The following is a 467659-nucleotide window of genomic DNA, read 5'->3' as shown; positions in this document are numbered from 1 at the left end:
ATAAGATTAGCGTTATTAATTAATTAATTAAATCAGGCGTTTTCTGTAATAATTTTTAAAAATTTTTAAATTTTAAAATTGCGAATTTTTTATCAAAGCGAAAGTTGGTGATAAATCAAAAACTTGTCGGTTAATAATCGTCACAAACCTTATTTTATGACATCACAAACACACCTGGAGGTCGTTTGCTGTTCTGTCTCGTTTTAAACTATTCGAAAGTTTACAAAAATATTAATTTTTAATTTTTAATTTTTGCAAAAATATTGCAGCAATATTTTAGAAATCGCTAAAATCGAATTTTAAATTAAATTTTTTGCTTTAAATTCAATTTACTTTCCTCCGCTAGGTGTATTAGTAAAGCGCGTTTTAATCTAAATCTCAATATTTTGATAAAAATTTAATAAATTGACCTGAGGAGAATAATCATGATATCTTAAGCGGTTAATATTAAATATAAATCCATTGTTCATTGTTTATAACAATGAGCATTATTCAACCACAATGGGCCAATAACCCTTGAACAATTGATAACAATGAGCGAACAATGGAAACGGAAATTGATTTGTTTGTTCAAAAGTAAACAGGAATTAAATAAATTAAGTAGCAAGATATTTGTTTAATTAAACCGCGCGATAAACTTAACAAAGACGGAGGCTTACACAAGATTGTGACGTCACAATGACTTGATTAATAACTCGCCTTAAAAGCGCGGTTTGTTTGTTCCCATTGTTGACATAACAGAGCTTAATTGTTCCTACATCGGGGACTTCACCTCGGCCATGTTTATGGAATATTGTCCCTGGGTGGTAAGGTCGGGTCCAATGTTTACAATTAAAGGGGGAAATCAGATTGAAGTTTAAATTTTAATTCTAGTAACAGGGGCCAAAAAGTCACGTGATTCGGAAGCCTTAAATTTTTTTGGGGTGAGGATTTGTGAGAAATTTATTTTAAGTTTAAGAATAAGTTTTGTATTTAAAAAAAATTAAGTGAGTTTGTGCTTTAAGCTTTTTGAAGAGTTTTTCTTAATTTTGATTTTTTTAAATGGTTGTTAAGTTTTTTATTTTTTAAATTTGTTTTATTAAATTATTTTAAGTCATTTTTTACTTGTTAAATAAATTGCGAGCATCATTTGTCTTTATATAGCGCGGTCGTATTTCTATTAGTAATATACATAAAAAAAACTGAGATTTATTGTTATATAAACATCAAAATTACTAAAAACCCTTAAAACAACAATCCTGGAGGTCAGACATTAATATTTCAACTTTTAATAATCGATCTTTGTTTTAAATGATTTCAACAAACGAGTGACAATGACCATTGTTATAATTGTTGAGAACAATGGAGGTTGGGTCAATATTAACCGGGTTCCGTTACAGACGAGTTATTAAATATTTTAATGTTGTCAAATTTTGTTAATTTTCAACTTCGGACATGGTTTCCACCTTAGTTTAAAGATATTTGGAAACATGGTTTCTGTCTATACTTTAACATGTTTTATTATTTGTTTAATTTAAACATATAGGTTATATAAAGTAACGAATTATGGTAAAAGTTATAATTAAAAGCTAAACTGAAAATTGTAACTTTCATATGTAGGTTTTTAGTTTACTTAAGTCTCGTAAATTTGCTAAATTAAATTAAATAAGTTGTAATTTTTTGGTTTTGCTATGTTTGCTTAAAATAAGTTGTCATTTTAAACACATTTTGTCGCACAATTTTCGTCGTTTTTTGACTTTTTTTTGTGTATTTAACGTCAAAAAATTTCAAGTTCTTATTTTATGACAACTCGAATTTTAACATCTTTCTGTTTCTTTTTATTTAAATTTCAAAGAATATTTATTTTTATAATCATCCGAATTATTGATATTCGGCAGATGTCGCCTTTTATTTCGAGTATTTTCGACAAATTCAATTAATTTAACATTTACAGAATATTTTAATTAAATATTTATTTAACAAAGTTTAATAACTGATAACACGAGGTCATTCAACTTTTAACAAAATCTTCTAAAATTCTCCTTAATGACGTCACAAATGCGGTTCTAAAACATCACAAACACTCGAATGCACTTGAATCGATGTCGAAAATAATTTTTCGGAAATTTTTTCGGTTTTCTCCTAAAATTTTATGCGATTTGCAGCGTTTATGGTTAGTGGGGTGTAACAGAGCGGCATTGTGACGTCACAAATGTTAATGTTGACGATTGAAAGTTGTTGGTTTAAAGGTGAGTCGCCGGAAGAATTAAGTTTTAAATAAACTGTCGATCATTACAATCACGTGACCCGTTAAGCTCCGCCCACATCTTGTTATTATTTCGATTTGCCACCGGTTTAAGCTCCGCCCCCTTTGCCCAAGTTTGATTGACAGGTTGCTAATGTGATTTCGATGTTGGATGTTCGGAAAGTCAACAGACTCAATAAACGATTCTTTGTCGCGCGCGAATCCGTGTATGACGTCATAATCACATCGATTAAAATATGACAGGAATATAACTTGTTGTAAGGTCACGTGATCATTAATTTTCTTGATCAAACAAAAATTGGCGCCGAAATCGATGTTTTACTACAATGGGGTGGGTTCTTTTATGTTGCCACAATACACGATCGCCATACTTCTGTGACGTCATAAACATTAAATTGTTATATTCGACCGCGACATCTTCGCACACGTGGGATCAGGATCGAATTCGGACACGATTCGCGCGGCGTAGAATTGTCGTGTTTCGCGCTAATTGTCTTCCGCGTTTCGTACAACTTTTAATGTGACGTCACAGTTATGTTTGTGACGTGACAATGGTTAAAGTTGTAAGCGGGGAAAGATGATATTGTTGATTATTTGTTTTGAAAATTTTGTTGTTTTTGTTTAATTAAAAACTGGTTGTTAGATCGGTGATAAACGAGGTAGAAATGTGGATGGAAAAAATGTGAGAATTTTTAAAAAAATGTTGCATATAATTGTCCGATAACTTCACTACCTAAACATAGAGTAACAACAGTTACCCCGACCCAGTCTCAAGTTGCCTGTGATAGTTTGGGATATTATACCTTAACAAGGGCACAACAGCATAAGAGCAGTTGAAATTAAACCGAAGACCTCATGTAGTAAAGCCAAATGTTTTTACTACCTTAACATGCCACCGAAAAGTTATCGTAAGTATTTCGTCCAAATACTAATTTTTCCACAAAATATAGGTTAAATATTCTACCACTAGCGGCGGTATAGACCAGCTTACATTTGTTTGACATTTGCAAACATTTTCCGGTACTTTTACTTTTACCGAAAACTTTCTAATCATCGCGTTAATCGATATTTAATATAAGTTCGAGGTATTTAAGTTATATTAAAGGTAGAATTCGGAATCTTTCAATTTCTATAAATTGGGTTTTAAATTGGCGCAATAAAGTTAATTTAAATATTGATAATAACATAAACTTATTTAATTTTATTTAAATAGGTAGTATAGGCGTTTAAAAGGTTATTAAATTTTGATACAGAGTAAGCAATATAATATGCTGTTATTTAAATCTATAGAAAATTGTTTGTCTTAATTACCTGGATATTTTATTAAATTTTGTGGCAAATTTCGTCTAAATTACTTTTGTTTTGGTGCTGGAATAGCTTCAGGTTAATAGGTAAAGTTTTATAAGGCCCTCAATATATTTACCGTTAAACTATTAACTCTTAAACTTATGTTAAAAGTTTGTTCGCAAATATTAAGATTTTGTTGAACCTACAAAACGAGAGAGCCTTCTTTTCTCGGTCGCGAGTGCCTCTCTCCTATTTAGTGTAGGGTTAAAGTCAGTTAACAATACAGTGTTTGTGATGTCATATTAGCTTCGTCGCGCGAAGGTGCTTTAATGAAAGTTGATTAAACAAATTTCGTTGACACTTTTGTCTTCGCGGGAGGCGCGATTTATGTTTATTTACGTCATAATGTATGCTTTGTTACGCAAACATAAGACACAGGGTCGTTGGAACTATTTTCGTATGCGGAATAATATTTCTTTTAGGTTCTACTTGCAGGTGGTTAGGATAGATCGTGTGTTACGATTTGTTAAACGCGATTGCATTGTTACGTCATAGTTAGAAGAAGATTGCTTCGCGCGACTGCATTTTCATTGTTATAACTGGTTACATCGCGCGAGATTCGATCCAGAACTGCATTCAACAAAACATCGACATCGGGGAATTATTTTGTCATCTGCGGCGATGTTGGGATTAAAAAGCCGCCGAACGGGATCAAAATTCTTCGAAGTTTACGAATTTGGATTTTTAGTTTTTCTCATCTTAAATGTTTTGAGTTTTACAAAGGTAAGTTTGAGTTTAAGATTAAGTTTGAGTATTGCAATTATAAGTTGAAGCAGAGATTAATATGGTGAAGGCGCTCGAAATGTTACGTTTAAAATTTAACTTTTTTATTGCAAAACTTAAAATTTTAAAAGTTTTTAAATTCTAAAAAGTTAAAACAATGAAAAAAGCGATAAAATTACTTGTTCGAACGACTTAACGACTTCGACGATCGGCATTGAATTATTACGTCACACGAGCTCATTATTACGTCTAGACAAAAGTCAATTGCATAAATAATCCAATAAACTTTTAAAATAACAGAAATCGATAATTATAGAAGAATGGGGCTTTTAAAGTGGGTTAAACTATGGTGGGTTAATTTGGAGGGTTAGAATCCGTGCGTGGGTGAGAAAACGGGGGGAATTAGGGGTTTAAGTGTAAAAGGTTTTTACATGTTAAAGTTGATGAGAAAATGTGAGAACGTTATTCGCGGTTGCGTAAAAAACGTGAAAATTGTAAAAAAAGTAAAAATCATCGTTGGAAAAAATTTAAAAATCTAAAGATTTAAAAAACATAAAAAAATCAAAAAAAAAATTTCAAAAAAAAAAATTAAAATCATCTTTTAAAATTTAAAATTAAAAAAAAAAGTGATCCAAAATGTCGACTTTATGATTAAATGCATTTAATTCCAAGTTTAATGACGTCATCATGCCGTAATGCGCTTAAATATTTCATATGTGGTTTATATCTTGTGACAGAATAAAGATAAAACCTACTTCGAACAAGTAGTTGTAATTATCTAAGTTGTGGATGGACTTTAAAGTCTGTGTGAATATATTACAAACAAGTCCTTTTCGTGTTACAAAACGCTTTTTAAATTAGATTTTAACTAAATTTAAATGAATAATTAAAGCTAAAGTTACGTTAAGGGGTTTGTAATATATTTTGCAAACATTTTACGTAATTTATTATCAATTTATATATATAATAATTTTAAATTTTTATAGTGTTAAAAATCGTTTCTTCAAATCATTTTTTAAGTAAATTTTAACAATTATTAAAAACTGAAGTTACGTTAACGTATTAATGCAATATTTTTTAACAGTTTGCATAATTTATACTAAAAAAATAAACTGTTTATTAATGTTATTATTTAGTTTTTCTACGTGCAAACTAACGCAACTTTATTTCTATGTTTTAGTGCGCAAATGTCCGACGAACCTGGCCATCACATTACACCAAACACCATCATCATTTACACCAAGTTTTAAGTGAGACAACACACCAGCATTTAGAAGGTAATTTCACTTTTATATCATGTCTTTAAAGCAGTCGAACTTTAATTTTTTCGAACTTTAGTTTTTATGTTTTTTAAAAGCTTTATTGGACTTTGGTAACTTAATGTTTAACTGTTGACGTGTTTTATTTATTTATTTAATGTGTTTATTAAGTTTATTTATTTATTGTAAATTTTGGTCGATTTTAAGTAAATTTGTGGTTTGTTTTTAGTAAAAAAATATTGATTTAAAAAACCTTACGTTAGGTTTTGTTTTGATATAAGTTTTAAGTCAAATTATCACTTAAAAAATCTCGTTTGTTTTGTGTGTATCCTTATAATAAAGGAAAATATTATTTTCTGAGTTCCACAGGTTTAGTGGTTTATAAAAACTGATTGTTATCATGATTTAACATGAATTGAGTTTATTTTTATTGTTTAGTAAAACTAACATCAAGCTTATAAGCATTAACTAAAAAAAGCAAATAATTAAACAATTTTGGAACATTTTTTTGGCCTATAAAAGCTAATAAAATAATGTATAATCATAAGAATAGGCAAAAAAAAGTATTACGATAAAAAATAATTTAATACAATAATTTTTTGGCCTTTTTTGGTTTAATTAAATGTATTAAAATGAATATTCAATATTGATAATAGGCTAGGTTGTATAATTAAGTGTAATTCTGCCGCATTTTGGTTTTTATTTTTAGCTTAAAACTCGTAAAAAAGTCAGAATCGGGGCAGGTCTTCTAATATATCGAGGGCAATATAACTTGGTATTTAATATTGTTAACCATTAATGTACAACCTTTGTAGTTTAATATCTTTTTAATGATGACAACTCTCGCTTATATCAGAGTTTAAATTTCTTTACACCACTTCAATAATTGTCGACAATATTTACAGTTCAGGATCGCGGTTATTTACCCTTCTTTGTTTGTTCTATTATATTGCAACATTAACGATTGTGACGTCACTATAGAAGGTGTCAAATTTGGTCTTTTTCGGGGTTTTTGGAATTTTTATAACTTTTGAGAATCGTCGTTGGGTGAATTTTTAGTTTATGACGTCACAATTTGTTGGATCGATTTCTAGAATTTAAATATAAGTCAAAAATCGTTTTTTTTCCAACACAATTAACATTTTGAGTCATTTTTAGTTTGTTGTATTTTCACACCGTTTAATGCGGGGTTTGTTTCTTTTATTTAAACCAGCTACTTGAGTCTTTGTGAGTTTAAGGTCCTTATATAAACTATGACCTTGCTGTTCTATAATTAGAACTTTTGTTCTAGTTGTTTATCTTTGTCTGTAGTTGGAAAAGTTAATTTAAAATAATTTTGAACAAAAAAAGATATTATTAGATAGTTTAAAATAATAATTAAATCATGGTTAATTAGTGTTCATATTTAAAATAATATTATTTATAAAATAATATTATTTAGAGTAAAAAAAGAATATATTAATTTAAACAGCGGATGGATATGTTAAATAAAAAACTTTTAAATGTCTACAAAAACAGATTAAATACGGATCATTAGTTAACATGGATCATTGGAACTACTTGTTGTTCGCGGATGAATACATCGATAAATATTGTGGGTAAATTATTGTGCGGCGGATAAATACATTAATTTGATAAATTGATGGATTCTAATGGCGGATGAATACTTTGATTATTATTGTTGGCGGATGAATACTGTGTATTTAGCTTGTGGTCAATCGTGTGGGACGACCCCTTGTTATGGACAATTCACCTGGCTATTTCGATTATGACGTCACAGGTCTTTAATATTCGCCGCGGTCGTGTGCAGTCAAGTGTAAACGGTTTATGACGGAACAATGGGTCATTGTGTGAGGTTAAATATCGATAAAAATACCTGTTTATGACGTCATTATCAATCTATTTGGGTTATATTTTGTCATAAACGAATGCAGATAGTAATACACGGGATCGAGTTACAAGAAAGTTTAAATTGTGACGTCATATTCGTTTTTTTAAAGTTTTCCGTTCTCGATGTTGATTGTCAACAAATCCGTCGCCAAATTCAACTTTTAACGACTTCTCGTAAATTGATCGTTGGGTTGTAATAATATCGCATTAAAACATTTTTGCTACAATTTTTATCTTAATCGATATTGTGACGTCATAGTTGGATATAGTTTCTGTTTGTTGCAAAACAATCGCTTTTGAAATTAAATCCAAAACACGAATATTTCGAATAACGACAACAAAAACTTGAAACTTTTATTAAAATATTGTTGAGCATTGTGACGTAGACGTTTGATAATTGTTACCATGACAACCGTATGAACCTAAATCGCGGAAACTGGAAATTAAATCAAAATCATTCAGATTCATTAATTCCAGTTTCCTTTATGACGTCATAATAACATTACATCATGCTTCGTTAACGCTTCGTGTTGGATGTGACGTAACAATCGGTTATCGATTTTATGATTTAATGACGTAGTTAGTTAAGTTTTGTCGATTTTAAGATTTTTTTTGACGAAATTTCGAATATTTTGGTATTATGAATGGAAGGTGATTCCCCTTCTGCGATGACGTCAGTTTATTTTTAGAGCTGACGTTTTTATTCGCGCATGACTGATCATCGCGACCTGAAAGCTTTAATTAAAACTTCTAATTCTTAATCCATTGTGACGTGTTTATAAAACAATTGATAAATTATTTGTCATTATCACAACATTATGACGTCATAACGAGCATATTAATAACTTTAAATTGAAGTTTGAAATTAGTTTTTATTTGAGTTGAAATTTTTAACGAGATTGAGATTTTTTTGTCTTTGTTGAACAATCGGTTCTATTGTTATGTCACAAACGCCAAAGTGTTTGCACACAAACGCAAACAAAGAATAAGTTGGTGGTTTTATATAAATTATCGGTTTTGAATTTTCGGGGCAAATTTTGGATTTTTTTGAATCAATTTTTGTTTTAATTATTAATTAAAAATTAATTAATATTTTGTGATTATGTTGCTGATATTGATACCTGTTTTTTATTTAAATATCCTGTTTTAGTCGTGTTTTAAATTAGTTATTTAAAGTTTATTTAACGCTGGGTTATTATCAGATTTTATTTTAAATCTTTTCGGAAATCTTTAAAATAAATTTCTTTAAATTAAATTTATTGTCAACTTAAATGTAAACGAGAGTCAGCCATGCGTAAAATCTCTGGGATTACGTCACAATGGTGCGCGGTTAAAGTCGCGCTTTTTCGTTCACCATAAACAAATATGCGATCACGTGACCACCGCCACCTGTATATGACGTAACAATGCCGGGTATTGTCATAAAGCTATCATTTATTTTCACAGATTTCCAAGTGGTGATTCCGTCGAAAATTGACGAGCAATTACGTCACGTGTCACACCACGTGCAACATCGGTTTCGACGTGACGTCACCACCACCGATAAAGATGACGTCATCACGCCTGAGATCGAGGAATTGCATTTTAAAGTCTCCGGCTTCGGACACGACTTTCAGCTCCACTTGAGGGCGAACGAGAAATTAGTTTCCGAGGATTTTTCGGTGAAACGGAAAACCGGAAACAAGGAAATAACTGAACGCGCTGATGGACTCGATTGTCATTATCAAGGCGTTATGACGTCACATCGCGACGCTTCGGTGGCTGTGAGCACGTGCGATGGATTGGTGAGTTGATTGTTTCTCTTAAAATAACTTCGATGACATTTAGATTGATAGATTATGACGTCACAACCAAATGTTGTGGTATTGTGATTGATATGATTAGACAATAGAAATCTTAAAAATTGACATAGAAATGTTATAATAACTTTCTCACGCACGTGGTCGCCGTCGTTCTCACGTTCGCGTCGTTTGCGTCAACTTTTTACGTTGTTCTAGAATTCAATATTTTTGTATTTTTATTAATAGAATTTTTCTCAATTTTTTTTTCTGCTTTGTTTAAGATAATTTACAGGTGTGTGGCCTTGTGTGACGTCACAATTTCTTTTGTTCAAATACCACCTTGGTCCATTGTGACGTCACATTGGGATATTGTTACCCTAAATCGAAACAACTTTATTAAATCGAATATTTATCCAGATTTAAAATTCTCGAAATTTCATCCGAATTTTGGCGTCTATTGTTACCTCGTATGACGTCACAATGTAACTGCAATATTAGGATCAAGATAATTACGAGGATCGCTTTCAAGGGCGATTATTTTGCGGGAAAAATTGTTTACGTTCACGCTCGGATGATTTTAAAATATTTAAAGATCAAAGTAAAATTTTGCAAACTAAAATCCAAGTTGAGCGCTTTAATTCAACTTTATTATTAAAATAAATTTTATCAAATAAATAGGGCAACACTGCTGATTTAACAAATAGTTGGCATCACTGTAAATTAAAAACAAAAATTGGCAACACTGTTAATTAAAAATAAAACAGTTGGCAGCACTGTTAATTAAAATAAATAGGTTGGCAGCACTGTTAATTAAAAATAAAATAATTGGCATCACTGCGAGGTTGCTGGGAATAAAACTAATTTGGATTAAGAAAATAATTTGGTTCTAAATGTGGACGACCTCTGCTTTATATTGAATATTATTTTAAGGATTTAAGTTCAAGGATTGCTTTGAAATCGAATATTTATTTTGACTTCTGCTTTGAACTACCTTAAATTACTTTCATGTTACGTCATAATAGCTCGTTTGTCGTTTATAATTAAATTGTGATTGTTAACAATGAAAACAAAGAAAAAACTTCGTTCAATCGATTTTCAACAATCAAGGGCACTTGTTGTTTTCTATGACGTAATATTTACACATTACGTCATTTTTTAAAAGGTAAAAATGTTCGCAAAATGCCCGGGACTGAAATTGTTAATTTCCCGCAGAATTAATTAGTTTCGAGCCGAGGTTAGGGGTTGAAAAAAATCAATTTTTAATTTTTAAATCTATCTAAAAATAAATTTAATTTTTTTAAACTTTTTAATCGCGATATTTAAAAGGTATTTCGATGGCATTACACGTCACAATACATCGATTATTATGTCAAGATCAACTCCAAAAAAGGATATTTAAAAAAGTTAATAATCCACATTTTGTCTGATTTCCAATAAAATGAGGAGTTTAGGAAATTGTGAGAATTTAAATTTTTTGTTCTCTCACGACAGATTACAGTAATTCAAAATATTCTCCTAAAACCCCAATTTTAAGCCAAATATTTGAATTTTTGTGACCTAAATTTAAGCTTAAATTGTCATCATTTTAAAAAGTTTCAACTTTAATTTTTAACAAGTTTTAAATAATTATTGATAAAAACTTTAATATTTATTAATTAATATGCCTAATAGTTTACATAAAATGGTATAAACATTCATTTAATTCAATTTAAATTAAAAATTAACTCGATAATTAAGTCGGTTAATGGGACAAATATAAAGTTCACAATTTCGATTGTGAGCTAATTATAACGTCACAATACCTATTCTTGTTCAACAAGCATACAATAAGGAAGGAAACCAGTTCAATTAAATATCCCGAAATCTTTAATTTCGAACTTGGCCGTTTATTGCCCTATTATCACCCATCATACTAGGTGATTATGATGTCATAATGTTGTTTTGTGGATTATAAGATTTGCTGCATCTTAACGCGCGGGCTAATGACATCGCGGCTGAGTTTTTTCATCTATTTTCGACGACATAATTTTTAAGTTAGTTACCCCGCCTTAATTGCTCGATACATCTCGTTTAAGCGTTTATTTTTATTAAAACGTCACAATTGCTATTTAAACGCGACAATAGCTCTTCTTTACTATCGATTGTGCCCCCAAATTCGCTACTTTGAAGGTTTCGCGCGGGAATTATCAAAATTAAAGGTTTTCTTGCGCACCTGTTTCTTACGCTAAGTGATAATCGACACATATTCATCCGCCTTTGTATTTTATATGTATTCTTCCGCCATTGTACTTATACACCTGTTCTAAATCGAAATTTAACCCTTTTTTTCATTTTTGGTTTTTAGAAACGTTTAGGATGTAGTGACGTCATTTATAAATGACGTAATCGTTGTATAAATGCAGATTTTTCTTGGAAATTGGCCTTTTTGAGTTTAAAGTTTTATATTTTTATTTTTGTTTATTTTTTTAACCCAAGACCACCTTGTAGATGAAACTTTGATGTTTTGTGATTTAATTTAGCAAAAAACCTGAAAAGTTTTGAATCTAATTCGAGTTAAATCAGGGACGTCGAGTTTCTGATTTTTAATGGGATTTAAAAAACAAACAAAAAGATGAAAATAATAAAAATATTTGATTTTAATGGATTTTGTTGATGTTAAGAATCGTTTGAACTCATAAATTAAATAAATAAACCAAACGTTACTTAAAATAGCCAAAGGAAATGTAAAATTTGTATCTTTCATACCCAATCGTTTGATGTTATATATATATATTTATATATGTTTAACTTTTAGGTTGCGTTGTGTAACGTTCTTATGCGAGTTGCCTAACGCGGGCTTTGCCTTGCATTCGTTAATTAAATGCTTTTTAGTGCATTTTCTTGGGGCATCAAACTAAAGCCACTGTTGGTCTACTTAAAAATTGCTCTTTTGCTGCAGTTTTGGCTTAAGTGCTTGGCGTATAGATATGTTTTGAGCCTCTGTTTTCGTATTTTTCTTAGTATATCGCCATAGTTGTATTATGTTTTAAAACGTTTAAGCGTAAGTTTTTAATATTTTATTAGTAACTTGTTGTAACTTTTACTGAGTTTGTGCTTTACTACAAACCAAGTTAAGATTGGTATTTTAGTTCAGGGTTCTAAAGTTAAACTAGAACCAAATTTTATTTAGTTTGTTTTTAACAGATATTTTAAAACATTTATTAAATTTTTGAGTTTTTTTTAACTTTTCATTTTTTATTCTAGACTGGACTTCTTCGCATCCCGAACGACGATTTCTTCCTCGAACCCATCCCTCGTGACGTCAACCACACATTTCCATCCTCCCATCACCCCCACGTCATCTATCGACCCCGACGACACGATAAATCAAAACATCCCCTCCACTACTGCGGGAAGAAGCGAAAGCGTAAGTTAATTATGACGTCATATATATTTATAGTTGCAAGTGTTATTTAGTCGATGTGACGTAACAATTATTATCCATTATGGCCTCATGCATGTTAATAGTCGCAGGAGTGCTCGGGGTTAGGTTTTACACCGGTTATGACGTCACAAGTGTAATTGTTAATCGCGCGCGAGTTTACAAAGTGTGTAGAACACGTTGATTGTGGTTTGAAACACGTAATAATGCTCGATTGTCCATTTTCGAGTGTCGCGCGGCGTCGCCACTTTTATAATAACAAGTTAACTTCTAATTTTCAACAATTAATTATTTCTCCCCGCCACCAAATCCCAGATTATTAAAACCCGATTAATTTCGCTACTTTTATCGCGTGACAACTCTATGATTGTGACGTCATAATTAAGGTGTTTGTTGGGAAATTAGTTGAACGCGAGAATCATCTGCGGTTAGAAATAATAATTATTTATAAACTTTTAAACCACACAGGAATAATTGTTTATCCTCAGTATAAACAAGACCCCACGTTGTTTTATTTACCCCCAAAATACCCCCTTTTATTTGGGTTGTTTGAAACAACAACAAATTTTACCAAAATCAAAATTCATCGATCTTCCAACCTAATTGTTCTCACCTGTTTGTGATGTCACATCACACGACTATCACCTCACAATCACTTTTCACCATATTTGTGACGTCATAATTATGTTTTGGGTGACCCAATTTAACAGGTTTTGATCCAAATTGGATTAGAAAGTGTCAAAATTCGAATAAATTCGTTCTAGAATAAGATTTTCAGGCTAATTTAACCGCATTACAGAACCGAGGTAAATTTAGAATTCTTTATTTTGATGTTTTGTCGAATTCTAAACAATTACGTTCGAGATAATCTCAAGTTTTCATCAAAACATCGAGAATAGACCTTCTGTCTCGCGATACACGACTATTACGTCATAATAGCTCAGGTGATAATGCGATTTGTCGATAAGTAAAAGGTTGTAAACAAAACTTCAGTTTGATGTTTAAAAATGATTCATTTTTTTCGTTTAATTTTCTTGTTTTTCGCTTTTTTATCAAAAGGTTTTTAAATTCTTTTGTTTTTAGTTTTTTTTTTTTATAAAAGACTTAATTACGTCATTGCGTCTCATAGTAGAAGTGTGCGCGAAAGCAAATAGTTTTAAAATATCGTATTACTCCGCCAATAACTATGACGTAATAATGATGTGATTATTAAAAAGCGAAAAACTGTTCTGGTTAAGCTGGTCGAGCAGGTTTTAAGTTAAAAACGCCCAAAATAATTTCCAACAATTTATTTATTATTTCAAACGATTTCGCGCGATCCCGCCGATAACAAACCCTGCATAGTGACGTCATAATTTATTGAAAACCACGTGATCAGTTAACGAGGCCATCAAAGTTGAACTTTTTTAAACAACCTCGTTAAAACTGTTTTAAGTTGCGGCAGGTTTGAAAGTTTTGTTGATTTTGGACTCGAATTAAGTTCGGCAACTTTTATAAACTGTCGCCAACCCTTTCACTTAACTACCTAGGTTAAAGTAATGGACTTCGCTGTTCAAGGGTGAAGTGTTTTTACTTTCCTAGCTATAAGTACAACTACGGAAGCGGCGACTTTCAAGCACTTTTCCTTAATTGTTACTGCACCAATGCTCGTTATGACGTCATAATCAAAAAAAGAAAATTTGAAGTTGTATGGTTTCTTATTCTGACGTCACAAACACAACGATTATGAGCGTCGCGATGGTGCTCGGAGTTGGCGATAAAGTTTATATTAAAACTGCGCGTGAGGTCGCTCGTTAAACCTCCCACCCCCACTTCTGCTTTGTTAATAAACTTCATCCTTTGTTCGCTACTGTGACGTCATAATCAATAAATCCGACTGTTTATAATACTTGACCAATTGGTGTGTTTTTACAGCTTCGGAATATTAATAGACTATCAGAATAGATCCTATTGTTATACGGACTATAAAATCTTTAATCGTGCTCATTCGCGGGTTTAAATTGTGACGTCACAATAGATTTTTTTGTATTTCCAGATCCAGTCGCGATCCCAAAATCCCCGAACGACAAAATCTTAAAAATCCTCTCGGACGGAAAACTTGAACTTAAAGATGTTGACGTCACTGAATCACGTGATGACGTCATAGAACAATCTCGTAAGCGTCGAAGTATTTCGTCATCGAGTTATGGGATGAACAACTACGTCACAATACGACAACATCAGGAACGTCCCGAGGTGAAAAACATCGAAACTTTGGTGGTGGTCGATCGTGAGATGATCACGAATCACGAGCGTGATAACAGGGACATCACGACCTACGTACTCACGGTCATGAACATGGTAAGTGTGACGTCATTATTCCTGGTTGTGACATCACAATTTGTGCTGGAATTATTAACGCTTTGACTAAAACTTTTTGCAGTGGAACGTCATTTTGTGTTGTATTATGACGTCACAACTAACTATTGTATTATTTTCTTGTAGGTGTTTGGTTTGTTCGCGGATCGAACCCTGGATGGTGAGATTAACGTGGTGTTGGTTGGATTAATATTACTTGAGGATAACCAGGTTTGGAAGTTGTTAAAATTGTTCGAATATTTGAGGTTTGAACAAATATTTGAAGATTAAGAATTATTTTGTAATTTATTTCAGTTTATTTGAAAAGGTTTTCGTTGTTTTAAAATGTTGAAAGAACTTTAAATTCAACCTCAAAAATGTTTATAAAATTCTAAATCGTGGTCGTTCGCGGATTTTGTTTATGACGTCACAATGCCGTTTGTGTGTTTAACAAATACCGCTATGGTATGTTGTAACGCCTTGATATTGATGTTTTGTAATAATATTGGGATAATATGAAACACGGTTTATCTGTGGTATGTTTAACGTTTGGTGATGATTCTGTAATAAGATTTACAACTTTTCACGGAATTTAACTAAGTTTTTTGTATGCAAATAATTTGTGTAAATATTGGAACGTTTACTCTGAAGATTCTAGTTTGTTTGTTTTATAATGTTTATCCTTAGTGTGGAAACTTCACAGTCTAAACATAGAGTAACATTTGTTACCCCGACCCAGTCTCAAGTTGACTTTGCCAGTTAAAATTAAATTATTTTGGTGTTTGTTTTATCCTTGTCTTGTTGCTAGCAATATAAAAGCATTTGACTAATTTGTACATTTTTTGTGAATTTTTTAAGGTTTATTGCGTTAAATAATATAAGGTACAGATTGGCCAGTGTTAGCTACTTTATAATTGCATTTGAAACCTAGATTGAAATGCTTGGATGTCGAATATTTGTTACCATAAAGCTTGTACACTTTGCCTTATTCAAGATAAACAGCATTGAGTTGACTTTGCCAGTTTTGGATTGAATAATGTGTAATTTTATTTAGTTTATGGTGTTCGTTACAGAACATTTTGTATTGTAATTTTGTAAATTTACCTGTACCTGTACATTTGTGGATTTTGTTAGGGCTTTTTGCGTTAAAAAATATAATGTAGTGCTTGGTCTTTTTTAATTTGGGGTTTAATATCGGATTGTGATGTTTCAACGCTTAGGTGTCTAGAATTATATTTAACAAACTTGATTATAAACCTAACTTAGGTTAAAAACATTCAAACACTCTTGATATTTAAATAATTCTTTAAGACTTGTTGAAAGGAAACATAATATTAAGCGCGGATGGATGTATTATACTCTAATGTATTCCTCCGCCCGCAATACCTTGTCTACTGTGACCCCCTGGGACACCGAGACTAAATGAGGATTATGACGTCATAGAAAACATCTGCAAACTTGGCCGTGAACGCGGATCAAAGAAACGTTGTTATAACTCCGTGTAATACGTCATAATGACAAGGCGCGCGACGGGGCAGATGGTTATTAACAAATTCCGCCAATTTTCAATCTGTCTTCTCTGATCCTTAACCTCCTACGTCACAATCAGTTTACGCTCGATTAATTTTATTGTGACACGTGACTTGTTGTTAACAAAAAAATTTAATGAAATTTTTCCCAGCGAAAAAATATTTACAAGTTTCTAAAGTTTCTCGCTTCATTGTTTTCATTGTTACGTCAACAATGCAGCGACAATGCACATTCTGAATCACGACAACATTCACATGACGTCACCGAGTGTCACTTGACCTTGTGACGTCATCGCATTATTATTCTCAAGTTCGTTTTAGGATTAGTTCGCGACTAAACAACATGTTGTTTGTGACATCATAAAGTTAGTTGTTTGCAGACAATATAACAAGGTTTAGTTGAACAATTTACGATTATTTGGTTAATCTTTAAAAGAGTAAAACGAGACGTTTACAACCATGATGTTGTGCAGTAAAGTTTTCTCTTTGTTACTTTATTAAAAGAATGGAATTTTTTGTTTGATTTTTAAGTTTTTTGTAAAATTGGGAAACTTTGTTTATTATTTATAGGTGCTACGTTCAATCCCCACTGCTCTCATGCTGTAGCACCTTTGAGTAAGGCGCTATAAACATTATAAACCTCCGCTAAGCCAAAAAAACAATTAGCAGTTTAATTATCGGATATTTATAATTTTAATGACGACAAATTCTTTTTTCTAGGGTTTAGATTTGGGGCACAAAGCTGATGTATCATTGGGTAACTTCTGTAGATGGCAGTACAAGTACAACCACTCTAATGGTAAAAGACCCGACCACTCTGTGTTACTTACTGGCATCAATATCTGCGCCAATAAGAACACGCCATGCGAGACTTTAGGTAGGTGGTTTAAGTTCTTACCTTTTTTATTACAAAATGTTTTTATTATTAAATTTAACGCACTTTTTTGTATGTATGTAATTATATAAAACGGTGTATATATTATATCCATACAAAAGTTGCAATTATTACTTATTCTAAAAGCGCAGAGTTGCAGAATTTTAATTGTATTTTGATGTTTAAAATTCCATAATTAAATTAAGTTGTTATGGTTTCAAGAATGCATTATAATCTAAATTATTAATTAAGTTCAATATTTTAATAACAGTAGCTTTTTCCTTACTTTTTATCCCTGAAATTCGATTTAAAATTGATATTAAAAATTTATTCCGAATATTAAATCCAAGTCTACAAATATTTTTCCAACACATTTTTTTGCAAGTTTGGCTCAATTTAAGGAAACCAAGTGTGACGTCACAAACCATGGTGGCGACCTCCAGCGCGTTAAATTGGAATGTTTAAAATATTTCCTCCCTCGATATTTTTTAATAATATTGAAATTATTTGTGGGGGGTGTTGGGAGAGGTGGTGATAATGTTGGCAATGATTTAGAAATAAAATAATCCAAATATTTTGAAAAAGTTGGCACAGTTTTAAAACATCAACATTTGATTGACAGGTGGGCGGGATTTAGTTTCTTGCAGGGTTAATTTGACTGGCCTAACTATCACTCTTTATTGACAGGTAGGCGTGGCCTCGATTGGGTTATATTTGATTGACAGTTGGGGTGAATTCAAAATTTTAAATCACATTTGGGGGCCGGAGCTTAGCTTGTATCTATTTTTGATTGACAGTTGGGCGGAGCTTAACTTGTATCTATTTTGATTGACACTTGGGCGGAGCTAAACTTGTATCTATTTTTGATTGACAGGTCTTGCCCAGATTGGAGGAATGTGCAGTAGACATGATAGTTGTACGATCAACGAGGATATGGGATTGGGTCTCGCGTTCACCGTCGCTCATGAGACTGGACACAGGTATGACGTCACAATCACACATGTTCTTAGGTCATAAAAGCATTTTAAATACGATTTTTGCAAATTTTTTGATATTTTTTTAAAGTTTTTTTTTGGGACAGTAACTTAAGTCTAAAAAAGTAGCAAAATGCTGAAAATAAACTCAAGTCAAAATAACTATTTCGACACTTAAGTATTCTAAAGCACTCTTCATAAAATTTCAATTTGTAAAGTTTCTAAATTCGCCAAAACTCGAAATAAAATCTAATTTTTAAAGATTTTAATTTTGTAACTATAAAAATCAAACATAATTTTTTCCTATCTTACTTTATCTGACGTCATGCGTTCTCTTACAAGTGACGTCATCCGTAGTTAAGTGGGGGCTGGGTTATCATGGTTATGAGTTCGTTTGGTCGGGGGTTTGATTCCTTTCTTGGAATTTCACGCAAAATTAAACTTTCAACTCCACATTTCCGACCAAATTCGCTACTTTTACTAAAAATAAATTCCATAATGGGTTTAAGTGATGTAACAATGCTTTTTATGTCGTTTAAATTTGACCTTCGACCTCGCTGACAAGTTTAGATTTGATTTGTTGGTTTTGAACAAAACTTTATCGAAATTTGACACAAGAAACGAGTGTGACGTCACAATAAGATTTGTTTGTTTAACAAAAGGAAAACGCGTCAAGTTTATTGAACGAGTTGAAGATTAAATTGACTTTGATGTTTGCGGGCATTGTTACGTCACAATTGAACCGTGAATACTGAGTATTGTCACGTCATAAGTGTCGACATCTTCGGCGTCTTATTGTTGGCGGAATAATTTTAAAACTTGGTTTTATTTCCAACTTTTAATGCGATAAGGTCAAGGTCAAAAAGTCAAAAATCTTTAAAAGTTTATTTGTTACATGACTATCAAGTAACAATGACGGAATAAACTACGTCATAATGACGTAATAATAAAAAAAAAACTTATGCACAAAATTGTAACTTTGTATAAATCTAATTATGACGTCACAATATTTTATATCCACAGCATCGGGATGAAGCACGATGGACTGGGTAACTACTGCAGCAAGAGAGGGGGCCACATCATGTCACCCACACTCAACGGGGACAACGGGGTGTTCACCTGGTCGTCCTGCAGCAGGGAAGCTCTTCGTGACTTCATAAGGTAAATATTATGACGTCATTAATACTTATATTGTTTGAAATATTGAGATGATTTGTTAGATTTAAAATTTTATTTTTAATATCGCGTCTCGGTTCTATGACGTCACTATTACAAATTAATGACGACACCTTTGCATAAAAGTGATTAATGCTTTTCGTTTATTATGACGTCATAGTTACAAATTAATGGCGGTATGTTTGCTTCATAATAGTTATTGTCGTCTTATATTATGACGTCATTATTTCGTTTTTAATTAAAATATAAACCGACGTTCGTCGCGCTTTCTTATTATGACGTAATCAAACACTTTGAATATTTTGCAACAAACATATTTACATTATGGATACGAGGAAATATTAATGTTTATATGGAAACGAGATTGTTGTGGGTTACCTTGGAAACGGAAATTAGTTCTCGAAAGTGGGTTTGGGGTCGATTGTTACGTCACAGTTGGGTAACAATGTCACTCTGTTAACAATTGTTTTACTTTGAATAATATATTTGCAAAACTAGAATGTAAACAATATTCAGGAATTTCGAAACTTTTGCAAAAGTTAAAAAGTAAATTAAAACTAATTAGCTAAATGACGTCACTGTGTAATTAAGAAAATTAATTTCAAAACTTGAGTTCAATTTTGCAACTTTCTTTTTAACTTTTCCCAACCACGTGTTGATGTATTATGACGTCACGATAGAACGTTTGTTTTTTGTCGTTCGTGCGTGACGTAGTTAGTCGCGCTTGATAAAGCACGTAACAACTTGTCGAAACTGTCAAATGTCGCGTGCACCTAACAATGCAACACCTATGACGTCATAACCTATACATCTTCACACAAATGTAAAATTGTGACGTCAGAATCGAGATCGCGCGTTATCTTGATAGTGTTTATTTTAAAATGCAACATTTGTAACGTCATACTATATACACCTTGAAACAAATGTAAATTTATGACGTAACAACCTATACAGCTTGAAACTAACGTTAGATTGTGACGTCACCATTGAAATCGCGCGTGATATTGTTTATATTTGCGGCTAATCAGGTGTGGACGAAACCGCGATAAAAAGATTTCGAATTTGTGGGAAATATTTTTGTTATCAGTTCTCGAATTTCCAAGTTTAAGTTTTTTCGATAAAGTTCTTAGACTCGACGGCGCTTTCGCGAAATTTAAGGAACGATTTTGGGATTAAATGTTTTAACACTTTAGATAAGGATTTGGAAATTGATAAAAGTTTTTGCTAATCTGCGATTTTCAACATTTTTTAAAACTAAATTTGATTGCATTTTTGTTCTTTTGTTTATAATTAAGTTGGATGCAAGGTTTGGACTCTTGGCTTCACTACACAAGGTCCTAGGTTTGATCCTCACTGCTTATATGCTGTAGCTTCCTTGAGTTAGGCGCTATAAACGGTATGAACTCCTGCTGAGCCAGCACTTAATTAGCAATATAATTATTGGACAATTATAATCTGTAATATCTCAAATTAACAAATTCAATTTGAGACTGGGTCGGGGTAACAAATTTTACTTTATGTTTAGGCTGTGAAGTTAACCATCCCACACCGAGGATAAATAGATATAAAAAAGAAATGTTTAAAATTTTTTTTTTTTACTATAGGAGCCCAGCTTCGATTTGTCTCGACAACTCACCCCATCCCACCGGGAATCTCCCCTTTCCGAAACAACTTCCAGGGGAGCTGTACGACGCTACGTCACAATGCCGATGGCAATTCGGGGGGCAACATCGATATAACTATAAACCGGTAAGTCACGTGACCCTATATTAACTTTCTCACATTTTTAGTTAATTTGATTTATTTAATTTTAAACCCAAGTTGTCACGTGACATTGATGGATGATTGTGATTGGTTAACCGCATAAGTGTTTCCAAAGAATAAATAATTTATTGTTGTTTTTGTTTGACAACCCTGGGTCTGAAAAGTTGATTTTTTCGCATAAAACATTTTATCAAACTTTAAACAGTTGGAAATAAAGATTAAATTTCCTTAAATTCGAGAACTTTTTTGTTTATCTGATTGAACATGATAAAGGCTCGATTCGTATTACTATGACATCATAGTTAATTTTATATTTTTATATAAATAACGTCATGTTAAATTTTGAATTTTTAAATCTAAAAGCTAAGAAATATTAAAACATGATTATGACGTCATACAGATGGACGTATGCAAGGTATTATGGTGTCAGAGAGAGGGATCGAGTGTGTGGAAGACGAAGTACATGCCAGCTGCCGAGGGAACTTTCTGTGGAGACCAAATGGTAAGAAAAGTTGATTTACTTTAAACACCTTTAGAAAACAGTGCGTACTATGCAAGTCCTTACATTACTACCTTAACCTTAAACTATAACCCTGTCTTTTTTAACTATTTAAATTTAATTAAACCACTACCCTTTCTAAGTTTGTAATCTATTACTTTGCTGTCACCAACCCTACAATTAATTTAATTAACAACTCTGCTTGCCCTAACTTCTGTTAGTTGGGGGTTAGTAATAGAGGCAATAGTTTACATAATAGGTTAAAAGGGGCTTAAATACAAATAGTTTAAAATATAAATATAAGTGATTGGAATCAAACTTTAACATAAAACTAAAACCCAAACCGCTGTTGTTGTTTTATTTTTGATGTAAAACAATCTTGGATTAAAGTTTTATCGCGACTTCGGTTGCATTTTATTTCTAAATTCGACACTGTCATACACCTGCATTTGTGACGTCATAATAGAATAATTGTAACCGCTGAATGCCCGTTTTGTCTACTGTGTCTGTGATGTTGTTCAAGGTCGCTTTATTCTGCAAAATTAAAATAACTTAAAACACTTAATTAAGTAAAGTTTAATTAACTTCAAAATTTAAGTTAATTAAAAAATTGAATTTTAGTTTAAAATTAAACTTTTCAAATTTTTTTCTTGGAAATTTTAAAGGAGGGTTTTCGTGACCATGTGGCGGGTCACGTGATTGGCACGTGACCCGTTGAAAGATTTTATAATTTAGCGTGACAAGATTTGAACAATAAAATGTTTATTGCGACATAAAAGCTTTTTGTTCGAACCTGAATCAACAAAATTTAAGTTACAAAAAAAAGAAAATTAATGGAATTTTATTTTATTTAAATTCACTAATGCGACAAAAAAATCATAAAATCTTTCATATATTAAAAGCTGTGAAAGGTGTAGGACATAAAATAAAATAAAAACCATTAAAAAAAAGATTTAACACGACTTTTAAATCACAGTTGTTACAATTAACTGAGTTTTAAGAAATATTAAATTGTGTGAAAATCACAACTTTAACATTTTTAAATTAAATTTATTTATTTTCATTTTTTGTTCAAATCGACCGGTCCGTTTCAAAACCCTTAAATTGCGATGTTTGCTTTTGATTATGACGTTACTAATAGCTTTGTCGCACCTTTTATAATCAAATGATTATGACAAAACAAAAATTCGTGATCAAAAAGTCAAATTTTTGTTGATTTTTATCGAAATTGAAGTTTGATTGACAAATCGAGTTTAATATTGCCGAATAATGGACGATATTATGACATCATAGAAGACCACCGAGGTCGATATCGATAAGTTTCGCACATATTTAACAAGCTTGACTAATCTTGTATAAGTTTGATATTAGACCCGGATATTAAAATCTTTTTCATTATTTTTTTTATTCAATTTTATTTTCATGATGTCATAGCCATTTGTCTCTGCAAAAAAGTAACTTTGCAGAAGGTTTTTGATTTTTTTCCATTTCTGTCTTTGTAATTAATAAAAAAAAATTATGTTACTGACATCATTATTAATGACATCACAATAAATTAATAGGTTTTAATCTAAGTAAACTTAGATTTTACTCCAAGATTTTTGTCAATCTTTTTACTTTAAATCAATTAACTTTATCCTCAACATTTTACTTTATCCTCACAGTGGTGTCGGCGGGGTCTTTGTGTCCCATTTGGGTCAAGTGGTCCGAAGGCGATCGACGGTCAATGGGGGGGTTACGGCGACTGGTCTCCTTGTACCCGCACCTGTGGTCGGGGGGTCCAATACAAGGAGAGGAAGTGTAATAACCCACGTCCGATGTATGGGGGGAGACATTGCGAGGGGGTCGACAAGACTTTTCAACTCTGTAATAAACAGGTATGCTGGTATCCTAGTGTTTTAATTATTGTTTATCCTCGATTTAGATTTAGAACATTTTGTGTTTAAAACTAAAGTGCTCCTTCTTTAAGCTTACTTGGCTTCACTACACGAGGTCCGGGGTTCGATCCCCAGTGATCTTTTCTTATGCTAAAGCGCTCTTGAGTAAGGCGCTATAATCGGCATGAACTCCTGCTGAGCCAGCACTTAATCAGCAGTATAATTACCGGGCAATTATAATCTATAATATCCCAAACTGCCACAGGCAACTCGAGACTGGGTCGGAGTAACTGATGTTACTCTATGTTTAAGTCGCGCATTCGACTTTCCCACATCGAGGACAAATAATTTATGGCCAACCCCTTAACAATTATATTTTTTCTTTACAGGATTGCCCAGCAAGCGAACCTGACTTCAGGTCAACCCAATGCTCAGCTTACGACTCAAAACCTTACAGAAGAAGATATTTCACTTGGGTGCCCTTTACAAAATACTCAAGTTTTGGTGAGTTTGAGTTCGAGTTTTTCTACTCAAGAATATTTACTATTCTGACGTCATAATTTAAATGTTATTCCGCGTGTTTAGGACGCGACCAATGCGAACTACTTTGTAAGGCGGAGGGATACGATTTCTTTGATATGTTGAGTGAACACGTGGTCGATGGAACCCCTTGTGACGCAACAAGTAATGATGTATGCATCCAAGGAAAGTGTCAGGTAAGTGTGACGTCATAGTCAAAACTTTAAATATATTAAAAAACCATTACCGCTAATATACGTCACAATTGATTTAACTAATGATGTCATAATGTTGTAGCACGTTGGTTGTGACTTCATACTGGGTTCGAACGCGACTTATGACGCATGTGGGGTTTGTAACGGCGACAATTCGACTTGTAATCACGTGACTGGGGAATTCACCGAAAATATCAGAAATAGTGGTGGGTAAAAATTAGTTAAAAATTAAAGTTTTGAACTAATTCAATTAATTATTAATTAATTTCTTAGGTTATTACCAAGTTGTTGAAATTCCTAAAGGAGCACGGAGCGTGAAAATTACTGAAAATCGGTGTTGTACTCACAGTTACATCGCAGTTAAGAGTGCTGCTCAGTATAACAAGTAAGTCGTAACAATCACCATTGTTCTAACAATGCTTATTGTTGTAAAAATCGAACAATCACTTTAACAATGGTAAAATACGTAATGTTTAAGACACTACTTAACAATGAATTGGAACTAATTAATTAAATCAATTTTTTTTTTAGTTATCACTTGAATGGAAATTGGCAAGTTGATGTTTATGGAGAATCCGAATTCGCTGGAGCGAAATGGTATTACGACAGAAAAGCTTTTAAACCAGAAGTATTAACAACACCCGGACCCCTTAAAGAAAACGTCATTATTGAGGTAATAATTAAGTAATTAATTAATTAGTATTTTTGGGGGATAGTTTGGTAAATATTTAAAGTCAACTTTTTTTTTAAAGTAAAATGTAATCATTTCTAGATTATAAACCTTGAATTATTATAACATTTTAATTAAAAAACTTAATTTAAAATTTTAATTACAAAAAACTACTTAAAATAATTAAATAAAAGAAAGCCAATATAACCACGCGGTTAAGAGCGCACTTTCGCGCTAAGTTCTCGGCTTCCCAGGTGGTCTAGTGGTTAGGATTCGTGGCTCTCACCCACGCGGCCCGGGTTCGATTCCCGGTCTGGGAACATTTTTTAATTTTGTTTTTAAAAACTATAAACGATTTTTAAATGAGAAATAATAAATTAATTACCTTAAAAATTCTAAATTTTTAATTAGGATAATTAAAAATACTACTGCTAGTCTCCAAAATATTAAAAATCTTCTTAAAACGCGATAAAACGCTAATACATACCTAAACACCACCATTAACAATTATATAAATTACAATTAATTATTAATTAAATCACTAATTACAAAACCTATTTTAATTAACAGATTTTGGTCGTTGTTCGTAATCCTGGAGTAACTTATTCTTACACCACCGATAACTCCCATAAAGTTGAACCCTCTTATAACTGGGACCTTACGTACGGAGATTGCTCGAAATCGTGCGCTGGAGGTAATTAATTAATAAACTAATTAATGAGGATGTTAATAATAATATTAACTAGTTAATTCTAACTAATTTTAATTTTTGATCAATTTCAAATTTGTTGAATTTCCCACGCTTTGCTTCTCCTTATACATAACCACTATGACGTCACAGTTGGTTTGTTGTTATAATCACAAAGAGTTTAAAAACACAAATTCTAGAACAACTTCTCCTACCAGCGACGTTGGATCAATAAACAACTTATAATGACGTCACAATATCTTATTAATTTTTTTTTTTTAGGAACCCAAACTTCTTTGATGACGTGTTTAGAAAACGGTGTGACGTCAGTTGATGACGAAATGTGCAACGGGGTAGAACGACCTGCTATTGTTACGCAACATTGCAACACGCATGACTGCCCGGCCAGGTAAACTTTAAATTAATTAAAATTAAAACTTTTTTGACAAATTTCTGAAAATTTTAATTGCTATGGATTAAATTGTGACGTAACATTGTTGTATTATGACGTAGGTGGATTAAAAGCGAATGGAGCGAGTGTAGTCGAAGTTGTGGGGGAGGATCGCAAAGCAGACAAGTCAGTTGCAAGAAGAACACGACGCTGGGTGAAGTTTACACCCAGGAGCTCGATTGCGCCACCACACAGAAACCTGAGCGCAGAAGGGATTGCAACAAGGTGGCGTGCCCACCCCAGTGGTACACCGGAGTTTGGTCCAAGGTAAGTTTTTAAAGTGATAGTTTTATAATTAATTGGAACAAATGAGTTTGCTATTATGACGTGTTTACGCTATTTAAAAACGCCGGGCTTAAGGGCGCAGATTGTAGCTTTAGTGCGGCTTGAACCTGAAACCCTTTAGCTTGTAATTCAATGTTATGATTAGAAAAAACTCAACTTATTGTTTTGCTTTTGTTTTTAGTGTTCTAAAACTTGTGGTCGCGGCCACCGAACCCGGGCAGTGTACTGTCGCAGTGGTGTCCAAACATTAAGAAACAAGGCTTGTGACCGAAAGAGCAAGCCACGGCCACGGCAATCCTGTTTGGTGGCATATTGCCAGAGAAAATATCAGTGGTTCATCACCGCCTGGGAGCAGGTAAATATAACTTGTTGTTACCAGCTGTTTAAATGACGTCATTATAATACTGTAACAAACATGATTATGACGTCATTATTCTTTTAAAGTGTTCTGCCACGTGCGGCGCTGGAGTACAAAAACGTGAACTGAAATGTAGCTACGTGGGAAAAAACGGACGATACCGAACCGTGGGAAACCGGAAATGTCGTCGAGCCCGGAAACCGGAAGTTTCGCTTGAGAAATCTTGCTCCACGCAGGAATGCCCGAAAAATGACGTTATTGAAAGAAAAAATGACGTCACGAAACCAAAAGTTGACGTCATCAACTCCAGAGTACGAACTTATACCACAAGAGGAGCCAAGTGGATAGTAGGAAGTTGGCATAAGGTAAATTATTTTTTTAATTTAAATAAAATATTAAAACTTCAATTCAAAGAAATTTAATATTAACCCTGACGTCATATTGCAGTGTTCTGTGACGTGTGGAAGCGGTCATCAAAGGAGGGTGGTGAAATGTTTAGAGGGTGGAATTCATTCGAATAAATGTTCAAATATCAAGATCCCAATAAACAAGAGAATTTGTAACACGAATAAGTGTCCGAAACCAACACCAACCCCAGGTAGGTTGTTGTTCTATTTGTAAAAAAAATTTTGTGTATACGTTTATACTTGATGTGGTGAGGTCAACTTCACAGTCTTAACATAGAATAACATCAGTTACCCCACGCCATGCAGTCTCGAGTTGCCTGTGGCAGTTTGGGATATTATAGATTATATTTGCTCGATAATTATGCTGCTGATTAAGTGTTGGCTCAGCAGAAGTTTATACTGTTCATGGCGCTTTACTTAAAGGCACTATGGCACGAGATCACTGGGGATCAAACCTAGGACCTTATGTAGTAAACCAAGTGTTTTAACCCTTACACCATGCCGTCAATTAACTTATAACTTTCAACTAAATTAAATATTTATTTATTTCTGAATTTACTGGTTCAACTTAAGTGAAGTTGTATACATGTCAATTTAGTTTTACAATTTATTAACTAACCCCCATTATGACGTAGGTGTGGATTGTAAAGACAACTTCAAGTGGTGTTACTTGGTTCCACAACACGGTCAATGCAGTCATACTTACTTCGGAACCCAGTGTTGCCAAACTTGCTCCAAACATTAGTTTAATATATTGAGATTTAATCCGGCAACCCTGCGCGAGCAACGAGGCGCTCTTCTATGTCGATGACGTTATTTTCATCATGATTGTGACGTATTCTTACACTGATGACGTTAACAATACAGCACTGTGAAGTTTAAATTACAACTTTTTTGAGAAAATAGCAAAAAAACTTATTCTGCCTTTTATCTTGCCTATTATGATGATTATTACGTCATTCAAAGTAATCTATTATTACGTCACAAGTAAAAAGGCGGTTTCTTTGTTATACAGCATATATCTTTGTTTCTTTTTTTATTTTATTTTTTATAATTTAATACTTCAATATTATTGACGTTGTTGAGAGGTCACTGTTTTTTATATTATTTAAATAAAACTAACATTTAATTTATTCAAAAACTAAAACTAATTTTAAACTGCGAATAATTAAAGAACTGCTGAGCAGACAACTTTTATGCATCGCGATGGTACTCTTTCGTCTATGACGTCATAACACAACTCTTTTGTTTCGTATTTATGTTATTTGTTACGTCATTGTTTTTTGTAGTATTAAATACATTTTTTTGATACGTTATTCTAAATTTGTTAGATTTATTATAATTCACAAACTTTACAAATATCAAACAAATTGCACTTTAAAAATAAATGTCGCTTAGGCTAAGCGAACCCTAAACTAAAGCTTTAACTTAGGCTTAAGCGAAACTTTTATTAAGGACCACAAATAGCTTTATTTTAGGCTTAACCTAGGCTCAAGATTTCGATGTTCAACTAACAGTTGGTGAAGTTTAAATGGGAGGCCTCCCACAGACAAATGGGAGGCCAGCCGCTCCTCACGTTCATGGATATTCATTGGTTTATATGTTTAAAGTATTGGTAACTTCAGGATCAATTTAATTGGCACGTTATTTATACGTTAAAAATAAAGGAATTGTTCGACTGCTTAAAATTATATGTTATGTCCATTTTTGGGATATCAATTTAAAACTGTGAGGATAAACCAAATAACAGCTTGAACTAAATTTTGCAGGTGTGATTGGTTACAATGTCATCAAAACCTTTTTTGAACGATTGAAGTTTTGTTGAATGTAAATAATGGACGGACATAGCCTCGCTAAGTTTACAAATAGTTCAATTAAACCTTCGTTAATTGCTGGAACTAAAAAATGGAATACTTTGCACGATCGCCAGGATCAAGACATAATTGAGGTTAGTTTTTAAATCTAAAAAATTAGTTTTTTTAAATGTCAGAATGTTACCTTTAGTCCAGTCTGCAAAGTAGGACAGTTTTTGACAAGATCTCGTGCGTGCACGCGTACTAAAGTTTCCGGTCTAGGTGTGCACGCGTAATTTATGTTAGCGTGTTTTAGGCGTCAGTACTGCGTTAAGTCAGGCGTGCAAAACACTAATTCCAAGCGTGCACATTTATTAATGAAAAAAATCGTGCGTGCACGCTGCCCTACTCTCCAGCCTAGCATTCAGTCATACAAGAATGTCTAAAAGTTTAATGTTTTTATGAAAGTATATACGGTTGCCATGTTAGATTTATTTGTTTAGTTAGATTTTGGGTTTTTGTTCGTAGGGCTTTATTATCAACTAAGAACTGATCAAGCAGTTAAATGTTTTCCTTTTTATTAAATCGAATAATTTTGGTTTTGTAAATGGTGATTATGTTGATATTATGTTAGACAATTCTTTAAGTATTCATGTTTTAAGTTTTGTCATTTTTATCAATGATTAAAATTGAAATTAAGTTTAATTATTTATTTTTATTTTTATCTTTGATTCATGCAAAATTTAAAAAAAGAAAACAAATATTTTTAGGATGAATTTATTGAGGACGAAGAAGTTAACCAACCGGAACCTCGAAACTTTCGACCACTAGGCTCATTAGAGCGTGACAACAACCTTCAATCACTGACGGTCAATCGAGACACCTCGACGGTCGAGTTTTATAAGAGAATCGAGGAATTAAAACGAGAACATCAAACTACTTTAAGTTTGTTGAATGAACTTTATGAACAAAAAGGAGAAAAGTAAAAAAAAATTAATATGATTAAGTTATATTTTAACTTTATCGGCAGTGTGGTGTAGTGGTAAGAACACTTGCTACACCACTATAAGGTCGTTGGTTTAATCCCCACTGATCTTATGCTGTAGCGTCCTTGAGTAAGGCGCTATAAATGGTACTGAGCCAGCACTTAATCAGTAGCATAATTATCGGGCAATTATAATCTATAATATCCCAAACTGCATAAGTCAATTTGAGATCAGGTCGGAGTAACTGATGTTACTCTATGTTTAAGTCGCGCATTCAACTTTTCCACATCGAGGATAAAGATATATACAATAAAAAAATAAAAAACTTTTATCATGCTATAGAATTTCAGTAAGTTTTTTTAAGTAAGTGGTATGCATGTTATAGGGGACTTAGTGGTTAGAACACTTGAGTTCACCACAAAAGGGACCTTTAAATCTCCACTGCTTTCATGCCGTAGTAACTTTGAGTAAGGTGCTATAAACGATATAAACTCCAGCTAAACAAATCAGCAGATTTATTGTTTGCCAATTAAATTATTCCAAACTGCTAAAGTTAACTTAAAACTAGGTTGGATAACTAATGTTACTCTTGTTTCGACTGTAAAGTTGACTTTTTTACATTGATTATAAATAAAAATATAAAAATTGACTTTAAAAATGAACCAATTGATCTTATTTTTAACTAAACCATCTTGCAATTGCTAATATTTTTGCAAAGGTAAAAACGTTCAATAAAAACTCAATTTTTTTTATAGTTACAGATGTCATACTGATGTTGATGGAACCAAACAATCTCATTATCCTGACCAAAACATTAAAGTTCCTGACTACTTGAAATCAACCAATCATGATGGTTTGTTATACGACCACACCCCTAAACCTCACCCAATCCCGGGCTTCCACAAAACAAGGGTTAGATTTGTCGACTCGGAGAAATATGATGACGAGAAGTATTGTGACTCGGCAGAAATGTCTTCGAATGCTGACTCAGCGGAAATTATCAGCAAGATGTGGGAGGATTTTTCAGTAGATGATTACACAGATCCAAGTAAGTTTAAAACCAACAATATTTTAATTATTACTTGGAGCCATTTATAAAAATATTTAAAATGCTCAAGTGAAATTACATATAAGGTGCATAATATTGGTATAACCACTATATCATTTCCACTGCTTTTAATAGGTAAAATAGCTGTAGTTAAAATCTTGACTACAGAACTTATGGGTTTTGTTGAATATATTTATTGTAAATTACATAAAATTTGGCATAAAATGATGGTAATTTTACTAAAATTGTAAAGTTATTATGAACTAATGGTTTCATATTGGCATAAAGTATTTTAAAAATTTTCGCTGATGTAATACTCTCTTCTTCAGTAGAACTCTTTGCTTTAAAACTTGAAAACTTAAATTGCAGTGTATAATTCTTTATGTTATTCATTGCAGGCAATAGAAGGCGGATTAAAACCCGACCACATTCAGCCCCAACCAAGAGATGGAGTCCAGTGATAACAATTCCCCAACCTTTCAACATGACTTTAAGAGAGGAAAAGAAAAAGGAAAAAGCTCACACAAGGTAAGTGTATTGATGCTTTTATCACAAACATTTTCAGTTACTTTGCTATTGCCATTATTTAATAGTTAAATATTAAGAGCTAGAGTATGCAGGATGGTAGATTAAGTAAATTCTGGTTAGGTCAAGCAAGGCATTGGGTTAAGTTATTGTCATGGTGGGAAATGTGCATTATTGACCCCATTGTCTATCTCTTAATGCCCATAACAAGCAGGGTTGTAGATTAAGTTTATATTAGTAATATTGTAGTTTGTAATGCATTTTTTACTGTATGTGTTATGGTGTTCAAAAGTCCCAGAAATTTGAAGTAGCGTTGCCTAAAATAAAAGAATTTTATTTTTTGCACTTTCAGATCCTCGGTTGAAATCTCACTACGAGAGCAACAACAACGAGAAAATGAAACCCGTGAACTTCTCACAAGGTCGCGACCTCGGGATGCCCCTGCTCATATTTACCTTCCTCTATATGAAGAGATAAAAGAAAGAAGGGAGCAAAGATCCAGATTTAATCGTGAAAACTCGATGGCCACCTTAATGGCAGTCCAACAACCTTTTACATTTGCTGAAAGAGATGCCCACAAGTTAGAAAAAAAGGTGAAAAGATTTGTAATTATTTATAAATACATTGATTCTTATTTTTGATGTGGAAAAGTCGAATGCGCGACTTAAACATAGAGTAACATCAGTTACCCTGACCAAGACTGCCTGTGGCAGTTTAGGATATTATAGATTATAATTGCCCGATAATTAAGCTGCTGATTAAGTGCTGGCTCAGCAGGAGTTCATATCAGTTATAGCACCTTACATAAAGAAACTTTTACATAAAAGTTGTTAAAATCTAACCCACAACTTCAAGTAGTGAAGCCATGTTTTAAACCACAATTAAAAGGCATTTTAATCAACTTTTTCTAAACTACAGAAGCAAAAGTTAAAAGAAAAAGAGAAATTGGAGTTAAAAGAAATTAAGAAGATGGCAAAGTTTCGAGCCCAGCCAGTGCCCCCTAGTGTTCATGATCCCACTGTTGCCGATCATATTATCGAGGATAAATTATATAGAAACATCAAGGTCAAAATGAGGTCGGTGATTATTTATTTTTCACACTTTTGGTTATCTTTTTTCTAGATCAAGCTGATTTTAACAAAGTTTATATTTTTTGACTCTAGATCTGAAGATCTGATGAGGTCATCAGTGTTGCCGCCAAGAATGCACTCTCATGAATTAATGGCATTAGAACGACGGAAACACTGGCAAAATGAGGTCGAGCGAAACACGAAGTTAACTTTTCAGCCTGTCACTCATTCAATGCCAAACTTTAAAGTTCTGCACAAAAAAGAGGACATGTAAGTTTTATGTTTTATAGGTTAATTTTTATGTACTTTTTCTAACTTATTTTCAGTCTTAAATTGTGTGTAAAGGGTCTTTTTTTACAGTCTAATTGTTAAGTAATATTTTCAGTAAAAATATAACCCAAGAATGTTGACCTTATTTATGCCTAACATTCCAGTAGTGAAGATTAATTAAAACATCTTTCAAAATCAAAATTTTAGCTGTAGGGATTAAATTCATGATTTTTTACTTTACCATTTTAACTACAAAAATCTAAATTCTTATAAACGATCAACAGCGCAGTGTAGTGGTCAGACCAACACTTAATCATCAGACCCAACACTTAATCAGCAGCTTAATTATCAGGCAATTAAATTTTATATTATCTTAAACTGTTACAGGCAACTCAAGACTGGGTCAGGGTAACTGATGTTACTCTATGTTTAGGTCGTTAAGACGACCTTTCCACATCATATACACAAAAAAAAAAAAAAAATATATACACAAAAAAATAAATAGATAAATTTTAGGGCCAATCTTCGGAAACCTGAGAAAGAGACGACAATAATGAAACCATTCAACCTTCACACATCAAAGCGATCAACTGTTAAGATGAGAGAGATGGAATTAGAAGAGAGGGCGAGAGAAAGGGAGATCGAGAGAATGAAGGAGAGTTATTTAGAAGAAGATAAACTCAAAAAGAGAATGTATAAAAGTCCTCTGCAATCTGGTAAATATAAAATTATTTGTTATCTATATAATAAAGCTTAGTGTACAATACATATATGTATGTCGAATTTTTAAGCCTACAAAATAAACAAAACTGTTGCCTGTTGTGCATGGGTAAATTATCATGGGCAAATGTAAGTTAAGAGTTGTGACCATATTATGACAATTAAAATGTTGACTATAGGACAAGCTATTGTTTGTTTATTACAAATAACAAAGTTAAATATGTAACAGGTTTGAATACTGGCTTTTTTACTTTAAGAAAGGGTTAAAGTTTCAAAGTAATTTTGGGTTAAAAATATTGCATAAATTAAACCCTAACCCCGACCCTCACCCATTCAGAATAAGCATAATGCATGCGATCCATTCGGTCCATTGGATCCTGTATAGTTTATAGGTACTGCAAAAATTTGATTTAAAACCTGGTGCAATTTTCGAAATAGGGTTAAAACAGTAAAATAAAACTTGAAGACTAGATCTTAACTTATATTAACTGCTATATTGTCTAACAGACACTGTACCAACCAGAATGACCGATTCAGCTCGACTTAGAATTGAAAACATGAGACAATCACTACAGGAGGCTGAGAGGGCTTTAAAAGAGGTATGTATGCTACATATGTTTTAATAGTTATATGTGAGCTTGGTAAAAGGGTTTTCTATGTTGTAAAAATCCTGAATACTGAACTGTGTTATTATTGTTATGTCTGGTGTAGTTTTACAGTAACTTGTATATAAACCACTAGGTACCTGTTTATTCTTAGTAGGCTTTATGGCAAATAATTACCATGAATTTAAACCAACCCAGTTTTTTACCCACTCTTACCTGCAACATGGTGTTTTAGTCAGAACACTTTCTACACCACATGAGGTCATAGGTTTAATTCTCACTGCTCTTATGCTGCAGCGCCCATGAGTAATGCGATATAAACGATATGAACTCCTGCTGAACCAGCACTTAATCAGCGGCTTAATTATTGGGCAAATACAATCTATAATATCTCAAACTGCCACAGACAACTCAAGACTGGGTCAGAGTAACTGGCATTACTTTATGTTTGGGTCATAAAGTCGACCTCCCCACATTGAGGATAAATATAAAAAAGTTTAAATATATTCTGAAATTTTGTAAGATTTAAATTGAGTTTCATTCACCAAGGTAAGAGAAGAACAAAATGAGAGAAAGGAGAGAAGAAGGTTGCTGGCACAAAGAGTAAAAGAGAAGAGTGGGGTAAATGACACAAGTGTGACGAGGGAGATGGAGAGGGAGGATAAGCTGAGAAGATACAAGTAAGTAGAAATTTTTAAGTTTTTAACTAGCCATACAATATATCATTAAGGCAAGTTGCTTTATGTTTAAAATGTAAAATTTAAATATGATGTCATTAAGTTTAAGTTTGAGGTCATTAAGGTTTAAATTTGATGTCATTAGGATTTGATTATGATGTCATCAAGGTTTAAATATGATGTCATTTTATGTTTAACATAAAAAAATGAAAACGATCTCTTCAAGGGGAATCTTATTTGTTTTAAATTCTTTTTTTGTTTGATATAAAAAATTAGTTTGTTTTTGGTATCTTTTCCTCTTTCTTAATTAAGAAGCATGGTGTTATAAAAACATAAAATCTGTTTTTTGGTCATTAGTTTATTAACATAATTTGTCATTATAATATATTAGCGTTTTATAATAACACAAGATTTACTAATTGCAAGCAAACTACAAACATTTATTTTAGATAATTTAAGTTTTCTACCTAATAAGTTAGACATCGAAATGTAAACAAGTTGCGAAACAACAAACAAGAACTTTTTTTTTATATCTGGTGGTTTTTCAAGGTGATTCCCCTTTACAATTTACCTTTTTGTGTTAATACAATGTTGAAATTTAATATTTAATTATAAGCTAAATGCTACAGTTTTAATTAATAAAAAAACAATATTTTCACAAGATTATTGGCGCACAATATTTTTACACATCAAACAATAAGTTTAATTAAGAAAAATTATTTGAAATTAAACAAAATGTTTACAATAACGATGAATATTTAAGTGGCGCCAGTTTAGGCCAACTTGTTTTTGGAATTTTCTACACTTATTTTTTTGTTGTTTTCTTTTAAACGTGATTCTATTAAAAATGTTCCAATTACTACTATTCCAAAGGTTGCACAAATAATTAAGGCACTCGGACCAGTTGCCGACAATATCATGCCGAAGGCTTTCAATGTGACCGCTAAACATATAAGTTTTATACTGTAAAAAAAAATCTACTTTTAAGGCCTTATTATTAATCAAACTATTATTAAAGCAAAATCTACTTAACATGTTGTCATTGTAAATTAGTTGTAAAACTTTCTTTAATTTGTTTTAAATTAAAAATTCTGTAATAAAAAATAAATTTACTTTAAATTCTAATACACTTTTTCCAAAAAACAAAATTAATATATAACCAACAAAATTAATATATAACTAACCCTGCTGTGCTGTATGGGTCTGTGTTCGGATAACTGAAACATTTTGTTTTTAAACTAGCGGGACTCTGTCATAACTTAAATATTGGTTTAACTCAATAAAATATATACATTGGCTGTAATGCCATTTTTCTGATAACAATATTATTAACTATTTTTATACAATGTAAAACTAAACTGATAAATTCAATATAATTGGTATAACTACTACTAAATGGGTTGAGCATGGCAAAGTAAATACATTGCGAAACACAAAAGCTTTGGTAGGGATATTTCAAGGTGAAGCCCCTTTTAAAATTGACCCTTTTATGTTAATTTATTCAGTTAGTTTTGTGGGGTGTTTTAATCAGATTTTTGTAGCAAATAAACGATTTATGCCAAAAATACAATGCATACTTTTACAATTAAAATAACACGACCTTTTTAACTTTAAAAAAAGAAGATAAACACCGTCACAAAAAATAAATTGATTACAAACGCGCACACAAATTAGTTAAAAATAATTTCTTCCGTTTGTTCTAATTGTTCTTTTGTTCTGCTCTAGCTTGGTCACAAATTACAGCCCCAACTCTCCACCAAAGACATCCCGTATTAACTACTCTGAGTCTTATTATGGTTTAAACTAAAATAAATTTAAAGTAATATTCACTTACTTGTTCCCATTATGTTTCAATTGTAAAAATTTCTTTAATTTGTTTTAAAATTAAATTTTTTGTAAATTAAAAAAAAATAACAAATGTAATTTTAAACCTAGAAATGTAGGTTGCGAAACAAAAAGCAAAAACTTTAATATTATATCTGGTGATGTTTCAAAGGTGATTTCCCATTAAAATTTTTTTTTTATATTGGTTTAAAGTTAAAATTTAACATTTACATAGACTAAGTGAAGGGCTTGCCCAAATATCAGCTGAATGACGCTGTTTTAGGTGTTTTTTTGTAATTTTTTTTATTTAATTTGGTTTTTCGCACATTGATAAAAGTAAATAATAAATATGCTATACAATTAATATTACAACAATGCGACGGGAAAAAATGACAAAATCAATTTAATGATTTAAAACAAGCCAAAAGTAATAATGTTTACACAAAGATTTTAAACATGTTATGGCATGGTCACCAAACTCAAGTACTAGTTATGCCTTCTTTTTGTTTTTACCATGTGTTTTTGTGATGGATCGTTTAATGGCAATTTATTTCTGTTTTAGACCTATTTTTGCTTGACATAAAACTATTTGGTTTAGATTATTTACTTTTGTTTTTGAAGTCTTTTGTTTCCTTCTAATAAAGGCTACATCATGGTGTTATAAAAATAAACTTTGTTTTTTGATCAATTGTTTATTAACACACTTTTTATTATAATCTACAAGCGTTTTAGATTAAAATAAGATTTAGTATAATGATTGAAGCTATTGCTATATACAACTTTTTGTAAGATATTAAGTTTTATTAAAATTAACTGCTACTCCACATATAGATTGTGAAAGAAAACGAAAAAACTTTTGTATTATATCTGGGGATATTGCAAGGGTGAATTCCCTTTTTAAAATTCACCTTTTTTGTTGGTTCAAGTTGAAATTTAATATTTACCTAAACTTATTAATAGGCATGCTCAAATATTAGCTGGATGACGAGTTTTTTATTTCTAAAAATTACTTTTTATAAGTATAAATTTTAACACATCAAATTATAAATTTAATTAACAAAAATTATTTAAAATTAAAAAAATGTCTACAATTACGATGAATTTTTAAATGGTTTTTAAGTGGTGTTGGTTTATGCTGACTTCTTGCATTCACCACTTGTTTCTTTGGTGCTTTCATCTGATTTGGAGTTTTTGTTTTTGAAATATCTCCAGATGAAAAATCCTGTCCCTCCAACTATTGCTATTCCTATGGCAACGCAAATAATCACTGCACCAGGGCCAGTTGCTGATAATGTGTAGGCTCCAGCAGTTATCGCGAGTGCTAAACAAATAATCGTTGTACTGGAAAACTTTAAATTTTAAACAACTTTATTTTAATATACAATTAAAAGCCTTTTATTTTTTTACTACCATAAATTTAAAATAATATCTACTCACTTGTTTCAACCATGTTTCAGTTGTAAAAATTTCTTCAATTTGTTTTTATTTTAATATGCTGTAAATTAAAAATTTCTACAAATTAATTTTTAGTGATTTTTACTAAGAACTTTAATAACCTTATGAACATATTTTTAACATTAAAATATAGCCAAGCTCTCTATATGTTCTATTTTTGAATAACTAAAATTTTTGTTCGGAAAACTTTTCAAAAGAAAAAGTAAATAATACTTAACATCTATACAAAATGTATTTTATTTACATATTAACCTAACTCAAATATCGAGAGGTTATTTAAATATTTGATTTTTTATGAAGCACTCTAAGATATAATTTAGCAAAAAAGCTAAATTTTTTTTACAATGTTAAAAAATATAAATTATTAACTATTTTTGGTACTTTATCCTATAATTTCAATTCACATTAAAAAACCTTAATATAATATTTTTTACAGAAAAGACTTGAGAGTAAGGGAAGCAAACTACAACAAATTTCTAAAGGAAGTAAAGCAAAGAGTGGACGACAGACCCCTGCTGTTTGAACAATATAACGAGGTAATTATACTTAGATTTGATCAATATGGTAATAACTTAATAGTTATAATGTTAAAATTTATACATTTAAGTAAATGGTATGAATAAAGGTTCTGGGTTCAATTCCCACTGATCTCATGCTGTAGCGCCCTTAAGTAAGGCGTTATAAACAGTACAAATTTCTGTTGAGCCAGCACTTAATCAGCAGCATAATTATCAGACAATTTTAATCTATAATATCCTGAACGGGCAAAGTCAACTCGTGACTGGGTCAAAGTAACTGATCATCTTACTCTATACATATATATATGTATTATGGAGCTTAGTGGGTAGTATATATTGTTATGTATACTTTATAGCATTACAAATTGCTGCTTTGTGTTCAGGTAAATTACCATGGGCAAATATAAGTTAAGAGCTGCAACCATATTATAATATTTGAGCTATGTGATATGGATATAAATAATTGAATTATCCCAAATATCTATGGAAAAGTTATCACATTGTTAAAATAAGTGTATTTAATATAACTTTATTTAAATTTAGCACTTAATTTTTTTTACCTTAAAATTTTTATGTAGACCCTATTAAAATTTTATTTTTTATTATTCAGAAAATGGCCAAGTCCCAAGCTGAGAAAAGATATCAAGATATTCTAGAAAGCTCGGGGTTAAGTGATAACTTTGTACGCACTTCGATTGGCTCAAATGACAGGTCACATGACCGAAAATCAACCAATAGGAGTTATGACAGCGACACTTTTGATGAGGTTGCATTAAGGTAAATATAGTTATAGTGAAAAAAAATTTTTAAAAAATTTATTTTTACACATTTTTTTTTAATCTTGATGAAGGAAAGTCGACTTTACAACCCAAACTTAGAGTAACATCAGTTACCTTGACCCAGTCTCAAGTTAACTTTGGCAGTTTGGAATATCATAGATTATAATTGCCCCATAGTTAAGCTGCTGTTTAAGTGCTGGCTCAGCAGGAGTTCATACAGTTTATAGCGCCTTACTCAAGGGCGCTACAGCATAAGAGCAGTGAGGATTGAACAAAGGACTTCATGTAGTAAAGCTAGGTGGTCTTGCCATTAAATTGCAGGCCTCAAGTAATAAGTATACCGTTTATAGCACCTTACTCAAGTTTATAGCATCTTTATACCGTTTATAGCACCTTACTCAAGGCGCTACAGCATGGAGGCAGTGGGGATCAAACCCAGAACTTCATGCATTAAAGCCAAGTGATCTTACCATTAAATTACAGGCCCCAAGTAATAAGTAATTAATCACTGATGACTTAAATGTCTGTAAATTAATTAAATAACTAATTAATTAATTTTTTATTTTAATTTTAAGTCCTCGCATGCACTCCACCAAACGTAGTAATAGCGCTAGTGGTGAAAGTGATAGTGATGTCACAGAAGCACACAGTGACGTCATAAAGAACCACGAAGAGATCACGGAAGTTAAAGAGTTAGTGACGTCATGAGTCTGTGACGTCATTATAGAGATTTTTTGCTGCTTTTAAGAAGTAATTTTTCAAATTATGTTTTTTTTAAATAATAAAAGTTTTTAAATTTTTTTAAACTAATTTTAATTTTACCTTTTGTTTGTGGACATTAATTCAATGATTAATTAAGTATTAGTTTCCGAGTTGGTGTTTAAAATTAAAACTCTTTTAAATGAATTATTAGAAGTTAAAATTTTAAGTTTATAAAGGTTTTGTTGCCACTAGGTGTTGTTTTGTGCCAAATTTTATTTTCAATCCTTTTTTTTTGTTGGAAACTTGTTTTTTTTAAGTATTTTAGAGTTTTAAAGTATTGTAGATCCTTATTACACAATTAATAATTTAGATTTTTGCACATGACATTTTTTAACTTAAACGAACAAACTCTTTGTCGGGTTGGCAAGTTGGTTTATGACGTCATAAAGTCCTGACTTTTAAGTTAATCCTTTAACTCTGATCTTGAACTTTAAAATAAGGTCAAACTTAACTTATATTGGTGCCTAAAAGTTAAAAATATTTAAAGTTTTAATTAAGGCAATGTAGGATTATTTAATACGTTTTAAAACATATTTTTCTTTAAAATCTGTTGGTAAGGGTCATATTTATATGAATTATGGTATTTTATAAATAAGTGGCTTTGAAAAAACTAAAAAAACTGTTTTTAAATATAAATTAATACGTTTTAAAAAATAATTTTTCTTAAAATTTGTTAACAAAAATAATGTTTATGGAAAAGTTACTTTTCAGCGCTTTTTTTTTTAAATAACACGGCATCAAAACAGCAAAAAATGTTTTTAAATATAAAAAACTTTAACAAAAAAATGTTTTAAAAATAGACAATTACTGAAACCACTTCTATATTTCTCGCAAAACATTTTATAAAATCTCCTTTTGGGAATATAAGCTTACAGTTAGTTTATACACCAAGGGTTACTTAATATCCACAAGAGGCCAGCACCTGCTTCTTTATTTTAACCAAAACTCTTCACACGACCACATTAAGAGATTTTATTTGATTTTTAAAATTCCATTAACTTCTAAGTTATATTCAATATAAACTATAAGTTTTTGTTTTTTTTTGGTCTTCTAGATTGTACTAAATTTAACTAGCTCTATAGGCAACAGTATTAATTTATAATTTCCATTATTTTAAGCTGATTTGGGTCACTGTTTTCTATATCTTTTTTACTTTTTAGGTGCTTTATGACATTGCAATTTTAAATTTATACTTTTCATTATAAATAAGGTTTAACTAACTGAATTAATCTATAATGTTTACAATTTTAAAGCCACTTTTTAGGTTTTTGGACACTGTTTTTGTGTTTCTTTATCATTTAAAGCGCTTAATAGTAATATAATGTCATTTTTAACCGTTTACTAACCGTATTAATATAAATGTATTTAAAATATCTGAAATCGGCAATTTTTCGGTTATAAAACTTATACTAATGTTAAATAAATGATTTTTAAACTAAATAGTTTATAATTTATAAGAATATAAATTGTTTTATTATGTGTTATATTTTGAATACTTGAAATAATGTTATTTTGTCTCGAAATACAATTTAAACATTTTCATTTGTTATTCAACAATTAAATTTATTTTAACAATCGAGTCATTGTTCATTAAAATTAGAACAATCGCGATTGTTATACAGACAAAGGTTAGATTTAAAAATAGCAAAACTTGAATTTTTTCTGCTTTAAATTTCGAGTTAAGTTAAACTTGGATTAAATTTTAATTTAAAATCTTGTCATTTTGTTCGGGTCGTCGATTTTAATCAAACCTTGTGTTTAAAACTTTAACTTTTATTGATTTTAAATTCGCGCAACTTTATATTATTTTACTAAGTTTAAAAAACTTGTTTTTTTCACTAATTTTTAGTTTTAAATTCATGTAAATTCTGGCTTTAAAAAATGTTTTTTTTCTCTAATTTTTGTGTTAAGCATTGTTTTACTATAGTGACGTCATAAATAAGAGCGCGCGCGTTTATGTTTATCAATTCTGATCAAACAAACGTTCGATTGTGGAAGTTATTGAGGTCATAAAACACCAAATTATCAAACTGTGATTATTGTTTGGAAACCCTGGACAAAATAAACAAAATTATTTGGAAACCCAGCGTGAGGTTTTAATAATTTTGTCCAAATTTTAAATTTTAAGTCAAAAAACATGGAAAATTTGAACTGTTTAAAGCATTTAAGTTAAGTAACTTAACATACATTAAAGACCATATGCTTTAATATTTACAAATTTAAGTCAAAACTTCTTTTTTATCCAAAAAAAACTTAAAATTTGATGAAAACTTTGAAATTAAGGTCACGTCCGTTAACTTCAGGTGTTTCCGACCCAAACTGTGACGTCACAGGGGTGATTGTTCGACAATAATATCTCACAATGTTCAGTGTTTGATCACATTTCCTTCAGGTGGATACTTTCCGTTACATTTTTAATTCAATAAAAAAATTGATGACGTCATGTAACGAATTTTTATGACGTCATCGTCTGGAATTAAATTCGGAAATCGTCGATAAAAATTTCTAAAGAAATTTTAAAAATCCAAAATTTTTAATCTTATCCCAAAGTCTGACGGATATTTTATCTAATCCACGAGTCTGTGACGTATACGGCGATTGTGACGTCACTATCTGATATTGATTGCGTCATAATCTTGGAACAATTATGATAGAGGAGCGTGGCAAAGCAATTAGCAGAAGATTTAAGTTAAGTTTGAGCTGATAATTAATTTTTTTTAATTGTTATTTTTTTTAAAAAACAACTTTGATTATCAAATATTTTTACTGGGTTAAAAAAAATAGTAAAAATATGTTTTTGGCATTTTTTTTAGCATTTTTCCTTAGTAAATGAAGTAATTTTCTTTTTTTAATGTTTAAATTTTCATTTTTTTCATTTAAAAATCATAAATCTTGAATCTGTTTACATTTGTTAACATATTGTTGGGCCATAAATTTATCAAATTTAATTTATTGATTCCAGGGTCACATGGGATTTGTTTTAGGATGATTCTAATGTCTCAAGTAATTACTGGCAACAACTAATTTTATGTTTTCTAACATAGGGTGTTTAAGGAAATCAACTTTGTTTCACTACCAGGTAGTTTGTTTAAATAAGTTATTTTTGACGAATTTTAACATAACTTTAAAGTTATTAGCGAAATATATTATTAAGTTAGTTTAAAATTGTTAAATGTAGGTTAATAAACGCTGAATAGTTTAAGTTGGTTTACTTATACTACAGACCGTTTATATTTTAAAAGGTAGTTTGTTAAATTAAGTTATTTTTGACAATTTTTAACTTTGCTTTTTAGGTTTATTATAAAAAAAATTATTAAGTTAAATTAATGGTGAATTTAAAAAGTGTTTAAGTTAATTTAATAATATAGCTTTAATAATATGAATATTTTTAACAACTTTAACTTTAAGTTTTTAAACAAAACGATTTATTAAGTTAGTTTAAAATTTTTGTAGTTGCTTTATTACAGCTTAAGGGTTTAAGTTAGTTTAATAATATTACAGAATTTGGGTAAATGTTGATTCAAAAGTAGTTAGTACCAGCAATATAGGTATATAGCAACGTGGTCTTAAAACTCAAAAATCCACAAATTATTTTATTTGTATATTGTAGACTTACATGTATATGATTTATGACGTCATAGAATTTATTGTCTGGTTAATATGGAAGTGGTTGTGACGTAATAAGAGGTAGAAATATCGTCGCGTCGTTAGCGAAAAATCTTGTGTTAAAATAACTTTGTTAAATTCGTCACACTTCGACGTTTTTATAATCGGTATCGTGATGTCATAATTAAACAAGTGGTATGCAGCTATGACGACATATAGAGTTGATTGTCACGTAATTATGAACGCATAGACGAGGTAGAAATAAACAGCATGTCAGGGTTTTAAAGGTAATTATTGCGCAGTAGGAATTTAATGAAAAGTTTTTTTGGTGATTTATTTTAAAAGTCTAAAAAAATAAATTTAAATTAAGAATTTTTACAGATAGAGAAAGGTTTATGGTATTAATGATTTTAGTTTTTTAAATAGTAATTTTTTAAGGGATGTTTAAATTTATTTAAAAAACTCTTAAAAAATTTAAAAAAAAATAAATTCTTTGTTTTTACTTTAAATTCAAAATTCTTTATCGATAAGTTTTGAAGTCGAAAACAATTTTTTTTTCCAAGATTTTTTTCCATAATCTAAACTCCAGAGTTATCTCAGTTTGAGAGAAAAGAAAAAGGCAAAAAAAAGAGAAAGGCGATAAAAATTTGATTTAAAACAGATCCTCATCTTAATTGATGTCAATTCAGTTTCAATTGTGTCCCAGAATTTACTTTTATGATAAATTAAAAGAAAAGAAATAAAATTTAATAAATTAAATCGTTTAAAATTAAACCTGAGTAATAAGAGAAGTTGGAATTGTTTCTATATTTTAGGAAAAGGGTTTTGAAAATATTTACAATAAAATATTACTTTTTTTGCGAATATTTATTTAAAATAAGTTTTTGTTTAACCAAAAAATTTTAAAACTTTTTGCATCCTATAATTAAGTAATAACTTTAGAGTTTGGTGTTTGGAAGGTTTTATGACGTCATAATTCGTCTTCTCCTTGCAGCGACAATCGAACGATGAACAATTGTTCGTTTGTTTAAATTCGCGAGGTCGCGTGGCAAGTATGCAAGGTTTTAAAGTTAGCATTTTAACCTGTAAGGATAGAACAGTTATAGAAACAGGTTTATGTTGTTTTAAATGGGATGTTAGTTTTAAAGGTTTTGTAGATGTAGTTTTTAGTAAAATTTTTCATATTTTATTTAACAATTATTTTTTAACTTTTTGAATGTTTTAAAATATATTTGTCCAGTTAAACAGAATAAAGTTATGCCGAGTATTACTTAAAACTTTAACCTGTTAATTGTGATTTTTTAGTCAAATTTTGTTATATTTTGTTCAACAATTTTTTTAAACTTTTAAAATGTTTAACAAGTTTAAAATGTATAGTTACAAAAAAAATTCTTTTTTTAAGCAAAAAGAAGTTCTACCCAGTCTACCAGTTTTACTCCAAATTTAAAACTGTTTTATTTGCATTTAAAATGTTAAAATCCTTTAAAAATGCGCGAAATATTTCTAGGTAAGTATTATTATTTTAACTCAAACTTTTATTTTTTTCAGATCTTAATTAAACGTGAAAACCAGATTGTAAATTACGGATTAAAAATATTGGATATTACGTCATATGCTGGTGACGTCATCACGCTATAAGGAATAATTTCCAGTATGCGGATGAATACATTCATTTTCGGAATATTTTTCACGTTAGGATTTGTACAAGGTAAGAAAATGTTTAAGACAATCGCCATTGTTATAAATCAGGATATTGATCTAACTGTTGTGACGTCACAACCATTAATTGTTGTTTTAATTAGCGACCGAGTTAGCAAGATGTTGGTTTAAAGTTGACAGATTTTTTAGAATTAATTTAAGTTTTTAATGGACAATAAAATAATTTAATTTTTTAGTATAAGCAATCTTACATTCAACCTTAAAAAAAAACAGTTTTTTAATTAATTTTAAAGCAAGTATTTAAACTTTAAATAGTAGAAACGTTAGAATAAAAATATAAGTGACCATTTTATGCGAAAATTTACTTTTATTTTTAAATATAAACAGAAATTTTTTGCTGTTTGTATTTTGAATTGTAATTCTGTAAATAGAATCAAAGTTTCTAAACAATTCGGTCGCTAAAAAGAATATTTTATTATAATTTAAAAATAAATATATAGAATATCAAAATAAATGTTCTTATTGTGGGTTTTTTTAAATAATATTTTTCATGGTTTCATATAATTTAGGAAAGTTGTGGGAAGGATTTAACTTTTAACAAACCTTAAACTTGTTTCAAAATATTATTTTTTTAAATATTTTAAAGTTTGTGAAAGTTTTCGTAATTAGGATTTTTATAACCTGAGTTTTTGCGTCATAAACATCACATTATGACGTAACCACGTCTTTATGACTTGAAACTCGTTCCGCGACTCTTTGTGACGTCACACAGCGGGTGATTATCTCACAACTTCACTGTTCCATATTCGATTATGACGACACAATAAGAATCACGCTGCGTGGCTGTCAACATCGCGCGCTTAGTTATTAAAGTCGTGTTTTAATAAAGACCCTACTGTGACGTCATAAAGATAAAAGGATATTCGAGAATTTAATCCTAGGCGGAAGATTCGAGAATTTGGGTCAAAATCTGTCAGTTTTGCCGAATTCGGTCAACAAAAACATAGACCAATAAAAAATTATTAATTTTTTTTGTTTTGTAGTTACTTTGGGAAATCCCCGCTTCCTACGTCAACCAAGCAACCGCACTGTTGTCATAGGAACGAATCTCGTCACAATTCAATGTCACGTGGACACACCAACGGTAAAAACAATGAGCTTTGTTTCAACAATTATAAAATCTAATAATTGTTTTTTTAACGACTCGCACCCTTGTATCTTTATATGTTATGTTGTAGTGGTTAAAACACTTGGCTTTACTACATAAGGTTTAAGGTTTGATTCCTACTGCTCTCATGTTGTAGCACCCTTAAGTAAGTTGCTATAAACGATATAAACTTCTGTTGAGCCAACACTTAATCAGCAGCATAATTACTGGGCAATTATAATCTATATAATATTTCAAACTAGCACAGGCAACTCGAGACTTGGTCAAGGTAACTGTTGTTACTCTATGTTAAGGATAAAGATATACATAAAAAATAATATAAATGGTTTTTGAGCTAGCAAACAATTAATTGTTAAAATGAATTTGCACCCAAGTTTATTCAACTCAACTTTAAATTTTTAGAGGATTTTAAGCCGCGATGTTTTATGGAACAAAGATCGATTTATTCTTAGTTTCATAGACGGGAAATCACCAATCTCAAGATATAGTTTGGTGTCAGATCAAATCGGTAAAAAAACTATAACTTAAATTGTTGAATTTGTATTAGTAAAACTGGGTCAGAGTAACTGATGTTACTCTATGTTTGGGTTGTAAAGTCGGCCCTCTCACATCGAGGATAAATATATATTAATATAACATCTAAATATTCTTTATTTTTTACACTAAAATTATATTTTATTTTACAATAAAACTTGTTATATTTATTGCAGGGATGTTCAACTTACAAATACGCGATGTTCAATTGAGCGACGATGGAAGATTTGAATGTCAGATTAACACAAGAGAATTTAAACTTAGTTCAAGGCCTGCTTACCTTAACGTGCTCGGTAAATATTAATTAATTAATTAGTTTAAGTTTTAAATTATTTTGATGTCGATTTTACAATACACAGGGATTGTGACGTCATATATAGTAATTGACGTCATTTTAAGTGACTTTTCCGATTTAATTTATTTGTTTATTTCTTAATCCAATTAACAGATAAAAATTAATTAATTCCAGTTCCACCAAAGGATGTCGTCATCAGCTCTGCTTCGAGTGACGTCATCTCTTCCACCGCTGACGTCATTTCGGTCATGAACGGCGAACCTGTGACGTTGCGTTGCCTGGTTACCGACACCAAACCGGAAGCTCAGATCCGATGGCGAATCGGAGGTCATGACGTCATAGGAAATAATCACGTGATCAGGGAAATTGGTGAGTTTGGATTCGATTCTCAGCGGTGGAAGTTTTAAATTAAAAATTGTATTTTTTTGACTTTTAAAGAATTTTAACGAAATGAAAATTTTAAATTATCCAGACTCGAAATTGTTGACGACAAAAAGTTTTATCTCGTGGACGCCAACAATCAGAGACAATGGCACCATTGTTCAGTGTATGACGTCACACATAGCAACCACAAAACCCATGGTTACCAAGGCCATTTTAATCGTCATGTGTAAGTTGTTTTGACAATAATAATTTTTTTTGTAAAAATAATTTTTTTTTAAATTTTTTTTATTTTTTAGACCCTCCCAATCAACCAATCATAAGAGGTCAACCCGACGGTTCCATTGTTGCTGGCAGTGACGTCACTATGACGTGTACAAGTACTGGGGGAAATCCCCGAGCAACTCTTACATGGATGATCGTAAGTTCAAACTTTTTTATCCAAAAAATTAAAAAAAATAATTTTTCAAATATTTGTTAATTAAACATTTAATTAATTGAAGACTTGGTTGAATATAATTTGTCTTGAATCTAAGATCAAAATAATTAATTTTAATTCTTCGAAAAAATTAAAAAAATTTTTAAATTAAACTTGATTGATTACCGTAAAATGAGGGATCAAAGTAGATTATGACGTAATATTAACAAACTTGTTACATCATTGATCTGCATCGATTACGTATTCATGCGCGAAATATCACTGCTTGTGTATTCATCCGCGCTTTTCACCTTTAAATAGAAAATCGATTTTTTTCGCGGAAGAAATTTTTTAAGCTTCGTCAATTTTGTTTTAAATAAAATAAAGTCATTTACCGAATAAAATTTGACCGAAAACTCCATTTTAGCGCTTATACGTCATTTTTTATTAACCCCCTTTTACCCCTAACCGTTCTGTAAAAAATATTCTTTTAATTTTAAAAAAGCTCTTGATCTAAATTTCGGTTAAAAATAAAATTTTCAAATATTTTTTAGTTTTTTTCGGAAATATGTAAATTCGGTAAAAAAATTATATTAATATTAGACAAATACCACTCTAACAAGTTTATCTTTATCAGATAAGTTGTGTTTAAATAAATAGAAATGTTTTGACATCAAATAATCTCTAAACAATAAATCTAATTTCTACCTCCCTATACACAAGGAAACATAATTCAGCGTTTTAAGTAACTCTTTACATGCCATATTCTGCAAATAACCTTGTAGAATTTGTCTTAAATCGTGCCGCTGTTGGTTAAGAGTTACTTATATGTTAAGTGTGGTTAAATCGATAAAATTAAATTGAAATCAAAGGGAGTTGAAATTTAATATTTTGTCATTCTAATCTTCGTGTTATCCGCAACTATGTTTTATCAATTGTGATATCATAATTACATGAGGTCACGTGCTTCTTTATCTTTAAGGAGGGTCGAAAGCTCAAAGTTTGAAATAATTTTTATTTTTTTTCAGGGTAATGAGAAAATATCTGGGGTGGTTTCCCTTTTCAAAGATCGAACCCAATCAACACTAAGTCACGTGATTCGCCCTAGCGACCACGGCAAAGTGGTTACGTGTCTAGCAACCAGTCCCGCGCTTTCTACTCCCATGACAACCAACTTTACGTTCGACGTTAATTGTAAGTCAAGATTCCCTTTCTGTGACGTCACATTAATATAAGTGACGTAATGCTTTATCTGTTTATAATATTTTGGATTGTTTTACCTTATTAATCTTACACTTATGACGTCACAATTTAGTTCCGCCAGAAAATGTCGAAGTCGCACAACGACCAGCTGAGGGCGCGTTCGAGAACACCACGGTTCGACTTTCTTGTATGACGTCACAAAGTAACCCTCCAGCAAGATTAACTTGGTAAATATTTAAAATTTTTAATTATTGTATTTTGTTAATTAGATGATAATTAATTAATATTATTTTCTCCAGGTTGGTGGACAACGAACCTATCACGAATCACGGTGATGCGGTGGTAATTACGAGCGTGAGTCAAGGTCGTTTCACGAAATCTCTTCTCACGATTGCTGTCGTGAAACTTGATGACGTCACAAAGGTGTTCACTTGTGACGCACAAATCAAGAATATTGGATTTAAAAGACAGGTTAAAATTTAGAAAAAATGTTTTTAATTATTTAATTAATAATTTTTACTAATTACTTAATTACTTTTTAGGTTTAGGGGTTACAAAATATTTTATTTAATTTAAAATGCTAAAAAAATAGTGATCAAAAAAATTAAAATTTTAATTATTAATTAACTTAATTACTAATTATTTTAACTAAAAACAATTAAATACATGTTAAAGTTGCCAATATTTTAAACGTTTATTTATTTTCAGGTTTCCACAAAGATTAAGATGTTGTATCCACCTAGCGGAATAAAAGTTAAAATTCTTTCAAACAACGACCAACTCAAAGAAGGGAAAACTATTCAGATTAAGTGCACGGCTCAGGTACTGAATTATATGTTTTATTAACAATATACTGGGGTAATATTGGTCGAAAGCTCGACCCACAGTCGGGTTTTAATTGTCATAATATAGTCGCAACTCTCAACTAATATTTACCCATGATAATTTATCTGTGCACCATAAACTGCAGTTTTATGTATTTTGTAGGCTTATAATTGGACATAAATATATATATGTTTATATCATTCACTAAGTTTTATTATATATATATAATGTAGTAGCACTTATAAATAAACACGGTATTCAGAAATGTTTTAATTTTGGTTTCAATTTAATCCCAACTGGAACAAAAAAAAAACAAGATTCCGCAAACTTTAAACATTTTATGTTTTTTAGGGCGGTAGTCCATCACCTACGCTGACTTGGTCACGTGACGGTCAACCAATCATAAGCGAGCCTGGGACTAAGATCCTATCGGGGGCTTGTACCCATGACGAACAAACCTGCAGCGTTCTAGAACTCCAACTTCTTTCCTCACAAAATGGCGCCAAAATTCAATGTCAAGCTCATCACGTGGCTTCGAGCGTGCCGAAGAGTGATGACGTCTCATTAAAGGTAATTATGACGTAATAGTTAAAGTTAAGATTAAGACGATCTTATAATGAAAAATGACGTTATAAATGATATTATGACGTAATCACAGTGAATATAATTACTTAATTAATTTTCAGGTTTTATTTGGTTCGAGAAGTTCGTCGATCGTCCAGTACCCAGCGGCGCCAACTAGCGGGGAGTACATGAGCTTAACTTGTGAGACTTCATCCAGCAACCCAGCAGCACAAATTGCCTGGTACAGATTTAATTTGTTTTCTTATTTTTAAGTTATTAAATTATTTAAATTTAACTTGTGGTGACCCAAGATTAAAGTAGTATTTTGTTTCGTTTTCTGTTTATTAATTAATTAATAAGTTGTTAATTAACCCAATTTTCAAGTTTTTGGTTTTTAAGATTTTAGGAATAATTTGTTTTTCTTTTTTGTTTATTAATTATATAAATATTAATTAACCTATTTTCAACTTTTGAATTAGGTATCATGATGACGTAATAATGTCGTCCAAGATTTACGATAATGTGGGTCAAAGGTTAGGAGAAAATGGAGGTTTTATCTCCACTAGTAGGATAAGATTTCTTCCTTCTTACAAGGACGACAAAACTAAGATCACGTGCCGGTAAGTTGGCGGGAAATTTAAATCTGTAAAGTTTTTTTAATTGTAGCTGTTTGTTGTTAAATCGTTATTTGGGAAGGATGTACTGTAGTGACGTGTTTAATCTATCTGTAAATGCCAGGCTCAAGGGTGAATAGTGTGGCGTTGGTGGGACTCGAACCCAAAACCTCTCGGCTTTTAATGCCTTAAACTTAAAATATTAGTTGCAACTATATTATAGCAATCAAAAACTTAAAAATTAGCTCCTATAACTACTTGTAATTCTGTTATTCTATGTCATTAGTCATTGTGGGTAATATCTACATTCTAGTATTAATTTAATTATTTTTTCTGTCTTTTAGAGCATCTCATCCAGCTTTATTAAAACCTTTAAAACGAAACATTCTTCTAAACGTCGAGTTCGCCCCGATATTAGCGGGGGATAAAATGAGGATAAACGCAACCGAAAACCAAGATTTAATTTTTATTTTCATCCCGGTTCAAGCTAACCCCGCCAACGTCACATACACGTGGTGGCGATATATACCCCGGGAGATATCAGACACAATCAGCGGGGCGAGAGGTTTAAATTTCCCGCAGAATGAACTACAGAAACACGAGGTTCAGAATGAAGGAAGGGTGTCGTGGTCAAGCAGGGAGGGAGAACTTCGGATCCGGAATGTCCGATTATCGGATGCGGGAGTGTATCAAGTGAATGTAATCAACAGCAAGGGGTCTTCCCAAGCCAACGTCACAATCGACGTTTTCTGTGAGTCATTGCGACCTCTAGGGAGCAGATTAAATTTCAATTTTTATTAAATTATTTTTTTTATTTTGTTAAATTTACTTTTTTCTAGATTCTGCTAGAGTTGTAGAGGTCACAGGTCCATCAGAGGCCAACGTAGGTGATGACGTCACAATGACGTGTACAATAGACTCGCACCCACTCACCACAGTCTCAGTGAACTGGATCAAAAAAGTGAATAAAAAAAAAATTAAAAATTAAATTTCTAAATTTTTACATTTTTAAATTAAACTTTTTTTGTTCAGATTTCGAACCCCGAACGAACTCTTTATGATATCACGATGAAAGACGACGTCAGCACTCTCGTTATCAAAAACGTGACGTCACTGGATCGTGGAAATTACGAATGTATCGCGAGCAATGGAATTGGGAACTCGGGGAGAAGGGGTTTTAACCTCGATGTGGAATGTAAAAATTTTTTTAGAAAATTAAAAAAAACTAATTTAATAATTAATTAACAAACATTTTAATTAAATTTGTATTTATCTTTAGTTAAAGCTACTATAGACCGAGACCAAACCCCATCTAAGGTTGCTCGACCTCCACCTAGCGGATCTCGTAGGATCGACCTCGAGTGTGTTGCAACAGGAAATCCACTCGTGACGTTCGAATGGAAATCCCCAGACAACGAAATCATCCAATCAGGAAATAAAAAGTAAAAAAAAATTTAATTTTAATTAAAAAATTAAAACTAATTGGAGTAATTAATTAAAAATTTGAACTTTTTTTTGTAGATACGTGATTGATTATGCAAGCTTAGGTGATGACGTATACTCAAGCTCCTTATACGTCACAGTAGATGTTGATGACGTTATGCTAGATGAAGCGTTTGCTTGTATTGCGTCAAACTCGCTGGGTGATGACGTCACAATTATAAGGCTCGTACCAAGAGGTGAGTATTAAAATTTTTCTTAAGTTATGACGTCATTGTGACGTGTTTTTTTAACAAATTTTATTATTTTCAGGAATTCCGGATCCACCCGGTAAAATAATTCCCACGAATATTTCCCACGATTCGGTCGAGTTGTCATGGAAACCAGGGTTCGATGGAGGCGTGAGACAAACTTTCATGCTTCAATATATTCAGTAAGAGATTGTCCTATAAGTTTTAACCTTAAAGTGATAAGTTTTTATATTTTCATTAGAAAAGGTGTGCTATTGTGACGTGGGTGAGCTATCTGAAAACGCCGGGCTCTAGGGCAAAGACTAGAATTAATGGGGCTCAAGCCCAAAAACCTTTGACTTATAATTCAATACTATTGCCTGTCTACTACAGCATTTGACTGTTTTTTTTTTTCTTATTGTAGAAAACCAAGCACCACCAACAACAAAGAACCAGCTAACAGCGACACCGTTGGCTGGGTTAAAATAAACATCCCTGGTCACAAGAGGGCGTACACTGTCCGTGGTCTCACCCCCAAGACTTCGTATTTGTTCCAAATGTGGTCGACTAATCTCTACGGAAAAAGTCAAGTTTCTGACGTCATCATCGTCACAACCCGAGGTAATTATGACGTCATTTTTGTTACGTCACAATATGAACCATATTTGTAAATATTTTTATAAAAAATGTTTATTTTTTAGAAGAATCAGCGTCAATTTCTGAAAACGATTCAGGTTAGTTGGTTATTTATGACGTCATAATAAAATTATTGTTCTAGCGTCGGTGAAATATCTTAGTTATAATATTCAGAAAATTAATTTTGATTTTTTTTTAGTTGTGAGTTTCTCGTCCTCCAGCGTGGTATTTATTGCGACCTCGTGTGGGGTGTTTATCCTCATTTTAATCGTGGTTTTTATTTTGTTCTCGAGAAAAGTTAAAGGAAGAAAAGCAAAGAAACCTCAAAGTAAGTTAAACAAAGTTTCTTATTTTTTAACTTATATTTATTATCATATTGTTTTATATCACTCTAAGGTAAAGGGTTTAATATTTTATTGGGGAAGGGTGTACAGTTGTGACGAGTTTGGGCTATCCGTAAACGCCGGGCTCAAGGGCGAATAGTGTGGCATCGGTGCGGTTCGAACCCGAAACCTTTTGGCTCGTAATATAATATTTAATTTGATTTTTATTTTACCCAGGTATAAACACTGAAACGATCAGCCTTCCAACCCCAAACTCGAGTGTTAGTGGGGGCGGGAATTCCCCAAACAGGGCCCAGTCTTCGTTCGTTCAAAGCAAGAGCGATCTCGGTAAGTGTGACGTCATAAATAAAACAATTTGTGACGTCATTAGTAAAACCTTTTGTATATTTAAATATTTAAGAATTAATTTTAAATTTTCTTTTTTTTATTTTAGATAATTTATCTGCTCACCGAGAACCACTCATGCATATTAGTCACCCACGTGGTCTTAATGACGTAACACATCACGTGAGTAAATTTAAAACTTTATGCTTATATTAAATGAACCACAAACAAATTTTTATTGTTAAAATATTTTTTTTCAGAATTTTTCAACGTTTATTGATCGCCCGAACAGATTCACGTCACGTGACACCAGCGTAAACTCACTCATGCATGACGAATTTTCAGGTAAAAAGTTAATCCATTTTAAAAATATTTTTTGTTTAATTAAACTTTTTCAATTTAAAGGTTTAATTTTATTTCTATTGTAGACCCAAGAAGTCGATCTTTCGCTGACGCTGTTGTCTTCCACCAACAACAACCACAACGTCCATCTTGGAATCTACCTGAAAACATCGGGAACAAAAACCTAAGTCCGCGGAGAAAACACTCGTTTTCCTCGGGCAGTGATCCAGATAATTTCCGGGATCAAGGTTATCTTTCGAACGATTATTCGTCGCCCCAGGACCCTATCTGGGAGGTTGACTGTAATCGCTGTAGCGAGGAGATATGGTCACGTGGTCTGAGGGGAAGTGAGACAATGCGACACTTAGCGGATAGAAATAAAATTGGTTAGTTTGATTTTACATTTTATATTACTGGTTAGCTAGCTTTAAGTGTTTTTGTCATTTTTAACTAACTTTTAGTTTATCCTCAATAATAATGACGTCATAATTTATTTATTTATTAGAAACCCAACCCCGTTCTTACCACACCTTAAACTCGGCTCGTATGATCCGCCAACATCATCCAACAATCCCCGTATTTCAAACCCCGTTTGTTTCTCAAATTAACGACCGCGAGATGGCGCACCTGGGCTCCAACTACTCTCCTTTACTTCCACTTGCAGACACCAAAAACTACGACGATTCCATGTACGCCGTGAGCGTAAATACTGACGTCAAAAAGTGTAATGGCGGCCTTTACGTCAGGGATCTCAATGATGACGTCATAGAGGAAAAAATGAAGAAGATTCGAGCAAGCGTCGAAGCTGCCAATCGCGCGTCGTTGGTTGATAGTTGTGACGTCACCAAAATTCCCCAATTACGTCACAAAGAGGGAAACTACGCAAGTGTTCGAGAAAGTTGGGTTTCATCAGATAGTTCGGTTTCGGATAACTCGATTAAACAAAAACAAGTAAGAATTTAATAATATTGTATTATTTATGACGTCATTATTTGTGTTTGTGACGTTTTTGTTGTTAGATAAGGCTACAACGGTTCAACTAACTTTTCTAATTTATTCTTAGCCTCAAAATGACGTCATTAAGCCTAAATCGAGCATCTCGTCACGTGGTTCGATCTCCTCGCATACGTCATCGACTCATCCCCTTATTACGTCACCATCGGATGGAAATCAATTGTTTGGAATCTCTAACCGCGAGATGCCGCAACAGAGTCGCCCTTCCCTCTCTCCGCCTGTCAAATTCCGAGATGAAATAAAAGAAAAAGAAAAACTGTTGTCAAGTGAAAACAATCAGAAAGTTGAACCCAAAACTGCCGTGTTTGTGAATGTAAGCGAGGGGGCCGCGTTGTTTGTCTAAATTCTGCTTTATTCCGCGTAAATTTCCTTCAAAAATTCACGTTCTTCAATCATAATATCATTCCAATGCTGGTAAAAGTGCTTTATCTTGTTGCAAAAATTGAATTATTCCAAATCAACTACATGATAATCCTTGCCCCATTATTATTTTTAAGTTTGGTTTGCTTTAGAATAAAAATTTGGACTTGTTAATATTGTATTTTTAACTTAAAAATGTTGTAATTTAAGATGTATTTTTGTATATTTTTGTTTGAAATTTAAATAAACTTTCGAACATAATAAGTGTTACAGTTTTAGGTATTTAAATAATTAATATTTTTAAAATAACGTTGTGTCTAAATATGGTCAGTCTGGGTCTCTTAAAATATGGGTGTTACAAAAAATAGAAATTCCCGATTCGGTCTGGTGATTATGACGTCCACCCGCCAATCACAGCGTTTCAACCCATCACGTGTTTTGACGTTGTCAATCGGTCGCCTGCCTTTCACGCTGACGAAGATTGACATTTCTAGAGTTCGGACCAAAAAAGTTTTTTTTAAACGAATTTTATGCAACGAAAATTGAATTTAATCGAGTTATGAATTAGATAACGAAGTGTAACAAATCCCAGAATAGTTATTTATAAGTTTAAGACTAAATTTAGAAACGGTTTTCATATTTGGTCCAACTTTTCGAACTTGTCAGTTTGTTTATATATTTTTGCAGTCTGACAGTATGTTGTTTTTGTTATGTTAGACTATCGTACTGTCCGACTGTTTGTTTACGTTCCCACGTGTTGTGCAAACTTGCAATTAAAGGTTGTGTGTCAGTTTGTTCACATGTTTATTAATTAATTAGTTCTAATTATCTACAACTACGATTGCAGAATTGTTGTTGGTTATATAGAAAGATTACAGACTATATTAAACATAAACCAGATTTTTTGCAGTTATGTTTGCAGTATAAAATGCATTAATTGTTGATATTATTTTGTAATGCAGTGTCTTAATAATCTGTTAATTACATTATATATACACAGATATAAGTAAATTGTAGTTTTAATGAAATTTCTGAGTTGCAAATGCAATGGGGTAGTTAAACCAATATTTTATATAAGCGAATAATAATAAACTCAGTTGTTATTAAGAGTATTTAAGTATATATATTACCCCAACTAAAGCTGCAATCAAAACTTATATATAGTTAAATTAACAATTTTCGTACAATTCTTTACACATTGTTCATATTCAGTTACAACCCCTATTTGTTTCATGCCATATGTTTCTACATGAGATTTGAATTCCCTGCCACAAATGTCATAGAATGGTTAAAGGATGTTTATGCAACTATGCAAATCAATAACTTCCTAAATGTGAATCATGCCGGCAGTTTATTGACAACAATTCTGTTTATTCCTTTTGAATTTCTTGAGTTGGTGTAAAGTGTTGTCAGTTCGAAATTGTGCAACTTTTGAGTTTAAAAAAAAGTTTAAAAAACCATTTTTTTGGGGGGGGGGGGGGGGGTTATAAAAATTTCTAGTATTTTTAGCAATAGTTTTATTTTAATCATTTTTTTTCCTTTTTTATTTAGGTTTATAATTTGATAACTAAGTTAAAATCAATGTAGAAACCTGGGATTTAAAATCTGTTGAAGAATGAATCGGGATTCAACACAACAGCAATATAATAATGCAATTCAAAGCCAGGTAAGTTTAATAAAATAGAACTTTTTGTTGTCATTATCCATCAAGTGCTTAGTAAGAGTTATTTAAAGTTGGTACAACCTAATAATCGATTGCTTGCTTACATTTTTAAGGTTAAAATAAATATTTAAAAATGGTGTCCAAAAAGATATTTTTGCTAAACTTTATACTTGAATGCCACTTAATAGATATATACATCTGTTTTTGTTAAATTTAAACCCATTATATTAACATAGTTCTTGTTTAATTTAGGAAATTAATGAAGGTTTAAATTTGGATGAAACTTCACAGATCGAAAAAGATAAACAACTCATTAAAACGTAAGTTTCACTAGTGTAAAAATAAGCGTAATTATATTTTTAATAACTTTAAATCTTGTTGTATGAATTGCATCTACAGTCTTGGTATAGTTCCAAAAAATAGTCTAAAGCAGTATTAATTTGCATGTGCTTTACAAATGACATTTTTTTAATTTTAAAGAAATTATTTAAATTAGACATTCATTTATCGTCCATGAGGCTTTTTTAAATATAGATATAGGAAACCTATAACTTTACGAATTATGACATCACACAGGCACCCATTGTTTGTATTGTTGGAGTTATTGTTTGAAAAATGTGAGAGAGCCACGAGAGGAGAAGAGATTCCTTCTTCTAATGCTTACGATGACGACATTCAAGAATTTGTTCGGCAGCATGAGAATATTATGACCTCAATTTTTATTGACAACCCTGAAATTGATAACTTAGTAAGTTTAAATTTTAAAGTACTTTTAGTCTAGTATTTATGCAAATTTTACTTTCTGTCGAAAGGTCAACTTCCCAACTTAAACATAGAGTAACATCAGTTACCCTGACCCAGGTTTAAGTTGACTTTGGCAGTTTGGAATATTATAGATTATAATTGCTTGATAATTAAGCTGCCGATTGGATTTTAACTTGGCAGAAGTTCCCACTGTTTAAAGCAATTTACTTAAGGTTGATTAGAATGGAAGCAGTTTAAATTTAACTTGGAAATTGATGCATAATAAATAAAATAATATTTAATAGTATTTAATTAATGTGTTTTTTTCCATCTAGATGATTAAAGCAATCCAGGTTTTAAGAATTCATTTATTGGAGTTGGAGAAAGTTAACGAATTATGTAAAGACTTCTGTCACAGGTGAGAGAAATATTAAAACAATTTCAGCTTTTTTGCTTTGATAAACCATTTGCAGTCAATATTTTAATTGTCACAATATGGTTGCAATTCTCAGCTAATAATTGACTGCGATAATTGACCCATGCATCACAATTGCACTTTTGTTTATTTTATAGGCCTATAAAAAATATTATTTTGTAGGCCTACTATATATATATTGTTCACTAAGCTTTGTTATATAAACATTGTTTTTAATTTTTAATTTATAAATGCCTCAATTAAATATACATTTCACATAGCATTTTTAAAGGTTTATCTAACTGTTGGTTGAATATTAATTAAATAAACAAATTGTTTCCAGATATATCACATGTTTGAAAGGAAAAATGCATAGTGAGAACTTACTGAGGTCAGATATTGGAAATTTTGATCTGAATTCACAACATAATTTTGGTCCTGTAAGTAATAACTTAACAGTTTAATATATTAGTACTTAAAATAAGCACACTAATTGTAGTTATGATTTTATTTATATACATAATTGTATAATTTTAGAGCATTTTTAATTTTATTATCTAATATCGTAATCAGTCAATAAAAAGTGGCTTCTAAATGCAATTATTGCTATTGTCATTATTAACTACATAATCTTTTTCTTTTCAAATGCTCAGTAATAGTGCCAATAATGGTAATTTGCAATTAGTATATAAAACACAAAACTATATATTTTTTGTTACACTTATTAAATAAAACTTGAGAATAATCTCTTAATATTGTTATTATTTTAGAATGGACACAATATGGCAAATACCCCGAATGCAAATGTAACAGTCAACCACCAAGGTGAAATAGTTATGCAAGGTATAAACTCTTAATTCCTAATATTTCCTGTTATGTTTTGTGTAACTTTGTGGGAAAAATATGAAAGCTGACTTTACAATCCAAACTACAAACATTTATAATTATTCTGTACCAGTTTGGAGTAATACTTGCTGGAAATGTTTGTTATAAAAGCAGTGGGAATCAAACTAAGGATTCTACACCTTAAAACATAAAAAGAGGTTGTTGAACAATGTTTAATATATATGACACCTTTGTATAATTAGGCCAAGTGAAAGTGACTATTATGTCCAATTTAGCTTTTAGCTTAAAAAACTGTTAGATTGTTAATTAGTATTTTACTTCATTAAAATGTTGACTTGTGGTAATGTTGTAATTAACACCAACTTTGTTTTATCTTTAGGTACCAATGTTTACCAACAAGATGGAATGTTAAACGAGAATGGAATTGACGGTTCCACTCCTCTCTCACAAGTGGGGGTTTCCCCTCCACACCAACAGGTTTGTTTAACTTTATAGTATCATGTTTATGTTATCGAAAATGAAATTTAAAATTTGGAAACCATATTCTACTGAAATTTAGTATAAAATTTGTTTTCAATTTAAAGGCATTTTTTAATGTAGGTTGGGGTAAAAGGTTAAATAAAACTTTCTCATTAGCAATAAAAAATTGAACCTATATATAAATGTTGTTATGCAATTATTTAAACTCATTTACCTTTGTATATTTAATAACTTTGAAACCCGTTAATAGAAAAACCCTTTCAATTTGTTTTAATCTTATTTCAGCACAACTTGCAAGGCCTCACCAGCCAGCAAATCTACCACCTTCAAAACCCAAGTTCCAACCTCATGGAGGAGAGTGGGAGGAAAAACAAGAGAGGTGTCCTTCCTAAACATGCCACAGAGATATTAAGGTCATGGCTCTTTTCACACATAGTGGTCAGTGCTTCTGTTTTTTATTTTAATAAATATAATCTTTTTTTTATTTTTTAGACGTTTGTAAAGCTGCAATAAAATTGTTTTTAAATTTTTAACTTAACCTTAAGCCTGTTCTGTTTAAAAAATGTTAATAGGAGAAATTTAAATTGGTTTTGTGTTGTAGCATCCTTACCCAACTGAAGATGAAAAGCGAACTTTAGCAACCCAAACCAACCTCACCTTACTACAAGTCAATAACTGGTAAGTCTTTGAATATTTACTCATTTTGCTGTTTATTTAAAGTATTGTCCCAACTAACTATGTATAGCTTATTACTTTGTTATTACTAGTGTAAAGCTTCCCCTATAATAAGGATTTAAATTGTTGTAATATGGTAACAACTTTTAAGTTATATTTGCTCGTAATAGTTTTACCCATATACTACAAACATCAGTTTTATTTATTTAAAGGCCTATAAATTGGACATATACGTATATATATTGTTCACTAAACTCATTTTTAAACAGATAGGATTTTAATCTTAAATTGGGACTGTTTTTAATCTAAACCTCAAGTTTGTTAAACCGGAAAGTGTATTAAGCTCTTATTAACTCCCAGGTTTATAAATGCCCGAAGAAGAATCCTTCAACCTATGTTAGATGCAAGTAACCCTGATGCAGCAACCCCTAATTCAGGGTCAAAACCCAAGAAATCAAGACCCCAAAGTACGAGACCCACCGATCGTTTCTGGCCAATTAGTTCAACCCAGAATAATGAGGAAACTGGTAAGCTAGTGTTAGTGTTAAGTTATTTAAACCAAGTATATGGTGTTAGATTTTAACTTCATTTTACATCGCTATGCCCTTTTTTTTTGTTTTTTCCCTTTCTGATATGACAAGGCCTACTTCATGGTCTAAACTTGAATTAACAAATGTTACTCCAACCCAGTCTCGAGTTGCCTGTGGCAGTTTGAGATATTATAGATTATAATTGCCCGGTAATTAATCTGTTGATTCAGTGCTGGCTTAGCGGGAGGTCATCTTTATACTGTTTATAACGTTAGACTTAAGGATGCTCCTTATGATCACTGAGGATCAAACACAGGACCTTATGTAGTAAAGCCCTGTGTTCTTACCACTACACAACCCAGAAATTAAACAAATATAAAAACAAATAATTTCCTAACATTTTAGTTCAATCAAACAATGATGAAATAAACAACAACAACTCAACCACAAACAACAACCAAGAAGATTCCTACAGAGGGAATTCCCCCGACCCACTACAATCCACGACGAGGTTGCATCATTATAATGAAGGGATAGGGCAGGGGACTGTATTAAGTATGGTTAACAATTAAACAAGTTTTGGTTGGGGTATTTGGTACATTACTGCTTTCTCTATTTTAGATATAGGGTTATAGACTTTTTTATAAACAAAACAAATACACATTTAACTTATGAGGTAAAGTTATATTAAACACACCATCTTTGATTCTAATTCATACAACATTTTTATCAAATTTCACCTAAATGTGCAACCAATGGAACCTAAATCTATTTCTACGTTTTTGCCCTTTATTTTTTTAGATATTTACACAAAAAATTAACTTTGTTATATACTTTGTATTTGATACAATTTAACTTGTTTAATATGCCTTGTTGTAAGTTACTTTAAACAAGGTTAATTGCTAAATTTTTACTGTTTTTGGTTTTAAAATTGTAAAATTTATGAACGTTTTTTTACACATTTAATTTGTTTTAATTTTGTAACTTTAAAATAATGTTCAACGTCTTGAAAAGTTGAATTAACTTAATATTTAACACTTTTATTCAAGTGACAAATATGTGTTTTTACTTTACAAACTTAATTATGTTTTAATTAGCCTTAACTATCAACACTTTTATAGAAAAATTAATTATTATTCCCATTTTCTAATTCAACTTATTTTTATAAATTTTTCGTTACACAAACATAAATTAAATATTATTAATATTCTCGGTACATCAACCATGGTACTATAATGGTGCTAGAATCATAATATATCACCACTTATGTAATGTTAACATTGTAAAACATTGCTATATTGGAAAAGTTTTATCTAAATTTTAATGGTTTTTGGAAATATTAATTTCTGTAAAATATCTTACAAAATGTAACTTACTAGCTGGTCATAAGGTCTTAATTAGCTTAATTGGACTTAATTGGCTATATATAATGCTCTTCTATATGTTAAAATAATTACTTTACAATTTATTTGTTTTCCTAACTTTTAATTTCACTTTTTTTTATAAAACAAATAAGTTTAAGTGCTACATTTACACCAGTACCTATCCACTGCACAACTTTCTATAAAACAAAATATAATTTTATAAACAAACATTTAAAATTGTTCTTATATTTACACAAACATTTTTTTTAGTTTTTTTACCAATTTCTGGTGCAAATGTCTTGAAAAGACAAATTTTACATTTTGTCATCGTTACTGTATTTTAATCTGCACACAGGTTATGACGTATATGTGTGACGTCATTACTGTAATAACGTCATCGGATAAGTGACGTCACTTTTATCGTAGTGTTACATTTTTATACCGAAAATTCAAATTTTTTTATTATTTTTAATTGTTTTTTTTGTGTGTTTATTTTGAACACTTTACTAGTGCCACAGTGGTACAGTAAACTGCTTTTATTTACTCTGTAAATGTTTTCGGTTTAGCAAAAGTTACTTTCAGCTGAAACATTTTAACTCGTTTTTTGTGCCACGATTTACTCGAAAGTTCCAGTTTTTCTGTCGTTTCTCGAATAAAAGTTTCACTTAAATTGTGAAGATTGTGACGTAATAGTTCTTTACAGTGACGTAACAACTATAGGTTTGTGGTGACGTCATGTGATTGTTATTGGCTTTATGACGTCATAACGATTATATGGCTAAACTATTAACCTACTGTCAACACTAATTAGTTTCAGAGAATTGTCTGTCGCTCTTCTACGTCATCTAGCGGTTGGGTATGCGACTTTGTATCTCGCAAAATCGACTTCACTTTCTACGAAAGTTGGTTGACCCATTATGACCCCGTTGTTGCCTTGGTTACTGAGGTCACTTAACCGTGTCGACCCAGTCACGTGGTTGTTCATGTCATAATGACCTTGAAATTATATTATGTTAATTTTGATTCAAGTATTTTTAAACCCTTATTATTTTTACCTGTCAGCATGCTTTGATATTTGTGACGTAACAATCCAGTATCGGCGATGTAATCGGTAAGTTCGACGTCGCTTAAAGCTCGATCGTAGATCCGAACTTCGTCGATTTTCCCCCCAAAATAACTCGAATTATTTCCCCCTAATATCAAGTTTAACGATTTGTTTCCATTGTATGTTGTCTGTGATGTAATAATGTGTTTGTTAGTGACGTTATAATTAACCTTGAATAAAGATTATCCTACGCAAAATTTGTTTGTGACGTCTTAAATAATCGTGAATAAAGATAATTTTACGTAATATTTGTTTGTGACGTCATTATATCTTACCCAATCTAATAAAGGCACTGATGACGTAATCATCTCGCCAAGAACGCTCCCATTGGTCAATAAAGTGAGGTCACATGCCTCCTGGTCGTAGCGGAGTGTGACGTGTTGCCACGCTTCAGTGGATATGTTGTTTGTCGTGCTTATGACGTCATTATTGTACGTGGCTTCGATTAAACTTAACGTTACGTAATAATTATAGTATTGTTACGTAATAGTTAGTTTATCGTTACGTCACTATTCTGTGTATTAAACATCTTCGGTTTCTTTTAACTCTGTTTTAGATAAAACTTTTGAGTATATGACGTCATATTACCTTTCTGTGACGTACACACACAACACAGTTTGATCTTGTGTGCAAATAATCGGTTGTGTTCCATTTATTTCATCGATTTTCACCCAAAATTCGATCGTAAAACTTCCTTCTATTTGTAATTGTGACGTAGTTGGTAGAAGCACGTGATCACTTTTGACCAATAGAAGTGCTTTGTTTGCTCTATAAGTAAAATAAAGGTTAAAATTAATTCCATAACTTGCTAATATATAGAAAATGTTTGACCATCTAATATTTGTGTATATTTAATGAAGGTTAGTAGACGTTAAAAGAAGTCCAAATTATCCAACATAAATAACACCACTGTTTGTAAAGAATATGTAATTAATTATATAAGTTGTGACCATATTATGGTAAGGGATTTAATAGTAACTACCCAAATAAGTGAAAACATTCTTTAGATTGGCCATTTAACTAGTTAAGTCATATAAGTAGGTAGACATGCTTAAAAGTTGATAATTTAAAACCAAAATGAACAGTTTTTGATTGTTTCACTTACCTTTCCATACACTCAACTTTTAGGTTCGACCAGATCACGTGACCTTGTTGATTTGCATACACTCCGACGCGCCCTCCCGTGTAGAAAGTGTCGAACACGAACCCGGTGTCGATTATAAGTGAACTAAGGTGGTAGATTAGAACCCGGATGCCTCCGATTGAAGGTCTGTAAGTTTGTTAGTTTGAGTTTTACAATTTGGTGAGGTGGGGGGGTTAAACACTTGGCTTAACTTTAGAAGGTCGTGGCTTCAATCCCCACTGATCTCATGCTGTAGCGCCTTTGAGTAAGACGCTATAAACGGTATGAACTCCTACTGAGCCAGCACTAAATCAGCAGCATAATTATCAGGCAATTATAATCTATAATATCCCAAATTTTAAAATCCACAAGACTGGGTCAGGGTAACTGATGTTACTTTATGTTTAGGTTGTGATGTCGACCTTCCCACATCGAGGATAAATAAACACAAAAAAAACTTTTAAGTTTATATCTTACGTGCACCAAGAACAAATGGAAATTAATTTTATTTTATTTTGAACATTAGATCAAACTTCACCTGTGCTGAATCTTGAATATGTAAGCTGTTCTGAACTCCCAGCCAATCAGCGTCGGTTCGTGATAAATTAAATCAACCTGATTGGTCGAATCGTAACTCGACCACAAGGCATCTGCCATCGCTTGACCGGGACCAGTGCTCGAGCGCACCACCTAACGGATTAAATTGTAAGTGTTACTCGGTTTTAAATTCTAGAAATATTTTAAAATTTTACTTTAATTTGAATTCCTTTTAATCCGGTTTTCATTTTGACGTCATTTCCGTGTTTGTGTCTCCAGGTGACCAGGTAGAATCTTCGGTTGTTATGGTAACCGAACACCATGCCTACGTCATTTCCGGCACCATCTTCCTCGTTGACGAATAATCCTCCGCTGAAGTCGGCGGATGAATATCTCTGAGGTCCAATCAACATCACTGGAATATTTGTCGCCTCTTCCAATCTTACAGATCTTCCCTATGTGACGTCACAACATTGAAATTATTACGTCATTGATATGATTTCCACTTAAAGGTAAGTTACGTCATATTTATGTGCTTATCAAGTCATCAATGCAAAATGACGTCAAACCTGGTGATTCACGCTCCACTGACCACCAGGTGAACCCGAGTTCAAATTAACTTCGATGTAGGGCAACATGGTTGTCATATTGATACTGGGATCGTCGCGACAATGGTCTATGACGTCATTAACTCCGTCGTTGTCGTAATCGTTTAAGCATGACGAATCTATGATTAGATTTTATTAATTTCTTTATTCTGTTTAGAAAATTGTGTGTTTACCATCTTTGACGTTATAATCAGGTGTGAATGGACAATGATCGAGATCGTTCGGTTTTCCATCTTCATCGATGTCAGGATCGCATACGTCACCCAAACCATCTACGTCATAATCAGATTGAGACGGGTTCGGACTTTCTTGGCAGTTGTCCAGAAAATCGAGAACACCATCACCATCCCTGTGTGACGTCATAAACTAGTGATTGATACTCTGAACTCATAAAAGTATTTGTGACGTCACAACTCACCTGTCACGTCCATTATCGCACGCATCACCGACTTCGTTCTGATTGGAATCAACTTGACCCGAGTTACTTATTGTGACGCAATTATCACAATCGTCTCCGATTCCGTCCATGTCCATGTCTCCTATTGTGACGTCAGGATTAAGAGGACAAAGATCCATAACGTCCAAAATTCCTACAAACATTTTGTGACGTCATACAACTTTATGAATTTACACTCATGACGTCATATTGCTTACCATCGTTGTCGTCGTCATCGTCGCAACCGTCACCCAATCCGTCCCCGTCCGTGTCAGGGAATTCCCCGGCTAACAGGAGGCAATTGTCGCACGCGTCACCGATTCCGTCATTGTCTACGTCATCTTGGGGTCCATTGGGGTTGTAGTTTGGAACAAAGGGGCAATTGTCCTGTGACGTCATAATTATAATTAAATATTAATGGAAAGAATTATATTTGTATCGTTTATGACGTCACCTTTTCGTCGTAAACGAAGTCATTGTCATCATCTACGTCACAATCATCTCCTCTTCGATCTCCATCCGAGTCTTCCTGACCACTGTTCGGCAACCCGATGCAATTGTCTTCTGCGCATGCGCGAATATCACCACATGAAATAAAGATGTCAGATTGTCCGTCCGAATCTAGATCTGGTCCGCATGCAATCCCCGGTCCTGCAGTGCCTGGCGGACACTAAGACAATATAGTATTGTGACGTCATTATTGGATTGCTGTTAAGGTAAACAATTTTCTAGCGGTCGCTAAATTTAGAAGTTTTAACATCGCGGGCGCGTGGCGCAATGGATAACGCGTCTGCCTACGGAGCAGAAGATTCCAGGTTCGAGTCCTGGCGCGCTCGCTGATTTTATTTTTACCTCACACACAGAGTTATGGTTGCTGACTGGATCACACGATGCAATGACGTCACATCCTCTTCTCACCAGCACGACGTCACAAGGGTTGTTCAGCTGACACTTGGTGTCGCCAGTACCGGTGTAGTCAGGGGGACAAGGCCCACAAGAAAAGTTGCCCTGTAAGGTAAAAGTTAAAAGTTAAAATAAATTTAAACATTTAAGGACAAAATTTTTGGACTTACGATGGTGTTGTTGCACGTGACCAACGGGTCACATGACCCCATGACGTCACATTCGTTTATGTCGTCACAAATCTGCGGAGTCGCGATGTCGTCGAGTCCGTACCCAAAATGTGGGTTGCCATGGTAACCGGGTGGGCATCCGTCGCAATAATATCCACCAATCACGTTCGTGCACGATGCGGGGTCGAAACAGGGGTTGTGGATCGAACACTGGGGACAATAAAGCAGTTGTGACGTCATAATTAACCGATTTATTACAACGCTTATAGGTTCATAGCAACTACAATTTGTTAAAAGTAAATAAAATCGATTTTAACTTCACCGGGATTCGAACCCAGTACCTCATTGATATCTTCACACGTCTCCCCATCCCCGGTGAACCCCACACGACAAGTTGAACAAGAGTAACCCCAACTCTGATTGGTTGATAGAATATTTAAACATTGAACTTCAGGGTAGCATGGTTTGGAACTGCAAGGACCTAGAAAATTAAAAGTTATTTAAATTTAATTAACATTTTTTACAGAACAAATTTTGAAGGAATCTTACAATCTCCGGTGCATCCGACACAACCGCTATATGGCGCTAGAGACCACTCGTTTTCTCCACACGGGATGCAAGATTTCGCGCCAAGGTAACTATGGTAACCTAAGTTTTATATAACATCTGTCAATCAAATATAGTTTCAACTTTATATAAATTTAAACTTACCCGGGCTGCAATTCTTACACGTGGTGGCGCCATCCACGTCACTATAAGTCCCGGGAGGACAAAGTTGACAATATTCTAAGAATTAATTAATATTAAACTAACTAATTAACAAAATTTAATTATTTTGATTTAAACAACCACGTGACTTAAACCTGTCTTCACATTGGTTGAATACGATCCCTTCTTACATTCAAATATTTTCCCGCCACGACACGCATTACCGGGTTCACAAGGTTTGCATACGTCACACGTAGTGACGTCACAACCCAACGTGTAATGAAACTTGGGACAACATTCAGGGTTTCCGTTTTGACAAATCTAAAAAATGAAATTTGTGACGTCACGAGTTTTTGTATATTTCCTGACGTCATTTTAATTCTTCTTTAGATTTTGACGTCCCACTTACTTATGACGTCACACTCACCTGACCATCAGGACACGTCAAACAACGATCAGCTTTGTTAAAAGAATATTCGGTCGGGGATCTTCCACAAGTCTCGTTAAACAGTGATGACGTCATTGTGACATCACCGATTGTTTCGTCATCGGGACATCGACCACAAGGAAGTATTGTTCCGTCACCGACGCAGTAATATGACGAAATACAAGGGTAACATTTTATTTCAACTGTGGTAAATATAAGATCACAATTAACTATCTATGACATCATTTAAATTTCAATTTAATAATTGTGACGTAACAGTAACAATGTACTTACTTGCGCGTTTTTTAGCCTCGGAGCAGCCGTAAACTTCCATCCTGAGCCCGATTCCATTTTCCCACGATACCGGAAGTAAACGAAGATGATTCGCGAAAATATTTGGATCCAAAAAGTTTGTGAAAATTTCATCAGGATTTCTGTTTCCTGGCAACGTTGATTCGTCCGATGACGTTGCGTTGGATTGTGACGTCATATTTGCTGACGATGTTCCGTTGGTTGATGACGTCATATTTGCAGATGATGTAACATTGGTTGATGACGTCATATTTGCAGATGATGTTGCATTGGTTGATGACGTCATGTTTGTTTGTGACGTAGTAAAATTAGAAGTTGAAGCTACAACGCGAAGGTAATTAATAATTAATTATTTATTTATTTATTTTATTAAAGTTTATCCTCACTATATACTGTCCAGGTTATTGCGTCATCACTGTACATTATGACGTAAGAAGTGATCCAATAATTGAGGGTGGGGTAACCTTGGGTCGAGATCGAACTTATCTGGGTTCGTTCATCGAAGGAAATCTAAAAACAATTTAAATTATGACGTGTACAGTTAAGTTGTGACGTCATATACATTATGTTATCCGTATACAGCATCATAGAACAAATATATAGTATATGGCGTCATAAAAGGACTTATTTGTCACAGATCTCACCTGTATCCACTGGTTCCGGTCACTGATCTCGGGAACCCAAGCTCCGGGAATTTGGAGCCCGAACGAATTGACTTTATCCTCGATATTTAGCCTCGCGTAGAACCCGTCCCTCGTGCTCCTACCGTCGACGCTCGCCGATGAAACCTTTATGACATCATCAGGGATTCGACAATCTGCCATCCCGAGTGCACCGGTGCATTCTGGGTAAGTTTTAATTAGTTATTTTAATTAATTAATAATTTAAATTTTGTACAAACCAAATTCTTGCGAATATAACTTCGGGACACGAAAGTAAATCTCCGCTATGACGTCACTCTTTGTAATTATGACGTCATAATCAAATTCTGTAGTGGAATCGCGCAAACAAGTGTTCGAAATCTAAAAATATTTTGAATTGATAAACTGTCGACGTGACGTGTATAAATGACGTCACGTACCTCGATTGTGACGTTGATTGTTGTTCCCAGTGTAGGGAAACCACCGTCGTAAGCAAGAAGTTCAAAATCGATAAAACTTGAATCAGAATCGTTTTCGTTTGTTCTAAAAAATTAAATTAAAAAACTTGTTGGAAAAGTTGAATTAACACTTTGTTATATTTTAATTAATAATATTTAATTAATTAATTTAATCACAACGATTTGAACCTGATTGTTAGATTTGATTTAACGAAATAAATTTCAGCGTTGATCGAACTATCATTGTCGGTTGCGTTTATCCTCAATATGGGGTCAGCTTTGCTCAGTGGGGGGCGCAAGAGGGTTGAAGTAAAACCGCTTGAATTAAGACTCGGGCAGTTGTCGTTGACGTCACTGACCTTTACCTTGACCACGAATAAACCAATTTGATTGGTCGTTGTATCCTACGTAACAATACCCTAGTATTACGTCATCAATTTTAAATTAAAAAACAAACTTATTTTTACCTTGATGGCGATTGTTAAATAGTAGACTTCCGTGACCTCATAGTCAAGTTGATTGTGAAGTAAAATAACGACCTCTGATTGGTTGGTTGTTATAGTGGGAGGGGTCATTGAATTATTGTTCAGAGTTTCTAAAAAAATTAAAAAATCAACCAGAATTCTAAATTAAACAAAATTAATTAATTTACCGTTAATTATTGTCGAACAATCGATAAATTCGACCTCTCCCACGACTCGTTTGTCTCCACTAGGTGGTGGTGACGTCACAATTGTTTTATTAATTTGATTGTCAGCTGACAATGCGAATTTGTTGACGTCATTTCCGTCGATGATTGAAACCTCGAACATACTTGATGAACTATAAGAAACAATTAACTTATTAGTTTTGTGACGTCACTTTTATTATGACGTCATTATCAATACGAACCTCGTCGAACCGCCGATTGTTACACCTGTGACGTAACTTCCTATCATTATATTTTCAGGAATTGTGATTGTGACGTCAATAGGAGGATTTGTTGTTGTGATGTTATCGAACGAGGTTTGTGACGTAATGTTTGTTGTTGATGACGTCATGTTTGTTGTTGATGACGTTGTTGGGTTTGATGTTGTGACGAGTGGGGTTGTCATAGTAACCAATGTTGTGGTTTGTTGCGTAGTGGTGACGTCATATTGCGTTGTTGCCGCAGTTGTCGCTTGTGTTGGTGACGTAGTTGTTATCTGTGACGTCATGTTGGTTGAGTTGACAAATTTAACATTAAATATGACGTCACTTATCTCGAATAAGAATTGTGACGAACAAGGTTCTCGTTCCACGTGGAAAATATCGAAATGATAAATCTCGTCGACCTAAAAATTAGTCACCGCACGTTGGGGCTGCTGAGTAAATATTATGTAACGCAGTAAATTTAAATTAAAGTCTTACCTCAACATCGAGGAAAACTGATAATTTTTCAACTGATGACGTCACACATACGTCACCTGCTAGTTGACCAGTCATCCGTGTCACATTTACCCAACCTTGAAAGATTATAAAAATTGTAAAACATTAAAAAAAAACAAAAAAAATGTTTGTTGTCTACCTTGATTGTATGGTTCCGAAAGAGTTATTGTTGCACACGGTGTGATTGTGACGTCATCATAGTTGGATAATTGTGCGACTATGACGTAGTTAATAAACAACCAAATATAATCGCCTCCACCTAAGGTTATAACTTCACCTCCTTGAATTAAAATCCCGCTTCGAATGGCGCTGGTAAAACTTAAAATAAATCGATTTTGTTATAAATTAATGTTTAATTAAGTTTTAATTAATTAAAAGTTTTTAATTACCCGAAATTATGTAAAATTCCGCCACAATCTCGCTGTGATTCGGAGCGAAATCCTAAACCATCCAACGGATAAAAACTTTCGTCGAAAAATCTAAAAAAATAAAAATAAATTAAAAATATTTCGAGTTATTTTAACACTGACTTACTTGTATTTATGTGACGTCATATTATATTCTAAATATATATTTGATTCGAACACTTGATTGGTTCCCGGTATATCGACGAACCAATCAGAGAGCTTGGTTGGTGGTGACGTCAGCGATGCCCCAAATGGACTGAAAATTTAAAATTTAAAATTTCAGTTAAAAAATTTATTTTTCATTAATGTAAGATATTACGTCGCTTACCTTGGTACGTAGATAGGATTTGTGACGTCATAGTCATTAAAAAAGTCGAAGTTAGCGACACTAAAGTCGTAATAGGTTACTGGAAATATCCAAAAGTCGTTTTCTGGTTTAAAATTTGATTCCGCTAAAAATAAAAAGATAAAGTTCCTGATAAAATCAAAATTTATTGCATTTATATATTTATATATGTATGTCGAATAGATATTCATATAAGCGGTCAATGTATTTGCATTTGCACGTTTTTAACAAAATATTTCTTACTCAAATATTCAAAATATTTTCTTAATATTTATTGCTTTAACAAAAATAGGTTCGAGTCCTGGCGCGCTCGCTTTTTACTTAAATATTTCTTACTCTGAACATCGAAAACTTGAACCCAAACGTCCTCGCTTTTCAGTCCCACGCTCTGGCTGGTGATCAACTCAACATAACAACGATAAAGCGTTCCTGCTGCTACGTCATTGAACGTGTACGTCATCGATGACGTCACATTGTGAACAACGTCGGTTGATGATGACGTACACGTGACGTTGTAGGTTCTGCACTTAACAAATTGTTTGTTAATTAATTAAACTAAACACTTATTTACACACTTATTGATGTCTGTCACTTACATTTGACTTTGAACGCAGGTTTCAACCGTTGTGAAGTTTCTACATTGAGTGATCTGATTGGTCAAATTTGAAGTGCTGTTATTGGTCGAATTTAAAGTGATCTGATTGGTCGAATTTGAAGTGCTGTTATAGGTTGAATTTGAAGTCCTGTTATTGGTTGAATTCGAGGCAGTCTCATTAACTTAATCAAGGTAACATAATTTTTATTAAAATTTTATTTTTTTAAATCTTTGCAAAATAAACAAAGCGTCAAAACCAACTCACCCGTGACGTTTAAACAATGACAATCTAAGCCCTCGTTTAGGAGAACCCCCTTTAAATACGGATATGTTGAAAGTGTGTTATTGTCGTAAGTTGTTGTGGTGTTTACAGTTATATTGTTATTGTCGTAAGTTGTTGTGGTGTTTACAGTTATATTGTTATTGTCGTAAGTTGTTGTGGTGTTTACAGTTATATTGTTATTGTCGTAAGTTGTTGTGGTGTTTACAGTTATATTGTTATTGTCGTAAGTTGTTGTGGTGTTTACAGTTATATTGTTATTGTCGTAAGTTGTTGTGGTGTTTACAGTTATATTGTTATTGTCGTAAGTTGTTGTGGTGTTTACAGTTATATTGTTATTGTCGTAAGTTGTTGTGGTGTTTACATTTATATTGTTATTGTCGTAACTTGTTGTGGTGTTTACAGTTATATTGTTATTGTCGTAAGTTGTTGTGGTGTTTACAGTTATATTGTTATTGTCGTAAGTTGTTGTGGTGTTTACAGTTATATTGTTATTGTCGTAACTTGTTGTGGTGTTTACAGTTATATTGTTATTGTCGTAACTTGTTGTGGTGTTTACAGTTATATTGTTATTGTCGTAAGTTGTTGTGGTGTTTACAGTTATATTGTTATTGTCGTAAGTTGTTGTGGTGTTTACAGTTATATTGTTATTGTCATAAGTTGTTGTGGTGTTTACAGTTATATTGTTATTGTCATAAGTTGTTGTGGTGTTTACAGTTATATTGTTATTGTCGTAAGTTGTTGTGGTGTTTACAGTTATATTGTTACTAAAATCGTAGTATAGAAACTCTGGGTGGTCCCATGTGATTGTGATGTCATTATCACCAGAAACAGCAGAAATATTAACCCCACTGGATAAAAACAATTTCATTAGTTTGTTCTATTACAAAGTAGTCTATTGTTTTATTTTGCCAATCTTTAAATATTTTTTTGAAATTGTAACATTAGGATTTAAATTTTAAACCTGCACATAAACAATGATGCTGTCATGTTAACGGTGTTGACAAAATGAGTTAAGTTCATTGAATTGTTAAAATTAAGGGATAAATTAGGGATTGGTTCTATGCATGTTCCCCCTATTATGATGTCATTGACCTCATATAATGATTTAATGACATCACAACTAAAAATGATTATTAATTAGTTAATGAGGTATTGATAAATAAATAAATAAAAAAAACTTTAATTTAATATATTTTTTACAATATGTTTTTTTGTAATAGCCGGCAGCGTTGTGTGGTGGTAAGAACACTTGCTACACCACACATGAGGTCGTGGATTTAATCCCAACTGATCTTAATCTATAATATCCCAAACTGCCACAGGCAATTCGAGACTGGGTTGGAGTAACTGATGTTACTCTATGTTTAAGTCATGCATTCGACTTTCCCACATCGAGGAGATAAAGGCATATACAAAAAAAAAATATAAAACTTGTTTTAAAGATTAAATAATAAAAATTTATTAAACCTGCAAGATAGTTGAACATTTGTTAAACCCAATCTTGTAAGGGAATCCTTAACTTGAGTAAAAGCATTGGAATCCAGTGTTTTAAGTTGTAAACTGTTGTTTAAATATAACTCCGATAACGATGGCAGGTCCTCTAGCGCCTTAAAGTGGTAAATATTGTTCTCAGCGAGGTTTATATATTCTAACTTTTTTAGTTGTGATCTGAAATATATTTTGTTTTCACAATTTGAATTTTAAAAACATTCGAAAGATAGTTAGCAGCTTACCATTGAATAAGTAGCTTTAAACAAATTACAAATTAAATTCCTTTACTTCTACAAAACTCTACAGAAATTATTTAGGTAAATATTGAACATATATTCTTTAACCCAAAAACTTTATCTTCTATAAATTGAATTTTGTTATTTGCTAAATGAATTGTGTCTAGCTCCACCAAGTGATCAAACAAACTACTTCTTAACTCTGTTAAATCATTGTTGTTAAAATTGAGATATCTGGTCGTTGATTGACCAACAAAGAGATGCTAAAAAGATAAAAAATTGTTTTAAAAAGTTAATTTTTAAACTGCAAACTTTGTAAGAAATTTTGTATTTATTAACAACAGTTAAGAATTTAATTTTTTCTTTTTTAATATAACTTGTTAGTTGATGTCAATAAAAATTAGTATTTAGCTCACTTGTGTTAAAGTTGAAATTCGGTTTGATTGTAAACTTATATTTCTAAAGTTTCGTGAAATTAAAGCTCGTGGGTATTCTTTCTTTAACAAAATATTTTAAAAATAAAACACACCTGTAAGTTTTAAATAAATTTTAAATTTAAATTTACCAATTGATTGTTTCCTAGATCTATGTAATCAATTGTGACATCATCGAACGCATCATCAGATAATGATGTCATCATATTGTAGCCCAATCTTAGGTAATGGACATAACTTCCATCTTGGAATATTGGACCGTTTATTAGGTTGATTAGGTTGTTGTCCAATCTTAAAGTGCCTGTTACTCTTACATTGCAAAACACCTTTAATGTAAGTTTAAATTAGTTAAATTTATGTATATTATTCATCTAATAGGGGGGAAAGGAAAAATGTATTTACTAAAGGCTACCTACCCCCAAATAAAATAAAATCCAGAACCTTAAGCATCTCTCAAGTAAATGGTTTGTTTTGGGTTTATATTATAAGTGAGGTTGGAAAATTAAGTAACAAACAAGCATTTAAGTTTTAGTTAGAACACTCGGTGTTGCTAAATAACGTTTTTGGTTCGATCTTTATAAATGTTGTATTGCCCTTAAGCGAGATGCTTTGAATGTTACAACTTTTGTGGAGCCAAAACCAATCAAGTTGACCTTCCCACATTGAAAATGAATAAAATGAAAAATAAATTACATTAAAAGCGATAATTTTTACCCCCGTGTGTAACTCCTGTAACATTCCCCCATTCATGTTCCAATCCCTCACATTAACTTCCCTAAATGTACAAGTTTTAAGTTGAACTGGGTTGATATTCTGCATATCAAGCACTTGAGCTTTGATCTTATTGAATGCATTTGTTTCCATGTATTTCAATGAGTTCCCATTCATGTAGATGTTATCTAAATCAAAATAATAACTTGAGTTATTGAGGGTGATTTTAAATAAATTATAAATTAGTTAATAATAATTAACGATCTATATTTTTAAATGTACAGTAGATTTTCTAATAACAATCTAACCTCCAGCATTAATATTATACAGAGCATTGCTTTCAACTTTGGATATTTTGTTGTCATGGAGATAAAAATGATCAGAGATGGAAATGTTGGAAAATTGAAAAGTTGAAATTTTTTCGATTCTGTTTCTTTCCATGTGAAGCGAATGTTGGACATTCATGTTTGAAAGATCATGAAACTGATTCACAAGATTCAAAGGTTAACATAAAAATTTTAATATAAAATCAATTTTAAACCTTATCGGGTATTGATAACTTTACCTAACAACTTTACCTAACAACTTAGTTGTTAAATTACTTCGAAATTGAACCGTTGCTTCCATATTTTATATTGTTGGTTTATTACCCAGCTGATTGGTTTATATTTTAAATCAACAAGGTAAATCAAGCTTTGCTTCTTTGCTTTATATAACAATAAATATATTAACTTAAACAAAATATACCGGTGAGTCTGGAAGATAAGAAATCCAATTAATATGAAGATAAAAAAAAATAAAGTTTTTCTTTAAATTTCTAAAAGCCCCATCTTCAATTTTTGTGATTTGATTTGAATGTAAAAACCTAAAATGGTTTAATTTTTAATTAACTTATAAAAATATATGGATAAAATGTGATTTAAAATTAGATTTAAAATATATACTTATAAGTAAATTTATATTTTTACTAAATTTAAAAAATAATTTTTAATTGTTAATCTTAACTTACAGTTCCCTAACATCTGGACTATCTTGCAGTAACTCCTTTGGTATCCTGCCGATCATGTTAAATTGAAGATGAAGTTCAACCAAACTCCTTGCCCCTTGTAGACTCAGTGGAGGGAGGACGTCGATTGAGTTTTGATGCAAATATAACTCACAAAGTTGGGTCAGGTTAGCAAACGGTTTTTGATGCTATAAAAAATTGTTAATATTAATTTTACAGGTGTTACCATTCATAAAACTTACCGTGAATCTTAAATATTTGTTGTTATCCAAGTGTAGGGTTATTAGATTCGATGGAAATGATTTATCCTCGATGGTCACAATTTGGTTATGACCCAGCCACAAATGTTGTAATGTGTCCAACTCAGCAAAGTCATTTGTTTTAATGTAGGAAATATCATTCCTAAAAAAATGTTTAAGTTGTTACAAATTTTGCTAACCTTATTAAAAGTGATGATTTATTTCAAACACATGATTAGTTTCTACCTCCCAAGTACAATCTCATTTATGTTTGGCAATCTTTCTTTACCAATAATTGCAGTTGGGACATATTCAAATCTAAACCAAAATTATTTTAAATTAAAACACATTTTGAAAATCTTTTAAAACTTGTTTGTAACAGAAAAGTAAATGTTAACATTTTACAGAATTTGTAAAATTAATTTGCAAAGTTTAAAGGTGATTTTTTAAATTTACCTATTTCCTGATAATCCTAGGTAATGAAGATTGGAAGTACAAAGAAATATATCTTCATGGATGCTTTCCGAAGTAAGTAAGTTGTCGTGCAAAGATAAATGTTGAAGTCTTGGCATTGGACAAAATATATCGGCGTCTAGTTCACTTATTTGGTTGTGGTGAAGACTCCTGTTGAAATGTAAGTTATGTTATGTTTATTTAATCAACTGTATTAAAATTATATAAAAGATTGGTAATGTAAGAAGGTCAACTTTATGGCCTAAACATAGAGTACCACTTGTTAGTTTAACCTTTGGTTTGGTAGTTCGAGGTTTTGTTAACCTTATTATATAATTATTAGACTGCTAGTTTATGTTAAGCTTAATAGTTATGGTTTATTCAGTTGTACTCCTTTATTCAAGGGCAACATGCAGTAAAGTCAACTTGAGACTGGCCAGGGGTAACATATGTTACTATGATAAAACTTAAGAGCATAAATTACACTAGTGAAAAATAAGCTAATATGAACATAGTGTTTTTGACTGTATTATGTGTTATTGAAATACTTACAAAAGAGATAAATTTGTTAAATTTCGGAATGGTAAAAACTTGATTTTTCTGTGATAATATAATTCCCATTCTCTTCCTTTAAATGATTGCTCTGGGTAGTCCCATAATGAGGATATCTCGTTGTTGTCACAGTGACTAAAACATAAAAAACTAATAACAACTTTTGTAATTGTGCAACTATTGGTTTGTAACTGTTAGAACACTTACATAGAAGTTAAAGTTGGCCACTCTTGCCATTCAAATGTAGCGTAAGGAAAAGCTTTAAGTCTGTTGCCACTCAGAGATATTTCCCTTATTGAAGGCAAGTCGATGAAAGCTTTTCGGTCGACATATTCTATTTGTTGATTGTTTAAAATTATTCGCTCTAATTTGCTCATATTTGAAAACATGTTTCGAGTGACTGCGGCCATTTTGTTGGAACTTAAATCCCTAAATTTTAAGAATATTTTGTTAAAACTATGTATAATAGGTGGTTAAAGACCGGCAGCGTGGTGTAGTGGTAAGAACACTTGCTACACCACACATGAGGTCGTGGGTTTATCCCCACTGATCTCATGCTGTAGCACCCTTGAGTAAGGCGCTATAAACGGTATGAACTCCTGCTGAGCCAGCACTTAATCAGTAGCATAATTACCGGGCAATTATAATCTTTATTATCCCAAACTGCCACAGTCAACTTGAGACTGGGTCGGAGTAACTAATGTTTAAGTTGCGCATTCGACTTTCCCACATCGAGGATAAAGATATATACAAAAACAAAAAAGGGGAGTAGAGTTAAATGTGCACCTGTAATATAAGATTAAATTAAACTAAAATTAATATTGTAACTTACAAATGAAGTAATTCATTAAGATCCTTGAACAAGCAAGTTGAAAAATCTTTAACTTTGTTGTTTTGTAAATTTCTAAAAAAGTTCGAACATCTTAATTCATTTGGTCTATAAAAACCTAATTAAAAACCATCCAGATTTTACCAAACTTAAAAAGTGATGTTTATTTTAATTATAACCTAGATAACTTGGAAAACTTACAATTGTGTTAACAAGTTTAAGTTGTCAAAGGTATGAGCTTGAATACATTCTATTTGGTTATGACTCAAATCTCTAAATTAAAACACAAAATATATTAATATTAATAATTTTTTATTAATAATTAATAAATATTAAGTATTTTTAATTAATTCTAATTAATTAATAAAACCTACAAAAGGTATAAATGTGTGTCATATATTTATTAACGATATTTTTTAAATATTTTTTCTTTAAAAATGAATTTACTTACAAATGTTCCAACTGCGAAATTGCAAAATAATTCATTTCTGTTTCAGATAATTGAGTAATTTGATTTGCCTCAAACGAACTTAAATTTAAATATAAAGAAGTTTTGTTTATATAAATATAAAGAGGTTTTGTTTATTTAAATTTAAATATAAAGAGGTTTTGTCAATAAGAAACAATGGTCATTGTTACTTACATAAACATCAACTGTGACATGTTTCTGAAAGCATGGCCAGGAATAATTGGTCCTATTTGGTTTACTCTTAAATCCCTGTGATGTCATAATAAAAACTTTTGTGAGGTCATAACAATAACTTTGTAAGGTCATAATATCAAAAATTTTAACTGACATAATTAAATTTATTTTTTTTAATAAAAAATTTTTGATAAAACATTTAAAAAAATTAGTTTATTTAATTTTTAATAGAATTTTTTTATCTTTACAGAGATTGAATATTTGTTTCAGCAAATAAGTTTGAAGGAATCCAACTAATTTCATTTTCATCCAAGTTTCTGTTGAGGTAATTATTGATAATTAGCATAATTAAAGTTTTAGTTGAAAGGAATATGTTTTTGTATTTTTTGGGAAATTTAAATATTTATTTTTGTCTTAATTTTGGTTCCAAGTCATTTTTAATTATTAAAAATATTGACAACTTACACATGAGTTAAACATGGTGGTAAGACTTGGTCTTCAGTTTCTGAATAATTAAAACTTATTTCGTTTCGAATCAAATAACTGAGAAAAAAAATGTTTTTTATTCAATTTATTTAAAACTTAATAATAAGAAACTTATAGTTTATTTTAAACAAAAATATTTAAATTTTGATCAATCATAATTACCTTTTTTATATTTTTACTTTATATTTTTAATACCGGCAGCGTGGTGTAGTGGTAAGAACACTTGTTACACCACACATGAGGTAGTGGGTTCAATCCCCACTGATCTCAAGCTGTAGCGCCCTTGAGCAAGGCGCTATAAACTGTATGAACTCCTGCTGAGCCAGCACTTAATCAGCAGCGTAATTACCGGGCAATTATAATCTATAATATCCCAAATTGTCACAGGCAACTCGAGACTGGGTCAGAGTAACTTATGTTACTCTATGTTTAGGTCGCGCATTCGACTTTCCCACAAAAAAATCAAATAAACTACTTTAAAATTAATTTAGTAACTAGTTATTTTGTTCACTCACAGGTTTTGTAAATTGGTATTTTCCTCCAAATAGGGAAATTTTGTTAAATCAGTATCATGAATTGTTCTGAATTAAAAATAAATTTAATTTTTTAAACTTTTATTTGGAACTGTCACTTGACACACTAATAACTTAATTATGACATCACACTTACATTGTCGCTCCTCCTCCATTGCATTGTGACGTCACTACACTAAATCCCAACGTAATAATTAAACAAATCTTTAGCATTATTCTTTAGAACGTACAGCTTCGTAAAGTTAAAAATTCGAATAAGTTAAATTTTGAATTTTTTTGTCATTTAAGATTTAAATTGGTTACACAAACCGTTTTCTTTTTTTGTTTCAAATTTTGTTTGTATACGTCACAATAGTTTCTTTGTAAGGTCAAACGACACGTTTATTGTGATGTTCAATTAAGGTGGGAGATTTATTGTTTCTGAAAGAACCATTCACTTTATTGTAAATCTTAGTTAAGATGTCTACAGTCTGCAATTAACCACTTGGCCTATTGACGATTGATTACCTAAATTATCGTTGGAACAGCTTTTGTTATAAACCACGAAAACTTCCCAGCGCGCCACAAACGACTGTTTTATTTACTTTAAAGGTGTATTAATTGTGCATCTTTATACTGCTGGTTAAGTTCTATTTGATAGACGTTCTATTTTTTAATTTTAATTAAAACTTAGCTACTATAGCCAATACTCTTTTGTTTAACTTGGAATTGTAATTTGCTGAATGCCTGAAGAGGTTTTAAAGTATAAGTGCGTTTTATTATAACGTAATACCTACTCGTTCTTTTGTACTTGCTCTTTACAAAAGTTATATTTAAATGAGTTTTAAACCGCGTTTATTTTAGATCCATCATAAACTTGAACCTGTTGGCATTGCGGTTTAGTTTAATATTTATTTGTGAGTTACCTGTTTGTTGGTAGGTCTTGTAGTTTTTGGTTTTTTCTTTAATTGCGTTTTTAAAACATAAAGTTTAAGTTATTGTTAATTACGAAAAAAATTCATTGTTTAACGTAAAAAAAATTGGATTAATTTTGTACAAACTTATTTTATTCGCCATAAAAATTATTGAATTTAAACTAAACTTTCGCAAACATTGAATAGTCTTAAAATTGGTTGTCTGCCGCTCTTTTACGTCGTCTAGCGGTTGGATATGCGACTCTGTATCTCGCAAAATCGACTTCACTTTTCACGAAAGTTGATTGACCCATTATGACCCCGTTGTTGCCTTGGTTACTAAGGTCGCTTAACCGTGTCGATCCAGTCACGTGGTTGTTCATGTCATAATGACCTTGAAATTATAAATCGTTTTAATTTTGATTCAAGTATTTTTAAACCCTTATTATTTTTACCTGTCAGCATGCTTTGATATTTGTGACGTAACAATCCAGTATCGGCGATGTAATCGGTAAGTTCGACGTCGCTTAAAGCTCGATCGTAGATTCGAACTTCGTCGATTTTCCCCCCAAAATAACTCGAATTATTTCCCCCTAATATCAAGTTTAACGATTTGTTTCCATTGTATGTTGTCTGTGATGTAATAATGTGTTTGTTAGTGACGTTATAATTAACCTTGAATAAATGTAAACTTTGTTTGTTAGTGACGTCATAATTAATCGTGAATAAAGATTATCTTACGTAAACTTTGTTTGTGACGTCATTATATCTTACCCAATCCAATAAAGGAACCGATGACATAATCATCTCGCCAAGAACGCTTCCATTGGTCAATAAAGTGAGGTCACATGACTCCTGGTCGTAGCGAAGTGTGACGTGTTGCCACGCTTCAGTGGATATGTTGTTAGTCGTGCTTATGACGTCATTGTTGTACGTGGCTTCGATTAAACTAAACTCAAACAATTAAAAACACTTTTTGTAAAGTTAAAAACTCTGTAACAAATAATGTTGGTATATTTGATTAATATCGTTATGTAATAGTTAATTAGTTGTTACGTCACTATTTTGCGTATTAAACATCTTCGGTTTCTTTTAACGCTATTTTGAATAAACTTTTGAATATATGACATCATAATACCTATCAGTGACGTACACACACAACACAGTTTGATCTTGTGTGCAAATGATCGGTTGTGTTCCATTTATTTCATCGATTTTCACCCAAAATTCGATCGTAAAACTTCCTTCTATTTGTAATTGTGACGTAGTTGGTAGAAGCACGTGATCACTTTTGACCAATAGAAGTGCTTTGTTTGCTCTATAAGTAAAATAAAGGTTAAAATTAATTCCATAACTTGCTAATATATAGAAAATGTTTGACCATCTAATATTTGTGTATATTTAATGAAGGTTAGTAGACGTTAAAAGAAGTCCAAATTATCCAACATAAATAACACCACTGTTTGTAAAGAATAAGTAATTAATTATATAAGTTGTGACCATATTATAGTAAGGGATTTAATAGTAACTACCCAAATAAGTGAAAACATTCTTTAGATTGGCCATTTAACTAGTTAAGTCATATAAGTAGGTAGACAATCTTAAAAGTTGATAATTTAAAACCAAAATGACCAGTTTTTGATTGTTTCACTTACCTTTCCATACACTCAACTTTTAGATTCGACCAAATCACGTGACCTTGTTGATTTGCATACACTCCGACGCGCCCTCCCGTGTAGAAAGTGTCGAACACGAACCCAGTGTCGATTATAAGTGAACTAAGGTGGTAGATTAGAACCCGGATGCCTCCAATGGAAGGTCTGTAAATTTAAAAGTTTAAGTTTTACATTTTGGTGGGGTGGTTAAACACTTGGCTTAACTTCAAAAGGACCTGAGTTTAATCCCCACTTCTTCCATGCATAAGTGTCATTAGGTTAGGCGCTATAAACGGTATAAACTCCTGCTGAGCCAATACTTAATCAGCAGCTTAGTTATCGATCAATTATAATCAATAATATCCCAAACTTTCAAAGTCAACCCAAGACTGGGTCAGGGTAACTGATGTTACTCTTTGTTTGGGTCGTGAAGTCGACCTTCCCACATCGAGGATAAATAAGGACATAAAAAACTTTTAAGTTTATATCTTACGTGCACCAAGAACAAATGGAAATTAATTTTATTTTATTTTGAACATTAGATCAAACTTCACCTGTGCTGAATCTTCAATATGTAAGCTGTTCTGAACTCCCAGCCAATCAGCGTCGGTTCGTGATAAATTAAATCAACCTGATTGGTCGAATCGTAACTCGACCACAATGCATCTGCCATCGCTTGACCGGGACCAGTGCTCGACCGCACCACCTAGCGGATTGTGAGTGTTATTTGGATTCAAATTCTAGAATTATTTAAAAATTTTACTTTAATTTGAATTCCTTTTAATCCGGTTTTCATTCTGACGTCATTTCCGTGTTTGTGTCTCCAGGTGACCAGGTAGAATCTCCGGTTGTTATGGTAACCGAACACCATGCCTACGTCATTTCCGGCACCATCTTCCTCGTTGACAAATAATCCTCCGCTGAAGTCGGCGGATGAATATCTCTGAGGTCCAATCAACATCACTGGAATATTTGTCGCTTCTTCCAATCTTACAGATCTTCCCTGTGTGACGTCATAACATTGAAATTATTACGTCATTGATATGATTTGCAATTAAAGGTAAGTTACGTCATATTTATGTGCTTATCACGTCATCGATACAAATTATCTTTAATATTAACATAAACTTTCATTATGACGTCATACCTGGTGATTTACGCTCCACTGACCACCAGGTGAACCCGAGTTCAAATTAACTTCGATGTAGGGCAACATGGTTGTCATGGTGATGCTGGGATCATCGCGACAATGGTCTATGACGTCATCAACTCCGTCATTGTCGTAATCGTTCGAGCATGACGAATCTATGATAAGACTAGATTAATTTTTAATTTTGCTATTTGCTTGTTTGTTTACCATCTGTGACGTTATAATCAGGTATGAATGGACAATGATCGAGATCGTTCGGTTTTCCATCTTCGTCGATGTCAGGATCGCATACGTCACCCAAACCATCGACGTCATAATCAGATTGAGACGGGTTCGGACTTTCTTGGCAGTTGTCCAGAAAATCGAGAACACCATCACCATCCCTGTGTGACGTCATAAACAAGTGATTGATACTGTGAACTAGTAAGAGTAAATGTGACGTCACAACTCACCTATCGCGTCCATTATCGCACGCATCACCTACTTCGTTCTGATTGGAATCAATTTGACCCGAGTTACTTATTGTGACGCAATTATCACAATCGTCCCCGATTCCGTCCATGTCGATGTCTCCTATTGTGACGTCAGGATTAAGAGGACAAAGATCAATAACGTCCAGGATCCCTACAAACATTTTGTGACGTCATACAACTTTATGGATCTATGCTTGTGACGTCATATTGCTTACCATCGTTGTCGTCGTCATCGTCGCAACCGTCACCCAATCCGTCCCCGTCGGTGTCAAGGAATTCCCCGGCTAACAGGGGGCAATTGTCGCACGCGTCACCGATTCCGTCATTGTCTACGTCATCTTGAGGTCCATTGGGGTTGTAGTTTGGAACAAAGGGACAATTGTCCTGTGACGTCATAATTATAATTAAACATTAATGGAAAGAATTATTTTCTGTATCGTTTATGACGTCACCTTTTCGTCGTAAACGAAGTCATTGTCATTATCTACGTCACAATCGTCTCCTCTTCGATCTCCATCCGAGTCTTCCTGACCACTGTTCGGCAACCCGATGCAATTGTCTTCTGCGCATGCGCGAATATCACCACATGGAATAAAGATGTCAGACTGTCCGTCCGAATCTAGATCTGGTCCGCATGCAATCCCCGGCCCTGCAGTGCCCGGCGGACACTAAGACAATATAGTATTGTGACGTCATTATTGGATTGATGTTCAGGTAAACAATTTTCTAGCGGTCGCTAAATTTAAGAGTTTTAAAATCGCGGGCGCGTGGCGCAATGGATAACGCGTCTGCCTACGGAGCAGAAGATTCCAGGTTCGAGTCCTGGCGCGCTCGCTTCTTATTTTTTTTAAAAATACTTCTCTTTTACCTCACACACAGAGTTATGGTTGCTGACTGGATCACACGATGCTATGACGTCACATCCTCTTCTCACCAGCACGACGTCACAAGGGTTGTTAAGCTGACACTTGGTGTCGCCAGTACCGGTGTAGTCAGGGGGACAAGGCCCACAAGAAAAGTTGCCCTGTAAGGTAAAAGTTAAAAGTTAAAATAAATTTAAACATTTAAGGACAAAATTTTTGGACTTACGATGGTGTTGTTGCACGTGACCAACGGGTCACATGACTCCATGACGTCACATTCGTTTATGTCGTCACAAATCTGCGGGGTCGCGATGTCGTCGAGTCCGTACCCAAAATGTGGGTTGCCGTGGTAACCGGGTGGGCATCCGTCGCAATAATATCCACCAATCACGTTCGTGCACGATGCGGGGTCGAAACAGGGGTTGTGGATCGAACACTGGGGACAATAAAGCAGTTGTGACGTCATAATTAACCGATTTATTACAACGCTTATAGGTTCATAGCAACTACAATTTGTTAAAAGTAAATAAAATATATTATAATTTCACCGGGATTCGAACCCAGTACCTCATTGATGTCTTCACACGTCTCCCCATCCCCGGTGAACCCCACAGGACAAGTTGAACAAGAGTAACCCCAACTCTGATTGGTTGATAGAATATTTAAACATTGAACTTCAGGGTAGCATGGTTTGGAACTGCAAGGACCTACATAAATTTAAAGTTATCTAAATTTAATTAACATTTTTTACAGAACAAATTTTGAAGGAATCTTACAATCTCCAGTGCATCCGACACAACCGCTATATGGCGCTAGAGACCACTCGTTTTCTTCACACGGGATGCAAGATTTCGCGCCAAGGTAACTATGGTAACCTAGGTTTTATATAACATCTGTCAATCAAATTTAGTTTCAACTTTATAAAAGTTTAAACTTACCCGGGCTGCAATTCTTACACGTGGTGGCGCCATCCACGTCACTAAAAGTTCCGGGAGGACAAAGTTGACAATATTCTAAGAATTAATTAATATTAAAGTAACTAATTAACAAAATTTAATTATTTTGATTTAAACAACCACGTGACTTAAACCTGTCTTCCCATTGGTTGAATACGATCCCTTCTCACATTCGAATATTTTCCCGCCACGACACGCATTACCGGGTTCACAAGGTTTGCATACGTCACACGTAGTGACGTCACAACCCAACGTGTAATGAAACCTGGGACAACATTCAGGGTTTCCGTTTTTACAAAACTAAAAAAATGAAATTTGTGACGTCACGAGTTTTTGTATATTTCCTGACGTCATTTTAATTCTTTTTTAGATTTTGACGCCACACTTACTTATGACATCACACTCACCTGACCATCAGGACACGTCGAACAACGATCAGCTTTGTTAAAAGAATATTCGGTCGGGGATCTCCCACAAGTCTCGTTAAACAGTGATGACGTCGTCGTGACATCACCGATTGTTTCGTCATCGGGACATCGACCACAAGAGAGCATTGTTCCGTCACCAACACAGTAATATGACGAAATACAAGGATAACATTTTGTCTCAACTGTGACGAACATAAGATCACAATTAACTATCTATGACATCATTTAAATTTAAATTTAATGATTGTGACGTAACAGTAACGATGTACTTACTTGTCCGTTTTTTAGCCTCGGAGCAGCCGTAAACTTCCATTCTGAGTCCGACTCCATTTTCCCACGATACCGGAAGTAAACGAAGATGATTCGCGAAAATATTTGGATCCAAAAAGTTTGTGAAAATTTCATCTGGATTTCTGTTGCCTGGCAACGTTGATTCGTCCGATGACGTTGCGTTGGTTGATGACGTCATATTTGCTGACGATGTTCCGTTGGTTGATGACGTCATATTCGCAGATGATGTAACATTGGTTGATGACGTCATATTTGCAGATGATGTTGCATTGGTTGATGACGTCATGTTTGTTTGTGACGTAGTAAAATTAGAAGTTGAAGCTACAACGCGAAGGTAATTAATAATTAATTATTTATTTATTTATTTTATTAAAGTTTATCCTCACTATATACTGTCCAGGTTATTGCGTCATCACTGTACATTATGACGTAAGAAGTGATCCAATAATTGAGGGTGGGGTAACCTTGGGTCGAGATCGAACTTATCTGAGTTCGTTCATCGAAGGAAATCTAAAAACAATTTAAATTATGACGTGTACAGTTAAGTTGTGACGTCATATACATTATGTTATCCGTATACAGCATCATAGAACAAATATATAGTGTATGGCGTCATAAAAGGACTTTTATTTGTCACAGATCTCACCTGTATCCACTGGTTCCGGTCACTGATCTCGGGAACCCAAGCTCCGGGAATTTGGAGCCCGAACGAATTGACTTTATCCTCGATATTTAGCCTCGCGTAGAACCCGTCCCTCGTGCTCCTACCGTCGACGCTCGCCGATGAAACCTTTATGACGTCATCAGGGATTCGACAATCTGCCATCCCGAGTGCATCGATGCATTCTGGGTAAGTTTTAATTAGTTATTTTAAATAATTAATTTTTAAATTTTTTTACAAACCAAATTCTTGCGAATATAACTTCGGGACACGAAAGTAAATCTCCGCTATGACGTCACTCTTTGTAATTATGACGTCATAATCAAATTCTGTAGTGGAATCGCGCAAACAAGTGTTCGAAATCTAAAAATATTTTAAATTGATAAACTGTCGACGTCACGTGTATAAATGACGTCATGTACCTCGATTGTGACGTTGATTGTCGTTCCCAGTGTAGGGAAACCACCGTCGTAAGCAAGTAGTTCAAAATCGATAAAACTTGAATCAGAATCGTTTTCGTTTGTTCTAAAAAATTAAATTAAAAAACTTGTCGGAAAAGTTGAATTAACACTTTGTTATATTTTAATTAATAATATTTAATTAATTAATTTAACAACAACGATTTGAACCTGATTGTTAGATTTGATTTAACGAAATAAACTTCAGCGTTGATCGAACTATCATTGTCGGTTGCGTTTATCCTCAATATGGGGTCAGCTTTGCTCAGTGGGGGGCGCAAGAGGGTTGAAGTAAAACCGCTTGAATTAAGACTCGGGCAGTTGTCGTTGACGTCACTGACCTTTACCTTGACCCCGAATAAACCAATTTGATTGGTCGTTGTATCCTACGTAACAATACCCTTGAATTACGTCATCAATTTTAAATTAAAAAACAAACTTATTTTTACCTTGATGGCGATTGTTAAATAGTAGACTTCCGTGACCTCATAGTCAAGTTGATTGTGAAGTAAAATAACGACCTCTGATTGGTTGGTTGTTATAGTGGGAGGGGTCATTGAATTATTGTTCAGAGTTTCTAAAAAAAATTAAAAAATCAACCAGAATTCTAAATTAAACAAAATTAATTAATTTACCGTTAATTATTGTCGAACAATCGATAAATTCGACCTCTCCCACGACTCGTTTGTCTCCACTAGGTGGTGGTGACGTCACAATTGTTTTATTAATTTGATTGTCAGCTGACAATGCGAATTTGTTGACGTCATTTCCGTCGATGATTGAAACCTCGAACATACTTGATGAACTATAAGAAACAATTAACTTATTAGTTTTGTGACGTCACTTTTATTATGACGTCATTATCAATACGAACCTCGTCGAACCGCCGATTGTTACACCTGTGACGTAACTACCTATCATTATATTTTCAGGAATTGTGATTGTGACGTCAATAGGAGGATTTGTTGTTGTGATGTTATCGAACGAGGTTTGTGACGTAATGTTTGTTGTTGATGACGTCATGTTTGTTGTTGATGACGTTGTTGGGTTTGATGTTGTGACGAGTGGGGTTGTCATAGTAACCAATGTTGTGGTTTGTTGCGTAGTGGTGACGTCATATTGCGTTGTTGCCGCAGTTGTCGCTTGTGTTGGTGACGTAGTTGTCATCTGTGACGTCATGTTGGTTGAGTTGACAAATTCGACATTAAATATGACGTCACTTATCTCGAATAAGAATTGTGACGAACAAGGTTCTCGTTCCACGTGGAAAATATCGAAATGATAAATCTCGTTGACCTAAAAATTAGTAACCGCACGTTGGGGCTGCTGAGTAAATATTTTGTAACGCAGTAAATTTAAATTAAAGTCTTACCTCAACATTAAGAAAAACTGATAATTTTTCAACTGATGACGTCACGCATACGTCACCTGCTAGTTGACCGATCATCCGTGTCACATTTACCCAACCTTGAAATATATAAAAATTTGTAAAAAAATTAAAAAAAAACAAAAAAAAAATGTTTTCTACCTTGATTGTATGGTTGCGATAGTGTTATTGTCGCACACGGTGTGATTGTGACGTCATCATAGTTGGATAATTGTGCGACTATGACGTAGTTAATAAACAACCAAATATAATCGCCTCCACCTAAGGTTATAACTTCGCCTCCTTGAATTAAAATCCCGCTTCGAATGGCGCTGGTAAAACTTTAAAAAAATCGATTTTTTTTATAATTTGATTTTTAATTAAGTTTTTAGTTAATTAAAAGTTTTTAATTACCCGAAATTATGTAAAATTCCGCCACAATCTCGCTGTGATTCGGAGCGAAATCCTAAACCATCCAACGGGTAAAAACTTTCGTCAAAAAATCTAAAAAAATTAAAATTAAAAAATATTTTGGATTACCTTAATACTAACTTACTTGTATTTATGTGACGTCATATTATATTCTAAATATATATTTGATTCGAACACTTGATTGGTTCCCGGTATATCAACGAACCAATCAGAGAGCATGGTTGGTGGTGACGTCAGCGAAGCCCCAAATGGACTAAAAATTTAAAATTTTTAAATAAAAAAATGATTTATCAATAAATGTTAGATATGACGTCACTTACCTTGTAACATAGCTAGGATTTATGACGTCATAATCGTTAAAAAAGTCGAAGTTAGCGACACTAAAGTCGTAGTAGGTTACTGGAAATATCCAAAAGTCGTTTTCAGTTTCGAAATTTGATTCCGCTAAAAAAATGAAATTTAAATTGTAAAAATGCTGTTAAAAATGTAAATAATTGCCTTTAAAAAGTCGATATTCAATAAGCCTTGTGTTACATGTATGTTAGATGGTTAATATTTTGTCAAGAATACTTTTACATACTTCTTAATTAAATTTTAATTAATTGCTACTGTATATTATATAGTTAAAATCTTGATATTGGGTACTTGACCGGTAGCGATCCGCATAATAAGCGATCTAAGCAGGGTTTTGTATCGCGGGCGCGTGGCGCAATGGATAACGCGTCTGCCTACGGAGCAGAAGATTCCAGGTTCGAGTCCTGGCGCGCTCGCTGATTTTATTTTTAATTTTGTTTCGTTTAAACGGCATTTAATCAAACTTAAATAATCAGATTAATTAATATTTAAAATGGGCTTAAATATAGATGTAATTTAAAGTTAATTAGTTGAAGGATTTTAACTTAAATTTTTGGTTTTGTTATGTGAGAAATTCGTTTTATAATTAGTAATTACTTTGTTTTGGGACATTTTTAAAGCGGTTTTTGGGTAGTTTTTGAGAACTATTTTCAAAAGTAAATAACAATTTCATCAACCTGATAATACCATGTGCCTAAAACTGGTTTATTGCCATTTATTATATATCAACGAACGGTAATTTTAATATATTTCAACTTAGGAATAGGCCTACTATTCATTAAAAATTTTAGCGGTCGCTAAATTTAGCCAATCAAATATAACGGGCGCGTGGCGCAATGGATAACGCGTCTGCCTACGGAGCAGAAGATTCCAGGTTCGAGTCCTGGCGCGCTCGCTTTTTACTTAAATATTTCTTACTCTGAACATCGAAAACTTGAACCCAAACGTCCTCGCTTTTCAGTCCCATGCTTTGGTTGGTGATCAACTCAACATAACAACGATAAAGCGTTCCTGCTGCTACGTCATTGAACGTGTACGTCATCGATGACGTAACATTGTGAACAATGTCGGTTGATGATGACGTACACGTGACGTTGTAGGTTCTGCAATTACCAAATTATTTGTTAATTAATTAAACTAAACACTTATTTACACACTTATTGGTGTCTGTCTCTTACATTTGACTTTGAACGCAGGTTTCGATTGTTGTGAAGTTTCTACATTGAGTGATCTGATTGGTCGAATTTGAAGTGCTGTTATTGGTCGAATTTGAAGCCGTTGAATTAACTTGAAAAAAATTGGTAAAATTAGAAACTTCAGTAGTTTTTAATTTACTGTTTTACTAACTTTTGTTAACAGTTTTTTATTTAGGTTTTTGAATTTAATTTCTAACATCGAGGATAAATCAACAAATAAACAAAACCAACTCACCTGTGAAGTTTAAACAATGACAATCTAAGGCCTCGTTCAGGGGAACTCCCTCCAAGCGCGTGCTGTTAAAATCGTAGTACAGAAACTCTGGGTGGTCCCACGTGATTGTGACGTCATTATCGCCAGATAAAGCACCGGAAATATTGACCCCACTGGATAAAACAGTTAAACACAAGCAAGTTTATTGGTTTTACTTTTACATAGTTACTACATAAGGTCTGGGGTTTAATCCCGACTGCTTTCAATTCTTTTATGCTGTAGCGCTCTTTACTAAGGCGCTGTATAAACGGTTCAAATTAAAAAAATGTTTAAATAAAAGTTTTTTTACTTTAATTTCTAATTAAAACAAGTCAAAAACTAACTAATTTATGATTAAAAAAATGCTTTAATTATATTTAGAAAAAAAAAATAAATTTTGCACTTTAAAAATTTTCGCTAAGGCTAAGCGAACCCATAACTAAAGCTTTAACTTAGGCTTAAGCGAAACTTTTAGCAAGGACCACAAATAGCTTTATTTTCGGCTTAACCTAGGCTCAAGATTTCGACGTTTAACTAACAGTTGGTGAAGTTTAAATGGGAGGCCTCCCAACGACAAATGAGAGGCCAAGCACTTCTTCGTACGTGGATATTCATTGGTTTTATAAGCGCGTCTGATCAGCTTGTAGTGCCTTTAGGCCGATGGCTTTGATCGACTGTTCGTTTTTTTGAATATCGGATCACCTACGCTATGGCAGGAACTGTTTTCCCTAAATTGGCACAGTTTCAAAACTTTAGTCCGTTTTAGTAGTTAGGTCCTTCGCTAGGTTTTTGGTAGATGTGTTGCGCTTCAGTCTTATTAGTTGGTCGCTTGCTAGGTTTTTTGGTAGATGTCTTGCGCTTTAGTCTTAGTAGTTAGGTTGCTTGTTAGGTTTTGTGGTATATGTCTTGCGCTACAGTTTTAGTAGTTGGTCGCTTGCTAGGTTTTGTGGTATATGTCTTGCGCTACAGTTTTAGTAGTTGGTCGCTTGCTAGGTTTTTTGGTAGATGTCTTGCGTTGCGCTTCAGTCCTAGTAGTAAGGTTGCTTGTTAGGTTTTTTGTTAGATGTCTTGCACTACAGTCTTAGAAGTTAGGTCGCTTGCTAGGTTTTGTGGTATATGTCTTGCGCTACAGTTTTAGTAGTTGGTCGCTTGCTAGGTTTTTTGGTAGATGTCTTGCGCTAGTTGTGTGTAAAGTTAGTTTTGTTCGTTATAGACTAAGTAGTAGTTGGCGTCGTGGTCTTTAGGTTTCTCGCTAGTTTTTTTGGTAGATGTGTTGTGCTTCAGTCTTAGTAGTTAGGTCGTAAAAGTAGTAGTTAAGGTTGTGTGTAAATTTAGTTTTGTTTGTTATATACAAAGTGGAGCTAGTTGGTAGTTAAGCTTGGCCTTTGCCCGTCGTTGTCCTTAGGTCGCTTGCTACGTTTTTTTTGGTAGGTGTTTTGCGCTAGTTAATTAAAGGATTGGTTTGTTCGTTAAATGGCTGGAGAGTTGTAAAGCTTTGCTTGTTTGTTATGGCTAGTAGGTGTTTAAGCTTATTTGTTTGTATTTACTAGTTGGTTTGTAATTAGCGAATAGAAACTATTACTAGTCGTTGTGTATGTATGCAAGTTAGTCGTTAAAGTGCGTTTAAAGGGTACGTTTTTAAGTTGTTGGGCTTTAGCACAGTTTATTTAATTAAATGTTTTGCCCATATCGCGCATATTGGCCACCGTGCGTTTATTGCGCATAGCGACCATATACATTTTCAAGGCACCGTTTTAATTATTTAAGAAATTTAAATAAATAATATTCCAAGCTAAGTCAACTTAAAACCTGGTTGGGGTAAAAAAATGTTACTCTGTGTTTACGTCATGAACTCAGTTTTCTTACAAAACAATATACCAACCTGCACATAAACAATGATGCTGTCATGTTAACGGTGTTAACAAAATAATTTGCGTTCATTAAATGATTAAAATCGAGGGATAAGTTAGGGATTGGTTGCATGCATGTTCCCCCTATTATGACGTCATTGACCTCATATAATGATTTGATGACATCACAACTAAAAATAAATATTAAAATAAAGTTAAGCTTGTACTTAAAAAATTAAAGTTAGGATAAAATATCAGCATTACAATAATTTAAAATTTATTAAACCTGCAAGATAGTTGAACATTTGATAAACTCAATCTTGTGAGGGAGTCTTTAACTTGAGTAAAAGCATTGGAATCCAGTGTTTTAAGTTGTAAATTGTTGTTTAAATATAACTCTGATAACGATGGCAGGTCCTCTAGCGCCTTAAAGTGGTAAATATTGTTCCCAGCGAGGTTAATGTATCGTAACTTTGTTAACTGCGAACTAAAAATTAGAAAAACTATTTTTAATTTGAATTTTAATTATGTATATTTATAATTAAGTTAATTAAAATATAATAATGTTCAAACCCAAAAACATTTTCTTCGACAATCTCAATCTCGTTATTTGCTAAACTAATTGTCTCTAGCCCAACCAAGTGATCAAACAAACCACTTCTTAGCTCTGATAACTTGTTGTCGTTAAAATTAAGATTCCTGATGTTTGATTGGCCAACAAATAAATCCTAAAAATATAAAAAAATGTTAGAAAAAGGTGGCTCTTAACACTTAAAGTACAAATAGTAAGTAATTTTGCACACTTATTTTTTACTAACCTATTACCATCATTAATTTAAACTATAACCTTATTTGCTCTTTTCTATATTAATTAATTTAATCTACCACCCAGCTAAATTAACATTATATGTAAACCCTGAGTATTAGTTGCCCGTTTACATTACTTTTATGGTATTTAAAATGACTGTAACATATTAGGTGTTATGTTTATAATAATTGTATTTAACTTACTTGTGTTAAAGTTGAGATCTGATTTGATTGAAGGTCGATATTTCCAAAGTTTTGTGAATTTAAAGCCTTTGGATAAACCACCTTAAATATTAAACAATTTAAAATTAAGTTGTTAAAATAATCAAAATTTAGTACAAATCTTTACCAATTGATTGTTTCTTAGTTCAATGTGATTGATTGTGACATCATCGAACGCATCATCGGGCAATGATGTCATCATGTTGTAGCCCAACCTAAGGTAATGGACATAACTTCCATCTTGGAATATTGGGCCGTTTATTTGGTTGATTAAGTTGTTGTCTAATCTCAAAGTGCCTGTCACTCTTACATTGCAAAACACCTTTAATGTAAGTTGGATTAGTTTAATTATAGTTGATATATAATTATATTCTATGTAGTATAAACCCAAACAAAATATAAGAAACAAAATGGTAACCCAGTCATTCTTGAAACTCAGTTATACTCCGAACTTTTGGTCTTGTTTTTGATTAAACCAAAGGTTACAACAAAACCCAGGCCACTATAGTCAACGTTTATCAAAAACTGCAACAGCAGTAAGAATCAAACCCTGGATGTTAGGTTTTACTCAAGAATTCCACAACATGTCAGCAGTTGGAATCAAGCCCAGAACCTTAGGTCTTACTCGAGGATGCTACAATATGCTAGCAGTTAATAATAAACTCAAGACCCTATAACACTATTTACTAGTAAATAAAGCTTTTACAAAAGCGATCATTTTTACCCCCGTGTCTAACTCTTGTATCCTTCCGCCATTCATGTTCCAATCCCTCACATTAACTTCCCTAAATGTACAAGTTTTAAGTTGAACTGGGTTGATGTTCTGCATATCAAGCACTTGAGCCCTGATCTTATTGAATGCATTTGTTTCCATGTATTTCAATGAGTTCCCATTCATATAAATGTTATCTAAACCAAAATATTAATTTAAATAGGGTTATTGTAATCTACTTTTTACAATTATTTTTTTTTTTTGTATATATCTTTATCATTGATGTGGGAAAGTTGAATGCACGACCTAAACATAGAGTAACATCAGTTACCCCGACCCAGTCTCGAGTTGCCTGTGGTAGTTTGGGATATTATAGATTATAATTGCCCGATAATTAAGCTGCTGATTAAGTGCTTGCTCAGCAGGAATTCACACAGTTTATAGCGCCTTACGCAAGGGTGCTACAGCACGAGCTCAGTGGGGATTGAACCCACGACCTCCTGCTGGTGTAGCAAGTGATCTTACCACTACACCACGCTGCCAATGTTTATATAAAATAAATGCTAGTGCTTTTAAAAGTGAATTTAATTTTAAAAGTAGCAGGCCATTTGTATTAACCCAAAATAAATCTAAATTCGGATGTTTATTAAAACAGAGATTATTAAATGTTTAATTTTGTGTATATACATTTTTTATGGGTATATTTTTAAAATTGATTTTAAATTTTAGATTTTGTTGTTTATGACATCACACTCTAACCTCCAGCATTAATGTTGTAGAAAGCATTGGCTTCAACTTTGGATATTTTGTTGTCATGGAGATAAAAATGGTCAGAGATGGAAATGTTGGAAAATTGAAAAGTTGAAATTTTTTCGATTCTGTTTCTTTCCATGTGCAGTGAATGTTGAACGTTCATGTTTGAAAGATCATAAAACTGGTAAGAAAGTGTTTCATATTTTAAACTATTATTTAAATAAGAACCCAACTTTATAGCTTTTTTATTGAGTAAGATTTTATATAAGAATTAGTCTATCCTGCTCTATGTAACGCTGGGCTATGTATGGAATTTTAACAACTAATATTTGCTCAAGATAATTTACCTGCACACCACAAACATCAGTTTTGTTGAATATTGTAAGCCTATGAATTTGGCAAATATATATATGTCTACTAGACTCTATTGTATTTAAATTTAGCTTAAGTTAGCATTCTAATTTTTGTATTTTAATGCAAATAATTTTTTTAAGGGGGACTTATTAAAGATTAGCATGAGTAGCATTGTCAGATTTTAAGTAAAGCATATTATACCGGTGAGTCAGGAAGATAAGAAATCCAATTAATATGAAAATAAAAATAAACAAAGTTTTTCTTTAAATTTCTGAAAGCCCCATCTTCTATTTTTGTGATTTCATTCGAGTGTAAAAACCTTAAAAATGGTTAAAAAATGATTTTTAATTTTATAGTGGAATCAACAGTAATCAAACTCGGAACTTTATGCAGTAACATCTTCGGATTTAACTCATTCGCCATAATGCTGGCAGCATAGTGTAGTGGTGGAACACTTTCTACATTACATGAATTCCTAGGTTCGATCACCACTGCTTTCATGCTATAGCGCTCTTGAGTAAGGCGCTATAAATGATATAACCTTCTGCTGGGCTAATACTTAATTAGCAGTTTAATTACCAGCAATTATAATCTATAATATCCAAAACTGCAATCGGCAACTCACAACTGGATTGGGGTAACTGATATTACTTTATGTTTAGGTAATTCGACCCCACATTAAGGATAAAGGTATTTTATCTAAACTTTTATCTAAACTTTAAAATAATTCTTTAATCATTTTAATCTTAACTTACAGTTCCCTAACATCTGGACTATCTTGCAGTAGCTCCTTTGGTATCCTGCCGATCATGTTAAATTGAAGATGAAGATCAACCAAACTTCTTGCCCCTTGTAGACTCAGTGGAGGGAGGACGTCGATTGAGTTACGATGCAAATATAACTCACGAAGTTGGGTCAGGTTAGCAAACGGCTCTTCATGCTATAAATTAAATTTTTATTTACTTCATAATAGGATTTTATCTTTAGTTGTGTAGAAGTTTAACTTTACATATGTAGAAACTTGTTTACTTGATAGGGGCAAATAAGGTAAATATTTTGATAGGGGCAAATAAGGCAAATATTTTGAAAGGAGCAAATAAGGCATTTCTTATAGTTAATTGACTGTAAAAGTAAATTATAATAAAGCAAAAAAATATGTTTTATAACATATCTAAAAAGTTAAGTGGTTGTTGCAATTATATATGATGGAACTTAGGAAACAGAGTACATTTATATATATATATGTTTAATTAATAGGCCTACAAAAATCAAAAAAACTACTGTTTGTGGTGGGTGAAGCCAAATATTAGTTAAAAGTTGTGACCATGTTACAACAATTAAAATGTTGACTACAGGGCGTAAAAAAAGGCTATCGACTAGTAAAAATGTAATTTTGGGTTACAGTCCGTGAAACTCACCGTAAATCTTAAAAATTTGTTGTTGTGTAAACTCAGTCTGATAAGATTAGGTGGAAACGATTTATCCTCGATGGTCACAATTTGGTTATGACTCAGCCACAAATGTTGTAATGTGTCTAACTCAGCAAAGTCATTTGTTTTAATATAGGAAATATCATTTCTAAAAATTTTAAAAAAATTTAAATTTTTATTTGTTAAAAAATACAGTAAAAAAAGTTAACGAAATTTTTTTTTGTATGTATCTTTACCTCGATGTGGGAAAGTCAATGCGTGACTTAAATGTAGAGTAACATCAGTTACTCCGACCCAGTCTCAAGTTGCCTTTAGCAGTTTGGGATATTATAGATTATAATTGCCCGATAATTAAGCTGCTGATTAAGTGCTGGCTCAGCAGGAGTTTATACCGTTTATAGCGCCTTACTTAAGGGCGCTACAACATAAGGGCAGTGGGGATTGAACCGACGACCTCACGTGTGGTGTAGCAAGTGTTCTTACCACTACACCACGCTGCCAATATAAAAGTTGTAAACTTTGTTTAATTCAACAAATTAACAAATTTTAAATTATTACAATGCTTATGTTAAACTAAATTTAATAAAGTTTCATGTAAAACAAAGTTTCTACCTCCCAAGTACAATCTCATTTATGTCTGGCAATCTTCCTTTACCAATAATTGCAGTTGGGACATATTCAAATCTAAACCAAAGGTAAAATACTAAAATAAACTGTAGATGAAGAGTAAATATTGCTTTAAAATTAACATAGTTTTTGGCAATTATAATTTCAAAATTTATAAGTTAAGTATATAATCTTAAAAAAAGTTTTTCTATACAAAAATGTGTTTTTTAATTCTATTTTTAATATTTTTATCTAATACAAATTTACCTATTTCCTGATAATTGCAGATAATGAAGATTAGAAGTACAAAGAAATATATCTTCATGGATGCTTTCCGAAGTTAATAAGTTGTCGTGCAAAGATAAATGTTGAAGTCTTGGCATTGGACAAAATATATCGGCGTCTAGTTCACTTATTTGGTTGTGGTGAAGAGTCCTGTTTTTGTAAGTTGTGAAATGATTATTTACTTAGAATTAATGTTGAAACACTGGCAGCCTAAACTTAGGGTAACATTTGTTACCCTGACCCAGTCTTAAGTTGAATTTAGCAGTTTGGAATATTATAGATTATAGTTGCCCGATAATTACACTACTAATTAAGTGATGGCTCAGCATGAGTTTGTATCTCTAACAGTGCCTGTGATAAAGCTTTAGCATGTAGGCAGTGGGAATCAAACCTAGGACCTCAAGAAGTTAGGTCAAATTTTCCTTAACAAACAAAGTTCACTTAAAACTAGGGTGGGGTAACAAAGGTTACTGTTAAGTTATTCAATTACTTACAAACGATGTATGTTGTTTAAATCTCTAAAAGGTAAAAACTTGATTTTTCTGTGATAATATAATTCCCATTCTCTTCCTTTGAATGATTGCTCGGGGTAGTCCCATAATGAGGATATCTCGTTGTTATCACAGTGGCTGAAATGTGTTTAAAAGTTAATTAATTATACCCAAATGTTAACTCATTTTTTGGCTTGATAGTTAGCCCTAAAGGTCATTATATTGTTTAAATGGCATTGTGGTTTATTTATTTTTTTTTTTTAAAGATTGTTGGACTCACTGAAGGAAAAAAACTTGATAAAAGGTAAACTTAATAATGTTGTTATAACCCATATGTTAAAAATTTAAGCTCTTGAACTTACATAGAGCCCAAAGTTGGCCAACTTCTCCAATCAAATGTAGCATGGGGAAAAGCTTTAAGTTTGTTGCTACTTAAAAATATTTCCCTTATTGAAGGCAAGTCGATAAAAGCTTGTTGGTCGATGCATTCTATTTGTTGGTTGTGGAGAATAATTCTCATTATGTTGCTCATATTGGAAAACATGTTTCGAGTGACTGCAGTCATTTCGTTATGGCTTAAATCCCTGGGTAGATTAAAAATTTAATCAAATAGCAATAATGTTGTTTAAATATTTACCCATCCCTACAGGCTACATTTTAACTGATTTGGCGGGTCCACTATCTTAATAGGGTTACAACCCAAAAGTAATAGTTACCAGTGATAGTTTACCCACGCACCACAACTGGCAGTTTTATTACCTTTGTAGGCCCATAAATTTAATCTACTTACATATATATTGTCCACTAAGCTTTATTGTATATAGCTAACATATGATTACAGTAAGGTTGACTGTAAATTAGACTATTTATATTTTTTTGTTAGAATACACAATAAAATATTCTTATTAGTTTAAATTAAACTAAATTTAATGTTTTAACTTACAAATGAAGTAATTCATTAAGATCTTTGAACAAACAAGTTGAAAAATCTTTAACTTTGTTGTCATGAATCTCTCTGTAAATATAAACAAAATGTTAATATTAAAAAAGGGTAGTTTTTCAAAAAATAGAATAATTATAAAACAAATGTAAACATGATAGGAATCTATATTTATGGTGGTGCTTAGTGAATGATATATTTGTATGTTAAATATAAAAGCATACAAAATAAATGATGCTTGGATTTTTTTTTGTATATATCTTTATCCTCGATGTGGGAAAGTCGAATGCGCGACTTAAACATAGTGTAACATCAGTTACTTCGACCCAGTCTCGAGTTGCCTGTGGCAGTTTGGGATAATATATATTACATTTGCCCTATAATTATGCTGCTGATTAAGTGCTGGCTCAGCAGGAGCTCATATGGTTTATAGTGCATTACTCAAGGGCGCTACAGCATGAGATCAGTGGGGATTGAACCCACGACCTCATGGTGGTGTAGCAAGTGTTCTTACCACTACACCATGCTCCCGGATTAATTATTGCGAGCCAATATTAGTTAAGAGATGCGACCATACTACTTAAATAAAAAACGTCTAGTTTGGTTGTATTTTGGATAACTTGATAAACTTACAATACTTTTAAAAACCTCACATCATCAAAGGTGTGAGCTTGGATACATTCTATCTGGTTATGGCTCAAATTTCTAAATTAATTAAAAAATAAATTTATAGTTAATTAAACCATGTGTAATTAACATTGTCAATAATTGGTTCAAGTTTATCTTGTAGTTAATTATGATTTGTAATTAATAATTAAAAACTTAAAAACAAAATTTGTAAAAAATATTAATTAAATTACTTACAAATGTTGTAATGGTGAATTCATAAAATAATCCATTTCCGTTTTCGATAACTGCGTAATTTCATTTGCATCAAAAGAACTAAAAATTTAAAACAAGAAATAATGTTTATAGTTAGTCCTAAGGTCCTGGGTTTAATTCCAATTGAAAGCCAAGTTATTGCTTTACAAAAAAAAATTAATTAAAAAATGAAATCCAAATAAGAAAATATTATTAATTAAATTTTAGATTCTTTGTTACAATAACAAGAAAACAATAGTCATTGTTACTTACATAAACAACAACTGTGACATGTTCATAAAAGCCTGACCAGGAATAATTGGTCCTATTTGGTTTGCACTTAAACCCCTGTGATGTCATAATAAAAAGTTTTGTGATGTCATAACAAATACCTAATATTAACACAGTTAAAATAACACTTTTTTAAATAAAAACTTTGTAAAAATAACTTTGAAATAATTTATATTTTAATAGAATTTATTTTTATTCTTACAGAAATTGAATTTTTGTTCCAGCAAACAAGTTGGGAGGAATCCAACTGATTTCATTTTCAACCAAGTTCCTGCAAAATTAAGATAAGATTTACAGTCTAAGGAGTATAGCCAGTTTTTCAGGTAAATAATTGTTTATTTTTAAACAGTGTGTGATTTTTAATGTCTTATGCTTTTTCCTTTTAATTTATGCTTTTAATTATTAAATAATTTTAAATTATTAAACAATCATTTAGTTTTTTCACATTTATTTATCCTTAACGTGGAAAGGTCGACTTTACGACCTAAACATAGAGTAACATTTGTTACCCCTACCCAGTCTTAAGTTTAGTTTGGTAGTTTGGGACATTATAAATTATAATTGCCTGATAATTAATTTGTTAATTACAACTTACACATGAGTTAAACTTGACGGTAAAACTTGATCTTCAGTTTCAAGATAAATAAAATTTATTTTGTTCCGACTCAAATCACTAAAAAAGTGAAAAAAACAACATAAATAATATCAATTAATTACCTAATTAACAGTTATGTAAACTTAGTAATAAAGAAATATGTTTTTTGTACATTTTAATTTAATCATTTTTTTTTAACTTTATTAAAATACTATTTTTTTAAATAATTATTAAAATTGAAATATTAAATTAGTAGGTTTAATACTTACAGTTTTTGTAACTTAATATTTCTCTCCAAGTAAGGAAATTGTGTTAAATCAGTATTATGAATTGTTCTAAATTGAAACTTTTTAATTAAAATACAAAAAAAAATTTACCTGATAATAAAAAAAAAGTTTAATTAGTGAAATTAATTGTTTTTTATAATTAGTTTTTAATGAAAATTTTTTTTTTTTTACAGTCTTTCAAGTTGAACCAGATCCTCGAAAACTCTCCCCGAGAAATTGAAAAGGGGAACTCCCAGCAGGGTCACTTGGGTCAAGTTGGGACGGAAGTACCCCTCGCCGATTGTGACGTCAAAGTAAGGTATTCGTTTCACATATCTATGACGTAATAACCGTTAGCCCGATCGACCTAAACGCCGTTTATGACGTCATTGTTAGTTTTTAGACTTCTTTATGTAAGTCACGTAAATATGACGTCACATAAAGTCGAAATCTACGCTAAAAGTGATGTCACGCTTACGTTAAACGTCACTATAGCCATAAAGCGTACGCACACGATTATTTTAACTATGACGTCACACTCACACTGTGTCTCCTCCGCCCGTTAGAGAACAATTGATATTGTTGTTGTTACAAGTACACCCCCCACAACTATAGTCAATATAATCGTTATAATGTCGTCCGTATCCATACTCCACTGTTGGGTGGTTGCCTCGTAGGTTGCAGTTATATGACCAGAAACCATTGAAACGCTCGCCTGTAATTTAATTACTAATTACTGTGGAAAGTTAATTAGCAAAAGTTGTTTAATTTTTTTTTCGGAAAATCTTCGATTTTAATCTTTCTGTGGCTGCGTGATAGAAATGTTTAACTACAGAAGGTATTAGGTTCGATCCCTGCTTAAACTTGTTTTATGTTTTTCGGAAAATCTTTGTTTTAATTCAGTATTTGTATATTGTTTTGCAATTTTTGGCAATTAAAATTGGTTAAGTTTTATTAATACGTTAGTTATTATTAAAAGTGTTTGGTTTAAGGGACAAAATTGGCTTCAATATTAATTAGTTATATTTTACATATAGGTACAGTTTAATTTTTGATGAGTTTCAGTAAAGTTGTTAAATTTGAAAGTAAATTTAAATAAATTTTATATTTTTCAAAAATCTTTGTTTTTAATTGTAAAAAAAACAGCGTCGTTATGTAGTTGGAGCACTTAATTTTTCTACATAAGGTTGTAGGTTCGATCCCCACTACTTCTATGCTATAATGCCATTTTAAGCAATTTTTACTCAAGTATTTTTCTAGATTTTTATTCTAAAATTTAAAGTTTAAAAACTTAGTTTTTTACCTTCATTATATCCAAGCTGGTACCGATCGTTCCAGAATTTCTCGCCCGTCCATTGTGGTTGTCCATATCTACATTGTGACGTAACACAACGTATTATAAACGCAACAATTAAACAAATCTTTATCGCGTGCATTTTAGAACGTACAACTTCACGAAAATTTAAAACTAGAATAAGTTGAAGTTTCTGTTATTTTAGATTTTATTAACTAACACAAAAACATTCTTTTTTTATTTGAATTTTTAATTAAATCGCGCGTGTATAACAATATTTTGTTTGTGATGTCACACAATGGAGTTATTGTTACGTTTAATTAAGGTGATATTGTTGTTTTTAAAACTAGAAAAAAATTTATTTTTACTTTATTTTTTATTTTAAAATATTTAAAAAATTTTGCTTTAGTTATAACTTGGCCTTAAACTTAGTTTGGTTTAGTGTAACTTTTCTATTTGTTTAACTTGCTTTTAAGACTCACTTACTATTCCAATAATCAAGTAATTACTGTTACTTCTTAAGCACCCTTTACTTTGTCAAGATTGGGCATTTAAAGGGGAAATTTTATTCTTTATTTGGACTTAGATTATTTATATTGCCTCTTTTTTTCGTAATATAGGAAGATTGACTTCACAACCTAAACACAGAGTAACATTTCGTACCTCAAACCAGTCTCGAGTTATCTTTTGACAGTTGGGGATATTATTGTATATAATTGCCCGATGTTTATGCTGCTGATTGGTTTTTGGGTAAGCACAGGTTTAAACCATTTTTAGCAATTATCCCAAACTAGCTACAACATAAAGACAGTAATTATTTTACCCTGAACCTTACGTAGAAAACCCAAGTGTTAACATAAACAAAATTTTACCATGGAACAAATGTTTAAATTTATTGCAATTAGCATAAACTAAATATATAAGTAAATTAGCATAAAATAAATAACAGTAATTTGGATATAGAACATAAATAAATTGAGGCCTTAATTATAAGTAAGTAATAGGAAAATAAAACAGTGTTTGTAAGCAGTTTTTTTTGGGCAGTTAAAATTTGTTAAATTTGCATTTTTAAATATTAATAATTAGAGTACAGTTATTAATAGTTGGTGAGGTATGGTAGTTTTAACTAAAAGTATTTGTTTATTGGCACAAAATTAGCCTTAAATATTAATAAATAACTTTTTAAATTTAAATACATTTCAATTTTAGGTCATTTTTAGTAAAGCCTAAATTAAAAGTTATTGGAACTAATTTTAATAAAATATTAGAGTTTTGCACCACATTTGTTTTCTTTTATGACATCACAATTGTGACCCCTCCCCGATTATAGATTGCCCCCATTTTTTTCCATCCAGTTCTGGTCCAGTGCCCCCGAGGCAGGATGGTAACAGATTTATGTCCACAATTTCGTGCAAACTGGTTACATCACTTCCATGCAGTTTCATCCGTCGTTTTGTTTTAGCTTTCATGAACGGCGACACGACCATAAAAACAACGTCAAAAAGTTTAGGTTCATTCAACATATTTAATCCTTTAAGTCTTACAGGAAGACAATCTTGCATCAAACCTAAAAACCTTTTAGCCAAACTTGGTCCCATCTGTCTAGCTATATCAAACCCAAAATAATTCATGTCTTCGATCACTGTCATGCCATGAATTTGCATTTCTTCGCTTTCAAGTAATTTTTCAGCGGATAGAAATATACAAGATATAAAGTTAACCATGTTACTATAACCATCTTTGCCTGGTGTACCAATAATTACACTAGAACCATCTTTTGCACGACCATCCAAAGCAACCACTAAATTTAAATCGAATAAGTGTTTTACACTGTCAGGGTTTTTAACATTATCAAATACTTCTTTCCAGGAATCTCGTTGTTTGTGGTAATTTATCAACATTTTTAAAGCACGATCGTTGTCGAATTTACGTGCTCGTAAAAACCGAAGTAAAAATCCGTCGTCACTTCGAAATAAAGGAATAACGTCGCCATTTTCTTGGTTTAAATAACAGTGTTTAAGTTTATCAATGGCCTGTAGTCGTAAATTGTTGTCTTCCGGTTCGTTCAGTTCTTTAACAGCTTTTGCCAGCGTTTCAGGACTTAAATTACATTTATATCTCGGTGTTTCGTTGCTATTAGACTCCATTTTTTTAATATTTTCAATTCTAGAGCAATTTCCTGGTAACAAAAGTTACAATTGATATTTAGTAGGGTCTGTGTTATTGTGTTGCGGGAAATAAACGTTTCTTACACTTAAAAAATGATGAAATTAATTAAATAATTGTAAACAAACTTACACGTCACTAGTTGTTGTAAAGCGACTTTAACACCACGTTGCAGGTAGAAATTGCGCGAAAAAAATTAATATTCGATTTTTGTTTATTTGGTAATCTTTTTTAATAAATCTATTTTAAATATAGAATAAAATATAATTATTTATTTAAAATATTGCTGGTGCTAAGGTTTTATATAACATAGTAAAGAAAAATTTAGGTTTTGTTTTGAGGATAAATTAATACAACTCTGACCTTGCTTTACTGCGGTGTAAAAGTTAAACAAGTCATGCGTACTTTTGTAAACAAACTAACTTTGTAATAATATTGCAGGAATTAAAAACTGAATATTTTATTTTTAATAAAAATGAACACAAAAGACAGCAACAACAAAAATAAAGTTGAAAATTTCTATCTTAACATTTTTTAGGGTTGTTAAACACCGGCAGCGTGGTGTAGTGGTAAGAACTCTTGCTACACCACACATGAGGTCGTGGGTTCAATCCCCACTGATCTCATGCTGTAGCGTCCTTGAGTAAGGCGCTATAAACGGTATAAACTCCTGCTGAGCCAGCACTTAATCAGTAGCATAATTACCAGGCAATTATAGTCTTTATAATATCCCAAACTGCCACAGGCAACTCGAGACTGGGTCGGGGTAACTTATGTTACTCTATGTTTAAGTCGCGCATTCGACTTTCCCACATCGAGGATAAAGATATATACAAAAAAAAAAAAAAAAAAAAAAAACTAGAAAAAAAAATGACAAAAAGCAGAAAAGTGAAAAATTCTTCCTTATCTTCGTGGAGTCAACCTTCCAGAGAGCTTCCTTCTTCTCTTAGTTTGTTCCTCCTCAACCTCCACTCCCTTCAAGGAGGACAACAAGGTCATGAGAGATTGTCTCTTCTTCAAGTCATGTCGAAGCTCTCTGGAGATGTTTGGTTTTGTGTTGTCGAGCCAATCTTTCGGATCAATTTTAAGACTAAAAAAGGTGAAATTTTATCGAGGAAATATTAAAAGGTTTTCTTAATAAGGTATTAGTTCACTGCTCTTATGCTGTAGCCCCTTGAGTAAGGCACTATAAACGGTGTAACTTCTGCTAAGCCAGCACTTAATCAGCAGTATAATTATCGGACAATTATAATCTATAATATCCCAAACTGCCAAAGGCATCTTGAGACTGGGTCAGGGTAACATATGTTACTCCATGTTTAGGTCGTGAAGTTGACCTTCCCACATCGAGGATAAATAACTATAATAATAAAAAATGAGCATTTAAATAAAACTTACGTTAATTCCCCTCTCAAAGCTTTTTCAATAATTTCAGAACATTCTAGATTTCCATACAACTTTGCATAATTAAGAGCAGTATCACCAAACCTTAAAAAATTGAAACACTTAAAAAAAACTAAAATTTAATTTTAAATCCATTTTATTTTTTTAGTTACTTGTCCTGTGTTGTGACATCACAACCATATTCTATGACGAGTTTAAGAAGTTGATATGAACCTTGTTCTGCAGCATAATGTGCGACTGTCTTGTTGTCAGAGTTTCTTATATTTGGGTTTGCCCCTTTCTGGGTGGAAAATAAAAAAAAAAAGGTAAAAATGTAAAGATTTAGAGTTAAACTTTATTTTTAGGACCCAAGGACTAAAAATACCCACAGCTGAAATGCTATAACTTTTATACGTGATGTCCAAGGCCCCGGGTTTAATCCCTACTGCTTGCATGTTGTAGCATTTATTTATATAGCATGAGATACTGGGTTTGCTTTCTACTGCATGCTGTAATATTTATTTATAAAGCCCTAGGTCCTGGGTATGATTCCCACTGCTGGCATGTTGTAGCACTCTTGCACAACCTTGGGGGTTCTGGGTTTAATTCTTACTGCTTGCATGTTGTAGCATCTATTTATTGAGTCCAAAATCCTGGGTTTGATTCCCACCACCAGCATGTTGTAATCTTTTATACCAGGTCCTGGTTTTAGTTCACACTACATGATATTTCTTCCATATAGTTTAACCTATAAAATATTAAATGGAGGATCTGCAAACATTGTTACCTCCAGTAGTAACCTAGTGCATGGCACGTGACCGGAAATAACGGACCAAAAAAGTGGGGATCTCCCTTCCCAATCTTCGTCGATTTCGTTGACATCACATTTGTGTTTAAGAAGGTCTTCCAATCGCTCTGTGTCGCCACATGCGGCAATCTCGTGTATTAGTGACATCACAATACTAAAACAATCGAGTGATTGTAATTGAGGTTTAAATTAACGCTGACTTCGACCCTTTAATGACGTCATCTTCATATATTTTTATGTAAAAACGTTAATATTTATTAAAGTTATGATGTCATTTTAATTCCTTGTTACGTCATCGCTTTCTTGCAATGAAATCGCGTTTGCAATTGTCGACCTTATGAATATATCTTTTATTTTGCTACCGAAATTTTGTTTTTTATTGGCTTAAATTTATTTTTCTTTTACCCTCAAATAAACCCTACCAATCAGACCATGTAGTTAATTATTATCTACTATTACGACGTAATAATAAGTAATGCCGGTACCAATTGTTTGCTCATAACAAACTAGGTAGTAAAACTTGTTTATTTGAACTAATTTAATGCGCGCCAATTTTCTATTATCTGACTATTTTTCGGATATATTTAATTGAGCGTTGGTAAGCTTACTAATTAGTCCGTTCTAGTGTTGTAAATGAAATAACAATTGTTTTGATTGTCTTGGAATTATCCCAATGTTTGTGACGTCATAATAAAAAGTGTAACAAAAAAAAAGAGTATAACACATAGTTTTACCTTTATGATGTAATAAGATATTGTTTAATTCAAAGAAAGCGATTTATGACAATAGGAGCGATATTATCTGGTTGTATTTTTTAAAAACTTTGGTTGTTTAGGTAGTTTAAAGTAAAGCTGCGAAATTAAAAAATGATTTTTATTAATAGTTTTGTTTAATTTATTAAGATCTAATTAAATTTTTGGAATATTCTAGAACATTTTATCTTAAAAATTTATTTTTTGAATTGCAGTGCAATTTGTAACAATTCAAAGTTAAATCTCTGTTATGGACAAATTTAAATATTTTAAAAGAAATTAAAGGTAAGATACTGTCATTAACAGTTTAAAATTATTGTTTTAATAAATTAAATTATACTAAAATTAATTTTAGTTTTAAAAATTGCATGTTGTTGCATTTTTCGTTTATCCTCGGCAAAAATTGTTTGCGGTTACCATGTGTTTAAATAATGACCTAATATAACGCATGATTGAAATTGACCGGTAATAACCCTTACTATAGTAAAATATTCGACGTGGACTAAGCTTAAATGAATGAGGTTTTTTATTCAAGTATTGCCTGGTCATGTACTGTTAGATCAATTTATGAATATGACATTGTTAATTTTAATATGTTAGAATGTTATAAAGTACAAAAAATGGTGTTAAGCTGTTAGTAAACACGGTAATTAACAGGTTCAAACGCTTGTGAATTTAATTTTTAACAGATGTTTTTACGTTTAACGATTTTTGTAGTTAAATTTTGGCAGACTAGCAGATGTTGTTTGAAAAAGCTTTAATTTAGTATAGCACTGTAATATAATATATAGAAATATACTTGGTTACTTTATACGTTTGAAAGTTTATATTTTGTAGGTCAGTAGGTCAAAGGTAGCTCGGGTGTTTTATACTTTAGAAAATTAAACTTTTTTCTATGGCTTAATATTAATGCATAAACTTTAAATATTTTATCCAAAATGGCTTGTACTATATAATACTATTTAGTAAAACAATTTTAAAATAATTCTTTTTTTTATTAAAACTCTGGCCATCATTACTCTATTGATTTAAAATGTTTACACTTTTGACAGTTTGGTAACTAAGCAATTGTTTGAAGGTCTTTCTTTACCTTTAGTGTAATAACTTTATGTATTGATTTAAACTGTAGAGATTTTTTAGTTTGTTATTGATTTAAAAATTTGTAAAAATGTCAATATTAACTGACCTTGTTTAACTAAGGAACCAAGGTTAATTTTTAAAAAGTTTTCGAACAGGAAGTTTTATTAAGTTTAAAAGTTTAAGTTGCTTCCGTGAAATATTAACTTTCAAAAGGTGTTTTTGAGTGTTGTAAAAATGTTAATTTGATTTTGTTTTAGATTTTTAATTAGTAATTAAGTTTTTAATTCACTAAAAATAATTTTAAAAAATACGAAACTGAATCAGAATGAGCAACAAAAATTTTTTATCCCCAACTTCAATTAATCATGACGATAACTCGAGTGAAGAAGGTGACGGAGTTGTGGCAAGTTGTGAAGGTGAGAGGTCAAGGTCAAGGGTATAAGGGGTCAAATGGGGTCAAATGGGGTCATTTGATTAAGTAAAAAAGAACTTTGTCAATTAAAACTTTTTTTTTTATAATATTTATGTTTTAGTTGTCATGATACCAATTCCAAAACATTATTTATTTTAATTTTAAATATATATATAAATATAAAAAATATTATGGGTCCTGGTTTTGGGGTATTCTGATCTTTAAAAATGTTAATTTTAATGTGATTAGTTAATTGTTTTTGTGTAAACATAGTTGTCTGGAATAATTGCTATATCCAATAATCAAAATTTGAAATGTCAAAAAATCAAGTTTAAAATTGGACTTTGCTTAAGTGAGATTTTGCCTCCAGGATATTCTATATAGCTTGTTGGTAAACCACAAGAATTCAACTTTTTTAACTTTATCTGTTTTTCCGTTAGTTGTTCCAGCAAACGTGCTTTTTGTAACATGTGAAATAGCAATTATGTGTCTAGTTAGATAAAAAAAGAAAATAAATTGTTTTATTTTGTAGGGTAGTCAGTATCAATTTTGTGTTAAGTTTGTAGTTTAAATTTGTGGTTTATTCAAAATTAGGATCTTGTTTCCCTATCTTGATATAAATCGAAATGACGGCAGTTTATGATTCATAATTTTGTAGTAAAATTTTCCCTTCCTATATGATGAAAGGTAATATCATGAAGTAAAAATAAAAGTTTATAAATAGAATGAACCCTTACATTTTTTAAAATAAATTTGAAATTATTAATAAATTACTTGGAAAATGGTTTTATAAAAATGATGACAAATTTTATAGTTTAAATTGTAAAACTATTAAAAACTGATTAAATTAAATTTTATTTGTAAAAACTTTTTTTGGATCGTTGAAATGTGTTATGGTTCTCATACAGAAACATACAAGATAATACAAAATAGGGGTTGTAACTAAATATGACCAATGTTTAAAAAAATTCTTATATAAAAGTTTGTTAATTCAACTTCACCCTAACTTTATAGTCAGAAAGCTGGGTTAATATTTAACTTTCACAAAACCCTTTCTATGTCAGTGTGTAAGCTTCTATATGAGATCCATGTTTTGGAATAGTTTCATTTTGTTGTTAGTTCCATTCGGGAAATTGTTGTTGAAAGACAGGAAACCTTATTTTTAACCTTTTAAAATATTTTATAAACGTTCCCTCAAATTTAAGATTGTTTTTGCTACAATTTTTTGTGATATTATATCAATAATTTTAAAGACTTTTAATTTTAAATATCAGTTTCTAGTTTTCCCTTAATTTAAAATTTCATTTTGGCCTTTTATTAATTTAAAATTATTTTATTTAATTTTTTAAAATTGTCTAAAGAAAGTAAATTAATTAATATTGGGCATTTAGTAGATTTAAGTTTTTATGTTTTGTTTATTTTGCCCCGTTATTTCAAGTTATTATCTTGTAATATATAAAGATAAAATGACACAGTGTTGAAACCCATCATTAAACATAAAAGCTTTATTTAAAAACTTGTTTTCCAATATTTCCACTTTGAGGTCGGTTTAACCTTGGACTTGTTACGTCATAAAAGGTGTTGGCATATTTTATGACGTCATAATCCCTTGACAATTACTTGACGATGTTGCTCGCCTAATTAAAAGTCTGCAATAACAAAATACTAGAACATATGTAGTAGTAGAACGCAAACAAAGGAAAAACACAAAAATAATACGAAACAATCACCCATTGTTATTTCGATTGTGCTCATTGTTTTAAAAAACCAATTGCTGTTGTTTAAATCTTGTTTTATTTGTTAATAATGAAAGAATTGTGATGTCACGAATCAGCTGATCGCAGCATTAAGTCGACCTTTGAGCTAAATTTGTTGTCAACAAGTTTTTTAATTTGCTCAGTTTAGCTTAAAAGTCAACTTTGAACATCTTGCAACCGATCGTTATCTTGCTTTGTCCGCTTATTATGACGTCACAACACTTCAGTGTGATGTTCAACAGACATTTTATAATTAGATTTCTTAAAATAGATTTTTTGTTGAAATGCTGAGGTCAGCAAAAAAATCAAAACCGCGCGGGGAAACGCCTATATTTGGGACGTCACAAACAGCCAATTAAATTAAGGCTAAACAAAAGATTTGTAGATTTTTTTGAAATTTTGTTTTTAAAATTTTGAAGTGTTTTATTTTTTTCGAACGGTAGTGGTCACGTGGTTTTCCACTCACGCCATCGAGTTTGAACTGAAGTAACCTAGGCCTATTGTTACCTCAAAGTGCCGGTTTAAAGGGGATTTCCCGTTGCGCGCTTATTCGAATTTCAGTTAATTCTAAAATGTTAAAAATAAACAAATTTGTTTTTTTTTAACTGTGACTTTATTTCAAACACGAATTCTAATTAGTAAATAATTAAAAATACCTAAAATTTTAATTAATTAAACTTTAAAAATAAAATTTTTAGATTATTTTTATAATTTTTTTTTAGCTCTTCTTCCGCAAAGCAACCGCGATCACTCAATCGTGAAAGCATCCGGCGACTGTCACGTGACCAACATTAAACAACCTTCCCACGTGGACCCGGAAATGACGTCATCACAAAATACAATCTCTCAGAAGCGAAAATATGCGGCCGTGGCAGTTTTGTTTCTTATTAATTTGTTGAATTACATGGACCGCTTTACTATAGCAGGTAAATGAATTTTTTTTCTCCTTTTTTTATTTTTTTAGGAAATTGGTATTTGTTTTGAAGGATTTTTGGGAAATTTGGTTTAAATTTCCTTTTGTTAATTTTTGTAAGAGTTTGGTATTTGTTTTGGGGATTCTTTGAAATCCTTTTATGTAAATTTTGTTTTAAATATTTGTAAAACTTCTTAAAAGTTTTGTATTCAGTTTTGGGGGATTTTTGTCCTTTTTTTGTGTTAATTTTAGTTTTAAATTCTTGTGGAAATACCTTGAGGGCTGATAGTATTTTTCAGATTTTTTTGACATTACAAATTTTTGAATTTCTTGTGAAAATTTCATTCTATATTTAGTTTAGTTTTACACCAATCTATCACAGTTTCTGCTCATATTACTTAATTAAAATATTTTTTGGGAGATTTTAAAGTCTTTAAGAGTTTAGTTTTTGTTTTGTGGGATTTTGGTTCATTTTTTTAGGGTAAATTCAGCATTAAATTTTTGCAATATTTCTTAAAAGTTTTGTTTTCAGTTTTGGAGATTTTAGTCTATTTTTTTTGTGTTAATTTTAGTTTTAATTTTTGCGACAATACCCTGAGGGTTGATAGTATTTTTTGACATTTTAAATTTCTTTTTCTGTGTCGGGGATTTATTCCATGCTATATTTAGTTTATTTTTACACCAATCCATCATAGTTTCTGCCCATATTACATAGTTTAAATATTTTCGAAAACCGTAAACAGCATTTTACTCCATATTAACATTTTTCAGAAACTAAAAAGTTTTCTCCATAAGGATGGTTAGGATAATAAGGGGGTTAATAAAAAAATATTCCAATGTCTGTAAAATAATGTTTTCAGGCATTTGTTTTTTTCGGTCAAATTTTCATTTAGTCGAATATTTCGGTAAAATATCAGTAATTTATTTGAAATATTTTAAACATTGAGTTGTTATAAAATGTAAACAAATATATGCCATTGATTAAAACATAATTAAACTTCATTCATTAATTAGTCCGTTTTTAACTTAATTAATTAACCGGTTCTAACGATCACACCATTAACACGTTACAATTAAATAATTAATCAAATATTTGTTTGTTTATAGTGAACAGTAGTTGTTTGTGATGTAATACTTGCTATGTCGTCATAAAGAATTAAGTTTACATTTATATATATATTATAATTTGTTAATTATAAGAAATAGTTTTTGTATTTTTCCACGTCTGCTTTCGCGCCAAAATGACGTCATCTTAAGAGAGACTACCTTGTTTGCCGCGTACTTGTATTAATTTGAAATACATTTAGGTTTATAGTGTTTTTTTTTGGAAATACGCGACGCTTTTTTTATTGGTTTATATTTAGAATATAATAATGCGAGGTTCTAAACATGAAACTGAAAATGGTATTATGAAATATTATCTCATCCGTTTGACGCTTTTATATTTAAAAGAAAAACTGTTGGTCTTTATTTTAAGAAAATTCTGTTAAAATTCAAAATGGTCGATAAATGTTTTTTTGTCAAATTACAAAAAATTAATTAAGTTAAAATAATCATTGTTAGTTTAAAACCTAAATAAAAAATACATTTTTGGTTGCTTAAATAAAGTGTTTGGGTTTGGTGACCATGCCATAACATACTTAAAATCTTTATGTAAACATTAATACTTTTGACATGTTTTAAATCATTAAATTGATTTTGTCATTTTTTCCCGTCGCATTGTTGTAATATTAATTGTACATCGTATTTATTATTTACTTTTATCAATGCGCGAAAAACCAAAAATAAAAAAAGTGTTGTAACTGGTTACATAATGTTTTAAATATAAACAATTGTTTTGTGTATTTCGACTTAATCTGAACCAACAACATTACAAACTAGAACGGATATAAGTCCTAGTCACCACGCCTTTATTTTCCCCTTTTTTGATTGGTTTATACATATTTGATTGACAGTTTCCGTTTATTGCAGGCACAAAGTAACCTCCCTTTATGTAAGGTTACTTACGGTTAATACTTATTACGTCATAATGGGCTTTGTATTAACAATGCATAAAGAAATTTAGCATTTTCTATTGTTTAAAGATAAAATGATTGTTTGGCAGTTTTCAATTTTCGAAAACTTTTATTTATTATTAAAAATGTCGACTTTGCAAGTTTTATTGTAAAGTAATTGTTATTTAAAATAAATTTTATTAAATATTTTTTTTATATTAAAACAATGAGTATTAATTTTTTTATATATGGCATGAGGTCGTGGGTTCGATCCCCACTGCTCTCATGCTGTAGCGCCCTTGAGTAATGCACTATAAACAATATGAACCCTTGCTGGGCCAGCACTTAATCAGCAGCATAATTATCGGGCAATTATAATCTATAATATTCCAAACTATCAAAGCCAACTTGAGACTGGGTCAAAGTAACTGATGTAAAAACTATTGAAGATTATATTCATATATTTTTAAATCAAAATTTGTATAAATTAAATTTAATGTTTGAATTTTTTGATTGTAGTTGAATGTTTTTAAATTTTCCCGCGTTGTAACTGTCTTAAATAGTTGGTAATTTTATACCTTTTCGGTGTCTTCAATTTAAATCATTTTATCCTCGCATAGTTGAAAAATATATTATAACCTTGCATCGCTACTTAGCGTCTTGGATATTTAAATATAATAGCCCGCATGTTGGCGCAAAAGAGTCGTTTTTTGATTCTAACTTTATTCAAATAAATTTATAATAAAACCTAAAATAATTTAACCGAAATGACGTCACTTGCGCGCGATTTTTCTTTAGTATTGTGACGTCACGATAACAATATCCCGATGGGTTGTGAACAACAAGATATTTTCTTGTTTAACATTTCCCATGAATTTCAAGGTCAAAAGGTGACAAGTTATAAACTTTTTTGTTTTTGACAAAAAATTAAGTGTTGTCAAATTTTTGCTGCATTTAGGGTGTTATAAAGATAAATATAAAATTGTTTGGCAACACTGGTCGCTAAAATTGTTTTATGAATTAAACTTGGGTCACGTGATTATTAATAGCGCTCTATTACGTAGCTACGCCGAACAATTAAAAATTTATTTATACAAGTTTTAATTTTAATTAATCATCAAAATTTTAATTCACAAAAATAAATTTAAATTTAATCGATTTTTTTTAATTGGTGTTGTATTATAAGCTAAAACTTCTTTTTTACCCCCTTAATCCACCTCCAATTATTTCCTGGTTAACTTATAAGCTTGTTGGGTATACGGAGGGGAAATATCAGGTTCGATTTCCTATTTAAACGTGCGAGATTACACATCACAGCTTAACTGTATTAGGTGGTCGTTTATTAATTCATTACTAGGTCGAAGTGACCGTGTTTCGTTATTTCTGTTTTGTTATTACTTTTGGCATGTTTTAAATCATTAAATTGATTTTGTCATTTTTTCCCGTCACATTGTTGTAATATTAATTGTATATCGTATTTATTATTTACTTTTATCAATGCGCGAAAAACCAAAATAAACCAAAATAAAAAAAAAAATTAGGATGCGTTTTAATAAAACATTTTGCTGAATGTACGTTTTGTTATAAGGTTAAAACATTTTTTATTTAATTTATTATTTAAATCCTTTTACTTTAATTTTATGAACCCTTAACTTTACCTTTACATTAATTTTTGTTTTAATTTTTTTTTTTTAATTTTTTATGAATTTCTCACTATAAATTTTTTATGTAGAATTCTTTTTATTTTCGATAAAGCTTTGCCCTTGCTAATAACCCTATCTTTCATCCCGTTTCTTGTTAAATGAATTAATTTCTGATAAAAAACTTGACTCATTTTTTTTTATTTTGATTTATCAAAAATGTTTTTTAATAATAGAGGCCATTATATATTTTTAGCATCTTGTATTTCATTTTGGTAACATAGTTTTAATAAATTGTTTGACCTTGCCTACTTTTTAAATTCAATTTATTATAAACAAAAAAGTTTTTGTTGTTTAAACTTAGAAATTTACTAAAAAATATTTTAAATTTTTTAAGAGATTAATTCTCGGTTTAAATTATAATCTCAATAACTTTCAACCAGAATAATGATCTTCTTTGTTACGTCATAAACCTTAACATAATAAACATTGTTTATATCGCGTTTCCCACGATCTTGCCCTCCCAGGTTCGAGCACAGGTGCCGGATGCTGATAAGAAAGTTGTAAATATTTAAACTCCCAGAATTTTCGATTTAAAACCGATAAAAATGTTTTTAACTTTCAACGTTTATAAATAAATTGATTTAACTAAAAATAAATTAAATTTTGGTTGATAAAATTTTCTCTGTGTTTTACCTTATGTGTGTTAATTAGTTTGGAAAAAATTAATTGCGCATTTTTTAAACTTTTTTTAATTTAAATCTTAAATTATTTTTAAAATTTAAAATTTGTTTATTATTTTTTTAAGGGGGTATCGTCGGCTTTATCAATGCGCGACCTAAACATAGAGTAGCATCAGTTACCCCAACCCAGTCTAAGTTGCCTTTTGTAGTTTGGGATATTATTAATTGTAATTGCCTGATAATTAGGCTGCTGATTAAGTGCTGGCTCAGCAGGAGTTCGTACTGTTTAAAGTCCCTTACTCAAGGGCGCTACAGCATGGAAGCAGTGGGAATCGAACTCAGGATATTAAAACAAAGATTTTAAACATTTAAATAGTTTTATTTTTTGTGGAATACACTTTTCAATTACTAATTTAAAATCCTTTTATGTTCCCAGGTGTTTTGCTTCAAATCCAAGAATATTTTGACATCAGTAACGCCAACGCTGGATTACTTCAAACCGTCTTCATCATCAGCTATATGATTGTTGCTCCTCTGTTCGGTTACCTTGGCGACCGATTCAATCGGAAGATCGTGATGTTGATAGGGATGCTCATCTGGTCCGGATGCACCTTGGGAGCTTCCTTCATCAATAATAAAGATGTAAGATCTTCTTGTTTTTATTTATTGATTCTTAGTATTAAAAGGTCGACCTCACGACCAAAACATAGAGTAACATCAGTTACCCAACCCAGTTTCGAGTTACCTGTGGCAGTTTGGGATATTATAGATTATAATTGTCCGATAATTAAGCTGCTGATTAAAAATTGGCTCTGCAGGAGTTCATACCGTTTATAGCATCTTACTTTAGAGCGCTACAGCATGAGAGCAGTGGGGATCAAACCCAAGACCTAATGTAGTGGAGCCAAGTGTTTTAACCGCTACACCACACTGCCCCTTGTTTTGGGATATTGATGATTATAACTGCCCAATATTTAACAACATTAATTGGTGTTTAAAACCAATTTTTTTTTAATTTTTGATATTTCATTTTTATGAGTTTCTTCAAATTAAAATTGGTTTAAAAAATGATGGAATTTTAATTAAACCACTAAAGCTACCATAAAACCGAATTAACATTACTAAAATAAATCGAAGTTTATATTTAAAATCGTGTTAAGTTTACACTAAATTCTAGTTCTCGAATAAATCGAATTCCTCGGAACGTAAACAAATGATAACCCGCGGCACTTTAATCTAGCGTCCGCTTCGAACTAGCTCATGTATTGTGATGTCATAGCTTATTACGTCATGGGTTAATGAGCTCAAAATAAAATTGTTTTGGAAAAAAAGGCGTTTTGTTTAATATTTTTGACGTAACTATCACGTGGTTGCGAAAGTATTGTGACATCATAAACTTCATCTTATTAGGCAATTGTTTTTTAGAATGTTAATTTTATTCTAGAAGTTTTATTTAAATTTTATTTAAATGTAAAATAAGTTTTTAAAATTCAATCAAAAATATGGTTTAAAATTTTATAATAAAATCATTCTTAACTTAATAATGGATTCTTTATGACGTCATTGCGCAAAATTGTTTTCACAAAGTTACAGAATACGATGGGGAATATTGTATATAGGTCACATGAGTCAGAATTTAATTTTTGCAAGTAATATTTTATTTCTGGCACTCTAAGCAGAATTAAAATGTGAGTTGCATTTTTTATTAAAGTTAAACTAATTACATTTGCAAATTTAAATCTTAAATTAATTTAAATGACTCATATTTATATAAGAACCAATAATTTGGGTTTTATCATCATATTATACTTTAAAGTCTTAGTGTAAATGTTTATTAATTTTAGCATGAGTTAAATCACAAATTTTGGCATTTTTTCACCTTATCAATTGTATATATTTTTGGTTTTCTCGCACATTGATAAAAGTAAATAATAAATACGATATACAATAAATATTACAACAATGCGATGGAAAAAATGACGAAATCAATTTAATGATTTAAAATTGTTAAATCTTAATCTTTTTTTGTTACTTTATTATTGTGTAAAGTTAAAATATTAAAAAATAAAATTGATAAATTTGCAAAAAATTTACAAGGGCAAAGTTCATCTCAATTCAAATTCGATATCAACACATTTTCCTTACACCAATTTTGCGAAACTTTTATTTAATTACAGCACTTACTTCGGCCAAAGTACTTGTAGGTCACGTGACCTGTACTTGTTTAAAAAGATGACGTCACAATTACATGCCCGAGTGCGCAGGTATGCGAACAACGCAGATAAGATTCACGCTGAGCATAAACATAGGCGGTTAAATCTTAAACTTTTAAGGTGGGCTTAAAATATCAAAAACTTGATCAGCAAAATTAATTATCAAGCCATTCTAATTAATAAATTGGCAGCGTGGTGTAGTCGTCAGGACACTTGCTACATCACACATGATGTTGTAGGTTCGATCCCCACTGCTCTTATGCTGTAGCGCCCTTAAGTAAGGTGTTATAAACGGTAAAAAGTCCTGCTGAGCCAGCACTTAATCAGCAGCTTAATTATTAGGCAATTATAATCTATAATATCCCAAACTGCCACAGGCAACTTGAAACTGGGTTAGGGTAACAAATGTTACTTTATGTTCAGGTCGTAAGGTCGACTTTTCCAAATATTAAGGATAAATAAATACAAAAAATATATTTTTAAACCTATTTTATTCACCACCCCGTTTTAATTTAACTCCGATGCTTCCCTGTTGTTTCTTCACAATGGGAGTTTATTATTTTCATTAAATCACTTTTTATACGATTTCTATCCACTGCGAACTTTGATCTGTCTTTTTGTCGAGTTTGCTTTATGACGTCATATTCAATAATTAATTAAATCTCGTGACACTGTGACGTCATAATTTGTGATGTTAAACAACAAAAACATGCAAAGCACTATGTGTTAAAATTGAAATTATAAAATAAAAATTAAATTTTATTTTGTCATTTTTTAAAATGTTTTAATATATTTTTTGATTTTTTAGGGGCTTAAGCATTAAAAAAACTTTTAAATTTAAGTTAAAAACATTTAAAAAATCGAAATATTTTAATATTTCTAACATTCTATAATTTTAAATACAAAAATTCTACTTTAACCCTTATCCTTTCTTCTCCAGCAATTCCTGGTGTTCCTGGCGCTTAGAGGGTTAGTAGGAGTTGGCGAGGCATCTTACAGCACAATTGCTCCAACCTTGATCGCCGATCTCTTCGTTAAAGACCAGAGGACCAGAATGTTGTCTGTTTTCTTCTTCGCAATACCAGTTGGAAGGTAAGATGGTTCGACTTTTTTAAAAATGGTTAAGTTAGTTTAATATAATTCGTTTTGTTTGACCTCTATTGTTATTACCAAGAATGGGTAAAATGGTGTATACTGGTTAAAAAAAAGGTTTTAATGGTGTATTATATTTAAAAAATGATAAAATGGTGTTTCTTATTTTTGAAGAATGGTAAAAATAGTGTTTTTGTAGTATTTTAAACCTAAATAAAGTTGACCATATTTTAAATGGTCGTTGCGTGGTGATTAAGTTGTTTGGTAAAACTTAATATTTACGTGGTTATGTGACGTCACGACCTTGTTGTTACGCTCTAATGATCACCTATCACGTGACCAGGAAGTGATAACTCTCTAGAGTATTAAAACCACAAATTTCTCTTGAGATATTACTTCGTTGTGGCGAGACAATTGGGCTTTATGACGTCATTATTTCATATATTATGAAGCCTAAAATGGAGAGTTAAATCAAGTTGAAAAAATAAAAAAATTGTTTTAAATTTTTGATTAATTTTAAGGGTTTTAATTAGAAATTGGTGATTAATTAAGTTTGCAAGATGTCTAACTTTAAAATTAGATTTAAATTGTTATCAAATAATGCTGTTTGTTGTCAGAAATGACGTCATAAAGAATTAAACTAATTTTTCGGCGTCAGCTAATATGATTTATGCTTGTGGAAGCAAATTTAGGTTTTATAAAAGTTGAGTTCATCAGATTCGTGGTTTTTATTTTAATTATTAACTTTTGTTGCTTTTTAAGAAAGGTCGAAATTTAGGAAAAAAATTTAAAGAAATTTTATTTTTTTTATTTGAATTATTTTAAAAGTTTATATTTTGTTATTTTTAAACGAAAAATTGCAGAATTATCTTTTTTTGGTTGTTAATTATTAGTTTTTAATTAGTAGATATTATAATTAAGATACTATTTATCTAAAGTATATTAACTTAAAAAAAATTAATAGTTTTTAATTAATTAATAGTTTTAATTAGAACATATCAACATTGCAATTTTATTTACCTAAGTTTATTAACTTATTGTTAATTAATAAAAAAAATCAAAGTTAGATTTAATAATTGGCAATATTTAATTAGTTTTTATTTACTGAGCTCGGTATGTTAGTCCCACCAACCGCCACTCGGTTTAATAATTAAACCAGCGTCGCATCGTACCTGTTGGGTGGTGTAAGTGGAAGGCACCACAGCGGAGATTGAACGCGATATTTAAGTTGGTTATTTGAAAGTTTAAAGTCTGATCATGCTGTAGGATGACTTTTAATTAAGTGTTGAAGTTTAGAAGTAATAAAATTAGTTGGATTTTGATGTTTAGGACATAAAAAACTGGGAAAAATGAAGTTGTTCAATGTGTTATAGTTAATTTTAAAATTGAGATATATAGTTGCAATTTATTGTTAAGTTTTTGTTAGTTATGATTGTTAGTTTTAAGTTTTGAAGTTGGGATTTATTGTCAAATTTTTGTTGGTTGTAACACCTGTTTATTGTTTATTTTTATTGGTTTAAACTTTGTTAAAATATGTGAAATCTAAACCTTAATTTTGTTGCTGTAAAATTACGATTTTATTGTTGCGATTTTTAAAGTGGAAATAATTCTTTCCAATTTTTTAAAGGCTTGGCACAAATATGAATTAATTTAATTTAAAATTAACTAACGTTTTGATGTGATTAAACAGTTTGTTAAAAAAATTTAATTACAAACTAATAAACCTACCCTTGTGAGTATATTTAATGCGGTCATATTTCAATAAAGTAATAATTCTAGAACTTAAAGTTAAAACAATTGTCGATATAAAGGAGGTTTGCAGACATGTTTTGTCTTCATTCTTATCTTGTTTATTTTGTAAAATATTTAAAAAGGAGTTTAAAGAAAGTTGTTAAAATCAAACTTCGGTCACTTTTCTTTATTAATATTATAAGTTAGCTCAAAAACGAATCACGAGAATGTTTTAAGAAATTCGACAATTATAAGTTTTAATTGCAAGTATTTAAATTAATGTTTAAAATAGTTTAAATTTTCTGAGATTTAATTTTTGTTTAGAGTAAGTTTCAGAATTAAATTCCTTTCAAAATTAATCCTCAATTCGAGAGAACCTGTCTTTTTCTCGCTCTCTCTCGTTTTATCACGTGACCCTACTCAGGCCACGAGGTCGCGGGTTTGCCGAAACATTATAAAGTTTTCGTTTGTGACGAAACAATTGATTTTGTTTGTTCTTCTGTGACGAAACAAACAAATTAAATTAAGTTCGGATTCGAGGTCGAATTCTGGAATTTGAGAAAATTTTTAAGTTTTTGATCGAATTTCAAAGCAAGAATTTTAAGTGTTTTAAATTGTCGCGCTTGAGTGCGTAGGGCGTGTCTGCATTGTGATGTCATAGAACATAATTGTTTTGAATTAAAATTAAAGAAATTTAAAAAAATTTAGTTTTAAAAAAATTAAATTCAGATCAGAAAGAAAATATTTAATTTAATAAAAGTTTAAGTTCTAAAATTCTAGAATTCGGCGCCAATGCTTGTAGTAAATTGGAACAGAAATGCGAAAGTTTCTTGGAACTGAATTTTAACAAATTAAATTAATTAAAAAAAGTTAATTTCAAATTTTTTAATTTTTCAGATTTTTAAAAATATTTTTAAATTTGTTTTCAATTTCGAATATTTTTCCTCCCTTGATGTCTAGACATTCTAGATTTCGAATATTTCTTGGATGATTTCCAACGAAATCGCGGGAGTTCGCGATTAACAATCCTTTTTATTATGACGTCATACATAAAAAGAAACGTTTTAGTGAGATGATTAATTCGAAGTTATCGGCTCGAAGAATTTAATTAAAATCGCGCGTTTTGGGTTTGTGACGTCATAGAGATGATTGTAACACGAATTGAAAGTAATTATAATTACGTAATGTCTTAAAAAAGTTAAACATTTTTAAAAATTGAAAAATAAATGTAATTGAACTTAATTTTGGTGAATGTGAAGTTAGTTGGTATTACGTTAAAGGTATTTAAACCGGCCCTTAACTCTTTAGTTTACTAGATTGAACCAAACCTGGTGTAATATGAAACCCGGCTTCCCAATGTTGGAAATTTTGAGCGCCAAAATAAAACGAAGTTTTTGATTTAAATCGAAAAGTTGAAAAAAGTTGTTGAATCAAAAGTTTTATTTAATTTGAAGATTTTTTCGCGTTCTGTTTAAATTGGTTTAATTAAAGTAGAAATATTTGTTATTGTGACGTCAGAGTAACTCGTTTGTTTGCTCATTATTAAACAATTTAGTTTGACGAATTCCAGATTTTTTTCGAATTTAAAATAAAAAGTTTCAATTTTAAAACTTCAAAGGAGCGCGAATTTCTTAATTAGGATCGGATTATGACGTCACCATTTCCGATTGCTGCGGTCGGCGCCTTGCGCTGTGACGTCACGCGATTGTGTTCAACGTTCTACATCAGTTTCCGGTCACGTGAGCAGTGCGGTTGGCGAAATTTTCTGAATGTAAATCTCAAAGTTTTTAGCAAAAAAAATCAATTTATCCTCGCTCAGTTTGGCGCCAAATATTCGCTCGACACTGCCACCCAGCGGATCAAAGAGTGCAAAGCCCAATCATGTCTATAACAAGAAAGTAGACATATCGGTCTTGTACAAATTGATCCTCGTGACGTTATTTTTGATGACGTCACGCTGACTTTCATCTGCTTCGTCAAGTGTGTTTTAACGTCAGTTATTGAAGGTCGTAAAATATTTTAAAAATTTGACTTTTTTGTGCATTTTGTATTACTGTGACGTGTATTACTTGTTTTAGTGACGTCACAGTGAGTACTTTGTTCGTTAATCCGAGTTACAGATTTGTAGAAATGTCGAGTTTCAATTTCCGCTGGTTTTTGATTTGTTTTGTTAAAAAATTTACAAAGAATTTTATTTATTTAGAAAGTTAAATTATTGAATTTGTTTTCCTGGTGTTAAATTCAAGGTAAATACTTCGTTACTTGTGTTTATGTTGGGTTTTAAGCTCTGTTAAATGAGAAATCTTGGTTGCTTTAATAATTGTTAAAATTGTTTATAACCATTATCGCTTTACTGACGTTTTACCGAAAATATTTGGCACGAAAATGTCATTTTACCGAAAATAAAACATGTTTTATTTACCCCAACTTACCCTTAACCCGTTTTCAAAAAACGCTTTTTAACTTTCTGAAAAATTGGCCCATAATTTCGGTAAAAATTTTAAATTTAAGTTTTCGGTAACATGTTTATTCGGTAAAATGGTTTTCGGGTAAAATGGTAGCGGTTGTTCATATCACTAACAAGTTTCTATTTTCTTTACAGTGGACTCGGTTACATCGTTGGTTCAGCAGCAGCAACAGCTTTTGGGTCATGGCACTGGGCATTAAGGGTAAGTCTCTAGTGTAATACAAACTTTAAACTATTTTTAATTACCAAAGTTTCTAATTAAAAAAAAATTAAAACTCAATTAAAAAATACTTTTTTATGTGAAATTTTAGTTAGTGTAACAAAAACTACTAAATATGACCTTATTAATAATTGATTATGACGTCACACAGGTGACCCCAGGTTTAGGGGTGTTAACGATGATATTGATGTTGGCTGTTATCCCCAACCCCAGACGTGGGGCTTCAGAGACCACTACCGACCTCGTGATGATGAAAAAACATCAACAACAAAAATCGAGTTATTTTGATGATTTGAAGTACATCTTTAAAAAGTAAGTTTATGTTTGTTTATCCTCTATGTGGGAAAGTCGAATGCGCGGCCTAAACATAGAGTAACATTAGTTACTCCGACCCAGTCTGGAGTTGCCTGTGGCAGTTTGGGATATTATAGATTATAATTGCCCGATAATTATGCTGCTGATGAAGTGTTGGCTCAGCAGAAGTTGATACTGTTTATAACGCCTTACTTAAGGGCGCTACAGCATGTGAGTAGTGGGGACCGAACTAAGCCCCTTATGTAGTAAAGGTAATCGACATTGCCATTATGTTGCAAAATAATATAAAGTAAAAAATAATATAAAAGACTCACACAGAGTAACATCTGTTACCCCGACCCAGTCTTCGGTTGCTCTTAGCCAGAATATTATAAAAATTTTCTGATAAAGCGTTGGATTTGTTAAATTTTAGAACTTCTAACTTAATTAAAATAAACCTTGCGACTCTCTACCTCCCACTGACGGTTTAAATTTTATCTCCACAGCAAGACCTTTGTCCTAGTAACAGTTGGTTTTACTTTCATGGCATTCGTGGTTGGGTCGCTGACAATATGGGGTCCGATATATGTGGCTTATGCTCAAGTTGTGGTGGGTAACTTACCCCCGTGCACTGATGAACGATGCGAGTATGGAAAGTAAGTAGAAGTTGTCCTGATATTGTTAATTAGTTAATTAATATTTTAATTAATTAAAAATGATTTTTTTAGCATTTCTTTTATATTCGGTTTGGTCACGTGTCTGGCTGGATTCTCCGGTGTTTGGATTGGTGCAGAATCAGCGAAAAAATGGCGCGAAAGAGGAAAAGCAAACGCCGATGCGATCGTTTGTGCGATCGGTAAGTGATTATGACGTCAACATTTTGTATTAATCACTGTGACGTCATTACTCACAACTTCTTGTTTTTAAAAATAAAATTATCTTTTAGGTTTGATTTCTGCTGCTCCCTTACTTTTGGTCGGATTTCAATTTTCTACGTCACAACTCACACTCGCATGGGTAAGTTATGACGTCATTAACTTTATTGTTAATCTCTGTGACGTAATTATTAAATTTTGTGTTTTTTAGATCGCGATTTTCTTGGCTGACGTTTGTCTGTGTTTTACTTGGACACTAGTGGGCGACATGACGCTGGTAAGTTGCTCGTTGCGTCACTTTTCTTTGACGTCAGTAGTGTATATATGACGTCATAGGAGCGATAATATCTTTAACTTTAATTAAACAGTAATAACTTTAATTTTAATGAAATTTTGTTTATGACATCACAGTACGTAACAATGCCAAACCGACGATCGACCGCGAACGCTGTTCAAATTTTAGTAATGCACTTACTCGGTGATGCGGGAAGTCCTTACCTACTTGGATTGGTAAGTACTTTTACCTATTCCTATGGTAGACACTTTAATAATTTAATTGTTGGGTAAGATAGTTCTTGTTATTTATTTAATTTGGGATTTTTAATTAAAGTTTTTGTTGATTTTTTTAGTTAAATTAAGTTGATAGATCACCTTACAGTTTGTATTTTATTTGTTGTAAAAAGGCCGCAACTCGCAACCAATATTTCCTAACAATAATTTACCCAAGCACCACAAATAGCAGTTTTATTTATTTTGTATAAATTGATCATACATATATGTATCTTTCACTCAGCCTCAATATATATATATATATATATATATAGATTTTCCATATTTGATTCCTTTTTGTATTTACAGCTTTCTGATACAATAGCAGCCCCCTACCCCGACTCTTACTACTGGAAGTACTTGGGTCTACAACGAGCTATGTACGTTACCCTATTTGCTTCAATATTAGGGGGGGCTGGGTTCTTGTTTGCTTCAATATTTCTAGTGCACGATAAAAAGAAAGTTTCAGATGCATTAGCTGGTGAGTTTAAGTTTTGAATACTTGTTTTAAATAGAATTTAAGTCTTAAAATTGTAGGGCTTTACTAAATTTGTATTTTTGTTGTGATTTTAGTATTTTTTGTAATCTAATATTAAAAGCATAAAATCTTTAACTTTGTTAGATAAATAAGTGCACTGGCATAATCATAGCATGATCATATATGTTACATGTATATTTCCATACTTAGTTCTAGCACTTTTAAAACATTTTATATTTTTGATGATCACAAAATAGTCACAGATGTTGTAGCTCCACACAAAATGATTACAACTTCATTAACTTGTCACAAAATGATAACAAGTCTTGTGACTTTCTTACTAAATAGTTATATCCACTGTGATTGGTCATTAAACGGTTACTTCCCTGTTATTTGTCACAAATAATCACATCTCCTGTAATTGGTCACAAAATAGTCACATCTCCTGTAATTGGTCACAAAATAGTCACATCTCCTGTAATTGGTCACTAAATAGTCACATATCCTGTAATTTGTCACAAAATAGTCACAACTCTATTATTTAAGGCAAACCTCGACGAAAACCTCCGGCTTCGTTCACGAACGAAAAAGTTGAATTTTTACTTTCAGTGGAAACCAATCTTTGACTCTCTACTGCCATCTCGCGCCACTGTGTTTTATTTTGTTATTTATTTAGTTTGTTAACGTTTCGAATTGTGCCAAAACTTTTGTGTGTGACGTAATAATATCCTCAAGTTGTCCGTTGTTGTGACGTCATATGTGGTATCCGTTTGTTGAAATAAATATTTTCGATTTGATATTTGTTTAAAATAAAGTGTTAGAGTAAGGACTTTCCTGAAGGTGGTTTCCCGGAGTAAGGAAAACTTCTGGGTATGTTAGTTTGGTTGAAATTAATTTGTTTGTTGACAATTGAGTTTGTTTTAATTTCTTTACTAACTCGATGTTGTGCATGTTTTGCAACCTTCTGTGACGTCATGCTTGGGTCTTTTGTGCGTCACAATGACGATGCCGTGACGTAACATAAACGATTTTCCATTTTTTAATTTGAGTTTTTATTTTAGGAAAAACCTCCGAGAGTTCGAGTCCTGCGGCGTCCGATAGCAGCGGCTCAATGGAGCTTTCTGACGTCACAACCACGCCCCCTGAACCCAACTACGTCACAAACGAATCAAATCGCAATAACCCGATGTGTTTCACGGATGACGATCAACAATTTAACCAAATTTCATCCGGGGAAAGTCCTCCTTATATCTCGGTTCTTCAAAACAGAAAATCCCCGGGATCTGAGGTCGTCGATCCCGCCAAAGTTCGACTTGTCCCCGATGCTATTCACGTCGTTATAAACGATGGGGACGAGTTGACTGGACCGAAAGTTAAAGGGGACGGTAAACGTGACAGCGATACTGATTCGTCGAACAGTTCGACGAGCCTGTTGTTGAAAGAAAGCGATATTTGATTACGTCATAATCGATATCGTTACGTCATTGTTGCTATAACAACTATAACTTTGAGGTCGTTTGCACAAAGTGACGTCATCATTTTTGTTTAATCAAATTCAAAAAGTTTTATTCCATAATTTATTATTTTTTGTTTTACTTTTGCTTTTCTCTTACTAGATTAACTAACAATACACAATATATGACGTCACAAAGCCATAACACTGTAGCTCAACTTAGTTGTGACGTCATTTAGGCGTAGAAAATAGTTAATATGCAAATTAATTTATTTTAAATTAAAAATCGGTGCCGTAGGGGTTTTAATTATTTTCGGGGGGTTATTATTTATTCAAAAAGGGGATTTTTTGGGGGTGCTATATTTTTATTTCAGATGGGTTCTTTTAATTACCATGACAGAAGCTAGGTGTCACGTCATACTTAAATAAATGTTACGTCATAACCAAACCTGTGATATATTTTATGTTGAAATATTAAATTGCTGTAGATGTAGAATTTCTGGTTTAATTTTTGTTCTCAAAATCTTTACTGTTTTGAGCTTTAATTTAAAATTTCCAACGAAGTCTGAATAGTTAGGACTTGCAGAAAAGAACTTGGATTTTATTGAAATTAGTTTATTAGTTACAAGATGTTCTAAGTTAGCTTAAAAACCTATAAAGAAAAAAAGTTAATTCTACAATATCTAAATTTAAGTTGGTTAGAAACCACGTGGTTCTTGTGCACACGGCACGACACTTTGCACTCGGCACTAACGCCCTGGGATTGCTACCAAACCATCTGGTTCCTCGAAGACGTCGATTTCATCGAATCCGTCCAAATTGTCTTCTCCCTGGCTCACCGCTCCTCCTTCTCCCCCTTCCGAAGACTCGACCTCGGGGGGGATCTCGGTGAAGTCGTTACAGCGATCAAAGTTGCAGCAAAAATGGCAAACCCGGTTCTAAGTGAAAATTAAGTAGTGTTGTAATTTTATATGACTGTGACGTAATTTTTTTGTTACTTGTGACGTCATATAAGTTACGTAACAAGAAAAATTATATATTTAGTATTTAAAGACACCTTTTTCTCTTTAGCCTTTGTTATAAGTATAACACTTATTGTTATGACGTCACAGTAAAGTATTATACTTATGACGTCATAATACGTACGTTGTTGTTGATGGCGTTCATGGAATAACAATCGCGTTCATTGTTGTTCTCATTGTTACGACACGCCATCGCTTGTTTGCATTTTCGCTCGATTTGTCGAATTCCGTTGTTTATTTGGATCCTCGATTCGCACAAATATCGCTGAAATAAGAGAAGTTGTTACGTCATTACCTTATGTGACGTCATCAATGCATAATAATTGTGGCTATGACGTCATTAAGCACAAATATACTAATATGACGTCATTAAGCACAGATATACTAATATTTTGGAATTATTTGTGCTAAGTTTGTTAAATTTTTTTTAAGACCGTGTCGAATTATCGAATTATTAATTTATGACGTCATTGTTCATCGAATTATTAGTTTATGACGTCTTTGTTCATCGAATTATTAATTTATGACGTCATTGTTCATTAATTACGTTAATTATGTTTTACCTGACTTCCAAGGTCACACGCCGAACCGGTAAAGTTGCCGACTTCATCTCTAGAACGACCATCCAAACATTCCTCAAAAATATAATCTAAAAAAATGGTTTTGTTGTTGGTTCATTAATGGTTTGTGGTATGGTTGTTTTTTGAAACCAACAAATGTAGTTTTAAGACCATTGTAGTGGTTGTAAAACAATTGCTAAAGGTCCTGAGTTTGATTCCTATTTCTGTAATGCTGTATTGTCTTTAGTTTAAATTGTTTGAGTAATATTAACAGGTTTTGCTTAGCTTTCAACGATTAATATATAATTGATAAAATTAATTTAAAATGGTTAAGTCTTTAAAACTTGCAGCAACTTACCCTGGCTATAACATAGTTGGAACAAACCAACAAAACAAACCAGCAAAATTAACTTCATTCTTCTTGCGTTTACTTTTATGCAATCTCAAGTTTAGCCTAAACTATCTTGCGTTTAAGCTTCGAATGACACTCAATATAAAACTGCTGAGGGTTTTAAACTAAGCATACGTGTTAGTAGTTTAACCAGTATGGCAACTCCCTTATCTTAAGTATCGAATTTTATACTTTGGACTTGAAATTTTAGCAGAATCTGATAAAGTGTAATTTTAAGGCGATAGGTAATTGTAAAGTTCGTGGTATATTAAAGCGTTAAGTTTTATAAAGTTAAACTTAGCCCGAAGACAAGATTGAATTTAAAGGTTACAATAATTTATAAACTAATCTTTTTGGTTTCAAATGACCCAAAATTGCTTTCTTATAAAAACAAAAATGATTTTAAGCTTTATTGTACCTTATATGTGTAAAAAATGCACATACTAAATAATCGAAACTTTTACTTAATTTGATAATTAATTATAAATTTAATATAAATTTTGCTTTAATGAATATTGATATTTATTTTTATGATAACTCAGTGGCGGCTCGTGGGGCAAATAAAAGAGGGCGCTAATTTAATAAAATAACAGCACTACTAGGGGGATCCAAAATTTTTTTGATATTGATGGCCATAAATCGGCTATTTTAGATACAAAATGGTCTTTTTTATATTACCTAAGATTAAAAAAGGAATGCTAAAACTAATCCAAAATTTTTGCGCGATTTAAGCGTGCCCTTACTGACAATTACGCGCCGACCTTTTTAACTAGAATTTTCTAGAAGATTCAACTGATTATAATTTTTATTCGTTATATTTATAATATTTTTAAGCCTTATTAACTTTCTAAAATATAATAAAATACCTAATTTGGGTTTTATTTATTTTATTAATATTTAAGTTACAGTTTAAATTTAAATATACACTAAGATTCAAATTGCCAAAATATTTGAGAACGCTGTGGTAGTTTTAGCCTCACATGTTTACTCTAAATTTTTCGAAAATTTTTGGAAATTTTGGCACATTTTGTTGTCAAAATAGGCACTATTTTTTTATATTTTTTTTAATTATAGCAAAAAAAAATTGCCGAAAATCAAAAACTTTGTAAAAAATTATTATTTACCAAAAAAAAATATTAATATTAAATAGTAAATTTAATTTTAAGAAAGTTTGTTAGAAAGTTGGTGGTTTTAGCCCTATTAGCCCCATAGACGAGCCGCCAATGTGATAACTTAGCTAATAAATTATTTTAGGGGCTCGACTTTGAAATGAGGATAAACACTTAAGGCAGTTTTGACCGAAATAAGAGAAGTAGAGCATACAAGTGTGTTTTCAAAAACGCCGATTCATGATAAACAGAAAATCGTTTTCTGTGAGATTTAATTAATAATTAGCCTAATTTGTAGTTAGTTTTAAATTGTTTTTAATTAGAAGTAGTAAGCTTATGTTGATATATTTCAGGTTAATTTATAAGACTGTATACCGTACTTAATTTAAGGTTAGAAATTTAATTAAAAATCTAAAAATGACTTCGATAAAGCCAATGGAACGAGTTGTCGTCCATCCATTAGTTCTACTTAGTGTTGTTGACCACTTTAACAGGATTGGAAAGGTCGGCAGCCAGAGCAGGGTGGTCGGAGTTTTGCTTGGACAATGGAAAACGATCGACGGACGAAAATTATTGGATATTTCGAACAGCTTTGCGGTTCCATTCGACGAAGATCCGCGCGACCGAAGCGTTTGGTATTTGGATCACGATTATTTAGAAAGCATGGCGGCCATGTTTAAAAAAGTCAACGCGCGGGAGAGAATTGTTGGATGGTACCACACCGGTCCGAAGTTATGCTCAAACGACATTGCAATTAATGATCTAGTCAAGCGTTACAACCCCAACGCTGTTCTTGTGATTATCGACGCAAAACCGAAGGAGCTCGGTCTTCCAACGGAGGCTTACATCTCAGTGGAAGAGGTCCATGACGATGGAACACCAACCTCGAAGACTTTCAAGCATGTTCCCAGTGAGATTGATGCAGAGGAAGCGGAAGAGGTCGGAGTCGAGCATCTTCTTCGTGACATCCACAATGTTACTGTGGGAACGTTATCCCAACGCATCACAAACCAACTTCAAGGCATCCGAGGATTGGGAGCAAAGTTGATCGAGATCAAAGGTTATTTAGAGCGGGTGGCTGCCGGGACTCTTCCAATTAATCATCAAATTATCTACGAGCTTCAAGATATTTTTAATCTTCTTCCAGATGTGAATTTGGCGGAGTTCAGCAAAGCTTTTTATCTTAAAACCAACGATCAAATGTTAGTCGTCTATCTCTCCTGTTTAATTAGATCTGTGATTGCTCTTCATAATTTGATCAACAATAAAGTCTCGACGAGGAACGCTGAGAAAGGGACCACGAAACCGAAGAAGGCAATTGACGACAGTGGCGACAAAAAAGATGAAAAAACTGATTCAGAAAAAGGAAAAAAATCGAAATCAAAAACGGCTTCAACTAAATAGAAAAAAAAACAAATTTATCAAATTTTTTTTACTGAAAGTTCATTTTCTGTTTAAGAGTCTTTAGACTTTGTTTTTTTATTAGGATAATTATATTCATTGATTTAAAGTTTAAAAATATTGTAACAGCTGTTCTTCTTGGTTTAAATTTACAGAACCTTTTAAATTTCATTCTTAAATTTACTGATTTATCTTAAAATTGAATCTAGTTAAAATTAACTTGTTATATTTTGTAACTTCCTAGATGTTAGGAACTTGAAATCATGGCCATCACAAATTGGCATTTATTGAACAATCCTGTGGAGTTTGTGACGTCACAAGGAAAAGATGACACAACAAAAGGAAATAGAATAAATTCTACGAACAATGCGACTATAACTGGCAACCAAGCTAAAAACATTTACGAAACGATTTTAAACGAGCCCAGCGTTTCCCAACAAACTCAAAACAGCGTTGCCAAATCGGACAAAAACAACTTTTCCAAAACAAGAAAACGAAAATCAACCAGTCCACCAAAAGACACTAAGACTGACGTAAAAACCAACATAAAAATCGCAAAACCAAACGTTAGTCCGGCATTGCTATTTAAATCGGCCGAAACAGGGAATCTTCCTACAGTGGAAGCTTGTATAAATGGAGGAGTTAACGTGAATGTAAAAGATTTATTCTCGTGGACCGCTTTAATGATGGCTTCAATGAACGGGAATATTGAAATCGTGAAATTTCTTTTACTCCAAGGAGCAGAGTGGGAGAACGAGGTCAGTTTTATAAATTCAAGATTAAATTACTTTATATTGTAATAAGATGAGATTTGTATTTTGTTTTTAATTTTTTTTTTTTTTTTATATATATTTTTATCCTCGATGTGGGAAAGTCGAATGCACAACTTAAACATAGAGTAACATCAGTTACTCCAACCCAGTCTCGAGTTGCCTGTGGCAGTTTGGGATATTATAGATTACAATTGCCAAATAATTATGCTGCTGATTAAGTGTTGGCTCAGCAGGAGTTCATACCGTTTATAGCGCCTTACTTAAAGGCGCTACAGCATGAGATCAGTGGGGATTGAACCCAGAACCTCATGTGATGTAGCAAATGTTTTGACCACCACACCACACTGCCGGTTTTTGTAATGTAATAAGATGAGATTTGTATTTTGTTTTTAATTTCTTGTAAGTATTAGATATTTTTACTCTACATCAACTTTTTTAAGCTTAAAATTGAAATAGATCACACTAATAAAGCTAAAAATAACATAAGCTATATACATTATATAAAACAAACTTAAAAAGTTAAAAAATTCTGACAAAATTTTTAAAATTTTTGTTTAAACGTTTTAGTATGATGGAAGTGGTTATGACGCGTACGACCTTGCATGCATGAGCGGTTGCTACGACATTGCAAACTTACTCATCCATAAAAAGTCATTCGTAAAATCACACGCTTTCGAAAGTGCCAAAGATCTCGCCGAACAATTTATGAAAAAAGAAAAAGTTTGGTGTGATGTTTGTCATTGTGACTACACAATTGATGCAGGTCACATGACCTCTGTGCTTCACCGGTTCTCGCATCGGCAACAAAATGGGGAATTTCCTTCAACGTCATATTTCTACCTTAACCCCAGTAACCGGGGTTATAAAATGTTGCGTAAAGATGGCTGGGACGGGGTTAGTGGGTTAGGACCCAATATGGACGGTAACAAGTACCCAATTAAAACTAAATTGAGGACAAACAGGGAATGTTTAGGGTCTACCACTAGTGGGCCATCCAGGGTTACTCATTTTGCAAGTTTCGATAAAAATGCCGTTAAAAATGTTGAAAAAATTAATAAAAAAAAGCGAAAAAAGAAAGAAAAACGTTTAAAAAAAATGGAAATCGATTTTCGGAGACAATTTCATTAAATTTTTATTTATTTAATTTTATTTTAGGGTCTATTTTGTTTATTGTAAATTGCCGTTTTCTTATTTAAAATATAAAATAAGATTTTATTTAAATGTTTTTATCAATGACTCCAAATTAGTTGAATTTAAAAAAAAAATTAAAATTTTGTTTTAGAAGATATTTTATTTGTTATTCATACAGTTTAAGTACATAACAACATTATTGCTTTATAATCAGCATTTTATATCTTCGTTTGCTTCTATGTTTATGGATAAACTATTTTGCTTCTAATTCTGTTCCAAATTTTCTCTGAAATTGATCTTTTCTCCACACTATTTTGACTGCTTTTCCATTCTAAACATATTGGAAAAGTAGTTTTAAAATAATCGTAATTTTAGGATACTAATTTAAACTAAAAAAGTTTCAGTTGTTTCTATAATTTATGGTCTATAGTGTGATCTATTTTAACTTGTTAATACGCAAAAAAATTTTTAAACACATTTGTTCGTTTTCTCTTTAAATATTAGTCAAAGTTTCTACCCCTTTGATCCGCCACTGATCTTCTGGCTAAGTTATCATGAACATTATTCCAATTCCCCCACGGGTTCCAGGGGTTCCAGGGGTCTAAAAAGTTTAATAATCATTATTTCTGTCATGTTTTGAAACGTTTTAAGACAAAATGGTTAAGTCTTTAAAACTTGCAGCAACTTACATTGGCCATAACATAGTTGAAACAAACCAACAAAACAAATCAGCAAAATTAACTTCATTCTTCTTTGAGTGCTTTTTATAAACTTCCTTGCGTTTAATCTTCAAATGGTGGTTAATATAAAACTGTTGAGGGTTTTAAACTAAGCATACGTGTTAGTAGTTTAACCAGTATAACTAGATATACTAGGAGTTTAACCAGTATAACAACTCCCTTATCTTAGGAATCTGTCTTGAGTAGCCTTTCGCATATTTGCTCTTGCTGATTGGTTTTAACTCACATGAGTTATGTTTTGTATAAACATTAAAACAACGCCGGCCCACGCTTAAGTTAGCACTTTACTTATCTTTTAGAAGTTTACGTTTTGGTACTATTAAAAAGATAAAAATTAAACGATAAATAACCTCCATTATTTACTAAATATACAAGCTGTATATTTATAGGGACGAGTTTTTTTTTTCAAAACATTTCCGAAAATTGTTTTTTAAGGTTTATTTGCTTGAATATTAGTCATCATTTCGTTTTTTAAAGTTAAGAAGAAAAATGTGGTTGTGTATTATAAATAACTGTTTTGTTTTTTGCAAAATATATATATAAACATATATATACTTTGGTTTTTCGATAACTTATTTCTTTAAATAGTTTATTAGAAATTAATTTGAAATTGTGAGTAATATTTTTCTTTGTATTTAAAAATAGATTTTTATTATTTCGTTGTTTAAAAAAATGCAACAAAAAAATTTTCTTTTAATTTAAGGAGCAGAGTGGGAGAACGAGGTCAGTTTTATGAATTTAAAATTAAATTATTTTGTGTTTTAAAAAGATTGGAAATATTTTAATTTCTTGTTTATATTTGGTATATTTCCTTCTACATTTAATTAATTTAACACCAACTTAAAAATAATTACATTGATTAGGAAAAAAATTAAAAAAAAAAAAATGTTAAAAAGTTTAAAAATTGCGACAAAATTTTTAAAATTTTTGTTTAAACGTTTTAGTATGATGGAAGTGGTTATGACGCGGACGACCTTGCATGCATGAGCGGTTGCTACGACATTGCAAACTTACTCATCCATAAAAAGTCATTCGTAAAATCACACGCTTTCGAAAGTGCCAAAGATCTCGCCGAACAATTTATGAAAAAAGAAAAAGTTTGGTGTGATGTTTGTCATTGTGACTACACAATTGATGCAGGTCACATGACCTCTGTGCTTCACCGGTTCTCGCATCGGCAACAAAATGGGGAATTTCCTTCAACGTCATATTTCTACCTTAACCCCAGTAACCGGGGTTATAAAATGTTGCGTAAAGATGGCTGGGACGGGGTTAGTGGGTTAGGACCCAATATGGACGGTAACAAGTACCCGATTAAGATTAAATTGAGGTCAAACAGGGGATGTTTAGGTTCTACCACTAGTGGGTCATTCAGGGTTACTCATTTTGCGAGTTTCGATAAAAATGCCGTTAAAAATGTTGAAAAAATTAATAAAAAAAAGCGAAAAAAGAAAGAAAAACGTTTAAAAGAAATGGAAATCGATTTTCGGAGACAATTTCATTAAATTTTTATTTATTTAATTTTTATTTTAGGCTCTATTTTGTTTATTGTAAATTGCCGTTTTCTTATTTAAAATATAAAATAAAATTTTATTTAAACTTTTTATCAATGACTCCAAATTAGTTGAATTTAAAAAAAAAATTAAAATTTTGTTTTAGAAGATATTTTATTTGTTATTCATAGAGTTTAAGTACAAAACAACATTATTGCTTTATAATCAGCATTTTATATCTTCGTTTGCTTCTATGCTTATGGATAAACCGTTTTGCCTCTAATTCTGTTCCAAATTTTCTCTGCAATTGATTTTTTTTCCACACTATTTTGACTGCTTTTCCATTCTAAACATATCGGAAAAGTAACTTTAAAATAATCGTAATTTTAAGATACTAAATTAAACTGAAAAAGTTACAGTTGTTGTTTCTATAATTTATGGTCTATAGTGTGATCTATTTTAACTTGTTAATACGCAAAAAAAATGTTATACACATTTGTTCGTTTTCTCTTTAAATATTAGTCAAAGTTTTTACCCATTTGATCCGCCACTGATCTTCTGTATTTCCCCCACGGGTTCCAGGGGGTCCAAGGGGTCGAGGTGGTGGTCCAGGGGTTCCAGGTGGTCCAGGGGTCTAAAAAGTTTAATAATTATTATTTCTGTCATGTTTTGAAACGTTTTAAGACAAAATGGTTTAAGTCTTTAAAACTTGCAGCAACTTACATTGGCCATAACATAGTTGAAACAAACCAACAAAACAAACCAACAAAATCAACTTCATTTTCTTGCGTGTACTTTTTATAAACTATACTTTTTATAAACTATAGCTGTATATTTAGTAAATAAATATTTATACTATATTTGGTAAATTACTTAATATGTAGTCTTAAACTTTGCACAAATTTCACAAATAACAAAAGTGTTATTTTAGTTAAATAATTTATAGGCCGCTTTATAAAAGTTCAAAAAATCTTCTCAAAAATACAACACTGTTAAACTTATAACAAATCTCAAAAATACAACAGTGTTAAACTTATAACAAATCTCAAAAATACAACAATGTTATTTAGTTGCATGATTTATATAGGGACGAGTTTTTTTTTCAAAACATTTTCGAAAATTGTTTTTTAAGGTTTATTTGCTCGAATATTGGTTTTCATTTCGTGTTTTAAAGTTAAGAAGAAAAATGTGGTTGTGTATTATAAATAACTGTTTTGTTTTTTGCAAAATATATGTATAAACATATATATACTTTGGTTTTTCGATAACTTATTTCTTAAAATAATTTATTAGAAATTAATTTGAAATTGTGAGTAATATTTTTCTTTGTATTTAAAAATAGATTTCTATTATTTTGTTGTTTAAAAATATATAATGCAACTAAGTTTTGTTTTTTAAATCAATTTCAAAAAATTGAATATTTGTACTACGTGCGGTGATGGGTTCGATACCCGCTGCTTCAATGTTGTAGTGTCCTTAGGCTAGAAACGATGCTATTATAATCTAAAATATCCCAAACTAGCAAAGTCAACTTAACTTTCGACTTTCCCACATCGGGGATAAATAAATAATTAAACTGTAGAGGATAAACAATTATGAACATAAAAGTTCAATCAACCGTACATATTACGTCATAACCAAAATATTATAGTTTTTGTTAATTAGTTGAATAATTATGAGCGAGGTTTTTTTACTGGCACTGGCATTATGCGACAGCGCTATCATGTTGTTCCTCTCAGTGTATTTCGTATCCTTTTGTTTTTAATGATATTGTTTAATTGTCTAACGGTTGGTTAGTTTATAAGCGGTAAAAATGTTAAAGTAATGTTTAAATGTGATTTTAACTTTTTTACCATGAATTTGACAATTATTTAGTTCATTAACTGACAATAATATAAAGTTTTAAAGTATCTTAAACAATAATATAAAGTATTTTAAACTAGTATACTAGTATATCTTAATACTAAGTTGGGTTCATTAAATTTAATAGATTCGTGTAAATTATGTTTATGTAAGTATTTAAAAAACAACACCAAAAATATCATAAATTAAACTTTAAATAATTTAAGAACTTGTTTTTTTCTTTAACCGATTCCTACCCAACAGATAATCACTTTATCAGATCTAGAATGTGATTATTTGAACGCTTCGGCATGTTGTGAGAGGTTGAACCGGTGGGTGTTGCCAGAAGTTGTGGCGACTTGTGTTGTAGGGTTACTACTTCTGTTCTCAGGCCACTGGATTTTATTTCTTGTTAATCTCCCGTTGGCTTTGTTTTTAGCAAACAGGTTAGTTTTGGATTGCAAGATATTGTTAAAATTATAAAATCATTTACAGGTGGATTATTATGCTTTACTACATAAAGTCTGGGGTTGGATTTCCACTGCTTTTATGCTGAAGCAACAATATAATTTCTGCCTTAGCTAAAAACCAATTAGCAGCTTAATTATCATTAATTATAATCAATAATATCCTAAACTGCTAAAGGCAACTCAAGACTGGGTCGGGATAACAAATGTTACTCTATGTTTAGGTCATGAAGTCGACCTTTCCACATCGAAGATAAATAAATATAAAAAAAATGTTTTTAATGTTAATTTTTGAACTTAAAAAAATTTTATTTATATAACTAAAAAATAATAAACTAAATCTTGAAAATTTAATTTGTTTCAGGTATTTAAAATTATCCAGAGGTAACATTGGTCTTTATGACCCAACAGAAATTCACAATAGAGGATTGTTAAAAACCTTTATGAAGGAATCAATGTTTAAACTGGCTTATTATATTTTGTTCTTTTTTGTCTACTTATACTAGTAAGTAAAAAACTTTAATTTGGGTTTATTTTATTAAAGTTGATTTAAATAATATTGGGTTATTTAATTTGATTTTTTCGATATTATGTTGAAGCATACAGCACATTACAAAATAGGGATTGTAACAAAATATGACCAATGTATATATATATATTTTTAGACTTGTTGTTAGTATTTGTATTATAAAAAATAGTAGCTATTAAATTTAACTGCAGTTAGTAATTTAATTGTTGTAATATGGTCATAACTATTGACTAATATTTGTCCACGATTATTTACCCTTTCACCACAAATGGAATTTTTTTCTATTTAAAAGGCTTATAAATTGAACATACATATGATATATACACCGGCAGCGTGGTGTAGTGGTAAGAACACTTGCTACACCACCTTGAGGTCGTGGGTTCAATCCCCACTGCTCTCATGCTGTAACGCCTTTAAGTAAGGCGCCATAAACGGTATGAACTCCTGCTGAGTCAGCACTTAATCAGCATTACCGGGCAATTATAATCTATAATATCCCAAACTGCCACAGGCAACTCGAGACTGGGTCGAGGTAACTGATGTTACTCTATGTTTAAGCTGTGCATTCGACTTTCCCACATCGAGGATAAAAATATATACAAAAAAAAATAATAATTACATTCAACGATGTTATTTTATTTATTAAAGTTAGGTATTCTGCAGGATCTAAAAATGTATTGGTATTTAATTAAATTTTTATTTTATTTTTTTAGTTTCATCTATGCCATGCTAGTCACCGATTCAGCAACTTTAACCCCATCATAACAACACTTTAACACCGTACATACACAACATTCTCCGATACACAAATATTTAGAGAAAATTTAGCTCAAAATAAGTTAAATTGTTGTTTACAAAATCATATTATGTCTTCTCATACAGATAGTATCTTGTGCATTGTCCGGTGCATTTTATTGCAATATTTTTGGTGTTTTTTTAAGTAATTATGTTTGTAAATCAAAGAGCAAATGGTTGATGTTTTATATTAATGGTTGTTTTGTTTTTGGAGTTATTTAAAAATGGTTGAAATTATGTTTTAGAGGATGGTGCAATAAATAAAACTTTGTTTGTGGAAATCCTAAATCATATTTATAATACATATTTAAACTATATCAAATTTTGTTAAGTGAAAATTTTATTTAGGACAACATTTTTTTTAAATTATAATTTGGTAAGACTACGCAGGGTGTCTTGAAAATGGGCATAGTCGATATGGCCAAAATGTTTATGGCCAATAAGCTTAATCTGGTGAATATGCCCGATATGCTCTTAAACTGACATACATAAGTCAGGTGACCTTTGACACTAATAGAACATTAGCGTGCCCGATCATATAATTTAAATATCTAACCTTTCTATTTGCTTACTACTGCTCTAAGGGTTGTAAGAGTGACTTACCATATACATAAGAAAAAATTAATAAACTGCTTAAAAATAGATGTAAAGCACATATCCTGAATAAGCATATCAACTATTTCGCGCATATCTGGGATATACAAGAGGTCTTCGGTTCAACTCCCACTGCCCTCATGATGAAGCGCCCTTGAGTAAGGTGCCATCAACGGTATGAACTGATTAGTCTAAAACCAATTAGCAGCCTAATTATCGGGCAATTATAGTTAACATATTTTTTAAAAACATAGCTTTTTGGAACGTAATTTATTATATTTAAATCAGGTTTAAAAATTAAATATTTTTAGCAATTCGTTTATTTTGGGCAAATTTTTTAATTATATACCAAGTTTTCTTTGGTTGTTGAATGATACAAGAATATGACTAAATCTTTCAATAATTAATTTATGTTAAGCCTTAATCTATTATTATTGGATAGTAATGTGGCTTAATTAAATAATTAAATAAAAGTTTAGTTACGTCAATTTCTAAAAAAAATTGTTTTAAATTTATTTAATTTAGGTTAATTTTATTAATTATGGTTCGAAATCTTAGATTTCGAAACATATTGTTATTGTCATTATACTTATTATTATTATTATTATTATTATTATTATTATTATTTTTATTATTATTATTTTTATTCTTTCTAGTCCCAATTTTGAAAGAAGATATCTTTAGTTCCTTAGAATTTAAAAATCTGAAATTTTAGTATGTTGTTTATTATCAGATTATGTTTTCATTCTCTTATTTACAACATTTAATTATCACTAATTACTAATTAATAAGTGTTTATTTATTAAAATTTAAAGGTTGTTATTAATTTTTAAAATCTTGGTCAATTGTATATCATGATATTGGTAACTAAAAAATGAATTAAAATTTTAATTTTTATCACTAATTACTAATTAATAAGTGTTTGTTTATTCAAATTTAAAGATTGATATTAGGTTTTTAAATTTTGGTCGGTTATATCTTATTATATTTAAAATTTAAAGATAATTAAAAAATTATTCTTGTTTGTTTGTTATATTAAATGCTGGTTTGTAAATTAAAAATCAAAGGTATGTAATATTCTTAGTTAATGTTTATTGTTTTTATTCTTATTTGACGAATTTTGAAAGACGATAACTTTTGTTCTTTAAAACTAAAAGTTCTTAATTTTTAGTATGTTTGTTATTATCCCAACGAATCGCAAACCTCTTATTTACGACATTTAAATATCACTAATTACTAATTAATAGGTGTTTGTTTATTAAAATTTAAAGGTTGTTATTATTTTTTTAAATCTTGGTCAATTGTATATCATGATATTACAAACACAAAAATGAATTAAAATTTTAATTTTTATTACTAATTACTTATTAATAGGTGTTTGTTTATTAAAATTTAAAGGTTGTTATTAACTTTTTAAATCTTGGTCAATTGTATATCATGATATTACAAACACAAAAATGAATTAAAATTTTAATTTTTATCACTAATTACTTATTAATAGGTGTTTGTTTATTAAAATTTAAAGGTTGTTGTTAATTTTTTAAATCTTGGTCAATTGTATATTATGATATTGGTAACTCAAAAATGAATTAAAATTTTAATTTTTATCACTATTTACTAATTAAAGGGTGTTTCTTTATTAAAATTTAAAGGTTGTTATTAATTTTTCAAATCTTGGTCAATTGTATATTATGATATTAGTAACTCAAAAATGAATTAAAATTATAATTTTTGTCACTAAATACTAATTAATAGGTGTTTGTTTATTCAAATTTAATATTGAGAATGGAATTGTATAGCAAAAAATAATATCAATTTTAATGTAGAATATGTATTGGTAAGGCTTGGGTTAGGTTAGGTCTAGATTTCTCAAAATAAAATTTACGTAATGGTTAATAAATAACAATTTTCAATGACCAGACGATGTCTAATCATCAATAACAAAAGCATTTGTTTATCTTTACAAATTTGTTGTAAATAAACAACCCTACTCGGACTTTATCACGGCTTTTACGTAGTTAAAATTCGTGATGTAATTATAAAAGAATCGCAACGATATAGCATTACGTAATGAGATTAGTACGCACCTAAGCAAATCTAGAAAATAAGTTGTAATTATTCTATTTTAGATTACAAAAAAAAAACTGTTTGTAAATTACAAGAATCTTTTTATATGAAACAAAGTGTTAATAAACAGTTTTATTTGTAAAAAACCTTGGCTTTAAAGGGATAGGTTTATTACTTTATTACAAGTGACGTCATATTTATACTCATACGCCTTCTATTAAACCTTCATATTTTTTTTTTGTATATATCTTTATCCTCGATGTGGGATAGTCGACTGCGCGACTTAAACATAGAGTAACATCAGTTACTCTGACCCAGTCTCGAATTGCCTGTGGCAGTTTGGGATATTATAGATTATAATTGCCCGATAATTATGCTGCTGATTAAGTGCTGGCTCAGCAGGAGTTCATACTGTTTATAGCGCCTTACTTAAGGGCGCTACAGCATGAGATCAGTGGGAATTGAACCCACGACCTCATGTGTGGTGTAGCAAGAGTTCTTACCACTACACCACAGTGCCGGATTTATACTCATACGCCTACTAATAAACCTTCATATTTATACTTATACGCCTACTAATAAACCTTCATATTTATATTCATACGCCTACTATTAAACCTTCATATTTATATTCATACGCCTACTATTAAACCTTCATATTTATATTCAAACGCCTACTAATAAACCTTCATATTTATATTCATACGCCTACTGTTAAACCTTCATATTTATATTCATACGCCTACTGTTAAACCTTCATATTTATACTCATACGCCTACTATTAAACCTTCATATTCATATTCATAAGCCTATTATTAAACCTTCATATTTATATTCATACGCCTACTATTAAACCGCCTTTCAAGTTCGGTTAATTACTTTAATTGGAACTTGTTTATTTCAAATGGTTAAATTATTTTTTTCACTTAAAAGACAGATTCAACGAAGGCAATCACATTATTTGCAGTTTCGATTTACACATTTTCTAATTTAAAATAATTGATTTTTACTCTAACAGTAAAACAGACCATTAATTCTTAAGGCACAATAATGTAGAATTGTAGCTTATTTTGGATAAATCCACATAAGCTAACCTTTAATTTTATAAACAAACAGTTTTTGATGTTGATTTAAAATGAAATTGTTATTTATTTGCTGACAAGCTTTGGCGTATTTTTCCTCTCCTATTTTAACAATGAGTTCCAATGCTTTTAACTAGAACTTGTTTATCGAATATGCGGGTTATTTAAATGATATGATTTACATAAAAACGAGTTAAAAAATTAACTTATGCATATTTATCATATTTAAATGCTTGTTTATTCCATAAAAACTAAAGATTTAAAAAAATTTTATTTGTTAGTGTAATAATTAAAAAAAAGATCATGTAATATTTGGTTAATTAGTTTAGTTAATATTTTTAATTAGGCAATGTTTGTCTATAAATTTATTTACAATAAAGATTAATTTTAAAAATAATCAAATAATTTCGAACCATTTTTTATTTATCAAATAAATCTAGTTATTTTTATTATTATTATTTTTATTCTTTCTAGTCCCAATTTTAAAAGAAGATATCTTTAGTTCCTTAGAATTTCAAAATCTGAAATTTTAGTATGTTGTTTATTATCAGATTATGTTTTCATTCTCCTATTTACAACATTTAATTATCACTAATTACTAATTAATAAGCGTTTATTTATTAAAATTTAAAGTTTGTTATTTATTTTTTAAATCTTGGTCAATTGTATATTATGATATCAGTAACTCAAAAATGAATTAAAATTTTAATTTTTATTACTAATTACTAATTAAAGGGTGTTTCTTTATTAAAATTTAAAGGTTGTTATTAATTTTTCAAATCTTGGTCAATTGTATATCATGATATTAGTAACTCAAAACTGAATTAAAATTTTAATTTTTAATCACTAAATACTAATTAATAAGTGTTTGTTTATTTAAATTTAAAGGTTGTTGTTAATTTTTAAAATTTTTGTTAATTGTATAATATGATATTAGTAACTCAAAAATAAATTAAAATTTTAATTTTTGACACTAATTACTAATTAATAGGTGTTTGTTTATTTAAATTTGATGATTGTTATTAGGTTTTTAAATTTTGGTCAGTTATATGTTATAATATTTATAACTTGAAAATGAAATAAAAATTAATTCTTGTTTGTTTATTATATTTAAATGCTTGTTTGTTGATTAAAAGTTAAAGTCCGATATTAAGCATTAAAAATTTGGTATGATGTATTTTAAAATATAAGTAGTTAAAAAACATATTTGAAAAGTAAGTTTCAATTGTTTATCATATTTAAATGCTTGTTTATTTAATTTAAATCAAAAATCAATTTTAGGAATTTAAAATTTGGTATAATCTATATCCTGATATAAACAACTTAAAACTGCGTTAAATATTAGTTTTGTGTGTATAGTATATATAAATGCTTGTTTGTTTATTCGAAGATATGTAATATTCTTAGTTAATGTTTATGCATATCTTTTTTATTTATAAAAATTTATGTTAAAAATAATCAAATAATTTCGAACCATATTTTATTTATCAAATAAATCTAGTTTAGTTTTATTTACAAAAATCCAAAAAAGTTGGACTTCAAAAAAAATTCGCTTAGGCTAAGCGAACCCTTAACTAAAGCTTTAACTTAGGCTTAAGCGAAACTTTTAGCAAGGACCACAAATAGCTTTATTTTAGGCTTAACCTAGGCTCAAGATTTCGACGTTTAACGTACAGTTGGTGAAGTTTAAATGGGAGGCCTCCCAACGACAAATGAGAGGCCAAGCACTTCTCCGTACGTGGATATTCATTGGTTTCATAAGCGCGTCTGATCAGCTTGTAGTGCCTTTAGGCCGATGGCTTTGATCGACTGTTCGCTTTTTTGAATATCGGATCACCTACGCTATGGCAGGAACTGTTTTTCCCTAAATTGGCATAGTTTTAAAGTTTGAGTCTGTTTTAGTAGTTATGTCCCTAGCTAGGTTTCGTGGTAGATGTCTTGCGCTTTAGTCTTAGTAGTTAGGTCGCTCGCTATGTTTTTCGGTAGATGTGTTGCCTTAGTTGTGTGTTAAGTTAGTTTTGTTGGTTATAGACTGAGTAGAGCTAGTTGGTAATAGAACTCAGAGCTAGTTGGTTGTAAAGCTTGGCTTTTTGCATGTCGTTGCCTTTAGGTTGTTCTCTAGGTTTTTAGGTGGATGTCTTGCGCTAGTTTCAAAAAGCTTGGATTGTTTGGTATATAATTGGTTTGTTATATAGCTTGGCTTGTTTGTTGAAGACTAAATAGAGCTAGTTAGTTATGGAGATTGGCTTGTTTCAGTTTTGACTAGTTGGTATATATGTTTGGCTTGCTTACTCTTTTAGAATGTAACGTTAGACAACTTTAAAGTTTGTAAAATTTATAGTTTTTGTATAATTTATAGTTTTTTTTTAACTTAAGGGGTGTATAGTAATAAAAACCGGTATAAGTTTGTAATGTGTTATATTAGGATGTATTTACAAATGTTGTTGGGCATTAAAGTTTCTATATTGAAAGTATTGGTAGCGATCAAATGTTATTAATTACTTTAAGTCTAATCAGGTATCAAATTCAATTTATTTTACACGTTATTTATATGTTAAAATTAATAGACTGCCTAGAATTTAGATGTTATGCGTATATCAGGCATACTGGCCGTATCGGGCATATTGCGCATGGCGGCCATATACATTTTCGAGCGATGACGTAGGTGCGCTGAAGCATTCATTAGGGGGATACCCGATTTATTTTCACACAACTAAGTAGAACGGGTTTTATTTATTTGTAATTAAAAGTAATTTTAAACCTTGTTAAATATGATTCCGATAAGAAGGCAAATGGATGGGAATACAGGGGTTTCATTGAACAGAATGCAAGTTCCAGGTAAGAAAGATTAACGACAAAAAAAAATAAAGAATTAGTCACAAAAGCAAATTAGGGGTTGTAACTGAATATGATCAATGTATAAAAGAATTACTTAGATGGAACTTTTTTAAATTAAAATTTCCCTAATTTTGTAAAAAGAGATAGGGTTTAGGTTTATTATTTAAATTTGAATCTTAACTCTCTAAACTTGATTTTTACTCTTTAAATAACAGATTTGTTTTCGGCTGTATATTTCTTTCTGAGATAAAACTGGCAGCGTGGTGTAGTGGTAAGAACATTTGCTACCCCACCTTAAAGTGGATTCAATTCCCACTGCTCTCATGCTGTAGCGTCCTTTAGTAAGGCGCTATAAACGGTATGAACTCCTGCTGAGTCAATACTTAATCAGCGGCTCAATTATCGGGCAATTATAATCTAAAATATTCCGAACTGCTGAAGGCAACTGAAAACTGGGTCAGAGTAACAGTTGTTACTCTATGTTTAAGTCGCGCATTCGACTTTCCCACATCAAGAATAAAGATATATACAAAAAAAAAATCTTAACTCTTTAAAGTCGATTTTAACCCTTTAAACAACAGATGTGTTTTTGTGATATAAATTTATTTACAAGATTCCAAATTGTTTTTAACAAGTAAATTGTAACAAATTTTTAAAATGTGGAATTTATTCAGATTAAAAATGTCCAAATTTTGATTTTTGTAAACTAGTTTTATTTTAAAGGTCAAAGACTGCCTCACCCCCAACAACAACAACCTACACAGGGACCCATGAGAGCCCCAGTACCAGGGGGTTACCCCTCCAGACCTACTAACCCTCAACAAGCTCCACCCAGTCAACCAGAACAATTTGGACCAATTGTGAAAGCGAAAGCCATATTACCAGATTTAAAAGCATCACTAGTGGTCAGTTAAAAAGATTTTTATAAATTTTAAATTCTGTTCAAGTTTTCGGTCCATAAACTCAAACTCCATTGTTTTTTGCAAACCCTGTATACACCCCAACCTTAACTCTATAATCACTATCCATATATAACAGTGCTTAGTGCAATATATGAGAATATATTCTGGGTTTGGTGACCATGCCATAACATACTACAAAATCTTTATGTAAACGTTAATATTTATGGCATGTTTTAAATCATTAAATTGATTTTGTCATTTTTTCCCGTCGCATTGTTGTAATATTTATTATATATCTTATTATTCACTGTCATTAATGCGCAAAAAAACAAAAAAAAAAAGTTTATAAGTGGATATTATTTTATATTTTTAAGAATTTAAAGGCATTGTTTTTGTTAAATCTTTTATTATTTTTACTGCTCTGAGATTTCCGAATACAAAAACATGATTAAATGCTTTATGTTAATTTTAAAATAACAATTTTTCTTATTTTAGAACTTGATGGCGGTTGCAAGTCACAACTTTGAAGTCAGTGTTAAAGTGGACGGAATGCAGTAAGTATTAAAGTTTATCCTCAATGTGAGTTAGTAAAAATCTTCTAAATTCATATTTTTGTAGGAAGGTTGGTAATAACAGCAACATACCAAGATTTGATAAATGTTTGGAACACTTTTATAGTCTGTGCGATCAATTGGAAATTCAATTAGTAAGTTTTTTTTTATATATATCTTGATCTACGATGTGCGAAAGTTGACTTTACAACCTAAACATAAAGCAGTTTTGGATATTATTGATTATCAAGTACTGGCTCAGCAGGAGTTCATATTGTTTATAGTGCCTTAGAGCAGTGGAGATCGAACCCATGACCTCATGTAGTGTAGCAAGTGTTCTTACCACTACAATATGCTGGGGTTAAATATAAATGTTAAGAATAAAAGTTTTAAATAAAGTTGTGTTTAATTAATTATTTTTACAACAGAACCTTGCCTACCACCAACTAACCCAGGCTCTGGTGAGCACTCAACATGCTCCATTGATGATGAACGTCAACTTTAAATCCGATGCTAACGGACCTCAGGTATTTGTTCTTATAGGATTATTTATATATTTATACTGGCTGTGTGATGAAGTGGTTAGAACACTTTGGTTTTATGTTTGAATTCCCCGATTTAACCCATGCCTTAGCACATTTGAGTAAAAAGCTATAAACAGTATGAACTTCTGCCAAGTTTAAAACCAATCAGCAGCTTAATTATCAGGTAATTATAATCCATAATATCCCAACCTGCTAAAGGCAACTCGAGACTGGGTCGGAGTAACTAATGTTACTCTATGTTTTGGTTTTGATGTCCTTTCAGATTGTGGGTGAACAAATACAAAAAAAAATGTCGATTGTATACGATTTGGAATACTTATTTTTCATTTTTTGTTTTAGGTACATTATTCTTAGTTTCTAATGTTTTTTCTGTCTTATAATGTTTGATATCTGTTCTTATTTTAGTTGTACGGATCCTATGTTCAAAATGTAGAGCACCAACTTTTATGCGCCAAAGAAATCCACGATTCGCTTTTAAATTGTTGCACAAAATTAATGGAACAACAAACTACTCATCCAACTTTGCCTGCTTCATGATATTAACAAAAAGTTAATCAAAATTCTTGATTTCTTAAGCTCAAATTAAAAAATTTGGGTTGCGTAAAAAGTTTAGCAGAACAATTATTATCCTTGTTATAACTGCCAAATGTATATGCTATAAGATGGCTATAAATATTCGATATTCCCATACGTGTTGTTGTTTGTGAATTGGTTAATATGTTTGCATTGTTTTATGTATGTTAAATTCAAAGGTGGGCACCAAATCGTTAATGCGTTAAACGTAAAATAGCGAAGTTAATTTTTTTGTTAAAATTTAACTTTTAAGTTAATTTTAAAAATCGTTATCGGACCTGTTAACTTTCGTTAAATTGTACTTCCGTTAAATTAATCCCGTTAACTCAATATTTTACAAGTAAATCCATGGTAATATAAGGAATATATATGTTGAAAATCGCCGTTTATCGGGTTTAATCGTCGCAATTTTTAAACAATGTAAGTAATTACTATCAGGCCACTGTTATTTGGGCATTAGGCCTATGCCAGTTTTAAAAACTTCTTCTAAACCATTTTCGTCTAGTTAAAACATCGATTAAGAAAAAAACTATTTTTTTAAATCTTTTTTTATAAAAAAGGTAATTTCTTTGTTTGTTTTAATTAAATTTTAACGTTAACGTTTAACGATAACTTCCGTTACACTTGGTTTAATTTAACGAAAACACGTTAGCGAAGTTACTGTTATGCGTAACGAATAACCATTTAACGAAGTTGCTTTTTCGTTTAACTGTGCCCACCTATGGTTAAATTACATTAACTAAGACAAATATTTGGAATTAACTGAACTTTTTTTTCGACTAATGGTTAAAAGTTTAAAGTGTGTTAAAGTCTTGTCTAATATCTAGATAATACACTTTTAAAAAATAATAAACATTGTTTATGAGCTAGGTCAGAAGTTTTTGTAGTAAAATATTAGGTTAAGTTTTTGTAGTAAAAAATAAGTTTTTGTGGAAGATATTTAGTTTTCTATTAACGCACCTTGTAAAAAGAATAGTTTTTGTTTTTTTTTAGCTAGCGTTGGAAACAAATTTGTATTAAAATACTTAGTTGAAGTCAGTACGCGTGTAAAGCATATAAAAAAACTTTGTAAGTTAATAAATTAATATATACATTGAGGATAAACATGGTTTGTTTATATTTGTGATCACTCGTGCGCAACTTTTATTCGAAAGAAAATGCGCTTTTATAAACACGTGCAGTTTTAAGGATTTAAAAGAAGAAAATTAAAAAAAAAACTCAATTTTAAGGTAAATAAAATACGTTTAGTTATTTTAAATATTATTTTTAAACATAAATAATACTTTATTTTGTTAATTATAGGGTGTTGTTGCGTTTTGTATTATACCAAGTTATCAAAGCAGTTTTAAACTTAAGGCATTTGAGTAATGTGTTTAGTTCTTATTCTTAAACTAATTAGCATTAATTTTATTTAAATGACTGTTAATATATCTAAAATATAACAGTGTTGCATCTATATTATAATAATACTAAACAATAGTTTAATATTTGTATAGTTTTGACATTAGAACTGTATGGTTTTGATATCTATATAGCCAGTGTAAATTACTTTAAAATTTATCAAAAAATGGAGTAAATTTAACTGAAACTGGGAAGTTAAGATAACTTGTTAGAGTTCGTTTAAAAAATTACTCAAATTTTTTTAGTGCAAATCACTAGCATAGAAAAAGTTAAGTCTCTGTAGTATTGGTTGTAGTTGGATTTTAACAATAATAAGTTAACTTTGGTAGGCTGGTATTTAGTTAACTGCTTATTATTATATTTGATAACTAGTCAAATGGAGTTGAATTTTAAATTAAAATTTTTATTAAATTTGTTTTGATTTTTATACAAAATATTAATAACAGTATTACTAAAAACATGATTTAAATAACTCTGACAGTGGAAACCAAACTCTAGACCCCGATGGGTGAAACTGGGGGTCCATTGGGGGTTTCCCATTCGCACCAAGCGTCACTTGTTGGAAGTTTTATTGTAATTGACTTTCTGTCGTTATCTTCATCTTGGTTTTGTTCTCTCCTTTCCCTTTTTTTTTGTTCTCTCTCTTTTTCCAAAGCTTTGTTTTGAATCTTTGACAATTGCTTTGACGTTGAAACATCAGTTTTAACCGGGTAATTAAGTTGTCGGTTTCTTAACTTTTCAATCAGTTGATTGTTCTCAATTGTGATGTCTAAAAGTCGATTGTCTTTTTGTTTGTTTGTTTTCAATGATAATTTGTTAAGTAATCTTCTGTTGTTAATATCACCAGTTGCAGGTACTGAGGGAAGTCCCCATTCTCGAGACACATCGTGTCGCTTCTCTTGAACTTTTTTGTCCAAACATTTCATTGCAACAGCACTGTATCTGTGATGTCATAATAACATTTTATTTAATAGGTTAAGTTTAAGTTACATTCACATATATATGGTCATGGGTTTAATTCCCACTGTTAGCATGTTGTAAGTTTTGAGGTCTTAAGTTTGATTTCAACTTCTGTAATGTTGTAGCACCCTTTAGTAAAAGATAGGCAAATAAATCTTTAATCTACCGACAACCAATTACTTGTTTATTAGAATTTGCTACAAATTAAGTTGTATTAGTTGAACTGTGATTAATTTTAGTTTTTTTCTTACATTATAACATTTAATTACCTGTTTGCTCCATTTTTAGAAACAGAAGAATAAATTCGACTTGGCAGTACAAAAGATTTGGAGTACGCTTGATTAACAATCTTTTTCGGAGTAGTTTGTTCACTAGGAGGCAATAGAGATTCCTGGGTTAACCTTCTTCTGATGATCTGTTTTTGTTTCTTTTTGTTTATGACCTGGGATGTTGAGGAATGTTTCACCTGGAACTCTAAATGGAAAAGAAGGAATTTACGCAAAGTAGAAATTAATTTAAAATGGATTTATGGTAAGTTTAAAGTTTTTTATTCTAGATTTTAAAATTTTACTAAGTTATATCTAAACTACTTTTGCTAAGTATATGGTTTAATAAACTGATGAGGTAAAATTTATTTAATTTAATATTGGTCTGTTGAAAAGGTGTCAATATATCGCCAACAAAATTTTGCCTTAAATTTAAAGTCACCTTTCTTTTTCTTGTTTTTTAATTTTAACAACTTCTCCCTCCAATCTATGTCATCTTTATTTGGTTCTAAGACTTTATCCTCTTTTGTGACTTTATCCTCAACATTTAATTTTTGTTCGGACAAAGTTGTTTCAGAAAGTTTATCGGGCTTAACTAAAAAGATTAAAATTAAGTTTAGTAATTGATTTTAAAGAAAAATTTGCTTGTTTTATCTTTGATTGTTATAAGAAAAAAAATAGATTTAATTTTGTCATTTGTTCTAGTTTAAACTGGGCTGTTACTAGTGTGTTAAAACTTGTGAAATTTTTCATACTTTGCTTGAATTTTTCTGCGAGAACTTCGTTTGATTCCAAGCTTTTAGTGGTGCAGCTCGTCATGGTTTCAACTCCTGAATCTTGGGCGTTGGTTAGTTGCGAAAACTTGATTTAATTTTTAACTAATTTGTTACAAAATTCTAATTAACAAATTCTGTTACCTGATTGGGTAAGATTTGAATCCTTGCTTTGATGTGATTGGATGCTGGGTATGACATCATAATGGTGCATTATTGGTTGTTCCTCTAAAACAATGTTTTATATTTTAAAAAAACAAAAAATTTGTTTTTTCTTAATGTTACTCAGAATTTATTTTAAAAAACTAAACTTTTTCCTAATCATTTTTATTTCCTTACTCCTTTCCACTGAAATACTGCTGTTGGTTTTATCATCGGCAACACTAATACTTGATTTAATTGAAGTTAGGTCAAATTGTGATTTTAAAGCCATAGTTGAACCTGAGATAGTAATATGCGAAGTTTGGCTTCCAATTCTTGGAAGTTGGATTTGGTCGAGTTTCTGTTCAGATTCTGTTAAAGTTAAATTTAGTTTTTTTTTGTTTCTAAAGTCCTGGGAAAATTAATTAAGATTAAATTTAAATGGTTTTGTGATATTGGTTTTAACATTTTTTAACATCAAATGTTTTTTTATTGTTTATAGACTTATTAAAATCAATATTTATTAGTTTTGTAATACAACCTATAGTTAACTCTTTATAAATTATCTTCCATCTGTAATTATCTTTAATTATTCATCTTAAATAATTTAAATAAGTAAGTATATTATCCAAAATCTGATTTTTAATTAAGATAAAATAATAAACAACAATTAAAAACAATTAATATTAATAACTCTTTTTCACTGGAAAATTTATTTAAACTAATAACGTACAAACTTTTTTTAAAAATAAAACAACTTAGGTTAGAAACCAGTTAAAGATAAGGACCACAACAGCACTTATGAGTACTCTATGTAAATAAACAAGCACACGATTGTGATTAAACAATTAACTTCAAATATTTGAAGTAATAAACAAATAAACAGTGACGTTGGTGATGTAATAATGGTAAAAAGTGTTTTATTTAAGAAGTTAATAAAATCCAAATTTAACAGTCAGATTTTGGTGTTAATTAATTAATATTTTTGAGTATTTTATATATTTAATATCAATAAATAATTTTTTTGCTTTATTTAAACTTACCTAGTTTAAATTGCGATTGTTGTTGCAAATTAGGCAACAAGAGTTGTGACTTTTGGTGTAAATTAGGCAACAGGAGTTGTGAATTTTGTTCAGTTTTTTTCTCGACTTTCAACGATGGTTCTAAAATATTAAATTTTGTTTTTACGACATTTTTAAAGTGTCGACTTTTAAATAATTGTTAATTTTAATTATGCTTTTTTAAATTAATTAGTTTGTATATATAAATAATTGTTTTTTTTATTTAATTAATTATGATAATGGTGACATCACTTTGTTTGATTGGTGGAAGTATAGGAAATTGTGTTTTTGGTTCCTTTGTTTCATCATATTTATCAAACACAAATGAACTTGTGAAAGTTATAAATAAATTAGTGTTTTTTTTTATTTTGGTTTTCCGCACATTGATAAAAGTAAATAATAAATACGATATACAATTAATATTACAACAATGCGACGGGAAAAAATGACAAAATCAATTTTATGATTTAAAACATACCAAAGGTAATAATGTTTACATAAAGATTTTAAGTATGGCATGGTCACCAAACCCAACTATTTAAAATAAATAAATTGGTTTATAAAAACTAAAATGGTGTATGTACATATTATGCTACAGTTATTTTAATATAAAATGCTAAAGGCGTTTGTTAAATAGTGATTTAACTTATGGGTTGATATATTTTTGATAAAACTCTTTTTTTAATGTTTTATATTCTTACTGCTAGTAATTGTAGATTGTGAAGTTGTTTGATTCAATTTTTGAGTCATTTTTAGCCTCTTTATAATGTCAATTGTTTTCCTATAATTTAATTAATAATTAATTACAATAATTTTAATTACAAATTAACTATTTGCTTTTTTTATAAATTTTAACGAGTAAAAAAAATAATTTTTTAATTAATTAAGTTTTTACTTTTTTTTATTTTTTTCTTTCTCCCATTTTATTTTAGGTCTCGAATATTTACGTTCCTGAACTTGGTTTCTTTCTTCTTGTTCTTGCAGGATTATTTCACGAGGAGGGGTCACGATCACGTTTTTGTGTTTGATAATTTTGGGTCTGGGTTAAATTAAACTGGTTTTAAATTTTTATAATATTTGAGGTTTTATTTATTTGTTAAAGTTGGGTTTCCTTGGTTTTATTTTTGATTTATTACTTGGATTTAGTTAAAATTGTTAAAAATTCAAAAAAAATTAAATTGTTACTGGTTATATTAAATTTGTTTTTTAATCTTTTTTACTTTGATTTTTATGGTTTGTACATTAAATTTCTTATATAAAATATTTAAAATTTGATGTTGGTTTTGGTGGACTATTGTCATTATATGTAGCTTATTAACGGTAAACTTTCTTACGTAAATATGTGATTTTAATCAAAATTTAACTATAAATACAAATTAAAATTGTATTAGTTTCTTTTTTCACTCTATAATACCATTTTATTATATATACTGAAACTGTAATAAATCAAATCTAGTACCCATCTTTATAAGTAGTTGTAACAATTAAAGCAGTTTTATTACCATTAGTTTAATCTAGTGTAGTATTAAAGTAAATTTAAAGTTTATGATATTTACCTATCCTTATGAGTAGTTGTCACAATATTATCGCTCATCTTTCGCCCCCTGTTTATTGAATGAACACTTTCCCTCGATTTACCAAACATTGACGACTTTCGACGAAGCGATCGTTCGCTTGATCGTATATCGGGGACTACTTCGTAACCGTATCTCTGCGCTAGGTGGGGTTTGTTGGCAAGCGTTAGCTCCCCCTAGTGAAAAAGATTGTTTTTAAACTCAAATCGATTAGGGATTGACCTTTTCTTCAACCTTTTTTTTTGTTTTATGTTTGTTAAGCTTTCTTTTATGTTTATTATCTTTTCTATCTTGTTTTTTTTTATAAAATTCTTTAGGTTGATCAATTGATTTTATTCTAAATCTAAGTTATTTTCTATTTTTAACTTTTATATTGCATTTTGAACAATTAAAAATTGACTTTTTTTACTCTATAAATATTTTAACATAATTTTGAACTTGCTCTCTTTAGAAACTTTTTTTATTTACTTAGATAAAATCTTGCAACAAATTCTATTATTCAAACCTTTTAAGATAAACCACAAGATTAAGATTTAAACTTTTATTAAACACCAGAATTAGGTCTTAACACACAATACAGTAAAGTACACAACATAAGGTTTGTTATCTTAGCTGGAATTATGGAATTAAACTTGAATAAAAATATTTGTTTTGGGAGTAAATGTTTTGTTTTGTTAAGAACTGGAATCAAACGTTTAAACTTTTGTTGTTGAATTTGTAAATATTGGTTAAGTAGTTGAGGTCTGGTGTTTAAATACACATGAGTGCATTGTTATCTTTGTTTGAGTTATTTAAGTTTTTGTCGTGTCATTTTTTATAATTATATTTTAACTGAAAGGTAAGTTAATTAAATATTAGCAAAACTCATAATTGACTTAACATATATTTTGTAAAATTTTTGTTTATTTAAAGTTTTTGACTTTTTTGAATTGAAATTTTGCTACATTAACTTTTTTGAAATTATTTATTTATCTTTTTATCTGTTTACCCACATTTTCAATTCTGTTTAATATATATTCCTGCCCAATTTAATTTAAATATTTGCTAACTTTTGTTTGAAAAAAATGTCTAAAATTTTCTTTTCTTTTCTAAACTTTACGAAATTAAAGTTTTAATAATTTTTCTACTTGAATATTTAAATTTTTTTATATACAGAAATTTATTTATTTTTAACTGTAACCTCACTTTATTAATCCTGTCTTCAACATCCCCATAAACCTCTTTTTCTTGCTTTATCCTCACTGTGGGGTGCTGGACCACCTCCCCTCCTGCCATGTCACTCAACTCCCCTAATAACCTATCCCACGAGTCGATCCCGAGCCTCACTTCGAGGATAAGTTTTGCTTTCTCTGTTATTTCATTGTTGTTGTCGCATAAAAGTCTGACCAGCTCACATTTCATCGCTTCGTTGATCGGGATTCCTGTTAGCATTTGAAATAGTTTATGTATTGTTGATTTATCCTCAATATGATAAGTTACATATTGCAATCTAATTAAAGGGCATCTTTATTAACTCCAAATGCCAGTTTTGCATTTGCTGTTTGAATATGTTGTTTAATTCATTTTATTTGTTGTTAGATTGATTATTATTCTAATAGTTAGGCAGATTAGCATCTTACTTGAGGATATAACGACATACCAGCAGTGGGAGTTAAACTCAGAACCTTTGGTGGTGATCAAGTACATTTTAACTGTTCAGCAGTAGTAATTCAACCCAGGACTTTAGGTTTTAGTTAATAATATTGAAGTACAACATTTAAACAGTAAGAAGCAATTTGCCTTTCAGATAGCAATTGTCTTACCTACTTTTCTATACTTAGTAAACAAACCTGATACAATGGCATCCAATGCATTGTGAACAAGGACCACTCTGTTAGGGTGGTTGGCTAAATTGTTTCTTTTATCATGGGAGGGTTTGATATATTTGGCAATAAATTTTTGTACTCTGTTAAACTGATCTGGAGATATATTAAACCTCCCCCCACCTGATATTTAAAATCATTTTGTTTTTGTTAAGTTCAGTTGCATTAACAATAAGTTTTATTCAATTATTGTCATTTAACTATTTAGTAGATTTATTGTATTGTTTTAGGTTTTGCTTTTTAATACATATATAATACAACATAAAATAACAATTATTACCCCAACCCAGTCTCGAGTTGACTTTGGCAGTTTGGGATATTATAGATTAAAATTGCCTGATATTTAAGGTGCTGATAGGATATTGGCTTGGCAGCACTTTATACCATTTATAGCTTCATACTTAAGGTCACTACAGCATAAGAGCAGTGGGAATCAAACCCAGGACCTCGTGTAATCAAATCAATTGTTCTTACACCACACTTCCAGTTGATTAAAAATATTTACAAACTCATCTCCACCCACCTTCTCTAACCTCATACTCTTGTATTAGAACCACCAAGTTCTCACAAGTTTTCTCGTGAGCCATCGTTCGCACTGTGTCCCCCATCTCGAGTAAGGCATCGATCACCGTGTCAGGAGTCACAACCTCCAACTTCTTCCGGAACCAAGCAGCTTCCACGATCTCCTGTTGTAAGGAGGAAGATTTTAAGAGAAGACAAGGATGAACGAAAATGGTGAGTTGTTGTTTAATATTTTTTATTAAATTTGCACACTAATACTAATCACAATTTTAACAGAATAATGATGCAATGGGTAATGACAAAAGCGATTAAAAAACATGCTTTATATATTGTTCAATGGCCCAGCCTATGGTCAGCATTTAAATAGTTGTAAAATAGTTGCAACTTCAACTATTATTTGCTTGCAATAATTTAAACTTATACCACAAACAGCATTTTTATATAGGCCTATACATTTTGTACTATTATATGTGGATATATGTTTGTTTTGGCTTTATAAACACCTGTTACACTTTTAAAATTATGCTGTAAAGTTGATTCAACAACTGTGTGAAAAAATCCCCATTTATCCCACCTTTAAAATAGTCGGAATGGCCACTTTTTCTTTCTCCACTTTCTGCAAAGCCTCCGTCCTTTGGCCCATTAGTTTTGCCTTCATTGCAACTTTGTTAGAAGCCTGAGTTTGCTTTGGTTGTACAGCTGGCACCGTTTCTAACTGAGATGGACCAATACTTGCTGTTACATCCGACCTTGAGCCTCTTAAACTTTTGTCTTTAATGCTTGGTTTAATACTTCGTTCTTTAAATTCAACTTGTTTTTGTTCTGGGGCGTTACCAAGTATTTCTTCGCGCTGTTGCACTTTGTTAAAGAACTCGACTTTCTCGACAGCCCCAACACCTTTATGACCACTATCTATTGCCCCCATGTGGCCTACATCGAGCTCTAAACTATTGGAAACGGTGCTTGAGCTAAGATCAACTGGTAACGAGGCCGTTAAGGAATCGAAATCGAGATGAATTGTCGATAAACTATCCAGGGAGGAAAATGTGTAAGAGGATTTTTTTTCTTCCTCCTCCTTTTCTTCTTCTTTAACCTCAGCTCCGGGGCAGGGTTGGAGGGTCCAGGTGGGTTGGATGATCTCCCTTGGAGTTGGGGGTCGAATTTTAAACCTTTGGGTAACATATTATAAAACTTGTTATACTAGTGGACAGCTAGTTCTACAGGTTACATTTTAATTGTTGTAATATGGTTTTAACTAGTATTTGCCTGCAAAAATATATTCACGTACCACAATCAGCAGCTTTATATATTTTGTAGGCCTTTTGAACATGTTTACATACTGTACACTAAGCTTTATTGTTTATAAGTTTTTTTCTAATATGGGTTAATAAAAGCTAAGAGCGTAATGCTTTTGTGTACACATTTCTAAGTGTGGCTCTAATTTTAAATTTTTTCCAAATTTTAAAGTTTGGTCTTGTTGTTGGTTTAATATTTGCAATAAGTAAACCGGCAGGGTGGTGTAGTGGTAAGAACACTTGCTACACCGAAACATGAGGTCGTGGGTTCAATGATCTCATGCTGTAGCGCCCACTGATCTCATGCTGTAGCGCCCTTGAGTAAGGCGCTATAAACGGCATGAACTCCTGCTGAGCCAGCACTTAATCAGCAGCATCATTATCGGGCAATTATAATCTATAATATCCCAAACTACCACAAGCATCTCGAGACTGGGTCAGAGTAACTGATGTTACTCTATGTTTAAGTCATTCGACTTTCCCACATCGAGGATAAATATATATACAAAAAAAGGTAAACTTTTACCTTATAACTGAGTTAGGAATGTAACCATCAGGAGCTATTGGATATCTTTGGTTTAATATCTCGTCTACTCTTTCTTGAGTTATTTCTAATTCCATTCCCTTTACATAAACCCCCTTGTATTGGAATGCACTGTAGATTGAATTGTTGTACGCTGGTCCTATTGGTGTTGGGTTGGTATCTAGTTCATCTGGTGATTTTATCTGGTTTTTATGGTTTCCGTGATTTTTTATGTCATAAATTAATATGGGGTTGTTTTCACTTGACTCTAAAGTTTGTAAAGTTGGGTTTTCTAACTCAGGGTTAAGTTCTGGTGAATATAATTTAAGTTCTTCCGTGCTTGGAATAATTATTTTATTCTTAATGTTTGTATTTTCCAAACTAGATTTTTTTTTATCGATATTTACAAAGTTTGTTGATTTTGATATTTTTAATTTCTTTTCATCTTTTTCCGTAACATTTTCTAGACTTTTAAAAACTTTTATTCTTTGTCTGGCAAAACTTTTATCAACTGGGATATCGAAAGTTGTAGTTAAAGAAGTAGTCTCAGAGCAGACACTACTGGAACTCGTTTCTTTACTGCTTTCTTCGCTAATAGACTCGTTTTCTTCCTTTTTTTGTTGGTTGTTTTTTTCGATTATTTTTCTTGTTGTGGCTCTCCACTTTAGGAATTTGAAACCAGATTTTGGGATGGGTTTTTCTGGTGATGTTTTTGTTTCTTCTGGTGGCTTTAAATTTAAACAAAAAATTAGACTTTTACAACTTAGCAGTTTGTTTTTGTACCAAAACTTTCCCATTTTTGATAGTACAAAGTTAAAATTTATTTTCAATATTTTTTACCTTTTGAAATGTTTGAAAATCGATTTTATCTTTGCTTAAAATACGCGCTGATGCCTCTAGTGGTTCTGTTGGAAGTTTATCGATATCTGATATTGTTCTAAAATTAAACAAAATCAAAAGAAAATTTTTTAAGAATTTTTCAAAAATTTTCAAAACTTTTTTTTTGAAGTCACACAACTTCAGATTCTAAATTAAATTCCTCTTTATTTGATGTTAAAGCAGTTTTGTGTTGCTTGAAAATTAATTAAATTAACAACGAATCAACTTACATAATGCTCTGATTATATGAAAGCGGCATCTCCATCTTATCGTCATAGAAACCGACCTCCAAGAGTCTGTTCTCTTTCACGAAAGAGAGAGGAAGAAAGGTTGTGCAATCGACCATGACAATCTTACCCTCTAGCCCCACCAGAAGGTCTCGATTATTAGCAAAACAAATTGAACTAACAGGAAGGGGGGCGAAACATATTTCTCTAATTAATCTAAAATAAATTAATTATGTTAATTTTTGTAATTAACTTTTTTCTGGATATGAATGCAGCTATGCATCTATAGTTTATTATTGAATGTAACTTTTTTTAAATTTATTTTAGTTTACAAAACTTTATTTTGGTTAAAGTATATTACATACCGCAGCGTGGTGTAGTGGTAAGAACACTTGCTACACCACACATGCGGTCGTGGGTTCAATCCCCACTGCTCTTATGCTGTAGCGCCCTTGAGTAATGCACTATAAACGGTATGAACTCCTGCTAAGCCAGCACTTAATCAGCAGCATAATTATCGGGCAATTATAATCTATAATATCCCAAACTGCCACAGGCAACTCGAGACTGGGTTGGAGTAACTGATGCTACTTTATGTTTAGGTTGCGCATTCAACTTTCCCACATTAAGGATAAAAAAATATACAAAAAAAAATATTTCTTTATAACATGAATTTTTTTTAAGATTCTAGGGTCATTTTTTTTTAAGTCATTAAAATTTCTTTAAAAAACAAAATTCTATTAATTTATATCAAACCTGTTTTCTTTATCCCATATTTTCACCACTCCATCTTTACTTCCACTCACAAAACAACTCAACATTGTAGCTCCCTCAAGTGTTGTAATCATTGTCACATGGTCATCGTCACGGTGATGACTTCGCATCAAGTATTTGTCCTCGATGTTCCTTGAGATGCGGCGTTGTTGTGACTTTAGCGGGAGCTGTAATTGGTTTATAATTATTAGGATGTTTTATGTAAGACAAATAACTAAAAAAAATTTTTTAATTCTAAACTTGTTTAAAATGTTTTTTAGACTGAAGAAGAAATCAATTAAAAAAGGAAATAATAATAAAGAAAAGAAATAGAATGGAATTGGATAAAACTGGATAATAAGAAAAGTAATTGAATGTGGATTGAGGTAATTAAAGTTTTTTTTGTTCACTTTAATATAACCCACGTTAAAATATGCGTTATCTGAAAAGTTTAATGGAAAAATCAGTTAGTTTTAATTTACACTCTAGAAAAGCATTTTGAAGCTTTTAAAACAAAAAATTAAACTGTTAATCCGATTTTTAAAAACAAAATATAAAAAGTACAAAATAATAAATACTTACGGCAACCGACGCTACACTAAACACTCTATTCTTCGTCCTAATTTGCAAAATTAGGACAAATATCAGATTAAACTTTGTTGTCATACAAACCCGGTCACCCATGACTGTTAAAAGCACGGGGGCGGCCATCACCCCCGGCAACTTGACCTTGAGCTCGGGTTCAAGGTAAACGTGGTAGTCATGGGGGCGGTTGTCATCATCACAGGGGTGAATTAGGATGTTCCATGTTCGTACAGTGCTCACCCCGATGCTGATTAAGCGATGTTGAAAGATCGGCATCTCGTCTGTATAAAAAATTGATAGTTGTGAGTCTTTTTAAGTTTAAAGTTTTTAGTTTAAAACTTGTTTAGTTTTTAAGTTGTTGTAAGTTAATTTTAAAATGCACAAAAACTTTTTATTTGTTTGAAGCCATTTTTTTAGGAATATACTTTTGATACTTGTTTTTTTTTATTTTTTTATTTTGGTTTTTCGCGCATTGATAAAAGTAAATAATAAATACGATATACAATTAATATTACAACAATCCGACGGAAAAAATAAAAATATCAATTTAATGATTTAAAACATGCCAAAAGTATTAATGTTTACACAAATTTATTTAAGAGTTTTTTTAGCATAACATTAGTTCTACAGATAGTTTAAAATATAGCGGTTTTGTTTTTAATACAAGCTTTGTTTTTCTAAAAGTTTTTTTTAATATAGCTTTTGTATTGGGTTTGTTTGACTTAGCCTATAGTAAAGTTTTAACTTTTGAGGTTTTGATTTTTAAGAGTTTTTAGCCTAACATTCATAGGTCATTGAAAATATATTGTTAAATACTGTATTACCTGTAGCAAAATGAAATCCTTTGTCATTTTTCTTAACTGATCCAATATAGGTGACCCTGTCTACATATAATGTAAACTGTATTAACAACATTTTTATTTTCATATACAGCTTTATCCTCGATGTGGGAAAGTCGAATGCGCGACTTAAACATATAGTAACATCAGTTACTCCAACCCAGTCTCGAGTTGCCTGTGGCAGTTTGGGATATTATAGATTATAATTGTCTGGTAATTATACTGCTGATCAAGTGCTGGCTCAGCAGAAGTTCAAACTGTTTATAGCGCCTTACTCAAGGGCGCTACAGCATGGGAGCAGTGGAGATTGAACCCACAACCTCATGTGTGGTGTAGCAAGTGTTCTTACCACTACACCACACTGCCGGTCTTATGTATTATGTCACTTATAATGTTTAGTATAAACTGAAATATTTACCCATATGAGCCTGCATGGTTGTCATGTTAAGGGAGTTGGGATGAATCAGAGCGATTTGTCCATTTCTTAACCCAGCAAACACAACTGACATAACTTTATTGTCGCCTAGTCCAACCTATAACATATTTAGGATAAATTTTTTGGGTTAAATTTGTTTTTTTGTTAATTTTAATAATTAGTAGCATAGCATAGTGGTTAGAACACTTGGCTTCACTACATCAGGTCTTAGGTTAACTCTCTATTTCTTTTATTTCATAGATAATAAGTAATATACATTATAAACTCTTGCTGAGGCAAAATTTAAATAAAAAACATATTTTGATTAATAAACAAACGAGGTTAATAAAACAACATTAAATGCAATGTAAACACAAAACTAGCACAACTAGAAATGGGGGTAAAATTACTTTATAATGAGGCAGTAAAAATGGTCTTTTTACATAAAAGATAAATATTAAATAAAACATTGTTTTTACTTAAAACGCAAATTTTATTCTCACCCATGCAGTAGCAAGACTGTTCACACTCTCATCGTAAGCTATAGTTGGGGTAAACTTAGTCACTGGGGTAGCGGGGTTAGTAGAACAAACACACTGCATGACCCCGTCATCTTGCAACTTCACGTAACTTAAGTTAAGGAACGGGTCATAAACTATTTCTGTAAAAACCTTTAAAAATACGGTTTGATATTTTTTTATCGTTGTTTTTTATTAAAATAGGAGTGTTTTTTATGAGTCTTTAATTGAAGTTTTTTTTTGTATATATCTTTATCCTCAATGTGGGAAAGTCAAATGCGCGACCTAAACATAGAGTAACATCAGTTACTCCAACCCAGTCTCGAGTTGCCTGTGGCAATTTGGAATATTATAGATTATAATTGCCCGATAATTAAGCTGCTGATTAAGTGCTGGCTCAGCAGGAGTTCATACCGTTTATATCGCCTTACTCAAGGGCGGTACAGCATGAGAGCAGTGGGGATTGAAGTTTGATTAATTAATTTGGTTTATTTGCAATTTGGCAATTATGGTTTGTTTTTTCTAATTAGTTGGTTTGTTAATTTAATTTTTAATTTTTTTTGACTTATTAAGTTAAAGTTATATTTTATATTAAGTATAAAAGGTTAAACAATGACCTGTAGTGATGTCATAGGGTAAACAATTGTGAGTAACATCCCATTAGTTGGGGACAGAATAGCAATTGACCCATCTTCTAAACTTGCGACAATTTTGCCCCCAACCCCAAGTTGAGGATAACCTTCGACCCTGGTTAGTTTCAAGGTCGTAGAGTGAAGGACGGTGTATAAGGAGTAGATGTTTGTGAGTCTGTATACACTGATCTAAATGGAAATTTTAAAATGGGTTTAAATTTTTGGAGAAAACTTATTTTGTTTTTAATTGTTAATTAGGATTCAATAATTTAATTACTTAGTTATTAATATAAGGCTGGGCATATTGTGTAGACGGTTGTAGCGTATGTTCGCTAACCTATGTTCATTTATTAATGGTTTTTGGTATATTTTTGTTGTCATATATTATAAGTAGATTTTATTTTATTTGACTTGTAAAGTGATTTAAATTGTTGTGGTTTTGATAAAGGGAAAATAAATTTGCAGTTAGTATTTGAATACTTTTAACTTTAATTTTGCACGACTTTTGCGTTCTTATATATATTACTTAACTTAACTCTATAAACTTGGCACTATTTAAACTATATAGCCTTATATTTATTTATCATTTGCTTGGCCCTTGTATAAAATTTAACAGAACAAACTAAAAATAATTATTATTACTAAAACAAAAAAAGCATATTTATTGATTACCTGGCACTTGCTTCGATAAAATACGTAGTTGGGATTCGAACTCAAGGTCATATCGTCAATCACCAACCCAGTATCGATCCTCTGAATAAGTTTAAAAGTCTCCAAACACCAGATCCTGATGCTCCCATCCGTAGATGAACTTATTAGGATCGGGTGAACTGGGTGAGCTATCAGCCCGGTTATTGGCCCTCGATGCCCGCTGATTTCTGTGACTAGCCCGAAGTTAACCTGAACATTAATAAATGTTGTTATGTATGTTGTGAGGTGAATCTATAAGTGAATTTAGATAAATTTAATTGTAAAAAAGGAAAGTCTAGTGTTACAACGATGGCTTCAAGTTGTGCGCATGAGTTATAAATAAATGATTGCTTTGTATTACTAATATTTGTTGCGTAACAAAGGCCATTGTTTTTTTGATGATTTGTTGTACAGTTAACCTTTTTGCGCATTTTAAATATACTACGATTATTTTCGTTTGGTGGACTTTGTAATTGTTTAGGGCACGGGGTATAATTCTAGTGTTACGGTAATTGTTTTAGGTTGTAAGCAAGAGTCATAATTAAATGATTGCTTTGTATCACTAATATTTGTTATGTAACAAAGACCATTGTTTTGTTGTCGGTGTAATGAACATTGCTCTGTGGGGTTCTGGGTTTGATTCCTGCTCGTTTCATGTATTTAGCTTAATTGAATCGCTTGTCATTATCATGGTTCCGTTTTTAATTAAAAGGTTACGTTATATTCACATAGTTTGCTATAATAAGGTTAATTGTTATGTTATGTGACGTCACCATTTGCATTATTCTGATCGTTCCTTCTTCGCCGGAAGTGACGAAGTAGCCAAACCGTGGGAGAAAATCGCACCTCGTTAAAGTCACGTGACCACTCACGTTGTGGATTTTGCTGCGCGGGGTTTTCTTGCCCGATTCTAGGAAACATTTTGTGATAAAATTAAGTTTTTATTATTTAGCAATTAAAAAATTTGAAAGCGTTTTTAGGCAATGTTTTACCTCGTTTTTATTTGGGGTTAAAGGATTCGTTTCTTTAATTAAATTTACCTTGCTCACTACACCCATCTCGCGGTGAGATAATTTTGTCTTTTTCACCGCGTGGTGTGAGGTTGAGTTGAATTGGTTTCAATCTTACATGCCACAATTGTTTTCTTTTTACGTAATCGATGATTATGACGGCATAGTTACAAACAACTACTAACAATGTCTCATTATGACGTCCGAATATACTCCTACTGTTGTTGTACACGCGCATGCGCAAAGCCCAGTCGTCTGATTGGATATCGCAAGGGTAGGGCGTCATCGCCTGGAAAATAAAGTTTTTTTTTAAATTATTTAAAGTCTTAAATTGGCGATGTTTTTTTACTTTAAAACTGATAAAGTTGGTGTCACTGAACACAAAAATGGTTTTAACTTTAAATAATTTCACTTTTTTTTTAAGTTATATATACAACTTAAAAAAAAAAGAAAAGGGAAGTCCTGTTTATGATGACGTAGAAAGTACTAGAGTAGCTCTGCCTATTTTATCGCTAAATGTAAACAAGCGAACAAAAACTTAGATTTTAATAAATTTTTTTTGTCAAAATTGTCAATTTTTATATAAAATTTTCACTAAAATTTAATATTTTGTGTTAAAGTCAATAAAGTTTAATTGGTTGATTTATTGAATTGACATTATTACGTCATACGAAAACGGAACTGACTTTAAAGTTAATTTTAGAGTTTTTATTAAAAGTCTTTACAATGGTTTTAACAATACAATGGTCTTTACAATGGTTTTAACAATCGGATTTTTTGGAAATAAAAGTTTTAAAATGTTATGCAAATTCTGGACAACGCAAAGTTTTATTGTTCAATAAAAACAAATTTATTTTAGAGTTTGCTGACCTTGCTGGGTTTTGGTTCATTATAAAATCTTTATGTAAACATTTAATATTCAAGGTCGTGTTTTAAAATCATGAAATTTCGTTACCTTTTTTCACCCCGACAGCGTTTTATTTATTGCCTTTTTTTTTTAATTTTAAAAACCGATTTTTACAGAATTTTTTTTAATTTTCTACCTCTAACATTTGACCTCCCAGTCCATAATCATTTCTTTTCACTTTCTTGTTCGTCGATTGTTTCAAACAATCGCCTTTGTTGACGTCACTTTCTAAAACAAACTTGTTTGAGAATTGGATATTTTAAGTTCTAAAATAACTTTTGTCTTATTGTGCACCTTAAAAAACTATGTTTGTGACGTCATAAACTTACCGGCGGATTTTGTGGATCTCAGATCCGTGGATACGTGGATCTTCCAGGGTTGAATGAGTCCGATGCTCCCTGTTACAACCTCATCCGTTTCCTCCAAGTAGATCATCGATAAAACCGGACTCGCACAAACTGTTGGGGCCGACACTCGTTGGCAACTACGTAACAATATTAGTTGTGTGACGTCATTATGGTGTTAACAGAGTTAGTAGTTGTGACTTTTTGATTGGTTTTCGTGACGTAGTTATTGGTGTTTGTAACGTTATTATTGGTGTTTGTGACGTCATTGATGGTGTTGTGACTTCGTTGTTGGTGTTTGTGACGTATTGTTAATGTAAAAATGTTGTTACGTTGTCTGTGATGTTTATGACGTCATTAACAATGTGTACGTGACTTGTTAGCGATAATTTGGAATTAATATTTTATTTACAATTTGTAAAACCTCGCTAGAATGATTTAAGGCGCGGTTTTATTGTTTATTTTACTGCCTCATTGAGGTATTTCTATTTGACTAAAACCAGCTGTGGAGGTGATTTAACTCCAACACTGATTGTGTTGAAATATTTTACTTTAAAGATTTATTGGTTCAGTCAGTTGTTGGTTCAAGCTACGTAAATAAGTTGTGACGTGCGGTTACAGGTCGTAAGTCTTGTGTTCGAGTCCCGCCAATGCCGTTTTATTTGCTTTTAAATCTAACGATGTGGGGTGATTAAAACACGTTTTATTATTGCGCCTTTAAAAGAGCCAATAGCGCAGCGCTCTTTGACGTCACAAATAAGGTATGATATGTCGTTAGTGATATCGGGTTATGGTACTAAAGGTTTCAAGTTCGAATCACGGCAATGCCATGTAATTTGTTCGTAATTTAAGTGATGTTAAAATAGCTTACAATATTGGGTTTTTTGTTTTAAGTGTTTAACACAAAGTTTAGACCAACCTGTGCATAGTATCCGAATATACTCTGAAGTTTTTGTCCACTCCTACACTGACAAACAACCTGAAACAAACCAAATGTTCAGAGTACAAGTATGTTTATAGTAAGTTTATGTACAAGTATATTGTTGTGGCTATGTTTTACACGAGGGCAACTTAATTTAACTCAAAAGTGTAAGGCATATTTAAAACCAAAGTCGGTATTATTTTATACCTTTACAATGTCAAACAGAAATTTTCCAGCTTTAATGAAATAAAAAAGATGTTAATTAAATAATTTTGTTATCTTAAATTTTGCATTGTCATTCTGGCAACTACATTTATTCAAAATTTAAAGCACAACCTTGTTTTCAAAATTTAAAGTGATACTTTCTGTGGTTGGTACTTTCCGTCACAAAGTTAAAAATATTTAAACAGATTGTTTGCATAGTTAGAGTCATTGTCGATATTTCAATATTTACTTATAGTTGAATTATAAATAATAAAACAATTAGGAGGATGAAGTAATTAAATTAATTATTAATACCGATATTAATTAACAGTTTGTATTTTAAAATAGATTTTTGTTTGCTAAATGTTAATATTATTAATTAATTTGGCTAATTATTGCAATACTAATTACCTAGGTACATTAAATCAAATTATTTTTAACATTTTTTTAAAATTTGGGTCTGAGTCGTTGTTAAATTGTTTAAAAATTAGTAAATAAATAAAAACCTGTTTTTAGAAGTCCATACAATATGTTGTATTGCTGGTCCAAGGACTGGGAACTTGCTAAGATAGGAATCTTGTTTTTTGCGCGAACCTAAAAAACAAATAACTTAAAAAAGTAAAAATTAAATATTAAACATTTTTTTGATGGTTTTCAATAAAAATAGGATTTTAAAATTGCAGAAGTTCTAATAATTGGTTTAATTTTAAAGGCTTGAGTCAGGTTGTGTTGTTAATTTTTTATTATTTGATACTTGTTCAATTAAAAGTTTATTTATCCAAGTTTAATATTTGAATGTTTCTAGGAACTTAAAGTCAACTTTAAAGTGTTTTATAAACTGCTCTACCGAACAAAGCTAATTGTTTGTTTTATTGTCGCGTTATAGTGCGAGGTTTTATTGCAAAACAGTGTTACTAGATTTATGTTTCACCTTAACTTAATATTTAAATTTATACGATATTTATTATGGTCTAACAAATAACAATAAATCTTAAAAGTCGTAAATTTTAAGATATCGTTCGGTTTTAAATGCTGGAATTTTTGTCCGCCGGTTTAAACGGGTAGAACTAAAACGAATGCGGAAAGGGCGAAATGTACAATGGAAGATTAGGTTAAGGCTATAGCAATTCCGTTCCTTTGCGCATTTTATAACTTGGCAGACGACGCTAATAGAGCTCTAATATCTTTATTAGAAGAAGGCGTTTTGTCGTGGATAGAAGATACAGTATTATTTAGCAAATAAATTTGTGAAATTATATCAAATTTTAAAGCTCTTTTTAATTTTTTAAAATTTTTAAGAAGTGTCAATTTTTAGATTTAAAAAACAATATTTTTTTGAAGCATTTTAAAATGTAGATTGTTTATTATTTATATTTCTAGGCTTAAAACAAATGATTAAAGTATTTAAAAATGGTTTGTAAGCCTGCAAACTTCTATAACAAATTTTGTGACTTGGTGTGCGACACAAAATATGGAGAATTTATATTTAACGCAAATCCAATAAATTTTGCGTCTTCAGTTGAATGGTGCCAAGACCATAACTCAAATCTGGCTGTTATTGCAAACCAAGAAGTGTTTAAAACCATTCAAAACAACCATCCATCCTATCCGCGCTGTTATGCCTACTATAGGGTAGCCAAAGATGGCGATTTTCTGAACCAAAATCTTTCTCTAGGCATTGATTTTTTTCTTAATGACGTCACAAAATCGTTGACACGTGATCAGAAGTTTCCGTTTGTTTGTTTTAAACCAAACGGCAACCAAGCACCAAATGGTTCAAGTTATTTGCCAGATGTGCCAAAAAATCTTCCAGTGCCCGAATATGTCAATCAAATGACGTCACAACCGCCTAATCTTATTCCAGGCGTTCTTATTGGCGTTGCCATTGCTCTCTTGCTCTTTCTAGCGGTTGTTGTGCGACGGATTTCACGCAACCGATCACGAGAAAAACAGATGGAAATGACGGATTTGGAATCCGTGTCATCCACACGATCCACTCAAGTCGGATCCGTACGATCCGCAGCAAGTTTTGATCCACCGCCGTCTTACAACGAGAGCAATTACTTCAACCGCGACAAAATCTCGAGTCTCCTGGGCCAGGTTTCGAACCTTCAGCCACCGGACGAACATATTTATCATTCGATTCAGAATGTAAACACTGGATACGGATACCCAGAGTCGTCGTGTGGGGAAGTCAAGGAATTGCTACGACGTCATGTATCCACCCCATTGTGACGCTATAATTTTTGACTTCTGTGACGTCATACATACTAACAATGTCACGTTTTTGTTTAAACTATTGTGACGTCATATATTCGGACTAATAACGTCGTAAGTTTGGACTATTGTGACGTCATAGTTTCGGACAATTGTGACGTCATCACTACGGTGCGATAAATGTAATGACTTTTTGTTGCGTTTTGATATTCTTAAACAGGAACTTTTGTATATTCAGCTTTGTTTTTTTTGTAATGACCTAGTGTTGACTCTCTTGTTTGTTCAGTAATGTTGACATTGTTGGAAAGCAGGCGATGTTTATCGCAAACCTTAACATTTGCTTATCGTCAGTTATATTTAACTTAAAGCAATGAGTTTGCTAAATTGTAGGTTAAACTTTAAGTTCAACTAGTTTGCAGATATGTATTATTAATATTAGTTTGTGTTGTATATAAATTTTTAATACTTTCTGCATAATATAAACAGATTTTTTTGTTTTTGTAAAAATTCGAGCTTGTTTAAAATAAAAAATTTAAAAAATATTGTTTTTTTAAAGAAAATCAAGTTAAAAATGTCTAACGATGGTTGTATAGTGTTCAGGAACACCACATTGGGTCAAATAATTTATTATTTACGCGAAGCTTCTTACAGTTATTCAGTTAACTGGTGTAAAAAGCATGCAAACGAACTAGCTTATATACCGAACCTTGATGTATATAAGGCTGTGATAAACAACGCGCCGTTACAAGACAGCGATTGTTACAGTCACTTCTACAGAGTCGGTCTTATTAGTTACGATTATGGATCGAATTATTACTGGAATAATGGAATTTCCACCGATTCTTGGTATTTAAAGTACTTTAAAACACCTGATGTACAACAAACTGTTAAAACTGTTGGCTTATATCTCTCTGATGATGACTCACGGGGTTTATATCGGTTTTCTTTTCATAAACAGCTCCCGTTCGTTTGTTTCAATCCTGATTTGACCTCTACAAACTTGGCTGCTGCTTCGATTACTACGTCACAGAGTCCTGGTCTTGTTGATCACACTTCCCAATTGTCTTCTATTGTCGATAACAATGTTACATTGTCAAGTGATTATGACGCAATATTACCGCTAACTATTATATTACTCAGCATTTTTGTTCTCGTTTTAATTCTTTTGATTCTCGCATTACTGGTGGTGTGGCGAACAAAATGGCGACGTAAACCAAACCCCAAAACCCCCCAACCAGAAAATTTACCTTATTTAGAACATTTAAACCGCCAGGACGAGGAACCGTGTGAGTGACGTCATAAATCAACGATGACGTTACAAAGAAAAAAGTATTTAAATAAAATATGGCTGCATGTTGCTTGTGTATGTAATTATTGAATGAGTTTTATTTTTTATTTTGTTTTAGAAAAGTGAATTTGAAATTGTGTTTGTTAATTTATTGTCGTTTTAATTTTATTGTTTGCGCAAAACATTATCAAAGTTGCACCACGAACAGCAAACTAGTTTTAAGTTGATGTAAATAAAATTTTAAAATTAAAAATAAATAAAATTCTTACTTCGTGACGTCACGGGGGCAACGTCATGGTCAAACGATCGCTTAAACGTTCGAAGATGTAGAACGTTCGCAGGTCCGCTTCCACGGTTAACTACGTCATAAAAAGAATTTGTGACGTCATAATATTTTACGCGCCAACAATTTTTAAAAATTAACTTTATAATTAAAAAAATATATTTTTTTTTATTTAAACAGGTTAGAATTTTTAAATATCCATATTTTGATAAAAAATTGTTATTTTTTACGATTTTACCTAAAAATTCTTCTCTTACTGAGTTTGATCTATAAGCTAGACATCGAATCGGGTCTTTATAAGAATACGTAACTTGATGTTGAAACCCATGGCTTAAGCATAATGGGCCATCTGATCTTTGACTGTTAATTAAATTCGAAAACTCTTTTTTTGTCGCTTCCCAAGATTTTAATTTTGGATCAACTCCGTTTAACATTTTATTTATTTCAAAGTTTTGAATAAATTTTTATGAATGAAGTTTTGTTTTTGTAAAATTTGTTTACTTTTAGTCGATTATTACGCTGTGAAATATATTCTGTTATGTAACAACGGCGTAAAATATTGAATTTTTACTACCGCACGTTGGCGTGCGGGATTTATTGAGAGGATTGAAGGTTTTCGCTCGCGCTTAAGAACCCAGTTACGCGATGCTTGAATGTCGGCGTCAATGGTGTAACGGTTAGCATTGGTGCCTTCCAAGCACTAGTTCCGGGTTCGACTCCCGGTTGACGCAATTTTTTATTTTAAAATTTTTTGTTCGTTTTTTTATTTTTAAATGATTAAAGAATTTTTAATTAATTAATTAAAAACAGTGTTAGATGTTTTGTTTTTAATTTAGCCCCTGCTAATTACTACGTCACTATAAATAAGTTGTTAATTCAAAATTTACGATGTTTGTTCATTTTTAATTAACTTTATGATATTTGGCAAAATGTGAGCAATCAATTTAAACACCTGATAATTGTTTTAATTACTTAAAAACTTATTTTTATTTATAGATTTAACATTTAGAAACGAAATAAAAAATATTCCCAGACCGGGAATCGAACCCGGGCCGCGTGGGTGAGAGCCACGAATCCTAACCACTAGACCACCTGGGAAGGCGAAGTTCCGTCGCTTAGACTCGAACCTAATCGCTCAAAACTTCTACTTAAAAAAAAACTTTAAATATTTTTTTTATAGATTTTGAATCAAGAATTGACAAATTCAGGAAATCACAATTAAAGAATATAAATCTTGGGTAAGTTTTTAATCAAATCAATTTTTTTTTGCTTGTATAATAATAGGCTTAATTGCTTTAAGGCCTAAATACCTAAAAGGTTAAAAACTAAAGTTCGGAATTATTATTAACGCGTATAAACAACTCAGTATGACGTCATAATACGTGATTTTTGTACCGCGCTTATTAATCGATTTTTGTTTAAATTATTAATTATGAGTTGAGCTGTTATTGCAGATCTGCATTTATTCAGTGTTAATTAGTAAATAATTAATTAGGTGGTAGTGGATTAAGTCAAACTGTTGCAATATTTAAATAAGTTTTATTTTATTACATAAAATATATTTTTGGTTTAAAAATTACCTTCATGTTGACCTTTAAACGTTCGAACGCGGTTATGTGACGTCATAAACACGGGGATCCTTTGTGACGTTTCCCTTTTTCTCTATTGGTTCTCGTTTTCACCATACAGGCTTAAAACAGCTGATTTTTATTTATTTTAAAAATATTAATAACTCAATTTTATATTGGGTCAGTAGCTTATTAAGATAACGTTAGTTTTGGTATAATTAGGGTTTAAAAACTTGGTTAATTATTAAGCATTGTGTAATAACGAGTTTGTAATATAGTAGCATAGTAAGTTGTTAAAATCTTGTCTTAAATTGCTTTAAAAATTGTTTTGAAAAGTTCAAAATACTTGAATTTGCAGTTTATGCTTGTGTGTACTCAAGTGTGACATAACATACTAGCATTATGACGTAGATAAACAACAACAATGTGTAGGAAATGAGCTAACAAATCATTATTGTAAGATATTAAAGACAGAAGTTCCTTTTTCTGCGATGTCATTAAAGTCTTGTTGTAATAGTTAAAGAGAAAAACAGAAATTTGAAATATAACACGGTTCAAAGAGCGATTTTATAATAGAAAGATGGCAACTTTAATGTATTATAAAGCTAGGCTAAGTCGTTTATTATAAAGGAATAGTATTATTTAGGTAATTTCGCAGAACCAATTAAATATAAGGTTAATTTTAAGTTAGGTTAATTATATCGACATTTTGTTGACAGAATTAGTGTTTTTTGTTGTTTTGTAATAAAAAACAACAATACTAACAATGATTTTACAACAATAACTTCCGTTACGCCACAATATGAGATTATTAGACTCGTTATGCATCGTTACAGCTGTCTTGGAGATCACATTATTTGCTGGTATCCACCAAGGCTGGCCTTATATGCAAGATATTTTAATCGCTGAAAACTACTTTACTGATGGATGTAGCAACGATAATTCCAACCCACTGAATACTAGTTATCTTAACGCCACTGTAGCCTCATCTAACGGTAGCGAAAATGTCAATATTTCTCACAATTCTGGGCCTGAAGAAAATATTGAAATAAATATTTTTGAATCAAATTGCATTAAACAAGAAGAAAATTTAAACTTGGTTTACACAATTGGAAGCACTATTACGTCATTTACATCGTTTGTCGACGGAACAATACTCGATAAATTCGGAACATGGATTTCAAAATCAATCTCAATAACTTTGATGGTAATTGGTTGTATTATGGTTGCGTTTTCTAATATAGAAACCTCGTGGACGCTTTACATCGCGTTTACAGTGTTAGCAATCGGTGGTTATAACGTAACACTTGCTGATACTCAAGTTGCAAACCTTTGTGGCAAGTTTCAGAACCTTTTTGTGAGTTTCATAGCAGGATGTCATTATGCTACTGTAGTTGTATTTTTGACTATGAAGTTTTTGTACGAAAAAGGTTATTCTTTGAATTCCATGTTTCTGTTTTATTCGACTTTTTTTACCTTCTTGTATTTAAGGAACTTTCTTTTAATGCCTCGTATGCATATTACTGTACCTCCTGCAAAGAAATATGGAATGATTTTTGAATGTTTTGGCGCAAAAAAAACGGGACAAAAAATGGCGGATGACGATACATATGAAGAAGAGAGTTTGAAGAAAAAAAGGGACTCGCTACGGGTGGTTGACCCTAAGGAGAAAATGACTTTTAAAGAGTGTATTTTGTCGAAACCATTTGTAGCATCGTTGTTCAGCTTCTGTGTTTGGCTTTTCAGGCGACGATTTTTTTACGGTAGCGTCAACGCCTGGTTGAAACAACTAACTACTGCACAGAACTACTCCTATTACCTTAACCTGTTCGGCTACATTCAATTCTCCTCACCTTTCGTGTGTTTAATTATTGGAATAATTATGGATTATACAAATGCGTTTTATTTGCGGAAAAAGTATCTACCCAAAGTTTCTACCATGAAAGCCGCGTTTCTAGGGGCAACAGTCACCGCTATCTTGGCTGTATTATTCTCAGTTACTGTATTAATACCGCACTTAAACCTACAGGTTTTTAGTTTTATCCTTTTTGCTCCTTTTAACGCTTTTGCTTCGGCATTTTTAAGCGCGTTTCTACTCTCCACTTTCCCCACCCAACATTTTGGTAAACTGTATGGTTTGCACCATATTATAGGTGGTGTATTTCTATTTCTACAACAACCATTATATAGCTTATCTCTCAACCAGTTTAAGGGCGACTTCACTGTTGTAAATTCAGTTCTTTTAGGGTTATCTTTTCTTAGTTTTTTTCAGCCGATTATTTTATATTTCCAAATGAAGAAAATTAAGGAACCCATTATTCAAGATTCGGAAGAACTTGAAATTATTTCTTAATTTTTTAAGATTTTTTATGCTTTTTTTGCATAAATATGTAATTTTATAAATTATTGTTTATTAATTTTATTTTTAAATGTTATTGCTTAATTTTTTGAGCAAATTTAATCCATATTACTACCCACTGATAATAAATTTAAAACGGTTTTTAACCGTTATATTATTTTGTAATTTATTTATAAATTTTTTACACTTTTTAAACTGTTTAAAAGTAGCAAAATATTAAATTTTAAGAGTTAGGTTGAGTTATTATACATAGTGTTTAAAGAAACAATACAATTTCCATTTAAAAATACACAAAAATAGGATTTAAATAAAAAATCAGCCTTTTAACATTTTTAATATCCTAAAAACAAATAAACTGAGATTTAATAAAGTTTTTATTTAACCACTAACCATTAACTTAATGACGTAACAAAGTATGTGATTGTTAGCTCACAGATTTAATGATTAACAATACAACCGCGTACCACCTTCCTACATTTACTTTAAAGCTTTGTTGTCGTCTAACTTTAATGCCATCATGACTGATTTAAATCAAGGTACGACCGAACTACGTAATCAGGGTGATGACGTCATTCACCACTTTCATAATGACGTCACAGATGATGAGCATTTAGCAGATAGCGATAAAGGAGGTTAAGAGATGTTGTAGTTATGAAAATATTAAGTTTCGTCTTAAATTAAAACAATTTTTCAACAAACCGCTTACTCGTTGTAATTATACCTAAGATCTTGAGTTTAAATCCGTCTGCGAGTATGTTTATGTGTTCTTAAATCTTAGGTGGTAAGGTCTTAAGTTTAATTCCTCGTGCAAGCTTTTTAAATGATTTAAAATTTGAAGTTAAATTAATTTTTAATTCTGACGTAATTATCAGTTGGTTATCAGTGTAATTAATAGTAACTACTTTAAAGAAAGACTTTTAAGTAACAACTTTTATTAACAACTTTTATTAACAACTTATAAGTAACACTTTATGAGTAACAACTTTTAGTTACTACTTTATAGCTCCTACTTTTAAGTAACAACTTTTAGTAACACTTTGTGAGTAACAACTTAGAAGTAATACTTTGTGAGTAACTACTTTAAAGTAACAACTTTTTTCAGGTTTTTTCACCTTGGGTCGAGATTACGAGAGCGCTTTCGTCAATCACAAATATACAGAACAAGAACGACAAGAACTTACTAAGTAGGTGTGACGTCATGTGTCTGTGACGTAGTTAGTGTTTAGCAAAGTAACGTTGAATCAATACTATTTTGATTGTGACGTCATAACTGTTGTATTGTTACGTAGGTACGACAGTCTTGATTATCTTCCACCTTGGAGTTGGACTTACAAGAAATGGGTTCGAAAACAACCTAGCAGGTATGACGTCACTAATAATTACGTCACTAGTGACGTCATTAAAAATGATTAATAAAAAGTAAAAGTTATTTTTGGTAAAATAATGAAGTTAAGTCTAATAATACTTTTAATTGTGACGTTATAATGTTTTGTGACGTAGGTTGGACTGGGACAGATGGGTGATGATGGGGTTGATTGGGTTCAGTGTTGGGTTCGTGGGGTTTTTACTTCACCAATTTATCGATATCATCTCGGACACCAAGTGGGACCACGCGACCGAATATTTGCACGTAAGTGAAATGTTTGCAAGCTACTTTATCGTCGTTGTGGGAAAATCTAAGGTCAACTTCACAACTTAAACATAGAGTAACATCAGTTACCTCAACCCAGTTTAGAGTTGCTTGTGACAGTTTGGAATATTATAGATTATAATTGCCCAGTAATTATGCTGCTCATTAAGTGCTGGCTCAGCAGGAGTTTATACCGTTTATAGCACCTTACTTAAGAGTGCTACAGCATGAGAGCAGTGGGGATTAAACCCAGGACCTCATGTTCTAATTAATACACCTGGCTCAATAAAAGTTTGTGCCTTGAACGTTATAACGCGGAAGCAGTAAGAAGATGCAAACTTTATTTCTGATTTTTAAAACTGTTTAATATTTTAGGAAAGTCTCGCCATTGCTTGGGTGTTTGTCGTCGGTTACAGCCTTGCCTTTCTCATACCCGCCTCCGTCATAATAGTGGTAAGTATGACGTCACAAAATATGTTTTAGTACTGCTATATATTTTAAACTTATATTTAACTTTTTAGTGGTATCGTCCATCCGCTGGTGGATCGGGGATCCCGGAATTAATCGGATTTCTGAACGGAACGATCATTCGTCATATTTTCAACATCCGCACGATGGCGGTAAAGTTTGTTTCCTGCGTGTTTGCAGTTGGGGCTGGGATGCCGGTGGGTCCGGAAGGCCCCATGATCCATTTAGGGTAAGTACCTGCACTTTTGATGAGGTTTTATGATGTTATTAGCGGTCAATAAACTTTCAGTGACTTCAGGTAACGTGACGTCATTAGGCATGGTAACCTGAAGTGACGTCACATATAAGTTTATTGTGACGTTAATTACCTATTGTGACGTTAGTTTTTAAACCTTTACGCTATTATGTTTCTTTGATGCTTTTTTTAGTATAACTTTCTTTGTTCATATTGCAGAGGTTTGATTGGGGCTGGTTTGAGTCAGTTTAAATCGGATAGTTTTGGGGTTCGACCAAATTTCTTTCAACGTTTCAGGAACTCGGAAGATCGGTGAGTACATGTTATGTTTAGGGTTCGATTCCTACTGTCAGCATGGCGTAGTAAACATATATACTGACTATTACGTTTTCTTTGTCATCATTCTACAAGGGTTGATTTTCAAGATCTCACACTTCCACGCAAGGTTTGGTTTATAGGTTTGATTCCCACTGAAAACCGTTTTTGTTTGCCCTTAAATCGCCTAAGATTGAGTTTTCTAATTCTTATATATTCCTATAAGATCCAAACCAAAGATAAATGAGTTTGTTTTGTATTTGCTTCCTTCAACCCACAAGATCTTAAGTTCGATTCCCTCTACTAACCTTGTTTTTATCCTCAGACGAAACTTTATATCGGCCGGTGCTGCCGCTGGTGTCTCCTCTGCGTTCGGTGCCCCAGTGGGCGGTTTATTGTTCAGCATGGAAGAGGTTTCCTCGTTTTGGAACATGAAGTTATCCTGGCAAACCTTCTTCTGTTGCATGATCTCGACCTTCACTACCGACCTCTTCAACTCCGCGTTCCAGGTATGACATCATAAACGATTAATTATTACGTACAACTAAACAATTGGTTTAATTTAACTTATTTATAAATAAGGTTATTTTGTTTTAATTAATATTAATTAATTAATTGTTTCAGGGATTCAAATATCAGGGAAGTTTTGGATTATTTAAAACAGAGACCAACATCATGTTTCAGGTGAACCTTGATTTAAATTTATAAACTCCGAGATACAACATTAGTTATAATATCAAATGATTAACTTCATCGTTGTGCAAGTTATTGGCATTCACACGTAACAAGGAAGTTTTACCTACGTCAGAGTTTTATTATAGAAGAATTGGTTGTTATTCAACTTAAATCTACCAACACTTTATACCTACTAATATTATTTATAATTGTCTAACTATGACGTCACACATTGTCTCACTATGACGTCACACAGGTCGACACGGACCTCGCAACCAACATATTGACGTTCATCCCAACCGCGTTGCTAGGGTGTATCGGGGGGTTGCTAGGGGCTTTGTTTACGTTCTCGAACTTAAAGATCGCGAGACTGAGAAGAAGAATTTTGAGATCGATGACGTCAGAGGGAAAGAAAAAGGCGATAAGATTCATTGAACCGTGTCTAATAATGGTAAATATTAATTAGTATTTTTCTGGATAATTGTGCAAAAAAATTTTTTTGTTACGTCATTAATTATCAACTGTTACTCAATAATAAAGTGATTGTTTTTAGTTGATTACCGCGACTGTTTCTGTTCTACTTCCAGCTGCGTTCTCTTGTACGAAGTCGGTTTGTAACATCGAACATTTCAACAATGTTTACGATCCTGTCTATAATGGGAGGTCAGTGATATGGTGGTACTTAGTTTAATTCCAACTGCTGGCATGTTGTAGCATTCTTAAGTAAGACTTTAGATCCTGGGCTCGATTCCAACTAAGTAATGCCTGATCTCCTGGGTTTGATTCTCACTGCTAGCATGTCGTAGCATCCTTAAGTAAAACTTGAGATCCTGGGTTTGATTCTCACTGCTGGCATGTTATAGCATTTTTGAGTAAGACCCGAGATCCTGGGTTTAATTCCAACTAAGTAATGCCTGATCTCCTGGGTTTGATTCTCACTGCTGGCATGTTGTAACATCCTTAAGTAAGACCTGAGATTCTGGGTTTGATTCCCACTGCTGGCATGTTGTAGCATTCTTGAGTAAGACCTAAGATCTTAGGTTTGATTACCACTGCTGGCATGTTGTAGCCTTCTTAAGCTAGACATAAGGTGTTTTTGTAATAAGGATGTTTTAAAAATATGTCACCTACTACACTTGTGATATAAGTTAGCAAAGTCAACTGTAAACCAATAAGCTTAAACCATCTAATAAACTTAACTTATTATTTAGTGAGGAATGTTTGCAAGTTGTGATGCCTGACAATCGACCCCCACGAACTGAGGATAATGTTGAATTATATGTTTGTCCCGTGGGCCAGAATATTAAAGTAGGGAATTATTTATTCAACAACAACTCCTACAACGAAGGTGTGTAGTACTTTCTAAACTTTTTTTAACAAAACGCCGGCAGCGTGGTGTAGTGCTAAGAACACTTACTACACCACCATGTGATCGTGGGTTTAGTCCCCACTGCTCTCATGCTGTAGCGCCCTTGAGTAAGGCACTATAAATGGTATGAACTCCTGCTGAGCCAGCACTTATTCAGCAGTATAATTATCGGGCAATTATAAACGTTAATATTCCAAACTGCCACAGGCAACTCGAGGCTGGGTTAGGGTAACTGTTACTCTATGTTTAAGTCGCGCATTCGACTTTCCCACATCGAGGATAAAGGTATACACAAAACAGTCTTATAAAAAAATTTAAATTATGTTTTTTAATTATGACGTCACAGCTGCTACTATCTTCTTTGTGACGGGCGAACAAGCGATCAAACATTTATTCTCGAACGGAACGCACGGCCAGTTTAGCATTCCAGTTCTGGTAACCGCACTTGTTTTATACTTTATCCTCGCTTGCTGGGCGGCTGGAACAGCGATCTCTAGTGGACTGGTTGTTCCTATGTTGTAAGTTGTATTTAATATTTGTTGTTTATGTTTTGTGAACAAGTATAATTATAAATCTCTTCCAATCTCACATTAAGTGGACCTGTTTCTTATATATTGCGACTTCAAATTTTACTGCGTCATGCCCGTTTTTTAGAACACCCCCTTAAGATAATAGGTTTTTAATATTTTTTTTTCGGGTAAGAGTGTGCTATAACGTGTTTTAAGCTATGCGTAAACGCCGGGTTTTGGTGCGGCTCCGCCCCCAAACCTTATAGCTCATAGTCCGACGCCATGACTGGTTTAGTACACTACTTTGTTGTTTCCGCCAGTATCGTTGCCTGATACTTTTATTACTTCGATACTTTTAATCAATTAACATTACCACAAACGTTGAAATACACCATTATCTGAGTTCAGTTCGTGCTACATCATGCCACGAGTTAATTTCACTGTTTTTTTTTAAATTATAACCATACGCTTCATACAATAACTTGGTTTAATTAAATTACAAATAACAAAACAAAGCTGAAATATTAGGATTTAAAAATTTAAGTAACATTCATCCATTGGTAAAAATCGCCTCTTTACGCATATACTTGATAATGATATTGTGAAAAATAAATTTTCACAATTTTGACAATTTTGAAAAGAAATCGCCAGAACGAATTCGTAAAGCGAGAGAAGCAGGCCGATAAGTTTACTTAAAATGGCGTCTGTGTGTAATAGCTAAAAATAATACAATATTTGTTTCAAGTCGTTTTATTGAAATAATATCGACATGTAAACAACATTCACTTATGCATTTTTACTACATAAATGCTCGTACACACATGGTTCATTTCTCCATATACGCAACACAAGGTTAAAAGTGGAGCCATTTTGAATGTTGTAATCACCGATTGTACGATAATCTTCCAACTTTTTACCCACGAACACAAGATGTTGATTGGCTGCAGGAATGCCTGTGCGCAAAAATATATATTATAATATATATAAAGTGTTGTTTTAATTAACGATAACCAATACAGACAAACAAACGGCAAACACTCGTATACTACTGGGTGATATTGGCGCTAAATTAAACTATCACTTTAACACTTATTACGTCACAAAACCGTAATTCGTTTTTGGGTTCGGGTGTGCATGACTAGGTCGCGTAACAATTTTAAGCTAGGTAATAATTGATTGTGTTAGTTGGTTTTAAAAATTAAAACATAAAAAACATTTGTTTGTGAATTATTGCTTGAAAATTACGCAATTGATTTTAACAAAGGCAATGATATGGCAAAACAAAAAAGGTTTTAAAGTTAAAAATTTGCGCGAAATTTAAGCGAATACTTGATTTAAATCATGATTTTTTGAAGATTGTATATGAAATTAAACCTCATTCCAATCTTAATTTATAGGCCAACAAATAGGTTTATTATTTAACGTTAATAATCCAATATAGTAAGGAAAACGCATTCCTAACTTAGCAGTTATTTAACTTACCTTCTTTGTTTTGAATCTTGTTTTTAACGTTTCCAATTAAATCACAATCATCAACCACTAAGATGATGATTTTGCCGGTAAAAGTTTTCACAAAAAGCTGCATTTTTAAAATAATAAGAACAAGCTATGAAGGCCTCACAATTTAGAAATGATCGTAGCTCCATCGTAGCTCGAGCTCGTTTACTAAAAAAAAAAGCTCGTTTACTCTGGTCCTATTGGTTAGGATTACATGACGACATAGGCTACCTTATGTAAAGAAACCAAGCCGCCCGCATGTATAGAGGCAGCTCTTATGTGAAGGTGCCTTCATTTCGGTGTCATTAAAAAACAAAAATATTTTAATAGTTTAAAAGCGCTCACTTAAAAATGCGTTTTGAAATTAGACCTTATATTAATATCGGTTAGTCCTAAAAACAGGAAAAAAAGTTTTTTTTTACAGCTTTTCGACATTTTTGCGCACTTAAATTAAGACATTTAAAAGAAAAACTTACTATACAAACTCTACGTTATGTTTCTACGTCATTTAAGTTTAAAAGTTGATTTTTCTATTTAATTAAAAATATAATTTTCCTTAAGATTCATCGGAGGTTTATATGGTCGAATAATCGGGGAGGCTATGGTCGACTGGTTTGGGGTTCACCCCCCTGAAACTGACCCCTACTGGGCATGGATCGACCCTGGGGCCATGGCTTTGATTGGCGGGGCTTCTTTTTTTGGAGGGGTGTCAAGGTTGACAATGTCGCTCACTGTTATAATGGTAAGTTTATGACGTCATAGTTAGTGTGCGCTATATTCCAAATATTGGTAAAGAATTAGCAATATACATGACGTCGTCAATCAACAGTATATATGACGTCATAAGCAACATACGTGACTTCATAAGCAGTATAGGTGACGGCATATTGGTAATTATGTTTTATATTTTAGGTTGAAATAACGAACGATATTAGCTTCTTACTTCCAATAATGTCAGCTATTATGATATCAAAGTGGGTCGGAGATTTTTTCACCCATCCTCTTTATCATTCCCTACTTGAACTTAAATGTATTCCATTCTTGGACTCGGAACCTGTCGTGTACGGGAAAAACAAGCGATTGTAAGTGTTTTATTTTTTATTACCCTAACATTGTATTTCGGGTTACGAATATGGTTTTTATTTCGGGTTACGAATATGGTTTTTATTTCGGGTTACGAATATGGTTTTTATTTCGGGTTACGAATATGGTTTTTATTTCGGGTTACGAATATGGTTTTTATTTCGGGTTACGAATATGGTTTTTATTTCGGGTTACGAATATGGTTTTTATTGGAGATTTTATAACCTTGTGGATTTTAACGTTTCGATGAGTTTTATGAGTTTGGATTGCGTGATTAATTTTATGTTTGTCGGTTACTTATGTTTGATTCATCACATACGTTTTACGTTTGTTTTGTTAACCAAAGATAGACTTAAGGGCACTGGCGTCGATCCTAGGGGGGCCCCCCACTTTTAATTTTATCAAGTGCTGAATATATGTGGCACCCTTAGAATATTTGCAAAATTTTGCTTTTTTGGTGTAAAAACGGATAGTTATATACGCGATCTAAAAAATTTCACGATAATAAATACTTGGAATGTCGCCAAGTACTTAACAAATGTTATTTAAAATGGCATTTTCTGCGTGCCACGTTGTAGATTGTATAAAACTAGCATTGTTGCGAAACAAATAACGATTGTCTGGTGCCTTATTTTACGTAATAATTGTACTTTCGTTTGTTAAAAACCAACGTGGTCTGCTATCGTTGCGAACATTAAGATTAAGACTATTTAGAGTCTATTTTAGAAAAGCTAAACCAACTATGAGCACTTTAAAACGTTTTTTTTTAGAAAATACGTTACTTTTTTTGGCACCCCTAACATTAGTAAAAAAAAATTTTGGATCGACGCCCATGCTTAAGGGTTGTGTGGCTGGTTTTGTTTTTAATGTTTCGAAATTTGCAATTTAAATATAATAAATTTAATTCAAAACTTCATTAAAGTTTTGAAATTTTAAATCCTGGAAAAATTTTTAACATTAATTTTACATTTACTTTAAAATTTTTTAACTTCAGATTTGAATTTTTATTTTTAAGTTTAAATTAAATTTTCAAGTAAACGTGTTTTTGTCGCACTTTTTTAACACGGTAAACTTAGGTTCATTTCTGGCGCGCGGCCGCGGGAACTTGACGTTCGGGCGTCGGCCGATGTTGGCGTCTTTGCCCGGCCTATTCTTGTTTGTTTTTTTGCCGCACCGCAAATATTATATTGCGTTGTGGTTTTAGTTGTAAACAGTTCCTATTATGTACCAAACTTGATAGTTAAACAAGGTTTAATTTATAGTTAAACAAGGTTTAATTCAAGGTTTAGTTAAACAAGGTTTAATTCAATAGTTAAACAAGGTTTAATTCAAGGTTTAATTCGGTGCTGGTTTGTAATTTGTGTACAGCTCCTATTATGTTTATTAAAATAATGTGTCGATAAAACTTTATTAAAATAATGTGTCGATAAAACTTTCATAAAGGGTTGTTTTATGTGTTTTATATTTGTATGGTTTATCGAATATAACATTACATACAACCTTAATACACTAAACTGTTTGTCGATTAAACTTATTAAAGTTACACAAGTTGTCACCTTCATTAACTTTCAATTAATTAAAAAATGTAATATAGTTTTAATATAAACTTATGTTTTTATAACGAAATTTTTAATTTTAGATTAAACTTGGAATTATTTTGTGCCTCCGACGTGATGACGTCACCAGTGGTTACAATGAACCAGTGTGAAAATATTGGTACAATTTGTGACGTGTTACTGACGTCACAACATGGTGGTTTCCCGGTGACGAGACAAGTTGAAGATAAGAAAATATTTTTCGGGATTATCACGAGGTATTTAAACTTTAATTTTTGAATGTTTTTATGTGTTGGGTTTGATTCCCGCTTCTGGCATTCTGGTGCGCAATCGTTAAACACACTGGGCATTACTACATGGGGTTTTGTGTTTGATTCTCACTGTTGTCATTTTGTAGCACTTTTAAGTAAGGTGTAAGCGGTTTAAAAAATAAAAGTCGACCTTCTTGCATCGACAATATATAAATGTTAACAATAAATGGTGTTAAAATGTTAATGTTGGTGTGCAAAAATGGTAATTGGATTAATATTAGCGATTCTAAAATGGTTAATTATGGTATTTTGATGGTTAATAATGGTAGAAAAATGGTAAATGTGGCAAAAAATATTCGAAAATCTGATTTTATTAAACTTCAACTTAAAGTTTTGTGCCAGAAACGAGTTTAATGAAAATTTGTTGAATTTTTACAGACTCGAACTTTGTATGTTGCTACAATATCCTGAAATATTTCAAGACGACAATTATTGTGACGTCATCACCGAAGATAATTACCCCGGGATTTGCCTCGATTATCATTCGGTAAGTTTTGTTGGATTATGACGTCACATACAAGGATTGTTAACAAACAATTGATTTAGATCCACGTGGACAGATTGCTTCAACCTGAGGTCATTTACAACAAAATTAAATTAATTCAAAAAGATGAAAAATTGGCGAAAAAATTTCTCAATTTGGTGAGTTCAATTTTGCTGACGTCATCGTAAAAATGAGGATAAACAATATTTAAAATTAAAAATTTTGAAATTTACTCCGATTTGAGAATAAACGATTTTATGTTTAGACACCTTACGCGAACTTGTCATGTACGTCACTTCCGTCGACGTTTTCGCTTCATCGCACATACGTCATCTTCCGCACGTTGGGTTTGCGCCACCTACCGGTTGTGGATGAACAGAACAGATTAGTTGGGATGATAACAAGGTTTGAATTAAATTTTACAAATAGAGTTCACAACCTAAACATAGAGCAACATAAGTTACCCCAACCCAGTCTCAAGTTGACTTTGGTAGTTTGGGATATTATAGATTATAATTTCTTGATAATTATATTGCTGATTAAGTATCGGCTCAGCAGGAGTTTATACCGTTTATAGTGCCTTCTTCAAGGACGCTACAGCATAGAAGCAGTGGGTATCGAACCTACGACCTCATACAATGAAGCCAAGTGTTCTAACCACTACATTTTTGTTAGCTTCATCATTTTATTGTAAATTATAGCAATTTGTTTTTTATTTTAGGAAAGATTTAATGGGTTTTAAACTGGAAGAAAAACTAGCGAAACTTTTTACTGAAAAGGAAGAAAATCATCAGACATCTTAATTTAATTTATGTTTTCAATAATTTATTATAAAATGTTTATTACTGAAGTTATACTGTTTATAATTATGTATTTAAATATTAAAAAATATTTTTTGTCATATCTTAGTTTAGTTTTAAAAGTGAGGATAAATAATAAAATATGTTTATGTGAAACGACATATATCGGTTACAAGTTTTGTTCATGAGCATGACATTTTTGTTTTGAAAATTTATTTATAATTTGTTTAAAAAAATTAATTTCTGTTTCTTAAATATCTTAAACTTAGGGTTATAATTAACAAGCAATTTTACGTAAATAGATTAGATAGAAAAGATTGGAAATAAATTTGTAAATAATAACCATTATGTTTCGAAACCAATACGATAATGACGTCACAGTATGGAGTCCACAAGGCCGCATCCACCAGATCGAATACGCGATGGAAGCCGTGAAACAAGGGGCCGCGACTGTGGGTCTTAAATCGAAGACCCACGCGGTTTTAGTGGCGCTAAAACGTGCTCAGTCAGATCTTATTTCTCACCAGAAGAAGATCGAGCGAATCTCTCCTCATGTTGCAATCTCAATCTCGGGATTAACTTCGGATGCAAGGTCGATTGGGAATTTCATGAGGACCGAATGTTTACATCAGGAATTTATGTTCGAATCTAATCTTCCTGTTTCTCGATTGGTTGGGACAGTCGGACGAAAAACCCAAATTCCGACACAACGTTATGGGAAGCGTCCGTTTGGTGTTGGAATCTTAGTTGCAGGTTACGACGAGCAAGGACCTCATATTTTCCAAACTTGTCCGTCGGCTAATTATTATAATTGCAAAGCGATGGCAATTGGTTCAAGGTCACAAAGTGCTCGGACTTACCTTGAAAGGAAGATTAATGATTTTGCCACTTGTGGCCCCGAAGAGTTGGTTCGTCATGGTCTGACGGCTTTAAGAGAGACTCTTCCATCGGAGCAGGAGTTGTCGGTAAAAAATTGCTCAATTGCGATCGTCGGCAAAGGTCAAGAGGTCGTAGTTTATGAAGACGAAATGGTTGCTCCGTTTTTGGAAAATCTAGAAGACAAGAATGTTAACCGTGATGTGGAACCTGCTGCTGCTGATATGGCCGTGGCTGATTTAGGTCACGGCCAACAACTTGTGCCACCAGTCAGCGGTCAGCCAGAGGACAGGGAAGGTGAACAAGAAGAACAACCAATGGATCTTTAAAAGTTACAACTGTAATGCTGCTAGTTTAGAAAATTTTACGAAAATTGTGGAAAAATGAAAAACATTTTTTTTGTGGAATTATATTTAAAAAAGTTTATTTTATTTGTCAATTCTTTATTAAAAATCTTGGAATTTATAATCAATATTAGCTATATGCTTTATTCAAGCTACAATGTAATTAAACAAATATTTAAACATTTGTTAATTATTAATTTAATTAGTTCCTGGGATTTTGTTGTTATTTTACATTTTTACTCAACTGAGTTTCAATTTAAATTGTAGTTCTAACGCTTCTGTTTACACTAGATATATTAGGAATATAGTTTTATGACATCACACTCAACTTGATTGAGACATCACAGAGATGAAACAAAGGTCAGGATGTTGGGATTGTGCGAGATATTCCCTCGTAATTCTTCATATTCTGTTTTTGGTAAGTTTTCTAGTGAGAGATTTAAACATTCTTGTAGAATTCTAAACTAAGAAAGTTTCTTTATTTTTTTTTGTATATATCTTTATCCTCGATGTGGGAAAGTCGAATGCGCGACTTAAACATAGAGTAACATCAGTTACTCTGTCCCAGTCTCGAGTTGCCTGTGGCAGTTTGGGATATTATAGATTATAATTGCCCGATAAAAATGCTGCTGATTAAGTGCTGGCTTAGCAGGAGTTCATACCGTTTATAGCGCCTCATGAAAGGGTGCTACAGCATGAAAGCAGTGGGGATTGAACCCACGATCTTATGTTTATATTTTTTTTAGTTTTAATAGAAAATATTTTAGTAGACTAAGCTTTTAACTTTGCAAAAACAAAATATTTGAGATTAAGTTTTGTTAAAGTTTCATAAGTTTATTGTGATTTAAAACTACTTGAAACTTAAAGTGATTTATTGAATTTTCTTTTAGGTTTTTGGTTTGTTGATTTTGTTTCTTGGAGTTTGGATATTTACTGCCAACAAGAATGTGATGGACATAAGCACAAGTGAGCAAATGGAGGTTGGTTTAAAACTTCAATAAAGTAGTTGAACAATATTTTTAATATAAAAAGTTATTGTCACATGGATATAATTGTTTATGGCCACTTTTTTGTCAAGCAAATTAAATGAAAAATTTCTTTTTTGTGGATCATTTTGTGGGCATTGAGTTAGTATTACAGAACTCAAAACTTTAAAATTGTTGCATTTAATTGGTTTTTATTGTTTTGGTAAAAAATCCAATATCACGGAATGGTGAAAATGTGAAAAATTGATTAATTAAAAAATTATTTATTACAAATACGTTTAAAGTAAACTTTAAAATAAATTTAGAATATACTTTTAAATTGTCATAATATTACTGTAAGAAAGTATAAAAACAATAAACAAAGGTTAATTGCCCACACAAAACCTTTTAAAAATATGAAAACTATAATGAATATACCATGACACATGTATATACACAACACTATTTTATATTTGGCATCTAATTATTAAAATGCTGTACACAAATTATATAAATTTACCTCAACCAGTCATTGATAATGTTTTTTATAGAAACGGCTTTACCAAGCCTGCTTTCTTTTAATTGGGACTGGATCTTTTCTGTCAATCATCTCAATTGTTGGATGTATTGGAACAATTAACTGTGATCAATGTATTCTCGTTTTCGTAAGTTCTATTTCAGGTTTTTTATTTTGTGATTTTCACTGCTAGCATGTTATAGAATTTCTAGGTCTTTGTGAGATCCTAGGTTTGATTCTTAGTGCTGACATGCATGTTGTAGCATCCTTAAGTAAGACCTAAGTATATGGGTTTGATTCCCACTGCTGGCATGTTGTAGCATTCTTAGGTAAGACCTGAGATCCTGGGTTTGATTCCCACTGCTAGTATGTTGTAGCATCCTTAAGTAAGACCTGAAATCCTGGGTTTAATTCCCACTGCTGGCATGTTGTAGCATCCTTAAGTAAGACCTGAGATCCTGAGTTTAATTCCCACTGCTGCTGACATGTTGTAGCCATTATTTTAAATTTTAAATGTAAATCAAATAACTTAAATCTTGTAGATAATGGTGATCGATGTGGTTTTGGTCATTCTAGAAATTGCTCTCGCAGCTCTTGGAATTTTGTTCCAGGATCAGGTAAGTTATTTTCCCATAGAAGTGAAGATTTACAGAATAACTCGAAAACATCATTTTTACATTTTTTATTGTTAGATCACACAACAGATTACGACAGAATTGAGCAACTCTTTGGTGTTGTTTAAAGGAGACAACTTCACCGACCCTATTTCTATTGGTTGGAAGGAGGTCCAGACTGCTGTGAGTCTACTATTTATAATGTTTGTCCTCGATTTTAATTAACTCATATTTTGGGTTGTTGACCTTGCCACAGAGAAATGTTGTTTAGTTTATTTAAGCCCAATTTTGAGTGCCAATAAAATCAAATAACATGAGTTTTAATTCAATAATATCATCATATTTTTAACTGGTTTTTCTGTAAAGTCAATTTGTGCTAATCCTTGACTAATTAAAGTTAAGGTCCAGTTTAAACAGATTATTTTTTTGCTTTATCGATTATTTAAAATATTGTTTAAAGTTTTCCTGTTGTGGAGTTAATACCCCAGTAGGATATGAGAACCACACAAATGTAAATGGAACGGGGTCTTTATGGTATTTAAAAGAAGGGGAGCCACAAGGAAAAGGTAATTACATATTTGTTGTATACTTTAAACTAGCTTTGTATTTTGTAAATAAATTTTGGAGTTTGTCGTATGTTCAAATAATAGATCTACAAAATAAATAAAACCGCTGCTAGTGGTGCGAGGGTAAATTATCACGGACAAAAAGTTGCGATTGGGGTCGTACTACAACATTTAAAAAGCTTACCCTTGGCAGGTTATCAACTATTACCAAATAGTACCAATAAATTGTCCCCAATATGATCATGGTTTTAATGTTTTAAGTTCCTTATTTATTCCAGATTACCCAGGTAGTTGTTGCAGGGACGTAAATAATTGTTACATCGAGAATCCAGAACTTTTGTCCCTCAATAAAAAGGTTGGTAAACTTATTTAAAAATTACTTTTTTGTTTTTTAAACATTCATAACTACATAGAACGGAGCTTTATAGACTATGTCCAATTTGAAGGCCTTTATTATAAATAAACCATTGTTAAATTTCACAGGCAAATATTAGTTGAGAATCGCAACCATATTACAAGAATTAAAATGTGGGAAAGTCGAATGCGAGACCTAAACATAGAGTAACATCAGTTACTCCAAACCAGTCTCGAGTTGCCTGTGGCAGTTTGAAATATTATTGATTATAATTGCCTGATAATTATGCTGCTGATTAAGTGCTGGCTCAGCAGAAGTTTGTACCGTTTATAGCGCCCAACCAAGTAAAAATTTGGCTTATAGATTCCTCCATTTAATTTTTGCCTAAATAGATACTGTCACACCATCGCAGTTTATAACAGTTACAATACTCTATCGCTCTCAAGTGACAAATGTTATATTATTTTGTCATACAGGGTTGCTTAGACGAACTGATCGCATTTTTTCGACAACATCTGCTCCTAATGTCTCTAGTTGCTGTTTTCCTAGTTATATTACAGGTACAAAGTTCATTATGAAGATAATTATCAAGCTTATATAGTTATTCATGTATGGTGTTTGATATCGAGATATAAGCTAAAAGGTTTCGGGTTTGAACCGCACTAATGCCACACTATTCGCCCTTAATGTGGCACTTACAGATAGCTGAAACACATCACAACAGCACACCCTTACCCAAAAAAAACTTTAAAACCTATTACTTTAAGATGATATCAAAAAACGTTAAAATGAACATATTTAAAATATTAAATTCTTTACAGATTTTCACTGTGGTTATATCTTACAAAATATGCAAATCCATCGGCAGAACAGGATTGAAAAATATTTAACATCTTTTAATTAGTTATTTTATATTATAAACCATTGTTATCTTGCTTTTATTAATAAGTGTTGTACTAGAATACTGCTGCCTAATTAGTTGCCTTCAATTGTGTGATTTTATTAATTTTTATACGGTATGCTACTATTATTGGTTTTAAATTTTTATTAATTTACGTTTTTTGCCTTTTTTGTCGCCTTACTTAATTTAACTTGAAGATGTAGACTTAAATTTTAATATTTTTTTCGTTCTTAAATATTATAATTATAATTAGCATTTGGTTGAAATTTTACCTTTTTAAAAGTATTATTGCTTTCTTATTTCACCACCATTATATTGCCTTTAATTGTTTTTAATTATAATTATTTTTAAAGTGTTAAATCGACTGTTATTGTTTAAAAAACTGCATTAATTTAGCAATCTTTAATTTGTTGCCATTTTATGTTTTTATAAATTATTAATATTGCTTTGTTTGCTGATATTGTGAACCTTTTATAACTACCTAACTTCTTAAAACCTACCTATAGAATATCACTTATTGATGTTACCTTTATATTATTCAATTACCTGGACTTTTTACCAAAAAATTAATTTCCTTTTTTACATTTATGTTACTATATTATTTATATTTCACTACTGTTAAACAATTTCACTTTTTTATGTTTTTTTTTATTTGAAAGCTTTTATATATCTGTGAACTCTGCTATATTTGTTAAAATCAAAATCCCTTTTCCCTGCTCTTAATTGTCTGTGTGCAATAAATAATATAATGCCAATATCTTATAATTAAGTCAATGCAATTGTTTTAACTTTTTTTAGTTATTTTGACCTTAGATTATAGATTTTATTGTGATCAGCTTTTAACAAGTAAAGATTTAAATTCTTACTACAAGTTTTAGTTGTTTTTTACTTTAAATTTTTATTTACTTATGGAATTTGTTAGTTTTAAACATTGGAATTATCTTAACATATATGCTCTCTATTAGCACAACCATTACTTTTTATCTTTTAGCACTTTTTACAAGTAAAGATTTTAGTTATTAGTTATTTTCTTCAGTCCTAAGTTTTTTTTACCAATAATTTAAACTTCAATCTTCACAACTTTTAAATATATCTCCCATCTCTATGACATCACAGATAATATCAAACGCCAAAATGTCATCCATTTTTTTTAACAACTTTTTATAATCTTCCAAAATGAAATCATTCACAATTTTAAGTCCCGCCAACTCCAGGTAAGTTTAAGAAATATAATTTCAACAAATCCAAACTAACCCACGTTTGTTTCTAGATCTTCTTTGCTAGGGAAGAATGAAGATTGTATCGATTGTGTTAGATATTCGTTGGCCATCCTCAATCTTCTTTTTTTTGTAAGTTTACTTCGCTAATTTTTTTTCATATTTGTTTATCCAGGATGCAGGGAGGTCGACTTCATGACTTAAACATAGAGTAACATCAGTTACCCCAATCCAATCTGGAGTTGACTGTGGCAGTTTTGTGATATTATAGATTATAATTGCCCGATAATTATGCTGCTGATTAATTGCTGGCTCAGCAGAAGTTGATACCGTTTATAGCGCCTTACTTACATGAGTGCAGTCGGAATCGAACGCAGGACCTCGCGTTGTAACGCCAAGGATTCTGATCTCCTTATGATGTTGCCGGTCATTATTAGAAATTAATTAATATTTTTTTAATTAGGCGCTCGGAATTATTCTCCTCTGCCTCGGTGTTTGGTTCCGTTGGGTCCCAGCCAATCAAAACCTCCTTGTCATTTCTACGTCATCATTTACGCGCGACTACGTCATGTTCACGTCGGTTGTCGTCATGGTTACGGGTGCGTTGGCGATCATTCTCGCCGTTGTAGGGTGCTGCGGAGCAATGTCGAACAGTAAATACCTTCTCGGGATGGTAAGTGACGTCATATACTGTTACAGACTTTTACTTGTGACGTAATAACTAATTTAATTGTCTTTTTAGTTGTTCATGTTTCTGATTATTCTGTTTATTCTTTTGGTGTTGGTCACCGGACTCGGAATCTGGCTTCAATCGAAGGTATGACGTCACACATTACATATATTATGACGTAGATTCACTTCTTAATGACGTCATAATTTAGATAACGACGGACGTGGAGCACAGGTTGAAGGAAACTTTCATCCGACATTACAACGGAGATAACTCCACAAATGTTGAATCCGTGGCGTGGAAGTATGCCCAGTCCGGGGTGAGTTATAACCCCTGTTTATATGACGTCATCACAGTTTAACTTTATATATTATGACGTAGTTACGTTGTTGTGGGGTCCACAATGCATCGGATTATAAAGTATTAAATGCGGGAATTACCCTTAAAGGTAAAAAGGTCACGGGGGCAGCTTTTTGGAGGTCAGGTAAATTTCAAATTAAAACAATGACGTAACCATGACGTCACCAATAACTATATCATCATCTTAGGTGATGACGTATGGCCGGATAGTTGCTGTTCATTAAACGAGGATGGAACCTACGTCAATCTTCAATTTTGTCGTCATAACCGAACCAACAACCGTGCTCGTTACACTAAGGTACGTCACTGATCACGTGACAAAGCACAAATGATCACGTGATTTATTTTTTCTAGGGTTGCCAAACAGAAATCAGTCAACTTTTACGAACGAGTGTTTTGTTTATATCAGCTTTGGCAGCACTGCTCGCTTTGGTGGAGGTAAAAGTTAAAATTAAGATTTTTAAATAATTAACAATTGATTAATTAGAAAACACTTCTAAAAATTTTGACAAAATTTTAAGCTCGTTCATTTTCTCGCGGTCCGTAGTCTCGAAGCAGACTTGATGGGTTTAGACAATGACTCAGCAATAACTCAATTCTCCTTCGAGAAAATTTCACCAAAACATTTGTGACGTCACACCACTTACTCTGATGACGTATATTTTATTTTATTAAAAACGCAGGCTTACAGATATTACAGCTCGGTTAAAATTTGTGCTTTAAAGAAAGTGACGTCATAAATAAAAAATTGAGGTCATAATTTTCTAAAATAAATAAAAAATAACGTCACAATAAAATTGTGTAAATGTTCGGTGTTAAAACGATGCATAGTGACGTCATACAACAATACGTTGTGACGTCATATTAATCTTTGTTTTGAAGTTCGCGGTGAATCAACGGAAATCTTCTGTAATCAGTGTCCCGGATGCTAAGACCCAAAGCATGCGTGATGACGTCAACAGCCACTTTGGCTGTGACGTCAGCGTCCCTTTGTGACCCAATATCGGGGTTAACTTCGACGAGGTCGAGGTGGGTGAGGCAACCGGTTCGCGCGACTTCTTCGCAGACGTACATCGCTTCTCGGTGGGATAAACCCCCTCTTACTAGAAACAAGTTTTATTTTATTACCCCCCTATGTCCTTGACCCCTTTAATACTTATTTATTGGGTTAAAATGTAAAGTTTGGGGCGGGCTCTAAACTTTGGGTATTTCCCAAAGTTCGTACAAGGTCTTAAGTTTAAGTTTAATCCCCACAACTGGTCCCTTAATTCCTTTCAGTTGTTACCCCCTCCTAAGGTACCCCCCCCCTCAGAAGTGGATACCTTTTAACATACATTCTTGAAACAACAACGACTTGTTGAAATTTCTCTTACCTGGAGTCCCGGTAGATGGAGCTATGGAGGGATCAAGTGCGTCGATATCAAAACTTAAATGAATTGGACGATTTCCACTAAAAATAATTGATTTTAAATCTCAATTTTTACAATTTAAAGTTCCCTTTAAAAGCACAATTCATTTAGATGACTTTAAATTTAATTTCAAAACCTTTTTTAGGATTTCTTTATACTTATACCTCGGATTAATCATATCCAGGATCATCTCCATGCAATGGGCGATCCCGTTCCGATCGATCTCTCGGATGCTGCAGTGCGGGATGTTAAACCTCTTCATCAGTTCACTAAATCAACATCACTCGTTAAAGGTTAGTTACAATAATTTGAGCTGTTTTTTAAAAGTTTTTAAATTTTCCTCTAACTTACATTTCCCCAGGATCGATATCTCTGATTGCCATGAATCCAAGATTCGACGAAGATATGCTAAAAAAACGAATTATGACGTAACAGGCAACAATTATGACGTGAGCAAACAATAAGATATTTTTACGTTATTTAAACTTACTTTGCTTTGCACCATTCAAACGCTGGAATCGGAAGTCTCTGTAACAATACATCATTATTACGTCACCAATGTTAACTTGTACGTCGTTGTTACGTCATCAATGTTAACTTATAATAATTTTTTTTTTTTTCAGGTATTTGAAAATGACGTCACATAATCCGGATGACGTCACTTACCTTATTCTGCAAATCGTTGAGGACAAAGTGGAGAGGCATCCCGTGGATGTTGCCACTAGGTGAGCTAGAAGGTATGTTGAGGTCCGGGTGGGCGTCCACCCACAAAACACTCAGGTTCGGGTTCACCTCAGCGTGACCGGAGATCGTGCCGATCGTCATACTGAAGAAATTATGACGTCATAATATGAACTTTTTAAAAAGTAAGTGCAATTTTTATTCTTAGTGACTCAATTTAACGGTGTTAGTGACGTCATAATTGCCGACAGGGTTTATAGTTATATGTTTTATGACCTCGTCATCGTCGCTATAGTTACCTGTGATCGCCACCTAGTGCCACACAGATGTCGTTGTTGCCTAAGATATCGATCACAGAATTCGCGGTCTAAAAAAAGAGTTTTGTTGTCATGGTAACCTTATTAATTAATAATTTAATTAAAATCTTGTCACCTGCTGGTTGGCCTCGGCGCTCGCTTTTACGTTCCGCATGGCCACGTTTGCGGAGGGAAAACGATCCGAAGCTGACGTCATCAAATTAATAGGTAGATTCCCGTAATCGCGAATTTCGAGCCCTGCGTCACGTGGTATAAAAAATGACGTCATTCTTGTGTTAAATATTAAATTGACTACAAAAACTATTTGGTAGTTTGAATATTATCAATTAAAATTGTCCGATAATTATTCTACTAATTGGTTTTGACCCAGCAGGAGTTCATATCGTTTATAGCGCCTTATTTACAGGCTCTGCAGCATGAAAGCAGTGGGGATTGAACCCAAGACCTCATGTAGTGACCCCAAGTGCTTTTCTTTTAAAACAACGCGTAATAATATAATGAAATTAACATGCTGCCTATTATAATACTACATTTTATATCTTAATATGCATTTATATGCTCAGTATTGTTGAAATTAAAAGCTTTTAACCTCTATGGTCCGCCAAACTTTCCATCAACCCCGCTTTCCTTATCGCATCTGGACCGTTACCAACTCCAATCTTGCGCTAAACAATCGATCATTATTACGTCATAAGCTCACGTTATAATTAAAGTTCATTGACCTTTTAATTAGTTAATTACCTGCCCATGTTCCATCGGAACTCCAATTATTCCGATTTTTAGATTTTCTTTTAGGTTTTTCTGCGTCCCAACTTTTCGAGATATTTGGTCACGTGACTTGTTGATTTTAAGAAATCGACGACAAATATTTCGAGCCAATCCGGTTCGAGTTGTCATAGTTACGTTGTTATGATATGTCCACATTAACTAATAAGTAAAAACTCTAAAACGTCGTAAAATGTTTTAAAATATTTCAATTTGATGATGTAATTTCACGCGCGATGAAACAACAATGACTTAACAACAATTTAATTATGACGTATATCACGTGTTTGTTTGTCACAATAACAATGTTTGTTGATAAAAATATTTTTAGTCTATTAGTTCACCATCAAAATTTTCTTGTTTTTAATTTGATTTATTTTAAAAAACGCCCTTTACCTATTTCCTTTGAGTACACCTATACATATATTAATTATTAGTTTGTAATTATCTTATTTTGGGTCTAATTAATATTTTTAAGCTGAGTTTCGTTTTTAAAAACTGATTTTTAAGAATTTTGGGTTTGGGTTAGGGTTAGAAGTTTTGTTCTTATATAGGGGTTTCGTTTTAAATTCTGGGTTTTGTTTTTAAAATTAAACTTTACCCTAAACTCTTAAAGTTGTTAGATTAATGGTGTTTGTTTAAAACTCTGGTTAATATATTGGTCATTTCTGTTGTTTAATTTTTAAAATCAGTAACATTTCTACTTAAAAACTGTCTTAATTTAAGTTATTTTTAATGCCCTGCTTAGCCTATATGCTATTACTTATTATAATTAAGTTGAACTATTACTTAGTATTAAGGAAGTCCAAAATGTTAAACATCAATTCCCCTTGTTTTACCTTCTATCTCTTCAGTATAAATATGACCATGCTATTTCCTCAAGCGTTACTATACAGCAGGGTTAGAAATAAAAATTGTTTAAAATAAAATAATTTTTAAAAACAATTTGAATTATTAAACATTGTTTATTTTTATAATTTAAATATTTAAAACACAAATTTATTTGAAAATATATTTTAGATAATTTTATTTTTAATTATAATTTAACGAAACCTTTTTTCGAACCCTGTATTTTATTCGTTTTTTTAATGAGCCAATTGTAGGCGTGTTAAAATCTATTGAATTTATTTCATGACGTAACAGCTATCTATTGTTACATAACATTTAGTTCTTATTTATCATTTTTACGTAGAAAATTATAAACTTGTATAAAAAATAAAATTTAATCTGAAATAAAGAATGAATAATGAACTAATATTAATATAAATTATTTACATACTTAAAGTTTATTTAATTAATTACGATCAATTTGCATCCCGGAAGTTGACAATATTTTAACATATAAACTAATAACACAATCATATTTATTAACTTTTACTTTTTTATTTTTGTTTATTAAAATTAAGACCCATATTAAAAATATAACAGAATTAAAATTTAGTTAACTGCGATGTAAAATTTATTTTTCTCTAAATTAGGTATCTATTTTGAGGATAAATTTAAAAAAATAACGAAACGGAAACCCTGGGTTTTCTAAACCACGTGCGTCTGAAGACACTTCGATTGTTGTCCATAGTTACCATAGTATTCGTAACAATGGGCCTTTGATGGCATTGTTTGTAAGGTGGGGATGGCGTCTACTTCACTTCGCGCGCTACTTAATCCTAAGCTATTGTTTGTGAGGTGATTAAGTCGCCAAAAAACAAACAAAATTGTCTTCCTCAGGTTTCGGGCGATGACTTTTTAGTTGTTTAGTTAACCCAAGTAAGATGTATCGCCGTCCATGAGAAGTTAATTGGATTAATTAAAATACCACAAAGTTGGAGGTAAGGACTTTTGTCTTTAATTAGATTTATTTTATTTTTAAATTAGTAATTGTTACAATTTATTTAAAGGTTTAGTAAATGAGTGTGTTTATTAGTCTAAAAGTTTAATTAAAATTGATAAACTGAAGTATAATTATGATTAAATTTAAGTAAGATATTTATTTTTGTATTTATTTTGTTAAATTTTTGTGTAAATATTTGTTTGAAAATCAAAAACTAATTGTAACATATGTAAAGGCATTTATAGCACTTGCCACACAACAAATGCGGTGTCCTTGTCTTATTTTGTGTCGTATTTGCCTAACATGAGATTTTGTAAACCTATTAGATTGGTCTTTGGGGGAGGGTTGGGATTAGGGATTATTTTGTTTTTAAATATTTTGTTTTTATATAGGGGTTTCGTTTTTTTATACTGGTTTTTAAGAATTTTGGGGGTAAGAAGTTTTGTTTTTATATAGCCTATATAAAACTTTTTTTTAAATGTTTAGAAAGATGTCGCCGTCCACCATCGCAAGCAGCACAACCACCTCCCATCACCATAGCAACCTTCATAATAGCAACAATCCCCATGGCAACGATGTTAGAAAATATATCACGATCAAACCGATCCCACTCTGGAAGGAAGCAAAGGACAGCAAACTCGTTGCACGAAACTTTAAACATTACACGTTGGATTATCCAACGAGGGAGCAAGTGTTCAAGGACAACTATGCAAGAAGGTGAATTAGCAACTATTTTGTTCTTTTAATTGCTTTACAACAAAATTTGTATTTATTCATCCTTGATGTAAGAAGGTCGACTTCATAATCTTAACATAGAGTAACATCAGTTACTCCGACCTAGTCTTAAGTTGCTTTTGGCAGTTTGTGATATTATAAATTATGATTGCCTGAAAATTAAGCTGCTGATTGGTTCTTGGTTTAGCACAAGTTTATACTGTATTATTAAATTAGGTTTTGGGTTTCAAAGCATTTGTTTTTTTTTAATTTGGTAAATAAATTCTTTCAATCTGTTGTTTAGTTTTAATAAATATTTGTTAATTCTTTAGAAAAAGTCAAATGCACGCTCAGGGTTATCATTCAGTACCATGGAGACCATATAAAGAGGTGGGTTGCCCAATTTATTTGAACACCAAGGAACTTGTACAGACTTCATTGGGGCAAAAGGAATTTGAAAATGAAAAGGGAAACACTCGAGGTGATGGAAAAGAGAAGTCTGAGGTAAATAAATAACAAAAATAACTTGAAAATCTTGTTTTTATATTTTTTATCCTCGATGTGGGAAAGTCAAATGTGCGACCCAAACATAGAGTAACATCAGTTACTCCGAACCAGTCTCGAGTTGCCTGTGGCAGTTTTGGATATTATAGAATATAATTGCCCGATAATTATGCTGCTGATTAAGTGTTGGCTCAGCAGGAGTTTATACCGTTTATAGCGCTTACTCAAGGGCGCTACAACATGGAAGCAGTGGGAATCTAACTCAGGACTTTTTGTAATAAAGCTAAGTGTTCTAACCACTACACCAAGCCATCAGACTTAATTTAAAATAAAATTAACAGATTTTTATACCATTATTATATGTATTTCTATATTTATTGGTTTATATATATTTTTATGCATAAATAATTTTAATTTTTAGGCTGATGGTCAAACAAAGAAATCGAGAAAATCCAAAAACAAGAAAATGTCGACGGCAACTTTTGTGATGAAACACAAACAACAAAGGTTCATTGTTATAACACAAACATGTTTATTGTCTGACATTGTTCATTTAAATATTGTTATGGGTTTATTGTTTAACACAATGGGGTATTATTTAAACTTAAATATTAGCTGGTTATGATGGAATAATGTCTTTCTATACAAAGGATTGAATATTATGTCACAATCTTAGTCTTAAAAATACAAAAAAATTAAAAAGTCTCAAATTTAAACTAAAAATTTAATTTAAACTAATCAATAAATTAATTAAATATCTAAAAACATTAATTAATTAGTCCCAAGAATTAAAACTCAAAAATTAATTGATTTGTTTTAAAAATAAAATTTAATAGATTAAATCCTAAAAAATTAAAAATATTAATTAATTAGTCTTAAAAATTAAATTACTTTTCAGTGACCTTCAAAGTATCGACCGAGATCGTAAATATGTCCAGGAAACAATGTTAAATGTGAAGATGGGGCACGCTTTGTTTCCGATGTTAGAGGAAGACAAAAACCGAAACGATTCGGCTTTCCTGGTGGACAAACAAAACCAACTCATACAAGCTCAATATGGTAGGAACAACTTTTGATTTTAATTTATCTTCGATGTGGGAAGACTTTACGGCCTAAACATAAAGTAACATAAAAACCCCGACCCATTATCGAGTTGCCTGTGGCAGTTTGGGATATTATACATTATAAGTGCCCGATAATTATGCTGCTGATTAAGTGCTGGCTCAGCAGAAGTTTATACCGTTTATAGCGCCTTACTCAAGGGTGCTATCGCATGGAAGCAGTGGTTGTTGAACCTGAGACTTACCTAGTGAAGTAAAGATTTCTAACCATTACATCATTTTTTTAACCTTAATATAGAATAGTCAACTTAACAGCATAAACATAAAATACTTTTTTACCCTGGCATGGTTTAGAAATGCTTTTTCGAGTTTGGAATGACCTTAACTTTTCTAAATAAGCAGTTGTGGTTAAGCTCAGTACTCAGTTATACAAAGCTTAAATAATCTTTTAATTTCAATTATTCGCTCAACAGATGTTCGAATCCAACCGGTGAGCACTGATGAGTTGACAAATAAAGAAGACATCGACCTCAAACTGAAATATGCTGCTAAAGTTCACCACAGGAGGTCACTAAGGAGTCAGAGCAGGTAAAATAAATTTTTATTTGTCAAAAATTTTTTTTAAATTTTTTTAAAAAAATAATTTTTTTAGTCGAGCTTCATTGATGTCAACGTCAAGCAGTCACGGTTCAGCGAGGATGGTTGCTAAGAAACCAGAGGTCGTCGAACAAGCACGACCTTTCACCCCAGTTCACTCGAATATCTCGCACAAGATAAAGGACGATGAAAACATTTATTCAAGGTTGGATTTTTGAAAAAAAACTTCAAAAACTTCAAAATTTTTTTTTGCTTTTTTTAACTTTATTTTTAATTTATTTTAGGATTTGGAAACAGTTATGTGCTTTGCATTGGATTTATGTTGCCAGTACTCTTAATATCAGTAAAGATAATAAGTAAGTTTTTGTTCAAGTTAGGTTTTACTTATTTTGACTACTTTTTTGGGGGGTTAATTTAGTAAGAGCCCAAATCTATTAACTTAACATTTTTGGACAGCTTTGTGCTACAATAACTGTGTAAACCAGATGTAAATGTAAATTGGTTTAAACCTACCAATGAAAAAAAAATCTTTTTTGCAATTTGTTCAAATTTATTAATTTTTTTTTTTGTTTAACTCAGAATGAAACGAATGAACCCAATTTGTGAATGTTGGAGCGAAGTTGAGCCTGGAGGTAAGATCGTGGATGCGAGGAGCTTCAGACAGGAGCAGAGGAACAACGAGAACTGGAGGAAGTTCAAGGACAACACAACCAAGAAAATATCGAGGTTAATATGTTGGTCTCATATCTTTGTAGAAGTTATTAATTTCCCCTTAATATTAGTTTAATAAAACACCTTTTTTTTTGTATATATCTTTATCCTCGATGTGGGAAGGTCGAATTCTCGACTTAAACATAGAGTAACATCAGTTACGCCGACCCAGTCTCGAGTTGCTTTTGGCAGTTTGGGATATTATAGATTATTATTGCCCGATAATTATGCTGCTGATTAAGTGTTGGCTAAGCAGGAGTTTATACCGATTATAGCACCTTACTTAAGGGTGCTACAGCATGAGAGCAGTGGGGATTGAACCCACGACTTCATGGAAATCAAACCCAGGACCTTAAGTCTTAACATAAAATGTTAAACTTGTATAACATACAAAATATTAGTTTACCACCTTAAACTAATATTTTGTAGTAAAAAAATTTAATTTAATAAGTTGTTATCAACTCAAATTGGCCCTTTCATAAAAAAATTTTAATTGTTTTTATTAAAATTTCAATTTATTTTAGATCTCGATCTCGGAGAAAGGGTTTCAGTTCCTCGATGAAAAGAAATTCGAGTTATGCTAGCAACCTTAGTGGTTACCAAGGTTACCAGGGGTCAAGTGGTTACCAGGGTTACCAGGGATCAAGTGGTTACCAAGGTTATCAGGGGTCAAATTATCTAACAACAAGTGCGATGAAGCCAAACTCAAGTATTGCGAGTAATCTGAGTGGATATGATGGAGGAAGAGCAAACAGGTAAAAAAATTGCTTTTACAAATAATAACTTAACGATAAACAATATATAATAAAGCTTAATAGGCTTTAGAATGTTTGTCCAAGTTATAGGTCAACAAAATATATAAAAAAGCTGCAAATTATCATGAGCAAATATTAGTACTAGTATAATAACTCAACATAGACAACTCAAGTCTGGGTGAAAGTTACTGTTTTGTTTATGTTACATTTGTAAACTAAAAAAAACAAAAAATTAAAATTGAAAATTTTTTAGGCCATCTTCTGCACGTTCTGGAATAATGAAACTTCAACAACGAAACAACAGTATTGACTTGGGGGCGTCCCTGGACAGCTTTGATGGAATTCCCCCCAGACCCTCCAGCCCTGGGCAGTCCTCGGTTACCACGACGATAGTGGGTGGCACGGTTGCCGGGAGTGAATTTGGTTCGTTGATGTTTCAATTTATTTTTTAAAAACTTGGATAAAATGTTTTTAATTTCTGTGAAATTTACTGGTAGTGCTAATAGTTAAAACACTTAAGTTCACAACATGAGGTCTAGGGTTTGATCCCCACTGCTCTTATGCTGTAGCGCCCTTGAGTAAGGCGCTATAAACGGTATGAACTCCTGCTGAGCCAGCACTTAATCAGCAGCACAATTATCGGGCAATTATAATCTGTAATATCCCAAACTGCCACAGGCAACTCGAGACTGGGTCGGAGTAACTGATGTTACTCTAAGTTTAAGTCATGAAGTCAACCTTTTAACATGAGAGATAAATAAATAAATTGTTTAAATTAATTTTCCAGGAGATGATGACAATGCAACTGAGGCTGGTTTCTCTGTGACTGAAGTCGACCACAAGGATGAGGAGAACCACGAACAGCTGCAAAAGTTGTTGTCTACAGTAGCCACAAGTGTCCACAACGAGATGCAAAGTAGAGAGAAAGCAGCTGAGCGAATCGCAAAACAAAACAAAATCTTACCTCTATCTGTGTATGATTGTAAGTTTGATCATTTGTTTAACTTTTAATTATTTGGTCCAATGTTAACTTGTTTTTGCCAATTTGTAAATTTAATTGACCTAGTAATATAAAAATTGGTTATAAGTTTATGGTGTATATAATGGAGCTTATTGGTCTAATATATAGTTGTTAGTATGTTTAATTTGTAGGCCTTAAAATAAATAAAACTGCTTTTTATGGTTCACAAGTAAATCATAACAGGCAAAAATCAATTAAAAATTGCGTCTATATCACGACAGTTAAAATACTAGCTGAAAGGCAGGGTATTAACCATTTTTTTTAATGAAACTGGTAGTAGAGTATTTGGAATTTTTTTAAATAACTTAATGTTTTTTTTTTGACATAACTGACATGATCAATTTTTAAAACTTTTCCTTTTCTTCAGGGTCACGTAACAATTATTGCATTATAAAGAACAAGGAGGTCAGTATATCCAAGAACATGATTCTTTCGGAAACTAATTTCACCGATTTTAAAGAAAATGTGAAAGAAAAACCGACCCAGAATGTTAGGTTAAGACCTCACTCTGCTGCTGTGCATAACAGGAGGTATTAAACTTGGTTTTTAAGTTACTTTCATAACTCTGACGCAGTCTCAAGTTATTCAGTTTAATGGAGTTTTGTATCAATTTGTTAGAATTCTCGATGTAAAAAGATTGACTTTACAGCCTAAACATAGAGTAACATTTGTTACCCCGACCCAGTCTTGAGTTGACTTTGGTAGTTTAGAATATTATAGATTATAATTGCTTGACATTTAAGCTGCTGATTAAGTGTTGGCACAGCAAGAGTTTAAACCGTTTATAATGGCTTACTCAAGGGCGTTACAGCATAAGTGTAGTAGTGAGGATATAAATTAGTTCTCTTAGGAATCAAACCCAAAACTTAATCTAAAACACATTTAAATAAATCTAGCATTTAATATTAGTAAAAATATTTAAAATTTAAAAAACTTTTTACTAGTTTAATCAAATTTAAAAATTTCAGAAGTTCGATCATGCAACACTCACGACCTTCAACTGCTGCTATGACCTTGGGTTTAAAGGTCAACAAACGACCTCAAAGTTCACCGGCAAAGTTGACCACATTTCAGTTCAGGTTTTCAAGTGAGGATAAAGCTAAAAACCTGGGACAAATACGAGAAGATTTCAACGGAGTGAATGACACAAAAGCGTTACAACTTCACAACTTGTTGACTGAACTTGAAAAGTAAGAATCAATTTTAACTAGTCAATAGTCTGCCTTCCTGTTGGCAGTTTTTTTATTTTATAGGAATATAAATGTGACATACAAACACATATATTTTGCCCACTAAGCTCCATTGTCTCATGCTGTAGCGCTTTTAAGTAAGGCGTTATAAACAGTATACACATCTGCCGAGCCAGCACTTAATCAACTGCGTAATTACCGGACAATTATAATATATAATATCCCAAACTGCTAAAGGCAACTCGAGACTGGGTCAGAGTAACTGATGTACTCTATGTTTAAGTCGCGCATTCGACTTTTCCACATCGAGGATAAGGATATATATATATAAAAAAAATAAATAAAAAATTATAAATTGATTTCATAACAACTTTTTAGAAGTGGTAAAAATACTTAGAATTTAAAATCTAATCAATAATACTCTTAACCTACTGAATGTAGGAATCAAACCTAGATCTTCAGGTTTTTCGCTAAATTTGAGAGTTCTACAACATTCCAGCAAGAGCAATTAAACCCAGGATCTCAGATCTTACTGAAATATGCTACAGCTTTTTTAGCAGCACAACTAAATAAGGCCGCACAACTAAATAACCCTTAAATCTACTAATATTTAGTTGTAAATTTGCGAAATTTAACTTTTTTTGTTTTACAGACGAAGAAAACAGAGAATGGAAAAGAAGTTTGAGATCTTCAGCGTCTCGAGCAGCATGCATCGTGACCTTGAAGGAATGAGGATAAAGTCGCAAACTGAGATGATTAAAGATCAAAATAATAAAAAGAAGAGGGCGGGAGTTCTGCCCTGTGATTGGTGTGTTTAAAATTGTTCTAAACTGTGATTGGTCGGTTTAAATTTGTTCATGTTAAACCACAGATGATAGATTCAATTCCAAATGCCTCCATTTTAAGTGCTTTCGACCTTTTCCAAGGTCATTAAGTAATTTTAAGGTTAAAAATAAGACAAGCTTAACAACATAACTAAACTGGAAATTAGCAGTTTGAGACTGGGTCATGGCAAAGATTATTCTATAGTTAGAATAAGTAGTTTACTCTATGATAAGATTTTGTAGTTTTTATTTAAAATGCACAAAAAATTAATTAATTGTTAATTTGTATTTTTTTCCAGGTTCAATATTTTGAACAGTAACCTTCCACCTTCCATTCACGAGGATCCTAATTGTGACATCATACTACAGAAACTGGGTAACGTTGTCATCACTAACCCCTACCCAATCACCCCTGATGCCTTCCTAGGGGCTCTGAGTGGGTTAAAACCCTGGGAACTTTGTGCCCCTGACGTTAGCGCAGCTATAGAGTTTATAAGGTGGGGGAAAATTTAAGTTGATTTTATTATCACAAGTTTTTTTTTTAAATTGTAAATTTATTGTTAGTATATACTTGATGTAAAGGTTAAAACACTTGGCTTCATTGTATGAGGTCGTAGTTTCGATCCCCACTGCTTGTATGGTGTAGCATCCTCGAGTAATGTGCTATTATAAACAGTATGAACTTCTGCTGAGTCAGCACTTAATCAGCAGCATAATTACTGGGCAATTATAATCTATAATATCCCAAACTGCCAAAGTCAACTTGAGACTGGGTCAAGGTAACTGATGTTGCTCTATGTTTGGGTTGTAAAGTCTACCTTCCCACATCAATAATAATTTAATTCAAGAACAGAAACTTTTAATTAAAAAATATTGAAATAAATACTTTTGGTAAAGCTGCCTTGGGTGTTTAATTTTATAAATATTTAAAATTTTTAGAGAAAAAGTTGTTGGGATGCCAGCAAAACAATTTGACGAATGGAGAACTGAACAAATAACTCAGCGGAAAGTTATCATCGGAGCAGATAGTTCAACGACTCCTCGCAAGTTGTCAGTAAAAATGTAAACATTTGGAAACACTGACATTCGAATGGGGAAACACTCAAATACTTATTAAATATATTTTTAATTTTTAGTTACTAAATACTATCTTGGATGTAAAATCTTGTTTTTACCTAAAACGTCACACAGAAATTAATTTATTTTGTCGTTTTATTTTTTGATAAAATTTTACCTTTTTTAATGAACTTTTCCTACTTCTTGTAATTTTTTTTACTAGCCCGTGCCAAATTTAATTAATTAGTAGCTGCTTTTATATTTTAATTAATCGTCCAGACTTAAATTTATGCATTTTTATCAAATTTTTTTACGAACAAAATTTATTTTTATTTCAAACTTTTATGCATACCATATTCACAGGGAATTTAAAAAACATCTTTTTTACAATTTTATATATTTTATTTCATGTGTTTTTACTCTTTTTATATTATAGGCTATTATATGTATTATAAAATAGTTTTATATAATATTATTATTACAACAAAACTTTAACGTTTGCACTTTCGAAAATTATGTTTAAATTCTATTTTATTGACACTGTAAAAAATGTATTTACCTAAAATTAAATTACGCCGATTAATATTTTTTATTTTTGCATGTCGTTTAAATTTTTAATTAGAACTTTAAAACTATTTTAGTTTAATTTTAGATGGTTTTGTAGTTTATAATGTTTATAATTAAAAAGTGCTTATGACCTCATAAACAAGATTGAAAGACAATGAATTGAAGGTAATTTTATTATATTTTGTGTTTTTTATTAATTAATAATTAGATGTTAATATTTGCATAAAAAATAGAATCAAAAAAAAATTAATAAAATTTTAACAATTTAATAATAATTATTGCGCTTATTATTTGGCATCAAATAAAATAAGGCACGTTTACAATTTAGAAAAACAGACAAAAAAAGTAGAATTGCAAAAAACACGAAATTTTCCTAAAAAATAATAAAGTTAATTAATTAAAGAAAGGTTTGACACCATTTATACAAAGCATTAAAAGCTATTTTGCCTTCAGTTTCAGTAGCGCCGTGCTTCGTTATAAAATTCATAAACTTTTCTTCGTTCTTGTGTAAAACTAAAAATTCTCCCAGTAAACTGTTGGCCTGTCATAATCAACAAATAGTGATGTCATATTGTGATAAATTACTTTTGTTATGATGTAATATTGAAGTGAAAAACAAGTTTAACAATTTGGAATTTTTAATTTCGAAACCAGTAAATATTTATTTTTACCAGTTTATTGATGTCATAATGGCTTTAATATTTACACAACAAACAGTTGAACAAATAATTCTTTGGGGTATTTTCTAAAGGTTAATGTTTTATTTACTTAAAAAATTAATGCAGTTTTATAATATAATATCGGAAATAAAAATAAAATTTTTGATGTTATGAAATATGTAAACTTTGTAATTAGCCAAAGTAATTAAGAATGTTTTTGTCTGAATTGGAAGTCAACTTTAGTTAATTAAGAATAAAGTAAAGAGTACTTAGTATAACACATTTTTAGGCAGGGTTAGTTTAAATTTTGGCATAAAGTTGGCGTTCCTACTTTAATGATAAATATTAACAAAGTTTTGTGACTATATAGCTTAATACACAACCTTAAATCTTTATAAAACATTAATATAGATGGCAGGTTTTAAATTATGTTAATATTGACTTTGTCTTTTTCATTTAGTGGTGTTATTGTAATACTTATTGTACATCTTTCTATGACCTTTATTGATGTGTAAAAAAACTAAAAAATAAGTTAGGCCAACCCACCTTAAGACATTTAACTTTAATTAATTGTTCGTAAGTTAGTTGGCTTATTCCAGGGACCTCATCCACTCTTTTGTCTTTCATTGGCGTTGAAATAAATTTAGTAAATTGGTCAGAATCCATTTTAAATATTAATTAAATCTAAATTGTTAATTAGTTGGTTACTAACGAAATGAAAGTTTTGTTTCTTCTTGATATTCAAAACAAAATTAATTATAAAATAGTTAATTAGCCAATTTTAAAAATTAGTGTCCTCTAAAATTCTCTTTTTGTCAACTGACTGAACTAACCTTAATTGCCCAAATGCATTTTCTATAACTATAGGTAAATCCCCCTAATTGAAACTAATTTAATTGTATTAACTAGGGGCTTACCGCAAATGAAAATAAACTTCAAAAATTTTTGGCTGAATTGTTTTTCGAAAATGTTTTTATAATGAAGGTGTTTTTTAACCTTGGTAATTTATATAATAATGTTTAACCTTTCCAATTATGTTGTAATTAAAATAATGGGTTGAATTTACCCTTATAAACATGTTAAAAAAGTTTAAAAAATGACTAAATAATATCTGTGATGTTTATACTAGACAGGTTTTCTATATTAACCTAAAATTTTCTGTCTTTATCGATTATTTTCTTATAAAATAAAACACAACACTGATAGACCATAAAGTATTTACTTTAATTGCTTTGTTAATATTAGCTTACTTGAATAAATATCAAATATCGTTGAAGAAATAGTTCTTCCAACAAGCATAGTAAACATAGTGGAGTATAATTTCTTTCCAGGTATTTTCCCTGGTTTGTGACATCACAGTACCTATTATGTCTACAAGAGAAAGGGTAAAGAGGGTATAAGATAATAGTTTGTTTTCAGGATAAATTTACTTTTATAAAAACAGGTTACGTTAAAGTTGTATGTCAATATGTATTATGAGAAAAAAATAAGCTAATGATTGAGTATTGGTTATAAGATTGAGATTTTTTTATAGTTAAAGTTAGTTTTTTGTTCCTTTTTTTAATAATTAAATTTGTTTTTGATTTTTAAACTAAATTTTTACATTTTAAATTTTATTGATTGGTTTTTATTTTAGTGTGTTTAAAAAATTGTATATGTCTGGTGTATTTAAAGAATATGATTCTTAGTTATTGATTATTAAATTTTGTATTAATTTATATCACTTTTTTGTTTTAAAAAAAGAAAACAGTTTTAGAATGAGTTAGAAATAATAATTTAGTTAATTAGTGAAAAAAATTCCAGAATGTAGTTCTAATAATTAAATTTTTTATGTTTTTTAAGGAATAGTTTATATAATTTTGCAAATAACACCTAATTAAAATGACCCAAACAAAGAAATATCAAGATTTTCTGAGTGAGCCGATGAGAACAAAAGATGTAAAACATATTCCTGGCATCGGGAAAAAAATTGGGGAGAAATTAATTGAAGCTGATTATACTAAAGTAATTTGTTGTCCTTAGTGCAAGTACTTTTCTAATTGGTCCAGGAAAAATCTAGAATAGTTAACCCCTAGAAATAGTAACCCAACCATTAAAAAATGTCCCTTTTAGGATAAGTAACCTAATAGAAAAGTGACCGCCTAAGTTATTAGGCCAATTTTCCATCTCTTAACCAAGTAACCCCCCCAGAATAACTAGCTTGCTAATATTACTACTGTACCTTGAAAAAAACACCCCCTCCAACATTAATACCTCCTTAAAAAACAACCTCATTGTGAACAGATAGAGTATGAAATATTTTTCTTAAAGTAGTAACATTTCACAAAAATTAATTTAAAACCGACTTACCTAGAAATAGAGTTTCTGTTTTACGTTGATAGGATATTTTATTCTAGCTAGAATGATTTACCATGTTATAAACTAATCTGTAAATCATTTATATCTGAGTTTAAACTTGAAACTTTTAGGCATACAACGTTCTTGGTGTGTTTCTCGGAGTTGACCAAAGTTACGACACTTTCACTGATTTCATGAACAGATACGGGGCCAACCGAACCCAAGCTAACAGCACGTACGATGCACTAAAACACTGGTGCGATAAGTTTATTTAATTAACGAGGTGGTTTTTAAATAACAGAGGTGTAGGTTTTTGGTAATTAAAGAAGGGAAAAAAGTTTTAAATTTGTTCGTCACAAGTTGTTTTTATTATGTAACGTAATGAAGAGTCTAAAAAAATTTTTTTTTGTTAATTGATAAATTAGGTTTTGTGTATTCTAACTTACTCATAACTTCGTGGTGTTTTTATTTTAGTTTTTTTAGTAATTATAGAGTTTAAGTGATGACTAATTAACAAAATATAGTATTAATATTTGCAATTTGATATTTTGTTTTATAAGTATTTCTTGTACCTATGTTTATAGTTCATTTGCAGTATTTTAACTAAGTTAACTTTATAGTTATTATTAATTTGCTTAATTATTTGTCAGTATAATAAAAGTATGGCTGTGCTGGTTAAGTTATATTAATAATAGTTGTTGATAACCCGCCCTACAGTCAGGATTTTAATTGTCATAATATTATTGCAGCTAATATTTTCCTGCTATAGTTTTATTTGTAGTTCTTTTAATTGGACATATTGTCTACTAAGCTCTACTAAGATTGTTGCAAAATTAACTTGAAATATATTGGCAATAATATAATTAATATTATTTAACCTTTAGACTCCTACTAATAATTCAAAATAAATGTATTTGACTAACTTTATATTCTACATAACTCTTCTGTTTTTGTTATTGTTACTAAGACACTGTGATTAAATGTACAAAGTTTTCTGTATTTATTGCTTAAGAAAAGTTAAAAAGATGAAATATTAACAAAGTTTAGAAAACACAAAAATGTTGGGTCGGGTCTTCAAAGTTGAACCCAAGTTCAAATTCCGGAACATTCTAGAATTTAAAATAAAAGTTTAAAAAATTGGATATTTTTAAACTGTTTAAATTTTGTTTTGAAAAACTGTTTTTAATTTTTTATTGACATTATCATAGGGTAGGCACTTTCTCACCTTGAGTAAATACTTTAATCCATTGCCTCTCAGGTTTCCGTAATAAAGTCCAGGTTTTCTGCAGAGTATACCGATGGCTTCAATCTACAAATTATTAGTTTAAATATTTGTTGTCATCAGTAACTAATCATAATGTAGCATAGCTAGGGGCAAATATACAAGTCTAAGCGCTATAAACGGTATGAACTAATGCGCTATAAACGGTATGAACTCTTGCTGAGCCAGCACTTAATCAGTAGCATAATTACTGGGTAATTATAATTTATAATATCCCAAACTGCCACAGTCAACTTAAGACTGGGTCAGGGTAACTATTGTTACTCTATGTTTAGATAGCGCATTCGATCTTTCTACATCGAGGATAAAGATACATAAAAAAAAAGTATATTCCTAGCACAAACTATTGTTTAAGTGGATTGATTCGTTATAAAAATGGTTTTTATATACTGGTGCTACTTGTAGTAAATGGTGATTAAGCATGCTACTAATAATAAGTAAGGTTACCAGTTGTTGACGTTCGTTGTTAAGTTTGGGGTCATAAACAACTCCATGCATCCAATTCTCCGATAAATTCAACTCGTTTAGGTTGACCAGGCCAAGCAACATGTCCCTTCTTATAAGTGGAAGGGCTGCAAAAATTATTAATTAAACTTTCATGTTGTATTAAACCTAGTCTTCTTATTAAGCATATTGGTTAACGTGCCTTTATGCCGTTATTTATATCTTTTAATTACTAAAAATTAAGACCGGTCTCTCGAAAATGCATATAGTTGATGTGGTCGCTATGACATATGCACGTGTTTCCAAAAGTAATTAAAATGATATTGCCTTATTAATTATTTGAATAAAAGTTTATTAACGTTAATCTCTCAATAAAAGTAGAACGAAAACTAATTAATTTATGTTTAAAAAATTATTTTAACTTTTTTTTACAAAAAAAATTTGCACTTAAAAAAAATTTTCGCTTAGGCTAAGTGAACCCATAACCGAAGCTTTAACTTAGGCTTGAGCGAAACTTAGATTTTTATTAAGGACCACAAATAGCTTTATTTTAGGCTTAACCTAGGCTCAAGATTTTGATGTTTAACGTACAGTTAGGGAAGTTTAAATGGGAGGCCTCCCAGCGACAAATGGGAGGCCAAGCACTTCTCCGTACGTGGATATTCATTGGTTTCATAAGCGCGTCTGATCAGCTTGTAGTGCCTTTAGGCCGATGGCTTTGATCGACTGTTCGCTTTTTTGAATATCGGATCACCTACGCTACAGCAGGAACTGTTTTACCCTAAGTTGGCATAGTTTAAAAGTTTTAGTCCACCTTAGCCTCAGTTGTTAGGTCTCTCGCTAGATTTTTTGGTAGATGTGTTGCACTTTAGTCTATTAGTTAGGTTGCTTGCTAGATCTGTTGGTAGATATGTTGCGCTTTAGTCTAGTAGTAAGGTTGCTTGCTAGGTTTTTTGGTAGATGACTTGCATTAGTCTTAGTAGTTAGGTTGCTTGCTAGGTTTTTTGGTAGATGTTTTGCGCTTCAGTCTTAGTAGTTAGGTCGCTTGCTAGATTTTTTGGTAGATGTCTTGCGCTTTAGTCTAGTAGTAAGGTTGCTTGCTAGGTTTTTTGGTAGATGACTTGCATTAGTCTTAGTAGTTAGGTTGCTTGCTAGATTTTCGGTAGATGTCGTGCGCTTCAGTTTTAGTAGTTGGTTCGATTGCTGGGTTTTTTGGTAGATGACTTGCATTAGTCTTAGTAGTTAGGTTGCTTGCTAGGTTTTTTGGTAGATGTCTTGCGCTTCAGTCTTAGTAGTTAGGTTGCTTGCTAGATTTTTTGGTAGATGACTTGCATTAGTCTTAGTAGTTAGGTTGCTTGCTAGATTTTCGATAGATGTCGTGCGCTTTAGTCTTAGTAGTTGGTCGCTTGCTAGATTTTTTGGTAGATGTCTTGCATTAGTCTTAGTAGTTAGGTTGCTTGCTAGGTTTTTTGGTAGATGTCTTGCGCTTCAGTCTTAGTAGTTAGGTCGCTTGCTAGTTTTTTTGGTAGATGTTTTGCGCTTCAGTCTTAGTAGTTAGGTCGCTTGCTAGTTTTTTTGGTAGATGTGTTGCGTTTTGGTTTTAGTAGTAAGGTGGCTTGCTAGATTTTTTGGTAGATGTCTTGCATTAGTCTTAGTAGTTAGGTTGCTTGCTAGATTTTTTGATAGATGTCTTGCGCTTTAGTCTTAGTAGTTGGTCGCTTGCTAGATTTTTTGGTAGATGTCTTGCATTAGTCTTAGTAGTTAGGTTGCTTGCTAGATTTTTTGGTAGATGACTTGCATTAGTCTTTATAGTTAGGTTGCTTGCTAGATTTTTTGATAGATGTTTTGCGCTTCAGTCTTAGTAGTTAGGTCGCTTGCTAGTTTTTTTGGTAGATGTGTTGCGTTTTGGTTTTAGTAGTAAGGTGGATTGCTAGATTTTTTGGTAGATGTCTTGCATTAGTCTTAGTAGTTAGGTCGCTTGCTAGATTTTTTGGTAGATGTCTTGCGCTTCAGTCCTAGTAGTTAGGTCGCTTGCTAGGTTTTGGTTAGATGTCTTGCGCTAGTTGTGTGTTAAGTTAGTTAAGTTCGTTTTAGACTAAGTGCAGCTAGTTGGTAATAAAACTAGACTTGTTTGTTATATAGCTACTTGATTATAGAGCTAGGCTTGTTTGTTGTATAAATCGCTATGTATATATATTAGTTAGTCTTTGTAGTGTGGTAAACATGTATTTAAAGTTGGTAAACATTAGCACAGTTTATATATTTTAATTAATGTTCTTTAATTACTTTACTTAAAATCCAATCAGGTGTTTCATTATATAAATAATATATAGATTTAAAGATCAATTTATCTGGCACATTATTTATACATTGAAAACTGGCTAAAACTGACTGCCTAAATATAGATGTTAGACGCATATCGGGCATATCGGGCATTTTGACTATCGGGCATATTGACCATCGGGCATATAGTTTTTCGAGATACCGATTAAGTTATTTATAAAGTTACTAAGGTTAAAAATTAAGTTGATAGTACTAACTGTGAACATAATATAATTGTAAAATCTTTACATGGTTTAATTATATATTACTACGTAGTTTACCCAAGATTTTTAACCCCAAATCCTTTACCCCACACCCCCCTACCTACCATTATGCGAGATGTCAAGTTCGTTCAATTGTGGCATGAACCCAAACGTTCGATCCTCGATATTTTTGATTAAATTTGATCTCAAGTTCAACCTCCTTAGTGACGACAAACCTCGCAACGTTCCAGGAGTTAGCTCCGTTAAAGCGTTGCCTGTAACAACGTGACGTCATCATTAGTTTAGTGGTGGTTACGTCATTGTTTGTGATGTTATTTAATTATTTTTAGTTACGTCATTGCATAAAACATTTTAAGCTTAAGTAGTAATTGCGTCATTTTATTTTTGTTATGTCATAGAAACCAAATATGACGTCACTTACTCGATAAATCCAGTGTTTCCAAATAACGTTTCCCGCCAAAAGTTCCTGGGCGGATTTTGGAAATTAAATTTTCGTTGAGTGACAAATGTTTAAGTCCGTTCATTCCCGCCAAAATACCGCCGTCTAGTGACGTGATTTTGTTGCGATTTAAGTTGAGAAAAGTGAGTCGAAAGAGGGCAGCAAAGCCGATTGTTCGAATCGTTGATATTTCGTTGTTGGACAAATCTAAATAATCCAACTAAAAACAAAGGGAAAATGTTAGTTAAAAACTTTAAAATTACATTTTTATAAGGCTTAAAGTTTTGTGTTCGATTCCCACTACTGCTATTGTGTCTTGGCATTATAAGGACAACTTAGGCCTTAGATTTAGGTTTTATAAGGTTGTAACAACGTTATAATATACCGTTAATGGTATCGCTTAACATGTTAAGAGGTTTTGGGTTCGAATCGCGCCAATGGCACACTATTTGCTCTTAAACTAGGAATTTACTAATAGCTATAACTTGTCGCTTAAAAGGAATATGAAAATAAAAGTAAAAAGTTAATAATGGCATTCTGTTATCGCGGTATTATAACGTGTTATTGAAAATAAGTTGTTGTTGAGTTAATATTGTTTTTCTGCATTGAAAGCAAACAAATTGAACTTGTTTTGACAACTTAATCTTAGAATTATTTATAGTGGTTACGAGTTTCACGAAATTCGGGTATTTTTGTGCCAATTTATCTTATTTAAATATTAAGTAGGCGAAAGTTTTAACAATTTAATTGTTTAAATATTTCTACTTCTAATTTTAAGTTATTTGCGGGTTAAGATACTTAAGTTGGACTTAAATTCAGAGCAATTTTGTGGGTTATAATGGTGTTACACTTAGATAAAAATCTTTAAAATATCATGTTAAAGAATTAGTAAAATAAACAAATTCGCAACATTAATAAACATGTGACAACATAGCAACAGTAGGAATTGAACCCTAAACCTTAAGTAGTAATAAATACACCACACATGAGGCAAGGTGCTATAAACGGTACGAACTCCTGCTAAACTTAACCAGCAGCTTAATTATCGGGCAATTATAATCTATAATATCCCAAACTGCCACAGGCAACTTGAGACTGGGTCAGGGTAACTGATGTTACTCTATGTTTAGGTCGCAAATTCGACTTTACCACATCGAGGGTAAAGATATATACCAAAAAAATAGTTAAGCAATGCAGGATTTCGATTTTTTTAAATCTTACGTTGTTAAGTCCTTGGAAGATATGAAAATAGATATTCTCAATTTTGTTGTTTGAGAGGATAAGTTGTTTTAAGTTAGGGAGCGGGTGGAACGATCTTGGTTCAATTTCAGTGATTTTGTTGCTACCTAGATTCAGGGTTTCCAAATTATTTAAACCGACAAATGAAAAGCGATTGATTTTCGACAAGTTGTTGTCTTCTAGTTGAATAAACTAAAAAAAAAAATTAATTGAAAAAATAATTATTTAAATAAAGTAGAATTTAAATTTACTTTTAAAGTAGTAAAAAAAATTATTTAAAAAAAAAAGTTACCAAAATTCCTTACTTTAACCTCAGGTTCGAATCCAAAACCTCCATCCCCAATTTCGCTGACGTTAGCATTATTTAGAAATAGCTTGTACGTGATTGGTTTAGCGCTGGTGACGTCATCTTGGTACTGCGAAGGCAGCTTTTCTATAAAAAAAAAAATTTTATTTCTATTTTTGAAAAATATTTCGAGTCGTCGCGCCGTTCCGCGTGCTCGTATATTCTATGACGTCACAAACCGTAATTATGTATCGCATCTGGAAATCTAGAAACGTCCCGAAATTTAAAAAATAGAAAAAATAAAATTTAAATTCATCGTCGGGTTTAATATTTCGTGGATTTATTAAAATTAATTAAAAAACTTTAATTACAATTAATTACCCAATAATGTCGCGTGATTTTTGTTGGTTTTTCCCGAATTATTCAAATTATTTTGAACTTTAACGCCTACACTAAAGTAACTTTAACGCCTACACTAAAGTATGTTGTGACGTAGTCATGTTTAATTATGACGCATTTTATCGGAATTTAATCGATTTAAAAGATTAAACTTCGGAGATTGTTTAAAAGGTTAAATGTCTATTGTTCTTGACAATGGGATAACAATTAAATTTAAGACAATGGGCGATTGTTTTGAACTTTGTCTTATTATTATGTAACATTTAACATTTTATTTGTTTAATTAAATTTTAAAATAAATTAATTAATTCCGTAATTAAAATAACAGGATGTTCAAATACCAGTTATATTAATTAAAAATAGTTTTTCTTAATTAAAATTGTGCCGAAATAGAATTTAAAATCTAATTTAAAGAATTAAAAATTCCAGGGCCAAAATTAAGTTTTAATTAGTTTTTATTAATTACACAAACAATAATATTTTATCACGTGACCTACCTTCTTTATTTAATCTTTTCAAACCATGTAGAAGAGAATAAAAAGAAAAAGGGAAGATTGTAGAGTTATTTAACTTGTGACACGTGATCTCGACTATGACATTTTCGGTTGTTTCGATTCGCTTGAGCGAGCATTCGTTTTCTAAAAAAAAAATTAAAAACTTTTAAAATAAAAAAAAAATTAAAATTAAAATAATTATGACGTCATTAACTTACCATACGTCACAGGGACGGTGTAAACGACCGCCGACAAAAATGCAAAAACTACAAAAGTTTTTAAACTCATAATTTTAAGTTAAATTTTAACAACTTTTAATTCTGCAAAAATCGTGATTAAAATTAAAAAAATTTGCAAAAATATTTTGTTTTTGACCTTCTTGGAAAAACTAAGATCGTTTATATAATTTATATTGTGCAACTTCTAAGTAAAATGGTCTAAAATTAGTTTAATATACGCATGAGGTTCGTGAATTAAAATGTTGTTTTGATTTAAATCTTTGCAGAAATCTATTATGAATATTGCTTGAAATCCTTGTTTATTTATTATTATGTTTATGTGATTAAGTCGGTCTTAAGAATTGCATAATTTAATAAATAGTCATTGGTTTTGTGGGTTAAATAATACCTCTTTTAAATAGAATATATGGTAACTAACTAGTCTTTTATAATTAATTATATTTTTTTTTAATTAGTAAAAATAAGTTTAACACAATTTGTTATAAAATTACAATAAAAATACTTTTTAATTTTTTTTGCAATTTAATTAAAATTTAAAAAATTATAACTCGAAAACAAAAAAAATATTTTTTTTATATAAATTGCGTTTTTCTATCTACATACTAACCTCTAATTCTGTAGTTAATATAAATTATTAAATAAAATAAATCTTAAACAAACTGTTTATGCGAATAAAAATATTTAAAAACGATATTTTATAATTCTTGCTAACTTTGTAAAATTAAAATTTCGAATGAAATATTTCGGTTTTTTGTCTCTTTATATACTCACGATAAAGTTTAATCCGACTGTGACATCATAGTGGTTTATGAAAATATTTAGATGAAACTTTTTCTCCTAAATATTTTATCAAAAATTAAAATTATCGTAAAATAACATTTTAAATTTAACATTCATCTTAAATGCTCCAATCTTATGGTGAACTTTACTTTAAATGTGGGGGTGTTACTAATATTAAAGGGGATTTTTATATGTTACATTTTATAAATATTAATAAAAGTTTATTTAAAACATTAATTCAAAGGCGTTGTCTGGTAAATTAATAAAAAATAAAACGTTTCTCAATTTTTAAACTAATTTTCCACCCTTATGTGACGTTATAATGAACAATTTATTCCACTTTTGTGACGTCATTATCATAAAGCAGTTGTGTTTTGGTTTTAGGTTGGTTTTACTCGCGGCGCTCGCGTGATTTTACGAATCGTTTTTTTGGAAAATACTTGAAAATTTCACCCAAAAATGTTAAAATAAGAAAGACGTTGTTAAAGGCTAGCCGGGCCAACGCCTTAGATTTAGGTTGCTCCTTATAAGTACTTAAGTTGAACTAACATTTAAAATCAAATAATTATAAAGTTAAATAACATTTAACGTTTACTGTATAAACTTAAGTAATTAACACGCTAATTACAAAAGAATAATTTAATTTGTTTATTAATTAATATAAGTCATTTTTGTCTTAAAATTTTTTAATAAAAGTTGCTTTTTAAAAATAAACTTTACGCAAAAAATGTAGCGGTAACTAGCAGGGATTATAACGATAATAACTAAAAATAAAATTCAAATAATCCCAATTTATTTAAATCTATCTACCCACGGAAATTGATCAAAAAATGTTTAAAATAAAAATAAGTTGTTTTTTTAATCTTTTAATCTCAATTGACATGATCGAAATCAACTTGGTTTTAATGTCGTGATGTTCAGGTTTCTATTTTTAACTTGATCTTAATTTTGGTTGCTGCAATGTCTCACGTTTTCGATGGGGTTCTATTTTAAATCTTTAAGTTAGATGTTTTGAAATTTTTTTGGGTTACTCTACTACGGCGCGGTTTTATATTTTTAAACTTATTTTTGAACTCTTTTAGTCTTTTTAATTAATATAAACAAATCGTAATATGGGTTTATTAGGTTTCGTTTTACAATTTATTATTATGGGTTACTTCAACAATACAATAAACAGTATTACAATTTAATGAAAAAGTTTTAAAAAGTGACATTTTCTGATTTACGACATTAAAACATTATTATGTAGTTCTGTAAGATAGTGTGGTTTAAGAACACTTCATAAATAAATATTTTTGCTAATATGTTGCTTAGAATTTAATTGATTTGTTTTAAAAATTGATTTTTGCTTTTTTGAGGATACACGATTTAAAACCGGTTTTTCATCTACGCGTCAGTAATCACCCAAGTGAAACAAATCGTTACAGCGAAATCAGATATACACAATAGAAATAGCGAACAAATTTGTTAAATTTTCACTAAAATTAAAGTTAAAATCTAAGCATAATAAATGGAAAGGCATATGTAAAAAAGTTAAGTTTAAACTTATTTTATATAAAAATTTAAATTGTAAACTATCTTATAAATGTACAACTCGCTTATTAGCTTATTTACCTGCTTTAGTCTGTCTGTTAGTTTAGTACTTTACTACTCTGTAAGTCTTACCGATTGCTGTTTTGATGAAACATTCTGCAAAGTTTTTAAATTTTATATTTTTAGTAAACTAAAGTCGGTTATGGTATTTAATAAATTAGACAGTGTATACAACTTTAATGTTTTTATTATCAGTTAACTGACTTTAGAAAGACTAACGTTAACTTAAGCCTTTTATATTAACTATATAAGCTGTCATAAATATTATATTTAAATTTTAAGATTATTTATTAATTCTTTTTGTTTCTAAAACCATTTAAAAAGTTTTTAATTTTAACAAATTTTAATGTTTATATTTTAGAAGCAAATCCAACAATGAAGCATCGAAATATTTTAATTTGTTTTCTATTTATCCTCGTTTTAAAATTTGTGCGAGCTCCACCACTTGAAGCAGCAGTGAGCGTGGACAAAAGTTGGACGGAGTTTTGGGTTGTTCGATTGTTCATCAATTTACTCGGTTACGCCTCAGTGGTTGCACCCGCTTACTTAATTATTCGATATTTAAGGAAAATTAATTACAATGAAACTGGTAATATTTTGTTTTTTAAAAATTTATATTATGATAGAAATTATTTTTGTATTCATTTATTCTGTATTCATTATTAAGTAGAAAGGTCGACTTTACAGTCTTAATAAAGAGTACCTTTAGTTAGCTCGAGCCAGTTTAAAATTGCTTGTGCCAGTTTGGGATATTATACATTATGATTGCTCAATAATTAAGCTGCAGATTAAATGTTAGCTTGACAGAAGTTGCACCTTACTTGAAGCTGCTGCATGAAAGCATTGGGGTTAAAAGTTGCGTAAAAAACAGCTTTTACTTTTAAGTTTAAATTATCTTGACTTGGTGTTAGTTTGTTTTGGCAGTATTTTAAAGACTGATTCTGGGTGCTATTTAGAATCTTACTAGTATTTCAAATCACAATAAACAACTAACTTTTATATCCAGGTAGTGGAATATGTTTTTCTATGATTAAAGCTTGTGTGTTCGGTTCCGAGGTTCCCGAGACTTTATCCTCACTTCCGATCAACGCCGACAAAAAAATGGAGACAAAGAAACGAACTTTTGTTCTCTTGGTTTGTGCTGGAGGTTTGCAGGTAAGATATCAATTAAATTAAAGTTTGTAAATTTACATTTTGATTATGTATTGTTTGATAGGGCTATTTTAAAACAATTATTTGGTTCAATTTAGTTAGAAATATTGAATATTACCTTGTTTAAAAACATCTATTTTCTTACAATTTTGAATCCAGTAACAAAGTTTGAAAATAAATATATTTTTAGAAGTTTATTTTAATTAATTAAACTTTAGCTTTTATTTGTATATACAGCTAAAAAATTGTTGTATTAAAGTTTTGATTATATCCCTACTGTTGCTTTATAAGCTTATATATTTCTTGTTATTCTTAGTTGGCATATTTAACATGGGGGATTATACAAGAAAGAATAATGACGAAAGAATACGGAAAAACTGAAACCAATCCCGGCGAAAAATTTACAAATTCACAATTTCTAGTTTTTGTTAACAGGTAAATTGGATTTTATGCTAAATTTTTGCCCCATTCTGTTTATCTTATATTAAATGTGAAATTAAAGGTTAGGTATATACCACTCCACCCTTAAGCAAATACTAAACTGTGTATACTACTACAAAGCATTTCTCATAACTAATGTAAAGGTTTTCAATTTAAACTTTAAACTCTTACATAAAAGGCATAAATAAACACTTTAATTATCCCCACTGATCTCATGCTGTAGCCTCTTTAAGTAAGGTGCTATAAGCGGTACGAACTCCTGCTAAGCCAATACTTAATCAGCAGCAATTATCGGGCAATTATAATCTATATTATCCCAAACTGCCACAGGTAACTCGAGACTGGGTCGGGGTAACTGATGATAATCTATGTTTAAGTCGCGCATTCGACTTTCCCACATCGAGGATAAAGATATATACAAAAAAAAATTATAGTTTTGTATGTTTTTAGGAACATTATGATTTTGCTAACTTAAAAAACAAGTTTTTATGTACATATATATTTGTTTCTATACACCAATATACCCCAACTTGTGTATAAATATCATGTTGAATTTACGTATTCTTTTATGTATTTTAAACACCCGATAATTTAACTTTAATTATTTTTTAATTTCAGGTCGTTAGCATGTATTGTAGCTGGGACCTATATTTTATTATTCCGACAACCGAGACATAATTGTCCGTTGTATAAATTCTCCTATTCATCGTTTTCCAACATCATGAGCAGTTGGTTTCAATATGAAGCTTTAAAGTTTGTTTCTTTTCCAACCCAGGTATGTTGTTGATGTGATAATAATTAATTCTTAACAGTTCTCTGGTTAATGTGGCCAAGTCTTTCATTTATATATAATGGAGCCAATTTGACGATATATATCTATATATATGTATGTGTAATTTAAAGGCCTTTAAAATAAAAAACTGCTGCTTGTGGTGCATGGGTAAGTTATCGTAGCCAAATATAAGTTGAGAGTTGCAACTATATTATGACAATTAAATTGCCGATATAGGGTGAGCTATTGACAAGCAGTGATAAGGTGTCATTGGTAACCCGTAGCAATGGTCGATAAGAAGTGTTGGCATCATAAAGTTTTAAAAAATCAAACCTATTTTTAAACCTTTTATTCCTTTTTCTACTATAAAGCTTTCTAGTAGTTAAACATTCTTTAATTTTAAATATCAAAAAAATGACAACTCACCTAAGTAAGTATCATGTTAGTTTTATAAACAGAACCTAAATTTACTAAGTTTGTAACCAACCTATGTTAACTTAACATTCAGGTTATGGGCAAAGCATGCAAAGTGATCCCAGTCATGTTGATGGGCAAAGTTGTCTCGGGGAACACATATCAACTTTACGAGTGGATCACGGCCGCGATGTTGTCGGTAGGGATCAGTCTCTTCCTCCTTGCTCAAGGGGGTGATAAGGGCAATCACCTAGATGACATGGCAACAACAGGAGTCACTCTGGGGTCGTTGTCAGGATTAGTTTTGATGTTGGGTTACATGGCGTTCGACAGTTTTACTTCTAATTGGCAGGTTTGTAAAAATTCTTTGCAATCTATGTAATAGTTTGTTTTTATGTGGGAATGCAACAATAGGTTTCTATCTGTAAGGTTAACTCCATATAATGGAGCTTAGTGAACAATATATATAATGGTTATCCAATTTATAGACCTTTCAAATAAATAAAACTGATGTTTGTGGTGCACAGGCAAACTATTGCAGGCAAATATTAGTTAAAAGTTGAAACCATATTATGACGATATTAGGGAGGGCTATAGTCTAGTTGGTAGATTGTTAAACTGTTTTTATATTTTGTGTTAAATAGTATTAACTGTGTGATGCTATAATCTGTTTAATTTTATGTTTTTTATACACACCATCTCTTTAGAATATAATGATACAATCGTTTAATATTATAAGATTTTTCATATAAGCTGTTGTTCGATTTTAATAAACTGTAAGCATATGTTTTCTAAGTATCCAGTACAATAGAACATTTTAAACAATACCCAATTCTACTTACTCAATTGTGGTTTGTTAAAATGGTTAAGTGATTAAAACTGTTTTTTTTAGGGCAAATTATTTAAAGTCCACAAGATGTCCTCGGTGCAAATGATGTTCGGGGTCAACTTGTTCTCGTGTGTCTTCACCTCGTGCTCTTTACTCGAGCAGGGAGGATTCTTCGAAGCTTTTTACTTCATGACTCAGCATGTCGAGTTTGTGTTCCATTCTGTTGTGTTATCTGTAAGTTTTAGGGTTTAAGTAATAAGGTTTAGGTTGTTTTGTTATTACTGATATATTATCGAAAACTAGTTTACTGAATGGATGTTTTGCCGAAACCTTATGCCCGAAAATGCCATTTTTTTGACATTGAAATATTTTCTGTTACCCCATTCAACCTGAGCCCTTCTATGGAAATTGCCCTTTAATTTATAAAAAAAATGTTGTCCTCAATTTTGGTGAAGTGTTGTTTCTATAAAATTACATTGTCTACTCAGTAAAAATGGTTTTCATTAAATAGGTACAGATGCCATTCAACCAATGTGACAATATGATAATCAATAGTATAATAAAGCAATAAAAATTTATATTTTAAATGTGTTATTGTTGTTAAACTTTAACACAATGTTAGTAGGTATCACAAAACATGTAAGTATTCCAAATATCAATTTTAAAACTTCTAATAATTGACAATTTTTTTTCAGATATGTTCCGCTGTCGGTCAGTTATTTATTTTCTATACAATCTCAGAGTTTGGTGCAGTTGTGTTCACAATAATAATGACAATGCGTCAAGCTTTCGCTATTTTACTTTCCTGTTTAATATATGGCCACCCGGTGGGGCTGTTGGGACTGGTTGGAATTTTGGTCGTTTTCTCGGCATTGTTTTTAAGAATTTATGCAAGAAGTCGAATTTCTGCGAAAAAACCATCAACAAACACTGGAAAAGTTTAAAAATTTTGAAAGTATTTAATTATTTATTTTTAAGAGTTTTTTAGAAAAGTTGTAGCTACTAAGTCTTTTAAAACACTTTATTATTCCATTTACCTTAACTCAACCAAACTCTAAAACTAAATTGCAACTTGGAACTATTTCACAAAACACAATTTTCATTTCAATCTATTTCTTGGAAAAAGCAACGTTTGTAACTAAAAAGGTGCTCAAAAAGGTTTCTGAATATCATAAGTCATCCTTACTACTTCTGCTAGATCATCAAAACTTAATATACAGCCGCTCAAAACTTAATATACAGCTTTTTAAAATTTATTTAATGAAGCACAAAGAAATACACACAAGATTCTAGCATCACAGCTTTTATACAATTACTTTTACCGTAAAAATATTGGATTATTATACTACTTCAGTTATTACCAATATTCCAATCTGCCATTCATACACAATACCTTACATAGGCACAAGAGGTACTTCTTTATTTATGTAGATTTTATTAATTTATTATACTCAATTTTTTATACACTGCTTATAGTTTTTGTGTTTTTTATTAAGTTAACAATATTCTATGTATAGACAGATTGAAGGTTTGTATAATCTTTCGAAATTTGAAAGTCAAAAGTTTATTGTTTAGGACAATTATTCCAAATCTTTACTTTTCCATTTTTGCAGATCAACATTTGGCACTTATATCTGAAAATCATATTAAAAAGTATTAGGTATAACTTACAAAAATTAACAAATATGGTAAAGCAATGTCAAAATATTAATATTATTTGTTATAGTCTGTAATTTATTTTTTGTTTATTTTTATTTATGCTGGGTGAAAATATGATACTACATTTATACGAAGTTTGTTTTATTTTTTAATAAGTTTTTCGGTTAAAATTGATATAAAAAGCACAATGTGATAAAAAAGGATTGTTGGATTTATTCAGCTATATTGTGTGCCGCATGGTGGCGGAAAAGAGCGTATTTTTGAAGTTGGATATTTTAATTTGTGCATAAGGATTTTTTAAAAAACAATTAAAATTTTGCAGCTGGGGCAACGGGAAAAGCTAGGATTCGGGCGTGGGTATGGGGCTCTACAACCAAGTCCTTAAAAGGTCGGGTCCCAGTCTGTGGGTCCACATATTCTGAATATTTTAGTTCCCGTAAAATTTTCATGTTTGGTCGCTTTTGGTAGAACGCTGTAGAAGTTGTGGAAACTATAAATTCGTATTTTAATTGTTGTGCCAACTTCATTGTTGCGTCAAAAAGCTTTTTGTTGACGCCTTGGTGAAGATAATCACCACGTGTTGTGGCCATGCAAGCGTAAAATATTTTCTTGGCTTTTAGTTGTTGTAAAATTCCTAATTCAAATTCCTCAAAAAATCGAACGCTGAATAAAAATTTAGGGTCAGTAATACCGACATAGTTAAGTTTAAAAAGGTGGTTTACATCCTCAGTTACATTTAGATAAATACCAACTAAATCACCAGTAAGTTGATCAAATGCACCAAAAGATAAACCATATTCTAAGTAGTGTAAGGCTCTCTGACTGTTGTAGCTTATTTCCTGTTTTAGATTGGGTTTCAGCCAAATTTCAGGATATCCTTTACCAGAGTAATGATCTTTTACCAGAGACAAAACTAGGCGTTTATCTTTTAAATAAATTCGCCCTATTTTAATCTTGTTCTTATTATTTTGAGCCATTTTTATCACTTATGCTGGGTAGAACCTGTTGTAAGTGCAAGTACGGTAACATAATAGCTGGTAACTTATTAACATTCTATTTGTTTAACGAACCGACTAAATATTCATAATGTTTATAGTATTCTAGTCTGCAACCTAGTTTTTGTTATAATTTTAATTATTACTAAGTTAAAATCATGATACTTTATGTGTATGCAATTTGTTTTTTTTTTCAAATAAGTTTATTGTTAAATTAATGGCGTTATGTACAGCGCAAAAAAGCAGTATTATAGCAGGTTTACTTAGATAAAATTTGCTTATAAAAGTTAAAATTTCTGCATAAAATGATGATTACCACGAAATTCCGAACATTTTTTAATAAAAATAGGGTTAGGTTGCAAAATTAGCACTACATACAAAAATGCATTTAAAATTAGGGTGGAGGGGTAACTGGGAAAGCTATAACCCGAGCATGGGTGTGGGGCCCTTCACCTACGTTCTCGAATGGTCGAGTCCCTGTTTGTTGGTCCACATATTCGGAATACTTTAATTCTTTAAGAATGTTCATGTTTTTTCTTTTAGGATAGTAAGCGGTTATGAATGTGGAAACTATGTAATCGTATTTTAATTGTTGTGCCAACTTCATTGTTGCCTGAAAAAGCTTTTTGTTGACACCTTGCTGGCGATAATTACAATGGGTTGTTGCTAAACCACCATAAAATATTTTCTTGGCTTTTAGTTGTTGTAAAATTCCAGACTCAAATTCCTCAAAAACTCGAAGGCTCATTAAAAACTTAGGGTCAGTAATACCGACATAGTTAAGTTTAAAAGGGTGGTTTACATCCTCAGTTACATTTAGATAAATACCAACTAAATCACCAGTAAGTTGATCAAATGCACCAAAAGATAAACCATACTCTAAGTAGTGTAAGGCTCTCTGACTGTTGTAACTTATTTCTTGTTTAAGATTGGGTTTAAACCAAATATTAGAATGTTCTTCCCCGCAGTAATGGTTCTTTATCAGCGCTAAAACTGGGTTTTTATCTTTTGGATAAATTTTTTTGATTTCAATCTTTTGACTTGGCGCCATTTTATTTACTTGCATATGCTGAATAAAACATGTTTTGTGCCAGTTCTTCAACATATTTCCTGGTAATTATTTATTTCCGTTTTGTTTAGGAACTGTAGAAAACATGAATACACAAAAATAATATGCAGCTGGCAAATTACTTGTTTCTTTACATATTTATTCTCCAACTAAGTTTTATTAACGAATAATAATTAACACATAGAAAAACAGTTGCTTAAAATGTTAAAATTTAGTTTTATTTATGCTGCCTTCTATGCCCGTTAAGGTCACAACGTCTTGCAAATTTTCGGCCACAATCTTGACATTCAAAATTTAAAATCGGGTTTTTTACATGAAAATGGTTTTGGTGTTCTCGAAGTGAACTTAAGCGTTTAAAACACTGCTTACATTTATCACATTCGAACGGTCTTTCGTTGCTATGGGTGACCGCGTGTTCTCTTAATTTGTAAGAATCTCCGAACCGTTTCTCACAAACTTCACATTTAAATTTCTTAAGCTGAATTTTTTTTGGAGATGGCTCGTGCTCAGAGTGAACTTTAAGATGTTTGTTGACATGACTACTATGCCCAAATGCACGTTCACATAAAGGGCATTTATAAGGTTTTATACCCATATGAATACGCTCATGCCTCTTCACATCTTTTTTCTTTTTGAATGATTTTTCACAAATGTTACATTTAAACTCCCTTTTCTCACTATGCACAACCTCATGTTCTTTTAAAGCTCCGCTCCATATGAATTTCTTCTCGCAAATGTCACATTTAAAAGGTCGTTCGCCGGTATGGGATCGTACGTGGATTTCTAAGCCTGATAAATGGTGAAAACTTTTGCAACAGATGTTGCACTTGTGAGGCTTTTCAATCGGTTCATGTTCCAAGCGATGGACTTTAAGTTCGTCTGCTGTTTCAAACTTTTTATTACACAAAAAACACCTTTTCTTTTTTTCCATGAAGTGACGTAGTTCATGACGTCGAACGTACCTTTGTTGCGTAAAGCTTGCATCACAATAAGAGCAGTTGTATATTACCTCAATATTTTTGTGAAGTAACATGTGGATTTTTAAGGTATTTTTGTTGGCCAATATTTTTTCGCAAATTTCGCATTTTAAGACGTTATCATCTGCGTGAACTCTAGAACGCTTTTTCATTGAGATTTTATTCTTCTTATTCTTTTTACACTTATCACCTTTATGACGTAGATATTCGGATTGTGACGTAGGAAAGGAAGTTTCTTCAAATATTTCATGTTTTTCTACGATTGCTTCAATTATTTCACTCATTTTTAATAAAATCTTTCACTTTACAGTATTTATATCTTCATAAACAAGCAACATTTAGGTTTTAGTAAGTAATACTAACTCCCCAATTTGTTTTTTAATTGTGTCAACTAAGTTTTACTTATCAGCGGTCGCGGTCTAGACACTATTTAACCTCAGGCCACCGAGTTAGATGGTCAATTACTTTTTTATGACGTCATAGTAGAAAAGAATGTTAGACCCAATTTTCTTTTATAACTTTTTTTGAACCTAACTTACTAGTTTATACGTTGAGCTAAACAAAAAAGGAAAGTTATTAAATTAGTTTAGTCAGACACATGTTTTTACAAAAGCGTAACTGGTTCAAACAACTAAAAGTATTTTGCTGCAGTTTTTGTGACACAAATCTAAAAAAACGTTTATCCTCATTTGTAAAATGATTTGTACACCTTTTAAGTGACACATCTTCAAATAAAGAGAAAAATATTAAACAAAAATTGATAAATTGTAGTCAATTCTTATTTTCGTATGATTATACTATTTATAGTAAATTTTTAAAATAACTTATTGAACCGTTGTGAAAATTAGCAAACTTTTTACTATGAGAAAATTCCTATGCGTCAAACCTAGATATTCATCCGCGCTAAGCCGTTAATTTAAAAAATATATTTTTATCTGCTTTAATCGTGTAATTTTACAATTAATTTATTTTAATTTTTTATTATTTATATATCTTTGCAGTTTTTACTTCGTATTTATTAAAATATTAGCGATTTACGGTTCAGAATTACTAAAAAAATACTTTTTCTTTTACAGATTACATCACTATAACCGTTGGTTGACTATTGATTGATTGGCATTTCGATTTTAGCTTTGTCGGTTTCGTTCGTACTAGACTAGTACATTTTATCACTTTTAATCAGTTATTTACTAAAATTTATATAAAATGGGTGACACAGACAGAGAAGAATTGGTTTATAAAGCAAAATTGGCTGAACAAGCCGAAAGATACGATGGTAAGTTAAAATTGTTGGGCCTAATCAGTTAATTAATTAATTAATGTGTGTTTTAAATATGCTGCAAGTACAAACTAATGTATTATTTTATTAATTGAATCCTTCATAATAGTAGTTAAAGAAAATTGTGATCTATTTTTACAAAATGTCTGTCCTGTGTAATTGTTATACGGTCATACTTTGTGTTATGTCTCAACTTTTGTAAAATAAAAGTTTCTTAATCAATTAACGTTTTGTTTGTTGTTGTTAAACTTAAATAAATACCACTTTGCCATTAGAATTCTGCAATTTTTTTATTTACTATTTATTGTACTAGAATGATAATCTTAATAATATGACAAAGTATTTCAAAACATCTGTTAAATACTCAATTGTCTTTCAAGAATATGCAAAATTACTGCCTAAAACTTTATGATATAAACATAATATTTTATTTCGAGATTACTGAATTTTTAACTCGTTATTTTTTAGAAATGGTCGAAGCCATGAAGGAAGTGGCAACAAAAGACACCGAACTCACAGTAGAGGAGCGAAATCTTCTTTCTGTGGCTTACAAAAATGTTATTGGAGCCCGTCGTGCATCGTGGAGAATCATTAACACAATTTTACTCAAGCATAATAAGGAAGAGGCTGCTTATTGCCCTGAATATAAAAAACAAGTAACTAGAACTTTTTTTATTTTAAAAACGTTGGCACTTTTTTGTATAAATTGTTTGAGTACATTAAGTTTGTACACATTTAAGATTATTGATTTTATGCTATTGCATTGTTCTAGTGTTTTGTTGTTTAAATTTGAGATGTTTTAATATCATTTTATAAGTTTGTCTGTTTTTTGTATGTAAGTTATAAACAAATTATTTTAAACCATGCACAATTTTAACGACAATGGAACATTTACCCCAGCAACTCTCTGGGAAATTGTTATTGAATTTTTGAAACAATGTTGATCTAACTTTTGGTTTTAAAAAAATGTCTCTTCTGTCAAATAAGATTCTAAATTTAAAAAAATTTTATTCCTGTTAATTTTATTTTTAACAAATCTTATTTAGGTTGAAGGCGAGCTTACTAAAATCTGTGAACAAATTTTGGATTTAATTGAGAAAAATCTTTATCCTACAGCATCAAGCGGCGAGGGGAAAGTTTTTTACTTAAAAATGTAAATATTTAATCACTTTTTTTTTGTATATATCTTTATCCTTGATGTGGGAAAGTCGAATGTGCGACCTAAACATTGAGTACATCAGTTATTCTGACCCAGTCTTGAGTTGCCTGTAGCACGTTGGGATTTTATATAGATTATAATTGCCCGATAATTATGCTGCTGATTAAGTGCTGACTCAGAGGGAGTTTATGCCGTTTATTGCGCCTTACTCAAGGGCACTACAGCGTGAGAGCAGTGTGGATTGAACCCACGACTTCATGTGTGGTGTAGCAAGTGTTCTTACCACTACACCACGCTGCCTTATACTTTATACAACTGTGCCTGCATTGTTTTTTTAAATTTCTTTTGTTAAATTTTAGGAAAGGAGATTATTTTCGATACATTGCGGAGTTTGAGGAGGGAGCAGAAAAAAAGAAAGCATCCGAAAATAGTTTAAATGCATACAATGATGCTTCTACTGAATCAACTTCTTTACCGACAACACACCCCATTAGATTAGGTTTGTTTCAAGTTTTTTATAAAACTTTAATTTTATTACAAATCATTTAAATACACCCTAAAATATGAGCATAAAATAAGTGCTATGAGGTTAATACTAAAGCTGATAAAACAAATCCTTAAATTTAATTTGTTAAAGGTTTGGCTTTAAACTTTTCGGTGTTTTACTATGAAATCCTGAACTCTCCGGACCGTGCTTGCGGTCTGGCTAAAAAAGCATTCGACGAGGCAATCGCAGAACTCGATGCATTGTCTGAGGAGTCGTACAAGGACTCCACACTGATCATGCAACTGTTAAGAGATAACTTGACTTTGTGGACCTCTGATTTGGACGCAGAAAATGGTAAAAAAAAAAATTTTGGCTTTGTATTTATTGTAACAATACAATAAACTGTATATATAGTAAGTTATTTGTATCACCACTAACTAATTAAAATAAAAATCACTTTTGTTTGAAAAAAGGATTTATTTAACTTTTATTACTAGAAACTTACACTACTAGAAGATTAATTCTGGGGTCTTAAAATGTTGTTTACATAAAATTTTTAAATCTTTTTAGATCAACAACAACAACAACAACAACAACAACAACAACAACAAGTTGAAGATCTAGAGGCCAACCCAGAAGGCAACGAACCAGAAACTTAAAAAAATTTCAACTAATTCCACTTGTTGCATTAAAACGAATCTGCAAAACTTTTTGATGCTATATTAATAATTCTCTGCGTAAACTCACACAGCATGCTTGTGGTAATTTCAAAGTTTTAAAAGAGTATATTTTGTATTATGTTGAACTTATTTTTGTCGTATAACTTTTAGTTTTGGGAGCAGCGAAAAAGCGCTCTGTAATTTTGTTGTTTGGTTCTGAGTTTCAAATGTAGTTTGTGTATTAAATAATTACAATTTTAAACTTCTGATTTGTTATTTTAAAATTGGTTTGGCCAGGTCTTCTCAGCTTCAAGTTTTAATTGATTATAAATGTTGTGTGAATAAAATTTGTGAAAAAACCTATGAAAGAATATATTAGAATAAGTCAAGGTAAAATATGTTTTAATTCTGTAAGTATTGAGGATAAAAAATAATAGTTTTTTAACTAAGGTCTAGGACAAAATAAAATATTTTTCGGGTTAATACGAAAAGATGATTTTGTTAATAAACGTTATGTAAGGACTACAAAAAATGTTCTTTTGATATTAAGTTATTAAAAGTTCAACTTTTATTTAGAAATATACAATAAACTATACATTAATGCAATGGGAAGTAAATGAAAAAATCAGTTTTAAGATTTAATACATTTATTATCGCAAAACACGTTGATATCACGGTTTAAAAGTAAACCTTACAAGGCAAAGTATATATATTTAGTTTGTAAGACTAGACTACTGATTGATTAATAAGCAAGAATCGTTTCAGGCATCAAAATTAAAAATCCCGGCGCTTAATTGGCCACATTTTTGGCGCTTAGAATTTCTTGGGCGTTAGCTGAAATTTGTTCATTTGAAAGCACGTGGCTTGGCGTTCAGTGGTGTTCTGTTAGTTCTTTATAGTGTAGCAACTGGTTTTATTCGCACTAACATCTTATATATTGTTTGTTAGTACGATGTAGCTTTATTTATAAATGTTGTATTTAATATCACCAGCGTTGAAGATGGGTGTTTCGTCGAAGCGAACTTCTTCAAATCAAGTTAAGTGGATTCATTTTTATAAAGTTATATAAATATTTTTTATTAAAAACTTGTATAAAGTTTATATGGTGTTGTTGATCTGAATATGCAACCGGTTAGGGGTAGGATCGCGCGCGTGTCGACACTCGTTATTTTAATGTCTGGCGTTTAACAGTCGGCATATTCAGAACACGACATCATTTTTAAAAGTGTATAAATAACTAGATAATACCTTTTGGACAAAGATGACTGCCCCCTGTTTTTTAAGGTAATGACGACCTCGCGAAGCCGGATATTCTGATGATGATAATCTTATGAGGAATGGAGGAACAAAGAGGCAACAAATTGTCCTCCAGGAAAAAGGTAGAATGTTTTTTATAAAATATTTAATTAAACTTCATTAGACACAGATAACTCCCCCTTGTTATTTTTTAAGGTTATTGATGACGACCTTGCATGCGACATCACGGGGATTGGAAGAAGCGGTGGTGACGTCACAAAGATGAAGGATTATGACGTAGGAAGTTAAAGAAATAGAACGCGTCAATCAGAAATAAGTTAAGTGCATTCGTTTTATTTATTTATTGCAAATGTTAACATATATTACTGATTTATAAATAGTAATTGGTAATTATTTTAATCAGTTTTAAAAATACTAAGTTATTAATTAGTTTTGAAAATACTGATGAGTATTTCATTTAGATTAAGCGACTGACATGGGAGGGAAAGGAAAAAAGAAAGAAAAAGGGAAGGAGGAAAGGTAAATTGTTTATTAAATGACAAAATATAGTACAAGACGACTTTTTTATCTATTACTAATAATAGATCACTTTATGGTTTCAATATTTGAATTAGTTTTAATGTCATTACACACGGTCTACAGTTAAACAAATGCGCAATAAAATATACCTGTTCGTTTTATTTTAAAATAAAATATATTATTTGTTTTGCAGACTAAACTAACTTAAAGTTTTACTATTATGATACCATTTATTAAATAGTTTATTAACTTGATTGGCTTTTTAGGAGGAACTAATCAGGCGATTCTACGGTGATTTAAAGAGGAGATAAAGAATTGGATGTGGCCCTAAGGTAGTTGTTTGTTTAGGTACTGATGAGCTGTGAGGAAAAGACCAAGAAAGGTGATTCCTTTAACATACAGGTGAGATACTTGTTTTCCTTTTTTAATGTTTTAATTTTTTAAATAATTAAGATTTATACCATTTGCCAATTGTACACTTTCTTAATTTGTTGGTTTGATTTTTTTAACTAAATTTAAAGTTAATCTTTGTCATATTTGTATAATAAATGTTATTTTAATAATATAATAAAATTTAAACATACTTATGTGTCACCATTGAAAATACCTTTTTGTCATAATTAAAAATAAATTATTTGCCATTTATTATATATTACATGGCCCAAATTATATAGTGCTTTCTTTCGCGGTTCAGTTATTACGTCAAAAGTGTTCGCGGTTCAGTTATTAGTTCGCGGTTCAGTTATTACGTCAAAAGTGCGTCTGTTTAGTTAATACGTCAGTCTGCGTCGGTTAGTTGTGATGTCAGTTTTACAGTCTACTTTTTATATAATTAGACAGTATTTTAAAGTTTTGTGTAACCGCTAGTAGGAGTTCCTGCAAACCATTAGATTGACTGCTAGTTTGGGTTGCTGCGTACCATTTGCTTGACCGCTAGTTGGGGTTGCTGCGTACCATTTGTTTGACCGCTAGTTGGGGTTGCTGCGTACCATTTGATTGACCGCTAGTTGGGGTTGCTGCGTACCATTTGCTTGACCGCTAGTTGAGGTTGGTGCGTACCATTTGATTGACCGCTAGTTGGAATTGCTGCGTACCATTCGATTGCCCGCTAGACGGGGTTGCTGAGTTATAGATGCAACTTTTTTTAAACCGTCACGCGGTATTTTGAATAGCCGCTAGCTGTTGCTCGTAAGCAACTGAATGTATATCTTGTTTAAAAATATAACTTATTATTGATTACTGTTTTAATTTAACTTTTTTAATTGTATTAATAAGTGTTAATTAAGCGATAATGTGTTTGTATTTCTGTTAAAAGTTGTTAAATTTGTTTTAACTTCACGTTTAATTAACTTTCTTGGATACTAATTGGTTTGTTTTAATATAAATTCTTGTTTATTTGAAGCTATTGCTAATGTAGTTAATATTTGGTTTGTTTTATAGTTAGGTGTACAAAATGCATTGGGTATAAATATATTTATTTAAAAGTAACTTTAAACTAACTAACATATTTTATTTCAAATTATAAAGAACATGTTTAACGTTTGTCTTTTTCCGAGGTAACTATGACGTCACGCAAAACTTGTTAATGCTCTGGTGACTTGGCCCCTTTGTGACGTGGATCTTTGATGACGTGGCCTTCTGATTACGTGGCCTTCTGATTACGTAGGCTTCTGATTACGTAGGCTTTTGATTACGTAGGCTTTTGATTACGTAGGCTTTTGATGACGTAGCCCCTCTGATGACGTAGCCCCTCTGATGACGTAGCCCCTCTGGTGACGTAGCCCCTCTGGTGACGTAGCCCCTCTGGTGACGTAGCCCCTCTGGTGACGTAGCCCCTCTGGTGACGTAGCCCCTCTGGTGACGTAGCCCCTCTGGTGACGTAGCCCCTCTGGTGACGTAGCCCCTCTGGTGACGTAGCCCCTCTGGTGACGTAGCCCCTCTGGTGACGTAGCCCCTCTGGTGACGTAGCCCCTCTGGTGACGTAGCCCCTCTGGTGACGTAGCCCCTCTGGTGACGTAGCCCCTCTGGTGACGTAGCCCCTCTGGTGACGTAGCCCCTCTGGTGACGTAGCCCCTCTGGTGACGTAGAACTTTGATGCTGTAGTTCAATGAACCTATGGAGTTTTAATGTGGCAAATACAATTGTTGCCCACACGAACGTTGTTTTTTTCCCCTCCAACAACAACAACAATATTTTTGGTAGTCAACAACAAACTGCCATCTTAGTTTAACACAACAAAATATTCTATTTTTCTATGCAACTCTTCAATAATATGTAGTCTATGGTTGGGGCTGAAAGTAGATTTACTGCATATTTGTTGCATAGTTATATTTCCAATATCCATTGTTACATATTCGATACCATATATGTGACACCCCCTACTGGACAGTAGGTTATTTAATATATTTGTGCATTGTATGTGAAAAACGTTATTTCGAAAGGCCGAGTTGGGACGTTCTTTCTTTTCGGTAGGTTTTTTTTCGGTTAGTCCCTTTATCACATGCAATTTATCGTGACCAGTTCGTGCTTTCCTACTAGAGCCATACTGGGTTATAATAAATGTAATTTTTGATTTATTGGAACATCAACTGTTTTATCTAATCATCTTGAAATTGTAACATTTTTATATGTTACATAAAATTTATAAATTGTAATTTTCAAGTTATAGGAACTCTTGTTCTTAATTTAAATAACTTGTACATTGTTGTGTTTTATAGTTACTTGTTTTTGAAGTAACTCATTGTCTTGTTTCGTAAATGTTTTTGTAAATTTTTTTGTAAATTTTTTGTAATTGTTATTTGTAATTGTTTTTGTAATTGTTTTTTGTAATGTTTTTTTGTAACTGTCTTTGTAACTGTCTTTGTAACTGTCTTTGTAACTGTCTTTGTAACTGTCTTCGTAACTGTTTTTTTTTCTAAAAGTTTCTTCTAAATGTTTTTTTCTTCTAAATGTTTTTTTCTTCTAAATGTTTTTTTTCTAAATTTTTTTTTTCTAAATGTCTTTTCTTAATGTTTTTTTTGAATGTTTTTTCTTGATTTCTTTTTTATATGTATTTGGTTAATGTTTTTCTAAATGCTTTTTGTTAATGTCTTTCGTAAATGTTTATTCTTATTTTTTTCAGATGTGTTGATATATTTCATTATAATATACAATACATTACATTTAATTTTAAAGATGACTTTTAGTTTTTGTTATTTAGTACTCGTAAAGATTTGGTAAGATGCAATAATACTTCTATAAATTGCAGGGTCTTAATTCTTATAAAGTTTTTGTTTTAATTATTTAGAAATTTGTCACATCGCACTTGACTTACAGGCAATATGCACAAACTTATGTCAAATCAAAAACCAATTGTTCTCATAATTATTAGCATATATGTTAATCAATAATTTCCAGTACGAAACGTTATATAATTAACAAGCGTATATTAGTTTTTGATGTGGTTAAAATTTAAATTTTATTTTGCTCCCTGGGTCAGGGTACTAAATGTTACTAATTAGGCTTATTGTGTAATTAATAATTATTTTTACATGGTTGATACTGCCAGAATACTATTAAACTAATTGTTTTTTTTTCAACAGAAGTATTTGGAAGTTGTCAAGCAGAATGCCAACAGTAGAAACTCAACCTTGGACATCCGGCATTGCAAACTATTCATTTCCTGGTTAGATTCTTTTTGATTATGACGAAAAAATCGAAAATGAATTTGCTCAATTAAGAAAATTACAATTAAGGTCATTACACACGGTCTACAGTTACAGTTATAAAATATTTTATGTTACTAACTTAAAGTTTTACTGTTATTGTAGCATTCATTACATAGTTTATTTAATTGGCTATTTAGGAGGAACTAATCAGGCGATTCTACGGTGATTTGAAGAGGAGATAAAGATTTGGATGTGGCCCTAAGGTAGTTGTTAGTTTAGGTACTGATGAGCTGTGAGAAAAAGACCAAGAAAGGTGATTCCTTTAACATACAGGTGAGATACTCGTTTTTCTTTTTTTAAATAATATTTTTTTTAATAATTAAGATTTGTACCTTTTGTTTATTGTACACCTTTTTTTATTTTTTGAAGTTAAAATTTGTCTTAAATTTATGATAAATGTTATTTTATTAATATCATAAAATTTAAAAAAAATTGTAAGTAAAATTTTATAAATAAGTATTGTTATTAAAGCCATTTATAGCCATTATTAAATTACCTTTTGCCATTATACAAAATATCTTTTTTGACATAATAAAAATACTTTTTTGCCATAATCGAAATACCTTGGGACGTTCTTTTTTTTCGGTAGTTTTTTTTTTTCGGTTAGTCCCTTTATCACATGCAATTTATCGTGACCAGTTCGTGCTTTCCTACTAGAGCCATACTGGGTTATATTAAACGTAATTAATAATTATTAATGCTTAACAAATTGTTGTTATATTATTATGGTTATAACATTTTATTTAAATGTCTTGATGTTTTTGCGTCGTGTTTTTTATTTGTTGTCGTTTTACTTGTTCTGTTTTTGTTTAATTAAATATTTTAAACTGTTCTTACTTTGTGGTTGTCGTACATGGCTAGTAAAGCGTGCAAACACAAGTTTTATCTATGATGTCACAGAGAAAAACAATATTCAGTTACCATTAAGTTAAACATTAACTTTTTAACAACTCTAACTTGATTTGTGAAAGCTTTGAGCAGTTGTAAAATAGTAAAAAGTTATTTTAAAACTTTTTAGTTACTTTAAATTGTGTTTTGTATGCAATAACTTTACAAACTTAGACCAAAAATGAAATTAACAATTCTAGTTTTAAGTTTGTTGGGGGCAGTATCGGGTGAAGTAATTCACCTTAACAGCGACTACGGAACTATAAGAAGTCCTGATTTTCGCGGGTCGTACCCACCGAACCTCGACATCACGTGGGTGGTGACCGCTGACCCCGGCCACCAGGTTGACATTCACTTCACGTTATTCGACATCGAAGATTCTTTCGACCTCTTCCCATGTGCGTACGACTTTTTAAGGGTAAGTGACGTCACTAAGACAATAATAGCTGACATATAATGACGTCATTTTATATTGTTATAAATAGTAACTAAATATTCATCCGCCAAATAGATCGATGACCAAGTTGAGAACCAAACTTTTTGCGGAAACGAGGAATACTTTCCCTACGATTCTATGACGTCACAAGAACACTTTATCTCAAAAGACAATGTGATGACGATTCAGTTTGTCTCCGATTTCAGCAACGGAGATTTTGAAGTAACTGGTTTTGTAGGCCACTACAGTGTTTTTGGTAAGTGACGTCATAATTGGCGTATTTAAGTCATGCTTAATGCGCCATGTGTGAAATTTCCTTTTATTATGTTAACCACGTGATGTTGTTTATTTTGTTTATTAAAACCACGTGTTTTTTATCAAACATTTTAAAATGTATTAGTTACATTGTTTCAAGAAACTAAATACAACTAGAGTAATATAAATAATATTTTTGTGCAACTACTTTTTTTTAAAATTAAAATTTTTGCAGACAAAGATGAATGCTACGAACAACAAGAACTCGTAAGGAACACAGTGGAAGATTGGGACCAGTTGGTTTATTGCAACCACCATTGTGTTAACGTACCAGGAAGTTTTTATTGTGCTTGTAGAGTTGGTTTCTTTCTGCGGAAGGATGAGCATACCTGTTCGCGTTAGTTGTTTTTCTACTATCTTGCTTGCCCTAACCATATAAATTAACTTAATCTACCACCTTGCTTGCCCTAACCATATAAATTAACTTAATCCACCACCTTGCTTGCCCTAACCATATAAATTAACTTAATCTACTACCTTGCTTGCCCTAACCATATAAATTAACTTAATCTACTACCTTGCTTGCCCTAACCATATAAATTAACTTAATCTACTACCCTTGCTTGCCCTAACCATATAAATTAACTTAATCTACTACCTTGCTTGCCCTAACCATATAAATTAACTTAATCTACTACCCTTGCTTGCCCTAACCATATAAATTAACTTAATCTACTACCTTGCTTGCCCTAACCATGTAAATTAACTTAATCTACTACCCTTGCTTGCCCTAACCATATAAATTAACTTAATCTACTACCCTTGCTTGCCCTAACCATATAAATTAACTTAATCTACTACCCTTGCTTGCCCTAACCATATAAATTAACTTAATCTACTACCATTGCTTGCCCTAACCCTATAAATTAACTTAATCTACTACCCTTGCTTGCCCTAACCATATAAATTAACTTAATCTACTACCCTTGCTTGCCCTAACCATATAAATTAACTTAATCTACTACCCTTGCTTGCCCTAACCATGTAAATTAACTTAATCTACTACCATTGCTTGCCTCAACCATATAAATTAACTTAATCTACTACCCTTGCTGGCCCTAACCATATAAATTAACTTAATCTACTACCTTACTTGCCCTAACCATATAAATTAACTTAATCTACTACCTTGCTTGCCCTAACCATATAAATTAACTTAATCTACTACCCTTGCTGGCCCTAACCATATAAATTAACTTAATCTACTACCTTACTTGCCCTAACCATATAAATTAACTTAATCTTCCACCCTTGCTGGCCCTAATCATATAAATTAACTTAATGTACTACCCTTACTCGCCCTAACCATATAAATTAACTTAATCTACTGCCCTTGCTTACCCCAACTATATAAATTAATTTAATCTACAATCTTGCTTGCCCTAACTATTGCAACTGTTTTTTCCGACAATTTAAAAATGCTTAAATGTTATTAATTTACTTAAAACCTAAAAATTGAAAATGTAGTTTTCAAATATTTACTTAAATCAGTTAACTTAGTTTTTAATATTTTGTAGCACTTTGTTCGAATGTAATTTTAAACGAAGATTTTGGAACAATTACGAGTTCTGAATATCCAGATAATTATGGTAGACTAGCAGATTGTGATTTGACAATAGAGGTTTGTAAGTTAATTGTGTTCAAGCAAGTTAATATCATGCAACTAATGCTCAGTCATTTAACATTGTAAATAAATAAATTTATTTTATATTTTCAGGTTCGCGAAGGATTAAGTATAAACTTGATTTTTGATCCAATTTTTGAGATTGAAACTCATGAAGAATACCCCCAGCCAAATTGTGTTTACGATTCGCTAAAGGTAAATGACATGAAGGTCTATAAAATACACAATTGTTTCTTAATATATCTGCTTATTCTACATTTTTGTCTATAGTTAAGTTATGGTAATGTTGAGAATATTTACTGTGGAAATACTGCACCAAACAATGGACAACTAATGGAGTTGAACACAAGAAGAGCTAAACTAGAATTTATAACTGACAGCAGTGTAGAAATGAAAGGATTTAGAGTCAGATACAACACAACAAGTAAGTAGAAAATGCCTTTTTGATTTTGACTATAGTGTATTAACTTAAAGAAGCTCAACATTAAAGCAATGAGGAACAAATCCAAGACTTATTTTTCATGTGATTATCCCCTGGGTTTGTTGGTATGTATAAATCACACAATACAAGGCATACAACGGTAAAGCTTCTCTTGGATTAAGACCTTATTGTTTGTATTTTATCTTATTTAATATCAGACTTTTAAGCATTATGTTATTTTTTTTGTATTAAAAACCAAACGCTAATTTAAGTAAACTGATAATTAATAATATTATTAATATTTTAGAAATAAGATGTCTAGAAGACCCTGCATCGCCTTCTAATGGTGAAATATTGAGTCGAAATGAGAAAGGATTTTATGAGTTTGAGGATGTTATTGAGTTTGGGTGCAACATTGGGTATGAGTTTAATAAAACAGATGGCAATGTTGTGAATATAACTTGTCAGAGTGATGGTACTTGGAGCGATGTTACACCTACGTGTAAAAGTAAGTTTCAAGTCCGATTTTAAGTTTTTAGCCAACTTTTTGGATTTAACTTTTAATTTATTTTTGTTTAGTTAAATCTTGTGGGCGACCAGTCAAACTTGAAAATGTTTTAAACGCTCATATTCCCGGTCTGAACTCTTTAAATTTTACCTTTGGCGATATCTTGTCAGTTGCTTGTGATCACTGGTAGGTTATAGTTTGTTTATGAAACTTGGTAATATATTAGAGGGAAACCAATGGTTTAGTAATATTTTGTTTCATCTAGGCATAAATTTGTAAATTAATTTGCTATGAAAACAACCTTATCTAAACTTTTGGTAAGTTTTAAATCATGCCATCTTGACAAAAGTTTATTTTATTTAAAACCCTCCATACAAGCACTTTTATATGAGTAGTGGTCATATTATTTTTAGCAGCAACAGAATTTAAACTCAGGGCTTCTATTGTTAGAAAGCTTATCATTACTTAAATCCTAAAACTTGTTCTAGGTATGAGCAGAAAGGTGGAGCACTGGATTGGATCTGTACAGATAATAAAGAATGGGAATCAATACTTGCTGGGATTAATGATCAGCCCCCAACATGCGAACCAGGTATTCTTATTTAAAAACATTGCTGTACAGTAATGATATGGGTATATGTACTGGACTTGTTTTATTTCTATTTCTCTTAGCCGGATTGTTTCTAATACTGTAAAACATGAGGTCCTGTGATTGATTTTCAATACTGGCATGTTGTAGCATCCTTAAGTGGGCAGTGATGACTTGGGTTTGATTCCCACTGCTGGCATGTTTAAGCATTCTTAAGTAAGACTTAAGGTTTTAGGTTTGATTCCAACTGCTTGCATGTTGTAGCATCCCTAAGTAATACCTGAGATCCTAGGTTTGATTTTCATTGCCGGCATGTTGTAGCATTCTTAAGTAAAACCTGAGGTCCTAAGTTTGATTTCCACTAAAGCAAAATTTTCAAGCAATTGTCTAAAACATAATAAAAGAAATAACTAATTTTTAGTTTGTGGCATAAAAGGGAGATCAAAAAAAAGTTTGCTTGCCCATATTGCCAAAGGAAAAGAAGCTAGAGTTGGTGAATGGCCTTGGATGGCCTTTATCACCCGTGGTAAGTTCTTTGTGGTTTTGTTTTTTATTTGGGGCTTTGTATAAAAATTTTGATATCGTACTCAAGTTGTACATGTTTAAGTAATTCTTGACCTCACGATACTACCTCCGACCCAGTTATAAGTTGTACAAGTTGAAGATATTATTGACCTCACGATATTACCTCTGACCCAGTCTCCTGTTATATAAGTTGGAGATATTATTGACCTTATGATAAAGATTTAGATAGTTTTGACTTGGATTTACCACATCGCTTAGAACTTATTTACCAATAATTAAAAAAAAATGTTTTTTGTTTAGTTGAAAATGTTGATTTGTCAACGAAAAATCAATTTTGTGGAGGATCTTTGATAAAAGAAAGATACGTCGTAACAGCAGCTCACTGCCTTAAGTAAAATACTTTTAATAATACATAGTCAATAGTGTTTAAACTTATAAATTTAACAAAGTAAAAAATTTTAAATAAATTATGTAAAATGTAATAAAAATAGACTTAATTGGGTATGTTATTTTCAACTTTTATGGTGTTGTCAGTGGGCTTGATGAGGACCTGAAAGTTTACCTTGGAGTGCATAACAGATCCAACTCAACCGACCCAAATATTCAGGTGAATTTTTAATTATTTTCCCTATTTAGATTAACTTGGTTTTCATTTATGTTTGTAATTTATTGACTTTTTTAAATTTCAAGGCAAATTTTTAAAGACATCTGTGATAACTTATGGTTTGGTTACTAGGCCAAGTTATACTGTTAATTCTTTATAAAGATTCTAAATCTTAATTTTTTCCACCTAATGGTTGGCTCATTGTTCATTTTTACTTGTCACTTTAATTAATGCTTAAAAAATTTAAATAAAAAAGTAAACTAAAATAGTTTTAAATTAATAAGGATTAATTTAAGTTATTAGTGATTTATTTAGGTATTTAGTGTAACTAAATCAGACTCACATGAGGATTTTGATGATCAAAATTATGACTCAGACATTGCTGTGCTTAAACTCGATAGAAATGCTGTTATCAATAAAAACGTAAAAATACTTATTAACTTAAACTTATTTACATACTGTTTTATGTGTTTTTTTATTGTCTTTAATTCTTAGGAACAACAAAATTACACTAAACGATTGTTATTTTTAAAATTATTAAACTTTTTGGTAAGGTTCACCCAATATGCCTCCCACCAATGGGAGTTAATCTTCCCCAAATTGCTTTAGACAGGGGAGAATATCCTGCAATTGCTGGGTGGGGCGAAACAGGTTAGTGATCCTTAATATGGCATGATAAAACTCTTAGTTAAAACTATTTTAATATGTCTGATTTTGTAGTGTTTCGTGCTTAACTTTCTTAAAATATACAAACCCAACTGCTTTAATCCACATTGCTCTCATGCTGTAGCACCCTTGAGTAAGGTGCTATAATGATATAAACTCCTGCATAGGCAGTACTTCATCAGCAGCTTAATTATCGGGTGATTATAATCTATAATATTCCAAACTGGCAAAGTCAACTCGAAACTGGGTCAGGATAACTAAAGTTACTCTATGTCTAGGTCATTAGGCTGACCTTGCCTCATCGAGAATAATTAAATGTACCAAAAAAGTTAAAAACTTTAGAACCAAAGAAACCTAGTTTGATCTTAATGAAGGCTCGAGCTCCAGTGATTAATCAAAGGGAATGTAGAAATAAATTGAGGCGGACGGGTTACGGTGAAGAGCTAACACAGAATATGATATGTGCCGGTTATTTGTAAGTTTTTGTTCATTATGACATCACTAATATTTTCATGACATCACCACTACAGTGTTGTTACAGAGCTGGAGGTAAAGACTCTTGCGTAGGAGACTCAGGAGGGCCTTTAATGTTCCGATATCCGTTTGACGGTTTACCAAGTGAAAAGAAGTGGTACGTGGGCGGCATTGTTTCATTTGGTAGTGATCGTCAGTGTGGGGAACTGGGTGTTTTTGGGATATATACAAGGGTTGACAAATTTCTTGATTTCTTGGGGTTACATAATAACTAAAAGGGAATCATAAAAACAAACATAACTGCTGCTTATTTGCTGGATACCAATGAATTGTTTTTGCCATTATTTTTATTAACCAATTATTACACTAAACACTTCTGTTTTTTAGTGTTAAATTTTGTATATTTTGTTTATAAATAATGTAAGTTTTCCTGGTTGCCTTAATTTCAACATTGAATAACAAGTTGATAATAACTGGGTTTAGATATCATGGGGTCAATAAAATCTTGAACTTGTACAACTGGAGACTGGGTTTTTATAACAACATTTCTTACTACATTTTTAACTTAAATAAAAAAGATTTCTTAACTGGAATGATAAAGACATTTCTATTTGTTTTAAAGGCGGTAAGGGCGTGGATGACGTCACAATGTCAGTCTATTACGTTAAAAGTTAGAATAGGGGGCGTTAACTTTCTTTGTGCGGTAAATGTTTGCTAAAAACCTTTTCCGTAATTAGAATCTAAAAAATGACGTTTTTTTGATTTAACTTTAACATAAAAGGCATTTATCCAATTAAATCTAATATTAGCCTAATTAAATGTTAATTAATTAATTTCCTGTTTTAACTAAATTACCGCTCAAAATCTAAACATAAACAATACAAATTCTGGAATGATTTGTTATCCGAATAAAAACAGTTATGACGTAACATTAATGCTTATTCTTTCATACAATGGTCTGTATTCACGGAAATTGATAGATTGTTAACATATTGTTTGTTCACAGAGAATCAGTTTTTGAAACAGAATTTTTATATTTTTAAGCTAGTTTTATAACTTTTTAATAATTTTAAATATTAAAAAATAAACTTAATCTAGCACTCGGGTGCTATTTTAATAAACGTCATAGTTTTAACTTAGTGTGACTTTAAAAACGCAATTATTTTACTACTGTAGTAGTGTTTGTTTGGTAAATATCAACTTTGTGTGCTCGACTGTTTCAGCACAAAAAAGTTTTATTTTATGGATTCAATTATACGGCATAATATTTCGTACAATGAACAGTGTTAAGTAGTAGAGGGTTAGACATGCTTTTTAAATGGATTTTTAGTTATTTTTTGAGTTGAAATTGGCCATTTAAAATTATGTCAGTTCCTAAAACGTTGTTTTTAAAAATATGTTTAAAAATAACACGTATGGTCACGTGGTTTCACGGTCGATTAAACATTTACTCGCCGTATCGTTATACTTTAAACTAAACTTCGACGTTCGAGCAGTTTATTAACACATGTTATTATGACGTCATATAGGCGATAATAGTTTGTAACAATGACAGTAGAAGAACCGGACAAGAACGAAACAATTTTACTCGAACGAAAGTCAAATTTCTCGTCTAGCGAAAGCTTGAGTTCGAGTTCGAATCTCAGCGAAGTCAACTCAAGTCCGGAACTTTTGTCTCCGCTCATTGGATCGGGTTCGGGGAGTCCCCAGATAGGTAAGTGGAACATTTTGCGTAAATTACAAAAAAAATGGTTGTTAATTAATGGTGTATGATCTATTGGTGTTTATCAACCAGTAAACCAATAATATTAATATGTTAAATTAAATTTGGTAATAAATTTCTTAAAAAAAAACTAATTAAAGCAATGCAAACAATATTAGAATATCAAGTTTTTTAACAGTTCCGTTTTGCTTAAAAATTAAAAAATATTTTGTTAATATCAGTAATCTTTATGTATCTTTAACTTTAAACATATCTTGTTACAGTTTTACCAATTACAGAGATGTTATGTATGGTGTAAACATGTGCAATTAACCATGTAGTTAAACCCTTACTTAGTGGCGCCTAAACAAAGCGGGCTTTATTTTATTAAAGTATTCGTGCGTTACTTCACGTTTAACCACAAGTAGAAATAGTAGAATTGTTATGTAGCGAATGTTAAAGATTAAACGCCGATAAATATCACAATCTTCTTTGATATGAATTAATTTAAAAAATAATTTTGTTTCATTTCAAATTGGCGTCAACACTTTTATTTAAAATTAAATTTAGTTGTATTTACCTTATTTGGCTTTTAGGTTGTTTTTATTGTTACGTCATAAACAGTTTAAACTTAATTGTTTTAGAATAATGTAATAATAACAATGGTCGCGATAATAAGTTGATAAACTTGTTGTTAATTAAACTAAAACTTAATCCTTAATTTGGTTACGTGTTAAGGATGTTTTGTTGTTAATTCTTCTATTTATATCTCCTATTATATTTAGGTGATTCACGCCTACATTTAAACCAATTACAGCGCGGTTTGGTCACGTGATAAGTCTTTGTTTTTATTGGTCCAGTTGTCTGACAATTAACCTTAAAAAAAAATTGTTTATTTAAGAAATAAATTTTAAATTTTAAAATTTCCGCTAAAAGTGACAAATTGTTTTAAAGTTTAATTGTTTTAGTGCTCTGTAATAAACAAACATACAAGTAGTAACTCTTTGTTTAGGTAATAATCGTTTTTGTTTACGTAATAGACGTCGTTATTCGTCACAAGACACGTAGAAAAGTGGTAAAAGTTAAAAATTTGACGTTGTTAATTTCGACAACAAGAATGTATGGACCCTGGGGCTAAGCTTGTTTTTAATTTTTTCTTGTACGTTGTTCTGTGGTATATAAACTACGTACCTGTTGTACCGGTCGTACCACATTACTATAAGTTCGTTACTTTAAGTGTAAAGTTTAAGTTTTAAGTTTTAGTTTTTTTTAAGTTTTTTTTTGAAGAAAAATTTGATTCTACACAAAATGTTGGGTAAGATTTTGTTGAAAATTTTTGTTAAAGTTATCTTTAAATTAATCTTATTTTATATTTATTTTAATGATTTTTTGATTTTATTACTCGAAAATAATTTTGATTTTTTGTCTCCAATTAAATTTTTGAATTCTTTATGTCTTTAAAATCTTTTAAATTTTAAACATTTTTATAAACTAGTTTATATAATCTTATAGCTATAGATTATTTTTATTTGCTTTTCGCTTGAAACTTTAATTATAGTGTTGTATTTGACAGGATATAATCTTTTATAAGGAATATGCCAAAGTAAAATATTTGTAATTATAGGTTAAGAAGTTATATGAAAAATTTTTTTTTTTTTTTTTGTTTTTTCGCGCATTATTGAAAGTAAAAAATAAATACGATATACAATTAATATTACAACAATGCGACGGGAAAAAATGACAAAATCAATTTAATGATTTAAAACATGCCAAAAGTATTAATGTTTACATAAAGATTTTAAGTATGTTATGGCATGGTCACAAACCCAAAACTTATTATAATTATTAAATAAAATATGATTTATTTTTTTGTTAAAGAATTAAACCTAATTTTTACTAAGAATTTTATTTAAAAAGTTCTAAAAAATTTAAAAAATTCTTTAAAAAAATTTTGTTAGTTTTTAAGGATAAATTTAAATGACGTCAATATAATTTAAATTAAAAATTTTGGAAACATGTTATCACGTGATATGATGTTTACTGTAGCATGACAAAATTGCTGTGTCAGCAAATTTTTTAACGTGATGATGTAGGAAGGTCGTTTGTAATTATATCGTGTTAAACATTCTAGAAATATGACATTTTATGTTTGTACATTATGTTAATAAGGTGTTTTACATATTGGTTTGATGAAAATACACAGTTTTGCGTTAATTAAACTAGTTTAAGCTTGTTTTAATGAATTGAGAGTTGTACAGTTGTACCACGGTTTAGATATTGCAAATAAAAAGTAAATTAAAAACGTTTTTTGTGCGTTTATCAAAAATTTAAACTATTAGTTTAATTTTAACATAGTTGTGTGAAATTTTAATGTTGGTTTCTTGTATTTTTATTATTCGGTTAATTTAAGAAAATAGTTAATGTTTTAATTATTCATTTATGTTTGTATAGTCTGATAGTTGTGTTAAGTAATTTGTGTAGATAAGTTCTTGGTTTAAGGAAATCTAAGGCAGGTCAGTGTTTAAATCTCTATATTTAATCTAGGTCCACAAGTACTACCATTAAGTTAAATTCTAGAAAGCTCTATTAGCGTCGTCCGCCGGTTTAAACAAGTGGTACTAAAATCAATGCGAAAAAGGCAAAAAGTACATGGGAAGATTAGGGTATGGTTAAAAAAATGCCGCCCTTTTTGCAACTTGGCGGATGATGCTAATAGAGAACTTTAAATTCTGACTCTGCTTGCCCCAACTCTTGGTAGTTGAAAGAAGTAATGGCACATTGTTTAATATTATCGCAAAGTTCACTTTGCAAATTCAGTCAATTCATCGTATTAATAACAAATTGATAAAAAAAATTTTTTACTAGGAATTAAACGCACTGCTTCGACCAACTACGTTGACTGGGAACTACTGTTTTCTGATCCTCAGATTGCCTCAAGTCCAAGCAAAGGGATGCAAAGAACACAAAGTATGATGGAATTCCAGCAATTGATGAAAAATGACGCAAAGTCAGCTCTCAGAACTGAGCTTGATAAGCTTGGAGACACTGCAGCAAATGAAGCTAGAGATGTGAGATTTTTGTTCGTAAAAATTAAATTTTTGTAACCTTTTTTGTCTTATTTTAGATCTACTTAATATGACTAAAACATACTAGTGTTTGTACAAAATATTTGCGTTTACCTAATTTTTGATTAACTTCTAATTGTTTCGCTTTTAGAGTGTAAAAAAAGATTTCGCAAACTTTGAAAAACTCTTCCGACGTTTTTTATTGAAATCGGGTCCGAGCATTGTTTGGTCGGAAATTAAATCGCCACCAGAGGGCTACGTAAGTAAAATTCATAATATAAATAAACCTATGACCGCTATAATATACAATATAGCAGTCAAACCAGCACATGGTGTAGTGATCAGCAGCGTTGTGTGGTAAGAAAACTTGCTACAACACACATGAATTCGTGGGTTCAATCCCCACTGTTCTTAAGCTGTAGCACCCTTGAGTAAGGCGCTATAAACAGTATGAACTCCTGCTGAGTCAACATGACATTTGTAATCTAATATAATATCCCAAACTACTAAAGGTATCTCGAGACTGCGTTGGAGTAACTGATGTTACTCTATTTTTAAGTCGCATATTTGACCTTCCCATATCAACGATAAACATATATAAAAAAAATAATAATATTACAAAAATTACAATTTTAAAATTTAAAATTTTCTGTTTTTAGATTCGATCTTACAAAGAAATGGCAACAAGTGAGCTGGGATGTTCACACAAAGATTTGTTGAGTAAGTTGGTGGTGATCAAGTTAAACGGGGGGCTCGGGACTAGTATGGGTTGCGTGGGGCCCAAAAGTTTGATCTCTGTCAGGAGTGGGTTAACTTTTCTGGACCTTACGGTGCAGCAAATTGAGGTGGGTGAAGGGGTTAAATTTAAATATGATTAAATATTAACTTTTGATTTTAAAGTGTTTTTGTATATACTTCTTAAAACTTAATATTTTTTTTTTGTAATTTACTAAAATTTATTATTTAGTCGCTGAACAAGAAATATGACTGTGATGTGCCCCTCGTACTAATGAACTCTTTTAACACCCATGATGATACGAACATGATTTTAAGGAAATATGCTTCGTGTCACGTGAAGATCCATACTTTTAACCAAAACAGGTAATGGCTTCAGTTGGTTCTACTTTAACTTATAGCTCTGATCTTTTATCTTAACAACTAAACTTGATTTTTATAAAAACTACTTTTGAAAATTTTTTGTTGTTAAAAATCAAAAAAATTTTAAATTTTCCAGGTACCCTCGCATTAACAAAGACTCTCTTCTTCCTGTTGCCCAGTCCTGTGAGGACTCCCTTGAAGCGTGGTACCCTCCCGGACACGGTGACGTCTACGAGTGCTTCGTCAAATCGGGTCTCGTCGATAAGTTTCTTAAAATGGGGAAGGAGTTTGTGTTTGTGTCTAACATCGATAACCTGGGAGCCACAGTTGATCTAAATATATTAAACATGTTGGTGAACCCCCTGGATCCAAGTAAACCTTGTGATTTTGTGATGGAAGTGACGAACAAAACAAGGGCTGATGTTAAGGTGAAAACTTGCAATTATTTTTTTTGTTTTAAGTAGGTTGGGATAAGTTTATAAATGTGTATGTCAAATTGTATACATTTTACTTAGTTGTGTTTATACAAAAACAAAGCAAAACAAGGGTAAAAGTAGAATTTAATTTTTATTCCAATTTAGATAGTACTTTAAATAGTACTTAAAGTTAAAGTAGTTTGTTTAGTAAGTTGAGTAATTTCTACAGAGGTCGTATTATGTTACAACCCCTATTTTGTTTTGTGCCGCATGCTCCTAATGAAGATTTGTAAATTTTGAACTCATAAAAATGTGAAAAAAAACTAATTAAAAAATTACAACAAGACCTTACATGTAACATTTATTAAAACTTTGACTTCTTTAGGGAGGAACCTTAATAGAATACGACAACAAACTAAGGTTGCTTGAGATTGCCCAAGTTCCCAAAGAGCACGTAGACGAATTTAAAAGCGTTTCAAAATTCAAGATTTTTAACACCAACAACTTGTGGATGAATATTAAAACAATGCAGGAACTCGTCCTGGACGGCAACATGACAATGGAAGTCATTGTTAACAACAAGGTTTGAGAACAATGAGCATTGTTGGGTGTTAATAAAAGACCAATTGTTTATAACTTTTATACAGATTTTTAATAAAAACAGGTGCAGACTTTGTTTTTATTTGATCTAGTAGGGTTTAAATTAAAATTTCAATTAAATTCTCCATTTTAAGTATATATTATTCTATGTTATGGCCAATATTTTAAGATTTCTTGATATTTAACAGAGATTGGGGAATGGAACAAATGTGATTCAACTTGAGACCGCCAGTGGAGCAGGAATCAAAAACTTTCACAATGCAATCGGTGAGTTTCGTTCGAATGTTTGTGACAAAATTTTCTTCGTACATCCGTCGGTTTTGGGACAAATTGTAATGTTACTACTTGTGGTTGATTGTATGTCTATAAGTAAGGTTAGCATGCCCACTTTGAAGACTTATTGCTTTCTTAAATCAGTTATATTACTATACCACAACCATCTTGTAAACAGAAGTGTAACAAAATATACTTTGGTTTAGTAATTATGCTAAACTTCAAACTTTTGTGTAAACATATAATACTAATGGCATGATTTAAATTATAAAATTAAATTGTCATTTTTTCTCCTTTCGTCAATGTAATATTAATTGTATATTGTCTTATTATTAAAAATAATTTAATAAACCTTTTCGTTATGTAGGAATCAACGTCCCACGAAGTCGGTTCCTCCCAGTAAAGAAGACCTCGGATTTGTTGCTGGTGATGAGCAACTTGTATGAACTGAGGAACGGGACGATGGTCATGAGTGGGGAGAGGATGTTCCCGACTACCCCTCTTATTAAACTTGGAGATGAACACTTTTCCAAGGTTTGTGTGTTTTAGGTTTGATTTCAATAAGACATTTTTTAATAACTTTTTTAGCCGTGGTTGTTGTTTAGAAAATATCTTTTAATTTCCAAAACTTTGGTGAATAGTATTACTGTAACTGTTTTCTATACAGAAAATTAAATCAAAAGTAATTCCCCCTTAGTATTTACAATCTCTATACTAACAATATTGCTTGTTGTAGATCCACAAATTTCTGGGCAGATTTGCTAACATCCCTGACATGTTGGAGTTAGATCACTTGACCGTAAGCGGTGACGTCACTTTTGGAAAAGATGTCACATTGAAGGTTTGTTCATTTGTTTTTGTACTTATTAATTTTGTCGATAATACGGCCTGAAAGCTCCGAACATCTGAACAGCATACCTTTTTGACATAATTTTTCCATCTGGATGTGGGAAGGCCAACTTCGCGACCTTGAAGTAACACCAATTACTTCGATCCAGTCTCTTTGGTTACCTTTGCCAGTTTTGAAAATTATTGATTATAATTGCCAGATAACTAATCTGTTAATTAATTTCTAGCTTGCAGCAGTAAACATTTAAAGATACTTCATACAATGCTTGTTATGTTGTTCCTTATATTAAGTTAACTTAACTTATTTTTAATTTCTTTTAACCAGGGCACGGTGATTATCATTGCAAACCATGGAGAACGAATCGATATCCCATCAGGTGCCTTCCTTGAGAACAAAATCGTGTCCGGAAACTTGAGGATTTTGGATCACTAAAGCAGTTATATGATATCTATGGATTTTATGGACGTTTATATGATGTCTATGATTTATTTCGATGAAACTTTTTAGCACTTAATAACAAATAACTTTTTAATTGTTTTAAAAATGAACAGAATTGTTTTAGTTTATTTATTTGTGTGACAACATTACATCAAATTATAAAGCTTTTGTTTTAGGAAGCTTTTATTTCCACTGTTTTTATGATTATTGTAAATTTGTGTCAAGCATTGGCTCTGTCTTTACATTCTCAAAATATTATTTTTCGTGTCTTAGTTTGGTTCGTTTTGCAGTTTTAAAATAACTAGAAATATTTCGGTGCTTTTGCAAGTTATGTTAAGTCCTAATTGATCTATTTTTTCTTGTTTTATCTAAATTTAATCTCAATTTTAGTCATTTTTCTAAAAATTTTGCCTTTTTTTAAAGGAGATATGAGTTTACTTTATTTAAAATCGAGAATTTAATAAATTATGGTTTAATTTATATATGTTATATATTTTAAATGTTTTTAAATATAACAAAATTAATTCTTTACTTTTTTTTAATTCAAAATAATTAATTCTGACATCGAGGATAAAGCGATATATTAAATTTGATTTTTTAATTTGGCAACACGCTGGAAAATAAAAGCGCGCTAATTTAGGAAAACAAAAATATTGACTTCGTCATTTTTTTATTATCATTAAAAAAAATCTTAAAGCTGGTTTAGATATATTGGTTAAGTTTTTAAAGCACTGGAAATTAGGGAACTTCGTTGTAATTTATTCACAAAATGAGTGAAAGTTCAAGTAACAACCGTTTACTAGAAATTGTTAAGAAAAATAAATCGTTAAGAAAAGATTCTGACTCGGAACTTAAACGAAAAAAAAAGAAACCGAATTGTAAGATTCTTGTTATTTATGCAACATATATTATCACTAATTTGTCTGATTTTTACAATATCGTTTATGTACTTAAATATATATAATCATTGAATAATTTTTATATAGCTTTATGATTGTCAGTTTGTATTTAAAAAAATCGGGTCTGGGTGTGAATTTAGCTAGTTAGAATTTTTTTTAATTATTTAAGTTTTTTTTATTTTTATGTTGCAGGCAATGATTCGTTTTTACTGCGTCAATCTTGTGCAATTTCAAAAAAAAACAAACAATTGATCAAATCCTTAACTGCATCTAATAACTTGAACACACAATATGACCAAGCACTAAGAAAGAAGGAGGTAACTAATAAATTAATTTTTCTGATGCATTTTGTTTTTTGCTTTATGTTCCTGTTTATTTTGGACAGCGTAGTCAGCTGGTGGCATAGCGGTCAAAACACTTGCTATGTTACATAAGGCTGTAAGTTTGATTCCCACTGCTCTCGTGCAGTAGTGCCCTTGAGTAAGGCGCTATAAATGGTACGAACTTCTGTTAAGCCAGCACTTAATCAGCAAATTAATTATCGGGGAATTATTATCCATAAAATTCCAAACTTTTGAGGTTAGCTCGAGACTGGGTCAGGGTAACAAATGTCACTCTATGTTTAGACTGTAAAGTTGGCCTTTTTAAAAAAAATTATACAAGAAATGTCGCTATTAGTTTTATTTATACGCAAACTGTAAATAAATAGTGAAGGTTGTGCATAAAGCTATGTCGGTTAAGTTTTGTAAAACATTTTATTTTACCAGGCTTCAGAAATGTCGTTAATGATCAAACTAAACTCCAAAGTAATTTTAATTAAAAACTTGGAGGATGAACTGAAAAGCTGTGAAAATAAATTCAAAGAATACGAAGATTTTCTGAAAAATATTGCAAATATGACGATGAATTTTGTTGGAAATAGAGAAAACAAAAGTGGTGAAACAGCAACATTAACTCCAAGTAAACTGTAAGTTTAGATAAAATTTAGAAACTCTAGTACTTTTGGCCACTATGTAAATCTAGTTTTTGTTACATTTTTAATGAATATATATATATACATCTTCTTCAACAAAATTTTAAAATTTATTTTTAAAAGCATTTTCTGTATGGGGATTTGGGCATAAGCATAGTATCAGATAATGTCTTATTAACTTTTTTGAGGGGGCACATGAATTTCGATATAATGTCAGTAGTTCATGTCATTGGCTGTATACATTATTGAACAGTTGGACAACTAAAAATTTAATTTGATTTTACAGAAAACTTCCTCAAAGAGTTAAAATGAATCAACGCCAATTCATCAAAAAGGTTATTAACATTTTTAAGTTTGTTTTATTTCCAATTGTGTGTATTCTAGTTTTCAATAAACCTATTATATCCATAGGCCTTCTTATTGTTGTTCAATAAAACCTGAAATAAAATCTTCTTTAAATTTGTTGTTCAGTGGAAACCAAATCTGTGCCTACTTGAAGAAGGGGGATCTCCCCTGAATGATACACCAAGTAGAAGCCCGCGGGTTGATCAACAACCAGATCAACAAATTAATGTTGATCAACAACCAGATCAACAAATTGATGTTGATCAACAACCAGATCAACAAGTTGATGTTGATCAACAACCAGATCAACAAACTGATGTTGATCAACTAAGCGATCAACAAAACCCGTTTCTCAACGAAACTCCGTTCGATCCTGAAGCTTTTCAGTTAGATTTTGGGGACGAAACTGTTGTTTCTAATAATGATGTCACAATGGAACCAAATGATGTCACAGTAACTCATAATGGTGATGTCACAATAACTCGTAATGGTGATGTCACAATGGAGACACTTGATGTCACAATAAACAACAAAGATGGCAGCATTGTTGATCAATGCAATGTAACGTTAAATGATAATGATGTCATAATAGAGCAACCTGATGATGTCATATCAAATCAACAATCTCTTCCAGAAGAATATGATGTCATAAAGGATCAGGATGTTGTTAATAAGAAGAAGCGGAAATCAAGAAGATCTTCAGCAAGAGAACTTAGAATCCCTGATATTTTAAATCTAGTTTCCAATGATGAAGCTGAAAATGTTATAAAACAACACAAAGTAAATGAGAGAAAATCAAGGGGGGCGATTGCGAATAAAAACACTGAAAACGAGATTGTTATTCTGGATGAAAATAAAGAACCGAGTCCACAAGTGTACAGAAGGCGAACAAGACAATCAATAAACAAAGAACTGAATTGTGATGCAACAATGGTTAAAAACAATAAAGAAAACGATGATGTGTTAGTTTTAACTAATACTTCGACTAAGGTCACAAAAACTGCTACAAAATCAAAGAAAAGGGGGGAAAAGGGGATGAAAGAATATGTTAAACGAACTGGGGCTGAAATCTATAATACTTCGAATGCTGATAGTTTTATTTTTGATTCCAATACTCGGGTTTCAATCTCTAGTATCACGGGGAAGAAGGATGAGGTTAAAAAGAGGGCGATGTCGGATATTTCAAACGAGTAAGTTCTACTTTAAACTTTTTTTTCTGCAACTTTAAATTCTATTACATTTTTTATGGTTAGTATTAATAGACGGTTTACTCAAATGGCTGCATAATTACCCTGTTTAAGCAGTAGTTGTATTATTGTCTTAACAAATATTAGCTTATATTATTTGGTCTTTTACCACGAACAGCATTTTTTTAATCTAATTGGTTATAAATTGATAATATATATAAAAATATTGTCAATTAGGCTCCTTTATAAGTATTTATTTTTTTGAATTATTTTTAATATATTGTTTAACATGTTGCTTATCTGATTTATATTTGTTTAAATTAAACAGATCAACGAAACGAATGAAACAAAACGAAGTTAACCAGGATTCACCGAAGAGACAATCTACTTCAGACCTAAGCGGAGAGTAAGTATAAATATTTACAACCTTTATCAGAAGTTATTCACCCATCAGTTTTTAAATGATAAATTTTATTTCTTGTTTGCTGATATATTTTGCCATGTTTTCCTACGCTTATGTAACACAATATATTTGTTATTATTAGAAATGAGATAGTTGGTAGAAGGTCTCGCAGGGGGGTTGTTGTTTCTTACAAGGAACCTCGATTAAACAGGTTTTTATTTGTTATCTCTGTTAACTTTATTGTTGTAGTTTCTAATTTGCTTTTGGTGTATCATTATCCTTAATGTGGAAAGGTTGACTTCACAACTTAAACATAGAGTAACATTTGTTACCCTGACCCAGTCTCTAGTTACCTTTGAAAGTTTGGGATATTATAGACTTTAATTTCTCAATAATTAAGCTGCTTTTTAATATTTGGCTCAGCTCACCAGTAGTTTATTTATTAACTCGCTTTACTGCAGCATAAAAGCAGTATTTTTATAACTTTTTTTAACTTATTCTTTTTAGTAAAAAGCGGAGAGAATGGACTGAAAGTGAATTAAAAAATGCATCAAAGAAGAAAAAAACAAGCAAGAAAATAACTTCAGAAATCTAACACCACATTTTTAGCATAATTTTTACTTCTTTTACAGGGACGTTTGTTTTTTTAGCAAGTGTATTTTGAATAAATTTTTTAAAAGTGTATTTAATATAATTGTTGTAAATAATAAACTCTAATGTTTAACATTAACTACAAACTCTAAGTTCTACTGGACAATTGAAAACAATCACCTTTAATTACTTAGATTTAGGGCAAGCAAAAGTAGTAGATTGAGTAAATTTATATGGTCAGGGCAAGCAAGGTTTAGTAGTCACATATTTTACCTTTTTATTATTAAATTTATTATATTTTGACGAAAGTCTCCAATATTTTATAATTTATTGTGAGTGAGGATAAAGAATTAAAAGTTCCTACACTTTGAAAAGTCGTATTTCAGTTACAAGTTTAATTTTAGATTTCTCAAATGTTAAATCGTTTAAAATCTCACAAAACAGCTGATTGCTGACAAGTGATAAACAGGCAGAGGGGTTATGTATGTAAACCTTTAGTATTCAGAAAGATGTAGCTGTTCGGTAAACACGTAACTATGTTTTATATAAGTGATTAGTTGTTGTCCGCTGCTAAAAGCACAGCTATAGAGGGTAAACTAAGGTTTAATTATAAACTTTACCCAACCTTAAAGTATTTAGTAACAACTCTTAATTTTTTTTAAAGGCTTCTACATACAGACACAAGATTTCAAAATTGTAGTGACTTTTTATTTTCAGCTTGTATGTTTTATTAATTTTCAAGATTTTAAGAAAAAAACTTTTATATTCTAGATACCAAAATAAGTGTTAATTTGTATTTATCTGTGAAACTTCAAAAACTTATCTGTGAAAACTGTTTAACTCTAAAAACATTCAAGCAACCGAACAAATGAATCTAAAAGTTGTATTAAAGTAGTCGATGTACGCCAGTCTTTTAGGCTTGTTTAAAATGACAACGCCTAACCCTAACAAGTTTGTGCCTGGACACTGGGTCAAAGCAGCCAAGCAGCAAATAAATCAATCATCGAATCGAGGACAAAACTTTAACTCAAGGCAACAGCATGAGAGTTATCAAAGCTATAGAAATTTGAATGAAAATCAGCCGAGATATTTGAACCAATATCAAAGACAAAATTCGTATTCAGCAACGAGAAGTTATTCAACTTCTAATTATAACAATAATAACGATTTGACTAATAATATAAAACGTAAATATTCACGCTCTGCTGATTTCATGTATCGGAAAAAGCCACAAGTCTTGTTTAGAAATCTAAGAAGCAGGGCTCATAACCAAGATGAGTATATTCATACAAGGGACAAGGGTTATGACACTCCATCTACTTCGCAACCAATTCTTCATATTCCGATCACAAATCAGTCACAATCCTGCCATGGTGAGCTCTATTCATTAGCTTTAAAGTTTTGATGGAAAAATGTTAAAAAGTTAATGCTGTTGTATATGTATTTTTTTTAAGTTCTAAATGTTTTTATTGATTAATTTACTTAAAGTAGGATGTAGAAATGACTTAAGATATTGATTTGTAAACTTATTTAATTTTATTGATCCAGAAGTTGCTGAAAAAGGTTCAACTGTTTTTGTAAATATTTTTTGTAAGAATTTAATTAATTATTTTGTGTTTAGAATTATCAACAAAAAAGAATTTAAGAATCAAGCATAAAAGGTTTATTTTAATTAACATTAATTAATAATTATTGATTGTTTTGATTATAATTTATTTATATTTTGTATTTGACATCACTTCCTTTAAATGTGTAAACAAATAATGTCAATTATGATGTCACAGAGGTGAAGAACAACTGGCACGTGATTGGTTGACGACAGATAAATTTGGAAATAAATTGAGGTTATCAAAGGTTCCATTATCTGGTGACAATGATTTCAATATTATGTCATACAACATGTTGTCACAGGTGGTAATATTGTTTTGATTTTTTATTTAAATCTAATGTGTTAAACTAAAATGGATTTTGTATTTTTTCTCCCAATTTATTATTATTTTAATTTTTTACTACTTTTAAATTGTATTAACATTTTATTTAAACCGTACAATCCTTTAACACTGTACTATCTCTTTATATTAAAGAGTAGTGTACAAATATATGTGTGTATATTTTAAATTTATTTTTATTTAAAAATTTATGATATAATATATATATATACTTTAAATAAACAAAAATCAGGCTGTGGTACAAGGGTAAATAATTCGGCCAACTTTATGTTAAGGCCATATTACATTTAATGGTAAACACCCAATTGTTTAAAATGCAATTTTTCTGGGTTACAAACTGTTTTTTTTATCTAAATTTTATTGTAGAGATTGTTGGAAAACAACATGTTCTTGTACAAGGATTGTAACCAAGATGTGCTGGGATGGGAGTTTAGATGGAACAACTTGAGGAGGGAGATGGAGGGATATAACACTGATGTAAGTTTATTGTTTGATTATTTTACCTTGGTGAATAACAAGTCTGCACTCTTTAGTATTTATGATACTATAACCTTACTTGCTATAACTTTAAAAATTAACTTATTCTTCCACCCTGCTTGCTTAAATTACACAAAATTAACTAAATCTTCTACTATTATTGTCCCAACACAGTTAAAATGGAATTAGTTGTGGTAGTAAAATCCAGTTAAGTTAAACCACATTAAATGCTGGCTTTAAACCAAAATAATTCACTTGAAAACAAAATTTAATAAAAAAAGTTAAACTTTTTGTTATATTAATTAACTTTCTTCTACTTAGATTGTTTGCCTCCAGGAGGTTGAGAACACCCACTTTAGTAAACATATTGCTCCATGGTTGGAATCCAGGGGTTACCAGTTCGCTTACAAGAAAAGGAGTGGTTACGAGAGTTCAAAACCTGATGGAGTTCTCACTGCTTGGAAGGTGGACAAGTTCAAACTTCTCATCTCTAAACCTGTGGAGTATTATAGGTAAGTAAATACCAACTTTTATTTCTTGTTTTCTTTGGTAAAATATTTTTTATTCTGATGTAGGAAGAAGCCCTTTTATTTTTGATGTAGATGGGTTACTTCACAGTTTTAACATAAAGTATCTATTGTGGCCCAGCCTAGCCTTGAGTTGACTTTTCATTTTTGATATTATAGATTATAATTGCCTAAAATTAAACTGCTAATTGGGTTAAGATAAAGCGTATTTGAATAATTTTCATTTTATATTTTACCAGATCAGCCCACAAACTGACACGTTGCCATAATGTTGGATTAATTTCAATGTTAAGGATGAAGAATGGGAAGCATATTTGTGTTGGAAACACTCACTTACTCTACAATCCTAAGAGGGGTAAGACTTTTGCACTTTTCCTCAAACTTGGTTTGAACAAACTTTAGGTTTTGTGACGATAGTTAAAAGCTTTTTTTTTATTATTTAATCGTTAAAGATGTGGAAGGTCGACCTCATGACCTAAACATAGAGTAACATCAGTTACTTTAGCCCAGTCTTGAATTAACTTTGGCTGTTTGGGATATTATAAATTATAATTGCCTGATAATTAAGCTGCTAATTAGTTTTCTGCCTGGACAATAGTTTCTATGGAGATGGTAAAGATATTGTTTTTCTAAAGATTACCTATTTCAATTATTTTACTTTGTTTTTATTTTACAAACACTAGGTGACATCAAATTGATTCAACTTGCGATCTTGTTTGCCGAGATAAACAAGGTCATGAACTTTCACACCTCAAGGACAGGGTCAAAGCCCCCTCTAGTGGTGTGTGGGGATTTCAACAGCACCCCAAGGTCACCTTTGTACAAGTTCATCACCAAGGGAAGACTTTGTTATAAAGGTGGGTGGAAAATAACTTTAACTTGAATTTTTTTAAGTTATAAAAATTATTGCAAATATTAATTAAAAATTTAATAAATTTTATAGCCTCTTAAATTAATTAATTTTAATTAATTAATTTCTATTCAGTTCTAAATTAATTCACAAAAAAGTTGGAAAAAGGTTAAAAATATATAGCCTATTTTATTTTTGTAATTTTTGCCTAATTTTTTTTTATTATCTCCATAAGACATGGGCATTAGAGAAATCTCGGGGCAAGGAGGGGATGAAAACGGGGGACCTGGAACCGTTATGGAACCCAAGTTGATCCCAGACTGTTTGGAGATGAATAGCGACAGCACTTTTGTACAAGGTGTGTAAAAAACTTGTTTTTATTCATTTTAAATTACTCTCGGTTGGACTTATAATAATTAAGTTAATTTTTTAGAAAGAGGACAAACTAATGGTCAAGATTATAATTTAAGTCACCATTTGGGTTTGCTGCACTCGAGTGGCCACGATCACAAAGCATTTGAAACGACAACGATGCAAAATAAAGGAGTGACAGTTGATTTTATATTCTATACCCCTCCACCATATAGAAGTAAACACAACCTGAGAAGAGGGGGTTCTAGTTTAGAGATTAAGGGACAGTTGTCGAAAATATTGGCGGGGGAAATTAATGAAGTAAACGGGATTCCAAACCACGTCCATTCTTCGGATCATCTTCCAGTTATTTCACAATTCCAGTTTAAATAAAATGGAAGATTCTAATAGAAAATTAAAAATATTTGCAACTTTATGGCTTCAATTTTGACTCTTTTTGATTTTTTTGTACTTAATAACTTTTAATAACATTAGTAACTTGAACTTTTTAATGTAAAATTCTTTGTCGTATTTTCCTTAAACTTTTCGTTGTTTAGGTTTCTTTCAGTTTTTGTTTGTTTTTTAAAGTATTTCAACGACTGTGCAAAGAATTAGTTGAATTTTATTTATTGCTGCTTTCATTTTAGGTAAAACTTTTAAGTTAAAACTATGCAGAGTATTATTAACTTTATTTCTTGTTTTTGTCACCATTTTGTTTGTTTTTAAGTATTTGTAAAAGTTAAATTAAATGTGCTTTTTAAATCTGATGTTAAGGCTTAAGGTTGAGTTTCTACATCGAGGACAAACGTAAACAGTTTAAAGTTTGAGGATAAACAATGTTTCCATTTTAATTTGACAACCCTGTTTCGCGACAACACGTGTTGTTTATAGTAGAAATTTAAGGGAGATTACCTTTTTTGTTATGATGTCACAATCTGCTAAACATGTTACAAATAAAGGTATGAAGTTTCTCTTATTATGAGATCACACTCTGGTAGTTGAAAAAGCTTCTATAGACAAGCCAACCCAGTGACGTCACTTTAATCGTCTGCAAAACAATTTGCGTTCTGTCAGTCTGTTTTTTTACCCAAAAAACAATGGATTTAAACGAAGCAAAAACCAAATTTATTGAACTAACAACCCAAGTAAAGTCGTCAGAACTTTCACAGTTTATAAATTGGATCCAAGATTCAGATCGTTTTAAGTTCAAGGAGAATAATGACGTCATAATGGAGAATATTGCTTCAGAAATTCGTGAACTTGTTCCGTTTGAAGCAGTGTTGCCAAGTGAAAGGACATTTGTTCCCATAGCTGGAAAGGCTAGTAACGCTTTTGTTGTTAATGTTTCCTTGTTTAGTCAACCTACTTTAACATTGCTAGGTTGTGTCTTAATGTGTATTTGTTAACTAAGCTTTATCCTCGATGTGGGAAAAAATAGAGTAACACTAGTTATCCTGGCCAAGTCTCGAGTTGTATTTGCTGGTATGGAATATTATAGATTGTAATTTCTCGATAATTTAGCTGCTTGTTGGTTTTAAAATGTCACGATTTAATTTGTTTATAGCACCTTATAGCAAAGGTAAAGCATGAAAGCAGTGGAAAAACCCTAGATCTTGACTTTTCTTACTCTAAAAAAAAAAAAATTTTAAAAACATTTTCTTTGTCTTCAGTTTGTTAAACTAAAAAATTGTCAATAATATTAAATTCATATATTTTAAAACATAAAAGTTTATTAGGAATTTTCTTTGAAATTTCTTGAAATTGACTTTCTTTATTTTAGAACTCAGATTGTGATGAAGAAGTGACGTTGCATGTCGATAGTTTTCTGTACGACGACGAATATTTGGACGATCTTGTTGATAACAACAAGTTCAGCAGAAATTATTGTTGCAAATGTGGTTCAAAGGCAACCAAACCTTACAGTAAGTAAGGATTTTATTATTGAAAAAAACTTTTAAATTTATTATATATATAATTATTTTTTTTCAAAATTGATTGTTTTGGTGCTGTGTAGTGGTTATATTACTTGGCTTTACTACAGGTCCCAATGACGATAGTTACAACTTCCCCAGATCACTTTAAAGTCAACTCGAACTGGGTCAGGGTAACAAATGTTACTCTATATTTGGGTTGCGAAGTTGACCTTTCCATTTTAAGGATAAATACAGCAAATAAATAATATATTACAACATAAGTTTAGTTTTGGATAATATTTAAATTTTTAATTTTTTTCAGCTTTTATTTCTCATTCATCTTCAATTTCTTCCTTAAAAACAATTTTTAAACAAGTTTTGCCGGATCTATCGAACAAAACTTTTATTGATGTTGGGTCAAGATTGGGAGCTGTACTGTACGCTGTGAGTTTAATGTCTTATTTTATATTTTAAATGAAACATATTTTGTTTAAATGTTTGTTTAGGTTTAACCGATTAGTATTGGCAGAGAAATGTTGTGATTAGGACATATTGCTTCACTACATGAGTTTCTGTGTTTGATTCTCACTGCTGCTGTAGCGCCCTTGAGTAAGGTGCCATAAACGGTGTGAACTCCTGCTTAGCCAGCACTTAATCAGCAGCATAATTACTGGGCAATTATAAACTATAATATCTTAAACTGCTAAAGGCAACTCGACACTTGGTTATAAATGCATTCAAACCCTACTTTTATAAACAAATAAACTATTCATTTAGGCAAACTTATATTCAAGTTGTAAGAAGATAACAGGAATAGAAATCAACCAAGAGTTATGTGAATTACAAGAGAAAGTAGTTAACAAATATGAGATGGGAGATAAAATTAAAATTGTTAATTCTGATGTTTTGGATTGTCCCGATTTACTTAAATCTGGTAAGAAATGTTAGAATTTTTTTATAAAATTTTTATTTGCAAATAAATCTGTGGTACTAAAGACTAAATAATCTCACTAGTTAAAGGATGTGATTAGAGGAAGTGGTGTTATTGTAAATTTAGTTTATCTTAAAAGTTTTTATTGGCAAAAATTTTCTTGTGGTTATTCAATTTATTGCAAATTAACTTTTTAAACCACCTCTCTACAAAGCCACAACAATTTCAATACGTTATTTAATTTAATTTGTCAATTAGGCTTAATGTAAATTTTTAAATTTTAATCTTCTACAGCTGATGTTTTAATGATGAACAACGTATTCGAATTCTTCACTGAGCATAACAAACTTGCTACAATGTGGAGATTTATAATCAAAACTTATCGGGGGGAAAATAAACTTTTAATCACATGTCCCAGTCTCGAGGAATCTTTGGATATAGTTGGGGTAAGTTCTTTGTTTGTTGGGGTTAATATTGTGGACCCAACGACATGGTGTAGTGGAGTGAACACTTTACAACACAAGGTCTTGTGTGGAATTTCTACTTCTCTCATGCTGTAGCACCCTTGAGTAAGGTGCTATAAAAGATATAAAATCAGCAGCATAATTATTGGGCACTGCCACAGGCAACTCGAGACTGGGTCGGAGTAACTGATGTTACTCTATGTTAAGGTCAAAAAAAACCTTTCCATATCAAAAATAGATAAATACATAAATTTTGGCCCAAAAAAAGGTTTAAATATAAATTTTTTCCATATAATAATTTCCTTTTTTATATCCCAGCTTTCCTGTGTGATCCCAGCCTGGGTGGAAGAAGTGGGATTCGAACCCGAACTTTTAGATCAGGAAGATTTGCATTTGTATAAAGTTAAATAAAACTTGGTAATATTTGTTATTGGGTGCAGGTTTATTTTGGTTGGTATTTAGGCACCTAGGATTAAGTTTTATGTGGTCATAAAATTGCAGAAAGTGGGATTTAAAAATGGCAGAAAATGTGATTTAAAAATGGCAGAAAATGTGATTTAAAAATGGCAGAAAATGTGATTTAAAAATGGCAGAAAATGTGATTTAAAAATGGCAGAAAATGTGATTTAAAAATGGCAGAAAATGTAATTTATAAATGGCAGAAAATGTGATTTAGAAATGGCAGAAAATGCGGATTAAAAATGGCGTGAAATTATGATTTAAAATGCGCAAAAATTGGCAGAAATTTTAAACTAAAAATGGCGTAAATATATGGTTTAAAACACGATAAAGAATGCGAAAAATACAAATTATAATGGCGTTACATTAGGCACAAAATGACTTTACGATTTGAACAAAACACCTAAAACTACATGTGAAGTGTGTCAACTATTTTAATATTAGATAAAAGTAGGTTATAGATATTTGAATATTACAAAAATACATTGTTGAATGTTACTGATTGTTAAACCGGAAACCCTTAACTTTTCAGTGCGCATTTATATAACACTATTGTCGTGGTGAAAAGGTTATTGTATAACTTATTAATCACAGCATAGGAAAAGCATTGAATAATGAACTATGCCCCCAGGCCACTCTTTTACTCAATATTAGCCTGTCTAGTGTTGTACAAAGAATAGAAAAATAACAGTAAAGGTTGTTTTAGTAGGCTACTAGTTATATAACTTGTTAAAAGTTAGTTTTTAGGTTAAATTGTTAAAATATTGAACAGGTTTAAATTAGATTTGTTTGATTGGCGTTTGTTAAGTTTGGCTTGTTTTAAAAAGTACTTAAATAACGCTTTTTATACGAAAGCTAATCTAACTTTAACGTTGTTAGAAACTGGTATAAAAATGGTGTTTCAAGCCATGTTAAAATATAATTTAATTAGATTGTTTTATGTTATGATTATTAAAACTTTAAAGTACTTTTACTGAGTTGTGTTTTGTATTTTAAAAGTTTTTAGATAGCGTTTATTAAAACAATTTAAATTCATTTTAAAAGTTTGTTTATTTAATATTGGTATCAAGAGGTTGGTTTTTTCTTATAAAGCTTTTAGGCAAAGTTTAATTTGGTTTAAAACATTTGAATTTATTTTGTTTAATTATCATCTTTTTAGTCGATCAACCTTTGTCCATTAAGCAATTCAATTTGTTTACACACAAGCAGTATTGTGACGTCATACTGTACTTTGTATCGTTGCAGTATAACTAGGTTCTAGAATGTTAGTGTAACAATGATTGTGACGTCATGGATTTTGTTAATATTCTTCCGCGGGGTTTTACCCGACCCCATTGTTCCCTTGGATTCAAGAATTGTATTCGACAACAAGGAAGACAATGACGTCATAGTCGATTTTGTGCCTCTGGTTATGACGTCAGACAAGATTCTGGATCGCTTTAACGATTCTGCGGCCGACTTTAAATTGGATGATCCACTATTTAATAAACGCATTGATGACGTAATAGAAATAAACAATGACGACAGCGATGGTGAAACAATCGAGATTGGGGAAAATGTTGCTGTGACGTCACAAATGAAAAATATAAACGAACAATTAATAGAATCGAAGATATTTGTAGTTTCGACCGCCGAGACTAAGAACGTTTCGAATAAAGTTGAAAATATTAAGCCGCAGGTGGGCGCAGGGGAGCAAGTTAAAATTGATGACGAAGAAATTTTAATGCTTGAACAATTAAAACCGAAAACACACGAGGTTTCTGTTAAAAATACAGAAAAAGTTCAACTAGAAAAACAATTAACAACAAAAGCAGAAGAAATTGCTGAAAATAAACTCAATTTCAAAAGTCAAATCGATAAAATTGGGTTCAAAACTTCAGAAGTTGGAGGAAAAATCGAAATTTCTGAAACTCACTTTGAAATCACCAAGCTCACCACAAACGGGGAGGTTTTCGCATGGGGTGATTTATTAGGGACACTGTTTGTCGTATTTTGTCTTTTTGCTTTTATTTTCTCCATGCGTAGAATGATCTGGAAATCTTTTATTTCCCTTAAACCCTCGCCTTGGAGATCTATCAAGTCAAGAAACTACTACTGACCTCATCAAATACTTGTGACGTCATAATCTTTCCCCTTGTGACGCACTTAAAGTATTATTTTTTGTCAAAACGCAATATTTTGTTCAGCATTTTATTTATTGCAACTTTTTCGTAAAATATTTTATTTATTGAATAAATAATTTATTCGCTTCTAAAGTGTACGAGGGCCATAAAGTTTTAACAAACGGATGACGTCATAAACAGAATATGACGTCATAAGTAAAAAAAAATTGCGAACATTAGATTTTAATTCTCATTATACGTCATCGATATGACGTCATCAGTAATTTTTTCCGGAGTATTGCTCGAACTCATTCTGACCTGATAATGGCGGACCACGTGACCTGGGGGTCGGTCTCGGTGGGAGTTGATCGCCATGGTAACGGGGTTTCGGGGGCGGCATCGGAGCTTGAGAGGTCCTTACAGAAGGGTCGTACCCCTGTTGTGGTGGTTCGTACCGGGTGGGTTTGTTAGAGGGCACCGGGGGCGCGGGCGGGGTCCAAAACTCCCCCGGGTCGTTCCCGAAGAATTGAAGTTGGTAAAGTCGACCCAAGAACGACATAAACTCTGCGAAGTTCATCTCACCTACGTCATAATCAACTTTGTTACGTCCCACATATTTGTAATCTTTTACAGAGAGGTCACAAAGCCTTTTATTTTAGTCACAATAACTATTTTAAATTTGTTTGTTACCGAACAATTACTAACACCGTAACAACAACATTGCTCATAACACGTCACAATTACTATTTTGATTGACATTATTACGTCATAATTACCATCGCCATCTTGGTCCAAGTTGTCGATAATTCCCTCGCATTGTTTCGTGGACAAGTTCGAGCCACAATTACGTAACAGGTGACGTAACTCGCGACGTTGAAGCGTTCCCCCATTGTCTACGTCATATTTCTGGAACACGCGAAGCATAAGAGAAGCCGCATATTCGAGATTTAATTCAGTGTCCGATGCCCGGGCAGCTTTAAACATAATTGTCTGTTATTATGACGTCATAAATAAGTTACAACAATGCATTCAGTATTTTAGCGAATTTGACAAACTTAACTATAAAACTACAAACTGATGTTATAATTAAACCTTTATTACGTCACAACACTCTATTCTTACATCGCGGTTAAAGACACAAACTCTAAAACAAGTAAAAGTTAGAACAAACCTTTGTAAGCAACCTTGTTCTGTTGGTCCATATTCCTTGTAATAATAACTCGCTTTGTGACTCCATTGTTATAACACACTTAACCGGATATGACGTCACAATTTTCATACTAGAGTGCTAAAAGAAATAACTTTTGAGATGACCACGTGATCGTTTAATTTATGGTGGAAGTAAACAAATGTTGACTTATCAGCAGTGAGATTTAAACCCAAAATCCTTGGTTCTAGGTTTAATTAATCATCTGGGGGCAGTGGGAATCGAACAGGGAGCCTATTGGACTAAGCCTCAAACCCGACATAACTGGTGGGGTGGGAATTACAATCTTAGGCTTTTAAAAATAAGTTTTTTGGTTGAAATTTATTGATATTTTACTTAATTTCGGTTCCGTCTGGTTTTGCATTTAACAACTTGAGTAATTACATTTTTAAGTCATAAATAACTCACTGTGACGTCACTGTAACAACAACTTTTATTGAGAACGAGTTTTACAACAAACAAAATATCAACAACGGGTATTCCCCAAAAATTAATTAATATTCACATATAATTAGCAGCTTGTGATGTCATGGTCAATAACACAACACCGACGGTGACGTAATAAACTAATTTATAGCAGTAACTGTGACGTAATTAGCAGTAAAGAACCCAGCACAATAGCACGTGACGTAATAATTACATGTGATAGTGACGTCATAGACCTATAATAAACAGTGATTGTTGAAGAAACAATGAAATATTGCAACAAAATTAAAAACACTTGATTTCAGTAAAATAAGGAATTAATAAAATTTTAATTAAATAAAAACAACTAAAAAGGAAGGGAAATAATTAATTTTTAGACAAAATAATTAAGAAATAAAATTATTGTACTCAAATTTACCAAATAAATGTAAAAAGAAGTTTTAAAAGCATTGAAAAATGTTAAAAACAAAGCTTCCAATAAAAGACAAAATTTGTACAAAATCCTGACCTAACTCTGGCTATAAAGGTTAAAAATTGGCAATAATTAAATATTAATCAACAATTAACAATTTAAAATATCTTAAACCCAGAATCTAATAAAAGAACTTGAATAAAATGGTTTAAAATTAATTTTTCCAAAGATGATCAACTTTAAAACAATGTCAGCTCCGATTCATCGACTTTCTGCTCTTTCCTCTCCCTCAAAGCTTTCAAGATCTTCATCCGAGGTCCGGCTGTGACTCCGATCTCCTTTAAAGAGTCGTTGTCGCACATCTCAAGTGTCTCCATGTCCATGTCCTCGTCCTAGAAAGAAGGGAAATGGGATTTACATCAACAAGTGAAGAACTATTTATTATTATAGAAACCAATTGATTGCCTACTCTACAGGGCTTTAGTAATTGGCCCAAATATTTACATATATACATATAAATACATTGTCTATTAATTTTTACTAAGTATATATATTTATATGGGTTTTATTTTATGTTAACATCTGCTAAATGAGGCTAGAAAAAGCATTTTTTTTCCTTTGTACTTGCAAGGTTTAAATATATTAAAAAAACAGGTACTTCCTTCATTTATATAAACCCATATCATGTTAAAAGGTATTTAATACAACACGGAAATACTGGAGTTGGGCATCAACTTTGAGTTAAAATTGCCAAGTTTAAGTTTCCAGTTTACGCTAAGCTTTGATCCAATACTGGAATCAACTTTTAAAACTTACCAGAAACATGGGGAGCAGATTCTCCAACTTCAAGGAGGTGAGGAACCTCTCAATCTCGAGGATCTGGTCATCTTGAGTGTCGGAAGCATCTGATAAACTAACATCATCGTCATCTTCTCCTACCAGATAACCTAAGAGAGATATTACTTTCTGTCATTTTCATACTGATATATAGATTTGTTAGTGAATCTATTAGTATTCACATAGTTTGTTGATCTGTTATTAAACAGTGTTATATGGTAGGACACTATTGAGTTAGATGGGAAAAAAATTACGGCAGTTTTCATTTGTGCTAAATTTAATTTATTTATGGTGAGTAATGTTACATAGAATATGCAAAGGGTTAACCACATTTACCCAATGCACACAATCTCACAATGTTAACAAGTAATTGAACACCAATATTACTAAAAAAAACCCAACACTTTAAAATCTTACTAAACTCTTACCTTGCCGATCCACAGGTGGAGAGATGTCGTCGTTGAACTTGTTGCCTTCCCCTCCAGGCATTGGGAGCATGGATAACATGGATCTGGCGGAGGTCGTGTTTTGTCTGTGGTAGAACAATAAGGTTTACTGTTAATGCTTAGTGTAAGTTTGTGTGGGTGGTTGTGTCAACAAGTTAAGTTTGCAAATATTGTTGCCACACCAGAAGTGAAACTGATTAAATATAAAAGTTATGGTATAACCAAAGGCAAAGTCAAGGTAAAAACACCTAATATTTATGCTATCAACTATTTGACAACAACTCTAAAAAAACAACAATTTTCTTGATAATTCTGACCTTAAGTTTATCGTTCCAAACACGGGTCCAAAATCTCGTTCTGGTTTCTGTTGAGCTGGGAAAACCCCCTCAATTGGGGCTCGACGGGTCGGGGGTTCGTTGGTCGTCTCATATTTCATCATATCCTCAGGTTGAACGTACAACACATTCGAAACCTGAAAAATGTTGTGAGTAAAACTTTAACTAATTAGCGGGTAGAGCTTTAAGCTATGTCATGATATTGTGGCATGGTGTAGTTGTTAGAAAACTTGGCAAAACTACATGAGGTCCTTGGTTTAATCTCGACTGCAGCCATGCTGTAGTGTCCTTAAGTTAATCTTGGTTCTAGCCATAAAATTCGCCTTTCCACAATAAGGATAATAACATATGTTATATTATAAGCCTTGTTTGGCAATCCAGTTATGAGAATTGTGTTATAGCTGTCTAATTAAGTTACATTACTTTATTAGATACTAAAATACAGCAGTAAGTTTTGGCATCATATTAACTCATATTTAGGTGGCATTTGTTAAATAAAAGTTTACTTGTTCAGATTGATATCCATCCAAAGTTTGTGATATCTTTCGTCCGTTCCCTGAAATTTTAAAACCAGTGTCTGGGATAGTTTTCTTTCTCTGTAGAAGATAACATAAAAATTTAAAATTAAAGGCTTTGTAACGGTGGCTGTGTCTACCTTTATGTAGACAGAAAAGGGTTAGGACTTAATGTATTAAACCGATACTTATATTACCAGTTCTTATTTATGCTGAAAACATCAGGAAAATAATCAGTAACAAGTCAAGTACTTACACTGAATGTGCTGAAGAATCCGGTGTTCTTCTTAGTTGGGGGTTGAGATAAAGTTTGGCTCTTGGTCCGACCTGGTTTAATATCGGGGGCAGTTAAACTATGAGTTGAAATCTTCCTTCTGTTGGGCAAAAAATATTTAGTTTTGTTTGGAAAAAAGGTTACCTATTAAATATTAAGTTAGTTTACCCGCTAAACTCTTTGGACATCTTTTGATCCCATTCTTCCTGCATTTTTTTGTACTTTTCAATATTTTTCTGAGCAGCCTCCTTAGCTTTAAGTTGAAGTTTCTTTACTTTCTGTGTTAAAAAATTTAAAGGTTTAAAACAAAATTATAACAACTAGAAAAAGTGGTCTAAATTTGTGGGCAAATTTTATTTATTTATGCAAAATGAAACAGGTATTTATTACCAAAAAATCAACAAACACTTTAAAAATGTCAATTAAACAAAGTTTTCAACTTAATCAAAAAAGCAACTTTTAACAAATTTAAAACCTTTGGGTTTCCCCTTCGTTGTTTTCCTACAATCCCGTCCAAATAACGCTCACAATCTTTATCCCCATTAATTATAGCGCGATCTAGTGGTGAGTGAAAGTCGTTGTCAAGTTGAAAAATATTTGCTCCAAACTCGATCAGAAAGAAAATGCACTCCATGTGAGATTTTTGGACGCATAAATGTAACGCTGAGTTGCCTGTGTAGTCAAATCTGTTTGGGTCTCCACTGTGTAAATCAAAAAAATATTGTTGGATATAAGTTTATACATTTTACCATCAATAGAAACATTATTTGCGATTTTTTTTTTATCGATTATGGGACAGTTTTTATTTACCCCCATTACCCTTACTCCTTCTCTAAAAAAATTTTTAATTTAAAAAAGGTTGACCTTGTTTTAGTAAAACGTCATATTTAAAGTTTTCAGTTTCTAAAATATATTGAATTAGTCAAATAATTTTAAGTGAATGACCCGATACCAATGACATTTTCTTTATTTTGGTTTTTCGCGCATTGATAAAAGTAAATAATAAATACCGCCAGCGTGGTGTAGTGGTAAGAACACTTGCTACACCACACATGAGGTCGTGGGTTCAATCCCCACTGATCTCATGCTGTAGCGCTTTTGAGTAAGGCGCTATAAACGGTATAAACTCCTGCTGAGCCAGCACTTAATCAGTAGAGTAGTTATCGGGCAATTATAATCTATAATATCCCAAACTGCCACAGGCAACTCGAGACTGGGTCGGAGTAACTTATGTTACTCTATGTTTAAGTCGCGCATTCGACTTTCTCACATCGAGAATAAAGATATATACAAAAAAAATAAATAAAAATATGATATACAATTAATATTACAACAATGCGACGGAAAAAATGACAAAATCAATTTAATGATTTAAAACATGCCAAAAGATTAATGTTTACATAAATAGTTTAAGTATGTTATGGCATGGACACCAAACCCAAGATGGCATGGTCACCAAACCCAAGAGAACCGAGTATTATAATAAAAACATGCAAAGGCCGTCTAATTAATGTCTTAAAGTGAGGCAGAAGTTTATCAAATTTTTAATTTGTTCCCGTTAAAACACATGAGGTTTAGCACTTAATTATTTAACCTTGATGTGGGAATCTCATAAACTTAAACAAAGATCAACAAATTACCTTCTCAGGTAATCAGGTAATTAATATTTAACATGGTTCAGGTTTACATAAACATGTCACTTTGCTTAGGTTAATTATAAAGTTAAATGTGCTATAAAAACCTAATTGATTTTAGTCCAATTTGGACAAATAAAAATCTTGTTAATTTGTGGTTAGGATTTTTAGTTAAAAAAAGTTGTTATTTTTGGTTGCAAATTTTAGTTTAATTTACTATTAGTTTTTTTGACATAAAATTTAAACTGTTTACATATTAATAGAAAGTAATTAAACATAAATTAAAACTAATTAAAAATTGAATTAACAAATAGTTTGCACATAGTTAATTTCGAAACAAAAAGTCGCTTCAAGGAATTTGTAAAATATTAACCCAAGTTTTTGTTTGGTTTTGAAGCTTAAACAAATGTAATTGATTGCACAACAACATTCTAGCTTTAACTATTTAAGTTTAAGATTTTATGAACCTTAATAGTGTGGTATAATAAAATATTTATTATTTGTTATTATAAATTAAAGTTACCCAGTTGGTCATTCTATTTTTAAACTTTGGCTATTTTTAAACTTAATATTAGGTACTTGAACCCTTTGTTGTTTATTAACTCTTTCATTTATTTTTTGGTGGACATTTGACAAGCTATACCTTGAAGATAAATTATGTTGTGACTTTTTTATACAAGTTGTTATTTTAAATAATTTTTTGTATTTATAATGTATTTTTTTATTATTGATTACAGTCTATATAACATGTCAAAAAATCGCAATAATAAATTGATATTTAGTCAACTACACAATAAAATGCTTTGTTAACAAAAAAGGTTAGGGAAAACATGGTTAAATATTATATTCATTTAAAAGGTTTTACTTGTAATAATTGTTTGTGCTGCTGTTTGTGATTCTATGTGTTCAGTAAGAATTAACAGCACCACTTTTTAAGTTATACAATACACACAATATTGATATTTTAGTTGATTCAATTAAGTTTACATTTAGTCACCGTTTAATTCACTTACCCCCTGCTACAACACAAAGTAAGTGCAGGCAAGTTGCCATGATATGCAGCATACAGGGTTGGAGTTAAACCATCAGCATCAGGTTGGTTGAGATCAGTTTTGCGACCCTGAAACAAAAAATACAGTGAGATAATATTATTATGGTTTTACACACATAAAAGCAAAAAAAATGTACAAGGCTTAGTTAGATTTGCAACTAGATTTAAAGGATATGTTGAATAGAAAAGTATAAAAATTAGTGTTTCATTTTGGTGGTTAAGAAAAGGTTTTAAAAAAATACAAAGTTTAATAAAAGTGAAAGTTACGTAAGGGTTTAAGTCTTATGGGGTATTTAGAACAAAATTACCGTATTTAAAATATATAAACTTTAAAATTACAGTTCAGAAATAAATAAAATTAATCAAAACTTAAAATTTACAGTTTTTAAAATATCCAGATTCCCATCTTGGGCAGCTCTATGAAAACGGTCATTCATTTTTAATTTATTGAATTAATTATGTTTTAGATCTATTAGATTGAGAAATTAATTTGTTATAACACTTATGATTAAAGCTTATTGTCATTTTCAGATTTTTAAAAATGTTAATGCATTTTTTTAATGCATGTAACAGCATGCAACAGAAACTAATAAAACACATTGAATAAATAAAATAGTTCGGTCGGCCAGCGCATATTAATAATTAAACAAGTCATAAAAATGGTTTAAATTTGTGTTTTGTATCTTTAAAATTAAAAAAAAGTGTGTGAAAAATAAGTTGAATAAATTAGTGTTAAAAATAAATCAAAACAAAATGTTTACGTCATGTTACTAGGCAACCTTAACTCAATGCATGACTGATTTCGTCACTAACAAATTTCTATAAAAATCAAATAAAAACTTTTTAAATCTAATTATTAGATCCTGTTAATTGATTTTTATTTCTAACTGAAATAGAATCGAACCCTCGCCTACTTAGTCCACTTAGAAATACTTAAAACTTGGTTGGCAAATATTTGATTAAGGTTCAGTTATCCTCGATTCTATATTAAGTTTTAACAGATTAAATGTTTTTAACTTTACTTTATTGTTTTTTTTCATGATGTGATTTTTTTTTTAAGTTTAATAAATTTTAAATTATTAGTTTTGCTATTTGGTTGGGTTTTATTATCTCTATTACAATAAAGTTTAACTAATTAAATTTACTATAAATTGCTTATTTAAGTTAAAAAAATTGATGTGGTATAAAATTAAATATTTTATTAACAAATTAGTTTAACTATTTTGTTAGTATTACTCCAATTAAAATATTTTATTATTTTAGAAAACGCATATTTTACCGGCCGCGGGATGTCAGTAGTCCCTCGCAACAACATAAAGAAAAAAGGCAAACAATAATAAAACCAATGGTTCGTTAAATACAATGCGCACATGTTAAAATGAAAGCAGTAGTACTGTTGGTTTGGGTTGTGTGCTTGGCGGGTTTCGTAAAATCTCAAAACAGTTTTCAAACAGGTAAGATTGAGTAAATGTTTCAAAAACATTTTTTTAGGTCGAGTTTTTTTCAAAATTTAAGGACTACTTTTTAAAAGAAAGGCTAGGGTAAAGAGTTAATAGAAAATGAATCCATTATATTATATTTTAAACGTTTTTTACATAAAAATTTCTTTATATTTATTAAATTAATCTTTACCTAGATGCTGCTTCAAACAGTGTGAGAATAGAATTTGATTTCGTCGAGACTTCTGATTGGTCGAACCAAGTTATAACAAAATTTAAACAAATTATTTCAACTTTTTCATCGAAATATTGCAATATCAACACCACAGCATGTGGGCTACCAACCAAAAGGTAATTGGGTAAAATAAATTAGAATTGTATTAAATATTGTTGTAGTTTTGGGTATTTATTAAAGGTATTATTTAAATTAGTATAATTTTTAATTATTTATGTATTTCTTTAGAATATTTATTTAAAATAAAATTTTTGTGCTACAAAGCGTTTTATTTTATTTTTAAATATTTTCTTAGAATATTTATTACTCATTAATAATTAGAATTAATTATTAATTACTTTTTTATAAACTGTTTATCTCTTTAAATTTAAAATTTACTTTTTAGTCAATTCAAACCCAGTGATGTCATAATCTCATCATTGTTACCACAACATGAAGACATCATTGTTATTGTTTATGTCAGAATCCCTAACAATGCAAATATCAATGGGAATTATGTTGTAAGAAAGCAGGCTCTACAAAGTAAGTTAAATTATTAAATTTTGTCTGAAAATTAAACTAAAATTATAAACCTAAATATTCTAAAAATAAAAGGCCAAAATTTTGAAATTAAAACATGATGTAGGTATTCATTAATTTAAACTTCAAACTTTTATTTAAGCCTACTTATGGGTTATTAACCTAGGTGTAGATATAGAGAATAAATATTATTTAATTATTCATTCTGTTTAATAATTTGAAGTCTTAAATATTAATTGAAGCCATCTTAAAAATTCTAATAAATTAACAGCAATTTTTAGTTAATTTATTTATGTTTAAAATAAGAAAATATTTTTCAATTCTTGTTAAAAAATGTAAATTTAAATCAACTTTAATTTATATCTAGATATAATAGTGTTCAACAAGAACAAGATATCTTCATCATTAAGAGATGAAACCAACATCTTGAACCTTAACTCTTTCAGAATCAGCAGAGTCAACGAATTGTTTGTCCTCAAACTGGCCGACCAAACGTTGAACAAGATTCTAATCCCTATTACTTGTGTGTTGTTTGTTGCCATGGTGGCTGTGGTGGCGATGTGTGAGATGAACAGGTTCGGTTACCGAGTTTTATAAAATATTTAAAATGTTGTTAAAATATTCAATTTCAAAGCGTCTTATTTAACTAAAACTTAGTTTTAAGATAATATTTGCATTTTGTAACACAGTCATTGTTCAAACAATTATCATTGTTATTTTGTTTTTATAATAATTGTTATTTTAATGCATTATTTTAATTATTGTTTTAACAATTGTTATTGTTTTAGTTCCAAACAAAACAAAGAAATGTTGGAAGAATGCCAGAAACAGGCGACGATCAGGAAAAACGGGACATCCCCTGATCCGGTTTTGTTCCAAGTTCAAAACCAACCGAGCGAGGTTGTTTAAAACAACCCTCTTACTACCCCAAAACAAGGGGGAATCTCCCAATCACCCAAAAGGTTAAGTCGGATGCTTATACAACGCGCAGCCAATTGTTTGGCCAATTGTTTGTCATAATAAGGGAAATATGAATCAATTAATACACAATAGTCACCAACAAACTTTACAAACTTAATCTAAACGAAACACGGAAGTTGAAAAATAAAGTTAGGTGAATGACAAATATTCTTATGTTTACATTTAATATTTTTTTTTACTTTTGTTTTAAATATGTTAAAGGTAACGTGCAATAGTTAAAAACCTTTTAAAAGCGCTTACATAAACACAAATCAGCAATAATCACACAGTTATAAACGCACTTTTATATTGTTTTTAAAATCATAATAACTTTAAAAATTGTAAATATTAAAAACTTATTACATCGGGTTGGAATATTGATTAAAACTTTAAATTCATTGATTTCGATAAACTCGCTCAAAGGCTTTTAATACCACTTAACAACATAAGCTTTAAAGTATTTAATCTTAATCGCTTTTCCATACTTTAAACAATATGGTAATTAAACTTTAAGCGGGTCTGATTATTATGTTTTAAAATTTGTGGTTTTTCCGTGAAATTATTTTGCACGCTCGGAGATAAATGCTATTTTTGACGTCATAATCGAAACATTTTAAAACCGGAAATAGTAGAACAATACGTGCCTTAGTGATCAACATTCTTATTTGTTAAAATGTTTTCTTTTTATTAAAATGATCTTTATCTTCGTTTAATATTTAATGAATCGTCATTTATTACAATTACTCATTGTGGTAACTCTATCGTTTCTGTGACGTCACAAAAAGGTTATTGAGTTAATATTTAATGAGAATTTTCTGTTGACATTTTGTGTTATTGTTTTCAATCCCAAGTGACGTAGTATGACGTCATATACTGATGTTGTTGAGGATAAAGTGATTGGTATACTTGAGTGACTACAATTAGAAAAAATGAAAACGAGAGAGTTTAAACCGGGAGAGGTAAAAAAGGGAATTTGATTTCGTTGACTAAGCATGACTTGATAAAAATTTTGTTTGCACGTGCAAATAATTAAACTTAAAACTTCAAGTTAAAGCTTTAAATTCATCGTGTAATAACGAACAGGGTTATGAGTTGGTCAATCAACTGTACTGTGGGCAATGTTTATATAGTGAACAACGTTAAAATAGTGGACAATGTTTAATACACCATACATGAGGTCGTGGGTTCAATCCCCACTGATCTCATCTGCTCATGTTGTAGCGCCCTTGAGCAAGGCGCTATAAACGGTATAAACTCCAGCTGAGCCAACTTAATCAGCAGCTTAATTAACGGGCAATTATAATCTATAATATCCCAAACTACCACAGGCAACTTAAGACTGGGTCGGAGTAACTTATGTTACTCTATGTTTAAGTTGCGCATTCGACTTTTCCACATCGAGATTAAAGGTATACACAAAAACAAACTTTTAATTTTCAAAAGTTAGAGCTAGCAGGGTTGTAGACGTTCATACTTTGGATAAGCAGTGTTTAATATGCGCACATTGCTTTCTATAGGTATATATTTAATAAGGTTCTTTCTTTAACATTCTAATTGATTTTTTTTAGTCTCATTTAAAATAAACAATATGAGTGAAGAAGTAAGGGGATTAACCCAAACTGAGATAGATGCAGCACTGCATCAACCTTCAACAGAAACCAAGGTGATATTTGTGTTAATTATGTTCTAATTAAATTTAATGTTTTTGTTAATTACTTTTAATTTGTTTTCTAGGACTTTATAATGCAACAAGTGATGCTGAGAGTCAAGGATCCTAAAGCTTCGCTCGAATTTTACTCAAAGGTTCTCGGAATGAGGTAAGTGGTTAAATACTTTTAATTTTTTTGGTATATGCGCAACTTATGAAAGCCATTAAAGGTTCCATTAATTCACATTTTGAAAGCTTTAAAATGTTAATAATAACCATGGTAGAAAAGTGTTAAGAAAGAATATTTATATTTTTAATTTAGGTTTGTGGCATTATTTTGGCTTATTTTGCATGCAAACCTAAGTTTTTGTCTTGTAAAAGATTTTTTAATTAAACACATCTTGTAAGAATATTTAAAAAATTTGTGTGAGTGTCCGGTTAATATTATTACTAGTCGCCCTCGCTATCATTGTTGTAATACGGTCGCAACTCTCAACTAATATTTGCCTTTTATAATTTACCCATGCATCTTTTTATTTCGTAAGCCTATAAATTTTACAAACCTATGTATCTTCCTACTAAACTTTATTTTTTATATTAATTCCGAATTTTTTCAGACTCCTCACATATATGCACGTTCCTCCAATGAAGTTCACAGTTTACTTTGTCGGGTACGCTGACCCAAGCAACATGCCTGAAGATGAAACCAAGAGGAAAGAGTGGGCCTTTAATCAACCAGGGACAGTTGAACTCACTCAGTAAGTATTCGGTTCTCATGTTGTTTGTTTTGCTTCAGGTTTTGTGATAATTTTAATTTAAATGAGTAATGATGTAAAGTCGGTGGACCATTCCTCGAAACCAGTGGGCCATGACCCGAAACCATTTGACCATGACTATTGGATGGAAAAGGCTTTTGAGTTTGCCGATGAAGCTCTCTCAAAAGGGGAAGTCCCTGTGGGTTGTATTTTTGTTCTAAAACAATCGACAATTATCGGTGTCGGACGCAACAAAGTAAACGAAACAAAAAATGCAACAAGACATGCCGAGCTAGTTGCCATTGATAACATCATAATGAACAATTATGACATCAAGTCAATCATGAAAGATTGTGTGTTGTACGTCACCGTTGAACCTTGTATTATGTGTGCAGCTGCTTTAAGGTTGCTTGGGCTACCTTTGGTGTATTATGGGTGTAAGAATGAGAGGTTTGGAGGTTGCGGGTCTGTTTTAAACATTCACGGAAACCCTGGGTTGGGTCCAATATTGAAATGTGTCGGGGGACAACAATCAGAGAGAGCCGTAAAGTTGTTAAAGGATTTTTATAAGCAGGATAACCCAAATGTACCGGAGGATTTTGTGAAGAAAACTAGGTTTTAGAATTTATTGTGTTTGAATAACTTTTTGGTAGATATGGGTGAACCTGAGTCAGTTTGACCCAACTCAGCTCATAACAACTTAAACTAGACAAACCAACCTAGATACCTAATCGCCTTGTTTGTTTATTTCAATAACATGTACCTTAAAGATTTGGTCATTGGGTTTAAACTTCACCATTATGACCTTATTTTTTAACTGGTTTTATTAATATTATATTCTTTTAGAAATTTTGTAATTACAATTAAAAAGGAATTTAAAAAATAGTGTAATTTTTGCTTCTATGTCAACTTTAACAAAAAGTGTTTCCAAAAATTTAATAACTTTATCCTTACAGCAACTGGGGAAGTGAGAATGATGCTGAGTTGAAACATCACAACGGAAACTCTGCTCCTAGAGGTTTCGGACACATAGGGATTGCTGTGCCGGATGTTTATGCTGCGTGTAAAAAGTTTGATGAATTTGGAGTGGAATATATTAAGACACCAGATGGCGGTATATTATTTATTTATTTTCTTATATATATTTTTCACGACCTAAACATAAAGTAACATTTGTTACCCCGACCCAGTCTCAATTTGACTTTAGCAGTTTGGGATATTATAGTTAAGCTGCTGATTAAGTGTTGGCTTAGCAGGAGTTTATATTTTTAATAGCACCTTACTTAAGGTCAATATTATAATAAACAAGGATGTTGGCTCAATAGTTAAGGTCAAATAAAAAAAGTTGGTAATTAACTTCTAATTAAAAAACTATATTTAGGTAAGATGAAAGGTCTGGCTTTTATTAAAGATCCTGATGGTTATTGGATTGAAATTTTAAGTGCAAAAAGGCTCTCTACAATGTAAACTTCAATTCTGTTATTTAATTTTAAGTAGATGTCAATAATTATGTTAGTCATTTAGTCTTAATACAGTTGAACTAATGTTTATTATTTAATTTTTGTTAATTATTTTTCTTGTATTGTTTTTGGCTTATTATAGAGTATAAATAATATTGTAGAGATTTATAAATAAATTGTAACTTGTTTAGCTTAATAAATCATTAATAAAATCAATTTATTTTCTTAAAATCCTTTATCAATTCTTATTATACTTTAAATTTAGTTTTAGATTATTTTTAGTTTCGAAATTTATCAATAAATTAAATTAAATATTTATTCTTTTTGGACAAAGTTTCCAGTTTCTTTGTCCTTTATGACGTCACAAGGTTTAAACAATGAGCAATTGATTGCAATGAAGACCCCGTGTTGACTTAAACTGGTTAGACAGCCGAGGCTAAACCCAATGTTAAACTCAGCGTCCGAATCTTTGAATGTTTCGGGTTTAAAAGAACCGGTTAATACTATAAACTAAAAGTTAAAAATGTGTTAGCTGTAAGGTTATGTAAACTCCTAATTATTTGGTTTATTTTGTAATCTATTTAGTTAGTAAAAAACGTTTCAAAAACATAAAATAAAACCGAAATTATTTTTTAATTGATGTTACGCTTTTTAATATAATTCTGGATTTTTTGTTAGATTCTTAAGCATTTAAAGTAAATTTAAGTTGTCGTTTCCGTTTTTACATGCGTCACAATACCTTATCTGTAACGTAACGCTCCAAAAACCGCGCGGTTTCGATTAAAGAGTCGGTTCCGTGGGTGATAAGGATTCGTTCGACTTTGCTTGATTTGCAGGCCGCTACTAGTTCTTTTCTGTAGGATAATAACCTGATTTAAAGCCTACAAACTTCACCTTTATGCTGGTGTTAAGAATTAGAAGACGAACATTGGTTTATGTAAATTAAAAACAGTTTTTAAGTAGTTGAAATTAAAATTGCGGTAGAAGTATTTTGAAATGAAAATGGCGTCGCTTTTAATGTGTGTATATTGGTTATTAAATAACTTAGGCTTGTTTAAAAAGTCAATATTTAACTTTAAATAAACCTATGTTGGTCGTTAATATCTTGAGAATCAAGTTTGCAAATTGTTTTCACTTTAAAATCGACATTATTAGATTGAATTCGTTTCGTTACTCGAAACGCTGCAGATTCCGTAATTTCAAACGCGTAACCTTGGTTACGTTTCGGGTAATCTTTGTCAATCGTTCCTGTAAGTCGAATATTAAGTTATTTAAAGCAAAAATATGTTGCAGAAAGGGTAATAACATTGTTTTAGAATTGCAAATGTTATAATATACAAAATTAGGTTTAAAATTTAAAGTCTTCCTATTTCGTTAACATATTCATACCTCCAGTTTGTAAAATTAAAACTTGCATCGTTTCTTTACTATTAAATTTATTTACTAGTTTAGTTTATTTAAAAATATAATACCGACTCGAATATTAAAAATCATATAAAAAGATTTATTTATTGGCAACATGTTTGCAGCGAATCTCGTCAGAAAAATTAAAAGTTTTAAAATATTTTTTTTTAATTTTGTGGGTTTTGTAAACTTGTTTAATATATTTATGAAAAGAGTAATTAAATTTTAATTATTTTTATTAACAGTTTGTAGCAATTTACATTCTTTTAATTTCTTATTTTCTTGTAGTAATTTACTGACGAATTTAACATTTTGACGAAATTTTGTGACGAATTTTCTCATTTGCTGTTTGAAGCTTGCAAAGGAAAGATCTTCGTCTAATTTTCAACTCTTGATATTTTCAGGTAATATTTTATTAATTTTCGGCAACTAGTCTACCTTTAAATAAAGATTTATGTAAATTAAGTGTGCTATATATAAATGTGTGGTAATTAATCAAATAATTACGTTAAATGTCGCCTAGTTGTTGATTTAATAACAAATTAAAAAATGTTTTGCCAGATTACTTCAAGGCCTTATTTATTTTATTAAAATCACGTTATTGTTAACACCAGTCTAATAATTTCACCCTTGCTTTTGTTGTACTTTTAGAAATAACTTAATAGTTGTCTTGATATTTGTATTTCAAAGGCACTTACAGATTTGCAATAAATTTACAAAATATATATTTCTTTTCCACCAGAATAAGTTAAAGAATGTCGAGAAGAGGTGGTTTCAGAGGAGGACACAGAGGTGGTGGGAGGGGAAGTTTTTCACAATTCAATGAGGGGGATTGGACTTGTCCATCGTTAGTATTTTAATTGGTTTTGATATAAGAAAAATGAATTTATTATCACATTTATAGTTTTATAATCTATAACTTTATTTTTATCCTTGATGTGAGAAAGTCGAATGCGCGACTTAAACATAGAGTAACATTTGTTACCCCGGCCCAGTCTTGAGTTGCCTTTGGCAGTTTGGGATAATATAGATTATAATTGCTTGAACAGTAGGGATTGAACCCACGACTTTATGTGTGGTGTAGCAAGTGTTCTTACCACTACACAATGCTGTCGTAAAACTTCTTCATTTCAGCTGTGTTTTTATAACCAGTGGTTTTTGATAAAGTTTTTATTGGTTTTATTTTTTAACATCAAAGCCTATAGATTGTTGTCAGCTGAAGTCAACTCAAGACTGGGTAAGGGTTACAATTGTTATTAAGGTTGTGAAGTTGACCTTTTAACATCAAGGATAAATAAATGTGAAAAAACATTTTAACTGATGCCTAATTTTTGCCGATACAAATTGTATTTATCTTGATTTAATTTTTTATTGAGTTAAAACTAATCTTGAACCTTTTACTCGTACAGTTGCAGCAACGTCAATTTTGCTCGCCGAACTCAATGCAATCGATGTCATGAAGAGAGGCAGCCAACTGTGAGAAAAATAAAGAAGGGAGGAATTGAGATCGGGAAACAAGCGGCTGAGAAAAGCAAAGGATTGTTCAGCGCAGACGATTGGATTTGTAAAACGTGAGTTATACGTTGTTAAAAAGTAATTTTCAGTTTGTTTATTGATTTTCTGTTGGATTAACAAGAGTAGATACAAGCACTCTTTAGTTCCATAAAATTGCAATGTTTTTGTTTTATTTATCTATTTTATCCCCAATGTAGCAAGGCTGACTTTACAGCATGAACACGGAGTAACTTTTGTTACTTTTGTTATCCTGTCCCAATCTTAAAATGACTTTGAGATATTTTTTGATTGTAATTGCTAGATAATAAATGTGTTGAACAGGAGTTCCTACTGTTTATAGCACCCTACTTAAGTGTGCCATAGCATGAAATCAGTGGGGATCAAATTCAGAATCCCATGTACGAAATTTTAATGCTTTAACAACTGCAGAACATCGCACCCACTTCTTAATGTTAAATCTTAACCTTTTTTTAATGTTACTTAGCTGTGGAAATGTGAACTGGGCAAGAAGGGGTGATTGCAACATGTGCAACTCACCAAGGGTTGGAATATTGGAGGAAAGAACCGGACATGGTGGAGGTTTCAACGAGAGACAGAATGTTGAGTACAACAAGAGAGAGGTGAGTAGGGGTGGTGACCCAGGTGTGACAAATTAATAAATATATTTTTTTTAATTACATTTTTTTTACTACTAGGACTCGGACGATGAGTTTGATGTTTATGGTCGTCGCAAGAAGAAGCGGAATGGATCGAATCCTCCCTCTAAACCTCCCCCTGAAGAGGAGAGCGGGAGCAGTGATGATGAGGAAGAAGGAGGCGATCTTTCAAAATATGATCTTAGTGGAGATGACGTAATTAATTAATTAGTCTTCATTGTTTTATTACACTCTTGATTGGGTGATTTTGTTCAGTTTTTTTTAACATGTCATAATATTTTGTTTGTTTTTATTATGACATCATGAAGGACGACGATGATGAAGGAGATGCATCCAAATATGACCTTGAAGCTTCAGGTTCAGAAGACGACAAAAAATCAAGGTCATGTCTGTTTAAAGTTTTAGTTTAATGTTATAGAGATGTCAATGGTTGTTTGGCTTATGTTTTCTTGTTTAAATTTTTAGATCAAGATCAAGAAGCAAATCAAGATCAAGATCAAGGTAAAAACCTTAAATTTTATCCTCTTTGTAAGACTTTAAATGTTATAACACATTACCATTATGTATACGCTTGTATTTTATTTTAATTTTTTTTTATTTTAGGAGTCCAATCAACAAACACAGGACTTCATCTTCAAGTTATAATGAGAAGAAAAAACACTCACGGTGAGCCTATATTTTGATTAATCTTAATACATCTGAGATAACTTGCATTTAATTTTTAAACTCAACTTAACTTTACTCAGATCACGAAGTCCATCTCCGAGTCAGACCAAACATCGACGACATTAACCAACGTTGTTGAGTAAAGGTTTGGGGTTTTTTAATCACTAAAATTAGCGGTATAAGGTATTGTGTCGTTCCTTACGAGAACATAGACTGAAAAATTAAAAGGAATTTGTCCTAATTAGCTTACATTGTTTCAACTATCAGTTGTATAAATGGTTTTAAGCATTTTAATAAAGTTAATAAATTTTTTTTACTTACAAGACAGTAATATTTTATCTATTTTAAAATTTGGTAATTTCGGTTATGGAATGATTAAAGATTTTTTTTAAACTATACAGGCTGGTGCAAAATTAAAGATTATTTTTGTTTTTAAATATTTATTTAAACTTTTATTTTTCACTTATTATTTTCTGTTTCAGATCGACCTCAAATTAATCTTCAAAAGTTGAAGGAAAATAATTTGTAAAATTTTGTAAATAAATAAAAACTTGAATTCATATTGGGATTTTGTTTCTTTTGTAAATAAAAGAATAAATTTAGGATTACTTTAAGGTAGTTTGGATTTCTTTCCACTGTTTTATAAGTTTTTGTTGTTAGGATATTAATTGTATAATTTTTTTGCCTTTTTAGAAATTTAAAACCGGTTTCTGACGTTTCTGTATAAAAAGTGGGCTAATAAAGTTAATACTTTTTGAGATAAAGCAATAATCAAGTTGTTTTATTATAATTACCTTAAATATTATAAAAAATGTTTGTTTATTAATTAAAACTTTTAGGAAACCATTTTATCGAGGATAAATATTTTTATCGTTTAACTTGCACAAGTATAAGTTGCTGAAATGTTGATAAAATCAGTCCCGTTAGCGGGAGCTAGAGCGTACTGTTTACATTTTACAACACGTGTGTTCCATTAACTTGAACCTTGTGTGTGAAGACCAACTTTACCAAACTTTAGTTTAAGTTTATTGGTTTGACCCAGTCTCGAGTTGACTTTAATAGTTGAATGTATAAGCTTATTAAATACATTTGTTTGATGAAGTAGGAATTATTTTCATTGCAAAACATGTTCGGCTGTCTGCCAGTCTGATGTCATTTACATTATTGGTCATGGTCATGGGCATTATAATATGAAAACAGTGAAGACCAAACCTAAGACCTACCTTATGTAGTCAAGCCAAGGCAAGTAACTGAAGTACTACTAATTTAACCACATTTTTATTTAAACAGTGAAAATGGAAATTTTGAATTTAAAATAAATTTAGGGATTTGTTTAATTTTTAAAGGAATGGGAGGAGATATTAGCTGACGTCCTCAAGTTATTCTGTATTTAAACAAACTTTTTACCTTATATTTTACTATTACTATTTATTACCAAATATACCGAGAAAAAATACACAAAAAAGTTCAAGAGTTCCAAACAAAAGTTCCTGGAGTTGAGGTTGCTTGATTAAAAATGTCTGAGAACGGAGATAATAATTTCTTTGAAGGGGTGGAAAAATTGTTAGAAATTTGGTTCGAAAAATCCGATAATTCCATCGGAAACGGAGATGCCCAAACCATCCCACGTAGGAAGTGGGAAGTTATATTGGATGAGGTTCAATGCAAGATATTAGATGTGATCCATCATGAAGGACAGACTGCTTATCTGTTGAGTGAATCGAGCATGTTTGTGGCTAAGAATCGCATCATCCTGAAAACATGTGGAACAACTTTATGTTTGCAAGCGTTGCCCGGAATAATATCGATGGTGAGCAAGGATTGTGGTTTGGATGTGATCGCCGACTTTTTCTACTCCCGGAAGAATTTCATGAAGCCCGACAACCAACCTTATGTTTATCAATCGTTTAAAAACGAGGTTGTTTATCTGGATAAAATATTTTTTATCAACCCAAGCTTAAACCTGAAGCAAAGTGCTTCATATTGTCTGGGTAGGATTAATGGAGACTGTTGGTTTCTTTACACAGTTGACCACCCTTTAAACTCAGCTTTAATTGGGGTCAACCAACCTGACCAAACACTGGAGATTCTGATGACTAATCTGGACAGAAAAGTGATGGAGCAATTCAACTTATATGATCACCATGGTAACAAACAAAAAGTTGATGATGTCACAAAGAAGAGTGGAATCTGTGATCTTATACCAAACTCCAAAATATCGGCTTCACTGTTTGATCCATGTGGTTATTCTTTAAATGGTTTGCTTCCCAATGCAGAGTATTGGACCATCCATATCACTCCAGAAGAGGATTTCTCTTATGTGAGTTTTGAAACCAACCTCTGTGTGAAAGATTATAAAAGTTTAATCAACAAAGTGGTTCAGGTGTTCAAACCAGGAAGGTTTAGTATGACTTTGTGTGCAAATCAGGATTGTTTGGTGGATCTTAACACATGGAACGCAGTCCATGGTCCTTCTGTTGAAGGGTTTAAGAGGATTGACAAACAGATCTCACATCTGCAAAGTTACGGGATTTATTATACCAACTACGAGAAATCAAAGATAAATGACATTATTTGCTAGAATGTTGATTATGATGTAAATAATGCTTGAATGCTTTCTTTTTTTAATTGAAACCCTTTTTAAGCTGTACGTTTAATACCCGAGTGAATTAAAATTTTGATTTTGTTGTAAATTTTGTGTACAGTAATTGAAAACATTATTTTACTTGGTAGCCACAGATCTTGATTGCTTTTATGCTTTGCTTTTTTAATTGGGCTCAATTTTTAAGCTGTACTATTTAGTAACTAACTCTAATTAAATTTAAATTTTGTTGTAAATACTGTTTGATTACCACTATAATTGATCGCTTATATGCCTCATATTGTTTTAAATTCAAGAATTTATAAATCATATAACTACAAACCTTGTAGTAATTATTGTAATTAACATGATTACTTAAAAGTTGATATTACTACCCAGTGTAACAACAATACCAACCAATGTATAATTGTTTTAAACTTTGCAGGTTTAAGTTTTTTTTGTTTATTTAAAAATGTTGGAAATATTTACAACTGATATCAAGGGACGAGGGTTGAAAAACACGACAGGAATTCGCAGAGGAAATGTCGTGGTTAGTTCAACTCCGTTCGTGTATGTTTTGTCAAAGAAACAGAAGGGAATTTATTGCGATCACTGCTTCAGGAGAAAAGAGAAATTACTGAGGTGTTCCAGGTGTAAATATATGAGTTATTGTGATCAGAAATGCCAGAGAGAAAGCTGGAAACTTCATAAAAAAGAATGTTTATGTTTGAAAAACGTCTCACCAAAAATTCCACCAGATTTTGTTATTTTATTGACGAGAATATTCTTAAAATTCGAAGACTTGAGTGATCTAAAAAATGTGGGTGATCTTATATCCGTGATTGAATTGGAATCAAATTATGAAAAACTGAGTGAACATCAGAAGAATGGGTTGTCACAATTTCTGCTTGTTGTGAAATCATATTGGGGGACTCTCCCTAACCAGCTACAAAATGTGAAAGATGTTTTAAACTTGTGTGCAAAGATAAAGAACAACAGTTTTGCTATTTCTGACGAACAATTACAATTTGACATCGGAACAGGGGTTTACCTAAGTTGTAGTTTGTTGAATCACAGTTGTAACCCAAACTGTGTTGTTGAATTTGATAATTTAAAGTTAAATGTGAGAGCTTTAAGGAATATCGAACCAAATGAGGAATTATTGATCAGTTACGTAGATCTATTTGCTCCCAGTTTTGAGAGACAGAAGCAGTTGTCAGATATTTACGGGTTTTTGTGTTGCTGTGAGTTCTGTTCAACTAAAGTTAATGATCAAGAAATGTTGCAAGATTTCGGGGGCACGAAAATGTCTGATTCGAAACTTGACGACATAAACAACTTTTTAAGTGACTTACATAAACTAAATGAAAACAAGAAATTTGAAGAAATTTTAAATTTAACTGAGAAGTTTATCAGCAGAAAAGTGTTGCCAAATGAAAATGTTTACATGGCTAAGGTTTTAGACTTTGCAATGGACTCGGCGATCGAGTTGAAACAGTTTGAGGTTGCCTTCAAGTTTGGGTCATCTTCGTTACCCGCTTACAAGAAGTATTTGAACCCCAATCATCCGATGTCCGGGCTTCAGATTTTAAAACTGGGTAAAATTTGTTTTTATTACAAACAATTGGACGAAGCTATTCCGTTGTTGTTGAAAGCGATGGAAATTCTGCAAGTCACTCATTCTGATGGTGGAAATATGCTGACTCATGTGAAAGATTTAATTAATAAAGCTTATTTGGAACAAAATATATTAAAACAAAGGAAATAAAACAGTGACAAAAATTAAATTAATTTTGATTTGGTTTTTTATATATATGTCAATACTTTAAATTTTTGCTTACGATAACGTTTTTTAATTTTCACTATCATTTTTATTGCAGATCAGTAGTTGTTTGTAGTATTTGATAATCTGATTGTGACATCATAGTGTTAATGATGTCATCAGAGACATGGAAGAACATCCAGGAGCAGAAGAGGAAGCAGGAAAGTTTGAGGGAGAAGTTGAAGCAAAGAAGAAAAGAACGAAAAGGTCAAAAAAATTACAATTTCTAACTGTTTAAACCTCTGCTAAGCCTAAAACAAGCTTATTAATTAACAGGCAATTATAATAAATAAAATCTTAAACTGTTAAAGTAAATTGGGTCGGGGTAACAAATGTTACTCTATGTTAAGACTGTAAAGTTGTCCTACCCACATCGGAAAGAATTATAAAAAAGCAGTGACTAATTACAGTCACTTGTATTTGTATATGCTTTTAGATTTATTTTACTTTTAATTGGTGTTGTAATTTTAGATTTAACGGCAACCCTGGTTGAACAAAAGAAAGTTGAAAACACTGAAGTAAATGAGGATAAAATGAATCAAGGTTCGTGTAAATAAGTTTAATTGTTTTGTCTGATTATTATTAGGTTTGTTGTTGAATAAACAAGAGGTAAAAAAAATTAAAAATTTTCAATATTTTTGTAGAACCTCCTAAACCAACTGACCCCAACATCGATGACCCTGTTGCTACCCCAGTTGACCCCTGTGTAGAGGTCAAATTACAAGAATACTTAGCTTCAAGTTCAATCAGTTTTCCACATTCTATAATTTCTATTTTGCAAGATTTAAATAAGGTGAGTTGATATAAATTTTATCAAAGGTTGACTTCACAGTCTAAACATGAAGTAAAATTTGTTACCCCGACTCAGTCTTAAGTTATCTTTCACAGTTTGGGATATTATTGATTGATAATTGCTTGATGATTAAGCTGCTGATTAAGTTGCTGATTAAGTGCTGACTAAGGTGGAGTTTAAACTATTTAAAAGTTGTTATAAATTTTCAGATATTGACACAAGAAGAAAAAATCAAATCCAGTTTAACTTTAAAACAATTAGAGATTTTACTTCAAAAACAATCGGCACAAAATCTTGTTCAAATTTCAACCAATTCTGGTGAAATATTTAAAAACATAAAATTATTCTTTTTAAAAAATATATTCTCATTCTAGCAATATATAGTTAGTTTTATTTTCTTTGTTTTAGACGGAGTAGGGGAGGTTACTGCAGTTGAAAACACAAAGTTATCAGCCCTGCTCAACACCAGCACTAAACAACCAATCATAACCAAGAAAAAAGATGATGTCACTAAAGACAGGTTTGTTTTAAAATAACTGAAATTAGATTAAGAAAAATAAATCAAAGTTTAAAAAATTGATGACAGAAAAAATGAGAGAAATGAAAGAAAAAGAAAACCATCAAACCATGACGATGACCTTGAAGCTCTTCTCTCGATGAAGTCAAGTAGAGAGCAAGACACGAACAGGGTTTCCGACGAGATTCAGAACTTGTTGAGCACGGCATCAACCAAAGAACTAACTCTCGCTCATAAGTTTAAATCTATGGGAGGGTCACAGGTAAGTTTGTTACTTTAAATATTGATTTGGAACAGTTGGGTACTTTAAAAAAGTGAGCATATTAAGCACTTTAAACATTTTTAACTATAGTATTACCACTACAAACTTAATCTGCTACCCTGCTTGCCCTAGCCATAAAAACTGACTAAAACCTCTTCCCTGCCTGTTCTAACTCTAGGTAAAACGTAGTTGGTACTAGTGGTAATAGTGCACATTGCCACCTATTTAAACATCACTTGTATAAGCTAGGTGTCAATGTAAACATGCAATAAGAGATAGGTACTTAGGAATGTTTATGTCAAATAAATAACAGGTTAACATTAAAATTATCTTTTTTAAATTTTTTACAGGTGAGGGAGTTTTGTCCTTATGCCACAAGAGAGGAATGTTTAAAACACAAGAAATATTATTCCTGCCAAAAACTTCATTTTAGGAAGATCTTAAAACCACACACAGGTAGCTATAGGTTGTAATTTTTCATTCTATTTATATAACAAACTTAGTAAATAACATATGTTTATGTATGTCTTGTATGTAGGCCTTTAAAATTGCATTGTGTAAATGCATGAATTTATTATTTTAGGCAAGTGTTAGTTAAGGGTTGCGACCATGTTACAACAACTAAAATGCTTTTTGTTGGACTAATTTCGACTAATTTCTCTAATTATGCTTAGTAGGTGATATATATATATATGTTTGTTCAATTTATAAGCCCACAAAATAAATTAAACTGTTGTTGGTGGTGAGCAGGTAAACTATTGCTGGCAAATATTAGTTGCAAGTGGCAACCATATTACAACAATTAAAATACCTTGCATTTGGCGAGCTATCAACTTATTTATGTAAAAAAGTTTAGTGGGTGTTATATGTTGATCCAATTTATAGACGTGTAAATAATTATCTTTACTTAGATGAGAGTTTGGGAGATTGTTCCTTCCTTAACACCTGCTTTCACATGGACACTTGCAAGTACGTCCACTATGAGATTGACTACAGAGGGGCAAACAAGCACAGGAGGAGGAAAGAGGGGGAGAACACAGGAAGGGAGTTGGACAACACCAAGATGTTACCCCCTCAGGTGAGCACAGGTGTTCTGTCATTATGACCTAGAGTTGATCTCTTATTGCTTCTGTGATAAGTAACAGTGTTGTTGGTACTTTTGCTAAATTAAACAAACAATCTGCAAGCTTGCAACTAAAGTTGTATATGTTAACAAAATCCTTCTACCAAAAGCCATAATTCCAAACTTCCATTTTACTAAAGACATTTTCTCTAAACCCCAGCTTACCCCAACTTTTCTCTGCGAAATGTCTTTTAATTTAAAAAATTTAGCAAAATTTTAGTAAAGCCTTGTTCTAGATGACATTTTTCTAAACATGTCTTTACTGAAAAGTCAGTTACAATATAAAAACTAGGCCCACTTAAAGGTAATAAAAGCTATTCTGTAATATTGTCTTTTAAACACACTTGATCAGGGTTTAACATGCCATAAACTTTAAAATTATTGATTTATTGTTGTTTAGTGGATTTCCTGTGACATCCGATATCTGGACTTGCAAGTACTGGGAAAGTTTAGCGTAATCATGGCTGATCCCCCGTGGGATATTCACATGGAACTTCCATATGGAACCATGCAGGTGGGATGGAAAAACTTTTATTAAAAAAATTAATTCCAAATAGAACTTTTATTGTTTAACCACTTAAGCTTAATGGACAGTATATCTGTATAGATGTCCATTTAAAAGCATGCAGATAAGTAAATTGTCATTTGTGGTGCATAAGTGAATTATTGGGGTTAAATATAAGAGTTGTGCTTTATTATTGAAGGAGATTTAATAAAAATCTCACAAATGGTAGAGGTTAAACCAGTATTTATAAATACAACTGACTGTAATCAAAACTGAGTTTTTTCAAAATTCCATCTAGGATGAAGAAATGAGAAACATGAGGATCCAGGATCTCTCAGATGACGGATTGATGTTTTTATGGGTCACCGGGAGAGCTATGGAGCTAGGTCGAGAGTTGTTCGATATTTGGGGCTACAAACGATGCGACGAGCTCATCTGGGTGAAAACAAACCAACTTCAGCGCCTCATCCGGACTGGGAGGACCGGACATTGGATCAACCACGGCAAGGAGCACTGTTTGGTAAGTTGGTGGTTGTTTTGGATAAACTTTTGTTACATCAATATTTGGTTGAAATTCTTCAAAATGTTTTTTTTAATAAAGGTTGGAATAAAGGGAAATCCGAAAGGAATAAATAGGAGGTTGGATTGTGACGTACTTGTGGCTGAGGTAGGTTTGTGACTTTTGTTGTTTATAACTTTGAATAACAGTTGTAACTTAACACAGGTGCGTGACACGAGCCACAAACCGGATGAAATTTACGGGATAATTGAGAGGTTGTCACCGGGAACAAGGAAGTTGGAATTATTTGGAAGAATGCACAACGTTCAACCAAACTGGTAAAACTTTTAACTAGATGTTTGATTCTAATAGTTTAGAAAGTGCAAGTGTTATTGGCGGCATAGTAGTTATTAGAACACTTTGCTTCACTGGATTAGGTCGTGGGTTTGATTCCAACTGCTTTCACTTAGTAGCCCTCTTGAGTAAGAGCGCTATAACTGGTGTAAACTTTCAAAAACCGATCAGCAGTTTAATTATCGGGCAATTATAATCTATAATATTCTAAACTGACAACTTGAGACTTAGTCAGGGTAACTAATGTTACTATGTTTAGACCGTCCATTCTATATGTTTACAAATTAAGATCGCTTTTACATTGCTTCTTGTAATATGGTCACACCAAATATATGTTTTAAACCCACTTTTTTACCCCAAGGGTGACGCTGGGTAACCAGCTGGACGGGGTAAACCTTGCTGAGTCTGAGGTGGTTGGAAAGTTCAGGGCAAAATATCCAGATGGAAAAGTCACCAAACCTCAGCAGTTTTAATGTTTTCTCTTTTTATGTTCGAACAACTGAATATTTCTCACCGTGTGTTGGCGCTAGAGTTGCGGCGGCAAATTTTAAATTTTGAATTAAATTTCAGCAAAAATTTCAACAATGTGTTTGTCTGGTAATAAAATCTTACTCTCTGATGTCATATTCCCTTGCGTCTATGACGTCATAATTACCATGTTGTTGTTGAGACAAAGTTTGTTTGTGTTGTAAGTTCGTGTTGTTTTAATTGCAGAATTAATCATTTTAATAAATCATTATTTATATTGCAGTTTCATACCAATTGTGACGTCATAATCAATGGGCGTATAATATCTAGCGGCGTTCGCTGCATTGAAACAAAGCCCAAATAAGGATCGCGACATATTTGATTGTTTAATCGCTATATTGTTTGTGACGACATAGTCGAAATGTAAACAGTCGCAATGAAATAATTGGAATTCTTTAGAGAATCGCTCATGCGATTCAGTCACGTGGTTATCATGCACGGGCGTGGAACAATGGACATTGTTTCCATATTTGTTCATGATCGTGTTTTAATGAAAAGGAAATTAACGAATAATTAAAAATTAGCAAAAATGATTAATTGCAGTTTTTTGTTGCTGCAACCAAACGAAAATTTTCACTAAAATGACGTTTTTGGTTCCAATATCCGGTTTAGTTTTAATGCAAACCAGTTTATTTATTAAAAGTAATCTAATACCAAGTTGTGCGTGATATTCTGCTTCAATTTCAGCAATAAAATTATTTTAAAAATATCAATTTACTCTGCACAACCAATTTCACTTTTAAACCTGGGTATTACTGCCAAATATAGAAATATTTAAAGTTTATTTTAAGTTTCTATTTGATTTAGTTGGAACATTGAGTTTCTTTTTTAAAAAAGAAACTGTGTCGTAACAATGCTTGTTTGTCGCTGATTATGTGACCAAATAAGGACCGATTTGTCCTTGTAGTTAATTATTTACTTCGTAATTTCACCTTATTTGGTCCCGTACCACGTCGTTAACCTTTCTCCATATTTGTTGCATCTGTGACGTCACAAGCAATAAAGCGATGTGCTCGAAAGGGCGCGGTGAGTTTTTGATCGGAACCTTTTTTGGGTTCGCGAGCGCCCGCGAAATATTCGAATGTTTAACTTGTTGGTCTATAAAAGCGCGATCGCTTCCACACAACAATGCACTTCGCTACCGTAGTGGAATCGAGTTACAAACAGTTAGACTGTGACGTCATAGGCGATGATTTGTTAACGAAAAATGATTTTCAGCAAATTCGAGATGAGTAGAAATGTTTGTTTGTGATTTAGGCTTAGTTGTTGATGACGTCACGTCGTTTCGCAAGAACGTGTTTACTAAAGCGGAAGTATGACGTCACAATGTGTTGTGTACATTAGCATGGCGGAAACGCGGTGGTATCCTGCTCACGCTTCCAAATCTTTAATACATTATGACGTCACACAAGCCTTAAAACTTAATCGATTATTTAAAGAATGAATAACAATGAAGGAAAATTCCGAGCGTCTGCGATTTAATTTTCGAAGTTTGTGCCAAAAATAAAGATTGCGAAACTCATTGATTGGGTTTAAGATAAGTTTTATGATAGCGCACTAAGTTGTAAGTATCTAGATGTTACAGGTATGTTTAAATACTTTATTGATTAACTTTAATACAAGCGAGTCGACGCCAAAAATGGGCATTCACATGGGTTCATTTGTAACTTGGTTAAACTTTAATGTTTTGTCATAATTGCATTCCGCCCCGAAGCCTTTTGTGACAACAATGACACGACTTAAAATTAAAATATTTTGCTGTAAACAACCTGTGAATAATTGATGCGTAACAATGCTCATTGTTCGTCATCTGTATTGCTGTTACTTGCGCATGCGCAGCCTAGCCGCCCGTTTATGAATTAAACACCGCTTGAGGACCAATCAAAACGCGCAAAAAAAGCGACTTTTAAAAGCGCTCCATATTTGGTATTGTCGAAGCCCGGCACTGTCTACGTCATAGTAGCGAGCTCGCGATGTTACCTTATATGGCGCGACATAGAAGGTAGGGCGGATAGAGCGAAGTAAAGCTGTTTGAATTGGGACCTCATAATTCAGTCGACAGACGCTGGTGCAGTGGGTAGTTGTGTTTAATAGATTAGTTCTATACAAGAATTTGTTTAACACTTAGATAAAATATGTTCAGTGCAGCTTTAAAGTTTAACGTTTTTATGTTACAGACACTTTAAGGTTTACGTAAATTTTTGAAATTAATTTCCCAACCAATCAATTAACATGGATGAAGATGTTGCAGCACTCGTAGTAGACAATGGATCAGGAATGTGCAAAGCTGGATTCGCCGGCGACGACGCACCAAGAGCCGTCTTTCCTTCTATCGTAGGACGACCCCGTCATCAGGTAAGCTAAGCCTTAAATTTTTGGGTGTTTATTTTCTATTTTTGCTCCAAATATGATTCTAATTTTCGGCCAATGATATTTGATTAACGTTCATAAATAATACCATGCCTATCAAATATAAAGGTTTGCATGGTTTAAATTGGCATTGTATTTTTGTAGTTTACATTATGATAGAATTGACAATAGTTTGATAGTTTTTGAAAATTAAAAATTTGTATCTTGGGTGTCTGGCTATAAGGTGTGGTCAATATTTAAACCGATGTAAATTCAGGGCGTCATGGTCGGTATGGGACAGAAAGACAGCTACGTCGGTGACGAAGCCCAGAGCAAGAGAGGTATCCTCACTTTGAAATATCCCATCGAGCACGGAATTGTTACCAACTGGGACGACATGGAAAAGATCTGGCATCACACCTTCTACAACGAACTTCGAGTCGCCCCAGAAGAGCACCCAGTACTCTTGACCGAAGCCCCACTTAACCCCAAAGTAAGTTAAATGTTTTGCCCTCGAAAACGTTACATTTGCATGTTTTAAATTTGCCTAAATATAAAATTACGTTGACAGTTCTCACTAACCCTCGCATTATTTAGGCCAACAGAGAAAAGATGACACAAATCATGTTTGAAACCTTTAACACCCCAGCCATGTACGTCGCCATCCAAGCTGTACTTTCCTTGTACGCCTCTGGACGAACCACCGGAATCGTTTTCGACAGCGGAGATGGTGTTTCCCACACAGTCCCCATCTATGAGGGATATGCACTCCCTCACGCCATCTTGCGTTTAGATTTGGCCGGTCGCGATCTTACCGATTACATGATGAAAATCTTGACTGAGAGAGGCTACTCTTTTACTACTACAGGTAAGCACTTAAAACAAATAATTGGCCTTAATTTTTATGGTTTAATAAGTTTTTCACTTCTTGGGCGTTGCCGATGAATGTAATCGTTAGCTTTCGATGTCGATTGTATATTGACTTAAAAGCAAAGGTGGGCACCAAATCGTTAATTCGTTAAACGTTAAATAACGAAGTTAATTTTAAAAATCGTTATCGGACCTGTTAACTTTCGTTAAATTGTGCTTCCGTTAAATTAATCCCGTTAACTCAATATTTTACAAGTAAATCCATGGTAATATAAGGAATATATATGTTTAAAATCGCCGTTTATCTGGTTTAATCGTCGCAATTTTTAAACGATGTAAGTAATTACTATCCGGCCACTGTTATTTGGGCATTAGGCCTAAGCCCGTTTTAAAAACTTCTTCTAAACCTTTTTCGTCTAGTTAAAACATCGATTAAGAAAAAAACTATTTTTTTAAATCTTTTTTTATAAAAAAGGTAATTTCTTTGTTTGTTTTAATTAAATTTTAACGTTAACGTTTAACGATAACTTCCGTTACACTTGGTTTAATTTAACGAAAAAACGTTAGCGAAGTTACTGTATTGTGTAACGAATAACCATTTAACGAAGTTGCTTTTTCGTTTAACTGTACCCACCTATGCTTAAAAGGTAGCAATATTATTTTAAAAATACTAAGCTAAGCACATTACGTTTATTTTCTAGCCGAGCGAGAAATCGTTCGTGACATCAAAGAAAAACTTGCTTTTGTTGCCCTTGACTTCGAACAAGAAATGCAAACTGCTGCGTCCAGCAGTAGTCTTGAAAAGAGCTACGAGCTTCCTGACGGTCAAGTTATCACTGTTGGCAACGAGCGATTCAGGTGCCCAGAAGCCTTGTACCAACCCGCCTTTTTGGGAATGGAATCCGCTGGAATCCACGAGACTTGCTACAACTCCATCATGAAGTGCGACGTCGACATCAGAAAAGACTTGTACGCCAACACTGTCCTCTCGGGAGGTTCCACTATGTTCCCAGGTAGGTTTTCTTTATCTATTTTGCTGATTGGATAGTTGTTTTATTGTAAAGTTGTAGCGCTTTTTCAGGTATTACTTTTTATTTAAATGTATTTTTATTTCATTTCTAGGAATCGCCGACCGAATGCAAAAAGAAATTACCGCTTTGGCTCCACCCACCATGAAGATTAAGATTATTGCTCCTCCCGAGAGGAAGTACTCTGTCTGGATTGGAGGCTCCATCCTTGCTTCCCTTTCCACCTTCCAACAGATGTGGATCTCCAAACAAGAATATGATGAATCTGGCCCATCTATTGTCCACAGAAAATGCTTCTAAACAATTAAAACTCGGGCAATAAACAATTATATTTGGTTAGTTTAAAAGCCCACTGGACCCACCGAAGAATTTGAAACCGAACTATATTTTCCAAATGCGTATTCAGTAAAATTTTATATAATTATATATCATTATTTATCGATCGTGTTCTGTAATTCCTAATTTCTACAAAGATATAACGTAATCCATTCCATTTACTGTTTGACCAAAGTTTACACGATATTTTCTTTTTTGCATGGCAGATGAAAGTGTTTCTATCTCTTTCGTTATTGTTTTTTATTGCAATAAGTGCTTAGAGATTGTAAAGTACTAAAAATATTCCAAAAATATGATTTAACAAGCTTTCTTTCCTTCTTTAGGTACCAATTAGGTTTTATAAATTTTTTACTATTTGAATTTAATTTCCCACCCAACGAATTAACATGGATGAAGATGTTGCAGCACTCGTAGTAGACAATGGATCAGGAATGTGCAAAGCTGGATTCGCCGGCGACGACGCACCAAGAGCCGTCTTTCCTTCTATCGTAGGACGACCCCGTCATCAGGTAAGCTAAGCCTTCAATTTTCTCCAAAACTTTACGATATTTTTTGTTGCCGCTTTATATATATTTTCTCATAACAAAAAAAAACATTACATTTGCTCGTAATTTTCAGGGCGTCATGGTCGGTATGGGACAAAAAGACAGCTACGTCGGTGACGAAGCCCAAAGCAAGAGAGGTATTCTCACTTTGAAATATCCCATCGAGCACGGAATTGTTACCAACTGGGACGACATGGAAAAGATCTGGCATCACACCTTCTACAACGAACTTCGAGTCGCCCCAGAAGAGCACCCAGTACTCTTGACCGAAGCCCCACTTAACCCCAAAGTAAGTAGAATGCTTTAGCTGCAAAAAGATAACATTTGTGTTGTTTTATAATCGGTTTATAAAATTCCATCAGCGATTGTCACTAAACCCTAACGCTTTTTAGGCCAACAGAGAGAAGATGACACAAATCATGTTCGAAACCTTTAACACCCCAGCCATGTACGTCGCCATCCAAGCTGTACTTTCCTTGTACGCCTCTGGACGAACCACCGGAATCGTTTTCGACAGCGGAGATGGTGTTTCCCACACAGTCCCAATCTATGAGGGATACGCACTCCCTCACGCCATCTTGCGTTTAGATTTGGCCGGTCGCGATCTCACCGATTACATGATGAAAATCTTGACCGAGAGAGGCTACTCTTTCACTACCACCGGTAATTTAAACTACATTGAGATGGTGTTTTTGTTTTTACGTAAGCATTTATTAAGTATAAGAAACTAAAACTTGCTTTTGTGCAGCCGAGCGAGAAATCGTTCGTGACATCAAAGAAAAACTTGCCTACGTCGCACTTGACTTCGAACAAGAAATGCAAACTGCTGCGTCCAGCAGTAGTCTTGAAAAGAGCTACGAGCTTCCTGACGGTCAAGTTATCACTGTTGGCAATGAGCGATTCAGGTGCCCAGAAGCCTTGTACCAACCCGCCTTCTTGGGAATGGAATCCGCTGGAATCCACGAGACTTGTTACAACTCCATCATGAAGTGCGACGTCGACATCAGAAAAGACTTGTACGCTAACACTGTCCTCTCAGGAGGTTCCACTATGTTCCCAGGTAGGTTTTCTTTATCTATTTTGCTGATTATATAGTTGTTGCGCATTTTTTTAAATTTTTTTTCAACTCAATCTAAACTTTGATAATTTTCCAGGAATCGCCGACCGAATGCAAAAAGAAATTACCGCTTTGGCTCCACCCACCATGAAGATTAAGATTATTGCTCCTCCCGAGAGGAAATACTCTGTCTGGATTGGAGGCTCCATCCTTGCTTCCCTTTCCACCTTCCAACAGATGTGGATCTCCAAACAAGAATATGACGAATCTGGCCCCTCTATTGTCCACAGAAAATGCTTCTAGACAATTTAAATCCTATTATTATTCCTTGTTTGGCGCCCAAATATTTTAATTACTTGTTAAGTTTCCTGTCCGAGCATTTGTTCGAAACCAAATCGTGTAAATGCATCGAGTTTAAAGTTATATATATTCCTGTGTATTGGCTGCTGTGTGAAAGTAATTAATCATTCATACTTGTTTATAAAGATAAAAGTAAAATACATTCCATAAAAAGTGTTTCGACCAAAATTTTCAAATACATACGCGGAAAATTACTTCTTAGCTTGTTTATTGTTTTTATTTGGTAGTAAAAAGTAGAACTTGATATAAAAAATAGGGAATTTTAAAAGATTTATATTTATCGGAAACAAAAAGAAGTTTTACCTTTTTGCTGTTTAAATTTAATTTTTTACGAAACTGATTACGATGAATGTTCGCAAAGTTGGTTTCGCCTGCGAAGGGGCACCAAAAGTCACTGTTTCACTATCGTAGGTCGACCATATTACTAAAGTTAGTTGTTTGTGCTTAGCTTGCTTTCTAGTTATCCAGGCAATTTAACTTTAGGAAGTGTTTCATTATTCTTTCTAGTATTAGACCTTAAAGAAAATTCTTAAATCGTTTTCAGTAGTAGGTATTAATTCTTCTGGGAATGACGACAACACTAAAATACTATTTTTTTAATATAACTTATCACTTTTTTTTACAGCTAGGCCTTAACAAGTTAAAATCGACCCCACTTTGCAAATAAATATGCACATTGTGGTACTTTTATGAGCTCTTGTGACTATAATACTTACAACTAACTACTGAACGTTTAACTAACTGGTGAGGCCAACATTTCGACTTCTATTTATGCAGTTTTCAGCTAACCTTGCTTCGTTCCAGGTTGTATTAATTTAGAATAAAGTGCCCATTTTTTTTCATTTAAACCAAGAGTTAAGATTTAATTCTACTATTTTTTTTCTTTTGGTTAGTGTCGAGCTTTTTGTAATATTTAAATCACAATTTCTCACTTCACTACGTCATTAATTAAACTTTAAAGTAGTTTAACACACTAAGTAATTCTTTTAATGTTTCAGGAAACATGGTCGAGCAAAAGAAGGAATGTTGGCATCAGATGTTGTCTCATTTCTATCAAACTGCAGAACGAAGATGGGCCCGATTCGTTAAGGTAATTATCAGTTGATTTTAATTCTGGGATTACCGTAATGTTTTATGTTAAGTATTTTACACACGACAACGTAAAATTGTAGAGTAAAAAATAGAGGATTAGATGATATTACGAGGTAAAACAATTAAAACACAGTTTAGGTTCGCACGAAACTTTGCCCGAGATATTAAGAAAAAATAAATTGAATAATTCGAATTGTTTACTGTAAATAAAATTCTCTTGTTATTGTATTGCGACGTCATAAGAACGGATGTCTTAATTAGTTCCCTTTCTCGAATTCCGCGGAAGATAAACGCGATGCGGTTGGGCGTGGTGATCATTCGGGTTTTGTTCACTTCAGCGACGGTTGTGTATTTTGTTTATGGTGATATAATATTAAGTTGTTAGTGGTATTATTATAGGGGGTTAGTGGGGGTTAAATAACAAGAGGATTGGATCCAGTGGACGCCAATCGAGTTAACAGTGACAAGAAAATAACTTGCGTTTCTGGTGGTGAGTTGGCGACGTTACTGCGGTGTAATTTTTTAATTGTGAAGTTATACGCGTAAGATTTGGTATCACACCGTTTCGACGAACTTCAAGTCGCCCCAGTACTTTTGACCGAAGCCCCACTTAACTCCAAAGTTAGAATTACGAATCTAGACCATCTATTGACCATAAAAAATGCTTCTAAATTCTGGCAATAAACGAAATTGTTTCTATCTCTTTCGTTGTTGTTTTTTTATTGCAATATAGAGGTTGTTTGAGTATTAAAAATATGATTTAACAAGCTTTCTTTCCTTCTTTAGGTACCAATTAGGTTTTATAAATTTTTTGCTATTTGAATTTAATTTTTCCACCCAACGAATTAACATGGATGAAGATGTTGCAGCACTCGTAGTAGACAATGGATCAGGAATGTGCAAAGCTGGATTCGCCGGCGACGACGCACCAAGAGCCGTCTTTCCTTCTATCGTAGGACGACCCCGTCATCAGGTAAGCTAAGCTTTCAATTTTTAGGTGTTTATTGTCTATTTTTGCTCCAAATATGATTCTAATTTTTGGCCAATGATATTTGTTTATCGCATTTATAAATATTACCATGCCTATCAAATATAAATAAACGTTTGTATGGTTTAAATTGGCATTGTATTTCTGTAGTTCTTATAGTATTATTTGCGATATATTTTAAACGTTAAAGTTTGTGTCTTGGCCGTTAAGGTGTGGTCAATATTTAAACCTATGTAAATTCAGGGCGTCATGGTCGGTATGGGACAAAAAGATAGCTACGTCGGTGACGAAGCCCAGAGCAAGAGAGGTATCCTCACTTTGAAATATCCCATCGAGCACGGAATTGTTACCAACTGGGACGACATGGAAAAGATCTGGCATCACACCTTCTACAACGAACTTCGAGTCGCCCCAGAAGAGCACCCAGTACTCTTGACCGAAGCCCCACTTAACCCCAAAGTAAGTAGAATGTTTTAGCTGCAAAAAGATAACATTCGTGTTATGATTGATATATAGAATTCTATCAGCGATTGTCACTAAACCCCAACGCTCTTTAGGCCAACAGAGAAAAGATGACACAAATCATGTTCGAAACCTTTAACACCCCAGCCATGTACGTCGCCATCCAAGCTGTACTTTCCTTGTACGCCTCTGGACGAACCACCGGAATCGTTTTGGACAGCGGAGATGGTGTTTCCCACACAGTCCCCATATATGAGGGATATGCACTCCCTCACGCCATTATTCGATTGGATTTGGCCGGTCGCGATCTTACTGATTACTTGATGAAAATCTTGACCGAGAGAGGCTACTCTTTCACTACCACCGGTAATTAAAACTACATTGAGATGCTGTTTTTGTTTTTACGTAAGCATTCATTAAGTATAAGAAACTAAAACTTGCTTTTGTGCAGCCGAGCGAGAAATCGTTCGTGACATCAAAGAAAAACTTTCCTACGTCGCACTTGACTTCGAACAAGAAATGCAAACTGCTGCGTCTAGCAGTAGTCTTGAAAAGAGCTACGAGCTTCCTGACGGTCAAGTTATCACTGTCGGCAACGAGCGATTCAGGTGCCCAGAAACCTTGTTCCAACCTGCTTTTATTGGAATGGAATCTGCTGGAATCCACGAAACTTGCTACAACTCCATCATGAAGTGCGACGTCGACATCAGAAAAGACTTGTACGCTAACACTGTCCTCTCAGGAGGTTCCACTATGTTCCCAGGTAGGTTTTCTATATTTATTTTGCTAATTATATAGTATATAGTTGTTGCGCATTTTCAGGAATTTTTTAACTAAATTTAAACTTAAATTATTTTCTAGGAATCGCCGACCGAATGCAAAAGGAAATTGGCGCTTTGGCTCCACCCACCATGAAGATTAAGATTATTGCTCCTCCCGAGAGGAAGTACTCTGTCTGGATTGGAGGCTCAATCCTTGCTTCCCTTTCCACCTTCCAACAGATGTGGATCTCCAAACAAGAATATGACGAATCTGGCCCCGCTATTGTCCACAGAAAATGCTTCTAGACAATTTAAATCCTATTATTATTCCTTGTTTGGCGCCCAAATATTTTAATTACTTGTTAAGTTTCCTGCCCAAGCATTTGTTCGAAACCAAATCGTGTAAATGCATCGAGTTTTAAGTTATATATATTCCTGTGTATTGGCTAATGTGTGAAAGTAATTAATCATTCATACTTGTTTATAAAGATAAAAGTAAAATACATTCCATAAATAGTGTTTCGACCAAAATTATCAAATACATACTCGGAAAATTAATGTTTAGCTTGTTTATTGTTTTTACTTAATAGTAGTAGGTATTAACACTTCTAGTTAAGACAACAACATTACAAACTAGTTTTTGAAATATACCTAATTACCTTTTTTCATAGAAGAGTCGTAACCAGTTATAATCTACTCCACTTTGTAAAGAAATATGCACTTTGTTGTACTTTTAGAAACTCTTAGGTTATACGACTCAGAACTAATTAGTGAAGTAGACTTCTTATGAGCTAAAACTTAACTTTTTCCCTGTCTAAAAATGTGAAAATAATTTTTATATAAATTGTTTTCTGTATAAAATAAAATCCTTTTAAACGTCACACTACTTCTTCTTTGTGACATCATATTAAAATTCTACAACTTTTTGCTTGTTGTGTTTAACCATAGATATCAAATAATATAATAAATTGTTAATTTTAAATAATTTTTTTTTAATATAAATTTTAAAAAAATTTTTGTTTTATTTTGTTTGGGTAAAATTTATTTTTATTTTGAGGATAATCAATGAAACACAAAGCTATGGTTGAGCGATCGTAAAGGTACACAATCTTGCAATAACGTGTTGATATTTTTTGTGGGTGACTGTAATTATATATTAGTTAAAATGACGACTTCTGCGCATGGGAATAACTCGGGATTTAATCTCTGCAACCACTCACCGCTGGAAATTAAAGATGAACTGGACGAGGTAAGTTTTTTTTTAGTTTTGTTAAAAGATGGACAGATTGAAAAAAGTATATATCATTAAGTTTAACTTAACATATACATAAAGCGTGTACTTTTTTACACCAACATTTTAGAAATTATTTCTTTAAAAATGGCATTTTGCATCTATCTGTTAAAACATAAGAATTATGGTTTTAAAATATCAGGTATTACAAATATTCTGTGCTTTTAAATTTTTAAGACACTTCTTTAAAGTAGTTGAATAATCCTTTTTACAATTGGTTAGAAATTGGAGAAGTGTTACACAACAGTCGCAGGTTTTTTAGAGAATTTGACTTCAGAGCGAGAGATTAACGACATCCTGACAAAACATGTGAGTTAAATAACAGCAAATATATTGCAATTTATATTTAAGTCTATTGCAAAAGCAGTTGTTGATTATTTTTACAAGAATAAACTTAAAAATAATCTAATTTTGTTTAATTACTCTGATTTTTTTGAAGTTTTTGATACCAGGTTATAGTGGGGTTTGTTTAAATTTTGACAAGTTAAAACAACCATTGTAATAAAAAAACATTTTGTTTATTGCAATGTTTATGATAGTATTTTACCACTAGGTGTCGATTGGAAATGCTCAGCACGAAGAAGTTTGTCTTGGACTTCTGTGCAGCATTTTATTGGAACAAGACAACTCTGTCAAGGTTCGAGTTTTGTTTGTAGACCAAGCTTTTGTGTGAATATTTTTATAGGAATAATCGCCAATGTTAGTTAAATGCCAATTTTTGCTCATAATAAATTACTCACGCCCCAAAAAAGGCAAAAGCTACATATATATATAAAAACTGACATAACTGTCGATATGAGTTTTTAAATACATTTATTATTCATTTATCCAAGACCATTGTAGTTTATATGATAACAAAACTTAAAAACTTTATTTTAGTACTTCCAAGCATTGATGATGGTGAACAGAGATAGTTTAACTTGTGTGATGTCACACTTAAACATCATCATCATCGAGAAATATAAAAAGTTGTACGACAATTCAAGATCACAGGTAGATAACTAAATAAATATTCTTAAAAAAGTAAAAAAATTATAACTATAAGATTGTTTAGAACCATGGTAAGTTTGTACACAATTTTTTTATGTGATAATATTTAATAAAAAATACTAAACACCTCTATGTTGTTAACTAATTAAACTAATTTTTAATTTTTTTCTTTTATTATTTACCAATCAGTGTTAAATATCTTTGTTTATATTGTTCTTCCAGTTACTCTGGTTCCTCCAAGAATTGGTGAAAACAAGTGCTGGAGGTTGTGAAAATTTATGTTATTCCCTTCTTAAACAAATCATTGGTGAGTTAATCGAAAAAAGTATTTATTGATACAAAACAACAAGTTGATGGAACAGTTCTGTATATAGTGGTTAGTGTAGGGAACGCTATGTACTTCTGCTAAGGCAAATTTAATTGGCAGTATAATCATCAGGCAATTATAAACAATAACATTTTAAACTGTCTAAACTCGAGGCTGGGTTGGGGTAAATAGTGTTGCTCTATGTTTAGGCTTCAGAGTTGGCCTTTCTATATTTACATTGAATTAAAATATTTTTGCATTTTTAGGTGGTGACACAAGTCAGAAGAATGTGTGGTTGTGTGAGGGAATGTTGGACGTATTGGCCAACAACAAAACTTGGCTGGAGAAGCACATCTCACTCTTGCAAATATCTGTTTATACTTACCTCAGGTTGCTGCAGGTAAATTTATTTAATAAACTATTAGAATAAAATTGTCTACACACTCACAGGGCCCATATAGTTTGCAATGTAAGTAGCAAATACCATACAATGTAGGTAGCAAATACCATGCTTTTTATGCAATTACCAGTTTTTACTTAACCTAATCACAGATAGATAATAGCAGTAAAAGTGAAAATTGCCTTTATTACTAACTATGGGTATCTAAAGTAACTAAACTAAAATGCTAGCAAGAAACTGGACAATATATTAGTATTTTAGAAATGTTTAGTGTACATTTACTTGTTAAAATCCTCTTTTATATAAATTCTTTTTTATCCCAGGATCACTTCCACCAAAGTTTTGCGATGTTGCGACAGAAGGAAGTGGATTTTGTGGTCTCCATCATGAGAGATAAAGTAAAAAAACTTGTTGAATCTATGCTGATATTATTTCGTTTAATCATGTATAAATATATTTTTTTGGTTTTGTGAGTTTTAAACAGTTTGGTAACAACTCTTTACACCTTCTAGTGGTTGGAATGCTGTGGAATTGGCCGAGACTTAATTCGTTTGTTATCAGCAGTTGCAAGGATCCCAGAAATTGAAAAGATTTGGGGAGATATTATCGATAAACCTCAGGTAAAGTTGAAATTAAGAATCTAAAATTGGTTTTAGAAATTAAAATGAGTCAAACCTTATTCTTTATAAAAAGCTTGTTCTATTTTCTATATACTTTTAGTTAAATCAATATTTTAAAATGAATAATTTCACCTTCAGATTTTGTCTCCCTCGTTCACTGGCATTTTATCTCTTCTTCAAACTCGAACTTCCAGAAAGTTTCTGGCTTGCAGACTTACTGTGGATATGGAAAATAAATTCAATTTTCTGCTCATGAAGGTAAAAACCAAAAAAATGTTTCTTTTGTACAATTATGTTGTGCGTCAAATTTTATGTTATAGTCTATATTAGCAAGTTTAAGTTAACAGGCCATGATAAAAGTTTAGAAAACTTGAGGACTTTTAAATCGTTTAGGATTTAATTTGTATCTCTATTGATACAGATATATTGTATATTTAGTTTAAAACTTAAAATAATTAATCTAATTGCTGTACCATATCTTGTAGTACATAATAGTAAAATTGCTTTGGCTGTCATTATATGAAAGTTACAATTTATTGTAGTCTTAAAATTTAACAAATCTTCACTTTCAGGTGAGGTTTGGTCAACACAAGAAATACGAGGAATGGTTTCATCGTCAATATTTGAATACTGCTGAGTCACAAACCTTAAGAAGTGACCTCATCAGGTTTATCTGTGGATGCATTCACCCTTCCAACCACATCATCTGCTCTGATATCATTCCAAGGTAAAACAAACTTTTATTTATTTATTTTTTTTGTTTTAAACATTGGTCACCTTGAGCCAATCTCAAGTTAACTTGCCAGTTTTTTTTTTGTCTTAAAAGTTTAATAAAACTTGTTTTTTTAAAAGTTTTCAATAACTTTAACCTAGATTTTAATGTTTTTGTGCCATATTTTGGTTAAGATTTTTTACCTAGTTTTTCGTCTTATTTATATCACAAACTACTTTAATTATGACATCACACACAGATGGGCCGTGATTGGTTGGTTACTGTCGACCTCAACGTCTCGAACAGCTTCAGCTTACTCCAACCTTGCTTTGTTCTGGGACTGGTTATTCTTCCAACCAGATAAGAACAGCATCATGGACATTGAACCTGGTATTTTGTTGATGTACCAGAGTGTAAAGAACCATCCGGCCATCACAACTTCTCTGCTGGACTTTTTGTGTCGAACGATGGTGGAGTTTCATCCTCCTATATCTGCTCAGGTTGGTACTTATTTATAACTTATTTTGACTTAACTCTAGTAACTTGTGTTCTTCTTGCAACTTGTGCACAGACTTTTAATTTCTAAATAAGGTTTAGTTCAATTTAAAGTGTTTAGGTTTGGTTCTACCATGTAAAGTTCTAAGTTTTGATCTAAACTGTAACCTTGCTGTAACGCCTTGAAGTAAGGTGCTATAAATGATATAAACTTCTGCTGAGCCAACACTTAATCAGCAGCATAATTATCATATAAATTGCATATTATTCTAAACTGCCGAAGTCAATTTGAGACTGGGTTGGAGTAATAATTGGTACTGTGTTTAGGCTGTAAAAAAAGATAAACATGTAAGAAAAAATGTTTGTTAAAACATTTCTATTTTTGTCATTTGTAAATACGAAAAAAAACCTTCCAGATCAAACAAGGAGTTCACCAAGCATTTCGCATCATCTTGGAGAAGAGAGTCGTCCACTCCTTGGCTCCGATCTTGGAACATCCCAGGATTGATCCGGAGTTAAGAAATCTCATCCGGAACAATTTGAGGGAGTTCTCGCAGCCTGAAGGTGAGTATTGACTTATGAAAATATTTTAAGTTGATGTAACAACAATTAATAATTTTTTTGTTATCAGGCAAACCTGTAAACCCCCCTCTTCCAACTGACCCCACCCACACTGAGGGAAACCCCCCTTTACCCCAACAATATGGGGATGATGTCATCAGTGGAGAGGAACCCATGGTGATTGAAGACGGTAAGTTTCTAAAATTATTTGGTTAAAAATGTTTTAACGTAAATTATTAAAATATTAATGATACAAAACTGAAGTCGATGATTTGTTTGCAGATGATTCAGACACTGAACCAAGTTCAAAGAAGGAAATAACTTCCACAGCAATCTTTAGTGATGATGACGATACTGATGTTGGACAAGGTAAGATTAAGTTAAATGTTGTAACAATAATAAAACCTTTGTTGTGTCTGTAAGTAGAAGTACTAGGGCATTGTGTAGTACTTACTTGGGTTTTCGACATCAGTTCTTTGGTTCGATTCCTTGTGCTACTGGTTCTGTAGTGTTTATGTAGTGGTCAATAAATTTTATAGTTAAATCAATTTTAGTTTTTGAATTTTTGTTTTTATCTTTTTTTTTTTCATTATTTTTAGTGAAGAAATCACCAATAACAACCAACCCAGAGTACCCCAACATTGAAGTGGAAATCGAAAAGTAAATTTAAAATATTTTTAATTTAAAATCTTTAAACTTTAAACTCTAAATAAAAGTTAATTCTTATTTAGATTGGATGAAACCTTAAAGGAAATGGTGGCTCAGCTAAAATCCACCGAGACTTCAGACCTGGATGAAAGATGTGAAAGGGTTCAGGACATTGTGGATCATGTGCTCAGCATGGTAAGATCATTTACATTGTTATTTGTGTCATTAGCTTGATTGGCCTTCATTGCACTATGTGAGAAGCAAATTTATAGCTAGAAAATAAGTTAAACCTGAACTTTTGTATTTTTTAAGCTTTGTGAGACTTTAAAGTAGCTGTATATGTAAGTTGATAGATCAGTTTGCAAAAGGACAAACCTAAACTAACCTAATAGCACTTTATTGTGTATTTTTTAATAAAATGACCTTTAGATCTGTGTTGCTATTATGTTATGTTGACTGGTCATAATCTTTTTGTTTAATTTTTGTTTTATTGTTAATCTTGTTGTTTCTTTTGTTACATAGGAAGAGTTTGACAACGATGTGAGTGGACCTCTGTCATCTTGTTTAACAATATTGTTGGCCGACCACTTCACCGATAATATCATCAAAATCAACTCCTGTGATCTCAATAATGAGTAAGTTGGTTAAAACTTTGTAGTTTAACATAAACTTACACTTTTGTTTAACTATTTTTAACTTTATTTCTTTATTCCCAAAATAAAAAGACTTAAACATAGAGTAACATCAGTTACCCCGACCCAGTCTTGAGTTAACTTTGGCAGTTTGAGATAATATAGATTATAATTGCCCAATAATTATACTGCTAATTAAGTGCTGGCTCAGCAGGAGTTCATACCAGTATTAAGTAAAGTTGTTGGCATTATGAACAGTTTAAATATTTTTAAATTGTAATTTTCTTATTTTACTCACAGATACTTGGAAGGTTGTATAGAGAAGCCGTTGTATGTGATCTTCAGAAACTTGTGCCAGGAGCAGAAAAATGAGGAATCGTTCGTTGTTCTGCTCCAACTTTTGGCTGAAATGTACGCAATACAAAGGAGGATTGGATATCATTTGCTCTTCTTTCTCGCTGTCAAGTAAGTCAATGTTTAACTTTTTTAATATATGTACTTATTTTTAAAGATTATTTAGATTCCTTTGCAATTTTAATGTAACTCTAGGAGTTTTTGATATACGATCAGTGGGTATTAAACACTGGATCTGATGTGGCTATGCTGGTTGCATTAACTATTGTTCTATACCATCATATTGTTAAATTACCTTAGTTTTAAGTTCTTGTTTTGGTCAGTTAATCAGTAGGTAATGTCAAACACTAATTTTGCTTTGTACATTTACACTTTAACTTCACTTATTTTTCACTGAATTTTGTTGTCTTCGATTTACAGAAAGCAGGTGAGCGAGGAAGATAACTTGAAAGTTTACGAGAGTTTTGCACAAAACAGTCAACTTGGTGATGTTTATAATTGTTTGATGATGGATGTGAAACAATGTCAAGATGATGATGTCACAATGCTTGTATTTCTGGTTCCCCATATTTATAAAGAGGTATGTTTATTGCTTAGCATAAGGTATGTGTTTGATTCCCACTGCTGATATCTTGTACCATTCTTAAGGCCTAAGATCTAAGGCTTATTCCCACTGTTGCCATACCTAAAGACTACACTACACTTGAGCATAACTTTTAAATAATCTCTAACGAAGGTTTACAGTTTAATTCTCACTTTGAGCATTCATTGTGTTTTTGAGTAAGGCAGAAGTATTGTTCCTAAGTAAACTATAACTAGTTTTAACCAAGTGCCAACTAAACTTGCCTATAAAATTTTTTCTCTTTTTGTTTATATATTTATCCTCAATGTGGGAAAGTTGAATGCGCAACTAAAACATAGGGTAGCATCAGTTACTCTGACCCAGTCTCGAGTTGCCTGTGGCAGTTTGGGATATTATAGATTATAATTGCCCAATAATTATGTTGCTGATTAAGTGAGCAGTAGGGATTGATCCCACGACCTCATGTGTAAGTTCAAAACCAGTGACCAGGTTTGACAATATTATGATAAAAACTATCGTATGTTTGTCTTATTTACAGCATTCGTTCTAAATTTTACATATCTATAAAATACTGAACAATCACTTTAAGTATACTTTATAAAAGTATTCTTGTTTAGTTCCCAGAACACAGTATTGGCAACAGTGAATTATTGAACTTGATCGTCGCGGTGCTTGACCCCCAACAATTGAGTGAACTTCAATGTCAAGTTATGATTGGTTTGGTGATGATGGAGACTAACACCGTGCTCAACACTATCAGTAAGTCGTGTTTTAAATTCTTTTTTCATTTGATTTTAAAACTAACTTGGTTTTAAAAAAGTATCACTACAAAAAAAACTTCTTTGAAATTTTGAGAAGTTTTACTTTAAATTTTATTGCAAGTAAAAAAAACATTTAAATTGTTTTAGTGCATGAAACGACCAATGTTTTAAACAATATTTTAACTAGCATTGTAATTTCACTAAAGTTTACTTCAAAAAGTTAAAGAAAACATTTTTTATTATTTTAATTAATACGAAAAGAACCAAATTTTTTACACAATACTTTATCACTGACTTTGTCATTTAACTAGATTTTTTTTATGATGTTTTTTTGTGCAGAATTGAGCTTAGAATGGGAAAGTTTTGAGCAATATTGTGTTTGGGATTTATTCATGGCTCACAATATTGGGATCGAAGTCGTTTATCCTCTGATTAAATCTCTGAACAACAAACTTCATGCTGAGGCACTTTCCAAACTCCTTGTTGTTCTTAAACAAATCAGGTTCGAATATTTTTAACTTTGTTCAGATTTGAAATCCCTTTAAGTTGGCTGTGTAGTGTAGTGGTTAGAACACTAGGCTTTACTTTGTAAGGTCATGGGTTAGATCCTTAGTTCTAACCTGTAGCTACATTTAGTAAGACTATAAAAGTTAGACCGGCAGCATGGTGTAGTGGTAAGAACACTTGCTACACCACACATGAGGTCGTGGGTTCAATGCCCCCTGACCTCATGCTGTAGCGCCCTTGAGTAAGGCACTATAAACGGTATGAACTCCTGCTGAGCTAGCACTTAATCAGCAGCTTAATTATCGGGCAATTATAATCTATAATATCCCAAACTGCCACAGGCAACTCGAGACTAGATTGGGGTAACTGATATTACCCTATGTTCAGGTCGTGTAGTTGACCTTCCCACATCGAGAATAAAAATATAAAAAAAATTCAACATTATTTAATCCAGTCTACTTTTAGTTAAAGTTAATTGCTGTAATTTAAAAGGTTTAAAAAATTAATTTAAGATTAATTTATATCAGAAAATATTAACATTTATTGGTTTTCCGTAAACAAATACTCGTATGTGACGTCATTTCCGGTTTCAATTACAAAGGAAACGGTTATATTTTATTACTTTACAATCAACTAATTAAAAACAAATAATTAAATTAATTACGTCACATTTTCTTTGTAGACCAAGTCAAGATTTAGTTGAACACGTGATCTCTCGTAACCATGGCGACGACGACGCCTTCGCAACGGCATTGTTACGTCATTGGTCGATCGAATACACTCGTGACGTCACCGACCACCTGACTGTGTTGTTGTGCAAAACTAAACCGAGGAACACTCCGCCGAGAAAGGGCTTAAGACAGAGGTATGACGTAATCAGTGACGTATTTGTAATTTATTTAAAATCGTGACAGTCGCCTCCTCGCGTCGAACGTTTTTATGACGTAAAATCTCGGTATTGTTACGTAACAACAAGATCACTTGACGTTGTCAGGTTATAAGAAAATTTAAAAAAAAAATTTTGGTTTTATGTTTTTTACTTGTTGCATGTGACGTCACACCTAGTTTTATTCGTTTCAAATAACTTGTATGACGTCATAGGTAAATTTGTGAACTTTTATTAAGAGTTTTAGTTTAAAGTTTCGGTTGAAATTTGCTCTAAGTTCGTTTTAGCCAGGAATTGATGACGTATTCAGTTAAATTAAGCTGGTATTGAAGTTTAAGTTGTAGTTAGAAGGCTAAGTTTGCGTTTAAGGGTCCCCAAAACTATAAAGTTTTTATTATAAACTGTATTTGTTAAGTAGTAACTAGTCTGATATTCAGCAGTTTTAAAAAGTTAAAAAATGGAGTTAAAATTCTCAGAAATTAGAAACAAACTCAGACTGAGAGCGAAATGGATTCTGGTTGCCCAGTTTAGTCTGTTTTTAGTTTATTTATTCTTTCTTCGGACCCCGGAGCCTACCCCGACCCCTTACCCAGCTTTACAACGACTTGTGGCCAACGTGGATAACTTTCTGTGGTCTCGATTCGAAATTAAGAGTTTTACTCTAGAACCTGATTGTTGTAACGCGTCATATCCGCCTCATCCTACGTCACGGGTTGCCATGGACGACGAGGTAGTGATGGGCGTGGATTTGTGTTCGAAGAAATCCGCGGATTTGATCGGTCCGCTTAAATTTGAAACTCCGCCTAAGACGATGCCTGAAATCGCGAAGTTAAATCCGGATCTAAAGAAGGGCGGATCGTTTAAACCGACGGATTGTGAGGCTAGTTACAAAGTTGCCATCATTGTCCCGTTTCGCGGTCGCGCTACTCAACTACGTCACTTCCTGTTCCATATGCACCCAGTTTGGCAGCGTCAGAAGATCAACTATGCTGTCTACGTCATCAACCAACAAAATGGCGTGCTTTTTAATCGCGCGAAATTAATGAACGTCGGGTTCAGCGAAGCGTGGAAGGACAACAATTATGATTGTTATGTGTTCCATGACGTAGACTTGTTGCTAAGAGACGACAGATGTGGATATTATTGTCCGGATGTGAGTAACGGCGGACGAAGTAATCCGATCCACTTTTCATCGAAGGTCGATGATCAAGATTACTCTCAACTTAACTACGACCTCGGACTTTGTAGCCCAGTACCTTGTAAGTTTATTACGTCACAATACCCTTGTTATCTGTACGTCGTAACCCTATTTTTTTTTACGTCACAGACCAGGCAACGAAGTTAAAAGTGTTTGGTGGGGTTAGCATGTTCACCCACGAGCAGTTTGTTGAAGTGAATGGGTTTTCGAATCTTTATTGGGGCTGGGGGGCAGAAGATGATGACCTCTATTTAAGGACATGGAGTAAGGGTAAGTGTGTTTGACTTTGAAGTTAAAATGAGGCCAAAATTTGTTTTTCTTCGATTGAATTTTTAAAAAGTTGTATTAATTATATTGCCTAGTTTTCCTGTTTTTAATCTAAAATTAATTTTACATTTTTCATGTGGTTAGATTTGTGCATTTTGTTAGATTTAGTTTTAAGCAATTTAAATCATCATTTAAGGTTCAATTTTCTCTATAAATCAACTTTAAAGTAGCTTTACACACTAACATTGTTTCCTCAATGTTTCAGGGTACACAGTTGAGCAGAAGAAGGAATGTTGGCACCACATGTTGCCCCATAAACATGAGACCAATAACCCCATGTCTCCAATGAGATATCTTCTACTTAAACAATCTCTTAAACGGCAGAACGGAGATGGGCTCAACTCGTTAAGGTGAATCTAGATTGAACATACTATTTTATTTTTTAGATTTTTTTGTATAATATATATCTTTATCCTCGATGTGGGAAAGTCAAATGCGCGATTTAAACATAGAGTAACATCAGTTACCCCGACCCAGTCTCAAGTTGCCTGTGGCAGTTTGGGATATTATAGATTATATTTGCCCGATAATTATGCTGCTGATTAAGTGCTGGCTCAGCAGGAGTTCATACCATTTATAGCGCCTTACTCAAGGGCGCTACAGCATGAGATCAGTGGGAATTGAACCTCATGTGTGGTGTGGCAATTGTTCTTACCACCACACCACGCTACCGTTTCTTTCTGTTACACTAGCACAATTACAACTAAACGTATACTATAAGGTTAATTATAAACTGAGGCAAGGGTAGTAAAATATTTTTAGGCAAGGGTGGAAAATTGGTTGTTAATTGAAATAAATTGGATAATTAGTGCGCAACATTTTAAGATTTTAAAGCTAAAAACAAGGTTGCAATTGAATTTTGTTGCACTGTCGGCTTCTCGCAATATTACGAAATAAATAATAAACTTAAAAGCCTAGTAACTGGAATTTCGTTACAGAATTGGTCTTTTTACTTAAAAAATCCACCCAAAACTTATATTTTCACGTAGATACAAAGTAATGAGAGTGGAACGCAGGGACTTGTACACCAACATCACAGTCGACATCGGTCGCCCCGCTGACAAGTTGTCCAAGTTGGCGGAGTTGATGAAACGAGATTTCGAATCTGAGGGAGGTTTCTCGTGCTTTCAAGCTCTACTGTGGATGTACAACAATCTACCACAATTCAACTGATTGTGACGTCACTGGCACGACTACCTTGGTTGTGACGTCATCAGTACAGTTTCAGACGAAAATTTGCCCGAGATGTAAAGTGAAAATAAATTAAATTATTGCGGTTTTTATTCGACAATAATTTGAATTGTTTACTGTAAATAAAATTATCTTGTTATTATATTGTGACGTCATAAGAACGGATGTCTTAATTAGTTTCCTTTCTCGAATTCCACGGAAGATAAACGCGATGCGGTTGGGCGTGGTGATCATTCGCGTTTCGTTCACTTCAGCGACGGTCGTGTATTTTGTTTGTGACGTCATAATATGAAGTTGTTAGTGTTTTTATTATTGGGGTTAGTGGGGGTTAAGGGTCAGGAGAACTGGACCCAGTGGACTTCATGGGCGCCGGATGGAACAGTTCCGACAAGGGAAAGAGAGAGAACTTGCGTTCCTGTCGGTAAGTTGGTGACGTCACTGTGATGTAATTTGTAAGTTGTGATGTCATAAACTTAAAAATCGCGATTTTTTATTAGTTACATTTGCACCTACAAAAGTTCCCTTTTTAAAACGTCGTTTTTATTTTTATGACGTCACAACCAACTTATTACATCATCTAGTTATATAACGCATGATGAACTTATAACAACCATAATTATGACGTAGGTAAACCCGTGTGCGACACGTCGCCTTTGTTGGAGCATTACGAAGCTTGTCCGAACACTTGCTCGGGTGGGTCGTTCGATTCGTCGGTGACAACAACCTGTACTGGGGTTTGTGACACTGGGACCAGGGATATTCAACATACTTGCTCCAATCCTACAACTTGCCTGTAAGTTCGTGTTTAATCCTATATAATGTGGTGATATGATGTTTTTTGTATATTTATCCTCAATGTGGGAAGGTCGAATGCGCGACTTAAACATAGAGTAACATCAGTTACCCTGACCCAGTCTTAAGTTGTCTGTGGCAGTTTGATATATTATAGATTATAATTGCCCACAATTATGCTGCTAATTAGGTGTTGACTCAGCAGGAGGTTGTACCGTTTATAGCGGCTTACTCACGGGCGCTACAGCATAGCATACACCACGCATGTTAGTCCAATATATAGCTCTACATCTAAACAAAAACTACCGTTTGAAATGGGTGGGTAAATTATTGCAGGCAAATATTAGTTGAGAGTTGCCACATTAGTTTATATTAATCTAGATTGATTCCAAACGTTTTAAATGCAAAATTTGTTTAAAAATGTATTTTTTATATTTTTAATAAAAGCTGTTTAGGTCCAAGAAAAACATTAGGTCCAAGAAAACTTGAGTTTAAATGATGGCAGTTAAAAATTTTTAAATAATTTGTAACAATAATATTTTATAATTTGTTTTCAGATTCACCCAAAGATACCCATGTCTTAATATGGCCACTTGTACGGGGACATGGGGGGAGTGGGTTGAGACGGGGTCATGTGATCAGAATTGTGGAGGGGGGGAGATAGAGAGAACTCGAACCTGCATGGATGGGGGGGCACCGGCTACAACATGCTTGGGTAAGTTTTATGATGTTATACTGTTGTCGTTTACTTAAAAAACTCAAAGTTGTAGTAGTGGTTAAAACACTTTGGGTTATTACGTTTTCTACTGCTCTAATGCTGTAGCACCTTAGTGCTTTAGTACATGAGGTTATTAGTTCGATCCCCACTACTTCCATGTTAATCTGCCCTTAAGTAAGGCACTATAAACGGTATAAGCTTCTATGAGCTAAAAACCAATTGACAGATTAATTATCAAGCGATTAAAATCTATAATATCCCGAATTACCCAAAAGCGAATCAGCTGGGTCAGGGTAGCAATTGTTCCTCTATGTTAAGGCTGTAAAGTTCCCATTTTAAAAAGATAGAAAAATATAAAAAAGTAAATTACAGACTTGAACTTTTCATTTTTATTTCTATAGGAGGCCTCGGTGGTACCACCCAAACTGACATGGCTTTATGCAACACTAATCCCTGTCCTGTGATTGGTCAATGGAGCAGCCTATCAGCATGCAATGAAACATGTGGGGATGGAACCCAACAAAGGACGAGGAATTGTTTGGGAGAGTTCGGTCCCACTGTAAGTCATTGAAATTTATTAAATTTCGATTTCATTTTTTTATTCACAACATGTAAAATCAAGTTTTTGTAAATATTTATTATAAATTTAACCAAACTTAATTACTCCATTTGTTTTAGGTTGGTTGTTTTGCCGGCAACTTGGTGACAGAGATTGAGAGCCAGGCATGTAACGAAGGGATTTGTTCACAATGGACAACGTGGGCCGACTCTACACCTTGCTCAGAGAGCTGTAGTACCGGGCAACTTACACAAACAAGAACTTGTATGAACGAATTAGTGGTTAGTTCCTTTGTTCTAGTATTTTGTGCACTTTTGGCTTTACCTATTTTATGTTTTTATTTATTCTTAATGTGGGAAGGTCGACTTCACGGACTTAAACATAGAGTAACAACAGTTACCCTGACCCAGTCTTGAGTTGACTTCGTTAGTTTGGGATATTATAGATTATAATTGTCCGATAATTATGCTGCTGATTAAGTGCTGGCTCAGCAGAAGTTCACACTATTTATAGTGTCTTACTTAAGGGCGCTACAACATGAAAGCAGTGGTGATCGAACCCAGGACCTCTTGTAGTAATGTACTACACAAAATTTTAAAAATTAAAAAAAGTGTTGGTATAAAAAACAGTGAAAAATAGCTTAGTTGATTTTTAATTAAATTTTATTGATTGTGACATCACAGGTGGCAACAGATTGTGAGGGATCTGGAGGTTTAAGTGAACAAACGCGGGTGCAGGATTGTAACACTCACCATTGTGGTGCAATATACGGTCCATTTGTGGCAACCACTGTCTGCAACGCGACCTGTGATGGAGGGATCCAGGTACAACTTGGTTGTAAAATTTAATCTTTTTCTTAACATGAGTTGCTTGCCATGTAACAGTGCAGTGGATAGGTATTATTCTAGATGTGGAAAAGTTAACTTTGAGGCCTAATCATAGAGTAACATTTGTTACTCTCGCCCACTCCTATTTAGACTTTGTCGGTTTGGGATATTTTTGGGGGGGCTTAGTGGGAGTTTGTATCGTTTATAGCACCTTACTGGAGGGCCCATAATATAAAAACGAACTCTACACCATACCACCAGATTAAAAACTTGAAAATTACAATGTTTCGAAACTATGGCTACTCTTTATAAACTGCAATTACAAATTTTACAGGCTTTTAAAATGAGATGTTTACTTAACGGTATGCCCTCCATTTTATGTGATGGTCCATCCCTTATAATAGAGAGAAGAGAATGTAACACTGAACCTTGTAGCCATGGTCCTTACATTGCACAGGGAGAGTGCAGTAGGTTTTGTGGGGGAGGGGAGATCACTGAACTTTCACAATGTACGGGAAATTTTGGGCTGGATTTTAGATGTGATGTAAGTATTGTAGAGTTTATGTTTAATATATTTACTTAATTAGTTTAAGATTTTGTTCACTTTATGAGATTTTATGATAATTTCTCTTATTCTATTTACAAATATAATTTACCATAAGAATGACAAAATAGTTGCTTAAAATTAAACCAGAAACTTTAACTTTGTAGAGAGAGCGGGTGGTCCAATGTAACACCGACGATTGTGTTTATAGCTCATGGTTTGATACAAGCACTTGTACTGTGCCTTGCAACGGACCTGGCACCTTGGATCAGATGAGGAATTGTTCCAATATGGCAGGAATGCGATCTTCAACCTGTGATGTAAGTTGTTGTTTAGTTAACTCTCCACTTTACTTTATGGTACACCAGTTAATTGGTTGTTGTAATATGGTTGCAACTGATATTTGCTAGCTTAGGATTTGGTCACCACAACTTGTAGTTTTTATTAAGTTTATATAATCTTATGTTTTTGTTGATCGGTTTATTTTTTTAAAATTAAATTTAAATTTTTTATTTTTTTATTAAATTTCAATGAAATTTTTTTTAGGAACAAAGAACAATTTTGTGCAACTCTCAAGTAAGTTAAACTTTATAATTAGAATTAATTTAGAATAAAACAACATCTTATTTATTAAAAATCAATTATACTAAGTCTATTTATACTAAGTCTATCTTAAATTTAGTTGTTATTATTTCATTTTTTTTTCTAGAATTGTTCGTTCGGAAATTGGACAGATGTTGGCCTCTGTAGCACCACCTGTGGTGGAGGCCAAGTTCAACAACAACAAACTTGTTCGGATCAAGACTGCACTCTAGTGGTCGGTTTTTTAGTATTTTGGTTAATAAAAGAAACTTTTATTAACCAAAATACTGAAAAATAAATTTTCTGAATATAATCTTAATTACAAAAAAGTTCTTAGATTTATTTAACATTTGAATTAAATCTTTAAACTAATTTCAATTTTTTAATTAATTTCAAATAATTAAAAAATAGTTATTATGACATCACAGAACAACCGAACTTTGGAGTGCAACACGGACGATTGTGTCACCGTGTTCGGAGCAGGAACAAATATTCCTCTGCTTGTCATCCTGGTGTCAGTGGCCGCGGCATTATTGGTGGCTGTGGCAGTGTACTTGTTGTTACTACTTTGCATTCCTGCCGGAGCAAAGAAGGTGACTGCGACGACAGCTTTTGCGATCAACACCATCCAAGTTGGAAGTCTTGGAATGATTCAGGTATGATGTCATAATGGTTGTTATTGTCAATATTTAAAGGTCTTTTTATTTATGTTTATTACCTAAATTATTTTTTTCAGTCTTTGATATTTTTGACCACTTGGTATTGTTTTTATTTTTTTGATTACTTTCCATATATTTATTTACTTTCAATAAGGAAAGGTTGACCTTACTGCCCAAACTTAGCGTAACATTTGTTTCTCTCGATCCCAGTCCTAAGTTAACTTCAGCAGTTTGGTTTTCAATGGCTGTTTAAGCTTTTAAGATACCATGTTAAATTATTTTAAAATTTATTTTAGTGGAGGGGCAAAACCAAGTTGACAAATGCATCGGGCAAAAAAGATCAAGGTAATTAAAACGACATTTAATTATCACAAAATTATTTAAACAATTAAAATTAAATTAAATATTATGACACATCATATCAACCTATTATGACATCACAGATCCTGACAATGACATTCCAATGGTAAGAATATTCGAGACAGGAACCAACAACTCTGCAAACACCATTGCTCAAGATGAAGAAATTAATGTAAGAAAATATTTTTAACTAACCCACCCTAGCAACTTAAATATTGTAACATGTTATTTGATTGACAGGTGGGAGGAGCTGCAACGTACGGAGAGGTGATTGGTCTTTCAGAACTTAACCAATGGGCGGGGCAGATGATTGTAAGTTTTGTAGATGGAAGCTTTATAATAATTTTAGTTGCTTTAAAGTTTTGAGTTGTGTTTAAAATAGGATTGACTTTTTTTAATCGTTATTTGGTAGGTTTTGTTATTACATTACTTATAACATGGGAGCAGTGGGGATCAAACCCAGGATTTCAGGTCTTGCTTAAGGATGCAATAACATGCTAGCAGTGGGAATCAAACCCAGAATCTTAGACCTTACTCAAGAATGGTAAAACATGCCAGCAGTGGGAATTAAACCCAGGGCCTCATGTTTTACTTGAGGATGCTACAACATACCAGCAGTGGGAATCAAACCGAAAACCTCTAGTTATAAAAGAGATAACAAGTTGTTGATAAATTAATTTTCATTGTTAGCAATAATAAATAAGTAACTATTACATCACAGAGCGACAGTCAAAACATCAAAGAAACCGATGTTTATGACCTCAACAATCAGAGCAACAACAACTTCGCACTTAACCGTGACGATGACCACGTGACCTGGGCTCATTCAAGGTCGTTCACGGGTCAACGACCACGCTCGACCTTTCGACCTTTCTCGAGAAGAGAAAGTTCGACTTACACCACAATGAAGTGATTGTGACGTCAATAAAAACTTGAGTTAGTAATAAACAATCAACTTTAAACAATGAAACTTTAACAATGAAAACAATGAGAATTTAACAATGAAAACAATGAAACTTTAACAATGAAAACAATGAGAATTTAACAATGAAAACAATGAGAAACTAACAATGCAAACAATAAGAATTTAACAATGAGAAACTACAGTGGAAAACCATGTATTTTGGCATCTACCATGAAAACAATGCAAATATTTAAACCTTATATTCTTTTGCTATTAATTGTGTGCTTTATATTCTCGTGCTTTGGGGTAACCACTGTCTTTGTAAATAAGTTTTATCCGGTTCATATTCCTCGTATTTCGTGTTATTGTAAATAGCAAGCAGGTTAGTTTAAGGCAAGATTTGGCTTTTGTTTAACTTAAACTTAACATTTACTGTCATTAAATTGTCTTTCGCTTGAATTAATATTATTCTCCCCTCCGTCTACAGTTTCTATTTGTAGTAACTCTGTTTCTGACGTCATATTTTGTGGTTGTGACGTCGGAGATTGATTATTTGGTAACAGGGGGCTCTTTTCGCTATCCGACGCTTTGTTTGTTTCGTCATTTAGAAGAGCTTGTTCTTTTTTCTGACGTAATAATTCCTCGTCGTCGTTCGTACACCATTGGTCGAGGCGACTGTCACGTGATTAAAAACATTAAATAATGTTAAATATTAGCAATGTGTAATCTACTAGTTGTTGATAAATTTGTGCTTAAAATTGCGACAAAAATCGGGTACCATTAAAACGGCGGACCAAACTGCTTAAAACGGGTACCATTAAAACGGCGGATCAAACAACTTAAAAACGGGTACCATTAAAACGGCGGAAACAACTTGATCCGCCGAACAAACAATTTGATCCACCGGTAAACTGCGACCCCGGTTTTAAGTTACCTGTAGACTCAGGTATAGACTCTGGTATGTAATATAAGTCACTTATAATTTACCTGTAGAGCGCAAATCCTTTTTTGTCTTGGGTGAAATTGAAAACTGTGGAGATTTTGTCCCAATCGAATTTCTCTCTTCTCTCCTTAAAGAAATGTTCGATATTCGCTTTCGCTTGTGCTCTTAACTGAAACAAATACGTCATTAAAGTTTGATGGCGTAGGCGTGGTATATAACTTTATAGCTTGCAAGGTTATGACGACATGTACGACTGGTTATGACGTCACAAAACTTACTTTTTCCTTAGCGATCTTTTGAAATTCTTCGTTCTCTATCTCGCGATACCACTTCATGTATTGTCGATGGTGATAGGTCAATCCTGAGCACCATCTATGACGTCATTGTATAATGTTATGTGACGTCATAGTCAGCTTAATATTACATCATACCTATACATCATAAACAGCAGGGAACCAAATAAAAAGATGGAAGCGATGAACAACCAACCAAGAATCTGAGATTTTTGTTTGTTTCTCTCGTATTCCTCAGTGAACCGAACTAAACATATTATGACGTCATCAAGTGACGTAAACTCTTATGACGTCATGACTTACTTTTCGATTTGCTGTACATGACGTCATCACACTCCATGTCGTAGGGATCGTCGGTCTTCGCGCATGCGTAGTACTTGCCGTCTAAGAAGGCAATCGCGATCCAAGCACACGGCGCCACTGTCGCCTGTAAAGCAATATGACGTCATAAAATAGATTTGCGACGTCATAAGTTTAGTTTTAAATATTAAATCAACTATGACGTATGACCTGTAACAAAACCTCGACAACGGTAAGACTTCCCGCCAAGTAACCCCGGGCAGCATCGGGATCCCTCCAGCAACATCCGGTCACCAACTTCCAGGTCCGCAGGTTCATCGCGAACCCGAGGATGAAGAGAGCGATCGCAGGAACAAGGATAAACACTCCTCCGTACATTGCGTTCACGCTGAAACTGCCTACGTCAAAAAGACGTCATTAAAACTTTATTTTACTACAATCTTTATGCGCCACTTATAATTGTAACGTCACTACCGGCCCAATGACGTCACCATAGTTTCTATGACGTTACCATTGGCCCTATGACGTTACCACCGGCCCTAATACGCCACTACCGGCTCTATGACGTCACTACTGTACCTATGACATCACTACCGTACCTATGACATCACCTGATGACGTTGAGTTGTCTGGCGGACACGGGCAGGTGAACGCGGCGAAGGTGAACAGCTGTTCTGACCCAACTGTGACCAAACAAATAACGATGTTGACCGCTGACTGGGAACTTGTTTTCACCGTGCTTCTCACCGATGCAACCGCTGCTGTCATGTTCTTTGCAATGTTTGCCATTGTGACGTCACAATTTGTATTATTATTAAATTCTTAAAACCTAACTGCTATTTGTAAAATAAATTTTCTTATATATTCTAAGTTTTAGTAACGCAAAAACAATGAAAGTTAAAGGAGTTTATAATTTCTGAAACATTTTTTTTCTCTGCTTATAAGACATCGTAAAACCTTTTTTAAAGTGCTTGTAAAATAACTTAACCTAAACGAGGAATTTAATTTGAAACAAGTTGAATTGTTGATATGCTGTAGCGTTGGTTACGAAACTCTTTTAAATACAACGGCCCTGTATTCATCCTTCTTATATTTTGCAGTTAACTTCCTTTTATTGTTTCTTGGGTTGATTATATAAACCTTCTTCTAGTCTTGTTTCTAGTCAAAACTCGTTTGTTGTTATATCGCTTACTATCTAACTTATCGCTTCACTGGCTTTAAATACTGCCCCGAGCTTTCCCTCTGTTTCGTCATAACATGAATTATTCACCTGAGTTAGCCCGATTATTACGTCACATTAAATAGTTTCACGATTCGCTTTTCTCGTCGCGATTTTGGATTTTCCGCCGTTTAATGACGTCATAATGTTTTTAGTGTTCGATCAAGCCATGCTTCGATGCCTACGTCACAACCAACCACAATCCAGATGTTACGTCACGTGGATAATGTGAGGAAGACGTCGCTACCGAAGAAAAATCGTGAGTTAAATTATTTGTTATTGTGACGTCATATTAATGTGTTTGTCATCTTGTTTTTTGTGAACAATAAAGTTTTATGACCAAATATTTGCGCGATTTCAGTTTATGACGTCACAAACGTTAAACGTGCGCGCGATTGTTCAAGTGGTTGTTAACATAATGGAATGTTTCGAGTAGTCGGGAATTTCAGAAACGTTTTTAAATATTTTTTTATTTGAATCAAGTTAACGTTTAAAACTTAAGTAATTTTTACTCAAGTTAAGTTTTACTCCAATATTGTTTCAGTTTTCACTCAAGACTCGATCATCGCTTGCCTGGTTCACGTCCAGCAAACATGCGGGGAACAATGCAGGTCACGCTTCACCGATCTTTTCGCCATAGCCTACGAATCAGAGGACGAGGTTCTGCTTCGGTGAGGTCACGTGACTAACACGTGGTTATTTGTATAGTTTTAATTAAAGTTGGCTTAATGGTCGGTTTTACGTTTTTATGAGTAGCCACGTGGTCTTTGATTGACACGTGCTCTAAAGTGGTCACGTGGTCTTTGATTGACACAAAATAGTAGTGGTGCAGTCTTTATGTATTTATACAACTTATTTATTGTTGTTTAGTGATATTCGATCAACTCGCAAACGAAACAAACAAAACAATCGAATGATGACGTCAGAACGCACGTCACACAAACGCGATTCAGAACAGTCGAATTCAACGTCATCGTCGGTAAGTTTTGTGACGTCATAATTAAACTTAATGCTTCTAGAAACTTAAAATGTTTTTTGTTACCAGGACGACGAAGATTTCAAGAGAAAACGAAGACAGAAAAGAAGACCAAAAGAATCTTCTGAGAGCGATTAGAATAACGTCATCATTACACAGATTATTACGTCACAACTCAGATTTTTTTTTAAAACTCTAGATCAATTTTGTTTAGTTTTACAAGACTGACTTTTATGTTAACTTTGTGTTTTCTAAAGTCAGAATATTTTGTTCTCTGTGGAGCTATTTGGTCGCAAACTTGTTTTTTCTTTGTAAAAATAAAACATTTATAACTTCTACTTACATTTCAGGTTCAATAATTCAGCAACCACATCCTAAATAAGTTAATTTTTTTAATTTATGTAAAGTATAATCGGCAGCGTGGTGTAGTGGTAAGAACACTTGCTACACCACACATGAGGTCGTGGGTTCAATCTCCACTGATCTCATGCTGTAGAGTCCTTGAGTAATGTGCTATAAACAGTATGAACTCCTGCTGAGCCAGCAATTAATCAGCAGCATAGTTACTGGGCAATTATAATCTATATTATATATACCCAAACTGCCACAGGCAACTTGAGACAGGGTCGGAGTAACTGATGTTACTCTATGTTTAAGTCGCGCATTCGACTTTCCCACATCGAGGATAAAGATATATACATAAAAAAAAATAGTCAACAGATTGTGCCATGAGGATAAATTAAAAAATATACGTGGTGTTAAAGTTGTTTTGGAAACTTAAACTACGTCATAGCCGGGTTAAGAGTACATGTTAAAGTGATAACAAAATTTTTTTAAAATAGTTTTTAGTTTTTTTTGTGGATTTTATATTTTAATGAAAAATGAAGATTGTTTTATTCGTTTTTGGTAAGTTTATATTTGTTTTATAAATTAATGGAGTTTAGTAAACGTTTCGGCATTTTTTGCGTTTCTTGTAAAGGATAAAATGTATTTTGTCTTGTCAGCTTGTTGCGGTTTATAAATTCATTTGATGATATTGTTTTTAGTAATATTAGCAGATACCAGCAAATTAAACTGGCATGTTGACATATATTAAACTAAAAAAGGTTGTCTAAGAATAGCAGACCGGTAGACTGAGTTTTAAGATAAAAGTTAATATGTAAGGTGCTATAAACGGTATAAACTCCTGCTGAGCCAGCACTTAATTAGCAGCATAATTATCGGGCAATTATAATCTATAATATCCCAAACTGCTACAGGCTACTCGAGACTGGGTCGGAATAACTGATGTTACTTTATGTTTAAGTCGCGCATTCGACTTTCCCACATCGAGGATAAAGATATAGACAAAAAAAATTTAGTTAATTTTTTTTATATTTCAGTATTTCTCACATTGAGTAAAGCTTTTAAGTTTGACCCTGAACCCCGGGGTCAAGATGTGACAAACGACAGAAGTGCGACCTTGTCTTGTGGGGCAAGTGACCCAGGGGGGACTTCAGGGGGGTTTTACATAATCTCATGGCTCTACAACGGAGATCCTGTCGTCAATAACAACAGAAGGTAAATTTTTATGATTTTTAAAAAGTTTTCAAACTTTGTTTTATTTGATTTTCGATAATATTGTTTTATTTTGAATCTAATGTGGAAACACTAATTGTAAATAGGTGTTGTAACTAAACATTGACCAACAAACGACTTTTAATAAATTTTGTTAATTTATTTTATCCGACTTTTTACTCCTATAAAACTTTAACTTTTGGTTTGTTGTTTAATTTTGGTCATTTTTTGACAGTTTAAGTTTTGTTGTACCAATGAAAGTTGGATTTGTTTATTTAATAATTAATCTTAATTATCTAATGTTAATTTATTAATTAAATTGCTTTTGGTATTAAAAAACTTTTGTTGTAATTAAAATATTTTTTTCAATTTTTGTTCTTTTTATTAGGTACCAACAAGGTGACAACCTTTATATTAAGAGGGTGAACAGAACTCTTGACAGTGGTGAGTTTCAGTGCCAGGCCACCAATAATGTGACCGGAGATTATGAGGTTACACCTCCTGTTGAGTTTAACATTAAATGTAAGTTAAAGTTGTTGTTCCAAATTTTTTTAGAAAAATATTTTTTTTATTATCGTTTATTTAATAATAAAAATATTTATTAGCAGTTTTTAATTAATTTATTGAATTATGAAATAAATTTCTGTTTGGTTCGATTCCCAACAAATAAATTTAATTTTAATAAAAAAAACTTTTTGTTAAAAAGTTTTAAATTTTCTGTTGTGGTCATTGAAGCATGGCAACCATTGTGACATAAACAAGAGGTTCTTATCTATTTACTCAAGCATATTATGATGTCATAGTTGGATTCACTTTTAGAGCTTTTTAAACAATTTTAAAATTTATTTTATGTTTGTCAAAATTAATGGCTGATATTTTTTGTTTTTGTGTAAATGCTTTTAATAAATAATTAAATGTTTTTTTAGGGGTGGATGGAGGGGTTGTAACTTTAAAGACGCCATCATCTCCCGATAAAATATTGCCTGGAGTGAAGGTTGTGATAAAATGTGGCGTCGAGGGAAATCCAAAGTACGTTACAACTTCTGTTTAAATATAAGAAATTTAAAACTTAATTTTAACTCTTCAGAATAATTAAAAAAAAATAAAATGACAAAAAATAAATTTATTTTTTAGACCAACTGGTATAATCTGGGAGTTAAACGGAGTAAGAATCAACGCTTCAACAAATATTGGGATAAAGAACAGGAGGTTGTCGATCAACAATGTAACGTTAAACGTGTATGACGGAAATTATATTTGTTGCGTGCAACATCCACCCAGGAAAACCTGCTCTATTGCTCTCAATTTAAAAGTGATCGGTGAGTTCCCCTAAAGTTGGGTTTTAATTGTTGTAAAATGGTTGCAACCCCCAACTAATATTTGTATGCAATAATTTCAGTTCATAATCTTATGCTAAATTCTTGTTACAGATCCTCGGACCCCGAAATTAATCAAAGGACCTCTTCATGAGGATCTATTTGTTCGTAAAAGTAAAAGTTTGTCGATTCCTTGCCACTGGGAGGCGACTCCGAAACCAAATGTGTCGTGGTACCGCGCTCAAAACTCCAAACCAATTGCTAACAAAACAAGGTAAGAAATTTCAAGTTAAAATTTGTGTTGTTATTTTTAGTCCAAATCACCTTAAGGTAATATAGGGTGTGCTGTTGTGATGTGTTTAATTATTTATAAACACTAGATTCAGGGGCAAATAATGTGGCATTGGTGCGGCTCAAACTTAAAACCTTTATGACCAGTATAGCAAATACACTACCAGACTTACTAGACTTACTTTTTTGTTAATTATCTAAAATCTAAATCAACTTTTTCATGTCGATTTATTTTTACCCGTCAGGTCAGATGGATCTTGCAAGCGTTGTGTTTATCCTAATGGAACCTTGTACATAGACAGCATAAAACAGTCACACGAGGGCACATACACATGCTTTGCAACCTCCGGCTTGATCAAATCAGCTCCTGTTCGGGTCAACATCAAGATTGCGAGTAAATTTGATTTTTATCATTTGTTTGTCAAAATATTTTATGGTTGGCTTGTTGTAACATCCTTGAGTAAGTCCTGAGGTCTTTGGTTTGATTCCCACTGCTGGCATGTTGTAGCATCCTTGAGTAAGACTTGAAATCCTGGGTTTGATTCTCACTGCTGGCATGTTGTAGTATCCCTGAGTAAGACCTGAGATCCTGGTTTAAATTTAACTAAATAAGTTTAACTGGTTTTAAAATCCCTTTTTTTTAAGCGATTTCCTCCTTTGAAGTCCCCCATATTTCCCTGCATGCAAGAATTGGAATCAACATGGAATATATCTGTCCCACCCCCGAAGCTTTACCCACAGCTGAGATAAAATGGTTGAGACACAATCGAGTTATTCGTGAGTGGTTGACTTTCAACAAACACTTGGAACGCTTTTAATTAAACAAGAATATAGGACTTTGAGCCTTATTTATTTAATAACAGAAACCTTATGTTTAACAAACAAACTTTAATTTGTTTAAATCAACCAAGGTTTAACTTTAAAGTTGTTTTTAGGTGAAGACTCGGATCATATTAGTAGTTCGGACGGGATTCTTCTTTTCACTAACACACTTAAAAGCGATGAAGGAGTTTATACTTGCCTGGCTGAGAACATTGCTGGCAAGGTGACCATGAATATGACCTTCTCTATAGAAGGTAAACAATTTGATTTTGAAAATATTAAGACAGTATTATCCCAAGATATTGAAACCATTTTACATAATGGACTCGTTACTGATACTTGGGTTAAAGACATTTCTAAATTGAAAGAGTGTTTTCCAGAAGTGGGGTTTTTGGGTAAAAGGGGGGTTAATAAAAAATTATTTATTGTCAGTAAAATATTGTTTCAAACAAGGGTTTTGGTAATATGTTATTCTTTTTTTTTGTATATATTGTTATCCTCAATGTGGGAAAGTCGAATGCGCGACTTAAACATAAAGTAACACCAGTTACTTCGACCCAGTCTCGAGTTGCCTGTGGCAGTTTGGGATATTATGGATTATAATTGCCCGTTAATTATGCTGCTGATTAATTGCTGGCTCAGCAGGAGTTCCTACCATTTATAGCTCCTTACTCAAGGGCGCTACAGCATGAGAGCAGTGGAGATTGAACCCACGACCTTATGTGTGGTGTAGCAAGTGTTCTTACCACTACACCACGCTGCCGGTGATTCATCTGTTTGTTTGTAAACAAAGTTTTTAAGTTGATGTAAAACTTAAAATAAAATGATTTTGTAAATATTTGAATTCTAACTCAAAGTGTTTCCAATTAATTTTCAGTGAAGCCAATTTGTTCCAAACTTTTCGACCAAACCATCAATGAGAGAAGCACTGCAACATGGGAATGTCCCTGTAGGGGGATTCCCACACCTGAAATTACTTGGTACAAGGTAGAGAGAAATTCTGAAAAATCTCAAAGCAAATATGTAAGAAATTTATATAAAAAATAGCTTGAGCGTTTTGGTCACTTGTGACATAAGTCAATCCATATTTTCTATGACCTAAAGGTTTGAGGTTTAACTCTCACTGTTGGCATGTTGTAGCATATTTAAGTAAGACCTGAGGTTGTGGGTTTGATTCCTACTGCTGGCATGTTGTAGCATCCTTAAGTAAGACCTGAGATCCTGGGTTTGATTCCCACTGCTGGCATGTTGTAGCATCCTTAAGTAAGACCTGAGATCCTGGGTTTGATTCCCACTGCTGGCATGTTGTAGCATCATTAAGTAAGACCTAAGATCCTGGGTTTGATTCTTAATATAAACTTTACTTTAATTAACAGATAATGAAGGGGAAGGAGTTGGTGATCAAAGATGTTACATCAGCAGACAAAGGAATTTATTTTTGTGAGGCTAAAAGTGAGATCGGGGATGCAAGATCGAACCAGACTTTGCTGGTTGTAAATGGTTAGTTCAAATTGGTTAATGGTGTTTTTAATAATGGTTAAGTTAGCTTTAATTCAAGTATTTAAGCACAACACCTTTAATAGATCAATAAATAAATTAAAATTAGGTTTATTTATAGTAGTTTTGATTTTATTTAACTTGGATTTCAGAAAGTTTTAAAATCTCTCCCCAACTCACGAACAAATGTTTCGAGGAAGGATCGAAAGTGAAAATATTTTGTAAAATTGAGGGAAGTAAAAACCCACAAGTTTCATGGAACAAAATAAATGGTTTGTCATCAATTTGATATTGTGATGTCATCATCTTTGTTGTGATGTCATCATCTTTGTTGTGATGTCATCATCTTTATTGTGATGTCATCATCATTATTGTGATGTCATCATCTTTATTGTGATGTCATCATCATTATTGTGATGTCATTACTTTTATTGTGATGTCATTATCTTTGTTGTGATGTCATCATCTTTATTGTGATGTCATTACTTTTATTGTGACGTCATCATCTTTATTGTGATGTCATTACTTTTATTGTGATGTCATTTTGTCTTTATTCAATTTTTTATGTTTTCTTTTAAAGGAATTTTGGTGGAGGACTCAGCAACTTTGACCTTTAATCCTGTGACCTTCGACGATGCAGGTCATTACAAATGTGAAGGTCGGGATGGGCCAAAGTTCACCGAGAAGGTCATCGAGGTCAAGGTTGTTGAGAAGACAAGGATAATCGTTGAACCGGAAAACACGACGGTTTTCGATAATGTGAATAATGTTTTGTTGAACTGCAAAGCTAACAACAACAAAACCCAGGTTTGAAAATATTTTCTTTCACTTTTTAAATATTTAATTTAATAATTTTAACATTTTTATTGTCCTGAAATCTTTTAAAAGTAACTTTTTATTATAGCTTTGTAAATGTTGGTTTGGTGACCATGCCAAGTTATAATGTTAATTCATAAATATTCAGTAATTTTAGGTTTTAAAAAATAAAATTATCATTTTTCTGAACTTATTAATGCGTAGTGTATTATAAACTTCTTTCTTGTCACTTTTATTAATGCATAAAAAAATATAAATACAAAAACCGAACACTGTTGTTTACACGAAATTTAACTTAAATTTTAACCCAGGTTTTATGGAGATTTAAAAACCACAATTACACTTTCGCAACTCGGGACCAGCAACAAAAAACTTACGTGATTCTAAACGGTTCGTTGGTGATTACAAACCCCAAGGTAACCGACAGGGGGTTGTATGTTTGTGTTTACCGAGTTTGCGACCAAATCCAAGTCCAGAGATCGGCAGAATTGTTTGTAACTGAAGCTGGTAAGTTGAACACTTTAAATAAATCCAATTTTGTTGAAATAAATTTTTTGAAACAGAGGATGTCATATAATATGTCTTTTAAGATTATTTTGGTAAGACTAAACCCCTCCTACAGACTTTTAGAGCAAATTTTTTAATAAATTTGTTGTTGTATTGTGGTTGCAACAAATATTTGCCTGTGGAGGCATTTAGTTCTTTAGGCTACTTGATTTATAGGTGTAAACAATAATAACAGTAAAGTATTAGAATATCAAATAAAAAAATTACATTTTAATATTATTTTTAGACGATACATCGAATTATGACATCACAAGTGAGGATAATAGCAACCCCAACCAGATGATTCAAACGATCGCCCTCTCAGTGAGTGGAGGAGTTGCTTACATCCTTCTTACAGTTGCTCTCATCATTTACTGCAGGTTCGTTAAAATCTTTCTTAATTTTGATTTAAAAGGTTTTTAGATTAAATCTTGCTGCTGTAGTCACCTTGTCTGTTTGTTAACCATTTTGTTGATATTACTTTTTAAGTTTAGTAAATGTAATTGATATTGTAGGACTTTATACATTAAGATTGTAAACTAATTTTAATTATATTTAAAACACCTTTTACATGGCAATTTTTAGTATTGTTTTTAACTTTTGTTTTTTTGTATTCCAGGGGAAAACACAAAAAGAAAAGAAAGGACACAAACACCCAAGAGGAAACGGAAGTGATGATAAACGGTAAAATTAAATAAAAATTTAGAATAAATTTCATTTTTTAATTTATTGTACAAATAATAAACTCTATTCTTTACAACAGGAACAAACGGTGATGTTGCAGGTAACCATGACAACGATATTCAGATGAGAGATCTGTCAACTTTGGGGAAAAGTTTGGAAACCCTGGATTACCCTTCTTCTAATATCAATTCTCTCACTTTAATCGGTGAGTTCGGGATTTTAATATTTGATACAAATACAAAGTTGTTTTAGACCTGCAGTATGGTGGTTGGAACCCCTTGATTGATTCACTACATGATGTCTAGGGTTCAATTCCCTTCCCCTTCTTGTTTTAGCACTCTTAAGTAAAGCGCTATAAACGGTATGAACTCCTTCCAAGCCAAAACCAATCAGCAGCATAATTATCGGGCAATTATGATCAATAATATCCCAAACTACCACAGACAACTTAAGACTGGGTCGGGGTAACTGATGTTACTTTATGTTTAGGTCATGAAGTCGACCTTTCCATATCAAGGATAACTTTATAAGTAAACCTTTTAAATATATTCAAATTTTAAATTTTTAAATTAAATTTATATTAATTTAGGTCGGGGTAAATTTGGAAAAGTTTTTTTGTCGAAAGCCCCGGGTTTGTTCCCTGATCTGGAGGAAGATATCCTCGTCATGGTGAAGAGTTTTGAACAAGATTTAAGGTAAATTTATAACCCTTATTATATGGGCAGCATAGTTTTCATATCTTAAACCTAAACTAAATCTTAAGTTGTTTAAGTTTAAGTTAAAATTTAAAATTTTCTTTAAAAAAATTAAAAAATTTTTTTTTTTTTAAATATCAAAAAAATATTTAAAAAGTTTTAAAATTTAATTTTAGTGATGACCTTAGGTCAGAGTTCAATCGAGAGGTCAACATTTTACGTTTGTCCTCGCACGACAACATTGTTAGATTGTTGGCTCTTAGTAACCATGGCAACGATCCTGAAGACAACAGTAACCATGGCAGCGAACCAACCTACCTCATCACTGAATATCTGGAATGGGTGAGAACTTTAAAATTTAATTTCTAATTTTTTAACTTTTTTTTAAATTTAATTTTGGTTTTTTCAGGGAATTCTAAAACTTTGTCTTCAAGCTTCTAGAGAAGGGAAAGTCCCCAAGTTGACAAAAAATCACAAGGTTGGTAGAAAAAGATTTAAAATTAAAACAATTTGTTAACCAAATCAGATTTTATATTTTATTGTCACCATTTATAACGTTATCCTCGATGTGAGAAAGTCGAATATCAGTTTCCCTGACCCAGTCTAGAGCTGGCTTCGCAGTATGGGATATTATATAGATTATAATTACCCGATAATGTTAAGCTGCTGTTTAGGTGCTGGCTCAGCGGAGTTTATACCGTTTATATCGCCTCACCCAAAGCTGCAGGGATTGAACCCACGACCTCATGTGTTGTGTCACTTGTCCTAATGTGGTTACAACAAATATATTTTTGAGTTCATTTTGGATTTACAAATTATATATCTGCCACTAAGCTCCATTATATCAAGTGTTACTCATTTATTGTTGTTATCAGATGAGCATATGCAGTCAGCTAGCAAGTGGGTTGGCCCACCTGAACAAACAAGGATTGGTGCATGGAGATATTGCCACCAGGAATTGTGTCGTCAGTTCCCAACTTCTCGTTAAAATCTCGTTCCTTGGACTCAATCTGGAGGGATTTGAGAAGTAAGAACTTCAAGTTGATGTTGGATTTAATTTATAATTTCTAGTTATTGTTGTTTTTACTTTTAAATAATTTTAGAATTAATTTTTGTATATTGTATAAATTTAAAAAAACTTAATTTTTTGGGAAGGAAATTGAAATGCATTTTTAAGTTTGTTTTTTTTAAGGGGGGGGGGGGTGGTAAAAGGGGTAAATATAAAATTTCTTTTTGACAATAAAATGGGGTTTTGGTCTAATGTCACAATTCCTTTTTAAAAAATACTCAAAAAAATACAATTTCCTTTTCAAAAAAAATAGATTTTTTTCTAAAATATTTTCTTCTGCAGTGAATATGTTGACCACGAGGAAAGGGAATTACCCTTAAGGTGGGTTCCCCCAGAGGTGCTTTCCCAGAGCGAATACTCGATGAAATCTGATGTTTTTGCTTTCGGGGTTTCTTGCTGGGAGGTTTTCACACTAGGGGAACTACCTTTTCAGGATTATAGCGACGAAGAATTTCTAAAAGGTGACGAAATATTTTATTTGGATTTTAAATTTAAGTTTAAAAGGATTTTCATTAAAAACATTTTTTTTTAATTTTCAGAACTAGAAAATGGTGAAATTCCACCACTACCAGCGCTAGAGAACTCCCGTCGAATCACTTCGTTGATCAACAAATGTCGCGCTCCGTTGCCCGGCAACCGTCCAGATATTCGACAAATTACGAAAAAGCTTCAGTCCATTATTTCAACCAACACGGACAGTAACAAAACAAAAGCGATTGTCAACGATGATTGTGAGGTCATAATTACTGGGGATGAAGACTAAACCTTGCACAAGGATTACTATCAACTTGGGTTGTGACCAGTTTGTGCCATGGACAATAGTTTTGACACATTTGTGATGCCACAGGTTGTCGTAGCAAGGGTTGTAACCCATTTGAATCTGTGCAGCTGTTGTAACTGATTTGTGCCATTGTCCTTTCCACTGTGATCAAGAATTGTCGATTTTGGTGCTTTTTGATTTTATTGTGACGTCATTCGGTTGTGACATCATATAAACTTGGTTGTGACATCATATAAACTTGGTTGTGACATTATATAAACTCGGTTGTGACATCATATAAACTTGGTTGTGACGTCATATAAATTCGGTTGTGACGTCATATAAATTCGGTTGTGACATCATATAAACTTGGTTGTGACGTCATATAAATTCGGTTGTGACATCATATAAACTTGGTTGTGACATCATATAAACTTGGTTGTGACATCATATAAACTTGTTTGTGACATCATATAAACTTGGTTGTTACATCATATAAACTTGGTTGTGACATCATATAAACTTGGTTGTGACATCATATAAACTTGGTTGTGACATCATATAAACTTGTTTGTTACATCATATAAACTTGGTTGTGACATCATATAAACTTGTTTGTGACATCATATAAACTTGGTTGTGACATATAAACTTGTTTGTGACATCATATAAACTTGATTGTGACGTCATATAAACTTGGTTGTGACATCATATAAACTTGGTTGTGACATCATATAAACTTGGTTGTGACGTCATATAATCGGTGCTAATTATTTGTTTTTTTTTAATCATAATTATGTTTACCTCTTTAAGTTTTACCTATACATAATGCGGGCGTTTTATAAGTTGGGGTAACTATTTTTGTACATTTTATATAAACTTTTTTATTGTGTTTTCTATTAAAGAATTCTGTTATTTTTTATCGTAAAAAATTGAACTTATTTTGGTTGTTAAAGTGTTAGCAATGCAAATGCAGTTTTAATGCAAATTCACAGCAATAATGTTAAAGGAGTCTGCTTGCAAATCTTCACTTTTTATTAAAAGTTTTTAACTTTAAATTATTACAGTATTATTATTGTTTTTTGTTTATCGGTAGATAATAAATGTTGTTATTTTTTGACAGATGATTTGGATTTTAAAGAAAAATGTAACTTTTTTAAATTTGTTCATCCTTTATGTGGAAAGGTCGACTTCACGACCTAAACATAGAGTAACATCAGTTACCCCAACCTAGTCTTGAGTTAACTTTGCTAGTTTGTGATATTATTATTTAAAATAAACAAGAGCGTACAAAAAAGCCCTAAAGCATGAATGCAGTGGGACTCACACCAAAAGCCTGTTGAAGTAAAACCAAGTGTTCTAACCACTGCAACAGAATACTGATTCAGTAAGGTTATACCCGATATATTTAATGTTTTAATACTTATACGTTATTATTAAACTAAAGTTAACTCTGTTAAATATTTAAATGTAACTTTCACAGGAGGGCCGAGTACAGATTTCGAGGATAAAGTTAAAACGTTGGTGCGCCAACATGTTTGTGTTACGAGCTCTGTTTATTACGGTTATTGTTTAAGGTAGTAACAGACAAAGGTGGATTGTTACCTCATTGTTATTTGATTGTCACCTGTACCCAGGTAATTAAGGGATAATAAGCTTTGTTAAACAATTGAACGTAATAGTTAGTGAGAGTTTTTATTAAAATATAAGTTTGTACATTTTTGAGGTTTAAATTATAAATCCAAGTTCATAAACTGATAAATAAACAGACAGACAGAGGATTTTAGTTTTTGTTTAAAGTATTGCCATGCAGCCACGTGTTTAATGCCAAGTTTATAATGCTTGTTGTTAAGTTATGATATTAACACATTCCATTCAGACGTTAAATATTATTGGTAATTGTTCTGTTGCTGCTGCAGTTTATTAAACTGGCAGCGTGGTGTAGTGGTAAGAACACTCGCTATACCACCATGAGGTCGTGGGTTCAATCCCCACTGCTCTCATACTGTAGCGCCCTTAAGTAGGGCACTATAAACAATATAAACTCCTGCTGAGCCAATACTTAATCAGCAGCATAATTATTTGGCAATTATAATCTATAATATCCCAAACTGCCACAGTCAACTCAAGACTGGGTCGGTGTAACTGATGTTACTCTATGTTCCCACATCGAGGATAAAGATAAATACAAAAAAATATATATAAAAAGCTGACAAGCAGACAAGACTGGAATTATATCAGTCATGAATTGAAATACTTTTAAGTTTGGTATATTAACTAAAACCTACAATTTAAAACTTTTTTTACAGACAAATGTAAATAAAAACAAATAGTATTAAAATAAACGACACAATTAACAATGAATTAATGCATTTAACGAATGACATATTAACCTTTAACCCAACCTTTGTGTCTCTAAATATTGGTTGATCTTTGACCTTATAAGATGGAGCGAAAAGATGATGACCCTGTGTCAAAGTTCATGGACTCTCCTCTCGTGCAATGGGTAAAAACTTTTTTGATGGTGGTAGTAACTTGGTATAATTTTAGGCTTAATGGAATGGTTGAATTTGAATGCTGACAGTGGGGATCAGACCCAGGACCTCAGGTCTTACATATGGTTTAACATACCATCAGTGAAAATCAAACCTAAGACCTCAGGTTTTACTTAAGATTGTTACAACATGCCAGCAGTGGGAATCAAACCCAGGACCTCAGGTCTTACTTAAGATTGTTACAACATGCCAGCAGTGGGAATCAAACCCAGGATCTCAGGTTTTACTTAAGATTGTTACAACATGCCAGCAGTGGGAATCAAACCCAGGACCTCAGGTCTTACTTAAGAATGTTACAACATGCCAGCAGTGGGAATCAAACCCAGGATCTCAGGTTTTACTTAAGATTGTTACAACATGCCAGCAGCAAAAATCAAACCTAAGACCTCAGGTTTTACTTAAGAATGTTACAACATGCCAGCAGCAAAAATCAAACCTAAGACCTTAGGTCTTACTTAAGAATGCTACAACATGCCGGCATTGGAAATCAAACCCAGGACCTCAGGTCTTACTCACATATGCTTTAACATACCATCAGTGAAAATCAAACCTAAGACCTTGGGTTGAAAACAATTACAGAATTCTAGGTCTTACTCAACTGCAGCAGCTAGTCTCTTAAAATAATATCGAGCTTAATCTTTAATAGATTCAATTAAAAATTTAAATTCATGTTATGATTGTTTACTTATATCTTGTGTAAAATTTAAATTTCTATTTCTAGTTTCAATTTGTGTTGAATCGCGATAGTTTGGAATATGAAGATCTGACAGATGGAGTTGCTCTGATCGACATTATGCTTATAATGTAAGTGTGATGTCATAGTAAATAATACCATTGTTGTTGTGTCATAAGCTTTACACTTGTTGCACATAAGACTTATTTCAATAACAAAAATTTATTTATTTTGCTTTAAAACAGGTCATAAATAAATAAAATTTAAAGTAAGAATAAGTAAACCCACAAAATATTAGTTATAAAAACATAACGTGCCTTCTGTGAAAAGTAAATAATATAAGCCATAAAGAATCAAATTCTAAAAGCTGTAAAAATAAATATAAAATGAAAATTTATTATTTTCACAGTGACCCACGCCCAACCAACGCCAGAGCTCACAAGAAAGCACGAACCGATGTGAATTTAAACATTCAAAATATCCAGATTTTATTGAAACACATAAAGTCTTGTTATGAGGTAATAACCACCATTGTTACACTAACAATTATCATTGTCTCATCACGTTTTAGTAGTGCTACCTTTTAAGTGGTTAAATTAAATTTAAATATTTTATTTAGGATTTTTTTATATTTTAAATTTAAGTTTTTATTTTTAATAATATTCACATTAAAATTGTGAACAACACGTTAAGTTGGTTTTCTAATAATAATTAAACTAATCTGATTAAGAGAAATTTAGTAAAGAGAAAGTGGTTTTAAATTATTTTTGTTAATTTTGAATATTTGGTGTCAAAATAATCGAATTTTCTTCTTAATTCTTGTGTTAAATTCATTTAAATATTGGATTGTTGTTGTGTAAGTTTCATTATAATCACAAACTTTTTATGAGTAACATTTATGAAAAGTCAACAAACTTTAACTTTGTTGTTTTAAAGATTGTTAAAATGTTTAAACGAAGATAACAATTTGGTTTGCGACGATTTGGCTGATCTGTTGTAAGAATAAAATTTTGGAATTTGTATTTTAAAATCTTTTCTGAGTTTGTTTTTTAATTAGTCAAAAAATTGTCGTAAATTAAATTTATTTTTGTTAATAAAAATTAACTTGAAAAATTTTATTTAAAAAGTTTTTTTTTTTTTGATCGATTTAATTTCAAACAATTGGTTCCATCTGTTGATTGTTATGGACAATGAGCAAACAATGAGAAATGTTTGAAATCAGATTCTTATTTACTCTCCATTGTTATAAAATAATCAGCCTTTGTCATTACATACTTGATTCAACGAATAATAAAATAATTCTCAGAAAAACTTTTTAATCGTTAAAGATTAACAAATTTGTTGTTAAAAAGTTTTGCTAACTTGACAGGATTTTAATTAATTAAAAACAATTCATTTTTTTCTGGTTTAAAATTGTTTTTATTTCATAAACAAAATAGTTTTTGTTTGGTGATGTTTATATACAAATAAAAGTATTTTTTTACGTTACAAAATATGACAAGCTGTTATTATGTTACAATAATAACCTCAATTCACCTAAATATAACTTCTTATAAAAACACAATTTTATTAAATCTTTGTAACTGGTATTTTACAGGAAGAAGCCATCTGTATTTATGTTAATTATGTTTATTGTTAATTGTTTAATTAATAAAAGCAAAATAAAGTTTAAATCATAACTGCTAACTTAGTATTTTACATTTTTTAAATTAATTAATATTTTATTTTAGGACATCCATAAACAAGTTGTCGTCATGACACTTCCCAAGATTTTGGTCATCGTTAAAACTCCCCGCTCACTAGAGGGTGTTAGAGAGATGCAGAAACTTTTACTCCTTGTGCTTGGGTGTGCAGTACAGGTTAGTTGTGATGTCATAATAAGTGTGATATCATATTTGTTTGATTATTTATTCAGAGTTTTAAATTTAATTTTATGGGGTTGACATTTAGTTAAGGTTTAAATAACTTAGCCAGCCACAAAATGTTGAATTCTTTCTTAGAACAAATCATAAAACCTCGTAAAAGTTAATTGCTGAGTGTTGAGATTTAAACTTATTTGGTTTAAAAGTTGGAATCAAACTGTGATTTGTAAACAAAACTGTTTGTTGTTATTGGGAACTTAATTGTTTTTAGATTGTTGTTTATTTATTTAGTTTGTAATTTTAATTGATACAAAATTAATATAAATATGATGCTTTTATAATTTGAAATTGTTGGTTTTGCATAATTGCATAATTCTTTGTGCAACGATTGTATCCCACTTTGATGTTATTGTTGTTTAATTTAATAACAACTTGCTAAAACAACATTTAACGTTTTAGTGCGATCGTAGAGAGGAGTTTATTGAAAAGATGAAACAATTAACATACGAGGGAATGGAGATCATAATGAAACATATTCAAAATGTGAGTTTTCTTTAACCTTATTGTATACAACATAAAATATCATAAAACCCAAAAAAGCCCAAGTTTCCTGCTTTGAAAACCTTTAAATGTCAGAGTGCACAAAACAGATTAAAACTTAAATATTTGCTCTGAACAAATAACTTTTAACCTTTTATCTTTTTTGATCGATTGCTTTTAACTTGTTTTGTTTGAATGCTAATTAATAACTACTTTGTCCACACAATACACATTCTGTGACATCACATAATACCAGTTATGACATCACAATACAATTTAAATTTCTATGGTCATTGGAAAATTTAATAAGTTTAACATTTACCAAACATAAATATTATTTAAAAATTCTTTTATAATAATAATGTTGATTATGACATCATAGATAACAGAGAACACCGATAATGTGCTGAACATGGAGTGGGAAGATTGGACGGACATCTCGGATGAGGATCTGGAGGGTTTAAAACTGAAGATGAATTTGCACATCCACAACCTCGTTAACGAGCGGGATAACTACTCCATGGTGGGTACATTGTTAACATTAGTTGATAGCCTGCCTTACAGCCAGGATTTTAATTGTCATAATATGGTGACAGCTCTTAACTAATATTGGACGTATAGATGAGTTACTTGTGCACCACGAATGGCAGTTTTATTTATTTTATACTCCTATACATTGGACATACACATATATATATATTCAATCATTAAGCTACATTATATATAGATTGTTAGTAATTTTTTAACTGGTTTATATATCTCAAACAGCATTTTTGTTTAACAAAGTGGTCAGATATATCTACCAAGTTTTAATCATAGCAATATGCCTGGTTTAACAGCTGCTTGTCAGTAAATCTTTCAGCAATATATTTATTTGTTTTCATTTTTATAGCGAAGTGATCGTAAATTTTATTTTATATTTATTTCATTTGAATTGTTGCTTTTACTAAGTTAAATTTTTTTTTGAATTTGTTGCTTTTACTAAGTTAATATTTAAAAACGTTTAATTTATTATATGATTTCTATGCAGGCAATCGCTGACGTCACTCTTGAGCGAGATTACCTGGAGTCCCAAATAGGAGGGGGGAACTCCCTTAGAAGGGTGAGTTTACCCGATGCCAGACATCTCAATGTTGAAATCGAGGATTTAAAACTTAAACTGAGGAAAACAAAGCAAGAATTGTGAGTTTTTGAATTTGTTCTAGTCATCACTTTTACCTAGCAGTTCGAACAAAATGCCCAGCTAATTAATACATTTATTTCACTTTTTTTTTGTGTATATCTTTATCCTTGATGTGGGGAAAGTTGAATGCGCGACTTAAACATAAAGTAACATCAGTTACTCCGACCCAGTCTCAAGTTGACTTTGCTAGTTTTGGATATTATAGAGTTTATAATTGCCCGATAATTAAACTGCTGATTAAGTGCTGGCTCAGCAGGAGTTTGTACCGTTTATAGCACCTTACTCAAGGGGGCTACAGCAGTGGGGATTGAACACACGACCTCATGTGTGGTGTAGCAAGTGTTCTTACTACTACTTCACGCTGCCGGCACTTTATTAACTTGTGGCAAATAATTTTATTTTGTTGTTTTAGAGACGACAAAGTTGAACAAAATGCCGACCTTAAAGTCGAAGTGGAGGAGTTTGAAGGTCAACTTATTCATCTTAGAAAAGAGGTGACTAAAATTTTAAAAACATACCAAAATATTAAATGATCCCGGTTAACAAAACATTTTTATTGTTTAAATTAAATGTAAAAAAGTAAATTTAGGTATTTTTTGTAAAAGATTTTATTTTATTTTTTTTACAGAATTCCGAACTGACAACTGATTCTCGTTCTGCTCGAGCGCTCAGGGATGAGAACGACATCCTTAAAAGTTCGGCCTCAAAAGTAGTCAAGCTTGAACTTGACCTTGAGATCATGAGGGAAAAGGTCAAGGACGTTGACTTCTTTAAAGGAAGACTGGAGGAAATGCGATCGGATTATAAGTCAGTGGTTTCAACTTTTTTCTAAAGTGACTTTTTTTAATTTTTTTTTTAAACAGTTTTGGTAGATTCAAATAAATCCTAAATTAGTTTACACTTAACATGTTATGATTATTCAAGTGTTTCCAACAAATAGGGTTTTAAATGACACCAAAGCCTTGTTAGAGGAAGAGTTGGAAAAAGCACGGGAACGCTTGGATGGTCTGGTGGATGGAGAAAAAAAGATGTTGGAATTAAAACAACAACTTAACAGCATGAAAGCAGTAAGGACTTTGTGTTTTAACTATTTGTTTTTTTGTTTTCTGTTTTAGATATATTTTAATAAATATTCCCACAAACTAAAATTTACTTGGTTTTTATTTATTAGGAGAGGGATGAGGACAAACAAAAGATCACAAGTTTAATGGAACTCACCTCAAATCTTGAGTTTGAGAAATCTCAGTCCATGAACGAATCAGGAAACCTCGCATTTCAACTCGAGAGAGCGAAGGGAAACACTTCAAGTAAGTGCTTAAAACTTTGTATTAATTTGTTACTTTATCTGTTGAGGTAACTATGTGTCTTTTTTGAAATTTTTTATAATTTTTTAATTCACATATGCAGAGAATTTTTTAATTATACTGTCTTGTGAAATAACAACTTACATTTACAGTGTTTAACTTTTAAAGATTTGTAATAAATTTTTTCTTATATACTAATTTCTTGTAGCATAGTAATAGGAAGTTTGTAGGTATTTAGTTGGAACAATTTGTAACTTACATTTATTTAACTTCCACAGATGGTCACCTCTCCCTCCAAGCAGAGAGCGAGGAGTCCTCCCAATCTCGAGCTTTAAGGCTGGAGAAGGAGAACAAGAGGTTGCAAGCTCTTCTAAACAACCATCAGGACTCTATCAAGAGGAGTGAGATCAGCCAGGTACAGCCACTAAAAGCTTTACTTTAATGACACATGTTGTGTTAAGGTTATTTAAACATTATTGATTTTGTTTCAGGCCAACATGTTGGAACTAGAGAAAGAAAATCAAAGATTGAGCAACAAACTTCAAAACTTACAAACCCATATTCAGAAGGTGATTAGAATTAGTTTTATAAACAAATTTATTGTCATTCCAAAGACATTTTAATTAATATTTGTCATTTGGTACTGTAGACTGTTTGTGATTTAATTAATCTTTGTCACACAGGAAAAGAAATCAGTTCTTGATTTTGAGCAACTTTCAACCGATCTTTCATTGGACCGCGAAAGGCTGGAAAAACAATTAGAGACTACAAAGGTATGGGTTTAAACTAAGGTCAACCTATATTCATAATCTCGTTTACTAAAAAGTGATTTTTTGTATTGTTGGGTTATAAAATGGGATTGTGCACTTGTTAACATCTTAGCTATAAAACCTTTAAAGACTTAAAGTAACGTCAACTATTTCAAAGGTAACTTCAGAGCGCAGAATAATGGAGTTAGAGGGTGAGACCGAACATTTAAACCGGACGGTCGATTCACTCCGGGAGAGAATTAAGATCGGAGGAGATGCAAAGATTAAAGCAACCGAGAAGGAAAATAAGGTTTGTGGTTCTGTAATGTTTTAACTTTTATTCAACTTCAAGTGTTGTGAGCTCAAATGTTACCAGCATAATGTATTATAATATTCGTATTCTCTACAGGGCTTAACTTTGCTAATTGTTTTCTGCCTTCTTAAAATTTTTATTTTGTCACAACTTTTGTGGTATGAATTATATGGCTAAATAAATATTCAGTTTCAAGAAGAGAAAAAGTCTTACCTTTTCTATTATTTTTTCAAGGTCTTGTCGGAACTTGCAAAGGAGTTGTCAACAAAATTACAAAAAGTTGAATTTGAGAAGAAAAAATTGAACGAAAATGTTGTTGAAATGAAAGAAGGACTCGAACAAAGAGAAGTTTTACAAAAGGTTTGGTTTTAAAATAAAATGCGGTAGTTGTAAGATTAAATTATAATTTTGTAAAAAGAAATTTTTTTTTGTAAAATGTTTTGAAATAAATGTATTTGCACTTTTTTAGGAAAATGTGAAATTAGAAAAACAAAATATTCTACTCCAAAAATCAGTCAAGCAATACGAAATGACGACCAATGACCTGAATGACCTTGAACAAAAGACATCTGACCTCCAGGTTGAAAACAGACAACTCAAGAAGCAAGTTGACAATCTTAAAAATCTAACAAAAGAATTTGAAAACTTAGAACAAGAGAAAAATAATTCCTCGATCGAAACAAACAAACTTAAAAGACAAGTAAGAAGTTAATTTTTAATGCTAATTACTTGTTTTAAGACCTTACAGACAGGGGCAAAAGTGGCTTTGCCTACAAAGAGCATTATCATACACTTTTTATATTATCTTTACAATATTTATTCCTTATATCTTATATTAAACTAGTTGCATTTACTGCAGGTTGAAACATTAAAGAAACAAAGTTTAAAGATGGCCCAGTTGGAACAAGATAAAAGTGAAGCAGAAAAAACTTGTTCAAAGTTAAAACAATCTCTCGACATCATGAAAAACTCAATGAAACAAACTGAAAAAATGGAGGTACAGTGTTCTACTACTTTGTGTACAATGTTGATTGATGCTGTTACCTTTAAATAATTTTTTCCTAATATATTGGTTGGTAATTTAATATAAATACTAAAGTAGTCAGTTAATGTTAAACTTTTTTTATTTTAGGTAATGCAAGTTGAACTTGAAAGTGAAGTTGAGAGAATCAAATCCCAACTGGAGATCAGTAGAAAAAGGCAACAAATAAGAGAGAATGAAAATATTGAATTAGAGAAAGAAAATGATCAGGTTGGTGAACAAAAAAAATAACTTTTTGGCATTAATCAGTTGGTTTTACTATTAAACTGATACAATTTGAAGTCATATTCTTACATACTTAAAACTTTTAATCAGCAGAATTGTTTTGTTTTAACAAATTTGTAAAATATTCATTATTTCTTCACACAGTTGAACACCAAACTCACTCAACTAACTTCGATGGCAAAGAAAGTTGAAAGATTGGAATCTGAGAACCAGGATTACTCAACTGAACTCTTAAGAAACCAAAACTCCAATAAAAGACTCCAAGCTGACGCTAAAAGACTCAAAGATCAAGTGGAGGTAGGTTGGAGTTACTTTTTGTTTAATTAGTTGTTAATACTTACTCTATGTAAGGAACTTTGAGTTTTACCTTAAGGTGGTAGGTTTTTTATTTTTAATTTCATTTAATATTTGACAAAGTCCCATTTATTGTAATTACTTTTTATACGAATATTGATTTTAGTCATTGTGTTGTAGATAGTTGGTTATTTCTAGTTTCGAATCTTGATTTGAATTCATTTTTATTTTCAGACGACGACTAAGCAACTTGACCAAACCTCAGATAACTTACTCACCATGACTCGACAGAATAAACTGATGTCAGCGAAATATGAAGACCTTGAAAAATCAAACGAACGACTCAGCAGTATTGAGAAGGAATTTGTTCAACTTCAAAAACAACAAAATAATGACAAGTACGAATATATTTTTTATCTTTTTCAAAAAAATTTTGGGTCAAAATGTTTTATTATTCTTAATTGAACACAACATTGTGATTATTATTAACAAAAGCAATTATTATGTCACAGAAAAACAGTGTCTAGCTTAAGAGAGGAGTTGGTCAACTCAAAGTTGGATTCTCAACTCAGACAAACTCAACTCGACAAACTTCACTCTGAGTTGATAGAACTTGGAGTTAACAAGGAAGTTCTTACTCACCAAGGAGACAGTGATAAGTAAGTTTAAGTTAATTTTGTAAGAAAATAAACTTTAGGTTTTTGAATTTTAAATGTAATGTTTTTCACAATGTGTAGTGGTTGAAGGACTAAGCTTCACTATATATAGGTTCAATTTCTACTGCTTTTGTGCTGTGCCCATGAGTAAGGTGCTATAAATGATATCAATCCAAGCTAAATACCAATTAGAAGCATAATTACCGGATAATAATAATCAATAATATCCTGCCAAAATCGAGACTGGGTCGGGGTAACAAATGTTGCTATATATTAAAGCTGTAAGGTTGACCTTCCAACAAATTGGATAAAAATGTACAAAAGGAAATATTTTTAAATATTTTATTGTATTTATCTATTTAAATTTTTTTAGGAGGTTTTCAGAACTTGAATCCAAACTTGAGTCAACTTTACAGAAATCTGTCTCAGCAAAAGAGGATAAAATAAACTCTCTTGAGTCACGCTTAAATGCATCCACTCAGCTCAACAACTCACTCAAGAGTGAACTCAAGGTAAGTTTAAAAGCTCAAGTTGAGTTTAAATTGTTATGAATGTATATCTTATAAAAAAAAACTGATTCATGTTTAGAACTTGAAGAAAGATTACGAAGCACTTTCTCAGCGACATTACGAGGCCACTGGAGCACGAAGTCCAAAGAAAGAAAATTCGACCAATGAGGTTTTTAAGATGAAAGATCAACTTATATCAGTAGAGAGGAAGGTAAGCACTTTGTATGGGTAGTAACTTTTGTTCAAGCTGATGGTCATTATTTTAGCAAACTCTTTTTAATTCAATTTTTTTATTTTATTTGTTAAGTAATTGTTTGTTTTAGAATGCAACCTTATTGGCTGAAAACGACGCAATTAAATCAACTTCAAAGGACTTCCAATCGAGGATAAACTCTTTACAGTCGCAAGTTAATCGACAAAATCAGCAACACGACAAAATTCAGGAACTAAACCAATCTTTACAGAAACAATTTGTTAAATTACAAGTAGGTCAAAATATTTTGTTTTGTGAATTTAGTTTTAAGATGTTTTGAAACTGTTTTTATTTAATTTTATATGAAGACTTAATAGTCTAAGCCTGTTTTAATTAATTTAACTTTATATTAACTTAAACATGAAATCTTTAACTTTTAGGTAGAAAACTCAGCCCTGCAAGCAAAATGTGATTCTCTCAGTTCTCAAAACACAAGATCTTCAAACAACCAAACATCAGGGGAGAGAGAAAGAAGAAATCTCTCAGATCTATTAGAGAAGAACAAGAGAGAAAGGGAGACACTGGAGCGTGACAATGATGACCTTACAACCTTGAATGAGCGGAAAACGATCGAACTTGAAGGTTTGGTGCAAGATCATCAGAAACTGAAACAAAATCACCGGCAAACTAAACAAGAAGTAAATTGACATTAAGCAACCACTTTCAATACTCTGCAACCAAGTTGTTATTTATTTCTAATTTTTGTTTTAATTTCCCTCAGTTAAAAGACTTGGATGAACAATATAAAGATTTAATGAGGAGGAAAAATGAGCTTCAAAAGGAAATTGAAGTCAACTCTAACTCAGGAAATATCGAAGTCTTGAAAGAATCTCACGATAAGTAAGTTGTGGGTTCAAAAAACTTGATATGTTTTGGTTTTAGCAATTTTGCCAAGATGTTGTTGTAGTTTTTCAAGGGTATCTAAACAACTTTGCCTGTATTTAGAATACATCGTTCTTACAAGAAACTGAGCAATGATTACGAAGATTTACAATCAGATTACTCCACTCTCAAAACCAATCACAATCAAATCAAACTGGAGTATGCTAAACTGGAGGCAGTCTCTTCTGACATAAGGGTAAGTAACATTACAAGTTCTTTATAATGAGTGATACAACATAACTTAACTCTTATGATATTTAGGACCACAATCAGCAGCTGGACATCACAGCGACCAAGTTGAACAATCGATGTGAGGTCCTGATGCAGTTGAAAGCCAACCTGGAAGAGGAGAATCGACATCTTCTGGAGCAGATCTCAAGGTTGATGTCCCAGAATGAGGAACTTTTGTCTCAAACTTTGGAGTCAAAAGATCAAATTTATTCTGAACAAAAACAATACACGTAAGTTGGGTCTTGTTAAATGTTTGTTGTAAACCTTAACATGGAGAATGTTAATATTAATGCAAGTGTTTTAATTAAGAATTGAGAATATTATTGCTCAAAATTAAACAAACACAAATAGTTAAAAGTAAATGAAAGTTAGATGCTAAATATATCAAGTAAAAATTTTGCCTCCAATACAGTATGGTATTGATTGGTGGTGCCCTACTTTTTTGTTCTCTTATTTTAGTACATATTTGCGTAGTTATACGAATTTTATAAATGGGTCTAAGGTGATAGTAGACTACTTTAATATGATAGTTGCATTAAAAGTTTATGATTTTAGTGAAAGAATGCAAGAGATTAGGAGACAAAAAGAGAAATTGGAGGAAAAGATTATGGATTTATATCGGGCACCTGGGAACTCTCCTGCTAGAAAAAAAGGTTTGTTCTTGTTTACTTTTCAATACTAGAGTTATGGTTTAATAATACAAAGTATGTAAAAGTTATTGCAATGTCCATTTTTTATTTTTAATTATTAACAATTTTTAGGTTTTGGTTCCACTTTGAAAAAAACTTTTCAGAACTTGGGGAAAAGTGACGGGAAACGTCGCAAGGACCCAGTGGGGTCATTTGTTGGAAGCCCTGGGGAAAATACTTTAAAAAGCGACAGTTTTGCTCTTAAACCCTCCCCCGACACACCTCAAAGAACAGGGTCAATTGATTCGGGGTCAACTGAAGGGGAAACCCCTCGAAAAGCATCTAATCCAGGTGAGGACAAACTACAGGGTTGCCAATTTGTTTTAAGTGAAATCTCGGTTTTGGACAAAAGTTGAGAATTTTGTGAAAAAAGATTTTTAAAATGAAAAGTTTTTTTTACAAAATTCTTTACTTTTTGAGAATAATTTTTACTAGTTTGTAGTTTTCAAATGAATAGAAATTTAATTTAGTTTTTTAACTAATTTTTAACAAATTAATGACAAATTATTGACCAAAAAATGTCGGATTAGTTTCCAGTTCCCACAGAAACATGGGCTTGTTTAATCATCTGCGACGTTTATATCCGGCCAATCAGAAGGGTCGATATTCATGTAAGGGCTAGCATGGGGATAGGGTGGCATTCTTATTGTTTGTTCCCTTTCTACAATTACTTAAAAGTTAAAATATTTAAAGCTATTAATTTTTGGTGTCACTTTTTATAAACAAGTCTTTCTTTATCATCTAAATTCAACTGGGTCTCTAGTAGAAACCTACAGCAGTAAATAATCAGTCTTTTGCTGTGTGTTTTAACTAAAGATTCCATACTTAAGAAAATATCAAATAAAGCATTTCTAATTTGCTTTAATAATAAATAAACAAGCATGAATTTTAAAGATTTTTATAATATTTTAGCATGGTATTTATAAATTATTTAAATTCTATAATTTTGGCTTTAAAAACTTTTTCATTATTAATTCTGCCGTACATTACCTAAAGTTAAGGCCTGCGTTAATTTCTTAAATTTGCTTGGGTGAGAGTAGTTTGTGATGTCATAATTAGTTGCTTGTTGCATAATAGAAGTGGATAGTAATATAATAGTTCCTGTGTAAGATTGAGTTTCATAAACTTGCTTTATTTTGTATTTTCGAGTTCTTATTCACCCTAGTTCATCGCACAACATTGCCTTTGTTCTATTTTAGTTGAACACCGGGAATCCAGGAGAGCAAAGCTTGGTTCGATGGCTTACTCCACAAATGCTTTAAATTATGTTGCAACTGATTCAAGGACAAATTTAAGAGGTTTTTAGAATATTTAAATTATTTTTTAGTGATTTTAAGGGATAAAAATAATTTTATAAGTTTGATTTGTTTATTTTTTTAGGTAATTTAGTCATGTGTTAAGATTATCTTTAATTAATTCTGTGTACTTTGTATTTTTTTTAAATAAAATATTAATGTTTTCAGCTTCTCGATTATTAAATAATGGATCAACAACTTCCTTACAAAAATCATCAGAAGATTTATCTCGTAAGTAATTATTTAATTTGCATAATTTTTATTTCAAATATAAAATCTCTACTTTTTGTAGGAGAGTAAATCGTATTCTTGATTTTGATTAATTTTTAATTATTTTAAAGTTGTTCGAAATCGCACCAGCGGCAGTCTCCATGATGGGGAATCACCTAAAGGTGAATCCCCAGGAAAAGAGAGGATCTCAATGCAACAATTCCTCCACGAGAATGACAAGGTACTGGAATGTTTATATTGGAACTGTTTTTGTCTAAATTTAAGTTGATTTAGCAATTTTCTATATTTTATTTGTACTCGAGTTTTGTTTCCAATCTAAAAAATTTTGTCATATTTTTATTATTTAATTATTTTTGCAAGACCAAGCCAGGGTTTAAACCGACACCCGCAAAACGATCAAAAAGTCCTGAAAAACAAAACTGGGGCGGTTTTACCCCCTCTAATGAGCTATCTCACCCCCCTACTTGGGTGGAAAACCCTCCTGATACCCCCCCTGCTTCCCCTGATCGTCCCCTCCCTGATTTAGACCTAACTTCATTAACCCCTAATAGTGGATTAAATAGCCCCCTAAAAAGTCCCATAACACCCCCTAAAAGCCCCCCCACAAAAAGTCCAAGGTCAACTCTTGCTCTCATAAAAGTGAGAGAACCAGAAGAAGAAGTTACAGAAGAGAAGTTGAAAAAGGAAACTTTTGTTTATGTTGTGAGGTCACAAAGTGATGTCGGGTCAAAGGTTATATGAGCGTTTTGTTTGTCGCTAATGTTTGTGGTTTATTTTGTTTGGTAGTTGTTTTAAATTTGGTTCAAAATTTAGACAGTTGGATCTTTTTTGTTGGATGTTAATTTTAACATTTAGTTGAATTTGTGTTGTATTTGTGTAAACTAATAACTTAATCTTCGAAACGATATTGAAATCTTCAAGTTGAAGTGAATTATTTTTTTTTAAACCCAGATTTGTTGTAGTTGTTATTTACAAGATGGTTTTTTTTACTTTAAGTTGTGTAAAGTTACTTTAACGTAAACACTGATGTGAAAAGTTGTAACTTTAAAATATTGTTTTTACAGAGCCCAGGAGATCGCTCAACTGTGACTAAACCGACCAATAGCGTTCAACCATTCCAAAACATCGAATCACGTGATCGAAGCACGGTTCAGCGACTTGACAGTCTTGTTGCAAGTCCAAGGTCAAACGACCTTTCCCCTCGTGAGGTTAAGATGAGGTCACGACCTTCAGGGAGAAGACCCATGTCAGCAGCATTCTCTGGGTCGTTTACGCGTGACCGAACATCGACCCCTGTATCACGTATCTCACCTATTATGACATCACCATCCTCCAACCAATCAGTGGTTCGTCGTGATGTTCCACCACCTGGGGTCGCCCAGGTGGCACCAAGTCCGATCAGGCGTGACGTACCACCTGACATGACGTCATCGACCACGTTGCCACGGCGACAAGGGTCACAACAAGGGCGACCTCCAACGCCCAAAAACGATGATTCAGAGAAGAATACGCTCTGGTACGAATACGGCTGCGTGTGAGACTACAGTGTTGTCAGTTTTTTCACTGTTGTCGCAGATTTAGCTTTTTTATAATCAGTATTTAGTTTGTGTAGTTTATTTTATGTCGATTAGCTTTTTTTGGTACACTGTGTTTTGTACCCACTGAATAGTTTCAAATAAATTGTATTTGGTTAATTAAAATCAATTTTATAATCATTGCTTTTCTTGAATGTTTAAACCAGCACAAACATTTCATGTAAGTTGTATTTAAAATAGAAAGGGTAACAGCTTTTGTATACAAATTGTTTGTTTTGTATTGAAATCTTTTTTGTTCTTAAAAACCATCTTTAAGACCAAAATTCCAAAATTTAAGGTTTGAAAAACAGAAATTGCAGAACTAGTTAGCTGCAAAAATGACTTCGATACGAAATTAAATTTATTTTTATAGTGTGTAGAATTTTGTGGCATGGCGGGTGTCACATCTTGTAATTTTTACTCTAGCCTGCCCACTGACGGACTTGCAAAATCACGTTAGATTCTAAAAACGATCCAAACTTTCTGTATATTTGTTTCGTTTAACAAGGTTAGTTAAACACTTACTATTTAAATTAGTTTATTTTAGGTGCTTTAAGGTAACAAACAGGATGAGTTGCACTTTATAGATATCTTAGTATTTGCTGCAAACAACTTGCCGGTCTCACCCGGTTCCTTCCCGGCGCCCGCCATCGTACCTGGTTGTAGTGCGTTTGTTTACTTCCGGTTCATTTGTTGTGGTTTGCACTAAGATGGAGAGTTTTCAACTTTCGTGTTTATTCAATACTTTTACCAATTTATATTAGTAGTTCTTTTAGTTTATAAAGCTTTTGTTTTAATGATTGTAGGTTTTATTTATTAATTGTTAATTATAAAATTAATTAGAAATTACGTTTTTTTAGGTGTATAGTTATAAAGTGTAATAGTTATGACCCAGATATAAGGTGTGACAATATGGGAGATGTTTATGTAGAAGAGGTGGTTCACACTGTGACAGATGGTAAGTTATGGTTTGTAACTATCTGGGGTGTTCAACATTTATACAATGGTCATATGGTTAAGCCAACTAAGTAATGGTTCAATAAATGTCTGCTAGGTCAACAATATATCAAACTAACACAACCTAAGAGAAGGCACTTGGTGTTAATATGCATTTCTGTTCAGCTATTTAAATTTGTATTGAACAATTACATTTCAATATTTATATTTTAGCAAATTTAACCGGTCATGCAGAAAAAGTTGGTCTAGAAAGCTTTGAACTCCTGAAAGTTTTGGGAACCGGAGGTTAGAAGAAAAAACAATTTTAAAAAATTTAAATTTTTTTAACAACAAAAATTAATGTACTTTCAGAACTTACATAACAACTTATGTAACACTAGTTTTGGTTGTAATCATATAATATTAAACTTGTATGTGTGTTTAATTTGACCGGTAGCGTGGTGTAGTGGTAGGAACACTTGCTACACCACACATGGGGTTGTGGGTTTAATCCCCACTGCTCTTACGCTGTAGCGCCCTTGAGTAAGACGCTATAAATGGAATAAACTCCTGCTAAGCCAGCACTTAATTAGCAGCATAATTATCAAGCAATTACAATCTATAATATCCCAAACTGTGCAATCGACTTTCCACATCTAGGATAAACTTATATATTATGTGTTATACTTAATGACCAAAATTTTTTTTCAGCTTATGGCAAAGTTTTTCTTGTGCGGAAAGTTTGTGGGCATGACCTTGGTAAATTGTATGCGATGAAAGTTTTAAAGAAAGCCTCGATTATCACAAAACCTAAGACCACAGAACACACGATGACGGAGCGACAGGTTTGTATTTTCATTTAATAATAAATTAATGTTTTAAATTTATAAAAAAAACCTTAATGGGCAGTTTTTAATTGTTTAACTTGGCACTAAACCTATTTTTTTCTATGTAGAAGTCCTCTAAATTTTTAAGTGTTTATGTAATGCATAGTGCTTTGTAAATAAAAATACTTGAGTTATATTTATTTTAAATTGTTTTATTTCAGGTATTAGAAGCAGTGAGACAATCACCGTTCCTTGTAACTTTGCATTACGCCTTTCAAACCAACTCAAGATTGCATTTAATATTAGGTGAATATGTAGTCAGTATTCTACGGCTCATTTCCTAAGTTATTCATAGTAAACACATGACAATTTTGTATACCACATTGTGTTTTTTTGTTATATAACTTTAAAGATTAAATAAACGTTTTAGAAAGAATATTGTAGTAGGAAGCCACTATTATATTGATGACTCATAATGTTGATTAATTATAATAATGAGTTTGTTTATAAGGTTTGTGATTCATAATTAATGAAACTTGTTTTTGTTATGGTTTAAATTTTTTTTGTCTATAAATTATACTTTGATTAAAAAGTGATTGTGTTTTGGTATCTAAATATTTTTTTATTAGTGTTTGTATCTTTTGTTTATGGTTTAATCTTTTTAGTGGTATTGTAATAGTCTTGTATTTTAAAGTGTTAATGCGTATAAGGTAACTTTAATTACCATATGCTTGTGTAGACAACAGTTTAAAGCAAAACTTACAAATTTGTTATTTTTATTCTAGATTATGTCAACGGAGGCGAGCTGTTCACCCACCTAAATATAAGAGAGAAGTTTACGGAGGACGAGGTTCGGTTGTTCTCAGCTGAAATTTTGTTGGCTCTTGAACATTTACACAAGGTATGGTTGGTATTACTGGTGTTGCTGGTGTGTTGGTGTTATTGGTGTTTGTATGTGGTGTTGTTGGTGTGTTGGTGTTGTTTGTGAATAGTGGTGTTATGTTGTGATTATTTAACAGATATCAGTATTTTAGCATAACAAGTTTTTTTTTTAAGATAATTGATTTACAATGTGTTAAAATATTGTTTTAGTTCAAATATTTAGGCTTAATAATATCCTGGTAGTTAACTTATGTTTTATTATTATGTATAGTAACTAGGAAATGTCAATAAGCCTTAGTAATGTGGTGTTAAATTCCACTTAACTTTCTTGTTTTTTTATGTTGGTAAACGTTGTTTTAAAATTTCAACACTTCCTTCAGTTAGGAGAATATGTCTTTTAACAAAAATCCCCTAATTATAATTTCCCCTGCTTTGTAAAGATTTGTATTTGTTTAATAAATATTAGAAAACCTTTTATTGTCTGTAAATCTAACTTTTACTCATTATAGCTTGGGATTATATATCGAGATATTAAATTGGAGAATATATTGTTGGACTCGGATGGACATATCATTCTCACTGATTTTGGCCTCAGCAAAGAGTTTATTAACGAGGTAACTTAGCTTTGCTCTAGGATTGCTGTTTACATTACCCACAACTATTATATATTTTTTAAACCCTTTTTATATATTTCATAACGGTAACAAGCATATAACTTTATTCCTTATAACAAACATCTTGTTTTTGTACTTTTTTAAAATACATTATTTACATTTTAGCAATTGTTACCCCAGCCCTCTCAAGTTGACTTTGCCAGTATAGAATATTATTAATTATAATCGCCAGAAAATTAATCTGCGGATTGGTTTGTGCTTGGCAGGAGTTTATAGTGCCTTACTCAAGGCTACTACAGCATGAAAGCAGTGGGGATTGAACTTAGGTTCTCATATAGTGTTCTGAACACTACACTACTACTGCTGCTGGTGATGTTATTGTTGTCCTGTTTATAAAACTTGTTTTAAATTTTAGAATGAGAGGGCGTACAGCTTTTGCGGCACGATCGAATACATGGCACCAGAGGTGATGAAGAGCAGTGGAAGTGGACACAGTTTTGCGGTCGACTTCTGGAGTCTTGGAGTTCTTATTTACGAGCTCTTAACAGGGGCATCCCCTTTCACTGTGGAGGGGAGCAAGAATACCCAGACTGAGGTTTCAAAGTAAGTTGAATTTGGTTTTTAATTAAACAAGAACTCTAAATATTTAAATATTTTGAAGTAATTGACTTTTGCTTATGAATTTTATTTTAATTTCTTTGGTAAAAGCATAAGGCTAATTTAACTTAAAAAATTTAACAACATTTTTTATGCTGTTAATAATTTTACCCTAGGGTTTATTTATTTATTGACCCCAAAATATTGTTTATCCTCACAGAAGGGTGTTGTACAAAGCTCCCCCAATACCCCACAAAGTTTCAAGTGTTGCCCTGGATTTAATTTTTAAACTTTTAAATAAAAATCCGAAATTAAGATTGGGAACGCTGGGAATTTGGGAAATCAAAAATCATTCTTTTTACAAAGTAAGTAGAATTTAAATATTTATTTGAAAAGTTTATCAGTATCTTACTTTAATGTAAATGGTTTTTGTTTTGAATGTTAATTAGTTGTAAAGTTTCTGCTTTAAATAATTTACTATTTTTAAATAGTTTAAAAATTTTTCTAAAATGTGAGTACTTGCTAATTACAATTAACTGTTTCCTCATTTGATTAATGGGTGGAAATTTTGTTAAATTTTTCGCACACTTTGTCTAATGATAATGTGAACCAATTTACTAACAAATATTTTAACTTTGCCTTAAGCCAGGATTACCTTGGCATAATTATAATATAAACATTAAATGTTGTCAGACAAATTGTTTTTAACTTGAACTACATCCTCAGATTAGGACTTAAAATTGTTGTTTACATATTTTAATTACCTACTATTTTTAAACGACATCTTAATAACAAAACAATGCTGTAATAGATATGTTTTTTTTCATGGATTACGATGTCCTTGTCTAAATACCCACAGTTTTAAAGTGCCCTTAATTTAGATGCTATAAACAATATGCTTTTGCTAAGCTAAAAATAATTAGCAGATTAATTAATAATTATCAGGCAATTGTTACTAAAAATATCTTAAACTGGTAATGTCAACTTGAGACTGGGTCAGAGTAACAAATGTACCGAGAATAAATAAATGTAAAACAAACTATATTAAAATTTTAATTGTTTTCACAAACCTTAATCAAAGATTTATTTCACAGAGTATAGATTGGGATTTGTTGTTAAAGAAGCAACTTCCTGCTCCATTCAAACCCGCAATCTCAAGCGACCTCGACACGAGTAACTTTGCTGATGAGTTTACATTAATGAACGCTGATTACTCCCCAGCTCCTACCCCTAACCCCAACAACAACACCCTCTGCCCCTTTAAGGTGAGTTTGTATATTTTATTGAGTAGTTGACTTAAAATTTAGTACTGTTTTGCTTTTTATTTTTAAAATGTGGGGTTAAAAATGTTTAACTTGATAATACTAACATGAGGGTTTGTTTATTTTATTTGTTCTGGGTTTGTTTTTAGCGTAAAAAGGGCTCCAGTGTAGGGTTATTTTAGGTTTACTTTGTGACTTGTGGTATTATTGAGTTGTTGAAGTAACGTGTTTGTTGTTAAAAGTTGGTTAAGTTTAAAACACTGAAACAGGAAATTCAACTTCCTTGAAGTTGATTTGGAATTAAAACTTCTAACATTTAATTAAAAATTTAAATGATTAATTATTTAATTAAGCGCAACAGATTATGTAACTGTAAGGTTATTCAAGTGTGTTTTAAAATATATTTCCTTTATGTTAATATTTTCTCGTTATTAAATGTTAATTAATTGCTTAGAAACACAATTTTGCTAATTAATGTCGGAAATTGTCTATTCTGACAATATAATTCATGTTTGTGATGTCATAATATTGTAGTTTCCTGGTTAGTATGACTCACCGGTGTTTGTTTATTTTTTGGACATTGTAGACTTTATTAAAATTCCTTTTTAGTGAATTTTTTTTAAGTGCAAATTTTATTTTCTTATCGTGTAGGTTCGTTATTTTGTATTTACTTTTAATGTGGGAAGGTCGAATGCGTGACTTAAACATAGAGTAACATTTGTTACTCCGACCCAGACTCAAGTTGCCTGTGGCAGTTAGGGATATTATAGATTATAATTGCCCGGTAATTAATCTGTCGATTGGATTTGGCTTAGCAGGAGTTTGTACCTTTTATAGTGCCTTACTCAACGGTGCCAGTAAGGAAGCAGTGGTAATCAAACACTAGACTTCATGTAGAGAAGCCACGCTTACAACACATGGCTTTGATGTTTCTATTAACTTGGATTTTAACAAAGTTTTTATTTTCCAACAAATTTTTTTTCTTTAGGGTTATTCTTTTGTTGCCCCCTCAGTTGTTTACGGGAGGAACCATGTCCTTGCTGACGACCTTTTAACCCGACCCCCGACCTTTATTAACCACCAGGTGGAGTGATTTTATTAATTGTTAACCAATACCAAATATTTATTATTTTTAAATTCTTTTTTAAATTTATTTTTACCGCCAACAGATGGGGGAAGAGAGCTCTGAGTTTTTTCGATTGTTCCGACTTGACCTCGATCTAGCTCCCCTCGGTGACGGAAGTTTTAGTGTTTGTCGTCGATGTGTAGAGATCACCACTGGGAAGGAATTTGCTGTTAAGATTAGCAGCAAAAGGTTAATTAATTAATTAATTTAATTTTTAATTGTTCTGCATTGTCATATCATTGTTGTTTGTTGCCAGATGGGAACAGAGGACAATGCACGAATTGAGGTCGTTACAACAATGTCAAGGTCATACTAACATTGTTAAAATCCACAATGTTTATCAGGATAAGGTAAAAGTGTTAAAAGTTGTCAATTTATCTCTTTTTTCCTTTTAGAATAAGTTTTAACTTAAACAGTAATCTAACCACTCTCAATGCCTACCTTCTCTTCTATATCTTTTTAATTAGATCATATTCTAACTGCATTTATTTTACACTTTACACGCATGGACATTAGTGAGTTAATAATTTAAACCACCTCCTAACCTAACTTGTTACAGCACCATACCTATATGGTGATGGAGCTTCTAAAAGGAGGGGAATTGCTGTCCATGATCCGGGATAGAAAGGACTTCAGTGAGATCGAAGCTAGCGTTATAATGAAGCAAGTTGTTGGTGCGGTTGCTTATATGCATTCTAAGGGAGTCGTTCATAGAGATCTTAAACCTGAGGTAGGTGGAGATTTTAAGTAAAGTCAAAGATTTCTGCTAGAGTTATTCATCTGACTTTATGTTAAGTTGTGCATTGCTTTGTAATTTCTTAAATTTTTTCTTTAATTAATAATTTTGAGTCTAGCTGTTATAGATTTATACTAAAACATGCACCATTGTCTTTATTTGTGCGGTAAGTTGATTTCATATCAAAAAACTTAATTTTTTTAGAATATAATTTTTGTGAACGATATTAACAACAACAACAACAACAATGCTGACTCATCACCTGATAATGCTGACTCACCTACACTTGAAGAATCTTGGCTTTATTTAAAACTTGTTGATTTTGGATTTGCTAGAGCGAAACCAGGCTCGGAGATATCGCTTCAAACTCCAGTGTTTACCTTACAATATGCCGCACCCGAGGTTCTCGAGACTACAAATATTCACGGCAACACTGGAGCCGGGGTCAAAGGTTATGACGAGTCTTGTGACCTTTGGAGTTTGGGGGTCATATTGGTGAGTCTGTTGAAATTTAAAAAAATAATTTTTTTATTTGTGGTTTACTGAACTTTATCTTTTAGTATGCAATGTTGTCCGGGGAAGTCCCGTTTGTGAGAAATGGTAAAAGCTTGAGAGCGGGTGAGATAATGAACAGAATAAAGAAAGGGGATTTCTCTTTTGAGTCGTCGCCATGGCAACATGTGTCTGTTGAAGCACGGCGACTCGTTCACGGTTTGTATTCGGTCGTTAATTCTTAAACTTAATTTAATTATCTCATCTGGTATAAATTTTTTTAACTTTTCACTCTTAGGTCTTCTGACGGTTGACCCCAAGAAAAGACTAAAACTCGACGACTTACTTCAAAGTCCTTGGTTAAATGGCGGAGGGGCCCCATGTACCCCCCTCTTGTCCCCCAATGTGTTGTCTCCAGGACCCAGGTTACCCACCTCCTTTAATGCAACCCTCAAGGCCTTCCATCTTGCAACTAAGGTGGGTTTGTTGCATTTTCTGTGTTTACTTTTGATCTGTTATTCATTTAAAACATTTTACTTTCTAGGAGGGTTTCCATTTATCCTCGGTGACAAATGCTCCCCTTGCACAACGAAGAAACAGGAAAAGAACACGGAAACATAGTTCGTCGTCTGACACTAGGAGCAGCAGTGGGTCAAGTGAGACTGTGACATCATCAGGTGGAATGACCCCGTCACAGTTGGGTGAACCTGTTGCTAAGCAACCTCGTGACACGGTTGTCGTTTTAAACAATGAACTTACAAGTCCATCGGGTTGTTCTGCGTTAAGGGAGTCTAATGACCGACGATCCTCAGACACCATTGAGTCGGGGTACGGGACTTTCCCAGGGGGTAATTCCCCTATTATTATTGACTTGACTGAAACAACTTCTTCAAATATTCAAAAAAATGATCGAGTTTTTTGACCTACCAAGCTGTCCGACTTATAACAGATTTGACCTTGACAATGACCAAATTTTAATTTAACCTCAATCAAGGTCAACCTTACAGCCTAGACATATTTGCGTTATGACATCATAAAGCTTTTAATTGGTTGATTAGATACCACCACACTTTGTGTTTAACATTGGGTAACTATTATGAGGATCAGCCAGTTATGCATTAGTTGTAGTTATGCGAGTTTTGGGTCCTAAGACATTGTCTCTTTTTTTATAAAAAGGTTTAAATTACATCAAGATTCAAGGTTATACATTTGCTGCTTCTATATGAAAATAATATATTTGTGTTATTGTTGTACGGCACTTAATCACTGCCCTTGTTTATAAATTTATATTTCTGTTGCACTTATATTAAAACACAATTTAACTTGTGTTAATTGGGAAAAAGTGCCTTTAACATTAAGTATAAGTTTCAGTGTTAAATAATATTCATACTGTCTTCACTTTAAACCGTGTTTCAATGGAATTTATCAAGTTTTTGAGGAATATTATTTTGTTTTTATCAATTTTTGTCGTTAAATTCCTAATTTTATGTTATTTTAGGTATTAGGAAGTTTAAAATTAAAATTAGGCTGAGTCTTTTAATTTAGGGTAAACAATTATTTAGGTTTTAATTAGTAAAATCTTACAACAACAAAAAACACATCAAGTAACGACAGCTGCTCGGAATTGAGGATAATGAAAAATAGTTTGATCGCATTTCAGACATCTACATGTGAAGAAGGTAACGTTTCAACCTGGTTGCATCTCAAAATCATAACAAACTTTTCTGCAGAAAGTTTTCGCAGACAACAGTTTCAAAAAGTCTTCTTGCTATTGTTTCTAAACCACTTTTAGAGCAATATTTTTAGTTAAGTTGGTTGAATAGTTGCATACTTGATCAAATGAGTTAGTTCAAGCCACAATGAGCGGCTTAAACCCTCAAAATTTGAACCAGGAACAGAATAACTTTCATGGATTTCAAGATTCGTTCGTGATTCAACCAATTCCGGTTCTTCCCCAACCGAGTCCGAATCTCCAGGTGTTCCGGGAGCCTTTCAACCTCCAAAACTGTGCCCAAGTTTTCACTTTTCCCCAACAAGTAAGTAATTTAACTTTAATTAATGTCTAAAACTATTTTAGTTTTTGTTAATTTTGTGGTAAGTTGCACCAGATATTTTTAACATAAATTACAGGTTATGTGGTTTATGCAGTTTACAGAGTTTTTAAATTTGATCTCGACGGTAACACCTGCAGCGTGGTGTAAAACACTTGCTACATGAGGTCGTGGGTTTAATCCCCACTGCTCTCATGCGGTAGCGTCCTTGAGTAAGGCGCTATAAACGGTATGAACTCCTGCTGAGCCAGCACTTTATCAGTAGCTTAATTATTGGGCAAATATAATCTATAATATCCCAAACTGTCACAGGCAACTCAACTGGGTTGGAGTAACTGATGTTACTCTATGTTTAGGTCGCACATTCTAAATTTGTCTTGAAAATGTGCAAATGCTTATTTACAATAGTGTTACAAATTGTAATCTTGTTAATGTTAAAAAATTTAGACATACATTAAAGTGGGTAACAAGGCATTGTAAGATACCAATGATTTTACAGACAATGACAACGTCTTTAAACGAATAACAGCTTTATTTGCCTTAGGGCACTTTTTCCCCTGATAATTAATTTAACTACTATAGATTTTAAATGTTTACAACATCTTTTGTTTTAGTGTAGTACTAACAGTTTGTTAATTTCAGGGAAACATTCACTGGCAACCTTTGAATTTATCGCAGGATCTCGCTACACCGACCAATCTACCGGCAACCATCAATAACTTGGGTAAGAAAATGTTATCAATTTGACTTTTGTTTAGATTAAAGTTATTTGTTGCAATTAACAATTTTGCTTTGTTTAAATTTAATTTTTGTTTTAGGTGCAATTTGCTCTGCTACCCCGGAATTTATTCACCCCCGAAACTCTAATGCCCCCCAGTGGTTAATGTCCCCTCCTGTTGAGGAGGTTTACCCACCCTTGAACCCTCCCATACCTTTAAACCCAGTCCCTCTTAACCCCGAGAACTTTACCATGTCCAATGTGACCCTGAACCCATCCTCGAATCATGATTTGACCTTGAAGCACCAAGTTGTCATGGATACCCCCTTAAACCCTCTTAGCAATGGGGTAAAATTACTCACCCCCGATGACTTTTCACTAAAAAAGTTTAAAAACAGTTTTGCACAAACTTGTGGTGTTGATTCACTTTGTTTACATAATGATGTCACTGTGACATCACAAACCTCTGTTAATGATATTATGACATCACAAATTGATTTAAATTTATTGGGTTTAAACTCTACTATGACATCACAGTTAAGCAACACTTTAAATGATGATCATGTTAATGTGACATCACAAAACCATAACAATACAGCTTCTATGACACCCCCACATAATGACTCAATTATGACATCATCACACAGGGACTCGGGGATAAGTAGTCCTACACTTTCACCACTTAAGGGAAGTAGAGAGCTGGAGAAATTGTTTACTTTAAGTCGAGAAAGTTTAAATCTTGTTGAGTTTGAGCAAAAGTTAAAGAAATTATTTGTTCAAGAGTTAACTCTGGGTTCACTTTTATTTGCTTTATATTTTAACCCCACTTCTCTTCTGCACGAGGTTTGGTTTTTGTCACATTTTTAAATATTTTTGTCACATTTTTAAAGATTTTTGTCACATTTTGAACATTTTTGTCACATTTTTAAAGATTTTTGTCATATTTTGAACATTTTTGTCACATTTTTAAAGATTTTTGTCACATTTTGAACATTTTTGTCACATTTTTAAAGATTTTTGTCACATTTTGAACATTTTTGTCACATTTTTAAAGATTTTTGTCACATTTTGAACATTTTTGTCACATTTTTAAAGATTTTTGTCACATTTTTAAAGATTTTTGTCACATTTTTAAAGATTTTTGTCACATTTTGAACATTTTTGTCACATTTTTAAAGATTTTTGTCACATTTTTAAAGATTTTTGTCACACTTCTGTATTTAAATAAAAACAAAAAAATAAAATTTTAATTTTTTCTTAGATGCTGAACCGTCCAGTGCCACCTAATGAGAAGGAACCAAGCTCGTTTCCGATTGGGGTGTTCTGGGATATCGAGAATTGTTCGGTTCCATGTGGAAAATCAGCTTCGCAAATTGTTCTTAAAATAAGAAATCATTTCTTTCAAGGTATGTATTTTTAAGATATTAAAGTTGATTATATGCGCTCATTATTCACGACCTAAACATAGAGTAATATCAGTTATCCCAATCCAGTCTAAAATTGATTTTACCAGTCTGGGATATTATTAATTATAATTGCCCGATAATTATGCTACAGGTCGGTTTTTCCTTAGCAAAAGTTCATACTGTTAATAAGGGTTTTACTATACGGCACTACAATTAAAAAATAACTTTAAAGCTGATTAATGTTTATTATTGTTAGGTCATAAAGAGGTTGAGTTTATGGCTGTTTGTGACATCAACAAAGAAACAAGAAGAGTTGTTCAAGACCTCAACAACTCACAAGTAGGTGACCTCGTTTAAATTTATTATTTCCTGTTTGGTTGGTTTAACATGTTGGTAGTGTGGGAATGTTGATGTATTATATTTGCTAGTGTTTGGTTGTTTAATTTGACTTATGTTTGTATGTAAGACAGTGTGTTATAGATAATAGTTTAGCCCCAAATGCTTACAGCTTTTTGTTTTTAATTGCAAAATTATGAACGTTTGTCTGATGACATGTTTCTTAAATTCAAATGTTTTTGCCACGATATCAACTTACAGATACTTTTTATTTTAATAAACAAGCCAACTATATTGTTTTTATACTTACAGGTGAATGTAGTTCATGTAAACGCAAACTCCAAGAATGCAGCCGATGAAAAGTTACGACAAAGTATTCGAAGATTTGCTCAAACTTACAAAGCACCGGCTTCGATTATTCTCATTACAGGTTAGGGATTGGTGTCTTGAAAATATGCTGCTAGTTTGTGTTATTATTTAAAGCATTTCTCAATAGAAATATTGGTCTTTTATTGACTAGTTTGTTAGTAAATTTCTTTTGTTACTTACTTTTTTGTGAGAATATAATAGACCCATTAAGGTTAATTTTACTAATTATCCTTATTTACCTAATTACAAAGTTGCGAAATCTGATTTCATAAATACTAAAATATTTTTAATTATTGTAATTTCTACATAAAACAAATTTAACTTAAATTTTAGGTGATTGTGACTTTATGGCGGAGATAAGTGATCTGAGATATCGTCACAAATATTTCGTTGTTCTTATTCATCCTCCAAACACGAGGGAAACACTGACCAGTGTTGCCAACACTTCGGTCAAGTTTGAAGAATTTGTTCAAGATATTCCGATCTCTTATCCACTAAAGGCAAGGGTTTTAACTTCTAATAACTGTAGTATTGGTTAAGATCTCCATGAATTTAATGAAATTCAACTTTAATTCCCATTCCAACTGCTTCTAAACAAAAACTTTCCTGAATTAGGCACTACAAACATTATGGTTTTATTGAGTATGGCTTCATTAACATTATAAATATAAATACTATTATTTTAATCTACCAAAGTCAACTCAAAGTCTGGGTCGGGGTAACAAATGTTACTCTATGTTTAGGGCCATGAAGTTGACTTTCAGAGATAAACAAAAATTACTTAAAAACGCTAAATTTTAAGGTTTTGTTGTGATGTAATCTTTAAATAAATAATTTGTTTTAGGAAATCAATTGTGAGTCCCAGCTAATAATATCCAACTTGCCTCGTAATGTGGAACCCAACCTAATGCTAACTCAACTCAACAAGTTGACTCGGAGTTTTCACTCACAAGTCACCAAGGTCACTCCACCCACTGCAGTGATAAGGTAACATAATAAACTGACCAAAAGTATTCAAAAAAATTGTGGAAAAATTTCGGTTAACACTGATTTTTAATTTTAGATTTCCTAACGACGACCTTGCTCGCCGAGCTATGCGAAGGTTACAAGGGTCAGAGGTCATGGGGTCAATCATCATGGTTCAGCGAAGATCAAGTGACCTCTCTGCTCTCTCGAAACACTTCACTCCAAGATACAACAACAGGAACCAACAGGTGAGTTATTCTGTATACAAGCTGACTTGTAGCTTTTGTTTTAACTTAGTTTGGATAGTGGCAACTTAGTTGGTAACTTGGTTTTATTGCCTGATAATAAGCCTAAAGTTGTTCTTTATGGGTTTTGTTATTGTTTTATGCTACTCTTTACTTTTTGTTTTTAATTAAACTTTGTTTGTTTTTAGTATGAAGAGAGCAGGCCAAGAAATCCAAATATGTGAGTAATATTTTAACTTATTTATACCAGTTTGTTTATATTAATTAAAATAATATGAAACCTGATTTGCACAAATATTTTATCAAGTTTTAAAATGTTTTTTTTAGCGGAAGCAACAGGCACAAAGGAACTCATTCCAAACCAACAAATAAATCAAGTAAATACATTTAATAAATTTTTAATGTTTGCATCTTTAAAGTCGACCTTATTACAATATTAAAACTTTTTGAACTAATTTCCACTGTAGGAATGTTTTGTGATATAGTTTTTAACCCAAGTTTAAACATAAAATTTAGATGTTCAAGTGACGATCAGCAACATTGACGCCCAACTAGGTGTAAAAACAATTCAACAAAAAATTTACCAAATTATTTCCAAAATATCACCGGTAAATCTTATCAAGAAATATTTTGTGTCATTAATTTTAATTTGGTAACTAATTGTAAATTTTTTTTTTAGATTTTAAAACTTCAGATCCGACCTCACAATCGCTTCACAGTTGTTTGTGATGTCATAGTTCCTTCTATTGAGCGAGCATCATGTGTTCTTCAACAACTTCATCGAACGAGGATCGGAAGCAAAAGGATTTTGTTGACAATTACCCAGAATAACAACAACATGAGGTTGGTGATAACCTGGGTATAACTTGTGGTTTCGTGTATCTTTATGAGGTCCTGGGTTTAATTTTTAATGCTGAATTGTTGTGACATCTTTGAGTAAGACCTCAGGTCCTGGGTTTGATTCCCACTGCTGGCATGTTTATTCTTAAGTAAGTCTTAAGTTCTTGGTTTGATTCCTAATAAGTTGTAGCATTATTGAGAAAGTCTAGATGCCAGGGTTTATTTTCGTATGCTAAGCATCCTTAGTAACATGTTAATGGTACCTGTTAATCAGCAAGGCCATTAGGTCTAAAAGAGTTTAAAACTGAGTAAAACTTTAATTCTACTTTCGAACGCTACCTTGGAATTTAAGTGATAATTCTAACTTAATAAATCTCACTTGTGTATATTTAAACTTAATGGAAAACAATTAAAATAGAATTTATTTCAGGAATGAAGTGATGTCGTTGTTGAAGGAAACCGGGGAAGAAGGAATTACTTTTCAACAATTTCAAACAATTTACTCGCAAAGGTAAAAAATAACATTAGTTGTTGTCAAACTTTTATTTTATATTTATTTCTTTGAACTTAATCTGAACTTTAAATATCAATTTTTTTCTTTCAGTTTTCAGAAAAAGTTGTCCTTAAAAGAACTTTATGAAATGCCTGATGTTGTCCGAATATTTGAGGATAAATCAAATGTTTACATCTTCAACACAAGGTGGGGATATTTTTAATACTTGTTTTGTTATTGTGTCATGCACGATTGTATTGTCAGGCGTGATGTATTACCCTTTAAATTTATTACTTATGTTTTCAGTTGTAATAGAGGGACAGATCCCAAAGTCTGCCTCAAGCATTTTCCACCAAATCAAAGGTAAAAGTGAATTAAATTTAAAAATTATTAAAATCTGCCTTCTGTCATGACAACAACTTTTGTGTTAATTTTAAACTTGTTATTGTTCTTACTAGGTGGCACAAGAGAGATGGATTGTTAAAAATCGAGATTGGACTGCGTGAGTTTTCAGCGAAACTTCATGCTCTGCTGCACATGCATGATGGTGCTGTTTATATGGATGGGTGAGTTTGTGATGTCATAGTGGTAGCGATGTTAGTTATTTATTTGAATATTTTTTTAGTTTTGAGTTCTGTTATGAGGCAGAATTTGGGAGTTTTCCTTACCCGATAAACGACCAAAGTGGGGTTTATTTCCACCACCAGGTGTCGTATGTTCCTGGGGTCCAGATAAATGAGGATAAAGTCATTGTTTGGACGCAACCCAGCAATGATAATTGTGAGTTTAAATTTTTTTAGCCACAAAACAATTTAAGAATCTTTTTTTTTTATCGAGTTAACTTATATTGAGTTTTTTATTTAGACTCAGACACGGCGAGTGAGGCTTCGAGCTCGAGTCGATCAAAATCCTCAAATCTTGTTTCTCTCTCTCGTGAAATTGTCAACTTCTTGAAAGTAAATATTTTAAATTTTAAAACTTTGCACCATAGGTATATGGGTAAAAATCTTAATATTATTTCAGTGATTCCAATATTTATTTTTCAGTGTTTCCAAAAAATTATTTTACAGTGTTTCCAAACAATTATTTTTACTGTGTTTCCAAACAAATATTTTTCAGTGTTTCCAAATAATAATTTACAGTGTTTTCAACTAATTATTTTACAGTGTTTCCAACTAATTATTTTACAGTGTTTCCCTTATTGTGCGGTGGTATGCAAAGATTTCAAGAAATATTATGCTTCACATTTTGGTCGTAACCTTTGTGTGGATGTGAACGAGACTTTATCCTCAATTCCTCATGTTGCCCAGGTATTTTGTACAATTTTAAACTTTTATTTATCAAAGCATTAAGATTAGCATGGTTAGATGTAAGAGTGTACACAAGTGAATATTTAACTACACAAAATACAAAATTAATTTGGTCACGTTGAAAATCTTTAAAATAAAACTAAAAGGAACAAATTTTCATGAAATTTAAATTATTTTTAAATTAGCTTTCTTCCATTAAACTATATATACAACATCACTAATAAAGCCATATAAAAATCTTCACCCCTCTAAAACCCTCTAAAATGTCTGTCACCCCCAATAACCCCGACTAAAAGCAGTTCTGGTACACTAACCCACAACTGGCGGGGTATCTGACTTGTTGAACCCTCACGTCGTAAGTAGCTGGGTTGTAATAAACGGCTGCCGTGAACTCCACCATTTGTTGGGTACATGTGTGGGTTTGACCTTGACCTTGAAACTGTGACCCCTCGTTACATTCCTCGACCCTTAACCTCTGGTATCTGTTTTCAGCTGTAAAGGTCAAATGTGTTGTTATGGCAACATAAATAGTGTTTAAAAATTAAATAGCTTAAGGTAGTTCTAAAGGAAAATTAAAAAACAAAGTTTTTACTGAAATTTAGGTTTATATTTTACCAGGAATTTAAAAGCATTTTCTAGAGAAGGTTAGGCTATAGCTAGTCAACAGGAATAGTTTTTTATAAGTAAAATGTCATTTCTGATAATTTGTCAGTAGTCCCATTAAAGTTAGTTATATGAAGTTATAGAAAGTTGTTGTAACCTGGGTTGTGTACAAACTCCATCATTTCATTAGTTCCATATTGGGCATCCTCTGCCATGTAAACAACATGGAAGTAAACGTTGTCGGTGCATACGTTGCAGTAGGCCGACCTCTTTGTACGGTCTGTAATCAGTTTGTGTTAATTTTGTTTGTATTCCATGGTCATTAAGTTTATAAAAGGGAGCTGAGTGGATGATATTGTGTGTTCAATTAAAAGCCCTTAAGGGTAAAATATAAGGGGCGTATATTTTTTTTTTGTTTATATCTTTATCGTTGATGTGGGAAAGTAGAATGCGCGACTTAAACATAGAGTAACAACAGTTACTCCAACCCAGTTTCGAGTTGCCTGTGGCAGTTTTGGATATTATGGATTATAATTGCCTGATAATTATGCTGCTGATTAAGTGCTGGCTCAGCAGGAGTTCATACCGTTTATAGCGCCTTACTCAAGGGCGCTACAGTATGAGATCAATGGAGATTAAACCCATGACCCCATGTGTGGAGTAGCAAGTGTTCTTACCGCACAACAATGAAAATGTAGCTTTCAAGACATTCAACTAGATTATAATAATTAAACATCTTACCTTGTACAGTGTTGTTGATGAAAGTGTCTTTGTACTGGCACAAATATTGTTCAGATAGTTGGGCAAGTTTTTCAGGTTGCTGGTTTTGAAGTTGGCATGATTTTAGTTTGTTGTAAGGCTCAGTTTTACATTGCTCAACAGTGAAGGGACAGTACTAGAAAAGTCAAAGTATAAAAGTTAAAGTATTAAAAATTTAATTTGACCGAACCAAAATACTTTTATGTAGATGAAACATTATTTAGTTAAATTAATTTGGCTGTACAGTTAGTAAATCTTATGGTTACAAGTTTAAAAATCTTTTAAATTATTAAATTTAAACAAATATAATTAAGAATTAAAATCTAACCTTGTTTAATGTTTGACTCTTACAGTTTATAACAACCCCAACCAGAACTAACAGCATCAACTTCTGTAAAACACAGAAAATAAAATAACTTTCGATTTAAACATAATATTAAACACCCAACCTACCATTTTAGTGATTTATCAAAATATTCTTTGAATTTTTCTTAAATACGATTTGACTTATTTTTAAACCAACAAAGATTTTATTGATGTGAAATATTAATAGAAATTAACTAAACAATTTCCCATTACCACCTGCTCTTATATAAACTAAAACCATTTTAATTCAATGAATAAAGGTTTTAACTTTGATGTTGTTGTATCAACACAGGTTTAATTTATTTTATGTTTTTAAACTTGTTTTAACGCTGATAAAAGTTTTTAAATATTTCGTGATCGAATTATTTGGATTGCTGCCCACAAAAATGTCTTTTATGTTTTAAAGTTAAAAATAATTTGATTTTAATGGAAGTTAAAATGTTTAGCACACAATAACCTTGAGTAACCTTGAGGTATATGACAGCATGGTGTACACAAGGTATTGGGTTTAATTCCCACTGCTTCCATGCTGAATCAAGCTATTCTTGAGTAAGGCCGTTTATATGCTCTAAACTTCTGCTAAGTCAAAAACCAATCAGCAAACTAAATAATTAATATTTATCCTTGCAGATAATCGGAACAGGTGACCACAAGATGGTGACATTGACACATCGAGCTCAGGTCAAGAGATTTGTCCTCGAAATTACCAAAATTCTTAAAACTTCTCCGGATCGAGCAATTTTAGTGGCACAGCTGCCCGACATGTACTTCAAGTTAGTTTAATTTTAATTAATTATTTCTTAATTAGTAATTAACTAGCTTTTCAATACAACTTGTTATGACATCACAGAAGTTTTGACCGAGCTTGGAAGTTAAGAGATTACGGAGTAAGTGTTTTGACCGATATTCTGGATGATATTCCGGAGGGAAATATCCTCGTTAACGGGAGTGGTGACAACATTGTGCTCTCACTGCCCACTAGAGGTAACTCCAAGTTTTCTACGTTTAAGTATAAACATTTTTTGGAGGGGATAAAAATAGTTTTATTATTAGTATACTATTTTGTTTAACAGTAATAATGTATTATTATTTTATGGGTGATTAATTTTCTTGTGTTTTTTTTGTTTCTGTTTGACCTTGATTGTAAAAAATCCTTTTAATGCTAGTTCATGTTTAAAATGTTAGCTTAAGTAAGTTAGATTCTTTAATATTTTATTTTATAAACTGGGTCAGAGTTACAGTTGTTACTCTATGTTTAGGTTGTGAAGTTGACCTTCACTTTGAGAATAAATATATTTAAAAAAAATTTTGATTCTTTTGATTAGGTTATTGCATCAATAAGTTATTTAAGTTAACAAATGTAATTTATTTTTGATATCACTTTTTTTTCAAATTTTAAGTCCGGACCCCTGAAGAGGTTGAAAACACTGAAACTTTCTCCCTGGAAGTTGTTGAGATCCTGAAGTTGAGACCCGATCATCGAATCAGTTTCACGGAGTTTGTTCCTTCGTATCACCGGCAATATGGTCGGCAGTGTAAGCTCAGTAAATATGGCTTTAACAAGTTGCTCGACTTATTTGAATCTCTTACAACTGTCATCAAGGTATTTGGTTTGAGGTTTATTTTTTGAGACCAACTAGTGTAACTATTTGGACCTGTGTTAAACATTTTTTGGTTTTAAAAAAGTTTTTTTTTAATATTTTGTGTATATCTTTATCCTCGATGTGGGAAGATCATAAACATAGAGTAACATCAGTTACTCCAACCCAGTCTTGAGTTGCCTGTGTCAGTTTGGGATAATATATAGATTATAATTGCCAAATAATTCAACTACTGATTAAGTGGTGGCTCAGCATGAGTTCATATTGTTTATAGCGCCTTACTCAAGGGCGCTACAGCATAAAAGCAGTGGGGATTGAACCCACGATCTCATGAAGTAAAGTTTTCTAACCACAACACAATAATGTTGGTTATGTGTTTGGTGTTTGTATAAAAACCAAATATTTTAAATGTTAAGGTTGTTGAACTAGACGGGGAGAAATATCTTCAACTATGTGAAAGCGAACAAATTAAAGTTTTATCCTCACAAGTTATTGCTCTACTGCGACACCATGTGAGTGGTGTGGAGGATGGTGAACAACCACTAGGGGTCCCTTTAAGCAGGTGAGTCTTTGTGAGAACCTTTCGTCAAAATGAATAATAAGTGAAAAACAAATAAAAGTTTTGTAAAATTTTTTTAACCCGATACCCGCTGTTGGTATGTTGTAACATTCTAGAGTAAGATATTGCTAGTAAGATTTTTGTTTTTTTGTTTTATAGGTTACAATCCATGTTCTCTCGCAAATACGGCTTTCCTCTCGTTCCCAAATACTTCGATTGTTCAAATATTCAACAACTAGTTTCCAAGCTCTCACATGCTGTTAAGGTAAATTTGGTATTGGCCAGGGTTTCTTTAAAGTTCTAAATTTTTTTCAACAAAATTATTAAATTTTGGATCTTTAGTCTTCACTTTATAAATCAAAATAATTTCAGTAGTTTGCAGGTTATAATTAAATATGAAAGAACATGACAGCTGTGGGAATTAAACTTAGTACCTTAGATGTTACTAATGAAGCAATAACAAGTTGTCAGTTAGAATCCAACTCAGGGTCCATAAATGGCAACAAATTTTCAACTTCAGCACTGGCAATACTTTATTAAAAATTATATTTAATAACTTAGATGACCCAGGACACGAATGGAGAAATAATCATCCAACAAACCGAGCGTAAACCTCTCAGATTGTTAACCATCCAACTTCTTGTCTTACTCCTGGATTCCAAGCTCAAGAAATTTGATTTTGAATCTCTTCATCAATATTATATTGATCGTTATAATGAGGATATATTACCTCATAATTATGGGTATCTGTCTCTCTGTGATGTCATAAAGAAGGCTCTGTCTGGTATTGTTAAGGTTGGTTGATAGAAATTTATTATTAAATTGCTACTATCCGACTTTAACTTGCTTGTCCTAACCTAATAAATAAAAATGATCTTTTTCTCCATTACCCACAACTTACTTTGTAATTGTGATTTAAAATGCATTATTACATCATAGTAAATTAAACCCATGAAATTAATGATGTACAAGGCTTGTAACTTGTTTGTTGTTTAGTTCACTGAAGTGAGCACTGAGAACGTTCTAAGTTTGAAGCCGATCTACAAACAAGCTAAAAAGATTCGGAATATTTTGTTGCAGCACGAAGGGCTCATGACATTGGGGTAATAACTTCATGTTATTCTATATGAGAATTTGTACCAAAAACGCAATTTTAAATTTAATTTAAAAAAAAATTTATAACTTTCATACTTTTAGTGAGTTCAACCAAGCCTATAAGCAAGCGTATGGTGAACCCTTAAACCCCGAGAAACATGGATTCAGGACGAATGAAGGGATGTTGAGGGCATTAACACTTGTGCTGGTGGTGAAAGGGTTTGGGATTAAGAAGACTTTGCTTCTAAGGAACCACATGAAACGTGAGATGTTTAAAACTTTGATAATTTATTTTTTTTATCTTATTTACTAATTAAGTAGGTAATTTTGTTTTTTAAACAGCCATAAAATTGAGTAAGGCTTGTTTGTTACTTTGGATTAATTGACCAGTTGTATTGGTTTAAATACTAAGCTTTACTACATAAGGTCTTTGGTTCAATTCCCACTGCTTCCATGCTGTAGCTTTCTTATTTAAGACTAATTTTAAACAAATAATATTTTTCTTGTAGATGGCCCTCTCACAGGTCCAATAACAACAAATATTTTGTCAACAAAGGAAGGGAAACTACCTGCAGGGAAACCACCTCCACTACAGGAGATCATAAACAACAATGTCTCAGTAAGTTTTGTGTTTGGACAATTTTTAAAATATTTAGGCTTAAAGTTTAGTATTTTGATGTTTATTTGGTAAGGCCTGATTGACATACTTATAAGTGATGGTCTTTATGTGAGTTATTAGAGGGTTTATCTTTGCTTTTATTATTTGTTTTTTGTTTTACAGCCTCGGAAACCTAAGGAAATTGACAAAATTAAAGATCCTAGATCAGGAGAATACCACGGGGTGTTTCCCCTCTGTAAGGACAAACTCCAAACTCCACCAATTTGTTCGAATTTTGGAACTGACTACGCTCAAAGTTACGCTCAATACCAATCAACCATTGAACCATATTTGGATAAAACTGGTTCTACACCATCTTCGAAACACCAACCATCTGAAATTAAACCGTTTATGAAACATTCTGAACCATATGGAGATAAATCTGGTTGTTATGAAACACCATTTTTGTACCATCCATTTGAACCATTTGTGAGTGATATTCGACGTTGTAGATCGCAACCAGAATCTTTTTACCAACAAAACACCATCAACAACCAACATGATGTCATAAAAAAGAACCAGTTGGGTCTAGAACACCATTCTAGTCTTGAACTGATTCCAAAACACCATTCTATGAGTGGTTCATTGGTAACACACCACCAAACCATTTCAAACCAAATAAGTAACAACCAGCAAATAAATGGTAACTACCTGCAGACTGGTTTGTACCAACAGATGAGTGGCTCAAACCAGCAAATAAATGGTCCCTACCAGGATGGTTCCCATATTAACTTGCACCAAAGGAGAAGGATTAGTGTGAGTGTGATTACTTTGCCGAACGGAACGACTTCAATTTCTTCAAATTCATCTCCGGATTCGTTTCTGTCGACGGATGAAGGTAGACGGTTGTTTTTAAATTAAAGTAATTTTAGATTAATTTCATAAATCTTTGGTTAAATGGACTCCATCTCCAAAATTATAAATGTGTTTTGTAATTTTTACAGAGGGCAAAATTACCCCCCCTGAGAGCCATAAAGAGCCCCCTTCACCCTTAAGACTGGCAGCTGCTTTTTCTACAGTCACCTTGTAACCTTCATTTAACCTTCAACCTGATGGAACCACTGTTGTGTGAAGGACATTTCACTTGTGCTTTTCCATGTTAGAATATTGGAGAAATGTTTCTTACTTTCTGTAGTTATATTGCTTGTTTATTTGTGCAATGTATTATATGTCTTGTTATAGCTTTAGTGACATTGGTTGTGGTAACTTATGCAAATTAGGGGCACTTTTGGTGAATATTAAAACATTTATGTAAAGTTGTTAAACATTCCACGTGTGCAAAATTATTTTTGTTTCTATTTGTTCATAGATGGATTTATATAGAAGACTCTTTTGTGTCATTTTCTTCATTGTTATATTAACTGTGACGTCACACTGCCTTGTTTCACTGAGATTTATATCCTATTATGATATTATAATGTTTATTGTTAAATGTGATGTCATTATTCGTAAATTGTTAGAGTTTATGACATCACAAAACTAAGGCCACGTGTTAAATTATTTTTTTTAATTATGTCGATATTATTTATAGAAGGTGCTTATATGACGTCATAGTGTTTGTTTTATGCGCAGATAGTATAAAGATTGTTAAATTGCCAAACTTCGTTCGTTTCAATAAAAATTATTTTCTTTATTTTTATTTTTTTACAAACAGGAAATTAAGCAGGAAAATTATGAAGAAACAGAAAATGATAACGTCACTGGTCGCTGTTGTTGCCTTGACACTGATTCTGTGTGACATCGTAATGCCCCGAGTTGTCTTGAAATACTCTGATTACACAATTTTCTTCCTAAAAAGAAAAATTTGTTAAAACGACGGAAAGTTGTGTAAAGTTCGGTTTTGTGGTTTACAGACCATCGCATTTGATCACAAGCCGAGAGGTTTTGGGTTCAAACCACACCAATGCCACTCTATTAGCTCTTGAGCTTCTTTTAGACCTTGAGCCCCTTACTTTAGCTTAAACACTTTACAACAGCCCAGTGAAATATTTGTTAAAACAGGTTTAAATCACTGATCATATTTCCACAGAAAACATTTTCTCACCGTTTTATCTTGATGAGCTTTGACCTCCAACTTGAACTCGACCCCACCTTGACTTGTGACCTTGGTGCACCTCTCCACATGGTCGAACACGTGGTGGGGTTGTTGGAACGACGGCATCCCTGGAAAGTCCAACATCGCGTTCGAAGCGTCCAAATCCGAATTTATTTTCTCCATTGCCGCTTTTCTCAGTTTCTGTGTGATGTCATAATGTAAGTGGGGCGTAATTAGAATTTAGCGTTAGTTAATATACTGTTATGACGTCACAAACCATCTTTTCATCTTCAGTGCATTCGTCATCGCCGGATCTTCGGTTCATTGGAACGTCACAATCAAACTTTTCTAATTTCATTGTTCCATAATTCTGAGGGATCGACACGACCGCGTTACACATGATTGTGACGTCATCACTGTCGTGGGCACTTATGCGAAGCAAGATTCGAGTCACGTGATCCGCTTTGGTTGAATCGTACTTCGTCTGTTACAAACAAGTGACGTCATAATAAAACAACTCTTGGCTCACCTATTAATGTGACGTCACTCACCTTTTCATTGTGATGTAAAAGTTCATCGAAGGTCAACGAAACGTGTTTCAGCTCGCCGATTTGTCTGATGACGTCACGAGCTAGTTCATTCATGACGTCATCCGGGTCATAATTCGAACACAATCCCACCGCGAGGAGGGTGAGTAACAAAAATGTTTTTATCATTATTTTGTTTCTGTAAAGAAATTATTGAGATAATGACGTATCAGGTCGTGAAGTCAACTCTTAACTATTCAATTGAAGGTTAATGTGTTTGTTTTTAAACCCGATTTACCGCCAGGAAAGATAATTATTTTTAAACTTTTTAGAATATTACAACTAGAACTACTCGCTATTTATAAGTAGTCTTGATTGTAAAGCTTGTGCTGACTTTTAAACTTGTGCTGACTTTTAAACTTGGGTCAGTTCATTAACATCCACTAATTATAAAACTTGCGCTTTTTTGTTACTCAGTTAATTTCGATACAATATCTAAAACTGACTTCACTTTGTGGCTATCAAGTCGTGAAGTAATCGTAGAGCGAGCGAGAATCTTGGAACTATAAATTTTGTTGATTTTTCGGGCGTAAAATCCAAGTTTTAAGTAAATACCAGCCTTGTTTGTTCAGATTTAGCGAGTTTTAATTAATTTTCGTTACTTTGTCGAATATATTGAGTCGCGAAGCGGTTATTGTGACGTTATATGTACGTGATTATTTGGATTTAATTAAAAAAAACACGAAAAGTTAAAATAAAAAGAATTTAATGCAATAAAATAGAATTTACAAACAACAAATGCGCGAAACTAAATCTACAATGTTTAACAATGGGGAACCATGTTACATCAACAATAGATAATTGTTTTAACAATGGGTTCAATAGCTGTCGCCGACCATAAGCGGATTCCTTCCACGGTTAGATGGCGCTAAAGATAAAATTCAGATTAAAATATAAGTTTAAGATAGAGTCGGGTTATGACGTCATGGTGTCGGACCACGAACCAAAATGGCTCGAGTCAAAAATAAATTAAGTCTGATGGGTTTACTGATTAAGTAATTGTTTTAAACCAAAGGCCTGTGGTTTAAATCCCGCCAATAACAAGCTCTTTTACCCTCATACCCAGTGCATCTCGGTCTGGGGTACAACTTGCGTCAATGTCAATTTGTTTGACCTTGGAGCCAGTGTTAACCTTTCATCAAAACTTTTACCAAAAAAATGGCAACAAATTAATTTACTTAACTAAAATAAAACTTACGCGTGATTGGTAGTGACGTCAGCAATCGTGATGACGTAATACACTTTTGAAACTCGCTTTTTTCCAACTTTTTGTTTTTATCGAAATCGCAAGTTTTGGCGAATATTCTCAAACATTGTTTTAAAAATTTCTGTCGCCCCAAAATCGGGAAAACTTTTCGCATTTCCTTCTTGTTGATTGTTTCGTCATTGTTCCTGTCAATCCTCGCGTAGAAGCGCGTGACGTCACTATAAAACAATATTGTGACGTCATACTTAGATTAATTTCAAATAATTAAATTTTTTTACAAAATGGTTTTAAAGTTTAATTCTTTTGTTAATATGACGTCATAAACCTTTCGTCGTTTGTCGTCATATTAAAAGAAGTTCTTAGTGTTTCCAAAAATATTTGCGGTTTCTTGCAACCGGTCAACTGTAACACAAACTCTTCTTCTATTTCTTCTTCGATTCTCTCCTCCGGCCTCGTGCCTTTTTCTATATTCGAGCAGTCAGGTCTCTCGTTTCTTGAGAACAAAAACACGATTACCATAAACACCCAACTCCCCCCAACAAATAAGTCTTAACTCACTTCCTGGATGTCCCTGATATCGGCCTCCCTGTATCCGGACTCGTGCACCAACAGTAGGAGGTGAAGTCAAGACATTGAACTTCCTCCCACAACGATGGGTTCTCAGCTAAAAAGAAAGTTTGTCCTTAAAAGGGTTGTTACCATAGTTACCATCCCCAACTACGAACCCTAACACAACATTTGCCTCATTGCCAAATAATGACATCAGTTATGATATGTTGTTACTACTAGGGTTGAAATAAGTGGTCGTTACCTTGACACTCGGGAATATATTGCCGCTCATCGTTCCTCAGCTCGGTTTGCAACCTCTCAGCCGCGCAATTGTGTCCTTCGTCTAAACATTTAATTATTTGTTACTTGGGTTCAACCAATCATGTTTCGCACACTTACTTTTAATGAAACAGTATTGCCACTCCGATGACGTCACGTTTTCGTCATTGTTTGTGTCACAAAGCTTCATAAAACATTCACGCGATATTTTCTTCCGGTATTTCCGCCGCAAACTTTCAACTTCGCTTAAGGACAAAACCGAATTCTGAACAAATAATAAGATCATTATTACGTCACAAGTATTGTTATAATGATTGTACCCACGTGATCGACGTCGAGGCGATTAAAGTTCCACATCACAGCGGCAGACAATACTGTTTCCGATGACGTAACAGTCTGAAATTAAATGAAATTATTTTTGTTCTAGTTTTCCTGATAATTTATTTCCTTACATTTGCTCGTTTGTAAACTTTCTTCAAATTCGTTTCAAGTTTGCTCAGAATTTCTTTCTTCCCCGCTGCACACGAATCCCCGGGCACTGTAATAGATTGTGACGTCATTATTGAATATATGTTATGAAGTATAACGTCACTTACCGAAAATTCGAACGTTGGCAGTCGTCTGCGTAATCGTCCTTTCCTCGTCCGCTTGAGTCGCTAAAAACACAATTATGACGTCACAACTTTAACTGTAAATATATAGTGACGTCATATATAATAGATAGTGACGTCACCTGCAGTTACGACGCAGTTGTTCCACTCATCTCGGTTAACTTTCCTGCTCGAGTCTTCGTCACAAACCGACAACAATTGGGTCGTGCACTCGCTCGATTTTATTTCGCGCAAAAACTTCTTCAACTCCCTCGAACTCACCAGGTTGTTCTATGACGTCATATATAAATACTGTGTTTATGACGTCACATGTTACATATGACGTCACAATACGTGACACTTTATAATTAAACAATCGTGATAATACAACAACTATTTTACCGAATCTTCGTCGATTTGTTTAAATAGTGACGTCACAGCTTCCAACAAAGAAACCTCCTGTCAATCAAAATATTTAAAACATTTCTGTCAATCAAAATAATAAAATTTTATTGTCAACCAGGAACATAAAGAGTTAAAAACTAATTCTTGTGTAAAGTTGAATTTTAAAATTTGTTGGAACGAAAATTTTCACTCACGGGATGGCGTTCGAGAGCAAGATTTGCGATGATTATCAGAAGAGGAGAAATCTCCCGAGTTGGACAAATTTCTAAACAAAAAGACGGTTAGTGACGTCATGGCGGAACTATTATCCTCTTTACATAACGTATGACGTCACAATTTAACTAGTGACGTCATCAAAATTTATACATTTATTGAAATTTGTCGCCAAACGTAAGCGGAATTTAGATAAAATAACAAACAAACATTGTGACGTGTTAATTACAACTTTAAGAACACTTTTATGACGCAATCATGTAAACGATTACGTCATTAATCAGCGATGTTGTGCATGAGTTAGTAATTATTGCAATGCTTTGTTTTAAATAACTTAAATAATTAAAACTCGAAACGTACTTACTTGTCGATCGCGGTTGCATCTGCCTCGTACCTAAACATATTATGACGTCATATAGGAAATTAAAACACCTGGCACCTGGTTTAATATTTGAGATTCTATAGAAATCTTATAACAATGGCCAGCTGTCGTTTATTTAATATTAACATTTCAAAATTAAAAATTTTGTTTTTTGGTTGTGACGTCACAAACAGCGCGATCCGTCATAATTAGTCTCGCGTGGCTTGTCGTTAACTAAGCATGAACTTCACATTTTAAGAGAAATTTGGAAAATTTTAATTAACCAAAAGTGAAAGTTTTTGCAATGTTTCAAAATCTGCGAGGTTTGTTGAACACAGATTTAAGTATTCGGTTTCACTGCTGTACCTAGGACGCAAGGTTCTTGGTTCGATCCTTACCGTGCGGTAGATATAAGGTCCTGAGTTTGTCCCTATCGGGCGTAAAACTTTAGGTCCTAGGTTTGATCCTTGCCGGGCAACCTATTTTGATCAGTTTTGGTAAAATGAACAACAAACATATAAACTGATGTTGTCCCCAATTATTTATTAACTTGTGCCGGCAGTAGGAATTAAACTTGCAACCCCACGTTGTGCAAATATGTTAAAACTTTATAAAAAACCTTCAGTGTGGTTCACACACGGTGGTTCCCCCAAACTTTGCTTCACGACGCTGTCCACGATTGGTTTTCCTTCTGACGTCACACACCAACAATAATCGACGTCATTGTTGCATTGCATGACGTCATAATAACCTTCGCTGTTGCAAGTCGGAACGTAGAACGAACTTCGACTCATTATTTGTTGCTTTCTGATAGCGTGTTTCCGCGCTCGAAGACACTTCGTTACTGTGACGTCATACAAAAACACAATAAATGACTGTGACGTCATAAACAATAAATTACTGTGATGTTATATGCGTTACTGTGACGTCATATAACATCACAGATAATATTTTAAAAATATTCGAGATAAAAAAGCGACGAAAAAGTAAATTGGAGAAAATTAAATTAAAAAATTAAAAATTAATGAGGGCCAAAAATTAATTAAAAAGCTTTTAAGGCGTGACCGCTCAAGCGTGGAAATAATTGGAAAATAATTTTCCGGTCGATTGATCACGATTGCGGGGAATTCCCCCTGTGGGCTAAATTGTCGCCAGCGATCGCTTCAGACTAAACCTCAACCTTGTTTGTGACGTCATAATTTCACTTCGACGCTGCCTCAAACAATGAACTCCTTTATTTTAAGTTGAATTACTAATCCATGACGTCACAATCTGTTTGTTCTAGAAACTTTTACTGAAGTATTAATTTAAATAAAAAAAACTAATTAACCCAGAACCAAGAATATTTCGAAGCAAAATAACCGACAATATGACGTCACAATATGGCGCAACATGGTGACGTCACAGTTACCTTTACACTTTCCTCTTGTGTAGGAGAGCATTGGGTCGTAACATTTCGCTCTTCGAGCTGAGCACAAATTATGAAAAGTTCGTCCGTCGCTACCACAATAACTCCTCCTCGTTCGATCGCTCCTCGTGCATTGTTGGACGTTGCACTGCTTTGACCGCTCGTCCCGCAACATCGTCTACGTCATAATATAAGCGTTAGTGACGTCATAAATATCAAGGATTTTTGTGATTAAAAGCTTAACATTCGCACCTCAACTTTCGAGTCGATGTTCTTCGGAAACTTCGAGCGTTTTCCCGTGACGTCATCAATCCAAATAAGTGACGTCACAATCCAAATTGTTAAAAATATCAGTGTGTAATTTCCGTTTAACATTTTAAAAACAATTTCTATCTCTTTTACGTCACACCAGAGCACTGATGACGTCACTTACAAACTAATCGTGATGTCATAATCTAGAGAACTAAATAAGTATTTAACTAAAGGTTTTGTGACGTAACAATATACAGGTGTGTTGATATAGCTGTCGATCATCGAAGCGTGCCGAGGAATTCGGAGCTTAAATGGCCACCTGTTACGTCACAATGCCTTCCTAATACGCTTTGTGGTCTTGCGACTTTTCGCCTAGACTTTAATGACGTCATAAAAGTCGTGAACTTTTAATATTCTATATGTATGCGCGAGCCCCTTTTTGTTCTGTTAGTGACGTAATATTTAATGTATATGTGACGTCACAGAGTAGATTGCACGAGACGCTCGTAAATCGCCACCAAAAGCAAATTCAAAGTTGCTCTGTCAACAAGTTGTAAAATTAAATCGTTGTTTTTAAACCCTTTCAAAATTTCCATTAAATTCTAAAACGCATTCAGGCAATTTTTAAAGTCTTTAAAAGGTTAAGAGTTAGTAGGGTTTATGTTATTTCTGAATAAGGTTTTTATTTAATTTAAAACCCAGAAAAATATGGAGTTTTATTAAACTAGAAAGTTTCTTGTTAAACTTTCTTAATTCTTTCGTTAAATCAACTGAATTCTTTTTCTTTCACTTTTAAGTTACTGACTTTAACTTTTACTTATTAAATATCTTATTGTGAGATTATAAACGTTTCAATATGATGTCATAGAAAGGTTTTTGTTACAGAATAAAACTCGTCTATTCTAGGCTCGCCTAAATTGTTAAATAAACCGCGGAACAAAAATGTTGAAATTTGTTTTTTTATTACGCCCGCAATAAATTATAGCTCCCTGCTGCCCACTTACGACCGGCTTTAAACGTAGTTAAATTAAAAATCATAGTACGTTTTTTTTATTTATGTTAGTTAATCAATTAGTAATTAACGAAATATTTTTATTATTTTAAATAAATTAAATAAAAATCATCGGTTGTAGTGCGCAATATTACGTATGTTGCAACCATATTACGAGCAGCCAGTTTTTAGTGAGAACTTTTTTAAAGCGTCTTCTATTAACAGATGAATGGTAGAAAATAGTTAAACTATGTTATATATAAATTGTTTGGAATAATAATAAAATTAAAATGTAAAAATTGATTTGGTGCGATGTAGTTGGTTGAATTCTTTTTTAGTTACGACTCTTGTTTAGGTCTTGCTTGATGAACAAAATGTCGAAATGTTTCCACTTTCTAGTCAGCTAGTACAAAGCGGTTGAGATATTTTATAATTATTGTTTAACAGCCGTGTTTTTGTTATCGTAGGTTTTCAATATTGTGGTAGTTTATAAGAAATGTGAAGGTTTATTCTGTTATTGGCCAATACTTAAATATTTATTTGTCAACAATCTAACAATGAAGTTATCGGAATTAACTTTGATGTGCTTGCTTTTAATACTTGTAAGTATAACTTGAAGTTTAACAGATTAATCAGGTTGTGAATGTTATCAAATTGTATTTAAATAAAAGACAAATGGGCAAGTAATCCAGGAAGTTATTAGTTTGCTATTATTTCCTGGGTTAGCATCTTTAAAACTTAGTTTTTGGTAAATTTTTGGAACTTTATTAGCATCGTCCGCCAAGTTTATAAATGCACAAAGGGCAGAATTTTATAACCTCACCCTAATCTTCCCTTGTAAATTCCGCCCTTTCCGCATTTATTTTAGTATAACTCGTTTGACGTTAATAGAGATCTGAATTTTAATATACGTATTGTAATTTTTTGGGTCTAGTAGTTTTCAGATGGTTTATATAAAAACCCGAATGCCAGACACTTCGGCCCCTGGACACTTCGGCCAAGACACTTCGGCCAAATTTTTTTTTTAAAACAGCGGGGATTTTGCATTTTAGTTACCGCGAGAAATTTTATTTTCGCGTAGTTATATACAGTTTTTTAGACAGTATTTGAAACAAAATAAGCAGTAAATTAATAATTTTTTTTAATAATAATGTGCAAGAACATGTTATCTTTCTTTTGGCGTGTCAATTTTTTAATTTTACAAACTAAAACCTATAAAAAACTAATTTTGAAAGCGCGCGCTTTTAAAATTAGTTTTTTATAGGGGTTAGTTTGTAAAATTAAAAAATTGACTTGGGAAAAGAAAGATAACATATTTATGCATAATCCTTAGTGTAAAAAATGAAAAATTAACGCTCTATTTTCTTCAAATATTGTTTGGAAAGGCGGCACTATTTGGCAAAATGCGAGATATCATTATGCATCGTCTTGTGTCACCTAAAAGCGCGCGCTTTCAAAATTAGTTTTTTATAGGTTTTAGTTTGTAAAATTAAAAAATTGACACGCCAAAAGAAAGATAACATGTTCTTGCACATTATTAATAAAAAAAAATATTAATTTACTGCTTATTTTGTTTCAAATACTGTCTTAAAAACTGTATATAACTACGCGAAAATAATATTTTTCGCGGTAATTAAAATGCAAAATCCCCGCTGTTTTGAAAAAAAAAATTTTGGCCGAAGTGTCCGGGGGCCGAAGTGTCTGGTTACCTAAAAACCCAACCTCATATCTCTAATTACCTAGTTATGGTAAAGTTCAAGTGGTATAATTTTGTATAAATAAATAAGCGCTTTGTTTACGATAATGTTTTGCTATAAACTTCTACAACAGACTGACAGATTCAGGTTTTTAATGTTATCTGTTTGTTTAGATTACACCCAACATATGTAAGAGCTCAGATAATAGAGGCCAACAACCTGACCCCTGCCCCCATGTTCCAACAGACCCCAACCATGTTAAGCACAAGCTAGAGGAGTTTCCGTGGGCAAATAACCGAACTTGTTGCACCTGCAACATTGGTGAATGCGTGGAAGAGCCTTGCAGGTTTGTTAATTGTTTTATGATTTATATTTTAAATTGTAAAAAAAAACAACAGTCATTAGATAGATTATAATTGCCCGATAATTATGCTCCTGATTAAGTGTTGGCTCAGTAGAAGTTTATATCGTTTATAGCGCTTTACTCAATGGCGTTACAGCATAAAAACAGTTTTGATCAAACACAAGTCAAGGGCTCTGACCATTACACTTTGCTGGCGGTTAAGTAGTTAAAAAAGTTTGTCTCGTGCATGAAGATAATTGTTTAAGAAATTGTTATTGTAATGGATTTTGTTTATAAATGTAAAAGTTTAGTCAATTAAAAACAAATCTATTTTTCTGGCCTATCAAGTTCTTATAAACAAGAAAGCAATTAAAATGTTTTCTTAATAATAATAAGGCAATAATAACAACAAGTTTTACTTTAATTAATTTATGGCGGACAGTTTTATTTATGGCAGTGTTCAGTTACTTCTTTTATGGGCTGTTTAAACTCTCTATTGACAAAAAGATTTAGTGTTTCACAACATGTTGTTTTTTCTTCTAATAATGCCCGACTGTTCCAAATCATCGTTTAATTTGGTTTAATTGATTAGGGTTTGATAAGTTTTGTAGAAACCTTCAGTTTATTATTATTATTAAGGTTTTAATATGGCTTTTTTAATTATTTGTCAACTAATTTTAAACTCACCAAAATCAAGTACCACTTGCCTCTTTTTAACAGATATTTAAGATGTTACCGGCAGCGTGGTGTGGTAGTAAGAACACTTGCTACACCACATTAGGTCGTGGGTTCAATCCCCACTGCTCTTATGCTGTAGTCTCCTTTAGTAAGGCACTATAAATGTTCTAACTCTTGTGAGCCAAGACCTAATCAGCAGCATAGTTATCGGGCAAATATAATCTATAATATTCCAAACTGCCACAGGCAACTCGAGACTGGGTCAGAGTAACTGATGTTACTCCATGTTTAGGTCGAGCATTTGACCTTCCCACATTGAGGATAAAGATATATACAAATAAATATGACAACAATGATATAATAGCAATCAAACCTAGGACTTGTTGTTTCATCATCAGACTTAATTATAAACATGCAACTTTTTTAGCCCAGAGTTTGAGGATACATATCAGGAGAAGGACAGCACAAAGTGTACCCAGTGTATATTCGATGGAAATGATCCAAACAACCAATATTACATGGACGAGGAACGACATTACTATCAGAAGTGTAAAAAAGCAATTTCAACTTGCGCAGCACGACAAATTAGAATACAAGGAGATCGCCAAACTAATGCGAGGTTGGTTTACCATTAATTTAGCTTGTTGTCACTTTTATTCAGTTTTAATTTGTTTAATTTTAGGTTATGAGTGTTTTAAATTTTAGTATTGCCAAATAGTTTAATTTATTAGTATATATAGTACAGCAGTTTAGTAAGAGCCTTGTCGGTTGCTTTTTAATCAATTTAGTCAGCTTTCTGATGGCAAATTAATAAGACCTTTATATAATGGTTGAAAAGGTCTATTTTGTTTTTTTTTGTCATAAGTTTCTAATTTTATTGGGCGTGTCCGGACTTGTCTTTTGCCATTTAGGAAGTTTTTAAATTTTAAAATGGAGTGTGATATATTAGTTGGTGTTTTAGTCACTTAACATCCCCCGTTTTTATATAATTAATATTGTTAATTAGTTGGGTGTTATACCAAAATTATTACGTAATTTATAAGGTTAATTAGTTTGTTTTCTTACTGCGTAAAAAGCAAATAATTCGTTAAAGTCCAATGTTTACATCAAATTTATGGTGAAATATTAATCACTAATTACTATAAATGGTTTTGGTAAACACTATGTTTTACAATATTACAATGTAACTAAAAATAGGTGTTTAGCGCAAGTTAATGTGGTGTCAATTAAGTAAATATTTCAATTACGCAACTGAATGTTTACACTTTTTTGATTGACAAATAGAAAATATAAGATTTTAGATCACTTGGTTTTTGATATTGATTTTTTATTTAATATTTACTGAACATAAATATAAGTTTTTGTTTTATTTCTAAATTTAATTTAATTTTTTTCTATTGCAATGAAGTTATAATTTAATAATTTTTAAAAACTTTTAGATGTGAATGTGAAGCTGGTACTTTTAACGACACCAGTCAGGTTCCTTCTGGTTCCTGTGTGGACCATACAAAATGTGACCAGTACCATGGAGTGGTGCAACTAGGTACCAGCACCACTGACACCAGATGTGAATGGTGCAATAAAGGGACCTATGCACCAGATGTCTCTGCAACCCAAACATGTTTACCATCCAACAAGTAAGAACCAGTTATTGGTGTTTATTGGTTAATATGGTGTTTTTATTTAAATACTTTGTTGTTATCACATTTTAATTATATTTGATTTAGTTTTTTAATTGTTATCCTAAACAAGATGAACATCTGCACCTAGTTATAAGGTCTGGTTAGAATCAAATCCAGCTTTGAAAGTTCAATAACAAATCTGCCACACTGTAATAGTCAATGTGATAGATTGACTTTTTGATTAACACTGTGTATTTAGACCTTCAGATCCAACCCAATCTACAACAACAACTACAACCACTGTTGTTACAGACACAACTATAGCAACCACCCCTGCTCCAACTGGTGTGTCAGTCAATGAACCATCATCTGGTGAGGTATCTTGGTTGTGGATAATCATAGTAATCATCGTTCTTCTGGTTGTTGGCGTTGTTGGTGTTTATTGCAAAAAACATAAACTGTGTTGTTTTAGGTAAGTTTATTTATAATTATTTCTTTACTAAATGTGTTTTTGTAAGTGCGATTGTTTATTATTCTCGTTGTATGTATTTTGTTTAAAGTTTTTTTTTAAATAAATGTATTTTGTTTTTAAGGGAATCACAAGAGACAGTCTCACCAGTACCTGTAGTCTCACCAGTACCTGCAGTCTCACCAGTACCTGCAGTCTCACCAGTACCTACTGAACCACTAAACCGAAATCCAATTCCTAATGGGTAAAATATAAAATTCTACTTTTGTGCAACAATCTTATTCAATTGTAAAATGTTCATTAAACTTTACAGTTTTAATTTTTTAAGTGGTGTATGGTTCCATAATTAGGTTTCATTAAAATATATTTTGTTATTGCTGCTCCTATATTTGTTTATTTTATTTGTGAATAATGTTTTTTTTTCTATTTTTTTAAATTTTTTGAAAACATAATTTTTAACATTGTTTAGGTTTTAAACAGATATATTCTGTTTTTAAGGGTACAGCATGCACTATATGGAGAAGAAGCTGCAGGAGGTGGTGAGGGAGCTAATATGCAGCCACCAGATCCAGATCAACCTCCTGATTCGTAAGGAGTTTTAACTTTTTGTCAACATTTTTATTTAAAATGTTTAATAATTGTATAGAACCCAACATTTGTAACAAGAATAACTTTTGGGTTTCCGAGATTAAAATCATAAATATAAGTTTTATTTTTTTAATTATTATTAAAATACTTGTGTAGCCCACAACCACCACAAGATGATGATGAAGAAAACGAGGGTGAACGAGAACCACTTATTCCAAATTTAAATCGAGGGTAAGAAATATAATTTCGTGTTTTACAACAGATCTTTTATAAAATATTTTAACTCGAATGTTTGTAAACCAAATAATGGCACAACAATAATGTTATTGACTTTTACAATTTAACCTTTAAGTAATTCATCCTAAGTATTAACATTTTTAAATTCATTTTCTTTTTAAGAGAGCGACTGACTGTAAATTTAAGATTACCAGAAGCCAACGTGCCAGTTGAAAATAATTCAGCAAGTCAAAATGAGCAAGAACGGTAATCACCTTAAATATGGTTTGTGAAATAAATTATTTTATTTTTCTTGCATCATATTTTTTTCCTGTAGAAACGTACAAACTAGTTCTACTAGTGCTCCAGAAGGTAACACTCGTGTAGGACCTAATGGTGATCATAACGGTGATGCCAACCCTACTAATGGTCCTAATAAGTGTTCTACGTCTGGCCCTGCAGGCTCTGGCAGTGCAGGAGAACATCATAAAACCTTAAAGTATAGTGAATCTTCTTTAACTGTAGATCTTCCTCTAACCGAAGGTAAATTCAATAAAAAACATAAAAAAATTTGTGAAATTAAAATTTATCTAATTTTAAAGATGAAATAAAACAACCTGAAAATGAGCAACTAGATATAAAACCAGATGATGGTAAAACTGAATCACTAGAACTCAGTACAACCACTGGAAACACCAGAGGTGGTGCCCAACCACTTGATAATGAATATAAACCTCCAACTTCAAAATATGCAACTACTTCACGGAATGAAGAAGATTGTTCTGAAACTTCTAAACTTTTGGGAGATGAGCAAAGTTCATCAGAAGAAGAAAACTTTAAAAAACGTAAGAAGATGTTATAATAATGTTGATTTGTCTATTAATTTAAATGTAGTTGCAAATGTAGTAAATTATATTTTAAATTATCAGATAAATCTGCACAACCTAGGAGTATAAAAACCATTAATGACCCTTCAACAACACCCTGTGACCAAGTTTTATCAACAGCTGCAGTGCCTGGTGCTTCAGTACCGAAGTCTTTGTTAAAGAAAGAATCACAATCTAGTGAAAAGGAAAGTGAAAAAAAGTTCAACAAAATAGAAAACGACAAAAAACGTGAGTAGTGTTAAAATAACGATCTTTTTTTCAAAAATTATTATTTAAGTTTGCTTAAATTCTGAAAATGTTGGCCTTTTAATTAGCAAAATTATATTATTCTTAGTTGAGAAATTAAAACAATTCTTTTCATTGGGTATATTGAAACATGATGGAAGTTTTAAGAATGTCCACGCCAAAAAAGTTTTCCGACTTGGTGGCCTAACTGCTATGGAACTTAATAAAAGTGACACAAGTAAGTTTTGTTTATTTATAACTAAGTTTAAAATTTTATACTTTTTAGAGCTGGGTCGCTATAATGTTACTGATATTAAGTAGTTTTAATGATCTGTTAAATATTTAAAAAAAATATATTTTAGAAGAAACAACTGAATATTTGGTTAATCTTCTGGAAGAAACTCGAAAAAAACGACCCGACATTCCATTTAAGGAGATCGTCGGTTGGTTTAAAGAAGTTGACTTTATATTATCCCAACTTATTGAAGAAGAGTGCTCCAAAGGTTAAGTTTTAAGGGTGATTTTAGGTTTAAATGACAAGTTGAACTTTATATTGCATTTAAAAGACAACTTTATAAGAAAATGGGAGAGATGACCGATGCCAGCTGCCAGCTGAACAATTTGCCAGCTGAACAATTATCCTTCCGTACTCCATAGTTGGTTGGGAATAAGAAACTACAAATTAGATTTTCAAACTAGAACTTTTTATCAATTACATTTCAACTTTTTTATCAATTGCATTTCAACTTTTTTATCAATTACATTTCAACTTTTTTATCAATTACATTTCAACTTTTTTATCAATTACATGAGGCTTCTAAAGCAAAATAATTACTGTATTGTTACTATGTACACTCTATTAGATGGTACTTTGTTATGCTACTAAGGCTCAAATTATTTGTTTTATTCCAAATTATTATAAGTGCATTTATTGTTTGATTACTTTTCTGTGCCTTTAAGTTCAACTTACACCTTTGTCATTCCAATCAGATTGGATTTTAATGCAATTAGACCTTTTGTAATTATGATCAATTTTTAACTTTTTAATGAAATTTTTTAAGTGATGAATGCTGTATTTGCACTTATTTTATGTTGGTGCTTTGTCTTTTTTATGCAAGCTATTATTACTTCAATAGATTAAAATTTTTTTTTTTTTATTTCTAATAATATTTTATTGTCAGTTTTAAAAATCTTTTAATGTGTGTTTGTTGTTTTTAGATTTTTTATTTAATTAAAAGTTAATTTTGACATTTTTACTCAACTTGAAAAGCTTTACTGCCAAGATGGACGAGAAGCAAAGACCCAGGTAAAATTTAATAATTTTTGTGATATTTAATTTGTTTAACTTTGTGGTAAAATTGATGTTTTTAAAATAATTCTTCACCAAATTGATTTTATTTAGTTACGGCAAGCCAGAGCCAATATTAAAAGTGGAAAAAAAGGCAACAACTGCTGAAAACACCGAAAAACGTAAGTAGTTGTGATATATTGATACTTTCTGCTCGCTTGTTTAGTAAAATTCTAATATTTTTTATTTAGTTGATCGACTTAAACTATTTTTCTCGTTGGGAATAATACAATGTGACATACCGTTTACAAATAATGATGCCAAAAAAGTTTTCCGACTTGGTAAGCTACCTGCTATGACACTCGCTCAACATGACACAAGTTAGTTTCGTCTATTTATAACTGAGTCTAAAACTTTATACTTGTTAGAACTGGGTCACTATAATGTTACTGATATAAAGTGGTTTTAATATTTTGTTACAAATATATTTTAGAAGAAACAACGGAATATTTGGTGGATCTTCTGAAAGAAACTCAAAAACAACGACCCGACATTCGATTTGAGGAGATCGTCGGTTGGTTTAAAAAAGTTAACTGGAGATTATCCCAAATTATTGAAGAAGAGTGTTCTACTTCTGGCCTTGCAGACTCTAACAGTGCAGGAGAACATCATAAAACCAATGAAATTAGTAAAACATCATTACCTGTAGCCCAAGGTAAAATTGATAAAAAACATATTCATAAAATTTTATAATAACGCTGTATTGTCAATTAATTGAAATAGAGTTGCAAATATAGTAAAAATTGTTTCTACTTCACAATTATAGCTGCACCAGAAAGCATAAAAACCAAAGATGACTCTTTCTCAATGATGGCTCCTTATTCTGAAAGTTTAAAACTTCCGAGTCCAAAGACAAGTTTAACAAATGAGGAAAAACGTGAGTAAATGTAATAATAATTTTTTTCAAAATTTTTTTATTTCTTCTGACAATTTTTGTTATGTAGTTGATCGATTGAGGATCTTTTTTTCGAAGGACATGGGATTAAAGTACAACCATAGTTTTACTAAAGAGGATGCTAAAGCGGTTTTTAGGGAAGGTTTAAAAGAATTTGCACTTACTGAAATTGAAGGTAATGGAAATATTTTTGCTAGAAAATGTTCTTTTGTTTTAAACCTTATAATTAATATTTACTTAATTTTTGATTGTAGCTCAAACTTAGCATTTTTGAGTTAACTAGTAAATTTACTAAGTAATGACATGCATCTAATTATATTAAAACTTTTTTTAACGCTTTAAGAATCTACTCGGAGTATAAAAGAATATTTAGTGAAGCTTCTGGAAAAAACTCGAAAACAACGTCCCAAAATCACTTTTGAGGAGATCGTCGGTTGGTTTACAAAAGCTGGTGAAATAAATTTGGTGGAAGTAATTGAAGAAACATGTTGCCAGAAATAAAAGCTTTTTGTATCTATATCTATAAATCAAGTTGGACATTATATTGTATTTAATAGACAACTAACAAAATAAAAAAAATAATCATTAGAAGTGTGAAAATACAAAAATAATTATCCACTTACACTCCCACGTTGGTGGGTAAACTTTTTTTCAATCAAATGAGGCTTTTAATGCAAAATAAATTATGAAATGTTTTTATGTATACTATACTAAATAGTACTTTAAATTGTTATACTAGTAAAGTTAATTTGCTAAGTATGTTTTATTCCAAATTATTATAAGTGCATTTATTGTTTGATTACTTTTCTGTGCTTTTAAGTTCAATGTACACCTTTGTAATTCCAATGTAATTGGATTTAATGCAATTAAACATTTTGTAATTATGATCAATTTTTAACTTTTTTAATCAAATTTTGTAAGTGATAAATTCTGTATTTGCACTTACTTTATGTTGGTGCTATGTTTACACTAAATGACACTTTTTGTTTTAATCATTTTATAGCAAGTTTTTTTATGCAATTTATCATTTACTTCAAAGAATTTTAATTTTTTTATTCATAATATTATTTCATGGTCGTTTTAATAAATTAATTAAACGTGTTTTGTTGTTTCAGGTTTGTAAACAAAAGTTTAGGTTATTGTGTAAAACTTTTTTATTCAACTAGAAAGATTTACCACCGAGATGGACAAGAAACAAATTTCAAGGTAAAATTTAATGATTTGGTCGTTATTTAGTTTGTTAAAGTTTGTGGTTGACATAAATGCTGTTTATTTTTTGAAAGTCTTTCTAGAATTCCTGTTTTTATTTAAAAGTTTTGGGTTAATTGTTTACCTTATATTGGTTAAAACTCTGTCGGTTACCTTAAATAGCATTGAATAATAATAAAATTTATTTTGATTGCTTTTAATTCATTAAACACATAAACAAAAACACCAGAAAAAAATTGAACAAAACAATTAAAAAATTAATTAATTAAGAAGAAGTCCCGGATTTGTTAACTTTATTTTTGTTCCACAACTCGATCCCCATTCCTATCGTCATGACAACGATTACAAACCCCTGTGACAACACACGACCCCGCATCATTCTCTGGGACTCCCGGGGTTTGTTCAAATACATTTGTCGCAACCCGTTACCTAGGAAATAAACGACCCCACATAACCCAAGTGGAATTAGGGGGTTTCGTTTTACATTACGCACCACTGCTTTACCAAACGATTCCCTTTTTTTCATGGGTAACGGGGTGTAATCGTCCAAACTCGGTGGCCCCGTCAAGTTCTTGTATTTTTTCAACTTAATAAAATCATCGGGCAGTTGTTTAATGATCTCATCCGCTGTCATTTGTCGCGATAAATTAACTTTATCCTCTTTCATTATGAGAGCCCGATTAATTGGTCGATATTTTTATATTTCCAGTTATCCTCCTCTAAAGTTTGAAGTAGATCTTTAAGTTCTGTGACCCTGTTCTCGTGCTGTGCGTTTAAGATTTCGTTTTTAACTTGCGCGACCTCGCACTGAATATGGAGAGTATGTTGTATTTGGTTGTTGGTGTTATCCTCGCTGTTCTGTGCGTTAGATTTGCTCGATTTCCCTGATGAAAATAAGGATTTGTTGCAAGCTAATGATGACGAACTTCGGGACATTAGTTGAGTTTAGAATAAGTTGTCGTTTCGTTTGTGTTTGTTTACTCCACAGAAAGCAACTATAACCTCACTCTGGCAGTCTGGGAGATCGAATAAAAAGCAACAGTTGTTGTAGCATGTTTGCGGCCTCTCGAAGTCACGAATTTAGTTTATGAAAGTCACGAAATTTCAAATAGTCGCAACTGTATCGATATTAATTAATTAACACAACAAAAAATGAATTTTGGTTAATTAGCTTGAGTTGACGAATTTTTTTAAATAGAGGACAAAGTTTATTACAAAAAAATATTATTATTTGCAATAATTTTTTGGAAACATTACAAGTTCAAGTTTATTTTCTATACCCATTGTGACGTCAAACATTTTATTACTATTTAGATTTTTACCAGTTATCTACTAAGAATCTAATTAAAATCCCGTTTTGAAAACGAAAAAGTAAGTTTTAAAAAAATAACATTTTATTGTATTTTGATATTTGTTAATTGTTTACATAAACAGATAAAGCTAATTTTTAATTGCCTGATTGCAGCAAGTATGGCAGTAGGGGGAAAAAGGGTAATAAATCATTTTTAAATATTTTTGGGTATTCAACATATTAATTTATTCATTGTAAACATAAAATATCAATTATAAAATAAACTTTTAAATATTGACTGTTTATTAACATGGTTGTTTATATTTTTAGTGGAATCATCAAAGAAATTAAAAGAGATCATTCAGAGCATAAGCAAGGATTACAAACAGGATTTCACTTACGATCAGGTTAAGAAGATTTTTAGGACATCGGGGACTGGAGTTGAGGAACATGAAATGAGTGAATATGAAAGCAATCAAGGTAAGTCTTATCATTGGCTGCATGATCTCTTTTATTCTTAAAGGATACTAGAGATCATGGGATTGATTCCCACTGCTGACATGTTGAAGCATTCTTGAGTAAGAGTTGATGTCTTTAGTTTAATTTCTAATGCTGGTTTGTTAAAGTGTTTTTGATGTAATTTTGCATTGTTTTTTAACCACCTTTTTTAATTGGTTGCCGAATGTTTCGGCAGTGAAAAGATTCGGCAGGAGGTTCGTCCTGGAAAAAAACGGCGGGGAGTCAGAGACAATATCGGTAAAGTATGGTCTTACGCTGACTTTATACACAGGAATTTCGTTGCCGACTCTCTGTCGTTTTTTTTGGAAGTTGAATCTTCTGGTCCCCAAACAATCAACTGATTAATTAGCAGGAACTTTATTGTGTAGCTTGAAATCAGAGCAATATTTTAGTTTAATTTATAAACCCCCTAACTACGGCTTGGTTTCCCCTATTACCCATTGTATTCCCTAATTACACAGATTTAAAAACTTAAATTGAAATTAACAGGAAATGCTTTTGACTTCTTTGAGTTCCTGTTAGACAAAGCTTTGGCTAAGAACAAGAACTTTGCCGTTGAGGATGTCATAGAGTGGTTCAGACGAGCAGATCATAACGAATTAGCTGATATGATCCAGGATAGAATGATGTAAATTATGCACTCATAAACCACATATAGCCACAGTGGATTTATATTAACTTAGTTATATTGCATGTACTAATAATTGCCACCAAAACTTTTTTTTACCACGATTATTTTTTGTACCTTAACTTTCCCATCATATAATGTTGTTGATTCCACTTATATGCAAGTTTAATTTACATTATTTTGCACTAATCTTACTTTTTCATATTTTATTTTGATAAATCAGGTCTAATTGTATTACACAAGTTATTGTTTATTTTTTGTACTGTTTTTTTGCACAGTTTTTGTATAATTTTTTAAAAACAATTTTTATTTTATAAGTAAGTTTACAAAAAAAACGTTTTATTTGATATATTTGCATAATTCGGAAAAACTACCTAATTTTTTTGTGCTTGTTTTTTATATATTGCACTAGTTTTATATTATTTGCTTTTTTAATCAGTTGTAAAATATAAATTTCAAATTGCTGAAGTTTTTAAAATTAACTTAATATATTTGTTTAATTTTAGGTTTTTTTAAACAATATTTAAAAAAATGATCTTTATTTTGAGGATAAAGTAATTTGTAGTACGCGTATTATAGACAGTAGTAATTCTTATATGCGTGCGCTGGTAACATTTAACCTTTAGGACCATGTGCGTTTGGAAGTCACTCAGTAAATTTAGTTTAACGACTATTTTAGCTTCAAATTGGACAAATTTAAATGATCAAATATTGTTTTATTTAGAATTTGTTGTATTTAACAACTTTGTTTATTTTGTTTTAATTTAAAAAGTTGAAAAATGTCAGTTTTTGCTAAAACGTTCCAACGAACTTTACGTTCCACTATTTTGAAAACTCAGAACATCACTCGGCCAAGGTTTGTTGAAATTAGTTTTTTATATTTTGTCAGATTGGTCAGTCTGTAATTTTAACGTGATTTTAAAAGTATTGTTTTTAAATAAAGTTTTTGGAATTGCATTTTTTTTTCATGATTTCTTAAATATATTTTATTTTACTATATTTAGAATCATATCGCTATTATTTGTGATTTGCACGATCTAATATTTAAATAATTTTTTGTATAATTTATTTGTATAATCCCAACCCAATCTATCCTAATTGTCAATTTTATTTTAGATCTGAGCAACTTGTTTCTTCAGTTCGATCGATTTATTCTCCGTCTATTTTCAACCGAAATTTTAGTCGATCTATTCTCAGCCAATCAGCTTCAAGCACAATAAGTTGTTCATGTGGGGGTTTCCACAGTGAAGGTTTCATATGTTAACTTATTAATATAAAGCATTCTTATAAAGCCCAGGTGTGGAATTGTCGGCCAGTCTAAAAAGAAGGGCAGTTTTCGACAAGATCTCGTGCGTGCAAGCGTAAAAATTGACATGACTGCGCGTGCACTAATACTAAAATTTTTGGTCTGTGCGTGCACGCATGATTTAAGTTAGCGTGTTTACCTTTAATTTTGCATTAACTTTTAAAGCCAGGCGTGCAAAACGACAATTTTAGGCGTGCATTTTTTGCCCTACTTTCCAGACCGGTTTGTCGGGATTCGAACCCAGGATCTAACATAATGATGCCTACTACCTTAATTGTTATGTTGCATTAGTTTTTGTAATATTTAAATGATAGTCAGGGTATTTAAAAGTTATATACTCACAATTTTTTGTAATTTTTGAGAAAAACAATTAAAATATTTTAAATATTGTATTATGACATCACAGGTGACAAAGAATTCACAGAGTTTCTAAAAGACGAGATTTCTCAAGAAAAGGAAAATGAAAGGGAAATCTCCAAGGTCCCAGGCTGGGGTGTTAAAATTCAAGGGGCCCAGTGTGAGGTCACAAAAGAAATAGAAGGGGATAAGTGGGTTTTATTTTGTTGTGTTTAAGAAATTGTTTTTTTTAAGTTTAAATTTTAATTTATCAGCTTGGTGTAGTGGTTAAAACACTTTGCCTTAGTACATAAGTTTGTAGGTTGGTTCTTATGCCTGACTGCTTTCATGCTGTGATGTCTTTTGGTGATAAAACAGAATAAACTTCTGTTGAGCCAATAACCATTAAACTTGTTAAATATCGGGCAATGGAGTAAAAAAATGTCAAACCTAAAGGCAACTTGAGACTAGGTCGAAGTAAAAACTGTTTTTTTTATGTTGTGGTAGCAAAGTCAGTCTTCCTATATTAACAATAAGTAAATATAGGCAAAAAAAATGTAAATTTTCTTTTTTGTTTCAGAATTTCAATTAAATTCAATGTCAACGGTTCATTACCGAGCTTGGAGGAAAACGAAGAGGTAATTCTGATTGTCGTTTATGACTAGTTAGTATACTAAAATATATATTTGTTTGCAGGCAGAGGATTCCCATGACGGCGACCTTGTATCACGACCTGAGTTCACCATAGAAATCAACAAACCAGCCAACCATGAAACTTTAATGTTTGAATGTTTCTTTCCCCGAGATAATCCAGGTAATTCCCCTGCTTGCCCCTGCTCTATAAATTTGTATTCTATTACCCTGCTTGATCTAACTCTATAAATTTGTATTCTATTACCCTGCTTGATCTAACTCTATAAATTTGTATTCTATTACCCTACTTTTCCTAACTCTATAAATTTGTATTCTATTACCCTGCTTTTCCTAACTCTATAAATTTGTATTCTATTACCCTACTTTTCCTAACTCTATAAATTTGTATTCTATTACCCTGCTTGATCTAACTCTATAAATTTGTATTCTATTACCCTACTTTTCCTAACTCTATAAATTTGTATTCTATTACCCTGCTTGATCTAACTCTATAAATTTGTATTCTATTACCCTACTTTTCCTAACTCTATAAATTTGTATTCTATTACCCTACTTTTCCTAACTCTATAAATTTGTATTCTATTACCCTGCTTTTCCTAACTCTATAAATTTGTATTCTATTACCCTACTTTTCCTAACTCTATAAATTTGTATTCTATTACCCTGCTTTTCCTAACTCTATAAATTTGTATTCTATTACCCTGCTTTTCCGAACTCTATAAATTTGTATTCTATTACCCTTTTTTTTCTAATTCTATAAATTTGTATTCTATTACACTGCTTGATCTAACTCTATAAATTTGTATTCTATTACCCTGCTTTTCCTAACTCCATAAATTTGTATTCTATTACCCTGCTTTTCCTAACTCTATAAATTTGTATTCTATTACCCTGCTTTTCTTAACTCTATAAATTTGTATTCTATTACCCTGCTTTTCCTAACTCTATAAATTTGTATTCTATTACCCTGCTTTTGCAAACTCTATAAATTTGTATTCTATTACCCTGCTTTTCCTAACTCTATAAATTTGTATTCTATTACCCTGCTTTTCCTAACTCTATAAATTTGTATTCTATTACCCTGCTTTTCCTAACTCTATAAATTTGTATTCTATTACCCTGCTTTTCCAAACTCTATAAATTTGTATTCTATTACCCTGCTTTTCCTAACTCTATAAATTTGTATTCTATTACCCTTTTTTTTCTAATTCTATAAATTTGTATTCTATTACACTGCTTGATCTAACTCTATAAATTTGTATTCTATTACCCTTTTTTTCCTAACTCTATAAATTTGTATTCTATTACCCTACTTGATCTAACTCTATAAATTTGTATTCTATTACCCTGCTTTTCCAAACTCTATAAATTTGTATTCTATTACCCTTTTTTTCCATTCTCTATAAATTTGTATTCTATTACCCTGCTTTTCCTAACTCTATAAATTTGTATTCTATTACCCTTTTCTCCTAACTCTATAAATTTGTATTCTATTACCCTGCTTTTCCTAACTCTATAAATTTGTATTCTATTACCCTTTTTTTCCTAACTCTATAAATTTGTATTCTATTACCCTGCTTTTCCAAACTCTATAAATTTGTATTCTATTACCCTGCTTTTCCTGTATTCTATTACCCTTTTCTCCTATCTCTATAAATTTGTATTCTATTACCCTGCTTTTCCTAACTCTATAAATTTGTATTCTATTACCCTGCTTTTCCAAACTCTATAAATTTGTATTCTATTACCCTGCTTTTCCTAACTCTATAATTTTGTATTCTATTACCCTGCTTTTCCAAACTCTATAAATTTGTATTCTATTACCCTGCTTTTCCTAACTCTATAAATTTGTATTCTATTACCCTGCTTTTCCTAACTCTATAAATTTGTATTCTATTACCCTGCTTTTCCTAACTCTATAAATTTGTATTCTATTACCCTGCTTTTCCAAACTCTATAAATTTGTATTCTATTACCCTGCTTTTCCTAACTCTATAAATTGGTATTCTATTACCCTGCTTTTCCAAACTCTATAAATTTGTATTCTATTACTCTTTTTTCTTAACTTTATAAATTTGTATTCTATTACCCTGCTTTTCTTAACTCTATAAATTTGTATTCTATTACCCTGCTTGATCTAACTCTATAAATTTGTATTCTATTACCCTTTTTTCCTAACTGTATAAATTTGTATTCTATTACCCTGCTTGATCTAACTCTATAAATTTGTATTCTATTACTCTGCTTTTCTTAATTCTATAAATTTGTATTCTATTACCCTTTTTTCCTAACTGTATAAATTTGTATTCTATTACCCTGTTTGATCTAACTCTATAAATTTGTATTCTATTACCCAGCTTTTCTTAATTCTATAAATTTGTATTCTATTACCCTGCTTTTCCTAACTCTATAAATTTGTATTCTATTACCCTTTTTTCCTAACTCTATAAATTTGTATTCTATTACCCTTTTTTCCTAACTGTATAAATTTGTATTCTATTACCCTGCTTGATCTAACTCTATAAATTTGTATTCTATTACCCTGCTTTTCCTAAGTCTATAAATTTGTATTCTATTACCCTGCTTGATCTAACTCTATAAATTTGTATTCTATTACCCTGCTTTTCTTAACTCTATAAATTTGTATTCTATTACCCTGCTTGTTCTAACTCTATAAATTTGTATTCTTTTACCCTTTTTTCCTAACTCTATAAATTTGTATTCTTTTACCCTTTTTTCCTAACTCTATAAATTTGTATTCTATTACCCTGTTCTATAAATTTGTATTCTATTACCCTGTTCTATAAATTTGTATTATATTACCCTGCTTGATCTAACTCTATAAATTTGTATTCTTTTACCCTTTTTTCCTAACTCTATAAATTTGTGTTCTATTACCCTGCTTTTCCTAACTCTATAAATTTGTATTCTATTACCCTTTTTTCCTAACTCTATAAATTTGTATTCTATTACCCTACTTTTCCTAACTCTATAAATTTGTATTCTATTACCCTGCTTTTCCAAACTCTATAAATTTGTATTCTATTACCCTGCTTTTCCTAACTCTATAAATTGGTATTCTATTACCCTGCTTTTCCAAACTCTATAAATTTGTATTCTATTACCCTTTTTTCTTAACTTTATAAATTTGTATTCTATTACCCTGCTTTTCTTAACTCTATAAATTTGTATTCTATTACCCTGCTTTTCCTAACTCTATAAATTTGTATTCTATTACCCTACTTTTCCTAACTCTATAAATTTGTATTCTATTACCCTGCTTGATCTAACTCTATAAATTTGTATTCTATTACCCTGCTTTTCCTAACTCTGTAAATTTGTATTCTATTACCCTGCTTTTCCTAACTCTATAAATTTGTATTCTATTACCCTGCTTTTCCTAACTCTATAAATTTGTATTCTATTACCCTGCTTTTCCAAACTCTATAAATTTGTATTCTATTACCCTGCTTTTCCTAACTCTATAAATTGGTATTCTATTACCCTGCTTTTCCAAACTCTATAAATTTGTATTCTATTACCCTTTTTTCTTAACTTTATAAATTTGTATTCTATTACCCTGCTTTTCTTAACTCTATAAATTTGTATTCTATTACCCTGCTTGATCTAACTCTATAAATTTGTATTCTATTACCCTTTTTTCCTAACTGTATAAATTTGTATTCTATTACCCTGCTTGATCTAACTCTATAAATTTGTATTCTATTACTCTGCTTTTCTTAATTCTATACATTTGTATTCTATTACCCTTTTTTCCTAACTGTATAAATTTGTATTCTATTACCCTGTTTGATCTAACTCTATAAATTTGTATTCTATTACCCAGCTTTTCTTAATTCTATAAATTTGTATTCTATTACCCTGCTTTTCCTAACTCTATAAATTTGTATTCTATTACCCTTTTTTCCTAACTCTATAAATTTGTATTCTATTACCCTTTTTTCCTAACTGTATAAATTTGTATTCTATTACCCTGCTTGATCTAACTCTATAAATTTGTATTCTATTACCCTGCTTTTCCTAAGTCTATAAATTTGTATTCTATTACCCTGCTTGATCTAACTCTATAAATTTGTATTCTATTACCCTGCTTTTCTTAACTCTATAAATTTGTATTCTATTACCCTGCTTGTTCTAACTCTATAAATTTGTATTCTTTTACCCTTTTTTCCTAACTCTATAAATTTGTATTCTTTTACCCTTTTTTCCTAACTCTATAAATTTGTATTCTATTACCCTGTTCTATAAATTTGTATTCTATTACCCTGTTCTATAAATTTGTATTATATTACCCTGCTTGATCTAACTCTATAAATTTGTATTCTTTTACCCTTTTTTCCTAACTCTATAAATTTGTGTTCTATTACCCTGCTTTTCCTAACTCTATAAATTTGTATTCTATTACCCTTTTTTCCTAACTCTATAAATTTGTATTCTATTACCCTACTTTTCCTAACTCTATAAATTTGTATTCTTTTACCCTTTTTTTCTAACTCTATAAATTTGTGTTCTATTACCCTGCTTTTCCTAACTCTATAAATTTGTATTCTATTACCCTTTTTTCCTAACTCTATAAATTTGTATTCTATTACCCTGCTTTTCCAAACTCTATAAATTTGTATTCTATTACCCTTTTTTCTTAACTTTATAAATTTGTATTCTATTACCCTGCTTTTCTTAACTCTATAAATTTGTATTCTATTACCCTGCTTTTCCTAACTCTATAAATTTGTATTCTATTACCCTTTTTTCCTAACTGTATAAATTTGTATTCTATTACCCTGCTTGATCTAACTCTATAAATTTGTATTCTATTACTCTGCTTTTCTTAATTCTATAAATTTGTATTCTATTACCCTTTTTTCCTAACTGTATAAATTTGTATTCTATTACCCTGCTTGATCTAACTCTATAAATTTGTATTCTATTACCCTGCTTTTCCTAACTCTATAAATTTGTATTCTATTACCCTGCTTGATCTAACTCTATAAATTTGTATTCTATTACCCTGCTTGATCTAACTCTATAAATTTGTATTCTATTACCCTTTTTTCCTAACTCTATAAATTTGTGTTCTATTACCCTGCTTTTCCTAACTCTATAAATTTGTATTCTATTACCCTTTTTTCCTAACTCTATAAATTTGTGTTCTATTACCCTGCTTTTCCTAACTCTATAAATTTGTATTCTATTACCCTGCTTGATCTAACTCTATAAATTTGTATTCTATTACCCTGCTTGATCTAACTCTATAAATTTGTATTCTATTACCCTGCTTGATCTAACTCTATAAATTTGTATTCTATTACCCTTTTTTCCTAACTCTATAAATTTGTGTTCTATTACCCTGCTTTTCCTAACTCTATAAATTTGTATTCTATTACCCTTTTTTCCTAACTCTATAAATTTGTGTTCTATTACCCTGCTTTTCCTAACTCTATAAATTTGTATTCTATTACCCTGCTTGATCTAACTCTATAAATTTGTATTCTATTACCCTGCTTGATCTAACTCTATAAATTTGTATTCTATTACCCTGCTTTTCCTAACTCTATAAATTTGTATTCTATTACCCTGCTTTTCCTAACTCTATAAATTTGTATTCTATTACCCTGCTTGATCTAACTCTATAAATTTGTATTCTATTACCCTTTTTTCCTAACTCTATAAATTTGTATTCTATTACCCTGCTTGATCTAACTCTATAAATTTCAATTCTATTACCCTTTTTTCTAACTGTATAAATTTGAATTCTATTACCCTTTTTTTCCAAACCCTATAAATTTGTATTCTATTACCCTGCTTTTCCAAACTCTATAAATTTGTATTCTATTACCCTTTTCTCCTAACTTTATAAATTTGTATTCTATTACCCTGCTTTTCTTAACTCTATAAATTTGTATTCTATTACCCTTTTTTTCCAAACTCTATAAATTTGTATTCTATTACCCTTTTCTCCTAACTTTATAAATTTGTATTCTATTACCCTGCTTTTCTTAACTCTATAAATTTGTATTCTATTACCCTGCTTTTCCTAACTCTATAAATTTGTATTCTATTACCCTGCTTTTCCTAACTTTATAAATTTGTATTCTATTACCCTGCTTGATCTAACTCTATAAATTTGTATTCTATTACCCTTTTTTTCCAAAATCTATAAATTTTATTCTATTACTCTGCTTTTCCAAACTCTATAAATTTGTATTCTATTACCCTGCTTTTCCAAACTCTATAAATTTGTATTCTATTACCCTTTTTTTCTAACTCGATAAATTTGTATTCTATTACCCTGCTTGATCTAACTCTATAAATTTGTATTCTATTACCCTGCTTGATCTAACTCTATAAATTTGTATTCTATTACCCTGCTTTTCCTAACTCTATAAATTTGTATTCTATTACCCTGCTTTTCCTAACTCTATAAATTTGTATTCTATTACCCTGCTTGATCTAACTCTATAAATTTGTATTCTATTACCCTGCTTGATCTAACTCTATAAATTTGTATTCTATTACCCTTTTTTCCTAACTCTATAAATTTGTGTTCTATTACCCTGCTTTTCCTAACTCTATAAATTTGTATTCTATTACCCTTTTTTCCTAACTCTATAAATTTGTGTTCTATTACCCTGCTTTTCCTAACTCTATAAATTTGTATTCTATTACCCTGCTTGATCTAACTCTATAAATTTGTATTCTATTACCCTGCTTGATCTAACTCTATAAATTTGTATTCTATTACCCTGCTTGATCTAACTCTATAAATTTGTGTTCTATTACCCTTTTTTCCTAACTCTATAAATTTGTGTTCTATTACCCTGCTTTTCCTAACTCTATAAATTTGTATTCTATTACCCTTTTTTCCTAACTCTATAAATTTGTGTTCTATTACCCTGCTTTTCCTAACTCTATAAATTTGTATTCTATTACCCTGCTTGATCTAACTCTATAAATTTGTATTCTATTACCCTGCTTGATCTAACTCTATAAATTTGTATTCTATTACCCTGCTTTTCCTAACTCTATAAATTTGTATTCTATTACCCTGCTTTTCCTAACTCTATAAATTTGTATTCTATTACCCTGCTTGATCTAACTCTATAAATTTGTATTCTATTACCCTTTTTTCCTAACTCTATAAATTTGTATTCTATTACCCTGCTTGATCTAACTCTATAAATTTCAATTCTATTACCCTTTTTTCTAACTGTATAAATTTGAATTCTATTACCCTTTTTTTCCAAACCCTATAAATTTGTATTCTATTACCCTGCTTTTCCAAACTCTATAAATTTGTATTCTATTACCCTTTTCTCCTAACTTTATAAATTTGTATTCTATTACCCTGCTTTTCTTAACTCTATAAATTTGTATTCTATTACCCTTTTTTTCCAAACTCTATAAATTTGTATTCTATTACCCTTTTCTCCTAACTTTATAAATTTGTATTCTATTACCCTGCTTTTCTTAACTCTATAAATTTGTATTCTATTACCCTGCTTTTCCTAACTCTATAAATTTGTATTCTATTACCCTGCTTTTCCTAACTTTATAAATTTGTATTCTATTACCCTGCTTGATCTAACTCTATAAATTTGTATTCTATTACCCTTTTTTTCCAAAATCTATAAATTTTATTCTATTACTCTGCTTTTCCAAACTCTATAAATTTGTATTCTATTACCCTGCTTTTCCAAACTCTATAAATTTGTATTCTATTACCCTTTTTTTCTAACTCGATAAATTTGTATTCTATTACCCTGCTTGATCTAACTCTATAAATTTGTATTCTATTACCCTGCTTGATCTAACTCTATAAATTTGTATTCTATTACCCTGCTTTTCCTAACTCTATAAATTTGTATTCTATTACCCTGCTTTTCCTAACTGTATAATTTGTATTCTATTACCCTTTTTTTCCTAACTCTATAAATTTCTATTCTATTACCCTGCTTTATAAATTTGTATTCTATTACCCTTTTTTTCCAAACTTTATAAATTTGTATTCTATTACCCTTTTTTCCTAACTTTATAAATTTGTATTCTATTACCCTGCTTTTCTTAACTCTATAAATTTGTATTCTATTACCCTGCTTTTCCTAACTCTATAAATTTGTATTCTATTACCCTTTTTTCCTAACTGTATAAATTTGTATTCTATTACCCTGCTTGATCTAACTCTATAAATTTGTTTTCTATTACACTGCTTGATCTAACTCTATAAATTTGTATTCTATTACCCTGCTTTTCCTAACTCTATAAATTTGTATTCTATTACCCTGCTTTTCCTAACTCTATAAATTTGTATTCTATTACCCTGCTTGATCTAACTCTATAAATTTGTATTCTATTACCCTGCTTGATCTAACTCTATAAATTTGTATTCTATTACCCTGCTTGATCTAACTCTATAAATTTGTATTCTATTACCCTTTTTTCCTAACTCTATAAATTTGTATTCTATTACCCTGCTTTTCTTAACTCTATAAATTTGTATTCTATTACCCTGCTTGATCTAACTCTATAAATTTGTGTTCTATTACCCTGCTTTTCCTAACTCTATAAATTTGTATTCTATTACCCTGCTTGATCTAACTCTATAAATTTGTATTCTATTACCCTGCTTGATCTAACTCTATAAATTTGTATTCTATTACCCTGCTTTTCTTAACTCTATAAATTTGTATTCTATTACCCTGCTTGATCTAACTCTATAAATTTGTGTTCTATTACCCTTTTTTCCTAACTCTATAAAATTGTATTCTATTACCCTTTTTTCCTAACTCTATAAATTTGTATTCTATTACCCTGCTTGATCTAACTCTATAAATTTCAATTCTATTACCCTTTTTTCTAACTGTATAAATTTGAATTCTATTACCCTTTTTTTCCAAACTCTATAAATTTGTATTCTATTACCCTGCTTTTCCAAACTCTATAAATTTGTATTCTATTACCCTTTTCTCCTAACTTTATAAATTTGTATTCTATTACCCTGCTTTTCTTAACTCTATAAATTTGTATTCTATTACCCTGCTTGATCTAACTCTATAAATTTGTATTCTATTACCCTGCTTTTCCTAACTGTATAAATTTGTATTCTATTACCCTGCTTTTCCTAACTGTATAAATTTGTATTCTATTACCCTGCTTTTCCTAACTCTATAAATTTGTATTCTATTACCCTGCTTGATCTAACTCTATAAATTTGTATTCTATTACCCTGCTTGATCTAACTCTATAAATTTGTATTCTATTACCCTGCTTTTCCTAACTCTATAAATTTGTATTCTATTACCCTTTTTTTCTTAACTCTATAAATTTGTATTCTATTACCCTGCTTGATCTAACTCTATAAATTTGTATTCTATTACCCTTTTTTCCTAACTCTATAAATTTGTATTCTATTACCCTTTTTTTCTTAACTCTATAAATTTGTATTCTATTACCCTGCTTGATCTAACTCTATAAATTTGTATTCTATTACCCTTTTTTCCTAACTCTATAAATTTGTATTCTATTACCCTTTTTTTCTTAACTCTATAAATTTGTATTCTATTACCCTGCTTGATCTAACTCTATAAATTTGTTTTCTATTACACTGCTTGATCTAACTCTATAAATTTGTATTCTATTACCCTGCTTTTCCTAACTCTATAAATTTGTATTCTATTACCCTACTTTTCCTAACTCTATAAATTTGTATTCTATTACCCTGCTTGATCTAACTCTATAAATTTGTTTTCTATTACACTGCTTGATCTAACTCTATAAATTTGTATTCTATTACCCTGCTTTTCCTAACTCTATAAATTTGTATTCTATTACCCTGCTTTTCCTAACTCTATAAATTTGTATTCTATTACCCTGCTTGATCTAACTCTATAAATTTGTATTCTATTACCCTGCTTGATCTAACTCTATAAATTTGTATTCTATTACCCTGCTTGATCTAACTCTATAAATTTGTATTCTATTACCCTGCTTTTCTTAACTCTATAAATTTGTATTCTATTACCCTGCTTTTCTTAACTCTATAAATTTGTATTCTATTACCCTGCTTTTCCTAACTCGATAAATTTGTATTCTATTACCCTGCTTGATCTAACTCTATAAATTTCAATTCTATTACTCTTTTTTCTAACTGTATAAATTTGAATTCTATTACCCTGCTTTTCCTAACTCTATACATTTGTGTTCTATTACCCTACTTTTCCTAACTCTATAAATTTGTATTCTATTACCCTTTTTTTCCAAAATCTATAAATTTGTATTCTATTACCCTGCTTTTCCAAACTCTATAAATTTGTATTCTATTACCCTTTTTTTCTAACTCGATAAATTTGTATTCTATTACCCTGCTTGATCTAACTCTATAAATTTGTATTCTATTACCCTGCTTGATCTAACTCTATAAATTTGTATTCTATTACCCTGCTTTTCCTAACTCTATAAATTTGTATTCTATTACCCTTTTTTCCTAACTGTATAATTTGTATTCTATTACCCTTTTTTTCCTAACTCTATAAATTTCTATTCTATTACCCTGCTTTATAAATTTGTATTCTATTACCCTTTTTTTCCAAACTCTATAAATTTGTATTCTATTACCCTTTTCTCCTAACTTTATAAATTTGTATTCTATTACCCTGCTTTTCTTAACTCTATAAATTTGTATTCTATTACCCTGCTTTTCCTAACTCTATAAATTTGTATTCTATTACCTTTTTTTCCTAACTGTATAAATTTGTATTCTATTACCCTGCTTGATCTAACTCTATAAATTTGTTTTCTATTACACTGCTTGATCTAACTCTATAAATTTGTATTCTATTACCCTGCTTTTCCTAACTCTATAAATTTGTATTCTATTACCCTGCTTTTCCTAACTCTATAAATTTGTATTCTATTACCCTGCTTGATCTAACTCTATAAATTTGTATTCTATTACCCTGCTTGATCTAACTCTATAAATTTGTATTCTATTACCCTGCTTTTCTTAACTCTATAAATTTGTATTCTATTACCCTGCTTTTCTTAACTCTATAAATTTGTATTCTATTACCCTGCTTGATCTAACTCTATAAATTTGTGTTCTATTACCCTGCTTTTCCTAACTCTATAAATTTGTATTCTATTACCCTACTTGATCTAACTCTATAAATTTGTATTCTATTACCCTTTTTTCCTAACTCTATAAAATTGTATTCTATTACCCTTTTTTCCTAACTCTATAAATTTGTATTCTATTACCCTGCTTGATCTAACTCTATAAATTTCAATTCTATTACCCTTTTTTCTAACTGTATAAATTTGAATTCTATTACCCTTTTTTTCCAAACTCTATAAATTTGTATTCTATTACCCTGCTTTTCCAAACTCTATAAATTTGTATTCTATTACCCTTTTCTCCTAACTTTATAAATTTGTATTCTATTACCCTGCTTTTCTTAACTCTATAAATTTGTATTCTATTACCCTGCTTTTCCTAACTCTCTAAATTTGTATTCTATTACCCTTTTTTCCTAACTGTATAAATTTGTATTCTATTACCCTGCTTTTCTTAACTCTATAAATTTGTATTCTATTACCCTTTTTTCCTAACTGTATAAATTTGTATTCTATTACCCTGCTTTTCCTAACTCTCTAAATTTGTATTCTATTACCCTTTTTTCCTAACTGTATAAATTTGTATTCTATTACCCTGCTTTTCCTAACTCTATAAATTTGTATTCTATTACCCTGCTTGATCTAACTCTATAAATTTGTATTCTATTACCCTGCTTGATCTAACTCTATAAATTTGTATTCTATTACCCTGCTTTTCTTAACTCTATAAATTTGTATTCTATTACCCTGCTTTTCTTAACTCTATAAATTTGTATTCTATTACCCTGCTTGATCTAACTCTATAAATTTGTGTTCTATTACCCTGCTTTTCCTAACTCTATAAATTTGTATTCTATTACCCTGCTTGATCTAACTCTATAAATTTGTATTCTATTACCCTTTTTTCCTAACTCTATAAAATTGTATTCTATTACCCTTTTTTCCTAACTCTATAAATTTGTATTCTATTACCCTGCTTGATCTAACTCTATAAATTTGTATTCTATTACCCTGCTTTTCTTAACTCTATAAATTTGTATTCTATTACCCTGCTTTTCTTAACTCTATAAATTTGTATTCTATTACCCTGCTTGATCTAACTCTATAAATTTGTGTTCTATTACCCTGCTTTTCCTAACTCTATAAATTTGTATTCTATTACCCTACTTGATCTAACTCTATAAATTTGTATTCTATTACCCTTTTTTCCTAACTCTATAAAATTGTATTCTATTACCCTTTTTTCCTAACTCTATAAATTTGTATTCTATTACCCTGCTTGATCTAACTCTATAAATTTCAATTCTATTACCCTTTTTTCTAACTGTATAAATTTGAATTCTATTACCCTTTTTTTCCAAACTCTATAAATTTGTATTCTATTACCCTGCTTTTCCAAACTCTATAAATTTGTATTCTATTACCCTTTTCTCCTAACTTTATAAATTTGTATTCTATTACCCTGCTTTTCTTAACTCTATAAATTTGTATTCTATTACCCTGCTTTTCCTAACTCTCTAAATTTGTATTCTATTACCCTTTTTTCCTAACTGTATAAATTTGTATTCTATTACCCTGCTTGATCTAACTCTATAAATTTGTTTTCTATTACACTGCTTGATCTAACTCTATAAATTTGTATTCTATTACCCTTTTTTCCTAACTCTATAAATTTGTATTCTATTACCCTGCTTGATCTAACTCTATAAATTTCAATTCTATTACCCTTTTTTCTAACTGTATAAATTTGAATTCTATTACCCTTTTTTTCCAAACCCTATAAATTTGTATTCTATTACCCTGCTTTTCCAAACTCTATAAATTTGTATTCTATTACCCTTTTCTCCTAACTTTATAAATTTGTATTCTATTACCCTGCTTTTCTTAACTCTATAAATTTGTATTCTATTACCCTTTTTTTCCAAACTCTATAAATTTGTATTCTATTACCCTTTTCTCCTAACTTTATAAATTTGTATTCTATTACCCTGCTTTTCTTAACTCTATAAATTTGTATTCTATTACCCTGCTTTTCCTAACTCTATAAATTTGTATTCTATTACCCTGCTTTTCCTAACTTTATAAATTTGTATTCTATTACCCTGCTTGATCTAACTCTATAAATTTGTATTCTATTACCCTTTTTTTCCAAAATCTATAAATTTTATTCTATTACTCTGCTTTTCCAAACTCTATAAATTTGTATTCTATTACCCTGCTTTTCCAAACTCTATAAATTTGTATTCTATTACCCTTTTTTTCTAACTCGATAAATTTGTATTCTATTACCCTGCTTGATCTAACTCTATAAATTTGTATTCTATTACCCTGCTTGATCTAACTCTATAAATTTGTATTCTATTACCCTGCTTTTCCTAACTCTATAAATTTGTATTCTATTACCCTGCTTTTCCTAACTGTATAATTTGTATTCTATTACCCTTTTTTTCCTAACTCTATAAATTTCTATTCTATTACCCTGCTTTATAAATTTGTATTCTATTACCCTTTTTTTCCAAACTTTATAAATTTGTATTCTATTACCCTTTTTTCCTAACTTTATAAATTTGTATTCTATTACCCTGCTTTTCTTAACTCTATAAATTTGTATTCTATTACCCTGCTTTTCCTAACTCTATAAATTTGTATTCTATTACCCTTTTTTCCTAACTGTATAAATTTGTATTCTATTACCCTGCTTGATCTAACTCTATAAATTTGTTTTCTATTACACTGCTTGATCTAACTCTATAAATTTGTATTCTATTACCCTGCTTTTCCTAACTCTATAAATTTGTATTCTATTACCCTGCTTTTCCTAACTCTATAAATTTGTATTCTATTACCCTGCTTGATCTAACTCTATAAATTTGTATTCTATTACCCTGCTTGATCTAACTCTATAAATTTGTATTCTATTACCCTGCTTGATCTAACTCTATAAATTTGTATTCTATTACCCTTTTTTCCTAACTCTATAAATTTGTATTCTATTACCCTGCTTTTCTTAACTCTATAAATTTGTATTCTATTACCCTGCTTGATCTAACTCTATAAATTTGTGTTCTATTACCCTGCTTTTCCTAACTCTATAAATTTGTATTCTATTACCCTGCTTGATCTAACTCTATAAATTTGTATTCTATTACCCTGCTTGATCTAACTCTATAAATTTGTATTCTATTACCCTGCTTTTCTTAACTCTATAAATTTGTATTCTATTACCCTGCTTGATCTAACTCTATAAATTTGTGTTCTATTACCCTTTTTTCCTAACTCTATAAAATTGTATTCTATTACCCTTTTTTCCTAACTCTATAAATTTGTATTCTATTACCCTGCTTGATCTAACTCTATAAATTTCAATTCTATTACCCTTTTTTCTAACTGTATAAATTTGAATTCTATTACCCTTTTTTTCCAAACTCTATAAATTTGTATTCTATTACCCTGCTTTTCCAAACTCTATAAATTTGTATTCTATTACCCTTTTCTCCTAACTTTATAAATTTGTATTCTATTACCCTGCTTTTCTTAACTCTATAAATTTGTATTCTATTACCCTGCTTGATCTAACTCTATAAATTTGTATTCTATTACCCTGCTTTTCCTAACTGTATAAATTTGTATTCTATTACCCTGCTTTTCCTAACTGTATAAATTTGTATTCTATTACCCTGCTTTTCCTAACTCTATAAATTTGTATTCTATTACCCTGCTTGATCTAACTCTATAAATTTGTATTCTATTACCCTGCTTGATCTAACTCTATAAATTTGTATTCTATTACCCTGCTTTTCCTAACTCTATAAATTTGTATTCTATTACCCTTTTTTTCTTAACTCTATAAATTTGTATTCTATTACCCTGCTTGATCTAACTCTATAAATTTGTATTCTATTACCCTTTTTTCCTAACTCTATAAATTTGTATTCTATTACCCTTTTTTTCTTAACTCTATAAATTTGTATTCTATTACCCTGCTTGATCTAACTCTATAAATTTGTATTCTATTACCCTTTTTTCCTAACTCTATAAATTTGTATTCTATTACCCTTTTTTTCTTAACTCTATAAATTTGTATTCTATTACCCTGCTTGATCTAACTCTATAAATTTGTTTTCTATTACACTGCTTGATCTAACTCTATAAATTTGTATTCTATTACCCTGCTTTTCCTAACTCTATAAATTTGTATTCTATTACCCTACTTTTCCTAACTCTATAAATTTGTATTCTATTACCCTGCTTGATCTAACTCTATAAATTTGTTTTCTATTACACTGCTTGATCTAACTCTATAAATTTGTATTCTATTACCCTGCTTTTCCTAACTCTATAAATTTGTATTCTATTACCCTGCTTTTCCTAACTCTATAAATTTGTATTCTATTACCCTGCTTGATCTAACTCTATAAATTTGTATTCTATTACCCTGCTTGATCTAACTCTATAAATTTGTATTCTATTACCCTGCTTGATCTAACTCTATAAATTTGTATTCTATTACCCTGCTTTTCTTAACTCTATAAATTTGTATTCTATTACCCTGCTTTTCTTAACTCTATAAATTTGTATTCTATTACCCTGCTTTTCCTAACTCGATAAATTTGTATTCTATTACCCTGCTTGATCTAACTCTATAAATTTCAATTCTATTACTCTTTTTTCTAACTGTATAAATTTGAATTCTATTACCCTGCTTTTCCTAACTCTATACATTTGTGTTCTATTACCCTACTTTTCCTAACTCTATAAATTTGTATTCTATTACCCTTTTTTTCCAAAATCTATAAATTTGTATTCTATTACCCTGCTTTTCCAAACTCTATAAATTTGTATTCTATTACCCTTTTTTTCTAACTCGATAAATTTGTATTCTATTACCCTGCTTGATCTAACTCTATAAATTTGTATTCTATTACCCTGCTTGATCTAACTCTATAAATTTGTATTCTATTACCCTGCTTTTCCTAACTCTATAAATTTGTATTCTATTACCCTTTTTTCCTAACTGTATAATTTGTATTCTATTACCCTTTTTTTCCTAACTCTATAAATTTCTATTCTATTACCCTGCTTTATAAATTTGTATTCTATTACCCTTTTTTTCCAAACTCTATAAATTTGTATTCTATTACCCTTTTCTCCTAACTTTATAAATTTGTATTCTATTACCCTGCTTTTCTTAACTCTATAAATTTGTATTCTATTACCCTGCTTTTCCTAACTCTATAAATTTGTATTCTATTACCTTTTTTTCCTAACTGTATAAATTTGTATTCTATTACCCTGCTTGATCTAACTCTATAAATTTGTTTTCTATTACACTGCTTGATCTAACTCTATAAATTTGTATTCTATTACCCTGCTTTTCCTAACTCTATAAATTTGTATTCTATTACCCTGCTTTTCCTAACTCTATAAATTTGTATTCTATTACCCTGCTTGATCTAACTCTATAAATTTGTATTCTATTACCCTGCTTGATCTAACTCTATAAATTTGTATTCTATTACCCTGCTTTTCTTAACTCTATAAATTTGTATTCTATTACCCTGCTTTTCTTAACTCTATAAATTTGTATTCTATTACCCTGCTTGATCTAACTCTATAAATTTGTGTTCTATTACCCTGCTTTTCCTAACTCTATAAATTTGTATTCTATTACCCTACTTGATCTAACTCTATAAATTTGTATTCTATTACCCTTTTTTCCTAACTCTATAAAATTGTATTCTATTACCCTTTTTTCCTAACTCTATAAATTTGTATTCTATTACCCTGCTTGATCTAACTCTATAAATTTCAATTCTATTACCCTTTTTTCTAACTGTATAAATTTGAATTCTATTACCCTTTTTTTCCAAACTCTATAAATTTGTATTCTATTACCCTGCTTTTCCAAACTCTATAAATTTGTATTCTATTACCCTTTTCTCCTAACTTTATAAATTTGTATTCTATTACCCTGCTTTTCTTAACTCTATAAATTTGTATTCTATTACCCTGCTTTTCCTAACTCTCTAAATTTGTATTCTATTACCCTTTTTTCCTAACTGTATAAATTTGTATTCTATTACCCTGCTTTTCTTAACTCTATAAATTTGTATTCTATTACCCTTTTTTCCTAACTGTATAAATTTGTATTCTATTACCCTGCTTTTCCTAACTCTCTAAATTTGTATTCTATTACCCTTTTTTCCTAACTGTATAAATTTGTATTCTATTACCCTGCTTTTCCTAACTCTATAAATTTGTATTCTATTACCCTGCTTGATCTAACTCTATAAATTTGTATTCTATTACCCTGCTTGATCTAACTCTATAAATTTGTATTCTATTACCCTGCTTTTCTTAACTCTATAAATTTGTATTCTATTACCCTGCTTTTCTTAACTCTATAAATTTGTATTCTATTACCCTGCTTGATCTAACTCTATAAATTTGTGTTCTATTACCCTGCTTTTCCTAACTCTATAAATTTGTATTCTATTACCCTGCTTGATCTAACTCTATAAATTTGTATTCTATTACCCTTTTTTCCTAACTCTATAAAATTGTATTCTATTACCCTTTTTTCCTAACTCTATAAATTTGTATTCTATTACCCTGCTTGATCTAACTCTATAAATTTGTATTCTATTACCCTGCTTTTCTTAACTCTATAAATTTGTATTCTATTACCCTGCTTTTCTTAACTCTATAAATTTGTATTCTATTACCCTGCTTGATCTAACTCTATAAATTTGTGTTCTATTACCCTGCTTTTCCTAACTCTATAAATTTGTATTCTATTACCCTACTTGATCTAACTCTATAAATTTGTATTCTATTACCCTTTTTTCCTAACTCTATAAAATTGTATTCTATTACCCTTTTTTCCTAACTCTATAAATTTGTATTCTATTACCCTGCTTGATCTAACTCTATAAATTTCAATTCTATTACCCTTTTTTCTAACTGTATAAATTTGAATTCTATTACCCTTTTTTTCCAAACTCTATAAATTTGTATTCTATTACCCTGCTTTTCCAAACTCTATAAATTTGTATTCTATTACCCTTTTCTCCTAACTTTATAAATTTGTATTCTATTACCCTGCTTTTCTTAACTCTATAAATTTGTATTCTATTACCCTGCTTTTCCTAACTCTCTAAATTTGTATTCTATTACCCTTTTTTCCTAACTGTATAAATTTGTATTCTATTACCCTGCTTGATCTAACTCTATAAATTTGTTTTCTATTACACTGCTTGATCTAACTCTATAAATTTGTATTCTATTACCCTGCTTTTCCTAACTCTATAAATTTGTATTCTATTACCCTGCTTTTCCTAACTCTATAAATTTGTATTCTATTACCCTGCTTGATCTAACTCTATAAATTTGTATTCTATTACCCTGCTTGATCTAACTCTATAAATTTGTATTCTATTACCCTGCTTTTCTTAACTCTATAAATTTGTATTCTATTACCCTGCTTTTCTTAACTCTATAAATTTGTATTCTATTACCCTGCTTGATCTAACTCTATAAATTTGTATTCTATTACCCTTTTTTCCTAACTCTATAAATTTGTATTCTATTACCCTGCTTGATCTAACTCTATAAATTTGTATTCTATTACCCTGCTTGATCTAACTCTATAAATTTGTATTCTATTACCCTGCTTTTCCTAACTCTATAAATTTGTATTCTATTACCCTGCTTGATCTAACTCTATAAATTTGTATTCTATTACCCTGCTTGATCTAACTCTATAAATTTGTATTCTATTACCCTGCTTGATCTAACTCTATAAATTTGTGTTCTATTACCCTGCTTTTCCTAACTCTATAAATTTGTATTCTATTACCCTGCTTTTCCTAACTCTATAAATTTGTATTCTATTACCCTTTTTTTCTTAACTCTATAAATTTGTATTCTATTACCCTGCTTGATCTAACTCTATAAATTTGTATTCTATTACCCTTTTTTCCTAACTCTATAAATTTGTATTCTATTACCCTGCTTGATCTAACTCTATAAATTTCAATTCTATTACTCTTTTTTCTAACTGTATAAATTTGAATTCTATTACCCTGCTTTTCCTAACTCTATACATTTGTGTTCTATTACCCTACTTTTCCTAACTCTATAAATTTGTATTCTATTACCCTTTTTTTCTAACTCGATAAATTTGTATTCTATTACCCTGCTTGATCTAACTCTATAAATTTGTATTCTATTACCCTTTTTTTCCAAAATCTATAAATTTGTATTCTATTACCCTGCTTTTCCAAACTCTATAAATTTGTATTCTATTACCCTTTTTTTCTAACTCGATAAATTTGTATTCTATTACCCTGCTTGATCTAACTCTATAAATTTGTATTCTATTACCCTGCTTGATCTAACTCTATAAATTTGTATTCTATTACCCTGCTTTTCCTAACTCTATAAATTTGTATTCTATTACCCTGCTTTTCCTAACTCTATAAATTTGTATTCTATTACCCTGCTTGATCTAACTCTATAAATTTGTATTCTATTACCCTGCTTTTCTTAACTCTATAAATTTGTATTCTATTACCCTGCTTTTCTTAACTCTATAAATTTGTATTCTATTACCCTGCTTTTCTTAACTCTATAAATTTGTATTCTATTACCCTGCTTGATCTAACTCTATAAATTTGTATTCTATTACCCTTTTTTCCTAACTCTATAAATTTGTATTCTATTACCCTGCTTGATCTAACTCTATAAATTTGTATTCTATTACCCTGCTTGATCTAACTCTATAAATTTGTATTCTATTACCCTGCTTTTCCTAACTCTATAAATTTGTATTCTATTACCCTGCTTGATCTAACTCTATAAATTTGTATTCTATTACCCTGCTTGATCTAACTCTATAAATTTGTATTCTATTACCCTGCTTGATCTAACTCTATAAATTTGTGTTCTATTACCCTGCTTTTCCTAACTCTATAAATTTGTATTCTATTACCCTGCTTTTCCTAACTCTATAAATTTGTATTCTATTACCCTTTTTTTCTTAACTCTATAAATTTGTATTCTATTACCCTGCTTGATCTAACTCTATAAATTTGTATTCTATTACCCTTTTTTCCTAACTCTATAAATTTGTATTCTATTACCCTTTTTTCCTAACTCTATAAATTTGTATTCTATTACCCTGCTTGATCTAACTCTATAAATTTCAATTCTATTACTCTTTTTTCTAACTGTATAAATTTGAATTCTATTACCCTGCTTTTCCTAACTCTATACATTTGTGTTCTATTACCCTACTTTTCCTAACTCTATAAATTTGTATTCTATTACCCTTTTTTTCTAACTCGATAAATTTGTATTCTATTACCCTGCTTGATCTAACTCTATAAATTTGTATTCTATTACCCTTTTTTTCCAAAATCTATAAATTTGTATTCTATTACCCTGCTTTTCCAAACTCTATAAATTTGTATTCTATTACCCTTTTTTTCTAACTCGATAAATTTGTATTCTATTACCCTGCTTGATCTAACTCTATAAATTTGTATTCTATTACCCTGCTTGATCTAACTCTATAAATTTGTATTCTATTACCCTGCTTTTCCTAACTCTATAAATTTGTATTCTATTACCCTTTTTTCCTAACTGTATAATTTGTATTCTATTACCCTTTTTTTCCTAACTCTATAAATTTCTATTCTATTACCCTGCTTTATAAATTTGTATTCTATTACCCTTTTTTTCCAAACTCTATAAATTTGTATTCTATTACCCTTTTCTCCTAACTTTATAAATTTGTATTCTATTACCCTGCTTTTCTTAACTCTATAAATTTGTATTCTATTACCCTGCTTTTCCTAACTCTATAAATTTGTATTCTATTACCTTTTTTTCCTAACTGTATAAATTTGTATTCTATTACCCTGCTTGATCTAACTCTATAAATTTGTATTCTATTACCCTGCTTTTCCTAACTCTATAAATTTGTATTCTATTACCCTGCTTTTCCTAACTCTATAAATTTGTATTCTATTACCCTGCTTGATCTAACTCTATAAATTTGTATTCTATTACCCTGCTTGATCTAACTCTATAAATTTGTATTCTATTACCCTGCTTTTCTTAACTCTATAAATTTGTATTCTATTACCCTGCTTTTCTTAACTCTATAAATTTGTATTCTATTACCCTGCTTGATCTAACTCTATAAATTTGTGTTCTATTACCCTGCTTTTCCTAACTCTATAAATTTGTATTCTATTACCCTACTTGATCTAACTCTATAAATTTGTATTCTATTACCCTTTTTTCCTAACTCTATAAAATTGTATTCTATTACCCTTTTTTCCTAACTCTATAAATTTGTATTCTATTACCCTGCTTGATCTAACTCTATAAATTTCAATTCTATTACCCTTTTTTCTAACTGTATAAATTTGAATTCTATTACCCTTTTTTTCCAAACTCTATAAATTTGTATTCTATTACCCTGCTTTTCCAAACTCTATAAATTTGTATTCTATTACCCTTTTTTCCTAACTGTATAAATTTGTATTCTATTACCCTGCTTTTCTTAACTCTATAAATTTGTATTCTATTACCCTGCTTTTCCTAACTCTATAAATTTGTATTCTATTACCCTGCTTTTCCTAACTCTATAAATTTGTATTCTATTACCCTGCTTTTCTTAACTCTATAAATTTGTATTCTATTACCCTGCTTTTCTTAACTCTATAAATTTGTATTCTATTACCCTGCTTGATCTAACTCTATAAATTTGTATTCTATTACTCTTTTTTCCTAACTCTATAAAATTGTATTCTATTACCCTTTTTTCCTAACTCTATAAATTTGTATTCTATTACCCTGCTTGATCTAACTCTATAAATTTCAATTCTATTACTCTTTTTTCTAACTGTATAAATTTGAATTCTATTACCCTGCTTTTCCTAACTCTATACATTTGTGTTCTATTACCCTACTTTTCCTAACTCTATAAATTTGTATTCTATTACCCTTTTTTTCTAACTCGATAAATTTGTATTCTATTACCCTGCTTGATCTAACTCTATAAATTTGTATTCTATTACCCTTTTTTTCCAAAATCTATAAATTTGTATTCTATTACCCTGCTTTTCCAAACTCTATAAATTTGTATTCTATTACCCTTTTTTTCTAACTCGATAAATTTGTATTCTATTACCCTGCTTGATCTAACTCTATAAATTTGTATTCTATTACCCTGCTTGATCTAACTCTATAAATTTGTATTCTATTACCCTGCTTTTCCTAACTCTATAAATTTGTATTCTATTACCCTTTTTTCCTAACTGTATAATTTGTATTCTATTACCCTTTTTTTCCTAACTCTATAAATTTCTATTCTATTACCCTGCTTTATAAATTTGTATTCTATTACCCTTTTTTTCCAAACTCTATAAATTTGTATTCTATTACCCTTTTCTCCTAACTTTATAAATTTGTATTCTATTACCCTGCTTTTCTTAACTCTATAAATTTGTATTCTATTACCCTGCTTTTCCTAACTCTATAAATTTGTATTCTATTACCTTTTTTTCCTAACTGTATAAATTTGTATTCTATTACCCTGCTTGATCTAACTCTATAAATTTGTTTTCTATTACACTGCTTGATCTAACTCTATAAATTTGTATTCTATTACCCTGCTTTTCCTAACTCTATAAATTTGTATTCTATTACCCTGCTTTTCCTAACTCTATAAATTTGTATTCTATTACCCTGCTTGATCTAACTCTATAAATTTGTATTCTATTACCCTGCTTGATCTAACTCTATAAATTTGTATTCTATTACCCTGCTTTTCTTAACTCTATAAATTTGTATTCTATTACCCTGCTTTTCTTAACTCTATAAATTTGTATTCTATTACCCTGCTTGATCTAACTCTATAAATTTGTGTTCTATTACCCTGCTTTTCCTAACTCTATAAATTTGTATTCTATTACCCTACTTGATCTAACTCTATAAATTTGTATTCTATTACCCTTTTTTCCTAACTCTATAAATTTGTATTCTATTACCCTGCTTGATCTAACTCTATAAATTTCAATTCTATTACCCTTTTTTCTAACTGTATAAATTTGAATTCTATTACTCTTTTTTTCCAAACTCTATAAATTTGTATTCTATTACCCTGCTTTTCCAAACTCTATAAATTTGTATTCTATTACCCTTTTCTCCTAACTTTATAAATTTGTATTCTATTACCCTGCTTTTCTTAACTCTATAAATTTGTATTCTATTACCCTGCTTTTCCTAACTCTCTAAATTTGTATTCTATTACCCTTTTTTCCTAACTGTATAAATTTGTATTCTATTACCCTGCTTGATCTAACTCTATAAATTTGTATTCTATTACCCTGCTTTTCCTAACTCTATAAATTTGTATTCTATTACCCTGCTTTTCCTAACTCTATAAATTTGTATTCTATTACCCTGCTTGATCTAACTCTATAAATTTGTATTCTATTACCCTGCTTGATCTAACTCTATAAATTTGTATTCTATTACCCTGCTTTTCTTAACTCTATAAATTTGTATTCTATTACCCTGCTTTTCTTAACTCTATAAATTTGTATTCTATTACCCTGCTTGATCTAACTCTATAAATTTGTGTTCTATTACCCTGCTTTTCCTAACTCTATAAATTTGTATTCTATTACCCTACTTGATCTAACTCTATAAATTTGTATTCTATTACCCTTTTTTCCTAACTCTATAAAATTGTATTCTATTACCCTTTTTTCCTAACTCTATAAATTTGTATTCTATTACCCTGCTTGATCTAACTCTATAAATTTCAATTCTATTACCCTTTTTTCTAACTGTATAAATTTGAATTCTATTACCCTTTTTTTCCAAACTCTATAAATTTGTATTCTATTACCCTGCTTTTCCAAACTCTATAAATTTGTATTCTATTACCCTTTTCTCCTAACTTTATAAATTTGTATTCTATTACCCTGCTTTTCTTAACTCTATAAATTTGTATTCTATTACCCTGCTTTTCCTAACTCTCTAAATTTGTATTCTATTACCCTTTTTTCCTAACTGTATAAATTTGTATTCTATTACCCTGCTTGATCTAACTCTATAAATTTGTTTTCTATTACACTGCTTGATCTAACTCTATAAATTTGTATTCTATTACCCTGCTTTTCCTAACTCTATAAATTTGTATTCTATTACCCTGCTTTTCCTAACTCTATAAATTTGTATTCTATTACCCTGCTTGATCTAACTCTATAAATTTGTATTCTATTACCCTGCTTGATCTAACTCTATAAATTTGTATTCTATTACCCTGCTTTTCTTAACTCTATAAATTTGTATTCTATTACCCTGCTTTTCTTAACTCTATAAATTTGTATTCTATTACCCTGCTTGATCTAACTCTATAAATTTGTGTTCTATTACCCTGCTTTTCCTAACTCTATAAATTTGTATTCTATTACCCTGCTTGATCTAACTCTATAAATTTGTATTCTATTACCCTTTTTTCCTAACTCTTTAAAATTGTATTCTATTACCCTTTTTTCCTAACTCTATAAAATTGTATTCTATTACCCTTTTTTCCTAACTCTATAAATTTGTATTCTATTACCCTGCTTGATCTAACTCTATAAATTTCAATTCTATTACCCTTTTTTCTAACTGTATAAATTTGAATTCTATTACCCTGCTTTTCCTAACTCTATACATTTGTGTTCTATTACCCTACTTTTCCTAACTCTATAAATTTGTATTCTATTACCCTTTTTTTCTAACTCGATAAATTTGTATTCTATTACCCTGCTTGATCTAACTCTATAAATTTGTATTCTATTACCCTGCTTGATCTAACTCTATAAATTTGTATTCTATTACCCTGCTTGATCTAACTCTATAAATTTGTATTCTATTACCCTGCTTGATCTAACTCTATAAATTTGTATTCTATTACCCTGCTTGATCTAACTCTATAAATTTGTATTCTATTACCCTGCTTGATCTAACTCTATAAATTTGTATTCTATTACCCTGCTTTTCCTAACTCTATAAATTTGTATTCTATTACCCTTTTTTTCTTAACTCTATAAATTTGTATTCTATTACCCTTTTTTCCTAACTCTATAAATTTGTATTCTATTACCCTTTTTTTCTTAACTCTATAAATTTGTATTCTATTACCCTGCTTGATCTAATTCTATAAATTTGTATTCTATTACACTGCTTGATCTAACTCTATAAATTTGTATTCTATTACCCTGCTCTATAAATTTGTATTCTATTACCCTGCTTTTCCTAACTCTATAAATTTGTATTCTATAACCCTAACTATACAAAAGTAAGGGTAATATGCACTTTAAAATAATGTTAGTGTTCATGTTATTGTAATTAAAATTAATTTCCACAGACGACAATGAAAACTTGTTCAGCGTCCAAACTCTTACTTTGTTTAATACTGAGGTGGATGAGACAACTTACACAATCGATACAGAAAATATTGATCCGGTGAGTTTTATATTTTTAAATTTATCTATTTTGTTGGATATGTTTTAATCGTTGAGTCACTTTTTTTTGTATATATCTTTATCCTCCATGTGGGTAGATCGAATGCACGACCTTAACATAGAGTATCTTGACTTTGTGTTACCATTTGTTGTATTACATTGCTGTTAACATGGCATTGTTTATCTGTGTTTACAAATTAATAATTATTTTTAATGTTCAGGTACTGTACGAGCATTTTTACAATTTCTTGGAGGATCGTGATATAAATAATGAACTAGCTCAAGATATAATTAAGTTAGCCACAGCAGTGGAAAATAAAGAATATATTAAAACTTTGGGGAAACTTAAAAACTTTGTCAGTTGCCAGTAACTTTTACACAAATAAAACATGTTTTTCTTAATCTTGGTTGTGATTTTTAGTTTCAAGTTGAAACATTGTGTGATCCACACTTCGAAATGTTGTTGTTATGTTAAATAAGATTACAAATGACCCCTATTCAAGGTCGAATCTTATGTTTTTTAGCACCGATAAAGAGTACCCTTATAAACTCAGTTAAACGGGCGATGACTTCAATTTAGTTATACTTTTATTCTGCACAGCTTTTAAGAAAAGTGAAAAAAATTATTTATAACGAGGATAAACGAATATGTTAAAAATATTTGTTTCGGGAAACACTGAAAAGACAAAAGTCGTAACCGAAACATAAACAAACATATTTTGCGTTTATCCTCAATATTTTTATAAGGGCGCTTTGTTTATAAGTTAGACAGAATACATTGCCGATAAGTGTGGTTTAATTACTGATTAAGGGAGATTTTTTAAAACTGTTGTCCGAATTTCGAAATGTTAATTGACTTATTATGTGTTGTGGTTTGATCTTTGGTTTAACTGTCAGATTGCCTGACTGTTTAAGTTAATTAAAAAATAAAGTGGCCCTTAATAAAATGCAGAAAATAAAATTTACCATACCATCAGACTGTCAGTTTAAGTTCTAACTATTATTCCCTGTGAACAGATTTAAGCAAATGTCTTCGGTTTAAAATGAATTTTAAGAATTGTTGTTCAATCAACTTTCCTGTTCTTCCAGCAAAATGGCTTTTATTCTTTGAGTTTGCTTTCACTTTTGGAACGACGATAATCTACTTTGCAGATATTGTTACAGATATCTTAACATTGCGTAAGTTTAACCATTATAAACTAATTTAATGAATAAGAAAATACTGGAGTTACGTAACTAGCAACAAATTTAGTTTTATTTTATTGTTTGAACAAATAAACCGATAGCGTGGTGTAGTGAAGAGAACTTACATATGAGGTCGTGGGTTCAATCCCCTCTGCTCTCATGCTGTAGCACTCTTAAGTAAGGCGCTATAAGCGATACGAACTCCTTCTGAGCCAACACTTAATCAGCAGTTTAATTATCGGGCAATTATAATCTATAATATCCCAAACTGCCACAGGCAACTTGAGACTGGGTTGGAGTAACTTATGTTACTCTATGTTTAGGTTGCGCCTTTAACTTTCCCACATCGAAAATAAAGATATAAAAAAAAACTTAAAAATTCTTTACAGTCTGACAGTAATATTGTAAGGTAATAAATATTTCATTATATAAAATTTAATGATTCTATATTTTTTGCAGTGGTATATTATCAACATGAACTGTACGCTGGTTTTGCTCTTTCCATTTGCTGCATGGTCCTGCCCTCAATATTGATCGCCGTTCTTGAGTTCAACTTTCTTAGAAAGGCAAGTGGAAAACGGTTGCCATGGCGAATGATTCTCCTCCGGACCATCTTAAACATACCGTTTCAACTTACGGTGATCTGGTATCACTGCCAACTCTCGTATACTCATTTAACTAACTGGCTCAACCACATCAGGTAGATTTATTTTTGTTTTGGGTATTTAGTTCACTTTAGATTTCTGTTAGTCTTTATTTTTTTTTGTTTATATCTTTATTCTCGATGTGGAAAGGTCAACTTTACAACCCAAACATAGAGTAACATCAGTTACTTCGACCCAGTTTCGAGTTGCGTGTGGTAGTTTGGGATATTATAGATTATAATTGCCCGATAATTATACTGCTGATTAAGTGCTGGCTCAGCAGGAGTTTATACCGTTTATAGCGCATTAAGGACACTAGCAATTGTTCTTACCACTACACCACGCTGTCGTTATTTACTTGTTCAAACAATAAAATAAAAACAAATTTGAATTATTTCCTGAATTGCTTTTAAAAGGAAGTTGTTAAAATTTATAAAATTTATTACGACATTATATTATTATGACATCACAGAGGGATTAAAGAAGGTGGGGCAAAATCAACCTCGGAGTGGTACGGCCCCACCACGCTTGAGCGATCACGTGGGGCTTCCTTGTCAAGCTTGAACGAGCTCGACTTTCATCTCAACTCTTTGGATGAAGACGTGAGTTAAAAAATTTTAATTAAACTATTAAGTTTATTTTTCTATTTTATTTGTGACAAAAAATAAATTTTAAATTTTACATTTTAATGGAAAAGCCAATTGTTTAAATTTATTACATCTTAAAGGAAACCATAATAAACTATGAATCATAACTGTAACCTTTAAGTGACATAATCACCATTTTTCTACAACCTAGTATGGAAGTGACAAAAACTTGTGCCACCCGTAATGTTTGCTTGCATTTTTAACTGATTTAATATTTTATATAGGAACCAAGTATACCTGAAAGCATAGCCGTGTCTCCTCCTAAACTCTCGCTTAGTTTGAACTCTCTGGCTCCTCAAAGTGGTGAGAAAAAGTCTTGGTGGAAGAGGTTAACGAAGGAGCAGTGGCACACTCATCTTAACAAGTTAAAGTTGTCGGAGAGCATGTTAGAGTCCCTTCCTCAGGTGAGTTAAGGTTTAAAAACTGTATTTATTGTTTATTTAACTGCTTTTTCTTGATTAAGACTTTGGGTCAGGGTAACAAGTGTTATTCTCTGGCATAGTGTTTTTGCATCAAAATTAAACAAATTATAATGAAATTTATTAAAATTTGTTGTACTCTTGTGTTGCTAAATAATTATTGTTGTTGTTTTAGTTGTTGATCAACTTGTATTTCATCTGCACGTTGGAGGGTCAAAATATTCCCCCAATCCAATACATCTCGGCTGTGCTCTCTTATTTAAGTCTGTGTGGAGGGGTGGTTAGGTAAGTTTGTTTGTGGTTAAGTTTAAAGTCATCTGTTTCCACAAATTTGTAAAAATGTTTAATTTTGTTGTTGCACTTTTGGCCACCAAAGTTATGGATAAGTTTTCTTCCATTTTTAAAATGTTGTCATCAAGCAGATAAGGGTGTCAGTCTTTTAACTTGCCTTTAAACATATGTGCTAAAATTTTATAACATTTTTGTAATGTTCACAGATACGACAAAACCCGCAAAGACAACGAAGCTGATCAGTGGATGGTTGACCGAACTTTACTTCACTCCCGGGCCTTCCACACCAGACTGGAGTGGCCGCAAGTTCTTTTCATTTCAGTGAGTTTTGTGTTTATCATTATTACACATAACATATAATAACAAGATGGTTGTAAAATAAATGCATTACAAGTGTTAAAGGCTTACATTGACTCATTGACTCAAACATAGAGTAACATTTGTTACCCTGACCCAGCCACAAGTTGACTTAAAAAGTTTAGGATATTATTGGTGATAGTTGACCTTATTTAAGAATGTTACAGCTATAATGCAGTGGGGATTGAACCAAGGACCTCATGTGGTAAAGCCAAGTGTTCTAACCACTACACCGAGGCCTGTGTAATTGCTATAACAAGTTTTTTTAAGTTTCTATTTTTTCATCTAATTAATTCTAAACTTCACATTTCAGTTATACAAAGGCTGCTTCCTTGCTGCCAGGATCTTAGCTTTTGTGTTCTTCACCATTTACTTGAGTTGGTTCATTGTGATTCCTATTATGCTACATTGGGTTTTATTGTTGTGTTATCTTGTGTACAAGTGGTATCCTGACCTTAATAAAGTAAGTTCCCAACTTTAGTGTGTATAGCATATTGTTTATTGTACTTAGATGGCAGCTATGTACACCTATTAGTAATATGGTAGTTTAAAGTTAACCTCATAATGCAGATTTTATTTTTAAATTAATTTCCAATCTAGGTTACCCGGCAACTGAGTCAGGGAGATTACAGATTGAGGGCTTACACTTTTCTTAGCCAAGATTTCCTCTCAGTTTTCCACTCAAGTTTGATGGGTATTTTCATCCACGTTCGACCTTACCAGCACGCTCTACTAGACCAACCGTATTGCTACATGTTTTGGTGAGTTTTCTGTTAGAAGAACTAATGTAGCTTTCCTTGATTAGGGATTATTTAAAATTTGATTTATATAAGCATGTTATTCTATAGCTTTACTGGCAGTGTGGTGTAGAGGTTATAATCCTTGGCTTCGTAATAGAAACTGGGTTCAATCCCCACTGTTTTCATGCTGTAGTGCCATTGAGTAATGCGCTATAAATGGTATGAACTCCTGCTGAGCCAGCACTTAATCAGCAGTATAATTATGGGGCAATTATAATCTGTAATATTCCAAACTGCCAAAGACAACTTGAGGGTGATTGGGGTAACTGATGTTACTCATTGTTTAGGTCGTGAAGACAGCTTTTTCAAAAAAATAAAAATTTTGGGTTTTTGGTTTGTTTAATATATAAATTTCAATGTAACCACCCTATTTGATGTAATATTTAATCAGAAGTTCTAACAAACTCTTACTTTTAGGTTTTATGTTCTCTATGTTAGCGAAAATGTTTTTTTATTTCTACTGCCTGGAATTATTTTCTACTTTCAAGACAATGTCGACCAACTCAACAAATATCAGTAAGTTTGAACTGTTTTGATGTGAGATTGAACAGTAGTTTAGATTAGACTTTTTTGTAATCACACCTTAAAGCTATTCACCTTTGTTTATTGCTTGTAATTTTTAAAACTGTATATAGTTAGATTTATTTGGGTATTTTGAACCTTAAATTCCACAGTTTCTCAAGCAGTAAGTGCTCTAATACAACCCCAACACTTTATTTTCAGATATTATGTCCTGATGCCGACCGAGTTGCTCCTAAACGTCCTGGGCTGTGTTTTATGTTCAGCATATTACCTTAGTGTCCACAAGATGAACATGTTCACCTCCCATGCTTACCCAGCTGCATCCCGGTATCTCTGCTGTTGTCAGGACAACAATGTTGATAAACTCATAGATGATGATGTCATCGGAGGCTCTGATTGGACGGTTTGCAAACATGCGGAAACCAGCGAAATATTTTTTCTCACAAAAACTCAGCTGAAACAATTTCGAAATGTAAGTTTTTGAAATATTTTTTTTTTATTTCGCCCCAAACATAGATTAACATTTGTTACCCCAACCCAGTCACAAGTTCCCTTTGTCAGTTTGGAATATTATTGATTATATTTGCCGATAATTAAGCTGATGATTGGTTGGATTTTAGCAGGAATTTATACTAGAAATATTGCGTTTTGTTAAGGGCACTACAACGTGGTAACAGTGGGGATTAAACTTAGTACCTCAAATAGTAGAGCCAGGAGTTGTAACCACTACACCGCTGGTTGTAACAATATTATTTTTTAAAACATTTTTTGCGTAGAAATTTTATATCGGTCTGTAATTGATCATTGAATATTAACACACATTTATTTTAAAGATAATATTTTCTAGAATGAAAACATTCTTTTAGAGAATAACACTTGCAAATAACTTGGGTTTTTAACTTTTATCTTTAAACTTTTAGGAATACAACACAGTAAAGCGGAACCAACGTCGTGGTCGGACAATTGAATGCTTCATTGACCACCGATGTCGAATGTTTTATGCGCCGAGGATAAAGTTAAAAAAGATGGAAATTAAATCTGCTGCTGATTCAACTTTGCCGAGACCCTCACTTCGAAGGTTTGATTAATTTTATTAAATTGTTTAAAAATGTTTGAATTTCACTTTAAAAACATTTATTTTTTTATTTTTAGATTAAATGACACACCCCAAGGTCAAAGGGAAAGACAAGGTCAAAGGTCACCTAGTGGTCAAACACCAGAACTTCCACCTCGTGGCAAAACTAAGGTCAAAGTTGAAGTTAGTCGCCATGACAACGATTCACCTATCTATGAACAACTTGATGACATCACTGCTAATGATGATATCACAACTAATGATGACATCACAACTAATGATGACATCACAGTGAACCACACATACCAGGAGTTGGACAATAGTGAGATAAATGAACCATTATTAAAACAAGAACCAGTTGTAGAACAACCAGTTCGAAAACCTCGAGTTAAAAGTTTAAAGAAATTACAACCAACAACCAACTTTGAAACACCATCAAACCAACTTAATCACCAAAACAATTATGAACCAGATCCCACTTTAAATGTGTCTGATATTGATGCACCACCTCGGCCAAAACAAAGACCAAATGCACCAATTAATAAACCACAAGTTAACAAAACACCATTATATGAAACCCCATTGGAGGGTGGTCTAAGAATTAAACATATAGATTTTGACGATCGAACTTACACAAAAAAGACACCAAAACAACCAACAAGGTCACAAAAAGACCATCAGACTTCACCATCTAACTTTCAAGATGACCATAACCATCAAATGGTTGGTAAAAATAAAGAGCAAGGAGGTCATTACAAAAAGTCCAGAAAACACAGTAAAGACCATCCAAGTTCAACCAAGTATCATGGTGAACCATCTGTTTCTTTTAATAAACCACCTGACCAATATAGCGAACCATCCAACCATTTAACTGAACCATTATACCATAATGAACCATCTGGGCATCATGATGTTGGTGAAACCATTAATGACAATCCAGGATGGTTGCAAACTTGGATTTAAACCATCATTGCGAACCAAATATTGAATCAATTATGAAGTTAATAAAATCTCAGGTTTGAAGTGTTTTCGATTAAATTTTTATGATTTTTTTTGCTGTTATCCCACTATGCTTATGTTTTTATCAAATTTATATCGAACTATATCCGCAGTATCTTTGCATTTTATGTCTTAGCACAATTTATTCTTTTTTATTTTGGTGATATTACACATTTTGTACTTTTTATTTTTCTTAAGGTGCTTTTATGTATTTTGCAGTTTATCAAAATCTTTTGTTTTTATTAATCATAAATTTAATTAAATCAAATTTTTGCAGGTTTTGTTTAAATTATTGCCTAACTAAAAATGTTAATTAACATTAATGTTAGCAACCTACTTTGTGAAGAGAAACCATTATGTGAAGGTAAGTTCACATTTTCTTTTAACCCCAAACCAATCTCCTACGACCCTGGTACAACTTAACCCCAATTGTTATTTATTACAAAGATTTAACATCCTTGTAGTACGAAGGTCGGTCTGTTAATCATCTAAAGTTTGTTTGAATAATGCAAGCGCGATGCGGTTTGTGACGTCACAGGCTGATATATTGTTCGCTCGTGTCAGGTAGCCGCGAGCTCGACAAACAAGTTTTAACGATTGCTACAGAATCGTTTTATTTCGGGTATTTATATATCTAGTTAGTAGAGAGAAGGTTATAATGTAAGGTAGAAGAAATATTTTTAATTAAACTATTTTTGAGTTTTATTTGAAAGTTGTTTTGTTATATCTCGTGACCTCATTTTCTTGGTATTCTGAAACAGGAAATATTTAAGTCACATGACCACGTGATGATTGTGACGTCATATCGACATGTGATTGTTCGTTTATAATCGATGCAGACGATAAAGTTTAATATTATTGTCCGGTACAGAAGTTGTTGATTTTGTTTCAGAATTTAAGTTTAAGATTTTAGTTGAACATGGAGCGACATTTAAGAAGAGAAGCCAACCAAGCTCACAAGGTAATGACTGACGTCATTTATTTCGTTTAATGACGTCACTAATTAGTAAAAGGATAATATTATATAACGTTTTTGTATTGTAATATAAAATATTTGTATTCTGATGTGACCTTACGTACTTTGCTGTGACGTCACACACTGGTACGCAACGGGTTGTGACGTCATGTGTCGACACGTTCCTGGTTGTTACATCACGTATCGGCACTTGTTAACGCGGTTAAATATTTGCAGCAAGAAATGCGGGCGGAGAGAAAAGAACAGAATCTTCATAACCGAGCAGTGAACGCGGCGCTGCACGGCAACTTCGGTCAAGCTGTGAGGCTTGAAGCCAAGTCGAACCAGGCCCACCACAGGTTAGTGCAGGGGGGGTGTTTGAGGGGTGTTTTGTTGGTTAAGTAAGGGTGATAAGCAGGCGATATGTTGGTTAAATTGTGGTTTGTTTATTAGAAGTGGATTCTGGTGTGTTTTTGTGTTATTGCAATATAAAGTAAATTACATGCTGAGGTTGTAGAGTGGTAGTTTGTGGTTGTAGAGTGGTAGTTTGTGGTTGTAGAGTGGTAGTTTGTGGTTGTAGAGTGGTAGTTTGTGGTTGTAGAGTGGTAGTTTGTGGTTGTAGAGTGGTAGTTTGTGGTTGTAGAGTGGTAGTCCTGTAATGTGCACCACTCTTTGGTTGTTAAAGTTTTGTTTCTTAACTTTGGCTGGTTATGATCACAATTTAATAATTACGAAAACTACCCAATTTTGTTTCACGCAGAGCCGAAGCCGCTCATCATCGCGAACAAGCCGCGCACTCCGCTGCCAACTCGGTTCATCATCATAACCATCACCATGGTAACCCACATTATAACCCCCCACACCATCATCATCACTCCCCACCCCCTGTCCACGTGCATGTAAGTTTGTTTACGTTATTAAACTAGAATAAATTGTTACCACATTGTTTTACTCTCTAGCACCACCACCCGCCTCAACCCCACTACAACCACTACCCAGTAGGTACCGCCCCACCACCCTGCAATCAAGGGTACCCGCCCCAGTCTGGTTATCCTCACCCAGGAGGTAAGTTTGGATGAGGTCAATATGTGAAGGCATTAGCCTATAGGTTTATCTTTTTGTTTATTAAGTTTATTACAATTTGGCTGGTAATAAAAATGTAATAAAACTTTTTTGTTTTAGGTTACCCACATTAAGAATGGCTCTTTACGAACAGTGACGTCATATGGATTCTGACGTCATGATATTTTGTGTTTAATAATTTGTAATTGGAATTTTACCTAAAATGAACCTCAAAAAATCGTCGGAAAATCATCAAACTTCTTTGTAATTAGTGACAAATTCATAAACTTAATCAGACATAATATAAATATATTAAATCATGTTGTAATCAAGAGTTATAATCAACTGTATATTTTAATGAGGATTGCTTTAATGCTTCCATAAGGGGATTACACGTGCAATAGCTTTGTAAATAACTTATGTAAATAACTTGTATCTGTACATATTAAAAGGAAATATATTGGTATCTGTACATAGTAATGTTGTTGTCGTATTTTATTATGGTGGTGGTCGGATTATTGTAAATAATAATTTATTAAAATGCTTGTAAACTTTAAGTTCTTATTTTGTTTTGGTTGAATCAAAAACTTTGAGATTCGCTTCAGACGCAAACAACAACACGTAACCTGGAGGCGCTTTTGAGTGCCTTTGAGCTTTATATCTTCTCTTAAGAGATCTGATAAGGAATAGTCTGATATTTTAAGCATTAAACGTTAAGCATTGAAGTTTTTCGCGCTTTGCAATGCCTCATTGCACACTCGTTCGTCTTAGTGTTACGTCAGACCTACGTAGTTGTCTGTGATTGGTAGGTTATTAGGTTTGGTTGAAGGACTTTCAGTTTTATTTTTGTAGTTGTAGAAGTCGGTCATCTTGGTTACATTTAAACTTAACCAAGAACTTTAGTTTAGAAAAGCATAAGTTTTGTATTATAAGTCATGGAGCAATGCTGACATTGTTTATTTTATTAACAGTTTTATGTTAGTTAATATTTTTTGTGCAAGAGCTAATCAGAAAATAAGATTATCAAAGTAAAGTTAGAGGACGGTTAGTTTGACTTGGCAGTGGTAGGAGTCGGCCATCTTGGCTTCATTGGAACTTAAACAAAAACTTTATTATAATAAGAGATGACTTGAGATGACATTGTATATTTTGTTTAGCAGTTAACATTATTTATTTTTTGTTAATATTTATTTAATCATCTTTGAAGATCAATGTTTCGACGAAGCAAACTTCAACAAATCGGGTTAAGTAGATTGATTTTTGTATAGTTGTATAAATAATTTTATAAAAACTTGTATAAAGTTTATATGGTGTTATTGATCTGAATATGCAACGGGTTAGGGGTAGAATCGCGCGCGTGTCGACACTCGTTATTTTAATGTCTGGCGTTTAAACAGTCCGCATATTCAGAACACGACACCATTTTTAAAATGTATAATTAACTAGATAATAACTAATTAGACAAAGATAACTGCCCCCTGTTTTTTATTTTTTATGGTTTTTGATGACAACCTCGGGGAGTTGGAGGAACTGATGATGATGATGATCTTTAAAGGAATGTAGGAATTAAGAGGCAACATTTGGTCCTCCAACAACTGGGTGAAATGTTTACTATAAAATACTTTATTACACTTATTTAGACATAGATAACTGCCCCTTGTTATTTTTAAGGTTTCTGGTGATGACGTCAAGGAATGGAGGACCTGATGATTATGATCTTATGAGGAATGGAGGAACTAAGAGGCAACATATCGTCCACCAGCAGCAAGGTAAAATGTTTACTGTAAAATATCATATTTTTCTGATTAGGCACAGATAAATCTGCTCTCTGATTTTTTTAGCGTTTGACGGCGATTGATGACGTCCAAAGAATAAAGAAGAAGGTCAACAAAAGGTCAAAAAGAAGATTAAGGAGGAAGTCAACAAAAGGAGGTCAACTGAAGGGGAAGATCAACCAAAGATGTCGAGGCAACAACGAGGCACCGATAGTTATAAGAGCTGGAGAGGCGATTCTACAGCGATTTGAAGAGGAGATGAAGAATTGGATGTGGCTCTAAGGTAGTTGTTAGTTTAGGTACTGGTCAGCTGTGAGGAAAAGACTAAGAAAGGTGATTCCTTTAATACAGGTGAGATACTTGTTTTCCTTCTTTAATGTTTTAATTTATTTTAATAATTAAGATTTATACCTTTTGTTTATTGTACACCTTTCTTAATTTTTTAAAGTTAAATTTTGTCGTAATTGTATTATAAATGTTATTTTATTACTATATCAAAATTTTAAAATAATTGTAAGTAACATTTTATCGAAAAATAAATAAAATATTGTTAATTTTATTAATATAATTTAGTCATTGTAAAACACTATTAAAATTTTTTTTTAATTTAAAATACCCTTTTGCCATAATTAAAATTAACTTTTTACTCTAATTTAAATTACCTTTTTGCCATAATTTAAAATACCTTTTTGCTATTATTAAAATAACGTTCTGCCCTAATTAAAGCCAATATTTTGTCATTTACTTTATATAACATGTAATAATTTAAATAATGCTTATCTAGCATTCAATATAAATACTAGGACCAGCCTAGTTAGATTAAGCGAGTCGTCAGTCTTACGTTAACTTAAATTCGTGCGCGTGTTGCAACACATCGCTTCGTTTGTCGGTTAAGTTACATCAGTAGTAATCACGATAGTTTGCCTCGCTTTGTTATTACGTCAGAGTGCGTTAGGCAGTTATTACGTCAAATAGTTATGACGTCAGTTTTACAGACTACTGTGGATATTTTGTATTACCGCTAGTTGTGGTTACTGCATAACATTTAATCGACCACTAGTTGGGGTTGTTGCTTACCATTTGATTGACCGCTAGTTGGGGTTACTGCGTACCATTTGACCGACCGCTAGTTGGGGTTGCTGCGTACCATTTGATCGACCGCTAGATGGGGTTGCTGAGTGATTGATGTAACCTTTTTAAACTGTCACGCGGTATTTTGAATGGCCGCCAGCAACCATATGTTTGGCCAGTTTTGTAATATTACTAATTATTTATTGCTTTGTTTTAATATAAATTATTGTTTATTTGTGATAATATATCTAAAGCTAATGGCAATGTAGTTATATTTCGTTAAAAGTTGTTAAAATTGTTTTAACTTTAAAATAAATTAACTTTTTAAATATTAATTGGTTTGTTTTAATATAAATTCTTGTTTATTATTAATAAGTGTGAAGCTGTTGGTAATGTAGTTAATGTTTGGTTTGTTTTATAGTTGGGTGTACAAATACAGTTGGTATAAATAAATTAATTTAGAATAATTTAAAACTAAATAATATACTATTTTATAAATTATAAAGAACATTGTCTTTTTCCGAGGTAATCCTGAGGTCACGCAATGTTAAAGTTCATTCTTTTGGTCGAATGACTGTTTTATTGCTGTAATAACGTTGGTGCTGTAGCCCTGTAACAAATGGAGGAACAAAGAGGCAACAAATTGTCCTCCAGCAACAACGTGAAATGTTTACTATTAAATATTTAATTAAACTTTATTTGACATAGATAACTGCTCTTTGTTTCTTTTCAATTTTAGGTGATGACGTCAAGGAATGGAAGATCTGATGATGATCTTATGAGAAATGAAGGAACTAAGATGCAACAAATTGTCCACCAGCAACAAGATAAAATGTTTATTTTAAATTATTGTACTTCTCTAATTCACTTATATAACTGACCTCTCTTTTGAAGTTTTATGGTGATGAGGTCGAGGAATGGAGAACAAATGGGCAACAAATTGTCTTTCAACAACAAGGTGAAATGACATAACCTTCGGATGACGCGACATTTTGATGACGCAGCCCTTTAATCTTGCAACCCCCTGTTGGCTTGCCTAGCCCTTTAATGACATGACCCCCTAGTTATCTAGCTTTCTGGTGAAATAATTTTTAAAAACTTTTCTCTTCGATGGCGCTGCCCTCTAATGACCTTACCCTTCTCTGGTGACGTAGCCTTTAAAGTCATAGCCCCCCTGATGACATAGCTTTCTGATGAAATAACCTTCTAATTACGTTGCTCTTTGATGACGTCATTATCTCGTGACATAGTCCTCTCGACGACGTAGAACTTTAATGCCGTGGTTTAACGAACCTATGTTATTTTATTTTGACAAACCCGATTTTGTTGCCCACATAAACGTTTGCTGTCGCTTTCCAATAATGTCACTTTTCGATGATGTCACTCTTCGATGATGCCACTCTCCGATGATGTCACTCTCCGATCATGTCACTTTCCGATCATGCCACTAACTATTGACTTTTAACGTTGTTGTTTTATCCTCAACAATATATTTTGTAGTCAACTTTAAACTACCATCTTAAATGTTATTCCGCCATGCGTGGCTTTAAACTACTATCTTAACTTAAATGTTATTCCGCCATGCGTGGCGCGTTTTTTCCATCTTGATGTTTAAAATGTGCACAGTCTTATAGAGGTTCCGCACAATCTTTTTACTGTTCCCTAGTAATTGTAAATTATAACTCAGCTTCTATAGTTAGTGTTTATTTGTTTGTGTTTTGCATTTTGCTAATTTTCTAACTTGTTTTTAAATGCACTGTTAACATTGATAATAAAACACTCATTTCCAGTTGGTGTCCCAATGAAAGACGGTCAATGCAGGACATCTATTATGTGCAGCTGTAAGGTTAAGTCTGTTGGTTTCCTTTGTAAAATATAAAGATTTATCTTGTATGGCTAGTAAGCCAATATTTAAATTGTTAAATTTTTTTCAGGAATCTGATTGCAGGTATTGTAGACAATTAGGTCTCCCAAAGTGATGTCTGCCAGGCAGCTATCAGTCCGTGCCCTGTTGAAGCAGATAGATTGGGTTAATAACTGGGCCGCAGTATATTTAATGTCCTAACTTTGTTGGTTTTTCTGGTGCGAGGTATGTTAGACTTATACATATGGCTTAATATCTAGTTGTCTTCTTAACACTTAAGCAAAGGACTAATTAACGCGTTACTTCGAAGCAAAATTAAAAAGTTAAAGACAATTTATATATATTAAAAAACAGGGTAAAATGTTATTAGGCTATAATTTTATGCTGGGTACTTTTAATGTTTATTGCGTGAAAATCGTAACTATGACGTAATAGGGTTTAAATATAAACCACTAAATTAAAATAAAAATAAGAATTTGCAAAAAGAAAATGGCCGCCAAGATTGAATTTCGCAGTATTAATAACGGTAACTAGACAAAATAATTATAAAATAAATTAGTTATTGCACAGCAAACCTGTATGAGAGGGATTATTGTTTAATTTAGACTTGTCAGCGACGTCTACCCAACTAAATATAAGAACTGCTCCCCCTTCAAAGTTAACTTCGTTTCTGTCAGCTTTGTTCGTTGGTTCAATGTGTTTTGGGGTTCTTGTCACTTTATTTACTGGTAAGTTATTTAATTTTGAAAAGTATTTTATTTGCAGATTTTTTCTATTAAAAAAAAAGAATTGTTTAAAATATAAAAAAGACGCGATTTAAAACAGATGCCTTTATGACGCGTTAACTAGGCCAGCCTACGTCACGAAACGACGCTTGTTTTGCCTCCGTTAAAAAATGTTTTTGTTGCAGTGCCTTCGAAAGAAGGTAACGCCTTAACGGAAGAATTTACCAACTACAGCCTTAACTTTACAGAGAAAATAAAAGGTTTGCTAGTTTTGTTAGTTTCTAGTTACTTCATTAAAAGTTTACCTTTTTGAAAGTTGTTTAGAATTTGTAAAATAATTTTATTGATAATTTGGAACTCGTATTTTGTCCGGCTCTAAACAAAACAACATTCCGTTCACCGTAGGAGAGAATTTAGAAGGACCGTATACCATAGGAGAGAATTTAGAAGGACCGTAGTGTCATTATGTTTTGTCTAGAACCGGACAACATACGCGACTTTAGATTAAGATTTATAAAAGTTTTTAAACAATTTAAACTTGGGGTAATTTTTATGAAACTTTTAGACCCCATGGTTGACTACAGAAACGAAAATGGATCTGGTGCATTTGGATACGCGGGTGGTTTGTTACTTGTGTTTGTGACGTCATGTTTTGTTTTTTTAATGTAATCTTGCGTTTAATTATTGATTGTGACGTCACATAAACTTTTTGTTCAGGTCGCGTTCACTTTTTATTTGGTAAACTTGCAACAATGAAACATTCTAGAATAACCGAACCCAGTCCAGCAGAAGCTCATTATCTCTTTCACAATTGTGGGAATTCCCCTGGAATTCTACATAACCCCATTTTATTAGGTTGGTGATAATGAAAACTATTTTTATTCTAATTTATATGAATGGGTTAATCTTTCCGCAGACGAATACCAATCCTCTGATGACGTCACTCACCCCTGGTTGGTTCGAATCGTTGTGAAAAATAACTCGTCACTAGAGCGCGGTATAGGAGTGTGTGGGGGCGTGTTAATATCTAGTTATTACGTCTTAACCGCAAGACATTGTTACCAAGACAACTACAAAGATTTAAGGTGGGTGGCTTAATTTTTGCTTGCCGCTAGTTGGTGCCACTGAGCAACATCGAATTAAACTTTTTACCCAAATATTATGACCACTAGGAGCTATATCAGTTTCGGGGATTCCCACCAACTAATCACCCCTGAAGATTTGTTTCCATATCCTGGTTACAATAACATCTACAACACCAACGATATTTTACTAATTAAATTAAAGGTAATTAATTAATTAAGTTTTTGATTTCGTATTTTTTTTTTTTTACTTTTTTTTTTAGAAACCTATATTACACCAAGCTGCCTGTCTTCCAAATCGTAACGTCATACCACGTGCTGGCCGAAAGTGCGTTATAGCTGGATGGTCGGGCGGATACACAAGTAAGTGTGATGTCATTAGTTACGTCATAACTGTTTTAAACCGGAACGTTTTCAGATTCGACGTTGTTGGAACAAATGTGGGTGGAGCTAGAAGACCCGACTAGCTGTCAATCAAAATATTGTGGCCTAAAGTATGACGTCAACTATAATCTCTGTGACGTCATAAGTGATAACAAAGAATCTCGGAATCAGAACTACAAGTGTCACGTGAGAAAATTTCAAGTCGCTAAAATATTTTTTTATAATTAATAAATGTTTTTTAATCTAATTTCAGGGTTTTTCGGGAAGCCCTCTGATTTGCATGGAGTACGGTCGCTGGGTGGCGTACGGAGTGTTGAACTGGAGTGCACGAGGTTGTGACGTCACAAAAGGTCGCGGTTACGCGCTGATATCTACACGGATGGATTGGTTGTGCTGTCATCTAGTGGACGTGGAATATTTGGATTGTGGAAAAGTTGTTTGTTGAATACAAAAGTGAGTTAAAAATTTGTTGTTGGGTTTGGTTATGACGTCATTGTTGGGTTATGACGTCACTTGCAGTTAGTTTAACGTCGTTTTTGTGAAATTGTGCTGGTTTAAGGATTGTTAAATAGTCGTTACAACGCTTGGTTAGATGAAATGTAAATAAAATGTTGTTAAATCTCTTCTATGACGTCACAATAACAACTTGGTTTCCCCATCGAAACCCCTAGAAATATTTCGTTGTTAAGGGCCCCCACCTGTCCTTACTCAAACCACAAACCCCAATTCTCACGACCAATATACTGTGACGTCACAATCAATATTTTCTCACGATCGCTGTCATTCTTGTTACGTCACAATCTAATTCCTAATAAACAGAATATTATCGCGGTTATAATAAATGTATAATTGCGCTTTTTATAATAATTATGACGTCACAATTAAAACGCGAAAATGTTTGGAATAAATTGATTTTTAAATCGTGCGGTTGATTCGGTTTCCAACTTGTCGTAAATTTGATCCAGTCACGTGATGTGGTCACGTGCCAACAATGTTGGCGTGGAATATTTGGGTTAGGGGTCAAGGAATAACAATGGGACAATGTCAATTGTTTGCAACAATCAAGTTTAATAATAACAATCATTTAATATTGTTTCTATTGTTTAAAACAATCGAGGTTATTGTTTGTTTATTGGTGGTTCTTAATTCTCGAATTTTTACTTTTTGGTGTTTAACGAACCATGACATTGCTTTCACAAACATTCCGCGGATGAATATTAAATTACTGGCGCGCATGAATACGCTCATGTTGTTTTTAGAATGTTTAACAAATTGTTTGTTTGTTTAGAAACTAAATAATTAGTTAAATGTTGGGTTTAAATAAATAATAATCCCGGATTTTTAATGATTTGATAACCTATTTGGCTTGATCTTTATTCGGGCAACGTTGTTTGGGGCGAAGTCGTTTTTGTTTCGATTTTGAAAATGTTTTTCCAGCTTTGATTTTTTAACCTGAAAGTTGAAAACGAAACAAAAATTCTGAGAAATTTTTTTTACCCAGTTCTCTCGTTTGCACTTTTTCGTTTCTCTCTCGTTTTGCTGGGGTCAAAATTACCCAACATTTTAACCCTTTTATCAGTCGATAGCGCCTGTTGTAACGTCACAATGTTATAAAGCGCGAATATAGCACAAGTGACGTCACAAGCTTGTTGAAATATTTAATATCAAGGACATATGACGTCACAAATAGCAAAAATAATTTTTTTTAACTAATTAAAAGTTTTGCATTCCGTGTCACGCGTCATTAAAATTTATTCATCCGTGACAGATTAGTTGATGACGTATGTGGGTATCTGATGACGTTTTAACTTTTAACCCCGATGGTCGCAGTTTAAGGAAAACAAGTTAAAGACCAGAGAAAAGTTTAAAGTTTTACAAAAAAGTTTTAATTTTTAGAAAAGATTTTCAGATTTTTTGTGAGTTTTGTTTTTCCGCCATTTTTTCCTTCAAACAACCCGGGTTTAATTTTGTTAAATATTCGGAAAATGGCGGGTGAAAACCAAATATTTTGGTTCTCAACTGCGTTCGCAGATTTATTTAATATTTCTACTTGTGACGTCACACAAGCGTGGCCGGAAACGCGACAAGGTCGAAATATTTTTGTTTTCGTTCGATTTATGGGTCACGTGGTCTCAAACCCAAACATAAAACCCAAATCTCGACGATCGACCAAATCTTAAATGTCGCGCTAAGTAATCGAAAAACTCCCGTTTTAATCGAGGTATTAGCGACTTTATTTGTTTACTTAACACGATCTTCTTACAACTAAAATGTTTATCGCAACAACGTAACTCGATAGTTTAGGTAACAATTTAGTTGATTGACGTGGTGACGTCATTTTTGACGTAATTTTAGAGTTTCAAACTGGAGTGTGGGAATTCACGAAACTGAGTTTAAAAATCTAGATTTTTGTCGTAACTTTTTATTAGTAAAATATCTGGGAATTCCCCCAACACGTCACAGATTTAAATTTCACACCGATTCAAGTTTAAGCACCTGTAAGTTCGCACCTGTTCATTGTTACGTCACAGTACATTGAAGTTGTTACGTCACAGTAGATTGAATATGTATGCAATAATGTTTAATGTTTTATTCGCTACAACGAAGTTAGTTGATCACGTGATCTCCGGTCCTTTTCAATATTTTTTTTCTCAAAGCTCGGAGAGTTAAAAATTAAAATTCAGATGAAGCGATCAAATAAAATATTTTAGAATTTAGAAAAGTTAATTTTTTAGGACAACTATAAAAAAATTTTAGCCAAGCAGTTTTAGGTAGCAAAAATATTCAGAAAACACTAAAACTTAATTATTTACAAGAAGTAAATTAATCAGGTTAACAGTTTGTCAAAAGCAGCCGAAGTGTTAAGATAAATTTAGGATTTAATTGAAGTTTGAGTTTTATTAAAAATATTTTGTTTTTTACAGAGTTGCCATAAAAAAACAATAAAAAATATTAAATAAAAAACGCGGAAACCCTTTTCCATTGTTATCTTCCAACCTATTGTGACATCATATTGTAATGTACGGTCCACAATCACTCGTTCCTTCCTCTATGATGACGTACCCACCACCGCTGTATCATCGCCCGACGCGATTCAGCACATCGGCGGGGAACGGGGGCCCTCAATGCCCGCAGAATTACTACCCGTGCTACGATGGATTTCTCCATGTTCCAAGTGATCCGTGCAAACAAGCTCTCATGATCGCGTCTCAGGCTGCAGGATTCCCCGGTGTTGGAAGTGAATATAACGCGAACTTTGGTGAGTTTTTATTTTACAAAATTTAGCCAAAAACATTATAAAAATCAATTTTATTCTATTTTTTGATACCTTATCCAAGGTTTTAAGTATTTTTAATTAACATGATGACGTCTAAAATTGTGAAAAAAAAAATTTGGGGTGAATTTAAGTAAAAGTTTAATAAAGCGTTGATTGAAATTTGTAGCAAATCTTAAGCCGCTTTCCCCGCGATTTTTGGTTTTAAATCGAGCATGAAAATATCGTTGTTCGACGTCACAATCACTCAACACTTTCGCGATGATTGTGACGTAATAATTTAAAATCCAATTTTGGTCAATTTGTAATTTTATCGAAAATTTAATTTAATTTTAAACTTAATAAAATAAATTTGTCGAAATTTAAATATTTTTGTTTCGGTTGAATAAGTTTTGTCGGCTAAACAGAAAACATTGAAATTTGTGATCTTAGCGCACCTGTCGCGACGTTTATGTTTATTATTAATTGTGACGTCACTATACCGATTGTTTTAATTGAATAAATGTGAGTTTGGGCAAAAGTGGTGAAAATTAAATTTGGTGGAACAGGTGTTGGTGGAACCAAAACAAAATTCCGTCCCAGGTGCGCTGGGAAAATATTCGGACAATTTGGTGTTAAACAAAAACATTTAATTTTGGGGACGCCGCCATTTTTAAAACTCTTAGAAACTAACGCTCAGCTTAACTATGTCCCATGGTATAGTGATGTCACAGAGCCTGATAATGTCACTATATCTTATGACGTCACACAACCTAATGACGTCACCTTTTATTACGCAGATGACAACAAACCGACGAAGCAGCGACGGGCGAGGGCGAATTACAGTCAGTGGCAGCTAGAGGAGCTAGAGAGAGCGTTCCACACGACTCATTATCCAGATATTTTTATGAGGGAAGCCCTGGCTCTGAGGTTGGATCTGATTGAAGCCAGGATTCAGGTGATTTTCTTAATTAATTTCTTGATTATTTTCTTAATTAATTAGTTGTCAGAGTTAACTTTCGACTTTCAAAGTTTTGAGGATAAATTTATTGTTTTCATTCGCTTTTTTTGGGTTGTTTTAAAACCGGGTTTTAAGTTTAAATTTTAAAAACTTTCGATGCTTTAGCTTTTTTTGATTTAAAACTTGTTTGCAAGATTTTATTCGGTCGAAACTTCACTAATTTGTCGCTCTTAAGTCTCAGTTGTTTTTATTAAAAGCCTTTTTACCCCATCTTTAGTTACAAACAAAAAATTAACCCAAATTTAAACTTCTCTAAATGTGTACAAATTATTTTAATAATTAAATGTCGTCTTCATCATAAAATCTCGATAACTAAACGCTTCAAAATCACTTTGTTAAAATCCAATCTGTAATTACTAAGAAACTAGTTTTAAAAATCTAGCTTTAAATATTTCTGGCACTAAAACCTCTGTAAGAAATCTAAAAATTAGAAATTAAAACCTTGAAACATTTCTGGCACTAAAATCCGTGTAAGAAATTAAAACTTTTGAATATTGTGATCTCGCTGACTTTAAAACTAAAGTGCCCGACTTATTTAAGGAAGCCTTCAATTTAAGGCACATTTACTTATTTAATTTTGTGATTAATTAGCAGATTATCTAACTTTAATTTCTAGTTGATTTGATTAGTTAATCTTATGTGGGGTAACAATAGCCCCATAATGACGTAACAAGCGCTTGATTATGAGCTAACAAAGTTATTCAATTAACCTGTGATTATCCTTAATTTGGTTTAAAGAAAATTAATCGAAAGTTCAAATTATCTGAAAATTATTTCTTTAAATAGAAAGTTTATTTACATAAATTTATCTTATTGCAATTAAAAGAATTTAAAAGGGACAAGAAAATAAATTTAAAAATTTTAGATTTTTTAAATAAATGTTCACTTAAACGAATACAAAATGGTGGTACTGTGACGTCACAAGTTAAGCGAGATGGAAAGATGTAATCGCGTTTCCACCTCGTCGAACAACGTCCACAAACATCTTTGATATTCATCCGCGGGTTTACTTACGATCGATAATCTTGTATGACGTCACAATCAATTAGGCTCGCGAGCGGGATAATTTGTTTTTGGCACGAACAGGGTTGCCAATTAACTTTCAGGAATATTTTTATGAAAATTTGAAGAAAGTTTTCGGTTTGTAATTTAATGAAATAATTGAAGAAAAGTTTAATTTGGATTCCAGGATTTGTAAAACTTTCCTAATTATCACTCATTAAGATATCGGGTGTTTGTCCCAACCATTCTATTACATTGTGACGTTATAATCACCTTAGATGACATCATAAAAGAAAGGTGATTTCGAAAAAGTCGCAAATGTATCAACTTCGCACTAAATTGTTACTTTTAATTATGACGTCACAATAAAAGCGACGCTTAGGGGCGTGGGAGCATATGTAGCGACATTGTTTCCATTGCGTTTGTCATTGTTCCCATTGTTGTTATTTAATTTTTTTGGGGTAAAAACTTCCCTCAATATTTTCTGAGTTTTTTTATTAAATTTTAATTTTTGAGTGACATTTTGTAATTAATAAAAAAAACAGGAAATTAACCCCGGAATATTAATTGTAAATTTCCGTTTAGTCACAATAAGCTTTTATGTCGTAACATATGACGCTTTGTGACGTCACAATTATATCGCGGAAGTTATGATATGAGCATGTAAAGGTTTTTAAAACCGTGACCGCGCGACTTTAAAGTTAAATTAATTAGACTTTTGCGCTTGATTGATTTTGTTTCGTGATTTTGCAACTTAGAAGTTTTTAATTTTAGTTGTTAATTAACAAAATATTTTATTCTTTGTTTTTTATTTCAACTTTTAAAAAAATTGATTTTTTTTGTTCAAAAATTTCCAAGAATTTTTGGCGACCGCTTTAAAACAATTATCGCTCGGTTTGTGTTTAAACAAAACTTTGTTTGGTAACAATCATCGGCTTTATGACGTTACAACTTGAAAGGTTGATTTAAAAGAAAGTTGTTGCAGTGTTTCCACTTGAATAATTCGAATTTGTTTCCAAAATTTTGCCCAGGCGCCGAGTTTTGAAACTAGTCTCTGTTTTGATAAATCGTTGCGGGGTGAAATTGGGGCCAAAGTTGTTTTAACTCCCAGTTTTTCTTTCAATTACTTACCCGCGCGGCTCCGAACAGACAAGAACTGTCTGTCTTAAACCTCATACGTCATTCGCAGTGTTGCCAACTTTAATAAACGTTATTTTTTAACGGCATAAATCCACCACTGAATTGCGATATTCAATTAAAATTTAAATAATTTAAAAAATTTAATAAAATAATTAATTTTCACTGAATTTTACTATAAAATTCTTGTTCGTTTCAAACTCTAAATAATAAACTGGCAGTCCTGTTCGTTTTTTCTTGAAGTTTTAATCGGATTTAAAAGTTTTCTCGAACCCTATAATCATGTAACCTAACCAAGCATGAAGTCACGTGACATTCCAGCCGGCTTAGTGATTTGTTAGAACACGATTTTGTTAATTTTCTACGATGTTGTTTATTTCAAGTTCGGTCTAAGTTAACTTAATAATTCTAATAAGCAAACAAATATTTATTATAACTTACTTAATTTTAATTAATCTAATTAATAATTAAAATTTAATTTTTCCAGGTTTGGTTTCAAAATCGTCGAGCTAAACTTCGCCGTCAAATTAAAATGCAATCCAAAAACCAGAAGGGAAACACTGATGACGTCAAAGAAGATAAAAAAGATGACAAGGACGATGACAGCGTCGCAAAAGATGACGTCACAAAAGAAAACGATGACATCACAGACGACGAATCGACGACGGTGATTAGTCACGTGACCGAAGAAGATAAACCGAAAACCGAGAAACGTAAAAATAAAAAAAATAAGAACGGGGATTCCCCAGAGGAAGAAAAAGGCGACTTTGTCCTCAAAACGGAAGACAATTCATCCGTGACAAGATTCTTCGTCGGTGGAGGGCAATCGTGCGGTAATAGTGACGTAACAATGCACCAACAAACTTACAACAACAATATGATGTACCCGAATCCGTGGGTGACGTCATCAAAGAGTAGTGACGGAAGCAATGGTCACCCTTCACCCTCGAGTTCGATCATGAGCCCCCATTTAATGCCCCAGGACCTGAGAATGACCCAAACTGAGGATTACGAGCCTTACCCCTACACCACGACCGGGTATTCCCCCAATATGTTATATAGGGGTCAAACCTACGATAATTACAGGAAACCCATAAACAACAAGTACCCCCCGATGACGTCAGCGGTTGCCATGGTTGCGTACATGAACCCTACTCCGGCTCACCACCAGTACCATTCCGGTTCCCACGGTTCCCAGCACCGCTTTTACGGTTCCACTCAACCCTCGCAGTCCTTCAACAACGAACCTTACAATCCACTGTCGTTGTGACGTCACTATCTACGTCACCTTTAACGAATATTGTCTGTGTGACGTCACTCGTGCATAATGATGTCGCCGAATCTAATACGTCATTGAAGACATTACGTCACAGCATAGCTATGTGACGTCACAAGTTGAACAACAATTTAGGAACTTTTTAGTTATTGTGCACGGGATATTGAGCCATTGTGTCGTCATTGTTATATTTATTATTAGATTGTTTAGTTTAGTTCCGTTTATGATGTCATAAAAGTTCCCCAATAATGACGTCATCTGCCTTTGTAGAAAGTTTCGAAATAAAACAACTCACAAAGTGATGTCATTAATAGTTATTTATTACGTCATAATTAATCTACGCGAAAGTTACGAAAACAAAAATGTCGATCTTTATTTAATGTAAAGATGTAATCCACCTGAAATGTAATAACCATTGTTACGTCACACTTATGTATTTTACACCATTCACATATCTAAAGACATTATTTATAATATGACACAACAATATACCCTTATATGACGTCACTCTAACCTTCAAACTTGTCGTACTTTAGGTTTTCTCCGAAGTTGTCGAAGTAGGATGGAGGAGGATCGATCGGATGGTTCAGTTCCTTAACTGTCATCCGCGCCGGGACCATCCCTGTAATGGTTAATGGTGTTTACTGGTCTAAAGGTATCCACTCACTGTACAGAAGCACGCACATTATTTGACCCTACCACGGGCACTTTTAAACTGCAAAACTTGTTTTGCAACAACTACCTTATTCGCAATTATACATAACTCACGTCCCATAGTAAACCTTTAGCCGTTAGTCTACATAACGGTATATGGCCCCATTAGCTTACCCACAATATCACCCCACATGTCCCCCTTACCTAGTAGGGTCGCAACACTGTATAGCCCATTAGAAAACATTACGTGGTTTTATAAAGTTAATTGTATGCCACGTAGTTGTGACGTTATAGATTATGACGTAGTGCCTTACCAGTGTGACGTAGGTCGGATTCTTGCTTTAAAATCGACCGAATCTAAAACAAAAAAATAATATTTCACTAGCTCCCACTTGCGGTTGAATAGTTCTGTGTTACCTCTGGTTTATTTTCTTTTAGTAAGGTTGTGACGTCATACTTGAATTTATGACGTATGTTCAACGGAATGTCGTCTTCCGTGATTTCGCTTTCGACCGACATTCTAGATTGGCGAGATTGCTATAAATATATTGTGACGTAACTAACTATTTATGTCTTAATTTTTTTTAAAAGTTTATGTTCAAGGTTTGGTTTATAAATGTGACTGTGACGTCACCTGTGGTCTTGTGTGACGTAGTTGTTGGTTGTAGCTCTTTTTGTGGTCAATAGTGGTCTCGGTTGAGCGATCATTCAAAACTTTGCATTCTTCGTTTATCTTTAAATCTTCGTCGCTCATTCGGTAAAACCCCCCTGGAGCAGTGACGTCACTGTTCGTTGTGTCGCCACGGAAGCGTTGCCCTAGCAACAGCACGTGGCCGTGACTTCTGTAAACTTCCGGAGTTTCCTGTCGGAGAAATTCTTGGTAGTTGTATTGACGCGTTTCTCCTAACCCGATCTGTGACGTTATCGTATATTAGTGACGTCATTATTACAAGAAAAATATATACCTTTGTGACGTCATACCTTGTTAACAGCTGTGGTGTTAATCAAATCCTTGGCTCCGGTTTCTGTGATCTTCAAACTCGAGGTTCGGAGCCAATTCGTTTGGTTCGTTCGAAACTTCGGAACTTTGACCTTACTACTGCCACCTACCGACCGTTTATCTGATAAAACATTTTCTTTTAACATCGATTGGTTTTATATGTTTTTTTGTTTAAAAAAAACCAATATTTTGTTTTAATTATAAACATAATTTTAATAGTTTTTTAGAGGTATTTACTTTTTGGTTCGCTCGACATTACTCTCCTTCTTCCGCTAGTAGATGACGTCACTCTTCGCGTCACAATGCGGGGATCGACGGCGCTCTTGCACGACCTTCTAGTTCGTGACGTCAGAGGTTCTTCTCCTACTTTCGGATGACGTAAATGGGTGATTCCCCAGGCTTTGTTGTAGGTGGTTTGAGCTGAGTTGGTTCTTGGATGAAAGTTGAGTCTGGATTCGAATAATTGGTTCGCTTCTTGTACAGCTGAGTAATTAATTATTTGTTAATTGTTTAATTTCTTAATCTCACTCACTACGTTTAAATTGTAGGCTCTCATTCTTATTACGTCACATATTAAGTTTACGTCATCAGAAATCAACGATTAACTCCTCAATTCCAAATTGTAAACGTTCTAACTCTAGTATGACGTCACATTACCATTAACGCGACATAACTTAACCAACCTATTGTTACGTCACCTGTAGGGTCGTTTAAAAGCCGCCAACACTTTCCATAATTATCCAAAGTTGTCCCGAAAATCGTTCGATCTGGAACCGCTTTGGTTCGTTCAGTTGTTGTCGTCATAAAAGCTGGTTGTGACGTCAGTGATGTCGACATTTTGGACGCGTTGTTTATTTACATGCTATTTCATCTGTGACCGTCGTCTTTGTTTCGTCACAATTAGTGCCACAATCACTTATTTGTTCCTGACAACGGGGCTAATTGTTCGTAACAATTAAGTTATTAAATATCGCGACTTTACAGAATTAAATCTTTCCACTAAATCCTAAATAAACTAAAAGTTCAAACAAACCTTATTTTTAAACTGGTTCGATCTTTATTGTCGTTATAACCGCGATACCAACAACAGTGAACAACGTTCTACAAAGCTCGATTGTTATAAAGTAACACGATCAGTCACGCTTTTGTGACGTCACAGCACTTTAAAGTGTCCATTGTTACGTCACCTTATGTTAAATTTTTCCTAAAACGGTTGCTATTAACAACAATGATTTTTTCTTGTTGTTTGATGACGTCATAATTGAAACTTTGTTATTATCGATAATTTGTGACACAACAAAGCTTATCTGCTTTCGTCCTCGTGGGATCTAATTTAATCATGCGCGACAATAAGCACATTATGACGTCACACTGACGTGCTTTCGGCGTCGCTGTCTAAAACACTTTGCCTGGAACCGACGACCGGAAGCGAGCTCTGATTGGTTCGTTTCGACATCAACGTCATAGAAGGAGGTGGCGATCCCAACTCGCTGACGTCACTATCACTTTCAACCAGGGGATTTCCCCCAAGGTTTAGGGGTTTGTGAAGATCCAGCAAATTACCCTCTGACGTAGATTGTCGTTTTGTTTCGTTGCTTGGCAACGATCCAATGTATTCGTCCAATGACGTCATTACATAAGAATTTCTGTTTGAGTATGACGTCAGAGGTGTTGGGGAAAATAAAGGAGGGGGAAGTGATTGTGACGTCACATCTGCACACAATGCATTCGAATTTTTTAAAACAGTGTCCGCCAAAATGTCACGTGATTCTCGTAATTTTGGCCTGTGTGACGTCATTCCATTGTCTGACTCTGACGTAATCGAGTAAGAAACAAAGTCGTTGACGTCATCACTTGAACGTTTTCCGTTGAACTTTACGCGTTTCTCCATTATTCCATTATCGACGCTGTTGCATGTGACATCATAAACAGAACGTGACGTTACACTCTCGATATTGGTGAGTGGTGTTGATGTCACAACTTGAGCTAAAGTCGAACAATCACTCAGCGGTCGAGGTTGGGGAAAGTCAGAGTAGTTGCTGACGTCACTAGATGGCTTCCACCTACGTAGAATATTTTATTGTTACGTCATCATTAACTTTGTTTAACTAAGTACCAAACCTGTATTGGTTCTGGAAACCATGTTCGGGACACTCGTTTTTGATTTCTGTTTCTTCATATTCTAAACCCTCTATGACATCACACTTGTGCTCGGTTGCATCGCTGCTAGTCGCCATGACGTCACCGTTAGGAACAATGGTTATGACGTCATCAGGAGGCGAAGCAAATCGAAGTCGATTGTTTTCCACAAGTTTTATTTGTATCAAAGTCGTTAACTGTAAAAACAATTGATTTTTAATAATGGATATTATTTTAGTTTATGACGTCACAAACCTTCATCCCGATGCAGATGATGTTCTTCCCAATAAATATGGATGAAGTAGCAGTAAAGTTATGACGTAACAAGAGCACCATTCTTATAGCGGAGGAGCCCACGTTCACCACGCATAAACTCCCGAACAAATAAATCAACATCTCGTGAGGTCGGAGCTCGTCTAGAATAATAATCAGTTGATTATGACGTCACATGATATTAAACACACGCAAACAACTTCTCACCTTCATGTCGACTCATTTCAGCCAGCGACAGCGGGGGAAGGATGATGAGAACGATGTAACAATAAAAATAAACAAAACCCACTATCAGGTAGGGTAATTCCCCTGATTCCCACATCGAGCTCTGGAGTTCTAGAATGTCGAGCAAATCCACAACGACCCAAAACGCTCTCATTTTGATTTCCTCTAGCGCTCTCATGCTGCCAACATTTTTTAAGTGATCGGCACCCACTAGGAGGAGATAGAGCCCGGAAATGACGACACTTTGGAATAGCGTTAACATTTTTTTTGACGTCAAAGTATACTCGCATTCGTCACTTCCGGTGAGAGCTAGTGGTGTGACGTCATCTCGGGTTATAAGTTTAAAGTTGAAGGGAGCTTGCAGCGCCCCCATGCTGCGACATTGTTTTCGAAAACTTTCGAGGATAAAGTACATTTTAATATCGAGGACAAATATAAAGAGAAACCACTCAACCATGGAGCAACCCCGTTTCGTCGTTCGCACTTCGGTTCCCACCCACAATGCAACGTACCTGAAAACAACTAAGCTTATAATCGTTCTAGATTACGTCATCTAATTAATATTTAATGACGTCACGCAGTCCTAATTGGCGGTTCGAGTTTGGCATTAATATTTTAACGCAATAACATCACGTTTGTGACGTCACCCTTGTAACAAAACAACTTTGTTTCGAAAACAATGAATATGAAAACATCAAACAACAGTTTTAGAAATAAACAGAACTTCTACTAAACATGATTAACACATCTAAACCGTAAACCAATAAAAACTTTGATTTTATATTTTAATTAATACTTTTCTTAGATAGATAAACTCTACTTATTTACTTTTAGTAAGCTACAATAATAAGACAACTGTAAAAGAAACAAGCAAAATGCTACATTAAAAATACTTTACCGACAACAACTGGTGCCCGATCTTAACACCAATTTAGTTTCTGATATACAACCACTCGTTACCTCAACACCATGAACAACAAACACCAACTACTGGTTCCTAATATACAACCACTCGTTACCTCAACACCAAAAAACACCAACCACTGGTTCCTAATATACAACCAGTCGTTTCCTCAATACCAACAAACACCAACCACTGGTTCCTGATATACAACCACTCGTTACCTCAACACCAACAAACACCAACCACTGGTTCCTGATATACAACCACTCGTTACCTCAACACCATGAACAACAAACACCAACTACTGGTTCTTAATATACAACCACTCGCTACCTCAACACCAGCAACAAGCAGACATCTCCAATGAGCAACATCACAAAAACTCCAGTCCTCCGACTCCCTTCGTTCTGCTCCACCAAGTAGGCATCCAAGACCCCCATCCCGATCATGATGAGCAATGTTGTGCACACCACGTGGAGTTTACTGCTTAGCGGTCGCGGTTCTGTACCTACGTCATAATAAAGGGTTACATATGACGTCATTGTTACGTCAATAAGAACACTTACGTTCCTCGTCCATGTCCACTGATGTCGGTTAACTTTTCTAAAATTTATCCAGTGTTTAAAATATCTTCAAAACTTACAAAACTGTCTTAACGCTACCTTAAACAGGTTTACCTAAAAAAAACATTAATTTAAAGTTTAAATATTATTTCGCGTGACGGAGTGGCATTTGACGTCACTTGATGACGTATATTCTTCCATGACGTCATTTTGTTGACATAGTAACTAAGCTTGTCGTCTTAAAATTACTTCATTCAATATAACCAAACACTTATAATTATCCTGGCAGAACCACAACGTTATCTTATAACATAGTAGATATTGTTTTCTATTAGCACTTACATATTAGTCATTATAACACTTACAATTGAACTTATAGCACTACTGTATGATACGTTATCGTAATTGTTAATTAACCCACTCTCTACTGAACCTCTTGGTATTATCTACATTCACACAAGACAATGCATTAACTGTAAGTGTTAAAAGTGCTTCAGTAATTTGAACATATCTAACTAGGTTAAAAATAATTTAAATGCTGACTTAATAAACATTACAGATTCTTGTTAAACTATTTTTCTAAAGCTTAATAATCTTGGAATTGTTAAACTTATTTCCGTCCGATTTTTCGTGTCAATTGCTTTTCATTTCTTTTATTGATTAAATTGATTTCCAATTTCTTTCCTAGCTGCCTTGTTTTATTAATCAAAGAGGGCAAAACTTTAAAATGGTTTTAAATTTTAACTTAGTTTTGTTTATTGTCTTAAAAATTTATTTCCAGAAACTTTTGGCTCAAATAATTCTAATTCAAAATCACTTCCATTGTTTTTTAAGTTCCTTTTATTTTAATCTTGTTATCTGATTTCTTTATTTTAGTTTTTCCCTTAAACTTTTCACATTTTGAAACTTATCACATTTTGAAACTAACTTTCGGAAGTTGATATTGTAAAAACATTATCTTCTATGACGCAGCAGAGACATATTATTCCTTAAATAAGGGAAAAGTTCTGGAATCTTATTAATATTTGATAAGCACTTATCTAAAATTTCTAAAATTTTAAAGAACTTCAATTTGAAGCAATTTAAATTTTGTGACAGTTTTGTTGTTAATTTCGTTCATGTTTTGGTTTCGTAAATTAATAACATTTTTAAATTATTTATGCTTATATATTTTATTAGCTTTTTTATTAATATTATTAAGGTTTAAATGGTGTTAAATACTTTATGACAATAATATTTTATTATGGCAGGTTTAAATTTAGTCCTAAAAGCTTTTTTGTATTTATAAAAACATTGAATTCCTAAATTTGTTTTTAAATTCAATAATGTTTCACTAATCAGGTCAAAACCCCGCTTTTAATACGTAATAAATTAACATTTTAAATCGATTTAAATTGATTGAATTAGAACAGGCATTTGTTAATCAATATCTCTACATTTTATAACAATTTAGTCTAAAAAAACATTGATGTCATTGATTTCATTTACAGTTGCTTAAAAACTCGCGTAAAAATTAAAATTCTTTAAAAATATAATCTTTTTTATTCGTTATGTTATATATTTTTATTATATAAATTTTAATCAATATTAAAATAATATTTTAAACATTTTTGTTTTTGTTTAGCCGTTTTTTATGCAACAAAAACGAGTGATCGAGGATAAACATTAAATTTAACGTTTTTTTGATGTTTTAATTCCAAACTTAACAATACTGTTCGCATTTCTGTTACAATTTTTGCTTACATGCGACATTACGATTTATTTTTTTGTGAAATGATTAAAAATTAGAATAAAGTATTTAAGTCGAATTTAACAAACGAATATAGTTTAGATGTTGTCATACTTTTTAATAATTAGTTAAAGTTGTTTGTGGCTGGTGGGCATATTAAAACAATTCTATTTAACCCATAAGACAGAGTGGAAAACAATTGTGGTGTTTAGCTTTATTTTACGACAGACATAGTTTAATTGCTTGTTTCTAGATAAATTACATTTTTTATGAATAATTTTTAATGAATAAACTTTGTTTTTTTAGATTTTGGGACTAACTGACAGACTGAAAACAAGGTCGTATAATGTCAGCTGAGTTAAATAAACTGCGAGTCGTTGACCTCAAAGGTCAACTCAATCAAGCAGGACTGTCTACTAGCGGTAGAAAAGCTGATTTGGTTGAACGATTACTTAAATATCGGTCATCTGAGTCTGAAAGTGAACCACAAGAGGAGCCAGAGCCAATGCAACTTGACGAACCACAGGATGAACAACCATTAAAAGAAGCACAATTTCAACAGCAGGAGGAGCCAGAACATCCTCCTCAAGAGGCGCCACCTTCACCACAAGAAGCACCACCTTCTCCCCAGGACGCACCACCTTCACCACAAGAGGCACCACCTTCTCCCCAGGAGGCACCATCCCCACCACAGGGGGCACCATCCCCACCACAGGACGCGCCATCCCCACCACAGGAGGCACCATCCCCGCCACAGGATGCACCATCCCCACCACAGGAGGCCCCATCCCCACCACAGGAGGCCCCATCCCCAATAGAGGATGCACCATCTCCACCACCAGAGGCGCCATCCCCAATAGAGGATGCACCATCTCCATTACAGGAGGCCCCATCCCCAATAGAGGATGCACCATCTCCACCACCAGAGGCGCCATCCCCAATAGAGGATGCACCATCTCCATTACAGGACGCACCATCCCCACCACAGGAGGCACCATCTTCACCTTCGAACAAAGTGCTGTCAGAGCCTGTTGTGAATCCACTGGAAAAAACAAAAAAGCCGCAGGAGGGCACTAAAGTAAGCTCACTTGAAGAGCTCGATGCCAGAACAAATTTGGAGAAAATTAAATTAGAGGTTTTAAACAATTTGAAAGAAGAAGGCGAAAAGATGGATCCCCTAAAAATTCGACAAATGCTTAAGAATAAGAAAAAGAGAATGAAAAAGAAAAAGAGAAAGGAGAGCAAGCAAGAAAAAGGGGAAGCTGACGCTCAAACTACAGAAAAAGTTGAAGACATCGAGGTTGAATATGTGACACAAGATCCAGATTTCAATGATCCAAATCTTTTTATGTTTCGCAAAATCTTCAGAGCTTTTCAGATTGTCGATGAGGTCGCAGCCTTGAAGGAAGAGGTCACCAGTGTTGCCGTGAAGGAAATAAAACCGGAAAAAATTAAAAATTTTGGTGAAGATTCCAGTGATGAAGAACAGCAAGATGACAAAGAAAGAATTTCAAAGAAAAAACTTCGAAAATTGAATCGTTTGAGCGTTGCTGAGTTAAAACAACTGGTGATCCGCCCCGATGTTGTAGAAATGCACGATGTTACCGCCCAAGATCCGAGGTTGTTGGTTCATTTAAAAGCAACTCGTAATTCTGTGATTGTGCCGAGACATTGGTGTTTTAAGAGAAAATATCTCCAGGGTAAAAGAGGGTTCGAAAAACCAGCTTTCGAGCTTCCTGAGTGCATTAAGAACACCGGGATCATGGAAATGAGGCAAGCATTGCAAGAGAAGGAAGATTCTAGAACGTTAAAGTCAAAAGTTCGAGAAAAAGTTCGACCAAAGTTGGGGAAAATCGACATCGATTACCAAAAACTTCATGACGCATTTTTCAGATATCAGACCAAGCCTCGAATGACCTCTCATGGCGACCTTTACTATGAAGGGAAGGAATTTGAGACAAGGCTGAAGGAAAAAAAGCCAGGAAATTTATCAGATGATCTGAGGCAGGCTCTTGGCATGCCTGTGGGTGCCGGTGCCACAAAGATTCCACCCCCGTGGCTTATAGCAATGCAACGTTATGGGCCACCTCCCTCATACCCCAACCTCAAAATCCAAGGGTTAAATTGCCCCATTCCCGAAAGTTGTTCATTTGGGTACCATGCTGGTGGTTGGGGTAAGCCCCCAGTTGATGAGCATGGACGACCCTTGTACGGGGATGTGTTTGGTACCCAAGGGACAGAGTTTGATGAGGGTCACCATGACGACAACATCGATCGATCTCTGTGGGGAGATTTGGAGTCCGAGAGTGAGGAGTCCTCTTCTGAGGAAGAAGAAGAGGAAGGAGATGAGACAGGAATCATGACTCCAGCTGGTGAAAGTGGTGTGGCGACTCCTAGTGGAATATCGACAGTCCCGACAGGAATGGAAACCCCAGATATGATCGAGTTGAGAAAACGTAAAATTGAGGATCAAATGGAAGGAGGGGAAACCCCTCAATTGTTCCAAGTACTTCCAGAAAAATCGGGTTCATTGGGGGCCCGGGCAATGATGGGTTCAGCACACACATACGAGGTCCCAGCTCGCGATGGGGTTGATGTTGCATTGAACCCTGAGGAACTTGAACTTGACTCGGTCGCCATGGCTGCAAAGTATGAAGCAAGAGTAAGGGAGCAGGAGGATGTGGAGAAAGAGGACTTTAGTGACATGGTGGCTGATCATGCAGCGAAACAAAAGAAGAAGCGAAAGTCCCAGGTTCAGGACAACAAACCAACCAAAAAGTACAAGGAATTCAAGTTTTAAACAATTTTAATAGTGGGTTAACACCAATGAACAGTTAACTTTAATGAAGTAGTGTTTTTGTACAATACTATTACATAAAACATCGGCAAATATTATTAATTGTGGAATTATTTACTTTAAATTTTGATATCTTATTGAACAATCATATTTCGGTGTTTAATAATTAATCTTTTCAACTTAAGATTTTTGTTTTACTTAAAATATGTTTTGCCTTTTGTTTCCATGAATCATTCGAAATAAAAACTTTTTCGGAATAAAGAATTGTAAGTTGTGGATTAAAATACTAAAGGAATTCTTTAAATTATAGAGTTTAAATCTTAAAAATACTTTATTAATATCTAGAACAAGTAAACTTAAATAAACATGTATTAGTGTTTCCAATTAAGTTTTTATAAAAGTAATAAAAAATGATTTGTAATTCTTACAATTAAGGTAGTTGGTAATTAAGTTTTAATTTTTTTGTTTTTTCTATTAATTATTAGAATAGTTTGTGGTTTAGTGTTTTAAATATATTATTTTGTGTTGCCGTTTTAATATTATTGTTGGATCGACGAAAAAATATTTTGAAACATGGTTATCCACATCTTGTGTTTACGTTATTTTCTTGAATTAATCAATAAACAAACACCACCACCTTTCTGCCAGAGAGTAGCAGAGAATTTTGCTTGGGCGGATAATTATATAAAATAGTGATTCCAAATATTTTATAATCGTACAATACAAAAAATAACGGGGTAAAATAGCCCCTTTAAAGGGAACAAATTAAAACCAAACCTAATATAGAATAAGTTGGCAAGGTTCTTAACACTTTAAAATTAAATTAAACAAAACATTGAAAAATTGTTAAAAGCAGGAGTAAACTTTTGTACTGAACTGAAATACGTGTTATTACTGACGTCACAAATCGGGGGTTTTGACAACTTACCTATCATGTCGCTCCAATTTATTTTTGATATTTTGTAAAGAACAACGTACCCAACCACGATATATCTTCAAAAAAGTGAACAAATTATTAGAAAGTGGTTAAATGCAGGTGTAAACTTTGTATTTTCGTAATATACGCTATATAAGTGACGTCACAAATCGGGGGTTTTGACAACTTACCTATCATGTCGTTCCAATTTATTTTTGATATTTTGTGGAGGACAACGTACCCAACCACGACATATCTTCAAAAAAGTGAACAAATTATTAGAAAGTGGTTAAATGCAGGTGTAAACTTTGTATTTTCGTAATATACGCTATATAAGTGACGTCACAAATCGGGGGTTTTGACAACTTACCTATCATGTCGTTCCAATTTATTTTTTTATATTTTGTGGAGGACAACGTACCCAACCACGATATATCTTCAAAAAAGTGAACAAAATATTAGAAAGTGGTCAAATGCAGGTGTAAACTTTGTATTTTCGTAATATACGCTATAGAAGTGACGTCACAAATCGGGGGTTTTGACAACTTACCTATCATGTCGCTCCAATTTATTTTTGATATTCTGTGGAGGACAACGTACCCAACCACAGCATACATTCAAAAAAGTGAACAAAATAATAGAAAATGGTCAAATACAGGTGAAAACTTTGTATTTTCGTAATATACGCTATAGAAGTGACGTCACAAATCGGGGGTTTTGACAACTTACCTATCATGTCGCTCCAATTCTTTTTTTATATTATGTGGAGGACAACGTACCCAACCACGATATATTTTTAAAAAAGTGAACAAAATATTAGAAAGTAGTCAAATACAGGTGTAAACTTTGTATTTTTGTAATATACGCTATAGAAGTGACGTCACAAATCGGGGGTTTTGACAACTTACCTAGCATGTCGCTCCAATTTATTTTTGATATTTTGTAAAGAACAACGTACCCAACCACGATATATCTTCAAAAAAGTGAACAAAATATTAAAAAGTGGTCGAATACAGGTGTAAACTTTGTATTCTCGTAATATACGCTATAGAAGTGACGTCACAAATCGGGAGTTTTGACAACTTACCTAGCATGTCGCTCCAATTTATTTTTTTATATTATGTGGAGGACAACGTACCCAACCACGATATATCTTCAAAAAAGTGAACAAAATATTAGAAAGTGGTTAAATTCAGGTGTAAACTTTGTATTTTCGTAATATACGCTATAGAAGTGACGTCACAAATCGGGGGTTTTGACAACTTACCTAGCATGTCGCTCTAATTCTTTTTTTATATTTTGTGAAGGACAACGTACCCAACCACGACATATTTTCAAAAAAGTAAACAAAATATTAGAAAGTGGTCAAATACAGGTGTAAACTTTGTATTTTCGTAATATACGCTATAGAAGTGACGTCACAAATTCGGGGATTTGACAACTTACCTATCATGTCGCTCCAATTTTTTTTTGATATTTTGTGGAGGATAACGTACCCAACCACGACATTTATTCAAAAAAGTGAACAAAATAATAGAAAGTGGTCAAATACAGGTGTAAACTTTGTATTCTCGTAATATACGCTATAGAAGTGACGTCACAAATCGGGAGTTTTGACAACTTACCTAGCATGTCGCTCCAATTCTTTTTTTACATTTTGTGGAGGAAAACGTACCCAACCACAACATACATTCAAAAAAGTGAACAAAATAATAGAAAGTGGTCAAATACAGGTGTAAACTTTGTATTCTCGTAATATACGCTATAGAAGTGACGTCACAAATCGCGGGTTTTGATTAACATAGCATGTCGCTCCAATTCTTTTTTTATATTTTGTGGAGGACAACGTACCCAACCACCACATATCTTCAAAAAAGTGAACAAAATATTAGAAAGTGGTCAAATACAGGTGTAAACTTTGTATTTTCGTAATATACGCTATAGAAGTGACGTCAAAAATCGGGGGTTTTGACAACTTACCTATCATGTCGCTCCAATTTAATTTTAATATTTTGTAAGGAACAACGTAACCAACCACGAGATACTTTTAAAAAAGTGAACAAAATATTAAAAAGTGGTCGAATACAGGTGTAAACTTTGTATTTTTGTAATATACGCTATAGAAGTGACGTCACAAATCGCGGGTTTTGACAACTTACCTATCATGTCGCTCCAATTCTTTTTTTATATTATGTGGAGGACAACGTAACCAATCACGAGATACCTTTAAAAAAGTGAACAAAATATTAGAAAGTGGTCGAATACAGGTGTAAACTTTGTATTTTTGTAATATACGCTATAGAAGTGACGTCACAAATCGGGGGTTTTGACAACTTACCTAGCATGTCGCTCCAATTCTTTTTTTATATTATGTGGAGGACAACGTAACCAACCACGAGATACCTTTAAAAAAGTGAACAAAATATTAAAAAGTGGTCGAATACAGGTGTAAACTTTGTATTTTCGTAATATACGCTATAGAAGTGACGTTACAAATCGGAGGTTTTGACAACTTACCTAGCATGTCGCTCCAATTTATTTTTGATATTTTGTAAAGAACAACGTACCCAACCACGACATACATTCAAAAAAATGAACAAAATAATAGAAAGTGGTCAAATACAGGTGTAAACTTTGTATTCTCGTAATATACGCTATAGAAGTGACGTCATAAATCGGGAGTTTTGACAACTTACCTAGCATGTCGCTCCAATTCTTTTTTTATATTTTGTGGAGGAAAACGTACCCAACCACAACATACATTCAAAAAATGAACAAAATAATAGAAAGTGGTCAAATACAGGTGTAAACTTTGTATTTTCGTAATATACGCTATAGAAGTGACGTTACAAATCGGAGGTTTTGACAACTTACCTAGCATGTCGCTCTAATTATTTTTTTATATTTTGTGGAGGACAACGTACCCAACCACGACATATCTTCAAAAAAGTGAACAAAATATTAGAAAGTGATCAAATACAAGTGTAAACTTTGTATTTTCGTAATATACGCTATATAAGTGACGTCACAAATCGGGGGTTTTGACAACTTACCTAGCATGTCGCTCCAATTATTTTTTTATATTTTGTGGAGGACAACGTACCCAACCACGACATATCTTCAAAAAAGTGAACAAAATATTAGAAAGTGATCAAATACAAGTGTAAACTTTGTATTTTCGTAATATACGCTATATAAGTGACGTCACAAATTGGGGGTTTTGACAACTTACCTAGCATGTCGCTCCAATTCTTTTTTGATATTTTGTGGAGGACAACGTACCCAACAACGACATTCCAAAATATATTAACATAAAATGTTTATTCCACAATTTTGGAAAAAAATTTGTAATTTTGTAAAGTGTCATCCTAAATTGTAATTTTGTAAAGTGTCATCCTAATATAATTTTCCCAATTTTTAAAGGGTGTTTAATTAATTTAATTCTATTTAAAATAGTTAAGGTACAGTCACATTCCAAAATACCAAAAAAAAATTATGTTAAGAAAAATTAACCACATGCACTAAAGAAGTTAAATAGACATCGACGACGTATTTTGAAAACCAACAACATATGTTGTAATTAATGTAATATTGCATTATTTTATTATGCATATCATTGGAGTGATAACAAAATATTGTTGCCAAGTCAAGCCAACGTATACTATGGTTATCAATATTTTTAAAAGCGATATCACAAAAATTGGTAAAAAAATTATCGTATAGACCAATTAGATTCGTAATATTCCAAATGTCAGAATTTATCATATCAATTGTTTTAATTTTTAATTGGTTTATGGAGTGTTTTTGTAATAAATTTTGTTAATCTACCAATGGTAAAGGCGGTGAATTTGATGACGTATTTTCAAATTTAAGCCTTTTCGCTGATTTGTGTAAAATCCCTTGTTTCTGCGTTTTTGCTTTTTAAAGAAACCACCAACGACGTCATTTTAAATGGCGACTTCTTTTTTGCTTTAAAGGTTGTGTTTTTGCTTATGTTTTATCTTCCTTAATAAGTTTCCTACTCATTTTTAAATTAAAACATTCGCTTGAAAACTGTTTTCGGTTTCAATAATTTCTTTAAGATATTGCTTTACGAAATGGTCCAAACCGGAGCTACGTTTACAATAAAAATATGTTTATTTAAGTTCCCTAAAATCTTGTTCTATTATACTTAGCGTAAGGTTGTTGGTTAAAACCGATTGTAAAGAACAGTCCAGCACACTTTTAACAAGTGTGATTATCAAAATTGGAGCGACATGATAGGAAAGTTGTCAAAACCTTCGATTTGTGACGTCACTTATATAGCGTATATTACGAAAATACAAAGTTTACACCTGTATTTGACCACTTTCTAATATTTTGTTTATTTTTTTGAAGATATGTCGTAATTAAGTGCGTTGTTCTTTACAAAATATCAAAAATAAATTGGAACGACATGATAGGTAAGTTGTCAAAACCTCCGATTTGTGACGTCACTTATATAGCGTATATTACGAAAATACAAAGTTAACACCTGTATTTGACCACTTTCTAATATTTTGTTTATTTTTTTGAAAATATGTCGTAATTAAGTGCGTTGTTCTTTACAAAATATCAAAAATAAATTGGAACGACATGATAGGTAAGTTGTCAAAACCTCCGATTTGTGACGTCACTTATATAGCGTATATTACGAAAATACAAAGTTTACACCTGCATTTGACCACTTTATAATATTTTGTTTATTTTTTTGAAGATATGTCGTAATTAAGTGCGTTGTTCTCCACAAAATATAAAAAAATAAATTGGAACGACATGATAGGTAAGTTGTCAAAACTCCCGATTTGTGACGTCACTTATATAGCGTATATTACGAAAATACAAAGTTAACACCTGTATTTGACCACTTTCTAATATTTTGTTCACTTTTTTGAAGATATATCGTGATTGGGTACGTTGTTCTTTACAAAATATCAAAAATAAATTGGAGCGACATGATAGGTAAGTTGTCAAAACCCCCGATTTGTGACGTCAGTAATAACACGTATTTCAGTTCAGTACAAAAGTTTACTCCTGCTTTTAACAATTTTTCAATGTTTTGTTTAATTTAATTTTAATTTTAAAGTGTTAAGAACCTTGCCAACTTATTCTATATTAGGTTTGGTTTTAAT

The 467659-nt window shown here is 31.9% G+C and overlaps 66 protein-coding genes, 5 long non-coding RNA genes, 7 other non-coding genes and 3 pseudogenes across 97 annotated transcripts; 56 read left to right on the top strand and 25 right to left on the bottom strand.

The window, feature by feature from the left end:
• Window positions 1-3971: 3971 nt before the first annotated feature.
• On the top strand, window positions 3972-28035 carry LOC145755580 (A disintegrin and metalloproteinase with thrombospondin motifs 18-like). Its single transcript, XM_082571819.1, has 24 exons — window positions 3972-4315; window positions 5496-5592; window positions 8911-9248; window positions 12489-12651; window positions 14702-15006; window positions 15151-15234; window positions 17253-17409; window positions 18281-18386; window positions 19404-19541; window positions 21161-21305; window positions 21721-21822; window positions 23484-23696; window positions 24086-24200; window positions 24282-24412; window positions 24513-24636; window positions 24704-24815; window positions 24962-25103; window positions 25671-25794; window positions 26071-26197; window positions 26302-26506; window positions 26706-26879; window positions 26969-27247; window positions 27330-27480; window positions 27925-28035. The coding sequence occupies exons 1-24, from the start codon at window positions 4214-4216 to the stop codon at window positions 28032-28034; spliced, it is 3744 nt and encodes a 1247-aa protein (XP_082427945.1). The 5' UTR covers window positions 3972-4213; the 3' UTR covers window position 28035.
• Trnae-cuc (transfer RNA glutamic acid (anticodon CUC)) lies at window positions 25349-25420 on the top strand. Its single transcript has one exon. It is a non-coding gene; the product is annotated as a tRNA-Glu (tRNA).
• Window positions 28036-29099: 1064 nt separating the features above from the next.
• Window positions 29100-42627, top strand: LOC145754818 (protein FAM161B-like). 2 transcript variants are annotated; one of them, XM_082570951.1, is made up of 14 exons: window positions 29100-29237; window positions 29853-30064; window positions 30824-31116; window positions 31515-31644; window positions 31994-32234; window positions 32560-32717; window positions 32805-32981; window positions 33498-33697; window positions 34209-34300; window positions 34856-34986; window positions 38699-38798; window positions 39391-39557; window positions 40135-40309; window positions 42605-42627. In XM_082570951.1, exons 1-13 carry the CDS (start codon window positions 29124-29126, stop codon window positions 40265-40267), a joined length of 2148 nt encoding a protein of 715 aa, XP_082427077.1. In that variant the 5' UTR covers window positions 29100-29123; the 3' UTR covers window positions 40268-40309; window positions 42605-42627. The 2 variants fall into 2 exon arrangements, with proteins under 2 accessions (XP_082427077.1, XP_082427076.1); XM_082570950.1 differs by lacking the exon at window positions 42605-42627 and having other exon boundaries at window positions 40135-41700.
• LOC145754819 (uncharacterized) lies at window positions 35332-36912 on the bottom strand. Of its 2 annotated transcripts, none has more exons than XR_014284153.1 (2): window positions 36818-36912; window positions 35332-35926 (listed from the first exon to the last, which is right to left on the bottom strand). It is a non-coding gene; the product is annotated as an uncharacterized LOC145754819 (long non-coding RNA). The 2 variants fall into 2 exon arrangements; XR_014284154.1 differs by lacking the exon at window positions 36818-36912 and adding an exon at window positions 36168-36648.
• A 667-nt stretch (window positions 42628-43294) lies between the features above and the next one.
• On the top strand, window positions 43295-56394 carry LOC145754652 (adhesion molecule nephrin-like). Its single transcript, XM_082570743.1, has 30 exons — window positions 43295-43400; window positions 45476-45635; window positions 46630-46730; window positions 47157-47262; window positions 47465-47581; window positions 47758-47952; window positions 48056-48193; window positions 48264-48385; window positions 49411-49576; window positions 49698-49812; window positions 49885-50056; window positions 50294-50407; window positions 50762-50980; window positions 51097-51215; window positions 51454-51594; window positions 51933-52339; window positions 52428-52549; window positions 52621-52783; window positions 52868-53030; window positions 53110-53267; window positions 53341-53461; window positions 53683-53879; window positions 53960-53992; window positions 54094-54222; window positions 54455-54565; window positions 54672-54745; window positions 54823-54907; window positions 54991-55290; window positions 55410-55855; window positions 55968-56394. Exons 2-30 carry the CDS (start codon window positions 45581-45583, stop codon window positions 56259-56261), a joined length of 4683 nt encoding a protein of 1560 aa, XP_082426869.1. The 5' UTR covers window positions 43295-43400; window positions 45476-45580; the 3' UTR covers window positions 56262-56394.
• Window positions 56395-57827: 1433 nt separating this feature from the next.
• LOC145754654 (homeobox protein PKNOX2-like) lies at window positions 57828-63661 on the top strand. Its single transcript, XM_082570752.1, has 11 exons — window positions 57828-57944; window positions 58194-58261; window positions 58518-58689; window positions 59021-59103; window positions 59444-59540; window positions 59871-59943; window positions 60326-60423; window positions 60712-60864; window positions 61028-61104; window positions 61462-61628; window positions 62037-63661. Exons 1-11 carry the CDS (start codon window positions 57894-57896, stop codon window positions 62201-62203), a joined length of 1206 nt encoding a protein of 401 aa, XP_082426878.1. The 5' UTR covers window positions 57828-57893; the 3' UTR covers window positions 62204-63661.
• LOC145755263 (uncharacterized) lies at window positions 63106-81287 on the bottom strand. Its single transcript, XM_082571486.1, has 58 exons — window positions 81211-81287; window positions 81057-81122; window positions 80521-80598; window positions 80304-80372; window positions 80056-80130; window positions 79864-79941; window positions 79614-79685; window positions 79416-79487; window positions 78791-79012; window positions 78584-78718; window positions 78035-78202; window positions 77825-77896; window positions 77582-77741; window positions 77343-77527; window positions 77081-77198; window positions 76642-76816; window positions 76337-76521; window positions 75754-75948; window positions 75605-75685; window positions 75297-75451; window positions 74929-75129; window positions 74423-74581; window positions 73444-74309; window positions 73180-73360; window positions 72920-73104; window positions 72566-72689; window positions 72365-72493; window positions 72220-72309; window positions 71970-72148; window positions 71813-71907; window positions 71315-71736; window positions 71076-71245; window positions 70891-71018; window positions 70613-70827; window positions 70406-70508; window positions 70226-70346; window positions 69969-70168; window positions 69711-69834; window positions 69307-69645; window positions 69013-69215; window positions 68741-68906; window positions 68589-68663; window positions 68427-68525; window positions 68219-68358; window positions 67878-68087; window positions 67657-67812; window positions 67259-67474; window positions 67023-67191; window positions 66787-66958; window positions 66542-66717; window positions 66330-66487; window positions 65976-66215; window positions 65762-65913; window positions 65206-65370; window positions 64689-64868; window positions 64376-64550; window positions 64051-64228; window positions 63106-63991 (listed from the first exon to the last, which is right to left on the bottom strand). Exons 1-58 carry the CDS (start codon window positions 81285-81287, stop codon window positions 63837-63839), a joined length of 9654 nt encoding a protein of 3217 aa, XP_082427612.1. The 3' UTR covers window positions 63106-63836.
• LOC145754653 (protein spinster homolog 1-like) lies at window positions 65758-129671 on the top strand. Of its 7 annotated transcripts, XM_082570748.1 has the most exons (46): window positions 65841-65928; window positions 66040-66272; window positions 66526-67520; window positions 67668-67819; window positions 68404-68511; window positions 68976-69198; window positions 69322-69658; window positions 69962-70172; window positions 73198-73370; window positions 75772-75955; window positions 76664-76836; window positions 77345-77506; window positions 78055-78212; window positions 80306-80380; window positions 83646-83785; window positions 84165-84338; window positions 84450-84682; window positions 85001-85959; window positions 86125-86276; window positions 86862-86969; window positions 87435-87636; window positions 87781-88117; window positions 88423-88633; window positions 92251-92355; window positions 92426-92660; window positions 95528-95711; window positions 96824-97031; window positions 97342-97404; window positions 97959-98120; window positions 99220-99326; window positions 99525-99680; window positions 100280-100317; window positions 102310-102428; window positions 103161-103285; window positions 113341-113544; window positions 118285-118490; window positions 121002-121153; window positions 125487-125553; window positions 125723-125883; window positions 126372-126521; window positions 126594-126721; window positions 126812-126882; window positions 126952-127017; window positions 127152-127250; window positions 127599-127770; window positions 128829-129670. In XM_082570748.1, the coding sequence occupies exons 35-46, from the start codon at window positions 113439-113441 to the stop codon at window positions 129221-129223; spliced, it is 1773 nt and encodes a 590-aa protein (XP_082426874.1). In that variant the 5' UTR covers window positions 65841-65928; window positions 66040-66272; window positions 66526-67520; window positions 67668-67819; window positions 68404-68511; window positions 68976-69198; window positions 69322-69658; window positions 69962-70172; window positions 73198-73370; window positions 75772-75955; window positions 76664-76836; window positions 77345-77506; window positions 78055-78212; window positions 80306-80380; window positions 83646-83785; window positions 84165-84338; window positions 84450-84682; window positions 85001-85959; window positions 86125-86276; window positions 86862-86969; window positions 87435-87636; window positions 87781-88117; window positions 88423-88633; window positions 92251-92355; window positions 92426-92660; window positions 95528-95711; window positions 96824-97031; window positions 97342-97404; window positions 97959-98120; window positions 99220-99326; window positions 99525-99680; window positions 100280-100317; window positions 102310-102428; window positions 103161-103285; window positions 113341-113438; the 3' UTR covers window positions 129224-129670. The 7 variants fall into 7 exon arrangements, with proteins under 7 accessions (XP_082426873.1, XP_082426874.1, XP_082426875.1 ...); XM_082570747.1 differs by lacking the exon at window positions 97342-97404 and having other exon boundaries at window positions 65758-65928; XM_082570749.1 differs by lacking the exons at window positions 65841-65928; window positions 66040-66272; window positions 66526-67520; ... (21 more) ...; window positions 92426-92660; window positions 97342-97404 and adding an exon at window positions 95109-95138 and having other exon boundaries at window positions 95528-95602; window positions 96874-97031.
• Window positions 67568-67640, top strand: Trnar-acg (transfer RNA arginine (anticodon ACG)). Its single transcript has one exon. It is a non-coding gene; the product is annotated as a tRNA-Arg (tRNA).
• Window positions 83619-102338, bottom strand: LOC145754650 (uncharacterized). Its single transcript, XM_082570742.1, has 51 exons — window positions 102308-102338; window positions 102088-102162; window positions 101818-101895; window positions 101587-101658; window positions 100957-101028; window positions 100376-100597; window positions 100017-100151; window positions 99505-99672; window positions 99244-99315; window positions 98620-98779; window positions 97957-98141; window positions 97403-97520; window positions 96854-97028; window positions 96107-96291; window positions 95510-95704; window positions 95365-95445; window positions 94927-95081; window positions 94640-94840; window positions 94386-94544; window positions 92486-92637; window positions 92233-92341; window positions 91973-92157; window positions 91021-91144; window positions 90825-90953; window positions 90683-90772; window positions 90431-90609; window positions 90275-90369; window positions 89777-90198; window positions 89538-89707; window positions 89352-89479; window positions 89074-89288; window positions 88867-88969; window positions 88687-88807; window positions 88430-88629; window positions 88170-88293; window positions 87766-88104; window positions 87472-87674; window positions 87199-87364; window positions 87047-87121; window positions 86885-86983; window positions 86676-86815; window positions 86335-86544; window positions 86114-86269; window positions 85698-85913; window positions 85461-85629; window positions 85225-85396; window positions 84980-85155; window positions 84770-84927; window positions 84386-84625; window positions 84177-84328; window positions 83619-83787 (listed from the first exon to the last, which is right to left on the bottom strand). The coding sequence occupies exons 2-51, from the start codon at window positions 102111-102113 to the stop codon at window positions 83619-83621; spliced, it is 7845 nt and encodes a 2614-aa protein (XP_082426868.1). The 5' UTR covers window positions 102114-102162; window positions 102308-102338.
• On the top strand, window positions 86007-86079 carry Trnar-acg (transfer RNA arginine (anticodon ACG)). The gene has a single exon. It is a non-coding gene; the product is annotated as a tRNA-Arg (tRNA).
• Window positions 91398-91470, top strand: Trnar-acg (transfer RNA arginine (anticodon ACG)). Its single transcript has one exon. It is a non-coding gene; the product is annotated as a tRNA-Arg (tRNA).
• Trnar-acg (transfer RNA arginine (anticodon ACG)) lies at window positions 91877-91949 on the top strand. The gene has a single exon. It is a non-coding gene; the product is annotated as a tRNA-Arg (tRNA).
• On the bottom strand, window positions 102304-103465 carry LOC145755261 (uncharacterized). The gene is made up of 5 exons (XM_082571482.1): window positions 103422-103465; window positions 103159-103302; window positions 102970-103035; window positions 102701-102778; window positions 102304-102376 (listed from the first exon to the last, which is right to left on the bottom strand). The coding sequence occupies exons 1-5, from the start codon at window positions 103463-103465 to the stop codon at window positions 102304-102306; spliced, it is 405 nt and encodes a 134-aa protein (XP_082427608.1).
• LOC145755602 (uncharacterized) lies at window positions 103529-104417 on the bottom strand. The gene is made up of 2 exons (XR_014284225.1): window positions 104270-104417; window positions 103529-103681 (listed from the first exon to the last, which is right to left on the bottom strand). It is a non-coding gene; the product is annotated as an uncharacterized LOC145755602 (long non-coding RNA).
• LOC145755090 (alpha-tocopherol transfer protein-like pseudogene) lies at window positions 105246-106515 on the bottom strand (annotated as a pseudogene).
• LOC145754655 (ankyrin repeat domain-containing protein 66-like) lies at window positions 106969-109169 on the bottom strand. Its single transcript, XM_082570753.1, has 4 exons — window positions 108597-109169; window positions 107983-108110; window positions 107825-107914; window positions 106969-107516 (listed from the first exon to the last, which is right to left on the bottom strand). Exons 1-4 carry the CDS (start codon window positions 108762-108764, stop codon window positions 107330-107332), a joined length of 573 nt encoding a protein of 190 aa, XP_082426879.1. The 5' UTR covers window positions 108765-109169; the 3' UTR covers window positions 106969-107329.
• Window positions 129672-129796: 125 nt separating the features above from the next.
• LOC145754656 (uncharacterized) lies at window positions 129797-131411 on the bottom strand. Its single transcript, XM_082570754.1, has 4 exons — window positions 131161-131411; window positions 130806-130891; window positions 130367-130507; window positions 129797-130158 (listed from the first exon to the last, which is right to left on the bottom strand). The coding sequence occupies exons 1-4, from the start codon at window positions 131216-131218 to the stop codon at window positions 129970-129972; spliced, it is 474 nt and encodes a 157-aa protein (XP_082426880.1). The 5' UTR covers window positions 131219-131411; the 3' UTR covers window positions 129797-129969.
• Window positions 131412-132660: 1249 nt separating this feature from the next.
• On the top strand, window positions 132661-133948 carry LOC145756074 (26S proteasome non-ATPase regulatory subunit 7-like). The gene has a single exon (XM_082572312.1). It carries the CDS (start codon window positions 132720-132722, stop codon window positions 133704-133706), a length of 987 nt encoding a protein of 328 aa, XP_082428438.1. The 5' UTR covers window positions 132661-132719; the 3' UTR covers window positions 133707-133948.
• Window positions 133949-133955: 7 nt separating this feature from the next.
• LOC145756072 (G patch domain and ankyrin repeat-containing protein 1 homolog) lies at window positions 133956-136002 on the top strand. The gene is made up of 2 exons (XM_082572311.1): window positions 133956-134461; window positions 135044-136002. Exons 1-2 carry the CDS (start codon window positions 133967-133969, stop codon window positions 135602-135604), a joined length of 1056 nt encoding a protein of 351 aa, XP_082428437.1. The 5' UTR covers window positions 133956-133966; the 3' UTR covers window positions 135605-136002.
• On the bottom strand, window positions 135832-136572 carry LOC145756075 (uncharacterized). Its single transcript, XR_014284236.1, has 3 exons — window positions 136297-136572; window positions 136125-136208; window positions 135832-135938 (listed from the first exon to the last, which is right to left on the bottom strand). It is a non-coding gene; the product is annotated as an uncharacterized LOC145756075 (long non-coding RNA).
• A 1-nt stretch (window position 136573) lies between these two features.
• Window positions 136574-137852, top strand: LOC145755260 (G patch domain and ankyrin repeat-containing protein 1 homolog). The gene is made up of 3 exons (XM_082571481.1): window positions 136574-136577; window positions 137051-137070; window positions 137292-137852. The coding sequence occupies exons 1-3, from the start codon at window positions 136574-136576 to the stop codon at window positions 137850-137852; spliced, it is 585 nt and encodes a 194-aa protein (XP_082427607.1).
• Window positions 137853-138097: 245 nt separating this feature from the next.
• Window positions 138098-138662, bottom strand: LOC145755257 (uncharacterized). The gene is made up of 3 exons (XR_014284188.1): window positions 138564-138662; window positions 138376-138474; window positions 138098-138186 (listed from the first exon to the last, which is right to left on the bottom strand). It is a non-coding gene; the product is annotated as an uncharacterized LOC145755257 (long non-coding RNA).
• An 817-nt stretch (window positions 138663-139479) lies between these two features.
• LOC145755103 (protein cornichon homolog 4-like) lies at window positions 139480-141754 on the top strand. The gene is made up of 4 exons (XM_082571313.1): window positions 139480-139587; window positions 139947-140128; window positions 140514-140654; window positions 141392-141754. The coding sequence occupies exons 1-4, from the start codon at window positions 139516-139518 to the stop codon at window positions 141441-141443; spliced, it is 447 nt and encodes a 148-aa protein (XP_082427439.1). The 5' UTR covers window positions 139480-139515; the 3' UTR covers window positions 141444-141754.
• Window positions 141755-147917: 6163 nt separating this feature from the next.
• Window positions 147918-151417, top strand: LOC145755295 (mediator of RNA polymerase II transcription subunit 29-like). Its single transcript, XM_082571522.1, has 6 exons — window positions 147918-148055; window positions 148779-148960; window positions 149453-149511; window positions 149576-149663; window positions 149937-150035; window positions 150459-151417. The coding sequence occupies exons 1-6, from the start codon at window positions 147989-147991 to the stop codon at window positions 150588-150590; spliced, it is 627 nt and encodes a 208-aa protein (XP_082427648.1). The 5' UTR covers window positions 147918-147988; the 3' UTR covers window positions 150591-151417.
• Window positions 151418-152521: 1104 nt separating this feature from the next.
• On the bottom strand, window positions 152522-155978 carry LOC145755256 (uncharacterized). Its single transcript, XM_082571480.1, has 7 exons — window positions 155930-155978; window positions 155211-155330; window positions 154366-154539; window positions 154171-154254; window positions 153696-153848; window positions 153257-153461; window positions 152522-152969 (listed from the first exon to the last, which is right to left on the bottom strand). The coding sequence occupies exons 1-7, from the start codon at window positions 155976-155978 to the stop codon at window positions 152522-152524; spliced, it is 1233 nt and encodes a 410-aa protein (XP_082427606.1).
• Window positions 155979-174376: 18398 nt separating this feature from the next.
• Window positions 174377-174448, top strand: Trnag-ucc (transfer RNA glycine (anticodon UCC)). The gene has a single exon. It is a non-coding gene; the product is annotated as a tRNA-Gly (tRNA).
• A 295-nt stretch (window positions 174449-174743) lies between these two features.
• Trnae-cuc (transfer RNA glutamic acid (anticodon CUC)) lies at window positions 174744-174815 on the bottom strand. Its single transcript has one exon. It is a non-coding gene; the product is annotated as a tRNA-Glu (tRNA).
• Window positions 174816-175538: 723 nt separating this feature from the next.
• Window positions 175539-177795, top strand: LOC145754980 (equilibrative nucleobase transporter 1-like). The gene has a single exon (XM_082571164.1). The coding sequence runs from the start codon at window positions 176088-176090 to the stop codon at window positions 177636-177638; it is 1551 nt and encodes a 516-aa protein (XP_082427290.1). The 5' UTR covers window positions 175539-176087; the 3' UTR covers window positions 177639-177795.
• Window positions 177796-177859: 64 nt separating this feature from the next.
• Window positions 177860-188730, top strand: LOC145754634 (chloride channel protein C-like). Its single transcript, XM_082570722.1, has 20 exons — window positions 177860-178276; window positions 178747-178828; window positions 178934-179005; window positions 179145-179274; window positions 179650-179727; window positions 179796-179971; window positions 180197-180289; window positions 180618-180801; window positions 180917-180976; window positions 181224-181418; window positions 181521-181630; window positions 182179-182315; window positions 182683-182854; window positions 184904-185084; window positions 185255-185424; window positions 187065-187238; window positions 187671-187779; window positions 187839-187934; window positions 188042-188181; window positions 188498-188730. The coding sequence occupies exons 1-20, from the start codon at window positions 178162-178164 to the stop codon at window positions 188577-188579; spliced, it is 2556 nt and encodes an 851-aa protein (XP_082426848.1). The 5' UTR covers window positions 177860-178161; the 3' UTR covers window positions 188580-188730.
• Window positions 183632-184430, bottom strand: LOC145755199 (uncharacterized). Its single transcript, XM_082571428.1, has 2 exons — window positions 184328-184430; window positions 183632-183798 (listed from the first exon to the last, which is right to left on the bottom strand). The coding sequence occupies exons 1-2, from the start codon at window positions 184428-184430 to the stop codon at window positions 183632-183634; spliced, it is 270 nt and encodes an 89-aa protein (XP_082427554.1).
• A 67-nt stretch (window positions 188731-188797) lies between the features above and the next one.
• Window positions 188798-190088, top strand: LOC145754636 (proteasome subunit alpha type-1-like). Its single transcript, XM_082570724.1, has one exon. It carries the CDS (start codon window positions 188924-188926, stop codon window positions 189779-189781), a length of 858 nt encoding a protein of 285 aa, XP_082426850.1. The 5' UTR covers window positions 188798-188923; the 3' UTR covers window positions 189782-190088.
• Window positions 190087-194224, top strand: LOC145754637 (tetraspanin-18B-like). Its single transcript, XM_082570725.1, has 9 exons — window positions 190087-190214; window positions 190687-190776; window positions 191313-191426; window positions 191821-191895; window positions 191971-192075; window positions 192353-192458; window positions 192737-192813; window positions 193290-193373; window positions 193635-194224. Exons 1-9 carry the CDS (start codon window positions 190146-190148, stop codon window positions 193701-193703), a joined length of 789 nt encoding a protein of 262 aa, XP_082426851.1. The 5' UTR covers window positions 190087-190145; the 3' UTR covers window positions 193704-194224.
• Window positions 194225-194890: 666 nt separating this feature from the next.
• On the top strand, window positions 194891-196701 carry LOC145755254 (tetraspanin-18-like). The gene is made up of 7 exons (XM_082571478.1): window positions 194891-194928; window positions 194985-195063; window positions 195395-195604; window positions 195674-195748; window positions 195813-195920; window positions 196316-196399; window positions 196645-196701. Exons 1-7 carry the CDS (start codon window positions 194891-194893, stop codon window positions 196699-196701), a joined length of 651 nt encoding a protein of 216 aa, XP_082427604.1.
• Window positions 196433-199929, bottom strand: LOC145754635 (arginase, hepatic-like). The gene is made up of 10 exons (XM_082570723.1): window positions 199110-199929; window positions 198958-199033; window positions 198484-198605; window positions 198351-198418; window positions 198037-198196; window positions 197861-197898; window positions 197722-197778; window positions 197535-197639; window positions 197335-197411; window positions 196433-197064 (listed from the first exon to the last, which is right to left on the bottom strand). The coding sequence occupies exons 1-10, from the start codon at window positions 199290-199292 to the stop codon at window positions 196826-196828; spliced, it is 1125 nt and encodes a 374-aa protein (XP_082426849.1). The 5' UTR covers window positions 199293-199929; the 3' UTR covers window positions 196433-196825.
• An 822-nt stretch (window positions 199930-200751) lies between these two features.
• On the top strand, window positions 200752-209824 carry LOC145755176 (uncharacterized). The gene is made up of 17 exons (XM_082571403.1): window positions 200752-200959; window positions 201448-201678; window positions 202008-202179; window positions 202601-202686; window positions 203078-203238; window positions 203714-203828; window positions 203893-204042; window positions 204122-204193; window positions 204417-204563; window positions 205073-205303; window positions 205557-205726; window positions 206091-206285; window positions 206692-206854; window positions 207293-207514; window positions 208167-208322; window positions 208638-208835; window positions 209278-209824. The coding sequence occupies exons 2-17, from the start codon at window positions 201452-201454 to the stop codon at window positions 209402-209404; spliced, it is 2592 nt and encodes an 863-aa protein (XP_082427529.1). The 5' UTR covers window positions 200752-200959; window positions 201448-201451; the 3' UTR covers window positions 209405-209824.
• A 426-nt stretch (window positions 209825-210250) lies between these two features.
• On the bottom strand, window positions 210251-211297 carry LOC145755601 (barrier-to-autointegration factor-like protein). The gene is made up of 2 exons (XM_082571839.1): window positions 211167-211297; window positions 210251-210502 (listed from the first exon to the last, which is right to left on the bottom strand). Exons 1-2 carry the CDS (start codon window positions 211284-211286, stop codon window positions 210359-210361), a joined length of 264 nt encoding a protein of 87 aa, XP_082427965.1. The 5' UTR covers window positions 211287-211297; the 3' UTR covers window positions 210251-210358.
• Window positions 211298-212472: 1175 nt separating this feature from the next.
• LOC145755232 (barrier-to-autointegration factor-like) lies at window positions 212473-214053 on the top strand. Its single transcript, XM_082571458.1, has 2 exons — window positions 212473-212624; window positions 213089-214053. Exons 1-2 carry the CDS (start codon window positions 212502-212504, stop codon window positions 213230-213232), a joined length of 267 nt encoding a protein of 88 aa, XP_082427584.1. The 5' UTR covers window positions 212473-212501; the 3' UTR covers window positions 213233-214053.
• On the bottom strand, window positions 213934-220408 carry LOC145755231 (uncharacterized). The gene is made up of 9 exons (XM_082571457.1): window positions 220305-220408; window positions 220090-220230; window positions 219213-219340; window positions 218890-219099; window positions 217651-217888; window positions 217334-217483; window positions 214687-214811; window positions 214183-214266; window positions 213934-214066 (listed from the first exon to the last, which is right to left on the bottom strand). Exons 1-9 carry the CDS (start codon window positions 220372-220374, stop codon window positions 214001-214003), a joined length of 1212 nt encoding a protein of 403 aa, XP_082427583.1. The 5' UTR covers window positions 220375-220408; the 3' UTR covers window positions 213934-214000.
• Window positions 220409-222576: 2168 nt separating this feature from the next.
• LOC145755493 (uncharacterized) lies at window positions 222577-234951 on the top strand. 2 transcript variants are annotated; one of them, XM_082571730.1, is made up of 8 exons: window positions 222577-223287; window positions 223705-223853; window positions 224167-224285; window positions 224910-225066; window positions 225572-225829; window positions 226370-226540; window positions 227002-227203; window positions 234502-234951. In XM_082571730.1, exons 1-8 carry the CDS (start codon window positions 223074-223076, stop codon window positions 234588-234590), a joined length of 1359 nt encoding a protein of 452 aa, XP_082427856.1. In that variant the 5' UTR covers window positions 222577-223073; the 3' UTR covers window positions 234591-234951. The 2 variants fall into 2 exon arrangements, with proteins under 2 accessions (XP_082427856.1, XP_082427857.1); XM_082571731.1 differs by lacking the exons at window positions 222577-223287; window positions 223705-223853; window positions 224167-224285; ... (2 more) ...; window positions 226370-226540; window positions 227002-227203 and adding exons at window positions 232096-232282; window positions 232754-232941; window positions 233332-233438; window positions 233804-233943; window positions 234082-234285.
• Window positions 234952-241006: 6055 nt separating this feature from the next.
• LOC145754940 (mannan-binding lectin serine protease 1-like) lies at window positions 241007-247647 on the top strand. Its single transcript, XM_082571115.1, has 16 exons — window positions 241007-241379; window positions 241473-241653; window positions 241888-242049; window positions 243230-243333; window positions 243430-243531; window positions 243607-243760; window positions 244065-244265; window positions 244337-244451; window positions 244754-244857; window positions 245276-245380; window positions 245680-245770; window positions 245914-245986; window positions 246299-246406; window positions 246538-246634; window positions 246992-247124; window positions 247191-247647. Exons 1-16 carry the CDS (start codon window positions 241143-241145, stop codon window positions 247396-247398), a joined length of 2175 nt encoding a protein of 724 aa, XP_082427241.1. The 5' UTR covers window positions 241007-241142; the 3' UTR covers window positions 247399-247647.
• Window positions 247648-248671: 1024 nt separating this feature from the next.
• Window positions 248672-256050, top strand: LOC145755620 (UTP--glucose-1-phosphate uridylyltransferase-like). 3 transcript variants are annotated; one of them, XM_082571865.1, is made up of 11 exons: window positions 248672-248837; window positions 251691-251893; window positions 252042-252149; window positions 252550-252735; window positions 252858-252991; window positions 253125-253416; window positions 253790-253987; window positions 254193-254271; window positions 254645-254811; window positions 255014-255118; window positions 255452-256050. In XM_082571865.1, exons 1-11 carry the CDS (start codon window positions 248672-248674, stop codon window positions 255557-255559), a joined length of 1746 nt encoding a protein of 581 aa, XP_082427991.1. In that variant the 3' UTR covers window positions 255560-256050. The 3 variants fall into 3 exon arrangements, with proteins under 3 accessions (XP_082427991.1, XP_082427992.1, XP_082427993.1); XM_082571866.1 differs by lacking the exon at window positions 248672-248837 and adding an exon at window positions 250019-250140; XM_082571867.1 differs by lacking the exon at window positions 248672-248837 and adding an exon at window positions 251115-251338.
• A 240-nt stretch (window positions 256051-256290) lies between these two features.
• On the top strand, window positions 256291-260004 carry LOC145754961 (uncharacterized). Its single transcript, XM_082571139.1, has 8 exons — window positions 256291-256443; window positions 256657-256781; window positions 257232-257431; window positions 257724-257772; window positions 257909-258972; window positions 259298-259375; window positions 259515-259583; window positions 259880-260004. Exons 1-8 carry the CDS (start codon window positions 256335-256337, stop codon window positions 259965-259967), a joined length of 1782 nt encoding a protein of 593 aa, XP_082427265.1. The 5' UTR covers window positions 256291-256334; the 3' UTR covers window positions 259968-260004.
• Window positions 260005-260744: 740 nt separating this feature from the next.
• On the top strand, window positions 260745-264817 carry LOC145754962 (RNA 2',3'-cyclic phosphatase ANGEL2-like). 2 transcript variants are annotated; one of them, XM_082571140.1, is made up of 9 exons: window positions 260745-261336; window positions 261585-261624; window positions 261748-261874; window positions 262279-262389; window positions 262711-262901; window positions 263156-263271; window positions 263600-263773; window positions 264002-264124; window positions 264200-264817. In XM_082571140.1, exons 1-9 carry the CDS (start codon window positions 260862-260864, stop codon window positions 264508-264510), a joined length of 1668 nt encoding a protein of 555 aa, XP_082427266.1. In that variant the 5' UTR covers window positions 260745-260861; the 3' UTR covers window positions 264511-264817. The 2 variants fall into 2 exon arrangements, with proteins under 2 accessions (XP_082427266.1, XP_082427267.1); XM_082571141.1 differs by having other exon boundaries at window positions 264204-264380.
• A 208-nt stretch (window positions 264818-265025) lies between these two features.
• Window positions 265026-267836, top strand: LOC145755252 (uncharacterized). Its single transcript, XM_082571476.1, has 6 exons — window positions 265026-265436; window positions 265898-266039; window positions 266353-266474; window positions 266808-266964; window positions 267256-267407; window positions 267744-267836. Exons 1-6 carry the CDS (start codon window positions 265215-265217, stop codon window positions 267834-267836), a joined length of 888 nt encoding a protein of 295 aa, XP_082427602.1. The 5' UTR covers window positions 265026-265214.
• A 1173-nt stretch (window positions 267837-269009) lies between these two features.
• On the top strand, window positions 269010-270138 carry LOC145754993 (uncharacterized). Its single transcript, XM_082571178.1, has one exon. It carries the CDS (start codon window positions 269161-269163, stop codon window positions 269980-269982), a length of 822 nt encoding a protein of 273 aa, XP_082427304.1. The 5' UTR covers window positions 269010-269160; the 3' UTR covers window positions 269983-270138.
• LOC145754994 (uncharacterized) lies at window positions 270077-271188 on the bottom strand. Its single transcript, XM_082571179.1, has 3 exons — window positions 271158-271188; window positions 270763-270960; window positions 270077-270568 (listed from the first exon to the last, which is right to left on the bottom strand). Exons 1-3 carry the CDS (start codon window positions 271186-271188, stop codon window positions 270264-270266), a joined length of 534 nt encoding a protein of 177 aa, XP_082427305.1. The 3' UTR covers window positions 270077-270263.
• Window positions 271189-271713: 525 nt separating this feature from the next.
• Window positions 271714-277892, bottom strand: LOC145754837 (pre-mRNA splicing regulator USH1G-like). Its single transcript, XM_082570972.1, has 10 exons — window positions 277504-277892; window positions 277086-277192; window positions 274914-275139; window positions 274607-274716; window positions 274421-274538; window positions 274156-274245; window positions 273632-273786; window positions 273297-273400; window positions 272848-272978; window positions 271714-272423 (listed from the first exon to the last, which is right to left on the bottom strand). Exons 1-10 carry the CDS (start codon window positions 277558-277560, stop codon window positions 272271-272273), a joined length of 1251 nt encoding a protein of 416 aa, XP_082427098.1. The 5' UTR covers window positions 277561-277892; the 3' UTR covers window positions 271714-272270.
• A 607-nt stretch (window positions 277893-278499) lies between these two features.
• On the top strand, window positions 278500-281032 carry LOC145754782 (uncharacterized). The gene is made up of 5 exons (XM_082570896.1): window positions 278500-278577; window positions 278760-278913; window positions 279183-279319; window positions 279684-279891; window positions 280105-281032. Exons 1-5 carry the CDS (start codon window positions 278502-278504, stop codon window positions 280223-280225), a joined length of 696 nt encoding a protein of 231 aa, XP_082427022.1. The 5' UTR covers window positions 278500-278501; the 3' UTR covers window positions 280226-281032.
• A 535-nt stretch (window positions 281033-281567) lies between these two features.
• LOC145754783 (lactoylglutathione lyase-like) lies at window positions 281568-284331 on the top strand. Its single transcript, XM_082570897.1, has 6 exons — window positions 281568-281685; window positions 281845-281939; window positions 282011-282093; window positions 282542-282682; window positions 283636-283793; window positions 284061-284331. The coding sequence occupies exons 1-6, from the start codon at window positions 281643-281645 to the stop codon at window positions 284144-284146; spliced, it is 606 nt and encodes a 201-aa protein (XP_082427023.1). The 5' UTR covers window positions 281568-281642; the 3' UTR covers window positions 284147-284331.
• On the top strand, window positions 282744-283428 carry LOC145755198 (tRNA-specific adenosine-34 deaminase catalytic subunit ADAT2-like). The gene has a single exon (XM_082571427.1). The coding sequence runs from the start codon at window positions 282744-282746 to the stop codon at window positions 283299-283301; it is 558 nt and encodes a 185-aa protein (XP_082427553.1). The 3' UTR covers window positions 283302-283428.
• A 123-nt stretch (window positions 284332-284454) lies between the features above and the next one.
• Window positions 284455-285556, bottom strand: LOC145755251 (putative L-asparaginase periplasmic). Its single transcript, XM_082571475.1, has 4 exons — window positions 285529-285556; window positions 285225-285387; window positions 284879-284993; window positions 284455-284649 (listed from the first exon to the last, which is right to left on the bottom strand). The coding sequence occupies exons 1-4, from the start codon at window positions 285554-285556 to the stop codon at window positions 284455-284457; spliced, it is 501 nt and encodes a 166-aa protein (XP_082427601.1).
• Window positions 285557-285835: 279 nt separating this feature from the next.
• Window positions 285836-288988, top strand: LOC145755046 (uncharacterized). Of its 2 annotated transcripts, XM_082571246.1 has the most exons (10): window positions 285836-285947; window positions 286286-286390; window positions 286953-287114; window positions 287543-287678; window positions 287754-287909; window positions 288023-288096; window positions 288180-288215; window positions 288318-288380; window positions 288461-288525; window positions 288863-288988. In XM_082571246.1, exons 2-9 carry the CDS (start codon window positions 286299-286301, stop codon window positions 288504-288506), a joined length of 765 nt encoding a protein of 254 aa, XP_082427372.1. In that variant the 5' UTR covers window positions 285836-285947; window positions 286286-286298; the 3' UTR covers window positions 288507-288525; window positions 288863-288988. The 2 variants fall into 2 exon arrangements, with proteins under 2 accessions (XP_082427372.1, XP_082427371.1); XM_082571245.1 differs by having other exon boundaries at window positions 288461-288941.
• Window positions 288989-289675: 687 nt separating this feature from the next.
• Window positions 289676-291370, top strand: LOC145754924 (S-adenosylmethionine decarboxylase proenzyme-like). The gene has a single exon (XM_082571094.1). The coding sequence runs from the start codon at window positions 289897-289899 to the stop codon at window positions 290959-290961; it is 1065 nt and encodes a 354-aa protein (XP_082427220.1). The 5' UTR covers window positions 289676-289896; the 3' UTR covers window positions 290962-291370.
• Window positions 291371-291433: 63 nt separating this feature from the next.
• Window positions 291434-292732, top strand: LOC145755039 (histone-lysine N-methyltransferase SMYD3-like). Its single transcript, XM_082571238.1, has one exon. It carries the CDS (start codon window positions 291434-291436, stop codon window positions 292727-292729), a length of 1296 nt encoding a protein of 431 aa, XP_082427364.1. The 3' UTR covers window positions 292730-292732.
• Window positions 292733-292881: 149 nt separating this feature from the next.
• Window positions 292882-301425, top strand: LOC145755423 (N(6)-adenosine-methyltransferase subunit METTL3-like). Its single transcript, XM_082571657.1, has 15 exons — window positions 292882-292990; window positions 293255-293326; window positions 293428-293576; window positions 293786-293894; window positions 293985-294096; window positions 294163-294355; window positions 294706-294811; window positions 295267-295433; window positions 295879-295992; window positions 296282-296503; window positions 296585-296650; window positions 296708-296820; window positions 297198-297277; window positions 300331-300581; window positions 301285-301425. Exons 1-14 carry the CDS (start codon window positions 292894-292896, stop codon window positions 300504-300506), a joined length of 1776 nt encoding a protein of 591 aa, XP_082427783.1. The 5' UTR covers window positions 292882-292893; the 3' UTR covers window positions 300507-300581; window positions 301285-301425.
• On the top strand, window positions 300539-301911 carry LOC145755250 (actin, cytoskeletal 1A pseudogene; annotated as a pseudogene).
• A 16-nt stretch (window positions 301912-301927) lies between these two features.
• Window positions 301928-304103, top strand: LOC145755424 (actin, cytoplasmic). The gene is made up of 5 exons (XM_082571659.1): window positions 301928-302456; window positions 302566-302781; window positions 302885-303155; window positions 303241-303552; window positions 303647-304103. Exons 1-5 carry the CDS (start codon window positions 302334-302336, stop codon window positions 303850-303852), a joined length of 1128 nt encoding a protein of 375 aa, XP_082427785.1. The 5' UTR covers window positions 301928-302333; the 3' UTR covers window positions 303853-304103.
• Window positions 304104-305794: 1691 nt separating this feature from the next.
• Window positions 305795-307543, top strand: LOC145755055 (actin, non-muscle 6.2). Its single transcript, XM_082571255.1, has 5 exons — window positions 305795-305974; window positions 306233-306448; window positions 306547-306817; window positions 306903-307214; window positions 307313-307543. Exons 1-5 carry the CDS (start codon window positions 305852-305854, stop codon window positions 307516-307518), a joined length of 1128 nt encoding a protein of 375 aa, XP_082427381.1. The 5' UTR covers window positions 305795-305851; the 3' UTR covers window positions 307519-307543.
• Window positions 307544-308339: 796 nt separating this feature from the next.
• Window positions 308340-329682, top strand: LOC145754647 (integrator complex subunit 3-like). The gene is made up of 26 exons (XM_082570739.1): window positions 308340-308461; window positions 308726-308812; window positions 309057-309140; window positions 309383-309496; window positions 309716-309800; window positions 310067-310200; window positions 310524-310598; window positions 310713-310820; window positions 310959-311078; window positions 311393-311547; window positions 311792-312032; window positions 312444-312591; window positions 312659-312778; window positions 312871-312957; window positions 313188-313248; window positions 313320-313431; window positions 313759-313871; window positions 314169-314333; window positions 314643-314802; window positions 315423-315564; window positions 315906-316068; window positions 316756-316938; window positions 328531-328634; window positions 328920-329046; window positions 329246-329354; window positions 329421-329682. The coding sequence occupies exons 1-26, from the start codon at window positions 308378-308380 to the stop codon at window positions 329487-329489; spliced, it is 3150 nt and encodes a 1049-aa protein (XP_082426865.1). The 5' UTR covers window positions 308340-308377; the 3' UTR covers window positions 329490-329682.
• LOC145754648 (beta-1,4-galactosyltransferase 1-like) lies at window positions 316958-319681 on the top strand. The gene is made up of 4 exons (XM_082570740.1): window positions 316958-318218; window positions 318287-318427; window positions 318690-318834; window positions 319474-319681. Exons 1-4 carry the CDS (start codon window positions 317417-317419, stop codon window positions 319655-319657), a joined length of 1272 nt encoding a protein of 423 aa, XP_082426866.1. The 5' UTR covers window positions 316958-317416; the 3' UTR covers window positions 319658-319681.
• On the top strand, window positions 319924-325629 carry LOC145755197 (coadhesin-like). Its single transcript, XM_082571426.1, has 15 exons — window positions 319924-320096; window positions 320303-320468; window positions 321025-321182; window positions 321587-321744; window positions 321864-322025; window positions 322428-322568; window positions 322906-323115; window positions 323283-323435; window positions 323662-323691; window positions 323825-323932; window positions 324126-324353; window positions 324653-324701; window positions 324800-324888; window positions 324957-325028; window positions 325438-325629. The coding sequence occupies exons 1-15, from the start codon at window positions 319964-319966 to the stop codon at window positions 325627-325629; spliced, it is 2049 nt and encodes a 682-aa protein (XP_082427552.1). The 5' UTR covers window positions 319924-319963.
• On the bottom strand, window positions 325634-328262 carry LOC145754698 (calcium homeostasis modulator protein 6-like). 2 transcript variants are annotated; one of them, XM_082570801.1, is made up of 7 exons: window positions 327756-328262; window positions 327367-327554; window positions 327160-327283; window positions 326995-327103; window positions 326842-326935; window positions 326608-326732; window positions 325634-326295 (listed from the first exon to the last, which is right to left on the bottom strand). In XM_082570801.1, the coding sequence occupies exons 1-7, from the start codon at window positions 327943-327945 to the stop codon at window positions 326043-326045; spliced, it is 1083 nt and encodes a 360-aa protein (XP_082426927.1). In that variant the 5' UTR covers window positions 327946-328262; the 3' UTR covers window positions 325634-326042. The 2 variants fall into 2 exon arrangements, with proteins under 2 accessions (XP_082426927.1, XP_082426928.1); XM_082570802.1 differs by having other exon boundaries at window positions 327768-328259.
• Window positions 329683-330177: 495 nt separating the features above from the next.
• Window positions 330178-340491, top strand: LOC145754715 (inactive tyrosine-protein kinase 7-like). The gene is made up of 23 exons (XM_082570819.1): window positions 330178-330257; window positions 330734-330911; window positions 331297-331430; window positions 331835-331937; window positions 332043-332227; window positions 332339-332498; window positions 332761-332909; window positions 333161-333292; window positions 333451-333591; window positions 334215-334360; window positions 334714-334837; window positions 334987-335106; window positions 335415-335641; window positions 335962-336157; window positions 336444-336576; window positions 336816-336880; window positions 336960-337085; window positions 337470-337575; window positions 337752-337917; window positions 337985-338053; window positions 338451-338602; window positions 338927-339105; window positions 339184-340491. The coding sequence occupies exons 1-23, from the start codon at window positions 330233-330235 to the stop codon at window positions 339405-339407; spliced, it is 3240 nt and encodes a 1079-aa protein (XP_082426945.1). The 5' UTR covers window positions 330178-330232; the 3' UTR covers window positions 339408-340491.
• Window positions 340492-341718: 1227 nt separating this feature from the next.
• Window positions 341719-356594, top strand: LOC145755029 (girdin-like). 3 transcript variants are annotated; one of them, XM_082571228.1, is made up of 37 exons: window positions 341719-341910; window positions 342681-342763; window positions 343042-343150; window positions 344363-344491; window positions 344954-345037; window positions 345417-345557; window positions 346065-346216; window positions 346630-346711; window positions 346846-347024; window positions 347158-347284; window positions 347389-347524; window positions 347800-347936; window positions 348013-348090; window positions 348205-348294; window positions 348449-348580; window positions 348818-348943; window positions 349053-349283; window positions 349443-349580; window positions 349716-349835; window positions 349995-350147; window positions 350379-350542; window positions 350657-350803; window positions 351174-351312; window positions 351389-351520; window positions 351633-351798; window positions 351947-352200; window positions 352284-352402; window positions 352508-352640; window positions 352706-352905; window positions 353231-353328; window positions 353437-353655; window positions 353895-353975; window positions 354564-354662; window positions 354828-354890; window positions 355001-355110; window positions 355251-355622; window positions 355955-356594. In XM_082571228.1, exons 1-37 carry the CDS (start codon window positions 341851-341853, stop codon window positions 356426-356428), a joined length of 5457 nt encoding a protein of 1818 aa, XP_082427354.1. In that variant the 5' UTR covers window positions 341719-341850; the 3' UTR covers window positions 356429-356594. The 3 variants fall into 3 exon arrangements, with proteins under 3 accessions (XP_082427354.1, XP_082427352.1, XP_082427353.1); XM_082571226.1 differs by lacking the exon at window positions 353895-353975; XM_082571227.1 differs by lacking the exon at window positions 355251-355622.
• Window positions 356595-357328: 734 nt separating this feature from the next.
• Window positions 357329-365397, top strand: LOC145755638 (ribosomal protein S6 kinase alpha-5-like). Its single transcript, XM_082571885.1, has 17 exons — window positions 357329-357422; window positions 357635-357706; window positions 358112-358245; window positions 358449-358533; window positions 359013-359128; window positions 359619-359723; window positions 360139-360326; window positions 360541-360685; window positions 361415-361585; window positions 362571-362666; window positions 362752-362897; window positions 362965-363058; window positions 363268-363438; window positions 363649-363939; window positions 364005-364155; window positions 364235-364413; window positions 364481-365397. Exons 1-17 carry the CDS (start codon window positions 357377-357379, stop codon window positions 364856-364858), a joined length of 2568 nt encoding a protein of 855 aa, XP_082428011.1. The 5' UTR covers window positions 357329-357376; the 3' UTR covers window positions 364859-365397.
• Window positions 365398-365670: 273 nt separating this feature from the next.
• LOC145755637 (meiosis regulator and mRNA stability factor 1-like) lies at window positions 365671-379917 on the top strand. The gene is made up of 31 exons (XM_082571884.1): window positions 365671-365972; window positions 366630-366711; window positions 366806-367548; window positions 367967-368111; window positions 368368-368450; window positions 368760-368877; window positions 369150-369316; window positions 369661-369803; window positions 369880-370030; window positions 370216-370247; window positions 370355-370404; window positions 370544-370635; window positions 370707-370870; window positions 371298-371378; window positions 371472-371567; window positions 371667-371723; window positions 371819-371926; window positions 371986-372140; window positions 372225-372316; window positions 372551-372670; window positions 375029-375171; window positions 375249-375382; window positions 375799-376001; window positions 376416-376561; window positions 376718-376823; window positions 377120-377353; window positions 377555-377661; window positions 377756-377916; window positions 378163-378272; window positions 378435-379149; window positions 379256-379917. Exons 1-31 carry the CDS (start codon window positions 365796-365798, stop codon window positions 379339-379341), a joined length of 5001 nt encoding a protein of 1666 aa, XP_082428010.1. The 5' UTR covers window positions 365671-365795; the 3' UTR covers window positions 379342-379917.
• On the bottom strand, window positions 372668-374488 carry LOC145754601 (uncharacterized). Its single transcript, XM_082570679.1, has 5 exons — window positions 374477-374488; window positions 374361-374423; window positions 374015-374168; window positions 373431-373553; window positions 372668-373162 (listed from the first exon to the last, which is right to left on the bottom strand). The coding sequence occupies exons 1-5, from the start codon at window positions 374486-374488 to the stop codon at window positions 372960-372962; spliced, it is 555 nt and encodes a 184-aa protein (XP_082426805.1). The 3' UTR covers window positions 372668-372959.
• Window positions 379918-381593: 1676 nt separating the features above from the next.
• On the bottom strand, window positions 381594-386919 carry LOC145754876 (SPARC-related modular calcium-binding protein 2-like). Its single transcript, XM_082571034.1, has 16 exons — window positions 386198-386919; window positions 385949-386123; window positions 385157-385381; window positions 384541-384570; window positions 384158-384228; window positions 383961-384017; window positions 383702-383849; window positions 383565-383624; window positions 383421-383506; window positions 383293-383364; window positions 383089-383233; window positions 382952-383032; window positions 382699-382804; window positions 382466-382633; window positions 382132-382358; window positions 381594-381801 (listed from the first exon to the last, which is right to left on the bottom strand). The coding sequence occupies exons 1-16, from the start codon at window positions 386318-386320 to the stop codon at window positions 381752-381754; spliced, it is 1824 nt and encodes a 607-aa protein (XP_082427160.1). The 5' UTR covers window positions 386321-386919; the 3' UTR covers window positions 381594-381751.
• A 728-nt stretch (window positions 386920-387647) lies between these two features.
• Window positions 387648-395132, top strand: LOC145754966 (uncharacterized). Of its 2 annotated transcripts, none has more exons than XM_082571146.1 (14): window positions 387648-387790; window positions 389059-389231; window positions 390334-390525; window positions 391346-391543; window positions 391788-392000; window positions 392122-392241; window positions 392496-392585; window positions 392742-392816; window positions 392985-393068; window positions 393139-393344; window positions 393404-393646; window positions 393731-393916; window positions 394023-394151; window positions 394276-395132. In XM_082571146.1, exons 1-14 carry the CDS (start codon window positions 387746-387748, stop codon window positions 394419-394421), a joined length of 2100 nt encoding a protein of 699 aa, XP_082427272.1. In that variant the 5' UTR covers window positions 387648-387745; the 3' UTR covers window positions 394422-395132. The 2 variants fall into 2 exon arrangements, with proteins under 2 accessions (XP_082427272.1, XP_082427273.1); XM_082571147.1 differs by having other exon boundaries at window positions 394075-394151; window positions 394276-394416.
• Window positions 395130-397257, top strand: LOC145754967 (uncharacterized). The gene is made up of 7 exons (XM_082571148.1): window positions 395130-395219; window positions 395316-395383; window positions 395453-395581; window positions 395695-395916; window positions 396028-396138; window positions 396206-396331; window positions 396500-397257. The coding sequence occupies exons 1-7, from the start codon at window positions 395197-395199 to the stop codon at window positions 396655-396657; spliced, it is 837 nt and encodes a 278-aa protein (XP_082427274.1). The 5' UTR covers window positions 395130-395196; the 3' UTR covers window positions 396658-397257.
• Window positions 397258-397551: 294 nt separating this feature from the next.
• Window positions 397552-398380, bottom strand: LOC145754838 (HIG1 domain family member 2A, mitochondrial-like). The gene has a single exon (XM_082570974.1). It carries the CDS (start codon window positions 398030-398032, stop codon window positions 397631-397633), a length of 402 nt encoding a protein of 133 aa, XP_082427100.1. The 5' UTR covers window positions 398033-398380; the 3' UTR covers window positions 397552-397630.
• Window positions 398176-400263, top strand: LOC145754839 (uncharacterized). Its single transcript, XR_014284157.1, has 3 exons — window positions 398176-398736; window positions 398987-399136; window positions 399665-400263. It is a non-coding gene; the product is annotated as an uncharacterized LOC145754839 (long non-coding RNA).
• A 262-nt stretch (window positions 400264-400525) lies between these two features.
• LOC145755073 (complement component 1 Q subcomponent-binding protein, mitochondrial-like) lies at window positions 400526-428165 on the top strand. Its single transcript, XM_082571273.1, has 7 exons — window positions 400526-400659; window positions 400920-401053; window positions 401516-401657; window positions 402026-402083; window positions 402142-402259; window positions 427667-427764; window positions 427985-428165. Exons 1-7 carry the CDS (start codon window positions 400583-400585, stop codon window positions 428132-428134), a joined length of 777 nt encoding a protein of 258 aa, XP_082427399.1. The 5' UTR covers window positions 400526-400582; the 3' UTR covers window positions 428135-428165.
• A 545-nt stretch (window positions 428166-428710) lies between these two features.
• LOC145755023 (uncharacterized) lies at window positions 428711-435115 on the top strand. 2 transcript variants are annotated; one of them, XR_014284179.1, is made up of 13 exons: window positions 428711-428942; window positions 429408-429648; window positions 430065-430194; window positions 430464-430643; window positions 430834-430943; window positions 431156-431270; window positions 431620-431769; window positions 431907-432067; window positions 432524-432622; window positions 432830-433100; window positions 433549-433706; window positions 433781-434719; window positions 434980-435115. XR_014284179.1 is itself a non-coding variant. In XM_082571220.1 (12 exons), the coding sequence occupies exons 1-12, from the start codon at window positions 428807-428809 to the stop codon at window positions 434664-434666; spliced, it is 2637 nt and encodes an 878-aa protein (XP_082427346.1). In that variant the 5' UTR covers window positions 428711-428806; the 3' UTR covers window positions 434667-434835. The 2 variants fall into 2 exon arrangements, 1 of the variants encoding a protein (XP_082427346.1); XM_082571220.1 differs by lacking the exon at window positions 434980-435115 and having other exon boundaries at window positions 433781-434835.
• A 217-nt stretch (window positions 435116-435332) lies between these two features.
• Window positions 435333-437270, top strand: LOC145755186 (uncharacterized). The gene is made up of 5 exons (XM_082571414.1): window positions 435333-435663; window positions 435895-436016; window positions 436418-436556; window positions 436617-436722; window positions 436840-437270. Exons 1-5 carry the CDS (start codon window positions 435622-435624, stop codon window positions 436851-436853), a joined length of 423 nt encoding a protein of 140 aa, XP_082427540.1. The 5' UTR covers window positions 435333-435621; the 3' UTR covers window positions 436854-437270.
• A 2914-nt stretch (window positions 437271-440184) lies between these two features.
• LOC145755249 (serine protease 33-like) lies at window positions 440185-444067 on the top strand (annotated as a pseudogene).
• Window positions 444068-446525: 2458 nt separating this feature from the next.
• LOC145754531 (uncharacterized) lies at window positions 446526-451611 on the top strand. The gene is made up of 3 exons (XM_082570593.1): window positions 446526-446879; window positions 447674-447831; window positions 450521-451611. Exons 1-3 carry the CDS (start codon window positions 446639-446641, stop codon window positions 451301-451303), a joined length of 1182 nt encoding a protein of 393 aa, XP_082426719.1. The 5' UTR covers window positions 446526-446638; the 3' UTR covers window positions 451304-451611.
• LOC145754533 (uncharacterized) lies at window positions 451612-454066 on the bottom strand. 2 transcript variants are annotated; one of them, XM_082570595.1, is made up of 8 exons: window positions 453662-454066; window positions 453201-453446; window positions 452945-453084; window positions 452598-452876; window positions 452381-452500; window positions 452278-452320; window positions 451802-451931; window positions 451612-451707 (listed from the first exon to the last, which is right to left on the bottom strand). In XM_082570595.1, exons 1-7 carry the CDS (start codon window positions 453798-453800, stop codon window positions 451819-451821), a joined length of 1080 nt encoding a protein of 359 aa, XP_082426721.1. In that variant the 5' UTR covers window positions 453801-454066; the 3' UTR covers window positions 451612-451707; window positions 451802-451818. The 2 variants fall into 2 exon arrangements, with proteins under 2 accessions (XP_082426721.1, XP_082426720.1); XM_082570594.1 differs by having other exon boundaries at window positions 451824-451931.
• A 263-nt stretch (window positions 454067-454329) lies between these two features.
• On the bottom strand, window positions 454330-457046 carry LOC145755248 (uncharacterized). Its single transcript, XM_082571473.1, has 5 exons — window positions 456838-457046; window positions 455583-456112; window positions 455358-455518; window positions 455085-455299; window positions 454330-455026 (listed from the first exon to the last, which is right to left on the bottom strand). The coding sequence occupies exons 1-5, from the start codon at window positions 457044-457046 to the stop codon at window positions 454330-454332; spliced, it is 1812 nt and encodes a 603-aa protein (XP_082427599.1).
• A 2060-nt stretch (window positions 457047-459106) lies between these two features.
• Window positions 459107-461848, top strand: LOC145754632 (splicing factor 3B subunit 2-like). The gene has a single exon (XM_082570720.1). The coding sequence runs from the start codon at window positions 459143-459145 to the stop codon at window positions 461594-461596; it is 2454 nt and encodes an 817-aa protein (XP_082426846.1). The 5' UTR covers window positions 459107-459142; the 3' UTR covers window positions 461597-461848.
• The last annotated feature ends 5811 nt before the right edge of the window (window positions 461849-467659 follow it).

The sequence above is a fragment of the Corella eumyota genome, chromosome 6, assembly GCF_963082875.1.
Source record: "Corella eumyota chromosome 6, kaCorEumy4.1, whole genome shotgun sequence".
NCBI classification, from domain to species: domain Eukaryota; kingdom Metazoa; phylum Chordata; class Ascidiacea; order Phlebobranchia; family Corellidae; genus Corella; species Corella eumyota.
The sequence above is the reverse complement of the archived record's forward strand: the minus strand, read 5'-3'. Positions and strand labels throughout refer to the sequence as shown.

Coding starts and splice junctions, on each gene's coding strand:
- LOC145755580 (XM_082571819.1), top strand. CDS start 4,214: ATGTTGGGATTAAAAAGCCGCCGAACGGGATCAAAATTCTTCGAAGTT. Junction 4,316..5,495: donor ATGTTTTGAGTTTTACAAAG/GTAAGTTTGAGT, acceptor TCTATGTTTTAG/TGCGCAAATGTCCGACGAAC. Junction 19,542..21,160: donor GCTCTTCGTGACTTCATAAG/GTAAATATTATG, acceptor TTTTTACTATAG/GAGCCCAGCTTCGATTTGTC.
- LOC145754818 (XM_082570951.1), top strand. CDS start 29,124: ATGGACGGACATAGCCTCGCTAAGTTTACAAATAGTTCAATTAAACCT. Junction 33,698..34,208: donor TAAAAGTCCTCTGCAATCTG/GTAAATATAAAA, acceptor ATTGTCTAACAG/ACACTGTACCAACCAGAATG. Junction 34,987..38,698: donor GATAAGCTGAGAAGATACAA/GTAAGTAGAAAT, acceptor TATTTTTTACAG/AAAAGACTTGAGAGTAAGGG.
- LOC145754652 (XM_082570743.1), top strand. CDS start 45,581: ATGCGGATGAATACATTCATTTTCGGAATATTTTTCACGTTAGGATTT. Junction 47,582..47,757: donor TGCTTACCTTAACGTGCTCG/GTAAATATTAAT, acceptor AATTAATTCCAG/TTCCACCAAAGGATGTCGTC. Junction 50,057..50,293: donor ATATTGGATTTAAAAGACAG/GTTAAAATTTAG, acceptor ATTTATTTTCAG/GTTTCCACAAAGATTAAGAT.
- LOC145754654 (XM_082570752.1), top strand. CDS start 57,894: ATGAATCGGGATTCAACACAACAGCAATATAATAATGCAATTCAAAGC. Junction 61,105..61,461: donor TTACTACAAGTCAATAACTG/GTAAGTCTTTGA, acceptor ATTAACTCCCAG/GTTTATAAATGCCCGAAGAA. Junction 61,629..62,036: donor CCAGAATAATGAGGAAACTG/GTAAGCTAGTGT, acceptor CTAACATTTTAG/TTCAATCAAACAATGATGAA.
- LOC145755263 (XM_082571486.1), bottom strand. CDS start 81,287: ATGCTAAAGATTTGTTTAATTATTACGTTGGGATTTAGTGTAGTGACG. Junction 78,203..78,583: donor TTAACAAATTTATCTCTTTT/GTAAGTATTTCA, acceptor ACATTTCAACAG/GAGTCTTCACCACAACCAAA. Junction 66,216..66,329: donor AGTGGAGCGTGAATCACCAG/GTTTGACGTCAT, acceptor GACGTCACATAG/GGAAGATCTGTAAGATTGGA.
- LOC145754650 (XM_082570742.1), bottom strand. CDS start 102,113: ATGAACATGTCACAGTTGTTGTTTAT. Junction 90,954..91,020: donor AATCCTAGCTATGTTACAAG/GTAAGTGACGTC, acceptor TTAAATTTTTAG/TCCATTTGGGGCTTCGCTGA. Junction 85,156..85,224: donor TGCGATAATGGACGCGATAG/GTGAGTTGTGAC, acceptor GACGTCACACAG/GGATGGTGATGGTGTTCTCG.
- LOC145755261 (XM_082571482.1), bottom strand. CDS start 103,465: ATGGCTATAGTGACGTTTAACGTAAGCGTGACATCACTTTTAGC. Junction 103,303..103,421: donor AGCGTGACATCACTTTTAGC/GTAGATTTCGAC, acceptor ATTACGTCATAG/ATATGTGAAACGAATACCTT. Junction 102,779..102,969: donor AATATTAAGTTACAAAAACT/GTAAGTATTAAA, acceptor TCACTTTTTTAG/TGATTTGAGTCGGAACAAAA.
- LOC145754655 (XM_082570753.1), bottom strand. CDS start 108,764: ATGTCACTAATACACGAGATTGCCGCATGTGGCGACACAGAGCGATTG. Junction 107,915..107,982: donor GATGTCACAACACAGGACAA/GTAACTAAAAAA, acceptor CAATTTTTTAAG/GTTTGGTGATACTGCTCTTA. Junction 107,517..107,824: donor GCTTTGAGAGGGGAATTAAC/GTAAGTTTTATT, acceptor CACCTTTTTTAG/TCTTAAAATTGATCCGAAAG.
- LOC145754653 (XM_082570744.1), top strand. CDS start 110,775: ATGAGCAACAAAAATTTTTTATCCCCAACTTCAATTAATCATGACGAT. Junction 118,491..121,001: donor CCTTCATCAATAATAAAGAT/GTAAGATCTTCT, acceptor TTTCTTCTCCAG/CAATTCCTGGTGTTCCTGGC. Junction 127,771..128,828: donor AGTTTCAGATGCATTAGCTG/GTGAGTTTAAGT, acceptor TTTTTATTTTAG/GAAAAACCTCCGAGAGTTCG.
- LOC145754656 (XM_082570754.1), bottom strand. CDS start 131,218: ATGAAGTTAATTTTGCTGGTTTGTTTTGTTGGTTTGTTCCAACTATGT. Junction 130,892..131,160: donor CCAACTATGTTATAGCCAGG/GTAAGTTGCTGC, acceptor CCATTTTTTTAG/ATTATATTTTTGAGGAATGT. Junction 130,508..130,805: donor CGTGTGACCTTGGAAGTCAG/GTAAAACATAAT, acceptor CTCTTATTTCAG/CGATATTTGTGCGAATCGAG.
- LOC145756074 (XM_082572312.1), top strand. CDS start 132,720: ATGACTTCGATAAAGCCAATGGAACGAGTTGTCGTCCATCCATTAGTT.
- LOC145756072 (XM_082572311.1), top strand. CDS start 133,967: ATGGCCATCACAAATTGGCATTTATTGAACAATCCTGTGGAGTTTGTG. Junction 134,462..135,043: donor GAGCAGAGTGGGAGAACGAG/GTCAGTTTTATA, acceptor TAAACGTTTTAG/TATGATGGAAGTGGTTATGA.
- LOC145755260 (XM_082571481.1), top strand. Junction 137,071..137,291: donor GAGCAGAGTGGGAGAACGAG/GTCAGTTTTATG, acceptor TAAACGTTTTAG/TATGATGGAAGTGGTTATGA.
- LOC145755103 (XM_082571313.1), top strand. CDS start 139,516: ATGAGCGAGGTTTTTTTACTGGCACTGGCATTATGCGACAGCGCTATC. Junction 139,588..139,946: donor TGTTCCTCTCAGTGTATTTC/GTATCCTTTTGT, acceptor CCTACCCAACAG/ATAATCACTTTATCAGATCT. Junction 140,129..140,513: donor GCTTTGTTTTTAGCAAACAG/GTTAGTTTTGGA, acceptor AATTTGTTTCAG/GTATTTAAAATTATCCAGAG.
- LOC145755295 (XM_082571522.1), top strand. CDS start 147,989: ATGATTCCGATAAGAAGGCAAATGGATGGGAATACAGGGGTTTCATTG. Junction 149,512..149,575: donor GTTAAAGTGGACGGAATGCA/GTAAGTATTAAA, acceptor ATATTTTTGTAG/GAAGGTTGGTAATAACAGCA. Junction 149,664..149,936: donor ATCAATTGGAAATTCAATTA/GTAAGTTTTTTT, acceptor TTTTTACAACAG/AACCTTGCCTACCACCAACT.
- LOC145755256 (XM_082571480.1), bottom strand. CDS start 155,978: ATGACTCAAAAATTGAATCAAACAACTTCACAATCTACAATTACTAGC. Junction 153,462..153,695: donor AAAAAACAAGAAAAAGAAAG/GTGACTTTAAAT, acceptor TTTTCCATTTAG/AGTTCCAGGTGAAACATTCC. Junction 152,970..153,256: donor TCTAAAAATGGAGCAAACAG/GTAATTAAATGT, acceptor ATGACATCACAG/ATACAGTGCTGTTGCAATGA.
- LOC145754980 (XM_082571164.1), top strand. CDS start 176,088: ATGAGATTATTAGACTCGTTATGCATCGTTACAGCTGTCTTGGAGATC.
- LOC145754634 (XM_082570722.1), top strand. CDS start 178,162: ATGACTGATTTAAATCAAGGTACGACCGAACTACGTAATCAGGGTGAT. Junction 179,275..179,649: donor ACGCGACCGAATATTTGCAC/GTAAGTGAAATG, acceptor TTAATATTTTAG/GAAAGTCTCGCCATTGCTTG. Junction 182,316..182,682: donor CAACAACTCCTACAACGAAG/GTGTGTAGTACT, acceptor ATGACGTCACAG/CTGCTACTATCTTCTTTGTG.
- LOC145755199 (XM_082571428.1), bottom strand. CDS start 184,430: ATGCAGCTTTTTGTGAAAACTTTTACCGGCAAAATCATCATCTTAGTG. Junction 183,799..184,327: donor CAAGATTCAAAACAAAGAAG/GTAAGTTAAATA, acceptor TTTTGCGCACAG/GCATTCCTGCAGCCAATCAA.
- LOC145754636 (XM_082570724.1), top strand. CDS start 188,924: ATGTTTCGAAACCAATACGATAATGACGTCACAGTATGGAGTCCACAA.
- LOC145754637 (XM_082570725.1), top strand. CDS start 190,146: ATGAAACAAAGGTCAGGATGTTGGGATTGTGCGAGATATTCCCTCGTA. Junction 190,777..191,312: donor GCACAAGTGAGCAAATGGAG/GTTGGTTTAAAA, acceptor TGTTTTTTATAG/AAACGGCTTTACCAAGCCTG. Junction 192,076..192,352: donor GGAAGGAGGTCCAGACTGCT/GTGAGTCTACTA, acceptor TATTGTTTAAAG/TTTTCCTGTTGTGGAGTTAA.
- LOC145755254 (XM_082571478.1), top strand. CDS start 194,891: ATGAAATCATTCACAATTTTAAGTCCCGCCAACTCCAG. Junction 194,929..194,984: donor TTAAGTCCCGCCAACTCCAG/GTAAGTTTAAGA, acceptor GTTTGTTTCTAG/ATCTTCTTTGCTAGGGAAGA. Junction 195,605..195,673: donor GTAAATACCTTCTCGGGATG/GTAAGTGACGTC, acceptor TTGTCTTTTTAG/TTGTTCATGTTTCTGATTAT.
- LOC145754635 (XM_082570723.1), bottom strand. CDS start 199,292: ATGTGGACATATCATAACAACGTAACTATGACAACTCGAACCGGATTG. Junction 199,034..199,109: donor TTCCGATGGAACATGGGCAG/GTAATTAACTAA, acceptor TCGATTGTTTAG/CGCAAGATTGGAGTTGGTAA. Junction 198,606..198,957: donor AAGTTTGGCGGACCATAGAG/GTTAAAAGCTTT, acceptor CACGTGACGCAG/GGCTCGAAATTCGCGATTAC.
- LOC145755176 (XM_082571403.1), top strand. CDS start 201,452: ATGTCGCCGTCCACCATCGCAAGCAGCACAACCACCTCCCATCACCAT. Junction 203,829..203,892: donor TCACTAAGGAGTCAGAGCAG/GTAAAATAAATT, acceptor TAATTTTTTTAG/TCGAGCTTCATTGATGTCAA. Junction 205,727..206,090: donor GGTTGCCGGGAGTGAATTTG/GTTCGTTGATGT, acceptor TTAATTTTCCAG/GAGATGATGACAATGCAACT.
- LOC145755601 (XM_082571839.1), bottom strand. CDS start 211,286: ATGGATTCTGACCAATTTACTAAATTTATTTCAACGCCAATGAAAGAC. Junction 210,503..211,166: donor TTAAAGTTAAATGTCTTAAG/GTGGGTTGGCCT, acceptor TGATTATGACAG/GCCAACAGTTTACTGGGAGA.
- LOC145755232 (XM_082571458.1), top strand. CDS start 212,502: ATGACCCAAACAAAGAAATATCAAGATTTTCTGAGTGAGCCGATGAGA. Junction 212,625..213,088: donor TTGAAGCTGATTATACTAAA/GTAATTTGTTGT, acceptor TGAAACTTTTAG/GCATACAACGTTCTTGGTGT.
- LOC145755231 (XM_082571457.1), bottom strand. CDS start 220,374: ATGAGTTTAAAAACTTTTGTAGTTTTTGCATTTTTGTCGGCGGTCGTT. Junction 219,341..220,089: donor GAAAAGATTAAATAAAGAAG/GTAGGTCACGTG, acceptor TTTTTTTTATAG/AAAAGCTGCCTTCGCAGTAC. Junction 217,484..217,650: donor GGAAACACTGGATTTATCGA/GTAAGTGACGTC, acceptor ACGTTGTTACAG/GCAACGCTTTAACGGAGCTA.
- LOC145755493 (XM_082571730.1), top strand. CDS start 223,074: ATGAAGCATCGAAATATTTTAATTTGTTTTCTATTTATCCTCGTTTTA. Junction 225,067..225,571: donor TTGTTTCTTTTCCAACCCAG/GTATGTTGTTGA, acceptor CTTAACATTCAG/GTTATGGGCAAAGCATGCAA. Junction 226,541..227,001: donor TCCATTCTGTTGTGTTATCT/GTAAGTTTTAGG, acceptor ATTTTTTTTCAG/ATATGTTCCGCTGTCGGTCA.
- LOC145754940 (XM_082571115.1), top strand. CDS start 241,143: ATGAAATTAACAATTCTAGTTTTAAGTTTGTTGGGGGCAGTATCGGGT. Junction 244,858..245,275: donor GCCCCCAACATGCGAACCAG/GTATTCTTATTT, acceptor ACTAATTTTTAG/TTTGTGGCATAAAAGGGAGA. Junction 245,771..245,913: donor ACAGCAGCTCACTGCCTTAA/GTAAAATACTTT, acceptor TGGTGTTGTCAG/TGGGCTTGATGAGGACCTGA.
- LOC145755620 (XM_082571865.1), top strand. CDS start 248,672: ATGACAGTAGAAGAACCGGACAAGAACGAAACAATTTTACTCGAACGA. Junction 252,736..252,857: donor TTACGGTGCAGCAAATTGAG/GTGGGTGAAGGG, acceptor TTTATTATTTAG/TCGCTGAACAAGAAATATGA. Junction 253,988..254,192: donor AAGTCATTGTTAACAACAAG/GTTTGAGAACAA, acceptor GATATTTAACAG/AGATTGGGGAATGGAACAAA.
- LOC145754961 (XM_082571139.1), top strand. CDS start 256,335: ATGAGTGAAAGTTCAAGTAACAACCGTTTACTAGAAATTGTTAAGAAA. Junction 259,376..259,514: donor ACTTCAGACCTAAGCGGAGA/GTAAGTATAAAT, acceptor TGTTATTATTAG/AAATGAGATAGTTGGTAGAA. Junction 259,584..259,879: donor AAGGAACCTCGATTAAACAG/GTTTTTATTTGT, acceptor TATTCTTTTTAG/TAAAAAGCGGAGAGAATGGA.
- LOC145754962 (XM_082571140.1), top strand. CDS start 260,862: ATGTACGCCAGTCTTTTAGGCTTGTTTAAAATGACAACGCCTAACCCT. Junction 261,625..261,747: donor TTAAGAATCAAGCATAAAAG/GTTTATTTTAAT, acceptor ATGATGTCACAG/AGGTGAAGAACAACTGGCAC. Junction 262,902..263,155: donor AAACCTGTGGAGTATTATAG/GTAAGTAAATAC, acceptor ATATTTTACCAG/ATCAGCCCACAAACTGACAC.
- LOC145755252 (XM_082571476.1), top strand. CDS start 265,215: ATGGATTTAAACGAAGCAAAAACCAAATTTATTGAACTAACAACCCAA. Junction 265,437..265,897: donor TTGTTCCCATAGCTGGAAAG/GCTAGTAACGCT, acceptor TCTTTATTTTAG/AACTCAGATTGTGATGAAGA. Junction 267,408..267,743: donor AATCTTTGGATATAGTTGGG/GTAAGTTCTTTG, acceptor TTTATATCCCAG/CTTTCCTGTGTGATCCCAGC.
- LOC145754993 (XM_082571178.1), top strand. CDS start 269,161: ATGATTGTGACGTCATGGATTTTGTTAATATTCTTCCGCGGGGTTTTA.
- LOC145754994 (XM_082571179.1), bottom strand. CDS start 271,188: ATGGACCAACAGAACAAGGTTGCTTACAAAG. Junction 270,961..271,157: donor GAACAAGGTTGCTTACAAAG/GTTTGTTCTAAC, acceptor TTATGTTTAAAG/CTGCCCGGGCATCGGACACT. Junction 270,569..270,762: donor CTTGGACCAAGATGGCGATG/GTAATTATGACG, acceptor ATTATGACGTAG/GTGAGATGAACTTCGCAGAG.
- LOC145754837 (XM_082570972.1), bottom strand. CDS start 277,560: ATGAATGACCGTTTTCATAGAGCTGCCCAAGATGGGAATCTGGATATT. Junction 274,717..274,913: donor AACGAAGGGGAAACCCAAAG/GTTTTAAATTTG, acceptor TTTTTAACACAG/AAAGTAAAGAAACTTCAACT. Junction 272,979..273,296: donor TCCACCTGTGGATCGGCAAG/GTAAGAGTTTAG, acceptor TATCTCTCTTAG/GTTATCTGGTAGGAGAAGAT.
- LOC145754782 (XM_082570896.1), top strand. CDS start 278,502: ATGAAAGCAGTAGTACTGTTGGTTTGGGTTGTGTGCTTGGCGGGTTTC. Junction 278,578..278,759: donor TCAAAACAGTTTTCAAACAG/GTAAGATTGAGT, acceptor ATCTTTACCTAG/ATGCTGCTTCAAACAGTGTG. Junction 278,914..279,182: donor TGTGGGCTACCAACCAAAAG/GTAATTGGGTAA, acceptor TTTACTTTTTAG/TCAATTCAAACCCAGTGATG.
- LOC145754783 (XM_082570897.1), top strand. CDS start 281,643: ATGTTTAAGTTGCGCATTCGACTTTTCCACATCGAGATTAAAG. Junction 281,940..282,010: donor AACCTTCAACAGAAACCAAG/GTGATATTTGTG, acceptor TTTGTTTTCTAG/GACTTTATAATGCAACAAGT. Junction 283,794..284,060: donor TATTAAGACACCAGATGGCG/GTATATTATTTA, acceptor AACTATATTTAG/GTAAGATGAAAGGTCTGGCT.
- LOC145755198 (XM_082571427.1), top strand. CDS start 282,744: ATGAGTAATGATGTAAAGTCGGTGGACCATTCCTCGAAACCAGTGGGC.
- LOC145755251 (XM_082571475.1), bottom strand. CDS start 285,556: ATGCAAGTTTTAATTTTACAAACTGGAG. Junction 284,994..285,224: donor GATATTAACGACCAACATAG/GTTTATTTAAAG, acceptor ATTATCCTACAG/AAAAGAACTAGTAGCGGCCT. Junction 284,650..284,878: donor AGCGTTACGTTACAGATAAG/GTATTGTGACGC, acceptor TTTAACTTTTAG/TTTATAGTATTAACCGGTTC.
- LOC145755046 (XM_082571246.1), top strand. CDS start 286,299: ATGTCGAGAAGAGGTGGTTTCAGAGGAGGACACAGAGGTGGTGGGAGG. Junction 287,115..287,542: donor GACGATTGGATTTGTAAAAC/GTGAGTTATACG, acceptor AATGTTACTTAG/CTGTGGAAATGTGAACTGGG. Junction 287,679..287,753: donor TTGAGTACAACAAGAGAGAG/GTGAGTAGGGGT, acceptor TTTTACTACTAG/GACTCGGACGATGAGTTTGA.
- LOC145754924 (XM_082571094.1), top strand. CDS start 289,897: ATGTCTGAGAACGGAGATAATAATTTCTTTGAAGGGGTGGAAAAATTG.
- LOC145755039 (XM_082571238.1), top strand. CDS start 291,434: ATGTTGGAAATATTTACAACTGATATCAAGGGACGAGGGTTGAAAAAC.
- LOC145755423 (XM_082571657.1), top strand. CDS start 292,894: ATGATGTCATCAGAGACATGGAAGAACATCCAGGAGCAGAAGAGGAAG. Junction 295,993..296,281: donor TTCCATATGGAACCATGCAG/GTGGGATGGAAA, acceptor AATTCCATCTAG/GATGAAGAAATGAGAAACAT. Junction 296,651..296,707: donor GTGACGTACTTGTGGCTGAG/GTAGGTTTGTGA, acceptor AACTTAACACAG/GTGCGTGACACGAGCCACAA.
- LOC145755424 (XM_082571659.1), top strand. CDS start 302,334: ATGGATGAAGATGTTGCAGCACTCGTAGTAGACAATGGATCAGGAATG. Junction 302,457..302,565: donor TAGGACGACCCCGTCATCAG/GTAAGCTAAGCC, acceptor CGTAATTTTCAG/GGCGTCATGGTCGGTATGGG. Junction 303,553..303,646: donor AGGTTCCACTATGTTCCCAG/GTAGGTTTTCTT, acceptor ATAATTTTCCAG/GAATCGCCGACCGAATGCAA.
- LOC145755055 (XM_082571255.1), top strand. CDS start 305,852: ATGGATGAAGATGTTGCAGCACTCGTAGTAGACAATGGATCAGGAATG. Junction 306,449..306,546: donor AAGCCCCACTTAACCCCAAA/GTAAGTAGAATG, acceptor AACGCTCTTTAG/GCCAACAGAGAAAAGATGAC. Junction 307,215..307,312: donor AGGTTCCACTATGTTCCCAG/GTAGGTTTTCTA, acceptor ATTATTTTCTAG/GAATCGCCGACCGAATGCAA.
- LOC145754647 (XM_082570739.1), top strand. CDS start 308,378: ATGACGACTTCTGCGCATGGGAATAACTCGGGATTTAATCTCTGCAAC. Junction 308,813..309,056: donor ACGACATCCTGACAAAACAT/GTGAGTTAAATA, acceptor TTTTACCACTAG/GTGTCGATTGGAAATGCTCA. Junction 329,355..329,420: donor CGAATTCAACGTCATCGTCG/GTAAGTTTTGTG, acceptor TTTTGTTACCAG/GACGACGAAGATTTCAAGAG.
- LOC145754648 (XM_082570740.1), top strand. CDS start 317,417: ATGGAGTTAAAATTCTCAGAAATTAGAAACAAACTCAGACTGAGAGCG. Junction 318,219..318,286: donor ACTTTGTAGCCCAGTACCTT/GTAAGTTTATTA, acceptor TTTACGTCACAG/ACCAGGCAACGAAGTTAAAA. Junction 318,428..318,689: donor TTTAAGGACATGGAGTAAGG/GTAAGTGTGTTT, acceptor TCAATGTTTCAG/GGTACACAGTTGAGCAGAAG.
- LOC145755197 (XM_082571426.1), top strand. CDS start 319,964: ATGAAGTTGTTAGTGTTTTTATTATTGGGGTTAGTGGGGGTTAAGGGT. Junction 323,116..323,282: donor GGCTGGATTTTAGATGTGAT/GTAAGTATTGTA, acceptor TTAACTTTGTAG/AGAGAGCGGGTGGTCCAATG. Junction 323,436..323,661: donor TGCGATCTTCAACCTGTGAT/GTAAGTTGTTGT, acceptor AATTTTTTTTAG/GAACAAAGAACAATTTTGTG.
- LOC145754698 (XM_082570801.1), bottom strand. CDS start 327,945: ATGGCAAACATTGCAAAGAACATGACAGCAGCGGTTGCATCGGTGAGA. Junction 327,555..327,755: donor GTCATCAGGTGATGTCATAG/GTACGGTAGTGA, acceptor TTTTTGACGTAG/GCAGTTTCAGCGTGAACGCA. Junction 326,296..326,607: donor AAAGGATTTGCGCTCTACAG/GTAAATTATAAG, acceptor ATCACGTGACAG/TCGCCTCGACCAATGGTGTA.
- LOC145754715 (XM_082570819.1), top strand. CDS start 330,233: ATGAAGATTGTTTTATTCGTTTTTG. Junction 332,499..332,760: donor CCAATTGCTAACAAAACAAG/GTAAGAAATTTC, acceptor TTTACCCGTCAG/GTCAGATGGATCTTGCAAGC. Junction 335,107..335,414: donor TTCATGGAACAAAATAAATG/GTTTGTCATCAA, acceptor TTTCTTTTAAAG/GAATTTTGGTGGAGGACTCA.
- LOC145755029 (XM_082571228.1), top strand. CDS start 341,851: ATGGAGCGAAAAGATGATGACCCTGTGTCAAAGTTCATGGACTCTCCT. Junction 345,558..346,064: donor AGCGGGATAACTACTCCATG/GTGGGTACATTG, acceptor ATTTCTATGCAG/GCAATCGCTGACGTCACTCT. Junction 348,091..348,204: donor TACAAACCCATATTCAGAAG/GTGATTAGAATT, acceptor TTTGTCACACAG/GAAAAGAAATCAGTTCTTGA.
- LOC145755638 (XM_082571885.1), top strand. CDS start 357,377: ATGGGAGATGTTTATGTAGAAGAGGTGGTTCACACTGTGACAGATG. Junction 363,439..363,648: donor ATAGAGATCTTAAACCTGAG/GTAGGTGGAGAT, acceptor TAATTTTTTTAG/AATATAATTTTTGTGAACGA. Junction 363,940..364,004: donor GGAGTTTGGGGGTCATATTG/GTGAGTCTGTTG, acceptor TTTATCTTTTAG/TATGCAATGTTGTCCGGGGA.
- LOC145755637 (XM_082571884.1), top strand. CDS start 365,796: ATGAGCGGCTTAAACCCTCAAAATTTGAACCAGGAACAGAATAACTTT. Junction 370,031..370,215: donor ACAACAACAGGAACCAACAG/GTGAGTTATTCT, acceptor GTTTGTTTTTAG/TATGAAGAGAGCAGGCCAAG. Junction 371,927..371,985: donor GGTGCTGTTTATATGGATGG/GTGAGTTTGTGA, acceptor ATATTTTTTTAG/TTTTGAGTTCTGTTATGAGG.
- LOC145754601 (XM_082570679.1), bottom strand. Junction 374,169..374,360: donor AGAGTCAAACATTAAACAAG/GTTAGATTTTAA, acceptor TGACTTTTCTAG/TACTGTCCCTTCACTGTTGA. Junction 373,163..373,430: donor GGAGTTTGTACACAACCCAG/GTTACAACAACT, acceptor TGACCTTTACAG/CTGAAAACAGATACCAGAGG.
- LOC145754876 (XM_082571034.1), bottom strand. CDS start 386,320: ATGTTAAACGGAAATTACACACTGATATTTTTAACAATTTGGATTGTG. Junction 384,571..385,156: donor GTGTGTGAACCACACTGAAG/GTTTTTTATAAA, acceptor TAATATGTTTAG/GTACGAGGCAGATGCAACCG. Junction 382,634..382,698: donor ATATCAGGGACATCCAGGAA/GTGAGTTAAGAC, acceptor TTTGTTCTCAAG/AAACGAGAGACCTGACTGCT.
- LOC145754966 (XM_082571146.1), top strand. CDS start 387,746: ATGAAGTTATCGGAATTAACTTTGATGTGCTTGCTTTTAATACTT. Junction 389,232..390,333: donor TGCGTGGAAGAGCCTTGCAG/GTTTGTTAATTG, acceptor CAACTTTTTTAG/CCCAGAGTTTGAGGATACAT. Junction 392,586..392,741: donor CCAGATCAACCTCCTGATTC/GTAAGGAGTTTT, acceptor ATACTTGTGTAG/CCCACAACCACCACAAGATG.
- LOC145754967 (XM_082571148.1), top strand. CDS start 395,197: ATGGACGAGAAGCAAAGACCCAG. Junction 395,220..395,315: donor GACGAGAAGCAAAGACCCAG/GTAAAATTTAAT, acceptor GATTTTATTTAG/TTACGGCAAGCCAGAGCCAA. Junction 396,139..396,205: donor TTTAACAAATGAGGAAAAAC/GTGAGTAAATGT, acceptor TTTGTTATGTAG/TTGATCGATTGAGGATCTTT.
- LOC145754838 (XM_082570974.1), bottom strand. CDS start 398,032: ATGAAAGAGGATAAAGTTAATTTATCGCGACAAATGACAGCGGATGAG.
- LOC145755073 (XM_082571273.1), top strand. CDS start 400,583: ATGTCAGTTTTTGCTAAAACGTTCCAACGAACTTTACGTTCCACTATT. Junction 402,084..402,141: donor GCTTGGAGGAAAACGAAGAG/GTAATTCTGATT, acceptor ATTTGTTTGCAG/GCAGAGGATTCCCATGACGG. Junction 402,260..427,666: donor CTTTCCCCGAGATAATCCAG/GTAATTCCCCTG, acceptor TAATTTCCACAG/ACGACAATGAAAACTTGTTC.
- LOC145755023 (XM_082571220.1), top strand. CDS start 428,807: ATGAATTTTAAGAATTGTTGTTCAATCAACTTTCCTGTTCTTCCAGCA. Junction 430,644..430,833: donor TGTTAGAGTCCCTTCCTCAG/GTGAGTTAAGGT, acceptor TTGTTGTTTTAG/TTGTTGATCAACTTGTATTT. Junction 432,623..432,829: donor GACCAACTCAACAAATATCA/GTAAGTTTGAAC, acceptor CTTTATTTTCAG/ATATTATGTCCTGATGCCGA.
- LOC145755186 (XM_082571414.1), top strand. CDS start 435,622: ATGGAGCGACATTTAAGAAGAGAAGCCAACCAAGCTCACAAG. Junction 435,664..435,894: donor AAGCCAACCAAGCTCACAAG/GTAATGACTGAC, acceptor AAATATTTGCAG/CAAGAAATGCGGGCGGAGAG. Junction 436,557..436,616: donor CACCCCCTGTCCACGTGCAT/GTAAGTTTGTTT, acceptor TTTACTCTCTAG/CACCACCACCCGCCTCAACC.
- LOC145754531 (XM_082570593.1), top strand. CDS start 446,639: ATGTACGGTCCACAATCACTCGTTCCTTCCTCTATGATGACGTACCCA. Junction 446,880..447,673: donor TGAATATAACGCGAACTTTG/GTGAGTTTTTAT, acceptor TTTATTACGCAG/ATGACAACAAACCGACGAAG. Junction 447,832..450,520: donor TGATTGAAGCCAGGATTCAG/GTGATTTTCTTA, acceptor TAATTTTTCCAG/GTTTGGTTTCAAAATCGTCG.
- LOC145754533 (XM_082570594.1), bottom strand. CDS start 453,800: ATGTCGACATCACTGACGTCACAACCAGCTTTTATGACGACAACAACT. Junction 453,447..453,661: donor GCTTTTAAACGACCCTACAG/GTGACGTAACAA, acceptor TTAATTACTCAG/CTGTACAAGAAGCGAACCAA. Junction 452,321..452,380: donor TAAAAGAAAATAAACCAGAG/GTAACACAGAAC, acceptor TTTTTGTTTTAG/ATTCGGTCGATTTTAAAGCA.
- LOC145755248 (XM_082571473.1), bottom strand. CDS start 457,046: ATGACGTCATATGTAACCCTTTATTATGACGTAGGTACAGAACCGCGA. Junction 456,113..456,837: donor TGCTTGTTGCTGGTGTTGAG/GTAGCGAGTGGT, acceptor AGTTGTTTTCAG/GTACGTTGCATTGTGGGTGG. Junction 455,300..455,357: donor TCATCTGCATCGGGATGAAG/GTTTGTGACGTC, acceptor TTGTTTTTACAG/TTAACGACTTTGATACAAAT.
- LOC145754632 (XM_082570720.1), top strand. CDS start 459,143: ATGTCAGCTGAGTTAAATAAACTGCGAGTCGTTGACCTCAAAGGTCAA.